Genomic DNA, 576,716 nt, shown 5'->3' on the forward strand with positions numbered 1-576,716 from the left:
AATATGTTTAGAAGAATTGCACATATTGGATTACTTGCCATTTAGGGGAGTAAGGGAGGGAAATATTTTGAACACAAGGTTTTGTAGGGGTGAATGCTGAAAACTATTTTATATGTATTTTGGAATCAAATAGCTATCATTAAAAAAGACTAATCTCTCACATGTTCATCAACTGGGGAATAGTTGAACAGTTAATAGTTATGATTATGATGGATTCTTAATGTGCTATAAAAATGATGAGCAATATGGTTTCAGAAAAGGCAACAACTAAGAAGTCTTATATGAACTGTTACACAATGAATCAATCAGAATTAGGAAAATATTGTGCACAGAAACAATTGTAACAATAATCAGCTGTGAAAGACTTAGGTACTGGCTTAGTACAACAATCCAAGCCAGTTCCAAAGGACCCATGATTAAAAAATGCCATCTACTTTTAGAGAGAGAACTGATGAACTCTAAGCACAGATTAAAGCATAGTTTAAAATTTTTCATTCTTCTTGTTTGTGTGTGTTATCTTTTTCAATGTGGTTAATACAAAAATATGCTTTGCATAATTTCACATATATAATGAATACATTGCCTGTCTTCTCAAGCAAGGGATGAGAGAAGGGAGTGAATTTGGAATTCAGTTTTTAAAAATGAATATTTCATTTTTACATGAAATTGAGAAATATTTAACAAAATCAATAAAAAATACATTAAAAAAGACTTTTGCCTACAAACAGCTCTGAGTCTATTTCACCATGACTTCTTCAGAATCTTTTTACCACAATCATATAGAAGTATAGCTATATGAATGTACACATATCTGACATACACACAAGTCCAATTTTCAAATACTCTTTCCCATTTATTCACAAAGAGTTCCAGATTTCCCCAAACTCTAAACATGTCCTCTAAAGTCTTCCCTCATCATTAATAATCATAAATTGGCACTTACGTTTTAAGGATTTTATTTTGTTTTATTCTTACAATCCTCTAGAGTTAATATTCCTGGTGTTATAATCCCCACATGTAAAGGTAGAAAAACAAAGGTTTAGAGGTTTAGTGATTTGCCAGTAATCTAGAAGTAGATTTGAACCTATGTATCTCTTGTTTATATGACTAATACTTTTTTAAAAAATTATTCCATGCTTGCACTCCTTCTCCCTCTCCCCCACTCTCTTTGAATCTCTATCTCTGTCTCTCTTTCTCCATCTCTTTCACTCTCTAATTCTGTCTCTCTTTGTCTGTTTTTTATCTGTCCTTCTCTTTCTATCTGTCTTTGTCTCTCTCTCACTCTTTCAAAGACAGTATGGTTATTACATGAATGCTGAACTTGAAGTCAGGAAGATCTGCATTTAAATCCCTCTTCGGACATTTACTAGTTATGTAATTTTGGGTAAATATCTTAACCCTCTGAAATTCAGTTTCTTCCACTGTAAAATTAAAAAGAAGTTTTACTTATGACTGCTAACTTCTTTTCCAGGCCTAAATCTGTGGTCCTTCCTCTTCTTTTGAAAAAGTTATTTATACTTGATTAATTAGCTTCTTCAACATTCATTCACTCTTACAAACCTTGAAACCTGCCTTCCAGTTTTATGCCTTTTTTGAAATAAACTAAAAAATACTTCCTAATTGTCAAATCCAAAATCTTTTAAAATATCCTCTTAGTGAAGATCATTCTTCTTGCCTACCAGGGCTTCAAGATATTTCATACCTTCCTAGTTGCTGCCTTTGTTTCCAATGATTTTTTAATAGCTTCTCTGTTTCTTTGGCCTCTCTTGATATTTCAAGGCAATGGATATTGACCTGTTTTTCTTCTCTGACTATACTTTCTCCATCAGAAAGCTCATTGACTGCCTTCCTTAGATTAAACTACCACTTTCATGGGCGAAAATAAGATTTTGCAGACTTCACAAAGGGTTTGAGGGGAAATTTTTTTTTTTTGCCAAATCCTAAAATGCTATGTAAGTTTCAGTAGTTTGTTATACCTTATAATATATAATTATATAAAACTTATATTTACATTGCATTTATGTATCAGGTATTTTGCTAAACATATTTACAAATATTACCACATTTAATCCTCACAATAATTCTTCAAGATGGGTGCTATTATTATCCCCATTTTACAGATTAGGACATTGATTTCAGGATGACACAACTGTAAGCATTTAAGACCAAATTTGGACTTAGGTCTTTCTGACTGTTGTCATAATATTCTATTCACTACACTACTACCTGCCTTTTTTTTTTCAGAGTGCTTTTCAACTGCAAGCTTTCTATGTTAATAAAATCACAGATCCAATTGCTATATATGCCTAGATATTTTTTCCTTTTTCATCTCTGGCTCCTAGTTATCTTCAACTCTCAGCTAAAATACAACTTTATTTCTTTTTAAATTTTTTCAATTATATAAAAACATGGTTTTCAAAATTCACATTTATTTAATTTTGAGTTCCAAATGTTTCTCCCTCCCCCTCCCCAAGATGGCAAGAAATCTGATCTAGGTTATATATGTGCAAACATGTTAAACATATTTCCATATTAGTCATGTTGTGCAAAAAGAAATGGAACATAAAAAGGAACAGCCATGAAAAACAAAACCCCAAAAGTGAAAATAGCATGCTTTAATTTGCATTCAGATTCCTTAGCTCTTTATTTGGTTTTGATGTCATTCTCCATCCCAAATTTGTTGGAGTTGTCTTAAATCACTGCATTGGCTAAGTCTATCATAATTGGTTATCACATAATCTTGCTCTTACTGTGGACAATGCTCTCCTTGTTCTGCTCACTTCACTCAGCATCAATTCATGTAAGTCTTTCCAGTTTTTTCTGCAATGTTTGTTCATCATAAAATCCTACTTTTTAAAGGCAATCTTCCCAATTTCCTTTACTTTGGCTGCTTCTGTGTTGATTACCTTCAGTTTACCTGTATGTATCTAACCTGTATATAGTTGTCTCCCCCATGAGATTGTGAACTCCTTTAAAGCAGAGGCTGGCTTTTGCTTTTCTTATAGCTGCAGAATTTAGCATAGAGCTTGGAACATCATAAATACTTAATAAATGACAATTGACTAAGCAGATAACTGACTGAAATGAAAATTTGAATAAAACTTAAAGAAAAGATTCTTTTCTTTGTCTCTTCCCCTTCACTTTTTATTCAGTATTGAATTAAGTTTAGAAAACTAATATATATATATATATATACATATATGTAATATATATATACATATGTATGTATACACACACACACATTATATATATATATATATATATATATATATATATATATATATATATTTTAAACAGGAGCAATGAAAGCCTGGCCTGATGAAGAAGTCAAATTCTTAGGGTGAGAAAGGTTTTGAAGGTAGAGAAAATAAGCAACATTTATAGGATCAGTACAGTTTAATTAAAGAAAACAATTATAAGTTATTTATTCAGTTGTCAGTACAGCTTATCTAGTGGACCAGTTAGCAGATTTGCCCATGGAGAGTTTATATATTTATACTGCATGACATATGGCCCTAGAGTTCTCTTCTTGTTTATATTGAGTTGTGTACATATACCTGCAGTAGAACCCAGTATCACTGTAACCTTTATAGAATTGCAAAGATTATCTAGTCAGGAATATGCTGCCAAATGTTTTACAACAGGCTTTCTGGGGAGCTTAAGTGGGTAGAAATATACCCATGATGTAATTTTAAGGTTAATCTGTATTATAAACATTCTCTTAATCACTTTTTAAAGTCTAAGGAATCATCATCATCATCATCAACAACAAAACCTCTATTTTGTAGTGTATGATAATTTCTGAAGTATAAATATGTGTAAACACTCATACTACAAATCTTACAATCAACTGTAATTCAATATGAACTATCTCTAACATACACTGGGGTTATCCTAAACTCCTGGATTACCAATGTTAGAAGAGATCTTAAACCTTACAATAATAGAGATAGAAGGGACCTTAGATTTTAGAATATCAGAGCTGTAAAAAAAGTTAGAAGTCAAAATATTAGAACAAAGAACACAGAATGTTAGAAGTGGAAGAAATGTCAGAACTATAAGGGAAAGTAGAGAATAGAAAGTTAAATATTGGAAAAATGACTTAGAATGTTAGAGTTAGAAAAGAACTCAGAATGTACAATTTCAAAGCTAGAAAATATCTTTATAAAGAACATGAGAATCAAAAGGAATTTAAGACTGTATACAGTCCATTTTCTTTCCTTTGGTGCTCTTGGCATGCATCTCTGGTAATGTTTCAACTTTGGAAATCTCAGAAATTGCTGTTGGTGGCATATTTGGACTTAATCACTTACTATAAAACTGTGCAAACACTATCTCATCCTTTGCCCCCACTTGTGTAACTCATCATTAATCTTGAATTCTCCACCACTTAATGATGGGACATGACACTATTGCACAGAGGATTCTTTTTCTGCCTTCTTTCCTCAACCTGGTTTGTTAGTCACATTTTGTGCAGATTTAGTAGTAAGTTGTTAAAAAGAGATGTAAAGGATTGTAAGTCAGAACTGAGAGGAGTCAGCATGGATAATTAGACCTGGAGGGAATATCTAAAATGTTTCTTCTGCTTTTGTGTTCTCACCACACATTTCCAGTTATTCTTTGGCTTTGAGCTTCTCAGAATTTGTTGCTGATTATATATTTGGGTACTAGTTATCACATTACATTCTTGCTCCCAAGCTACATGATAGTTTACTGTGAAGATGTTAAACCTTTTCCTGTCCTTAGTCCTAGCCACCACAGCTCATTAAAAACATGGACTGGGGTGGGGTGGGGAACAGGAGGCATCTGAAAGGATTCTGGAGGGAGAAAATTCACAAATATTTAGAGTATAACAAATTTCCAGTAGAAGATATTTTGGAAGAAATTCAGAAAAAGTCTGTCTCAATCAAGCAAGGGTGATGGGATAGGGTTGGAGTTGCAGCCCAGAGCAGGCATAGTACAGCACAGAGAGAGCCTAGTAGGGGGCTCCTGGCCAAAATACAGCAGTGTTGGCTACTCTGTACTGGTTCAAAAGCCAATGAATCATCAGACTAGCTGTGAGACCTCCAACACAATTACAGAAGGTTAATAGTGAGCCCCTGAACCCCAGCATAACAAGGGGGACTCAGCATTACCCACCCAGCTTGAGAAGGAAGCCCATAGCACCAGTTTCAAGCAGTGTGAAGCCACTGTGACCTCATAGAAGAAGCTTGAGACAATCTCTTCTTTGCCTTAAGAGCAGATGTTGACTGTAAAAAAATGAGTAAAAAATTAAAAAGAGCTCTGATCATAGACAGCTTTTATGGAGATAGGGAAAAACATACCTCCAAGCCTGAGGACACTAAAGGCAAAAATATCTCCAGATAATATCTCAAAAGATGATATAAGTTGGTTTCCATCTCACAAGGCTCTCTTGGAAGAATTCAAAAAAGATCTTAAAAGAGAGTTAAAAGAAAAATGGAAAAAGGAAACGATTGTCCTGGAAAAGGAAACAGAAATTCTCTGAAAAAAAAACTCATTAAAAATAGTTTTGGAGAAATGGAAAAACAAAATAACTTCTTAAAAAACAGAATTTGTGAAATGGAATAAAAAATCCAATGAACAAAACAACTCAGGTAAAAGTGCAATTGGCCAAATGCAAAGGGAAATTAAAAAAACCTAATTGAACAAAATAGTTCACTAAATATTAGAATTGAACAAATGGAAGTGAATGATTCAATGAGATATCAAGAATTAGTCAAACAAAAGGGAAAAAAAGAAAAAAATGGGAGAAAATAAAAAATACCTCATTGGAAAACAACTGATCTGGAAAATAGATCCAGGAGAGACAATCTAAGAATTATCGGGCTACTTGAAAACCAAACTAGGAAAAAAAAACAACCTAAGCATCTTTCAAGAAATTATCAAGGAAAACTGTTTCATGTCCTACAAAAAGATGATAGAATAGCCATTGAAAGAATCCACCAATCCCTCTAGAAAGAGACCCCAAATTTAAAATTCCAAGGAATATTGTAGTTAAATTCCAGAATTGTCAAATCAAGGAGAAAATAATGCAAGCAACCCAAATGAAACAATCCAAATATCAAGGACCCAGTCAAGATTACACAGGATCCAGCAGGTTCCACTTTAAAGGATAAAAGGACTTGGATTGGAAGGCACAGACGGTATTGGAAGGGATTGGAGGGCAAAGAAACTTGGACTGTAGCAAAGAATCAACTACTCAGCAAAACTTAACATTATCTTTTAGGGGAAAAGATGGACATCCAATGAAATATGGGATTTTCACTTATTTTTGATGAAAACACCAGAGCTGAAGAGAAAATTTAATCTTCAAATATAGAACTCAAGAGAAACATAAAAAGGTAAAAAAGGAAGGAAAAAAGTATGCTTGTTTAATGTTAAAATGTTTACACACCTATAGGGGAAGATGATATGTTTAACTCCTGAGAATCATATCTTTGTTAGGGGTATACTTGGAGGATGTAGGTATAATTTGACTTTACTATGATGATATAAAAAAGAAACTAGGGATGGATGAAAAGAGGATTCTACTGGAAGAAGAGAAAGGGGGAGATAAAGTGAGGTAAATTACATCACACAAAGAGGCAAAAAAACTCCACTTATTACAGTTGTAAAAAAGAAGGGAGGGGATGAGCATTGTGTGAATCTTAATCTCATCAGATTTGTCTCCAAGAGAGACTATCAGACAGATTTAGTTTGCTATAGAAACCCCTCTCAACTTATAAAGAAGTAGGAGGAGAAAGGAGAAAGGAAAGGGGAAGGTAATAGAATAGAGAACAGAAGTAGAAGGGGAAAGGTTTAAGAAAGGAGGCTAGGCATGATTGAGGGAAGTGGTGATCACAATCAAAACACTGGTAAGGGGGGAAAGGAAAGAGAAAAGTATAGCTTGGGGAAAATAAGATGGCTGGAAATACAGTTAATCATTTTAACTGTAAATGTGATTGGAATGGCCTCTCCCATAAAATGGAAGCAAACAGCAGACTGGAATAAAAGCCAGAAATCTACAATATTTTGTTTACAGGAAATGGATTTAAAGCAGAGTGACACATACAAAATAAAAATAAAAGGCTGGAGCAGAATCTATTGTACTTCAGCTGAAATAAAAAAAAATGCAGAGGTAGTAATACTGATCTTAGGTCAAGCAAAAGCAAAAAATAGATCTAATTAAAAGAGATAAGGAAGGAAACTACATCTTGCTCAAGGGTACCATAGGTAATGAAGTAATATTAGTACTAAACATATATGCACCACATGATATAACACCCAAATTCCTAGAGGAAAAGTTAAGAGAACTGCAAGAAAAAATATACAGCAAAATTATCCTATTGGGGAATTTCAACCTCACTCTATCAGAACTAGATAAATTGAAACACAAAACAAACAAGGAAGAAGTTGAGGACGGTAAATAGAATTTTAGAAAAGTTAGGTATGATAGACCTTTGGAAAAAATTGAGGACAGAACATGGAACCTACGCAAAAATGATCATGTATTTGAGGATAAAAACTTCAAAATTGTTGGAATGTTTACAAGCTGCTAACTCATTAGAGTTGATAGATTATTGATCTGATCTTACAAGAAGATGTTTTGGGCCAGAACTTGAAACAAGGTACTAAGTAGAACTAATTGATACAATGCTTGTGTTCGCATCAGTACTCATTGGAGTTCACAAGTATGGGAGATTCACAAAGTAAACTTTGTGAATCCTCATCTCCCTTAGATGTGCCTCCAGAAGGAGGAGTCAACCTTTGGGAAGTCATATATAAAGAAGCTCTTAGCTTTGGGTTAGTTAGTTACTTCAAGTTAGAGCGAGTTCAACCAGAAGCCCTCTCTGAGTGAGGAGTTTTACTTCGGAACATTGACTGGGGTCGGAGAGGAGCACTCTGGGAGATTGAGAGCCAGAAGCCCTCTCTCAAAGGCAGGACAGATTCAACTTGGTGTGGCTCTGGAGGCTGAAGAAAGCAGAGACAGAAGCAAAGGACAAAGCTGCGAGAGCTCTTGAAACCAAGCAGAGAGAGAGGCCTTTAAGCTAACCAGGCTATATTGGAGATAATAAAAGATCTGAACTTTTATCACCTGGCTGCATTTGGGGTAATTATTGATCAGAACTGCAACTAAGGCTGCCTCCAGAAAATCTCCCCTGAGAAACCGGCTCTCTCTCCCAGAGAAGAACCATTTTTATATTTTAAAAGAAGAAAATCACTACATTTTGGCGCCTTGAATGTGGGACTGATTTCAGTGGAAAAGCTCTGATCCTGATTCCAGTGGAAAAGCCTCTGATCCTGATCCAGTGGAAAAGACTCCTCAATCTAGAAATTAGAGTGAATACAACAAAGAAATTTTGTTAAAAGGGTTAAAGTAGAATTTCAGCTAAGATGGGACAGATGTTTAGAAAACACTCTTCTGTTTCTGTTCAAGGAAAATGTTTAGAGAGCATTGTCAAAATTATGGAAAGACAAGGTTTGATTATAATTTTACAGCAGATCACTGAACTTTTACAAACTATAAAGCACATATGTCCTTGTTTCTCTCTGGAAAAGAAATTGGATCTAAATGAATGGCAATTAGTAGGAGAGGATCTTTGTCAATTCTATAATAAAAATGGACTTAACTCAATTTCCAAAGACATACTTAATACATACAATTTAATATAATTGGCTATAAGAAGTTCTTTAAGTGTTAGAATGAAGAAAAAGAAAGTGCAGGAGGAAGAAGTGCCAATTTTACTAGGTGAAAAGGAGGACGAATCAGATGAGAATGGAGTTAATTTTAATTCTAAGTGTGATACTTGGCAGCAGGAGGAATTAGATCATTCCACATCTCTTGACCCTCCCCCCTCAATTAACCTTTCCTGGGTGGAGGAAGAAGGGGATGAGAGAGAGGTAGAAACAGCCAGCTTCTCCTGTAAAGCAGAATTTGACAAGATTAAAAGAGACATTAATTAAAGCAAAAAATGAAGGAGAAGATATATCTGATTTTATAAATGCATATCCTGTGATTGAAGAGCTCGACTCTTCAAGTCAAAAAGGGAGAAGATACACTCCTTTTAGTTTGGAAAAAATTAAAGATTTGAAAAAGGGTTGTACTCTTCATGGGGCTACATTCTCTTATGTGAAGATGTTACTAGATAATTTGTCTTATGAAATCTTAACCCTCAATGATTGGAAATCCATATCTAGGACATGCTTAGAACAGGGACAAAATTTGTTGTGGTTTTTGGAGTTTCATGAATTATGTAGGATTCAAGCCCAATGCAATCGGCAAACAGGAGCTATTGGACAAATAGCTTTTGACGAACTAGCTGGTGAAGGTCAGTATGCAGAGAGTTCATGTTGTGGGGGGTGAGTGTTGAAAACTATCTTTGCATGTATTTTGAGCATAAACGGCTACTTACCAAAAAAACTGTCTGGACTACCCAGGACTGATATACAATAATGCTATGGGAAATATCCCTTCCATCTTTGTTTTAAAACTATGTTAATTTTCTATATATTGATTTAAATTCCTCCCCATTCAGGCAAATATTTTCTTGCTTATTCTAGTTGGATTAATTAACTTCAAGCAAAAGCTTGTCAATTTCATATAATTGATATGATTTATTTTATCTTTTGTAATTGCCTCTTTTCCATTCTGCTCAGTTGCTAGTGCCTTCCCTGCTAAGCACATTTTCCATCTAGTCTGAAATATATCTTGAGGGTGGGGAGAAAGAGAGAGAGAAAGAGAATGAGAGAGAGAGGGACGGGGGAGAGAGAGAGAGACAGACACAGACACAGACACAGACAGAAAGAGACAGAGAGAATGAAAGGGAGAGAGAGAAGAGAAAACAAAAAGAGAGAGAGAGAGTAAAATAGACAGATAAATGTATAAACATATTGTCTTCAATTAGAATGAAAGCTCCTAGAACTCAAGGACTGTTTTTACTTTTTTCTTTGTATCCCAGGCTCTTAGGAAATGCTTAAAAACTGTGTGCTTGGTACATGGTAAATGCTTAATATGCGATTGTTAATTGTTGGTTGATCTATTGGCTCAACCACTATTAAACCATATTGCCTTGGCTAAGTCAGAATCATATACTCTTAGAACCAAAAAAAGCCCTCAAAGTTTATACAATCATTCCTTCCCTTTTTACAATACTCCCAACAACTTCTCCCTTCCCCTAAAGCAATTATTCTTTCTTTAATACTATAAACAATTGGTCATCCAGCCTTAACTTCAAACTCTCTAGTTATTTACATCAGTGTCTTAGACCCCCTTATTTAAAAGAATAATACTTTCTGACAAAGCGCTTTGAGCTTTTCTCAGAAACCTATATTTTAAGTTCAAGGTATTATTATTAAGCTGATAGGAAACAAATATCCTCTTAATAACCCTAATTATACTGTCAAAACTGCCTTAAATACCCACCCTGCCATGACTGTGGGAATATTGGGGAGTTTTCTGACTAGTAAATTGGAACATTATCATGAAATTAAAGGAAAAAAGTCACATTATCAAGCAAGTCATTGGAATGATTTGATTTTCTCAAAGATAACCAGCGAGCACACTCAGGAACATGTAATTATTTTTTCATTTGGCATTTTACAATGCATTAGTCATTGTGTGCTTGACAGTGCCTTGTAAAATAGAGGAATAACTAATGACAAGTGATAATTGTATCAAAGGGAAGGCTCTAAATAGGAAACTGAGTTTGGGATTGAATGATCTTACCTTGTTTTTACATCAGAAAATCTGTCTGCAGTTTGAAAGACCTAACTGAACCTTAGTTTTAATTAAACTACATCCTCTCTAGCTCTTCTTGACCTTTCTTTCATGCTATGTTCATTCCTGCTTGGGGCTTTTGCTCCTTGTATTTATCCACTTCTCCACCTTCTTCCTTTATCCATATATATCTATCTATCTATCCTTATATAATGAAAAAAGGTCCAACTACTTCAGTCCAAGTTTTCTTTCCTTTCTCTGATTTGCTTTAGGGATTATTATAGGATCATAGTAGTTAGAGATCTTAGAAATTATTAATGATAATATTCTCATTTTCCAAGAGAACTGAGGCATGGTGAGGTAAAGTAGTTTTCCCAAGATCATACAAATTGTAAGCAACAGAACTAAAGTTCAAACCCAAGCACTCTGTGTCTCCAAATCAAGTGTTCTTGCTACTATATCATGTTTTTTTTTTTTTCCTTTTTTGTGCAGTCTACAATTCTTTTTTCTTGATTTGTGGAATCACAAAATCTAAGCATTGGGGAAAAAAAACTTCAGAAAAACATCTAGTTAGTCATATAACTAATTCTGCCTAGAACTTTATTAAGATGCAGTTGAAGACCTCCACTGATAAGGTTTCTACATTCTCCCATAAATCCTATTCCCTGTGACCATCTCTAATTGATAAGGTTTTTTCCTTACTTTAAACTAAAATCTACTTCTATATTCTTTTGACTGTTCTTTTTTTTTTTTTTTGTTTTTTTTTTCTATTAAAAAAATAGCTAGACTTACAGAATTTTAAGGTTTAAAGAAAAAGTTGTTCAATTAATCAACCAACAAGTACACATTAAGTAGGGAAGCTAAGTGGCACAATGGATAGAGTGCCAGGTCTGGAAACAGAAAGACCTGAGGCCAAATCCAATCTCAGACACTAGCTATGTGACCCTGTGTAAGTCACTTAACGCTGTTTGCCTCAGTTTCCCTACCTGTGCAATGCATTGGAAAAAGAAATGGTAAGCATCTCCATATTTTTTTGCTGAAAAAAACCCAAATTGGTTCACAAAGTGTTAGTCACAGCTGAAAGGACTTAATAACAGCACTCTTTAAGCACCTACTATGTACTTTGCTAAGCTCTAGACATACAAAGATAAAAAATGAAACAACCCTTGCCATCAAGAGGTTTATTTTCTAAGGATGGAGACAAGAGGAATATTGCCTACTTGATCCTCACAATCCTCATAGGAGGAAGAAAGCATAGACATTATTATTTCCATTTTCCAGATGACTTTAGTGAAAATTAGAAAGATTAAGCGAATAGAATTTTTGAATCAGGAGAGAACTTAACTTCACTGGCCCTCTAATCCAAGTAATAATCTGGTCCCCATCTCAAACATTTTCTTTCATAAATTTTGGTAACTAGAACTCAAGATAAGGTTTAACCTCTCTGTTAAGGAACCTATTATCATATTAACTCTAGGTTTTGTTTGCCACATCACAGTGCTGACTCATATGGACTCTGAAGTAACTTAAATTTCTTTTTTTGTTGTTATTTGTTTTTTAATTTGTTTTTTTGCTGAGGCAATTGGGGTTAAGTGACTTGCCCAGGATCACACAGCTAGGAAGTGTTAAGTGTCTGAGATCAAATTTGAATTCAGATCCTCCTGACTTCAGGGTTGGTGCTCTATCCACTGCATCACTTAGCTGCCCGTGAAGTAACTTAAATTTCAACAACTTGAGGTTTAAATACAATTCATTTCATTTAAATACAATTCATTTCAATGGTAGGATAAGGAGGATGAGGAAAAAAACCACTTATTAAGGATCTATTATATGCTAACCAATTTACAGATATTATCTCAGTCAAACTTTTCAACAACTCTGGGAGATAGGTGCTTTATTTCCCACTTTATAGTTGAGGAAACTGAGGCAAAGATTAAGGGACTTGCCCAGGGTCACACAACTATTTTGAAGTCTTCATGACTCAAGATCTAAAAATCCATCTCCTGTACCACCTAAATGCATCTGAAAATTTCTTGGAATGACACTGAAAACTTTCCATCATGACATTATACTGGGCAACACAGGAAAAGTCAGCTCTTTTTTGGCATTTAACACATCATCTCATGGTCAGGAGAATTTCTCCCTACTTAATAGTTCATTTTGCTACAGAATCAATGGAAGAAAGGGGCTTGGGACTTGTGCTTCATGAAAAATTATAAAGTAAGCTCTTATCTTTTAGAATATTATTTAATCCTGGTGCCCTGGGTCAAAATATACATATATATACACACAAAATACACACACATATATATATACACACACATACATATGATTACATATTTGAGATATGTAGATAGTTTCATGAAAACAAGGAATATGAAGTTGAACAGACTTCAAAAATTAGTGGAGCAAAGAAAGGTCTGGGGTCCATGCAGGCACAGAATAGTAACACAACTGAATGACCAAATAATTGTCAAAATATGTAATACTTAAGGAAACTTCATTTAGTGTAAGTGCTGGAATTGAACAAATACTTATTTGATTTACAGCTTTAATTGATAGAAAGTGTTTTCTTATATTTGTTGACTGGTATAAGGGAGGGCATTATGGATGAATCACTAAGAGGGAAAAATAAAAGCAGTATTGGTATTGAACTGAATTTGGAATAAGGAAACCTAATACATGTCTGCTCAGACATGTATTAGCTATGTTCTGAGGATCATAAATCTATGTCTGGGAGAGCTCTCAGAGGTCATCTGATCCATCCACCTTATTTAACAGATGAAGAAATGGACCAAGCAGAGGTTAAATTACTTGCCCAAGATTACAAGTAATAAATGACAGAGATAGGATTTGAAAGCAGATGCTGGGATTTCTGAGTCAAAGTTCTTTTCCCTATTACACAGGACCATTCTGTAATCTTGGGTAAATCAATCTTTGTAGGTCTCAGTTTCCTTTTTTTCAAAAGGGGAATAACCTCTCTGGGTCCCTGTAAGAATTAAGTGAGATTTGCATGGAAAGCAGTTTGCAAAATTTAAAATAATATGAAAACAAATGCTACCACTAATGTGTCAGAATTATGATCTTCCCAAGGTCAGGGCTTCAACTGGTCATAAAAGCAAAGCAACCATCAATGATGTGAAAATGGGGTGAAAGGATGCTGCTCAAAGATGTCAGCTCCACAAGAAGCTAAGGTCATTCTGGTGGGATGAAAGACAGAATTTCATTATATTTGTTCTAGTGGTTTTAATTGCCAGAATAAGACTATCTGAAGCTAAGATCTCTAGCTTTTCCAATTAAAGATTCTGTACTCTGAGTCCAAGTTATCTGCTGGTTTGTTTTCTAAACTTTTTGTTTTAAAAAAATATTTTCAGAGATAGCTGTAAGTGGTGTCCTGTGGATAGAGCACTGGGTCTGGAGTCAGGAGGAATTGAGTTCAAATCTAGTCTCAGATACTTAATAGCTATGTATCAAGTCACTTAATCTCTTCTTGGCTCAGTTACTTTAAATGTAAAATGAGGGTAATAGTAGTACTTACCTGACAAGGTAGTTATGTGGATTAAATGAGATACTTGTTTTTACAAAGTGCTTAGTAAGTACTATATCATGCTTACTTCTTTCTCCTTTTTAGCCCACCTCGTCTATGTTTATAAAATCTTGTAAAATATCTTCTTCTGGACTGTCTCTTTAAAGGCTAGGAAATGAAGCAAATACATAGGGCATGGTTTTATGCCAGTGACAAAAGTCAGAAGAGGAAAGTTCACCCCTGTATCTTGCAGCTTCCAGTGGCTCGGATGGATTAATTAGCACCATAGATCCCATTTTCTGTAACTTGACATATTCAGAAGCCATTTCTTTTTTTTATTAAAGTTTTTTTTTTAATTTTCAAAACACATGCATAGATAATTTTCAAAATTCACATTTACAAAACTTTGTGTTCCATATTCTTTTTGGTTCATCCCTTCCCCTGGCTGACAAATAAACCAAAATATGATAAACATGTGCAAATCAGAAGCTATTTCTGCCCAGCCCAGCACAAACATACTCAGACAAAGTCCTACAAGGAAAGTCCATTACCCAAACACAAAATGCTCATGAACTCTTCCAACAGAGCCATTCAGAGACGCCTGCAATGAGAATTTCTAGGTGCAACTCCCAGAATGAAGGCTGGGTTTGGAGGATTGGGGGAATGCAGTTCAATTAAACATAAACTCTAAGACAATGCTAAAGGTATTTTCTTGAAGAGTCTTACTAGCAGCTCTGGAAGACAGACACTCAGATTTTGGGTTCTTCAATGAGTCTCTACAAATGGCCTGAAGAGATACTGCCAGAAAGTAAGGCTCCACTGAAGCTAATTATTCAAAGTTCCAATATAGAGAAAAGGATATTCCAAAAATACAGGTACTGTTAACCACCTGAACAACATTCTAATGCTGAAGAATTTGAGACTATAATAAATATCTAGTTCTACTGAAGGCTGCCAGTAAGCAGAATAGAAACTCCAAGAAGGAGTTGAGATGCTAATCTGTCTTGTACCTTTGTAAAATAACAGCCATTTAATTACATTCTCATGTTCTCCTATTGTTCCCTAGAACCAAAGAAATTTAGATGCCAGGTTAGGAATACAACTTAGAACATATGATGTTGGGAGAAAAAAGGGAGATAAAGTAATACACTCATCCCAAGTTCATGTCTCAACACTAAAGCGATGATGATTTATATAGACTCTCAAAAAAGGGATATAAGAGGGATTTCTGCAGTATAATTGGACAGAAAAGCAGAAGGGAAGAAGTATGATGGAAAAGAGGTATTGGCTTGTGATGGGAGACCACTCATTTGTCCAGTGAGAAATCATCTTCTCTATGGAAAGCATCCTATCCCATGAGAAGGAATGTGAGTGACTAGAGTTAACTGTCATGAAGAAGAATCATTGCAGACCTACAGAGAAGTGGGAAAAAAGTGTATGACCTTTATATGGGAGACTAATATTGGCAAGAGTAGAATTAAGGCCAGGCCCCTTAAATGAAGATAGAGAATAGCTCCTTCCATATATAACAATCATTCCCTCATGAACTGATATATCAAAGGATTAGATTCAGGCAACAGCTACAGAACCAATAACATGTAAATAGGAAAGAAGATGGAACTCAAAAATGGTACTTCCAAAGTTTCAATCCAAGATAATAATAGAAAATAAAAAATAAAATGATATAGAGTTACATGGATTAGAAAACAAAAATCAAAATAGCCTGGAAAGAAAAAGAAAAAAACTGAGAATAAACAAAGAAAAACTTCTTAAGAAAGAATGCAGTAATGAAGAATTACGAAAAGTGAGAGGTTAGAAGGAACAAGAGGAGGGAAACTTTTGAATTTGTTATTATTTAAGAAACTTGGAGAAAATAAAAGGAAAAAGAGGAGTAGAAATGGATAACTAAGTTAGTAAAAGGAAGGTTAATTTAGGAAAGTGTTAAAAATAAGATAGAGTAAACAAATGGGAATTGAACAGGAGAGGAAAGTGCAAGGAAATTAGTTTTAAAATAATGTAAGAAACATAAAACATGGAAATAATTCAGTTTAAAAGAGGAAACATAAAAAGGAAGTACAAAAGAAACAGAGGAAAATAGAAGCCTAACAATCAAAACCTTAAAGGTGGACAACAATTTTATAAAAATAAAAGATAACAGGATTTAAAAAATACAAAAAAACATATCTAAAGTGTTAAGACTCAGATATTATGATGAATTTAACTGGAAAAAATGAACAATTACGAAATTAAAGACCTGAAAAGAATTTTTTGAAAAAAAAAACTAGATATTAATCACCCCTGGAAATTATTAGATGGAAATGATAATATAAATACATATTAATTATATATATTATATAAATGTATTTCTCAGCTATGCATGGCAATTCTGCAAAAACTAATCATATCTTAAGTTATAAAACTTCATAAACAAATACAAAAAGTAGAAATATTATATGCATTCTTTACTGATCATAATGCAAATATATATATATATATATATATATATATATATATATATATATACTAAAAGACTGCTGGAAAGATATTAAACATTAATTGAGGAAAAAAACTTTTGATAAAATATAGCAAAGATTTCTGGGTTTTTTAAAGAACTAGAAAACAAAAGTTAATGGACATTTCTTTAAAAATGATAAATAGTATATAAATATATATATATGCACTAATCTTTAATATTTATATATAATATGCTCTCCCAACACAATTGGAACAATTAGAAAATTTCCATTTAAAAACACTACAAAATGAATAAAATATTTTAGAAGCTACTTACCAAGATAGAGATAAGAATTATATCTATACAAAGATAGATCTAAATAGTTGAGGGGAGGGAAATTACTCACAGAATAATTGGTAAAATAGGTCAAAAAAAATAAAAGTTTTATTAACTGAATCAATTTGTCTATTCAATGTCATACCAATCAATCAGAAGTTTACTCCATAGAACTAAAAAGAAAAATTAGAATGAAATTCGTATGGATGCAAAAGTTTCAAGAATCTCAAGAATAATAATTGAAAGTGGATATATCAGTACCAGATCTCAAACTCCACTACAAAGCAGTAATTTTCAGAGCAATTTGATTCTCATTTAAAAATAAAAAAATTGATCAGTAAAACAGAATGTGTACACACCATACAAAAGCAGCTGAGTATCTAGTACCTTAATGTTAAACAAAGAAAAAAAATCTTAACAACTACTTGGATAAGGAATTACTTTTGGAAAAAATTTTTTAAAAAAAGGTATCTGTATAATTTCAAGTGGAGAAAGGTACTTTCCCTATGTTTTAGACTCATTACCGATCTAAAATATCTTGAGAACTTTAGGTCCAAACTACATTAAAAATCTAATGCTCATATGAAGGGATGCTGATATAATAATCAGGGAGAGATAATCACAATGCATTAGCAGAGCAGAGCTTTTAGCAATATTACTTTCCTCACGCTCTGATCCAGCTACTTTCCTTTCTTCTGCTCCTCATGCAGGACTTGCCATCTCTGGTAGAATTCTTCCCTCACTTCAAGACCAGATTCAAGAACCATCTTTTCCAGATATCCATCACTTCAAATGTTTTGTCTCCCTATCTTACCTCTTTCACCTTAACTATTCATTTTGTAATTATTCCATATAACTATTTATAGTTACAAGGCATGTTATCTCCCCCAACTGAAATGCTATATTATATGCTCTTTGAGGATAGAACTGTCTCTCTTGCTTATATTCCTACTTCTTAGAGCAATAGGAAACACTTTTTAAAAATTATTTTATTTATCAAATTACCTACTTCACTAGCTAGCTATCTCACAATAGCCCTGTGAGGCAGATAAAGAAAAAAAAAATTCCATTTTATAGTTAAAGTGACCAAAGTTAAATGAGATTAAGTGACTGCTCAAGGTCACAGCTTTTAAGTGGCAAAATCAGGATTCTAATGCAAATTTCCCAACTTTAAGCCCAAGGCTCATTACATTAGAGAGGACTTTCAGCTCTCCTGAAACAGATACCCTCCATACTGTGTTTTGCTCTTATTCCTGCTTTGGATTTGTTAGACAAATAAGCTACTTTTTTCTCTAGTCTGGATCCCCCACATCTAGTCTAGAATATTTGCATTTGGTAACTTGGTCAACTGCTTTGTTCTCTGAACTGTCAGAGGTGAAGCTGGCTACCTATGAGTTCTTATAAGCAAAACAGGGGATGAGGACATTTTATGAATATTTATGAATCCAACTTCCTTCATCTTTCCCACTTGCTTTAGAACTTGCTGCCCTGTGTAGAGTCTAATTTTGAATGACTAGAATCCCATCTCTTATTTGTTTCTGCCTTTTATGCTGCTGGGTCTCTTGGGGATATCCAGCCTCAATTTTCTCTTCCAATTGAGTTGGGCCCATCAGAGAGACCCCTCCAGCCAGCGAGTGTGTCTAATTCACTTTAGCCAATTTAATCTACACCATTGGGTTTGCTCTTCCTGCTGAATCTTGGCACCTGAGGTAGCTTGAAGCTGGAGCAACGGTGTCGAGAATTTAATCGAGATATATGGACTATGAAGGAAGATCCAGTATTGGCCCATGTGCACACTGATAGTGGAAATGCAGGCATCAATCATTTCTGAAGGCTTGCCAACAAGGTAAAATGACCAGATGTCTTATTTTCACAATTTTGTAATTCTCTTTGAAGAACAGAAAATAATGGGTTCTATCCAGAAAATACATTTCTCTCCTAATAGATGTCACATCCAACTACTACAATCTATGGAATAAAATACATTAGGTGCCCTCTGTTCCTTCAGATCAGTTCAAGAACAAATATTGTGGCTATTAAGAATGGAAATGGGGAACTGTAGTATCATATGTTATGAATGGAACAACTACCACCTTCTTCTTAAAAAGTTATAGGAATTATGATTTTTTAAAATGAACAATTATAAAACCATAAGTTTTGAAATTTTTGAAATTCCTTATATTAACTCTCATTAAGAGTTAATATTTTAAAAGGATGTAATTTTACAAGAAATGATCTTTAAAGATATGCTTATAGCATGAAACAATTAAACTTCAAGTCTACAATCATCACATCTCGGAATTCAGACTGACTAATGATTGTTTTTTTTTTTAGGGTTGAAAGGAATTGGGAGTGGAATGAAGGACAGAAGATGCATAAGACAATTTGTAACAAAGGATTGAGGGAAAAAGCTATTTTTCTCTGAATGTGTTGAAACATGCATTTTTCTTGATTAGTTTTATCCTCAAGGTTGAAAATTATGATAAGTTTGTTGGATGTATATAATATTGGTTGCATACTGGTATGTGTTACTTGCATAGACTAGATAAAACAAAGGAGCTAATGATAATATTTTATATATAAAGTCCCCTTCTCTCCTCTCACACAATGATAACTCAGCTGCCAGTCATTTTTCTAAAATATGGCAGTGACCATGTCATTCTCCTCATCTCAATAAACTTGGCTCACTATTACCTCCAGATTGAAATATAATATCAGTAGGTAGTCAAGTGGGGCTTTATGACATGTCAGGCTTTGTGCTAGGGATACAAAAAAAATGTATTTATTTTTTATCTTAAAGGAGGTCACATTGTAAAGGCAGGGTGGGGAGAACATAGATAGATAGATAGATAGATAGAGATATAGATATATACAAACATACAAGATATATAGAGTAGTTTGAAGATTGGTGGATTAGCACAGGCAAATTGCAAACAATAGGAAACAGAGGATGGAGAATCACAAAGGACCTCTTACAGAAGGTGAGAGCTAAGCCCAGTTTTGAAGTAATCTGGGAGACAGTTGAATAATAAAAACATTCTAAATAAGGGAGACATCCAATGAAAAGGCACAGAGGAAGAAGATGGGGTATTGTGTGCAAGGAACAGCCTGTGCTGATAAATTACTGGGTGAAGGGAGGTAGGATGTGGATGTTATATTTTATTCTTGAGATAATAGGGAGCCAGTAGAGTTTGAGAAGTAAGGGAAAAACAAAACTAGACATGCACTTTAGGAAGAGCACTTTTGCAGGATAGGAAATAAACTGGAATAAAGAGACTTGAGGGAGTAAGATCAACCACAAAGTTATTGTAGTAGTCCAGGCATGAGGAAATGATCTTCCCCAGAGTGTTGGGAGAAGGTGATGTATAACAAAAATGTTTTAAAGGCAGAAAGGGCAAGATGTGACAGCAGGTTAGATATAAGTGATGAGTGTGAATAAGAAGTCAAAGATTATCCCTAAGTTGTGAGTAGTTGGGAACCTGGTGTTGTCCTCAAAAGTAAGAGGGAAATCTGCAAGAAGGAAGTGTTTGGGGTGGGGGAGAAACAAGTTATGATTTGGATATGTTGAGTTTGGGATGTCGATGTGACATCCAGCTTGAGATGTCCAAGAAACGGTTGGTATAGTAAATCAAGAGATCAAGATAGAAATTTTCTTCTATCTATTCCATATCTATATCTATATATTTATATATCTTATATGTAACTAAATATTTCCCATTAGAATATATACTCCTTGGGTGGGGAGGGGTTGGTTTATTTGCTTCCCCAAATAGTAAGTACCTAATAAATGTCCCAATATGATCCAACCTAATTTCTTCCCATTCTAGTCCAAACTTGATCCAATCCAATTCTGTTATCATAATTTTGGGCCCAACTCATTATCTATCTATGACACCTAAGTTGATGAATGAATGCCAACTATAATTTAACCAAGTAGTTCATATTCTTAGCAATAGACACTTTAATTTTACCTTATTTTGTCATGGTAGATAGAAAAAAATGAATACTTCGTGTTAATTTTGAGAGTAAGCTGTTTCTACTGGGCTTTAAAAAAAATAAACTGGTCCAACTGGAACAAAATTATACAATCTTGGAAAAAAAGAATTTGTAGTTGAAGTTACCTTTTTAAAATGCATTTTAATTTATTTTTTATTTATTAAATAATAGTTTTTTATTTACAAAATATATCAAAGATAATTTTCAACATTCACCCTTTCCAACAAAAGCAAGTAAACAACAACCAAAAAAAAATTCTATGTTGTGATCCACATTTGGTCCCCCTAGTCCTCTTTCTGGATACAGATGGCTCTCTCCATCACAAGTCTTATTGGAATTGCTTTGAATCACCTCATTGTTGTAAAGAGCCATGTCCATCACAGTTTACCATCACATCATCTAATTGTTGCTGTATACAATAATCTCCTGGTCCTACTCATTTCACTCAGCATCAGTTCATGTAAGTCTCTCCAGGCCTTTCTGAAATCCTCCTTCTGGTCATTTCTTACAGAACAATAATATTCCATAACATTCATATACCATAATTTATTCAGCCATTCCCCAATTGATGGGCATCCACTCAGTTTCCAGTTCCTCACCACTACAGAAAGGGCTACTACAAACATTTTTGTACACATAGGTCCTTTCCCCTTTTGTTATGATCTCTTTGGGATACAGACCCAGTAATGGAACTGCTGGATCAAAGGGTATGAACAGTTTGAGAGCTCTTTGGATATAGTTCCTTGTAATGACCGCGTATTTAAAATCAGCCGGAGTCAGGAATTCAGGTTAAGGGGAAAATCTTCAATATTTATTGAAGTGAAGAGGTGAATAAAGATTGCAATAGCAAATATGGGCAGTTGCGACAGGAAGCCAGCTAGCAGAGAGAGAGAGGCGAGCTGAGCCAACTGTGGCAATGGCAATCCCAAAAAGTAACTCCTCCCCTTCCTTTTCCACTCCCCTGCCTCCACCCACCAAAATCGTCATTTCCTATACAACACATCAGGACTTGCACAAAGAGTGGGTGGGGGCCATTCTTTCTCCAAGCTTATATATTAATAAAGTATGGTCCAATTACTATTTAGCCTCATGTGCTTGGGACCTCGGTGCATCAACTCAAGCCTCAGCCCATTACAGTTCCTAATTGTGAAACTGGTTTTGGAAAAATCAAAACACCATGTAGAAGAGACCTTGATTCTAGTGTGTAAGTAGATTATAAAATCCTCAAATATCTACAAACCATTTATTAGATACACTACTGACATGTAGAGGAGAGGGATTTTTTTTGTCTTATTTCAACATTTCACTGTGCTCCTACAAATCAGAATCTTGATTTTCCTCTGAGCAGCTAACATCTCTGTCTCTCTTATTGCTAACAAACTTTGCAGCCTTAATTCTCATCTAGAATTCCTATTTTTTACCTCTGAGGCAGCAGAAATCTCTCAAAACCAACACATTACCCTCACCCAAAGAGAAATGTATTTCAAATACACTTCTACATCTCCACCCCCAGCTCTATATGTCCTTGGAGGAATCTACCAATAGCTAGTAATTGTTAGTATCTGCATATCATTTTAAGGTTTGCAAAGCTTTTACAAACTTTTTTTTTTTTTTTTTTTTTTTTTGCTGAGGCAGTTGGGGTTAAGTGACTTGCCCAGGGTCACACAGCCAGGAAAGTATGAAGTATCTGAGACCAGATTTGAATTTAGGTCATTCTGACTTCAGGTCCGGTACTCTTATCCACTGGGCCACCTAGCTGCCCCAACATTATTTTTTTTTTATTTTAGAAAAATCCTGGAAAATTAGTTGCTATTATTGTCTCCCATTTCACAGGTGAAGCAGCTGAGACAATTTGAGTGACTTGCCCCAAAACACACAATTAAGTGCCTGAGGTTACTAGATTTTTCTGATTTCAGATCCAGCACTGTACTCCTAGCACGTTTACCTGGGACTTCAGATAGCCCCATTTCAGGAATAAAGTTAATTTCTGTGAAAGACAATATGAAGTATTTTTTCAAGTATGATAGAGTAAAACTGCCACAGTACCTTTCCGCTACCTTGGAAGTCATGGGCAATAAACTCCCTGTTGTATCCACATCATATCCATACCAAATCAAAGCCAAAAACAGTGATTAATCCATTTTTAAAACGTTGGCTCCCTTTATCTTTTACAGAGACCCACTCACCAGTTTGGACAGAAATCACCATTTATGAAAGTTAAGATCATAGCCCAATAAATCAAAGGGAAACTGAGGCCCTTGGAGCTTAATGATATCACTCAAAGTTATATAAGTAGATGACTCTAAATCCCATATATTTCTTGCTCACATCTTTAATTGATTCTTTCATAAATTATCTATTTCATGTAATGAAGGCCTTCCTCTGGAACTTTTAGCATTATATGTATAATCAAATTGGCAAAAGTTATAGAAGACAAGAGTTAATGCTGGAGAAACTGTGAAGAGACAAGCACATTAACACACTGCTGGTACAGCTGTGAATTAGAGCAATTATTCTGGAAAACAACTTGAAAATGTGATAGACAAGTGACTAAACTATCCATCCCTCTTGACCCAACAATATAACTGTTAGGCTTTTGATGCAAAAAGGCTGTATACAAAAAGAAAGAAACTATACACACTAAAACATTTTTACTTACAAATAAAAATCTAGAAACAAAGAGGCACCTATTGAGGGATATCTAAGCAAATTATACTATATGGACGTTAAAAAATACTATTGGGTGACAAAAAGACAATAAAAAGAGGAATTAAGTGAGCAGGAACAGGAGATCATTACATACTTGAACAATACTATATGATGATCAATTCTGATGGACGTGGCTCTCTTCAACAATGAAATGAACCAAATCAGTTCCATTTGTTCAATAATGAAGAGAACTAGCTACACCCAGCGAAAAAACTATGGAAAATGAGTATGAACCACAACAATAGCATTTCCACTCCCTCTGTTTTTGTCCACTAGCATTATTGATTTCCTTCTCAAATTATTTTTGCCTTATTTCTAAGTCTATATTTACCTTATTTCTTATTGTGCAGCAAAATAACTGTATGGATATATATACATATATTGTATATAACATATACTTTAACATATTTAACATGTATGGGTCTACCTGCCATCTAGTGGAAGGGGTGGGGAGAAGGAGGGAAAAAGTTGGAAAAGAAGGTTTTGCAAGGGTCAATGCTGAAAAATTACCCATGCATATATCTTGTAAATAAAAAGGTATAATAAAAAAAGAGGAATTAAGAAAAACTTGAGAAGACTTGTTTAAGCTGATGCAAAGTAAAATAAATAGAATCAAAAGTATAATAAACATAATAATATAAAGGGGAAAATGCAGATAGAACTCAGATCAATGTAAGATACCATCTTGACATGAAGACAGATAATGAAACATCTCCTTCTTCTTTGGGACTGTACTAGGGACTGAGACATATGTTGGATGGCATATTCAATGCATCATTTTGCCTTCCTTGACTGTGTTTTTTTGTTGTGAGAGAAGATTCTGTGATTTAAAGGCAATTATTGGGAAGTGACAAAAACATTAAAAAAAATAAGAATTTAGTTAATTTATATTGTTTAGAGACTAGCATAGGATTCATGTTGACCATCTATTGCCCTTTTTTCTCAATTTATGACTGCCCAATTTCCTTTACCAATCCTGTACTTCTTGGATGATATCTTTTAACCTAGCTCCTGAGTACAAATACTTGTTAGCAATATGTTGCTACCAATTTTCACTTGACATATCTCTATTGCAGGATCACATGTAATTTGTTTCTATAGAGACTGTAGTGTTTGAACAATCCAATTTGGGGTTGTTATTATTCGGGCCACATCCATTTTTCATTTTTTATTTGTTCACCTAAGTTGACTCCTTCCCTAAATTTGTTGGTCTTATTGAAAACATACATCCCATTCTAAAAGACTCCCCAAAAAAGTAGCAAGTTGTTTCCTGTCTGTTAAAATAGTCAATTTCATATGTTTAGAAGAATTCTATATGTGTAATCTATATTGGATTACTTGCTGTCTAGAAGAGGAAGCGAGGGAAGAAGAAACATTGGAATACATATTTTTTCTAGGGTGAATGCTGAAAACTATTTTTGCATGTATTTTGAAAAATAAAAAAGCTATCCTCATTTAAAAATAATTAATTAATTACACTGAACTGCAAAAAAAAATAGTCAATTTCATTTTTTTTTTTTGTGGTGTTGCTCAGTGCTCACCATATTTCAGTGCCTTCCAACTTTTTTTGAAAAGGAGATTCATAATATACAGATATGAAGATATATACATGTGAACCAGTCAACTTGATCCACATTATCCATTGCATATTACTTTGCATCCTCCTTTATTGCTTTTCAGATACCAAATAGTAAAATGTATGGTGGCTCTGTTTGGAAGACCTAATTGATTTTTTCTAGGCAGTTAGATAATGCTATGGATACAGTGCCAGACCTGGAAGATCACTAACTGAGTTAAAATTTGTCCTCAATATCATTTGATATTGTCAGCCACAGTTTCCTCATCTGTAAAATAAGCAATTTCAGTATTTTTGCTGAGAATACCCCAAATGATATCATAAAGAATCAGACATGACTGAAAAATTAGTGAGCAATAATGAGTTGAATTCCTTATTGAATTTGTTAATTTCTTCCACAGATGTAAGAATATTCTATAATTCTGATGCTTATTATGTATCTTGTCCATAAGACCCTATTCCAACTGGTATATAAAAAGCTTAACTTATAGCACACTAATGCTCACCTCGGTGACAATTGATTAGAAAAACAAAGTTGTTGATAAGATAATTTTAAAATCTCTGTTTCCAGGACCATTTCAAACATAGCTTGGAAGATTACAAATGCATATTCTGGATTTAATCAAAACTAATATTCTCCTTATCAAACTGAGACCAGGGATCAATAAAACATGTTTGAAATAACGTCAGAGTCAACCAAAAACAAAGAGTTAGGGAAGGTAAACAAATAAATCCATGTTTTCATTACCATCCCAAGCTATTAAAAATGGATGCTGCACAAATGCACTGAATGTGTCATGGTAACCTGATATTTTTTTCCATCAAATTTAAGTCTCTTAATCTGAGACATTTAAGGAACATTGTTGTAAGCATTTCAAAATATCTATAAAAGAAGAAGAAATATAACCTTTTTTTTCCTATGAGCAGCAGACTAAGGTCACCTTCTCTGTATCTTTTTTCACTGTATTCTAGTTAAATCTACTGTAATTTGACTCCTCCTGCCTCGCTACTCATCCCCACCTCTGTCTTGGTTGGGATTATATTTGTCTTTCTGTGGTCTGCAACCCAGAAACCGACCTCTGCCCACTTTTGACAAGATATTCTTAGCTCAAATGGTGACCTTAATGAAAATACAAGCTTCTGCCCACTTCTTATAACCAGTCTTGCCCCTGGGGTGCAGACAGAGCAAGTTATCTTCATTGAATTTTAGCTATGTAATTTGAAAAATGGCTAATATGTACCATTGCTTGTATTCCCTATCTTTGAGAGAAATATTAAGGAAAATACTTTGCAAATCTCGAAGTTCTTTATCAATATGACTGTCGGTGATTGATATTATTTATTGTACAACTCACATCTGAAGTGCCTAAAGATGTGTATATAGAGTGGTACCCCCAACAGCCAGATACCCCGATATCTAGGCAGGAACAAGCCTTAACAGGACCAGCCTATAATAAACCCAGCCCATTTACTTTGGAGGGAGTCAGACATGGGAGCTTGGTGGAATAACTAGCTAATTCACATAGACATGTGAAAGAAAAAAAGTCTATCAGCATTTCAATGAAAATATGATAAAGGTCAAATTCACTATCAAAAAGGAAAAGAAAATGGATAAATGCATTATTAGAGGGAATTGATCACTTCTAAAACCCTGAACTGACCATTTAATTCAGGTAAAGCAATCAGATTGGCTTATGTGAATGTATAACTTACTAAAGGGAAATTTTATGTTAATTGCATTTGGCTTAACTGAAGTGCATTTCCTTTTACATCAGGAATATTAAATTTGAATGAATTAAAAGAGTATTTTTATTTTGACAAAATCAACAAGGTTATAAAATGCCAGGAAAGCATCTATTGATAAGAAAACTCTTCCAACTATTACTATGCCAAAAAGTTTTAAATAGAGATTATTATAGTTATAATGAGTTTGCTCTGACCCCTATTCCAGAGCCAGCTCTCAATGAATGCACCTTAGGGTTTTAGGATACCCTGAGGAGTCAGGGTGACTATTCTTTAATTCTATCAACTATATTATAGAAGAGGTTATATGCTTTGAAGTTTAAAAATCACCGAGGAACAATTATTTCTCTCCAACACTGTAAAGGCAAACTCTACCTTAGATTACCTCAATCTAAGTACCATCCTGACTTTTTGAAACTCACAAAATTAGAGGCTTTGCTGAAATGGTGACTGAAGCTCATTTCACTGGGCTACATGACTTCAAAGAAGAAAAAAACAATAAAATAGATAAACCATTGACTAATTTTGATTTAAAAAAAAAGAAATAAGAAAACTAAATTAGTAGTATCAAAAATTAAAAGGGTGAAAGAACCACCAATGAATATAAATTAAAACAATTATTAAGAGCTATTTCACCCAATTATATACCAGTAAAACTGATGATCCAAGAGAAATGGATATTTACAATTTAATTAAATACAGTTTAATATTTACAAAAATATAAAATACTCAGATTAACCATATGAAGAAACAATGCTTAAATAATGCCATCTTAGAGAAAGAAAGTGAACAAGCCATCAGTGATCTCTCTAAGGGGAAAAAATCTCCAGGACCAGATGGATTCACAAGTGCATTCTCCCAAACATTTAAAGAATAATTAATCTCACAATTATATATACTATTAGTAACAATAGACAAAGAAGATGTCCTACAAAATTTCTTTTATGAAAGAAATATGATACTGATACCTAAACTTGAAAGAGCAAAGACAGAGGAAAAAAAACTATAGACTAATTTCCTAAGTGAATTTCTATGCAAAAATGTTAAATAAATTTGTACAAAAGAGATCACAGCAACATATCACAAACATTAAACACTATGAACAAGTAAAATTTATACCAGGTATGCAGAGCTGGTTAAATATTAAGAAAACTATCAGGATATTTGATAGACTATACAATAACAAAAATAACAAAATGTATATAGTTAGAGCAATAGATACAGGAAAAAGCTTTTGACAAAAGACTATACCCATTCTTAAAAAAAAAAAAAAAAACACTACAAAGCATAGGATTCAATGGAGCCTTTATTAAAATAATAGGTAATTTATATTGAAAATCAAAAACAATTGTTACCTGCCACCAGGATAAACTGGAAATCTTCTCAATAAAATCAATGTGAAGCAAAGATGACTATTTTCACTACTATTATTTAATATTGTATATTAAATACCAGCTATAACAATAAGACATTAAAAGTAATTGAAGTAATAAAGAAAGATAATGCAAAAGCAAAACTATCATAGATTATATGATGATATCCATACAATCACTCTTTACAAATGATATAATGATATTTTTGCTGAACACTAGAAAATCAATTAAGCACATCTAGGTGATACAGTGGATATAGTGCCACAACTGGAGTCAGGGAGACTCGTCTTCCTGAGTTCAAATAAGGGTCTCAACTCAAACACTTACTCTCTTTGTTACCTGGGCGATTCATTTAACCTTTTATGCTTCAGTTTCCTTATCTGTAAAATGAGCTGGAAAAGGAAAAGGCAAACCACTTCAGTATCTTTGCCAAGAAAATCCCAAATGGAGTCACAGAGAGTCAGACATGATTGAAAATGACTGAATAACCAAAGAGAATCAGTTAAAAACTAGGTGTAACAATTAGCAACTTCAGCAAAGTTGAACAATACAAACCTAAATCATCAGTAATTATGTATACTTCTGTATACAAAACCCAGCAGCAAGAAATAAAGAGACATCTCATTTAAAATAACTAACAGTATAAAATACCCCAAAGTCTAATTGCCAAGACAAATCCAGAAACTAAATGAACACAATTAAAAAACATTTTTTTAAAATAAAGACAACTGAAAAAAAATATTAATTGCTCATGGGTAGTCTGAGCCAATATAGCAAAAATGACAAATCTACATAAGTTAATTTACTTATTCAGTGCTATGTCAAACTACCCCATAATTATTTTTTAGAGCTAGAAAAAATAGTAACAAAATTTATCTTGAAGAAAAAAATGATCAAGAATATCAAGGGAATCAATGAAACAAAACCTTAAGGAGGGTAGCCTGGCAGTACCAGATCTCAAACTATATTGTAAAGTAGTAATCATCAAAAGAATTTGATTCTTCCATAAGTAATGGACCAAGTACACAATACATAGTGGTAAAAAACTATAGCAACCTAGTGTTTAATAAACCCAAAGATCCAAGGTAGAGGGACAAGAACTCGGTATTTGACAAAAAATTGGTAGGAAAACTGGAAAATAGTTGGTAGAATTTAGGTATAAATGAACATCTCACTGTATATCAAGATAAGGTCAACATGAATAAATAATTTAGACATAAAGGGTGATATCATAAGTAAATTAGGGAATAATAGAAAAATTATACTTTTCAGATCTTTGAATAAGGAAAGAGTTTATGACTGAATAAGAGATAGGCTCAAATGAGGCAAAATGAATAAATTTGGTTTTGTGAAATTAAAAAAAAAAACTTTCACATAAATCAAATTAATGCAGCCAAAATAGAATTACTAGAAAATGGGGGAAATGTTTGTAGCAAATTGCTCTGATAAAGGTTTAATTACTCAAATATATAGTAAACTGAATCAATTTCCAAAAAATAAGAGCCATTCTCAAGTTGAAAAATAGTACAATGATATGAATATACAGTTTTCAAAAAAAGAAATCAAAGCTATCAATTGTTATTCAGTTGTGTCTGATTTTTTGTGACCTTCATTTGGGGTTTTCTTGGCAAAGATGTTGAAGTGGTTTGCCATATCCTCCATTTTACAGATGAGGAATCTGAGGCAAATAGTATTAATGATTTGCTCAATGTCATAAGCTAATAAGTGTCTGAGGCCAGATTTGAATTCAGAAAGATGAATTTTCCTGACTTCAAGTCAGGTAATCTTGTCAACCATACCACCTCATTACCTAATTGAAAAGTCACTGCTCTTCTAAACCTCTGCTATCAATACAGCTATTGATAATGTTTTCATTTATCAACTATCAGAAAACGCTTAAATTCAGTACTAAATGTTCTAATTTTCCTTTTCAATTTCTTAATGGTAAATTATAGAAGCCACAAAAAAACAAACTCATGGCTTATCTAATAGTGTTTCATTAATATATACGCCATGAACATATTGTAAAACAAATCAAAAGAGATAAGCTGCTTTTGCATGATTTATATCACAGTGGGAATATAACCCAAAAGTATGCAAAATACTAACTCAATTTATTATTTTTTTCAAATTTGATAAAAATATTTTTTTTCATTTTTCTGCTATCCTCTTCCTAACCTTCAATACTGGCAAATATATATACTAAAATCAAAGTCTGGATGCAGTCCATAATTTTCTGCAAATAATCCCTATAGGAATGCTATTTGTGATAATTTGATTACTGCTTGAGAAAGATGGCAACTCCATAGCCACCATGCACTAGGATCAGTGTTTTTTGTGAGTTAGCATTTCACTGTTTAGGCTTTCTGGGGCATTTTCAAGGCTCTAGATATATTTTCTCCCATCAGCTCTAAATTTCTATGTAATCTGCTCAAATTGCTTCCATTTAAAATTTGTGGAAGACCACCTTGTTGGTCAGGATGAAGTAAAGTTTTTCCAGATTAAGAGGCAATGTGCATGCCTTGGCCATCATGAAATAGTGTTGCTGACACAGATATAGTGATTCAAGCACCTGTCAATAGTCATATTTAAAAATGCAATAAATCACTACTGATTAGAGAAAAGCAAATTAAGACAACTCTGAGATAACACATCATGTCTGTCAGACTGACTAACATAACAGAAAAGAAAAGTGACAAATGCTGAAGGGTTTGTGGAAAAAATTAGGACACTAATGACTGTTGATGGAGTTGTAAACTAGTCTAACCATTTTTCAGAGGAATTTGGAACTATGCCTAAAGGGCTATAAAACTATATACACATTGACACAGCAATGCTACTATTAAGTCTGTATTCTACAGAGATCAGAGAAAAGGAAAAAAGGTTCTATTTATATTAAAATATTTATAATAGCCCTTTATAAAAAAAGTAAAAATTGAGGGGATGTCCATTATTTGGGGAAAAGCTAAAATAGTTGTGTTATATCATGGAGTACTATTGTTCTATAAGAAATGATCAGTATTTCTCTCTCACACACACACACGTTTTATACATATATGATGTCTCTAAATTTACTGAGCCTCAATTTTCTCATTTGTAAAATGAGGGAATTAGACTAGATGTCTTCTTAAGATCTCTTAGGATTCTCTGGATTAATGATCCATTTTATTGCCCTGACAAGGCACAGAATCATTTCAGCTACCCTGTTTCATGTAGATGTTAAAAGTCCATTGGTTCATCCTTGATACATAATATGCTTGTAGACCTTACTCTAGGAAAAAAATGACAGATAATTATTTGCTTTTCAAAAGGATTCTTCAGAATAAAAGTCATATTTTTCCTTTTTTTGTAATTTTGATATCTAGAACATTCTTCCCTTAGAAATCATAAATTTTGAATTAAATTTTTTGAAAAGAGTCAGACTTACATTACTTTCAGATACCAAACTTACCAAAAAAGATGACATTGGATCAAGAATTAAAAGGCCTTGGTTCACCAACTCAGCTTTCTGACTAAATGGTCCATCTTAGCTTTGGCCATTCATTTAACCTTTCTGAGCCTCAGTTCCCTTATTTGAAAAATGAGGCCATGGGATAACATGATATTTAAGGCCTCTTACATTTCAATCCTTCTGCAATTGAGGAAGCAGCTAGATGTCTCAACATATAGAGCATTGGAACTTAAGTCAAAAAGTGCTGAGTTTAAATCTGGTCCAAGATACTTTCTAGCTGGTATAACTCTAAACAAATCACTTAACTTCTGCCTCCCTTAGTTTCCTCTTCCATAAAATGTAGATAATAATAACATCTACTTCCAAGGATTGTTGTGCACATAAAATGAGAAAATATTTGTAAAGTGCTTTGCAAACTTTATAAGATCATGCTAGCTATTATGATTATGATTGAATATATAATACCATTTAATGATAGTTGAGTGCACCATCTGCTATAAAAAATGAGGCAACCCCGTATGTAAAGTTACTGTGTTGTATAACTTTGCTTTTAGCATAATGAAATCAGGATGATATTGAAAAGAGCAGGTATCATAGCTGAAGAGGCATCTGGGAAGAAGGCGGAAAATGGATCGGTGAAAGGATCTATTTTCCTGACCCATTGATATAAATCATTCTGAGCCAAAATAGGGAAAATAAGCTGACTTGTATAGGACTTAACATAAACAAAGCCAACAAAGCATGATAATGAGAGAGACAACATTGTTGTGAGCTTTTAAAGTGACAGATCTCAAACCCACCTGTGAGTTAAGGGTTGTCTATCCCAAATCATATAAACACAGATGAGAACAATTTTTTTCCAACTGCCCCATGAAAGCAGCTGAAACAGACACTGTGGCGTGCTTAGATTTGGTGAAATATCAAAAATAACAAATTCATCCATTGAATCTTGGACCATTTCCAGACTTTACTCTTATATTGCCATTGAACTTCCATGATTCTGGAAGAAAGAGGAGGCTGATGACTTTGTGCAAGTCTGCATCCTTTAAATCAAATTCATGTAACTCAAGACAACAGCCTGGATATTGTTGGTCTTCAAAAACAAAAGGCAAATCACAACATGGCAATTACTACATAAATATCAACTATAATTGTTATTAATATTGCCATTGTGGCTGGTATTATCATTAGCCAATGCCATTCTGAAATCAGATCTCAGAGTAACTAAGAAGAGATCCAGTAATTCTTCTGCACTACATTACATTCTCAAAATGGGATTTCTCTCAAAATTCCTTTATTGCTTTCCACAGTACCAATACAGGATTCTACTCTCCATTACTATCTACTGGCTAAATCATTGAAAGAAAAAATTGCAAAGTTAGGATTCAAGATTATTGAACAATAACTCAAAGAGTCAGAGAATTTTAAAATGAAAAGGAAACAACTATTATGTATTCTAAATAGAAGGATTATTCCGGGGGAGGGGAGAAACTGTGGTTGTTTAATCTTCAGTTTGAAAGATTCTTAAATGGTAGATTTAATTAGATTTATAAAATTTAGCCCCAATCTGCATATCCTCAGGAAATTCCCACCTTTCTCCCAACTAGAAGTGATCTTTCAAACTCCTTTAGATCTCCACTATTGCTTTCTTTATCCCTGTAAATGAATTTATCCTAGTCTATTTTGTATTGCAATATTTAGTTTATCTTTCCTTCTAGACTGTAATCGCCTTAAGAGCTCAGAATTGTGTATTATTAATCTTTAGAGAATAGAGAGTCATTCAACGCCTTGCTCATAATATATCTATTTGATCAATAGAATTGAATTGAGTTGAAGTTAGAGGGAGGCAACTTCAAACAATACAAAACAAGGAAGTTCTTCCAAACCATTAAGTTACCTTGAGACATAAGGAGTTAGTTGTCAATGGAATTATTCATGCAGAATTTGAGGGCCAGTTGTTAGAGATGGTTGAAATAAGATTCATGCCTCAGGTTAGAGGAGCTATAGGTGACCTCTGAAGTCCTTTAAAATTTAAAATGTATTGTTCCAAGAGTCATGGGATGATAATTTTTTTTTTTTATTAAAGCTTTTTATTTGTCAAAAAATATGCGTGGATAATTCTTCAACATTAACCCTTGCAAAACCTTGTGTTCCAATTTCCCCTCTCCCCTACCAGTGTAAACATGATAGAAACATATGTTAAATCCAATATATGCATACATATTTATATAATTATCTTTTTGCACAACAAAAATCAAATCAGACCAGAAAAATGAGAAAGAAAATAAAATGCAAACAAACAACAACAAAAAGAGTGAAAATGCCATGATATTGTTTGGGGCAATTGCACCTACCCAAACTGACTACTCAGGAGTCACTCCAAATGACATACAGAAAGAATTTATTAGAATCTCGAGAAGCGGACCATCCTGGCCTGTGGGCTCAAAAGGACAGCAAAGATACCCACAGGAGGAGAGTCATTCACTTGAAGATGCTTACAACTTTTATACATTTCAGACAAAGAACCCCCAAAATCCCACCCTTAACAGGCTGTGATTGGTTACATAAACCTTTATCTCCCTATTTGGTCAGTGGAATGCAGTGAAAAAGGTGATATATAACTTTGGCCACTTAATTCCTTCTTTGGACAATGGAATGCAGTCCAGGTCTCATCTAAAATCACGTGACTAGGGCCTATAGGCCTGATCTACTTCAGTTAACAGTCTCTAATCAATATGTGCTTAATCTGTAAGTTCTTCACCTTTCCACACAATATGATCCACATTCAGTTCCCACAGTCCTCTCTCTGGGTGTAGATGACTCTCTTCATCACAAGCACATTGGAATTGGTCAGAATCATCTCATTGTTGAAAAGAACCACGTCCATCAGAATTGGTCATCACATAATCTTGCTTTTGTCTTGTACCCTGATCTTCTGGTTCTGCCCATTTCACTCAGCATCAGTTCATGTAAGCCTCTCCAGGCCTCTCTGAAATCATCCTGTTGATCTTTTCTTACCAAACAATAATATTCCATAACATTCATATACCATAACTTATTCACCCATTCATTATTCACCCAATTGATGAGCCTCCACTCAGTTTCCAGTTTCTTGCCACTACAAAAAGGGCTGCCACAAACATTTTTTTGTACATGGGGGTCCTTTCAGGAGATGATAATTTCAAGGTTGATTTACAGCCTTAAAAATCATTAAACCCAGTACCTCCCCTCCCCCCCACATCATCTTTTTACTTTTTTGCCTTTTCTTATCAGATAACAATCAATATCAATGATTAGGATATTATCCTGGAGAGAAGAAGATTTCTGTCTCTCAACAGGCCTTCAACAAGCAATGCTGAAACCCCTGGGCATTTAATCTCTTTCTAGCTGAATTCCAATGGAAGGAGAGGTTTTGAATCCTATTCATTTCCTCTCTTGTGACAAAGAACTTGGTAGATATTCTATTCCAGCAGAGATCTACAAGGCAAGAGGTCCACTGCTTATATAAAAGCTGGCTGACATTTTCCAAGTTAAATGGAAAGAGGAGGTCATCCTCTAGAAAATCAAGGATGTCTCTATAGTCCATCTATACAAAGGAAAAGGAAATAGCCTGTCCTGTGACAACCACAGAGGAGTCACTCTCTTATTCAATACCAGGCAAGATTATAGCCCAAATCTTCCTTAATCAGCCGGTCCTTTACCTGGAAGATGGCTAACTATCCAAGAGCCAGAATGGTTTTAGAAAGGACCAAGGAAGAATAAACATGGTGCTTGTTGCCCAATTACTTCAGTAGAAAGAAATGAAAGAAACAGAATAGAAGTCCATGTATATGTCTTGATCTAAACAAGGCCTTGGGTATTCACTCTTTTTTTTTTTTTTAAATTTTATAATAACTTTTTATTGACAGAACTTTTTATTGACAGAACCCACGCCAGGGTAATTTTTTACAACATTACCCCTTCTCACTTCTGTTCCAATTTTTCCCCTCCCTTCCTCCACCCCCTCCCCAGATGGCAAGCAGTCCTATACATGTTAAATATGTTGCAGTATTGGATACTCACTCTTGAGAGATCATGTCAAAATTTGGTTGCCATCTTCATGATGGTCTGCTTGCACAAGTTCTGAATAATATTCAATACTCTCATGCTTTCCCAGTGATCAGTGAAATGAAGGTTTTGTGCTTTCTCCCATGCTTTTCAGCAGTATTTTCAGCAATGCTGTCAATGTTTCAACAAAGACAAAAATGGAATCAAAGTCAATTACTACATTAATGATAAATTATTTAAGTTGAAAAGGCTTCCATCTAAGGCTACAGTGGTAGGAGAGTGTTTGCCCATGATGGTGCACTCATTGGAGCCTCTGAAACTGAGATGCAATGAATTATGGATCTATTCTCTGCTGCTTGGGCTAACTTTGGTCTGACAATTAGCACTAAGATAATAGATGTTCTCCACCAGCCAGCACCACACCATCCATATGTGGAGCCATCAATTACACCAAACAGAGAAAATTTGAATGCTGTGGATTAGTTCATTTACCTTGACAATATACTTTTAGAGATGACTGCATGGATGATGAGGTGGATACATGCACTGCTCAGCATTTTGGAGGCTCCAAAAGACTATAGACATAAAGCTTTCCATTAAACTGAAGTTCTACAGAGTCATTGTTCTGACATTACTGTCATATGGCTGTAATAGTTAGACAATCTGCCAGTATCATGCAAGGAAACTGTCTTGCTTCTATTTGATTTGTTCTAGGAAGATTCAGATGATCACTTGGTAAGGTAATATATTGAACGTTGAGATCTTTTTTTCAAAATGAACTGCCAAACTTGTGGAGAGGGTCACTGGTGGGCTGGCCATGTTGTTTGAGTGCTAAATGTACACTTGTCTGTAAGACTATTTTAGAGAGAATTCACACAAGGCAGGCACTAACACGGCAGTCAGAAGTGATCCAAGGACACGGGGTCTCTCTGAAGAATTTTGATATTGATTATGAGACAAAGTAGATTCTGGAATGGGATCATCCAACATGTGCATCCTTATCAAGGAAGGCACTGGGCTCTATCAGCAAAGTAGAATAGCAGCAGCTCAAAAAACTGAGATGTACCAATTTATAGACATCTCCATCCCAAATGTCCCTTTCGGCTATTTGTGCCCATCTCATCCAAGTCCATACTGGTATGACCAACCATAGGTGAACACATTATACATTGACCCCAGCATCATCAATATTTTTTGGTCCTCTTTAAGCATGAAGGACAATCAGCAAGAAATTCGTGAAAACAGACTGATCTCAGTTCTTTCTGACTCAAGTCCTAAATACAATCAACTATCTCACAGTTCTCTCTAACTGAAGCTTAAATTTAATAATCCATTTCTCCATTCCATAATTCTGAAATTCCTTCATTTGATTATAATTTCCTATCCTTCCACTGATCCTTTGATTCTTCCTAAACCTATCCTCCAAGCATACGACAAACTTAATCACTCCATCCTTCCTAATTTCTACTTCTCTGCTCTAGTCTTACTTTCTCCTTTCAAAATCTTGAGCTTTTACCTAATCTGTTTTCCTTTGACTTTTCCCAACACGCAGAAATCATGCTACTAAAGAAAATCAAATACTGGTACTGACTGGGCCCACTACAAATTTGTAGCCCAGTCCCAAAAGGCAATCACAGTCAGTTAAGCAATAAATATTTATTAAGCATCTAATTTATTAAAAGCATTGTGCTAAGTGCTAGAGTATGCAAAAAGAGGTAAAAGTCAGTCCTTGTCCTAAAGGAACTCACAATCTAGTGTGGGAAAACAATATATAAAATAATTACAATCGTGACAACTAACACATATATAGTGTTGACTATATGTCAAGCACTGTGCTAAATATTTTACTATGTCCTTTGATCTAAAAGGAAGCTCAAAATAGAGAAAGTACCATGTGCAGGACATGATAAAGTCCTGCAATTGGTTGGGAATTCGTAAGATAGCCATTCTAGGTGCCCATCTTAAATGGTGGATATAAGTAGAACCTTCTAATATCCATCCTTTGCCCTCTCCAATCAGAGAGAAGGAGGGAACCAAGTGAATGGAAAGTAGTAAGGAGGTGTGACTTTCAGATGATCTTATAGGAAGTTTCTGGTTATAATCATTGTGGTCTAAGTGGAAAATGATGAGGTAGTTGCCTTGGACCCCCTCCTTAAGTGAAAAATCTGGCAGAAGCTTTCTGATGTTCACTCCCAGTTCTCTCCAATTAGAGGAAGGGAGGGACTCAAGAGAAATACACTAATTTTTCATCCTTTCCTAATTGTCCAGTCCATTCTCCAGACTGGTTGTTCTATATCCTCTCTTTTCTCTTCAAGTGAACTATACAACTCTCTACCCTTTTCCTCTCAGCAGAAAACCTCGCCTTCTCTTCTCTGTTAAAAAAAAAATGAGGGCATCTGTGTAAGATACCTGTTTCACTTGCCCTTTCCCCACTATTTCTTCCTTTTCTAAAGTCTTCAAGAAAAGTTGGATCTTCTTGCAAGTATCAGCTCTTCTGTTGTATCCTTGATTCCATCCACTCTAATCTCCTCCCAAAGTTTGTCCTTTCAATTATTTCTTTTTTTATTTCTCTCTAATTTTGAATCTCTTCTCTCACTGACTCTTTCAGGCTACACAGAAATGGATCTATATTCTCCTATCCTTAAAATAATCTTTACTTAAGCCAATTCTTCCCTCAAATTATTACTGTTTACCCTTCCTCCATTTCATAACCAAATCCCTTTCTTACTCACTTTATGAATCCTTGAAATCTAGTTTTTTTGGTCTCTATAATTATACCAAAACTATTCTTTGCAATGTCCCTAGTGAACTCTTTACTTTTAAATCCAATCATATTTGTATAGCTGTTTTACTCTTTACCCTTTCTATAGTATTCGACATTGTTGATCCTGACCTCCTCTTGAATATTGTCTTCTTGGGTTTTTAATGACATTGATCTACTATGGTTCTTATCCTCCCAAGTTCTTTTAAAATTCAGAAACTGTTATTCTGAGAGTCATAGGATCATAAATTTATAGTGGAAATAACCTTAAAAGTCATAAAAAACCCAAAAACCTTGTCTGCCTCTTTTTGTGTTGTCTTCCCCCATTAGATATTCCTCAAGAGTAGGGACTGTGCTCTAGACCAAAGCTTTTCAAACTGTGGGTCGCAACCCCATATTGAGTCATGTAACTTTATATGGGGTTGCAAAAAAAATTTGACAACAATGAATGTTTCTGAATACAATGATGAAAATTAATTTAAAATCAAATGCATAACCAATCTGAAATGTTTCTTTCAGCAAGTATCTATATTGCTTCATGTGATTTCTCTACAGCCTTAATTCTGAACACATAAACATGCACATTTTTCACTGTTCATGTACAAATGCTGCCAGAAACATCTTGGTTCAGGTTTTTTTCAATAATATTTTATTTTTCCAAATACATGTAAAGATAATTTTAAACATTCATTTTCATGAAACTTTTTTTTTTCCTTCCCTCCCTTAACTCGCTCCTCCTCAAGGCAATCTAATATTAGGTAGGCAATCTGATATAAGCTAAATATATGCAATCCTTTTAAAGATATTTTCATACTTATGTTGACCAAGAAAAATCAGATCAAAAGGGAAAAAAAAACACACAAAAAAGAAAAACAAATTGAAAATAAAATGCTTTGATCCACATTCAGTATCCAAAGGGAAATTCTCTGGATGTGATTGGTATTTTTCATTCCAAATCTTTTGAAATTGCCTAAAATCACTGCATTGTTGAAAAGAGCTAAATCCATCACAGTTGAGCATCACATAATCTTCCTGTTACTGTGTACAGTGTCTCCTGGTTCTGCTCACTTCACTCAGCATCAGTTCATGTAGATCTTCCCAGGCTTTTTTTGAAATCAGCTTGGTTCAGATTTGAGATGGGGTCCCATAAAATTTATTCAGGAGAAAAAGGACCATGATAAGTTTAAGAAGTCCTGTTCTAGATCTATCCTTTTAAATCTCCAGCCACCCACAGCCTGTTCCCTATGTAAGGGTTACCCCGGGCTATATCTATGGATGTTTTCTCTTCTTTCTGTATATTGTCTCTTGGTGATTCCATCATATTCCTGTGATTTCAGTCATTATTTATAGGTTATTCACAAATCTACATACTGAACTATGTCTATCCTGAACTCTATACTCACATCTGTCTGCTGGACATTGCCTCCTAGATGCTACATAGGAATCTAAAATTCAGTACATCCTTCTATGAGATAAGCAGTATAAGTATTATTTCCATTTCCATTTATAAGGAGATATAATAATGTAATAATATATATTTAAGGAGGTATAATAATATAAAAATATATAACATTATTATAATATATAATAAAATAATAGTTTGTTCATTTATAATATGTAATAAATATAATAAAATAATACCTTCTTTGTTCACACCCTGCCCCTTATATGCTTTTCCAGTATTGTTATATAATCTATAACTTATATTGTTATATATTGTTATAGATTATTTTCCATACCTGTCACCCCAACCCCCAAATTCACCCAGCTAACTGGCCTTTTTGTCAGTCTAAATAAAAGGCTCTCTATCTCCCTCCTCTAAGCCTTTGTATTCGCTGACTCCCCATGTCTAAAATGTCTTACCTTTAACTCTTGAATTCTTTGACTTCCTTCAAGATTTAGTTCAAGTGCTACCTTTTACACAAAACCTTCCCTAAATCTCTACCATCATCCCTCCAAAGGGTCTCTTTCACACATTCTATATTTGGGTTTCCTACATCTGTTGACCCCAGCCTGTGCAGAACCATTTCACTACCGAAGGCTCTTTTCCTGTTAAAAGAATTTCATTCTTCATTCATGGTATGGGAAGGGAATTTGGGAAGGAGAATGGGGAGAATAGTAGCCCTGAAATAACACTATTTTCACAATATTCTGAACTGATATAGAAGATCAGCCCCACTCCCCATCTCTCAAAACTCTAGAAGTTTTTCTCTCCAGAATTGTTGATCCTTCCCTGTGAGTCCCATTTAAGACGGATGCAGCTTGGATAGGTGGATCCTGAAGTTATTTCTCACTGTTTTTGCCAAAGGGCAAAGCCAAGGCCAGCATGTATGGGTTGGGAGGAGAGGGGGGAGTTGAGGGGAGTAATGTGTTTCCAATCTGTCACTTGAAGTAATTCTAAATGTCTCTACACTTCCCTTTCAGATGTCAGAAAGCAAGGCCACTGTTAAAAGACAAGGACTTCTATTAAAACCAGAACACAAAGGAACCAGGCATATTAACATCTGACTTTGTGGAAGGAGAGACAGATACTTGCCTTGGACTAAGTTTCCAGCAGATCAGTCTTGTCCACCGATGAAAAGGCTGCATTAGGAATAATGTGAAAGGATGCCTCCTTTCCTGACTCTTTGTGCAAAAAACAACAACAACAACAACAAGACCCAGAAATCCACAAAATCCACATAACAATAATAATAATAATATAATTAAAACTTACATTTGTAATGTATGTTATAGCAGATAAAATCTTTCCACATACATTATTTTACATGAATTTCAAACAATTCTAGCCAATAGAGCAGAGCAAAGATTATTATTACCATTTTACCGAAGAAAAATCCTGAAACAAAGTGGTTAAAGTATTTGTTAAAGGTCACATAGCTTATCATTTGCAGAAAGGGGAATAAAATCCAGGGCTTCATGCATCTTCTTGAGGTCTTCCTACCACAAATGGATCACTTCTTCCTATTCACAGTGAATTAAAGGAAATAAGCCATATATGCAAATTCTGACAGACAAAATAAAAGAAATGAAAAGGAGATATAGGGTCAAAGACTGAAACAGATTGTTATAAATGGATGGAAGTAACAAGAGACAGTTTTCCCATTATAAGAGATATTCTATAAAAAGGGATAAAGAGATAATTTCCATTTTCCCTTCAACTTCCAAGGAGTCTAAATATCTTAACCAGTAGAGGTTTGTGGGCTTAGCTCACACTACTATTTCTTCTTTCCCCTACCTCTTCTAATATCTTACCCTCCTCCCTACTGCAGTCCTCCCTCCCAGTCAGTCCTAAACTAGACAGACCCTTGATTTCTGTTACTCATTCCATCATTACCCTCTGCCCCTTTGATTAAATGGTGGAATCATAACTCTTCCATTTAAAAGGGGGCATTTCCTCAGTTATCTCTTTATTTCCCACTCAGGGGCACTCATTTTTGAGCTTCTTTGCCTTCACTATATCCTCATGCTAATTAAATAGTCCTCATCCTCCTCCCTCCCCCTTTTTAAAGCCATTTTTTAAGTTTGTATGTGTGTGTTATCTTTCCCCATTAGACTGTAAACTCCTTGAAAGACTCTTCTTAAGGGACTGTCTGTTTATCTAGCACGTCACATAATGCCAGGCACATAGCAAGAGCTCAGTATTTTTGGCTTATTAAAATAAATTCTTCTATATAAAACTATTAGAAATATTTCCTTTGAATGAAGTTAACCAGAAACTGGCATCTTTAGCTCTTGCTCTAGATGGCTCTTCTCTTATAGCCCTTACTCTCCCACCTAGCACAGTGTCATGTAAAATATACTGGACTGAAAAATACTTGGATTCAAGACTTATCTTTGTTAGTTACTAATACTAACCTTGAGTGTCAAGAAATTGAAGCTCACCTATTCTTCTTTAAAATGGGATGAATAATCTCTGTTATACCTACCTCAAAAGGCTATCATGAGGTTTTAACATATAAAGACTTTTGACAAACTTAAAATTCTTTACAAATGCTGATTATTATCAATTCCATATTTAACACTTTCTCCAATACACAATAATACAAATTATGGATCAGGTGATCATGTAATTAATTGTCATTTCAGGTAAGAGATGAAAAAACTGGACAATAAAATGAAATGGAGGACAGGGGGCAGAAAAATTATGATACATCATTAAATCTAGAAAGGATCTCAGAGATTTCTGGGACAAAAGACCTGTATTCTAATCCTAACTAACAAGGATGAGTATTCGCTTTCCTTTTCTGTGCCTCAATTTACTTCTCTCTAAAGGAGATACAATATAATTTATACTGAATGATGTGCCTGACACAATAATCACTACATAAATGATGATGATGATGATGATGATGATGATGTGATGATGATGATGATGTAATGATGATGTTATTCTTGGTGAATAGTATGGAGAGAAGAACAGGGAATTTAAATTCAAGGAGGCCTGATTCTGAAGCCTGGATCTGCTTTTTTAATAAATGTATGATATGAATTAAATTTTTGTGATTTATTTGTCTATAAAATGTCCTGAATGACTGAACAACAACAAAAAGAATGGTGGTGAGTCTTCCTGGACCCAGGTCATTTGCCAAGAGAAGCAGTGTAAAGTAGTGTAATAGGTAGTTTACCAGTAAGAAGACCTTGGTACTATCACTTCTGAACTATGTGGTATTGAGCCAGTCTCTTTTTATCTCTGAATCTCAGGCTGATAATCTGTAAAATGAGGATATTGAATGTATAATTGCCTAGATATCTTGCAGCTCTCATATACTACTATTTTCTTCTATATTATACATGCAAAATACTTTGTAGCTACAACATACAACAGAAATGTGAGTTATTATCATTGTGTATGATGGGGTGCTATTTCACTATAAGTCTAGGTAGATCAATTGTTAGGGGCCCTAAGCAACCAAAAGGCCTCATGGAGACAAAATGTATTCTGATAAGGAATCTAGGGGTGAAAAGAATAATACTCTTAGCTATTTTGCCCTAATTGCCCTAAAATTTTGCTCTAATGACCACATCCCTAATCTTAGGGACATCAGGAAATCTTAAACTATAATTATCCCACCTTGTCACTTGGAAATTTAAAACATCAGATGCAGCCATTCTAACTAATGAAAACCAGGATGGTGACAGGACTGGAAACCTTATCATACAAGACTCTCAGACAGTTAGCCTAGAGAAAAGAGAGTTAAAGGAAAAGACAAATATTGCTGTTTAGTCATTTTTTCAGTCCTCTCTGGCTCTCTATGATCCCATTTTTGAGTTTTCTGGCAAAGATACTAGAAAGGTTTGCTATTTCCTTTTCCCAAGTCATTTTACAGATGGAGAAACTGAGGCAACCAGAGTTAAATGACTTGTCCAGTCACAGAGCTAGTAAGTATCTGAAGTCAAATTCAAACTCTGCTTCCTCTGTATCACCTTGCTGCCTGAAGGATAAATAGCCATATTTGTATATTTGAGAGCCAGCCAGGCTAAATAAGGATTGGAAGTAATGTGAGAGACGGAAGGAAGTCGTTATAAACCTATGCAATATATATATATATATATATATGTGTGTGTGTGTGTGTGTGTGTGTGTGTGTGTGTATGTGTGTGTATGTGTGTGTGTGTGTGTGTATAAAATGCACAATATTTTACTTTTAGAATTAAATGTTTGATCTTAAATACACTCAGACTCTATAAACAACTCAAAGGGAACAACCTATTTATGAGAATTGGACTCAGAATCACCTTAACTGCCCTAAAATCCCAGCTCTGTCAGTGACCATCTGTGACATGGACAAGTTCTTTACTCTCATTCCTCAGTTTCCCTCATCTGTTATATGAGCTCATTGGACTAGATGTTGCTTAAGGTCTCTTCGGAATAAACCCTGCATGTACCATGAAAACATTTTCAAAGTAAACATTTGATCCTATGCTTGGAACATAATAGGTTCCTGAAGACTATTTTGCTGTTCCACTTCCTTTCTGACAGAAAAGTGATGCATTCAAGAGGCAGAATGAGATATATATTTTGGAATAGGATTAAAACTATTCATTTGCTTGAGTTTGCATGTTCATTATGGTTTTTTTTTCCCTTTGACTTTTTCAATGGTGGAGAGAGCGAGATTAATACATGTTAATTTTAAAAAACAAGAATGTTTACTGCATAGAATTGGATTTCCTGGTATAGACAAGACTTAGAAATCCTCTGATTAAAAAACCAAAGACTTTTGTTAATATCACAAATGATATAAATACATTAATAATTAGCCCAGTGACTGAACTTAATTACTGGGATGCCTTACAGGACGTCAAAAATTTCGGGGGGGATGTATACAATTTTTTTTAATATCCTAAAAGGGACCATTTTATAAATACAGTGAGCTGTATGAAAAAGAGGTCATCCATAAAGCTATAAACTATAAAATAAACCTTGTCTCCCCATTATCCCTTTGATGAATTAAGTTTCCTTGGAATCTTTCTAAGCATATGGCAGTTATGCTTCATCACTGTCCAACTCTCTGCCATGTTCAAAGACTTCTATTTATTGGGTGAGGTTTCTGTGTTTTTGTGGTTCTCTGATCTTCAGAGATCTTCATCATTTATAAATGAATGGGTCATTATTGGTCTCTGAAGCATCCTTAGAAAGCTATCAAGGCCTTCATTATTCATAGTCTCTACCACAAAAGAGACCCTCAGAGTCCCAAACTGTCGTAGACTTTCTAGAGGGCTTTACCTGTTAATGAGGGTTGGATTTTTTTATATCCTGGGAAGTGCTTTGGGGACTGAAAATAGGGGATTGCAATGGTGGTGTTGAAGTCCTAGAAACTCAGGATGCTTGGTGTGGATATTCCCTAGAGCAAAGACAGAGTAACTCTCAGAAATAAGCTCCCAGAACTCCCCCAAGTACCCCACTACACATACACCCCCCCCTAATTTAAAGCTCTTCAATCTGCTTTGGTCAATTATCATCTTTATTCAGATGACTCTCAGATATACATACTCAGCTTTCCTCTCTTTTCTGAGGTCTATCCTCACATCTCTAACTGCCTAATTGACATTGCCTCCCACATGGCTTATAAATGCATTCCTATCCAAAAACCAAATTTACCTACCTTCCCTATTTCTGTTGGTCACCACTGTTCCAGTCACTCAAGTTTGCAATCCTCCAAGTCATTTTCAACTTTACTCACTTATTCTCTATGTCCAATCAGTTGCCAAATATTATTCATTTTAATTAAATTTTATTTTCAGATATACTTTCTCTCCTCTCCCCATTAAAAAGGAAAGATGAACAAAATCCCTGTTTCAATAATATATGAACAAACAAATTCCAGCATTGAGTTACCATTGATTCAATCTCCTCAATTTCTTTCCTATTTATGCATTTCTCTTCATTCACATCTCCAGCATCCTAGTTATATCCATTTTCACCTCTCAACTACGCTTCTATAATACTTTACTATTCCAGGGTAATTACATTGTTCTTCTTCCCATAAGCTATGGTGTAAGTAAACCTGCCTACTTGCTGCTCCTTGTACACAGTGTTTGTTTCCTTTCTTCATTCCTCTGCAGAGGCTTTCTCCTTTTCCTTCCCACCATCCTCTCTCTTTTTCTCCCTCTACCCCAGGTTATAGCAATTACTTCTTTTTTCAATCTAGGGGGCAACAAATGGCTCTTCATGTGTTCCTCTATTGCTTTATGAAGTTTTTATTTAAAAAGTTAGAATAACTAGATCAATAGTCTAGAGTTGAGAATTTTGGAAATATCTAACATTCAGGCAGAGATTTAAATCTCTGCTCTGATTTGAATTTAAGTGTTTTCTTTAGTTTAACATAGTGTCTGAAATGCAATAGTTACTTGATAAATGCCAGTTTACTAATTGACTGACTTTGGCTAACTTCTGGTTTCTGTATGGCCAAGACAAAAATTCAGATTGCCAGAAACTTTGGTCAATAGCTGAAGGAAACATTCCCCTTCCTCACTTTTTTCCCCCCTTCTCTTTATTTATGTATTTATTTATTCATTCATTCATTCATTTGTTTGTTTGTTTATTTATTTTGTTTGAAAAAACAAAATAAGAAAAAAAGAAAAACAAAAGGAATTCAAAACAAAATTAAACAAAACAAAAGAACATTGTCATGTCTGGCAGAACATCAGGGAATATTCAAAATATATTACAACAAATTACTAGATCAAGAAAGTATGTGTGTGTGTGTGTGTGTGTGTGTGTGTGTGTGTGTGTGTATATATATATATATATATATATATATATATATATGTATATATTAGTAGAAGAAATTATATTCATGAATGTCCATTTTTTCTTTGCTTCCTTGTAAATTCGTCCTGGTAAATAGCTACTTTATTATGATGTGAATATATTACCAATGGGAATGATGATAAAAGAGAAGACATATTGGGAGAGAGAGGGCACCAGAGCAAAACACTTTTGAGGAAAGACAGGATTGATGAGGTATGGATAGTGGCAGGAATATGGATTGTTCTCCTAGTTCTCCAAAACACCAGGTTACAGCTTGAAGGGAGAAATTCCCTAACTCAAAAGGCTGTGATAAGAAAAGGCTTTTTCAGAAAGATAATGCTCTCTTGGTTGGCAATATCAAGTGATTTTGCAGAGACATTTTCTAAGAACTTATTGTATACAGAAACAGAACAATAGAAGATAATAGGCAAGACCACTTAAGTTTTGCATCTGAAGTTAGATAATTTTTCTTCCAGCTTCCAGAGGGTGTGGGACCATATAGGTTTGTATATGAAAAGAGTCTTTCCTTAGAGTTTCTTCCAGAGAATGTAAAAAAAAAAATCCACTTAAGTTTGTTTGCATCACTTTACCTGGACGGGCTGTCTGGTTTCGCCCTCATCAAGGATGAAAGGAGAGAAAGAATAAATGAGGGGAGGAAAACACAATTAGCAATGGTAATTGTAAAAAAATTTTTCAAAGCAACTTTCTCTGATGGAATATTATTGTTCTCTGGGAAATGATGAGCAAGAGGCTCTCAGGAAATAAAGAAAAAAAATCTGGAAAGTCCTGTATGAACAAAGTGAAATATATTGTGTATAAATTAATAGCAATATTCTGGGATGACCAGCAGTGAATTATTTTGTTGCTCTCAGTATTATAATTATCCACAACTACTCTGAAGCACTTATGAAGAAAAATCCTATCCATACTCAGAGAAGGCACTGATTGAATCTAAATACAGATGGAAGCATTCTCTATTTCTCTTTTTCTCTATTTTTTTTATTATAGCTTTTTTTATACAAAACACATGCATGGGTAATTTTTCAACATTCACCCTTGCAAAAACTTCTGTTTCAACTTTTTCCCTTCTTCCATCTACCCCCTTCCCTATATGGCAAGTAGTCCCATACATGTTAAATATGTTAAAGTGTATGTTAAATATCTCTTTATTTTTAACTTAATTTTTCTTGAAGGTTTTTTTTTTTTAATTAGGTTAGGAGATCTATGCTTTTTTTCACAACTTTTACGGAAAGGTTTTACATAACTTCACATGTGGTTTCTTAATTGTGGTTTGGGATAAAGAAGAGAACCTAAACTCAAAAATGTTAAAAACAAACAAAAAATGTAAAAAAAAATGTTTTGAATGTAACTGAGAAAGAATATTAAATAAGAAAAATAATTGAGACATTAAAAATAAAAAAAAATAAAAGTTAACCTATCAAAAATAAATAAATTCTCTCTGGATAGGGAGCCATCTAATATTACTCTTTGGGATAGAAACTTTTTTTTTTTTTTTTTTTTTACTTCAGTGTTCAGTTTTTTTTCCTGAAGATGAACCCCAGTAACGTCATAGTAAGTTTCTATGGGGGAGGAGAGGGGTCTTTCTTTGTTGCTTGTTCAACTTTTGAAATAAGAGGTATTAGTATAAGTACCTCTAACTGTGGACTGGGGGATGGGGCCTTGAGCTTCCTTTCAGCTCTCCTCTCTGATCAGGAACCACAAACCAAGAGCTTCCCCCTCCTGCAGGTGCCCACTGCCAGTGGGAGGCCCAGACTCACTACTTCTGCACTCTATAGGTGCTGGCTTCTTACCCTGGGTTGGGTCTCAGCAGCACAGCTGTGCTTGGCAGTCCCAATCAATCGAGGTTCACTCTGTCTTTGCAGACTCAAACCCAGGCCCCACCAACTGTCCAGCAGGTGAAAGTCTCTGGGACACCTGCTGAGACTCCAGTCACACCTAGCTAGCCCAGGGTCCCCACCTGGTTTTCTATAGTTAGCCTGGAGATGTTTATACTTCACCCAGATTAATCCCAGCCTGGGGTCTTTCTTCAGATCCTGTCAGGTCGTACCAGGAGGATCCCAGTTCCATCCCAAATCCTTCTGTTTTTTCACCAGTCTGTGTTCACTCTGCACCTCAGGTGCAGGCCCCCTGAGGTGCAGATTTGTTCTATTTCTGGGGGAAATTAGGACAGCTTGAAATTTACCAACCTACTCCATTTTCCCAACTTTCAATTTTGGGGTTCCTTCAAGTCTCTGCTGAACACCACTTTCTGAGGAATTCTCTTACTTCTCCTTGAGATGTGAAAGGACTTCTGTCTCTCAAGTCATCCAAGGGGACTTCTCTGAAGCTGTCATATCTTCCTTGTATATAAGTTGACTAGCTAGTTCTTTATATGTCTCCCTCATTAAATATTAGTTCCTTGAAGGCAAGAAATGTTTTTACCTTCTTTTTGTTTAATCCACAAATTTTTGCACAGTTCCTAGCAATCATTTAATAAATCTGTATTGATTAGTTGAGCAATTTATCACTTGCTTGCTGGGGGAAGTCTTCACTTGTAGTAGACAGCCTCCCACTTCACCAATAGGTTTGAGGATTATTGGTTAATCCTTAACCTAATTTAATTCATCTGTTGAGACAGTTTTACAGGGTATGTACAGGGCACACATGCAGCTTTTTGGAGGCACAGATGAGAGTTGGTGGAAGGGAGACTCCAATGGTGGATGAGCAAGCGCTCACACCAGAGGCCCTGGTCCTCTCTGAATGGCTCATACAGCCCCTTTCATCTGTAAAATGACCTGAAGAAGGAAATGACAAACTATTCCATTATTTTTGCCAAGAAAACCCCAAATGGAGTCACAAAGAGTCGAACATGACTGAAACGATTGAACAAGAATTCTTCCAAGAATTATAATATCTCGTTATTCATAATGGTACACATAAATATATATATTACATGATTTCTGCTCTTAAAGAATTTTTAGTGTTCTAAAACTAAGACAAATAACTCACAAGATCATGGGTATGGGAGCAAGAAATAATAGAGACACTCAATGGATCACAATTCTTTTTTTTTTTTTTTAATAACTTTTTATTGATAGAACGCATGCCAGGGTAATTTTTTACAGCATTATCCCTTGCATTCACTTCTGTTCCGATTTTTTCCCTCCCTCCCTCCACCCCTTCCCCCAGATGGCAAGAGTCCTTTACATGTTGAATGGGTTGCAGTATATCCTAGATACAATATATGTGTGCAGAACCGAACAGTTTTCTTGTTGCACAGGGAGAATTGAATTCAGAAGGTATAAATAACCCGGGAAGAAAAAGAAAAATGCAAACAGTTTATATTCATTTCCCAGTATTCTTTCTCTGGGTGTAGCTGCTTCTGTCCATCTTTGATCAATTAAGGCTCTCTTTATCGAAGAGGTCCACTTCCATCAGAATACATCCTCAAACAGTATCGTTGTTGAGGTATATAATGATCTCCTGGTTCTGCTCATTTCATTCAGCATCAGTTCATGTAAGTCTCTCCAGGCCTCTCTGTATTCATCCTGCTGGTCATTCCTTACAGAACAATAATATTCCATAACATTCATATACCACAATTTACTCAACCATTCTCCAATTGATGGGCATCCATTCATTTTCCAGCTTCTAGGCACTACAAACAGGGCTGCCACAAACATTTTGGCACATACAGGTCCCTTTAATGGATCACAATTCTGGCAAGTAAGAGGCTCACCCCTCAGCTGCACAGGCTTGGGTGCATAACAATGGAATGTATACCCCAACTGAGAGCCCAGATCTCTGAATCTTTGCCTTTATATCTGAGGGGTTTTGCTGGGCAGATTCATTAGGGCCGAATGGAAGGAATAATTTAGGGGCAGTTGATCAGCAGGTATTCTGAAATGAGGCACATATTAATCACAAAGGCATTGGGATTTAGAAAGTTGGTTGACCTTGCATCACTAAATTTCATGAAGTTTGCTAAACTGTTTGTGATCAATAGAGCCTTGCCTAAAAAGTAGCTGACTCAACTAGGATTGGATACACAGGAACTTCCCAGTTCATAGATGAATAGATTGGTGATCAAACATGGAGTCACTTCTACCAGTTAGGATCTAACTAGCCCAGCAGTAAACCAAATCTCGCAATCATAGTATAAGTTTTTCATTTTTCCATCTTATAAGGAAAAACTCAGACAAAGGAGATGGAAGAAGAAAGGGAGGTACATTTTAGTTCAAAATGAGGAAGAATTCCCAATTATAAATATTCAGTATTGATATGGGCTGCCTAGAAAGGGAGGGAGGGAAAGAGTTCCCAATCTTTGAAGGTCTTCAAGGAAAGCCTAAATGACTCTTTTTTAGAGATGTTGTACAGAGGATTTATAATTCAGATAACTTTTGAACTTGATGATTTCTGAGCTCTCCTCTGACTGAAATGTTAAGATTCAAATGTCCATGTCTACTTCAAATTTCCTTGACCTACAATTTCAGGTTCTACACAGTATAACTCTCATTCGCATTTAAACATTTCATACAAACTATGGAGTCAAATTGGTCTATATAGCATTCTTGAAAATTGCACTACTAACTCTTGCCCCCATGCCCTCATTCACCATTCCTTAAATGTATTTTCATCACTCTATGTTAATAATAAAAACTATGTTTACCGGCTGGTAAAACTATCCCAGCATACAGGATAAACAAGATTGAGGGTAACCCCCAGCCCTCAAACACATCAATGAGTGAGGGATTGTTCTACCCTAAGCATGTAAAGACTTTTCCCAGTGGAAAATTATATGAGAATAATTTGTTCCAAGTCAAGAAGGTAACGAAAGCAGGCACTGTGGAACATTTTCAACTTGGTCAGACATCAAACTCACCAAGGTTATCCACTGCCTTCTAGGTCACCACCAGTCATCCTGAGCTTTTATTGTCACAAGGCATTATTGACTCAGGAGGAGAAAGTGAGACTGATGATTTTGTGTAACCTTGCTTCACTTAAATCCAATTCATGCATTAGTCAAGACATTGCCCTGTGACATCACAGGTCCCTTTCAAAATGAATGATAAAAAAATATAAAGTTTGCAAAGCATTTCACACACATTATCACATTTGATCCTCACCATAATCCTAACATGTGGATACTACTGTTAGCCCCATTTTACAGATAAGGGAAATGAGTTGTCTATGGCGCTTCCTAGGTTGATAAGACTGGATATCTTCTGAAGTATTATTTTAATGCCTCAATGTTTCCTTGATCCCAACATCTTCCATCTTTTCTCTCTCACAAAAAAATCAAACCCTAAACTTTCAAAGCTTTTAACATACAACTTCATCGGTGTCAGGTATATTTGGGATAGCTGAGAGTCTAAGTGTTGAAACCAATCTGGAAGAAGATCGCTACCACAAAGATTTTTCTCCTTGTTCCTACCTTCCTCAGTAGCAGCAAGGGAGTCACTGGTGAGCTCTACTTTCATAGGAATACTAGAAGAATTGCTGTTAAAAATATTGTGACAAGTTATATGGAGCACCAAGGGATATTCCTGGCTTTATCAAGAGTAAGGCAATCATTTCCACAGTCATAAAAACACCTTGGCAAGCAGAGACAGTAAATGTAATAAAAGGGGAGAAAATGTTGTCTAAGCTCATAAAGGAGGAGGTGATTGTGTAGTTACAGGCCTTCATAAAATCCTTCAAGGTATGAGAGGGAAAGAATTGGGTCAGGAAGAAGTATAAAATCACCACCATTGAGTTAGCTCACCTAAGCGAGATCCACTGTATGGAAAACAATAGGTCAATTTTATTATCTCGGCATATAAAGGATGGCAACATGTCACTCTGGATCCAGAGCAACATGTACTCTAAGGCAATATGTTCTGAAGAAGTTACTCTGAGAATAATAGAATTCTGTTCAGAGATGGCCAAATCTCAATTCCTCCCTGAAGAATACATCCTGTCTACAAATTCTAATCATCCAATATTACATATTATCTTCCTGAACACTTGTAATGCCTATGAGTGCTAACTCTTATGAAGTAGTACACTGACCTCAACATTTTAACTTAAAACTAGTCAAAATTTATGAAATCTACCCATTGGTTCTTATTTTTCTCTCTGGTGTTATACTCCCTCTCTAATGTGACAAAACTTCAGCTATTTTTACTTTAGAAAATTTTCCAAGGATCCTCTCTTTTATAAAAAATATTCAATGATTTGATTTGAAATTTAGATTATGCCCAGGGCAAGGATGTCCAAGTTTTGTCAACAGTGGTTCACATGTTCCAGTGCTTATAGATCAGGGATATAACAGTAACTAACCAACTGCCTCAGTAGGAGAGGAGGATTCTCTTAATCATTAAGTCATGAAACATTAATCCAAAACCTTTTGTGTGCCAGTAAGCTAGGTGACACAGTGGATAGAGAAACTTCTAGTCATGTAGGTGGAAATTGGAAGTGACTAGACTATCTTCCATGTCACAGGACAACTATCAACACATCTGAGAGAGTCTACTTTGTCATGGAAGAGGGCTTGGTCATTGTGTGGGGGACCTCATCTCTGATTTTTTTTAATTCTGTTTCCCCTCCTCATCCTATAGTCAATTGCTTGCACAGTTTGACATTATATATCTCCTCTTTGCATTTTGTGTGTGTTGAAATAAAACAACTCATTCCCACTTCAGAAAAAAATAAAGATGAAAAGATATGACATGTAGCTAAGACAGCTTTAACTTGACCTATTTAAGTGAGTTATTAATATTTTTTATTTATTTAATGATTACTTTATAATGACAACATTATTCCTTGCACTCGTTTCTTTTCCGATTTTTTTTCCCCGAGTTATTAATATTGAAAAATGGGAAGTAAAGGAACAGATGCTTAGCATAATTACTGGCATAGAGTATTTAACAAATTTGTAGGATGATTAATTGATAATAGACATTGACACGGAGTTTATTTCCTAAGAAACTTTAATCCATATATCACAATGCCCACAACAACACCACCAAAAGATCACAATGATATCCTTAGTCTCTTAGTATTTAATCTCCTTGTCAAAGTGTGAAAAGATAGTAACTAAAGGCAACACCAGTCTAAAGTACAAGTTCATTTGTAAAACACTATGGAGGATAACATAGAACAATGAAAAGTAGTGCTGAGTCACTGGAAAGGCTGACAGACTGTAATAAAATGATAATCAACTAAAGGATTCCTCAAAACCTGAAATGTTTGTGGCATTCTAGACTTCATTCAAAGTACCAAAAATGCCACTTTGAATAGCTTCCTCTTTGATTTCTCAGAACAATACATTTTTAATATCAACTTTTTCACCTGATTTGGAGGTAACTGTAAATACTTTTCTCATATATATAGAGTTCAATATTCACTTATCTTGCATATTAAAAAACAAAATGTTCATTCTCCTGGACAATATACTGATGTTTCTCCTGAACTTTGGAATTTATGTTTTTCCAGATTTAGTTATACCAAAATTTGAAAAAAAGAGTTTTGTTTTTTGGTTTTTTGGTTTTTTTAACCAGGTAAATCATGCTACCTTCAAAGAATTTTTTTCTTTGTCATTTCAAGATCCCAAACTTTGGAAAAACTATTTGCATCTCATATGCTCATAGTTGGGTTTGAACAATTATGATTTAGGAATTTTTAGTGAACAGTATTTATCTTGAACATATATGCTGCACTAAAAATCCTTATCTTTTCCTTTTTAACTTTGTGAATGGCCTCATTCTTAGATTAATCCCATAAAGTAGTCTTTATATACTTAAGACTTGTTAAAACAATCCATAATTGGCTTTTAAATTATTTTGCCTGCTTGCCCCAGGACAATATCATGACTCAGGATACTACCTCACAAAAGATAGACAAAATATAGAAATAACAAGGAAATATTTAAGGAGAAAGAGAAAGGATTTGAAGTCATTCATTATCTGCTGTAAATGTCTCAATCTAAGATAGCTCACATTTTTGTAGTATTGTAAGCACTTTATTCAAAACACTGTAATGTAGGTTATACAAGAGTTAGTCTGTTTTTACAGAGGAGGAAACTGAAACTCATAAAGGAATTCATAGAATTTAGAGCTAAAAGAAACTATAGAAGTTATTTAATCTAATTCTTCAGTTTATAGACAAGGAAATCAAGTTTGAAAAGTTAGAGGATTTATGAAATGTCAAAGAACTATTAAGTCTCAAGACTGATATTCAAACCCATGTCTCCTGATAATAGGACTAGAACCCTTATACCACAGCCAACTGCCTCTGCAGGTCATTCAGAATTCCAGATTAATCGTAAGAATGCATCTGATTGCTCCATGTGGAATTTTTTTTTCTTGGCTGGAAAGTCACAAATCATCTGTATGTCCTTTGAAATCTATCCAGGAGTACAGACAGACAAATGATCAAAGCAGGAGCAAGTCTGGAAAGCTATTGGATCATTTGAAATGTGCCCCAACCTGAGCCTGAAAAATTCAGGAGAAAAGCATGGACTATCTGCACAGTTTGCTGTGAAAGATCTTCTCTCTTTTTAGCCTAGCAAAATAGAAACTTTCTGAATTAAAATACCTGAACAAAAGAGACAGAAGAGGTCATTTAGTCCAGTGCTCACAATTTGTTGACCATCCCCTAATTTAAGACCTTTGGGAATAGAAAACTCATTACTACCAAAGCCAGTCCATCCCACTTTTGTATAGCTATCACTGTCAGTACTTTGTTTTCCACATTAAATCTTGCCTTGTTCAAGGAAAGATAGAACAAAATCAGGGATGCTAAATAGATTTGCTTTTTAAAAAGGAACAAATATACTGATATCCTGCTGTATATATGAATTGGCCTGATCATTCTGGAAAGCAACTGGAAGTTATATTTTTTTCCTTTTTAAATTTTTTTTCTTTATTAAAGATTTTTATTTTTCCAAAACATATGCATGGATAATTCTGCAACATTAGCCCTCTCCTACATGGCAAGTAGTCCAATGTATGTTAAGGAAATTATGTTGTTAAAAAGTAAATAAAATATGCTTTGTCTTTGACCCAGAGCTCTCAGTGTTGGGCATAAAACCCAAGAGGTTAAAGATGATAATGATAATGGCTCACATTCATGTAGTACTCAATGTTTTCATTGTGCTTTACCTCCTTTCATTCTCATAACATTTCTATAAAGTAAATGCTATTGTTACATGTTTTTGATTCTTTATTTTTTTTGTTGTTGTTGTTCCTGGGGGCGTTTTTTGGTTTGTTTTTAAAAATTATGAAACTGAGGGTACAAAAGCTTAAATGAGTTTCTCAAAATTGTGTGACTAGTCAATGTCTAAGGCTGATTTAAAGTGCAGTATACTACATATTAAGTTGCCTAGTCAGCAAAATAGAGCAATATCTCTTAAAGTAGTAACAAAATAAAAATAGCCAATGCCCATGGTTTGTAAATGTATCACATTAGCAGAACTGGTAAAAACGATTAATTCAAAACTGCATGGGAAGATTTCTATGAATTGTTGCAGAGTTTAGCAACTAAAAAGAAGAAAATGGTATATACAATTACAACAATTAAAGTAGAAAGAAAAATAAAAGGGAAATTGAACCCTGCACTTTCAATTTTCAAACACACTCTGGAAAAGAATTTACCTCATAGGGTTGTTGTATTCATTAAATAAGTAAATATATAAAAATGGTTTGCGAATCTTGAAGTTTTATATAAAAATGTTATTTATAATAATATATTTTGCATAATATTTATATATTTATAAGTATAATTTGTATTTTTAAATATCATTTGAAACATAAAATAAATATAAATATAAAATTATTATCATTAACATTAATATCCTGACTATAAAAAGTAGATTTATCCAAATTCACAAGTATCAGAGTACTACACAGTGGATTAAGTACCTAGGTCCTCTGACTCCAAAAACTGTATTTTTCCATTGTAATTTATCCTAGACCTCTCCCAAAGGGTACTAACACTATATAAGTATCATCAATCATTAATGAACACTTTAAAATTATAAGGGCTCATTTTATATCTTGTAATTTTGCTTGTTTCTAGTATTTTTGTATTTTATTCTCTGGGATTCTTTAAATATACCATCATCTCATCTGCAAAGAGTAATTTGGTTTCCTCCTTACCTACTCTAATTCCTTTATTTTTTCCCCTATTTTAAAGAGCAAGGGCCAGGAAAACAATGACTGCATCTCACCTCAGGTGCCACCTTGGAAGAAGCAAATACTTAAAGCCCACTAGAGCTTGCTCTGAAAAGAACCACTTGAAAAATCTGAATTTGGGGATATGTCCCTGCTCCTGCAAGGAGCAAAGCACAAGTTTAACAAAAAATTAAAGGTCAATGAATAGTCTGGGAGAGAGAAGGAATGAGGAAACTGACTTAGAAAGCTAGTAGGTTGAAAGGAAAAATCAAAACACAAGTTCAAAAGATAATAAAGTCAAAACAGCTATTATAGAAAGCCCCAAAGTCAAAAAAAAGTTTCCTGGAAAAGCACCAAAAGGAATTTAAAAAGCAAATATGAGACTTAGAGGTAAAAATAGGAAGCTAAATGAGAGTTGATGCAAGAAAATTATGAAAAGAGAATCAATACCTTGGTAAAAGAAACATGAAAAATACTGAAGAAAATGATATCTTAAAAACCAAAATTGACAAAATTGCTTTTTTTTAAGAAAGAAAAAAAGAAAGAAAGGTACAAAAATCCACTGAAGAAAACAACTTCTTAAAATAGAACTGGTCAAATGGAAAAAAGAGGTACAAAAATTCACTGAAGAAGAGGCTCCGTAAAAAATAGAATTAGTCAAATGGGAAAAAAAAGGATACAAAATTCATTGAAGAAAATTATTCCTTAAAAGCTAGAATTGGACAGATGGAAGGTAATGACTCCATAGAAGATAAAAATCAATAAAACAAAATCAAAAGAATGGGAAAAAATAGAAGAAAATGTGAAATACATCATTGTAAAAATAGCAGCCCTAGAAAATAGATAGGAGGAACTCTTTAAGAATTATGAGACTACCTAAAAGTCATGACCAAAAAAGAGAGCTTAGACATCATCTTTCTTTTCTTTTTTGGGAGGTATAAAACTAACTTTATTTTATCTTATTTTAAATGATAGTTTTTTTTTTAATTTTCAAAATATTTGCAAAGATAGTTTTCAACATTCACCCTTGCAAAAACCTTGTTCCAAATTTTTCTCCTTCCTGTTTCCCACTCCCTCCCCTAGACAGCAAGCAATCAAATATATGTTAAATATGTGCAATTCTTCTTTACAAATTTCCACATTTGTAACAGACATCACCTTTCAAGAAATTATCAAGGAAAACTTTCCTGATATTCTAGAGCCAGAGGATAAAATAGAAATAGAAAGGATCCATTGACCACCTCTGGAAATAGATCCCAAAATGAAAATTCCCAGGAATATTATAGTTAAATTCCAGAGCTATCAGGTCAAGGCTTGCTATTGCAACCAACCATAAAGAATCAATTTAAGTATTGTGAAATCTCAACTAGGATAACACAGAATTTAGCAGCTTCTACATTAAAGGATCAGAGGGCTTAGAATGATATTCTGGAAAGCAAAGGAGCTAAAATTAAAATAAAAAATAACCTAAGCAGTAAAACTGAGTATAATTCTTAAGGGGAAAAAAACTAATATTTAATAAAATAGAGGACTTTCAAATTTGCCTGGTGAAAAGACCGGAACTGACTAGAAAATCTGATTTTCAAATACAAGACTCCAGAGAAACACAAAAAGGTAAACAGGAAAGAGAAATCATAAGGAATATGAAAAAGTGAAACTCTTTACTTTCTTATATGAAATGATATCTATAACTCCTATGCCCTATCTGATTATTAGGACAGTTAGAAAGCATTTACATAGAAAGAGAGCATTGCTGTGACTTGACTATGATAGGATGACTTTCAAAAATAAAATTAAATTAAGAGGGGAGAAAGAGGAATGCTTTGGGAGAAGGAGAAAGAGCAAGATATAAAAAAGAAAATTATCTCATATTTTAAAAGTTGCAAAAAGAGCTTTTACAGTGGATGGAAATATGGGGGTGGGGTAGTGGGCAATGTTTGAGAGGCTTATAATCAGAAATGGCTCAAAGGGAATAATAGTGTGATATAAAAATCTATCTTACATGGAACTGGCAGGGAAGAGAAAAAGAGAAGCAAGGAGTGTATAGCAGGGAAGGCAAGTTAAGGTAGGAAGTGGTCAGAAACAAAACAGACTTTTGAAAAGGAACAGGATAAAAAGAGTGAGAGAGAAGAATACATGGGGAAAAATTAGAATGGAGAAAAACAGTGATGGTATCTCTGAATGTTAATGGGAAGAATTCACCCTTAAAAATCAAATCAGATAGCAGAATGGATAATAAACCAAAATCAGACAATATGTTGTTTACAAAAAACACAACCAAAGGAGAGACATACATAGAATAAAAAATAACAGGTTTGAAGCAGACTCTATTATTTTAGCACAAGTTTTTAAAAAGGATATTAATCATGATCTCAGACTGAGTAAAAACAAAAATATGTCTAATTAAAAGAGATAAACAGGGATATTATGCTAAAAAAGTACTAGAGATAATGTAATAATATGGATATTAAACATATATGCACCAAATGGTATGCCAAACAAATTCTTAACAGAAAAGCCAAATGAGTTATAGGAGGAAATAGTAAAACTAAACTAGTGAGGGACCTTAACTTTCCCCTCTCAGAAGTAAATAAATCTAACTGAAAAATAAACAAGAAAGAAATTACAAAGATAGAATTTTAGAAAAGTTAAATATGATAATCTGGAGAAAAATTGAATGGAATTAGAAACTAGTAAACCTTTTCTTCGCTACATATGTCTCCTACACAAAAGATGACCATTTATCAGGGCATAAAAACTTCACAACCAAATGCAGAAAAGTGTGGAAATATTTAATGCATCATTTTCAGATAATAATGCAATAAAATTATGTAAATAAATATCATAGAAACATAACTTAAAATAAATTGAAAACAGTAGTCTAATTCTAAAAATTGTGTGAGTCAAAAAACAAATCGCAGAAGTAATTAATAATTTCATTAAAGAGAATGATAATAATGAGGAAACACACTAAGATTTTTTAAAAAATATTTTATTTTATTTTATAATAACTTTATATTGACAGAATCCATGCCAGGGTAATTTTTTTTATAACATTATTCCTTGCACTCGCTTCTGTTCTGATTTTTCCCCTCCCTCCCTTTACCCCCTCCCCTAGATGGCAAGCAGTCCTATATATATTAGATATATTGCAGTATATCCTAGATACAATATATGTTTGCAAAACCGAACAGTTCTCTTCTTGCACAGGGAGAATTAGATTCAGAAGGTAAAAATAACCCGGGAAGAAAAACAAAAATGCAAATAGTTCACATTCATTTCCCAGTGTTCTTTCCTTGGGTGTAGCTGCTTTTGTCCATCATTTATCAATTGAAACTCAGTTAGGTCTCTTTGTCAAAGAAATCCACTTCCATGAGAATACATCCTTATACAATATCGTTGTCAAAGTGTATAATGATCTCCTGGTTCTGCTCATTTCATTTAGCATCAGTTCATGTAAATCTTTCCAAGCCTCTCTGTATTCATCCTACTGGTCATTTCTTATAGAACAATAATATTCCATAACATTCATATACCACAATTTACCCATCCATTCTCTAATTGATGGGCATCCATTCAATTTCCAGTTTCTAGCCACTACAAATAGGGCTGCCACAAACATTTTGGCACATACAGGTCCCTTTCCCTTCTTTAGTATCTCTTTGGGGTATAAGCCCAGTAGTAGCACTGCTGGATCAAAGGGTATGCACAGTTTGATAACTTTTTGGGCATAATTCCAGATTGCTCTCCAGAATGGTTGGATTCATTCACAACTACACCAACAATGCATCAGTGTCCCAGTTTTCCCGCATACCCTCCAACATTCATCATTATGTTTTCCTGTCATCTTAGCCAATCTGACAGGTGTGTAGTGGTATCTCAGAGTTGTCTTAATTTGCATTTCTCTGATCAATAGTGATTTGGAACACTCTTTCATATGAGTGGTAATAGTTTCAATTTCATCATCTGAAAATTGTTTATTCATATCCTTTGACCATTTATCAATTGGACAATGGCTTGATTTCTTATAAATTAGAGTCAGTTCTCTATATATTTTGGAAATGAGGCCTTTATCAGAACCTTTAACTGTGAAGATGTTTTCCCAATTTGTTGCTTCCCTTCTAATCTTGTTTGCATTAATTTTGTTTGTAAAAAGGCTTTTTAATTTGATAAAATCAAAAATTTCTATTTTGTGATCAGTAATGGTCTCTAGTTCATCTTTGGTCACAAATTTCTTTCTCCTCCACAGGTCTGAGAGATAAACTATCCTATGTTCCTCTAATTTATTTATAATTTGTTCTTTATGCCTAGGTCATGGACCCATTTTGATCTTATCTTGGCATATGGTGTTAAGTGTGGGTCCATACCTAATTTCTGCCATACTAATTTCCACTTATCCCAGCAGTTTTTATCAAATAATGAATTCTTATCCCCAAAGTTAGGATCTTTGGGTTTGTCAAACACTAGATTGCTATAGCTGACTATTCTGTCTTCTGAATCTAACCTTTTCCACTGATCAACTTATCTATTTCTTAGCCAATACCAAATGGTTTTGGTGACTGCTGCTTTATAATATAATTTTAGATCAGGTACAGCTAGGTCACCTTCATTTGATTTTTTTTTTCATTAATTCTCTTGAGATTCTCGACTTTTTATTGTTCTATATGAATTTTGTTGTTATTTTTTCTAGATCATTAAAATATTTTCTTGGAAGTCTGATTGGTATAGCACTAAATACATAGATTAGTTTAGGGAGTATTGTCATCTTTATTATATTCGCTTGGCCTATCCAAGAGCACTTAATATTTTTCCAATTATTTAAGTCTGACTTTATTTGTGTGGAAACTTTTTTGAAATTTTGCTCATATAATTCCTGACTTTCCTTTGGTAGATAGATTCCCAAATATTTTATGCTATCAACAGTTATTTTGAATGGAATTTCTCTTTGCTGTTGGATTTTGTTGGTGATGTATAAAAATGCTGAGGATTTATGGGGATTTATTTTGTATCCTGCTACTTTGCTAAAATTATGAATTATTTCTAATAGCTTTTTAGTAGAATCTCTGGGGTTCTCTAGGTATACCATCATATCATCTGCAAAGAGTGATAGTTTGGTTTCCTCATTGCCTACTCTAATTCCTTTAATCTCTTTCTTGACTCTTATTGCAGAGGCTAATGTTTCTAATACAATATTGTATAATAATGGTGATAGTGGGCAACCTTGCTTCACTCCAGATCTTACTGGGAAAGGTTCCAGTTTTTCCCCATTGCATATGAGGCTTACTGATGGTTTTAAATATATGCTCCTGATGATTTTAAGGAAAAGCCCATTTATTCCTATGCTCTCAAGTGTTTTTATTAGGAATGGATGTTGGATTTTATCAAATGCTTTTTCTGCATCTATTGAGATGATCATATGGTTTTTGTTTGTTTGGTTATTGATATAGTCAATTATGTTAATAGTTTTCCTAGTATTGAACCAGCCCTGCATTCCTGGTATAAATCCTACTTGGTCATAGTGTATTATCCTGGGGATGATTTTCTGTAGTCTTTTTGCTAATATTTTATTTAAGATTTTAGCATCAATATTCATTAGGGATATTGGTCTATAATTTTCTTTCTCTGTTTTCAACCTACCTGGTTTAGGTATCAGTACCATGTCTGTGTCATAAAAGGAGTTTGGTAGGACTCCTTTAATCCCTATTTTTTCAAATAGTTTATTTAGCATTGGAGTTAATTGTTCTTTAAATGTTTGATTGAATTCACATGTAAATCCATCTGGTCCTGGGGATTTTTTCTTAGGGAGTTGGTTGATAGTTTGTTCTATTTCTTTTTCTGAGATGGGACTGTTTAGTATATTTGCTTCTTCCTCTGTTAGTTTGGGCAAGCTATATTTTTGGAGGTATTCTTCTATTTAATTTCATTTCTTTCCCTCCAAATGCCCAATTATTGTTTATTTTTTTTAAGCCAGAAGTTATTTTTATTGTTCATTCATGTCAACACTTTGCTACCCTATCTGGGATTTTCTTGGCAAAGATAGTAGAATGGTTTGCCAGATAGCCAGGGATTAAAAAGCAAGGTGCCCTATTATTGTTGAGAGCATCAATTCTATTCTCTCAAATTACAATTTACGTATCATTCTTAATTCTCTTCACTATCTCTCGTCCTTCTCATCCCACATCCAATGTGTTGTGAAGGTCTTTTGCAATAACTCTCAAATATACCCATTCCTTTCTTCTGGAACTGAAATCACGTGGTTCTTAACCTCATCATCTCATCCTTGGATTATTAAAATCATCTTCTGGTGGGTCTGCCTTCCATCTCTCTTCCTACTCCCTTCCATTCAGCCAATAACATAACTTTTCTATAACACAGCTCTGAGCACATTACCCCCCAAGTCAATAAACTACAGTGGCTGTTTTATCACCTTCTAGATAAAGGTAATAAAAAACAGAATCCTCCATTTGGCATTCCACTCCCCACCACACTCAGGTCTTCCTAGTATTCTTACAGCTTACTCCTTTACCCTATCCCTTATACTCTGTGATCAAATGACATTGATCTTTCTGCTATTCCCTGAACAAGGTACTTCATCTCTTGTTTCTGGGTATTTTCTCCATCACTTATCCCTTAAATGTTCTCTCTCCTCACCACTTCTTACTGGCTTCCTTGGCTTTTTCAAGTCTCATTCCTTCAAATCTTTTTTTCAGAATATCAACTATAAGAAACCTTTCTCAGTCTCTCTTAATCCCAGTGCTTTCCTTCTTCTAATTATTTCCCTTTGCCCTATATGTAATTTGTTTGTTCAATTCTACTTATTTTCTCACCCATTAAATTCTAAACTCCTTGATGATAGCAATTATATTTTCCTTTTTGTATCTTGGCTTTTAGCATAGTGCCTAGCACATGGCAAACATTTAATAAATGTTTATTGACTGACCAATTGATCCTTCTAGAGACATCAAGATGGTGCAGTGGATGGATGCATTAGTCCTGGAGCCAGAAAAATCTGAATTCAGATACTAAGTTCAGTGACCTTGAGCAAGATCTTAACCTCATTTCCCTTAGTTTTTTCAGCTATATATCGGGATAATAACAGCACTTTCCTCAAAGAGTTGTTCTGAGAATCAAATAAGATAATATAAATTTAGCATGGTATCTGGCACATAGTAGATACTATATAAATGCTTATACTTCTCCCTTCATCCAAAAAAATTTAAATTTCTAGAAAAAATGATGTGCATTTGCTGCTACCTCATAGCTACTTGATGGCTTCCTAATGATTTCATTATCAATAATACTCCTTTTAAAAAAAATAAATAATTTCTTGTTGATGTCTCTCAAGTATTTGATCTCACTTTCCTTGATACCTTTGCCTTCTTTAACTTCCATATTACTCCTTTCTCATAGTTCCCTTCATCTTTCTAATCCACATCTTTTCTTTTTTTCCTGCCTCATCATCCTCCTTTACACATTAAATGTGGATTTTCCCCTAGGTTCTATCACTGGCCCATTCTCTCTTTTTCTTTCTTTATGATCTCATCTACTTTTATAGCTTCAACAATTACTTCTATTCAGATATCTGCAATCAATAACTTTATTCTGACATTTCTCCAGATCGTCAGTCCTTTATTTATATCTGTCTTCTGAATAACTCCATCCAGAAAACCTGACAGCACCTCAAACCATGAATAAGATTAGTTATAAATAAAATTCTTTTGCATCTTTTCACGAAGACTTTCCCACTCCCATTTTTATTTTTGTAAAAGTCACCATGGTTATAATCTCAGAATCATCTTAGATCCTTCCTTCTCCCTCACTCCATTACACATATCAGTTGAAAAGTGCTATTGATATCCTACCTATTTCACACCTCTTTCCAACCTCTTTGGGGTCATTATATCTTTTCATCTAGACAACAGTAAAAGCCTTGAATATTTTTTCTATCTCTCTAATTAATCCTTCATATCATTGCTTTGTCATCATCTTGATGTATCACTCTTGATTATTCCATCTATCAAAAGAACTACTAAATTAAATACTAAATAAAATACAAAGCCTTAATCCTTGCATTCAAAATTATCCATACTTAATTCAACCTAAAATTTTTAACCTCATATCATCTTAGTCTTTCACTTGTACTTTAAACTAGAATATAATCTGCCCTCCAATTCTAGTCACACTTTTCATATCCATCTCTTTGTTTATACCTTTCCTTTATTTGCAACAGATTTCATCTCCATTAAGAAATCCTTCCCTTTCTTTATGGACCAAATGAATACATAAAAGAGATCTGCTCCTTCTTTCAAAGTTCTAAAAGCACTTTCTCTGGACCACACCTTTCTAGTTATTTCACTTTCCCTTGCATTATAGTTTTGTACTTGTGCCCTCTCTACCACTCTTTTTAACATTGTAAGCTCTTGGATCAGATTATGTTTCATAATTATATTTTTACCTCTTGGACTAAGCATGTGGCCTTGTACATTGCAGAACTTAATAAATATTTGTTGTTTGCTGAATTGATTTGAGTTGAGTTGAACATAGGTGAGTAAAGTATAAAGAGAAACATAAGTTAAGGATGTCACTGAGATAGCTCACTTAACTTCCCTGCACCTCAGTTTCCTCTTATAGGAAATGAGGGCATTAGATTACAGGTAATTTTCAAGGACCCTTTCAGGTCTAACATCATAGGATCTATCAATATAGGTGTAGAATTGGATTTAGAGTGACCCAGAGCTAGGTGACTGAACATTTCCAGCAACTACTTGTAGGTGGGTTATTATTTTGATGTTTGGTTGAATTTTCTTTCAAAACTTCTGCCATTTTTTAAATAATATGGCAACCTCAAGCAAAAGTCACCTCTATGGGTTACTTTCCAAATAAGCACATCAAAAACCTAGCAAGATATTCTGCTTGGCTCTTTACAGGCTGATGCAAGTCAGTCAGCCTGGAATAAGTTTGAAAATATTACCAATAAAATGATGAACCATTTTTCAAGTGAACCAGGACTAAAACTTTTTTTCTTCTTATCCCAGAATTGTTTCCCCTTCATCTGTCTTATAGTATAATCAGATTCAACCTTGATATGATGAAAGCAGAGGTCACACTGAGCAAACTGGTGCTTTACGTGCTTGGAAAATGGCTCCTTTGTAATGAGGAAATTAAATCGTTTCTATAGAACTTTTTTTTTTCTTGAAAGGACAAGCTTTGTGCAGATCATCCTGTTTTCAGTGATCTGAAGAGATTTGTCTCCCTGCTGAAATCTAAGTATGTGTGTACATATGTGTATATACATATATGTGACATGTACAGATATGTATGTTTGGACACGTGTATATGTATATAGCATAAACACTTGTGTATATTTATGTACATGCAAACACATCTGACTGTATTCAAAGTTGCTGCCAACGGATGCTCAAAATATAATTGAAAGGTAATTATTTCATAGCCAGTTTTTGGTATTTTCCCATAGCCAAGAACTGGTTTATTAATCTGCATACTGTCCAGTGCTTTGGGGCATTATTGTTGGTATAATTAGAACATAAAATTTTTTATTTCAGGTCAGTCCCATTGTCCATCTAACCCAGAATTTCACCAATGGATGGAATCATAGAAAGTAAAAATTGGAATCAAGAAGCAATTTTTTAAAAACTCCAAAAAAACTGCTTTCCAGAAATGGGAATTAGACATGTTAGGAACTAGTGCATTACCTGTCATGAAGTCCTTCATGTAGAATCTGCAGATGTTTTTAGACAAGTAACAGGTCCTTTAGTTCAGTACAATAGGACTTTTTATCTCTATGATTTAATTATCTGATACCCACATGATAAGAGATGTGATGTGGAAGAGCATGGCTTTGTTAAAAAGTCAAACCTAAAGTGGAAGTAAGAAGGAGAGAATGCAGAGCAATAAACGTTAAATTTTAAAATAAATTCAGTTGAATTTTTAAACTATAAAGGCTATATGCCCTTAGAGCTACTTCTCCAAAAAGAAAAAAAAAATCAACAAAATAAAAATTAAACCTAAAGATTGAGAACAATTACACATACATATATTTCAGCACAGAAACACATTAAACTCAAAAGCAAAATAAAAGATGACAGGAACAATAATTAGATAAGCAATAACTAGATAAGTCAATCCCTAAGTATTTACTTACCACCTATTGTGTGCTTAGGGTTGTGTTAAGTGATGTGGAGATTAATCAATCATAATACCTCAAAATTAGAAAAGGATTTGAGAGATTATTCATTCCAGATCAGTTCCAAGGTCTTAAATCCTTTCTAATTTACATAAATAAGACATTAATGTTGTTTTATTTACTGCATAAGTCTTATTGAAAATCAGAGGGGAGGAAACAATAATATCAGTAAAAATTAGAATAGTTCAAGAGGGTTTCCCGAAGGTAGGATTTGAAAATTAATAAGACATTTCTATGTAATAAAATTTTATAAAATGCTACTCTCCTATCAACCCTCTGAAATTATTTGTACAAGTATTATCTCTAGGACATGTGTCATAGCTTCTGTCATGACATAAAAAACCCCTTGCTACACTATGGAGCAATGTTTCACTTCTTTGGTTTGTTGGCTCCACCCAGACAACAATGTTTGTCTGTCATCCTGCACGGGATTATCACATTCCTCTCTCCAACATGTCAGTTTTACTTATAGACTATTGCTTTACATATCCTACCCCACCTCTTAAATCCTTTCACCCCTTTTCATGTTCCTGTCATCTCTTATTTTGCTTTTGAGTTTAATGTGTGTGTGTCTGTAATGAAATGTGTATATGTATGAATGTGTACGATTATATTTAATCTACCATTACCCAGTTTAGATAAAACTAAGGTTTTTCAGGATTCTTTTACCACTTCATTCATGATTAAATACTCTTCATCTTATGTACATCCATTACATCACAGTAACCTCCTTTCTCTCCTTTCTTCTCTCCGTTTTTTTTCCCTTGAAAGTGTCAAAACAACCCCCCTATGAGACTTTCTGTCACATTTTATATTAATGTTTATATTTAATATTTTCTCTAGTTACATTCAAAACTTTTTTTATTTTGTTTTTAAGATTTTTGAGTTCTAGTTTCTCTATCTTATCCCAACCCACAATTAAGAAACCACATGTGAAATTATGTAAAACATTTCAAGTGAAGTTGTGAAAGAAAATATAGATCTCCCACCCTATAGAAAACACTCAAAAAATTAAGTTAAAAATAAGAAAGAGAGAGAGAGAGAAATAGAGAAGGCTTCAATATATGCAAATAAACAATCAGTTTCTTCTTAGGTGTGGAGAGGATTTTTCATTATAACTCTTTCGAACTAGTTGTGGATTATTATACTACTGAGAATAACAAAGTCATTTACAGCTGGTCATCCCAGAACATTGCTATTACTTTGTACATTTCACTCTGTTCATGGAGGACTTTCCAGGGTTTTTTTGGTTTGTTTGTTTTGTTTTGTTTTGTTTTTTTCCTGAGAACATCCTACTTATCATTTCCCAGAGAACAGTAATATTCCATCAGAGGAACTTGCTTTGATTTTTTTTTTTTTGCAATTGCTATTGTTAATTGTATTTCTCCCCATTTTCTCTCTCTCCTTTTACCTTATTCCTCCTCAAAAATGTTTTATTACCTACTGACCATTTCCTCCCATGATATGCCCTCTCTTTTATCACGTACCTTCCCATTCCCATATCCCATTCCCCTCCTATTTTCCTTCAGGGTAAGATAGATTTCTATGCCCCTCTTGAATATATATATATATATATATATATATATATATATATATATATATATATTTCCTATTTGAGCCAATTCTGATGAGAGTAAGGTTCATTCACTCATCCTTCTCCTCTCCCTCTTCCCTTCCACTGTAAAATTTTTTCTTATCTCTTTTTTATAGCAGATAACTTGCACCATTTTCACTTCTTCCTTTCCCTTTCTCCCAATATATTCCTCTCTCACCCCTTAATTTCAGCATCTTAAAAAATATTATTCCTTAATATTCAATTCATGCCCATTTCTCTGTCTATATATATTCTTCTAATAATAATGAGAATATTCTAATGAGTTTACAAGTATCACTCTCCCATCTAGGAATATAAACAGATAAATTTTATTAAGTCCCTTATGATATCACTTTCCCAATTATTTCCTTATGCTTCTCTAGAGTCCTATATTTGAAAATCAAATTTTCCTTTAGCTCTTGTCTTTGCATTATGAAAGCATGAAAATTCTGTTTCATTGAATGTTCACCTTTTCCTCTAAAAGATTATGCTCAATTTGGATAGGGAGGTGATTCTTGGCTATAATCCTAGTTCCATTTCTCTCTGGAATATATTCCAAACCCTCCAGTCCTTTAATGTAGAAGTTGCTAAATCTTTGTGGCTCCACTATACTTGAATTGTTTCTTACTGGATGCTTGCAGTATTTTCTCCTTGACCTAGGAGTTCTGGAATTTGACTATAATATTTCTGGGAGTTTTTATTTTGGAATCTCTTTCAGGAGGCGATTGGTGGATTTTTTCCATTTTTACCTTTTACCCTCTGGATGAGAACAGTTTTCTTTGATAATTTCTTAAAAGATGTCCAGGCTCTTTATTGGATCATGACTTTCAGATAGACCAATAATTTTAAAATTATCTCTCTCAGATCCATTTCCCAGGTCAGTTGTTTAACCAATTAGATATTTCACATTTTTTCTATTTTTTCTTTTTTCTATTTTTTTTTTTTTTGGTTTTGCTTTATTGTATCTTGATTTCTCATAAAGTAATTAGCTTCCATTTGCTCAATTCTATTTTTAAGGAATTATTTTCCTCATTGAGCTTTTGTACCACCTTTCCCAATTGGTCAATTTTGATTTTTAAGGCATTTTTCACCTTGTTAGTCTTTTGCATGCTTTTGTACCTCTTTTAATTCATTTCCTAATTTTTCCTCTATTCCTTTTACTTCATTTTAAAAGTTCCTTTTGAGCTCTTCCATGGCCTGATCCCAATTTTGATTTGTCTTGGAGGCTTTGGATATGGGGGCTTTGATTTTATTATAATCTTCTGAGTGTGTTTTGATCTTCCTTGTCCCCATAATAACTTCCAATGGTCAGAAACTTTTTCTGTTGTCTCATTTCCCTAGCCTATTTCTTGGCTTTTAACTCTTTGTTAAAGTAGATCCCTATTTCCAGGGTGGAGGATGCCCTGTCCCCAGCTTCAGGGTTTGGTGCAGCTGCTTTCAGAGATCCCTCTGGGAACCTGACCACAAGCCCTCTGTTCTGCCCTGGAGCTGTGAGGAGGGTCCCTGCCCTATTGTGACTGTGAGATCTCATGTGCTGGCCAGGGCTGAGGCTCCACTGACCGGGGCTGCTCTGGGACTGCACACAGACTCCCACCTCATTGTCACAGAATCTCTCCCCTGACCTGCCGAATTCTCTCTGGTGTTCCCTGGTCCAGAAGCCTCCAACACTGCTGCAGATAAGGTCCTGCCTCACTCATGCTGGGGCCCGGGCTAGAGCTGGGATTGTGTGCTGAGCTCCCACTCTGGTCCCACAGACCTTCAAGCTCTTGTTTGCTGGACCTGAACTGAGAGATCTAGAAGCCACCAGGACAGCAGCTGATAGAGTTTGGGCCCAGGTCAGGGTTGGGGCTGGGAATAAAACTGCATTCTGGACTCCCACCTCTTCTGCAGAGTTTCAAAGTTGCCTTGGCTGGAAAATGTTGTATTCTGTCTTTTTGCATGTTCTGATGCTCTAAAATTTGTTTAGAATCATTATTTAAAGGAATTTGAAACACTTTGCGGGAGAACTTGGGCAAGATCCTGCCTTTGCTCAGCTTCTTGGCTCTGCCTTCCCCTTCTATCATATTTACCTCTTTTATTTACCTTCATAGATATAAGAATCATGAGAAAACATTTGTTTCTCATCCCCACATATACTCTCCCAACTAAAAACGTGTGCACTTTTCTATGTTAGCCCTAGCCTCTGCATTTCTACATCAAAATGTTTACCTATTCCTGGTCTTTTCATCAGTATTTCTTGAAATTCTTCTATTTTATTAATGAAATCTTTTATTTCATTTTTTTCTTTGTTGGGTTGTGTTTAGACTTCATGGATTTGTTATTTTCAAGTACAAGTCTTTATCTCTTATCTCCTTGGAATGTTAACTCCAAGCTCTCTTCTTCTCAATAATGACAGTTACCATGTCTCACAAGGTCTTTATTTTTGTTGGTATTAATGTTGGTGTTGTTCAATCATTTTAATCTTGTCCAGCTCTTCATGATCCCATTTGGGATTGTCATGGCAAAGATCCTGTAATGGTTTGCCATTTCTTTCTCCAGCTTATTTTATAGATAAGGGAATTATAAATAATTAAACATTTTAAATGATTTTGCTAACAAATGTCTAAGTTTGGATTTGAAATTAGGTTTTTCTTCTTCTCTCTTCTTTTCTTCTTAAAATCTTTAAATGATTTTGCTAACAAATGTCTAAGTGTGGATTTGAAATTAGGCTTTTCTGACTGGAGACCTGACAATCTAAATATAGTAACTCTACCTTTTTAACTTATATGTATTTTATTTGACTAGGAAGCTTTGAATTTTGTCTCAGATCTCTGGAGTTATATTTTTAGTTTTGTTCAGTGACTGATAGATTGAGTTCTGGACATTTTTTTCAATGACACTTTTTGAAAAATTTTATTTTGAATTTTGGAGGGAGGGTAAGTCATGACTTTCAAATTGTCCAAATTTTTTTTAAGATTCCCCTAGCTTGACCTCTTTTCCAGTTCAATTATTTTTATGATTGTGTTTTTTAAATATTTCAGTTTTTCAGTATTTTCGCTGTTTTTGTTGTTGTTGTTGTTGTTGGTTTTAATGTCTCATCATTTCATAATTATTTTTTCTCTAACCTAATCTAGTTTTCAGGAATTCATTTCATCAATGAGACTGTTCTCTCACTATTTCAATGTCTCTTCTTTCATTTATAATACGTAGCTTAACAGTTCTTACGTAGTGAAAAAGTCCAAATAGTCAAAAATCATATAAGATGATTCTTGTGTTTACATTTTTTTCTCCTAAGTTTTAACTGGCTTTGTTCGATTATTATCTTCCTTGGAATTTAGTCTTTGGAAATCTCTCAGATCAAAGTTTTGTTTTCTAAAATTCATGATTTTTACTTTGCTCATCTCTGCATCTTTAGTTCAAGAAATTATTTAAGAATACCTTATCCTCACATGCTTAACAAACATCCATAGTGTTCTCAGTTCCAACTCTTCATCTCTGTAATGTCACTTGTTGATCTGTCTGAAATTCTCAGAAGTCCTCAGCAGAGTTTATTATCCTTTACCTATAATTCATCCACTATATACAGCATAATTTTATGTTTTCTGAGATTATTTCTAATTTATACTGCATAAATCATATATTTACACAGTTGTTCGTATGCTTTCTCTTATATTAGAATGTAAGTTCCTTTTCACTAGGGTTTTATAAAGGAGTTGTTTTTAGACTTGATGGATTTCTTATTTTTGAACATAAGCTTGTATCCTTTTTCTTTTGGAACATCTTACTCCAAGATCTTTTTTTTCTTAACAGTGGTAATTACTATGTATTTTGTCATCTTTATTGTTGTTGGTGTAATTGTTGTTATTGTTGCTTCTGATGTTTAATTAGTTATTTACTGGCCAGCCAAAGATGTCATTCATCCTTTCTGGTCATCCTGAATAATAAATTATAAATCTTTTCATTTCTGAGAGAGAAAAAGAGAAGGGAAGAAGGAAGAATAGAAGGTGGGGAGAAAGAGAGAAGTGGGGAGAGAAAGAGAGAGAGAGAGAGAGAAGAGAGAGAGAGAGAGAAGAAAGGAACCAGAGGAGGGGAATGAAACAGACAGAGAGACAAAGAGAGAGCAGAGAGAGCAAAGATAAGTGGGAGAGACACGGAGACAGAAAAAGAAACAGAGAGAGAGGGGAAGAAAAGGAGGAAGAGGAAGATAAAAAAAATGAGAAGAAGAGGAAGAAGAATCTCAATAGATTATAGGCCACTGAGCTTTATTTTGACTGCAAATAAAATTCTAAAATAAAAAAGGACTCATGAGATTGAACAATAAAGAAGTAAATTTCTATAATTCAATACAATTTCTATAATCTCTATAATTCAATACAATTTACTTAAGTAAAGCATTTGGCAGAGTTCTTCATTCTCTTCTTATGAAAAAGACTGGGAAAAAAAGAAAAGACTGGGAGATGTAAGTTATGCAATAATATAATTAATCATGTTCAGAATTGGTTGGAAGAATTTTTTATACATTAAGTAGGAAGAATGATCCAAGTGAATGCCAAAGGATTTATGTTTAACCCATGCTCTTAACATAATTTTATCAATAACATATATATTTATAGAAAAGATACTTATCAAATTTTCACATAATGCAATACTGGGAGTATAGCTTACATGCAGAATGACAGTCATTAATATAGAAAGACCTAAGCAAAGCAATCTTTTAAGTCAAGGTAATCAATCAATAAACATTTTTTTAAGCACCTAGAAAGTGCTAGGGACAGGGTTAAGCCTTTAAGGGGGAAAAGAAGCTGAAAATATAGTCCCTGTCCTCGAGGAATTTATAATCTAATAAAGTGAAATTTAAGAGTGATAAATTTTATCTGTATGATCTTGGGTGAGTCACCTAACATTTACAGGTCTATTTCTTCATTTGTAAAGTGACTGAGCTGGACTATATGACCTCTGAAGGATCTATCAATTCTAGACCCATAATCATATGATATTATAATCAGAGTCAGAAATCAAAAGCATGATTGAAGAAGCTGGTCTAGATAAATATTTTGCCTGAAAACAAATCTGAGACTTTTAATACATCAAAAATTTAGAGTGAGTCAAGAGAATAGTATGGCAGCCAAAAAGATTAATGTGTAGTCTACATTATAAGAGGAATATGGTGTCTAGGATTTGGGGTATTGGGCACATTTTTTTCCAGCTCAGAACGATAACTGACATATTATGTTCAGCTCTAGTTGCCACATTTTAGGAAGGATATTGATAAGTTAGAGAGCATCTAAATGAAGATTACCAGGATTATAATAAAAAGTTCCATTAAAGGAAGTGAGTTTACTTATCCCAGTGAAGAAATAATTTAGGAAGAACATGATCCCTGATTTCATGTTTTTGAAGGAGAGTCTTTTAAAAAGGTTCCTCCCAAATCTTAATCAACAATCCTAAAATAGATTTAATTTATTCTGTTTGGCTACAGAAGGAAAAAAGCAGAATCATGAATAGAAGTGGCAAGAAAAATTGAATTTAGTCTTAACATATAGGCTACATTTAATATATTTCATTTAGAATATTCTTCAATGAATGATATCTCCAACAGCACTAGGTTCCCTTGAGAGATGGTGGGTTCTTCATCACCTGAAGCCTTCAAAAAAAAGAATGAATTATTTGTTGGTTATGTAGTAGAGAAGGATAATGTTTGGGAAGGGGTTGGATTAGGGTTTCTGAAGAACTTTCCATATATGACATTTTGATGTTCTTCTTTACATATGACTATTAGAAAAGGAAATACACACTGGAAAATGGTGGAGAATAAGATTGGATAGGTTAGAAATAGCAATATTTTATTATGGTGGGACCAGAAGAACAAAGTGAGAAACTATGACTTAACACCTCATTATATAGTTAATTATTCTAACTGATGCTATTTTCTTTTTCAAGCCTACTGATGCTTTTCCCTTTGCCAGCCTAGCTCTGTGGCACAATGGATAGAGTGCTGAGTTTGGAATCAGGGAGCCCTCATTTCAAATCCAGTTTCATACACTCACTAGCTGTGTAATCTCAGGCAAGTCACTTAATTTCTATATGCTTTTTCCAACTGTAAAATAGGGTTATTTTGAAGACAAGAAAATGTAAAGTACTTAGCATGGTGCCTCGAACATCGTAGGTGCTTAATAAATGCTTGATCCCTTTTTTGTTTCCCTTGAAAGTTTATCCTCATGCAAGAGTTCAAAAGGGTCAGAAGCAAAGCCAACATTACCCTATTTTAGCCTATACTTATATAGCACCCAATTCTGCCAAACCAGATGGAGACTGATATGCTTTGGCTTCCTCCATCAGCCAGATATTTGGGCATATGTCATCTCCCATCTGCTATCAATGAACAGACCAGTAAAGCTAGGCAATAACTGGCACCATTTTATTTGACTAAATTCCTAGACCCATGGGCTACATAAGGTGAAATTTTAGGGCAGAGATTTTGTCTCCAGTGTTCCCTTTTTGATGTCACCTTTTGCAATCCTCTGCCCTTTAGTTAGCCTGAAGCTTTTGTTTCCGTATTATGTCTCCATTATAAGAAATAGGGACTGGATCTGTGATTTCATTGGTCAAAAAAAATTCCCCATGTAGAATTTCCTGTAACAATCCAGGTGAGAACCTTCTCTGAAAGAATTACTCAGAGAACTGAAAGTTTAAGGAACTTGACCAGGATCCCACATCCAGTATGTGACAGAGTGAGATTTGAACTCAGGTCTTTCTAGGTACAAGACTAGTTTGCTATATATTAGATTGTGATGTATATAATATATTCTGAAATTAGAATTAGACCACCTTTATTTTTTTAGAAGGATCATGATTATTATACATTAAATCATGCATCTTGAGCCGTATATGAAAGGTTCATTTAGGGTGCTCTGGCTGACTTATGGCTTTTATATATTTGATAAAAAATGATAAATATATAATTGATCTTTTTCATGAACAAAAACAACGAACAACAATAATAACAATTTTTTAATTTAATTTTTTAAAGTTTATCTAATGGCTTTCTAGGAGTGGAATCAAGATGGCAGAATAAAAGAAACGGTCAGGCTCTTCCAATACTCTCCTTTGAACAAATTTAAAATAAAACCTGATTAAATTCTGTAATACAGAGTCAATAAAAGACTGGGGTGAGATATTTTCTCAACTCCAGATGATTTAGAAAGTCAGAAGAAGAAATCTGTGAAAAGAGGTAAAGGTTGGTCCAGAGCCCATGTGTCAACATTAGCTGAGAACTTTGAAGTTAGTAATGGCAGCAGGAGCAGCTTTAGCAGCTCTTAACCAGACAAGGTAAGGGGACCAATCAAAAAGTGACTACAGGGGGCCCAGGTGTTAACACTGGGCACAAGATGGGGCACTGTTGGCAGCTTTACTGACACTTCTGGGCCACAGTTACAGCATGAAGGGGAAAACTTGCTGCCCCAAGGGAACTGTAGAGCAGCATCACTTCCAGTCATAAAGGAGCAGGGACCCTGAGAAGGGTAGTGAACATATGTCTCCCTAGATCATACTATGTAAAAGCACCAAAAATGTCCAAATCTTCAGAAGTGGCTCTAAAATAAACCTAATACATTGCTCCTCAACTTCCACCCCAGAAACAGAACCCAACTTTAACATGAAGGAGAACTAAGCAAAAACTGACTAGAAAAACCTAATGTGTAAACAGGGAAGATCAAGGTGCAAAATCAGTGAAAGACAATGTCCAAATAGCAATAAGCAAAGCTCAAAGGGTAAAAAAAAAAAAAAAAAAAAAAGTAAATTCAACACAAGCCCAACAAGAATTCCTGGAATAGCTAAAAGAAAATAATTTCAAAAATCAAACAAGAGAGGTGAAGGGAAACTTGGGGGGAAATGAGAAAATTAAGAAAAGATAATTAATATAATGGTAAAAGAAACAGAAAAATACTACAGAAAATAATGCCTTGAACAACAGAATTAGCCAAACAGGAAAAAAAAAAAAAAGATACAAAACTTCACTGATGAAATTAACTCCTTAGAAATCAGAGTTGGCCAAATGGAGAAATGAGTTAAAAAAAAAGTTCACTAAAGAAAATAATTCCTTAAAAATTAGAATTGGGGAAGTAGTTGTAAATAATTAGATGAGACAATAAGAAAAAATAAAACAAAGTCAAAATAATAAAAAGAAAGAAAAATTGTGAAATGTCTCATTGGAAAATAATTGACTTGGAAAATAGAAAGAAGAGATATAATTTAAGAATTATTGGGCTGTAATCCATGATCAAAAAAAGAGACTGGGCATCATATTTCAAGAAATTACAAAATGAAACTGTCCTGATTGCCTAGAACCACAGGGTAAAATAGAAACTGAAAGAATTTACTTGTCACTTCCTGAAAGAGATCCAAGAAATAAGTCCCAGGAATATTATAGCCAAACTCCAGAGCTGTCAATTGAAGAGAAAATAGTTCAAGCAGCCAGAAGAAACCATTCAAATATCATGGAGTCATAGTCTAGATTATACAAGATTTAACAACCAACAAACTAAAGGGGCAAAGATCTTGGACTATAATATTTCAGAAGGCAAAGAAGATAAAATTACAATCTAGAAAAACCTACCAAGAAAAACTGAGTACAGACAGTTCTTGCTTTATGTAAATGAACCACTCTGTAGATCTCCATGTAAAGTGATTTTTTTAATGCAAATTTGCCTATGAATGTGGAGAAGGAAGGAAGAAAAAAGGAAGGGAATGACATACCTATAGACAGAAGGAATAAACACATTCTTCAAAGAGGAGGGATCCTGGAACCAAGAAATGAGAGAAGGAGTAACATACAAGAGCCAGGGCCGTCTACATATATGGCCAATGGGTAGGTAGAATGAAACAAACGTCTCTGCTTTCAGAGATGGCGGTCTCAGATCAAACCCTCTCTCTGTCATGGTAGTGGTCTCTCCATGTGTGTTCTGCTTTCACTTGAATGGTTTGCCTGTTTTTGTTTTTTAATTTGGAGGCTGTCATGGAGTGCTGAACAGAGGAGCAAAAGCAGAAAGAGAATACAGTTATATAGTAAAGTTAACCTAAGTGTTTGTTTTGAGATTTGGGGATTTTTTTGGAGAGAGGAATACAGATTTCTTTCAGAAGACTGTAGGTAAAATTGAATTTGCATAATGTGAGTCCATGTAAAACAAGTATTGTCTGCATAATGTTTCAGGGGAAAATGGATATTAAATGAAGTAGAGGACTTTCAAGCATTCCTGATAAGAGGGGGAAAGCAAAGATGAATAGAAAATTTGACTTTCAAATACAAGACTCAAAAGAATCATAAAAAGTCATGAAAAAGAAATCATAAGGGACTCAATAAGGCCAAGGTGTTTACATTCCCATATGGAAAGAAGATATATATAACTCCTAAAAACAGTTAGAGGATAGACATATCATAAGAATGAATTATATTAGAACTATCTAAAAAGAATAGATAAGTAAAAAGTAAGAATATATTGGGAGAAGGATGAAGGAAAAATAATAATGGAGGAAATTATTTTACATAAAAGAGACCAGCAAAGAGTATTTACAGTGGAAATAGAAATGAAAGGGATGCAGGCCATTATTGAATCTTATTTTGAATCAATACAAAGAAGGATGAGTATATATACCTACTCTACTAGGTATAGAAATCCATCATAATGAGCAGGGGTATAGGAAAAAAAAAGGGAATTAGAAAAGGGGAAGAGGTCATAAAAGGGACAACAGATTAAAGGAAGCAATTGAGCAGAATCCAAGGATTAAAAAAGAGAAAAATGAAGAGTGTACAATTAATATATTCCTTGCCTTCTCAATAAGTAGAGTTGCAAGGGGAGCAGAGAATTTGGAACTCAAAAATGTTAAATTAATGTTAAAGATAGATAAATAAATTTAAAACAAAAAAATTTAAGGGATGTATATCATGCAGGAAGACAGAGATGATGGTATTTTTGTTCTAAACTCTGATTAAAAACAAACTATGCTCAGTTCTGAGACCTATATTTTGAGAGAAAGATTTAACTAGCTGGAAATGTATCCAGAGGGAAACTAGCATGATGAAATGACATATATATATATATATATATATACACATACACACACACACACACACACACACACTCACTCACTAAATGAATAAGTTAGAGTTTAGAGTCCAGACTAGCTCCCTGGAGGCCTCAGAATCAACCAGAGTCAGGATAAGCAAAAGTCCTCGGTCTTTAGGGGGAGAAATGAAGGAGATGGACAAAGCTGCCAGGAGTTTTGCCAAGGATTCTTCCTTCATTCTAGAGTCCAGAATCTCCACGAATCTCCACGCTTTTCTCCTCCTTGTCCTGAGTCCAAGTGAAGTCCTCTCACCTCTCTCACTTTACCCCCTAATCCTTCCCTACTATTCTCTTAACCCCAAGCATTGAGCTAGCATTAAATGTGAGAAGAGTAATTCCAAATATGCTAATAGAGTTATTGTCCAAGAGGTAATTAGCCTTAAGTGCTCCATTGTCTAATTCAAGTGAACCTATTCAAAGTTTCAGCCCTTTACATTAGAGATTCTTTTACCATTTAGGAAAAAAAAAGGCTTGTTAGGCAGGATGTTGGGGCAAGATCATGTTCTTCCAATATTTGAAGAGTTGTCATGTAGAAAAGTGGTTAAACTTATTCTGTGATTCTCCAGAAGACAAAAATAATGGACAGAAGCTACAGGAGTGGGGATAAAGGGAGTCATCAAAATGTATCTCTCATCTAGAAGAAAAGATTAAGCTTATCTCGTAATGTTCACATGTACATGACCAATGGATAGAACTTACAGGGAAGATGTGGTGTTAACATTTATCTCATTGTAAAGAACTTTATAATAATTTGAGTGAATCAATAATGGAATGGATTGTTCATTAAGTACAGAATATCCTTTAATTGGAAATATTCAAATAAAACCTACGTGATCTCCTGCCAGAATTATAATGTAGAATTCTCATATCTCAAGTAGCTAGTAGTTTTGATTATTTATTATGGGGGCCTGGGAATAGGAGACAAATGCATTGGTATATTAGTTTTGCTTAAAACAGAGAAGGTGAGAGAAAATGTTTTGAGTTGTGGCGAGGAAATGGTCCAAGGGGAGAAGCAGTCAGAATAAGAGCAAATATAAAAGATGACAGATAAAACCCATCCATACTATTAGACAAGGGCTTTGAACTGAGTTATGAAAGGAAAAAAAAATAATCGACTGAATGACAGAATTTAAGAAAACTGTTTGGATCTAGGTCAGAAAAATCTAATGTAATCTGGACATTATAAAGTGTCAGCAATTGTACATAGGTAGAATCAACCACAGAGTGCATTCTTTTTGGTAATCACTTTGTCCTGTCCTAACACAGGTACAGGGAAAATTAGGTGGTACAGGAAAATAGAGCAGGGGCCCTGGAGGCAGAAAAACTCATCTTCATGAGTTCAAATCCAGCCTCAGACATTTCCTAGTTATGTGACCCTAAATCATTTAACCTTATTTACCTCAGTTTCCTCATCTATAAAATGAGCTAGAGAAAAATGGCAAACCACTCCTATATCTTTGCCAAGAAAATTCCAAAATGGGGTCACAAAGAGTTAAACACAACTAAAAAATCATTCAACAACTGCATCTGAACAGTATGTACCTGGGCATAAATGATCTCGAAATGCCTTTCATCACTGACATTTTAAAATTCTATTAATTTTCAACTTAACAAAGCTTTATGAAGTGTATTTCATGTGCTAGTCGATGTACTAAAAAGCAAAACTATAACACTTTCTGTTCTCAAGAAGTTTAGAATCTAATTGTATGTATGTGGAAGAGAAAAATCAGGCTGTAAGTTGAAGGAGTATAGAACAAATAAATGCATAACCACAAATGAATATTATCCAATTGCATTTTTATTTATCAAACATTTCCCAATTACATTTTAATCTGGTTTAGGCAACACTTGGATTGGAAGTTTTGCAATGGCTTTTTGGCCTATAGTTATGAGTTTGGAGCATCTGGTGTAGAAAATAGAAGGGTTCAGCTCTATAATAGTCTAGGGAATGGAAATGAAATTCTAGAACATTTATGTTTGGAAAGAACTGGTCTCTACTGGAAAAGGGAGTGATGGGAATAGGTAGTGGAATCACTGGAGAGAATTGCACTCTAGAATACTCAATGCTTCTTTATGTTAAAGATTATGCTACTGGGGCAGTTAGGTGGTACAATGGATAGAGCACCACTCCTGAAGTCAGGAGGACCTGAGTTCAAATCTGACCTCAGACACTTAATACTTCTTAACTGTGTGACCTGGGCAAGTCACTTAACCCCAATTGCCTCAGCAAAAAAAAAAATGAAGCTACTAAGTTAAAGACATATAAGGAGTAGAGTGAACAATGGAGGAAGTGTCCCCAGAAAGATAATGTCCATTAAATTTATTAACCTGGGGCAGGGTCCATATTGCCCTAACCTAGGTACAGCTATTTCTCTTGAGACAAGAGAAGTTATATAGATAAGGTACCATGAGACACTTGAGATCATGATTGAAGTGTACTTTCTCTAAGTCATCCAAATTTTCTGTGCTAGTCTCCCTTGTAACAACTGTCGAGCAATTTCCTCAGGGTGAGGGGTACAGCTTGTGATCCTGATACAGAGTAAAATTAATTCCTCCATCCTGGGACAGCAGCTCTGACCTTGGGCTCATTAGAATGTTGTTCCCATCCTGCCTCCTCTCCAAGACATGACAGTCGGAGAAACCTTACAGAACCTGCCATATCAAAGGTGGGCTTGTGTGACTGCCGGGTGTGTAGACAGTTGATTATATACTTCATTGGGTAACAAAGGGAACTCAGAAGTTTAAAAAAAAAAAAAGTCTGGAATAATGTGTGTGCAAATGCTTAAAGAGGGAGCTTTTTTCCCCTTGTCAGGCCTTTTTTAGCTGAATGAACAATGGCAGTTGTCATCCCAGTGTTGTTTTTCAGTTGTCTAGCTCAGTAGATTAAATGTAGGACAACCCTACAAATTAGGAATCAAACAGCTATGATTGGAAGGAGCAAATGTCGTGATTTATCTAGGGCCAATTACAGCTCCATAAGTCCTTCTTTGCTGAATTGTTTTTAGGTTTAATGGTCAACCTAGTGAACTGCTCAGCACAGTGGGTCTGCCCAAGTGAGATTTTTCTATTGACACAGAGTGGAAACTTATTCTTTTCCAAATATTCCATGTGTCTGCTACTGGATGGTAAGAGGTTATAGCATTTAATATTGATCCTAAGTCAGCCACACTGACTACTGAGATCAATTTCTCTTCCATTTTGTATAAAGTACTTGGGAGTTCCACATAAATATCTAATGAACCACAAATTCATCACTTCCTTAGCAATGAATCACTCATGTGTGAATGACCCTGATTAGTTTTGAGTAGGAGGGAGGGAAAACGTTTTTAGTGGAAAAGAGGAAAGACTGGTTCTTTTCTAATAATTCACTGGGAGTGTTTGGCAAGTCCTGTTGCCTTTGTTCATCTATAATACCCATTCTACCCCTGTCTCAAGCTTATTTTGAAGAATCATATTATGCAGATATTTGTATGCTTGCATATATACATGACAGGTTTCTGTATACACATTTATGCATGTACATATGCCTATTCAATATACATGTGTGTTTATGTATATTGTGCATATACCTATTTGTATAATTTGTAAATAATATTTGTACAATATAATAATGTATAATTTGCATAATACTTATTTGTATAATTTGTATATAATAATATTTGTATAATATATGTATGTATTTATATCTACTTGTCTCCCCTGTTATAATTTGTAAATAATATTTGTACAATATAATAATGTATAATTGTATACCTATTTGTATAATAATTTGTATATAATAACAATATTTATATAATATATATCTACTTGTATCCCCTGTTATAATTTGTAAATAATATTTGTACAATATAATAATGTATAATTTGTATATAATAACAATATTTATATAATATATATTTATATCTACTTGCATCCCCTGTTATAATTTGTAAATAATATTTGTACAATATAATAATATATAATTTGTATATAATAACAATATTTATATAATATATATTTATATCTACTTGTATCCCCTGTAATAATTTGTAAATAATATTTGTACAATATAATAATGTATAATTTGTATACCTATTTGTATAATAATTAGTATATAATAACAATATTTATATAATATATATATATTTATATCTACTTGTATCCCATTGTAATTTGTAAATAATATTTGTGCAATATAATAATGTATGATTTGCATAATACCTATTTGTATAATAATTTGTATATAATAATAATATTTGTATAATATATTATGTATTTATATCTACTTGTCTCCCCTGTTAGAATATAATCTATAATCCCCTGGGGATAGTTTTTTTTTTTTATTTATTGCACCTCTAAGTCCAGTGACTCAGATGGTACCTAGTATACAGAAGGTTACAGAGTTTGGTCCTGCTGTACCATTTCTTAGTTGCAAAATCTTGGACAAGTTACTTTCTCCAATAATGTGCCTCTAAAATAAGAAGGTTGAACTCCCAAGTCCTTCCTAACTACAGAAATTCTACAATGCCATTGATGCATTTTTTCATTATACTAATCTATCATTACATTTCTCCTTGGGACATGTAGTCAGGGTCATGTAATATTTATGTATTACTGTACTTTGCCTTGGTCAAAGCACATTTGGAGTGCTGTGATCACCACCATTTAGGAAGGACATCAATAATGGTAAGAATATCCAGAGGACAGCAACCAGAATGGAGTAAAGTCTCCAGTCCTTGCTATAGTATATTATGTTGAAGAAAAATGTTTAGCCTGGAGAAGAGAAGGCTCAGGAGAACACAATAGCTGCCTTCAAGGACTTCAATGGCTATCAAATGAATATGATTAGACTTCAGTCTATCAGTTAATATGTACAAATTAAGTATCTACTATGCTGGGATGCTACTAAATATTGGAGATTAATTTTTTTTTTTCCCTAGAGAGTAAAACCTAGAGCAATTCTGGAAATTCCAAAGGGACACATTTAGTCTTCAGGTCAGGATGATTTTTCTAACAATTATAACTGTCCAGTTCTCAAATTGGCTGGCTCACAATTGAGTCTCCCTTACCAGAGGTCTTCGAAAACAAAACAAAACAAAAAAAAAACAACTCTGAAAGACCATTTTCAGAACAAGATGAAATCTTTTTTCAAGTCTGGATTGAGACTACATTATAAACTCCTTAGAGTTAGAGGCAGGGAATATTTTATTCTCTATATTTATAATCTTAGTGCTGAGAGAAGTGATTATTAATAACTAAGGTTTGGGGAGATTCAGATTTCTCCCTTTTCTCTTTTATCATTTCAAGACCTCCAGCTCTGAAGTTTGGGTAAACCTTTTCCTCTATCTGACTGCATTCAGTCTTACAAGGAGTCTCTAATCTAATGTGAATTTCATTCAATCAAGTGAAGACAGACCCTGTTCTCTAAATTCTCCAAGACTGGGGGGGTGGTCTGGATATAGAGATAATCTTTATTTTAAAGAATAACATGATGTCACTCTCAGTCCCTCATTGTAACATTTATTCTTCATTAATTTTTAGCTTATTGGGGTTAATTACTACCCTGGGAAGCCTACTTTTCCAAAAAGATATATAAACCCTGAGCCCACCTCTGTTATTGTCTTTGATCTAAGAGAGAGGCAGCCAAATGAGCATCCTTTTATTAAAATCCTGGCATTACAAATAAAATGATTAAATTACCCAGAAATTATGTCTCTTGGACCTTTTAAATGTCACAGTGCCTAGGCAACATAATCTAGGTGATAAATAAATGTGTGTTGATTAATACATGGCTACTGAAGTCTCTTCCAACTCTGAAATACTGCTATTCTGAGAAGACATAACAAAAGTCAACCATAATTCAAACCAAATCTAATTGTTTATTACTGTCTTGCAACTACACTTTCAACTAGGATGAAATAGTTAAAGGGTTAGTGTCCCATTGCTCACTTACTAGTTCATAAACAAATAAACATATTAGGTGGCCTAGTCTCTTGCTATTAAAATGAGAAATATGAAGGTTTAAATTATTTTTCATCTTGTAAGTTTGGAATGAATAAGTAAATTCCCTTATAATCAACCATGAAAATGCTATATAAAAATGTTGTTATTATTACTCTTCATTCATTCAACAAAAATTTCTTAAATAGGCAAAGCACTGGAGGAAAGAGAACAGTAATTAAGATACAGTCACTGTCCTTATAGACACTATGACACATGCACAAATATGCAATAACGATGCAATAACAGTAATTATTTTTATTATGGAAGTTATTATGGTATAACCCAGTGGTGTCAAAAATCAAATTAAAAACAGGAGGCACTAAAACTTACACATAAGGATCCCTGTAAGCTACGTATTAACCTAGTTTTAAAAATTAGAGTTATCTTTGTTCTATAGCATTTTTGTTTATTTGTTAAATATTTCCCAATTATATTTTTATCTTGTGCCGGTTGTATTCCAGAGAGTTACTGCTTTCATGCATGCTGAAGGTCACATGTTTGATACCTCTGGTCTCGCCTATCAAAATTTTCTGACATTGGAAATTACCTTCATTTTTAGTGATGCCTGTGGAACTTTTTATCAGATTAGTTACAGACATTTAATGGTCATACCAACAGAGTAGAAATGGAAGTGACTGGCCCGGATGCAGTTTTAGGGCCTCCAGTTATTAGGGCACTGGAAGGTAGTCAAGGGGTAGAGGAATATGGGGTTTCCCATATTCCCAAATCCCAAGATGTATGATTCTATCAGATAGGGTTTTTTTTTTTTTTTTAAGGTTTATGACTAGCCAGACAATTCCCACTTCTTACCATTACCGAGGCTGGCAGAAGGATAAAAAAAATTGCTTCATCTTACTAAACCCCACTCACTTAGTCCGTCTGTGATTTGTTTTTCCCTGAAATCTGGAGGGGAAAATGAGGCAGGTGACTTTGCCCAGCCCTCCCTCACTTAAGTCCACTTCACTTGTATATTATGGCATTTTCTCTCTGAGGTTATGGTCCTTTTGGAGAATGAAGGACAAACAACAATCTTCTGGAGGGAAAGGTTTGTTTTATTCTTGGTCCTTCTATCCCTGGAGTCTGATATAGTGTCTGACACATAGTAGATGTTTTAAAAAATGCTTATTGATTCACTAATCAATTAAACAGATATAAAAATGGAGGCAAAGAAAAGTGGAAAAAACACACAATAGGAGTGTGTCCTGTGTTATCATCTCCAGGTAGCCTTGACTACTAGCCTTCTTTACCAAATTACATCTTGATGTAATAGGCTGCAAAATGAATTAGAGTCAAACAGAGATGGAAAAGTGAAAAGAACATTAGACTGCAATTCAAGAAACACGGCTCCATCATTAACTCCAAGTATAAATACAGACAAGGGTTATGGGCCAGAACTTGAAACAAAGTGCTAAGTCAGTGGAATTGATAGAGATAATGGTTGTTTAGCATGTGTTTAACAGTGCTCTAGCTCAGTACATGTACTTAGTACTTACTAGAGTTCCACAAGATTCACACCTTTGATAAGAGAGCATATGAGCTTGGACAAGCTCAGCCAGAAGGAAAAGGAGGGAAAATAGAGAAGTGGTGGCGGGCTGTCCTCCTTAAATTCTCCACTGAAACCAAGATCTGGAAGGCCTCCAGAAAAACTAGCTGAGCCTCGAGTGATGGAGACAAGACTTTGGAGGAGATAAATAAAAGACTTGGACTTTAACTCCTGGCTGCACTTGTGGTGATTACTGAACTGAAACAAAGGCTGCTTCCAGAGACCCCAAGAAAAACCCAACAAGAAAATATTACATTTTAGAGAGAATATTACAGACAAGTCATTTCCTCTTTTTTAGGTCTCCTTTTTTCATATATAAAAATAAAAAATGAATGTGAATTAAAAGACCTCCATATTTAATGTTAGTTTGATAAATAATGTTCACCCTATATATGTAATCCATTGCAAAATCTCTTCATTTCCACCTTCACAACACATACACACAAATAGATATGATATATATATATATATATATACATATTATATATAAATTTGCATATATGTATATATATAGTGTAAACATATATGCACATATGTGTTAATATACATATCTTTATTCCTTTCTATCTACTCATATAGCCACATCATCTATCCTTCAGACTATAGCAATAATCTATGTAGTCTCTTTTCCTTGAGTTTCTCTCTCTATTTCAAACTATTTTTCATTCAACTATCAATGTGGATCGCCTACAGCTCAGATCAGACCATGTCACCAATCTACTTAAAATCCAGTGTCTCCCCAAGGAACTGAAAATTGAGTGGTTATCCATCAATTGGGTAATGGCTGAATAAATTATTGTATATGAGTGCAGAGGAATATTATAATTCTATAAGAAAGGGTAAACAGGAAATCTGGGAAAGACTTCCATGAATTGATGCTGAGTGAAGTGAGCAGAATCAGATCATTGTATACAGCAGTGGTTCTCAAACTTTTGTTTTCAGTATATTTATCCTATTGAAAATTATTGAGGATCTCTCCAAAGTAATTTTGTTTAAATGGATTATATTTATAGACATTTACCATATTGGAAATAAAAACTATTTTTGAATTTGTAGACCCTCTAAAAGGGTTTCAGAGATCCCCAGGATTCTCTAGACCATACTTTGAGAACCACTGGTATACAGTAACAGAAACTGATGATCAACTATGATAGACTTAGTTCTTCTCAGCAATACAGTGATCCAAAATCGTTCCAGTAGACTTGTGGTGGAAATGCCATCCACATCCAGAGAGGGAACGATGGAGACTGGATGCAGATCAAAGCATGCTATTTTCACCCTTTTTGCTTGTTTGTTACTTCTTCCTCATGGTTTTTCCCTTGAGTTGTGATTTTTATTTCACAACATGACTAATATGGAAATATGTTTAACATAATTGTACATGTAGAACTTAAATTGGATTGCTTGCTGTTTTGGGGAGAGAAGAAAGAGGGGAAGGAGGGAAAAAATTGGAACTCAAAGTCATACAAAAATGAATATTAAAAACTATCTAAAAACAAACTTGCACATAAATAAAATAAAATAAAACCCAGTGCCTCCCAATTATCTCCAGGATTAAATATAAAGACTTTTGTTAAGCATTAAAAACTCTTCACAAATCACTCCTTCCAATCTTTCTAGCCTTTTTTTTTTTTTTTTTTTTTTTACCTCCATACCTTCCATGGTTCAGTTAAACAAGCCCACTTGGAATTTCTCAACCACTCTGCTCTGTCTCATATTTCTGCAACTTTGCACTGATTGTCCCCTTTGCACAGAGATCTCTGTGCCCACATCTTCATCTCTTAGTTTTCTTCCTGGATTTCTTCAAAACCCAGCTGAAATCCCATTTTCTGTAGATGATTTTTCTTGCTCCTCCCAAATTTTCCTTTCAAATTACCCTCATGAATTGAAAATATAAATACATGCAGACACATACATATATGTCCATATATTTGTATATGTACATATATATTATAAAAGCATAGATAGGTCTATGACATACATATCCAGGCATTTAAATTGTGTTTCTTTATTGGAATATACATTCCTTGACCATGTTTTTGCCTTTTTTTATATCCCCAGCATTTAGCACATTACCTGACACATAATCAATTCTTAATAAATACTTGTTGACTGACTGACTGACTTACTGCTCCAATATTTTACAGCCTTTGGCACTTAGAAATTGTCTAAGAGTATAGCAGAACTATCTTCCCACCATAATAGCTGTCCTGAGATACATGTTTATTCTATTTGTGAATTTTGCTTTCCAGATGACCATTTTTCCCCTAGGCTTTTGTCACTGTATAATATTAGACAAGTCATTCTACCTCTCTAAATTTTTCCTAAAGGCAATTAAAAGGTGATGAAGATGTGCTGGCCCAATACTTCAGTTTGAGTTCCAGTCCTTCCATTTACAGATTGGGATACTTTGGCTAAGTGCTTTAAACTGGAAGACAGAGAATTGTGATGGGGAGGATTTTTGTAACAATGATACAGATACTGCTCTTGCTCTCAGTTATGATGGTACTAGTAATGATATTTGGGAGAAGGATCCTGGGCTCATTGTAGTAAAAATTAGAAGAAATCTTAAAGATTATCTGGTCCAACATCATTTTATAGAAAAGAAGGAAGAGAAATATGATTCTAAGGGTTTCCTTGAGGGCAAGAACATTTTTGTTTTTATATATCTTGAATTATAACAATGCTTGAAACATAAGAAATATAATCTTAATAAATGAGGAAGGAAAGAAGCATTTACAATACATTAACTAAGTGCCTTGTGCTGATTGCTAAGGGAGAAGCAAGGTAGTCACTGCCTTGAAGGAGATTACATTCTAAAAGGGGAATACAAAAGTGAACCAAAAAGTGGTAGGGAATATGGGAATAGGGAAAGTTCACAGACATAATTTTGAAATCCAGAGGAAGTCAGATAAGCTTTGATCTCTCCACAGGTCACAGACTAATCCAGAGTGAGGAGACAAGGAACTGCAGGAAACTCCAGGATAAGCCATTTGTAAAGGTTTAAAATTATAGAAAAAAAAAAAATAAGAAACAGGTCCCAGAAGAGAAATTGTGTACTGATTAATACTATTGAGAGAATAGTAGTAGAGATGTAAGGGGAGCCTGAGGACAAGGTAAAACAAAGTCTTGGACACTCCTTATGGAGTGTGAGATAGAGCATCAATTAGGGAAAAGCTGTGATGAGGGCTCAGATGATTTTAAGTAATATAAAACTATAGTGGACCACACAATTTTATGACTTCTCCCAGCTCTATTTAGCAACTCCAAAATAGGAGTAGAGAAGATAGTTAAGTAATAGAACAAGTAATGCTGTATGTGGCTGTGGTGCTTTTAATTATTTGGTCATAAAAATTGTAAAGATTGAGGAACTGGGAGGTTAGATTATTTAAAGGAGCTTTAATACATATGTTGAAGTTTCCTAGTCTAAAGGTAGGACTAGGTTTGGAGAGAAAAACTATAAGCCAAATATTAAATTTCTTGAGAAAAGAGGTAAAATGTTAAAAGCTGGGAGATAATTAGAACCAAAGATCTCCATTGGATTATATATTTAAATAGAATGAATTTTAAAAGAAGAGATTCTAGAAGAATAGTGGTTATCTTAGGACAACAAGGGAGAGCAAGTATCCCAAATTCTTTCATCTGGATTGATTATCAGTGGTATGAAAGAAGGTACAAATAGTATTGGAAAAAGGAATGCAAATGATTCAATGTCTTATGAACATCTAAGTTCACAAATGGAAAAAGTACCAGAGAAAAAAGTTTTTTGAAGAAAATAAGCAAATGTCTACTAACCTAGGAACCCGTTCTTGCAAGAATGTAAAATAAATCTTTCTTGCATTCATCAATGAAAAAAAAAAAAAAGAAAGAAAAAAAGCATATTAACAATAAAAAGAGAATTCTATAGGACAATAGAGAGAAAAGAGAAGTGGATCATGGTAGGAATAAGATTAAGGTGTTTCAGGATGAGGAAAAGGAGGTGGTGGAAATGGAGGAAGGTAGCTTTCATTAAAGTAAACAGTATGACTAAAATTGGTATGTTAAGAGGTGGTAGAAGATTATTAGCTACAAGGGAAGAGTCAGAGAGTCAAGTGGCAATAAATGGCAGTTCATCCCAGTAACCCTCTTGAACATAGAAAAGAAGTAGAAAAAATGGAGCACATCAGCTCATCAAGCATTTGGGGGGTAACTGCTCTGAATCTAACCTGAAGGTGTTTCTTAATAGATATTGATATTATTTCAGTCATCTTCTTTCAGTAATAATAAAGACCAATTTCCCTCCCAAGCTTTTGATACCTACTTCTCTCAGTTATCTCACTAATCCTCAAAAGCACTCAAAAATGCATCCCCTAAAGGCTAGTAGATAACAACCACCCATGAATTAAGTGATATTTTTAGAGAGAATTAACCTCAAAGAAGATTCTTAAGTAACAAGGATGACAAAATGTCTGAAAGTAACAATGAGAAGGGGAAAAAAATATTCTTATTCCCTTTCTAGGACCAGGTTGTCCAGGGAATTAAAAACAAAAGATTGGAAAGAATAATCAGGTATAGGTCATGTCTTTAATAAGTTAGTTTTTTTCTGAGTTGCAGAAAATGGAAGAAACACCAGAGAAAGAAATTTTTAAAAAGTACTTTTTTATTCTTGTATGCACCCCATCTGCATAATGCTTATGTTTATCTAGCTGCTTTCTCCAGTACCATTTATTTTTCTTCATGCAGTACATCAGGTGATTGTTGTTGCTGTTTGGTCATTTCTCAGTTGTTTCTTAGTTTTCGCGACAAAGACACTGGAGTGATTTGCTATTTCCTTCTCTAGCTCATTTTATAGATGAGAAAACTGATGGAAATGTAGTTTAAATGGCTTCCCCAGGCTCCCACAGCCACTAAATGTCTGAGAATGGATTTGAACACAGGTTCTCCTAACTCAAGGCACAGCATGGCATCTATTGTGTCACCTAATTGCACCTGGTATATCATGGAACATCTTATAAAGTTCAAATACAGTTGTTTCACATTTCACTCTTACTGACTGATCAGGGAGTTTATTAAAATAAATCTTTACAGATTTCCCACATTTTTCTTCTGTTCATTATCTTCTTTTAAAATCTCACCTTTAAGTGCCCTTCAGATTTTGGTACATGAAGCATAATAGTCTTCATGATAGTCTAGTCTTTTTTGTTTTTTGTTTTTTTTTCACAAAAGTTCATCACTAGCGCTAAAAAATGAGATGGCCACATATCTATGAAATTTGATTTCTTATTTTCTTTGTATGTGCAAGGGAAAAAAAAAAAAAAAAACTTTTTCTATCAGTTCTTATATTTGCCTTTCTAAGGGGAATCTGTATCCAAGCTTCCTTCAAACTGTAATGTCCTTTTATTTTCTGGTTTTGTTGAGGTTCAGAGGGGACCCTAAAAGGTTTGGGTGTTGTAAGGTGTCTCAAAAGAATCTCCAAGCTTGAACCCATATCCAAGTCAAGGGGCAAAGTCTATTGTAATTGTAGCGGCAATTGAAGTGGGCTAAATTCCAAAAGAATTTAGCAAAGATGGATTTAGCAAAGAATTTAGCAAAGAAGATGGATTTATAGGACAGTTAGATTAGAGTATTAGGTTTCTTATTTACTAATTTTATGGCTTTCAGGTAGGTTTGAGGGGTGGTTTATTCACTATTGTCTCACTAATTTGGTTATCACTGACCAGCAGATTATTTATCTGACAACCAGTAATGTTTGTAGGACTATCCTAAGGTCAAAAGACTTTAGAATCATTGACAGATTGTTAGAACAAACTGAAAGGTTCAATGTCAGCCATATTAAGGTGGAATGGAGGCAATGGCTTTCTCTTTGTTGTTGTGTTCCATGAGGGATGAGGATCAGTCATTGGTCTCTGATAGTGACACATTTGGAATAGAAATCAGCTATCAGGGCTTCAGCTCACATTGAGTATGGAGCTCATCCCTTATTCCAAAGAGAAAGTCAAAAACATAGAGGTCCTGAGTCTTCACATGGAAGGACTGTCACATGGAAGCATAAAGTAAGCATAGCTTAGATAATAGGCTGTGCTTCTTGAATTTCTTTGCCTGATCACTGGCGGAGTACCCATAAGGAATTAAATAAACCAAGGTGTGGCTCCCCTAGCACTCCTGATTTCAGTGCATTCATGTGTGGTCTTAGGGGAGCCTGGAAGGAAGAAGAAGCATGTAGTTACATGGTAGAGTGTGAGCTGTATACAGTTGGGTTTGTTTTCTCTCTTCCTATGGGGCACTTCTTTTTTTTCCTTTTTTTTTTTTTTAATAAAGCTTTTTGTTTTCAAAATATATGCATAAATAACTTTCAACATTCACTCTTGCAAAACCTTGAGTTCCAATTTTTTTCTCTCTCCCTTCTCCCCACCTCTTCCCCTAGATAGCAAATAATCCAACATAGGTTAAACATGTGCAATTCCTCTATACATATTTCCACAATTAGCATACTGCATAATAAAAATCAGATCAAAAATGAGAAAGAAAATAAAATGCAAGCAAACAAAAACAATAGAAAGTGAAAATACCATGTTGTGATCCACCTAAAATGCTCACAGTCCTCTCTCTGGGTGCAGATGCTCTCTCCATCACAAGATCATTGGAACTGACCTGAATCACTTCGCTATTGAAAAGAGCCGTATCTTCTCTTCAACAATGAGATGATTTAGACCAGTTCCAATGGTTTAGCGATGAAGAGAGCCATCTACACCCAGAGAGAGGACAGTGGGGATTGAGTGTGGTTCACAACATAACACTTTCACTCTTTTTGTTGTGGTTTGTTTGAATTTTATTTTGTTTCTTGTTTTTTCCTGTTTTGATTTGACTTTTCTTGTGCAGCAAGATAATTGTATAAATATGTATGCATATATTGGATTTAACATATTTCTAACATGTTTAACATATATTGGATTACTTGCCATCTAAGGGAGGGGGTGGGGGAAAGGGGGAAATTGGAATACAAGATTTTGCAAGGACTAATGTTGAAGAATTGTCCATGCATATGTTTTGAAAAATAAAAAGGTTTAATAAAAAAAAAATTATTATTTTTTTAAAAAGATCCATGTCTGCCAGAATTGATTATCACATAATCTTGTTGTTAGTATGTACATTGTTCTTTCAGTTCTATTCACTTCACTCAGCATCAATTCATGTAAGTCTCTCCAGGTCTTTCTGAAATCATCCTGTTGATTGTTTCCTGTAGAACAATAATATTCCATAACATCCATATGGCATAACTCATTCAGCCATTCTCCAACTGATGGGCATCCAATCAGTTTCCAGTTCTTTGCCACTCAAAAAGGTTTGCCACAAACATTTTTGCACACATAGGCCCTTTTTTTCCTTTTTTAAAAAAATCTCTTTGGGATATAGGCCCAGCAGAGACACTGCTGGATCAAAAGGTATGCACCGTTTGATAGCAGGGTTACATTTCTAAGGTTTAGTGAATTCTAGTAGATTGAAGAAAAACATGGGATTCCCAGGAGGATGAGTGCTGAAAGCTGATCTTGATTTAACATATCTATGTATCCATATTTTCTAGAATGACAAGTCAGACTGGCAAAAGTCATAATCTATAGCTCACAAGAACATGCAATAAATAAATAAAAATTTGGGCTTTTTTGTTTGTTTGTTTTCTTGTTTTGTTGTCATTAACAAGGATCAGATCAGTGGCTAGCAAAGCTCTGTAAGGATTAAATTTATGAATGGCATAATACAAATATAAGAAAAAACTTTCTATCAAGGAGAGCAATCTAAGCTATCCTAATTTGCTTGGGTAGAGTTGGGTAAATTGGCTAATTAGTGACTTTCACTTTACTGGAGATCTTCAAATAAAGGCTATAAGACCACCTAATAATTCTGTTAAAATCATAACTCGTTTTTAACATAGGAGTAAAACTAGATGATTTTTGTGGTCTAGTCCAACTCTTTCATTCAGAAAGGACTTCTTAAGAACTAAACACTGTGGTAAGCAATGGGAATAGAAATAAGACAAAGAAAAACAATGCTTGCACTAAGGAGTTTACAAATTTAAAGAGTGAAGACAATATATGAAAGGAAGCTGGAAAATGGGCTAGATAGCTCAAAAAGTTTATAGAGTTATATTAGTCCATGAAGTTGAAATCCAACAAAGCTGCAGATGGAAAGTTTAAACGTTGCCCTCTATAAAGAAAACCTGTGAGCAAAATTTAGATGTTCTCCAGCCACCCAGTCAGAGGGGAAAGGAAGCTGAGGAGGTAGGAAGAAGTTTGCATCATAGTGATTAGATTTGGAGTGATCAGCTCATACTTGAAGGAACATTTTGTAACTTGGAATTGAGACTAAACAGAGACTTTTTTTCTGTAGAAAGTATCTTGCATCCCACTCTCTGGCTAAAGAAATACTTGTCGGTGGGGTACTGGAGAATCACTCCTACAGCTGAAGAAACACCACTGATAGATCTTGGAACCATTTGCAGAAAACATAGGAACTACCTTCATTCTCCAAACTCTTTAAATGTACTGAAGAATTTTAGATGAAGAGAGATAATCTAATGTACTTGGCCTTTAGGTGGTGAAGCTACATTGATCTTGTACATAAAGAAAAATTCTGACCCTCTGAAACTTCTATCTGTTGATTTAGTCCTATATTTTGGGGCAAAGCAGAAGGACTTTAAACTTCTTTCACATGACAGCCCCCCAGAAATTCAAATACAGCTATCTATGCAGGTAATGAGTCCAAATAAGGTCTGAGTAGAAAATGGATGAGTCAATAGCTGCATATAGCCACTCCTTAGTGTCAAGATCATCAAGGTTAAGTGACTACCCTAGAGTCAAAATGGTAAGTCCACTGGAGGGTTCAAGTTTCATTTCAGAAAGCCCATGTCCCATGTAACCAGTAGACCATGCTCTGCGTTACCACTCTGAGCCCAGAGAGGCACATAAACTGTGATCCAAATTAGTAAGTATGAACAATAAACCCCCCCATATCCCAGTGTGATGTTAATGAAGTAGAAAAGATGGTTATTTACACTATAATTGGTTGGGGAAAATGCCATAAAAAGAATGGCAAAATGTAATTTCTATTTGAAATAAAAATTTAAAGCATTGACCCAGCCCTCTAGAGATATCCCTGACCTACATAAACAAAAGGAGCCTGGGTTAATTTTTGTTTCCTTTTTCTTATTATATCTCCCAAATTTTCCTTTCTTTCTTCCCATCAACACCTCCCCCCACCCCATCCTTTTCAGTTACAGTTGACAAATGTGAAAAGATTTTTTGGGGACTTTGATTAGTAATAAGGAGCTGTGAGACTCCTGCTGTGTCTTCCTTCTGTCTCTGATTCTTTCTCTCACACAAACCAACTTAGAAAGAAAGGAATGGAAATGATATGTCAGAAGACATCCAGGAATGCAAACTCGCAAACACACAATCTGAAATCAAAACTGGGGTCAGAGAACGTCTTGCTAAATTGGGTGCCCAATAGAGATTTATAATAAAGGGAGTCATTTTATTTAAATTTTCCTCAGGGCTTTGGGGGAAAGACATGCCATGATATCCACACAAAGAACTCCTTGGGTAAGAAAATAAGCTAATGAGGATATCACTGATATTTTCCTGAGGCAGATACAGCCGCTTAAATGTATTATTGGTATTGGGGAGAAGAAGGGATGAGAGGAAGGCAGTGAGCCAAAAGCATCTTTGAGTTTCTGCATTACTTCCAAGCACTTTATTAAATTATCCAAGCCCCAAATCGCTCAATACAGCCTAAAATTGTCCAAGTTTCTTTGTAGCCTTTTCAAAGCTCATGCAATTTCTTTGGGCCAATTATTTGGAGCACAGGTATGAAGTTCATTGAATTTTGCCCCAGCCTTAGCTATAATGGGGCCATACAGAGCATCTTTCTTCTGCAGGAGGGAAAAGATACTGATTGAATGCAGCAGGGGGTGAGAAAGTGGTGGTGAGCCTGTCCACTAGCAGTAGGAGGTTATTGCTGTTGCTTGGCAAACCAGATCTGAACTGGACCAGGTTCCGAGAGAGCTGGATGGCAAACCAGCTGAATGCTTGTGCTTTCTCTTCTGCCTAATAGCAATGAAGTTTGGGTACTTTTGAAGTAAGACAAATATATCTTCTGGAATGGGAATGGGGTGGAGGGGAGGAGAGGAAAATGTAGCTGAGACGAATGGCAAAGCAAAGGCTTTAAAAGCTACTCTTGCTGGCTGAGGGAAAAAAGGAAGTTAGGGCTGTCCAGTGGTGAGGTTGGGTTTGTGGAGGGCTGAGAGGGGGTCATACATTCTAACCTTTGGAGGGCAGGCATCCTTTCCCATAGCATAATTTTTTAATCACCCCTGCCACAGAAACTAAATATTAGGGTGGATACACAAAAGGTCTGCCCATTTGCAGCATTTATTTTCTTTTGTTATGTTCATCTTTAAGGTTATAAATCCATGAAATAAAAAAAAGTCTGATGAGATGGGATAATGTAAAGGGGAAACTTGGAACATTATAAATCACCTTAGGATTGCAAGGTAAAAAGAATAATTCATTCGTTTTAAGTCTGGACTTCCAACTTGTATGTATCCTCTGGAGCAATATTTTCAAATATTAATGTATTTTCAAAAGTTGTTCTTTAATACTCATTCCCTATACCTTTTGTAATAAACTTTTTTACACTAAGATAAAAATGGTAAAACAGAATCATCATCATCAGCTTCATCAATACGTTATTTTTTTAGTTTTGCTTTGCTAAACTAAACATATATATATATATAATTTAAACATGTTTAACATATTTAACATGTATTAGACTACCTGCCATCTAGGGAAGGGGATGAGGGGAAGGAGGGGAAAATTTGGAACCAAAGGTTATGCATGGGTTAATGTTGAAAAATGACCTCTGCATATGTTTTGTAAATTAAAAAAAAACTTTAATAAACTCTATTATTGTTTGAATATATATAGTCTATCAAATAGATGCTCTCGCAAACTTTAATAAAAATATATTATTGTTTGAATACATATTTTGTTTATCAAATAGATAGATGATCTCGCAGCTCAAGTCATGTGATGTGGGGAGAAGGGACAATAGCAAATAAAAAAATGCCAGTTAAGAGCAATCTACAAAATAAACTCTTTGTGCTCTGAGCCCTCTATGATAACTGTGAAGAACCCTGGCAATAACCCTTAAAACCAACTAGTTGGACTCTGGCAGTACCTATGGTTATTTTAACACCCCAACTAGTGTAACATAACTATTCCTATGAATCAAGAAATAGATTGTAGACTAGTCCTAACTAGAGCCATCATTATGATTTCACTAATCAAGTGCATAGGAATAAACATTTTTCTTAAGATTACTATATTTTGATCTGTAATATATTGCTATATAACTTGGAACTGAAAATATTGTTGACAAAAATAGAATGAAGCCCTTGCTTATAAGTATTTCTAATTTTGTTATGGTGTGTGTAGTATTGATATATAGAAAAAATTTTCATTCACTGTGCACGCAGTTCAGCCCTTGAAGCCAAGATGCAACAAAGTATTGATCAAGTCTCTGCTGCTTGTACTAATTTTGGACTAACAATCAACACCAAGAAAACACAGGTTCTTCCACCTGCCAGCACCACACCACAGATCCATCAATTGCAACAAAAAGAGGAATTTTGAATTCTGTGGATAGGTTTTCTTGTCTTGGTTCCAGGAATGTACACATAGGTGCTCAAGTGGACACACACATGGCAGAGCTAGCTCAGTATTTAGGAAGCTCCAAAATAAAGTAGGGGAGTGAATAGGGATTCAACTGCTACCAAACAGAAGGTCTCCCATCATTGTGCTATTCTCATTGCAGTATACCAGTGAAACTTGGACAGTCTACCAGTGCTAGGCAAGGAAATGGAATCATTTCCATTTTAATTGTCATAGGAAGATTCTGAAACTTTACCAGCTGGTCACTTTACTAGTAATGAGACCCTTTCTCGAGTTAAACTGCCAATTCTTCAGATTCCAGTGGACTGGCTACATTGTTCAAATGCTAAAAGACTATTTTACTGACAATTGTCACTAGACAAATATTCACATAGATGTTGGAAGAAGCAATACAAGAACACTCTCAAAGTCACTGAAGAACTTTGGAATCAATTGTTTGATGTGGGGGACTCTGGCCAAGAACCAGCCAGACTGACATGTGTCTATCAAAGAAATTGTGTACTTTATGAGCAAAGAATTGTAATTTCTAATAAAAAAAAAAAAAAAAAAAAAAAAAAAAAAAAAAAAAAAAAAGAAAAGAAAAAGAAAAGAAAAGAAAAGAAAGAAAGAAAATGAGATGTGTAAGTTTAGGGGAATCTCCACTCCATATGTTTGAGTGCATTATTTGTGCCCAACTTGTGGTAGGGCTTTTCAAGCTTGTTTTGGTCTGATAAGTCACAAGCAGACACATTGAACATTGATTCTAATAGAGTGATGTCATTTTGGTCCTCTTCAAGACAACAATCAACCAACCAAGAAGTCTTCAGTCTATTTTTCATGGTAGTGATTACGATATAAACCAAAGCATTTCCAGGAGATGGGGTATCAATAGTTCTGATTTGTTCTAATGTATTCTTCTTCTGTGGTACCTGGAAACAAAAGAATTCCATTCACTTCTGTGTTAAAAATCAATTATTTGCTATGATTATCTATTACAAATGAATAGAACTTTGACAGATTACCTCAATATCTAGCAAGAAGCCAAGTAGAAAACTTGAAACCTATATCAAATAATTAAAGGTAAGAAAAAACATATTGGATGGAATATGAAAACAGTTGAACAAAAATTCTCGATACTTTCAGCAAATGAAGAAGTTAAAGTGATACAAATAGTCAAGTTATTCGACATTGAACAAAAATTATATTCTAAAGAGACTCGAGGAACAAAGAAAATAGAAGAGATAAATAAAGAACATCCAGGAAGGAGAACATAGGAAATTTCTGGCCATTTCTATAGTTCAAATAAGTATCCCACAAAGGAAACTCAAGTGGGTTAAACTCAAAACAGAAAGCTCATGTAGTTTGTTAGTATGAACCTATTTATGTGTTGTCTTCCCAGGCAGGTACTATCTTTTATCTTTGTGTTTTCAACATTTAATATGGCACCTAGTACATAATCGATGCTTAATAAATGCTTTCTGACAAACATATTGACATTAATAAAGCTGACTGAAACTTTAGTTTCTTTGAAAAAATGAAAATAAAGGAATCTAGAAAATATATATAATTATGGGCTCAAAGGCTTCAGAGTTGCATATAAACTGCTAGAAAAGCACATAATCAGTTTACTCTAGATGCAATTCTGTCCCTATGTTTCTTAACACTAGATATCACTTATCTCTATTACTAGAAGTGAATCTTAATAGTGCATCCAAATATAGGCCGATTATATGTTTATGTACTTTATAAAGAATCCATACTTTGTAGCATTCAAAAATTATGGAAAGAGGTGAAAAAGTATATTGCATGAGGAAAAAATATGGATTGAAAAAATGTCAGACATATAAAGAACATCTCATTATTGAATTGGAAATTACTGCATAAACTCTCGGGAGAATATTGATATTTATGCCATCTTTATTGGCTGTCACAAAATAGACACAAGTATTATGAGAATGCTACAACACTTGAAGTATATGTAGAAAACTTTTCTTTTTAAAATTTGTCAACAATACAACTATCAAGATCAACTGATATAAAGGTGACGTGTTTAAATACATTATCTTAGTTTCTAAATAGAAATGACTATAGCCTTCATGTGAAAAAAGTGTCATACTAAAGCATTGTATTAATCACTTTTTGTACATGAATGACATCATTGCATATGGCTTCACTGAAAATTACATTAAGCTGCTACTTCATCTCATGGAAACTTTCTCTAATGATATTAAAATGTCATTTGAATTCAGCAAGTGATAAATTTTTAATGTATACCAAGAAAAAAATACAGAATGAAGGCTTTGAGTTTAAAACTGGAGGTCAAATTGAACTAAAGGATACAAAATTAATCATAAATATCTTAGTTTTCTCTAGGTAAACAAGACAGAGAGCATAAAGCTATCAAGGAGGAAGCTAAAATCATGCATGTTAGGAAACCAAAAAGCATCCTGAAGTCAAAACTTAGTGGGAAAAACATGTACACAATGCAGGTTTCAATGATTTTCTCTTACTGTCATTCTTAGGAAACAGTAAAATGGATAAGGACATAATTAGAAATAACCTGGAAAGCCTTTTATAATTTTAATTAAACATGGTGCTCAGACAGTTATAGAAAAAAAAAAGTATCTCCTATTTGTCTAAAAGGAGGAAGAATAGTTAGCTGTGCTCAGAATGGGCAATACATTAAAATTTTACCAAAAAAAAATTTGGCAAAAGGACTTTATGTGCAAAACAATTGTAAAAGATGATACTAGAATTACAACCCTGGATCTGTACAATGTGAACAAAGGTACTTTATCTCCATTAGGAGCCTTAGAATAACTAAGACCCCCCCAAGTGTTTGTGGAAATTGCTTTGTCCTTCATTTTCCAAGAGGACATGACATCAGGGAGGGGATGCTGTGACCTGCAAGTGAATTGGATTTGAAGAAGGGAGGGCTGAGCAAGGTCACTGCCTCATTTTCCCCTCCCGAGCCTTCTGCAATGGGAGATTGGCCTTTTTAAGCTAAGGTCTTCATCAGGTCTCAGTTTGATGGAAACCACTACATTCAGTGATTAAGGCTAGGTAGCAATTAAGACAAAGAGTCTCCTCTTTCACCTTGTCCAAAAAAAAAAATCTAAATAAATAAATGAATGACTGGGGGGGGGGGGAAAGACCCTTGCAGTTTCTGACCAAAGTAGAAATGATTGCTATTTCCTTTCATTCTGAGTCAATCAGGACCTAAACAATGACCAAATAGAAAATGGCTTATGACCTTTTTGGCAAATTAGAATCAGATTGGTTTTGGTTTAAGATCTGATCCTTAGGGAAGAAATCTAGCTAGTAACCCCAAGATATCTTGGGAGGATTCAAAGATGCAAAAGAGAAGAAAATGCTTTTAAGAGCAACTGTAGGTAAGGGTATGATACCCTATGTGGACAGAAGGAGAAAGGGAGGAAGGGAGGAGGGAAGGAAGGAAGGAAGGAAGGAAGGAAGGAAGGAAGGAAGGAAGGAAGGAAAGAAAGAAAAAAGAAAAGAAGGAAGGAAGGAAAGAGAGAAGGAAAGGAAGGAGAGAGGGAGGGAGAGAAGAAGGAAGAAGGAGGGAGGGAGGGAGGAAAGGGAAGAAGAGAGGGAGCAAGAAAGGAAGGAAGAAGTGTTCCAACTGATCTATTCCAGGCCAACTTTAATCACAGAGATTGTTGTTTGTAATCGAAAAGCACCACATGGGTAGCAACCACATGAATGCTAAAAATAATATTAATATGTCAACAAAGAAATAAACAGAGAGCTGTGTCATTCAGATTACAGAAATGAAGGAATTTATAACAGATTCAGGATCAGGACACTGCCATTAGAAATTGTAGAAACATTGGTTGATATAAATTATGCAAAGAAATAGTAGTCAGCTATGCAATACTTAATTTATCTGGGTTTTAAAAATTTAGCATCTAGAAAGACAAAAGCAGACAGTTTTTACATAACAGAAGCTTGATATTCTATATAAACTATCAGAAATGAAATACCAATGTTATACAAATCATAAAGTAGCCTTAAAAAAACAAATAAACTGTTTTAGAAATGGAATATCATTATAGATAATATTGTTACCCACAAATGTCCAGATACAACATTGAATCACAAATAAGAACATTTTAATTAATATTGCCATACCAGATAATCATAATTTCCAAACTACATGGAAAAATATCAAAACATATAGACCCAGTGGTTGAAATTAGCTATATGGGAATAAGATGAGAACTATATCATCAACATTGTCTGCTATTTGATTTGTCCTAAAGATGGTTTTAATGATCTACAAAAGATAAACAATAATTCATGTTATTTATGCAGTTATAAGCAGTGATTTTATTCATCTGTGAAATTGTTCACAAGACATAAATATATAAGTATAGTAAGATTTTATCTTATTCTTGGAGAATTTTTATCAGTCAAATTGAAAAAATGTAATCAGAATAAGATTAATAAAAATTAAAAAAGAGATCTGGGAGCTGAACTTTCCAGCCAATTCTCCACTTTTTATTTGTTTTGAACTTCATGGAAAATAAAGTCCCTGTACCAAGTATTTACTATGTAGGCTAAATAGATCATGATTGCAATCAGGTATCTTGTAGATTAAGTGGATTGTGCTAGTAATTAAAAGCAATAACCTCATCAATATTTTTTCTAGATTAAGAATAGTTTGTGGCTAGTGGTCAAGTACCTCTTAGCTGAACATTTACACAACCTAATTCTTCATACACATCCTGCATGTACTTATATAGATTTGAGAAGAAACTTTCTCATAACACTCCTGGATGTTAAAGAGTAAAAGTATTATACTCTTGCTCAAGGTCATATAGTTAATAATAATAAAAAAATACACACATAACATAAACTAAAAACATAAATATGTGTATATATTACGGATTTACAAGATATTTTCTTTTCAACAACCTGGTACAGAATGTGGCAAAATATGAATAATTCCAATTCATTATGCATTCATTATTAAAGGAATTAGGAATAGTTAGCCTTGAGAAGAGAGAATTTGGGTTTATTATGATTGCCTTTAAAAAAATTGAAGGGCAGCATTTGGGGCAGGGATTAATTTGAGAGGAGAGAGTGGGAGATACAATGATGATCATCAAAATTGCACCTTGAACATTATCTTTGTTATATTAACCCACAGGTTGACTCAGAAGCATGAAGAGCTGGTTGTTGAGGCTAGAAGTTTGAGGATGAGAAAACAATCTCAACTTGCATATGGATCACTGAAAAATTCTTTGGCTGATTCTGCTAAAAATATACTTCTACAAAATTATTTTTACATGGAGAATTTTGATTTGACTAATGACAGCTTTCTCATCTATAATACTTCATCTTTCTTTGTCATTGTGGTTTTGATCTTTGGTTACCTGAACATTTTCAAGGGTCCTTGCTCTTCTTTTCATATCCTGTTTTCTTATGCTGAAGAAAGACTCTTTTTCATACTCTTTCTGTAATGGACTCTGATAATATTTGGCAGTTTACTTTCAACCTTAAACAATTTTATGACAAGTATACCATGAAACTAACATTAGTCCGTGGGGAAACCAAGCAGCAGATGGAAGAAGAGTTCACTAAATTCAGTGCAAAATTTTTAACAACAGTGAGATGCTAGTCATGGAGACCTATAAGTCCAAGATTTCCAAGCTCCATGATAGCTTCAGCATGGAAAATAAAATGAAAGAATTACTTTCCAATAAACCAGTTTTTGTTTTGACAGAATCATGCTAAACTTGGAAAACAAAATATACATATATACACAAAATGAAACAAAAATGAAAATAATGCAGAAATTCAAAACTAAAACAGAGAAACAAAAGGAAATTTAAAATTTTTATTATATTTTGTTTTGAAAACCTATTATTTCCCTTCTAGCTTGATAGAATTTTCTAATTGAAGACTGAAAGTTGAAAATTGGCATCTAGCTCAAGCTTTGATTGATATGGCTGCAGTGCTTAATCTGTTGATCTGGTAGTTTCCTGATCTCTGTGACTTATCAAGCATTTTTAGAAGGAGTTTTTCCTTGAATCTCTTACGAATTCTTCTTTTGTCCCTGGCAGTACTTTATACTGTTACTGTCTCCTGCCATGACTGCCTCTTTTATTTTCATTTTTAATCTACTCCCCATTTTACTGACTTTGTTGTATCAGTTCAACTTTTTAAAAAAATTTTCTCAGTGATTGCCTTTGTTGGGGATTCAAGGCAAAATACTGTGGTACAAGTCTCTATTCACACACCTACTTTTCATTACTTTTAGATTTATTTGATTGAATAGGAGCTGAGTTTAAAATGCAAAAATGTATGAAACCTCTAGACTTTTATTTGTTGAAAACAAAACAGAAGATGGAGAGAAGCTTCTTTAGTTTTTCAGATTTTGTGCCCTTGATCAAGAAGAAAGGAATAAACTAGACATTTGTGAAGTGCTTACTATTGGCCAAGAAATGTCATAAGCACTGGAAAGACCTTACTCTCAAAGAGCTTACAATTGGAGGGGGGAATGTCAACAGAAAAGCAGAGCAAATGAAAGTGTCTGACACAAGGGGATGTTTTTAAAATCCAAAATTTGGAGGAACTCGGAGGAGAATGAAAATAAATCTACTTCAGACTCTCCTGAAAATGGAGGCTCTGGGAAGAACTCACTAATGGGAAAAGTGGGGAACGGGGGCCGGCCTTAAAGAGAAAGAGTCCATAGGAAGTTAGTCACAGAGATGATAAACTGTTCTAGTCCAGGAAGCCCCAGGTACTGAGAGAGTCTGCAAGATGAGACAGCATTAAAGGGTAGAAGAACATGGTTTTAAAGAGCAGAAGTCACAAATAGAGCAAACAGGAAAATTTGTGAACGTCTATCATGGTTGACCCACACTCCGACTTCTTTTTTAAAAAATTCTGTTGTATGTGCCTTCATTAACTATTATTTTCTAATTTTTAGAAAAGAAAAGGAGAGGTGAAAAATAATTAAGAATGCATTTTCTAATTTTTTTTTTTTTAGAAAAGGAGAGATGAAAAATAAATTAACAAGAAAACAATTTCTATTTATCCTCAGGGAAAAAAAAGCCCTGGAAGTAATGCAATGAGGCAAATTTCGGCTTAATGTAAAGAAAAATTTTCTAACATTTAGAACTATACAAAACGAAAATAGCTTTTCTTTGGAGGCAATGGGTTAATTGTCCCCAGGAGTCTTTAAGCAAAGTCACCATTTTTCAAGGATCTCATAGGGCAAATTTTTATTTAGATATAACTTGGACTAGAAAGCCTCAGGAATCTTCTCCAACTCTAAGATTTTGTTATTTATATTGGACTTTAAGACTCAGAAAGTATTTTCTTTACAAGTAGTACAAACATCAGTTGCCTATATTTCATAGATGAGAGAACCAAGACGGAGATAAATGACTTGCCCAGAGTAATATAACAAGTCATTGTCAAAGCTAGACCTCATACTTGGATGTTTGAAGATCAGTGCTTTTCCCACTAAATCACTCTCTCTCCCAGGTTTCCCCAGCAGAGATAAGAGACATTCAACCCAAAGGAACAGGAGATACTCTCAAGCCAAAGGAATAAATTTGTATACTCTTCTTCCACACTGCAATCTCCAGTCCCTCCATTCCTCAGCTCTTTCTCAGGCTTTCACTCCTCCATTAACCTCCTTCCTAACCCAACTTTACCCCTTGGTGAAGCAGTTCAACTTTACACTGAACTCTTCTTGAGTCCTTTGCTTCATTATCATATTGCCATCCTTGCCCCTGCCATATCTCTGTCTTGGATCCTTCCCATCTTCTGCTGTCTTTACTCCTACATACTTGGCTCTCAATGAAGCTGGAAAAAATCACAAAATTGTTGACTGGATTCACTATAAATGCATGTTACACAACCTAAATTTGGCCCTCACTGTAGCAAAGGCAATCCTTTTATATCTCCCTAATTAACTCACTATGCTACTTATCAAAGCAATTTTGCCAAACCTTTTCATTTCTCCTCAAACCTCTCCTGGCCCCCTCCCTCACCTACCTTTTCAGCTAAATACCTTGCTTCTAATTTTACCCAAAAAAAAATATATTCATTGAGAACCGTCTCTTCTCCTCTCCTTCTAATGTCCCAAATGCCTTATGCCATTATCCCTTCCTTCTCCCCCGTTTCACAACATGAGTTGGCCCTTCTTTGCCAAGGCAAAGCTCTCTATATGTAAAAGTTACCCCATGCCATTCCATCTGCCCAAGAAAATTGTCCCTTTTATCAGCCCTACTCTCAGTCATCTTCATTTTCTCCCTGTCTACTTGCTCCTTACTTGCTGGTTACAAACACATCCTCCCAATCCTTTAAAAACATTCACTTGATCCATACTTCCCTGCTAGTCATTGTGCTTTATTCACCTTCCCTTTTAGGGGTAAATTCCTTGAGAAAGAATTTACATTAGATTACTTCTGCTTTTTTCTCACTCTCTTCTTAACTCTTTGCATCTGACTTCCAACCTCCTCATTCAACTGAAACTGTTCAATTACAGTGACTAGTCATCTTTTAATTGCCAAATGGTCTTTTTTCACCAGTCTTGGGCCCTGTCAATCATTCTCTTCTTGATACTCTCTTTCCTCTAGCTTTTTGAGACACTTTCTCCTGGTTCTCCTCCTATCTATCCAATGCCTCTTGGACTCCATCCTAGGATCTTCTCACTTCTCCCTCTGTACATTTCACCTGGTGACCTCAAGTTCCCATGGATCAAAATATTATCTCTAGACTTATGATTCTCATGCCTTCTTATCCCACCCTCACCTTCCTGCTGACTTGCAGCCTTGAATTTCTAATTGTCTGTTTGTTAGATAGCTCAAACTGTATGTTTGTATATAAAGATGTTGCTTATACATCTTCAACTCAATGCAACCCAAACTGAAATCATTATTTTTCCCCTCCCTTTTTCCTAGCGTCCTTATTGCTGTAAAGGACTACCATCCTCCTAATCCCCCCACTCACAATCTAGATGTCATCTTCAATTCCTCACTTTCACCTCTTATATTGAACCTGTTGCCAAAGAGTATCAATGTGCTTTCCTTAGCATGTCTTAATTATTCCCTCTGTGCTCTCTGATACTCCATCACCCTGATCCTGGACCTTATCACTTCATGTTTGGACTATTGCAATAATTTTTGTTAGTTTCCTGTTCAATTCTCTCACCCATCTGATCCATCCTCTATTCAGCTCTCAATGTGTCTTTCCTGAGCATAAATCTGACTGTCGCATCCCCCTATTCATTAAGTTCCAGTATTTACCTTTTGCCACCAGGATCATGTATCATATCTTCTCTTTGCATCTAATGCTCTTCATAACCTGCTTTTCCTGATTTTTCTAGTTTTCTTATATTTTTTACTACCTCAGCAGACTCTGCAATCCAATCACATTGGCTCACCTCATTATTCTTCATAAAAGATATTCCGATGCCCAAATCAGGGTATTTATACTGGCTACCCCATTGCTTTGAATTCTCCTCCCCCTCTCATTGCTGCATCCTGGCTTTCATTGTTTCTTTTAAATCCTACTAAAATTCTACCTTTTGTAGGAAATGCTTTCTAATTCCCCCATAACTCTTAATTCCTTCCCTCTGTTGATTATTGCCAGTTTATCCTGTATATATTGTATTTGTACATAGTTGCTTATACATTTTCTCCTATTTTATACTGTGAGTTTTGTGGCTGGCTTTTGCCTTTCATTGTATCTCCAATGCTTGGCACAATGCCTGTCAAATAGTAAGTGCTTAATAAATATTTATTGACTGATTCAGGATTTCCTGAAATAATTTTTCATAATTTCTTATGGAAAAAATAAAAATCTATTATATTAATATATGACAATTTTTTTCATCCATTCTCAATTGATAGACAGTTGTCTAGATGTCAGTTTCTTTCATTCTCTACTCCAAGATTGGGAAGTTTGTTTTGCTTACCACCATTCCATCCTTGATGTTTTTTTCCCTTTCATCTCCTTCCTTTACCATTCTCGCTGATTTCATTGTTAAGTTTTACATATTTCCACACTAATCTATTTGTTGTTTAGTCATTTTCAGTTGTGTCCAATTCTTTATGACTCCTTTTGGGGTTTTCTTAGCAAAGATACTGCAGTGGTTTCTCACTTCCTTTTCTATCTTATTTTACATATGAGGAACTGAGGCAAATAGGACTAAACAGTTACTAGATATCTGAGGCCATATTTGAATTCAGATCTTCCTGACTGGGATCATCACTCTATATATTGTGTCACCTCCTTGCTTATTGTATATTCAATAATTTTTTATCTCTCAGATCAGAATCAATTATCCAAGGTCCTCTGTTTTTTTCCTAACTTAATTCAATATTCATTGCAATCTTAAAAGTTCTGAAGAAATATGTATTTCTCCCCCTTTTAGAATGTTATTACTGCACATCATTCACTCCCTTCCAAATGCTCAAATTTTCCTTTCTAGGTTTTTCTTCACTTTTGTATTTATATTTCAAACTTCCTATTAAACTCTTATTTTTATATTATTTAATCAGAAATGCTTCAAAGACTTCTATTCCATTAGAGATCTATTTTATTTCCCTTTAAGATGAAACTCAGTCTTGTAGCATGAATTATTTTGGTTGTCAGAATCTATCTTTTACCTTTTTGATAATTGCATTCCAAGATCATCTCTCATTTACAATAGAACTGTCAGTTTTTATGTGATCCTAACTGTTGTCCTCAGCTCTTAAACTCCTTTGTTCTGGACGGTGTGATATTTTTTACTTTGAGCACTGAATCTTGAGTATGACATTTTTGGGAATGTTTATTTTGAGATTCTTTCAGGAATAAAATTCTTTCAGGATTCTTTTAGGAGATCAATAGATTCTTTTTAATTCTACTTTATCCCCTGGTTCTAAATTATCTGGACAGTTTTCCCTTATTATTTCTTTACATGCAATGTCCAAGATTTGTTTTTTTTCTAGTACAGTGCCTAGCACATATAAATATTGTATAAACATTAGTTATAATAATAATAATAATAAGTAGTAGTAGTAGTAGTAGTAGTAGTAGTAATAGTAGTAGCAGTAGCAACAGCAGCAGCAGTAGCAGCAGTAGTAGTAGTAGCAGTAATAGTAGTAGCAGGAGAAGGAGGAGGAGTAGAAGGAGGATATATCAGGTAATTACATTTTCTTTCATTTTTTTAATCTTTTGAGTTTGTTCTATTTCTTGGTTTCTCATGGAGCTATTTATTTCTGTTTAGTCTTATCTAGTTTAAAGAGTCCTTGTTCCTTGGGTAGGACTTTCTATTTTCTCTTCTTAGCTATTTATTATCCTCTCAAGACTTTCTCAAAGCTCTAATTTAATTTTTTTTAAGTCTTTTAATTTATTCTAGGTCTTCATGTAGTCTTTGTAGAACATCCAATTTTCCCTTTGAGACTCTGCTTTGCTATTTTTATGCAGTTTCATCTTCTTTTGTAGATCTCTAGGTACTATTCAGAATTTTCTTTGATTTACTCATTTCTCTAGATTTAGTTTCTTAAATAGGACTTTGTTTTAAGACCAGAATCAAACTACTGCTGCACTGTCCTTGCTTGATCTCACACTGGATCATCTAGGTTTCTGGGCTGGAATTCATCTCTTACTTTAGCCACTCCATCCCCTAGCCACTACCAGATCTTTGAGGTTGTGGATTCTTTTCTGGTGTCTTCAGTCAGAGGAATAAAGGAATCAGAAATCCCAGACCTAGGGTATTCCAATTAAATGATCATTAGTCTTCTAATTTGCTTCCCACAATAGTTCCTAAGCACTTCTAAGATCCCCACCCAAAAACTTTCTGACCATCATGGTTCTTTCTCAAGTGATCACTCTGTCCTTACTTTCTTCAGGTACAGAGCTTTACAAGATATATATGACTTTTGATCCTATCCAGTCACGTTGGGAAGATATTATGTTCTGGTGCTAGTTTTGCTTTTAACTTGCCTTTGGTCAACAATCTTTCTATGACCTAATGTGAATAGTGACTGATTAAGAACAAGACAAAAAATTATTTTTGAGTGTATATTTTTGTCTTTTTTGTCTTGGTTATTTTTGATAATACCTTTAAATAAGTGCCTTTTCCCATAAAACTAAAATGAAATAACTTTTTATTAACTTTCATGAAAAATCAGAAAATTATCCAAAGAACTTTCAGGGTATAGTCCAAGAAGTCATGTTAGAGTCAAGTAATTCATAATAATTTTCATATTTGCACAGTCACAAATAGCATGCCTGAAAACATTTTAAAAAATAGAGTAGGATAAATAGATAATCTATTAGTTGATAATATCAATAAAATATAATAGTGCCATGGGCCAATGACTTTATAAATGTTAAATCAATAAAACAAAAGGAAGATTTTGATTTAAAAATAAAGTTTGTAAGAATACTAAGATAATTATTTGTTCAGATAAAGTACTGATGCAATGATTCACTAAGTTCTCCTGGTTGGTGAGGCTTTTTTATTTTTATTTATTTTTTGTCACTTTAGAGCATCTCAGACTTTAAATGAGACAGAGTAGAGAAGGAGCTATCATCATCATTGTTATCATCCTCAAAAGGCATTTAGTAAATGTTCTATACACTGTGCTAAGTGCTGAAGATGTAAAGAAAGACATGCACATGGTTCCTGTCCTCAGGAAGCTTACATTTTAATGAGGGAAATAATCTGCCTGGGTGAAGTGACTGCAATTGCACCAGGAAAAGATAGCTCTTAGTCCCATAAATTAACTGTCTATTACTAATGTCTGAAATCTCATCCTTACAAGTTCATTACTATGGCAACCAGATTTGTCCTCTCTCAAAATATACTGCAGATTACCAAACGTGTCATCCAGAACTTGACACAATAACTTAGTTAAGGTTTGATAAAGGCAAAGAATAAAAGGACTATGGTTTCTATTGTCCTAGATTTGTTAACATAGTCCAAGACCCCATTATCCATATAATACATTATGGGGGTGAGGAGATGATTCTAGCTTCTTGCAAAATAGGGCAAAGCTCAGGTTTTATCAAGCTGGAAAGTCTTTAAGAATAGACTTGATAGGGGCAACTAGGTGGTGCAATGCATAAAGCACCAGGCCTGAAGTCAGGAGGACCTGAGTTCAAATCTAATTTGAGACACTTAACACTTCCTAGCTGTGTGACCCTGGGCAAGTCACTTAACCCCAATTGCTTCACAAAAGAGAAAAAAAAAAGATAAAAATAAGATATTTTTAAAAATTAGCTCTGGAGAGATGAGTAAATCAAAGAAAATTCTGAATAGTATCTAGAGATCCACAAAAGAATATGAAACTGAATAAAAATAATAAAGCAGAGTCTCAAAGAGAAAACTGGATATTCTACAAACATAGGGATATTTGTAATACCAAAAGCCCAGTAACAAGGTAAAATGAAGTTTAAAACAAAATAATAAAGCAAATTAGTTTTATTGAGGAGAAATAATCACAAAACCAAGAGCAGTAAGGAAAAACAATGGCAGCAGGTCTAAAGGACCTCAAGAATAGTTAGACATTCATCTAGAATTCTAGGGGTTCTCCTGAACCAGTAAAGTCTGGTGAGTTTTTACAGGATTCTTATTTACATCTAGTGAAATCTGTTGAAGAACAAATACTGAATCTGAAGCTTAAATATTTTGGTCACATCATGAGAACACGGAACTCATTGTAAAAGACCCTGATATTGGGAAAGATTAAAGACAAAAAGAGATGAGGTGGATAGAAAGTGTCAGGGAAGCAAAGAACATGAGCTTGGATAGATTTCAGGAAATAATGAAGGACAGAAGGATCTGGGATGCTGTGGTGGTCCTTGGAGGTGTGAAGAATTGGACATGGGTGAACAAATGGAAATAGCAAAGCAAGACCAGAAGTTAGGAGGAGTGCAGAGGAGCCTGGCCTTGAGGACTGTTGTTCATTCATGTACCACTAAGGGAAGAGAAGACTACAGGAGAATGAGAGATCATAACATGCAAATGTCCATCAGTGGGGAAGTGGGCTAGGGCTTTCCTGCTGATCTGACAGTAAGCTGATGATCATGCTCCATGTCGGAGTTTTTGAACTTCTCTGATCTGGGAGGCTCCTTAATTCTTTACACATGTAAGGGCCAATGGAGCTAAATTCAGAGGAGTATCAGGTTAACTGCAGGACATTGAATTTATTATTCAAGCAACTCTCATTCATTGGGCTGAGTATCACACGTCAGGGGAAAAAGGCAAGGAAAAGCATTTATTAAGTACAGGTATTGTGTGAAGTAATTTATAAAAATATTATTCCATGTGATCCTCACTACACTAATTGGTAGGAGTAGGTATTATTTTCATCTCTATTTTATAAATGAGGAACTAAGTCAGAAAGGTAGCAGAGCTAGTAAGTGTTTGAGGTTAAATTAAACTCAGGTGTCTCTGAGTTCAGACACAGCAATATATTATACAAAGATGAAAATGAACTGGTTCTCATACCCAAGACATTTACTTTCTCACGGAGGCAAAACCAACATGTAATTAAAATAAAATAAAAGTTAAGTAAATATTAAAAGAGATACAATGATATGTGTGTGTATATATATATGTATATATATCATGAAAAATCAGAAAATTATCCAAAGAACTTTCATTTCAGGGTGTGTGTGTTTAAGTAAATACAAAAGAAAGATAATAACAGCTGGGATAATCTGGATAGACCTCTTTGGAGGTAGTGCTCATTGATTGATTGACTGCCTGAACTAAGGTGCTGGCTAAGTGAATTGAAGGAAAGGGACACATATTGTAGAAGTAGAATCAACAGGTCTTGGAACTGATTGGATCTAGGAAGAATGTAAAGTTGAGAATGATTGCAATATTACAAACGTGAGTGCCTAGAAGTATGGCAATGCCCTCAACAAAAATAGGCAAGTTAGAAAGAGGGGAGAGTTTCTGCAAAATGGAAACAATGCAAACTGCAGTGGAACACAAAATAAGAGACCATGGTCTTGGAAGGTATTGTAACTAAGATCAAATGAGTTCTTTAGGCCACCATATGGTATATTCTGTCTCAGGGGTACTGATGGGGTACAGCTTGGAGGGGGAACCATAGCTGTGATGAAGTCCTCTGATTTTAGAGGACCCCTAACAATCAGTCTGTCAATGATTCTAAAGTCTTCTGGCCTTAGGATAGTCCTACAAACATTGCTGGCTGTCAAATAGAAAATCTGCTGGTCAGTGATAACCAAGTTCCTGAGACAATAGTGAATAGACCCCTCTTCAGCTATACTTCTGAGCCATAAAATTATCATATCAGTGACATGAAGAATTGGATAAATTTATCTTCTTGCTCCTGGTTCTTTGTTAAATCCTTTTCCATTTCTTTTCTAAAATTTGAATCGATATATTTTGTTTTTACATTATTTCCCAATATCTTCTCTTTTCCCATCCATATGAAGTCAGCCATCCTTTATATCAAAGATTAAAAAAAAAGTGAAAACATTAATTCAGAAAAGTTAATGCATCTCTCAAGTTCAAACATGCACTGTTCCACACCTAAAGTCTCTTATCTCCACAATTATGAAAGATATCTGCATTGTCATATTTATCATTCAAGACTATAAACATGTTCATTATTATTTTTAAATGCTTAAGGTTTTTATTGATACTTTTTTTTCTATTTACATTTTTAACTATGATGTTAGTATATCTGTATGTATATACTCTATACACTCATATATTATGTGTGTATTTGCTTATTTCACCTTGACAAAAATCTGCTTTTCAGAAAATATTTGTTAGTTATGCTAGTTAGCACATGAAGAACACAGTGCTAGCTACTATGAGAACAAAATCTTACCTTTCTGTAATCTTCCATTGTCAACTATCCTCTTCTTGACATTGTCTTCCCTTTAGATTTTCAGGATATTACTACTCTTCTGGTTCTCCTTTCACCTCTGACCACTCCTCAGTTTGCTTTACTAATTCTTCATCCAGATCATATCCCTAGCCCTAAATGTCCCTCAGCGCTTTATACTAATCCCTATTCTCTTCTTCTATAATATTTCATTTTATTGATTACATCAATTCTCAAAGATACAATTATCATTTCAAGATTCTCAAAATTTTCAGGTATTTTCCAATTTTAACCTTTCTATTGATGATTGATTTTGAATTTCCAACTTACTTTCAAACAATTCAAATTAGAATCCAGCAAATATTTTAAACTTATAAGGTCCAAACTGAACTCATTATATTTCCCCAAAATCCCTTTCCCTTTCAAAATTTCCCTGTTACTACTTAACATCCCAAACTTGCAAAATAGATATTATCCTCAACTCTTCTCACTATCTCTATTTCTCCTCCCCTTACCCAATACTATCTTCTATAACTAGTGCCTCTCCCTTATTATCTTTTATTTAGCTTGTTTATATTTAGCTGTTTGTATGATGATTCCCTATTATACTATGAGCTCCTTGAAAACAGGTATTGTCTTTTTTATTCTTTTTGTCCCCAGTCCTTAGCATAGTACCTTGCATATACTGGACACTTATTAAATGTCGATTTACTAAGTAAACAATGGTCTCTACTCTCAAAGAACATACAGACTAATAGTGAGGTGAAGCAAAATTAGAAACACATTGCAGTTGTTGTTTCAGTAATGTTCAACTCTGGGATTCCTTTTGGGTTTTCTTGGCAAAGATATTGCATTTTCTTCCCCAGTTTATTTTATACATGAGGAAAATGAGGTAAATGGGGATAAGTGACTTGCCCAGGGTCACCAAACTATTAAATGTCTGAGTTTGGATTTGAATTCAGGTATTCCTGACTCTAGGGCCTGTGCTCTATTTATTGTACCACCTAGCTGCATATACCTAGTGTATATTCATAAACATAATTATTTAAGTATATCTGAAAGTTTAAAAGTTAGATGCCTTTTGAAGTCTGAAAAAGAAGTCATTATGGATCAGATGAAACAAGGAAAGCTTCATGAATGCACTGATATTTCTTTTAGTTTTTGGAGAAAGAAAGAGACTAGATACTTTCCATCTTTACAATAGTCCAGTTGTGTAATTGGCACTTTTTAGTGAATTGACTTAATAAATTCTTTTCTATGAACTTTTTTATGTAGAAGAAGGTTCAGAAAGCTTAAGTAAATGATCTTGCCTGAGGTAGAAAGGAGGTAGAAAGGTGAGCAATGGAGAATCTTGAAATCTTGAGATTGATTTTCCTAACTTTACAATTTTCACTAGGGCCAGCTCTGCTCAAAAGAATTAAGCTAAGCAAAATTGATTAATTTTTCTTCAATACAGCATTTCTTAATTTTTTTTTTACTTCTCCATTTCAGTGTCTACATATGTCAAGACTCTGAAGCTATACTTAAAATTACTATAAGCATGCTGGGTCCCCAGAATGAGATCATTTCACCTTTCCCTTAGGATTTTAAGAGAGAGTGACTTTCTTCTAATGGATTTGGCTTAACCTGTGCACCCAAAATTAATGGGATGTGATTCCCCAATATTAAATATTTGTAATTAGTGCCATGAAATAATTTGCCAATGCTGGTTGATTTTTCTGGGTAGCTATTAATAAATAATTAATAGAAATTAACAAATACTCAGAAGATATAGCAAAAATTGAAGCAAAAGCAAATGTATCTGAAGCAGGGCACACACTGCCCTCTACTACCATGGTCCCTGAGAAGAGTGAGTTCAGAGTTAAAGTGGTTATCACCAAATATTTATCCTACCCAGTTTCCTTCTGAATGTAACCTAGCTACTGAATAAGTAACACCTTTGCCTGCAGGACACATTTCTGGGATGAGTAGTAGTCAATTTTCTTCTGGTCATTCACTCCTCAGAGATGTACTGATTTCTCATTCTGCTTAGTTGTGTCTGCCATGGAAAATTCTGCATTGCATCCTTAGTCCTTTCCAAGTTTACAAGGAAACAGCCTCTTCCTTTATGTCTTTTTAAAAATTATTAATTATTAAAGCTTTTCATTTACAAAACATATTCATGGGTAATTTTTCAACATTGACACTTGCAAAACCTTCTGTTCACAATTTTTCCTTCCTTCCTTCCAATCCCTTCCTCAGATGATAAATAGTCCAATACATGTTAAATATGTTAAAATATATGTTAAATCATATATATATATATATATATATATATATATATATATATACACACACACACACACACACACACACACACACACACACATACATATTTATACAGTTATCTTGCTGCACAAGAAAAATCGAATCAAGAAGGGGAAAAAAAAACTGAGAAAGAAAACAAAATGTAAGCAAACAATAACAAAAAGAGTGACGATGCTATGTTGTGGTCCATACTCATTTTCCACGATGCTCTCTCTGGGTATAGATGGCTCTCTTCATCACTGAACAATTGGAACTGGTTTGAATCATCTCATTGTTGAAAAGAGCCACATCCATCAGAACTGATCATCATATAGTCTTCTTGTTGCCGTGTATAATGATCTCCTGGGCCTGCTCATTTCACTCAGCATCAGTTCATATAAGTCTTTCCAGGCCTCTCTGAAATCATCCTGCTGGTCATTTCTTACAGAACAATAATATTCCATAACATTCATTTACCATAACTTATTCAGCCATTCCCCAACTGATGGGCATCCACTCAGTTTCTAGTTTCTTGCCACTGCAAAAAGGGCTGCCACAAACATTTTTGCACATGTGGGACCTTTTTCCTCCTTTAAGATCTCCCTGGGATATAAGCCCAGTAGTAATACAGCTAGATCAAAGGATATGCACAGTTTGATAACTTTTGGGGCATATTCCAAATTTCTCTCCAGAATGGTTGGATCCATTGCACAGTTCCACCAACAATGTATCAGTGTCCTGGTTTTCCCACATCCCCTCCTACACTGGTCATTATCGTTTCCTATCATCTTAGCCAATCTGACAGATGTGTAGTGGTATCTCAGAGTTGTCTTAATTTGCATTTATCTGATCAATAGTGATTTGGAACACCTTTTCATAAGTAATTTATTTCCTCTTCTGTTAATCTGGGCAATCTCTATTTTTGTAGATATTCCTCCATTTCACTTAGGTTGTCAAATTTATTGGCATAATGTTGGGCAAAGTAACTCCTAATTATTGCTCTAATTTCCTCTTCATTGGTAGAAAGTTCTCCCTTTTCATTTTTGAGACTAACAATTTGATTTTCTTCTTTGTTTTTTTCTAATCAAATTAACTAATGTTTTATCTATTTTGTTGTGTTTTTTTTTCATAAAACCAGCTCTTAATTTTATTCACTAATTCAATAGTTTTTCTTTTTACTTTCAATTTTATTGCTCTCTCCTTTTATTTTTAGAATTTCAAGTTTGGTATTTGATTGAGGGTTTTTAATTTGTTCTTTTACTATTTTTTATTGCAAGCCTAATTCATTGATCTTCTTTTTCTGTATTTTATGCAAGTAAGCATCTAGAGATGTAAAATTTCCCCTTATTACCACTTTGGCTGTATCCCACAAATTTTAGTATGTTGTCTCATTGTTGTCATTCTCTTGGATGAAATTATTGATTGTGTCTATAATTTGCTGTTTCATTTTTTAGGATGAGATTATTTAGTGTCCAATTACTTTTTGATCTATTTTCCCCTGGCCTTTTAATGAATGTAAATTTTATTGCATCATGATCTGAAAAAAAATGCATTTCCTATTTCTGCCTTTCCGCATTTGAATTTGAGGGCCTTATATCCTAATATATGGTCAATTTTTGTATAGGTTCCATGAACTGCTGAGAAGAAAGTGTACTCCTTTGTGTCTCCATTCAGTTTTCTCCAAAGATCTATCATATCTAGTTTTTCTAGTATTCTATTTATCTGTTAACTTCTTTCTTATTTATTTTGTGGTTTGATTTATCTAGTTCTGAGAGAGCAAGGTTGAGGTCCTCCGCTATTCTAGTTTTACGGTCTATTTCTTCTTATAGCTCTCTTCACTTCTCCTTTAGGAATTTGAATGATATACCATTTGGTGCATATATATTTAGTATTGATATTGCTTCATTTTCAATGGTATATTTTAACAAGATATCGTTTCCTTCCTTATCTCTTTTAATTAGATCAATTTTTGCTTTTGCTTTATCTGAGATCAGGATGGCTACCCCTGCTTTTTTGACTTCACCTGAAGCATAATAAATTCTGCTCCAGTCTTTTACCTTTACTCTGTATGTATTGCTCTGATTTAAATGTGTTTCTTGTAAACAACATATTGTAGGGTTTATCCTTCCTGTCTTAATACACATTCACCTAAAAAGCAGAAAGAAGGAATACCACAAGTGTTGTTGTATGTCTCTGGACATACAGCAATTTTTACCTTACTGGCCAGAGAAAGAGGACAGAGATCAGCTTCATCCACAAGGGCCTTTTGTAAACAACTCTGTTATGGATCATCAGTTAATTCAAAGGTTTTTTTTTTTTACTATACAGCATACATGGAAGAAACCATTATAGAATATTTATAGGTATGCTCAACATACATCAGTCATTTCTAGAAGTAGGATTACCAAGGCACAACATGGAGTCATAGCAGGAAAAGTCTCATACATAAACTCTGAAGACCAATCAGTTCCCCATTATACGTGAATAAAAAGCAATTATTTTGTCCTCTCTGGTTCAACTGTCTGTTTCAGGGATAGGGAACCTAGTGAGAATGGACAAACCAAACAGGAGTTGAAACAGTCTTTTGACTAATATTTACAAGGCTTCATGGTCTTTATGGCTCTTATCTTTATCATAAGTTTTATATTTTATTATACATAATATATATATATATATAACATATTCTGTCATATTTTATATTATATATATGTATACATGAGTCATATAGAATTCTGTGAGGTATATAATTAAAGTATTATTCCCATTTTGCTTGAAAGATTTCATACACCAATGTGGACTGTAACTCTTCCATATTTTGGATGAATTTTCTTAAATTACTAAGTTACTATAGTCAATAAATATAATTAAATTCTTGGTGATAAGACCCTCCAGATTTAGCTGGACCAGTCTCTGAATGATAGACTTCCTTGAGATTGTACTCAAAGACTTTTTAGTTTGTTAGAAAGGACCAGAGCTTGGATTCTATGGAAATAAACTGTAAGAATATAGGAACTCCTCTGGGATCCATTGAGCTATCACAGAAGCACTTTTCCATATACAACAATTTAGATTCAAAGTAGTTAAAGCATTTGTTCAAGGTGATATAGCTGGTAATTGTCAGGGTAAGAATTTGAACTCATGTCTTTAGATGGAATCCTAACTTTATTCCACTATGTAGGCTATTTCTGTGATGAAACAAGTTTTTATTAAGCATTGAGCTGGATGATAAGAGAGTTGTGAAAAAAAGTAAATTTAGGAAATTCCCTTATCTCTAGCAAGCTTAGAATTGGCTCAAATAAATTATTTTGTCTACCCAACTACTTACCAAAAAACTGCCATACCTGAAAGTCTGCATTTGATTTGAGTTTTGTTCTGGCACCATATTGGTTGCATTATTAGTATAATAATATCTATACCTGTTAATTCAATGTTATGCTCTATACTTGGTGGTATGTATGTATTTTTGTGTATGTATTTATGTATATTCACTTTATATACATGCGTATGTATATTTATAAATATATATTCTTTGTATTTATATGTAATACTTTTATACATAATATATAGACATATATTTATACATATATGGAGAAGCTATTAGCATTTATATACAATGCTTTAAGGTTTGTAATGCACTTTTTAAATATTATCTCATTTTATCCTCACAATAATCTCAAGAGAAGTAAGTGCTACTATTATTCCCATTTTGCAGATGCGTCAGACAGGGGCTAAATGATTAACCCACACTCATTATATCATAAAACATGTCTGTTGCTGGGTTTGAACTGAAGTCTTGCTGACTCCATACCTATATCTAGCTTCCTCTCTCTCTACACACACACATGCATACATAAAGATGTACATATACATAGATGTATATATGTGTACATAGAAATCCATATTCTCATATAAACATGATCATTGCTCTCAAAAAAGTTACAGTTTATGGAAAATTCAATATGTACATAAATAATATTGATAGAGTATAATGAAAGGGAAAGTGAGATCAGTTGGTCAACAAACTAAGCTATTGGGGAAAGAAAGACAAATATAGTTCCTGTTTTCTAGAGGTTTACATTCTAATAGGAGAGAGAATATAATAGTATAATGAATATAATGGGTGCCTACTTTTTCCACACATTTCCACCCATAGGTACTGCAATCATTCTCTCATTGAGCAAATTTTTATTGAATACCTGAGTTAATTTCTGTAAAATTACAAAGAAGAACTGATATTTTTGCTTTCCTCCTTCAACCCCTGATATCATTCAGAGAGCTTTAAATTTAATTAAATCCTATCCATGTTGGTGATTCTCCTAAAATCCTGGGTTTTCACATCAACTTCCTCAACTCCCATGCCCTCTCCCCTACTTCTGACCACTTAAAAGGATAGTCCTCAATTTAGAACTCACCATCGCCCCACACTGTTGTCCAACCAATATTGTGTCTTCTGGAATACTCTCACTAGTTGTATTATCTTGTTTTTCTAAATCTTCCATTGTTTCATTCCTCCTGTATCTGCTCTTTGCCCTGATCATGATTTTCCTGCTCTGTTCCCCTAGTCCATTATCCATACTCAATGCTTCTATCTAGAATTATCCATTTCAACAAATTATTTCTCTTAACTCAAAAATCTTACACTCCTTATCCTTTAATTCTTTTATCATGTTAGCCCTCAAGCCTGGATCTTATTTTTCATCTTCACTTTCCAAATGGTCTCTGAGGTCCTTTCCAGCTCTGAGATGCTGTAATTTTGTAACTTGATGCTCTCAAGTTACAGAGAACTGCTGAAGAAAGGCACGATAGCATGCTGGCTAGATGCTAACAAATCTCACCTGGGTCTTAAGTAATTCATGACAATTCTTTTATAGATCTCTGATTGACTATCCTATCACATTCCCCACGATGACTCTTTGTTCAAGCCTCCAGCAGTCTCCAAGCTCACCTCTCAGTTTGTGCCTTTTGTTGCTATTTTAATGATATTCAAGTAATTCATTATAAATTCCTTCATTTCTCAGCTCCCATACCTCAAAATCTCCCTGTATTTTTATCCAGATCCCTTTCCTTCTTACTAGTCTCAGAGGATGAGAATTAATTTTTTTCATCTATTCTAGAATTTTGTTCCATCAATCATTTCTTCTCTGTCTCTCATCTTCAACACTTTCCTCACTAGTGCTCTTTCTCCCTCTCCTAAAAGAAAATCTTTTCCTAGACTGCACCATGCCCTCAATCTTTCCCTCTATGTCCTTCATGTCCTTTACAAGTCAATTTCTATAAAGAGTACTTAGAAAAATACGTGGAGGTTGAATTTAAAGGACTTGACAATAGCCTGATATGGGAGATAAAGATAAAGCCAGAAGTGAGTTTACAATTTTAAGGATTCTGGAACCATAAAAATGGAAAAAGAAATTTAAGAAAAGGAACAAGTTTGGTGAGTAAGATGAGTTAAGTTTTTGCCATGTTGAATTTTAAATCCTTCTATTTCACTACCAAATTATCCTCAAATTCATGTATTCTAATTTCTGACCAAATCCGTTTACTTGAAAATTCTCTCCTCAAGGTCCCCAAAATTCTTTTAATTATTAAATTACTTTTTTCAGTCTCTTTCCATTTACTACAATATTTAACATTATTGATAATCGCATTCTTCTTCATAATCTCTCCTCACTTAGCTTCTATAATACTGTTCTCTATTGGTTCACTTTCTATCCATCTGATCATTCCTTCTTAATTTACTTTGCTCATTCATTCAATTCTCTAAGCATCTGTTTCTCAAAATTCTTTTTCAACTTTCTCTTTTCTGTGTTCTCTCCCTTAGAAATTTCATTCTTCCCTGTGGTTTCAATCAATGCTCCTACAGAGATAAACTCTATATCTATTTATCTAGCTAGCTGTTATCTCTCATCTCAACCCAAGTTTCACATATCACCACTTGAATATTCTTCTAGAACCTAAAATTCAATATAGTAAAAACTTAATTCACTTTGATCCAAAAAAAAAACCCTCCTCTTTTCCCCCAAATTCCATATTTTTTTAAAATTAGTACCACTATTCTATTAGTCATCATGGTTGAAATCTGGCATTACTGCCAAGTTAAGTCAAGTCAGGTAAACAAGTATTTATTAAGTGCTTACTATATGTGAGGGTCTTATTATTTGTCAAGGGCCAGATCTAGTCAAAGATTATGTCTGTGATACAATTGCTTTATATCATGTTCCAAGTCCACTCATGAACTAAGTACTATGGATACAAAAAAAGACAAAAAAAATCTTTCTTCTTGCTTTGCCTTAGTCACTAAATTAAAACAGAATTTTAATGAGAAAGACAATATTAAAATAACAATTTACATATGAGAGTAATTTAAAGGTAATACCAAACAGAAGGCATTAACACCAAAAGTGGAAAAAAACTTTTTTCAGAAGATTAGGTTCCATAAGTAGTGGTTTGAAGAAAACCAGGGAATTCAGGAGACAAAGACAAGGAGAGATATCACCTCAAGTATGAGGAACAGCAAGTAAAAGTGTCCCAAAAGTGCTAGGAACATCAAGGAGACTAGTGAATTATAAAGTATATAGATGATTGTAAATTAAAAGATGACTGGAAAACTATGAAAGATCATAAAGGTAGTTTTAAACAACAAACAAAATGTTATATCTGATCCTAGAATTATTAAAAAGAGAAATGGGGGGAAATGAAATTTAATTTAAAATTACTGTTGATAGTATAAAATATTTGAGAATCTATCTGCCAAGGGAAAGTCAGGAACTATATGAGCAAAATTACAAAACACTTTCTACACAAACAAAGTCAGATCTAAACAATTGGAAAAATATTAAGTGCTGCTGGTTAGGTCGAGCAAATATAATAATGACAATACTACCTAAACTAATCTATTTATTTAGTGCTATACCAATCAGACTCCCAAGAAACTAGTTTAATGACCTAGGAAAAAATTACAACAAAATTCATCTGGAATTTTCCTATCCATTGTTCTTCTAATTTGCTTATAATAACACTATGTCTAAATCATGGACCCATTTTGACCTTATCTTGATATATAGTGTTAAGTGTGGACACACTTAACTTAAATTAGAAGAACAACGGATAGTGTAACTCTCAGATCTGTGGAGAAGGAAGGAATTTGTAACCAAAGAAGAACTGGACCTCATTAGTAAATATCAAATAGATAATTTTGATTATATTGAGTATAATTTAATTTAGTATTGTCATTTTTTAATTATTTTATTATATTCTCTCAGCCTACCCATGAGCACTAGATATTTTTCCAATTGTTTAGATCTGACTTTGTTTGTGTAGAAAGTGTTTTGTAGTTGTGTTCATTTAGTTCCTGACTTTCTCTTGACAGGTAGATTCCCAAATATTTTATACTATAAACAGTTATATTAAAGGGAATTTCTCTTTGTATCTCTTGCTATTGGACTTCGTTGGTTATATATTAAAATGCTGATGGTTTCTGTGGACTTATTTTGTATACTCAACTGTTAGGATTCTTACAAGATGCTAAGTCAGTTATCTAATTTAGCATGGTACTTACCAGTTCTCTAGTTCACTAATGTATTTAGTACTTATTAGAGTTCCACAAGATTCACACCTTTAAGAGAGCAAATATAAGGAGGAGCTCTCAGGGCCAAGGGACAATCCCCTTAAAGAACAAGCCCACTCTGAGAGGTGGAGACAGATTCATTCCATTTTTCACCTTTGTGCTGGCTGGAGGCTGAAGTACAAACTTTTGGATTCTAAGACATTCGGAGGGAGCTAGAGACAGAAGCTGGTAGAGGCAAAGGACTAAAGGCAAGATCTGGAAGGCCTCCAGAAAACTAACTGAGCCCCAAGTGAAGAAGACAAGACTTTAAAGGAGAAAATAAAGGATTTGGACTTTAACTCCTGGCTGCATTTGAGGTGATTATTAAATTGAACTGAAACTAAGGCTGCCTCCAGAAGCCCCCTAAGAAACCTGCTCCCAAAGAACATTAGAGAACAATATTACACTCAACTTTACTAAAGTTGTAGATTATTTCTAATAGTTTTCTTTTTCAGTTGATTCTCTAGGGTTGTCTAAGAATACCATCATATCATCTATAAAGAGTAATAATTTGGTTTCTTCATTACCTATTCTAATTCCTTTAATTCCTTTTTCTTCTCTTATTGCTAAAGCTAACATTTCTAATTCAATATTGAATAGTAATGGTGATAGTGGGCAACCTTGTTTCAATCCTGATGTTACTGGGAATGGTTCTAGTTTGTCTACATTATATAGGATTGCTTGCTGATGATTTTATTTTATTTTTTTATTATAGCTTTTTATTTACAAGTTATATGCATGGGTAATTTTACAGCATTGACAATTGCCAAACCTTTTGTTCCAATTTTTCTCCTCTTTCCCCCCATCTCCTCCCCCCAATAGCAGGTTGACTAATATATGTTATGCTGATGGTTTTAAATAGATGCTACTGATCATTTTAAGGAAAAACCCACTTAAAGAACATCCTTTCTTAACAAAGCTCCCCACTTGCAGTGGCCCCTGTAGGCCTCTACCACTGGCATCCTGTAATCCACCGTTCTAGGCAAGCTTAGGGACATCACCAGGTGCAGTACATTCTTGCCCACCTTGCCCTAGCAGAATGCTATGCACTTGTCTCAGCAGTGCCTGGCTCTGAAACTCTAGTTGTTGGGTGCTCAAGCCCCATGTCCAGCATCCTTTTGCCCTTCCATCAGAAACTACAACCAATGGGGAGGTCCTGACACTACCCTGGGATTACCATTCTGCATCCAATGCCCTCTGTCACATCCCGAAATTGTCTCCAAGCCCTTAGTCGGCCTTTGCCAGCTGCTGCCCAAGAAAGATCTGGTGTCTCTGGCAGTGTCTAGCATAGCAGTATAAGATAGGAAGGGGACCGCAATCATATGCTCTTGATAAGCCCACCCTTCTCTGATCAAATGCAGAAATTTATTACTTGTATAATCTTAGGCAAATTTTCTTATTTCTCTTTACCCCATCTTCCTGATTTGTAAAGAGAAAAATAATAAAGGTATCCACCTCCCAGGATTGTTGTGAGATCAAAATAATACAATGATTGTAATATGCTTACCACAGTAAAGCACTGCATTATTACTATTTCTTTAATTGCATGTAATCCATACCTGGTAACACTAAAATAGTTTTAAAATGCTGAAGGTAATAAGATTAAGGATTTTTATATGAGATAACTTGAAAAGGCATATTATGTCATCAGAGGTTTTATTTCATGTGGTAAATATATGATATTGTTTGTATTGTTATTGTATTTCTAAATTCTCTTATTTTGTGAAATTTGAGAGAGCATTGTAATAGAAATGTTGTTAGCTAAAACAACTTTTTAATCTGGATGCTGTTACACATGAATTGGACTTTTTAATGGATGTGATTAAAAAACAGATATTTGAAAACTGTTAAATATTTAATGAAGTATTCTTGTTATAAAACAGATATAATAATATAATAGCAAATAATCATTTGCAATTCTTGGCTATTATGAGAGTGTATAGGCTGGTTTAAATATGTAACTTCAGCATTTTAGTGATGAGTCAATGAATCATTGTTATCTATCTGAAGTCCCAGATTAAAGATAATTTTAACTTATAAATAAAAGATAAATGAAATATCAGTGATTAAGGAAACATCAGGAAAGATATCCAAGCCCTAAGTTATGATTAATGAAATTTTTCTATGTAAAAATTCCTTGGACTATACTTTACTATTTTTTGAGCTTTGATTACCAAAACTACCAAGTCTGAATTGTCATGAAACCAATTGTAGAAAATGGCATGTGCTACAATCTAGAAACTGGTAGGATGGATGTCTATGCCTCAGAAAAATTTGGGGGATAACCTGGCCAACTGGAATAAGCATATTTCTCCACTATGATATTTCCTTCTGAAAAGGAAAATTTCCATCTGGTTAAAATTGAACCTTGCCCTGTAACTACATGATTAGCTGTCAGATATGAATCATGCCTGGAATCAAACAGAGCCAATAAAGTTTTTTTCTCTGTTATGATATATGACATTGTTATAACTGTGTTCTTCTTTTTCCTTTTATAGAAAATGTCTATAACCAATAAGTTTTGTGATTACAATACTAAATCTATTAAATAATATATTGATATTGGAACTTTTCTAAGCTATTATAATAGAAATAAAAACAGTATCGTACAATTTTAACCTATGTTTCTGGTCAACTTATAATTTAGGGATGATATTCTCCTAAAGGGGACATGATTAGACAAAGATGTAATGTTAAGATTTTCTAATTAAATGGAACAGTAAATTTTAATAAAAATAACAAAATTAGTCTGTTTTCTCTAAGAACTATGTCTATAAGTATATAATTGGCTTTTGAATTTATTTATCATGGAAATTCAGGCCTTGAGAATGTTTTAGTAATTTTTTAAATTGGATTAAGGAGTTACTAATTAAAGACTTAAGATTTTATACATAAATTGTGTTCATAATGGTAAAAACAGTGAAATTATTTCCTCATTATTAAGGTATATGCATGATAATTTTTAAAAGCAGAAGAGTTCATTTTGTGGTTGGATGCTCATACTTTTTAAAAATTCTTATATCAGGTATAGGATTGATATAAGGATACAAAAACAGTAAATGGTATATGAACTGAAATTTTCTGAAGTTTCAAAACTAGAGAACTAAATTTAAATAGTGTATTAAACTATATTGAGTAAGAATTACCTAGGAACTTCTGGATTTGGAACCAGAGAAGCAGAGTTCTCTTTAGAGCTGTCCTGAGAATAAGCATGTTGTCCAAAAAAGTTATCTCAGAACCAGATAACTACATGAGACATCTGGGACTCAAAATGTGCTGATTAAATGTACATTGAGAATGGGTTACTAAAACACAAAGACCCTTATTGCCAGTTAATATTGGTGATAACTATTTTATTTCTTTGTTTTGTTTTGTTTTGTTTCCAAATGTTTTTTGGTTAACTATCTCCCTTCTCAAAATTATTCTATTGTGAAATCTCTAAGTAATTTAATCCATACCTTATTAATGTAATTATTCAATTATGGGAATTGTGCAAAAAACTTTATTACATTGTCTGAAGCTAATATTAGGTGTCTGGGAAATTGGACCATCTCTATGCATTGTTTGGAGACGCTTAATTAAGGGCCTAAGCCAGAAACTCAGATTCAAATATTGATGTAAGTTTTTTCTAAAGTCCCTACCAGATACTTGTGATTACTTCCACAGCTGTCAAATCTATCTATTCAAGAGCTGGATTATCTGAAAAAAAAAAAAAAAAACCTGCTCTTGAATGGACAAAAGAACCTCCAGGGACCACAAGATTCCTCTAATATGGACCCAGAAGCAGCCAACACCCAGATGAGACAGGTATCCCAAGATTCTGGATGAGGACTTAATATACTATTTTAGTTCCCCCCCTTTTTTTTCCAGAACCCCTCCCTTTGGCCAAGAGAGGAAATGTCAAAATTTTAGGAGGCATTCTGTTTTTCAGAGCTAAGATCCAGAAAACAGGACACCATAACAACAATGGTATAACAACAATCCTTTGCATTCATCCTCTGGATGATTTCAGCCACTGCAAAACCCCAGAACTGGGGTCCTTATTTCCCAGGGGATGTTGATCTGAGAGCTGGAACTTCAGCTAATACACCACAGCAGAAAGTGATAGATCATGAATCCTGATACTTTGACTACTTCCTGTGCTTGTAACTACTTAGTGAACTGAACCAGGTGCTGCACCTCTATTCTCATCATTCTGGTCCTCTACTCTACGAATGATCACAAGCCTTAACAGCTTTTAAGATTTGAGGCAATCACAAGGCTCAATGATTCTAATATTTTGGAAACTATTCCCACAAGATCCAAAAATGCCTACATTGTCACAAAAATGCCTTCATATATGGGCCTGCCATAGAAACTACTCAAAACCTAAGAATGACTATGTTGGGTTCTATCTTTTTATGATTTTCATTTTTGAAAACCCTACTCTTACCATAAACCATAAGCTCTCTTTCCTAGGTGGTTTTGCTCTTTTAAACATTTTTCTCCTTTGAAATTAAACTTCTATTCAAATGCTGATTCTCCTGTCTCTAGCCTGCTTTGCTCAGCTTAACCACCAACAGGTTAGAAACCAATCCCAGTCTGATTGACAATTTAAAGGTTTCCATAATCTAACTTAATTCTATTTCCAATCTTATTTCTCTCCATTCTTCAACCATTCTGCGATCTAGTAAAATGGTCTGCTAAATGCTTTCTGACTTTATTGTGTTTGATATTACTACCATGCATTCACCCAGATCATCTCACACTTCTAAAATACATTATCTTTTCTTTCAAAGCTCAGGTCATCTGTTATTACATCCATGAAGCCTTTTCTGATCTCTCTCATCTCATTTTTCTTATTATTTTGTCAATATCTCTCCTTTCCTCTCATAATATACTATCTTCTGTCATGTTTGCCCTTCAGCTCTGCCCTTACCATTAGATTGTAAGCTTTTTGTGAGTGAGATCTACTATATATATATATATATATATATATATATATATATATATATATATATATATATATATATTTTGTATCTCCAGCATCTATTATATCTTACCTATGTAGTAGGTGTTCAATGTTCAATAGAAGTTTAAAAAATGGAAAGTGAAGGACAGAAATAATAGGAATTCAAAGGAAACAAGAGTCCTTACTATTTGGATAGTAACCAAAAAAAGGCTTTAGGGTCTGACCAAAACTAAGTTGCTTGCATTTGTTTATATGTATTAGAATATATCTGTATGATTTTTTCCTTATCTGTCAACTGTCATGCAGATATAGCTGTTTCCAATGTGGGAAATGTAGGAGGAAATATAAATAATACTTATTTAGAGTCAGATGTTAGAAGGAGATATTGCTATATACCAGGGTTAAAACAGGACTCAACCCTGCTCAAGAACTATGTTCATATTCCCTACAAACTTCTTTGTATGAGTTCAGACTAGAATAACTTGTTTCTTGATCTTGTGTTTAGCATCAGATCATAATATTTCTCTCTCCCTTGGATCTCATTATTACTTCATCATTGACCAATTCTCTATTTCATTAACACCTTCTGCCTCTTGACCATTTTTAGTGTTTTATGCCTACTGACTCTTGCAAAAAATGACTATCCTCTTGCTTCTAAATAAATTGCAAACTATTCTATCTCGGCCCAGATGAATGTCTTGCATATAGTGAGTGCTTCCTAAATGCTTGTGGATTTAACTATTGCATTTCACAAAAGTCTTCAACTCGTGCCCTTGGCTGGTCTTAATCCTTAACTGCCACCCAAGACAAAATGGGGACTTCTGCCCATTTTCAGCCCTGCCACCTAGCCCAGTGCTCTGTCCAGTTCTACAATGGCTAGCTGCACTCTCTGCTATTGCTCTCTAATGGAAAAAAAAAGTCCTATATGCAATCAAAAGTTATGTTTGCAGTGATATAATTGATTAATTTCATGTTTCCAGCTCACTCGTGAAATTCACTGAGAGGCTAAAATCCATTGAATCTCTCCCCAGAGAAGTAATATTGTCTGAGATATTAAATATACTCTCTCTCCACTCAAACCTTGCAGCTAAATTCTAAAAGAAAACCACAAGATGCTACATAAGCTCTCCCATGAAGTTGTGGAATCCAGGTCTGGTATTTCTTGAATCCTTGGCAAGATCTCAAACTGTCACCAATGAAAGGCACCCCAAAAATATTTGTAAATGGAATCTTAGAACCAGAGCTTCATGGATCTCCCTGAGAAGCTATCTAATTAAAATGCCTCATTTTACAGATGATTTTGAGCCGAAAGGAACCTTGAAGGGCATCTTTTCCAAGTCCATCATTTTAAAAATGAGGAAGGAAACTGAGACCCAGTGACTTTTCTAGGGTCCAATAGATAATAAGTGTCAGAGATTTGAATCTTAATTTTCTGATTCCAAAGCTAGTACCATACTTTCTTTAAAACAAATCTACAGTCTGAATAATCATTATTACTATTAAAACTCTGACACAATCTTTCATGCATTATTTTTAATACTTCTACGAATCTTTAATGGAAAACAATCTCAGATTGATAGTAACCTTTTCCCCATACTTACATCTTTGTGATCTATGCTAGCATCTTGTCTAATGATGCAGGAAGGATGATTTACCTTACCTCCTTTCAATTGTTTATCTAAAATTACTGATAAATAGGTATTCTATAACAATTGCCAGCTAGCCAGAAGACCCTGAATTCAGGCTGTTACTAGGTAATAATACACATTTTATGCAAGTCTTAGAATGGTTTTGGATAACAATCCTTGAAAATTGATGAATTAAATATCCAATAATTACCATACATTGCAGATACTTGGTGAATTGTGATGTCTATTTGGAAGTTTCTCATTTAAAGAGTATAATTTATTCAGATTTGTCGTACTGATATAATGGACACTTTAATGAATCTGTGATTTCCATCAACTAATAAATGCAGGTTTTACAATTCCAATGCTTTTTCATTCTGTGTGACTTTTGTCCATTTCAGAATTCCATAATCTCAGAGTTGAGGGACACGAATGATCATCTAAGCCACTCTATTCAAAAATACTACAAATGTTTTCTGAAACATTTTTAAGTGATTGGAGCAGAAGCAAACTTATAAAATTAAAAGTTAAGAGATAGAATAGAAAAAATACTAAACAAAATTGACTTAGTTATTATGATACAAGGAAGATCAAAACAAACTCAAAAGACAACAAAGTCAAAATTGCTGTTCTGCTCACTTAAGTAAATATCACTTCATATTAGTCTTTCCAGGCTTTTCTAAAATCAGCCTGTTCACCATTTCTTATAGAATAATAATATTCTATTACCTTCATATAACATAATTTATTCAGCTATACCCCAATTGATGGGCATTCATTCAATTACCAATTCCTTGAAATTGCAGAAAGAACTTCTACAAAAGCTTTTGCACATATGGGTCCTTTTTCCCTCGATAAAATAAAACTTGAAAGAATCCACTGATCACCTCTTGAGAGAGATCTCAAAGTGAAAATATCCAGCAATATTACAGCCAAATTCCAATTCTGTCAGGTCAAAGAAAAAATATTGTAAGCACTCAGAAACAATTCAGTTATCATAGAATCACAGGATAAAATAAAATTTAGCAGTTTCTATATTAAAGGATCAGAACAATTGTAATATAGTAGTCCAGTGGACAAAGGAACTAGGATTACAAACAAGAATCACCTACCCAGCAAAACTGAGTATAATCCTTCAAGGGAAAAAATGGAAATTCACTAAAATAGAATATTTCTGATTAAAGACTACAGCTGAGTAGGAAATTTTATTTCTAAGTACAAAACTTAAGAGAAACATAAAAAAGGTAAATGGGAAAGAGAAATTATAAGGGATTCAATGGAATTAAACTGTTTGTATTCTAACATGGAGAGGTGACACATATAACTGAAGAATTTTCTCATTATTAGTGCAATTAGAGGAAGTATATATAGAGGACACAGATGTGAGTTGAGTAAGTTAATATCTTAAAAATTAAAATTAAAGGTGAGAAAGAGCAATGTCTGGGAGAAGGAGAGAGGAAGAAGAAGAATGTATAAATTATCTCACATGAAAGAGGTGCAAAAGAGCTTTTACAGTGAATGGGGAAAATGGGAAATGATGAGAGCAGTTCAATTGTACTCTAACTGTAAATGGCTCAAAGAGGGAATAATATACACACTCAAATCTATCTTATTCTACAGAAAAGGAGAATGGAATAGGATGATAGAAAGGAGGGCAAATTAGGGGAGATGATAGTCAGAAGTAGAATGCTTTTAAGAATGGATAGGCTTAAAGGAGAAAGAGAGAGAGAGAGTAAGATAAACAGAGTGGGAAATAAGATGGAAGAAATACACAGCAGTCATAACTGTGAAAAAAAATAAAAGCCTCATTTTTCAAATATATAGAGAACTGAGTCACATTTATAAAAATAAGAGCCATTCCCAAATTGATAAATGATCAAAATATATGAAAAAAAGTTTCCAGATGAAGTAATCAAAACTGACCATACACATGAAAAAATCTCAAAATCACTATTCATTAGAGAAATAGATATTAAAACAACTCTGGGCTAACCACTTCTATCCAAATTGCCTAATATGACAGATTAAGTAAATGATAAATTTTAAAGAGGATGCTGGAAAACTGAGACATTAATGCATCATTGGTGGAGTTGTGAAATGATTCAACCATTCTGGGGAGTAAGTTTAAACTATGCTCAAGGAATATAAAATTGTGCATTCTCTATAACACATCAATACCATTACTGGGTCTGTATCACAAAGAAATTAAAAAGAAAAGGAAAAGAAAAAAATATGTACAAAAACATTTATAGCACCTCTTTTTTGTAGTGATTGGAAGTGGAAGGGATACCATCAATGAGGAAATGGCTGGACAAGTTGTTGTATATCACTGAGATGGAATATTATTGTACTATAAGAAATGATGAGCAGAATGCTCTCAGAATCTAAAATGATCTAAAATGATGATTTTACTTATGTGAAATGAGCAAAGTAAAATGAACATTGTATATAATAGAACATTGTATACAACAGAAAATTGTATACAGTAATAACAATGTTATATGATGATCAACTGTGAATGATTCAGCTATTCTCAGCAATGCAATGATCCAAGATAATTCTAAAAAATGCTCTCCATCACCAGAGAAAAAACTTATGGAGCCTAAATGCAAATTGAAAGGGGAGTAGAGCCAAGATAGCAAAGAATAGATAGGTCTTTGTCTGAGCTTTTCCTGCATTCATGCACATCAACACCACATCAAACCTTTAAACTGGTTTTGAAGTGACCGAACCACAAATATTTGGAGTGTAACAAATTTTCCAGTAGAAATATATTTCAGAAAACTTCAATCAAGCAGGAAATGGGGTGAAGAGGAAGATGGAAGGAAGAGGTGGAGGCAGCCCAGGGTGACATTCACATATTGGGGAAATCTCTCAGGAGGCTCTTAGCTAAAATACAGCAGTGTTGGCTGCTCTGTCCTGGTTCAGAAACTAGTGGATCAGCAAACTAGTTGTGAGACCTCCAATGCAACTACAGAAGGCAAATAGTGAGCCACTGAATAACAGAATAATGTGGAACATGGCCACATCCGCCCAGCACAGGAAGAACATCAGCAGCACTGCTCAATTTGAAGCTGCTATCCCCTGTAAAAGAAGCTTGGGACAATCTCCTCATTTGCCCCAAGAACAGAACTCAGCCTTTAAAAATGAGCAAAAAGCAAAAAGAACTCATCATAAATAGTTTTTATGGAGACAGAAAAAAACAGACCTCAAACCCTGAGAACACTGAAGACAAATCATCTCCAGATGAACCCTCAAAGAGGAATATGAGTTACTCCCCATCTCACAAAGCTCTCTTGGAAGAATTCAAAAGGGATCTTAAAAGAGAGTTAGAAGAAAAATGGGGAAAGGAAATAAGAAGGTGGCAGGAGAGGTTGGAAAAGGAAACACAGAAATTATCTGAAGAAAACTCCTTAAAAATAAATTTAGAGAAATGGGAAAAGCATATAACGCCTTACAAAATAGATTTGATGAAATGGAAAAAGAAACACTCATTGAAAAATGGAATTTATGAAATGGGGAAAAAACACAATGAACAAAACCACTCATTTACAAGTTCAATTGCACTATTTGACAAAAAATTGTTGGGAAAACTGGAAAATAATATATCAGAAACTTGGCATAGACCTATATCTTACCCCCTTACCAAAATAAGGTCAAAATAGATGCATGATATGGACATAAAGGATGATTCCATAAACAAATTAAGAGAACAAGGGATAATGTACGTATCAGATTTTTGGAAAAGGAAGGAATTTATGAGCCAAGAAGAACTAGAGAACATTCTGAAAGGCAAAATGGACAACTTTGATAACATTAAATTAAAAAGTTTTTGCACAAACAAAATCGACAGAAACAAGATTAAAAGGGAAGTACAAAGCTGGGAAAAAACCTTCACAGCCAATGTTTCTGATAAAAGGCTCATTTCTAAAATATATAAAGAAGTGTGCCAAATGCAAAATTGATGAATGTTCAAAGGATATGAACAGTTTTCAGATGTTGAAATTAAAGTCATTTATAGTTATATGAAAAAATGCTATAAATCATTATTCATTTGAGAAATGCAAATTAAAACAACTCTGAGGAGTGAATCCACTGCACACTTCTCAGATTGGCTAAAATGACCAGAAAAGACAATGATAAATATTGGAGAGATGTGGGAAAACTGAAACAGTATGGATAGTTGGTGGAGTTGTAAAATGATCCAGTCATTCTGGAGAGCAATCTGGAACTATGCCCAAAGGGCTATAGAACTCTGCATACCTTTGGGCCTAGCAGTATCATTACTGGGTCTGTAACCCAAGAAAATCATAAAGGAATGAAAAGGACCCACATGTGCAAAAAATGTTTATAGTAGCTCTTTTTGTGGTAGCAAAGAATTGGAAAAGGAGTGGATGCCCATCAATTGGCGAATGGCTGAATAAGTTGTGGTGTATGAAGGTAATGGATATTATTGTTCTATAAAAATGAGCAAGCTGATTATAGAAAGAATTGAAAAAGTTTACATGAATTGCTTCTGAGCAAAACAAGCAGAACCAGGAATACATTGTACACAATAACAAGAAGAATATGCGATGATGAACTATGAAAGGCTTGGTTCTTTTCAGTAGTTCAGTGATTAAAAGCAATCCTACAGACTTTGGATAGGAAATGCCATCTCCATCCAGAAAAAAGAACTAAGGAGACTGAATGCAAATCAACAGATGTTTATGTTCACTTCTTTTTTCTATCTTTTAAAAAATTTCTCCCTTGGTTTTTCCTTTTTGCTCTGATTGTTCTCACCCAACATGACTCATAAAGTGATGTGTATTAAAAATAAATAAACTTACCACAATTTTTAAAATTTCAATTGGCCAAATGCAAAAGGGAATTTTAAAAAAGCTAAATGAAGTAAATAATTAGAATTGAACGATGGACATCAAGACATCAAGAATCAATCAAAGAACCTCTCCCCCCCAAAAAATGGAAAAATAGAAGAAAATGTAAAATACCTCATTGCAAAAATAACTGATCTGGAAAATAGATCCAGTAGAAAGAATCTAAGAATCACTGGACTATCTGAAAACCATGGTGAAAAAAACAGCTTAGGTATCACTTTTCAGGAAATCATCAAAGAAAACTGCCCTGATATCCTAGAACCAGAGAGTAAAATAGTCATTGAAAGAATTCACCAATCATCTCCTGAAAGAGACTCCAAAATGAAAACTCCAAGGAACATTGTAGCTAAATTTCATTGTACACAGCAACAGCAAGATTATAAGATGATCATTTCCAAAGGACATGACTCTTTTCAACAATGAGATGCTTCAGACCAGTTCCAATGATCTTGTAATGGAGAGAGGCATCTACACCCAGAAAAAGGACTTGTGGGAACTGAGTGTGGATCATAGTTTCATAGTATTTTCTTTTTTAAAATTTTTAATAGCTTTTTATTTACAAGTTATATGCATAGGTAATTTTATAGCATTGACAATTGCCAAACCTTTCGTTCCAATTTTTCCCCTCCTTCCCCCACTCCCTCCCCTAGATGGCAGGATGATCAATACATGCTAAATATGTTAAAGTATAAATTAAATACAAAATAAGTATACATGTCCAAACTGTTATTTTGCTGTACAAAAAGAATCAGACTCTGAAATATTGTATAATTAGCCTGTGAAGGAAACCAAAAATGCAGGTGGGCAAAAATATAGAGATTGGGAATTCTATGCAATGGTTCTTAGTCATCTCCCAGAGTTCTTTCGCTGTGTGTAGTTGGTTCAGTTCATTACTGCTCCATTGGAACTGATTTGGTTCATCTCATTGCTGAAGATGGCCAGGTCCATCAGAATTGATCATCATATAGTATTGTTGTTAAAGTATATAATGATCTTCTGGTCCTGTTCGTTTCACTCAGCATCAGTTCATGTAAGTCTCTCCAGGTCTTTCTGGTTTCATAGTATTTCATTTTCGTTGTTTACTTGCATTTTGTTTTCTTTCTCATTTTTTTTTCCTTTTTGGACTGATTTTTCTTGTGCAGCATGACAAATGTGGTAATATATATAAAGAATTGCACATATCTAACATATATTGCATTATTTGCCATATAGAAAAAGGGATGGGGGGAAGGGAGGGGAAAAAATTTGGAACACAAGATTTTGCAAGGGTGAATGTTGAAAAGTATGAATATATTTTGAAAATAAAAAGCTAAAAAATGCAACCCCAAAGACATCACTCTATTATTCATCTTCTAGCAAAAATCAAACCATTCCTTGAAGAAGGACTGGATAAGAAGGAGGAAACTCTACAGACATCTTTTCTTGCTTCCTTGTGAGCCATATCTGGACAGATCCATGAAGACATATGGCCTACATGGACAAAACAGAACAAAACACACATAATTCCATAAGGGATAATGATTTACTTCATCTAGTATTTTAAAGCATGTTACCTCATAAGCCTCATAACATTCCTGTAAGGTCCACACCAGATATGCAGGTAGAGGATTTAAGTTTAAATTCTTGAACTTGGACATGGCTCTTTTCAACAGTGCGATAATTCAGGCCAGTTCCAATAATCTTGTGGATGAAGAGAGCCATTTGCACCCAGAGAGAGTATTGTGGGAACTGAGTGGGGATCAGAACATGACATTCTCACTTTGTTTGTTATTGTTTGCCTGCATTTTGTTTTTTTTTCTCATTTTTTTCATTTTTGATTTGAGTTTTCTTGAGCAGCACAATAATTGTATTAATATGTATACATATATTGGATTTAACATATATTTGTAATATGTTTAACATATATTAGATTGCTTGCCATCTAGGGGAGGGGGTGAGAAGGGAATAAAAAGTTTGGAACACAAGGTTTTGCAAGGGTCAGTGTTGAAAAATTATCCATGCATATGTTTTGAAGATAAAAAGCTGTATTAAAATATTTTATATCCCTGTAAAATAATATATATATATGTAAATTATTGATCTTCTAGAAATAAGATGATATATATGACCTTGTTGAAATGCTTTAACTTTTTGAGTTTCAGATTTCATTTGAAAATATAGAATATTCAACTAGAAGACTTCTAAAATCATTTTCAGCTTTAAATCTATGATCCCATGAGCTTTCTACCATTTATGAATGGTTGGCATAGTGAACATTCAGATAATCTCTGCTGAGTCAGGCTTCAGATGGTGAATTTTTTGAGTTCAGTAATTCTGAAACAACATAGGGTTAAAGCCAAATTGTTGTCTGCACTCAATCTGGCATTATTATAAAGCCTCTTGGCAATACACTAGGGCTGCCTGAGGAGGGACAAAACAGCCCACCTTGAAAACACAAAGCAGATGAAAATTGCCATAAAAATCATTATTGAGTTAAACTAGTCAGTGGTCACTATAATTCCAGCTGGATTAGATAGGGATTCTTAAGATTAATAATAATAATAATTGTTATTCATATTTTACAGATAAAAAACAGAAAGTGTTAGGAGGATGAAGGTACCATTGTCATATAGCTAGTTAAGTATTGGAAATAAGATTTTAAGCCAGATCTTCCTGATTCCAAATCTAGCAATCTACCCATTATATAATAGTAATTCTCAAAAGCCTATTTACATTGCTTAAAGAAAAATGAGTTCTTGGATGGTTAAAGTGAGTAATTACCTAGTTAATTTCATCATTGTAGACAACCATAAAAGTAAATCCACTATGGAATTCAGATTATTTGTTATTCTTATTAGTACCAAGTAATTTTCCCAACAATGCCTCATTCATTATTTTAATAATGACTCATTTATAAATTATTTTACAATGTGCTTTCTTCACCACTCAGTGAGATAAATAATGCAAATACTATTGTCATAGCCACTTGAAAGAGTTGGAAACTATAGCTTAAATTGGTTAAGTAACTTGGCCATCTTATGAAAAGGAGAAGAGCCTGAATTCTCTATATTAAAGTCTTATGTTCTTTGAACTCCTCTTTCAATGAAAATTAACCTTAACCTATTTATTATTCTAGGCATGATTTGCTTTAAAAACACCAATGTAAAAATCCAAACTCATTAAAAATAAAGATAAATCTACTGATTTTTCTTGATACAAAAGAATTAATTTCTGAATAATGCAGCTTGCAGGGTTTCTTTTGAACAATACATTCTTCTATTTTATTTGACTTTATTTTATAAAAATTCAACCTACCCACATTTTTGGAAACATATTTCCTGAATAAAGTTTGTCACCACTTCATGGGGAGAAGGAGTGACAGTGAGGGTAAGGAGTGGGTAGGAGAACAAAGATACAAAGTTGTTATTCCTAAAATGACAGCGGATTTTAGTCGTTTGGGATATATTGACAATGCACAAAATGAAGCAAAGGTAAGTTGATTATTGTGTAATCTAAACAGTGTAGACAGGATTTTCAAAAGATAATTTGTTGATTCTGAATCAACCAAATTACTTTTATGCACTAATCAAGGAATTTCCTCATTCTCTGGTAATATTTAATTTTGGAAGGGCTCTCCCCAAACACATAGTATTGTTGTGTCATCACTGTATGGCTCAAGACAGAATAGACATTTCTAACCTCTTCTCTCTCCCAACCCAAGTACGAGGAAGATTTAATTCTTCCTTGGAGGGAAAACAGGAGGTTAGGGACTAGAGAGTTTGTCCCCTCTGCTCTCTTCAGAGCAGAGAGGAGGGATACTATACTGAAATTACTTTCTTAAATATTGTCAGTGTAAGACATGTAGTGTTCAGGTTCAAATTAACTTCTGATTGGTGCTTCATTATTGGAGAGAGGAGGCTCCCAAAATTTATTTTTAAGGTTTACCATCTTTCCCACCAAATAACAGTTCCACAATAAATACACATAGCAATTATCAAGAAAATTCATTTAATGTGATAGGAAAATAATTCAGGAAAAGTATATATAGGAGAATATGTATACAAGACAATACAGGGCACTTCCACTGACAACATGGTAACTCAGATCAGCCAAGAGAGAGATAAAGAGAGGAGAGACAGAGACAATGAGATAGAGAGACAGAGACAGATATAGAGACAGAGAAAAAGACAAAAGAAATGCAGAAAGAGACAGAGACATAGAGATAGAGGGACAGACAGAGAGAGACAGAAAAGAGAGAGAGAGAGAGAGAAAGAGAGAGAGAGAAGAAGAAAGAGAGAGAGAGAGGGGGGAATGTAATGCTGGAGAAACTGAGGCAAGATAGAGATTAGAGAGTTTTTAATATTCTATTTATTGGAGAGCTTAATTGATTGACTGGATCAGACTCTTGTCTCAAAGTATCCAGGACTGAATGTGAGACTGCAAGGATTTTGATAGGATTTCAGTGAGAAGAGAAAAAAAGGCAGAAGGCAAAGAGCAGGAATTTTCAGGGATGGACTATAAATTTGATTCTCACAGATTGGGGGTGAGAATTATAAATTCTTACTAACTGGTAGTTAAGGAAGTGTCCAGCTAGAGACAGGAAGTCTAGAGAAATAGAGGTAGAGGGTGTCAATTAGGTATCTGAGATAGGACATCTAGAGCCTTATCTTTTGGAATGTCAGAATGGACAGATCTGTACAACCCTAATTATCTCAGCCCTCATGAACAGAAAAAGTGGGGGAGAGTTGCATACTAAATCAGGGAAAGTGAGATATCATAATTCAGGGAAACTAATGCAGGAAAACTGAGGTAGAACAATTTAAGGAGACTGTGGCATAACAACAGAAAGAAAGAGAGTCAGAACTAGAGAGACAGAGACAGAGGAAGAAAGACAAAGAGACAGAGACAGCTAGCAAGACAGAGACAGAGAGAGAGAGACACAGAGAGACAGAGAGAGAGATAGAGATAGAGAAACAGAGACAAAGACAGAGAAAGATAGAGACAGAGACAGAGAGATACACAGAGATAGAGACAGACGCAGAGAGACACACAGAGAAAGAGAGAGAGAGAAAGAAAGAGAGAGAGAGAGAGAGAGAGAGAGAGAGAAAGTGTTTGTGTCCTTTCAGCCAATGGGAAATTTCCAACATCTCTAGGTATAAAAAACTGGAGATAGGGACATTATAGAGACTGTCAGCTTCTCCCCAGAATCTTTTCCTTCAACAACCAGAAATATGGCATATTTAATCTTTTCTCTTAAAGATAGAAATAAAAAGCACCCAAAGTGACCTCAGAACCCAAAGAAACTGAGACACGGATGCATTGTTGGTGCAATTGTGAAGTGATTCAGCCATTTTGTAGGACACTTTGGAACTATGACTCAAGGGCTGTAAAATCATGGAAAATCACTACTACTTATGTATTTCAAAAGAAAAAAAATTAAAAGGGATGAGAACAAGGTACCTATGTGTACAAAAATATCTGTAAGAACTATTTTCTCAGGGTAAAGATTTGGAAATTGAGAAACTGCTCATTGGGAGGGGACTAGTTGAATAAGTTGTGTTATGAGATTGTGATGGAATAGTATTGTTCTGTGGGAAAGTGTTAGAATTCTTACAAGGTGCTAATGGTACTTAACAGTTCTCTAGCTCATTGATGTACTTAGTACTTATTAGAGTTCTACAAGATTCACACCTTTAAGAAAGACTATATAAGCTAGGAGCCTCAACCACAATTGACTTCGGGAGATTCATAAGCCAGGATTTAGTATAGGAGATTCACAAGTCAGAGAGGACAAGCCCACTCTGGGAGATGGAGACAGATTCATTCCATTTTCCACCTTTGGCTGGAAGCTGAAGCTGGAGAGGAAAAGGACTCTTTTGTCCTTTTGAGAGCAAGCTCTCAGAACCAAGGAGAGAGATAAGCCTCTAAGAAAGCTAACTGGGCTACTTTGAAGGAAACAATAAAGGATTTGGACTTTAATCCCTGACTGCATTTGGGGTTATCACTTTGAACTGAAACAAAGGCTGCCTCCAGAAGCCCCCAAAAAACCTGATCCCAAAGAATATTACACTTTAAAGGAGAATATTACATTTTGGTGCCCGAACATGGGACAGACCCAATCCTGATTTCATTGGAAAGCCTTCTATCCTGATCTCAGTGGAAAAGCCTCTGATCCTGATTTCAGTGGAAAAGTCTCCTCAACCCAGAAATTAGGTGAGTACAAAAATAAACAAGGAAACTTTATTAAAGGGCTAAAATAGTATTTCATCTAAAATGGGACAGATGTTTAGAAAACAGCCTTCTGTTTCTCTTCAAGGAAAATGTGTAGAGAACATTGTCAGGGTTATGAAAAATCAAGGTTTGATTATAATTTGGGAGCAGATCACTGAAGTTTTAGAAACTCTACAATACATATCCCCTTGATTCTCTACAGAAAAGGAATTAGATCTAGAGGAGTGGAAATTAGTAGGAGAGCAACTATGTCAATTCTACAATGATAATGGACCTGACTCAATTTCCAAACACACATTTAATATATATATATATATATATATATAATTTAATACAACTGGCTTTAGGAAATTATATAAGTGTTAGATTAAGGAAAAAGAAGAAAGAGCAGGAGGGGGAGGTGCCAAATAAACTAGGTGAAAAGAATGAAAAATCAGATAAAAATGGAGTTAAGTACAATTCTAAGTATGGTACTTCACAGCAGGAGAAATTAGGTCATTCCACATTCCCTGACCTATCTCCCTCAATTAACCCTTCATGGGTGGAGGGAGAAGGAGGAGGGGGAGAGGCAGTGACACAACCACTTATGAAGCAGCCTATGACAAGATTATAAAATGCATTGGTTAAGGCAAAAAAATAAAGGACAAGATATATCTGATTTAAAAATAAATGCATTCCCTGTGATTGAAGAACTTGACTCTTCAGGTCAAAAAAGGAGAAGATACACTCCTTTTGATCTGGAAAAAATTAAGGATTTGAAAAAGGGTTGCACTCTTTATGGGGCTACATCATCTTATGTTAAGATGTTACTAGATAGTTTGGCTTATGAAATCCTAACCCCTAGTGACTAGAAATTCATTGCAAGAATTTGTTTAGAATATGGACAAAAGTTGTTGTGGCTTTTGGAATATCATGAATTATGTAGGATTCAAGCCAGACGCAATCGGTAAAAAGGAGTTAATATACAAATCACTTTTGACCAACTAGCTGGTGAAGGTCAGTATGGAGAAAATTCAGAACAGATTGATTACCCCACAACAGCTTATGAGCAGATCACTGCTGCTGCAACAAAAACTTGGGATTCTTTCCCAGAGAAAGATGGATGTAAAGCCTTCACAAAAATAGAGCAAGATCCCAATGAACCTTTGTGGATTTTGTGGGACATCTGCAGACAGCTGTCTCCTTCCTTGGAGAAAATGCAGCTACAAAAATTATGATCAGACATCTGGCTAAGGAAAATGATGAGATTTGCAAAAAGAATTATATGGGAACTACACAAAGATGCTCCTTTAGAGGAGATCATAAGGCGCTGTGCCACAGTGGGCACAAATGCTTATTATACCCAGACCATGATGAACATGGGAAGACAGGGTCCCTCTTGGCCAGGGACTTCTAGAGAAACTCATCGATGTTTTCAGTGTGGAAAGATTGGACATCTGAGAGCTCAGTGTAGATATAGAGATAGACAGAGAGGACAGGCTGAGAGAAGACCTAAAATCCTATGTCCAAAGTACCACAAGAGTTTCCACTGGGCCTCAGAATGTAGATTGACCCAGGAAGATGAGAGGCAGGGCCCAGCCCCAAAATATCATACAAAAGATAGGTGGGGCATGATGGCAGGTGAGGTTACACCCAGAAAGTCTTTAGAAGGGCAGGACTCTGATGTGATCAATCACCCTAAAAGCAATCACATGGCAGAACGGGATTACATGATCAACCAACAGAAAAGCAATCACATAGCAGAAAGGGATTACAATTGGGGAGAATACAGGTTTTTTAAACCAACAGGGCAGTGTCCAGTGCAAGCAGCTCCAATGCAATTGCCAGCTGATGAGGAGAGATCTAGAAAGTGGTGAATGGAAGGGACTATATAGGTTAACTGCCTGGGAGAGAGGGTTTGCTTGTATCTCTATATATGGAAAAGGGATCAGATGGAGCAGGAAACAGATGGGTGGCAACAAGCACCTGGAGAGAGATAGAAAAGAAAGAAAACCTCAAAACAAAGGAGAAGATCTAAGAAACATCTGACACTGAAAGAGCATGGCTGATAATGAGACTGTTAAAAGAACTTTAAAATCTTCAGGAATCATTAGATTCCCTAACACAAGATGAGACTATTAGAGGACTTCAAAGCTTGCAGGAATTATTGGATTCCTGGCACATGAACTAATGGACAATAGATTCCTTTCGGACTGTTTCTAGGACTTATGGACATGTATAAATTCTCATGTTGATTCATGTTATTTGTTACATCACTACTAGCCTGTGTTATATTGCTATGTGTTTGTGTATTTTATGTAATTATGTGTAATCTCTCCCATGTTGATGGATTTATGTGTACCTGTTTCAAATGAGCCCCTTCAGAAACCCGCTAATCTGATTTGATTTCCCATTTCCTTTGGTGTTTTCACCTCCCTTCCTGAGATGTCAGGGAGGGCGTGATCACCTCCTTTTTTATGGTGTTTTCACTCCTTTTTTGAGCAGTCAGGAAAGGTATGATCACCTTCTTTTGGGATTCTCACCTCCTTGAGAAGTCAGGGAGGTCATGACCACCTATGTTCCAAATCAAAAGAAAGTAGGAGATGTTAGAATTCTTACAAGGTGCTAAGTCAGAGGAATTGAGGAGACAGTGGTTGTTTAGCCAGGAGCTTAACAGTTCTCTAGATGTACTTAGTACTTACTACAGTTCCACAAGATTCACACCTATAAGAGAGCATATATAAGCTAGGAGTCTCAACCATGATGGACTCAGGAAGATTCACAAGCCAGGATTCAGTCGAGGAGATTCACAAGCCAGAGGTGGCAGTCGGGCAGAACAAAGGAGTGGCAGGCTGTCCTGTGGAGAACACTGAAACCCAAGATCCGGAAGGCCTCCAGAAAACTGGCCGAGCCCCAAGTGAAGGAGATAAGAATTTGGAAGAGACAATAAAGGATTTGGACTTTAACTCCTGGCTGCTTTTGAGGTGATCATTACTTTGAGCTGAAACTAAGGCTACTTCCAGAAGCCTCCTAAGAAACCTGCTCCCAGAGAACATTATATTTTAGAGAAGAATATTACAGGAAATGATGACCAACATGCTCTCAGAAAAACCTTGAAAGTCCTCCATGAGCTCGTGCAAAGTGAGATAGACCATGTACAAAATAATAGCAATGCTGAGGGATAATCAGACGTGAATGTCTTTGCTATTCTCAGCAATACAGTGACCCAGAACTACTCTGAAGGACTATCCATATCAAGAGAAAAGACTGATTGTGTTAGAGTGTAAATTGAAGTATGCTTTTTCTTAAACTTTTTTTTCTTCAGGTTATTTTTAGGGGGGAAGGAGTTTATGTTTTTTTTCTCTTTTATGGAAATGTTTAGCATTACTTCACATGTTCTTTCCCAAAGGGAGAGGGGAGAAGGAGGAAGGAATAGAATCTGGAACTCAAAGTTTTAAAAACAAATGTTTAAAAATTGTTTTAAATTTAATTGGGAAGATAGTTTTTACAAAGAATAGGATTATAGAATTTTAAAGCTCAGAGATGAATACGTTCCAAAGCCCTGATTTTGTAGATGAAAAACTTAAGTCCTTCAGAAAGCAAAAGAATTCTAATCTATAAAGGAAATAAAAAGAAGAGCTAGAATTTTACTCAGATGCTCTAACTCCAAAATTGGAACCCTACATACCACACCAAATTAGTCTTTATTTTTCTTTTAGAAGACAATCCTAATACCATAAAAGATGCTTAGTTTTCTCTGGCCTTAATTAGAGTACTATAACCTATTTTTCATCTAAATTTAATGTGAAATCTGATCCTCACAACTAAAACAATATCTAATATTGTCCTATTGTTCCACAGAGTTCTACACTAATCAATTTTCAGATTTGCTGAAGTTGTCCTTCAAGTGTTATCAACAATTATTTGAAATGAAATTGGCAACAACAATTTGATTATTGGATCGTTGACTCATATCCTAGTAGAATATAAAAAATAAAAACAATTTCATCTAGTTAAATATAAGCCATTACTGTCACTATAGCAAAAAAGGTTTGGGAACTGGGGACTGGGAACATGGGTTGGGAACAAATCTGCACTGATAGAAAACTTAGATTTAAAATCCTTCTATACCATTTTTTTCAAGTTCATGAGTAGATGTCAGAATGTTATTAAACATCAGACTTTTTGTCTTTCTCAATACAAGCCTCTATATCTATAGTTCTTATGAATTAATATTGAATAGTTTGTGAATGTATTATAAACTTTCAACCACTGAATTCTTACTTTAATAATAAAATTGACCTCATATTCTTAAAGACCATGTCACTGAAGTATCAACCTTGATAAATAAATTGTAAAGGCATCAAGTACAGCCACACCTTGGATGACATCGTATCTATTGTCCTAATTTGGAGATTATCTTTAGAAGACTGATTACTAGATGACTAGATCTGAACCAAGTAAACTGACAAAACCATAAAGGTATCCTCAATGCTGTGCAAGTGATAAAATGGTGGAAAAGCAGGCAGAGGCTACAAGGCATCTTGTAGTGTTTAGACTGTCTAAAAACCTGAATTTTCCTGATATTATTCTTACTATAAGAAAATTAAACAAAAATTAGAATCAATATACTGCTAGAAAAACTCAACCACTTTGATATTAACAGTCTTGCTAAAAATGAGACCAGAAGACATAAAGAAGTTCTTGCTAAGTAGATGGACAGATCATAGTTTTTCTCTCAGAAAAGAATAAAAAGGAATTGGCAGAATTCATGTCATCATACCCCAAACATGATTAAAAAAATACTTGGTCATCTTAACCTTGATGAACTTATGTCAAAGCATAAACAAAAAGACCATTAAAAAGACAATTACAACCTATGTTCCAACATCCCTCTAGGATGAAGAAGTAGAAAAATTTTATGCAAAATTTGAAAATTCATTCAAATGAAGTCAACATATAACTTCTCAGTAACTTGAATATAAAGTTAGGTATAGAAGAGAATTTTTTTAAAAAAAGTTTGAAAATATGGCAATCTTGGGTTAAGAAATGAAATAAGCCAGAGGCTTACAAATTTCTTGGAAGATTCATGGTTGCAGATCATGAATACATTCTTTAAGATGATCATGGAAAAGCACTGAAAATGGCAAAGGGAAAATAAAGTCATAAAAACTTAAATTGACTATACTTTAACAGACAGAAAGTAACTGGTATCCAAGGAATACAGCTTTATATCTAGCTGTCTCAGTGTATGTGCAGTCAGTTCATTGACTAATCATGTTCTAGATTAGAAGCAAAAATGAAGATAAGAAACCCCATTGCATGCAATTATAATAGCTCCAATCCAACTTATCTATGCAAAGTGTTGACTGAAAAGTGAGATGGGGAAAAAACAAAGTCCATGGCTCTTATTATCAGCAGGTTTTAAAGATGTCTAATGACTAAAAAAACAACTGCTTTAAAAAAAAAAAAAAAAAAAGGCCAAAATAGTTCAGGAAATGCCTCAGGAGAAAAATTCCTCTCTAAGCAAAGAAACAGCAGCCAGGCCACACTAACTTGGAGCACAAAGTCAAATTCAAAAAAAAAAAAAAAAAATCCAAGAGGAAGAAAAAGATTAGATGATTGTATCATCACCTAATAAAACAGCAAAATAATAATAATAAAGAGGGAAATGAATCTAAAATATGCTTGGTATGAGGTCACACTAAACTATATTACCTCTATGACTTTTATAGGTTAAATAGAAGGGGGAAAACAAATAGATACAGTCTGTTTGAGAAAAATGTATTGGTGGTCTAGGTCTATGATTATCCAACTATATCATAGTTTGGAGAACGGACATTTTTCATTCTCTTCATTTTAAGTGAATCATCAGGCCAAAGCAATGTTTTGAGAAATATAAGTCTCATTTAGGAGACTCCAAAATGTCCTGAAGCTTGATGAAAAATGAAGGAAAATAATAAATATATCTCTGGAAGGAAGTTAGTCAGATAACTAAGTCCTTTCATTGCCAATTATAGGACTTTGCACTTTAGGAAGCCATTGGAGTTTATTGAATATGGTAGTTACATAAATCTGTGCATTAAGGGGAAATTACAATGGCAGCTATGTGTAGGATGGATTAGAATTGAAAGAGACTTGAGGCAGACACCAATTTGGAGTTTAATGAAATAATCTAAATGAAAGAATATGATAAAGGGTTAAACTAGAGTAATGGCCACAAAGGGGAAAAAAAAAAAAATGATGTGCAGGAAATATGTAGAGGTTATTAAACAAGACTTGCCAGCTGATTGGATGTGAAAGATGAGAAAAAAAAAGAAGATACAAATTTAAATGACTATTAGAAAGGTGGTGTCCTTGACAGAAATAGAGAAGTTCAGCAGAGAGAATTTTTAAGGAAAAATAATGACTTTAATTTTGCATATGTTGAGTTTGAGATGCCATTCAAAGAAATGTCCAATAGGCAATCCTTGATACAGGACTCTATCAAGATATGTGATATTATTTTAATGTATGCATTTGAGACATCTTATTGGAAGAGAAACATTTTGTTCTATCAAATAAAATGTCTTTTTATAGATAATTTTTAAAATGAACATAATAGGATTTTGAATTCTTTGTACCTTTTAGTCAATTATTTTGCAGTGATCTGAAGAGATATAGAATATCATTTGTGAAAACCTGCCATTCCCTTCTTATATTTTCATTAGGTTGTATTCAATAAATTTACAAATTATTTTCATAATTTTATAGAAGACAAGCTCAATGCTACAGTATTTGTGGAACTGTGAATTGATTCATTTATTCTGGAAGACTATTTGGAATCTTGCAAAAAGGAGCCTAAATGGTTATCCCTTTTTGACACAGATTTCATTACTATGTTAAACAGCCTAAGGAAGTTCAGAAAAAGAAAGCTTCCTTGTGTCTAAAGATATCTATAGGATTGCTATTTGTGGTAATAGAGAAGAAGACACAAAGTGGGTACCCATCAATTGGAGAATAGCTAAGCAAATTGTATTATACGGATATAATGGAACATGGAGGCATGGATTACATAAATATTGTTGCGCCAAAAGAAACAATGAATGTGGGGAATTAAGGGATTATGATCTTTGCTCAAATTTCATCTTCAGTGATTTTTCTATAGCATTTTGACAATTAAATGCTTTCTACAAATTTCTCCAATGATAACACCTTAAAAGAAATGAATTATATACTAAATACCGAAAAATCTTATCTGAATCTTCAAGGCAAGAAGAGTTTTTGCATGAAATAAAGAGTTTATAAATGTTAAACAGCAGTTAAAACTTCTGAATGCACAGCTTCCCTGGCTACTCTTTCTAGTACTGGTTTCATTTTCAATCATACTCCCAGACAAGGTGGTCATGTTGGAACATTGCTTACTCTCATTGTGACTTCCAGATTCTCCTTCTACTGTTATTACTCATTAACCTCTCCTCTTTTAAGGTTAATTATCAGCCAATCAAGATTCCAGTGACTATTGTATATAGAATTCCCAGATAATCTCTTTTCTTTCTCAATGAGTTTAATGGTTGATAGTCTTTCTAAATTCTCAACTACTGTCTTGATACTAGGAGACTTCAATACACATTAATATTCCCTCAAATACCCTGAACTGGCCATTCTTTCTTCCTTTGGAATCAAAACCCTTTTGATGAACCATTTTAATATTACATTGACTTCTTCTCTCAAGTTTTCAAGTTTCTTATCTCTTTGGTCTGTTTAAAGACAATATTATACTAACCTTCAGCTTTAGATTACTTCCATCTCTACTGCTTTGGCTTCTATTCATGTTCTGTTGATAAAGCTGGAGAAAATCATGAAAATATACTATCTGGGTTATGTTGTACAATCTGAACTGGGTCCTTACTGAAGCAAGATAATTATTTTATATCTCCCTGATCAATTTACTTTTCCACTCATCATGGTAACTTTTCCAGACATTTTAATGCCTGCTCAAATTCCTCACAACTTTTTCCTACCAATTTAACTGAGAATTTTACATCATATTTCACTGAAAATGTTGAGTCCATTAGTAAAGAGCTTCTTTCCCCCCTGTTTCTCATCTCATGTCACTCAGATAACTTATGTAACAATTTCTTCCTTCAGCCCTGATTCATATGAAGACGCAACCCTTCTGATTTCCAAGACTGACGTCTTTATGTAAGTTTCATTCTGTCTTCCCTGACAACAGCCTCATCTATCATAATTACTCTTTCACTGATCTTCAATCACTTCCTATCCAATGGATCTTTCCCAACTGCCTCCAAAAATGCCCATGTCTCCCCTATTCTCAAAACCCCTTACTTGATCTGTTCATTCCCACTATCATACTATATTTCCTCTCTTCCATGTTGAAACTACTTGGAAAGGTTATTTATAGCAGGATCCTTCACTTCCTTTTTTCTCTCTTTCTTCTTAAATACTCATTCTGGTTTCCAAGTTCATCATTCAATTGAAATTTCTTTCTTCAAAATGATGAATAATTAATTGCCAAAACCATTGCCTTTTCTTAATCTTTATCCTTCTTGACTTGTCTGCAGCCTTCACATTGTCAATCACTTTCTTCTTCTTGACACACTATGCTATTTCACTTGATGATCTTATCATTTGCAATTATTATTTCCATTCTGATGGTTTTTAGGTCTACTTGTCCAGCCCCAGTCTCTCTTCCAAACTCCTAGTCTCACATCGCCAACAGCACACTGAACATTTAGAATTGAGCCAATAATAGGGATTAGCCTAGTATTGCTCTTTGTTTGGATTTTGATGATTTAAAGCAAGTATAAATAGCTAGATTGAGTCTTTTGTAAAGGCAAACTAGGTCAGACTCTGCAGGAGAAAGTGAAATTAATGGTTTTGCATGGACCTGCCTCACTCAAACACAATTCACTTGCAAATCCAAGTAAACTAAATATAAGAGGTCAATCTCCTGATGTCATTGGTCCTGACAAGTATGAACAACTGAAGTATGAACAACCACTGTCAAATAGACAATTTAAATTCAACATATCCCAAATTGAACTCATTACATTTCATTCAAACCCTCCACTTTCAGGTAAAATAAAGGAGGTAGAGGAAGCAGCAGAGAAAGAAAGAGAGAGAGAGAGAGAGAGAGAGAGAGAGAGAGAGAGAGAGAATGTTTCAATCTGTTTTCAGATACAATCAGTTTTTTTTTTTTTTTCATCATAAATCCCCCAGATTAGTCATGGAAAATTGCTGAGAATAGCAAAGTCATTTATAGCTGATCCTTCCACAACATTGCTATTGCTTTGTTCACAATACATTTCACTTTGCTTGAGTTAATGGAGGACTTTTTAGATTTTTCTTGATAACATCCTGCTTATCATTTCCTAGAGAACAATAATTTTCCATCATTCTAACATTTATTGTCATTCTTTAATTGATGGGCATCCCCTCACTTTCTATTTATTTTATCCTGAGAAGAGAATTGTTTTAAATATTTTTGTACATATAGGTCCTTTTCCTTTTAAAAAAATATTTTTTAATTAATGTCTAATAAAGATATCGTTAGGTCAAAAGATAGATATACATGATTTTATAGTCCATTGAGTATAGTTCATATATTTTGATATTTATCAATTGGGGAATGGCTCTTATTTTTATTAATTTGACTCAATCCCCCATACGTTTGAGAAATGAGGCCTTATTAAAAAAACTTGCTTCAAAATTCTTTTCTCTACTACTATTGCTAACTGTATTACCCTTCCCCCATTTAGTCTATTGCTCTCTCTTTTCATCCTGTTTCTCCTCAAAAGTTTTTTGCTATTAAGCACTTCTTCCCCCAATATGCCCTCTCTTCTATTATTCTCTCCTTTCCCATGTTCCCTTCCTCTTCTACTTTCATGCAGGGTAAGACAGATTTTTAAATCCATATTGAGTGTGTATGTTATTTCTTCTTTGAGTCAATTCTGATGAGAGTAAGATTTCACTCATTTTCTCTTTCCCTTAATTGTAAAAGCTTTTTCTTGTCTCTTTTAAGGCAGATAATTTATACCAATTCAACATTCCTTTCCCTTCTCCCAATACATTCCTCTCTCATCCCTTGATTTTGATTTTTTTTAGATATTGTCCCATCATATTCAGCTCATATCTGTGCCCTCTGTCTATAATTACTTTTTCTAACTGCCATAATAATGAGAAAGTTCCAGTGAGGCACAAGCATCATCCTTCCATGTAGAAATGTAAACAGTTAAACATTATGAAGTCTCTTATAATATCACTTTTCTGATTACCTCCTTATGCTTTTCCTGAGTTCTGTATTTGAAAATCAAAATTTTTATTCTGGTCTGGTCTTTTCATCATAAATGTTTAAAAATTCTCTATTTCATTATTTCTACCTTTTCCCCTGAAGGATTATTATATTTAGTTTTGCTGGCTAGGTAATTCATAGTTGTAATCCTAGCTCCATTGCTCTTCAGAATATCATTTTCCAAGCCCTCCAGTCCTTTAATGTACAAGCTGTTAAATCATGTATTATCCTGACTTTGGATCCATTATACTTCAATTGTTTCTTTCTGAATGCTTGCAATATTTTCTCCTTGACCTGGAAGTTCCAGAACTTAATTATAATATTCCTGAGAGTTTTATTTTTGGGATCTCTTTCAGGAACTGATGAGTAAATTCTTTTAATTTCTATTTTATTCTCTGGTTCTAAAATATCAGGACAGTTTTCCTAGATAATTTCTTGAAAAATGATGTCCAGGCTTTTTTGTGGTGATGACTTAAAGGGTAAACCAATAATTTCAAAACTATCTCTCATAAATCTATTTTCCAGGTTGTTTTTCCAAGGAGCTATTTTGCATTTTTTTTCATTTCATTTCATTAACTTCCATTTGCTCAATTCTAATTTTTAATGAATTATTTTCCTCAGTGAGCTTTTATATCTCGTTTTCCTTTTTAAGACTTTCTTTTCCTCATTAGTTTTTTTGTATTTTCTTTTCTGTCCCTCTTATTTGTCTTCTGAATTTTTTTCTCTTTCTCCTACTTGAATTTTAAAATTCCCTTTGAGCTCTTCCATAACTTGAAACCAATTCTTATTTTTCTTGGAGGCTTGGATGTAAAAGAAGAAGAGAGAATAAAGGCAGAAACTTGCTGTATACTTTCCCAAATCACTCTAAGTTCCTTTAAGTAATGACTCTAAACAAATTTTAGCGTCAGACCATGCAAAATGATGGAGTGGGATAATTTTCCAGCTGTTGAAAACTTAGACCAGCAGGAAATGTCTGTGGCAACAGTGGCAGTCCACCTGTGGTCCCAGTGCAGAGGTCCAGCTTTTGCTTCAGTGTTAGCAAAGCAAGGACTAGACTAGGGATCTCCAGATCAGTAGCAGTCCTGGTAGCTTCCAGACCTCTCAGCCCAGAGAATCTAAAAAAAACTTGGAAGGTCAAAAGGAAAAGTTTGTCAGTAGGGTGAGAGGACTAATTTTAATGTGTTGCTGAATTGGATTGAATATGATGAAGATTTGTATATGAGTTTTGTGTCAGGAAATATCAATAAATAAATCAGCATTTTCTTTATATATAGATTTCCTGGACAATTCAAAGGACAATTAATACACTTTCTTTATTTTATAAATACATAATCAGAGTCCAAAAGAGACAAAGTTATTCCTGAGGAGAGGAAGGGGAGGATAGGAATCATAGTTGTTTGGCAATAATTAAACCTGTAGAAATCTCCCCAATCACTTGATGGCTTAAAATTAGAAAGTCCCCAACTTTTATGTACACATTCAGCAAAGTAAATGGTTTCATACACTGTTCTAACAACTTTGGATGAGACCCTCCAGGTATGTCTAAAAGAACTTTCAGAATTTTAACAAGTATTTCATCTGATGCTGAGGGAAATGAGCAGGACCAGGAGATCATTATATACTTCAACAACAATACTATATGATAATCAATTATGATGGACTCGGCCCTCTTCAACAATGAGATGAACCAAATCAGTTCCAATAGAGCAGTAATGAACTGAACCAGCTACACCCAGGGAAAGGACTCTGGGAGATGACTATGAACCATTACATCGAATCCCCAATCCCTCTATTTTTGTCCACCTGCATTTTTGATTTCCTTCAAAGGCTAATAGTATACTATTTCAAAGTCTGATTCTTTCTGTACAGCAAAATAACTGTTAAGACATGTATACGTATATTGTATATATTTAACATGTATTGGTCAACCTGCCATGGGGGGGGGGGGCAGGGAGTGAGGGGAAGAAGGGAAAAAGTGGAACAAAAGGTTTGGCAATTGTCAATGCTGTAAAATTACCCATGCATATAATTTGTAAATAAAAAGCTATTAAAAAAAAAGTATTTCATGTCTTTCCCTTATCTCCTACTTTTGAACAAGGATTATTTTGTTATTCTGATAACAAATCCTTGCATTCCAAATACTCTTCCTTTCTTCCTTGGCTGATTCTGCTCTTCCTTTTCCTGTGAAATTCTTTATTTAGCTTTTTTTATCCTTAGCTGCCACAAAATGATGCTAATCAGATGTTTTTCTTAAGTGGATCTAAAAGGTTGTAAAAATCAGATCTCTATGCTAGAAAGCAGAATCTACTGGTAGTGAGAGCAGACACCTTAGATGCTCATAAATCTCTTTGCTTTCAGATTTTTTTTTTAACCTTTGACCAATAGTCACTGAATATACCTCTTCTGAGAAGTAGGGAGAATTGCTTGACACCTGATGTAAGTCACACAGAGAATAAATGACAGAGTCAGGATTCTATCCCATGCTTTCTAACTCCAAATTTTGAGATTTTTTCATTATTCGTATCACTTTACCATTACTTTTTAGTTATCATAGAATCATATGAATCATAATATTTAGAGCTGGGTAGAATAATTAAATGGCACCATAGTGCCTGAGGTGGGGAAAATTAATCTTCTTCATTTCAAATTCTGCCTCAGACACTTATTAGCTGTGTGACTCTGGGCAAGTCACTTAACTATTTTCCTCAGTTTCTTCATCTATTATATGAGCTGTAAAAGGCAATGGCAAACCATTGAAATATCTTTGCAAAGAAAATTCCAAATGGAATCAGGAAGAGTAGGTTATAACTGAAACACCCGAACAACAACAAAGGACCTTAAGGATCATCTAGCCCAACCCACTTATTTTATAGATGAAGAAAAAAGATGAAGAAGATGAAATTGTTGTCCCAGGATCAAACACACAGATATTTAATAGAAGCTTTTACTCTGAAGCCCAGGCTTTTTTCATAATAATTCTAATCTTTGATTATAAATATTAAAACATAGGAGAAATGAAAATATTTATAATTTATGTCTCTAAATAAAATTTTCTTTTTGCATTTAGGGGTTGGGTTGAAGAAAAGAATCTTTTAAGAGGATCATCTCTGGAGAAATTCAGAAGCATTAAGTTCCTTTTTTTGGCATTTGGACCAGAACAATCAGAATGATTATGCTGAGCCAGGAATAAGTTAACTAGGATACTGGGTACCAAGTAGAGAAGTCAGAAAGAAGAGTCAATGTACAAGTCAGCAGTGTCAGTGCTAGAATGTTGGTTCCCAATGGTTTTTGCTCTGTAAAATCCTTTCAACAATATTCAAAAAATGTGCTGTGAAACTCCCAGGGTAACTTAATATACTGTTCATAATATTATTTTAGATATATTCATTAAGTGCTCTTAATAGCTATAATGATAATTTTTGCCCCAAAAGCCACAAGTTAAAATTTATATTATATAATTATAAAATACAAACTTTTTTCTCTCTCTAATTATGAAAGCTCTAACTATAAAATTATAAAACTCTAATTATAAAATAATAACAAATATTTTATGTAATATATTTTGTATAAATTAAAAGAATTAATCCAGTAAAACCTCATAAGACTATGTTTTGCAAATCTTCATATTAAATTTATATATTTTATAAATTTTGTTGAATATAAATACTATTTTAATTAAGTAAATTATAACTTGGAAAGGGTTTAACATGATATAATAATCATATGGTTTATGTGTATACATAATTACTACATTGGACTTTTCTAGTTGAACAAAAGTTTGAAATATTTGACACAATACCAGACAAAGACAGTTTTAAATCTGTTTCCACATCAATTTCATTTCTGTATTTTGATTTAAAACAGAAATAAAGTGAAAATGCTTGCTCAAACAAATATGTGATAGAAAAAATGGTAGGAGAATTTTACCAGATCTCTTGCTAATAGAAGGATTTTTTTTTTTCATTTTTAGTCAACTAACCAATCAATGAAGATCAACATATAATCGTGATATAAAACAATTACTTTTCTAGTACTGTACTGCATGATAAATGTATTTCAGTACAATTATATATATTTCTTTTTTTAAACAATGTTTTATATAAACTAAACTTTGTTGAGAAAAATTTGAGAAGTAATTTTCTCAAAAAGTTAAGATTTTTTTCTACCACTGGAATATTAACTATATTCTCACATTGTTATTATTGCTGCTACTGCTGATGCTTTGTCTTTTGTTCTTGAAGAGAAGCATGATGTCAGGAAAGTTATGTCATGTCATGCAAGTAAATTGGATTGAAGTGAGAGAGGGCTGGACAAAGTAACCAGCCACACTTTTTCCACCAGAGCATCTGGGTCCAGTGGCAAGATACGGATAAGCATCAATGGAGATGGCCCTAGATGCACTGAGAGACTTTAGCTTTTTTAAGCTAAGTTAGACTGAAGCCACTGAAGTTTGACTTTCAGTGATTAAGGCTAGATAAAAAATAAGGCAAAGATTGATTTCCTTTACCAATTCAAAAAAAATTCAGTCTACTGAATGACTAACCAGTGTTGCCAACCATTTCATTTGAAAATCTCCATTTCATTTGAAAATCTCCCTGATAGAAAAATAGAGTAACATAAATCTCCCATTTGACTGAAATCACGCCAGTCAGTGATTAAGACTAGATCTAAAAAATGAGGTAAAGAATGATATCTTTGGCCAAATAAAAAAAAATTCAATCTACTCAATGATTAACCAGAATTGTCAACCATTTCATTTGAAAATTTCTCTGATAGAAAAATAGTGACATAAAGCAAAACTAATTTTAAATCAGAAAAGAACCTTACCACTAAAATGAGTCAATATAAGATTTATTTCTTCAAAACATTTGTGATGGTCAGTGATGACTTCAAGATGATTTATAATGAGCATATTCAACTACCATGTTTTTCAACTGCCTGCATCTATTCTTCAAGTATAAAAATATTAATCACATGATTATGATTACAATGTAAAAGGAATAAGAGAGCTACTTTGATTCAATGTGTATAATATAAATGTAGGTATGTTTATGTGTGACTATCCATTGAGAATCAAATTGTTCTTGAATGTCTAATTCTTGTGGCCATTTTATAAAATTAAAAAAAATTGGTGATAGATTGAGAAATTGCAATAATACATTGCACTGTCATAAATGATCTGGCTTTGATATAATTACTGCACAAGCATGAAAATTGTTGGACATCAGAACAAAAACTAACCTATAATGCTTCAAATAGCCACACATTTATGTCACAGAGTAAATAATATATTTACAAAATATATAGATAGTTATTAACTGTTTAAATTATCATTAAATATTTTAACACAAACCCCATGTACCATTATTGCAAATGTTCTAAGAAATTCCCAAATCACTAAATAGGATTCACTATAATAGAAAGTCACAGTGCTTGAGGGAAATGCAAGGAAGCAAAGCCTGGGCAGTAAGAAGTTTCAAATATTAGAAAAAGAAAGAGAGCTTGAATTTTATGACTAATCTAAGGCATTGTTAGCATTTGGAGTCTTCTGGCTGCTTGCATGACACAACATAGTCACAAATTTAGATTTAGAACTGAATGGTCAGTCAGTTTTTCAAAGCTTATTGAGAAGAAAGTACTTTATCAAATTTGCTAAGTTATGGTTAAATTTTCTTCAGATATAAATTTACATAAATATATTTTGGATAAACATTTATTATCAAAACAGATTTATTTATAACTAAGAATTAACTGTTATAACAGAAATGTAAGGAAAACTGCTAATGAATATAGTCCTAAAATAAAAAATCACATGGATCTGTAATCTCATCAATCTGGAAATCTCATTTGATGGTATACAACACAACTCATCTCTAGATGAGCATCCTATCTCTAGCTTCTGATTTTTTTTCTTTTCTTCATACTATGTCATTTTTCTAATCTACAATTTCCTTATGATTAAATTGAAATTTTTAGACTGAATGATTTCTAAGGTAATATCTAGCTCTCAAAGTAGACTGTTTCCATAATGCTGAAATATAAACTAGTCTCTTTTCCCTTGATCTACACAGATCACCCTCAGGAGTTGATGATTGAACTTTAGAAATTCCAAAACAAGATAATTTTTCTTATTCTTAATCTTTTGGTATCTTAAGCTACAAACGCTAAATGGGAATGATAAACTACTATCCCAGAATTAGGTCAAGTGGTATATTTAAAGACATAAGTATCTTTGCCAAAGCAGATCACTTACTGTTGGTTCAACATTCTAGCCTATAAATGCATATTGTTTGCTAGTTCATTATTTCACAATGAGGATCTAGTTCTAGGAATAGCTTTATGAGTCAGTGAAGAACATAGACTATGTAAAGCATTCATTCCTCAGATGGGCTAGAAATTGTTCAATAAATCTGCAAGCACTGATTAAGTGACAATCATGTTCCAGGAATTGTACTTGACACAAGAAATACAAAGAAAAATTAAACAGTCTTTATTCTTAAGAATCTTACATATTAATAGGAAAGAAAAAATATTTGGGTATATAGAGGGTATCTCAAAAGTCTTGTTTTAAGCTTTAATAATCTCAGGCATACATGCTACAAGTAATAAAGAAATCTGGAAGTTTTATTATTTACACATCTTTTATATTTATTTGACTATGAATTTTGAATAGAGTTTTATTTTAAAATTCCTTGTTTCGGTCTCTTTGATTGAAGATGACAAATTCTAATAAAAAAGTTAACTTCCTTCTCTGGTTAGTTAAAATTAAGTCCATAACTTTAGTAAAAAGAAAATTCATTTCCCATTATAAGGAGACTCTATATAGAAATTTAATTATCAACTGGATAAAAAAATAATCAAGGGAAGTGACTCAATTATGATCAGCCAAGAAATAGGAGAAGCCAAGCAAACACAGAGATTGATTAGAGTAATATATAGCACATGACAGTGCATATGGTAAATTTTAATAAGGAATATATAAATATTTTTACAATTTAAATAAGTAACCTTTCATTTTTTTTTTCAAAGTAAATTGCTTCTATACTTTTGAAGTTATTAAGGCTTACTATTGCATTAAAACATTTTTGGATGCCCTTTAAAATAACATACATGCTTAGTTTACATTCTATCCATGCTCATGGTGAAAAAATGTATGATTTGATGATAACTAAAGATGTCTCTTTGTCTAATCCTTTACTTAGTCTTGAAATTCCACTCTTTCTTTCTTTTATTTTTACTCTTACTGTTTATGTATTTCTTATAAAATATAATTATTCAGTGTTCTGTGAGCAGCAATGCTTGGGGCTTTACATCATCAAAAGGACAGTAGAAGCTACTAAATTCAACCCTTTAGAGTTATAAAGACGTAGGACACAGCAAAGTTAAGTATCACAAAGTGTTAAATAGTAAAGGATTTGAATCCAGGTCAACTACTTCATATAGCAGAGTGCCCTAAAATGCATTTAACATAAAATTGAATTTAAAATACATTGTTATAAGTTTAATTGAAGTATAACTTTATAAATCTTAGCTAATTCTTCAACAACACTATGGATAATTGAAGAGCCCTAATTATGGAGTCAGATGATCTGGGTTTGCTATTTAATGTCATTCTATCACACCTCTTCTTACATAAAATAAAAGTATTTGATTAGATAATTATAAAGTCACATTCAACTCCTAATCTTGTAATCCAATCAACAAATAGTTATCAAGGGTTAATATATGCTGGGACTGTGCAAGGTCATGTGGAAGGATATAAAAAAGAATAAGACAACAGTCTCTTTATTGACTTTGTTTTTTACTTTTAAAAATCCGTGATGGTGGCAGAAGTCAAAATAGTGTGCATTTTAAAAGTTGTTGAATTGAATTTTTAAAATGTAAAACACATTGATGTTTATAAAAAGTGTATATGTGTTGATGACTTATGTCTCTCCATCCACATAGAGCTATAAAGTAAATGAAACAGGAGAGGTAAATATCTTATTCTTCCCTATTCCTGACAACAAACAGGTAAAGCCGACAGAAATGCAAAGCACTCTGAGCTTTTGTTTTGTCTTACCTGTCATCTCTTATTTAATTGAGTTGTCATCTCATGTTTGTTAACAATAAAGAAGTTAAATGAGTAAATTAAAAATATTGGCAATACTTGATAAGGGGTAGGGGTAGTAGAGAAAGAATAAATTGATGCAGTGGCAAGGGAGGGAGTTCAATTTTGCAATGTTATCTTGATATGTCTTTTTTTCCCCTTCATGTTCAATCTCTAAGTCAGTTCAAGACTTTCTTAATAGAAATAATGCTCACATTTTTACAACATTTTAAGATTTATAGAACTCTATATCTGGGTAAATGGTGTACATATTAGCATCTCTATTTTGCAGATCAGTCATTCAATCAGAAAACATTTTTTAATGGTTCCTTATATATTAGGCACTAGGCAAACTACTTGGAAAACTAAGACAAAATACCCTAAATAGACTCCACTCACAGAACAGTGAGTATATATATGATATATATATATATATACATAAATATATGAATATACAAGATATAAACAGAGTAGATATGAAAGCACTTGGAGCTAGGGCAACTAGGGGGGACTCCTGGCATTTGACCTAAGTCCTATCCTGTGGTGCAAAATATTTCATTACCTTTCTGTACCTTATTTTGTTCAACCATTTCCTAATAAATGTGCACCTCCTGAATTTTCAAAGTTTTTCCAAAAAAAAAAAAGTTCTTTGTATGCCCAAAGAACTAGAAAACTGTGCTTACAATTTGATCGAGCAGTGTCTCAAAGCTTGGAAAGACTTGCATGAAATGATGCTGAGTGAAGTGAGCAAAACCAGAAAAAAAAAAAAAAAGACTGTACACAGTAACAGCATTATGTGATAATCAGCTATAATGAACTTAGCTCTTCTCAGCTATGTGGTGATTCAAGACAATCTTGATTTGGTTTGGAAAATGCCATCCTCATCCATAGAGAAAACTATGAAAAATGAATGTAGATTGAAGCATAGTATTTTAATTTTTTTGTTATTTTTTTCCTTTTTCTTCTGATTTGTCTTATACAACATGACAAGTACAAAACTGTTTTAAAAAATTGCATTTCTTGAACTTATATCAGATTGATATCTGTCTTGAGAAAGGTAGAAGTAAGGAAGAGAGGGAGAAAAATTTGGAACACCATGTCTTACAAACATGAATGTTGAAAACTATTTTTACATTTATTTGGAATAATAAAATACTATTAAGTGCAAAAATAAAATAAAAAGAACTGCTATAAATAGTTTTGTACATAAAGATTCTTCTTTTTTTGATTTCTTAAGGTAGATACCTAGTAGGAAAATAGCTGGGTCAAAGGACATGCACATTTTAGAAACTTTCTGGACACAGTTCCAAATTGTTTATCAGAACATCTGGACCAATTTAGAATTTCAACAAAGGAATTAATGTGCCTTTGTTCTATAGCCCCTCCAAATTTTTTTCATTTTTCTCTTTTGTCATCTTTGGTAATTTAATGGCAAAACCTCAGAGTTGTTTTAATTTGCCTGTCTGTCATTATCAATTATTTGGAGCATTTTTATGGCTTTTCATAGCTTAGATTTCTTTATTACCTAACTGCCTATTCATATCATTTGACCAATTCTCTATTAAGAAATAGCTCTGATTTTTATAAATTTAAATTAGTTCATTATATGTTATGGGTACAAACCCTTTATCAGACAAACTCTACAAAGATTTTTTGTCTTGTTTTCTTTTTCCTCTAACTACCTGTTTTCCTTTTAATTTTAGCAACTTTGGTTGGATTTGCATTCTGAACTCTTTGCCATGTATCAAAAGGGTAATTTCTTCCTTGTTCCTCTAATTTGCTTATAATGTCACCTTTTATGTACATCATTCAACATATCTTTCATTTTCCCCCACTTATAAATTAAATTCACTGAATATAAAATGATGATTCAATATGGATGCCTTGCCCAGTTTTTCACAGAATATCTCTACCTCAAAGTCATTGCAAAAACTATTGCCAAACCAATTGCAATTATTATCATGGTTGTTTTTAATGTATTCGTTTTGCTCATCATGAGTATTCTAGGACAAGATGGTCACTTGTTTCATTAACTTATATTTCTTGTTTCCTTTTGATGAATTGTAAAATGAAATCCACAAATCCTTTATTAAATCTCCAAGAAGAATTTATGAATGATATTTCCTTGTCCCTAAATTTTTTTATTTCACTTATAACATGGATATCAATATAGATATTATTCAACTCTTCCAGTGTTATGTTAACAAGAATCTCGTAGTGACAATACCAACAGCTAAGTTAATGTTTACAAGTGGTCTAAAAATCACTATTTTCAGAACCTTCTCCCTCCCCAACACACACATTCCATAGGAGCAGAAAGGGGTTTTACATATCAACTGTTACCTTTTTGTACTTGTCTTTGTTCCAAAATCATATCTTTTAAAATATAAGTGCACACAACAAAAAGTGGACCAAATAGTCAACAAATTCAATTTTTCCAAAAGTTCAAGGGCATAGTTCTCAGCACTAGAAATACAAAAAGGAAAAATTATATATTTCTTGCTTTTAAGAAGTTTGTTGATGGATAGGCAGCATGACAAAGTGGATATAAAGAATAGGATTTAGAGTTGAGAAGGCTTGCATTTAAATTTTATTTTCACCATTTATTAGCCATGGGATCATGTGCAGTAGGCCACATTACAAAGGAAGAACCAGGTCTGAAAGAGTAGCTATAATTCCAAAGGAAAAATGTTTAGGTTTCATATGGGTAGAATTTCAAAGAAGTTGCCAACATAAAAATCAGATAGAAATACAGTCCTCTGCTAGTTGGGGGATATAGATGGTAGCCAATACTATATTAGTAACTAAAGCAAGACTTTTCTTTGTCTCATGAGAGATAGAATGGTTTGTGGTGTTGAATGGTCCTTATCTTATCCCTAACTCTACAAAAGGTCCCCCCCACCCAAGTCAATTTCCCACAAGCTTTGCCCTGCTAAAATCAGTTTATGTTGGCAACATTCATTTGCCACCACTTAAACATCATCCCTATTTGGAGGAAAGAAACAAAAGAAGATCTTGACTTTCAATAAAGCACGCTGCATACTGGAGAACTTATTCTAAGGTGAAATACAACAATTAATAAATATTTTGGCAGTTCAACCATTGAGCTAGAGCTAATCATCATATCTTCTTGACCCTATCTTTACATCTCTTCCATAAAAATAGTATGAAATAATACTGTGTCAAATAACTTAACAAAATCTAGCTAAGTTATATTACATTTATCTGATCAACTAATAAAATAAAAGAAATTATCTTGATCTGGCTAGTTTTGTACTTTGCAATCATTTGCAATATTTTCTTTGTAAGGCACTTAATAATCATAACTTTAACAATACAATATATATCATTTTGCTAGTGTAAGGGCGTTTTATGAGAAATAATGATCAAAATATCATAAAACTATTTTTATGTTAAGGAAGACATTTACAAAAATTACAGTTTGGTAATTTTTAAAAATTTACTCCCCAAATTTTAATTTATGTTTATTTTTAATAGAATTTCTCTTTCTAGCTCTTCTCCTGAATTTTCATTGGTAATGTGAGACATGCTAATGATTTGTGTGGATTTATTTTAAATGCTGTTATTTTGTTGAAATTATTATTTCAATTAATTTTAGTTGATTCGTTAAAATTCTCTATGTATACTATAATATAATCTGAAAAAAATGATAATTTGGTGTTATTTTTACCTATGTTTATCCCATCTATCCTACTCATTTTTTTTATCTTATTATATGTTAGTATTTCTAACATTATGTTAAATGGTAATAGTGATAATGGGCACACTTGCTTGATTCTTGATCTTACTAGAAAGGCCTCTAACTTTTTTCTCCATTACAATAATGTGTGCTCTTGGATTAAGAGAAGCATTTTTTATTAAAAAAGGAAAAAATACACTTATTAGGGTTATTTCTAGAGCTTTTAGAAGAAATGGATTTTATAGTTTGCCAAAAGCATTTCAGAATCTATTAATATAAGTGGTTTGTAATTTTGTATTCTTAATATAATTTATTGTATTTATAGTCTTATTACCCCAAACCTCTTGTATAAGTATAATCTTGTAACAATGAATATTATTTTAAATATGTTGTTTTAGCCTGTTTTCTATTATTTTATTTAAAATTTTTGTCTTAATATTCTTTAGGGACATTGTTGCACAATTTCTTTTTCTGAATTATTTTCCAAATTGTTTTGATATAATTAAGGCTATATTTGAATCATAAATATAGACTTGCATGGTGCCCATTTTCTTATTATTAAATGCTTTTTATGTAGTTTTAAAATTAACTGTTCTTTGAATGTTTCATAGAATCCTGAGGGATTTTTCTTTGGGAGTTCAGTTATAGCTTGTTCAATTTCTTTTTTTGGTATTGGATTATTTGAATTGTTTACTTTTTCTGTTGTTACTCGAGCATTTTGTATTTTGTCCCTCTTCGTTTATTTCCTATTATAAGCTCTGTTAGTACAAAATTGGACAAATTAATTTTTGACAATTTTTAAAAATTTTTTCTTCACATTATCCTTTTGTCATTTTTGAGAAGAAAAAATGGTTTTCCACTTTTAAAATTTTGTTTTATTTTATCAGTTTTTTCTAAATATTAAAAAATTATCTATTTTTTATAATTTGAATAATGTTTTCCTTTCAATTATATTAAGCTCTTTAATTTTCAGAATTTTTACTTGTTAATTTGAGGGTTTGATTTGTTGTTTCTCTAGGAGTTATTTGTTTTTTTGTTTTGATTGCTTCTTTTATTTTGTTTTGTGTGTCCTGTGCTCAGTTCAACAAATTTTTTCAAGTCAAGTCAAAAAACTATGTTAAGCATTTAGTATTCACCAGGCAATATGTTAACTACTAAAAATACAAACACAAACAAAAAGAAAGATAATCTTTGGACTCAAGCAGTTTACTTTTGAGGGAGTAGATCTCAACTTAATTTCTGACTTCTCCCACACTGGATAATTCACAGGTCACCAGCTTTAGCTTTCTTATGGTACAAGGAACCAAGTGTTTTTCTTTGGGTTTTCCACAGCCATGGCAGGAGAGTTGGATATGGGGTGGATGTAGAGTTTCAACAAATTCTGTTGAAAACCGTTGGGTTATCTTATGTAGCCCTGTTTTCAGAGTGTGATAATGATAATGTAAAACAGGCACCAGGAATGTTAATAGAAATAAATCCAAGAAAGCAAAAAAATTCTAAAAAGAATATTATATAAAAATAGTATCATAGAGATTCAATTCATGACATATAGCAACTACTACATCTATCACAGATCACAAAGTTTTTCTATTTATTATGTGAATTAACATTCCCTAATGAAACATAATTAATCAAGATGACAGTCATTAGAAGGAAGAAGCTATGAGGTGGGAGAGAGAGTACCTCATAGTGAACTTAGTTCTGAAAAGGAGTCAGCAAATATCTTCATCATAAGCATATTTTATAGGGGAAATATAATCTTGGGGGTTTCACATCATCTCAAGAAAGCAGGGAAATAAAGGCATAAATAAGAATGTATTTTGAGATGTTGAAATTGTCTTGAAGATACTAGCAAAGACAATCTAGGAAAGCCTGGGTTCCCATGAAAGGTATCTTAAAGATGAGAACAAGAAAGTCTGAGCACATTATAGTTGCTTTAACTATGGTAATAAGACAGTTGGGGAGACTAAGTTCCCAGAATGAGCATTTTAGCATTTCCTGACAAAGGAAGAAGATAAGGTGGTTTCAGAATGCACATATCTACATATACTTCTCTAGAAAGTATTCTTTTATGTTGTTAGTTTATCAAATTGTTATGTCATTTCCATTTTTGTTGTCTTAGATCTTAGAAATAGCAGAAATTGTTTCACATAATTCCTTCTTTGGAGAAATGTCATAGTTGTAAGAAAATGATTAACCTCTATCCTTTTTGTCATAAGATCCAGACGTTGTTAATATTTTATTTAAGGAAACCAAGACATAAAAGGAAAGTGAAAACTGGTATGGAGATATAAAGTACCCATATGGAATCATGATGGAGAAGTCAAGAAACATCAGAAGAATCAAGAAAGAAATGAATGAGTGAGCATGGTACACTTACGTGCTGCTTCAACAACTGGAAAATGGGACCACAGAGATGAAGGAATTCTCCAGGGTAAGAAGATATTTTCTCTATTTTGATGATAAAGGATTCAAGAACAAAAACTTTCCCCTTAGAACTTGTTTAGCTATACCTCATAAGTTTGCAAATGTTATCTTTTCATAGTCATTTTCTTTTAATATTATTTGTTCTATTTTTCACATTTTGTTCATTACCCACAAGTTCTTTAGAATTGTTATTTTGTCTCCAATTACATTTTAATAATTTTGTTGGTATCTTCTTTACATCCTCAAAATTTCCTCAAATATTTCTTCTCCTCCTTCCTCAGAAGACCATTAAGTCATTAGAAAAAAGAATAGTTTTGCTTCCTCTTCACCTATCATTAAACTTTTGATTTCTTCCTCATGTTATTGCTATTGCCAACATTTAAAGAACATTTAAAATAACAGTTTAGGGAGTTAATACCCTTATTTTATTCTAGTATTATTGAAAATTCTTTAACACTCTTTTTTTTTGCATGTGTTATATGTACTTTTGGTTTGAGAGAATTTTTCTGTAATAATAAAAAAAATGTTCCTTCTCTAACATGTTAAAATGGTCTTTTTTAGCAAAAAATGGTTTTGCTAAATAACACTAGCACAAATAAATTACTGTTAAATGATGGAGATCTGCAAATTTCTGATTCAGATTCTAATTAGTATAGAAGGTTAGGTGAAAGGAGAAATCGAGATGTAAACAGAACTGGTGCTTTATTCACTATGCTATACTCCTTCTGATAAGAAGAGTTTTGCCCAATTTTTACTACAGCTTTTTAAAGACAGAGAAAGGACTAAAATTCCAGGCTAGGTTTTTCCTACTATGGCATGTTCTCTATGCCAAACAACACATAAACTACCTAGGAAGAGATAATAGAAGTGAAAATAAGAATGGGGGGAGAGAGAGAGAAAGAGAAAGAGAAGAAGAGAAGTAAGATGGAGAGAGAAGGGAAGGAGAGAAGGAGAGAAAAAGGAAGGTGAGATAAAAAGAAGGAAGGAGAAAGGGGAAGCAAGAGAAAAGATGATGAGAGAAAGGGAGGAACAGAGAAAAATGTAGAGCGAGAAGGAGGAAGAGGGAGAAAAAGGGAGGGAGAAAAAAAAAAAGAGATAGAGAGCGGTATCAAATGCTGATAATTACAGAAAGAGAGAAGAGCCAGAACCACTATGCAAAATAGTGGAAACATAAATACAAAAAAAGGAGGAATTTAATTTAAAGGAGGAAGAAAAACAGAACAGGAAATTGTAAAGGAATGAGGGGATATAGAGGAGAGGAGGAAAAATACCAAAAGGATTCAAGTTGCTTAGGAGCCCTCTTTAAATGTATTTGAAAGGAAAGAAGGCATATGGAAAGAGAGGAAGAGGTCAAATTATGAAAGGTTTTAAAAGTTCAAAAGGAGATGTAACATTTAATTCTGGTGATAATAGGAAGCAATTGCAGTTTAATTAATATAGGATCAATATGGTCAAACTTGCATTTTAGGAACATCAGTTTGATAGCTGTGTAGATGATGGAATGAAGTGGGAAGAGATTTGATCCAAGAAAATCAACCAGTTTGTTATGGCAATAGTACAAATATGAGATGATAAGGCCCTGAATTAGAGACCAAACCAGATAACAAGACTATATAAAAAATTTTGTGAAGATAGAATAAATAGGACTTATCATTAATTGGAAATGGGGTAAAGAGTTATGGATGACACTTAACAATGTGAACCTAGATGAGTGATTAGGAGAAAGTGTTACCCTAAACAGTATTAGAAAAGTAAGTAAAAGGAAATAATTTGGTTGAAAGATAATGTTCAGCTATTATATCTATGGGACAAGTAGTTTACGATCTCTAAAAGGCAGTTAAAGATGTGAGGCTGGAGGTCAGGACAGAAAATAAGGTTTTACAAATATATCTTGTATATGGAATCATCTCTATAGATACTGATCATTATAACCATGGAAACAAATAAAATAGAATAGAAGGAAAGAAAAAGAATATCCAGTACAGAGTGTTGGAGGACCTCTACTGTTAAGTAAAATGTGAATAAAAATGCAGCAAAGAAGACTGAGGAGAAAAAGTCAGACTTGAAAGAGAACAGAGTGAGAAGTGTCATAAAAACCTAGACAAGACATTATCAAGGAGAAAAAAGTGATCAGCAGTGTCAAAAATTGCAGAGATTTTATGAAGAAAGGGGGCTTTATATTTGGCAATTAAGAAGTCATTTGAATTTGGAGAGAATAGTTTTGGTTGAATGAGATGAGATCAGAGTCCAGATTTCAAAAACTTAAGAAGAGAATAAGAAAAAAAAGTGAAAGCACCTATTATAGACAGCCCCCTCAAGGAATTTAGCCATAAAAGGGAAAAGAGATTTAAGACAATAACTAATGACATTCAAGTTTGAACTCTTTGAGGAGGGAAGACTTGACTATGTTTTTAGTCAGTAAGGAAACATGTAGGCTGGTAACAACTCAAGAATATAAGAAAGTAGGGATGACAGCAGGGGTAATCTGCTGGAGAACATAGGATGGAAAGCTATTACTTGCACATGGAAATGTTTTTTGTTTTGTTTTGTTTTTGCCAAGGAGAGGAGTTAACTTACCACATAAAAGAGAATTGAAGGATTAGAAAGTGGCAAAAGATATTTGGGTGATGTGAGATAAGAAACAAAAAAATATGGCTTCGATATTTTTAATGAAATATAAGATAAGCCTTTAGGGAAGGGGAGGAGAGGCATTTCAGGAGGAATGAAAAGATTTGTAAAAATCTCTGTGGTGAGTAGGACAATAAATTAATTAGGAAGTTATAAAAGGATTGTCTTGTTATAGTGAGGGCTTAATTGATATTATGGATTATTATAAAAATATAACATTAACAGAGTACTTTAAGACTTTCAAAGGACTTTACAAATATGATTTCATTTCCAAATTATTTGTAAATTATTGTTTCATTTTATCACAACAACCCTGGAAAGTATTTTAATCCCCATTTTATAGATGAAGAACCCCCCCCAAAAGTTGGGGCAAGTTAAGTCACTTGTGCAGGATCACACAACTAGTAAATAGATTCTAAAGCTGATAAGGTCTTCCTGATAAGTTCAGCACTATATCTGAAGCACTTCAGCATTGTTTCATAATTTTCTCAGGTTTCATTCACCAGCACAAAAGTAGGAGCAAAAGAAGTAGATAGTGGAGTTAATGCTAGGGTTTTGGAAGGGCAAAGTCTTTGATAGATAAAAGAATGAATAGACTCAGTAGAAAAGAGGACAGTGAAAAAGTGAACTGGTTCTCTGGGGGTCACTATGGAGAGGAATTAGAATATAGACAATTCAGGGATGATAGCCTAAAAAAGATATTGAAGAATGGAAGTCAAAGTAAAGATAAAGAACAGGGTTTGGAGATATAAAGCAGAAGGAAAGCTATGATGACAAAGATTGGGATCAGATAAAGGAATTTCAGAATTCATAATCATGATGTGAAACATTTGTGGTCAGTGACAAGATCAAGGGTATAAATTACCTGTGTGCGAACATGTGAAGTTATAAGAAATGAATACATAAAGAAGTTAAGAGAGTAGGGCATTTAAAGTAGTATCAATATGTATTGAAGTCCCCTAGTATGAGAGAAGCATTTGAGGACAAAAGAAAATATAATGAGCCAGCCACTGAACTCGTTGATTGAAGAAGAAAGGAGAGTATCCTGGAGGTCAACTGACAATAGTTACCAGAATCTTGATTGGATGATGCATAAAAATTGAATGAATGAAGTCAAAGGAGAGATTACCGAGTGGCAATAGTAGAGAGAGAGCTCAGGGATGGCAATGCAGAGAAAGGAGATTCCAACTCCCCTACCAAGAGCATTGAGTCAGGAAGGTTGTGCAAAAGTACAAATCAGCACTGGAAACTATATCTAGAAAAGTTGCATCATTGGGAAAGAGCAGCATCTCAATGAGTAAAAGAATCAGAGGGGGCCAGAATGGAAAAATTTTGAAATAAAATCCAATTTATTGCATATGGAGCAGACATTTCAGAATACTTAAGAAGAATTGAGTAAATCTCAGCTGGGAAGTTGAAAGATGAAGGGGTTTGGTAGAGAGGGATGGAAATAATGGAGCAATCAGTGAAGAACAGAAAAAGGATCTGAACAATGGTAGCCAAGAGTTAAAAATCCCTGTTATGTAGTGGGTACTACAGGGGAGAAATAAGTTAATCACTGAGAAAGGCATGCCGGTAGTTGGTCATTATCCACAAGAATGTCTCAGGTAAAGTTGCCTCAGGGAATCAGACAATTGTGTATGGTTGGAAAGGAGAGGGTGAACAGGTAGCTGAGCCAAGGTGCCTGAGTACAGGTAAGGCAAGCTCTGCGGAGCTGTAGGTGACTAAATAGAGTGTGTGCCTGGATCAGACTCAAAATTAAGACTTTCGACTTTAAGCCCAGCATTTCTTCTGGTAATCCTATGGATGTGTTAGTAAATGTTTACCAGCTGGCTTTCTTGGGTGGGAGGGCAGAAATATACACAGGGTACACTTTTAAATTTAATCAGGATTATTAATATTTTCCCCATCACTTTCTTGAGTTTAGGCAATTGACAAAACAACAAATCAAGCCTTGTTTATAGAATTTGCAAATTTCTGATGTGTAAAGGCTCAAACTGAATAGTTCTAGGAAAGCTGGTTGAAACTGACTCTTGCAAAGGAGAATATAGAGCTCAATTGATTCCCCAGATAGTATGGAGAAAAAATGCAAGTGGAATAAAAAGCATCCTCATTGGGGGGACAGTGTGTAGGACATTGCCCTCTGAGAAGAAACAAAGACCTCAAGATACCACAATAATAGCTGCTGTCCATGTGATTGTTTCTAATTTTAACTAATTATTCTTTGATATCTATCTATCTATCTATAATACACATATATGTTAATATAAGTGTATACTTGTTAATGTATTATATATAATATTTTATTTTCCCAAATTACATATTAAACTAATTTTTAACATATGGCTTTATTTTTTAAGTTTTAAATTCTAAATTCTCTCACTCCCTTTTTTCCCTCCTTCTCTCCCTTTAGATGATAAGTAATCTGATATAGGCTATACAGAAGCAATCATGTAAAACATTTTCATATTAGTCATTTTGTACAAAGAGACTTCTTTGGAAAAAAAAGAATAAAAGAAACAAAGTGAAAAATAGCATGTTTCAGTCTGTATTCTGAAAATATCAGTTCTTTCTCTGAAGGAGATAGCATGTTTCATCATTACTCCTTATTCTCACCCCTCCTGTCTATTTAGTTATCAAATTTTGTCATTTTCTCTCTATAGCATCTCTCATAACTGTATGCTTTAATTATCTATCCACCATCCTACTTCAGAACTTAATCACCTTATGCCTATACTATCGTAATAACTTCTTTATTAGTCTTCACTGTCTCTGCTCTCCTCTCTCTGATTGATTGTTCTCACTGCTGCCAATGTTTTTTTTTTTTTTTTTTCCAAAAGTTAAAGTCTAACTGTCACTTCCCTATTCAATTGACTCCTTGGCTGAATCCATTGGCAACAATTATTTCATCTTTTTCTAATACTTTTTATTTCTATTTCAAGTAATTGTAATAATTTCTATAATTACTCTATTTAATTCATGCACACGTGTAATTTATAAATAAGTAAATATACATACTGCCCTGGAATATAGTGACAGCTAAAGGAGCACCTTCTACAAGACAAGTGTCACGATGGGATTATATCTCAGATCTCTGTAAACTTAAAGTTCATTTTCCATAGTACATCAATTGCTCCTGCCTCATTTGAGATAGTCCTTCTTGGTTCTTATAAAACACAATATCTCTATCTTCCTAGAGACTAAATTTCAAGGGAAAACCTTGGGCACTATAATCTTATGCCTCCTTCAGTGAACAATTTTCCTCAAACCCTAACATTCTTCCTGGACTCGCTGATCAATTTTTACTTCTTTCTTTTATAATCAACCGATTCAAGTGATTTTAAAGTGAAAATCCTATTTCCCATCCTTAACTCACTGGCTGCTCATAACACCTATCCATCACAACTTTATCCCCCTTACAGTGCCCCATTACAGATATAACCGCCTCTTCCACTGTGCACTTTGTAATGTCTGTTCCAAAATGAACATACCTTCCTTCATCTTAAACCTGCTTTTTAATTCTTCTATCTTTTGGCTCAGAGAAAGAGCGTTGGTTCCCTCCTGCTTCTTTTACTGCCCTTTCTAGTTCTATCCTTTCTTCATACTTTGGACTCAATAATTAAGATGGATGACTCATTCCCATTCCCATTTCCAGATCCTTCCTTAACTACCCATCAATAAGTAACTTCTCTTTAGAAGTTCACTCTATTAAAATTTATAATTTAATTTAAATCCTATGTGGGGATAGTTCTCCCTCTCCATCAAGCCCCTATTCATCAGGAAATTCTTTTTCTTCTCTCAGTAAATTCTCACTTCATCAGTTTCTGCCTTCATACAAGGAGACTTCAACATATTGGTACTCCTTCAAAAAGCTTTCCAATTTTTCAATCTACTTGATTCTTAAGATTTTCTATTCCAATTCATTTCAGTTACACAAAGATATTTACAGCCATAATTTTGTGGTCATTCACAGTGTTCTACTTCCACAACCAAGAACTCTAAAATACCTATATCTGATCATAAGCATTTATGATTCTATCATTCATTATATGAATGGATCCTTGTCCCTGTACTTCACTCTCTGCCCTGCAGTTGTCTCCTAAGCCATCAATCCTACTGACTATGATCTTCTCTTCCTTATCTCAACTCCTTGGGTGAATCAACTCAACTATATGTTATCTTTCACTTTGGATTCTATTTTCTACTTGTCCAATTGCCATTCACATCTTATCAAACCCCATCCTTAGATTATTCCTATTCTTTATGTCCCTTACTCTTATTCCCATACTGAATAATGGAGCTAGAGAAAATTGTGAAATGGTGATGACTGGAAACATTTGTTATCTTCTTTCAACTGAGCCCCCACAGTAACAAAGCAGACATTCTAGTTCTTCCTAATTGATTGCCTATTCTTTTCCTTCTCTAAGCCTCCCATAGCACCCTTCTCTTTACCCTCTCAGTTGGGACCTCACAGCATACATTGCAAAATGATTGAGAACATTTGCCAAGAATTCTATCTTTCCTCCTTCTTACCACAAATCCACTTTTACGCCAGTCATAGACTTTAAAAATGGCCTTTCACTTTGCATTGACAAAAATTCTTTACATGCATCCTTGATTCCATCCTCTCCTAAATTCTCCCACAAATTTCTCCCAATATCATCTCTCTCTACTCTCTAGGTTTGGGAACACCATTCTGTCTCTTAGTTCTCCACCAACCTCTGTCTCCTTTGCTAATTCCACTTCCAAACATCCTCTCTAACCATTGGTGGCCCTTATAGCTCTGTCCTAGCCTCTCTTCTCTTCTCCCTTTGTATTATTTTATCTGGTATTCTATTGATTTAATTAACATCTCTGGGCTAATAATTCTCAAATCTACCTATCCTGCCTCAATCTTTCTGTTGACCTCCAATCTCATTGCCTTCCAGATATCTCAAACTGAATATCTAATAGATATCTTAAACTCAGTATTTCCAAAGAAGAATTCATTATCTTTCCTCCTAAAACACCATTATGATACCCCCTATTACCTTACTTATTTTACCATTTTTCCATTATTACCTTGGCCTTCAAACCTAGTAGTCATTCTGGATTTCTCACTACACCTCAGCCCTCCAAAACCCATTTTCAATCTATTGCCAAGGCCTGTAAATTTCACCTTTGCATTATCTCTCCAATACCTCTCCTTCTCTTCTCTGAGGCTTCCCATCACTCTAGTTCAGCCCTGCATCACTCACACTATTCCTATATTGATTATTCCTATAGCCTGCTAGTGAGTCTCCCTGCCTCAAATCTCTCCACACTTCAATCTTAAATCTATTTAGCTACCAAATCTTAGTATTTCATCCCCCTGCTAAATAAACTACAAGTGTTTCCTATAGCCTCCAGAAGCAAATTGAAATATCTCTGGCATTGAAAGCCCTTCATAACCTTATCTTCTCCTATCTGTCCACTTTTCTGACAGCTTATTTCCCAATACATGTTTTGTGATCCAATGATATTGATCTCTTGGCTGTTCTATAAACTATATCTTTTGGCTTAAAGTGTTTTCCCCATATCTGTAATGAACTACCTTCTCTGCTTTGACTACTGACCACTCTGTCTTTTCTTTTAGTTCCAACTAAAACTCCCCTTTCTATAGGAAACCTTCCTAATCCTTCTTAAATCTAATGCCTTCCCTCTCTTAATTATGACCTATTTATCCTATGTAGCTTGACTAGTATATATTTGTCACACATTATCTTTCTCCATTTGATTGTGAATTCCTTGATAGCAGGAATTGTGTTTTGTCTCCTTTTCTATCCCCAGTGCTTTGTATGCCCAGAACATACTAGGTGCTTGACAAATGTTTTAGACTGATTAATACTGGTTCCTTCTACAAACATAGCCATACGTGTCCCATCTAAATCGCTTCCCTCAAAATAATCCTTCTTATTTTATCATACAATATCCAAGAATTATTATTCTCTCTGGCTAAACTCCTTGAAAAATCCGCTTACAATTTGTGCTTCTGCTTCCTCTCATCTTATTCTCTTAAATATTCTCTGCTCTTTAACTTTTTAAAAATATATATCTTTATTTTCCCTAGTTACATGTAAAACAACTTTTTATATTTGTTTTTAAAAATTTGAGTTCCAGTTTCTTCCCCTTCCTCCCCACACCTCCCCATTGAGAAGACCCATGTGAAGCTGTGCATAAAATTTCCATAAAAGTCATGTTGCAAAAGAAAATATAGATCTCTCTCCCTTCTCCCCCAAAAATCTCTCAATAAAAAAGAAAGTAAAAAAAAATATGCTATATTCAGACAATCAGCTTTTTCTCTAGGTATGGATTCAATTTTCATATAATAATAAAAATGTTTCATAATAAGTTCATCAGAGTAGTCTTGGATCATTGTACTGCTGAGAATACCAAAGTCATTCATAATGCAACTTTTCTATTATGATGTACACAGTAAATTTCACTTTACTTGAGCTCATAGTGGACTTTCCAGGTTTTTCTAATAGCATCCTGTTTATTTTTTATAGAACAAAAATATTCCTTCATATTCCCATACCACAATTTATTCAAACATTCCCCAATTGATTGGCATCCCATCAATTTCCAATTCTTTGCCTTGAGAAAAGAACTGCTACAAATATTTTATACATATAGGTTCTTTTCTTTTACATCTCTTTTGGGATTCATGACAAATAGTGATATTGTTAGGTCAAAGGATATGCATGATTTCTATAACCCTTTAGGCAAAGATCATATCTTTTGATCAATTATCATTTGGGAAATGGTTCTTGTGTTTCTTTTTTAATAAATTTGACTCAATTCCCTTTAAGTTTGAGAAATGAGGCCTTCATCATTGAAACTTCTTCCAATTTCTTTTCAAAATTATTATTGCTAACTGTATTTCTCCCCTGTTAATTCTATTCTCTATTTTCAACTTGTCCCTCCTCAAAAGTGTTTTAATTGGGATGGCTAGATGGTGGATAAGGCACTGGCCCTTGAATCAGGAAAACCTGAGTTCAAATCTGGCCTCAGACACTTTGTGAAACCCTCAGCAAGTCACGCAACACCAATTGCCTCACCAAATCAAGTAAAAGCCTCTCCCCCAAAGTTCCCTCTCTTCTATCACCCTTCCCCATTGTCTTATTCCATTTCCCTCCCATTTTTCTATAGGATAAGATAGATTTGTATACTCATATTGAATATGTATGTTATTTCCCCTTTAAGCTAATTCTGATGAGAGTAAGATTCATTCACTTCCTTTCCTCTCCTTCTCTACCCCGTCATTATAAAAGCTTTTTCTTGCCTCTTTTATGGCAGATAATTTACATCATTCTACCTTTCCCTTTCCCTTTCTACCAGTAAATTCCTCTCTCATCCCTTATGTTATTTTTTAGATATTATCCTTTCATATTCAACTCACACCTGTGCCCTCTGTTTATATATACTCCTAACTGCCACGATAATAATGAGGAAATTTTTATGAGTTACAATTATCATCTCATGTAGGAATGTAAACAGATAAACCTTGTTAAGTCCCTTATATATCACTTTCCTGATTACTTCCTTATGCCTCTTTTGAGTCCTGTATTTGAAAATCAGATTTTCTATTCACTTCTGCTCCTTTCATGATGAAATATTGAAAATACTCTAGATCATTGAATGACTTTTTCCCTTGAAGGATTATACTGATTTTTGCTGGATAGGTGATTCCGGATTATAATCCTAGCTCTTTTACTCTTCCAAATATCATATTCCAAACCTTTCAATACTTTAATGGAGAAGCCAGTAAATCTTGTTTTATCCTTACTGTAGCTCTCTTATACTTGAATTGTTTCTTTATGTATGTTTACAATATTATCTCTTTGACCTGAAAGTTCCAGAATTTGAGAGTTTTCATCTTGTGATTTCTTTCAGGAAGTGATGGATGGATTCATTCAATATCTATTTTATTCTCTAGTTCTAAAATATAAGGAAAATTTTCCTTGTTAATTTCTTGAAAGATGAGATTTTAAGCTTTTTTTTTATCATGGTTTTCAGGTAGATTAATAATTTTTAAATTATCTATCCTGGATCTGTTTTCCAGGTCAATTGTTTTTCCAATTAGTAATATCACTTTTTTATTTTTATTTTTTAATCCTTTTGGATTTGTTTTATTGTATCTTGATTTCTCATGAAGTCATTAGTTCCATCTTTTCAATTCCATTTTTTTTTTAGTTATAACTTTTTATTGACAAAACCCATGCCTGGGTAATTTTTTATAACTTTATCCCTTGCACTCAGTTCTGTTCCGACTTTTCCCCTCCCTCCCTCCACTCTCTCCCCCAGCTGGCAAGCAGTCTTATACATGTTAAATATGTCACAGTATATCCTAGATATAATATAAGTGTGAAGAACCGAACAGTTCTCTTCTAGCACAGGAAGAATTGGGTTCAGAAGGTAAAAATAACCTGGGAAGAAAGACAAAAATGCAATCAGTTTACATTCAGTTATATTATATGTAAATTTCATTTTGCTTAAATTATATGATGATCGATTCTGATGGATGTGGCTCTTCTCAACAATGAGATGACTGAGGCCAGTTGCAATGATCTTGCAAAGAGAGCCATCTGGACCCAGAGCTAGAACTGTGGGAACTAAGTATGGAGAAAGAAAGAAAGAAAGTCATTGAGACACTTTTTAAAAATTCATTTGACTGAGGGCAGAACCAAGATGGCGAAGAGTTAGACAGGTCTTTTTCTTCCAAACTTCCCTCCAATCGACATGAGATCAAGCTTTTGAGCTGATTTTGGAGCGACAGAAGCACAAATAGTTGGATGGTAACAAATTTCCAGCAGAAAATACTTGGGAGGAACTTCAGGAAAAGTCTATCTCAATTGGGTGTGTGGGTGAGGGAGGCAGCACAGCACAGCACAGGTGCAGGGATCCAGGGCAGAGAGATCTCCTAGTATCAGCGGAATCTATTGGGAAGCTATTAGCTAAAATACAGCAGCATTGGCTTACTCTGTCTTGGATCAGACAGAGATCTCCACCACAACTACAGATGGCAAATACCAAGCCCCTGGACTCCAGAAAAATAGGGGACTTAGCCATGTCCTCTTAGCACAGAAAAGAAGCCAACAGAACAACCCCGGAGTAGTATGAAGCTGCTGTCTCCTTACAGGAAGCTTGGGGAAATCTACCCTTTGCCCTAAGAGCAGACTTTAATCTTTAAAAATGAGCAAAAAAAGCAAAAAGAACTCTGACCATAGATAGCTTTTATGGAGACAGAGAAGAACACTCTTCAAACTCTGAGGACACTAAAAGCAAAATGTCTCCAGATGAAGCTTCAAAGGATGATATGAGTTGGTCTCCAACTCAAAAAGGATGTCTTGTCTTTTAAGATCAAAAAAGATCTTAAATGAGAGCTAGAAGAAAAATGGGGAAAGGAAATTAGAGCTTTGTGAAATAGTTTGTTGTTTTTTTTTTTTTTTAATTTTTATTTAATAATTACTTTATATTGACACTCGTTTCTGTTCCAATTTTTTTTCCCTCCCTCCCTCCACCCCCTCCCCTAGATGGCAAGCAGTCCTTTATATGTTGGATATGTTGCAGTATATCCTAGATACAATATATGTTTGCAGAACCGAACAGTTCTCTTGTTGCATAGGGAGAATTGGATTCAGAAGGTATAAATAACCCGGGAAGAAAAACAAAAATGCAGATAGTTCACATTCGTTTCCCAGTGTTCTTTCTTTGGGTGTTTTGTGAAATAGTTTGGAAAAGGAAACAAAAATTATCTGAAGAAAACTTCTTAAAAATAGATTTGACAAATTGAAAAAAAGAAAGCAACTTCTTGAAAAGAGGAATTGGCAAAATTGGAAAAAGAGAAGATTTCCCTAAAAAATAGAATTGGTGAAATGGAAAAAAATCCATTGAACAAAACAACTCATTTAAAAATTCAATTGGCCAAATGCAAAAAAGAGGTAAAAAAGCTAACTGAAGAAAATAATTTGAAAAAATAGAAGTGAACAAATTGAAGTGAATGTCTCAATAAGACATGAAGAATCAGTCGAACAAAACAAAAAAATTTTAAAAATAGAAGAGAATGCAAAATATCTCATCAGAAAAACAACTGACCCGGAAAAATAGATCTAGGAGAGACAATCTAAAAATTATTGGACTAGCTGAAACATAGTTTAAAAAGATCCTAGGTAACAGCTTTCAAGAAATCATCAAGAAAAACTATCCAGAACCAGAGGGTAAAATATCCATCGAAAGAACCAACCAATTACTTCCTGGAAGAGATCCCAAAAAAAGAAAACTCTAAGGAATATGGTAGCTAAATTTCAGAATTATCAAATAAAGGAGAAAATATTGCAAGCAGCCAGAAAGAAATAATTCAAATATCAAGGAGCCACAACCAGGATTGCCAAAGACCTAGCAGCTTCCCCTTTAAAAGATGGAAGGGCTTGGGATATGATATTCCAGGGGTCAAAGGAGTTTGGATTGCAGCCAAGAGTGAACTATCCAACAAAATTAAGTATTGTCTTTCAAGGAAACAAAAGAATATTCAAAAATAGGAAATTTTCTTTTATTTTTTATGAAAACACTAATTTGAACAAAAAATTTGATCTTCAAATACAGAACTCAAGAGAAGTATAATAAATGAAGAAAAAATAATTACGTTTGTTAAAGGTTAAAATGTTTGCCTCCCTTTGTGGGAAGATGATATGTTATGAGAATTGTATTTTTGTTAGGGATACACTTATAGAATATATCTATAATATGACTTTACCGTGATGATATAAAAAAGAAACTAGGAGTGGAAAAGTAATTGTACTGGAAGAAGAATAAAGAGGAGGCAAAATGGGGTAAATTACATCACATGAAGAGCCAAACAGGATTTATTACAGTTGAGAGAAAGAAGTGAAAGGGATCAACAAGAAAGAATATCAGACATATTTTGCTTAATATCAAAACTTTTCTCATCCTCGAGGGAAATAGGAAGGGAAATGGAAAAGAAAAAGGGGAGGCTAATTTAAGGGAGAATATAAGTAGAAGGGGAAATGGATAAAAAAGGGAGAGGGGCCAAAAAGGGGAGGACTAATTGAGCAAGGTGGTAAAAGAAGCAAAACACTGAGAAGGAAGGAAAGGGAGAAAGGAAAAAGAAAAGTATAACTTGGGGAAAATAAGATGTTAGGAAATGCAGAGTTAGAATTTTAACTGTGAACATGAATGGGAGAAATTTTTCCATAAAATAGAGGCAGATAACAGACTGGATTATTGGCCCAAATCTTACAATATGATGTTTACAAGAAACACATTTAAAGCAGAGTGATACATACAGAGTAAAGATAAAAAGCTGGAGCATAATCTATTATGCTTCAGTTGAATTATTAAAAAAATTCAGGTATAGCAATCCTAATCTCAGATCCATCAAAATCAAAAATATATTTAATTAAAAGGGATAAGGAAGGAAACTACATCTTGTTAAAGGATACCATACATAAAGAAGTAATATCAACACTAAAACATATATGGAGCAAGTGATATAACATCCAAATTCCTAGAGGAGAAGTTAAGAAAGATGCAACAAGAAATAGACAGTAAAACTACTTTGGTGGAGGAATCTCAGTCTCACTGTATCAGAACTAGATACACAGAAACACAAAACAAATAAGAAAGAAGATAAGGAGGTAAATAGAATTTTAGAAAAGTTAGGTGAATGGGGATAGAAATTATATACTTTTTTGCTTGCAGTGCATGGAACTTACATAAAAATTGATCATGTTTTAGATTATTAGAACTTCAAAATCAAATGTACAAAGGCAGAAATAGTAAATGCAACTTTTCCAGATCCTGATGCAATAAAAATTACCTGTAATAAAAAGTCAGGGAAAAATAGACCAAAATCAATTGGAAACTGTAATGACCGCGTATTTAAAATCAGCCCGAGTCAGGAACTCAGGTTAAGGGAAAAATCTTGAGTCTTTATTGAAGTGAAGAGGTGAAAAAAGATTGCGATAGCAATATGGGCAGCTGCGACAGGAAGCCAGCTAGCAGAGCAAGTGGGGCCTGAGCTCTCCTCCCCTTCCTTTTTCACTCCCCTGCCTCCACCCACCAGAATCGTCATTTCCTATACAACACATCAGGACTTGCACAAAGAGTGGGCGGGACCATTCTTTCTCCAAGAGTATATATTAATAGAGTATGGTCCAATTACTATTTAGCCTCATGTGCTTGGGACCTCAGTGCATCAACTCAAGCCTCAGCCCATTACAGGAAACTAAATAATCTAATGATTAAGAATGAATATGTGAAACAATAAATCATAGACATAATTGATAATTTCATCCAAGAGAATGACAATAATGAGATTACATACCAAAATTTATGGGATGCAGTTAAAGAATTCTTAAGGGACATTTTATATCTCTAGATGTATAGTTTCATACATCAGAGAAAGAAGACCAATGAATTGGTCATGCAACTAAAACAGCTAGAAAAAGAACAATTAAAACCCTCCAAATAAATATCAAATTTGCAATTCTAATAATAAAAGGTGAGGTTAATAAAATTGATAATAAGAAAACTATTGATCTAATAAACAAAACTAAGAGTTGATTTTATGAAAAACCAACAAAATAGATAAACCTTTAATTAATTTGATTAGAAAAGGAAAGAAGATATTAGATTGCCAGTATCAAAAATAAAAAGGGTGAATTTACCTCCAATGAAGAGGGAATTAAAGCAATAATTAGGAGCTATTTTTTTGCAACTGTATGCCAATAAATCTAATAATCTAAGTGAAATGGATGAATACTTACAAAAATATAGATTGCCCAGATTAACAGAGGAGGAAATACATTATTTAAATAGTCCCATTTCAGAAAAAGTAATTGAATCAAATCCCTAAGAAAAAATCTTCAGGGTCAGATGATTTACAAGTGAATTCTACCAAATATTTAAAGAACAATTAATCCCAATAGTATGCAAAGTATTTGGAAAAATAGGGAAAGAAGAAATACTCCCAAATTCCTTTATGACACAGGTATGGTGCTGATACCTAAACCAGGTAGGGTGAAAATAGAGAAACAAAATTATAGATCAATTTCCTCTAATGAATATTGATGCAAAAAATCTTAAATAAAATATTAGCAAAGAGATTATTGCAACTTATTACCAGGTTAATACACCATGACCAACTAAGATTTATACCAGGAATATAGGGCTAGTTTAATATAAGGGAAAGTATTGTGATAATTGATTATATAAATAACCAAAGTAACAATTAAAAAAACTTTCCACACAAGTCAGATTTAAACACATGAAAGAATAGCAAGTGCTCATGGGTAGGCCAAACTAATATAAAGAAATGACAATGCTACCCAAATTAATCTACGGATTCAGTGCCATACCAATCAAATTGCCAAGAAATTACTTTGCAAAACTACTTACAAAATGACTTTTACAAAGTTTATCTGAAGAACAAAAGGTCAAGAATTTCAAATAAATTTAAAGAAAAAAATGCAAATGAAGGTGGCCTGGATATATCAGACCTAAAACTATATTCTAAAGCAGCAGTCATCAAAACCATTTGGTACTGGCTAAGAAATGGAACAGTCAATGAGTGGAATATATAAAATTCACAAGACACAATAGTCAATGATTATAGTAATCTAGAGTTTGATAAATCCAAAAAACCCAGCTTTTGGGATAAGAATTCATATTTGACAAAAACTTAAGGGAAAATTGGAAATTAGTATGGCATAAACCAGGCATTGACCCACACCTAATCCCTATATACCAAGATAAGGTTAAGATTGTTCATGAATTAGACATAAAGTGATACTATAACCAAAGTAGAATAACAAAGGATAGCCTACTTCCCAGATCTGGGGAGAAGGAAGGAATTTATGACCAAAGAAGAATTGGAGTACATTAAAAATATAAAATGGATAATTTTGATTATATTGAGTTAAAAAATTAAAAACCAATTCTGACAAGAAGGGAAGCAAAAAACTGGGGGGAAAACTTTTATATTCAAGAATTCTGATAAAAGCCTCATTTTATAAATATATGGTGAATTGACTCAAATTTATAAGAATGCAAACCATTCTCCAAATCATAAGTGGTTAAAAGGATATAAACAGACAATTTTCAGATGAAAAAATTAAAACCATTTCTAGTTTTCTGAAAAAATGCTCTAAATCACTGTTGATCTGGAGAAATGTAAATTAAGACAACTCTGAGGAACCACTATTGTTATGCCATAGTTCTCAGTTTCCATAATTATCCTGACCCAGTCCTGATTCAGTTTCTCTGCTTCTCAAAGCTCAATCCTGCAAAACCTCCCCTCTCTTTTTATCAGAATATTTGCTAAAGATAAAAGATCTTATGTTTTAGAATATCAGAATGCTTCTCCCCATCCCAAGCTATTAGAATGTCAGATATTGTCTTATCAAGATACCTCTCCCCCAATGCCTCTCCTCATCCTATCAGAACCTGATTGTCAGAGTCCCACTCTCAGCACCCTGACTCTGCCCCCTCCTCAGTCTATGCCCTGAGTCTGAGCCATGTGTATATAGGTCATTGAGAACTCTCATTGTTGGCTGAATTCTTGGAGATGATAATCTCATTCAGCCCTGGGACCAAACCATGGATCCATTTGGTCCCAGTAAACCTCTCCCTTTTAATAAAATATTATAACTCTCTAATCTCTATCCTGCCTTAGTTTCTCCAGGATTATACTATACACCTTTCAAAATGGCTAAGATAGCAGGAAAAGATAATGACATACATTAGAAGGGATGTGAGAAAACTGGGCCATTAATATATTGTTAGTGAAATTGTGAAGTGATCCAACTATTCTGAAGAGCAATTTGGAACTACACCCAAAGGGCTATCAAACTTTGATTCAGCAATTTCTTTCCTGGGCCTGTATTTCAAAGAGATCATTAAAAAGAAAAACAAGTGTGTTCATACATATTTGTGGCAGCCCTTTTTGTATTATCAAGAAATTGGAAACTGAGTTTATACCCATCAACTGAAGAATGGCTAAATAAATTATGGTATATGAATATTATGGAATATTATTGTTGTGTAAGAAACAATCAGCAGAATGATTTCAGAGAGGTCTGGAGAGACTTACATGAACTGATGCTAAGTGAAATGAGCAGAATCATTATACAAGGCAACAATAAGAGCAAGATTATATGATCATCAATTCTGATGAACGTGGCTCTTTTCAACATTGAAATAATTCAGGCCAGTTCCAATGGTGTTGTGATGGAGAGAGTCATCTGCATCTAAAGAAAGGATTGTAGGGATTGAATGTGAATCACAACATAGTATTTTCACCTTTTTGTTGTTGTTGCTTTCTTTTTGTTTTCTTTCTTATTTATTTTCCTTTTTTATCTGATTTTTATTGTGCAGCATGATAATTACAGAAATATGTATACAAGAATTACACATGTTTAATATACTTGCTGTCTAAGTGTTCCCCCCACTAAAGTAGTGGGAGGAAAGGAGGGACAAAAAATTGGAACACATGGTTTTGCAATAGTGAATATTGAAAACTATGCATACATTTTGAAAATAAAAAGCTAAAAAAGCATATGACAACCCCAAAGACATCAAAAAATATTTGTGCAAAAATATTTCTAGTAGCACTTTTTATGGTGGCTAAGAATTGAAGGATGTCCATCAATTGGGATATGGATAAACAAATTGTACTATGTGATTATGATGAAATATTACTTTGCTATAAAAAATCACAAGCAGTATCATTTCAGATAAATCTGGAAAGATTCGCATGAATTGATACAAAGTGAAATAAGAAGAGCCAAGATAATGTTGCATACAGTTACAAAAATATTGCATGATGAAGAACTATGCATAACTTATTTATTCTCAGCAATACAGTGATCCAAGACAATCCTGAAGGACTCATGACAAAGCATGCTAACTTCCTCTCTGGAAAGAATTGATACTGTCTGAATACACACTGAAACACATTATTGTTCACTTTTTTTTGCTCGAATTTACTTGGACAAAATGACTAATATGAAAATGTTTTACATGATAGCACATGTATAAACTATGTCAAATTACTATCAGGGAGTAGAAGAGGGAGCAAGATAAAATTTAAAACTGAAAATTTTAAAAATGTATTTTAAAAATTGTTTTAATAGGTAATTGGAGAAAAAGCAAAATGTTATTTTAAAAATGCATTTAACATATTTAACCTTTATCAAATTGCTTACTATCTTGGAGAGGAGGGAGGAAAGGGAAAGAGAGAGGGAAAAAAAATCAGAACCCAAAGTTTTACAAAAATAAATGTTGTGTTTCATATATATTGGATTACTTGCTGTCTAGAGGAGAAGGCACGGAGTCAGAAGAGGAAAAAAAATTAGAATTTGTAAGGGTGAATGTTGAAAATTATCCATGTGTACATTTTGAAAATAAAAAGCTTTAATTAAAAATTATTGGTGAAAAACTATCTTTACATGTATTTGAAAAATAAAATACTATACTATATGTTAAAAAAATTAAAATGCATAAAAGGAATAGTTTCAGAGAAGCTTAGTAAGAGCTATGCAAAGTGATGCAGAGTGAAGTGTGCAGAGGAGCAGGAGAACAATCATACAGTGCAAAGATATTGTAAAGGCAAATAACTTGGAAAGATTCGGTGTAATAATGACTAATCATAATTCCAGAAGCCTGAAAATGATATGTTATTCATTTCCTGACAAAGAAGTAACAGATTTGTGGTGCAAAATGAGACATACATGTTGTATATGCTCAATGTAGAAATGTTCTACTATGCATATCAGTTGTAAAGGTTTTGGTCCTCTCCAAATGTGCCCCACTTCCTCTATGGACCAGGGAGAGAGAAGGGAGGATGAATGAATGAGAAATTAATACTTTTTAATTAAAAAGAAAAAAAAGTTTTAAATGACAGAATAAAACAGAAGGAAAGCCAGAAGGAGAGGGCTGTGAAAGTTACTTGCAAGCTGTACATAATCAAGATTCACAGTTTCAAGTACAATTCTTTCTGTGGTCTATTTTGTATATGGAAATGCTCATTTTATTTGGTGTTTGTTAAATTCAGAATTTCAAAAGTACATTTTTTGCAAGATGGGAAGGTTTATAAGAGCTATGGTGATACCTAAATTCTTTAAACATTTGCAGTGACAGAAAAATCATCAGAAAGCATGTTCCCATTGTACAGCAGTTCTAATGATTAGGAATCTCTTTCTTATAGCAAACTGAAAGCTGTCTCTTAGTATCTTCCTTGTTTGAATGTTTGAGACCAAGTAGGATAAATGCAATTCCTTGTTTACATACCAATTTAATATTTAGATCAATGATTTTATCTGTCGTGTTTTCTTTTTGCTAAACATTCTTTCAACATGACATGATTTTAGGGACTCTGTACATTCTAGTCACCCTTCTGTGGCCATGGCCACGCTTGGGAATGCTCTTTTTAAAAAGGGAAAAGTATTTTTACACAGTCTGCTTAACTTGAATAAATATTTGATGGGGCAACCATATCTATACCATTTGAAATATCTTCCTTACAAAAGGTTTTGCAATTGTCAATGCTGAAAAATTACCCATGCATATAACTTGTAAATAAAAAGCTATAATAAAAAAGAAAAAGAAACATCTTCCTTAGCTAACTTTAAGATGTAACAAAAGATAGCAATTGTTTTAATGTAACAGACTGTCTCCTAATTAGCATGTGTGAAAGTATTATTGTAGGTTTTTTAGAAAAACAAAACACCTAAGTGACACAGAGATTAATAACTTTCTGATATATCATTAATTCATGTGAAGAAAAAAGAGCCTACCATACTGATGATTTTCAAGGATGTCTTTTTAGTCACTGAACTTAAAGGACTTGAATTCATTCAATCTTGCACAGAGAGTGGGCGGGGCCATTCTTTCTCCAAGCATATATTAATAGAGTATTATTCAATTGCTAATTAGCCTCAAGTGCTCTGGACCTCAATACTCAAGAGCTTCAGCCCATTACACTTATTCTCTTCACTTTTTTATGGTATCATCATTTATGTTCAAATCATGTACCCATTTTGACCTTATTTTGATAGGCAGTGTGAGATGCAGGTCTATGCTGAGTTTCTGACATATCATTTTCCAGTTTTCCGGTCCCTTCTTTAAAGACTCTAGTTCAATCTTTTATTATTTGTAATAATATAATAATCACTTATGATAATAATCACTACCACCTCTATCTGGGCTATAATTTCCTCCATTCTCTACTATATAAACTGGAAAGATAAATTTTCCTAATCTATAGATTGGATCATATGCCATACCATTGCTCAATTATCATCTCCATGCAGATAATCTGAGAAACATTCTTGAATCACCAGCTGCCTTTGGAATATCTCAAAATGAAGGATCTGTGGGCATCTCAAACTTATCCTACAACAGAATTCATTATTTTTCCCTTCCAAACCTTTCCCTCTTCTGAACTTTCCTATCACTGTCGAGTCACTATCACCCTCCCAGTCACCAGACTCAAACTTCAGTGTTATCCTTGTCCCCACATTCTTAACCCTACATAATTTTTTTTAGTATTTTAAACTATTCATAACTTGACTGCTTCCTACCTTTCAAGTCTACTTAGGTTTTTCTTTGTTCCACCCACTTATGAGTCAGCTACATTGTTTCTCTTCCAGACATTCCATCTCCAGTTTTGTGTCTTTGTTTGCTGTTATTATCTAGAACACTCTGCTTTATCCCCTCAGTCTCTTCATTTGTCTAGTTTCCTTCAAAGCTTAGCTCAAAGCTCACCTTCAGTAGGATACAATAAACATCCCTCTATATGTTACTTCTCTCAGTGCTTTCTTTTATATCTGAAATGATCTTCTCTCTATTGTGTACTTAACTTGTTATTTACATACAACTTCCCATATGAAAATGTAAGTTCTTTGAGGATAATGATTGGGTTTTTTGGTTTTATTTTTATTTTGTATGTCTAATACTTAGCAGGAAATCTGGTACACAGGAACTTTTTCACCAAATGCTTGTTTATAAATTGACTGATTCACATCACAGAAAATCTGTAGCTTATAGTCTTGTATGTTTGCTCTAGATTCAAAATGCTAAATTGACATGCCCATGATATAAGAGCTAGGATGTCAGAGTTGGGATTTGAACCTTATTACAAATTACAAATTCAGCATTTTATAGACTACTCTATACTACCTCTTATTTTAAATACACACACACACATATATATACACACACATATATAATTATCCCTACAACATTATAAACAGAGAATCTAAACATTATATTTCCCTTAATGCTGAGTATCATAATAATAGGTTCATAATAAATGCGGAATGAATGAATGGATGAAATTCAATTACTTAAACCTGCATTCTACAAAATCTTGCCTACTTTTATAAAAACAAAAATAATAATATTGATGACAGACAGTATTATGCAATGCTTTAAGGGAGCATTTTATATGTATTATCTCTTTTGATCCTTAGAAACCTAAGCAAGAGCTGAAGAGGCTTTGGAAAAGTTATTTGGGGTGCCAAGGTTAAGCACTTGATTTTATGAGTTCTTAAGGTTAAGTACTAGGTATAGAAGGTTTTTTAAGGCTAAGCAATATATTTACATACTTGAATTCCCTTTTCATCACTCATCAATTCCTTTTACAGAAAGCTACTCCTTTGGGGTTTGCTATCTTTATCAATTGAGTTCTAGTCATTAGCCATTCTGATAGTAACATTAGGAGGAAACACCAGAGGAAATAAATGCTCAAACCAGTTTGTTTATTCTTATTGACCATAGTAATTTATTTTCAGAGAAAACATTTCTGTACCACTGAATCATTTGTCTTTTTTTTTCATATTTAAAATGTTTTTGGATTGTCCTATAAAGAGAAACTGAGAATTTGGCAAGATATTATAATAAGTAACCACTATAATAGGACAATATGTCGAATGTGAAGTTAAGAGAAAGATAAGATTCTTTCCAGCTGAGAGGATTAGTGAAGATTTCATGTAGTTCTATATGAGCTGAGCCTTTAAAAATGGTTCAGTAACTACATGGACCTGCTATCTGCTTCTGTATTACTTCTATTCACTAGAACTTCTTCCCCTTTGGTCTCCATTAAAAAAAAAAGTTGTGTTTTTATTTCATAAAGATAAAGATAACTATCACATGTGTCTTTGCTTCCCTTTCCCTCAAGAATATTCTCCAGGTTAAACATTTCTAGACACTTCCATATATTTATTATTTTTCATGAATCATAGTCATAGTCATTTAATCCCTTCATCAACTTAGTCTCCCTTCTATGGAATACTCTGGTTTATCAATGTCCTTCCTAAAATTTTGCACTTGTTTGGCATTTAAAGCCCTTTTTGCAGTCTTCTTATACTTATTTTCTCCCCATCTTGTCCCCTCCCCCCATATACTCCACAATCCAGTGATCCTGGGCCTCTTTGCTGTTTCTCACACACTTTATCTTGCACCTGTGCATTTTCACCTGCTGTCCTTTCATGTCTAGAATTTTCTCTTCTTATCTCTTGTCTCTTGTTCTACTTGACTTTCCTCAAGTAACAGTTTCAAATCATGCCTTCTACAAAAAGTCTTTCCTGATCCACTTCAAGGTAATGTCTTCCTTCATTATTTCCATTTTTCTTATACTTAATTTTATCTGTACACAGTAATTTGCAATTATCTTTTTTGTTAGTCTATGAGCTGAGAACATGGATGCTTTTTTTTCCTCCTTTTTTCCTTTTTGTTGTCAGTATCATTAAGACTTGACATATAACATAGAACTTAGAAAGTGGTTCATAAATATTTTTGATGACTCAGAACTGATCACAGCTCTTCAGGTGAAACCTTATTAGAAGGGTTCAGAAGAGTCTGATAATCAATAAACAATTATAACACATCTAGTATGTTCTAACTACTGTACTAAATGCTGGGGATACAGTCACTGCCTTACAGTCTAAAGGGAGAAAAACATCACACAAAAAGAAGAGTTGGAGGAAGATGAAGGTACTTAAGTGTGAGAAAAAAATAAAAAGGGTGCATCAGGAAATGAAGAGAAAACTGGACATTCTCCTTAAATGGGTACTGCTGAGATACAAATACCACAGCTGATGTTACTTGTGAAAGAGCTATGGCATATTTCATTGTAGACTATAGGTATTTATTGACATAGGCCAAAATTTGCAATGAATTCTTCAGAGTTTTATTTCCATGCTTTATTGTGTCAGGGAAGTGAGGGATCGTGAAAGACTGTTAGTGTAACAAAAAGTAGAAAGAAAATGTGTGGGCTCATTTAAAGTCTGTATGTTCTTCATTTGATTAGCAGCTTAAATAAATTTTGGAAGACTTATCACTAGAAAATGGGCTAGCACATGATTTTTTGGGGGCCCATGGCAACTTATAAAATTTTCTATGAAGTTATGATGAGGTTGAGATTTGTATTTGTGGAGAGAGCACTCACAATGACAAAATCATGCATCTTTTGAAATATAGAAGATTTATAGTAGGTTTTTTGGCTGCTATTTCTTTTTTTTTTAATAGCTTTTTATTGACAGACATATGCACGGGTAAATTTTCAACATTGACCGTTTCAATCACTTCTGTTCCAACTTTTCTGTTCCTTCCCTCCACCTTCTCCCCTAGATGGCAGGCAGTCTCATACATGTTAAACATGTTAAAGTATATCTTAAATACATGTGTACACATTTATACAGTTCTCTTGTTGCATAAGAAAAATCGGATTTAGAAAGGTAAAAATAACCTGGGAAGTAAAACAAAAATAAAAACAGTCCACACTCATTTCCTAGTGTTATTTCTCTGGGTGTAGCTGGTTCTGTTCATCACTGATCAATTGGAACTGAATTGGATCCTCTCATTGCTGAAGATAGTCATTTCCATCAGAATTGATCCTCATAGAGTATTGTTGTTGAAGTGTATAATGATCTTCTGGTTCTGTTCATTTCACTTAGCATCAGTTCATATAAGTCTCTTCAAGCCTCTTGGTCATCCTACTGGTCATTTCTTACAGAACAATAATATTCCATAACATTCACATAACATAATACTCAGCCATTCTCCAATTGATGGGCATCCATTCAATTTCCAGTTTCTAGTCACTACAAAAAGGTCTGTTTTGGCTGCTATTTCATATTGTTGACTCATTTTGAGCTTACAATCTCTTAAAGTGCCAGGTTTGTTTCACATGAATTATTTTCTCACTACCTTTTCTAGGTCACATACTTGCATAGTGGATTTTTAAAATTTAAATGTGGGATTTTTATGGCAATGAAAAAGGAGGCCAATGAATTAGTAATTACCTTTTTTGGTAGTGATGCTTTTAATAATCCATTTATATTATTTTGGAATTTTAAACTCAATCAATCAGTAAGCATTTATGAAGCTTCTCTGATGTGCCAGGCACTGTGCTAAGTCCTGGGGTATTTTATAGAGCTATTAAACCCTTTGGGATAGCTTAAAAAACTGATCAAGTGCCTTCAATATTGTGTTCCAATAGTATGAATTTCTTCTATACTTGGTCAGGAACAGCTACTTTTCTCTTTTGAATCATGGGCCATTGATTTATAGTTGGAAGAGACCAGAAAGATCACACAGTTAAACTTCTTCATTTTATAGATGAAAAATGTGGCTAGAGAGATTAAATGGCTCGTTCAATGTTAGATAGGTAATAAGTGACAGAGGCAGGATTTGAAGCCAGGTTATCAGATTCCAACTTTACTGTTATGTTCACTATATCTTACTTCCTCTTGTATGCACAAATTCCATTTTTAAAGAATTATACATTGTATTTTGAGGTGTAAAACTCTAAATATGGTGATTCACTGTATTGATGATGAAAATGGGTTATTTAATATTGCAACACTTCATATTTATTTTATGCTCCTTCCACTTGCATGTCTAAATTTTCAAGGGATAATATAGATTAATGGGGTCTCTTCCCATGCTTTCTGTAGAGTTGCTTTTCTCTCCATACCTTTTTCTTCATATTAACAGCTGATACTTCTTACATTCCTATCTATACACTTTTTCATCATCATATTTTCCAGATGAACTAGTTTTCTAAATTTTTATTTCTATATACTTTTAGGGCTCTGCTTAAGAAGATCAAGTGTTTGCTAGCTGAGACAGTTTCTGGGCTCTTCTGTCCTTCTTGTTGTAGCAATTGTTTTAAATATGTTCAGTTGAGAATTATTTTATATATATTGCTATGTTTTCATATTTTGTAGCAGGTTTAAAAAGCATAATTTGGTGGTAGAATATATAAGTAGTGTCTTCTCATCTTGATTTTTTCTCTAATTTGATACTGATTTTGATTGCAGCTAGCTGATAATCAGATTGCACATAGATAACTGATTCAGAAATGATTCATCAGAAATCAATTGTTTTCCTAACTGCTAAGATTAGAGTCAATTTAATTTTTGTAACTTTGGTCAATGGCTGCCATATGTAGTGCTTTACTCTTTTCTTGAAGCATTTATGATAAATAAGCATGAAATCAAACTTCTGGGTAATTCACAAACCTTTAGCTTCTTTTATTTACTTCTCAGAAATTTTTCACCACAATTCTCTCCTATGCTTACATTCACATTGAAGCCACTGATTAGAAAACATTTGTTTTTTGGTTGGATAATCCTATCTAGTTGTTTATAGTATTTATCTACTTCACTTTTGCACACAGATGTTTGTCAGTGAGTTGCAACTATCTTTAAAAATGTTTTTGTTTATGATCATGAGCACTGTAACAGAGGACAAGCAAGTATATTATTAAATGATGATTCTACTTTCTTTCAAATGTCATCAACCTTGTCAAAAGCTTTATTCTATTTTCTGAGAAAAAAGTTATTTTATTGAGATGAAAATTCTTTATGTCTTCTACATTTATTTGTAGAAATGATAATATAAATTATGGACTGAGATCTTAAAGGTCCTCATTTTAGAGGTGATAAAATGAAATGTAGAAAAATGAAGCAATGTGTCCAAATACCAGAGGCAGAATTTGAACCCAGGTTTCCTGACTTCAGGAGTGTTTTCCCTATCTAGTATGTTTCTATATCATTCTGTTTCTCCAGAATGTGTCAGCTCCCTAATAAATGGACCATGATATCACAGAATATCAACAGTTACATCAAAGATTAAATAGGATTAAAAATGTGGAATTTTATTATCCTCTATCTTTTATGGGTGAGTATTTATGAGAATATTCCATTCACCTTTCAAAGTTATCCTTGGAGAAAATATAGAGAGGGACAATTGGGCTTTCTGGGTTGATTTTTTTTTATCATTTTCATATTCACATACCTGGGAGAGATATAGGGATTATAAGATCATCTTTTGGATTATAAAACTCTGCTTTGTTTATTGCTTAGTGAATATAAAAAGCATTTTTAAATAACAAAGTCATCCTCAAAGACTTTCTTTCAACAAGATATACTTTATGAACGTGTAAAAGTATGAAAAACCTCAGAGATCCCATCACAAAGCTAACTCTGATAAATGCTGCCTGTGTGATCTTGCACAAGTCATTTTATAGGCATTGATTTTGTTAACAGTAAAAATAAAGAGGCTAAACCAGATGACTTTTGAAGTATTTTCCAGGTCTGTATCTAGGATCCTATGATCAAATTATTCTATTATCAATAACTAGTAAAGCATAAAAAAGGAGGCACGTATTTTTCAACATTTTTCTAATGAATATGAAGGATGTCTTGTGAACAGTCCAAATAGAAGAATGATTCCTTATGTAAATGGTAAGTTTCTGTCAGTTATCTTATGGGAAATAGTTCCTACTGAATTCATTACAATGATCCTTGTAACACTTCAAAGGCTCTTTAAAGATCTCAGTAATGACTACAAAAATATTAGTTTGGGAATCTTATAGACAATTTAGAGGTAGAAGAAATATAAGTCACCTATTCTGATCCCCTTATTTAATAGACAAGGAAATAGAGACCTATTGATCAAAGTGACTATTGAATTTTCTCTCTCCAAAGTTACCAACAATATTTAATTGCCAAACCCAATGGCCTATTCTTGGACTTTACACTTCTTGACTTCTCTGGAGTGTTTGACAAAATCAGTCACTCTCTTCTAGGTGTTCTATGCTCTCTTTTCTTTCTAATGCTGTAAACCTGGTATTCCTCCAATCTGTCCTCCCTTCTTTAGTATCCTTTGTATCCATCATCTGGGCTATAATCACATCCCCTGTGGATGTCCCCAGTGATTATGTCTCAGTCCATTTTCTCTTCTCCTTCTCTATTATCTCTTTTTGAATTCTTCCAAGAGAGCTTTTTAAGATGGTGGTAAGTTCATATCCTTCTTTGAGGTTTCATCATTATGCCTTCAATGTCTTTAGGGTTTGAGGTCTAGTCTCCCTTTATCTCACTTGACATTCTAATGTGTTCTCCTAGATTCTATTATTATTGAGACAACTTTTCATATATCTAGCCCAAGTCTTAAATCATATAGACACCTCAAACTCAACCACAAACAGAACATCATTTTCCTCGACATCCAGCCCTCTTTTGACCTTCTATTACAAATGAGAGTGCCAATCTGTCCAGTTACTCCTGCTTGCTGTTTCTGTACCATCTTTTCCTCACTCACACTTACCCCACATCTCTATTGCTCTGTTTTACTATTTCTAATTCACAATATTTTGTATACATCATCTCTCTATGCACATAGCTGCTATCTTAAAGGAAGCTCTCATCATCTCATTCCTAGACTACTGAAATAGCCTGCTTCAAGTCTCTTCTCATTCCAGGTTATCTTCCATTCAATAATCAAAGTGATTTCCCTATAGATTTGATTATATTTTTATACGTATATATGTATATGTGTATATGTGTGTGTATATATATAGAGAGAGAGTGAGTTTTCTCTCTCTCTCATATAGTCTTTTTTTTTTTTTTTTTTGCTGAGGCAAAAAAAGGGTTTGAGTGACTTGTCTAGGGTCACTCAGCTAGAAAGTGTTAAGTGTCTGAGACCAGATTTGAACTCAGGTCTTCCTGACTTCAGGGCTGGTGTTCTATTCACTGCCCCACCTAACTGCCTAGCTGTCCCAACACATATATTCTTTATATTTATGTCTATATATTGATATATAGTCTTTGTATCTATAGCTATATATCTCATTCACATCCATCATCATTATCAACACACACACATATAGATATACATACACATTGCACAATATTCAGACGCTGCTGATTTTTTATTATTTCTAGGATCAAATTTAAAAACCTCTTTTTAGTTTTTAAAAACTCTATAGCCAGCCCCACCCTGTCTTTTCAGGCTCCTTATACTTTATTATTTTTTATATAGTCTATAATCCAGCAATAAACTTGATATCCCATTCCTGATTCTACCTTTTAACTATCTGTCTTCTATATATGGAATTCTCTCCTTCTTCCATTCTGCCTCTTGACTTCCGTGATTTTATTCATGATTAAGCCTAAAACTTTCCCAGGAAACCTTTCCTCTCACCTCTCCACCCTTTACTGCTAGTCACAACCTCAGAGAATATTTCTTATCTACCTGGTATAGATTTTACATGTAAGGTTTTTTTGAATTTTGCTTCCCCCATTGGAATATGAGCTCCTTAATGAAATGACCATGTGTTTGCTTTTCTTTTTATCTCCAGTGCATATGCATTTTTAGTGCTTTATGAATGCTTGTTGACAATTGCCTATGGTCATAGGGAAAGTAAGTAGCAGATCTAAGACTTTGGTCTAGGTCTTTGCATTCCAAATGCAGAGGTTTTTTCCCAATGTTCCCTAACGTCTCAAAAAGAATTTATGGGGTATTCAGAACGGATTAGCACTTCTAGAGTGAGGGCATTCTGAACCTTTTCCAGGGATACTCATCCAACTTTGGTATACACCTGTCACCCAACTTTCACCTGAGCCTCTTAGAATCTGTAACATGCATAGTGGCCACATGTAAATAAAACCATCTCAGAAAACAAGCTAAACCAGATTGAGGGTAATCAACAGACTTCAAACCTGTTGAAGTAGGGAGGTGTCTCCCTTCCCAAGTATGGGAAGACTTACTCTGGCAGAGTAGGCTGATAAGAACAACTTGTTCCAATGGCTATAAAGGCAGTTGAATCAGATGCTAAGGGGAGCTTAGAGTTTGGACAAATATCAAAGAAGTCAAGGTCATTCTCTACATCCCTGGCCTTTACTTACTCTGGAAATAAGAATGATACTGATGATTTTGTGTGACTCTGCCTTACTTAAATTGAATTCATGAGCAAGATATCATCCTGTGATGTCACTGATACTCTTCAAAAACTACAGACAAACAACAACAATGTGTGAAGAATTAAGTGATGAAGAATACATGGTGTCTAGAATATGACATACATTTGAGTGGGCAATCCATTGTATTAATTTACCATCATACATAGTTTGGCTAGACATGACATATGGATTAGATCCAGAATTGAACTGAATTGAAGGAGTAGGAGAATGGTTTGGATTGCTTTTGGGAAATGCTATGATGCTTTTAATTCATAATAATGTTTCCTTGAATATTTTTAAAATATGAAAATTATTGTTTTAATAAATATTATAAATAGTTTCATAAATATGATAAATAACAAAAATTTCAATACATTTTTAAAACATGAAAACATTGAAGTATGAAATCTATGCGGCTCAGTGACATTCTTTTGTTTTTGAGAGACATACAAATCCCAGTTACTTTTAGATTGGCTTCTCCTGCCCCTCATGATTTCCTTTAGGATTGACTACTTGCCTCATGCATTAGGAGAGTTTTGTGTAAAATTTAAGAGGATTAGCTAGAAACACAGATTAGATACACATCAATAGTTTCCTGGTGATACAACTGAGTCATGGAACACCATGAAGACATCAGAATCACAGTTGCAGGTCATTGTAAAGACATAAAAAGGATAGATGATTGGTGTGAAAAGGCTAAAACATATTACTAATGATAACTTACTTATAAAAAGTGATGAAAAACAGCATGAAGACAATATGTGATCAAGCTTGATCAAATAATAGTGAGATGAAGATGTATAGTCCTGGAATTCCCAAAATAAAATACAAGAAGGGTTAAAGCAGGTTGAGAAATATGCTTTGGAGACTTTATGGAAAAACACCAATAAGAATCATTCAGAATAAGAAGGCATGGATTGGCAATCATTTGTATCAATGAGTGTAGAGAGCACCAACACAGAGGAAATTGTGGCTCCATCTAAGTATTGGTGAGTGGAGATCACTGCAGGATTTTTTCTTTCTTGCTATTCAATTTTAGGTTGTTAGTTTCTACTCAACATTCTAGCCTGCTGAGATCTTTATGAATCTTGATTCTGTACCCTGTTGCTAAGTCTTATCCAAGTATGAGTTTGGCTGGCAAGGCAACAAAATTTTATGGAAAAAAGTCAGACGTTATTTTAGAAACCAGGTCCAAACATGTATTCTATGATCATAGACAACTTTGAATCTTGGGCCCATCAAGATCATTTAATATCCTACCTCCCTGAATCCAGAGAGTTTGGGAAATAGAATAAACCAAAGCACAAGACCAGATGGAAGATGGTAAAGAATATGAACTGGTTATCTAGAAAAAATATTTATGAGAAGATTTGATGCATATTAAAGTGATTCCCCCAGATCTGCAGATATTTAGATAGTTTGCAAGTAGCTAAAACCAAACAAAGCTATCTCCTTTTTTTTATTTTGAGATTTTATCTAGTAATATAATGATCTCATAGAAGTTGTAAGCCTTCACCTTTCTTTTGAGTATCCTTTAGTGGTTTAAGCAATCATCTCTGTCAATTCTTCTTCCTTTCCTTCCCCTCCAACTTAGCAGAAAATAAGTGCAAGTTTGCATTTTTATATGAACTGGATATTTTTATTTTTGAAGTGTTTTCTGAGAACTTCATTACCCCCTAGGTAACCATTCCAATAGTGTTAGTAACTTGACATTGTAAAAAAAATGTTTTGTTTCTGATAATTTTGCAGAACTTCAATGTCTGTTGTTTTATTGTACAACTTCTGCTAATGTGGGAGGGATTGTTTTGTGTGAGACTCTATGCTCTCTGACAAGAAACAGTGGGTCAGAAGTTGGACATGTCTCACTTTATTACTGTTGCAATAATGTTTTACATTTCTGCAGGGCTTTTCAAATAAGAATACTTTACAAATCACGATAGGCAGGGATAACTTGATTCATTATTGAAATACAGCAATAGTGTTTTAATATTCCATAATCGCATATAACCTTTAAGGGCAGGAGGTAAAAGAATAGAGGATTATAGTTCCAGGGGAAATAATAAACCATTTTACTTACAAGATGATTACTGCAGAAAGCTCAAATCACTTTCAAAGTTCTCTTCCACACTTTCCTTCAAATTTTTATTACATTCATCAGTCTGTTGCATAACAGGTAGAAGAGAATCACTGTGACATTCCCAAACAAACCTGGAGAATCGGGTTCAGGAAGATTCTGATTTTGAAAGAACATAAAGTACTCAGTAATATGGCCACGAAATAGTTCAGGGTCTCTTTTGTCCCTGAAATTCTATCCATAGAACCATGCAGCAGATAAGCTTATTTCTTGTAGATAGTCTAATTACTGAGAATTTTTGTTTGGTATTATTTAGTGAACATTTATTAAACATTTATTATTATAGGGAACTGTATTAGTTGCTTGAGAAGTAAAAATTGTACCTGAGATACAGTCTTTTCCTTCATGGAGTTTATAGTCTAGTTGGAAAAGATAATGGGAATACAAGTAACTATAATATTCTCAGTATCCTTAGTTGGATCTTTTTTCAGATCCACCCTCTAACTGAATGTGGGGATCACAAAATTGTGATTTATTATTAGCAAATATTTGATTTGCATATTCAGTTTATATGTCTATATATCTGGGGTCACAATTTCTCTGGTGAAAAGGGTCAAAAGTGTAAAAAGTTTAAGGAGGACCGTTTAGAGCTTCTAGAATAAAATAAAATAAAAAATCTTTTTGTGTGTGTGTGTGTTGAAAGCCCTTCAAAATCTAGTTCCATTTTACTTTTCCAGTCTTTTTACATCTTTTACTCCTGCCTCTTACTCTGATCAGCATTAGTGATACTGGCCTGTTTCCTATTGAACATATAAAACACTCCATTTCTCAATTCTGGTCCTTTTCTTTGGCCATCCTCTCCATCTTCTGGATGGCTTAGCTTTCTTATTTATTTTCTATTTATCCTGTATATAGCTTGGGATTTGTGTGTGTGTGTGTGTGTGTGTGTGTGTGTGTGTGTGTGTGTGTGTGTATTTTACTTGTTGCATCACCCCCCTAAAATTGTGACATCCTTGAAAGAAAATATTGACTTTCACCTCTTTGCCTGGCACATACTACTTTATTTCTACTGATTATAAAATAGTGTACATATTCAATTTCATTTGCATTCATTAATGCAAAGTATTCTTCCCCCACCTATGAAACATGCTCAATCACCAGTCTTGGATCTGGGAGACCTTGCAAAAGTTTTTTGTTTACTTATTTTTTTTTTATTTTGGGGGGGTGGGATTGCCAGCCATGGAGGTAGGGATTTATACTGTGAGGGGGAAAAAAGTCTTCTTATTGATTGTGGAATTGGAGCTAATGACTTATTGGATATTAATCTCTGAGCTCCTTAACATAATGGACTGTTTTTGCCTTTCTTTGCAATCTCAGTGTTGATCACAACACTTGGCACATAACAGGTACTTGACAAATGCTTGTTGATGAACTATTGACTGATTGGACATAGAAAAGCTAGCTACTCACCTCTTATGAGTGTTTCCTTTTCTTGTTGGGAGCACAATGGGACTGTGTTGAGCAGGTGCTTCTGAAGGGCCCCACCCTTAAACCTGCTCTTATCTGTCCTAGGCAAACCTAATTGGGAGTTTTCATTCCTCACTCTTGGTCTTCACTAGGCTTAGGCAAGTAGGTACCCATCCTGAGAATGTGTAGGGACCAGAGGCAACTTCATGTAGAGGAAAGGTCCTTCAGTTAGCAGGGCAGCAAGAAAAGTTTCTGCATTCAAGAGGACTTCCATATAACAAATATGGTGATGGGCACAACGCATGCATGTTTGGCCACCTGATAAGTACTAAATACAGCTTAAGAGCCTAGCTAAAGTGAAATGTAAAAGATCTAATTAGTTGTTATGTAAACTGCTTTATGTTCTGATGAATTGGGGGCATCCGTCACAGGTGATTGTAAAGGTATTCATGTTCAATTTAAAGTCATCAGTTCATTTATGCTAAGTTCTATATTCTTTTTGTTTATAATAATAAATTACCTGTTCCATATTTGATTCATCTTGTACACTGAAAACCTTATTTTATTTCTTCTTTTGGAGGAAAATCTAGACACAAGTATGAATATAAACTTAAAGACTTTTTCTCTGGGTCCCTCAGATGAAATATTTAATGAACTAATAATGAGTATGGAAAAGGAGCATTCCTTTGCCCTCCATTAAGGGCAGACACCTGCAAGACTCAATCTGATCCAAGTTCAAGCTTGGGCATAAAACAGTGAGCTGGGGGTGTTCCAGCCTCTCAATTTAAGTAGTAGTTCCTTATTGTTAGACTATTTTAGTTTCCTGAGAATTTGTCTTTGAAAACATAAAAAGGTAAATGGAGGAAAGGAATAAACACTAAATAGTTACCATGTGCCAGGCCTTGTGCTAATCACTTTACAAATATTGTTTCATTTGATTTCACAATAATCCTGTGAGACAGGTACTATCAATGTTTCTATTTTACAGTAGAGAAAATGGGGACAGAGGTTAAATGGTTTGTCCAGGGTTTGAACTTGGAACTTCCTAACCTCAGATCCAACATTCTATCCATGAGGTGACCTAACTGCCTCAGAAAGAAAATTTCCATTTCTACCGTTAGCATTTGCCTCCCTCCTTCCTTCCTTCCTTCCTCTTCCTTTCCATTCCCAATACTTGGACTACAAATCTTACAAAGTTGCGCTTTTTCCACGCAATCCATTTCCACCCAAGTGGTACCATCAGAAAGCACAATACAGCCCTCAGATCGACTGTCAATCAAAGAATGTCACAATGCAATAACGGACCAAAAAAAAAATTTTTTTTTAAGCTTTCAGGGTGTGTTTCCAATTTTGGCCACAAAGGGGCGTGTGCGCAATGCCTGTAGTTTCATTAGCAGCTGGAACAGTCAGTGTAGTCAGTGAGATGCCCACTGCTTGTTAGCTGGAGGAGAGTGGCTAGAGCATTTAGATAGCCAGGCGTTATAGTGAATAAGGAAGTTTAGATTTAGGAGGTGGGAGAAACTTAGGAGAAGAAGATGGGTGACAGTTATGGGAAATGAATAAGCTGGATAATGGAAGTCCAGTTAGAGCAAGTACTCCTGTCTCTCGAATTCTATCCACGATCTGGTTCATAGATTTGAGCTGAAAAGAACTTCAGAGGTTATCAAGTCCAACATTTTCATTTTTCAGATGAGGAAATTGAGGACCAGAGTGACTTGTCAAAATTCAAACAGGTAACTCTGAGAACTAGGATTTCAGCTCTGATCTTCTGATTTCAATTTTTGTCTTTCAGTTTTTTATTTATAGTAGGAATTTGATGAACTCTACATTATGTTCTCTTTCTCTTACTCTCTTACTTCCTCTCTTTCTCTGTCTCTTAAATTTGCTATTAGGTGAAAGACTTAGTCTTGCAATTGTGTGTGTGGTTTTTTTTTTTTAATTTGGAGTATGGCACACTGTTCTCTTGTATATGGAAGTATGGCATACTTCAAAGTGTTCAAGGGCAAAGTTCAGGAGATCGATGGCCAGATTCTGGCTTACAGTTAATTTCACAATGAGAAGTTAAGCAAATCTCTGAACAATTCTTGGCCTTTGTTTCTCATTCTGATGAGTAGGCTGGACTACTTTGCTCAATGTCATTTCCAGAACTCTCTATAAACATATGTAACATTAAGAGATGTGGCAAATACAGTAGAGGAAGAGAGAACAACAGATCAATCACATTATTCCTTATTAAAGGAGATATTTATTTATGGAAGTTTTCTACTTTCTGAGGTTAGAGAACTTTAAAAGTTTTCTCAATGTCCCTCCTTAATCTCTTATAAAGCATTTTCAGATTTTTTTTTTACTTGTCTGAAAAATAGTATCTTTTCTACCAAACTGTAGTCAAAGATCTGATAGAACATTTCCTTGATTTCTTTCTTTCCTACATATCAGTGACTTATTTCTAGGGAAGGTTGTGCCATCTTTTGGTGTTTGTCCTGCATGACAAACTCATTTATGTCATGACTTTACTATTGGCCTGAAATATATGCAGGAAGGGGAACATCTCTTTCTCTGACTCCCTGCCTAACTCCTCAACCTTTTTGGGATAGGTGTTCCCCATGACTCTGCCCTTGATCTTCTCTTCTCTATACACTCTTTTCTTTTGTCATTTAATAATTATCTCACTATAAATGACTTTCAAATCCTAATCTCTTCCTCACCCGAACTCTCTTTGGAGCTCCAGACCACATCTACAATTGCCTATAGTCCTACAGCACCTCAAAGTCAATATCCCAAACCTAGCTTATTAGATCATTTCTTATTCTGCTCTTACTTTGTCAATGTACCATTATTTATAGATGTTCCAAATCTAGCTGTTACCTTTGGCTCCTTATTCCTCACTGCTAATACACACTTAGTGACTAATTTTAAAGGATTCTACTTGTACATTTCTTCTTGCATCTGTTAGTTGACATCCCAAATGTATCTTGCATCTCCTCTCTGTTTCTACTGCCAACAGCTTAGTAAGGCTGTTACTAACTTATACTATTCTAGCAGTCACCCTACAAGGCTTGTCACTATTCTCTTCCTACTCCAATCCAGTCCTTCTACTGTTGTTGAATTAATCTTCTTTATGATTAGCCTTTAGATCTGGGCTTCATTCCTTTGTTAAAAAAAAAAAAAAAAGACAAAAAAAAACCACACACACTTTAATGGTTCCCCATTGCTTGCTAATTAAATTTCAAACACCCTAGCCTGGCATTCAAGGCTCTTCACAGTCTATTTAATCTTTCTAACATTCTATCAAATTTTTCATACCATAAACTACAATCAAACTGTGTTACTTATATAGGACTCTTGCTTTTCTACTCTTGTTCTTGATCCATGGAACTCTTTGTCTCCTGCCTCTCAACTCCATCAGTTGCATTTCTATTTATCCCATAACACACTCAAGAGTCACCTCTTTGGGAAAACTTCCTTAGTTTTCTCAGATTCTTTTTTACATGTCACAGACTTTAGATGTCATTCCCCTGCCAACTCTTTTCAACCTTATATGCATTTGTCATGTACTTTTTTCTATAATTATTTTCTATAGAATCATAGCATCTTCCCAAGATGTATATACATCTCTCAAAGGTTATAAGCAAAACAAAGGCAAGTTTTCTGTTTTATCTAAACTTTTTATCTTACCTAGTCTCTAAGATAATGCTCTCTACATAATAGGCATTTAATACTTAAAAAATTGAACTGAGTTAATTCATTTCTGAATAGAATTTTAGAATAGAGTTGACAGGTAATAGGAAAATTTGGTTGGGGCTTATACACTTTTGAAATAGAATAAAAGACAAAAAATGAAAATATTTACAAAAATATGGACAGTCCCTTCTATAGTGCATTTTAGAAATTCAGCTTCTTCTTATTCAAATCATTAATTTAGAACTGCTGAGGTCATCTTTGTTCATGCCCTCACTTTACTGAGGAAACTGAGGAGCAGAGAGATGAAGTGATTTATTTAACATTAACACAGGTAGTAAATAGCAGGTAGTAGTATCAGAACCCAGATTTTCTGACAACAAATCCATTATTTATTCCATTATAGGATGGTAAATAAGGAGTACAGTTTAAAACATTAAACACACACTAGATTACAGGCAAGTAATCTCAACCATTTGATGACTTCTGGAAGTAGAAGCAAATTCTCCAGTAAAATCCAGGTGGATTAATCTGTGGAGCATATGGATCTGAGGAGAATAAAATGGATTTTCTAAATGTAGTCTTTAGCATAGGGAAAACTCATTTCTAAACTAGGATTCATATTCAGCCTGGAATGGATACTCATCCTAGTATGGAGCCAATAATATAATCTTGTAAGATTCCAACATAGTAAAGTCAGAAATACCTTGCAGTGAGAAGGGAATTGCAGAGGAGGTGCCCCACAGCCAACAACTTTGGCAGGTTTATGGGTGGAAACTATTTTCTGGCCATCTCAAGGAGACATTTATCACCTTCTCCCCCAAAGGGCTTGAGACTGGTCATTAACACACTGTTGGGTACCTGCCCTCTTGGAGGGAGCAAAGAGAAGGAGGGTCAGGAGCATAAGATTCAGTGTCTCTACTGACAGTTTCTCCATGCACAGCCCTCCTTCCCAGCTGCTTTCAGAACACTAATGCCAAATACAACGTGAAGATAAGAGAACAAATAGCCTGTTAGAAGTCTCAAGTACAACTGACTGAAATGTTTAACTGCCCAGTGGGATTCAAGATTGTTACAATAAGCCTGCTTGGATGATGTAGGGAGAAGGGAGGAAAAAATGGGAAATGGTACTGGCCAGAGATGGGACTAGCAATGGCCTTGGGCAAAACTATGAAGCTGGAAAGACTACCATTAGTGCCCTTGACCTCTTTTTTGCATCTCTCATTTCTTCTCCCTTCCTTAAGATGCTTTGCCTTCATGCTCTCCCTTCCCTCCAGTTCCCTATCAAAACTTGCCCTGGCAAAGATCTGTTATCTGTCACTTAGACCTTACTTAGAGAGAATTGAAGTCATTGTGTTACCTTTCCTGGACATTAATATTAATTTACAGTATTGCAATACTCAGTTATTGCAGTACAATGAATGAATGAATAAAAAAATTATGAATCAAGTGCTATGCTAAGTACTAGGAATATAAATACAAAAGCAAAGAGATTCCTTGTCTTCAAGGACCTTACCTTTTAATAAGAATAACATATAAGGAAAGCATAACCAGGGCATTTTAGTCCCGGTAGTTATTAAAATAATGAGTGATAGAGGGTAAGAATGGCACGCTTCATCTAGGAAAACTGGCAGAATTCTAGAACTGGATATTGAGGATAGTGAGGGAGAGAAGGGAGAGGTAAATCTGGGTCAGAAAGGCAGTTGACTAGGCTACAGAATCAGCCTGAGAATAAGGAATGAGCTGAAGTATGCATAGTGTTTGTCTCAAACATTGGGCCAGGAAGAAGAGGTCATCAGTCAGGACCGTAGGCCATAGTTCAGAGAGATCACTCTCTGTTGGAGGGAGCACAGTGGAGAGCCACTAGGGAAGGATTTATTCTAGGTTTAGAAAACTTCAGAAAACTAAGAACAAGTCTGGGATATTTGTTTTTTGTTTGTGTACATGGTTCTTTAGTAAGGTCCTTTCTCAGGAACAACTTATATTAATGATTCCTAGTGATGATAGTAAAGATGATACATAGATTTTCAGGGATAAGACTCTTTAAGGTCAATTTTTTCCTCTATATCCATGGTTCCTCAGACATCCTTTAATTAGAATTTTGTGTTAAAAAAACTACTTCAGGTTAATGGGAGTGAAAATGAGGGAGCAAAAGGAGAACAACACTATCACTCGCAAACTTTAAGAAATCTGAGAAATCTTGGGAGCTGGGAAGGGGAGAGGCTGGTCAGAGGCTGTGATGGAGAAGCTATGCCCCAAGCATCTGGAGGAACGCTATTTCCAGATACAGGCATTTCAGCCCGGCTGTTATTCATCACACCCTGGACACATAAAGTTCTATTTGTGAAACGAATGACAACTTGGGGTAATTTGAGAGATTACTGTGGAGAAAGACACCAACAAGGGCATTTCTCTTTATGGAGTTGACCTCCACAGTGGTTCTCCCATTATGAAGCATACTACTATGGGGCTAGGGTGACTAGAAAGCTAGACAAAAAGCCTCAATCGTGCCCCCTGCAGGTATTGGATAATTTCCTTGCAAATACAAGGTGCAAATGATGCCCATCCAACTTGGAGATATAGCCTAGGAAGGACAAATAAAGGGGACTGCTCAGTACTATGCAAACACAGTTACGAGGAAGCTCCATCACTTAATATCTTGGCGTCCTCCAGCTACGTTTTCCTCTGCTTTCACTGATTTTTACTCCCCAAATTTCACCTGCCTGTGGGCTCAAGCACCTGTGACAGACGGCCGCAGGGGGAGGGGGGCAGACAGGGCTTCCCAAATCAGGTCATTCCCTCCTCCATTGAATGCTGGCAGTGGGTCCCTGCGGGATTAAAAAGATGGCTTTCTGAAGGGGGGGCATTCTCAATGACTCCCCCTTTTTCTCAGGGCCCGTTGTTCCCCTTCAGTTCAAGCACCGAACCATCCTTCGTCCACCTTCCCTCCAGCACCCCTCTCGCGCCTCCAAGTCAGCCTTCAGAACGCCAGTCCCCGCGCCCCCTCCCTCTGGCCCCCATTCAGTTCCACAAGGGCTGCGGTGAAAATCCGGAGCCCCGGAACAGAGCGCGGAGGCAAAGGAGCCCAACCCACCCATCCGCGCGCGGCTAGGCGCCACGGCCGGGACTCGGGGAGACAGCGGCGGCGGCGGCGGCGGCGGCGGCAGCACTGAGCATGCTCTGTAGCACCAGCGGCTGGGGGCGGGGGAGGGGTAAGAAGGAGGGGAGCCAGAGCACCCGGGCGGCCAGTTCAGTCTGCGCGGGGCAGGCGCGCAGGGTGGATGTTCCTGCTGCAGCTGCTGAGGCGGCGGCGGAGGCTGCAGCAGCAAAGTGGCGGCAGCAGCAGCAGCAGCAGCAGCAGCAGCGAGCGGCGGTGATCCCCTGTGCCTGATTTGGGGCTTCGGGTTGGCGGCGGGAGGGAAAAGAAGAGAAGAGGAGGGGGCTGTGGTGAGCTGTCATCCCCCGAGGGGGAAGGCGCTGTCTTCTCCACCCAGTGCTTTTTTTTCTTTCCCATTTTTCTTTATCGGTATTCCTTGCCCCTCTGCCTCCCACCCTCCGCTCTCCCTGCACGGTACCCACTTCATGAGTCGGGGCCCGGGTTCCGGAAGGCGGCAGCAGCTGTAGCGGCTGCGTTTGTAGCAGCCGTCGGTCGTGAGGTATCTCATAGCCTAGGCGGCTGCCGGTGGGACTCCTCCGCCGCCTGGCCGGCCGCCCGGATTGAGCTTGGCTGCTGCCTCTGGGGGCCTCGGGCACTTTTCTTCCTTCCCCGCGGGACGCGAGCTGCTGAGCCGAGGAGCGGGCGTCAGCGGAAGGGCGTGCGGTCGTCGCACTCCGTATTATCCTTCTTTGGGGGTTCGATACTTTTTTCATTTTTCGGAAGGGAGGGTGAGCGACCTAGGAGGTGGGCGCCGCCCCCGCCAGTCCAGAGGTCCAGCCGCCTGTTTGGCCGAGCCGCCGTCCTCCTCCCACCCCCTGGGGCCGGCCCGGGAGCGAGCCAGGAGCCGAGAGGATGGAGGAGAAGTACCTGCCCGAGCTGATGGCGGAGAAGGACTCGCTGGACCCCTCCTTCACTCACGCGCTGCGGCTGGTGAACCAAGGTAAGTATTCTGCGGAGCGGCTCCTCGACCCCCACCCCCGCCCCGAGGACCCGGGGAGCTGATCTCACGATCCTCGCCCCTTTGGGGAGCCAGGCAGGGACGACCGTTAACGAGTGTACAATGGCCGTTGAGAGGGGGATAGGGAACTGAGCATTTTGGGTTAGGGGATCGGAGAGAAATCCTGGGGGAACAGGAGGAGATGAGGGAGAAACTTGGGGGGGTGTCAAAGGACTTGGAGGAGGGTGGTGAAAATTTGGTCGGGGTACTTGGTTTAATCTGGAAGACATGAAGGGAGGTGTTTAGGAAAGAGATAGTCTGGGGTAGGGATCAGAGAGAAGGGCTTGGGGGGACTCGGGACCAGGGAGAAATCTGGGAGATTTAGAAAATATTTGGATAATAGGCTAGGGGAAAATATGACAATGAGTCTTAGAACCTAGGAGAGATGTTGGGTTGGACACGGGTTTGGAGAATCAGGGTTTAGGAAATTTGGGTGATGGGAAAGAAGGTGCAAACATAATTGAGAGACTTGAATCTGGGATCTTGGTAGGGAAAACTGAAAGAAGATTGGGAAACTTGTTGGTTGGGGGATACTGGCAGAAGGGATTGATGTGTCCTTCCAGCTAGGGGATGGAAGGAGGAAATGTTATGTTGACTGAAATTGAAGGTTCTTAAGGGATGAAGAAGTTAGGGATTCAGCTAGGAGAGAGAGAGACTTTAATGAGGTTTAAGGATAAGGACCAGTGTTCTGGGACTGTCCAGAGTGGGGTGAAGTTTCTATCTCTGTTTCATCCCTGCCTTGGGTTTCCTGGATTGGGTGTAGAAGAGAAGTGAGAAAGGAATTTTTAAAGACCAAATCCTCGGGGGTGCCATCTAAAGGGGGGGGGTGATGGGAGGGCAGGTAAAGGACAAGGAAAGACCTTCTTGAGGTATCTTTTCAGTGCTTTGGGGGTTTGGAACATCCAGAGAGAAAATTGTTTCAGGTATCATTTTAGTAACACTTCAGTTTAGGGCAGAATAATAATGGGACTTGGAAGGCATGGGAAGGGGAGAAAAAGAGGTTTTGTAGAGAGAAGTAACACCTGCTAAGGACAAAAATTTCCTTAGCAGTGTTCATCTCAAATGTTTTTTTACAAGCAGTCTGCAGGGATGAATGATGAATTAACCCTTCAGCAAGCAGTCCACTTCTCTACAGCCCTTTGTGCTTTCTAGTAAAATATACTGCCCATAAAGAGGGGTTCTGGAGCTACTGATTTTTCCTCTTAATGTGTTAGCATAAATTTTCTCCAAGTATTATATTTTGTGTGAGCTTTGTCATATGCAAAGGGCCATTAGAGTCCATATATAAAACTGGATCTGTTGATTTCAAAACTGGTTTTGTTTATTTCATTGTTGTAACTGTTTCTGAGTAGGATTTCCCTCTTACATTACCATTTAATGATTAGGAATGTTAAAGGCAAAACTGAAAATAGAGAATATTTTATGAATTGAACAAAATTGGATTTCAAAATTAATTTCTGGTTCATTCCAATGTATGTCTTTGTTAAAAAAAAAAAGGGGGGGGAGTGTGAGCATATTAAAAATGAAGTATATTACATAAACATTGTAAAAGAAAATACATGTATATTTTCAATTTATTAAGGGTTTTTTGTTAAGGTCTGCAATTGAGTTCAGTACTCCTTACCCTTTGTGATTTACTTAAATCTTTTCTTGCCTCTTCTGGGCTGTCTTTTCTTTGGAAAAAAAAATCATATATTGTGTAAACAGAGGCATTAGAGATATATCTTGGGTTACACAAAATATAATTTTCTTAAGAAGGGTTGTTATCAATTAATAAGACAAGGGAGTTTAAAAGTAGAATGAGTTAGTCTTTAAAAGTTTAAATTTACTTTTCATAAACTGTATTTTCAGTTTTTAATATTTATAAACTTTAATTTTAATATGAAACTGTTTCTTCTAGATTGTCATAAATATAGCTATTTAGTTTGATATAGTCTTAGAGTTAACCAAACTAGTTAGCTTCCCTGCTAAAAATGAGATTCCAGTGAGAACTTCCATTCTCAAATTGCATATTTAAATGAGGATGGTAGATGTTATTTATCTTACTGCTATTAAGTATGATTTCGTTCACCACAGATAGGATAAAATATTTTAGAATATAGTACCCTAGATATATAATTTGCCTGAGTTATATTTTTTAAGTAAAATATGAATATATTGTTATGTAACTTATAAGTTTCTAGTCAATTAATAGTGTCTCAAATAAAAATAAAGGATATAAATAAAAAAGGATATTGATTTCCAAAAAGTTAGAAAACCTTGACTTTGACCTCAGATAATCATCTTGTCATTGGCTCTTGGAAAATATTTTCATTTACTTAGCTGCTTGTGGCTTTCAGAAACAATTTCATATCAGTTGTTTCTAATCTCAGTGCTTGAACCTGTAACAGTAGAGAACCTGACCAGCAGTGATTGTACAGTCATGTAGAGAAGAAAAATGCCACAGGTTTTGTTGGTTGTTTGTTATGAAGGTTAAATCTATGACATAGGAAGTAGTTTATGTTGATTTAATCATGTTAATTAAAATTTAAACTTTTTAATGTTACTATTTTAACATGTCTTGGAAATGGGTGTATAACAGTACTTGTACTGTTTATTTTGAAAAGTTTTTAATTTAATAACTTATTTTTTCCATGTCTTTTTTGGAGGACATAATGATTCATTAGGGACTTTGCTTAAAGAATTATAATTTGTCAGAGTTTCACATTCGATTTTTAGCAGTTGTTTGGGAATGTTTTCTAACTTTTTAAAAATAGTTATTTACTCTGATGGAATTTATAAACAAGTCTTAGCTAAGTCAGATTAGACAAATTAGAACTAAGAATTTTCATTTTAGTATTATGTTACTGAATTTTTACAACCCCATTATGATCTTAATTCAGGTACCCCTATGGCCACTAAGTTAACTTCATAGGAGTTCTCAAAGAAATGAAGCAAATCTGACCCTAAATCATGGAACTATATACATAATGTAGTCTTTTAATATTATAGATAGGATCATCAGTCTTCCGATCAAAAGATGATGGACTTGAAATGCAGGGAGAGATAGACATTTGGTGGCATGACTGATGTGGGAATTTAGTTTTGCTGGACTATGTGGATGTTGAGGGATATTTTTTCCTCTTTAGTGTAGCAGGATAATGTTGAAAGGGGTAGACTGATAGAAAAAATTGGTTCTTGCTTGAAAAGGAAAGAGATCATTAAAATATTTTATATGGCAGTTACATATTGGATTTTGTGTTTCAAAGCATATGTTAAATGCTAAAGAGCTGACTTTTAATATTTTTCCAATATCAATGATATTTTAGCTGAATATATTTTCTGACATTCCTTTTTTTCTCTCTGAGGAAAAATGTAAATATGTATCTTATAAGCCTTTTCCTAAGGTATTCTAATAACAAATCAAAAAATGGAATTTTAATAATATGGGAAAACATGTATTTCATCAGCTTTTACGTATTTGATCTATCTAGGTGGACACATCCCACTTTCAGGGAATGAAATGCTTATAGAATGAATAAAATATTGTAGGGGCTCCCTAAGGGAAAGAAATCTTTACATGAATGCTTTTATTTTTTTTTTTAACTATTTTCAATAGAGCAAATAGAGATGGACAGCAAGTTCCATATTTTGTATTTTTTTTTTTTTTTACTGGTGGGGCTGCTGATTTTTGATTAAAAAAAATTAAATAACCCTTACATGTTATAATTTGAATCCAAATCTCCAATATTGCCAATGATGGCTTTATGCTCAAGCTAAGTAACCATTAAATAAGATTACATAACCTCTTATTTCTAATTATCTAAAATAATCTATGGATTGGTGGCTGGTTCTCTGCCAATTTATACTCATTTGCTGTTGGTTGTTAAAGATTTAAGTGGAAAAATAGTTAAGGTTAAATTTGTCTTTTTTTGTTTGCTTGCAGGAAGGTTGTGGTTTTGCTTTCACAGTGGAAATTAAGTTGATGTTATCAATAATAAAACCTTTTGTATTAATATAACAATTTATCAAATATTAGGATTCCTTAGATTATTTAGAATCCCATCTGTGTCATTTCTAGTTTAATATGATTAACTTATTTTAATGGTTTGGAAGCAGTGTGACACAATGGAGAGTAAAACTTGAACTCAAAGAATTTGTGCTCAAATCCCTACTTTTTTTATTCTTTGAGTGAACTTGAACAGTCACTTAATGTATGTGGGCCACAGTTTTCTCATGTATAAAATAAAGATGTTGTACTAGATGACCCTCGGAGGTCCCTTCCAGTTCCCACTTCCCTTTGATCTTAAATTTTAGTTTTAAAAGTGCTACTAATAACCTAATCACAGAATGTAAATTTACTTGGTCATGTGAGTAGGGAAAAGATGATTTTAAATCTTTTTGAATTAATAACTTTTTAGTTATAGAATCATTGCATCTGTAAATAACAGTAAAGAATACAAATGCAGAAATATTGTTACAGGCTTAAAATAGCTTATGATTTCTCTGTATCATGCAATGTGGAATACTTAGGTTTATTCAAGTTAGCAAAAATTGTTTTGTTAAGGTAGCTAACTTTGGTATTTTAACAAAGTATTACTTGATTTAGGTTTAAAGGGTATAGTCATTCACATAACCTGCTATCACTAAGAGCTAAGAGTAGAGATTTAAAGGGTTGAGTGACTGGCCCAGGGTCACACAGCTAGTTAAGTGTCAAGTGTCTGAGATCAGATTTAGACTTAGGTCATTGTGATTGCAGGGCCAATTCTCTAACCACTTTATGATCTAGCTGCCCTTGTAACTTACTTTCAGAAATGTCTTTTTGAGGTAAATAATGGCTATTTTGCTTTTACAGAAATAAGATTGAAGTAATTAAGGACATGGTGGTTTTATAAAAAATCAGCCTCCTCTCCCACCCCTTCCTACCCCCCCAAATGGAAAGTGCTTGAAGGAATATTTTGCAGTGGTCGTTTTATCTTTTATTCCCAGCACAATGTCTAGAGCAGAGTCAGTGTTTAATAAATCCTGAGTGAATTTGAATTAGGATCTGATAAATACATAACCTAACTTCTTCCTATTGGCATACGGAGTCCTGGATAGTATAGTGCCCTTTTTATTGAGCTTTTTCAGGATTGATTAGCATTTTAATAATCATGATGAAGTTAGAAGAATGGTAGCAATACATACCACTATAATGAAAATGGACAGCAAACAAATCATTTTTTTACCTCTTTGTGGAATAGGATCATTTATTTAACATACATTGAATGTCTGGTACATGTTTTATGCAATGAAATGGAGTAGTTGGGGAAGATTCTCAAACAAGTGAAATAAGATTTTCTCAATAGTAGATTTTTTGCTAAAGTGCAGTTTGTTAAACAAACACTGTTACAATACAATACTGTTTAAATGCAGTAGAACAGTAGGGGTTCTTCTGTAGGAGATAATGAGAAGATGGTGTCATATCTTCTTTCAATCAGATGTTTATTTACTTTTTTCTTGAACTTCTTAAGCCCATGCACTGTAATGCAATTAACTTTTGCTCAATAAAATCCTAATTAGATTTCAAATGACAGATTTAACCGAAGCCCATTTTAACATGTAAAAAAAGTAAACTTTCTTGAAAGAGTTAATCTATATAATTTTTTTTTCTCTATGAAAAATCAAAACTCACAAACGGTCACTTGGAAATATAATTGACACAATAGTTTTTGTTGACTCTTATTTTGAAAGGCTTAGTAAGCCAGGGGCTACCCAGCATTGTGACGTGTTCCCAGAAGGTAGAAGAATGGAAGTTATCAAAGCATTTTGGTGGGAATTTGAATGAAGCAATACTTGATAAAAAAATAATGCTAAGAAAGAGAAAATCAAAATTTAGCATTTTTAGAGTCATGGAATCATAGAATGTTGAAATTGGAAGAGCTCAGAAAGATGATTTTGTCTAACAGCCTCATTTTATGGAGAGTTGAAATGACTTGCTGGAGGTCATACAAGGATTTAGTGCAATTCTGACTTCCAACCTAATCTGGCTTCAACCAAATCACACTGTTTTCTTTTGAAAAGGTTTTCTTTTTCTTTTCTTTTTTTTTCCAACTAGCTTTTTTCCATTGTCAGTGATATATTTATTTTCTCTTCATTTCATAGGATCACTTAAGAAACATTCATAGATCAGCTAAAGTAGTGTTTCTTACATAGAGTTGTTGCCTTTGTTTATGTATGTGTATGCTGGCAAGAATCACCTTAAGGTGAAGTTTACTCTGAAAGCCAAATATGTCTCTTTTATTTTACTTGTGCACTGTTTTGAAATTTTGTTTGCCCTCCAATAGTGTGTAAGTAAGCAAGACTTTTAATTTTGTGTTTCAAAAGGATAAATAAAAGTTCTCTATTTTAATTTAGTTTGTGAGTCTTGCTGTCACTAAAACTTGTGTCTATCCTTGTCTCCCAGAGACCCAATTGCAGCAATGAAGAGAATTTTCCTATTTTAATAAAAAAATTTCTATTGTAGAGAATTGTTTTTTACTTCATCTAGGTGATTTTATGTAATCATTGTTTTGAACTTTGAATTTCAGTTTATATGATAGTAAATTTTCTTTTTTTTCTCAGAATTACTGTAGAACCTGAATGTTTTTTATATAACAAAAGCATACCCCTTTGATTTCTTTTAGCATAACAGTATCAGATTAACTTGATTTCTAAAAATATAGCAAACAGCATGCTGTTTTACATTGTGGTATATAAGATAGAGAATCCAAAGCCAATTTTAAAAACTTAAAGAGTTTCAGAGTTTAAAAGAACCCAGGAGATCAGGGTAGTATGTAGCAAATAGAATGCTAGATTTGGAATCAGAAAGATTTAGGTTTGAATACCCCAATTTTATGACCAATGGATAGCATTTAATTTTCCCAGGGTTCAGTTACTTTATATGTAAAATGAGGTTATTAATAACTATGGTACTAATAGATCAATATTGTGATGAGGCTTAAATGATTGGATATTTGTGAGGTGGTGGACAGTATTATTGAGGCATAAGGTATAGAGCTAGGCTAGGAAAGCCCTATAGGCTGTGGTCTCACTGAAGACTCAATTTTCTTATTGTAATGGAAGGACTGTCCTGTTTCTTGAAAGTGTCATCCCTCCCTCAGCCCCCCAGAGTCACTGCCTCCCTCCCCCATACTGCATGTCCCCTGTCACAGAGGGCTCTGGATGTCACCTCTGCAATATCTCTTGAATAAGGTACTGATCCTTGTTGCTGGATCAACCTGCCATAAATCTCTTCTTCTTCCAGTCCATTCCCCAACTGTTAACTTGTAATTTTCTTAAAAAGTGCAGGTTCTCATAACTACCCTTCCCTGCCAGGGGCTCAGTAAACTCCAGTGGTTCCAAATATAACCTTCAGGGTAGAATTCATCATATGCAAGCCCTTTCCTCACTACCTTTCTAGAGTTCTTACATCCCAGATAATCTTCCATCCAGTGACACTATACTCCTTGCTATTCCATAAATAAGATATTCTATCTTTCAGCTTGGGACATTTTTGATATCCTTCTTTCTCGCCTCTATCAGTCATCAAGTATCAGGTAGAATCTTACCTTTTAGAAGAAACTTTTTCCAAGACCTCTTAATTCCGTTGGCTCCCTTCTGTTGATTATTTCTTATTTATCCTACCTATAGTCAGTTTAAATATAGGTTTTTGTATGTTATTTTTCCCTCCCCCATTAGATGTGATCTCCTCTTGTCTTTTGCTTTTCTTTTTATACCTAACACATAGCAATTATTAAATACTTAATAAATGCTTATTGGCTAAAACAGATAATATTTGTATTACTTTACTCACAGTATTATTGGGAAGAAAATACATAGCAAATTTCGAAAGGCTTGTAGATACGTCAAGTACTATAATCAACATTTAGTTCTGTAATCCCCTCATTTTACAAAGGGAAGAAATAGTCCAAAAGAAGCACTTAATTATTTAAAATCACACATTGACTGGTCTCCTGCCAAACCTGGTCTCCTGGTTCTCTCAGTCCCAGGGCTTTTTCTGTTAATTGACCATAATTTTGTGCTAAGGAAATATAAGTAGTTTTGGGTTAGTAAAAAAGAGCAAACTACTTATTCCTATGGGATATAGTTTGCTAAAATTGTGTGTTTATGCCTTTCTTTCAGCCATGCAAATTGGCATAGAACCAGGGCATATAATAAATAAAGTAGCAGGTATAAAGGAAAAGTCTGAGGCTCTGTTTTCTATTTGCTTTTTATTAAGTTTTCATGGGAATTTTGTGTTTGTTAAAGAAGCCTGAATTAATGTGCTGCACTAATAATGCCTAGTGATCTAGTAATCACAAAGAAATGTATTTTCGCTGAAAGGAAGGAAAGTAATAATGCAAAAACTTGTAAAGAGCCTTCACACTTTGGCAGTCTTTAAACTAGTTTTGAACCTGTTTGTAATACTGTGATATGTGTGCATGTATGTGTGTATACACCAGTATTATTAATGCTATTTAAATTTTTATGTTGTGTAAGCACTTTCTTATCAATAGAACTTCATTATCATTGCCCAGAAAATATTTAAGGAGAAAGTAATTTATTGTTGGGTTATTGATGTTAATGTAGTAGTTAATATCTACATTAAATTATCAAGAAATATTGATTTATTTTTTTATTCTATTTAAATTACAGTATATGAAATTGAAATTAAGAAATGAAGATTTTATGAATGGTTTTATGACTATATCCTAAAACTTCTCTGGACATTCAATAGACTTTTTTTGGCATTCATGAGACATTTTACACTGATTCTATTAGTGTTGAATTTTCCTAATTTTTTATAAAACTTTCTATAATTCTCCACCACTCAACCCTTCTCAGTGATTTCAGAACTTTTTAAGAGGTGGTTTGTACAAATTGTTGATGTTACTAGTCAGTATGATAGTGAGAATCTTGTGGGAACAACTTTTTTGAATATCATTTTTAGATTTAAATCATACACTTGAGGTCACTGTTGGCTCAGGATCCCACAGAGAAAAACAATGCAGATGAGAAGTGGTAGTTTTTTAACCCTTCTCTCTATTCTATTCTTTTCTTTCTTTTTTTGGGGGGGTGGGGGTGAGTCTTTAATAGTTTTTTTATTTTTATACCATATTTCCACTAGATGGCCTTCTTTGTATCACTTAACCATTCTTAAGGCAGAATTATAAAATATATACTAAAATTGGTGGTTAACAAAGTTATTTTGTAGTATCTAGATTTTGTCATATTTTACTCTATATTTATAATATTTTAGATGGCCAGAAAATCAAGATTCCCATATTTTATAGGAAATTAAGATTTTTATTAAAAATTTGTAGAAGCTTTGTGAACATTTATTTAGTATTAATGATTGAAGTGATCCTTAAAGCAGGAAATACTTTTTCTCTCTTGTAATGTCATTGAGATAATAAATATGAGACATTCAGATTTTCTATTAAAGAAGTGTATACATTAATGCCTACTTTTCCATTGCTTCATATTATATTGTTATAAGTATACTCTTCATGGGGAAAAATGTCACCTAGTGAGTCTGAAATCGACAACTTCCTCAAGTTTAGTGTAGCTCAAAACCCCTTAACTGCGAACACCCATTGCCTTCACACTTGGGCACACATGTTGATGTGTCCTTGAATCCTGTGGCTCCCAGGTTAATCAGCCTCCTAAATGCCGATGAATTCAATTTCAACTCTACTTTAGAGATATTCAGGTGTGCATATTCTTGATTTGACCATTCAGTCCTAATTGCTGTACCATAATTGCTGTTTTACTAATAAATTCTTTTCACCATCCTTAGTTCTTCATCTTCACTGTAATCTCCACTCATTCTTTTTTTCCCCCATTATCCATGTTCCCTTTTCCCTTCACAGTATTGAACTGATTTGCCCTTGGCTTTTTTGATCTTTTGTCCTTTTTATGCCTTTTTATCAAACTATAAACCTGGATCATCTCCATGACTTCTATTTTTTTTTATTTTTATATGTGTATGCTGTTAAATATTGTTTGAGAAAGATATGTAGATGTTGATTGGGTTCATTACAAATGCATGTTATCTGATCTCAAGAGGACACAATTTGCTGAATAGCAGCAGTCCTTCCACGTTTTGTCCTTCCATGATTCATTGTCTAGCTCTTAAGAATAGGGAAAACCTTTTTTTCCTCTTAAAACTTCTATAAAGACTTTCTCCATCTCCCTCTATGTATGTGCATGCACATGTGAGTGTGTGCATATGTGTGCATATGTAAATGTGTGACCGTGTGTGCATCTGTGTGAGCATGTGCGCATGCATGTGTGTGTGTATTTTATAATAAAAAGTTAAAAGTAAGTCTCTATTTCCTCACTCAGAATTTTTTTTTGGATTCATTTTATTTCTGCCATTAAAAACTTGTTACTCAGCTAATTTAGCATTTATAACCTTATCTTTCCAAACTTTTTAGAGTTGATCCTCTAAATGTATTTTGTCATCAAATTGGATGACTTGTTTTCTGGATTTGCCATTAACTTTCCCCTTTCTAGTAGCTATTGACTTCAAGGTAATTGATTGATTTCACAAATGAGAATCTCCTAACAGGCGCTTTGAGAGGACTAGAGGAACTAGAGCCTTCATCTTCCCTGGTAAGCAGTGGAAGTTCCACTTACATTGTATGTTCTTTTCTCTAATCAAATTGTGTTTCCTTATTTGTGTATATGTTTCATTCCCCAATGAACTATAAGGTCTTTGAGATTGGGGAATATTTTTCAATTTTGTTTCATATTTAAATGCTTGTTGGGGTTTATTAATTCTTTTTATTATTACTCATTTTACAGCTCAGCATGAAATTACCCACATCTTCCTTCTATGTCCATTGGATGGGTGTCATTATTAACTCTTTTTACCAAAAAAAACCCAAAAAACAAACAAACAAACAAAAAAAAAAACCCTGTCCCTATTGACAGAAGAGTGGAATGAAGGCTGAGATGGAAGAAAGTAAAGAGAGTAAGGAATGCTTGGAAAGGGATGCCTTGCATCTGAAAGCTTTGAATGGCATGGATCATCAAAAATAGAAGCAGGAGTTATTTATCTAGACATAGAATAAGGACAGGGGAAGAGTATGGGAAATTTACTTCCTGTGATAATGGATACAAGTGTTAATATGTCCTATGTCAAATACTAGTAAGAGTCAGGGTTGGTAAGTATTTGGTGATCAGATCCCATGGGTCTAAATAAGCTCACATTAAATATTAGGTGTTTTGTTTTATTTGCAATGATTGGGGATTATACCCTGCACATAAAGCATGTGTTTGATGTCTGGTTGAGAATTGTGTCTGAGACCCTATTCCTAGTTGAATTTCTGGTAAAAAGAGACTTTTGTCTGAGACTTTTTCTTAGCAGAATCCTGGGTTTTAAAGACCTTTTGACTGAGCCTTTCTTTGGTCCTACTTCAAAGTTGAGAGACTTAATAATGGTTACAGAGAACTGTAGGGTTATATGTAGTAAAGAGAAGTTGTAGTAATTCAAGGCCAAGTAGCCATTGACTTTAAAGCAACTCATTCCTTTAGGGGGAATCTCCAAACATGCTTTTTAAGAAAGAGTTACTGGGGTATTCATCCTCACTATTTAACTGTGGAAGTTTCTCATGTCATTATAAAGCAAAGTGGAAGAGGCAGCAGATTCATATCTTAATAAATCCAATCTGTGGGTTTTTAGTGGTAATGGAGAGATGTTTGAGTTAGTCAGAATAGAATAGCTATCAATTCCATGGTATTAGTGTAGATCTAGGGAAGTTTAATAATTGATTCAAAATTACACAGTTAGCATACAAATCCAGCACTATTTCCCTTGAAATAGTTTTATCAAGATTGTGTGTGCAGGGTACCATGAGGAACCAATATTGGCTTATCAAACCTGATGGATTATATTCTTATTTGATGATGATTTGTGGGCACAAATATTACTTCCAGAAGTAAATTAATGCATGGAATAGCCTTAATGAATATTGAGGTGGGAAACTTTGGCTGGGGGGGAGGGCAATGAATTTAGAGATGAGAGATAATTTTAGAAAGTGCTTGTTAGATTGAGTTTTGGATTTCCAGACCATGGTTTAGAATACAGGACTAATGAGTTTTCCATGAGTTAGGGACATATTTAAAAAGGATTGATAAAAAGTTATATGACTAGAATCTCAAAAATATCATCAAAAGACTTTTAAACTGAAAATAAAAGATGACAAAACAGCCTACAAAATTCTAGCAGATTAGACTCCATAGAAAGCAGCTACAGTTTAGTAAGAAGGGAGGTAATATAGCATAGTGGATAGAATAGTGTATTTATATGCAGGAAAATCAGAGTTCAAATTCCATTTCTTAAACTTACAAACTATGTGAACTTCAGCAAGTCATTAACTCAGCTTGTTTTCTCAACTATTAACATGAGGATAACAAAAATAATAATTAAAGCATTTTATGTGAAACCTACTATATGTCAGGTGCTGTGCTAAGTACATTATGAATAATCTTATTTTTAAAGATCAAATGTGATAAAAAAAATTTGCTTTGTAAACCTTTATAATTGTTAGTTGTGTAGTACTAATTAGTGGTGATTACAATGATTAAGAAATAAAGTAGAGACGTCCATAATTCATAAGAAATACAATCGTAATGGGAAGGAGGCCACAGTAAAGTCTATGTCTTCATATGTTTATATCCAATTGTGCAACCTTCAGTAACAAGATAAATTAAAGATCTTAATGCAGGGAAGAAAATGTGTCCTCATGCAGTGGATATCATTGAGAACTCAGTGTCATGGAATACAAAATGAGAATTTGATTCCAGAAAGGTTTATCTTTTTCAAAAGGAGTAAGTTAGGTTAAAGTCAGAAGGCAAATATCTCTTCAGAAACAAGATAAAGACAGCATAAAGTTCAAAGCCATCTTAGATGGAAGGTATACTAAAATCAAGGAGGACTGAGAAAAGCTTCTTGCAGAAGATGAGACTTGAAGTTAGGGAAATCAGGAAGCAGAGATAATGAGGGAGAGAACTTCTAACAATGGAGGATAGTTAGTGAAAATGCTTGAAGTCAGGAGATTCACATTCACATTCAAGGAATAGGAAGCTAGGGTCACTGAATTACAAAGTAAATGGAGGGGTGTTAGGTAGGTGGAAATAAGGGAGAGGCAGGTTATGAAGGACTTTAAAAACTAAAGTGAATATTATATACATTTATATAAATATTATATATTAATCCTAGAGGTAACAGATGATAGAACCGCTTAATGTATTGAGTTGAGGGATCGGTACAGAGTGACATCTGTGTTTTAGGAAAATCAGTTTAATAGCTGAGTGTTAGAGGATGGATTTAGGGTACTTTGAGACTTCAGGCAAGGAGACCAATCCACAGACTTTTGCAGTAATCTAAGTATGGGTGATGAGGGCCTGCATTAGGGTGATAGCAATTCAGAGGAGAGAGAGGCATATATAAATGAGATATTATAAAAGTAAAAGCAGTAGGACTTGACACCAGAGATTGGATGGGGTAGAGTGATTTGAGAGTTAGAGGTCTAAAAGAAAAATCCAGGTTTCAAATCTGGATGCCTGACTGGAGCTGCAAATGGTACTTTCAATAGTAACAGAGAAATTAGGAAAATTATAACATTTAAAGAAAAAGATAATGAATTCTGTTTGGGGTATGTTGAGTTTAAGATGTCATTCCATTTGAAATGTCCAATAAGTGGTTGGAGATGCAATTGATGTCAGGAGAGGGGAACAAGTGAAAGAACATAATTATCTTTCTTTTTTTCTTTCTCTTTTTTTCTCCTTCCCTTCTGAAGAAATTCTCCATTGGGATGACTCTTGGACTACTCTGTAACTTGGAGAAGTTGGCTGTGGGGGGTATGGAGATTAAGTGATCTTCCCAAAATTCTAGCCACTGTGTATCAGATGCAGAACTGAAACCCAATCTCTGGACATGGAGTTCCCTTCCTTTTCTCTGCCACACTGCAGAAAAGTACATTCTTGTATTAATCTGTGTATATCCAACTTGTTTTTTTTTTTTTTTACCAGTAATAAAATCCAATGATAGAAGGTTTTATAGAAATTGCAAGTGTGCTGCTGGTGAGGTATGGGAGGAGTTAGGTACAATGGAAAGAAATAGATTTAGAAGCTGATGGTATAATGAATTGGAATATCACCTCTGCTTCTTGATCCTGTGATCTTAAGCAAGTCAGTTAATTCCTCGTGGCCCTAGTTCATCATTTGTAAAGTCATGTGTTTGTACTTGATAACCTATGGCTAGATAGGTTTATATTCTATATATAATATAGGATTATTATATATAATTATATAATTAATAACTAGCTTTAATAGTATTATGCAGCTCTCTATAGTGGGGAGCTTATACTGAGTTGTGCCTTTTACTTTGAATTTATATTCTTAGGAATTGTTTAGTGTTTGTGGGTAAGTTTTCTGTTTCCAACTATTAGGCCATGTTTCTTAGATTTACTGGCCATGGAAAAAAATAGAAACTGGACTTGTAGAAGGATTCTAGGAAAATGAACAGAGTTCTGATGAATAGGTATTTAAGTAGGAAAAAGACAAAAACTTGAATTTTCAGTGCCTACCACATCAATACTACTTCTTGAGTGAAATCTGTGATGTTCCTAATCTAAAATCAAAGGATGAGTTTTAAGTCTTATTTGAATATTTATTGTAATGGTCAATCTTTGTTGGGATTTTTGTTACTGGAAAAAAAAAAGTGTTCTGGAAGTGTTCTATTTTAGCCACAAAGTATGCTAGATGATGCTCAAATACTAATATCTTATTAATAGAAGTCTTATCTGCAAAATAATTTACACATAAGTTAACAGAACTATAGAAATAGTTCTATAGTTAACTCTGTCATTTCACTTATACTTGTCATTTTTCTTTAAAGACTGTATAGTATAGTATAATTGTGCATTTAATTGTTACATTGAATCCAGTAGAACAGTGGAAAAGCACATATAATTTAATGTAGTAGAACAATGGCAAGACAGATATAATTGAATATAGTAGAACAATGGAAGGGCATGTATAATGAGTGTAGATATTTTTTTCATTGATGATTTACTTATGAGAAGTGTTGAACAATGGAAAGGCATGTATAATGAGTGTAGATATTTTTTTTTCATTGATGATTTACTTATGAGAAATGTTGAAACACATTTCCTGAAAAATATTTGTGACTAGGAATAAAGTACTATTCACTTACAGACAACATTATCTATGTGAGACTGAAAGTACCTGGGAAATACCTGTAATGTATTGGGTATGTGGAGAAACTAGGAAAAGACATGGGCATGATCTCACATGATGAGAACTGATAGGGCAGCTGAAATTTTCATTTGTGGTAGGAGCATCCATATTTATGAGATCACAAATACATATTTTGGAGTAATTGTATAGGGTTAAGTCTTTTGTCCAGAGATTTATGAACTCATGCTTGTATACAAGCCTACAGAATCAGTATCAAATAGTTATACCTTGAACCTTTTGTATCTACAGGTTCCAGATTTATTATACTTCTTTAATTAGAAATGTTTATGTGGGATGATTAGATTTTACAATTAACTGCATTTTATTCTAGATTATCCCTGTCTTGAATTGTTTGTCAAGGAATTCTCAATGCAGGAATTGATTGATAAATGCACTCCATCACAAACTTAATGAGTTAATTCATTTAGGATAATTTTTTATCCAGAAATGATTTTTTTATTCAGAAGATGATCGTGTTACCTTTATATTGCCACATGAAAAGTATCTGTAGGAAATATTGAGAAGAAACATTAGATAGAAGCATGTTAGCCTGCACTTTTTTTCCTGATGCTGAAAAGACTCGTAGAGGACATGTGACATAAGTATATATATACAAAATACGTGTGTGTGTGTGTGTGTGTGTGTGTGTATGTTTAGATAAAAAGATAGCTAGAATTATAAACTGTGAGCAAAATTAGAAGTCATTTAGACCCTCACAAAAAGGATACTTTTTAATATTAAGAATCTGAGGCCCAGGGACACATTAAATGATGACAAATAGTGTAACTGATCTTATAAACATCTTATCTTTTCATTGTAAGTGACTTAAGGCATTTTAATTAAGAAATAATATCGGGGATGTTGTAGCACAATAAAAGTTTTTTTAAATTATTCTCTTTGAGTTCATAGGTTACATAGGAAATATTCTGTAGCTGATTTTATATAAGTATTTATCATAGTTTAAAAAAATTTAAAGTTGTTACTTTGAAGGTTCTGGTAGTCTATTTTCTCTTCCTCATTACTAGTATAACAGTGATACTGAACTTGTCTTTCCCATGCAATTCTTTTAAAAGACTGTAGTTGAAAACAAAGTTTTCTGTCAGTGTTGGCTTTTCTTAATTCAACCAGCTTGTGCACTGAGCAAGTTCATCCCAGGTTTGTCCTGCTCCCATAAGTTTATGTCTCAGAAAAGTCTCTCTTTAACCGTAATTATATATTTAATTCAGAATGATTTTCATTTGGCTTACAGGCCTAAGTTTGTACTTACTGAGTCATTGTCTAAATTTCAATACATTTTATTAGTTTTAATTCACTGTAGTGGATGGACATCAGAATTATATTCTGTTGGTTTTCATTTTCTGGTCTTTGGGAGGGATAGCAAAAGTAGATAATTTGGGGCAACTAGGTGACACAGAAGATAGCATTAGATGTAGAATCTGGAGGACCTGAGTTTAAATGTGACCTTACACACTTGACTCTTACAAGTTATGTGACCCTGGACAAGATACCTAATCTTTATTGTTTTACCCCCCAAAATGCCATTTTAGAGTACTTTAAAAATATTACGTTCTACCTGAGAAACAGTTTAAAAAGCTATTGTTTTTGTAGTTTTGCTGTCCCTTTGAAAATGGCACCCCTTTCTGTAATGGGCTGAGGCTTGAGTTGATGCACTGAGGTCCCAAGCACATGAGGCTAAATAGTAATTGGACCATACTCTATTAATATATAAGCTTGGAGAAAGAATGGCCCCCGCCCACTCTTTGTGCAAGTCCTGATGTGTTGTATAGGAAATGACGATTTTGGTGGGTGGAGGCAGGGGAGTAGAAAAAGAAGGGGAGGAGATGGCTCAGTGGATAGAGCACCAGCCTTGAAGTCAAGAGGACCTGAGTTCAAATCCAGCCTCAGACACTTGACAATTCCTGGTTGTGTGACCTTGGGCAAGTCACTTAACCCCAACTGCCTCAGCAAAAAGCAAAAAGAAGAGAAACAAACAGCTAGCAGAGAGAGAGGTCTGAGCTCTCCTCCGTTCCTTTTCCACTCCCCTGCCTCCACCCACCAAAATCGTCATTTCCTATACAACACATCAGGACTTGCACAAAGAGTGGGCGGGGGCCATTCTTTCTCCAAGCTTATATATTAATAGAGTATGGTCCAATTACTATTTAGCCTCATGTGCTTGGGACCTCAGTGCATCAACTCAAGACTCAGCCCATTACACCTTTCTCCTTACCAAAAAACAAAACAAAACAAAACAAAAAACATAAACAAGCAATAACTTTTTGGCACAGTGATTTAGTTATTTCAGTCCTAATATTATTAGCCAAAAATGTAATAAAATTCACACTCCAGAATTCTGAAAACTAGAATAATCTTATAATAAAAAAGAAATGTGATCATTTTGTAGCAAAACAGTAATCCAATTTAGAATACTAGTAAATCTCAAACCAATGATGGTTTTTCTTGACACACATTAGTATTTTTCTTCTTTGTGTGTGGGGAAGATAGATGAGAGTGGTTCCTTATGAGGGAGATCCCTCTGCCAATGGATTTAGGCAATAATTTGTAGTCGTGAATTGCCTGAAACACAAATTTTGGTCTAGTAGCCCATAACCACTATCAGAAGAGGGAATTGAATCCAAACTTTTCATTCTATCCATTAAGTCAAGATCTCTCTCATATTGTCTCATCTGTATCTAGACATATTCCAGAGAGGCATATATTCTGGATCTTGCCTTTCTTTGCAAAAACTTATCCTTTAAAAAATTTCTTACAGAGTTAACACTTTAAAAAGTGTCTGCTTTTTATCTTTGGGTCAGGTTATTAATAGCTAAATTGATAATGTTTTACATTCTGACATGTTCTTCATAGGGAATTCCTGGGAATTTTTAGGAGAATAATATATATTACTCTTTAAAATCTATTGCATGCAGAGATTAATTTAAATGGAGCCATTTCCAGGTCCTACTTTTTTGTTGCATACTAATTCAAATTTTAATTTTGACAAGTTGACTCTATGCAGACAGCTGTTTAAGGGATAACTCCCACATACATCAGTAAGAAGTTTTTTCTTGTCAAACTATAATGTTTAAATTTTTTATGATGTTCCCTGGTGAAATCTGTCATGTAGGGGCAACTAGATGGTACAGTATATCAGGACTGGAATATCAAATCTGGCCTGAGACACTACCACTGTGATTGATATTGGGCAAATCAGTTAGCCCTATTTGCCTCAGTTTCTCATCTGTAAAATGAGCTAGAGAAGGAAATGGCAAACCACTCTAGTATATTTGCTAAGAAAACCTCAGATGGGGTCACAGAGTCAGAAATGACTAAAAAACTGCTAAAGAACACTTGTAATGTTAATTCTTTTCTCAAAGAAAATGTTCAGGATATAAAGTGTGAGGCTTGTGTACAATACACAACTCTTTGGCTTCTTTCATTCTTTCTTCCTTAATGATATTTACTCATATTTATTCCTATTCTCATATTTGCATACTTTTCCATTAAAATTACCAGCTTTTGTTAAGATCTTACAAGACTATTTCTACCTCTTTGGTGTAAAAGTTACTGTTATTTTTGTGGTGGATCTTTTGAAATTACATATCATAGTATTTCAGTAAGAAACATGAAATAATGATTGATGTTTTTTGGCTTGCAATAAAGCATACCATGCCAACTCCTTTTTTCCCCATTTTCTCCAAGGAATACCTAGTAGCCTTTTTAGCTGCAACTTCCTTCTTCCTTTGTTTATACCAAGGATGTAAAAAAAAAGTTTATGATTCACTTCTTCCTGTAATAGAGCCATTAATTTGTTATTATATGAGAAGATAAATTTTAGAGTGCCAGTTTTCAAACAAAAACTTATGTAGCCCTCTAAAACTGGTGGTTTGTACCTTCTGTCCCCATCCTTGCCTCTCTGCTGCCATCATTACAGAATTAGAAGGGGACTAAACAGGTGGTGCAGTAGATAGCACCTGAAGTCAGGAAGATCTGAGTTCAAATGTAATCTCAGACACTAATGTGACCCTGGGTAACTCACTTAACCTTTTCCTTCAGTTTTCTTATTTGTAAAATGAGCTGCAAAAGGAAATGGTAAATCATTTCACTATTTTTGCTAAGAAAGTCCCCAATGGGGCCTTTATGGACATTCCTGAAAAACTGGACAGGACTGAGGACTATATGTATTTTTTTTTTTACATTATCACGTTAAAATTATTTTGATTCTCCTTAACTAGGCGGTTTATTGAAAAATGAATTTGAACCAATTTAAAGAAAGTTCGACAAAATAGTCCACAAGCAAAGTCATCCCCAAACCACTTAAAAATGAAAATGGAAGGTTGACACAATTAGAAAAAAACTTGATGATTATAAAAATGATTATTACACAGCTTTCTCTGTCACATACAGAGAAAACACTACAATTAAAACCAGTTTTACATGTATTATAGGAATACAAAGATGAAAAAGCTTAAGACAAATATAAAGATGATTTATGTTTGTTGTGATATAATTGCTAGGTCATTGAAGTATTGATCTACAAACATTTTTAAGACAGGGAGAAAATTCTACTATCTTATTAATATTGGGAAAAAATTACCTTAGGAATGCCAGTCGCTACTAATCTATATTCCTGCTGTCTCATCTATGTAGAATCTTTAAGAGAATAATCAGGTTACCAAAGAAAAAAATTTCTGGTCTCAAAGGTTGTAAAGAAGAATTCTGTCAAACTTTTAGAGCAATTAAGGTCATACTCATCAAGAATATTAGGAGGCAGCTAACTACAAGCTTTTTGCAATTGATGTTCAACAATGGATCACATCTTTATCATTTTACAATTGTCTAAAAAATATAAAAAAAATATATAAAATCCCACTGTTTTTCTTATTCATAAAGTAAAACTATTCAGGATTCTTTGAAAGGCATAACAATAGACAGAAGGCTGCTACAATTGTGAATTATAAAACAGGGCAACAATATATACTTATCAAAGGAGTTCACCACTTTGAGATTGGAGGTTGAGGGAGACCAAGTGGGCTTTCCTGTGGACAACACAGTGTTCAGATTCTCCTCTTTTGACAATACTATATTGATTATATCGAGGTCTGAAACCTTGCAGAATCTCCTGGCAGAAATCTAGTCACTCTGAGAAGTTTGGTTTCTCCAACACAGGAAATACTAAGGGTATATAAAGTACATCAGAATTTCTAGACCTTGTCCATGATTGTGTATATCTAAGGCAAATGCCTCAAATGGAAAGCCAGCGGGGCACAGACTTGAATAAGAAGGGAAGAGCTGGATTGCCTAAATTGCCAAGCTTCTTTAATAACCCTGGGCTTCCCTGAAAGAAAAGCCATATGTTTTTAGTAATACTATACTTCTAAAATTTCCATATAACAGCTGGTTTCTACTAAGCCTAGCTCAGGTCAGTCTAATGACTTACTTCTTTGCAGTGAAACATGGACCATAAAATTCATTTTCAGTAGTTAACTAGCAGATATTGCTAATAACCAACCAAAAAACGGGGGTGGTGGCAGATTCTCTTAGACCATTCTGTCTCTGTCTACATATCTTGGCTTTAGGGTAACCTTCCATCTAGTCACACTGGGACTCCTACCTCATTTGCATTGAAAAGTAGAAATTGTTCGCCTCAGGCACCCCAGGCTCTTCTGGGGTCACCTGGTTTTCCATTTACCCAATTACTTTGGAGAAACTTATGTAAGATTGATTTTGATAACTCTGAGCCTTCAGGTGACTTCTAGTTTCCAGACCAGAGATGAGATACAAATCCATATAATTGAGTAACTCCCCTCCATTTGCATTTTCTTTGCAATAAAGGCGAACATAACTGAGAACAGTTGCATATGTTTCCAGGAAAAGTCAAAATTGGGGTACTTGGTGAAACAGGATTAAGATTTAAATCTTTGCCAGTTTTGACAGAAAAGTGGAGAGCCTACAAGAGCCAATTAATAAACTGATTGTATTTCCTTTAGGAAAATTCATCGAGCTCTTTCCTCGGGGTTTCCATTTAATACAGAGTTGCAAACTTTTGCAGGAGTCTACTTAGCACTTATATCAGTTTCCATTCAAAATATCTTTTGTCCTAGCTGCTCTGCAGCTGTTGCTCCCCCCCCCCCAACTCCTGGATTGTTGTTGCCGGATCCCTTCCAGTCTCTCAGACTAGCAACTCTTCTTCTTCCTCCCCTCCCCCCCATGTCTTATAAGACATGCAGTCTTGTCCCTGACTAGGAAGACTTTGGTTTTTTTTTTGAGACATTGGGCTTCTTTTCTTGTAATGGGCTGAGGCTTGAGTCGATGCACTGAGGTCCCAAGCACATGAGGCTAAATAGTAATTGGACCATACTCTATTAATATATAAACTTGGAGAAAGAATGGCCCCCGTCCACTCTTTGTGCAAGTCCTGATGTGTTGTATAGGAAATGACGATTTTGGTGGGTGGAGGCAGGGGAGTGGAAAAGGAAGGGGAAGAAGAGGCTGCTCGCATTGCCATTGAGACAGCTTTTCAGCTCAGGTCTCTCTCTGCTAGCTGGCTTCCTGTCGCAGCTGCCCATATTGCTATCGCAATCCTTCTTGCCCATATTGCTATCGCATCGCAATCTATTTCACCTCTTCACTTCAATAAAGATTGAAGATTTTTCCCTTAACCTGAATTCCTGACTCAGGCTGATTTTAAATACGTGGTCATTACAATTTCTTAGGGTTCTTAGCTAGGGCCAGTCAGAACTCCAATTACAGGTAAATTCATAGCATAATTTAAGCCCTCGCACTCTGACCTAGTGTTTCTTGAACTTTTTTCCATTTACTGCCCTATCACATGAGAACTTTGTGCCCAACCCTGAGTATATAGGCACAAAAATAGATATACAGATCAAGCATTTATGAATAATCATAATTTTGGAACTCCACATTGTTAAAAGATCCCATATCAGGTCATGATCCACAGTTTGAGAAATTAGACAACTTTTTCCACTAGTCAACCCTTTTTGCTAGAGAAATTTCAATGCGACTCTGTATTGGTAAGTATATAAAATAGACATAAAATTGAAATATTTACTGATAATTATAAAGAAATTTATTTTTAAATCTTTGCTGTTTGTGTATTTATGTTATATGCATGTGTATATACATATACACATATGTATGTACACAAACATATCTATATCTTACTGTATAAAATTTTACCATTTAACAAAAGACAAAGAAAATTTATATACTAATGAGATATGCTTCTTTATTTTTACTATAAAAATTAAATTGTTACAGAATATATATCTTTGTTCCTAAATTTTTCAAGACTCTTATATTCTGTTGCATTTAAATTAAAATTAAATTGCATTTAAAAAGTATTGCTGTAGACCAACTTAATCCTAAGAATAGCCTCCTCATCTCCTTAAATGAAAGTCAACCCAGATTATGTGAGAGAAATGCAACTTGTATTTTATTAATTAAACATAAAGTAACAAATATGTATAAAAGATTTAGTATTACACATATTTATTTCATTACATATTTCCAATTATATGTAACAATTTTTTTAAAAAATCATTTTTAAAATTGTGGGTTCCAAATTTTTTATTTCTCTCCCACCTGCCTTTCTCTCTTTCCTTGAAAAAGCAATTATATTTCAATTATATTTGTGAGGTCATGCAGAACATATTTCCATGTTAGCCATTTTGCAAAAGAAAGCACAAACAAAATAAAACAATAAAATAAAGTTAATGAAAAGAAGTGTGTTTCTGGAGGTGAATACATTTTCCATTATAGTTTCTTTGGAACTTGCTTTGGATCATCATCTTTATCAAAATAGCTGATCAGCTCTGATCAATTGATCAGCCTTGTAATATTGCTATTATTCTGTACAGTGTTCTTGTGGTTCTATTCACTTTGTAGTTTTTTTTTTTCCTTAAAGAATTCTGCTCATTATTTCTTTTTTTTTTCTTTTTAAATAACTTTTTATTGACAAAACCCATGCCAGGGTAATTTTTTACAACATTATCCCTTGCACTCACTTCTGTTCTGATTTTTCCCCTTCCTCCTTCCACTCCCTCTCCCAGATGGCAAGCAGTCCTATACATGTTAAATAGGTTACAGTATATCCTAGATAAACTATGTGTGTGCAGAACTGAACAGTTCTTTTGTTGCACAGGGAGAATTGGATTCAGAAGGTATAAATAACCAGGAAAAAAAATGCAAGCAGTTTATATTCATTTCCCAGTGTTCTTATTTGGGTGTAGCTGCTTCTGTCCATCCTTGATCAATTGAAACTGAATTAGATTTCCTTATCGAAAAGATCTACTTCCATCAGAATACATCCTCATAGTGTCATTGTTGAGGTATATAATGATCTTCTGGTTCTGCTCATTTCACTTAGCATCAGTTCATGTAAGTCTCGCCAGTCCTCTCTGTATTCATCCTACTGGTCCTTCCTTACAGAACAATAATATTCCATAACGTTCATATACCACAGTTTACTCAACCATTCTCCAATTGATGGGCATCCATTCAATTTCCAGTTTCTAGCCACTACAAACAGGGCTGCCACAAACATTTTGGCACATACAGATCCCTTTCCCTTCTTTAGTATCTCTTTGGGTATAAGCCCAGTAGAAACACTGCTGGATCAAAGGGTATGCAGAGTTTGATAACTTTTTGAGCATAGTTCCAAATTGCTCTCCAGAATGGCTGGATGTGTTCACAATTCCACCAACAATGTATCAGTGTCCCTGTTTTCCCAAATCCCCTTCAGCATTCCGCATTATCTTTCCCTGTCACTCTAGCCAATCTGACAGGTGTGTAGTGGTATCTCAGAGTTGTCTTAATTTGCATTTCTCTGATTAATAATGATTTGGAGCATATTTTCATATGTCTATAAATAGTTTTAATTTCTTCATCTGAGAATTGTCTGTTCATAGCCTTTGACCATTTATCAATTGAAGAATGGCTTGATTTCTTATAAATTAGAGTCAATTCTCTCTATATTTTGGAAATGAGGCCTTTATCAGAACCTTTGACTGTAAAAATGTTTTCCCAGTTTATTGTTTCCCTTGTAATCTTGTCTGCATTTGTTTTGTTTGTACAAAAACTTTTCGATTTGATATAATCAAAATTTTCTATTTTGTGGTTAATAGTGATCTCTAGTTCTTCTTTGGTCATAAATTCCTTCCTCCTCCACAGATCTGAGAGGTAAACTATCCTATGTTCTTCCAATTTATTTATAATCTCATTCTTTATGCCTAGCTCATGAACCCATTTTGATCTTATCTTGGTGTACAGTGTTAAGTGTGGGTCAATGCCTAGTTTCTGCCGTACTAATTTCCAATTTTCCCAGCAACTTTTGTCAAATACTGCGTTCTTATTCCAAAAACTGGGTCTTTGGGTTTGTCAAACACTAGATTATTAAAGTTATTGGCTGTTTTGTCCTTTGAACTTAACCTTTTCTATTGATCAACTAATCTATTTCTTAGCCAATACCAGATGGTTTTAGTAACTGCTGCTTTATAATATAATTTTAGATCTGGTACAGCTAGGCCACATTTGATTTTTTTCATTAATTCCCTTGAAATTCTTGAACTTTTGTTTTTCCATATGAACTTTGTTGTTATTTTTTCTAGGTCATCAAAATAGTTTTTTGGGAGTCTGATTGGTATAGTGCTAAATAAATAGATTATTTTAGGTAGTATTGTAATCTTTATTATATTTGCTCGCCCAATCCAAGAGCATTTAATATTTTTCCAGTTGGTTAGATCAGACTTAATTTGTGTGGAAAGTGTTTTGTAGTTTTGCTCATAAAGTTTCTGATTTTCCCTTGGCAGATAGATTCCTAAATATTTTATACAATCAGTAGTTACTTTAAATGGAATTTCTCTTTGTAACTCTAACTGTTGGGTTTTGTTAGTGATATATAAGAATGCTGTTGACTTATGTGGGTTTATTTTGGATCCTGCAACTTTGATAAAGATGTGGATTGTTTCTAATAACTTTTTAGTAGAGTTTCTGGGGTTCTCTAAGTATACTATTATATCATCAGCAAAGTGATAATTTGGTTTCCTCATTGCCTATTCTTATTCCTTTAATCTCTTTCTCAACTCTTATTGCCAAAGCTATCTGCTCATCATTTCTTAAAGAAGAATAGTATTCTATCACCTTTATTTTCTCTAATTGATGGGTATTCCCTTCATTTCCAATTCCTTGCCACTCCAAATAAAGCTGTTATAAATATTTTTGTACAAATAGGTCCTTTTCCCTTTATTTTGATCTTTTTAATCTCTAGAAGAGGCATTTCTGGGTCAAAGAGTATACATATTTTTATGGCCCTTTGGGTGTAGTTCCAGAATGGTTGTACTAGTTCACGACTCCACTAACAGATTATTAGTGCCCCCATTTTTTCCACATCCTAAACATTTCTCATTTTCTTTTTTGTCATGTTAGCCAGTACAGCAGGTGTGAGGTGGTATCTCAAAAGTTTTTTTGAATTTGCATTTTCCTAATCAGTGCAGATTTAGAGCATATTTTCAGTTAACTATTGATAGGTTTGATTTCTTTTTCTGAATAAAAACTGCCTATTTATATCCTTTGATCACTTATGGACTGAGGAATGCTGCTTATTTTTATAAATTTAACCCTGTTCTCTATATATTTTAGAATTCACACTTATATCAGGTAAACTTGCTGTAAAGCTTTTTTCTTTTGCTTTACTCCTAGTGTTATTGAAAAAGTTTTCTTCAAGTTTATCCCTTTGACAAATGTTTATCTTGGTTTTAGATAGATAGAACTTAATTTTAAGAAAACCTCGATTAATTGGTATCCTTCATAGTGTTTTTTTAAAATAAATATAGGTATTTTATTTTTCCAAAAGCTTTTTTTTTTTTTGTATCTGTTGGTGCTATGAGATTTTTATAATTGTTATTGATTTGGTTAATTATGATTTTCCTAATTTTGAACTAGCCCTGCATACCTGGTAAAAATCACACCTGGTCATAGTGATCTTTGTGATATGGAGATGTAATCTCCTTACTAATATCTTTATTTAAAATTTTTGCATAGATATTCATTTTAAAAAATGGTCTCTAGTTTTCTCACTCTGATTTTGCTCTTTCTAGTTTAAGTATGAAAACTTAAAAAAGAAATTTTTGGAGGATTTCTTTACCAGTTTTTTCAAAAGAGTTTATATAGTATTGGAATGTTCCTTAAATATTTGGTAGAATTCACTTGTGAACCTATTCTGGTCCTGGGATTTTTTCTTTATTAATGGCTTGTTTACTGTCTTTTTTTTCCTAAAATGGTATTATTTAAATATTCTATTTCCTTTTCTGTTAGTCTGGGCATTTTGTAGTTTTATTAATATTTGTCCATTTCACATAGATTGTTAATTTTTAGTGGCTTATAATAGCTTTTGGGCAAAATAGTTCCTCATAAATTCTTTAATTTCATGGTGTTGAATTTACTCTTTTCATTTTTGTTAATAGTACTTTTTGTTTCGTTTTAAAGATAAAATTAAGCAATACTTTATTCTTTTCTCCTCCCCTTCCCAGAAACAAAACAAAACAAAACAACTCTTAGTTTTGTTAGTTTATTTTTTAAAATGTTCATTTCCATTTGGGGGTTTAATTGGGGATTTTAAAAGTTTCTTTTTAAATTTCATGCTTAATTCACTTCTCTGCTCTTTCTCTTTTTTATTGTTGCAATCTTTTTGAGAGAGAAACTTTCCCCTAAGTGCTGCTTTGGGTGCATCATCAATATTTTGGAATGTTGTCAATTGTTGTCATTCTCTTTAATGAAACTTATTTATGTGATTTGTTCTTTGACTCACTTATTCTTTAAGATTAATTATTTAGTTTTCAATTTTTTTTTATTCTGTATGTCTATGGCTCTTTAAGTAAAGGCAAATTTTATTGTATTATGGCCTGAAAAGGATACATAATATTCTGCTTTTCTTTATTTTTTATGTAGTTTTTATGCCCTAATACATAGTCAGTTTTTGTGAAGGTGCTAACTACCACTGAGAAAAAAGTATTCACCTTTCTATTCCCATTCATTTTTTTTCCAGATGACTATATACTTAATTTTTCTAAGATTCTATTTATCTTTTATTTCTTGCCTGTTTATTTACATTTATGTTCTATGTAGCTCTGAAAGGGGAAAGTTGAGGTGCTCTACTAGTGTAATTTTACTTTCTTTCTCTTACTGTAATTCATTTAACTTTTCCTTTAAAATTTTGATTCTATGCCATTGTGAAGACATATGATTAGTTTTGATATTACTGTTACTTCATTGTATATGCTTACTTTAACAAAATGTAGTTTTCTTGTTTATCTCTTGTAATTAGATCTGTTTTTGCTTTTGCTTTGTCTAAGATCATTATTGCCATCTCTGCTTTTTTGTTTAACTTTCTCTGAAGCATAATAGATTCTGTTCTCTTCTCCTATCTTAACTCTGTGTGTGTCTTTTCAAATGTATTTCTTGTAAATGATATATTATTGAATTCTGTTCTCTAATCTATTGTGCTATTGCTTCTGTTTTATGGTTGAGTTCATCTAAGTCACATTATTTTATTTATACACATACACATACACACACACACACACACACACACACACACATACTATATATACTAACTGCATCTTCAATTTATTCTGACCTTTCTGTACAATCTTTTTCTTCTGATTTGCCTCCATTTGACTTCTGTTCTATTTATTAGAGTCTCTCTCTCTCTCTCTCTCTCTCTCTCTCTCTCTCTCTCTCTCTCTCTCTCTCATTTTATCATCACTGCTTCTCTTATTTCATTCCTACTTTCATGTTTGGTAAGATATTCTACTGCTAATTTGAGTACTTAAGATACATTTTTTTCTTCTTTGAGCCATTTTAGAGGTTTAATAACATTTCCTTATCCATTGTAGATGCTCTTATGCATATACCTCTTTATATGAGATATTTTTCCCCATTTTTTCTCTACCTTCTCCTGGGCATCCTACTTTCTTGCCTATGCATTTTTTTTTACAGAATCCCAACATAATTGACTCACTCCCTTACCTTTTTATGTATAATTTTTCTAATTGCCATAATAATGATAATGTTCTTGTATGTCATCTTCCCATCTAGTAAGGTAAGCAGTTGAACCTTACTGAGTCCTTAATGATTTATCTTTCATTTTTACTTTTTTATGCTTCTTTTGAATTTTCTGTTTGAAAGTTGTGTTCTTTTTCTGCTTTTCATCAGGACTACTTATTGTAGGTTTTCTATTTCATTGATAATCCACTTTTTCCCTTAAAAGATTGTATTCAGTTTTGCTGCATAAGTCATTTTCCATTGCAATACTAATTGTAGAGGTCACAGTCAGTGGGGAAATTCTGGGTGAGATATAAGATCCATCAGCCCAGAGGGAACCTGTTGACAGTGTCTGGTTCGGCTCCCCATCTCCTCTAAGGGCTCTTGGCCTTCCTGAGAAGTCGGAGGGTGGTGACAACCTGTGTTGAGATTGAAGCAGAGTGATAGTAGACAAACTAGGTACAATAGCAAGTTGTTTATGTGGTCCCATGTGCAGTGTTGTTTTTGTTATATTAAATAAAGGACTCCATTTTCCCACCATCCTCAGAAGTCCTGCCTCATCAGAAAGTATATTTTAATCACCCTGGAATATGGGGGCTCCAAAAAGCAATGGTATGTTTTATCACCCCAATTTGTGGGCTCTAGAAAGCAATGGTATGTTTTGTCACCCCATCTTGGGGGCTCTAGAAAGCAGGACACAACAACTATTTTTTGCTCTCTGAAAATACCTATTTATTCCAAGCCTTCTGTTTTTGTAATCTGATAACTAAATCTTGTGTCATCTTGAATGTGACTCCATGATATTTGAATGGCTTTCTTGATCCTTTGTATTATTTTCTCTTGGACCCTGGTGCTCTGGAATTAAAACTCATGGAAGTTTTAATTTGGGGATCTCTTTTAGGAGTGATTGGTGAGTTCTATTTCTATTTTTACCCTCTGTTTCTAAGATATTGGGCAGTTTTCCTTGACAGTTTCTTGAGATATAATGCTTAGGCTTTTTCTTGGATCGTGGGTTACAGGTAGTCCAGTAATTCTTAAATTATCTTTCCTGGATCTATTTTTCAAGTCCATTCTTTTTCCAATAAGATAATTTACATGTTTTTTTTTTCCCCCTCAATTTTTATTGTCTTCTTCTTTTGAGATTGTGTTTTGTTCTCTAGCTTTTTATGGTCAAGTGTTTTTTTTTTTTCCCTCATTTTATTTTAATCTTTTTTTCTTGATTTGGAACTATATTAATGTTGAATGAACTCTTTTTCTGGCATGGAGGAGTTTCCCAGGAAACTCTCAAGATATCCTTAAAGATTCTTATGTAGATTAAAATTTTGACCCATTACACTTGATCAGAGATAGATTTAATGGATCAGGACTGCAGAAAGCCAGATTATATAGTGGTATAGGCCCTGAAGTTGGAATCAGATCTTATTTTGTACTTTCTAGTTGCTTGATTTTGAGAAATTCACTTGACTTACCGGTGATTCCGTCTCCTCATCCATTAATAAATAAATAATACTTTTATCACCTTGACTAAAGTTGTTGTGAGGCCTAATTGAACTAATTCTAAAAGAAGAAGGCACATCAGAGAACAACTGAGAATTGTAATTATAATAATGTTTTATAGTGCTTTAAGATTTTCAAAGCACTTTAAAACTAACATTTAGTGAATAGTTATTTTCATCTTATGCTTATGATTCTGCAAGTTAGACTGGCAATTTATGAATGGAGAATTATCCTTTCAAAAATGCAGAGGGATTAGAGACCAAATTGCCAACATTTCCTGGATTATGGAGAAAGCAAAATAGTTCCAGAACAAAACATCTTCTTCTGCTTCATTGTAAAGTCTTTGATTATGTAGGTCATAGAAAAATGTGGCAAGTACACAAAGGGATGGGAATACCAGGTCATCTTACTTGTCTCCTTAAGATATTGTTTGTGGACCAAGAGACAATAGTGAAAATTTAACATGGAACAACTGATTGATTTAAGATTGGAAAAGGAGTATGACAAGGCTGTACAGCTACAAAATACCAGGCTGGATGAATAAAAGCTTGAAATTAATGTTGCTGGGAGAAATATCAAAAGCTTCATATCGGCAGAGACAATAGCAGAAAGTGAAGAAGGATTAAGAAGACTTGTGATAAGGGCAAAAAAGGAGAGTGTACAAGTTGACTTGAAGTTTAACGAAAGACAAAAGACAAATACTCCATTCCTCAAAACAACAAATGAAGAACTAAGATCTTGCCAACAGATTCCATCATTTCTTAGCAAATAGAGGGAGAATAATTTGAAGCAGTGTCAGATTTTATATTCTTGGATTTAAAGATCACTGCAGATAGTGAATGCAGCCATGAAATTCAAGATAATTGTTCCTTGGAAAGAAAGCCCTGGAAAATTTGGATAGCATACTAAAAAACAGAGACATCATCTTGTTAACAAAAATTTTATTAGTCAAAGCTATGATTATTCCAATAGAAATGTATGATGGGACTATCAGGAAAGCTGACTGCAATAGAATCAATACTTTCAAATTGTGGTGCTACAGACAGCAAAGTGATCAAATAAGTCAATACTTAAATTAATTCAGAGTATTCATGGTTAGGGTAAATACTGGAGCTGCAACTTAAAATATCTTGGTTCCATAATGAGAAGAAGGAATTCATTGGAAAAAGATCTGACATTGGGAAAAATTGAAGGCAAAAGGAGAAGGATAGAAGAGGATAGAATGGATTAATAGTATCATGGAAACAAAAAAAACATGAATTTGGACAGACTTAAAGAGAAAGTAGAGAATAGAAGGTACTGGCATGCTATGTTTTCTGGAGTCATGAAAAATTAATCAAGACTTAATGACCGAACATCTTCGGATAGCTTTTTTTTTTTTTTTCAGTGAGTGGGGCCTTAGTACTTAAAAAAAAAAAATGTGAAGTAGTTTGAATATCTTAAATTCAGATCAACATAAATGTCAATCATAAATATTATTAAAAGTTAGCATTAAAATTAATATGAATAATACTATTAAAAGTAATTTGAGTCTAGGGATCTCTTAAAATTTTGAGATTCTGTTATTCTGTCTTAATTATCTTTGTGTCTGATGAAGCTTTCTAGAACTATACATAAAATAACAGTATTGATAAGCCTCATATAGTAGTGCTTTGAGGTTTGTAAAGTCTTTTATATGTTTCATAAGATCCCCACAATCCTCACAATCCCTACAAGATCTATTATTATGCCTATTTTTAGATGTGGAAATTTATAGGCAGAAGTTAAGTGACTTTCTTTGAGTCACATAGGTAGTGTCTTGAGACAGTGTTCAAACTCAGGTCACAACTTCCAAGTCTATCCCTCCCCTCCTCTGCTTTACTACCTAGCTGTCCTGTATATAGTAGAAACTTAGTGTTGTATAATGAATAATAAATGTTAGCCTCTCTTGAAATAGGTATTCAAACCAAATGAAACATATAAAATTATTTGATGATGATATTGTATCTGATATGGGGCTTTTGAAATTAGATTAATGGTAATCTGTATTGGTGTAATTTGTATTGTCATTGTCCAAATGGATGTTTTGGGAGTAAGTATATAGTTAATGTATTTGGTTAATACTACTAATAAGGTTACAGTGTATCGGTTAGATTTTCCCCCCATCCTGTTTGTAAGTTGCCTTCTTTATTTATATTTCAGGTTTCTTAATTACTAGGATAAATAGATATCTTTAATTGACAAGTTTAATACAGTAATAGGCGCATAGTATTAATAAATCTTTGGAGCCTTTCATTATTGTTCTGCAGAGTTCAGTAAGAGGTGTTAATTAAAAATGCTGTGCATGTTTCATTAGTTTTTAAGCCCAAAGTAGCTGGATGTATTTGAAGTTGCTAGAGTGGAGAATGTTAATCATAAGGAAGCTAATTAGCCAAAGTGTGTGATGTGGAATTTGGGGGCTTTAATTTAAAACAAGTTGTGACTGAATTCTAGAATTTGTCTCATTCTCTAAATGTATGTAACCCAAATATCTCACACTAGGTATGGGCACTGATCACCCCAAAAGGGTTAAAAAGGTTCCATATACACTGGAATATAACTATAATAACTTTTTGGGTGTAACTCAAGAACTGGAAATTAAACAGATGCTCATCAGTTGGGAGAATGATTAAATAGATTGTGTTGTATGATTCAGTGTTTTGCTGTGTAAGAAATTATGAATATTATGAAAAGTATTATACATATAAACTGGTGCTAATTCCCGCAGAGTAAGAAAAAACCCCAGCACAAATGGGCTACAATGGCAGTACCGTTTTATAGCAGTTACTATGTGTCAGGCACTGTGCTAAGTATTTTACAAATATTATCTAATACTCACAACAAACCTGAAAAGTGGTTGCTACTATTTCTCCCATATTACAGTTGAGTAAATTGAGGCAAATAGGGTAAGTGACTTGCTCAGGGTCATAAAGCTAGAAAGTATTCCAGGCTGGATTTGAACTTAGAAACAGGATGTTATATACCACATCAATAAAGTAGAACAACAGTATACATGGAAAGAACAGCAGCAACAGAACAATTGAACATTTATGTTGTGGAGTTTCAACAACTCATCTTGACTTCTAAAAAAAGATGGGCCAATCTATTTGCTTTTTGAAAAAGTAAAAGAATATAGAAGTGGAATACTGAATATAAGAACATACTTTTTCTTTTTTTTAATAATAGCTTTTTATTTTTCAAAAAAAATGCAAAGATAGTTTTCAGCAATCATCCTTGCAAAACCTTGTGTTCCAAATTTTTCTCCCTCTCTACTTCTCTCTAGATACTAAATAATCTGGTGTAGGTTAAAAATGTGCAATTCTAAACATATTTCGACATTTAATAATATACTTCTTTAAGAGTTTGAGGCACAGATGCTATCATTCAGGAAGTCATATGAAAGGCTGTAAGAAAAGTGTGAAGGAGAATGGTATGGGACCTCATTACCTCTTGGCTGATCTGTTGAGCTATATTTTTCAAGTTGGTCCTTCTGCACCCTTTGTGCAGTTGTCAAAGTAATCAAAAATTATGGCTGACCACATCTTCTCTTTCCATTCCATTCACTAAACTCTGGGGATCTCTGTTACCACTATTATTATGTATAAAACTTGTTCAGCTATTTTTCAGACTTGTATAATTAAATTAATTCTTTGTGACATCATTTGGGGTTTTCTTTTCAGTGATACTGGAGTGGTTTGCCATTTTTTTTTCTCTAGGTCATTTTACAGATGTGAAAACTTAAGACAAACAAGGTTTGTCATACAGCTAATGTCTGAGGCCAGATTCAAACTCAGGAAGATAATCTTTGACCTCAGATTTGGTGCTTTAGTTGTCCAAACTATTGGTTGACTGAAAAAAAAATAGAAAGAAACTATTGTGCTGTTCCTAGTTCCCTGAGTTTGCAGACATGGAGACTTTCCCATACCCATTTGCTCACATTAGACATTTAGCATTAATTCAGCAGAAATAATGTAGGCAATAAGAATTTCTTTTACCATGTCTATTGGTAGGTCTCGCACTTTGAACTTCATACTTACCTGCCTTACCAGCCCATTAAGATCTTTTTCTTTTCCCATATTGGAAGTCATGGCTGTAGTAGAAAGAGAAATTTGAGATCTAGACTTGTATGTATATATAAAAATAAAAATAGCTGCTACTATTAACTTATTGTTTGGGGTATCCAGTGATTGACTGTTAATCAACTGGTTCCTGCTCCCCATAGATTCAGTGCTTGATTTACAGTAACAAACAGCTATGCTAGTTCTCACTTAGCAAGCAGGTATCATTATGGCATTTAGACTATGACTGTGAAGTGTTCATGGCTTAATACTACTATTATCCCTTCATTTTTCTTTTAAGTAAATTAACCTTTTTGCCCTATTATATGTATAGTGAAATTAATCAGTACATAAAAACAAATATGTATGTAATTTAATCATTCCATCTGGCCAATGAGAGAGCATTCAGAGAAGGGAAATGGAGTGAGAATCTGACATTTGAACAGAAAACTTGGAACAAATTACATGGAAATACCATGAACCAAGTACTACATTAATTTATCCCAAGTTAAATAGAATTCTAAAATAATAACAATAGCTAGATGTATTATTTTTATACACATATACATATGCTTAAGGATTGCAAAACATGTTACATCTGGTATCTTTTTTGACTTATCTTTATAACCATCTGAGGTAGGTACTATTATTATTCCCATTTTACAGATGAGGAAAGTGAGGCTGAAAGAGGTTAAATGACGTGTCTAGGATCACACAGTTACAAGTGCTTGCGGAGGAATCCTAACTTGATTCCAACAGTGGCATTCTGTCTAGGATGCCATATAGTTTATAAATTCCCTAGACTTTGATATGCACAGACCTTGTTATTAGTATTATGTCTAATGACTAATGAGTGAACAAGAAGAGAACAGACATGATTCCCTTTAGGGAATTTAATTTCTTTTTTTAAAAGTATCTTTAGCTTCTCTAGCAAAGTTTCATCTTTTTATATAGCAATAATCTTAAGGTTTTTGGATGGCTGTGAAATACGATCATTTTCCTAAAGGACAACATCTAAACTGGTCTTAGAATATAGTTTAAATCTTTTTCCCTGGATGTCTTAGTATATACTTCATTCTGCTTCCAAAGGCTCATTCTCCTGAACTTTCAAAACTCAACATATTAGAGTTTATGGAATAATGTCTTTCACCTAAAACAGAACAAACCTTGAATCAAAGGGCGATGCTACATTTTAAATTCTGAGGCTGTGGGGAATATCTAGCCCTTTCTTTTTAGGGGATTGTCTCTAACCCTAAACTCTCAATAAAGAATTGAACATCTAGAGAAGTAATTTACAAAAGAGAATGAAGGAAAATGGCCTTTTAAAAAGTATTTGTCCTCCCTCCCTCCCCTCCTCTTTCTGATCAAAAATGCTGCTTTTCACTGTCTGGTTAGCAGAATACAAATGGTTATAAGATATCTGTGCAAGTTTTAAGATACCCCCAATGTTTTGTTGGGGTTCAGGGACTATGAACTCCCCAACATACTGGGGTTGCATATTGATGTTGTGTGGAATCTTTAAAAAATTGTTCTATTAGACTGTCTCCAAATGAAGAGGGCAGAGAGTTTATTATTATGCTATTTTCTGGTGAGCTAAGTTTGAAAAGGGAATTAGTGAAGTGGGGGACAAATGGTATTTCTACAGAGCACTGATGTTAGGTGTAGAATTGGATTGGTTAGGTTAGGCATTTTACTACTGTTACACATTAGCTTCAGGACAATAATTTTTATGGTTTAGATTAGAGGCTAATTGTAGTTAGAGGTTCGGCATCTATACTATTGTTCTGATCACCAAAATGTAAACTTAAGGTATGATAGCTATAAACTAAGTATATATAACTGACTTTCTTTTGAAATCAGTATCCCGAGAATAAAGTTACAGCTCAAGACAACTTAGAGCCAAAAATATGAATTAGGATACTCTAAACATAAAGGTAGTGTATTCTTAAAATGGACAACTTGGAATCCATTCCTAAGGTCATTATTTCCCTGGCCAGTTAGGTTGGTAGTTATAATCATATCACTTTCATTACCCAGCAATAATACTCTCCCAGGAGCAAGTTTAGAAGCAGGCTTTCCAGCTTCTTTGGCATGAGGAATAACTTTCTAGATGCTTTGAACATGTACCAGTTTCTTTCTCTCTTCTGGCCCTTTATCCACCACACATAGAACCATTTGAAACAGACATAACTTTGGAGAGCAGTAATAAATTTAGACTGACACAAGGCATATACCCTAGGACTTAGGATATAAATGATATTTACCTTTGCATGGAATCTATAAAATTGTTAAGATCTCAGGATAGAACCAAAAGGCCTTCCATACCTGCATTTAACATGAACTCAATTTTATTGGCCAAAAAAGTGATGCACAAATGGGTGAGAGTCATACCTATTTGTTGAAATGCAGAGATTTAGCAATCTAAGACTAGGTGATGACCAATAGAAATAATAATTCATTTTAAAGATCCTGGGTAATTGAATGATGTTGAATTTGCAAAGTAAGAGAAGAAACTATTCAACCTATAATTGCAGATTGCAAAAATTTGGCACTTGTTGATACAATAGAAAAACATTTTAATGGCCAAAATTACACACTATCCTTTGTGAATTAACAATTGAACAATTCTTTGATGATTTAACATTATACTGAAATTGAAGCATTGTCACAGAAAAAAAGTGTTACCCACAGTTTCATGAACATAGCATTAACCCATAAATATCTTTTAACCATTCATTTAAAAAATGACTCCAAAATTTCTCCCTCATTCTGCCTCCAACCCATTAAAAAAACAACCAATATGATAAATTATTTATGTGAAGTCATGCAAATCATAAACCCATAAGTACTTAAGAAAAATACCTTAATACATGTTTAATACATATTTAATATGTGTTTAATTATGAACTCATAATTTCTAGATTATGTGGAATGAAAAACCTTTCGACATAGAGAAAACTAGAGGATGAACTCAAAATCAGATGAGAACGAGATGAAGTACGTATCATCCCTGTAATCTTGTCTACTGTTGGAAATGTTTTCAGAACTTAGAGCATATAACACTGTAATTTGCCCCAGATGAGCATATTCCTGCTCAGTTATAAATTCTGGCTGAGTTATTTGTTTATTTAAAAACAGCAATTGTTGTTTCCACTTGGACAATTATCTACCAAACATTAAAAATAAAAGAACAAGAATAAGACGATTTTTATTAGTATTTGTCAGAATTCCATTGAATATAAGGTGACAAGAAGGTAGCAATAATAATTATACATAATTAGCATTTATTTAATATTTTATTGTTTTCAAAAACCTAAGGGTATACATATTACATTCCTTCTTTTGCATCACTACAACTCTGAGAAAAATTAAACAATTTGCAGACTATTAAGTGTTTGAACTCAGATTTTACCGAGTTTTGTGCCCTATCCACAGTGAAATCCTTGCCACTGCACATGCATATAATTGTCATTAAAAAGCCAAACTTCGAACACTGATCTTTGGATTCTAAATTTATCAAAAGTACATGATGTCATTTTTGATCTACTTTAAAAGGTAAATTATTAATTTTCAGAAATATGTGGGGGATTTTTATGGTCATGGAAAAAGGTGGTTTTTTTTTAATTTTCTAATATTCATTATATCTAGTACTAGATATCTGGGACAGTGAGCAGAAATAAGGTTCTTAATATTATAGTGATGCTTCAATAAATTATAATTTTAATTACTGGATAATCATTTGAAAAATATAAAAATTCAACTATTATAAATACAAAAGCTTTTAAGCTCAAAATATCTTAATAATTTTGAGCGAATGGTGAGGGTAGTTGTTTACAGACAGCAGAAATAATGATTATTAAATTTCATGCAAGGACCTCCCGCTGTTTGAGATAAACTGTTTATTGGATATTTACCTGGTATATTAGAAGCCAAAGTAACTTCCTCAGAATGTCTAGCTTGTAGGGAGGACTTAAAAACCTATTTGACTGTTGAGTTTTTGACTATAAAGCCTCTATTCATATTTTCCTTCTCTGGCACATAGCTTTAAAAAATAGTTATGACTGTAACATATCTTTCCAGCTTTATTAAATGTGAAATGCATGCTTCTGTTCTGCCAATCTGGCTTTTTTACTATTCCTCTCAAATGATAATCTGAATCCGATCTCTTTATTTTTATGTGATTTGTCTTCATGTCTAGGACGCTATTCTTTCTCAAAATACCAGTGCTGTTAAACCTTTTTGAATCCCTAATTTCCTTTAAAACAGATCCCCGCCATCTGTCTTTTCCAAATCTTCTCAAATGCTAATGCTAGCCTACCAAAAATGGTTTTATATTTTTATTGTATATATTTTGTATATGCTATCTAAAGAGCCAGAGGTTCTTCTCTTGGATATGAAAGAAACTTTGAAAATTAGAGAACTCCATACACCTGAAAAGGACTAATATTTTATTCATTGGTTTGGATTCTTTCCCTATCCCATTCTCTTAAAAACTTTAGTGAAAGTCACCTAACTGAATCAGCTCATTCTGAGTTTGGGCAACTAATTATGAGGAAATTTCCATGCACAGAGACTAAATCTGCCTTTCTGTGACTTTCACTTATCCAGCATTCCTAGCTCTGTCCCCTGGGCCAGGAAGAACTACTTTAATTGCTTTTTGGATGACCAACATTCATATTTTGAGATGTTACCATGGCTTCACTATATATTCTCTAGGTTAAACATTTCTATTTTTTGCATTTATACTTTGTGGTATGATCTTCAGTCACTACCCTAAGATCCCCCTTTTGGATCTTTTGTAGCTTGTTAATATTTTTCCTAAATAGGAATGAGGATGAGGTGAGGCTAGAACTTAGATGTATTCTTTCTTGATGTAATTTAATGGCTCTGACTATTAAATTTCTGTGATATCCTTATAGCCCAGGAAGTTTTTAAGAGATAGTACTTCATCACTTTTCCAGACATAGGGGAAATATAAACTATAAATACACAGGATATTTTAGAAAAAAGATTTGAGAGGAAAACTCAATTTCTTTAGTTCTTGCTGTTACTTCTGAAGGCGATGCTCTTGAGCTTTTCAACTACACTTGGCTGATGGAATAGAATTGTTAAGTAAGGCAGTAGAATAATAATAGAAAATTTATTTCTGTAGAGGCAGTATTATTGTATGAACACTGAAGAATCACTTCAGATGGGAAGCCCAATTTATCAATTTTTAGGCATAAATTCGGAGCTTTATTTTTTAAAACAATTGAAAAATGCTAATGTTATTAAAATTCAGCTACCTTTAAATGTAGACTACACAAATCTGCTAATCTCTTCTCTATTTCATCATAAATAGTAAAGCTATAAATTGTGTCTATCCCCAAATTATGTCTTTTACATGGTGGCTTCATTAATGTCAAATATTATTATCAATTTAAAAGACATAAAGAAGTAACTTTAAGTTTTATATTTGCTTTAAAAATTGCTGCCTCATCTCATAACATTAATTACACATATTTCTATCAGATTGCTTCCTTTAAAAAGTTGTTATAAAACTTTCAGGATTTGAACATTTATCATTTTCTGTATGAATTCTCCCTTATTGACATTAATAATAACAAGCTTAGTATGAGTTCTACACTTTAATATGAGGTCAATGCTACACATGTAAAGCGTGTTTGAACTTTTAAAAGTGTCATATGAATTTCTTCTATTACTGTTGCCCAAAACTGGAAGGGATATAACTAAACCTTCTGTAGTCTGTTAAGAGAAATGTTGTAAGATAATACATGTAATCTTTTCATAATTGAGTAAACCATATAAGAAGAAAAAGTAGTGGCCAAATTTGTGCAATTAAAATAAACAGTAGATTTGCTAATTAAATTTTATTGGTTAATTTTTGAGATGATTTTTTAGAAACAGATTTAATTCTAAATACTGAGATATTATATTATTTGTAATATAATATTTATTTTGGGTCAGGATATGACTTGTTTACAGCCTGATGTTCCTTTACTTTGTATGAGTATTTTATGTGAGGAATATATTTTATATTTGGAAGGCATGTATTTGAATATTTTTGTGATTATAGTAATGGAAAAATTATCTAATTTTACACTATATCCTACTCTCTTTAATTTCTTTTTTCTAAATTCTTTAACTTACTGATCTTTGTACATATTGTATCCCCATCCCCAAGGAAAACAACAAGTTCTGAATAAAGTTAGAGGACCCAGGTTCAAATTGAACCTCTGACTTTGGATAGTCTATATTTAATATTTACTCCCCCTCACCCCACCCCAGTCAGTTGGGGTTAAGTGATTTGCCCAGGGTCACACAGCTGGGAAGTGTTGTGACCAGATTTGAACAAGGTTCTTTTGGCTTCAGGGCTGGTGCTCTAGCTACTGGGCCACCTAGGTGCCCCCATCTAATATTTATTTATTGTATGAACTTCGTGAAAGTCACTTACCCACTCTAGAGTCATTGTGTTTTTTCATTGAACTATGACCTGTGAGGTCCCTTCTTTCCATGGTCAGTTCCAAGAATACAGTATAATGCAATGACTTTGAATAATAGCATGTTCATTTATATAGTACTTATAAGTTTTACAAAATATTTTCTCAATTGTCTTTTGAGATACTGGAGTGTTAAGCTAATTCTATTTCATTGATATTGTAGTGAGGCTAAGATTAATTTGAAATAACTTGCCTAGGATCATAAAATTGATAAACTTGCCTAGGATCATACAATTAATAAGTAGTAGAGCTGAATTTGAAAGTTCCAAATTTGAAAGGTAAAATTAGATTTTTTACAACATTATCCCTTGCATTCACTTCCGTTCTGATTTTTCCTCTCCCTCCCTCCACCCCCTCCCCCAGATGGCAAGCAGTCCTTTACATGTTGAATAGGTTACAGTATATCCTGGATACAATATACATGTGCAGAACCGAACAGTTTTCTTGTTGCACAGGGAGAATTGAATTCAGAAAGTATAAATAATCTAGGAAGAAAATCAAAAATGCAAGCAGTTTATATTCATCTCCCAGTGTTCTTTCTTTGGGTGTAGCTGTTTCTGCCCATTTTCGATCAATTGAGACTGAATTAGCTCTCTTTGTCAAAGAGATCCACTTCCATCAGAATACATCCTCAAACAGTATCATTGTTGAGGTATATAATGATCTCCTGGTTCTGCTCATTTCACTTAGCATCAGTTCATGTAAGTCTCGCCAGTCCTCTCTGTATTCATCCTGCTGGTCCTTCCTTACAGAACAATAATATTCCATAACATTCATATACCACAATTTACCCAGCCATTCTCTAATTGATGGGCATCCATTCATTTTCCAGCTTCTAGCCACTACAAACAGGGCTGCCACAAACATTTTGGCACATACAGGTCCCTTTCCCTTCTTTAGTATCTCTTTGGGGTATAAGCCCAGTAGAAACACTGCTGGATCAAAGGGTATGCACAGTTTGATAACTTTTTGAGCACAGTTCCAAATTGCTCTCCAGAATGGCTGGATGTGTTCGCAATTCCATCAACAATGTATCAGTGTCTCTGTTTTCCCACATCCCCTCCAACATTCCGCATTATCTTTCCCTGTCACTCTAGCCAATTTGACAGGTGTGTAGTGGTATCTCAGAGTTGTCTTAATTTGTATTTCTCTGATTAATAATGATTTGGAGCATATTTTCATATGTCTATATATAGTTTCAAAAAAATCATACTTTTTGAATGCTATTTCATCAGGATGGATACTCTTTTTGTGATGACCTGTATTTAAAATCAGCCGGAGTCAGGAATTCAGGTTAAGGGGAAAATCTTCAATCTTTATTCTTTTTGAGGTGAAGGTGGATTACGATAGCAATATGGGCAGCTGTGACAGGAAGCCAGCCAGCAGAGGTGAAGGGGGATTGCAGGTGAAGGGGGGTCACAATAGCAATGCGAGCAGCTTTGTCAAGAAACCAGCCAGCCGTCTCTCCTTCCGCTTCCCTTTCCACTCCCTTGCCTCCACCCACCAAAATTGTCATTTCCTATATAACACATCAGGACTTGAACAAAGAGTGGGCGGGGCCATTCTTTCTCCAAGCATATATATTAATAGAGTATGGTCCAATTACTATTTAGCCTCATGTGCTTGGGACCTCAGTCATCAACTCAAGCCTCAGGCCATTACATCTCCCGCTTTCTTTTGTTTTAGAACACAGGTGGTCATGCCACCCCTGACTCTTCAGGGAAGTCAGAGCCCCCAAGAGGAGATGATCACACCCTCCCTGACTTCTCAGGAAAGGAGGTGAAAGCACCAAAAAGGTGGTGATCATGCCCTCCCTGACATCTCAGGAAGGGAGATGAAAAGCACCAAAGGGAAATAGAGGTTGCTAGCAAGTCTCTGGGCTGAAGGGTCTTATTAGAAACAGGTATGAATGTGATGACCAGGTATTTAATATCAACCAGAGTCAGGAATTCAGCTTAGGGGAAAATTGTTGATCTTTATTTTTCGTGAAAGTTAAGAAGGATCGAAGGTGAAGGGGAATTGGAGGTGAAGTGGGGTTGTGATAGCAATGTGAGCAGCTGCAACAAGACGCCAGCCAGCCATCTCTCTTTAAGCTTCCCTCTCCGTCCCTCTGCTTTCACCCACCAAAAATCGTCATTTCCTATACAACACATCAGGACTTGCACAAAGAGTGGGCAGGGCCATTCTTTCTCCAAGTATATTATTAATAGAATATGGTCCAATTATTATTTAACCTCACGTACTTGGGACCTCAGTGTATCAACTCAAGCCTCAGCCCATTACATCTTTACATTGTCATATATCACTGTGGATTTCTGGTGAATCATTCTATTTCTACCAAGTTGATAGGTTGTAATGTCTTTTAGGGTGGTGACTCTTAATCACAATACTCAGGATCAGAGATTTTTAGAGTTGAAAATGATCTCATTTAAAAAAATTAATTTATTTTTAATAGACATTGTGAATCATATTAGGAGAAAAAAATCCGAACAAAAGGGGAAAAACCTTGGGAAAAAAAAACAGAAAAAAGTGAATATAGAATGTGTTGATTCACAGTCAATCTCCATAGTTCTTTTTCTGGCTGCAGATGGCATTTTCTGTGCAAAGTCTATTGGGATTGCCTTGGATCACTGAACCACTGAGAAGAACCAAGGCTTTCTAGTTGATCATTGCACATTCTTGCTGTTATTATATACAATGTATTCCTGGTTATGCTTGTTTGACTCAGTATCAGTTCATATAAATCTTTCCAGATCTTTCTAAAATTGGCTTATTTTTATAGAACAATAATTATTCCATTACCTTTATATATTACAATATAATTAGACATTCTCCAGTTGATGCGCATCTACTCATTTTCTACTTGTTGGCTAGCACAAAAAGAGCTGCTACAAACACTTTTACACATATGGATCCTTAGACCTCAGCATCAGTGTAGTTCCTAGCATATCTCTATAAAGTGAATTGCATTACAAGACCTATGAAAAGCAATCATTAATCTGTTTGAACTGGTCTAGAGAGGATGGAACCCATGTTTCTCAAACCTAAATTTCTCTTGGTAATATCTCTCTGTGTTGTTCTTGCTCCTCTTCTCTCAATGCAGGGAGGAGAAATCTAATCCTTTTCCTCTTCCTCATCCAAAGGTTTGAAAATACTTGTTTTAGTTCATAAATGTTTGTTAAATGGAATTGATTTGAGATGTATAAGTAGTAGTCTGCATAATGCATGATTATCTGCAAAATTCCAAGATCCACAACAACCTGACTATAAGAAATGCACCAGATGTATAGTAATTAAAATTACATCAAGAAGAGGAGATGGAAAACACCTGCACCGACTACATAAAGCCTTTTAAAAGTAACACTGGGTGGGACAAGTGAATGAGGCTTGTGTTCAAATTCAGATTCAGCTACTTGAGAGAAGAGAGGAAATGTAGGTATAGTCTGTTTTGGGAAAGCAAATTTCAAGCATTTGGAAAGAGATCTAGACTATCATAGGCTAACATGCTTTGGGAGAAAGATCAATCCGAGACGCAAAGAAGAGTCTTAAGAATGAACTTCTAAAGATTCAAAAAGGAAACAATCCCAATGAAGAGAAAAATTTAGGTTGTTTTTTTTCCTAAAGATTTCTTTTGACTCCATTGTGGATATACAGAAAGAATTTTAGTTACAAGAAGAGAAATATACATGGGAAATGGGACTAAGGCAAAGCAAAAGTAGGTGAATATGAGTATGATATTATCCTTTAAAATGCATTATGAATGCTAAGGTTAAGAATGAGCAGACTGGTAATAGATGCTAAGGACCACAAAAATGTATTTTCTTTTTTAATCTATATGGAAAAAAAGAAGAGAATTAAAGAAAGAGAACTTTTGCTTGGGGTGAATAAGGCAGTAACTGACAACAGAAATTATAACTTTTATAGATAAGAGAATAACTTTTATATTAGGCTTGAATAAATAGGGAATCAATACTCATAAAACATTCAAGGAAAAGGAAAGAAAAAATGTTTTCTTTGCTATATTCATGTTACCTGGCTAAGATGAACTACAGATAAGATTGCCAAGTCACTGTCAGTCATAATTGAAATAACAGGAAAAGGTAGAAGACATGTTATAAAATTAGAGAATGGGGAAAATATCCTATTTTTCCAAAAGGAGAACAGAGTCTGCAAACTTGAATTTCATTTCTGGGAACATTCTAGCTTATTAAACATTTAGGAAGGTAGTTAGAGACATACATCATGCCTTTATCAAGAATAGGTCATCCTAGTATAATGTTTATTTTTTTGGATAAGGATCTCAGAAATAGTAGATGGGAGGAATACTGTGGGTCAAGATTACAGAAACATTTGATAAAGTATTTTTCTTATGGAGAAGATAGAAGAATATAGATGAGGCAATAATACAATCGGGTGGATTCAGAACTGGTTGAATGGTCAAAAAGTTGTTAATAGTTGAATGCCATTGTATTTATAGTAGGGTACCATAGGGATCTGTGTTTGCCATGTGGTGTTTAATATTTTTGTTGATTAATTGGATAAAGACATTTTCTGGGAAACTCTAATTTAGGTTTAATAGTAGATCATTCAGCAGTTAACAAAAGTTGATTAAGTAAATCACTTAGCCATAACATGAGAATGATATTCAGTAAAGATAGGCATTGATGACACGTTAAGTTGATTGAGCTCTCAGAAACTCCCGTTGTGATCCACTAACCAAACCATTAACACTTCTTCCCCCATCCAGGTCTTTGTGACTCATCCCTTGATGAAGTGATGTCATCAGTCAGGGCCATTCTTAGAAATGATTAACTACCTTTTTAGGAAAAACTCCTCTTACCTGCCTGGTGACAGAGGGTGAAGGAGATTAGAGGAAGGTTAAGACAGTATTTCTACCACAAGCATAGATTGTAAGATTTTCAAATGACACAAAACTGAGAGGAATATTGAATATTGATGGAATTAGGACTCTGAAGGATCCCAATAGGCTAATATAGGGCTGAATTTAATAAAGTAAAATTCACTGGAGATAAATGTAAAGGCTTAAGCTTGCTATTAAAAAAATTAACTTCACAAATATAAGATGGGGGAAGCATGGTTAAATGACATTATTTAAAAAAAAAACAAGCTTAAAATGAGTTAGAAATATGGTGTGGCAATCAGAAAGCTGAAGTGACATTGGGCTGCATTAGGCAGTTGTATGTGTTTTAGAAAAAAGAGATAAGATTATTCTATTGTTTTCTGCCTTTGTTAGACCTAATGAACAGTATTGCATCTGAAATTTTAGGCCTTATTGTTTAAGAAGCCCATTGACAAACTAGAGAATGTCCAGAGGAGAAATAAAATGTTGAAGGAGACTTGAATTCATTGTGTATGTGAATTGGTTGAAGGGACTGTGCATCGTGTTTGGGTTTTTTTGTTTTCTTTTTTGGGGAACAAAAGACTCATAGGGTATGTGATTTATTCAAGAGTATTTGAAGAGTGATGGTATTAAAGAGAGATTAGATTTATTCCAAGGGGAGCTAAGTGATGCAGTGGATAAAGCACTGAGTTGAAAAATAGGAATACTGCTCTTTCTGAGTTCAAACCTGACCTTACATACTTCCTAGCTTTGTGACTCTGAACAAGTCGCTTAAATCCTCTTTGCATCAGTTTCCTCATCTGTAAAATGAGCTGGAGAAGAAAATGGCCAACCAGTTGTGTGTGTGTGTGTGTGTGTGTAGTGTATGTATGTATATGTACTTTTGGGACTGTTACAGTCAGTATCAGGAGCTGAACAGACTGGACCTAGACTCAGTTCTACAAAATGCCTTTTAGAAAAGCCACACCATAGATAAGGGGAACACATTTTTCAGGTCTTTAATCAGAGGACTTCCAGAAGCTCTGAGTTATCCTTTTGCCATCTCTACCCTAATCAGGTCGGACACAACAGATCCCTTTTTCTTTAACTAATTGAAACACACATTCTTGCCAATTTAAAAGACATTTTTAATATTCCATCTCTCTGACTTTTCACCTGCCTTACTTATTTATTCTTTTATCTTTTCCACCTTTCTTTTAGAGAAGCAGAGTAAGTTGTATATGATTTTTCCAGATATTTTATAAAGCATATCTGTTTTTCTTTTGTAAAAGAAATTTTATTCACATTAAATGATTTTATAATCTTATGATTAATCAAGTCAAACTTTTTTCAGCATTTCAGTGATGTCTTGTGTTTGATATACAATTTGTGAAATTTTTATCATTTCATACCAGCACATTTTCTGGTTTTGCATAAATTATTTATGTATTGGCTATTATAAATGTATACATTGAATTTCTTTGTAATCTTTTTTTTTTTTAACATTCAAAAGTTTTTTACTGGATTGGCAAATGGAAAAAGGTTTTGTTAAAAAATTTAAGAACTCTTTTTGTTGTTCAGCATTTTCTTTTTTTTCACTTGCTACTTTGTAGTATTTTATAGACAATAAATAACCAATGTGCCATCCAACAAGAAAAATAACAAATTCAAAATATTTTTCTCTCTTGATTGGTCTTTATTAATATGATTTTTATTCATTTCCATAAATTGTGCTACTATATTTGTTTTTCCTTATACGGTTAACAAATAAAAAATACCATTGTAATCCGAATATTTAAGAATGTGATCGAATAAATTGACTTGTTATTGAACTTAGAACCACAACCAATATTTTTCCAATGCTTCTACTATAAATGGCCCTTCAGAGAGATGGATAAAATATGTAGTAAATGATATGTAATATAGTTTCTTCATGAAAGTAAAGGATCATAGAATTTTAGATTTTGAGGGGGCTGGGGGATAAGCAGTACCTTTTTCAGCCTTGTAAAAAGTAGTTGAGCCTGTACTGAAACCCATATGCTCTTTTTTCCAATTCAAGTTCTCTTTCCATGATATCCTGTGGTCCCTCATATATATGGTACTCAATCTCCTCTGAACATGTTCGTTCTCTCTCTCTCTGTCTCTCTCTTTCTCTGTTTCTCTCTCTCTCTCCCCTAACTGCACTAATAATGAGGTAGTTAAGAGTTGCAAGTATCACTTTCCATAGGAATGTAGTTTAATCTTAAGTCCTTTTTGATTTCCTTTTCCTGTTTATCTTTTTTTGTATGTGTTTCCCTTCAGTTTTGTATTTGAAATTCAGAATTTCTATTCAGCTCTGGTCATTTCATCAAGAATTCTTGAAAGTCTTCTATTGAATATCCTTATTTTTCATCTGAAGGATTATATTCAGTTCTATTGGGAAGTGATTATAATCATTTTCTATACCCTCTGATCCTTTAATGTAGAAGTGGCTTCATTATACTTATATTGTTCTTTCCTGTGCCTTGCATAGTTTTCTCTCTTGTTTTGAGAGCTCTGGAATTTGGCTAATCTGGACATTTTCATTTTGGGATGTCTTTCAGAAGCTGATTAGTCTATTCTTTCCATTTCTGTTTTACCCTCTGGTTCCAGAATTACCGAGGCAATTCTTTTGCTTGATAAATTATTGAAAGATGATCTCCCCTCCTTTGGATCATGACTTTCAGGTAGTCTAGTGATTTTTAAATTAGTATTTCAGTATCTGTTTTCTAGGTCAATTGTTTGCCCTCGTGAGTTTATTAGCTTTCATTTGCTCAATTCTGATTTTTAAGGAATTATTCTTCCCAATGAACATCTGTACCTCCTTTTCACTTTAGCCAATTCTGCTTTTCAATGCATTCTTTTAATTCGATTTTGTACTTTTTCCATTTCACCTATTCTACTTTTTATGGTGCAGTTTTCTGTAGTTTGCCTCCTTTACCAAGATGTTGACTTTTTTTTTATGCTTTTCTTGCATCACTCTCATTTATTTTCCCAATTTTTCTTCTACTTCTGTTCTTCATTTTTAAAATCCTTTTTGACTCTTCCATGTCCTTAGAGCAATTCATATTTTTCTTTGAGGCTTTAGATGTAGCTGTTTTTATTTTGTTGTATTTTTTTAAATTATATTTTGATATTTCTTGTCACTATAATAATTTTCTATATATTTTTTCTTTTTTCTCTTTTCCCAGCTTATTTTTTATTTTTAACTCTTGGCTAAAGTGGGAGTCTGCTTCCAGTTCTGAGGGTGCATTATCTCAAGCTGTGGTAGTTTTGTGTAGCTATTTTCAGAGATACTTATAAGAAACTTTGTTTCCAGTTCTTTCAGGGTTAGAAGAACTAAGCTACTCTAGCCTTTGCTCTTGTATGTGAGCAGCCACAAATAGTCTATTCTGCCCTGGAACTATGATGAGGATCCTCATTTCAATGTGGCTGCAGACTCTGGTGTGTGTGATGTCCAGGCTAGCTCTCTGGAGGATCTCAGGAGCAGCCCGGGTCCTTGGTCTATAGGTGGAGAAGTGAAGGAGTCATGAGAGCTACCACATGGCTGGGCAGAGGTGGAGTCTGGAGCCTGATGTCTTCTTTGTTGTTTGTGGCTGAGAGCTGTGGCTGAGAGAGCCTTCTGTATCTGGGACTCCCTTAAATACCTCAGTATGATTACATCACTGCAGCACACTGAGAACACACAACCATGACATCACCATAGAGAACCATTGTCTCACATTGAGTAGGTGCTTAAACCATACTGATCTAGATTCAAGTACACCTTTTCAGAGTTCTGGCCCTCTACAGGTGAGCTACTTTACAGCTTCTGTCCCTAGGGCTGCTTTCGAGGATTGCTGTTGAAACTGAATATGGACAAAGCAACAGAGTCCTGTCCCTAGTGTCAGCAAAGAGACCCTTGTGGCCATTTATTTGGCCCTCTTACATGTGTGGCCTGGAAGCAACTGCTGTCCTTGCTGATGCAGTCATTCCCCAGTCCTCCTGTTGTCTGGCTGTGGCCTGGTCTGCACTGTGCTCCTCTCACCTGGTAAAGCAAACCTTTCTCAATGACCTTCCACATTGTGTTTGGTGGGAAATCATTTCACATATCCTTTTGTGGGTTCTGCTGCTCCAGAAATAAAGATTACTAACACCAGTTATAGGCCATCATACTAGCCACTATAAGAAAACTGGTAAATGTTCCCAAATTCTTTTTAATCTTATGACTGTAGGTAAAGTTCATATGGAAAAAAAAGATCTACTCTTCTTGCTGGTTGGTAGGATCTCTTTTGTGTAAGATTGAAGATTGATTACATGACAAAAAGAATAGGATTATTCCAGGATAGTTCCATTAATAAACAGCTGTGGTCTCCAAAGAGTAACATTCTTTGGGTTGCTGGAATTGACCACATCATATAATTATCATAATTGTTTTCTTTCATCACTTGAGCAAATTTGTTACCAAAAGTAATACAATAAAAAAGAATATAGTAGTTCATTTGAAAGCCATTCAGGTTCAAGGTCTCTCTATTAACTCATTAGCTTTGGCAGAGTCATTTGTTCTCTCCAAATTCTGTTTCTTTCTTTATAAAATGAAAAGTTTAAAAGCCATGATTTTTAAGATCCATTTCAGGGAATTTACTTCTTCCTTTCAGTTTTAATAAAATCACTATGTGGACATTTGATAAAATTTCCATTTCCTAGTATGCTTTTTCACTTTTTTATAGTATTCAAAATACTTGAATGCATGTATGGTAAATCACTTACTATGTATGATCAAATTAGCAATACAAATACAAACAAGTCAGTCATTGCCTTCAAGGATCTTCCATTTTAATGGGGAAACATAACATAAAGAGAAATTTAAAAGTGGGGGAATACAAATGCTGGGCCCTGGTTTCAAAATGAGTTGGTTACATGAGGTGAAGCCTTAATGAAGCTCATCTTTTAGAAAGTGGAGTCTCCCAGAGGCAGAGCCCAAGGTTCTGAAGAGATGTGCAGGGGCTCAGGGCAGATGTGGAAGACTGCTACATGACAGTCAATATAGTTTGGTAATGGTACACTATCTTTATCTCTCCATGGCTTTGAAATGATTGCTGAATAAGCATTTAAGCTGGGCAGTTATGTTAGCTTTGTGGTAGTTATGTATTTACAAGTGGTTATGTTGTTTTGATGCTACTTTCTTTTTGTGTTTGTTGTTTGGCTTGTCTTGGTTCCTTACTTTAGATCTCTGAATTTAGAGCTTATGCATAGGTTATAGCATTTGTATGTGATACCTGTAACATCATTTCCTTGTCAGAGAGATAATTACCAATATGATTTGTACATATAGTGCCTTCTGGTATTCACAACACAGTTTGTAAACTTAATTAGTTCTTTGAATAGCAAATGCTTTGAAGATGATAAACACCTTTCTTCTGAATAATATGAGGAATGGTTATATATTCACAGACATTAGATTTGCTATTCAAATTAAAATACTGATAGGTATACTTTTAAAGGTAAAAATATACCACATTTTGTGATATATTTTTGAATCACATTGTTTTCTAGTGTTCTAATTGAGAAAATTTAAAAAAAAAAAGCTTAGTTCAGGTAATTCAATCTCCATGTTTATTCAATTTGTTTTTACTTTAACATATATCTACTTGATAGTGTTAAATTGGATAATGTTAGAATTTAAATTGAGATCATAGCTCAATTGGATGATGACGCAGTAACACCCTATCAAGAAATTATTTATTTAGCAACAACAATCAAGAGAAAACTTAGCTAAGAACCAGAGAGAGAAAGACCTCAGGAGATATCACAATTTCCACACACTGTTTGTATAGTTTGCCTATCATATTGCTCTTCAGTTTCTCTTAAAGAACCGTTTCTTACTTGACACAAAATGTTGTGTTGGACAAAAAATGTGTCTGGAGGTACAAAAATAAGTTGGGAAATTTGCCAAAAAGTCAAGGCACCCTATCCACACTGGAAATCTGAGCAAGACAGAATGGGGATATCTTTGGAATCATTTTTGTGGTTGTGTAAGTGAGCTTCATAATTGGTAAACAAGTGGTGAATGCTGGATTAAAGTTTATTTTAATTTGAGATTTTTTTTTTCAATCTGGTTTATATAAAATATCAAACTAATTAAAGCTAATTGAAATAGATTGGGGTCCAGATGAATTATTTCTCACAGAGTACTGTGTAACAAACTATGAAAATACAAAGATTCTGACTTAAATTTTTGCTTCTCTTGAGTTTACAGTAAAATGGAAGTGGGAGAATATGACAGAAGCATAAATAATTATCCCAGAATTGAATGAGTTCATAAGAAAGATAAAAAATAAATTCTTTCCATAATTGAATGACAAGAAGATAATCTGTGACTGGTATTGGAATAGAGTATCCCTGAAAGGAAGTCTTCTTGAAGTGGCATTTGAGCTGTGTCTTGTAAAAGCAGATTTCGCATACATAAAGGAAGGAACAAGGTGAATAATAGTTGTTACTAGGAAATAGATTGAGCATAGGCTCCGAAGTAGGCAAATATGTGATGAGAGTAAGGCAGGGTAACAACTAGGGGTTCTTGAGATTGGAGCACAGAGAACACAAATAATAACTTGACATTAGACTGGTTTTGGTAGTGAAAAATAATATAGAATTTTTGACATGTTTAGTGGTTTGAACTTTATTTCATAGGCAGTTGGTAACAGTGTTTTGAGCAAAGAGGATACACAAGAGACAGATTTATCTATAAAAGATTAATTTTTGCAGCATGTAAAAGTTGATTGAGCAATCAAAATGTATTGATTGAATGACTTTTATGGGCCAGTCACTATGCTCAAAGTTTAAAATAAAAAAAAAAAAAGAAAAGAATTTTCAACTTTTTTTGCGGGGGAAAGCCATTACACACACACACACACACACACACACACACACACACACAAACCACACACACACACACACTGAAATATAAAGAAGAAATTATTAAATGTCTACTAGTTAAGGAGGAAGAGGGTGTCAGCAGTTGGGGAAAAATCTTTCATCCATGAAAGACTTCATGTAGAAGGTGTGCTTCAGTTTTATCTTTAAGAATTAGAATAAATAGAATAATTATAAGAATACATGAGTGGGAAATACATTCTCTAAGCATGAAATATGATTAGCAATAAGAATGGTGTATGAGGTATGTGAGGGTATTTGAGCAAGAGAAAGCCAGTTGCCTCAAAAGTGCAGTGCTAGGAAGTGAATAAGAAAATTGGAAAGGTCAATTGGGACTAGATTCTAAAGCCATTCCATTTGTTAACTATGAGGTAAAATTTGCATTTTTCTTACTATTAGTAATTTGGAGCCATCTTATAAAAAGTTTCCCCCTGGATCCCAGTTTCTTTTTTTCAAAAATAGATTTTATTGATATCTTCTATGTTATACTTGCTTAGATTTCCACCTGTATTCTTGCTCACCTTTCATTTCAGCCAAGTATATTTTATTTAAAAATATTTAAAAGAAAGAAAAAGTGAAAGAAGAAAAAGAATATCAGCACAATTGGGTGGGGGGGACATATTTAACACCTGTGACACTACTTCATTCCACTTCTGCACAGTAGTGAGGTGTCTTCTCTCTTCTTATTTGTAGCCAAATTGGTATTTATAATTTTGCAACATTGCTTTTATTTCTCCTGACAACATTCAATTTTGTCTTTTGGAAGGATTCTTTCTATTTACATTGCTTTGATCTCTTTGTTTTCTTGCCTTTGATTACTTCATTATGCATTAGTATTTTACTATGTATCAGTTCATGTAAGTCTTCTTTTTAAAGTCCATCATATTTGTCATACAAACAGTGATACAAATGTATCACTGTTTGATTTGCTGTTCCCCAATTGATGGGGATCTCTATTGTTTCTATTTCTTTGCTCCCCCACAAAAAAGAGTTGTTCTCATTAACTTGATTTATATGGAATCTTTTTTTTTTTTTTTTGTCAGTGACTTCCTTGAGGAATATGTCTAGCAGTGGAATCTCTTGAGTTTTCATGAAACTACTTTTGCATGATTTAATTATCATCTTTCTGTAAATGAGTCACAAATCTACATATGCAGTTCTTTTCTCTCTTCTGTACTTTAGTTACCTCCTGGACACCTCTTCCTGGGTATTCCAATGACATCTCAAATGCAACATGTCTAAAACTGAAATTATTTTCTTTCCCCCATAAACATTCCTTATATTCTTAACTTTTTCTGTTGAGCATACCAGTGTCATTTCAAGTGTCCAACTTCATAATGTAGCAGGCATTCTTTTTTCTTCCCATCTTCTCCCTTGACAGTTAAATCACATTTTTCTCTCTTCCATACCCTTTTTTCCATTCACAGGATGGCTAAGTAGTTCACAGGCTCTCATTACCTCTTGCCTTGGCTATTCTAACAGCCTCCCAAAAGAGACTGTTTTCTGTTTCTCCCCTTTCTAATCTACAATTCATTCACATAGCTGCTGAATTGATAATTCCACTATCCACTGGTGTCATTCCTCTGCTTAAAAACTTCCAAAATCCCCCTTTTGCTTTTAAATTAACTAATAGTGTTCTCCTCGACAACTAAAGCCCTTCACAATACTGGTTCCAATATCCCTAGATTGATTGCATATTACTGTCTTATTTCATATTATTATATATTACATATTACATATTTGTATACTTTGCATTTCAGGCAAACTAATCTGCTTTATTCCTGAACCCATCAATTCATTTCTTTATCCTTTCCCTTTCCATAGGTTGTTCCTCCTGCCTGAAATTAACACTCTACTCACTTTTTTTAATACCTCTAGATCTTTCAGGCTGTGCCCAAGTACTGCCTCCTTCAAAATGTCCTTTTCCAATATTCCCAGATGATGGTTGCACCTCCCAGTCAACTCTCCATTCCTGCATCATTATTTATTTATTTGAAAAATGTACTATGTCTCCTTATCTAGATCATGTTGCAGACTCTCCCTCTTGCATATTGTAGGCTAGCACCCAGCACCAACCTTAGCTTTTTGATTGGTTAATTGCTTATCAGATTAGTTAAGAGAGACTGGTTATAATGATAATGTTAAGTACCCACAGGTAATCAGGTGAGGTCAGTGAGAATAAAAGGAGTGAAGTAGACCTCATGTTTCTTTCAGTTGAAGTGGCTACATTGATAGGGAGTTCTGGAGTCTGCAGGCTCTGAAGTCAAGTGTAGATCTCTTGATCTCTTTTAGAGTATTGAGAGCTGATAGATGGAGGTCCATGGAGGAGTAGCCACCTATCACTAGAGTTTCACTTGTGTCTCTAAGAAACTGCAATATCAGGGATAATGAGCCCAGCCTGAAAAACTATCCGAGCATCTAGGCAAAATTTGGTGGAAGTTAACCAGTGTGACTGAAACACTTTGGGGAAGGCTTCCATGGCAGAATGGGAAAATGAGAAGGCAGCTAATCAGGCACTGTGGAGTACTTAGAGCTTGATTTTTGTCTTGTCTCTGAAGGGAGAGTAAAGTTGATGACTTTGTGCAGTTCTGTCTCTCTTCAATTTGATTAATAGGTAAGTAAATTATTGGACCTTTTCAAAAATAAAAGAGAAACACAGATGGCCTCCTAAGTTGGTATGGGGGGGCCTATGAAGATACAAAAGACATTGGCTATAATAAATTATTTGCTAAATCCTCTATAATATGAATTGTTTGTTTGTTTTTGCTGCTTAAGTTTCTAGATCTTTGTAATATTTCACTTTGAATTCTGGTTCCTTTACATTAACTTTTACAAAATTGGTGAAATTTTACTAACTAATATATAATCATTTCTTCTGGATTTTCTCACAAATCCTATTAGTTATTCAATTGTTATTGAACACTGATAATTTACTTCCATGAGATAATTCTTTAAATATTGGGGACTGGGAAGGGAATATTGCTAGCCTGTTAATGAATGCTTTGTATGTTTCTCCAACTAGATGACTGTTATTTTAAGCTTTGTATACTAATTATACTTTGATGAGTTTTAAAATTATGTTGGGAACATTTGAGTTCTACATGAGGGACTTAAATATTTTTAAAACAGCAAAATTTCCAGTAACAGAGCCAAGATGGCAGAGGAGGCACACACGACTTTCTAAGCTCCTCTCATACCCTCACAACCAATTATTAAATTCAGCCTCAAAAATTCAGCTTGACTGGTAAAACCCATGAAGATTAGAAGTATAAACAATTTACCAGTCAAAGATAATCTGGAAAATGACCAGGAAAGGTTTGTCCTGAGGGGCTGGAGCAGATCAGTGCAAGCAGGGAGATAGGAGAGACTAGCGTCCAGAGCAGACCAGGGGTGAGAGTGGTATCTATAGAAAAGTTATAGAGATGACTCTGCCATAGGCTGACTGCTCTGCCTTGATTACAAAGCAGTAAACTGGCAGAGAAATTAAAGCCAGAAGTAAAGGATATTCTAAAAAAATGCCAGAACCTAACAAGATCTGGCTATACGCACCCAAAACCGGAAGAGACTCAGCACAGACTACAGCACAGTTGTGCAGCTGCATTCTGCAGCATGGGGCTCTAGCAGGCAGTCACTAATCTGCACAGCAGGGGGTGTAGCCCAGGGAAACCTCTAATCTGCACAGTGGAGGATGGGCCTGGGACAATAGAACTTCAGCAGCACGACTGTGCTTCCCTGAGCAGAGACACTTCCGGTCTGTGCAGGACAATTTGCTGGACAACTGCCAATACTGCGAGCCTTACTGCAAGCTTTAGTTTGGGGTAATGACACTTTCATTGCTTAGCCTCTAGCCCCAGGGCAGTCGCTAATCCACACAGTGAGGTTCTATGCAGGGTATTTCCACAGCTCAACTCAGGTCTAGTTACTTCCCGTGGGGAACTTTTTCCCAGAGCACTCCGGTACCCTGCAGCTCTTTGCAGCCCATTGGCAGGACAGCTACAATCCATATACCTATCACTGCTCGATCGATAGCTTCCATACAGAAAGAGAGCAGGTTTTCAACCCCAAAGAGACTAATAACAGTCTCCAGACAATTGTTGGTCCCCAACACAAAAGGCTCCTAGAAGAGACTATTAAAATTTTTAAAAGAGAGCTAAAAGAAAATGGGGAAAGTAAAGAGAAGCTATGCAAGAGAGTAACAACTTCCTGAAATGTGAATTAGAAAAGGTAAAGAAATACAAAGAAGTGCAGGGAAACAGAATTTGTGAATTGGAAAAGGTAAAGAAATCCCAGGAAAGTAGGATTTTTCAATTGGAAAAGATAAAGAACTCACAGGAAAGTAGGATTTGTGAATTGGAAAAGAAAGAATTCCCAAGAAAGTAGGATTTGTGAGTTGGAAAAAAAAAATAACTCACTAAAAAAAAAAAAAAAAAATGAGTGAAATGGAAAAAAATTCCAGAGAGCAAAACAGCTCATTTAAAAACTCAATTAGACATATACAAAAAGAAGTAAAAAAGGCTAATGAAGAAAATAACTCATTAAAAATCAGAATAGAACAAATAGAAATGAATGATTCATTGAGACATCAAGAAATCAGTCAAGCAAAACCAAAAAAATGAAAAATTGGGGGAAAAAAACGTTAAATATCTATTTGGAAAAATAACAGATCTGGGAAATAGGTCTAGGATAGATAATCTGAGGATCATTAGACTTCCCAAAAATTATTTCCAACATATAGAGAGAGAATTGACTCTAAAAGAAATCAAGCCATTCTCCAATTGATAAATGGTCAGAGTATATATGAACAGACAATTCTCAGACAAAGAAATTGAAACTTTCTGGCCATATGAAAAAATGCTCCAAGTCATTATTAATGAGAGAAATGCAAATTAAGACAACTCTGAGATACCACTACACACCTGTCAGATTGGCTAGGATGACAGGGAAAGATGTTGCAAAATGTTGGAGGGCATGTGGGGAAACTGGGACACTGATACATTGTTGGTGGAATTAGGAATACATCCAGCCATTCTGGAGAGTTATATCAAAGTGTGCATACCCTTTGATCAAGAAGTGTTATACTGGGCTTATATCCCAAAGAGATTTTAAAGAAGAGAAAGGGACCTGTATGTGCAAAAATGTTTGTGGCAGCCCTGTTTGTAGGGTCCAGAAACTGGAAACTAAGTGGATGCCCATCAATTGGAGAATGGTTGGTATATGAATATTATAGAATATTATTGTTCTGTAAGAAATGATCAGTAGGATGATTTCAGAAAGGCCTGGAGAGACTTACATGAACTGATGCTGAGTGAAATGAGCAGGATCAGAAGATCATTATATACTCCACAACAATACTATATGATGATCAGTTCTGATGGACATGGCCCTCTTCAACAATGAGATGAACCAAACCAGTTCCAATAGAGCAGTAATGAACTGAACCAGCTAAGCCCAGCGAAAGAACTTTGGGAGATGACTATGAATCACTATATAGATTTCCCAATCTCTCTATATTTGTCCACCTGCATTTTTGATTTCCTTCACAGACTAATTGTACACTATTTCAAAGTCCAATTCTTTTTGTATAGCAAAATAACTATATGGACATGTATATATATATTGTATTTAACTTATACGTCAACATATTTAACATGTATTGGCCAACTTTCTGTCCCTGCTGTCCGAGGGAAACATTGGAACAAAAGGTTTTGCAATTGTCAGTGCTGAAAAATTACCCATGCATATATTTTTTAAATAAAAAGCTATAATAAAAAAACAGCAAAATTTTTTTTAATGCAATACCAGTTGAACAGTATGCCATTAATGTGATACTTTGCTTTAAATATTGTGGTCAATGAAAATGGATTAAGTGAAGTTCCAGTCTTTGTTTTTAAATATTTGTTAGTTGTTTAGAAAGATATTGCTTGTATGAAAAATAAAACATCCATTTTCAAGGGTTTTTTTAAATTTAAATTTTTAAACTCACATTTATGTAGTGATTTATCGTTTCCAAAATGCTTTATACCATTTCATTGGATTATAACTATAGTGTTAAATTTCCTAAAGCATTTCTGTTTCCTAAATAGATATCTTCTTTTAGTCTTTTCTATCTGCAATTCATCCTCTATAAAGCCGTACTACAAGCCAGATCTGATCAAGTCATTGTACTCTGCCCAAAATGTTCTAATATGTTCCTCTTGGTTCTAGGACAAATTTCTGTCGTAACTTCTTGATTTGGTATTTAAAGTCTTTTGGAAAGTATTTCTCCTAAATTTTCTTTTGAAAATATTTTTATAAAAATGTATTTTTTTAAATAACCAGCTTTTCCCCTTTATATCTTCCAGGAGAATATATATATATATATATATATATATATATATATATATATATATATATATATATATATATATATATATATATATATATATATATAATATTTTGAAAAACAGAAAAGAGAAAACTTTTGCAATTTTTTCTTTTTTTATTGTAAGTATTGTTAATACACATTACTTTATGAAACATATTGGGAGAGAAAAATTAGAGGAAAAGAGAAAAACCTTGGTAGAGATAAAAAAAAATGCCTATCTTGATTTATATTCAGTATCTTTAGATTTTTTTCTGGATGCAAATGGCATTTTCTGTCCAAAGTCTATTGAGATTGCTTTATATCACTGAATCACTGAGAAGTACCAAGCTTTTTTTTCATAGTTGATCATTTCACATTCTTGTTATTACTGTATACAATGTAATTCTGGTTCTGCTTGTTTGCTCAGCATCAGCTCATTTAAATCTTTCCAGACCTTTCTATACTCAGCTTATTCATCATTTTTTTTAATAGAAAAATAATCTTGCATTACCTTCAGGTACCATACCTTTATTCCACAGCTGATGGGCAATCCATTCCTTTTCCTGTTCTTTGCTACCATAAAAAGAGCTGCTACAAACATTTTTACACATGTGAGGCCTTTTCCTTCCTTTATGATTTCTTTGGCATACAGATCCACTATCTGTGTCAAAGGATATTCACAGTTTTATGGCCCTTTGGGCATAGTTCCAAACAGCTTTCCACAATAGTTAAATCATTTCACAACTCCACCAACAATGTATCAGTGTCCCAGTTTTCCCACATCCCCTTTAACATTTATCATTATATTTTCTTGTCATCTTAGCCAATCTGAGAGATGTGAGTTGATTTTATTTGATTCTCTGAGGTTTTCTAAGAATATCATCATATCTGCAAAGAGTGATAATTTGATTCCCTCGTTACCTATTCTAATTTCTTTAATCTCTTTTTCTCTTTTTGCAATGGCTAGCATTTCTAATACAATATTAAATAGCAATGGTGATAATGAGCACCCTTGTTTCATGCCTGATCTTATTACAACAGTTCTAGTTTATCCCCATTATATATGATGCTTGCTGATGGTTTTAAATAGATGCTACTGACTATTTTAAGGTGTGGTATTTTCTTCATTATTATAATATGATGGTTCTCTCTGGGAGCAGGTTTCTTGGGGAAGTTTTCTGGAGGCAGCCTTAGTTTCAGTTCAGATCAATAATCACTCCAAATACAGCCAGCTGATAAAATCCAAACGTTTATTTTCTCCTTCCAAGTTTTGTCTCTTTCCTTGGGCCCTATTAGCTTTCTTAGAGGCCTCTCTGCCTCCTTGGTTCCAAGAGCTCTTGCAGCTCTCTCTGAATCTCCAGTTCTCAATCTCAATCTTGGTTCTGCTCCTCCGAATCCTTTGTCCTGCCCGACTGCAGTTTCTAGCTTTGTCAATCTTCTGAACTGACTGAATTCACTGACTCAGCTCCTTTTTATGCTCTCTCTCAAAGGTTGACTCCTCCTCTGAGAGTGGGATTATGTGAGGTGTGAATTCACAAAGTTACAAAGCCAACTTTGTGTAACTCCCATGAACACTTGTGAATCTTCCAAACTTGTGAACTAATATGTGTGAGCTAATATGTGAACTCTTAAAGGTACAAAGACAAGCATTGTTTCTATCAATATTAGTGACTTAACACCTTGTAAAGAATTGCTCTAATGTGTGAACCAATAAGCATTGTATCAATTCCATTGAGTTAACACTAGGATTCTAACATCTCCCTTGAGTTATCACCTTGTTTCAAATTCTGGCTCATAACATTAAGAAAAAGTCCATTTATTCCTATACTCTCTAGTGTTTTTAATAGGAATGGGTGTTTGATTTTACCAAATGTTTTTCTGCATCTATTGAGATAATCCTATGTTTTTTGTTAATTTGCATAGTCAAGTATATTAATAGTTTTGGTACTATTGAACCAGCCTTGCATTCCTGGTAGAAATCCTACTTGGTCATGGTGTATTATCCTGGGGATGATTATTTGTAATCTCTTTTCTAATATTTTATTTAAGATTTTTGCATCAATATTCATTAGGGAAATTGGTTTATAATTTTCTTTCTCTGTTTTCATCCTACCTGGTTTTAAGTATCAGTACCATGTCTGTGTCATAAAAGGAATTTGGCAGGAATCCTTCATTCCCTATTTTTTCAAATAGTATTGGATTTAATTGTTCTTTAAATGCTTGATAGAATTCACATGTAAATCCATTTGGTCCTGGGAATTTTTTCTTAGGGAGCTGATTAATACCTTGTTCTATTTCTTTTTCTAAAATGGGAGTATTTAAGTAATTTATTTCCTCTTCTGTTAATCTGGGCAATCTATATTTTTGTAGATATTCCTCCATTTCACTTTGGTTGTCAAATTTATTGGCATAAAGTTGGACAAAGTAACTCCTAATTATCGCTCTAATTTCCTCTTTATTGGTAGAAAGTTCTCCATGTTCATTTTTGAGACTAACAATTTGATTTTCTTTTTTTTTTCTAATCAAATTAACTAAAGTTTTATCTTTTTTTTTTTTAATAAAACCAGCTCTTAGTTTATTTCACTAATTCAATAGTTTTTTTTTTTTTTAACTTTCAAGTTTATTGATTTTTTTTCTTTTATTTTTAGAATTTCAAGTTTTGTATTTGGGGGTTTTTAATTTGTTCTTTTTCTAGCTTTTTTTAGTTGCAAGCCCCATTTGTTGATCTTCTCTTTCTCTGTTTTATGCAAGTAAGCACCTAGAGATATAAAATTTCCCCTTATTACCGCTTTGGTTGCATCCCACAAATTTTGGTATTTTGTCTCATTATTGCCATTCACTTGGATGAAATTATTGATTGTGTCTATGATTTGCTGTTTCACCCATTCATTCTTTAGGATGAGATTATTTCGTTTCCAATTTCTTTTTGGCCTATTTTCCCTTGGCCCTTTATTGAATGTAATTTTTATTGCATCATGATCTGAAAAATGCATTTAGTATTTCTGCCTTTCTTCACTTTATTTTGATGTCTTTGTCCTAATATATGGTCAATTTTTGTATAGGTCCCATGAATTGTTGAGAAGAAAGTGTACCCTTTTCTGTCTCTTTTCAATTTTCTGCAAAGATTTATCATATCTAGCTTTTCTAGTATTGTATTTACCTCTTTAACTTCTTTCTTATTTTGTGGTTTGATTTATCTAGTTTTGAGAAAGCAAAATTGAGATCTCCCACTATTATAGTTTTGCTGTCTATTTCTTTTAACTTTCTTAACTTCTCCTTTAGGAAGTTAGATGCTACACCACTTGGTACATATATATTTAATATTGATATTGCTTCATTATCCATGCTGCCTTTTAGCAATTTAGCCCTTTCTTATCTCTTTTAATTAGATCAGTTTTTGCTTTTGCTTGATCTGAGATCAGGATGGCTACCCCTGTTTTTTTGTTTTTTGTTTTTTTTTTTTCCACTTCACTTGAAGCATAATAGATTCTGCTCCAGCCTTTTTTTTTTTTTTTTTTTTTTTTTACTTTGTATGCATTGTTCTGCTTTAAATGTGTTTCTTGTAAACAACATATTATAGGATTCTGGTTCTTTAATCCAGTCTGCTATCTGCTTACATTTTATGGGAGAGTTCACCTCATTCATATTTACAGTTAAAACTACTGATTATGTATTTCCTGTCATTTTATTAACCCCAAATTATACTTTTCTTTCCTTTTCCCCTTTTCTTCCTCCTCAACATTTTACTTATGAGCACAACTTGCCTCAAGCAGTCCTCTCTCCCCCTTTCTTATACCTTTCCCCTATTTCTCTTTTCCCTTCCATTTAGCCTATCCTTTCCTTTTTTCTATAAGATGAGAGATGTTTCTTGGTGAAACCAAATATATCTAATGTTCTTTCTTTGGGCCAAATCTGATGAAAATAAGATTCACAAAATATTCATTGCACTCCCTTCCTTCAATTATAATATGTTTTCTTTGCCTCTTCTTGAGATTTAATTTCCCTCATTTTAACTCCACTTTCCTTTTTTTCTGTTACACTCCCCTTTTCATCTCTATAGTTCCTTTTTTATATTATAACAGTAAAATCAGATTATACATGTACTTTCAATGTATACCCATAATTGAAATACATTTCTCAAGAGTATGCTTCTCTTGAGTTCTATTTTTGGAGGTCAAATTTTTTGTTTAGCCCTGGCTTTTTCATCAGAAATAAATGGAATTCACTATTTTCATTGAATGTCCATCTTCTTCCCTGAAAGAAAATGCTTAGTTTAGCTGGATAATTTATTCTTGGCTGCATCCCAAGTTCTTTTGCCTTTCAGAATATCAGATTCCAGATCCTTTGATCTTTTAATGTGGAAGCTCCTAGATCCTCAGTGATCCTTATTGTGGCTTCTCGCTATTTGTGTACATAAAAGCTGTCTTTTGTCAGAGTTTTCTTTACTTATTTTACTCATTTAAAAAAAAATGCCAAACTCTGCTTTTAGGGCAAAGGAGGTTTTCCAAGTGGTCGCAGCTGACCTGGGTCAGTGCTGACTCACTCCATGTGTTGGGTGAGCATGGCCAGGTCCCGTGAGATTCTGGTGTTTTTCATGATTCAGTATGTAAAGGGCTGAACCTCTTGAGTTCATGCATTGAGGTTTGGGCAAGCAAGCACTTAAGGCTAATTACCAATTGGACAATAATCTATTAGCATTTGCTTGGAAAAATGGCCTGCCCCACCATTCTGTGCTGGCTTGATTTATTTGTGGATAAAGAGATTGGGAGGAGGGATTACAGGATGGAGTAGGACAAGCGGGGATGACTCCAGACGGTAGGAAAAAGAGGACATTCATATGTCCACTCTCCACTCCCTTCTACAAAGAATAACGATCAAGGATGTTTGCTTATCCTGACTCTGTCTGATTTTAAAGTGGGTTTCACATCAGTATTGATCTTTTGTGTTTGTTTTGGATGTTTTATATAATCTCTGATGATCTACTGGCTTGCAACCAGGGCAGAGTGGCCAATACTGTGGAAAAGTCCTCCCCTTAGATTCTCTGCTTGGCAAAGTCTGCACCACCCCTGGCCAAGTCTGTACCACCCCGTCTTCATACCGCCCTCCCCCCCAATTGAAACAGACCTTTTCTGGTCTGTTTCCTCCTGTAGATTCTCTACCACATGGAGTCTGCACGGTTCTGGGACTCAAAGCTGTATGTACTGTATCTGTGCTCTGCCTGCTTGCCCTTGACTGCCTCCTTCCCCTTTCTAATTGAAACAGACCTTTTCTGGTGATCTTCAAAATTATCTTCTGCTGATAATTTGTTGCACTCCCAATATTTGTGGGTTCTGCTGGTCCAGAGCTAATTCAGAGGCTGATTTTCATAATTAGTTTGAGGTTTGTAGAGAAGGTCAGAGATGTGTGTTGTCTTCTCCATCTTGGTTCTGCCCTCAAAAGTCCTATAATACATAGTTTTAGGTTTGATACTGCTAAACAACCATTCTTTTTTCCCATTAATTCTCTTGATATTCTTGATCTTTTGTTCTTCCAAATGAATTTTGTTGTTATTTTTCTAGCTCTATAAAATGTCTTGACATTTTGATTGATATGGCACTGAACAATTAGACTAACTTAGGCAGAATAGTTTTTATTATATTAGCTCAGCCTAGCCATGAACAATTGATATTTTTCCAATTATTTAGATCTGATTTTATTTCTGAGACGTGTTTTGTAATTGTTTTCATATACTTCTTAGATTTGTCTTGGCAGGTAGATCCCCAAGTAGTTTATTTTGTCTGCATAAATTTAAATGGAATTTCTCTTTCTATTTCTTGCTGATGGGCATTGTCAATAATATGTAGAAATGCTAATGATTTGTGTGGGTTTGTTTTATATCCAGCAACTTTGCTAAAGTTATGAATTGTTTCCAGTAGGTTTTTGGATGATTTCCTAGGATTCTCTTTAAGTATATCATCACATCATCTGCAAAGAGTGATAGTTTTATTTCTTCATTGTCTATTAATTTCTTTTTTATGGAAGAGTTCATTCCATTCACATTCACAGTTATGATTACTATCTCTGTATTTACCTCCATCTTATTTTCTCCCCTGTAAATATTTTTGTTCTCTCTTTCCACCCTGTCCATAATTGCATATTTTTTATATACCCCAACTACCTTATCTCCTATCACACAAGCTTCTTGTGCAGCTCTGAGCCTTGGCTTTGAGCACAGTTCCCCCTTATTTTAAAGAACAATGAAATCAATTAATCCCACATTCAGAGGTTGTTGTTGTTTTTGTTTTTAAATTACAGAGCAAGGCAACTCTGGGATCAAATTAAAAGAACAATGAGAGATGTAAGAAAACTTAACAAAGCTGGAACAATATTTAGTGCTAATGACTGTGCCATACATATATAATGAAAATGATAATACAATTAAAGTTTAATGTATAATTCTAATCATAAGCCTAACTGTTCAAACTATCAAAGGAATAATTTCTAGAACTCAATGAAATAAAATCAATTGTAAGAATAAAATATATTGGAAAAAAGTAGGAATAAACATTCCTATATCATAGAAATATTACAGACCTTGAACTATACTATAAATAGCTCTCATCAAAACCATTTAGTATTAGGTTTTTTTTTTTTTTTAAACCTGAAAATATAGAGGATAACAGTTTTTTGATAGTTGGACTGTCTGACTGACAAGTAGAACAGTAGAAGTAGAATAACAATTTATACCAAATTCCACAAAAATGTGTACATGATCTGAATATTAATGATTATACTATTAGAAATTAGAAAAGATTTTACTTTTCATACCAAGGGGAAGGAGGTGAATTATTAACTGAACAAAAAAAGGGACAATTCCAAAAGATAAAAAAACAGTTTTTGACTAAATTAATTTTGTTCCTTTAAAATAATTAAGGTTTTTTTTTTCTGAAGTTTACTGTTATTCAGGTTTTTTTTTTAACTTTTGTTTTTAGACTGCCTCAAAGATCACTTTTAGTTGGTTCTTTTTTCTTACAGCCTTAGGTTTACAGGTTATAATTTTGAGGTATTTACTAATTCCTTCTCTTCTGCTCTTTCTTATTGATTGCATTATAATCTTGAATAAATTGATTTTTCTTTATTTGGAAATCTTTTTCTCCAGACCTCACTGAACAATTTGTTCTCTGTTAACTTGTAACTTGTAAAAATTTAATGTCATACATATCTTAGCATTTGTGTATGTGTGTGTGTGTCCTTTGCTTCATGATTTGTTGTTTTAATGTTTTGTTGTCTGTCTTCCCAATTTCTGGGCATTTCTCTTGTATTGTTCATTGAATTTTGGTTTTGATTTTAGAATTTTTCTTCTTCTAGAAGACCTGTGATTATCAAGATTCTTTGCAAATTCTGCTTTCTTAGTCAGTTGCTTTGACTTATATAGAAATCTCTCTATACCTATATCTATATAAAATCTATCTATCTATCTATCTATCTATAGCAGTTTTTGCTTCTTTCTTTGTCAGTTTTTCTTTTATTTCCTTACTTTTGTTCTTCAACTCTGCTAATGTCTTTTATTTCTTTACAAACATAATCATGTTGGTTTTCCCCCTCAGTCTGTATATCTGTATATTTTACTTTTGGATATGATATTTTAATTTTCATATATTTTTGCTCCTAATTACCTTTTTACAAATTTATTTTATTTTTTGTCATTAGGGAGTTTTTGTTGCCCCATGCTTTCTTGGGAGTCTAGCAAGTTTTGTATTTTATCAAACATTGGTTTATTGTACTTGTCTTATATGACTGTTAAATGAGAGCTTTTTATATTCTTTGGGCAGCTGCATAAAGCAATGGATAGAATACTGTGCATGGAGTTAGGAAAATGTGAATTCAGATCCTGCCTCAATTATTAGATGTGTGACTGATCAAGTCACTTAATCTCTGCCTTATTTTATTCATTTTGCTCTCTTTTATTTTCAACTGTTCTGGTCTTTTATAGAGGTTGTTTCACTTGAAATCTTTAATGTTTGAGTATTTTTATTTTTTAAACACTCTGCCCCCTCCTCTTTTTACTTTCTCTTAATAGCCTCCTTGTGAGTGGATCCTAATTCCCACAGTTATTAGTGCTTTCTTAACCTCTCACCCTTGAAATTCTTTAATTTTATTTTATTTACTCTGAATTTACTTACTTGTGGGAGTATTTGATTCCTCAGTTAGACTTGCAAACTTTTCACCAGCAGAGACTATTCTTTTTTTTCTTTGCATTTCCAGTTTGCAATTTGCAATTGCAATTCCTTGACTTAAAAATAAAGGTAGCCTTTTCCCAGAATTTTGCACATTTGGAATGTTACTGTTTTTAATTGAATGCTGTAAAAAATTCTTATTTTGGCCATAATAAATTCTCATCAAGAATTAATTAAATAATGGGGGAAAATTATGCTTTTTAGACAGATAATATGCTAATTCTATGCATATACATTTGTAGGTATTTTATATTTATATTTGTGTATATCTCAGTACTATGCTTTTAGTCATTCCTGTCCTAATTAGTAGTTCTTTTATGAAAGTTTATCAGCAAATCATAGTACTTGCATTTTTATTAGTATCTAATTGAATTCATGAATATTTCATTTATTCTTGGGAGAGTGGCAAAAAAAAATCTCTGGACAATAATACTTCCATATTATGAATTTATTTCATAGTTATAGTAGTTATCTCTGGTATTAAAGATTGTTCAGAAAATTCAACACATATAGGCATATGACTTTTTTTGAATTCTACTTAGTCTCCAGGAATTTGACATAAGCTCTCTTTATCATAGAATTATCCAAAGGATATTCATTTTTCTGCTGATAGATATTTACATAGTATACAGTTAAATGAATTTATTATATGATTGTTATAGAATATCATTAGAACAGTCATATTTCTGTTTCATAGTGTGATAATGCCAGCAGGACAAATGAGAAAGACATAGAATCTTCATACAAAGGAAATGGGTTTTATAATGAGTGCAATCTGAACAGAACTAATCTCTTTTTTTTTTTTTTGGATCATTACTTCACCTAATCACAAAGCCTTTTTTAATTCAAATCCTTGCAGGGTTCTAATTGGTGACCTCTGGAGCCTGATAATTGTATAAGATAGCTGGTCTTTTGCAGTATTCCTAATGATGTTGGCAATTAAAAGTGAGAAATGTAGTTTAACCCTTAGGTCAGTAGTTTGAAAGGTGAATTCTGGTTTAATTTTTCTAGCTTTAATAATACAAATCTACCCAAATAATTACTTTAGTTGTTACTGACTTGCTGATTCTTTTAGTATGTAGTTCTATATGATACTCATTTTATAAATGCTCCTGAGTTTCTAAAATGCATTAGAAATCATTAATTTCATTTAAAAATATGTTTCAATCAAAGAGAAAATTTGGGGGCTTTCATGTTTCATGTCATTCGTGTGAAGGTATTCTTCCCCAGACCACAAATATGTTTCTGAGACCATAGAGTCATTTAAGAATTGGGGATTTAAAACTCAATATCTGGGTCTGAATCCTTTCTCAGACTAAATATTCTGTGGCCCTGGACAAGGCAGTTCATTTGCTAATTTGTAAAATGAGGGAGTTGGACTTGATACCAAAGATCTTATGATCTTCTTATCTGTTGTATAGGATTTTGTGACATGATTTTGATGTATTTAAGCTTTATGATAAAATAACACATTTTTTGGCATCAGAAACTGCCAGTGAAATTCATTGAAGTGAATATTTGCAGATAGAAAGTCACATTGATTTTTACCTCACCTTTTTCTCCTCAAGAAAATCTTAAGTGAGTCCTCTATTTTAGGAATTTAAACTCATATGTCTTTCTTTACACATTCACCCTTTTTTGGACAATCATAATATTGATTCTTTTTAAGAAAAAGTTGGGAATTCCTAGCCCATTGAGTTGTTTCTCTCTTGCTTATTCTAAACTGTCACTAGTTGTCATATGTGACTATCTCATATATCTTAATTTCCACACATAAATAGTATAAAAATTTGTATTATGCAAGAAGAATATGTTAAGTTGTGGAGGATCAAGAAGGTCTTTAGTATTCTACAAGAACAGTCACCATTGTTGGACAATCCTCCATTTTTGGCAATTAATTAATTTGTGCCCCTATGTATTTAAAAAAATACTTATCTCTATCACAGTGAATATAATAAGTTTATATATGGTGGCATATTCAATAAACAAACGTAATATATTCACTATAATAGAAATGAATATTATACACACACACACACACACACACACACACACACTACTTCAACAGAGTGTAAACTCTGCAAGGTCAGAGATTATTTTTTTTTATACCTCAGAGCCAACAGTACATGACACATGACAGAAAACTATGTAATGTTCTTCTATTCTATAGAATATTCCTGATCAGCAAAATTACACATTTGTTAGGGTGTTTCTGTCCATTGCTATTTTATTGTTGTAGTCATTCACTTTTATTGCTTTTTTTTTTTTTTAATCCTGCATCATTTGCTAAGTGAAATGAGCAGAACCAGGAGATCATTATATACCTCAACAACGATAGTGTATGAGATGTATTCTGATGGAAGTGGATTTCTTCATCAAAGAGATCTAATTCAGTTTCAATTGATCAAGGATGGGCAGAAGCAGCTACACCCAAAGAAAGAACACTGGGAAATGAGTATAAACTTGCTTGCATTTTTGTTTTTCTTTCCAGGTTATTTTTACCTTCTGAATCCAATTCTCCCTGTGAAACAAGAGAACTGTTCAGTTCTGCACACATATATTGTATTTAGGATATATTATAACTTATTTAACACGTATAGGACTGCTTGCCATGTAGGGGGAGGGAGTGGAGGGAGAGAGGGGAAAAATTGGAACAGAATTGAGTGCAAGAGATAATGTAAAAAAATATCCTGGCATGGGTTCTGTCAATAAAGTTATTTAAAAATTAAAATTAAAATTTAAAAAAATGCTGCATCATTGCAAATAAATCTTAACATGCTTCTCTGTCCAATATGCATAATATTTCTTGTAGTATAGTAATTGTTTATTAAATTCATGATTTAGGATTTTTCTTATCAATAGTTTTCTAGTTCCCCACTAATTTGTTTCTAGTTGCTAATATAAAAAGTTTTGTTTTGAATATTTTGCTTTATATGGATCCTTCACTTGTTTGTTTTTTACTTTTTTGTGTTTTAAATGAATATTCAATATGTGTGCATATTTAAGTCATTTATTTAAGCCAAGTGTACATTATTCTCCAAAATGGTTGGATAAATGTTAGTAAATAGTTTTAAGATGTTTTAAATTTAATTTCAAACTTTCAGTTGTAATAGCACTTTTTAGTCACATGGGAAATTCTTATGATCTTGGGTTTTTGAACATTAGGTTATCTAGTTCACTTGTTTCTGGGTTTTGCCTTAACTTAGTAGGTTCCAAAAATCCACTTTTCTACTTTTTTATCCGTTATCAAATAATTTTGATTATAGTTGTATAGTATTATTTGAAGTCCAAATTCCTCTTTATTTCTATTTTTAAAAAAAACTGAATTCCAAGACCATTGTTCTTCCCAGTGAATTTTATTATAATTTGTCTTTTTTTGGAGTGGCAGACATGGTTTACTTTACAGAGTCAACATGCTTGCTCTGTTATGTATGTTGTGCATGCATTGATTAAAGAGTATATTTACCTGTGGAACTATTTGTCTTTCTATTTTCATAGACTTTGTTCTCTGTGTTTATTTAATGAAAAAAAGTTAACAGATATTGTCTTTACAAGGCTTATTAGAATTGTGTGTCCCCTTTACCTGTCCCCTGGTTTTCATGCCTCTTCTCTTGTTCCCCTCCCCATTCTCCAGTTCATCTTACAGATGATTGTCAAAGTAATTTTCTAACCAATCAGTGAAATGCTTATGAAATGCCAACTGTATGCCAATGTTACAGATACCATGAATAAAACAATTTCTGTTTGTAAGGAGCTTATGTTCTATTTATATAAATTCATTATGGACAATGAACTGGATTGAGGAGAGATTTGGAAAAGGGAGGCAAATTAGTAAGCCCTTGAAATAATGTAGGCAAGAAGTGATGAGGCTGAAGAGGGCCTTCTCCAAGGAGGTAGCTGTGGGAAGGGGGGTTTGGGGTGCAAGAGCGTGGGTGGAGAGAGCTGGCAACTTCTGGCAACACCCTGGATATTGGGGTGAGGGAGAGCCAGGTGTTAGGGTGGTAATGACAGGTGATGATGCTTTCCTTAGGGATTGGGGGCATGTTTCAGAGGACACGGGGTTCTGTTTAGGACCTGCTGAGTTTGAGAAATATTAGTTTGAAATATTCAGGAGGCAATTGTTGATACTGAATTGAAACTTGAGGGGAGAGACTGGGACAGGGGATAGAAGCAACTAATAATTGGCATAAAAGAAGCAATGGAACATACAGAAGCAAAGTCACTGAGTGTATTTAGAGAGATGAAAAGAAGGCTTAGAGATCTGGGGAATATTCACAGTTCAGGGACATGATACTGAAGCAAGAGATGGAATAGAAACAATATAATCATATTGTACAAGAAGGAAAGTTTATTGTTACCAGAGCTAAAAATATGTCTTAGTAGAGAGGGTGGGTAACAGTGTGTAATGCAATGGAAATGTTGAGGATGAAAACTGGAAAAAAAGATTTTTCAGTTTTGAAATCATTAATAATTTTGGAGAGAGATGTTTTAGGTGATTGAAGAGGGAGTAAGTCAGATTGCAAAGGGTTGATATGTGAGAGGGGAGTAATTGAGGAAGTAATAACTAAACCAATTTTTTCTTAGAGGAGTTTGAGAAAAAAGAAGAGAAATGAAGGATGATAGCTTGAGGGAGTAGTATGCTGTAGTAAATATTTTTCATGAAAGGAGGAGACTACACTTGAATATGTTAGAAGGCATATTCTTCTAAATATAGGTAAATGTAGGTAAAGAATCAGTAGTGAGAGATAAAGGGAAGGATCCAGTTATCCCACTGGAGAAAAATAAGTGAGGATCAAATCTAAGGCCCTTTGTAGAGAGGTTTACCTTGGACAGGAGAACAGTTAGCTGAATATAAAGTAGGGAATGATTCTAGGCAGAGAGAGATGAAAAGAAAAGGCAAAAAGGGCACTTATGTTAAATATTCTCAAATCCATAAAAAAGGGAGGGATTATTCGCAGTTGAGAAGAGAAATGGTGCAAGTGTTAAGAGATCTGTGTTAGAAGACAACATATGGAAAATTCTTCTGGGAAGTAAGAGAGTAAATCATTTAGGGATGGATGAAAGGATTATTTTGCTGTAGTGAGAGCACAGTTAAAGGTTCAGTAACAATTATTTCCTTCTCTGGCAATTATAGAATTTTGGCTGTCCAAAAGTATTAGTGCAGTTTTAAGTTTTAATAGACTTAAAATGACAGAATTTCATTACAGCCTCTATGTATGGAAGGGCAATGAATTCAGGAGGTATTGGCCTAAGAGAGGACTTAAAGACTGTAGTGGTTGGAGTTCTGAGGGCAAAAAGAATTAGCAGTAAGACATAAGAATGATAGGAACCCATGCTCAGAATAATGTATTATCAGAGTTTAATTAAGAAGTAGAACATTTAAGTGTAATAGTAAGTTCTGATATATGTGTGATTTTAAGAAATAGATATTCTGAGTATTTTATCCTTCTACTCAGTACACTCCAATGATTCTTATTATTGAGGAGAAAAACAGCCAATCATACAGTGATATTGGGAGACATCACAATTGGAATATTGGTACTCAACAGCTGCTAAAATTATAGTTATTAAAAAAGATTGGGCAAATCCTGTAGAATATTTGTAGGAGATCAACACAAGACAAAAGGAATAGAGGAATTGCAAACTTCCAACAGTGAAAAGAGTATCCAAAGCAATGACATATGGACTCTTTGAATCAATTTAGTATTGCAAATTTTTGGAGAACTAGGCTTAATATATGAATCATTTTCCCAATATGATGGCTTCAGTGATAATCTTATATTTATCCAAAAGATTAAATGTTAGATGGCACACCCTTTCTGTTTGATTTTAGTATGCTTTTGAAAAGATCATTGGCAACTGGACTGGTTGGGATTTATTGGTAGATTCTGATTTTGGTGTAATTGGTTATCATTAATTTAGATTACTTAAGCAAAATAATCCTATAGTCAAAATATTTATAATATTAGTTGAAAGTTTCTTTTCTTAACAACAGCAGTAGCATTTAAGCAGTATTTGCAATGGCTATGTACACTTGATTTATCTTTTGAGTTAAATTTAAATTATATAACTAGAGTTTTTTCTTAATTTGAAACTGATTTCAAGATGCCAAAAGTGCTAAAATATTCAAGAATAAACAATTCACTTTATCATATAATTCAGGCAAAAGCAGTCCCCCAAGAGGGGGTTTGTTTTGAATATATAACATAGAGATGGCAACAACGATCTATACTCATATTAATTGTACTGTTAAGTTGCTCTTGAATAATTAAATTACTGCATTTCGTAAGCATGTGGATTTTATCAAATTGTTTATTATAATAGACTAGCATTTCTTTTTTTGCTTACATTTTTTATTATTATAGCCTTTTATTGACAAGATATATGCATGGGTAATTTTTCATATTGACAATTGCAAAAACTTTTGTTTCAATTTTTCCTCCACACCTCCTCCCCCAGATGGCAGGTTGACCAATACATGTTAAATATGTTAAAGAATAAATTAAATACAATATATGTATTCATGTCCATACAGTTATTTTGCTGTATAAAAAAGAATCGGACTTTGAAATAGTGTACAATTAACCTGTGAAGGAAATAAAAAATGCAGGCGGACAAAAATAGAGGGATTGGGAAGTCTATATAGCAGTTCATAGTCATCTCCCAGAGTTCTTTTGCTGGGTGTAGCTGGTTCAATTCATTACTGCTCTATTGGAATTGATTTGGTTCATCTCATTGTTGAAGAGAGCCATATCCATCAGAACTAATCATCATATAGTATTGTTGTTGAAGTATGTAATGATCTCTTGATCCTGCTCATTTCACTCAGCAGCAGTTCTTTCCAGGCCTTTCTGAAATCATCCTGCTGGTCATTTCTTACAGAACAAAATAATATTCCATAATATGCATATACCACAATTTATTCAGCCATTCTCCAATTGATGGGCATCCACTCAGTTTCCAGTTTCTTGCCACTATAAAGAGGACTGCCGCAAACATTCTTGCACATACAAGTCCCTTTCCCTTCTTTAAAATGTCTTTGTGTTATAGGCCCAGTAGTAACACTGCTGAATCAAAGGGTATGCACACTTGATAACTTTTGGAGCATAGTTCCAGATAACTCCGGAATGGCTGGATGTATTCACAATTCCACCAACAATGTATTAGTGTCCCAGTTTTCCCACATCCCCTCCAGTATTCTGCATTATCTTTCCCTGTCATCCTAGCCAATCTGACAGGTGTGTAATATCTCAGAGTTGTCTTAATTTACATTTCTCTGATTAATAACTTGGAGCATCTTTTCCTGTAGTTAGAAATAGTTTCAATTTCTTCATCTGAGAATTGGATAGACTAGCACTTCAAAAAAGTGAGTAGTAACATTCTCTTGAGAATATTAGGTTTAATTTCTAATATTCTCTCTTTTTTAAATAACTTTTTATTGATAGAACCCATACCAGGGTAATTTTTTACAGCATCCCTTGCATTCACTTCTGTTCCGATTTTTCCCCTCCCTCCCTCCACCCCTTCCCCCAGATGGCAAGCAGTCCTTTACATGTTGAAGAGGTTACAGTATATCCTAGATACAATATATGTGTGCAGAACCAAACAGTTTTCTTGTTGCACAGGGAGAATTAAATTCAGAAGGTATAAATAACCCGGGAAAAAAAACAAAAATGCAAGCAGTTTATATTCATTTCCCAGTGTTCTTTCTTTGGGTGTAGCTGCATCTTTGATCTATTGAAACTGAATTAGCTCTCTTTATCGAAGAGATCCACTTCCATCAGAATACATCCTCAAACAGTATCATTGTTGAGGTATATAATGATCTCCTGGTTCTGCTCATTTCACTCAGCATCAGTTCATGTAAGTCTCGCCAGTCCTCTCTGTATTCATCCTGCTGGTCCTTCCTTACAGAACAATAATATTCCATAACATTCATATACCACAATTTACTCACCCATTCTCCAGTTGATGGGCATCCATCCATTTTCCAGCTTCTAGCCACTACAAACAGGGCTGCCACAAACATTTTGGCACATACAGGTCCCTTTCCCTTCTTTAGTATCTCTTTGGGGTATAAGCCCAGTAGAAACACTGCTGGATCAAAGGGTATGCACAGTTTGATAACTTTTTGAGCACAGTTCCAAATTGCTCTCCAGAATGGCTGGATGTGTTCACAATTCCACCAACAATGTATCAGTGTCCCTGTTTTCCCACATCCCCTCCAACATTCTTGCATTATCTTTCCCTGTCATTTTAGCCAATCTGACAGGTGTGTAGTCGTATCTCAGAGTTGTCTTAATTTCTCTGATTAATAATGATTTGGAGCATATTTTCACATGGCTAGAAATAGTTTTAATTTCTTTGTCTGAGAATTGTCTGTTCATATCCTTTGACCATTTATCAACTGGAGAATAGTTTGATTTCTTATAAATTTGAGTCAATTCTCTATATATTTTAAAAATGAGGCCTTTATCAGAATCTTTGATTGTAAAAATGTTTTCCCAGTTTATTGTTTCCCTTCTAATCTTGTCTGCATTTGTTTTGTTTGTACAAAAACTTTTCAATTTGATATAATCAAAATTTTCTATTTTGTAGTCAGTAGTGATCTCTAGCTCTTCTTTAGTCATAAATTCCTCCCTTTTCCACAGGTCTGAGAGGTAAACTATCCTATGCTCTTCCAATTTATTTATAATCTCATTCTTTATGCCTAGCTCATGAACCCATTTTGACCTTATTTTGGTATACGGTGTTAAGTGTGGGTCAATGCCTAGTTTCTGCCATGCTAATTTCCAATTTTCCCAGCAATTTTTGTCAAATACTGCATTCTTATCCCCAAAACTGGGATCCTTGGATTTGTCAAACACTAGATTATTAAAGTTATTGGCCGTTTTGTCCTTTGAACCTAATCTATTTCATTGATCAACTAGTCTATTTCTTAGCCAATACCAGATGGTTTTAGTAACTGCTGCTTTATAATATAATTTTAGATCTGGTACAGCTAGGCCACCTTCATTTGATTTTTTTTTTCATTAATTCCCTTGAAATTCTTGACCTTTTGTTTTTCCATATGAACTTTGTTGTTATTTTTTCTATTTTATCGAAGTAGTTTTTTGGGAGTCTGATTGATATAGCGCTAAATAAATAGATTAATTTAGGTAGTATTGTAATCTTTATTATATTTGCTCACCCAATCCAAGAGCATTTAATATTTTTCCAGTTGGTTAGATCAGACTTAATTTGTGTGGAAAGTGTTTTGTTTCTGATTTTCCCTTGGCAGATAGATTCCTAAATATTTTATACAATCAGTAGTTACTTTAAATGGAATTTCTTTTTGTAACTCTAACTGTTGGGTTTTGTTAGTGATATATAAGAATGCTGATGACTTATGTGGGTTTATTTTGTATCCTGCAACTTTGCTGAAGGTGTGGATTGTTTCTAATAACTTTTTAGTAGCATCTCTGGGGTTCTCTAAGTATACCATCATATCATCCGCAAAGAATGATAATTTGGTTTCCTCATTGTCTATTCTTATTCCTTTAATCTCTTTCTCAACTCTTATTGCCAAAGCTAGCATTTCTAATACAATATTAAATAGTAACGGTGAAAATGGGCAACCTTGTTTCACTCCTGATCTTACTGGGAATGGTTGCAATTTGTCCGCATTACATATGATGCTTACTGCTGGTTTTAAATAGATGCTACTGATTATTTTAAGGAAAAGTCCATTTATTCCTATACTCTCAAGAGTTTTTAATAGGAATGGATGTTGGATTTTATCAAATGCTTTTTATGCATCTATTGAGATGATCATATGGTTTTTGTTAATTCAATTATTAATATGGCCAATTATACTGATAGTTTTCCTAATATTGAACCAGCCCTGCATTCCTGGTATGAATCCTACTTGATCGTGGTATATTATCCTGGGGATGATTTTCTGTAGTCTTTTTGCTAATATCTTATTTAAGATTTTAGCATCAATATTCATTAGGGAGATTGGTCTATAATTTTCTTTCTCTATTTTCAACCTACCTGGTTTAGGTATCAGTACCATGTCTGTGTCATAAAAGGAATTTAGTAGGACTCCTTCATTCCCTATTTTTTCAAATATTTTATAAAGCATTGGGGCTAATTGTTCTTTGAATGTTTGGTAGAATTCACATGTAAATCCATCTGGTCCTGGGGATTTTTTTTTTAGGGAGTTGATTAATAGCTTGTTCTATTTCTTTTTCCGAAATGGGACTATTTAGTCAATTTACTTCCTCCTCTGATAATCTGGGAAGCCTATATTTTTGGAGGTAGTCATCCATTTCGCTTAGGTTATCAAATTTATTGGCATAAAGTTGGGCAAAGTAACCCCTTATTATTTCTTTAATTTTCTCTTCATCAGTGGAAAGTTCTCCTTTTTCATTTTTAAGACTACTAATTTGATTTCCTTCTCTCCTTTTTCTAATCAGATTTACCAAAGGTTTATCAATTTTATTGGTTTTTTCATAAAACCAACTCTTCATTTTATTTATTAATTCAATAGGTTTTTTTTTTACTTTTTATATTATTAATTTCTCCTTTTAATTTTAGAATTTCAAGTTTAATAATTGGGGGTTTTTAATTTGGTCTTTTTCTAACTTTTTAAGTTGAAGGCCCAATTCATTGATCTTCTCTTTTTCTATTTTATTCAAGTAAGCCTCTAAGGATATAAAATTTCCCCTTATTACTGCTTTGGCTACATCCCATAAATTTTGATATGATGCCTCATCGTTGTCATTATCTTGAGTGAAATTATTAATTGTGTCTATAATTTGCTGTTTCACCCCATCATTCTTTAAGATGAGATTATTTAGTTTCCAATTACTTTTTGGTCTAAATTTTGTTGAATGTAGTTTTTATTGCATTGTGATCTAAAAAGAAAGCATTTACTATTTCTGCCTTCCTGCTTTTAATTTTGAGGTCTTTATGTCCTAATATATGGTCAATTTTTTGTGTAGGTTCCATGAACTGCTGAGAAGAAAATATACTCCTTCCTGTCTCCATTCAGTTTTCTCCAGAGATCTATCATACCTAATTTTTCTAATATTCTATTTACCTCTTTAATTTCTTTATTTTTCAGTCTTTCTTTTTTTTGGTTTTGCTTGACTGATTCTTGATATCTCAATGAATCAGTCATTTCTATTTGTTCAGTTCTGATTTTTTAGTGAATTATTTTCTTCATTAGCTTTTTTTACTTTTTGTATATGTCCAATTGAGTTGTTTTGCTCTATGGAATTTTTTTTTATTTCACTAATTTTTTTTTTTTTTTTTAGTGAATTATTTTCTTTTTTCCAATTTGCAAATTCTGTTTCCCTGCCCTTCTTGGGAGTTTTTTACCTTTTCCAATTCACATTTCAGGAAGTTGTTTTCTTTTTCCACTTTATCAAATTTTTCTTTTAGTGAGTTATGTGCCTTTTCTGTACTCTCTTGCATAGCTTCTCTTTCCTTTCCCCATTTCTCTTCTAGCTCTCTTTTAAGGTTTTTAATAGTCTCTTCTAGGAGAGCCTTTTGTATTGGAGACCAACGATTGTCTAGAGACTGTCTGCTATTAGTCTCTTCAGGGTTGAAAAGCTGTTCTCTTTCTGTATAGAAACTATCAATCGTTCTTTTGATTTTTTTTACTCATTTTGTTAAAGCCTGTAAGGTCTGCCTTCAGAACCAGGAGGTTACCAACTTCCTTTGCAGAGTAGTGAAAGGTGTATGGACGGGTAGCTGTCCTGCCAACCGGCTACAAAAAACAGGGATGTACTGGAGTGCTCTGGGAAAGAGTTCCCCACCTGGAAGTAACTCAGACTTGCAGGACCAGGCTGGGACAGTGCCCTGCAAAGAACCCCGACTGTGTGGGATAACGACTGCCCTGGGGCTGTGGGTGTTAGCAGCTGAGCAGTCAATGGATTTGCAGGGACCAGAAGTGTCTGCCCGGGAAGTGCAGTCAGCTGGGGAGGTTCTATTGTCCCAGGCTGAGCCCCCCATTGTGCCAGTTAGAGGCTGCCCAGGCTGTGCCCCACTGCCATGCAGATTTGAAACTGCCCCCACAAAAGGCCCGAACTGCCGGATGTGGCCACAGGGCTGCGGTAAAGTCTGCCTGAGTCACTTCCGGGTTTGAGGGGTTACAGCCAGATCTTGTTAGGTTCTGGCGTTTTTTAGAGGACCTTCTGTTTTAGGCTTTAACTTCTCTGCCAGTTTACTGCTTTGTAATCAAGGCAGAGCAGTTAGCCTATAGCAGAGTCGTCCCTATAACTTCTCTAGCCACAGAGATCACCCCTGCCCCTGGTCTGCTCAGGACGCTAGTCTCTCACTGCCTGTGCTAGTCTGTTCCTGGCCCCTCAGGACAAACCTTTCCTGGTGAGCTTCCAGATGGACTTGGGCTGGTAAATTGTAGTGCTTCTAATCTTCATGAATTTAAAGCTGTGAAGAGCTATTTTTGAGGCTGGATTAAATAGTTGGTTATGAGGGTAATGAGAGGAGTTTAGAGAGTTGTGTGTACCTGCGTGGCCATCTTGGCTCCGCCCCAATTTCTAATATTCTCTGAGAAATTATTTTTCATTCAAGTTCTAAAGCATTAGTAAGAATTTGTTATTTATTAGCATTTATTTTTAAACCCTGAAAATTTGAATTAGATATTTGGTACACGACAAAAATATATTGTACATATATGGCTCCATACATTCCCATTTAATTGTGAGGAAACAAATGCCTCAGGGTATCATTGACTGATTCCAGAGCTACTTAAATGCCAGAATTATAACTTAAAAATACTTCTCTCATTTCAGAATTTGAAGAAGTTACTCAGTTTTGCTGTATAACCTTTTAGCAATTATTCTTCCTCTCTACCTCCAACTGAATGATAAATTATTAAGAGAAGAGGAACATAAACTTAGTGAGATTAAAATGAAGTACAGCAGCAGGATAGCCTAAACTTATACAACACTAAAGATATACAGAACAGTGATAATGTATAAGCTGGTGATAGGCTATATATGTCACTTTTGAAATTTTGAACACTTTTAATAAAAAGACATGTTTGTACTGTATATATGTTGTGGACAGTTTTTGAACTGTGAAATTAGCTATTGGTATCATGAATGAGGCCTTTGACTAAATTGTTGGTTTTGATTCTTTTTGCAACTGAGATCGATGGAAAACATTTAAATAGATATTAAAATAGTTCTCTGAGATGTTGATTTTTGTATCTTGTTCAGGATGTATTGAAGTGGGAAAAGATTAGGGATGGAGATGTCAACCAGAAAATTATATAGTGTATGATACTGAAAACTAGCAAAATGTTATTTGTAGAATGTAAGAAAATTACAGAAATCTTTGTGATATTGGAAGTTATTTTTGAGAAGATGTTTATACTAGTTTGGTTTGTTAGATACTACAAACAATCTCTTTAAGAGGTTTGTCATCATGTTTGATAGGCTTTAGATGTTATTTAGATCTTTAATATACTTTGATAGATTTATGAAAAGCCATATTAGAAAAGATGGAATTGAAGGAATTCTATTTCTGGGTTACAATTGCTAATATGTGCATTGCGGGTGGCATTCATGCAAACTTTATATATGCATAAAACATATGTGTATATGCCTATCATCTATCAATAACATGGTGTTTCAAGGATCTATTCTGCTTTATTTCTCTTTTTTTCTCAAATTAATGTGAATTTTTAACTGTAATGAATAATTTTGCCATAGATTAAATGTAACCTATACATTTTTAAAGTGATATCAGGCAAAATCTTGGCCACGTAATAACAAAAAGGGACCCTAAGAGGTCAAACTCTTTATCACCGTTTTAGGCCACATATTATTCACATTTGGATTTTGTAGAGTACACATGTATTTTTGGCTGTTTTTTTTTTTTTTGAATCATGGAATCCAATTATGACAGGACAAATTTATTTGTTAAGTATGGTTTTCATTATCCTCAGACTATCCTCCATTTTTATGACATTTCAAAATGAATTATGCTAAGGTTTTTGGTGCTTTAAAGTAAACATGTATACTATTTGTTATTTGGCCTTTCTCAAAGAGTAACATGCTATCATCAGGGAGATGATACCATAATATGCAAGTGAATTGGATTTAAATGAGGGAGGACTGTTCCAAGTCTTACTTTCTCCTCCAGAGCCATTTGAATCCAATGGCAAAGTATAGCTCAGGAGGACTGGAGATGGCTTTGGATATAGTAGGAGATTTTGGCCTTTTTAAAATTTAGGTGTTTTTTAAAGCTGTCTTAAGATACTTGTATCATATATTATTTTTGAGTAGTTATTTATGTTAACTGTTTTGCACTTGTATTCATATTTAGTGAAAACTTGTATTCATATTTAGTGAAAACTCCATTGAGTGCTAATCTACTTCTCTAATTCTGAGTCCTAAATAAACAATGGAAAACTGAATTGAACTATTGGTGATTAGAAAAGTATAGGGAGGGGCAGCTTAGGTGGTGTGGGAGAAAGAGCAAAAATCCTGAAGTCAAGAGGACCTGAGGTCAAATCTGGCCTGAAACACTTAATATTTCCTAGCTGTGTGGCCCAGGGCAAGTCACTTAACCCTAACTGCCTCATCAAAAAAAAAAAGTATATGGCAGGCTAATACATTGAATTACACTTTCCCCCTTAATTTCTCAGTATTTAATTTAGACAGCTCTTTTAAAAAAAAAAAAAAACCTTCTGGTCAAGATGACAGAGTGGACACACATACCTACTTAATCTCCGTCTTTGCTCTTAGAATTTATTTCATGACAAGCCTCGGAATTAGTGATTGACTGGGGGGAAAAAAAAATAATTACCAGCAAAAGATATCCTTGAAATTCATTAGAAAAGGTCTGTTTTTGCTCATGAGCGTGGATGGTTAGATCAGGTACAGATTGAAGGCAGGCATCGAGAGCATGGCAGGCAGCTCACACTGAGCAGATATGAGGGGGAGGAGTGTGATCTCAGCCATTTCTGTTGGGAGAACTTTACCACAGTGAGCTACTTTGCCCTGGCAGCAAGCCAGGATCAGCAGAGGAGCTGTAAACACAGGAGGTAAAGACTATTACCCCGCTAGGGTCTCTTGGGACCTGAGAATATCTCAGCATGATCTCAGAGTTTCAGAGGGCAGACACAGCCTAGCCATTGCTGTCCTGCTAGTGCCTCTCTGCTGCCCCCTGCAGTCTGTAGAGGAAGTTCGGTAATACCATCCAGCCCTCTCTCCAACTCCCCCCCCCACAAAAAAAAAAAAAAAAAAAAAGCAGACTGCATTTGTTTTTTTGCTAGTTTGTTTTCTTTGATTCTTCTCTGACAAAATGACTCTAACCATTGATAGATTCTATATGGAGAGAGAACAGACTTTAAAGCCTGAGGAGACTAAAACCAGACTATCTCTAGATGATATCCCCCTTTTATCTAGTCCTTAACACACAAGACTCTCATAGAAGAAGTTAAAAAGGCTCTCACAAGAGAGCTAGAAGAAAAATGGGAAAAGGAGAAGGGAGGCTTGGCAAGAGAGTCTGGAGAAGTCATTTCACTCATTTAAAGACAGAGTGGATAAAGAAATCAAACCTTTCAAAAACAGAATTAGTGAACTGGAAACAGAAAATAGCTCTCTAAAAAATAAAATTGGCGAAATGGAAAAAATTTCCATAGAACAAAACAACTCACTTACTAACTCAATTGGAGAATTAGAAAAACATATTAAAAAGTGAGTAAAGAAAATACTTCATTGAAAATCAGAATTGAACAAATGGAATTGAATGATTCAAGGAGACATCAAGAATCAGTCAAGCAAAACCAAAAAAATGAAACAATGGAAAAAAATGTCAAATACCTTCTTGGGAAAACAACAGACTTGGAAAATAATCTAGGAAAGATAATCTGAAAATTATTGGACTCCCTGAAAAATATGATGAAAAAAGAACCTGGACACTGTTTCCAGGAAATTATCAAAGAGAACTGCCCAGATATTATAGAAACAGAGGATAAAATAGACATTGAAAGAATTCATCTATCACCTACTGAAAGGGATCCTAAAATCAAAACTCCAAGAAATATATTGGCTAAATTCCAGATCTATCAAACCAAAGAAAAAATATTACAAGCTGCTAGAAAAAAACAATTCAAATATAGAGGAACCACAATAAGGATTACCCAGGATTTAGCAGCATCCATGTGAAAGGATCAAAGGGCCTGGAATCTGATATTTACAAAAAACTAAAGAACTTGGTATGCAGCCAAAAATAACTTACCCAGCCAAAATGAGCGTTTTTTTCCCCAGGGAAAAAGATGGACATTCAACAAAATAAGTGAATTTATCTATTTCTGATGAAAAAAAATGGAACTAAACAAAGTTTGATCTCCAAATGTAGAATTCAAGCGATAACTAAAAAAGGTAAAAAGTCTTGAGAACTATATTTCTGCTGTAAAGATATATAAAAAACACATGTATAATTTGTTCTAGAAACTAGAGGTAGAAAGGAAATTGTACAAAGAAAAAGGGTAAAATGGGGGTGCTACATTCCACAAAGAGGCAAAGGAAACCTATTATATCTGAGAGAAAGAATGGAGGGGAATGGATATAGTGTGTATCATACTCTCATCAGAATTGACTTAAAGAGAAAAATATTAGACACATTTGATTTATGGTGAAACTCCTTCCACCTCATTGAAAAGTAGGAGGGGAAGAGTGAAAAGTGAAGAAATAAGCTAAGCAGAAGGGAATATAGAAATGGTGAGGAAAAGGGGTAAGAGAGAAGGAGAAACTCTAAGGTGCGGGGAGAGATACTAAAAAGGGAGGGCTGTGAGAAACAAATGGGGAGGAGGGTAAAGGTGAAGGAAAGGAGAGAAGCACAAGCAGGGGTTAACAAGATGGCAAGTAATACAGAATTGGTAATTTTAACCATAAATGTGAATGGGGTAAACTCCCCCATAAAGAGGAAGTGGTTAGCAGAATGGATTAAAAGCCAGAATCCTACAAGATGTTGTTTACAGGAAACATACCTGAAGCAGGGCAATACACACAGAGTAAAGGTAAAAGGTTGGAGTAAAATCTACTATGCTTCAGTTGAAGCCAAAAAAGCAGGAGTAGCCATCTTGATCTCAGATCAAACAAAAGCAAAAATTGATCTAAGACATAAGGAAGTGCACTGTATCTTGATAAAGGGTAGCATAGATAGTGAAGCAATATCAATATTAAACATATATGTATCAAGTGGTGTAGCATCTAAATTCTTAAAAGAGAAATTAAGAGAGCTACAAGAAGAAATAGACAGCAAAACTATAATAGTGGGAGATCTCAAGCTTGCACTCAGAATTAGATGAATCAAACCACAAAATAAATAAGAAAGAAGTCAAAGAGGTAAATAGAATACTAGAAAAGTTAAATATGATAGATCTTTGGAAAAAACTGAATGGAGACAGAAGGGAGTACCCTTTTTTCTCAGCAGTTCATGAAGCCTATACAAAAATTGACCATATATGAGGACATAAAAACCTCAAACTCAAATGCAGTAAGACAGAAATAGTAAATGCATCCTTTTCAGACCATGATGCAATGAAAATTACATTCAATAAAAAACCAGGGGGAAATAGACCAAACAATAATTGGAAGCTACATAATTTCATCCTACAGAGTGATTGGGTGAAACAGCAAATCATAGACATAATTAATAACTTCACCCAAGAAAATGACAATAGTGAGACATCATACCAAAATGTATGAGATGCAGCCAAAGTGGTAATAGGGGGAAGTTTTATATCTCTAGAGGCCTACTTGCACAATTTGAGAAAGAGAAGGTCAATGAATTGGGCTTGCAACTAAAAATGCTAGAAAAGAAACAAATTAAAAACCCCCAATCAAACACTAAATTTGATATTCTAAAAATAAAAGGAGAGATTAATAAAATCAAAAGTAAAATAACTATTGAATTAATTAATAAAAATAAGAATTGATTCTATGAAAAAAACCAACAAAATAGACAAACCCTTAGTAAATCTGATTTAAAAAAAGTAAAGAGGAAAATCAAATTGTTAGTCTTAAAAATGAAAAGGGAGAACTCATCACTAACAAAGAGGAAATTAGAGCAATAATTAGGAGTTACTTTGCCTAACTTTATGCCAATAAATTCGACAACTTAAATGAAATGGAAGAATACCTTCAAAAATATAGCTTGCCCAGATTAACAGAGGAAGAAGTAAATAGACTAAACAGTCTCATTTTAGAAAAAGAAATAGAACAAGCTATTACCCAACTCCCTAAGAAAAAATCCCCAGGACCAGATGGATTTACATGTGAATTCTACCAAACATTTAAAGAACAATTAACTCCAATGCTATTATATAAACTATTTGAAAAAATAGAGATTGAAGGAGTCCTACCAAATTCCTTTTATGACACAGACATGGTACTGATACCTAAACCAGGTAGATTGAAAACAGAGAAAGAAAATTATAGACCAATCTCCCTAATAAATATTGATGCTAAAATCTTAAATAAAATATTAGCAAAAAGATTATAGAAAATCATCCCCAGGGTAATACACTATAACCAAGTAGGATTTAAATCAGGAATGCAGGGCTGAGTTCAATATTAGGAAAACTATTAGCATAATTGACTATATCAATAACCAAATTAACAAAAACCACATGATCATCTCAATAGATACAGAAAAAGCTTTTGATAAAAATCCAACATTCATTCCTAATAAAAACACTTGAGAGCATAGGAATAAATGGATTTTTCCTTAAAATAGTCAGGAGCACATATTAAAAACTGTCAGTAAGCATCATATGCAATGGGGAAAAACTGGAACCTTTCCTAGTAAGATCAGGAGACAAGGTAGCCCACTATCACCATTATTATTCAATATTGTATGAGAAATGCTAGCTTCAGCAATAAGATTTGAGAAAGCGATGAAAGGAATTAGTGTAAGTAATGAGGAAACCAGACTATCACTCTTTGCAGATGATATGATGGTATACTTAGAGAACTCAAGAGATTCTACTTAAAAGCTATTAGAAATAATTCACAACTTTAGCAAAGTTTCAGGATACAAAATAAATCCACATAAATCCTCAGCATTTTTATACATCACCAGCAGAATCCAACAGCAAGAGATACAAAGAGAAATTTCATTCAAAATAACTGTCGATAGCATAAAATATTTGGGAATCTATCTTCCAAAGGAAAGTCAGGGATTATATGAGCAAAATCACTTTCCACACAAATAAAGTCAGATTTAAATAATTGGAAAAATATTAAGTGTCTTGGATAGGCCAAGCAAATATAATAAAGATGACAATACTCTGTAAACTATTCTATTTATTTAGTGCTATCCCAATCAGACTTCCAAGAAACTATTTTAATTATCTAGAAAAAATAACAACAAAATTCATATGGAAGAACAAAAGGTCAAGAATTTCAAGGGAATTAATTTTTTAAAAAGTCAAATGAAGGTGGCCTAGCTGTACCTGATCCAAAACTATATTATTAAGCAGAGATTACTAAAACCATTTGGTATTGGCTAAAAAATAGATTAGTTGATCAGTGGAATAGGTTAGGTTCACAGGACAAAATAGTAAATAACTATAGCAATCTAATGTTTGACAAATCCAAAGATCCCAACTTCTGGGGTAAGAATTCACTATTTGAGAAAAACTGCTGGGAAAACTTTAAATTAGTATGGCAGAAATTAGGCATGGACCACACTTCACACCATATACCAAGATAAGATCAAAATGGGTCCATGTTTTAGGCATAAAGAATAAGATCATAAATAAATTAGAGGAACATAGGATAGTTTACCTCTTGTGGAGGAGGAAGGAATTTATGACCAAAGAAGAACTAGAGATCATTATTGATCACAAAATAGAAAATTTTGCTTACATTAAATTAAAAAGCCTTTGTTCAAACAAAACTAATGCAAACAAGATTAAAAGGGAAGCAACAAACTGGAAAAACATTTTTACAGTTAAAGGTTCTGATAAAGACCTCATTTCCAAAATATATAAAGAATTGATTCTATAAGAAATCAAACCATTATCCAATTGATAAATGGTCAAGGGATATGAACAGATAATTTTCAGATGATGAAATCAAAACTATTTCCACTCATATGAAAGAGTGTTCCAAATCATTATTGATCAGAGAAATGCAAATTAAGACAATTCTGATATATCACTATACACCTGTCAGATTGGATAAGATAACAGGAAAAAATAATGATGAATGTTGGCGGGGATGCAGGAAAAGTGGGACATTGATGCATTATTGGTGGAACTGTGAACGAATCCAACCATTCTGGAGAGCAATCAGGAATTATGGCCAAAAAGTTATCAAACTGTGCATACCCTTTGGTCCAGTAGTGCTACGAGTGGACTTATATCCCAAAGAAATACTAAAGAAGGGAAAGGGTCCTGTATGTGCCAAAATGTTTGTGCCAGCCCTCTTTGTAGTGGTTAGAAACTGGAAAATGAATGGATGCCCATTGATTGGAGAATGGTTGGGTAAATTGTGATATATGAATATTATGGAATATTATTGTTTTGTAAGGAATGACCAGCAGGATGAATACAGAGAGTCTTGGAGAGAATTACACAAACTGATGCTGAGTGAAATGAGCAGAACCAGGAGATCATTATATACTTCAACAATAATACTATATGAGGATGTATTCTGGTGGAAGTGGATATCTTCGACAAAGAGAAGATCTAATTCAGTTCCAATTAATTGATCAATGATGGACAGAATCAGCTACACCCAGAGAAGGAACACTGGGAAATGAGTGTAAACTGTTTGCATGTTTGTTTTTCTTCCCAGGTTATTTTTACCTTCTGAAACCAATTCTTCCTGTGCAACAAGAGAACTGTTCGGTTCTGCACACATATATTGTATCTAGGATATACTATAACTAATATTTAACATGTATAAGACTGCCTGCCATGTAAGGGAGGGAGTGGAGGGAGGAAATGGAAAAGTTGGAACAGAAGTGAGTGCAAAGGACAATGTTGTAAAATACCCATGCATATGTACTGTCAATAAAAAATTATATTTATGAAAAAAAATAAAAATTAAAAAAATAAGTCAGAAAAACACTTAATCACTTTGTAAGTTGCTTAAAGCCAATTGTAGCATTGTTTATTATTTTTAGAATTGTTGTCTAGTTGAGCATGAATTTTTTTTTTCATTTTTGGAGACAAGATTGGACTAGAATTCATTAGTATAGGGAGAGAATCAAAAAGTCCTCCATAGAAGCCATAGCCTAGTGACCTTGAATGCAAGATATACGGAAATAACAAGGATCATAGGTTTCTCAAAATTATATGAGAAACATTTTGAATTCCATAAGATAGTCAATAATACAAGAAAAATGTTCTAAACTACAGAACAGAGATAACGAAGCATTGATCACAGAATCCACAGATCATTGCCACAAATAAAACATAGTAATTAATAATAACAAATATCCTTCCGATGGAATCACAAAAATTAGTCCTTAGCTACCAGAAATCATAAACGAAAAAAGAATAGTATATTGCAAAAGCTTTCATGCTGCAAAGTCAAATAGGCTAATATGCTATTTAAACATGTTTTTTTCCAGGGCCAGGCAGAGCCGTGATTCTGGGCTTTGGAAAAAAAGCCTCAGCTGTGCAGATCAGCACCAACAGAGCAGGGTCTAAGTTCCTTTATAGAGTCAATTCAGAAGTATATGGTGAAAAAGCTAAAGAAAAATTATCATGTCTTTGTCAAAATGAAATTAATTCTGTAACTGTTTAGAATTTTAAACAATATAAATAGAATTGGTCTATTTAGATTTGCTTTTGAAAAAAAGCACCTCTAAATGGTGGGCAACCACTCAGCTAAATTCTCTCAACATTTCCCTCCAGGCAATTTAAAAATAATTCTTTAAATTAAATTTTGGGAGTGGTAAAGCCAACAGAAAGTTGAGGTGAGATTTTGCTGGCCCAAGAAAATGTAAGGGATAGGTAGAAGAAGTCTGTAATACTGGGATGGAAGCTTAATGAAGAGTTATCTGGAAAACAAACACATAGTGACGACAACAGAAGTTGCAGAAGCATCTTTGAAAGTTCTCAGCCTCAAGACAGTGAGGAGGTCAGAGCTACTCTGAAGGAGATGACAGGGGCCCCTTCCAGGTCAGGGTTTTAGGGCTAAGAGGAGTTCTGGGAGATGTGTCATATGGGACTAGAGGTCCCAGGCACAGTGCCAAAACACAGAGGGTAGCTAGCAGAAGACCAGAAGCTCTTCCTCAGTAAAGACCAGAGGGCAAACGAGGAGAGCAGAAATTACAGCTCTCCCAAGATCACACCTTTAGAAGATTCAAAAACTTGCAGACCCCTTAGAACAAGCTCTGAAAATAGCAGCAGGAAAAAGGCCTCCACCCCAGAGTGATCAGAGCCCAGCTTTACATAAAGTTAAAAGTCAAGAAATAGGCTTCAAAAATGAGCAAACAAAAGAATTTGATCATAAAAGCAGCTATGGTGGTAGGGAAGGCCAAGACATAAGGTCAGAAGAAGACAAAAATGTGAAACTAGTTACAAAAATCCTCAAAAAATGCTAACTTGACTCAAGCTCAAGAAGAGTTTCAGTAAGAGTTAAAGTGATAAGTGGTAAAAGAAAAACTGAGGAAAGTAATGAGGCTAATGTGAGAAAATTATGAAAAGGGAACTATAGTTTTATAAAAGAGGCACAGGAGTTCTGTGGAATAAGAAAACCTTAAATAACTGAATATACCCAATTAACTACACAAATTCATTGGGAAAAAAAAGATTCCTCAAGATGAATAGATTAAATGCAAAATTACATATAAAAAGCACTTCTTCAAAAGCAGAATTAGCCAAACAGAAGACTCAAGAGGAACCTAAAAAGATAAATGTAAAAGAGTAATCATACAGGTCTCAATAAAGAAAACAGTCCTACATAGGAAGATGACACATGTAATTCTTCTGAACATCATTATTAGTTAAAAAAAATTAATTTAAACAGACAGAGAAACTGAGTTTGAGTATCAATAACATTTTCTCTTTGCTAACATACCTCACTGTCTCACATAGAATAGGTATCTGATGGTGGTGTTTAAAAGGCATATTAAATGAAGAGTGGGACTGTGAGGTAGAAGGAAAGAAGGAATGCAAAGCAAGCATGGAAGAAGACCATTTAAAAGGCACAGAAACATGAGATGGAAAGTCATGAAGGAGCAATGAAGAAAACTAGTTTAGTTGAATTATAGAGTGAAGAATAATGTCCAGTGAAGTTAGAAAATTAAGTTAGGAACAGATTGTAAAGGACTTTAAATGTTAAAAAATGAATTTACATTTTATTTTAGATAAGACAGTTATCTATTCTTAATGAAAAAATTACTTTGGTAGAAATGTCCTGGATGGACTGGAGTGGTGAGTTTAGGAGAGCAGCTGTAGGTTATTGCAGGATTATTATCCAGGATGAAAGGTGATGAGGAACTAAGTTTGTGAGATGAATTCAGAGTTCTTCCTGAATGCAAGTCTAGGTCTAACCAAGCAAGTAACTCTACCTCAACTTTATGCTATTAATATCTTGAAGTTCTGATAATCTTTAACCTAACTAAAAAAATTAGACATTGACAGAGAAAATGTAATAATAATTTAATAGAATAGAATAGAATATATAATTATATATTGTGTGTAAATATATAGAAATAATATATAAATACAATATAATAACTTTATTAAATCAAAACTGTTAGTCTTGCTTCCATGCTTCATAAACTATTATTGTCCTCATTTGTAGATTTATTTAACCTTAAAGTCATATAAAAAGGAGCATCCATTCTATTTTAGTTTGAGTGTTACATGTGATATAGGTTATGTATTTTTTTTTGCCCTCTTAATAGCAAATTTACATACAAGTCAACTAGTAGTCTATTGACTCAATACATAAAATCCAGTACAAAAAATTATTTTTACTTTGTACTGAGGTTTTCTTGTCTTTGTTTGAAGACTCAGTTTAGAAGAATAAATTGTTTCCTGAGTCAACTGGTTCTACTTTTGAATAGTTGTGATAATTATGTCCTTGTTCTATACTACCTGCATTAAACTTTTCCTGCATATTGCTCTTAATTCTGTCCTCTGAGGCTAGCAAAATTAAGTCCATGTTGTTTTTATTTAGATACTTGATCAGAACAAGAAAATTATCATTGTATTCTCCCTCACCTAGTATACTTCTTGCTACATAGCTGTTTGATTTATCTTTTCTACCAGCAATTTGGTCAATTATTCTGGTCCAGTTTGTTGATGTCTTTGGTCAAATTTATCACCTAGAATGCAACCTATTTTTCTAATTTTGGGTTTACTGAGTAGAATGAAATGAAAATTGCACTTTTATATGTGGGCATATCAACATCTCTTTTATTGAATCTTAAACTCCTGTGTGTTTTATAGTTACTATACCATATGGTATACTCATATTGAATTTAAAAGGCCTTTAAAAATTGTTTTCTCTTCTCATGGACTATCATGTTTCTGATTTGTTGGACTTAGGGAATTGATTTTTTTGAACTTGTTTATAATATTATATACATTTATCCCTGTGTATTTTAATTAAAATGAAGTTTTCTTGGAAGAGAGACTATTTCATTTGTGTCTTTTCATTGTCAATGAATTTAATTTCTCCTGTATAATATGCACAAAATAAATGTTTGTAAATTGAATTGGCTGTTTTCAATTTAGATTCAAACCTGTCTTTAAAAGCCTATTAAGGTATTATTAACTGGAGACTTAATCTTAAATAATTAGTGTGCCAATGACTTATTCTTATAAATGGTAATCTCATTAAAGATAATGACAACAATAAGAAAATGAGCCAATTTTTGAAAAAAAAAATGCAATCAGTACTGCATGTTCTTCCACCTAAGGGAAAATGAATTATCTCTAAACATATTTATCTAGAATGGAAAGATCAACAAATTGCGCATATAATTTTAAAAAATTAGTAGTGTATGTTAAACACTCAAATCCTGAAAACTAAAAAAAAGATAAATAAAATTTTAAATTAGATGTAGTTAAATAATTGAAATTAATAGCTAGTTTAAAAATTATTTCATCAAAAATAAAAGTCAAATTACTAGCATTAAAAATAAAAACAATGAACAAAAAAAGAATATTATAATATATTTTATGTACCAGCAAAAGTAACAATTTAAATAAAACAAGCTAATATTTACAAACCCATAAAGTAGGCAAGACAAGAAAGAGAACATTTAAAGTCTCTTAAAAATAGAATAAGCCATCAGTGAAATTCCAAATATAAAAAAGACATCTAGAATAAGATGGTTTTACAGTTGAATTCTATCAACCATTCAGAAAATCAGTTCTAGTATTATACAAAATACTTACAAAAATAAAAGGAGTCCTATCTTATTCTTTCCATGCGATAGAGTTATTTTTGATACTTAAAATAGGAAGTTTACAAAGGAAAACAATAGGGAAGTACTCATAATTAAGATGAATGAAAATTTTTAAAATCGTGTTAACAAAAAAGCTACATATCACAAAAATTATATATTATGATCCCTGCAATTGGATTTCTACCAAGAGTACATGAGGTTGATTCAGTATTACAAAAACTATAAATGTAATTTGTCATTTTCATTTTATGTCATAAAAAGCTTTTGCAGGAAAAAAAAAAGGCTTTTGTACATATATAACATATAAAGTTGCTTGCGGTCTTGGGAAGAGAGGAAAGTAAGGGAGAAAAATTATGGAACTCAAAATCTTATAAAAAAAAAAAAGAATGTTGAAAACTCGATGTGTGTGTAATTGCAAAAATAAAATCCTATTTGAGGGAAAAATAATATTTGAGAGATATAGGCTTTGTTTCTCTTGTCATTTAAAAAATAATCTTGAGTATAAAAGATGTTTATTCTAAGCATACTTGGCCATATTGCTTTCTGGTTTTCCTAATAGTTGTTATTGAATAAGGAATTCCTACTTTATTACAGGCTGTTTATGAGTACCATTGTTTCTGATATTTCCTTATCTCATTTCATTGATATATTTCTTTCTTTTATTATTGTTGAGTTGTTTCAGTCCTGTTCAACTATTTGTGTTCTCATTTGGATTTTCTTGGCAAATGAAGCAAATAAGGTTAAGTACCGTAAATTAATTTACTCAGGCTCAAGCAGCTAAGTATCTGGGGCCAGATTTGAACTTAGATTCTCATGACTCCAAAACTGATGTTCTCTGTTCACTGTGTGCTGTCATTGTGCCACCTAGATAACCTACGTAGTATTGATTACTACTCTTAGATCATAATATAGCTTAAGATTTGAAGGATCCTTTTGTCCATTTGCTCTTCAATTATGTCACCTCTGGGCCATACATAACACACCAGTACTGTTTAGGGGATTTTCTTGGCAAAGATAGTGGAATGGTTTTCAATTTTCTTCTTGAATAGATTAAGGCAGAGTTTGAATGTCTTGGCAAGGTCATACAGCTAATAAAATCTGAGGCTGAATTTGAGCTTTAGCTCTTCCTGATTCCAAGGTGGGTGCTCTGTTCACTGCACATCTAGCTACTCTCTGTATAAATGTTGCTTTTAATTATTTCCTTTGACCTATTCTGGATCTTTTTGTTTTTCCAAATGGATTTTGTTATTTTATCAAATAAAGCATAAAAATTAAGTAATACTTTTGTCCTTGGTATTTGATAACATAAAAATGTAAATTAAGTTTTGAGTTTTATTTTTCATTTTTAATATGTTGACATGGTTCAGACATGAGCACAGGATATATTGCTTTTGATAATTTAATTGTTCTTTATTTCTTGAAGGAACACTTTGTAACTGAAGTCTTGTGTGTGCTTTGGTAGCCTCATTCAGGTACTTGATGAATTTTCTAGTTAATTGGTATGATTTTCCTTTCTATTATTGCTTCTTGGATTTTATGTTTACATAAAATAATTAATTTTTGAAAATTTAGTTTATAGTGTACTAAAGCTATTAATAATTTTGATTGGTATTGTTGATTTTCCAAGATTTTCCAACTATATACTCTCTAATCAGCAAGTAAGGATTGCTTTATCTATTCTTTACTTAGTTATATGCTTTTACTTTTCTTATTTTATTGTCATTTATAGTATTTTCAGAACTATGTCAAGTAATAATGAGTATGCTTTCTTTGCTCTTATATTTGAAAAGGTTCTAGTATATTGCATATGATGTTTCCTTTTGGTTTTAGGTAGATTCTTTTTATGGTATTAAAAAACTCACTCTTTGTCTTTGTGGGATTGTTTTTGTTTTAAGCACAAAAGAAGTGTATTTTGTCAAGTTCTTTTTCTGCTTCTATTGAAATAAAAATGATTTTGGATGTTTTGGTTTTTAATGTGATAAATTATGTTGATTGTTTTCCTATTGTTTGAATTATCTTTGCATTTCAATTTAAGTCATAATAAATGACTTCTTGGATAAATTGCTATAGTCAGAGTATTTTGTTTAAATTTTTGAATCGATATTCATTACTGATCATGGTTTAAAGTTTAGCTCAGTTTTTTCCTTTAATGTTTTAAATATGGACAAAGTTGAGAAGTAGTTGAGCAAGATTTTCAAGTGATATGAAAGGAAGAGGAGAGAAAAGGATGGCTTCAGTATGGTTCTAAAATTGTGACTCAGGATTTTCATTTGGTCAGCTATATGACACAGTAACAGTAAATAGAAGTAAGGCCTCATGTCAGGAAGATCTGAGTTCAAATTCAGCCTCAGATACTTACTAGCTTTGTCTCTGCGCAACTTATTTAATCTTTTGGTTTTCTCATCTGAAAAACAGGTTTATTGAGAATAATATTGAGAATAATCCCAAGGACTATTGTGAGGATTAATAATTGTGAAGAACTTATTCTTGGCTGATTGCCTAACAACAGCAAACACTATATTAACATTAACTATTATTGTTATTATTGTTATTGAGCATATAAGAATTTTTTCAAGATTACTAATACCTCCTTCCATTATTTTTGCATGCATTCTTGATATCCACGATGTTAGGATCTGATACTATGATTGCCCATATCAGCTTCCAGAGCTTTCACTCTGCCAGCCATAGTCATTGCTGTTTGGATTGTGCTTCCAAACTCAACTCTAGTCTCTGGAAAGTTTTGTGGAAAAAGAAAGTGAAACTCTGACTTTGTATTCTTAAGTATTATTTCAGCTACGGTTGATTTCAGTGTTAAGATTCAATATGTTGGTTTTCCTCTATTAATTTTCTCAATTTATCATATCATGTCATGTCATATATCAACCTATTTTTAGTTACTTATTTATATCATATTTGTACATATTTGTTTGTATTGTGTTTCTCCCATTAGACTATATAAGTTTCTTAGGAGAAAGGATTTTTTATTTTGCCTTTCTTTGTATCCTCAGCACTTATAAAATAAAATGCTGCTTGTTGAGTGACCCATTGACTGCCTTCTGTAACATATATAGTTATCTTCATGATGTTGGAATAGCTGGATATATAATGTTATGATACTTAAACTTATCATGAACACTTCAAGATGAAATTGTTTCATAAAATGATTTTTTTTTTTTTGCTTTCTGGCACATGACCAAACCAATCCTTTTGTTTCATTCTGAACAGAAAAACTGGGAGTCATTCTTTCATTTAGTTTCAATTTTTCTTTTTATTTTTATTATAGAAATTTAAATAAAATTATATTTTGTTCCCAAAATATGCCAATTTATGACTATTATTTAAATGCATATTTAGAGTGTCTAGCATGAAATTAATATTTATAGAATGGTTTAAAAAGGTGATTTTTCTGTTGCCTTTCCTTTCACTCCACCATCATCTCTTTCTAACTGGAAGATCACATCTGAATGAGATCAGTTTCAAGATTTCAGTATTTCATAGCTTATGACCCCAGAACATATTATCTAATTACCACAACATTATATTGATGAGCTTCTTTGGCTGCCTGAATACATAGCTGGCTTATTCTATTGTTGCAAACACATTTAATTGTGTTTGAAGTGTCTCAGGAGCATTATGGAACAGAAGCAGGTGTTGGGGATTGTACTTCACACATATCCTATAACTGATTGGGGAATAAGGAGATCATGTTTTAGTGATCCTATATAGATGCTTGAGAAAGTCTTTCCTGAGTTAGCAAAGTATTTTCTTTGAAAAATGTCATTTTCTTTGGAAAATGTCATTTTCATAAAAGAATTCTAATGTATTTTGTCTGAGCCTTAATAGGTGCAGTCTGCCAGTTTGCCCTTTGGTCTTATGAACTTCTTGAGTGCAGGGACTGGTCTTTTTGTGCCTGGTACATAGAAGAATGCTGAATAAATGTTTGTTAGTAAACTTTCTAAAGGGTATCTACTCTCTGAGAAAATTTGGAGAAGTTGACAGGAATAGTTGGTTTGCAGGATAGAGAATAGTAGCAGCAAACAGCATGGAATCATAAAATCAAAGAAGACTAAGAGTTAGAAGACTTGGGTTTTATTCAACGCTTGACAGTCAGTATTGGTTTCAACCTGGAGGAGTCACTTAACTGCTGTGAGCCTCATTTTCTTTATTTGCCAAGTCCATATAAGAGGAGTCCCTGTTGCAAAAAAAGTTTTTATAAGGATCAAATGAAATATGCCAGGTGGTTTGCAAATCTTTTATATTATTTTATTTTTCTGATTATACGTGTAGATTCACTTTTAAAAAAAAAACATATTTCCTTATCTTATAAATCATGTTGGGAGAGAAAAAAAACATAAAAAGAAAAAAAAGTGAACATAGCATGTGCTGATTTACAGTCAGTCACCATAGTTCTTTCTCTGGATGCAGATGGCATTTTCCGTATAAAGTATTGGGATTGCCTTAGATTACTGAATGGCTAAGAGCCAAGTGTTTCATAGTTGATAATTGCACATTCTTGTTGTTATTGTGTAAAATATATTCCTTGTTCTGCTTGTTTTGCTCAGGAAAAGTTCATGTAAATCTTTTCCAGGTCTTTATAAATCAGTCTGTTCACCATTTTTATAGAATAATAACATTCTATTATTTTCATTTACTGTAACTTATTCAGCCATTTCTCAATTGATGAGCATCTACTCATTTTTCAAATTCTCTGTTACCACAAAAAGATCTGCTACAAACATTTTTTGTACATGTGCGTCCTTTTCCCTCTGTGATTTCCAGTAATGGCACTGCTGGGTTAAAGGATATGCAGTTTTATACCCCTCTGGGCATAGTTCCAGATTGCTTTCCAGAATGGTTGTTTCATTTTACAACTCCACCAATAATGCATTAGTATCCCAATTTTTTTTCCATATTCCCTCTAACATTCATCATTATCTTTTCCTTCCATCTTAGCCAATCTAAGACATGAACTGATACCTCAAAGTTGTTCTAATTGATTTTAATCAATAGTGATTTAAAGCATTTTTTCATATGACTATAGATGGCTTTAATTTCTTCATCTGAAAATTGTCTGTTCACATGCTCTCCTGTATTTTCGCCATTTTATCTTTCACTGTATGTCTTGTTTTTATACTTAATTGTTTGCATGGCTTTTTTATCTTTAAATTATGAATACCTTCAGAGCAGGGATCAGATTTTGTTTGTTTCTTTTTGTTTTGTTTTTGTATTGTCACACTTAGCACTGTGCCTGGCTCATGGTAGGCATATAATAAATAGCTGACTTGATTTTATTAATTCTATCTATAACTAACACTCTTCAAACTTCAAAATCTAGATTGTCCTTGAAAATCTGTACTCATAGGGAATTTACTACCACCAAAACCAGCCCATTCTGATTTTCCACATTTTACTTTTTAGGGAATTCTTATTGGTCCTAATTCTAGTTCTATATCCTAATTCCTACTTAGATTCTATTTCTTCTGTACAGGGCCATTGATTTTCTCTTATTCTTTGACCTCCTTTCACTGCCTTCACTCCCAAATACCTTTTTTTTCCTTCAAGTGATGACTTCTCTTAAAAGACAGTAGTGGAATCAAAAGCATGTTGGCTTGTATTAATGAAATTTAGGCTATTCCCTTTGCCATCATTTACTAGTTTTGCTCTCCTGAGAACCTTCTGAGCTTTAAATCCTTATTTGTAAGATGGTAATAATGATGCCATTTTCTTCATGATAGAGCACTTTACAAATATAAGATTATATTTTATTTTATCCTTCCCTGGATCTGCTTAAATTTGTGAATATGACGTCAGAAGTGTTTTATTCAGACCTACTAGCATAGATCCAATCTGATTCATACATCATCTAAAAAGAATGCCCTTTTTTCTTACTTCTTATCTCTCTTAATAAATCCTAAAATCCAATTTGTGTTCCTGATTCTAATAATCATAGTGTTGGATTACATTGAACTTCTAGGTAAGTACATGGGGATATGATTGTCATCCTTTATGTGGATTTCTTTTTCCAGCTACTGATCATCTATTTCTTAGTTGTGCACTTAATTTTTGAAATCTGTCATTTATGTAGAGCTTTTTGTTTTGTAAAGCATATTACTTTTGTAATCTCATTTGAACCTCAAAATTCCTCTGTAAGATAGGTACTGTATTTTCCATTTTACAGGAGGGAAATGAGGCTTATCAGAGATTGAATTGCCCAGAAAGCGAATAGTAGAACTGAGACAGATTTTGAACTTGGGTCTTTCTGATTAAAAGCCCAGCATTTGGTCCACTAAATCACCTAACTTTATCATGAATTTCTAAGAAATGACAATTGTGAGGAAATCAAAACCAGTATAGAGATGTATTGTGATAGATGGCCAGCCTAAGTCATAAAATGATATTCATAAAATATAAAGACCTAGTGAAACTTCTCAATCAGGTATATTCTAAGAGGAGAAAATGTAATGGGCCAGAACTCTGTATTTGAAACAAGGATTCTTACAAGGTGTTAAGTGGAATTGATGAGACACTGGTTATATAGTTTAACATGGTGATTAATAGTTCCCTAGTTCAGTATGATTGATTTAATCTTACAACAAATAATGGCTCCCTAGTGATATAATGATTGGTTTATACTCAGTATACTGCATATAAGTTGAGACAAACTCAGCCACAGAGAATCACTTCATCTCTCATCTTTGTGGTGGCTGGAGGCTGGAGCACAAGCTCTTGGACTGAGACAGACTTCAAGACAGAGACCGGCATGGTGGCCCTCTTGCCTCCCCCACAGAAACCAAGACATGTTCTGTAGGATCTCAAGAAAGCTAGCCTGGGCCCCAGACAAGTAAACTAGATTGTGCAGGAGATAATAAAGAATTTGGACTTTAACACCTGGCTATTCTCCCAGTGATTACTCAACTGAAACGAAGGCTGGTCCAGAGACCTCCAGAAAACCAACCACAACACTATAGGGAATTTTATGGAAGCACTAGGTACAGAACTTGTACAGGATGTGAAAACATGAATGGGTCCTTTGTTTTCAGTCTGCAGTAATAGAGAATAGTACTCTCAGATGAAGAATTCATTGGTAGATTTCATCTTTGCCAAATAGTTCTGAATTTTGTTTTATTTTGGTTTTCAATTCTTTCTTCTTGTACATTTATCTTATCATATCTAGGTTCATGGAACAAGAAAGTCAGAATAAGAGTACTATCCATGGTTTGATCTGGCTAATTGATCTATAAGCTTCTTTTTTGCAATATTTATATTAGTTCTCCCTTTATTGTCTAATCCATTCATCAAGACTTTTAAGGTTAGCTAGTTTTGAACCCATCTAACTATATACCATCGTCTTGTCTTCATTTCTCCATTGTATCATTAATATCATTATGAGAGTATTTGTCAGATTCTTTTTATTTTACTTATTCATTATTTATTTTTAATGTTATGCATACTTCTCTCTCTGGGTATTAGTGGCATTTTCCATCCAAAGTTTATTGGAATTATCTTGGATCACTGAATTGCAGAGAAGAACCAACTTTATCATACTTGATAATCACATAATCTTGTTGCTGTATAAAATGGTTTCCTGATTTTGCTTGCTTCACTCAGCATCAATTCATGGAAATCATTCCAGGCTTTTCTAAAATTATTTTTAATAGAACAATTCACCATTTTTATAGAACAATAATATTTCATTACTTTCATATGTCATAATTTATTCAGCCATTCCCCAGTTAATAGGTATCCACTCCATTTTCCAATTCTTTGCCACAACAAAAAGAGATGCTATATTTTTGCATATGTGGGTCCTTTTTCCTCTTTTATCTTTAGGTTACAGAGCCAGTACTGGCACTGCTGGATCAAAGGGTATGCAGTTTTATATCCCTTTGGGCATAGTTCCATATTGCTTTGCAGGATAGTTGGATCATTTCACAACACCAGCAATGCATTAATGTCCCAGTTTTTCCACATCTCCTCCATCATTTATCATTATCTTTTTCAGTCATCTTAGCCAGTCTGAGAAACGTGATGTTGTACTTCTAAGTTGTTTTAATTTTCATTTCTCTAATCAATAGTGATTTAGAGCACTGTTTATATGAATAGAAATAGCTTTAATTTCTTCATCCAAATATTGTCTGTGTTCATACTTTGGTAATTTATCAATTGGAGAGTGACTTATATTCTTATATATTTGAAATTAGGCCTTTATCAAAAATATTAACTATAAAAATTGTTTTCCACCCTTCTGCTTCCCTTCTAATCTTGGCTGCATTGGTTTTGTTTGTGCAAAAACTTTTTAAATTAAATGTAATCAACATTATCCATTTTACATTTCATAATATTCTCTGTTACTTGTTTGGTCATAATTACTTCCCTTCTTCACCCATCTGACAAGTAAATTATCCTTTGCTCTCCTGATTTGTTATAGGAGTACATCATATACCCATTTTGACCTTGTTTTGGTATGGAGTGTGAAACATAACATATCATTTTCTAGTGTTTCTAGCAATTTTTGTCAATAGGAAATTCTTATCCTAGAAGTGGAACCTTTGGATTTATCAAGCAGTAGATTACTATGATCATGTATTATTGTGTTTTGTGTGTCTAACCTATTCCACTGATCTACCACTCTATTTCTTATCCAGTACTAGATGGTTTCAATAACTGCTGCTTTATAGTTTTAGGTTTGGTTCTGCTAGGTCTTTTGCCTTTTTTTTTCATTACTTCCCTTGGTATTCTTGACATTTAATTTTTCAGATGAATTTTATTATTTTTTTCCATAAAATAATTTTTGACAGTTTGATTTAGTATTGCATTAAATAGACCAATAGAATTGTCATTTTTTTATATTAGCTCGACCTACCCATAAGCAGATAATTGTTTAGCCTGACTATATTTGTGTGAAAAATGTTTTTTAAGTGTGTTCGCATAGTTCCTGGCTTTTTCTTGGCAGATAAATATATTTTCAGTTTATAGTTATTTTAAATTGAATTTTTCTTTCCATCTCTTGCTGCTGGACATTGTTATTAACATATAGAAATGCTAATGATTTATATAGGTTTATTTAATATAATGCAAATTCACTAAAGTTGTTAATTGTATCAAACAGGTTTTTGGTTGATTCTCTAGGATACTCTTAAGTTTAGCATCATTTCATCTGCAAAGAGTTAAGTTTTATTTCCTTATTGCCTATTCTAATTCCTTCTATTTCTTTTTCTTTTCTTTTTGCTACAACCAACATTTTCTACTACAGTACTAAATAATAGTTGTGATAATGGGCATCTTTGTTTCATCTCTGGCCTTATTGGGAATGCTTCTAGCTCCTTCCCCTCACATATAATTCTTGCTTGTAGTTTTAGATATATATTGCTTATCAATTTAAGGAAAACTTCATTTATTCCCATGTACTCTAGTGTTTTTACTGGGAATGAGTCCTATATTGTGTCAAAAATTTTCTCCATCATTTGAGATTGTCATATGATTTCTGTTAATTTTATTATTGATATGGTCAACTATGCTAATAGTTTTCCTGATATTGAATTAGTCCTGCATTCCTGGTATAAATCCCACTTGTTCATGGTATATTATCCTGTATTATTTTATTTAAATTGTTTGCTATAATACTCATTAGAAAAGTTTTCTCTAATTTTCTTTTTTGTTGTTGTTTTGGGTCTTCCTGGTTTAGGTTGTCAACACCATATTTGTGTCATTAAAAAAAAATCAAGACTTCTTTACCTATTTTTTCCAAATAGTATATATAATAATGGAATTAATTGTTCTTTAAATGTTTGGTAGAGTTCAATTGTAAATCCATCTGGCCTTGGAGGATTTTTCTTTAGGGAGTTGATTTATAACTTTTTCAATTTCTTTTTTCTAAAAATGGGATTATTTAACTACGTTATTCTCTCCAATTAATCTGGACAACATTTCTGTATATATTCATCTATTTTGATTAGATTGTCAGATTTGTGTGTGTGTGTGTGTGTGTGTGTGTGTGTGTGTGTGTGTGTATAGTTGATCAAAATAACTTTATTGCTTTAATTTCTTCTTCATTGATGGTTAGTTCACCTTTTCATTTTTAATGCCATTATTGTTTTCTTTTTCTAATCTAATCAACCGGAAGTATATCTATTTTGCTTATTTTTATAAAAATCAGCTCTTAAGTTTACTAGTTGTTTAATAGTTTTCTTTCAATTTTATTAATCTCCTTTGATTTTCAGAATTTATGATTTGTTATTTAATTGGGGGTTTTTAATTTGTGCATTTTTAAGTTGTATGCCCAATTAATTGATCTCCTCTTTCTCTGTTTTATCCATGTAAGCATTAGAGATATAAACAAACCTTCTCCTAAAAACTTCTTTTGCAGCATCCTACAAGTTTTGGGATGCTCTCATTATTGTCATTCTATCAGATGAAATTATTTATTATTTTTGCAATTTGTAGTTTGATTCACTACTCATTCTTAGGATTAGATTATTTAACTTCCAATTGATTTTTAGTCTATCTTTATCTGACCCCTTATTGAATGTAATTTTTATTGCATCATGATCTGAAAAGGAAGCATTTACTATTTTTTTTTCCTTTCTGCATTTGGTTTTGAGAATTTTATGCCCTAATACATGGTCAGTTTTGTGTAGACACCATGTACTGCTGAGAAAAAGATATGTTGTTTTCTATTGCCATTCAGTTTTCTATAGAGGTCTTACCCTATCTAAGTTTTCTAAGACTCTATTAACCTCCCTAATTTCTTTCTTATTTATTTTATGGTTAGATTTATCTAATTCTGAGAGAAGAAAGTTGAGTGTAATTTTTCCTGTAACTGATTTAACTGCCCTTCCTAAAATTTTGGATGCTGTACTACTTGGTGCATATATTTTTGTATTGATATTACTTCATTGTTAATGGTTCCTTTTAACAAGATGTAGCTTGTTGCCTCATCTCTTTTAATTAATTCTGATTTTGCCTTTTCTTTGAAATTAGAATTGTTACTTCTTTATTTGTTTCAACTGAAACATTAATACATTCTGTTCCAACCTTTTACCCTTACTCTGTGGGAATCTCTGTTTCAAATGTGTTTCTTATAAACAGCATGTTGTAGGATTCTGGTTTTTAATCCAATTTTTCTGAATACTTCCATTTTGTGGGAGAGTTCATTCCATTCACATTAATAGCTATGGTTAGCGCTGTTTATTTCTGGACTCCATCCTATTTTCTGCTCTGAATATATAGAAATCCAGCCCTTCCTTTTTCTTTCTTCTTCCTCCTTCTACTGAGTATAAAATTAATTCTTTTTTTTAAATAGCTTTGTATTTACAAGTTATGTGCATGGGTAATTTTACATTATTGACAAATGCCAAATCTTTTGTTCCAATTTTTCCCCTCCTTCCCCTCATCCCCTCCCCTAGATGGCAGGATGATCAATATATGTTAAATATGTTAAAGTATAAATTAAATACAAAATAGGTATACATGTCTAAACCATTATTTTGCTGTACAAAAAGAATCGGACTCTGAAATATTGTACAGTTAGCCTGTGAAGGAAATAAAAAATGCAGGTGGGCAGAAATATAGGGCTTGGGTGTTAGAATCCTTATAAGCTGTTAAGTCATTAGAATTGATAGAGACAATAATTATCTAATTTAGCATGGTTCAGTATCACTGATCTGATCTTACAAGGAGATGTTTGGGGCCAGAACTTGAAACAAGGTACTGAGTGGAACTGATAGAAACAATGCTTGTGTTCACACTTTTAGAGAGCTCATATAAGCAAGACGCTCTTAGGGCTAAAGAGCACTCTAGGACAGACACAGAGCACTCTGGGAGATACAGAAGCCCACAAGCCCACTCTTGGAGGCGGAGTCAGATTCATTCCATCTTCTACTTTTGTGCTGGCTGGAGGCTGAAGAAAGCAGAGGTAAAGGACAAGCTGCAAGAGCTCTTGGAACCAAGCAGAGAGATAGGCCTCTAAGAAAGCTACCGGGCCCAAGGAAAGAGATGAGAAATAAACGTTTGGATTTTATCAGTTGGCTGTATTTGGAGTATTATTACTCTGAACTGAAACTAAGGCTGCCTCCAGAAAAACCTCCCCAAGAAACCTGCTCCCAGAGAGAACCATTATATTTTGAAGAAGAGTAACCACACTTGGGAATTCAATGTAATGGTTCTTAGTCGTCTCCCAGAGTTCTTTCGCCAGGTGTAGCTGGTTCAGTTCATTACTGCTCCATTGGAACTGATTTGGTTCATCTCATTGCTGAGGATGGCCAAGTTCATCAGAATTGATCATCATATAGTATTGTTGTTGAGGTATATAATGATCTCCTGGCCCTGTTCATTTCACTCAGCATCAGTTTGTGTAAGTCTCTCCAGGCTTCTCTGAAATCATCCTGTTGGTCGTTTTTTACCAAACAATAATATTCCCTAACATTCATATACCACAATTTATTCAGCCATTCTCCAACTGATGGGCATCCACTCAGTTTCCAGCTTCTAGCCACTACAAACAGGGCTGCCACAAACATTCTTGCACATACAGTTTCCTTTCCCTTATTTAAGATCTCTTTGGGATACAAGCCCAGTAGTAGTACTGCTGGGTCAAAGGGTATGCACAGTTTGATAACTTTTCGGGCATAGTTCCAAATTGCTCTCCAGAATGGTTGGATTCGTTCACAACTCCACCAACAATGTATCAGTGTCCCAGTTTTCCCACATCCCCTCCAACATTCCACATTATCTTTCCCTGTCACTCTAGCCAATCTCACAGGTGTATAGTGGTATCTCAGAGTTGTCTTAATTTGCATTTCTCTGATTAATAATGACTTGGAGCATCTTTTCATATATGGCTAGAAATAGTTTCAGTTTCTTTGAGAATTGTCTGTTCATATCCTTCTAAAATTAATTCTTATACTCAGTATATGTGTAATTCTTTTTTTGAGCCAAAACTGATGAGATGAAGCATCAGACAATGCTGATCCCCCTTCCTTCTTTCCTTCTACTCCAATAGGCCTTTTGTGCTTTTTCATGTGATCTAATTTACCCCATTTTACCTCCACTTTCTTCTTCTCCAAGCACCATACTTTTTCTACCCTTAAATGTCTTAAAACACACACACACACACACACACACACACACACACACACACACACATGAGAGTCAATTAATATACACACCCTCTCTTTATATATGCCCTTTTTAATTGCCCTCATGAAAGATACATTTCTCAGGAGTCACAAGTATCATCTTTCCTTATAAGGATGTAAAATGTTTAACCTTTAAATAATACTTTTTTGTCTTTGCTGTTTACCTTTTTATGCTTCTCTTAAAGCTTGTATTTGTAAACCAAAGTTTCCTATTTCATTGAAGCTTCATCTCCTCTCCTGAAAGATTATGTTGAATCTCATTGGGTAGTTATTTAATTTTTGATTGTAATCCAAAATCTTTTGCCTTCCTGGAATATGGTAATCAAGGCCCTCTGATCATTTATTGTACAAGCTGTCCAAATCCTGGATAATCCTGAATATGGCTTCTCAATGTTGGAATTTTTTTCTCTGGTAGTCTGTAGTATTTTTAACTTGAGCTTATAAATCTTGAGTTTTGCAATAATATTTCTTGGCATATCAGATCATTAGTGGTTTTAATGACTGTTTTGCTTTCTGATTCTAATATATCAGGGCAGTTTCTCTTCATGAGTTCTTTTCAATTTTTTACTTTTTTATTTGATTAAAAAAAAACTTGTGTTTTTTTTTTTTTAATGATTTCTTATAGAATGCTTACAACCTCTTTTTCAAAGATCATGACTTTCAGATAATCCAGTGATTTTAAAATTGTCTCCCCTGGTTTTATTTTCAAGGTCAGCTATTTTTCCAATGAGGTATTTTACATTTGCTTCCTTTTTTTTTTCCCATTCTTATTAGTTTATTTAATTTGATGTCTCAGAATCATTGGCTTCTATTTGCCTGGTTTTATCTTTTAATGTATGATTTGCTTCTCTTAGCTTTAGTATCTCCTTTTCCATTTGATTAATTCAACTTTTCAAGGTATTTTCTTCAGTGGATTTGTTTTACATTGAGCCAATTGTATTTTTTTGAAGAACTGTTTTTTTGTTTTGTTTTGTTTTTTACCATTTCGAAGCTGTTGACTATCTTCTGCATACCTCTCATTTTGTCAAGACACCCAACACAAGGGCCCCCTGTGCTCAAAGACTCAAAGGTAGACAAGAAGCTTGGGACAGCACCCCCTGCAATCCAGGAGTAAAGCTTTTGAAAGTCACAAAACAAGGGGAAAAAGGAAGAAAATAAGCAAGTAACAAAAAAGAACCTTGACCATAGAAAGCTACTGTGGTGGCAGGGAGACCAAAACGCAAACTTAGATAAGGACAAAATGCCCACATAAAAAGCCTCAAAAAAGGGATATGAACTGGTCTCAAGTCCCACAGAGCCTCTTAGAAGAGATATTAAAGGATTTTAAAAATCAAGTAAGAAAGAAAATAGGAGAAAAAATGAGAAGTGTGCAAGAGAGGGTCAACAGCTTGGCAAAGGAAAACATTTCCTTAAAAAAATACAAGGAGATACAAAAACTAGATCTCCATGACAGTTGCCTGAATAAAAATAGAATTGATAACCGAGTATTGGGAGCATGTAGATTTTTTTAAAAACATGGTACATTTGATAACCCTGTATCATATGTATCTAAATTTCAAATATCAAAACTTTTTATGATGGTGAAGATCTAGGATTGTCTGTGGTATTCTGTATTATAATCAGAAGGATAGCCAAAAACAACAGCGATGTCAAACTCAAATAGAGCAAATAAAAATGTATCCCTTCATGTTTTTATATATATATGTGTGTTTGTGTGTATGTATATGTGTGTGTGTATATATATATATATATGATTTTCTATTTTTTTCTTTTAAAAATAAAGACAATAAAATAAAAATAATTAAAAATTTAAAAAATGAAGAAAATATATAATAGTAGAAAAAATTATATTCATGAGTGTTTGTCTTTTCTTTGTTTCCTTGTAGGTTGTTCTTGTTTTCTTCTGCTGCATACTCTTTTTTACTTTATTCTTTTTTTTTTCTTTTTCATACCCCCATCCCAGGTCCCCAAGCTGGCTATAGTTAAGCACAGATATATTTAATATATAAAAGAATTTGTAGGACTCCTTCTTTCCCTATTTTCCCAAATAGTTTGTAAAGTATTAGAATTAATTGTTCTTTAAATGTTTGGTCTTGGAGATTTTGTTTTCTTAGGAAGTTGATTAATAGTATGTTCCATTTCTATTTCTAAAATGGGACTATTTAAGTAACTGAATAATCTGAAAAAGATGAGAAATGAAAAAAGAAATTTTTCTTTTCAAAAAGATTCAAAAAGATTTTGAATTTACATGGTCAATTTTTATATCAGTTCTCTTCCACAACAAAAAAAGTATATTTCTTTCTGTCCTCATTCAATTTTCTCCAAAAGTCATATCATGCCCAATGTTTCTAAAATTCTATCTAATTATTTCTTTCTTGTTTATTTCGTGATTTGATTTGTCTAGTTCTGATCAAGTGAGAATGAGATTCCTCTTTATAGTTTTTTTGGTGTTTTTTTTTTTTTTTTTTTTTTTTTTTTTTTTTGGCTGAGGCAGTTGGGGTTAAGTGACTTGCCCAGTGTCACACAATCAAGACATGGTAAGTGTCTGAAGCCAGATTTCAACTCAGGTTCTCCTTACTTCAGGGTTGGTGCTCTATCTAGTCGTCACCTAGCTGCTTCTTCTATTATAGTTTCACTGTTTTCCTGCAACTCTCTTAACTTCTCTTTTAGAAATTTGGATGTTATACTACTTGGTACATATATGATTAGTATTGATATTGCTTCATTATCTATGATACCCTTTAGCAAGATATAGTGTCCTTCCTTATCTTTTTTCCTTAGATCTATTCAGGATTGCTCTCCCTGTTCTTTTTAAACTTCACCTGAAGCATAATAGATTGTGCTCCAGTCCTTCACTTTCACTCTGTATGTATGTTTCAAATGTGTTTCTTCTAAACAACATATTGTAGTATTCTGGATTTTAATCCAGTCTGCTATCTGCTTCCATTTTATGGAAGAGTTCATCCCATTCACTTTCAAAATTAAATCTGCCTTTCCCACTATCCTCTTTTCCCCAAGGTATATTTTTCTTTTTCCTTTTCCCCTTTTCCTCCTCATTAGTGTTTTGATTCTGACCACCAGCTCCATCAGACAGCCCTCCTCTTTTTTCAGTTCCCCCTTTCTTATCCCTGTTCTCTTCTACTTCTGTTCTCTTTTCTATTAACCACTTCCTTTTCTTTTTCTTCCTATTTCTCAATAGGGGAAGACCAATTTCTACATCAACTAAATATATATGATATATAAGCCAAATATGTATATTTGGCTCTGAGCCAAATTTGATGAGGATAAGGTTCACACAATGCTCATCTCCTCATCCTCCCTTTTTTCCCTCAATTGTAAATAGGACTTTTTTGCCTTTACATATAATATAATTTATCCCATTTTACCTTCTCTTTACTCTTCTTCCAGTACAATCCCTTCCCCTCCCCCAGTTTCTTTTTTATAACATCAAAATAAAGTCAAATTTTACTTACATCCTCTAAATATATCCCTAATACTGATGCAGTTCCTAAGAATTACGTGTATCATCTTCCCATGTAGAGATATAAATGTTTTAACCTTTAAAAAAATTTTTTCCTTCCCTTTTTATCTTAAGCTTTTCTTGAGATATATATTTGATGATCAGATTTTCTGTTCAGTTCTGTTCTTTTAATCAAAAATAATTGAAAATTCCCTATCTCATTTAATATCTGTTATTTTTCCCCCTTAATGATAATGCTTTGTTTGGCTGGAGAGTTGATTCTTGGCTGCAGTCCAAGCTTTTTTGCTATCTAGAATATCATATTTTAGGCCCTTTGATCTTTTAAAGTGGAAGCTGCTAGCTCCTGGGTAATAATGATTGTGCCTTGATGTTTGAATTGTTTCTTTCTGACTGCAGTATTATCTCCTTGATCTGATAATTCTGGAATTTAGTTATATTCTGTGGAGTTTTCATTTTGGGGTACTTTCAGGAAATAATCTGTTTTTATTTTTTCATTGACTATTTTATCTTCTGCTTCTAGGAGCAGGGCAGTTTTCCTTCATGATTTTTTACAAGATGGTTGTCTAGACTCTTTTTTTTTTCATTGTGATTTTCAAGTAGTCCAATAATTCTTAGATTGTTTTTCCTGAATTTATATTCCAGGTTAGTTGTTTTTTAGATGAGATATTTTATATTTTCTTTTATTTTTTTATTTTTTTTTGGTTTTATTTGACTGATTCTTGATCACTTATTGATTCATTCACTTTCATTTGTTCAATTTTAATTTTTAGCAAATGAATTTCTTCAGTTGCTTTTTTTACCACCCTTTGAATTTGGTCAGTTGAACTTTTAAATGAGTTGTTTTGTTTATAGGATTTTTTTTTTCTGTTTCAGCAATTCTATTTTTAGGGAGTTGTTCTTTTCTATGTCAACAATTCTATTTTTCAAGGTGTTTTATTTTTCCATTTCACCAAATCAATTTTCTTAGCAGTTGTCTTCAGTATATTTTTTTCCATTTCACTAATTGTATTTTTAAGGAGTTGTTTTTTTTTTTTCACACAATTTCTGTGTTTCATTTTCTAAAGCTCTCATGTCCTTTCCCCATTTTTATTTTCTTTTTAAAGATCGTTTTTGAATTATTCCAAGAGAGCCTTTTGAGTTGGAGACCAACTAAAATTCCCCTTAGAGGCTTTATCTGGAAACGTTTTGCCTTTAGTGTTCTCAGGTCTATTCTTCTCTCCTTAACAGCTCTCTATGGTCAGAGTTCTTTTGCTTTTTTGCTCATTTTAAAGGCTGGGAGGGTCTGCTCCTAGAGCAAAGGGGAGATTGTCCCAAGCTTTCTCTACAGGAGAGGGCTTCCCTGCGTTGTGGCCAGTTCTGCAGGCTTTCCCACTGTGCTGAATGATCTGGCCAAGTCCCACCTTAAGCTGTGGTCCAGGGGCTCCCTATTGCCTTCTGTAGTTTCATTGGAGGTCTCACAGGTAGTCTGCGGATCCACTGGCTTCTGAACCAGGACAAAGTAGCCAATATTTGGGTAAGAACCTTGCACTCTTTTCCCCTACGGGACCTCTCTACCCTGGCCTCCTTGTGCCTGGCACCTGTGCTGGACTGTGTTACCTCCTGCCCAATTGAGACAGAGCTTTCCTGAAGTCCTTCCCAGATATCTTCTGCTGGAAAATTTGTTATCCCCCTAATATTTGTCATTTTGTCCCTCCAAAATCCGTTCAGAGGCTTGATCTGATGTTGATCCTGAGGGAAGCCAGAAGAGCTCAGACCAAGTCCTGTCTACTCTCTGTCATCTTGACTCTGCCCATTTTTTAAAAAAATAAGAACCTCTAATCTTGTAAGTTGCTGTCATTGTGGGTTGGGCAGATGGGGCCTCTAGTTTCCCTTGAGCTCTTCTCTCTGACCAGAAACACCAAACCAAGAGTTCCCCTCTCCTGCAAGTGCCCACAGCCAGGAGCTCCCCTGCCCCAGGGCCTCTGCACTCCCAGTGTGTTGGCTCCTTCTTGCCCAGGGCTGCTGGTCTGTAGTACAGCTGGGCCTGGTGTTCCTGAACAGCCAAGATTCCATCAGTCTTCCAGGACTGGAACTCCTCATATAGTCCAGGAGGAGAAAGTTCCATGCTTCTTACTGAGACTCCAGCCAAACCCAGATCACACCCCAGGGACTCCAACTAGCCAGAGATATTTACACTTTACCCTGGATAATCTTCAGCCTGGGGTCTTTGTTCAATTCTAATTAGGTTGTGATAGCAGGATCCCTGTTCTTTCCCAAGTCTTGATTTTTCCCCAATCTGTCTTTTCCCTGAGACACAAATTTCTTCTATTTGTGGGGGAAATCTAGAGATTTGAAATTTACAGGTCTACTCTTTTATCTTCTCAGAATCCTTTGCTCCTTTCAGGTAGATATTGACTTATAAAAATGTAACATTTTGTTATATTTATGCTTATTTTATAAAAGATTTCATAAGTACGGTGTCATGAGTTTGGGAACCGTTGGAAGTTTTGAATGTATGATAGCTCTGTATTAGAGTAAAATCTTGGAAAATTCTTGTATTATTGGTGAGAAAGTTCTTTAAGATCTTAGGATCTGTGAACACCATTCTGGACAGCAGTTTGGAACTAAGCTCAAAAAGTTATCAAACTGTACATACCCTTTGATCCAGCAGTATTCTATTGGGCTTATACCCCAAAGAGATACTAAAGAAGGGAAAGGGACCTGTATGTGCAACAATGTTTGTGGCAGCCCTGTTTGTAGTGGCTAGAAGCTGGAAAATGAATGGATGCCCATCAATTGGAGAACGGCTATATAAGTAATAGTCTGTGAATGTTATGGAATAGTATTCTTCTATAAGAAATGACCAGCAGGATGATTTCAGAGAGGCTTGGAGAGACTTGCATGAACTGATGCTAAATGAAATGAGCAGGACAAGGAGATCATTATACATGGAAACAAGACTATACAATGATAAATTCTGGTGGACATGGCTCACTTCAACAATGAGATGATTCAGGCCAGTTCCAATGATCTTGTGATGAAGAGAGTCATCTGCACTCTCTCAGAGAAAGGACTGTGGGAACTGAGTGTGGATCACAACATAGCATTTTCACTCTTTCTGTTGTTATTTGCTTGCATTTTGTTTTCTTTCTCAATTTTTATTTTTCTTCCTTCTTGATCTGATTTTTCTTGTGCATAACTGTGTAAATATGTATACATATATTGGATCTAACATGTATTTTAACATATTTAACATGTATTGGACTACCTCCAGCTAGGGGAGGCAGTTAGGGGGAAGGAAGGGAAAATTAGGAACAAAAGGTTTTGCAAGGGTCAGTGTTGGAAAAATTATCCATGCATATGCTTTGTAAATAAAAAAGCTTTAATAAAAATAAATAAAAGTTTTTGCATTAGAAAAAGATCTTATGATTAGCTAAAAGATTGGAAATGCATTTTTAGGAAGAGTTTTTAGGTATGGATATGTTACTTATCTTCAGCTATTTAGAAACCCTCATTTTGAATCAATTTTGAATTGAATGAAAATACAAAGAAGAAAAATTATCACCATGCAAAGGCACTATTGTAAATGCTAGAAATACAAAGAGCAGAGATAATAGACTAATTCCTTTTTTCCTTATAAGGCATATCTAAGATCAAGTCCTAAAAGTTTAAAATGTAGGCAAAATTTATAGCTTATGGTTCTTATGGTTCTGATTTTTCTATATATGAAATTCAGGAAATCCCTGGAAAAATAATTCTACATTATTTGTGTTAATATTGTTCATTATAATGAATAATTGCAGTTTGACTGTACTGGTTCATGTTCTTGGATATTTTGAAAGTTATTGAAATTAAGTATCAAAATAGGCATTTTTTTCCATATTCATTTTACATTTTGTTTTCTGTGTGTTTTGAGCCATGATAAAGATGATTAGGTTCTTAACTTCTAGAATATAGATAGTAAATTACCTATTTCATCATACGGGTTTTTATCTCATTTACCCTACAGAAATTGAAAAGTTTCAAAAAGGAGAAAGCAAGGAGGAAGAAAAGTACATTGATGTTGTGATTAATAAAAACATGAAGTTGGGGCAGAAAGTTTTAATTCCTGTAAAACAATTCCCCAAGGTAAGTGGTTTGATTAATCTTAAATGAGCTACTGTTTCTTGTGTTCTTTGAAATATTTTAATTTAATTGTTTTATTTCAGAAATCTTGAAGCTGTTCTTTGTATTTTGACATCAAAAGACACAGATAACTTTAGAAATCTTTAAGCTTTTTATCATTAATAAAATTATGAATCATGACAACTTTTGCTACTAAACTACTCAAAACAGCTAACATTGTGTTCTTGAATGGGGAGCTGCATGAAATAAAGTTTTAGAAATCTATATTTAGAGCCTGATAGATATCATTTCATTTTGGGTCCACTTTTCCATTTGACTTTTTAGATAATCATGGGCATTACATAAGAGGAACAGGGATAAGGTATGGGTCATTATATTCCCACATGAACTAATTTTACTGAAACTTCACTTCTCTCTTTTTTGAAAAGCAGTACCCAGAAATTCTATGCTTAATGATTTAAGCCATTGAATATATGCAATTGTTTATTTCTGCTTCTAATTATTCTTCATGAAAGTTACAAGTCAACTTTGGATAGAACATAATATAGTTGCCTAAAAACTGCTCAGCTAAACAAATAAATGGAAAAACTTTGGTGCTGTTAATAAATAAATTTTTGCCTACAGGGTACTTTGATAGTGTAAAACTGTGCAGAGACTTTTGGGATACCCTCAATTTACTAAACACCTACCCATCATATTCCAGGAATCATGTCTCTCTTAACAAATACCTTATATTCTAATGGGGAAGTTATATATTTAACTACAAAGTGAAAAATACAATTATGTCCACTGTTAAATGGACAGTGTAGTTTGGAATGAAGGAATTAGAAATTGAAGGGGTTATATACAAAATACTGCTTGAACTTTATCTTAAAAGATGAGAGGGACTATGAATTTCAGATAAAGGAATATATTTCAGACATGTAGTGTGACCATTGGCAAGTCACAGAGATAAGAGTATACTATGTGTTTGAAATAAAAGAGAAAATGGCTGGGTGGATCCAAGAATGCAAGAGTCCATTTGAGAATGGAAGGCAAAGTTGTATAAAGATGTAAAAAAATAGAAAGATGTGAAGACCGAGTTAGCACCCTGCATACATTAGAATCAGCCGGAATCAGGATAAGCAAAAGTCCTTGATCTTTATTCTTGGTGTTTAGGGGTAGAAGTGAATTGGATGGATGCAGACTCTCCACACCTCTCCTCTTTGTCTCCCACCCAAAAAGTGACTCTGGCTAGTCTTACTCCACCCCCAGTCCCTCCTACAATTCTCTGTATACATCAATTATTGAGCCAGCACAGAATAGTGGAAAGGGCCATTTTCCAAGCTTATGCTTATAGAGTATTGTTCAATTGGTAGTTAGCCTTGAGTGCCCGGCTGTACTGACCTCAGTCAGTGCATTGACTTGAGAGTTTCAGCCCTCTACATCTGCTGCTTTCTTTTGTTTTAGAACACAGGTGGTCAAATCATCCCTGACTTCTAAGGGAAGTGAGAACCCCAAAAAGGAGGTGATCATGCCCTCCCTGACTTCTCAGGAAAGGAGGTGAAAACACCAAAAAAGAAGTGATCACGACCTCCCTGACATCTCAGGAAGGGAGATGAAAAGCACCAAAGGGAAGTGGGGGTTGCTAGCGGGTTTCTGGGCTGAAGGATCTTATTAGAAACAGGTATGCACAAACCCATCAGCATGGGAGGTATTACACAAGCACATAGCAATAATGCAGAGGCTATTAGTGATGACAGTCAGTGCAGGCTTGATGTGGTATAACAAACATGAATTGTATACGCAAGTAGCGGTATAACAAACAATATAAATCAACATGGTGTTGTAAAAGATTGCCCAAAGTCCTAGAAGGAGAGTATGTAAACAACAGTCACACATACACCTTCTTCAGCAGCCAAGAGATAGTCCAAAACCAATCTATTGTCCATTGCTTCACATATCAGGGAATCCAATGATCCCCCCAAGTTTTCAAAATCCTGCAACAGTCCTTTTATATCATTAGAGAATCCAATGATTCCAGCAGATTTTGAAGTCCTGTAACAGTTTTATCATTTTTCAGAAAATTCAATGATTCCTGAGGGTTTTCAAATCCTACAACAGTCTTATCATGTCTCAGAGAATCCAATGATTCCTGAGGATTTTGAAGTCCAACAATTTTCAATATCCATGAGTCAAACGCCATAACTGCCACACTCTTTCATTGGTGAGCACAATCAGCAACAGAACCACCCAGTGTTTCTTGGGTCTTCTCCTTTGTTTCAAGGGTCTGCTCCGTCTCTCTGCGATGGACAAGGCAAATACGGCTCGTTGGCACCCATCTGATTCCTTCTCCCCCTGTAGAGATACAAGCAAACCCTCTCCCCAAGCAGTTAGTCTATCTGGTCCCTTCCATTCACCACTTTCTGGGTATCTCTACATCACCTAGCGATTATCTAAAGATAGTGGAGCTGCTCGCACTGGACATTGCCGTTCCGGGTTATAAAACCTGTCTGCTGGAGTCAGTGCATCTTTGTCAAAAACCGAGAAGTTAATAGTATAAAGGGCTAGATTTAGTAGTTCTCTAGGGTTACCTGTGGCTCCCCCTTTCTTTTGTTTTTGGAGGAGCATCTTAATATCTCTGTTTCTCCTCTCTACTATTGCCTGTCCTTGAGGATTAAAGGGTATGCCAGTGGTGTGTAAAATCTTATACTGTGCACAAAAGTGTGCAAAATGTTTGGAGGTGTATGCAGGACCATTGTCTGTTTTTATTGCTTGTGGCACACCCATAATGGCAAATGCTTGCGTGAGGAATTCAGTGACCACTCGGGCTGTCTCTTTTGCTGCTGGTGTGGCAAAAATGAATCCTGAAAAGGTGTCTACCACAATGTGGATAAAAGACAGACGACCGAAAGATTTATAATGGGTCACATCCATTTGCCAGATTTCATATTTATATACCCTGGATAATAAGTAAGAGCTAGAATAATTGCATACAATTCATTTTGTTGAGTGGACTGAAAAGGAGTTCTGACTGCTCTCTTTATAGTTAAGTCACGAGAATATACAGTGCAAATATTATGTTTGGATGCATCTATAAAGATAGTTGGTCCTTTAAGAGGAACTTTAGAACCCACCTCTTCAAGAATCCATCACCAATTATTTTGCCAGAAGGTGGAAGGGAGAATGTTGCCCTTGTTGTGTAACTCAGTGCTGCTGCCCATAACCCATGGAAACATGGCTACAATCAAGTATTTGTCCAGCCTGACCTGCTGACTCAGTCTGTTCTGTTGCTGGCATTTCTATATTGGAGACCCATGTATAAAATTTGGAGCCATAGCTAATAAAATTTGCCACTCTGGGATGGTGTCACAGCACACATTAATTTGTGCATTAATATAAAAGGTGTATATCTTGTCAGGTTTTATCCCAGATAATTGTACTGCTCACTTAATGGCCTTTAACAAAATTCTAGCCACAAGCACTGGGTAAGGAGTAAGGCTTTGTTCTGGTTGTGCCGGGAGGTTCACCCACTCTATCACACTGTCTCCTTGATGAAGGACTGCTGTGGGTGCCTCTTGTGTAGCAAAAACTGAAATTTCCAAGGGTTTTTGAGTGACTCAACCACATTGGATGAAGCCAGTTCAACTTCTCTCAAAGCCTCTTGAGCTTCTTTTGTAAGCTGGCGAGGTGAATTTAAAGTACTGTCTCCTCTTAAAATGTCATAATGGTTGTAACTGATAGGTAGTCAAGCCTAACACTGGTCGCATCCATTGGATATCTCCTATCAATTTTTGAAAATCATTTAAGGTGTTTAGCTTCTCTGTTCTTAAGGACAGTTTTTGTACTGTAAGCACCTTAGGGTATACTTCATATCCTAAATATTGAAAAGGAGCATGTCTTTGAATTTTTTTCTGGAACTATGTGCAATTTGTAGTTCCTTAGTGTTTCTATGGTCTTTTTTAGGCATGCTTCTAATATTTGCTCCTTAGATGCACATCCCAATATATCATCCATGTAATGTAATAACATAACTTTTGGAAATGCTTTTCTTACTGGAGTAAGAGCAGCAGCAACATACATTTGACACATAGTGGGGGTGTTTTTATTCCCTTTGGCAAAACTATCCATTCATATCTTTTTTAAGCCTCAGCTAAGTTAACGCTGGGCACTGAAAAAGCAAATCTTTTCGTATCCTCCTTATCTAGAGGGATAGAATATAAACAATCCTTAATGTGTATAACCCAAAGAAGCCATTCTCTAGGCAATTGAGTAGGAGATGGAAGTCCAGGCTCTTTTTTTAGCTTTTTTAGTTGCAAGCCTAATTCATTTGATTTTCTCTTTCTCTATTTTATGCAAGTAGGTTTCTGTGATAAAAATTTGACAAAAACTGCTGGGAAAATTGGAAACTAGTATGACAGAAAGTAAGCATAGACCCACACCTAACACCATATACCAAAACAAGATCAAAATGGGTTTATGATCTAGACATAAAGAATGATAATATAAACAAATTAGAAGAATATAGGATAGTTTATCTCTCAGATTTGTGGAGGAGGAAGGAATTTGTGACCAAAGAAGAATTAGAGATCATAAAATAGGTAATTTTGATTATATTAAGCTAAAAACTTTTTGTACAAACAAAACTAATGCAGATAAGATTAGAAGGGAAGCAGTTATATTGGAAAAACATTTTTACATCCAAAAGATCTGATAAAGGCCTCATTTTTAAAATATATAATTGATTCAAATTTATAATAAATTCCCCAATTGATAAATGGCCAAAAGATATGAACAAACAATTTTCCGATGAAGAAATTGAAACTATTTGTAGTCATATGAAAAGGTGCTCCAACTCATATTGATCAGAGAAATTCAAATTAAGAAAACTCTGAGATAACACTACACACCTGTCAGATTGGCTAAGATGATAGGAAAATATAATGCTAATATTGGAGGGGATTCAAGAAAACTGGGACACTGATACGTTGTTGGTTGAGTTGTGAATAGATCCAATCATTCTGGAGAGTAATTTGGAATTATGCTCAAAAAGTTATAAAACTGTGCATACCCTTTGATCAAGAAGTGTTATACTGAGCTTATATCCCAAAGAGATTAAAGAAGGGAAAGGGACTTGTATGTGCAAGAATGTTTTTGGCAGCCCTTTTTGTAGTGGTAAGAAACTGGAAAGTGAATGGATGCCCTTTAGTTGAGGAATGGCTGAATAAATTATGGTGTATGAATTTTATGGAGTATTATTGTTCAGTAAGAAATGACCAGTAGGATTTTCAGAGAGGCTTGGAGAGACTTGCGTGAACTGATGCTGAGTGAAATGAGCAGAATCAGAATATTATTATACACTTCAACAACAATACTATATGAGGATCAAATCTGATGGATATGGCTCTTTTCAATATTGAAATGATTCAAACCAGTTCCACTTATGCAGTGATGAAGAGAATCAGCTACTCCCAGAGAGAGAACCATGGAAACAGAGTGTGGAACACAACATAGCGTTCTCATTTTCTCTATTGTTATTTGCTTGCATTTTGTTTCTTTCTCAGTTTTTCTTTTTCTTCCTTTTTGAACTGATTTTTCTTGCACAACAAGATAATTGTATAAATATGCATACATATATTGGATCTAGCATGTATTTCAACATACCTAACATGTATTGAATTACCTGCCAGCTAGGGGAGGGGGTGGGGGAAAAGAGGGAAAAATTGGCAACAAAAGGTTATGCAATGGTCAATGTTGGAAAAATTACCCATGCATATATTTTGTAAATAAAAAGCTTTAATTAAAAACCAAAAAAAACGGCAAAACAGCAAATTAAATAGCTTGAAGCCTGAGGCCCCGAAGTCCTGCCTGCCCTATTTTCCCATTATTTGGGGGTGTCCAGGCTGCCATTCAAAATCCAGGAAATCTAACCCAAAAACAAAAAGATATGTCTATATTAATAAACTCTTAAATTTAAATTTTCCTAGAGAATTGCTATACAAGGTGACATACTCAGAGAAGAGAATTCAAAGCCATCCTCACCTTTAAAAGAAATACTTAAATGCTAATTAAGAGATAGCGTATTTAAATGCAAATTAAGAGGTAGTGGGAAACTGGAGGGGACAAAAGCCTGCAAACTTTGAGCTATTGATCTATTTGTTATTATAAAGTCTCGAGTCACAAAGTATAGTTTAAGGCTGTATTCCCATGTATCTTCACTCAGTTAATTCCACACAGAGCCATAGTTGTTCCTTATAATTTTGCATTATTCAATTTTGATTATTTTGTGGTTCTTTCCAGATGCATTGTTTTCTTGGCTTGGCTTACCTTAGTCTTCCTCAGTTTATATAAATCTTTTCATGTTTTTCTATTAATATTTACCATGTCTTTCAGCACAGTAATATTTCATTACATTTATGTGCCATAATTTGTTTAGACATTCCCATGTCTATGCCCATTGAGTTCATATTCCAATTCTTTGCTGTCACAAAAAGTGAACATATAAATATTGTCTTCTCATTGGCCTCCCTTAGGTATATGCCTAATAACTCATATCTGTCATTTTATGTACATAATTCCAAATTATTTTTTCAAATGGTTAGATTGATTGTTCCATAGTATGAGTGTTTTGCTACAACTCATCCAAGATTAACTATTATCTACTTTATGTAATCTATGCAATTTTTCAGTGTTTTAGGTAAAATGTCAGGGTTGTTTGATGTGCATTTATTTCTCTTATTAATGATTTCGTTCTTTCATATAATAATTGTTGGAATTTTTTTTTAAATAAGATCATATTATTTTCATTGTAAGTTGTCTTCTTTTTTCCTTCCCTTCTCTATTCATTGAGAAGACAAGAAAAACAAAACTTGTTGCAACCACACATATGAATATATTTATGTATATAGTGAAGCAAACAAAATCCTACACTATCTATTCTTCTCTTCCCAATTTCTCCTTAAAATAAAAGAGAAAAGAAGAGAAAGAAAATAGACTTCAATGTTTATGCTGAGTCTTGAGTCTATCAGCTTCCTATCTGGAAGTAAAAAGTGTGTTTCATTTTTGAGCCTTTTGTAATTGTGGTTAGTCATTGTGTTGATCAGAGATTTAGATACTCTGATCTTTATGTATCTTTATGTTTTTGTTGTTACTATGTAATTTGTTCTCTTGCATCTGTTCACTTCACTTTGCATCAGTTCATACAAGTTTTCTCAATTTTTCTCTCCATAATCTTTTCATCCTTCCTCATTATTTCTCATAACTCAGTAGTATTCACATATCATGACTTGTTCAGCCATTTCCTAGCTGATGGATATTCTGCTCCTTCCCTTCTCTCCTCCTTTACTCTCCCCTCTTTTTCAAACACACACACACACACACACACGTATGTATGTGTATATATATTTGTGTGTTTAATACATACACACAAATATATACATACCTATGTCTATATAATTTTTATTTATATAAACACACATACAAAAATTATATCTATATATCTTACTAAGTATATTGTTTGTATATGTCATATCTCCCCAGTGCATTGTAAGTTCCTTGAGGACAGGGACTGATTTTTGCTTTGTTTTTATGCCCTCAGTATAAAGCATAATTCTTTTCTTTTGAATAAATATTTTTATTTGATTGATAGCTCCTTTTTACTAAGCACAGTGTCTATGGCAAATAACATGTTTGCTACAGGGCTCAGGGCTCAGTGTTCAGTCACTAGGGATTCCAAAGAAGTTTAATTTATTTAGGGAAGGTTTCCTGCTTCTTTTGATGATGGGGTGGATAATTTGTTCAGCTTACTTTAATTGACAGTTAGAATGATCCAACTGTACCCTAATGCAAACAGAATTCAATTGTATTCATTAGTTCAATCCACCTTATTTCTCTTTGTTCTTAATCTCTAAATATCTCCTTGTGTTTATAAGTTAGAAATGGCAGAAGGATTTTTCAGCATGTGAAAAAGATGTTTGTCTTTTAGGATATTTGAGCATAAGAAAAATTCAGTGATTTAGGATATTAAGACAAAACCTTCATGTTATGTTGTTATGTTCTGTAGGAGAATAGAAGTATTTCTTAGTTATAAGTTAATAAATCTACTGTTTGGAGTAAATAGTAATAGAAACTCAGAGTTTTAGCTATAGATGGGGCTGTTTTGTGTAGTAAAACATTTCCAAAATAAGAATGCTTATTATATATAGTATTTAGAGCAAGTTCTTAGGATCCAAGTAGAATCTTAGTGAAAAATATTAATGAGAATTATGGTGGAGTAGTAGTAGCCTTTCCTTCCACAGATGCAATACTTAGGCAGTGTAAGAGTTCTCTCTTGCTAGGCTAATGGGAGATTCTGAGCTTTTAGTAGAAGAGAGGTTAAGCAAATTTTACTTAGATAAATTAATGCCTTGCCATTATTATGGAGATATAGTCTGTGTCACATCTGAAAAGCTTACAAGTAGGAGGAAAAAATAACTAGACAGATATTAATTATAAATGTTTTCTTGAAAGAACAGAAAATCACTTTTCCTTCTTTTCCTGTAGAAGCAAGGAAGTAATGATTGTCTGAATTAAAAGTAATTCAGAATTGGAAACTGGTTTTCATTGAGTACAGAGTAGAAATTTAAACTCTTAATTTAAAGTGTATACTACCTTAAGGATTTAAAAAGGAACTTCAAAGATACCTTAGATATTTATTTGATCTATTTCAGGAAGATATTTCTTGATCATTGAGTGAAGATGTTGGTAAAGTATTCTAGAACAGGTGATAGTTTATTTTCTCCTTTAAGATTTTAGGAAAATAGACTATAACAGATGAAAAGGCATTTATGATATCCTTAAATTGTACCATAGGACAGTTAAATAGTACCGTGGAGAGTGTTAGACCTGGAGTCAGGAAGACTTGTCTTTGAGTTCAAATGTGGCCCCTAGACACTTACTAAATCTGTCAGCCTGGGCAAGTCACTTAACCCTGTTTCTTTTGGTTTCCTCATCTAGTAAATGATCTAGAGAAGGAAATGGCATACCACTATAGTGGTATGGTATGGTATCTTTGTCAAGAAAACCCCAAATAGGGTCACAAGAAGTTGGAGATGATTGAAACATGATTGAACAACAACAAAGTACATACTCTATACTAAGTACTAGGAAGGTAACAGAAAAAGAATGCAGTTTCTGGCCCCTGAGGAACTCACATTATAATTGAAAAAGACAACATGTGTAAGAGAGATCTGATAGAGTCTCTGGCCTTGGAGTTCAAATTTAGATACATTCATTTATTAGTTGCGTGACTTTGGGAAAATCAGTTAAGCTGTGTGTTCTTCAGTTTCCTAATTATGAAGCAGGGATAATATATATTGTCTCTCGTGGTTGTTGTGAAAATAAAATCAAATTCTTTGGATGCATCCTGCAGTGCATCTGCTGGATCAGAGCAACCCTTCATAGAAAGTCAAAGAGGGACACTGATGGGAAAGTCTGTGTTGCTTAAAAAAGTGAAAAAAGGGCAATCGACAGGAAGAGTTAAGTAGTCAAGTGTAAAGGCAGTCCTATATTGTTTGAGTTCAGTTTCTTGATTTATCACGTTATTTCCTTTGATCCGGCCAACGGCTTAAGTTTTTCAGTGGATAAAATTTATTATTGTTTTTTTTTTCTTCATATAAATGAATGGCCTTTTTCTATAATCTTGCTTCCATTATTTTTCCCCTAAATATTACAATTAAAATTCATATAGCTGTACTTGGAAAATAGCCCTCTTTTTCATGATTTTATGAACATAAGTTATTTTAATGTAGAGCATGCATTAAACTTGAACAGTTGATATAAAAAATACCATATCCATGACGCATACTTATGTCTGAAATGACATTATAATTTTAATTTCCCCTAAGAACTGATAATATTTTGTCTTCAGTATAGTATGTCATTCAAACCAAATGAAGTATAGTCACACTTTCAGGTTTACTACATATTTAACTATCCTTAGAAGTGCTCAAAGAAATCTTCCACTGATACTTTGTTTTAGTTGTATAAATGAAACATACAAAACAACAAATCTGTGCTATTGAATATTTTTCTATTTTTATTAGACTTGATATATTTAATTTGTTTTCAATTTTACCTTGTGATTCCTTTATTATTACTTTTCTTAAAATTAAGCTTTCTATTTATTTTTTTTATTTTTTAATTTTTATTTAATGATTACTTAATATTGACAACATTATCCCTTGCACTCGTTTCTTTTCCGATTTTTTTTCCCCTCCCTCTCTCCACCCCCTCCCCTAGATGGCAAGCAGTCCTTTATATGTTGGATATGTTGCAGTATATCCTAGATACAATATATGTTTGCAGAACCGAACAGTTCTCTTGTTGCATAGGGAGAATTGGATTCAGAAGGTATAAATAACCCGGGAAGAAAAACAAAAATGCAGATAGTTCACATTCGTTTCCCACTGTTCGTTCTTTGGATGTAGCTGCTTTTGTCCGTCATTTATCAATTGAAACTCAGTTACGTCTCTTTGTCAAAGAAATCCACTTCCATCAAAATATGTCCTCATACAATATCGCTGTCGAAGTGTATAATGATCTCCTGGTTCTGCTCATTTCACTTAGCATCAGTTCATGTAAGTCTCGCCAGTCCTCTCTGTATTCATCCTGCTGGTCATTTCTTACAGAACAATAATATTCCATAACATTCATATACCACAATTTACACAGCCATTCTCCAATTGATGGGCATCCATTCATTTTCCAGTTTCTAGCCACTACAAATAGGGCTGCTACAAACATTTTGGCACATACAAGTCCCTTTCCCTTCTTTAGTATTTCTTTGGGACATAAGCCCAATAGAAACACTGCTGGATCAAAGGGTATGCACAATTTGATAATTTTTTGGGCATAATTCCAGATTGCTCTCCAGAATGGTTGGATTCGTTCACAACTCCACCAACAATGCATTAGTGTCCCAGTTTTCCCGCATCCCCTCCAACATTCATCATTATTTTTTCCTGTCATCTTAGCCAATCTGACAGGTGTGTAGTGGTATCTCAGAGTTGTCTTAATTTGCATTTCTCTGATCAATAATGATTTGGAACACTCTTTCATATGAGTGGTAATAGTTTCAATTTCATCCTCTGAAAATTGTCTGTTCATATCCTTTGACCATTTATCAATTGGAGAATGGCTTGATTTCTTATAAATTTGAGTCAGTTCTCTATATATTTTGGAAATGAGGCCTTTATCAGAACCTTTAACTGTGAAGATGTTTTCCCAGTTTGTTGCTTCCCTTCTAATCTTATTTGCATTAGTTTTGTTTGTACAAAGGCTTTTTAATTTGATGTAATCAAAATTTTCTATTTTGTGATCAGTAATGGTCTCTAGTTCATCTTTGGTCACAAATTTCTTTCTCCTCCACAAGTCTGAGAGATAAACTATTCTATGTTCCTCAAATTTATTTATAATCTTGTTCTTTATGCCTAGGTCATGGACCCATTTTGATCTTATCTTGGTATATGGTGTTAAGTGTGGGCCCATGCCTAATTTCTGCCATACTAATTTCCAATTGTCCCAGCAGTTTTTATCAAATAATGAATTCTTTTCCCAGAAGTTAGGGGCTTTGGGTTTGTCAAACACTAGATTGCTATAGTTGACTATTCTGTCTTGTGAACCTAACCTTTTCCACTGATCCACTAATCTATTTCTTAGCCAATATCAAATGGTTTTGGTGACTGCTGCTTTATAATATAATTTTAGATCAGGTACAGCTAGGCCACCTTCATTTGATTTTTTTTTTCATTAATTCCCTTGAGATTCTCGACTTTTTATTGTTCCATATGAATTTTGTTGTTTTTTTTTTTTCTAGATCATTAAAATATTTTCTTGGAAGTCTGATTGGTATAGCACTAAATAAATAGATTAGTTTAGGGAGTATTGTCATCTTTATTATGTTCGCTCGGCCGATCCAAGAGCACTTAATATTTTTCCAATTATTTAAGTCTGACTTTATTTGTGTGGAGACTTTTTTATAATTTTGCCCATATAATTCCTGACTTTCCTTTGGTAGATAGATTCCCAAATATTTTATGGTATCAACAGTTATTCTGAATGGAATTTCTCTTTGTATCTCTTGCTGTTGAGTTTTGTTGGAGATGTATAAAAATGCTGAGGATTTATGGGGATTTATTTTGTAGCCAGCTACTTTGCTAAAAGTGTGAATTATTTCTAATAGCTTTTTAGTAGAATCTCTGGGGTTCTCTAGGTATACCATCATATCATCTGCAAAGAGTGATAGTTTGGTTTCTTCATTGCCTACTCTAATTCCTTTAATATCTTTCTCGACTCTTATTGCCGAGGCTAGTGTTTCTAATACGATATTAAATAATAATGGTGATAGAGGGCAACCTTGCTTCACTCCAGATCTTACTGGGGAAGGTTCCAGTTTTTCCCCATTGCAGATGATGCTTACTGATGGTTTTAAATATATGCTCCTGACTATTTTAAGGAAAAGTCCATTTATTCCTATGCTCTCAAGTGTTTTTATTAGGAATGGATGTTGGATTTTATCAAATGCTTTTTCTGCATCTATTGAGATGATCATATGGTTTTTGTTTGTTTGGTTATTGATATAGTCAATTATGCTAATAATTTTCCTAATATTGAACCAGCCCTGCATTCCTGGTATAAATCTTACTTGGTCATAGTGTATTATCCTGGGGATGATTTTCTGTAATCTTTTTGCTAATATTTTATTTAAGATTTTAGCATCAATATTCATTAGGGAGATTGGTCTATAATTTTCTTTCTCTGTTTTCAGCCTACCTGGTTTAGGTATCAGTACCATGTCTGTGTCATAAAAGGAGTTTGGTAGGACTCCTTCAATCCCTATTTTTTCAAATAGTTTATTTAGCATTGGAGTTATTTGTTCTTTAAATGTTTGGTAGAATTCACATGTAAATCCATCTGGTCCTGGGGATTTTTTCTTAGGGAGTTGATTGATAGTTTGTTCTATTTCTTTTTCTGAGATGGGACTGTTTAGGATATTTACTTCTTCCTCTGTTAGTTTGGGCAAGCTATATTTTTGGAGGTATTTTTCTATTTCATTTAAGTTGTCAAATTTATTGGCATAAAGTTGAGCAAAGTAACTCCTAATTATTGCTCTAATTTCCTCTTCGTTAGTGGTGAGTTCTCCCTTTTCATTTTTAAGACTAACAATTTGATTTTCCTCTTTCCTTTTTTTAATCAGATTTACTAAGGGTTTGTCTATTTTGTTGGTTTTTTCATAGAACCAACTCTTAGTTTTATTAATCAATTCAATAGCTTTTTTACTTTCAATTTTATTGATCTCTCCTTTTATTTTTAGAATTTCAAGTTTAATGTTTGACTGGGGGTTTTTAATTTGTTCCTTTTCTAGCATTTTTAGTTGCAAACCCAATTCATTGACCTTCTCTTTCTCTATTTTATACAAATAGGCCTCTAGAGATATGAAATTTCCCCTTATTACCTCTTTGGCTGCATCCCATACATTCTGGTATGATGTCTCATTATCGTTTTCTTGGGTGAAGCTATTAATTATGCCTATGATTTGCTGTTTCACCCAATCATTCTTTAGTATGAGATTTTTTAGTTTCCAATTATTTTTTGGTCTACTTCCCCCTGCTTTTTTGTTGAATGTAATTTTCATTGCATCGTGGTCTGAAAAGGATGCATTTACTATTTCTGCCTTACTGCATTTGAGTTTGAGGTTTTTATGTCCTAATATATGGTCAATTTTTGTATAGGTTCCATGAACTGCTGAAAAGAAAGTGTATTCCTTTCTGTCTCCATTACATTTTCTCCAGAGATCTATCATATCTAACTTTTCTAGTATTCTATTTACCTCTTTGACTTCTTTCTTATTTATTTTGTGGTTTGATTTATCTAATTCTGAGAGTTCAAGGTTAAGATCTCCACTATTATAGTTTTACTGTCTATTTCTTCTTGCAGCTCTCTTAGTTTCTCTTTTAAGAATTTAGATGCTACCCCACTTGGTGCATATATGTTTAATATAGATAGTGCTTCATTATCCATGCTACCCTTTAGCAAGATATAGTGCCCTTCCTTATCTCTTTTAATTAGATCAATTTTTGCTTTAGCTTGATCTGAGATCAGGATGGCTACCCCTGCTTTTTTGACTTCACCTGAAGCATAGTAGATTTTGCTCTAACCTTTTACCTTTAACCTGCATGTATCACCCCGCTTCAGGTGTGTTTCCTGTAAACAACATATTGTAGGATTCTGGCTTTTAATCCATTCTGCTAACCGCTTCCTCTTTATGGGGGAGTTTACCCCGTTTACGTTTATGGTTAGAATGACCAATTCTGTATTACTTGCCATCTTGTTAACCCCAGTTTATGCTTTTCTCCCTTCTTTCCCCTTCCCAGTATTAAGCTTGTGAGCACCATTTGCTTCTCACAGCCTTCCCTTTTTAGTATCCCTCCCCCCCGCCTTAGAGTTCCTCCCCCTATCTTACCCCTTTCCCTCCCAGTTCCCGTATTCCCTTCCGCTTAGCTTATTCCTTCCCTTTTCACTTTTCCCTTCTCACTTTTCAATGAGGTGGGAGAAGTTTCACCATAGATTGAATATGTCTTAAGATTTTTCACTTAAAGCCAATTCTGAAGGCAGTAAGATACCCACTATATTCATCCCCCTCCCTTCTTTCTCTCAGATATAATAGGTTTCCTATGCCTCTTCATGAGATGTACTACCCCCACTTTACCCTTTTTCTGGTACAATGTCCTTTCCATATCAATTTCTAGAACAAGGTATACATGTATTCTTTATACATCTATATAGTCAAAATATAGTTCCCAAGATTAATCTTTACCTTTTTAGATTTCTCTTGAGTTCTGTGCTTGTAGATCAAACTTTTTGTTAAGTTCTGGCTTTTTTCATCAGAAATAGATGAAATTCGCTTACTTCGTTGAATGTCCATCTTCTTCCCTGGAAAAAGATGCTCATTCTCGCTGGGTAAGTTATTTTTGGTTGCATACCAAGTTCCTTAGCCTTTCGGAATATCATATTCCAGGCCCTTCGATCTTTTAATGTGGATGCTGCCAGATCCTGGGTGATCCTTATTGTGGCTCCTTGATACTTGAATTGGGTTTTTCTAGCTGCTCGCAGTATTTTTTCCTTCGTCTGAGCGTTCTGGCATTTGGCCACTATATTCCTTGGTGTTTTGATTTTAGGATCCCTTTCAGTGGGTGATCGATGAATCCTTTCAATGTTTATTTTACTCTGTTCCTATGACTTCTGGGCAGTTCTCTTTGATAATTTCCTGGAAAATAGTGTCCAGGCTCTTTTTTTCATCATGTTTTTCTGGAAGTCCGATGATTCTCAGATTGTCTCTCCTGGATCTGTTTTCCAGGTCTGTTGTCTTCCCCAGAAGGTATTCCACATTTTTCTCCATTGTTTGATTTTTTTTGGATTTGCTTGACTGATTCTTCTTGTCTCCTCAAGTCATTCAATTCCACTTGTTCAATTCTGATTTTCAGTGAAGTATTTTCTTCACTCACTTTTTAAAGATCTTTTTCTAATTGTCCAATTGAGTTCTTTTGTTCTGTGGAATTTTTTTTTCCATTTCGCCAATTTTGTTTTTTAGAGAGCTGTTTTCTGTTTCCAGTTCACTAATCCTATTTTTCAAGGATTTTACTTCTTTATCCACTCTCTCTTTAACTGACTTCTCCAGGCTCTTTTGCCAAGCCTCCCTCTCCTTTTCCCAAGCTTCCCTCTCCTTTTGCCAAGCCTCCCTCTCCTTTCCCCATTTTTCTTCTAGCTCCCTTGTGAGAGCCTTTTTAATCACTTCTATGAGGTTCATCTGTGCTGAGGAACAGACGATCTCCTCCTTTGGGGAATCACCTGGGGACTGCCTGTTTTTAGTCTCCTCAGGATTTAGAGTCTGCTCTCTATCTGTGTAGAAGCTGTCAAGGGTTAAAGTCCTCTTCAGCTTCTTGCTCATTCTGTCTATTAATCAGAGACAAACTACCAAAGAAAAACAGAAAAAACTGGAGTCTTTCTTTGGGGGGGGGCTGGGTGTGTTATCGAGCTTCCTCTCCAGACTGCAGGGGGCAGCAGTGAGGCACTAGCAGGACTGTGCTGCGCCTGCGCTCTGAGATCCCAAAGCGTGCTTAGTCACTGAGGGGGGGAAAGGGGTGGGCGGCCAGGTCCTGAGAGACTCCAGCTGTTTGGGGTTGTGTTCTTCAGCCCCACCGGTGTTTTTAGCTTCTCTGCTGGGCTGCTGACTTGCTGCCGGAGCAAAGTATCCAGTCCTGTAGCGAAGCTCTCCCTGCAGAGACGGCTGCGATCACTCCCCACCCCCTCTCCAGTCTGCTCCCGTGCTCTCACTGCTGCTGCCCTCAGCCTGCGCCCGATCTAAAACCGCCCCAGCCCTCCAGTAAAGACAGACCTTTCTTGGCGAATCTCAAGGATGGCTTCTCTTGGTAACTAGTTGTGGGTTTTTTTCAGTCAAGCATTGATTCAGAGGCTTGTAATGAAGTGGATAGTGAGAGAAAGCGCAGAGCTTATGCAGCTGTGAGCCTCCTCTCCACCATCTTAACTGGAAGTCCACTTTCTATTTATTTTAAAGAAAACAATAGGAAAAATGATAGAAAAGGAAAATAAAACAAAGCAAAACAAATAGAACAGAACATTGCCTTGTGCCCATCAAAATATCAGGGAGGATTCAACATATATAACAAGTTTCTGCTTTAATAAAGGACATGTGATAGTAGTAGAAATTATATTCATGGGTGTCCATCTTTGCTTTCTTGTGGGTTATTGTTTTGTTCTCTGCTGTGAACTTTTTTTTTTACTTTATTGTTTTTTTTTTTTCATTTCTCCCAAGCAGACTATAGTTTAGCATAGATATATTCTCTCTCTCTCTCTCTCTCTCTCTCTCTCTCTCTCTCTCTCTCTCTCTCTCTTTCTCCTTCTCCTCCTTCTTCTCCTTCTCCTTCTCCCTTTCCCTCTCCCTCTCCCTTTCTTTTTTTCTCTCCCTCTCTCTCTCTTCCTCTCTCCTCCCCCCCCTAAATTTTCTACTTTAATTCATCTCCTTAATTTGCCTTGCTATCACTTCATTTCAATCCCACCCATGGATCTCACCCTTGTCTTCTTACCTAATTCTGTGCATCTTCCTTTGCCCAGCCCTCCTTCCTTATGTCTTTGTGGATTTTGGGAGTGTGCTATACCCTTTGTAGTATATATAAATTATCTTGGTTATTTAACCTTTCACCTCCAAATGAGGTACATAGAAAGAATAGACACAGAGGTTCAGAATTCCTCCCCCCTCTGAAACCTCTGTGTCTATTCTTCTTCTGCACCTCATTTGTATCTTTCTTTTGAGCTATTCAATTGCTGTTGTTAATCTTACACAGATGAAATACATTTCCTTATAAAAAATATAAATGATTTGTCTGTGTTAAGTTCCTTGAAATTAATATTAGACATTGGCACTTAACAGGTTAATTTTTTAAATTAATTCAGGTTTGTTGAAAGTCCTAGAAAAAAAGTTCATTGAGTGTCCTTTTATTTTTCATTCAATATTATGCTTAATTTTGCTAGATATGATATTTTTGATCACAGGCCTAGTTCGTGTGTGTATGTATGAGTGTGAGAGCAAAGGAGGGTGAGAGAGAAAAAGAGAGGAAGAGTAAAGGTGAACCTACTGTGAGAGCAGCATTTTAAAAAAACCTTTAATAATAGGGTATAAGCCCAGTAGAAACACTGCTGGATCAAAGGGTATGCACAGTTTGATAACTTTTTGAGCATAGTTCCAAATTGCTCTCCAGAATGGCTGGATGTGTTCACAATTCCACCAACAATGTATGAGTGTCCCTCTTTTCCCACATCCCCTCCAATATTCCACATTATCTTTCCCTATCATTCTAGCCAATCTGACAGGTGTGTGGTGGTATCTCAGAGTTGTCTTAATTTGCATTTCTCTGATTAATAATGACTTGGAGCATCTTTTCATATGGCCAGAAATAGTTTCAATGTCTTCGTCTGAAAATTTTCTCTTCATATCCTTTGACCATTTATAAATTGGAGAATGGCTTGATTTCTTTTAGAGTCAATTCTCTATTTTGGAAATGAGGCCTTTATCAAACCTTTGACTGTAAAAATGTTTTCCCAGTTTATTGCTTCCCTTCTAATATTGTCTGCATTTGTTTTGTTTGTACAAAAACTTTTCAATTTGATATAATCAAAATTTTCTATTTTGTGATTAGTAATGATCTCTAGTTCTTCTTTGGTCACAAATTCCTTCCTCTTCCACAGATCTGAGAGGTAAACTATCCTCTGTTCCTCTAATTTGTTTATAATCTCATTCTTTATGCCTAAGTCATGAACTCATTTTGACTTTATCTTGGTGTACGGTGTTAAGTGTGGGTCAATACCTAGTTTCAGCCATACTAATTTCCAATTTTCCCAGCAATTTTTGTCTGTTCCTCTAATTTGTTTATAATCTCATTCTTTATGCCTAAGTCATGAACTCATTTTGACTTTATCTTGGTGTACGGTGTTAAGTGTGGGTCAATACCTAGTTTCTGCCATACTAATTTCCAATTTTCCCAGCAATTTTTGTCAAACAGTGAGTTCTTATCCAAAATCTGGGGTCTTTGGGTTTGTCAAACACTAGATTATTAAAGTTATTGTTTTGTCCTTTGAACTTAACCTATTCCACTGATCAACTAATCTATTTCTTAGCTAATACCAAATGGTTTTGGTAACTATTGCTTTATAATATAATTTTAGATCTGATACAGGTAAGCCACCTTTATTTGATTTTTTAAAAATTAATTCCCTTGAAATTCTTGACCTTTTGTTTTTCCATATGAACTTTTTTATTTTTTCTAGGTCATTAAAATAGTTTTTTGGGAGTTTACCTCTCAGATCTGTGGAAGAGGAAGGAATTTATGACCAAAGAAGAACTAGAGATCATTACTGATCACAAAATAGAAAATTTTGATTATATCAAATTGAAAAGTTTTTGTACAAACAAAACAAATGCAGACAATATTAAAAGGGAAGCAATAAACTGGGAAAACATTTTTACAGTCAAAGGTTTGATAAAGGCCTCATTTCCAAAATAGAGAATTGACTCTAAAAGAAATCAAGCCATTCTCCAATTTATAAATGGTCAAAGGATATGAAGAGACAATTTTCAGACGAAGACATTGAAACTATTTCTGGCCATATGAAAAGATGCTCCAAGTCATTATTAATCAGAGAAATGCAAATTAAGACAACTCTGAGATACCACTACACACCTGTCAGATTGGCTAGAATGACAGGGAAAGATAATGTGGAATGTTGGAGGGGATGTGGGAAAAGAGGGACACTGATACATTGTTGGTGGAATTGTGAACACATCCAGCCATTCTGGAGAGCAATTTGGAACTATGCTCAAAAAGTTATCAAACTGTGCATACCCTTTGATCCATCAGTGTTTCTACTGGGCTTATACCCCAAAGAGATACTAAAGAAGGGAAAGGGACCTGTATGTGCTAAAATGTTTGTGGCAGCCCTGTCTGTAGTAGCTAGAAGCTGGAAAATGAATGGATGCCCATCAATTGGAGAATGGCTCTGTAAATTGTGGTATATGAATGTTATGGAATATTATTGTTCTGTAAGGAATGACCAGCGGGATGAATATAGAGAGGACTGGAGAGACTTACAAGAACTGATGCTAAGTGAAATGAGCAGAACCAGGAGATCATTATATACCTCAACAATGATATTGTTTGAGGATGTATTCTGATGGAAGTGGATCTCTTCGATAAAGAGAGCTAATTCAGTTTCAGTAGATCAAAGATGGACAGAAGCAGCTACACCCAGTGAAAGAACTCTGGGAGATGACTATAAACCACTACATAGGATTCCCAATCCCTATATTTTTGCTGCCTGCATTTTTGATTTCCTTCACAGGCTAATTGTACACTATTTCAAAGTCTGATTCTTTTTTGTACAGCAAAATAACTACTTGGACATGTATACATATGTTGTATTTAATTTATACTTTAACATATTTAACATGTATTGGTCAACCTGCCATCTGGGGGAGGGAATGGGGGGAAAGAGGGGAAAAATTGGAACAAAAGGTTTGGCAATTATCAGTGCTGTAAAATTACCCGTGCATATAACTTGTGATGATTTACATTAAATTTGAGACTAAATTATTTGCATTTTGTCTTATAGATTATAGGAAGCAATAATAGTTTCTAAGAAAGGAGTGCATTGATAAAAATATGTGATATTAATCACCAACTATGCTACATACTACACAGATGTACTGTTAAGCTATCAATTCTAGACTTATTTAAAATGCTAGAGAAAATGAATTTTAAATAGCAAAGTAAAAATTGCTATAAGTTGATTTTTTGATTCGATAGTATTAATTTTAATCAAGATGTTTAAATAATAGCTTATTTCTGTTAAAGGGTAGATTTGAAGAATTATTTTCTATATCTTTTGGATTTGTTTTGTTGTTATTTTTTAATCTTATTTTAAATAGTGTTTCCCCATTGTGTGTGTGTGTGTGTGTGTGTGTGTGTGTGTGTGTGTGTGTGTGTATAACAACGTACAGAGAGAGAGCACGAGAGCGTGAGTGGGGGGGGGGGGGGCTTTGCAGAGTAATAGAAAGAGGTGAGAAGGGGAAAGTCATGTGCAAAATTAAATATAAAAATGTAGAATGTGAATAAGACCAAAAGTGAGGGCAAAGTAAGGAACTATATGATTTTTTTTCTTTTTTAAATTTTATAATTTTTTATTGACAGAACCCATGCTAAGGTAATTTTATACAACATTATCCCTTGCACTCTCTTCTGTTCTGATTTTTCCCCTCCCTCCTTCTACCCCCTCCCCTAGATGGCAAGCAGTCCTATATATGTTAAATATGTTGCAGTATATCCTAGATACAATATATGTGTGCAGAACCGAACAGTTCTCTTGTTGCACAGGGAGAATTGGACTCAGAAAGTAAAAATAACCTGGGAAGAAAAACAAAAATGCAAATAGTTTACATTCATTTCCCAGTGTTCTTTCTTTGGGTGTAGCTGCTTCTGTCCATCATTTATCAATTGAAACTGAGTTAGGTCTCTTTGTCAAAGAAATCCACTTCCATCAGAATACATCCTACTACAGTATCGTTGTTGAAGTATATAATGATCTCCTGGTTCTGCTCATTTTGGAACTATATAAAATTAAAGGAGGGTGAGAGTACCTCCAGCTGCAGTGTATAAACTACTGGAGGTGGAGTCAGCAGGAGTTGTGATAGGAAACATTTACTATGTGATCCTGAGAATTCTCTTAGCTTCTTTCTCTTTGCCCCATTTTCTTCATCTATAATATATAGACAATAATAATGCCTACCTTCTAGGGTTGAGAGGAAAAAAAAATGAGAATATTATATCATCACATAACTTTTATTTCAAAAATATTTAATCATATTTTTGTGTATAAATTATAGTTTGTTCTTTCTTTTTTTCCTAGTTTAACTTCGTTGGAAAACTTTTGGGTCCACGTGGCAATTCACTGAAGCGTTTACAGGAAGAAACTTTGACCAAAATGTCCATTCTTGGAAAAGGTTCCATGAGAGACAAAACAAAGGTAATAGACTTATATAACTAAAATATAAGATCCCAGAAGGAATCTTAGAGATAATTTATTCAAATTCTATAATTTTACAGATATGAATTAAAACCCAGAAAGAGAATTTAAGTTGAGATCTAAAATGTGAAAGAATCAGTACTAAACATTAAATAACCATTTTCACTCTAATGCTTTTTTCATAGTCACATGTCATATAAATAATGGAGTAGGTTTTTCATACTTTAATTTTTAATCTATAAATTAAATTTTTGGCCAGAAGTCAGGAGTTCAAATGTGGCCATAGTCGCTTACTCTTGGTCACCCTAAGCAATTCACTCAGTCTCTGTTTTCTGATCTATAAAGTAGGCATGATAATGGCACCTACCTTCTAAGGTTTCTGAGAGCATCTATTCAAATATTTTTAAAGTGTTTTTCACATGTTAAAATTATATGAATACCAGCTGATATTGTTCTTATTATGTTCTGTTTTTCTGGTCATTTCTCATTGTCCATTATCACTGTTAGAATTTTGTATACCTTTTATTAAGATAATATAAAAGATCTTTTTGTGTGCTTGTATATATATGTGCATATAAATTCTGAATGATTTCTGAGGTTTAAATTTGAATTAACTAGAAGAAATTGACAAAGGTCTTTTGTGTCTCTTTTACTCAGGAGCACTTCTACCACTTTCTGGGATGTAAAGCATTTACACCTCTGATGGGAGGGGCCCTCAAACCTTTTTCAGGGCTTGTTTTCCAACTTTGGTGTTCAACTTCCACCCATATCTCATCTGTGGTTCCAAGAAGCTCTAGGATATGTAGCACTCAGACCCCAGTAAATTATTTTGGCAGATAGACTAAACCTTGAGGATAACTAAGGGGCTCAAACCCATTGTTGAGTTAAGGGGGTGTCTACCCCAAGCAGGTAAAGACTTTCACAGTAGAATAAGTGCATTTAAACAATTTGTTTCAATAGGCCATGAAGGCAGTGGAAATAGATGTTACAAAATCCTTAAAGCTTGGTTAGATATCAAAGATATCAAGGTCATCTGCTGCATCCCAAGTTGTTGCCAGTCATTTTTATTTTATTACTGAACTGATGACTCTGGGAGGGAGAATGAGAGAGAAGTGAGTCACTTCATGCAACTGCTTCACTTAAATTGAACTTATACATGAGTCAAAAAACTCCATCCATTCCATTTTACCAATCTCAGAGTCCTGTGGTGACAGCCAAGTGACAAAGAAGCAAGTACTGGTACACTAGGGTCATCTTCTCTTTGGGTCGAAGCAGCGGAGTAGCCTTTTTAAAGGGTCATACTGCTGAGCTTCTGGCATGAGGAAGGAACTGGAAAAACCGCTCTAAAAATGGTCTGCTTCCTCTAGGCATGCTGTGCTCTGCTTGCCACTGCAGGTAGGGGTCCTACACCATGGCTTAAACAGCAAAACTTTTATGCAGATGATTGCACATATCACTGATAGCTTGAATGTGCATAGGCTTGTGGACAACCTGAAATCTGAGTGGACCTGAAAGACAAATAGCTCTTGTTGCAGGAGAACCTAACAGTATTACATCCAAACAGTGGCTCCAGCTGAAACAGGCTAGGCAGATGAAGGCCTTCTTACCAGTCCCAGAGGTAAATAGACATTGTTCTTGTATGGCTGCAGTTAAAGAAAGTACCATGAAATTGGCTTGGGTTTCATAATCAGAAGTAATCCATCAACAAGCTTGTCTGCCTCCCCCGAGGCACATGGCAGTATGATCACCACTGGCAGGAAAGAGCCCTGCCACCATGATGAACCCTGATGTCGCCAAAGAAAAGCCTTATGAAGATTGAAGAGCTTCATCATCAGTGTTCAAAGGAGATAAGTTGGTAATATTGGGTGACTTAAAAAGCAGTTGAGTCAGCATAGACTCTCAAATATGGCAGAAACCACTTGGGTGGAGTGGACTTGGGAAAAGCAACAGCAACAATCACCTTCTTAACAGCAACACAGTCTTCCATTTATCTAAACACTTTTAGCCTAGTGAGTGCACCCTCATAGAAAACATTGACATTTAATAGACAATGTCATTGTAAACAGAACATAGACTTGTCCTTTGGAAAAGGAAGCCTTTGCATTCAACAAAAGCAGCAGCTCCAAGGCAAGATGACTGCTAAAATACTTAATGTGAACTTTAGAACTCTGCTCTTTGGATGAACAGTATGTTACTTATTTGGAGGGAAAGCTTAGCTAACAAACAGCTGACAACAGTGAAGTCAAAAAAAAGAGTGGGCAGGTTTCAGAGATTTGATGTATAGCACTGGTTAGAGCATTTGCAAACATCAAGACTGGTTTGACAAAAATTGGCGAGGAAGTTCAGAAACTGCTAAATGAAAAAAAAAATAATTGCAGCGTTTACAAGCAGGATAATCTAGTCATCTCTAAGAAGGCAGAGTTTAATTTTTATCAAAAGTGAAATGTGTGTAAAGACTAGAGAGATTCAGGACTCCTTAACGCAGCAGAAATTTAATTTTACACTGAGAGTAACAATCCAAAATGTTTTTATGATGCCCTGAAGGCTATGTAGGACCAAAGACTTATGGTGTATCTCAGCTTCTCATTGATAGAGCCACAATGATTAGTGATAAGGACATAATACTGAAGAGATTAGCTGAACACTTAAAACAACCTTATCAACAGATTGTCATCAACCAATACTGAAGCCATTGACTATATACCTCAGGTTGAAGTTAGTCTCTCTCTAGCTGAACTTCCAATTGAAGAAATTTTTAGTGCTATTTGACTTCTCTCCTTGGCAAAATGCCTTGTACAACTCATTAGATTCTAGCTGAGCTTTATCAGGCAGGTATCCTCTTCTGGCCAAAATCTTCTGAGGGTTATCATCTCCTTATAATTAAGAAATGCCTTCACTGAGATTATCTTGTGATAGTCCTAGTGGTGGTGGTAAGGATAAAGGAATGTCTCTCTTAGTCATTGCTGGCAAGATTCTTTCTAGAGCCAGTATGACTTCAGAAAGGATTGAGGAATAGGCAATATAGTATTTGCTTCCCAACTATTCCAAGAGGAATGCCAGGAGCAAGACAGAGGTCCATGTGCGCTTCATTGGTTGATCTCACCAAGAATTTTGATACTGTCAGTCCTGAGGGCTTTTGGAAGCTCATGGGAAAATTTGATTACCTGAAGAAGTTCATCAGTATTATATACCACTTTTACAATGAAATGCTTGATTAGGTTCTGAATAATGGATGATGTTCTTGCACTCTTTTAGACATCAATATAGAGAATCACAGCTATGTGCTTACTCCCATGCTTTTTAGCATGATGTTATCTGAAGTATTGCCAGATGCCTTCAACAAAAACAGAAATGACATCAAGATCAGCTACTGCACTGACAATATGTTATTTAACTTGAAAAGGCTACAAGTCATGACTAAAATGGGGGAGACATCAATTGGAATATGGTTGAATAAATTGTGGTACATGATTATGGTGGAATATTATTGGTCTATGAGAAATTATGAGAAAGGATGCTATCAGAAAACAAAACAAACCAACCAAAAAAAATCTAGTAAGTTCTCCATGAATTCAAGCAAAGTAAAATGTGCAGTATACAAAGTAATGTTATGGGATGATCAATTGTAAGTGACTTTGCTGTTCTTAGTGATTCAGTGATCTTTCATATGCTAATTTTGACCTGATAATTAACACCAAGAAAACAGCTTTTTCAAGCCAGCAAATGGAACCATGAGAACATCAATTATAGAAAATAGAGAGATTTTGGATATTATGGACAAGTTCACTTAACGAAGTAATATATTTTCTGTGGATATTCATATTAGATGATGAGGTTGACATTGTCCTCCAAAGGAAAGTGGGAGAGAGAAGAGATATTAGGGTGTACCATACTGAAGCTTGATAGAGCCACTGACCTCATTGCTGTATACTTGTGCAACCTGGACAGTCTACAGAACATTGTCAGGAAACTGAATTGCTTCCAGTTGACTTGTCTTAGGAAGATTCTGAAGATCACCAACGTGGTAGATGAGAAAGTCCTTTCTCAAGCTGCCCTGCCAAGTATTCAACCTCTGCTGCAGAGATCTTAACTCCAACTCCAGTGTCCAGTCCACGTCGTTTGAAAGCCTAGACAAGGACTTCCGGTTAAGATGGCGGAGAGGAGGCTCACAGCTGCATAAGCTCCACACTTTCTCTCACTATCCACTTCATTACAAGCCTCTGAATCAATGCTTGACTGAAAAAAAACCCACAAATAGTTACCAAGAGAAGCCATCCTTGAGATCCGCCACGAAAGGTCTGTCTTTACTGGAGGGCTGGGGCAGTTTTAGATCGGACGCAGGCTGAGGGCAGCGGCAGTGAGGGCACAGGAGCAGACTGGAGAGGGGGTGGGGAGTGATCGCAGCCGTCTCTGAGGGGAGAGCTTCGCTACAGGTTTGGAACCTGCAGCAAGTCAACAGCCCAGCAGAGAAGCTAAAAACACCGGGGCTGAAGAATACAACCCCAAACAGCTGGAGTCTCCCAGGACCTGGCCGCCCCCCCCTTCCCCCCTCCCCTCAGTGACTCAGCACGCTTTGGGATCTCAGAGCGCAGGCGCAGCACAGTCCTGCTAGTGCCTCACTGCTGCCCCCTGCAGTCTGTAGAGGAAGCTCGGTAACACACCCAGCCCCTCCCCCAAAGAAAGACTCCAGTTTTTTCTGTTTTTCTTTGGTAGTTTGTCTCTGATTAATAGACAGAATGAGCAAGAAACTGAAGAGGACTTTAACCCTTGACAGCTTCTATACAGATAGAGAGCAGACTCTAAATCCTGAGGAGACTAAAAACAGGCAGTCCCCAGGTGATTCCCCAAAGGAGGAGATCGTCTGTTCCTCAGCACAGATGAACCTCATAGAAGTGATTAAAAAGGCTCTCACAAGGGAGCTAGAAGAAAAATGGGAAAAGAGCCTGGAGAAGTCAGTTAAAGAGAGAGTGGATAAAGAAGTAAAATCCTTGAAAAATAGGATTAGTGAACTGGAAACAGAAAACAGCTCTCTAAAAAACAAAATTGGCGAAATGGAAAAAAAATCCACAGAACAAAAGAACTCAATTGGACAATTAGAAAAAGATTTTTAAAAAGTGAGTGAAGAGAACACTTCACTGAAAATCAGAATTGAACAAGTGGAATTGAATGACTCGAGGAGACAAGAAGAATCTGTCAAGCAAATCCAAAAAAATCAAACAATGGAGAAAAATGTGAAATACCTTCTGGGGAAGACAACAGACCTGGAAAACAGATCCAGGAGACACAATCTGAGAATCATTGGACTCCCAGAAAAACATGATGAAAAAAAGAGCCTGGACACTATTTTCCAGGAAATTATCAAAGAGAACTGCCCAGAAGTCATAGGAACAGAGTAAAATAAACATTGAAAGGATTCATCGATCACCCACTGAAAGGGATCCTAAAATCAAAACACCAAGGAATATAGTGGCCAAATGCCAGAACCCTCAGATGAAGGAAAAAATATTGCAAGCGGCTAGAAAAACCCAATTCAAGTATCAAGGAGCCACAATAAGGATCACCCAGGATCTGGCAGCATCCACATTAAAAGATCGAAGGGCCTGGAATATGATATTCCGAAAGGCTAAGGAACTTGGTATGCAACCAAAAATAACTTACCCAGCGAGAATGAGCATCTTTTTCCAGGGAAGAAGATGGACATTCAACAAAGTAAGCGAATTTCATCTATTTCTGATGAAAAAACCAGAACTTAACAAAAAGTTTGATCTACAAATATAGAACTCAAGAGAAATCTAAAAAGGTGAAAGCCTAGACAACTTTTTCTTTCTTTCTTTATTTTTTATGGAGTACTCACACAAGGTCACTGTCACATGATATCAGAAAAAGCCATAGTTTTCATTGTGTGAGACATAGGAGACGCTGGCATGGGATTGTCCAATATAACATACCTGCATCAAAGAAGGCACTGTGCTTTATAAACAAATAAGAATTGTAGCAGTTTAATTTAAACATGAGATGAACAAATTAAGAATATCTTTATTCCAAATGTTCATAGGGACTAATTGTGTCTGACCTATGATAGAGTCTTCTAAGCTCATATTTTGAACAACCACGTTTGAATACACTGTACTAGGAGTTTGACAGAATGGTGTTATTTTGGTTCTTTTTGAGCACAAAGGACAACAACTAGCTGCCTTCCACTGTCTTCTTGGTGGTGTATCTTTTCACCTTCTTAGGAAATGCTCTAATGACTTTTTTCCTTCAAATTCAAATGTTAATAACATGCTAGCTATTCATGTAAGCTAGATCATCACTTGTCACTGGTGATAGGCTTTAAGAATTAAAGAAATATTCAAGATGAATAGTTTAATATGGCTATATGTTATATAAGGAAAATGAAACTCAGAGTTTAGATAATTCAACCAAGGTTGAAAACCAGGTAGAAAATGCCTCAATTACAGCAAAGGTCTTCTGACACCATGGTAGTATTTTTGTTGTCATAGAGGATATTCTTATTTCTGATAGAAGATAAACTAATAAATATAAAAGTAATAGAGACTGGCATTTCATGGACTTTCAACTGCTTACCTGAGAATTCATTCTATATCTTATCTAACAAGTTGTCATCCAGCTCATTCTTGAAAATCTCTATACAAGGGGAAACCACTGTCTGCTAAAGTAGACTATTCCACATTATAGACAGAGACACAGAGAGAAAGACAGAGACAGGGAGATGGGCAAAATCTCTTGGGGACAAAGCACATGAAATCTAGAGGAAAGAGAGAGAGACAGACCGAGACGGGCAAAATCTGTCTTTGGTACAAAGCACATGAAATTTAGGGTGTTGTGTGGGAGAGAAAGAGAGAGACAGGCAAAGTCTCTAAAATCTCTTTGGGACAAAGCACATAAATCTAGTTGCTCTTCAAAAGGAGAGTCATTCAAATACTTAATAGTTTTTTGTTTGTTTGTTTTTGTTACTATTGACTTCTCTTCTCCAGGCTAAATATTAGTTATTACAACCTAAATTTGAATGAACAGCATTATCTTGGTTCTTTTTGCCAATCCGATTGCCTTTCTCTGGCATCAGTATAATTCCTAAAATGATCTACCCACAAATATATTGCTATAAATGCTTTGTACAAAAGCAGAGAATAGTGGAATAATCATTTCTCTGATCTTATTTAGTCTAAGGTTCCATTATCTATTTTGATTCTCATATTTGATTTCACTAATTCCACTTAGGATTGTTATTTTTGGATTCTGACTCAGTTGTCTAATGTTGTTTCTAGTATTGCACTGTCTCTGAATTTGATCAATTTTCATCAAAATCTCTATATATGTCAGTGTTAAGCAGCACAGATCCTCCAAGGCTTTGCACTAGCAACCTCCAAGTTTTCATAAATCATAAATGGTGACTTTTGGGGTGCAGCAATTTAACCATTTCTAAACGCTCCTAAATATACTGTCATGAAGACTGTACTCTGCCTTTTATTTATCAGGGTTAATATGAACATTTGAAACAAATTTACATTTATATGGTGTTTTTATGTTTGGATTGCAAATTGTTGGATTTAGTTATTAGACTTGAAGTCAGAAAGACCTATGTTTAAATCCTCAACTATTTATTAGCTGTGTGACTGTGCAGAAAAAGTCATTTAAGCTCTTCCAGTCCTACTTGGAATAGTACTTGCTGCATTGGTTTATTATGAGGACCAAAAGAAATCATATAATATAAAGTGTTCTCCAAATATTAAAGCTCTGGAAGATGCTATTATTTTATGAATTATATAATTATTAAATTATAATTATTTTCACATATTAATGTAGTAATATGACAATTTTTGAAAATTATCCTGTAATATATTTTGTGGTTTGTGATATATTTTAAGTTATGAATTCTCATGCAATTTTTTTTATCTCTTGCTATCACTTATCATTTAGCAATTAGGGCAACTTAGGTGAGAAGTGAGGAAATTGGACACCTTTTGTTGTGTAATGCCAGTAGACCACAATTTAGGTGCTCTGAGTGAGTTCAGATGAATAAAGCTCCTGGATACTAGAAAGAACGGATACTTATAATTCTCAATCTGCTATCCTTTATCTTTGAAATGTTGGAGAAAGGGGAAAATCCCATTGAATTTGGGATTAAAAATCCTGATTTTTAATAAGTAACAGACTGGATCCTATAAATTATAAACACAATGACCTTGTCTTTTATTTCTGACAAAAATTCTCCACTATATTATTTAAAGGAACACTAGGGAAACAGTAGTCAGTTAAAGATGGAATTGTTTCATGAAAACAAGTCATACTAGACCAACTTTATTTCCCTTTTTAAATGGGATCTTAGTCCTATAAATAGTTGATACTATAGGCATAAAACAGTATACTTCTTCAGTTGTTTCAGTGACATTTGACTCTTTCTAACTCTGTTCCGAATTTTCTTGACAAAGATACTAGAGTAGTTTGCCATTTCCTTCTGCAGCTCATTTTATAATGGGGAAACTGAGGCAAGCAAGGTAAAGGACTTGCCCAGGGTCACATAGCTATTAAGTGTCTGAGACTGGCTTTGAACTTGGGTCTTCCTGATTATAGATTTGACACTCTATTCACTGTATCACACTAAGGGCCCCAACAGTATATCCATACAAGCATTTCCAAATTTCTGTAAAACATTTCCAGATTCAGACCCAATGAGTAGAAATTAATTTTTCATAATTTTACCTTGCATAGATGTTTCTAGTGGATTTCTCCAGTGATATGTTCTTGGGCCTGTGTTGTTCTATATTTTTTAAATGGCTTCTGTCCTCTTAGAGAATGGCTGTTCATCAGTTTTCAGCCTGAGAGAGAAAAAAATAATAACAAATGGCAGAATCAGGATTCAAAAAGTTCTTAGTAGGATAGATTGATGAGTAGATTTGAATAATATGAACTTCATGGGGATAAGTGTGAAGTCTTATACAAAATAGATATGACATAGGACATATAGTAGGTAGCATATAATCTATGAATGGTCTCTAGTCTTTAGTTTATTGTAAATTTTATATTAATAGGAGTTGTACCATGCCCACAAAAATTGCTAATGAAAACTTTTAAAGTCCACCAAGAAGCATAGTATACAGAGAAAGGAAATAAATAAATCTACCAAGTCAGATTGTATTTGGAATTCCATATTCCAATTTTTGACATCACTTTTTAAAATAAGAATACACTAGATGAAATATACTCAGAGGTCTGGAGTATGGGGACATGAAGATGTCATGCAAAAATCAGTGATTATTGAGAAGAGCAGCAGTCTTAGGAAGTACATATCAACTCTCCTGAAGTGTTTGAAATCACACTAGGATTAACTTGTTTTACATAGACAGAGTGGGATAACAGGAGCAGAAACAAGATGCAGAGATGAAGGCTCAAGTTTGATACAAGGAAAAATTTTGTTGCTAGAATCACCTTTAAGTAGACAGGGCTGTCTTGAAGATTCCTCATCCTTGAAAGTTTGCATTCAAAGAGGAAAGCTCTTGGTCAGGAATATAGTAGAAGTGATTCTTATAATTAATGTTACAGCCATATGTATCATGCCTGGTTAATGATAGAGAGTCCATTTGATCTCTAATAGTTGCATTTATTTTACTCTACTGTGATATGATTTCTGCGGAACAATATTTTCCAATATTCTCCCTTGAGGGCTCAACTTAAAAAAAAGAGAGAGAGAGAATAGTGGTAAAGTCAACCCCTCATCCAATTTCTTTTACTTCCATTTATATTTTACTATTTCAGTTACTTTTTTCCATCAAATTATTTTTTGGGAAAAAAATTTTTTTATGGTTACACAAAAAAGCCTTTGTAGGAGTACCTAATTGCATGTATCTACCTCTTAATTTAATTTTAGTAAAGATTGTGTTAGGTATTTAGGTTCATTTTTCATTTAAACCTTTGTGACACATCCCAAAATAGACTCATGTATTTTAATTATTATTTTTCTCATAATTGCACATTGTGAAGAATGATTTCTTTTTTCTTCAGGAAGAAGAGTTAAGAAAAAGTGGAGAAGCAAAGTACTTCCACCTAAATGATGATCTGCATGTTCTCATTGAAGTTTTTGCCCCTCCAGCAGAAGCATATGCTCGAATGGGACACGCTTTGGAAGAAATTAAAAAGTTTCTCATTCCTGTTAGTATAGTAATTTTATTTCTTCTAAATCATATACTTTAAACAGTTACATATGAAATTCCTTCTTCAGTTTCCTTGTGATATCTTTATCTGCATTTTATACTGTAGTATCTTTGGTTAGCATAACTTTCTAAGTTTCATGATAGATGATTATGGATAATAAGAATTTGATAACTTAAGCACATTACATTGAGAGGGTTGGGGCATGGGGAAGGGAAGCTGGCCATTCTTAACAATCAGTTTCTCTAGAAAAATGGTTTATCGTGGCTTTTTGGTGTCTATATTCTATGATACACTGGTATCTGTAATTCAATCCAACAAAAGTTCGTTGAGTACCTCCTATATATTAGGCATTGCAGTAAACACTGAGAATAAACTTGAATACTAGACCTGTGATATCACTGGTATAGAAGACTCCTAGATGGGAAATAAATGCCCAACAATGTACAACTACAAGTTTTTAAAGTGTCTGAGAGTTTTCTAGAGCTAGTTCTCTGTCTGCTAGTGATGTCATTGGGGTAGAGAGATAAAATGATAAGTCAAAGTAGATCTGCATAACTTAATAGATATCTAATCTATCAATCAGAAAAGGAGAAAGACAGAGACAGAGATTAAGACTGAAAAAGCAATTAGGAAATACCTTCAGACAGCAAAAAAGTTAACATAATTGTATGTGAGCATGGTTTTGGGAAATCATGTCAGAAATACTAATTCTAAGAATGTGCTAACTAAGGACAATGAAATGAGAAGTTTTTACTGTAGTATGTATGCTGTACTACTTTATTATTATTATTATACTTATTTCTGTTTATATTTATTTTATAGTTATTATATATACTTGTATTATTATATATAAGTACATATTACTTATTATATATTATATTATTATACTTATATGTTTTATTATTATTATATTTATTTGTTTTTCCTTCCCATCAACTTCTACCTAATTATGATCTATCATATTGCCACCAGTTTATTCTTGGACTTCCTCACATGTATGTGTGCATCGTAGGGTTTGTTTTAACTTATCTTATTATAAGAATGAACTTGACAAGCAACAACAAATATTTCTCTATTTGATAACAGAATAAATAGGACTCTTATGAATCCATGAATCCACCCTACCTATGACTTTTTTAAAAAGTACATTTCAAATTTAATTTAGTATAGTTATCTTCTTGCTGTTCAGCTTGATTTTAATTTCTTTTTGAATTTCCTTTTGCACTCTTTTATATATTTTAAAATATTTCAATGACACTTTTTTCTTTTTTGAAATCATCCTTACCTCTTTAATCTTCTTATAACTTTAAACATGACTCCCAAATAAAAGCTCTTCCTTATACTAAGTAAATATAATCATTAGATAGAGAACTCATCTTTTCCATTTTTCCCATATTTTGACTTTGCTCAAATAAGTCTTGGTTTCTTCCTGCCTTTTTTTTTTTTTTAAATTCTGCCTTAATTTGTATCATTTTAAGTGGCACTGGGCATGAATTCAAATCAGGTTGTAGACATTTGCTAGCTATGTAATCCTGGCTAAATCACTTAGCAGATCATTCATTTCCTCCAACTATATTATGTAAGTAATAATGGCACTTAATTCCAGAGAATTGTTCTGAGGAGCAAATGACATAATATTTGTAAAGCTTTTAGTAAATCTTCCCTCCTTTGGCTCATTTTCTCCCACTCTTTGTGAAGTTGATTGTTTTTATTTCTCTTGTTCTCATAGGATTTATTGTCTTGTATTCTTTTTTTCATTCTGCATATTCAGGTCACTATAGTTACTATGCCACATTTACTTATTACAATTTAACATTATTAGATTGCTTATTTTGCTCTGGCTGGTATATATGGTTTTAGTCCAGATTTATCTTATATCTAATTGAATTGTTCTTTCTTAATTGATATCCTGTCCCCTTTTTTATTGAGAAAAAAATTGAGATATAGGCTTTATTATTTATAACTATGTATTATTAATACATATAGTGTGTGTATGTGTGCACATGCATGTACACATGTATGTCTTTCCAATCATAAATGACTCCTTTTCCTTTTCAGTATATAGCTAAAGAACCTCTAAATAATCTAACCTTCTGCCTACTTGCATGAATTAACTCCAGTTCTATTGCTTTTAACAGAAACCAATGAAAAATAGTAAGAAAAAATTATTATATGTCACAAAGTATCATTTTCTTGCTACATACTCCACATTTATTTAGGCAATAATTATCATGAAAGGAAATATTCTACTAAATTCTTGCTGTTCCTTCATACTGACTTTTTAATCTCAACCTTTCTACTCTTCCTTTTTTTTTCTTGTCTTATGTACAAGTTGTTGCATGCAAGTTGTTTGTTCTGAGAACTTTCTTTTTGGTTTATCAGTTATAAATAAAGGTTTAAAGTGTTGATAATTGCTTTGATCTATTGAAATCTTCATATAACTGAATTTAACATACAAAAAGTCTGAGTATGTTTTTTTATTATTTTAATTAGCTGTTTTCAGATGGAAGTAATTCTTGGAAGCATATACTTTTTATATTAGAAGGAATTAAGGTTTTTAAAAAGTAAAGTTATGCTAATTCACTACTATAACTCACTTAGATTCAAGCATAATTTAATGTTTTCCCTTTTTTTAACACTAGATATTTCTCTATCTTATTCTATTACTATTTGAACTCTCCTTTGTAAAAAGAGAAAATGTCTATTCAATGTCAGCAAAAACAACAATGCTTTTGACTTTGATAATATGCTCCAGAATTCATATTTACCACTTCTCTGCTAAGGGTTAGAATATTTTCTTCCTCAGTTTCCAAGATCTAAGATAGAGTGTGAATTTATTAGATTTTAACTACTTTTTAGTGTTCTTGTTTTTCATTTTATGTTCATTATAAGTATTCTTTTTGTTGGCTTTCTTTACCTCATTTAATAGAAATCTTGTATTTCCTTAAAATTCTCCTATCCATATTTTCTTATACCAAAATAACCCATTCTCTTGTTAAACCACAGATTGTTTTGTTATTCCTCATGTGACAAAACACTCTTTTTAATAGATAAGACTAGAAAGTTCTTATCTTTCTTTATTTTGGTGAACTGTTTTGTTATTGAGTGAAAATTAATGGAAAAGTATTCCTTAGGAGCTTTCACTATGTTAAGCACTAGAGTTACAAATAAAAAAGTAAGACAAGTCCCTGCCCTCAAAGAGTTCAATGGGAAAGACTACAGCAGTCAGAGAAAAATCCCATGGTTCTTTGGGTGCCACAGACAGCAGGTAGAGGCACTGTAGGCAGTGCTGTTCCCATTGATAAAATCATGCTTGTTTTTGATGAAGGGAAGCCTGCCAGGGACTCTGACGCAAAGTCTCTTTTCTGGATCTTCAGTGGTTAGAGCTGGAGCACTGGGAGTGTGCTGGTCAGGCTATATCTCCGCAGGCATGGCTTCCCTTGGTGCCAGAGGCATCTGGGACTGGTACTCTCTCCCCTGATTTTGGAGGACTGCCTTTAGGCATAAAGTGACATAGGTGTTTTCACTTCTGGCACATGCTCGCTCCTGTCTCTTCCTTGGGATACTTTACTTCTTGGGCTAGGCTGGTTCATTGACCCTTTGCATGTTCAGAGGAATTGCTTACCTGGTTAATGGCTACAAAGGCTGAATTGGAGGCCTGACTGGTCATTTGAGGATCACTGCCACTCCTAGAGCTCCTGGGGTTGTCTGCTAGTTGAGGCAGTTGGTCAGCAGTTTTAGCTGGATAGTATGAAGAAGACAAGCTCCTTCTCCCCTCAAGGGTATATAGGGAGTCTGGGCTGGAAACACACCGACACGGTCTGGAATAATGTCTGAGACAAGAAGATGCTTAATAAATTTCTTAGTGGATTGATTGTACTTTTTGCAGGATTGATCAATCCAGTCTTGCATGTGTTGTTTTTTGTTTTTGTTTTTGTTTTTTTGTTTTTTTTAACAGTTTGCATTTCTTTTTAAAAACAGCCCAGTGAATAGAGTGCTGACCCAAATTCAGATTCTTCCTTAGACACTAGCTATATGACTTTGGGCAAGTGATTTAGCCACTCTCAACATCAGTTTCCTCATCTGTGGAATAAAATGTTGAGAGGATCAAATGATTTTGTACAAAGCTTTCCAAATGTTTAGATTTATATAAACACATATTATATCATCATTAATTATTATCGTTGTTTTCTGATATCATTTGACCACTTATATATTAGGAAATGGTTCGTGTATATATATTTGTGTTAGGTTTTTATGTATGTTAAGTATTTTTTTTGAGAAAATTAGGGTTAAATGACTTGCCCAGGGTCCCACAACTAGGAAGTAGTAAGTGTCTGAGATCATCTTTGAACTCAGGTCTTCCTGTCTTCAGGGCTGGTCTTGTATCCACTGTGCCAGCTAGCTGCCCCCCTGTTAAACATTTTTGATGCACATATTCTCTCTTCTCCCATTTATTGAAAGTCTCCTCTTATCCTAGTTGTATTATTTTTTGTGCCTCTTCATGTGAACTGATTGTACTCTTTCCTCTTTTTCTGGTACAGAACTTTTCCCAACCCTTAATGTCTTTTTCTTTGATATTGTCATAATAGATTTAATTCACCACCATACCCTCAGTCCATGTGATGTCCCCCTCAGATTGCCCCAGTGACAGATACAGTTCTCAAGAGTTACAGATATCATTTTCCCATCTACGGGTATAAATCTTTAAATAACATATATTTTGCCCCTATTTAAACCATTCTATGCTTCTCTGAAGTCCTGTGTTTATAGATTAAATTTTCTGTGTTTGGTTTTTTTTTTTTCTTAGTAAAAATGATAGAATGTCTCTTACTTCACTGAAGCTCCCTCTCCTTTCCAGAAATATGATGCTGAGTCTTGCTGGGTAATTAATTCTTGGTTATAATTCTAGGTCCTTTCCTGCTGGACATGGTATTCCAGGCCCTCTAGTCCTTTATTGTAGAAGCTGCTGGGTAATCTTGGGCAATTCTGAGTGTTGCTTCTTGATATTTGAGTTGTTTTTGTCTTGTCACCTTGCAGTATTTTTTCCTTGAGATTGTAGTTCTGGAGTTTCACAACAATGTTACTTGGGGTTTTCCTTGTGGGATCTCTTTCCGAAGGTGATTGATGGATTCTTTCAATGAGTATTTCCTCCTCTGTTTTTAGACTAGTGAGACAATTTTCCTTAATGATCTCTTGAAGCTATCCAGACTCTTTTTTTGGTTATGGCCTTCAGGTAGGCCAATAATTTTCAAATTGTCTCTTCCTTCAAAAGTACTGTTTCTCTGTTTATCTTTCATGACATTAAGAATTTTTATTTTTCAAGTTATTTCAATTCTTTAAAAATCAGCACGATTTCAATTTTTTAAAAAAAATCTGATACATAATACATTTTATTCCTTTTCCTCTTTTTTTATTTTTCATGTGTATTTCTTCATAGTGTTGGGTTTGTTTTCTTATCCATTCTGTTAATGCCTTCTGTTTTATTGTATTATTTAATTCTTTCACATTTATGCATTTGTCTGTGTGTGTGTGTGTGTGTGTGTGTGTGTGTGTGTGTGTGTGTGTGTGTTTATACAGGTGGATATTTTCAATATATTTCATCTTATAATTAAGTTCTGTGATTAGTTTGGGATATGGTACTTTCATACGTTATTCTATTCCTATAGATTATCTTCCCTTACAACTTCTGATGATTTATCCAACTTATCAGATTCATTGAATTAAATAAATTGTTCCTTTTTTTTAACCTATTCAGTATATTTGTGTGTATTTCTCTCCTTTTTTCTTTTCCTTTTAAATGGATAGTTCAAAAATCTTCCCTTCCTTCCCAATTCCATACTCTTATTTTAGTGATTTTGTTTTCCTAAAGCATTTCCTAAATAATTTTCATTTTTGTTGACCTCATTCCTCTTATCTTTTCCATGATTTTTAGAAAATTTCGTTTTCTAAAGCATAGATTACAGCCTTACTGTTTCTTCTTTGTCTGTTGTGGGGTTAAACCTTCTGAAGTGCCAAATTTGAGCATCCTTTTCTATGTTTTCTTTGTAAATCTTTCTGTTCTCTCACAGAGAACAGAGTATATGAAGTGGCATATACTATGACTTAGTCATGAGGCCTTTCCCTCTCCTCCCAACCCTCTGTCTTTTAGTCCACATCCCAGAGGTTCTACCATTCACTTGTTGACTTGATATTTCTTCAACCATGTTTCAACTGGATCTGACAATTCTTATATCTCTTTGTCTAAGCCAATTTATGCTTAGATGCTACCCAGAGAAGACAGCCATTCAATTTTCATCTCTCTTCCCAATTAGATAGCTCTTTCTCCATGGGAATCCTTGAATATTCTTTAACCATATGAACTATGCTTAAGTCCCAGGATTCACTCTACCCTGCTCCCTAAAGCAAGATGCTGATCTTTGAAATGTAAAATTCTCAAAGGAGAATATATATAATTCCAGAGCAAAGTGTGAGAAAGTTAAGGGTGTTTGATCACATAATTACATAAAGATAAAGGAGCTTTACAAAGTTAGGCAGTATGCCATGGTTAAGATTGGCTTAGTTTTGCAAATTACAATATAGAACCTTTTCATTTCACTAGAAATGATATTAATAACTTCTGATTGTATTTTATCTTGTAAATTCTTCATCAACTCTCTTTAATGTATGAAAAAGTACTTTTTAAAGTCTTTCTCACAGTGAAAATGAACAGAAAAATGATTTGTTAAACTTCTCTTTTGTTCAGGATTATAATGATGAAATCAGGCAAGCACAGCTCCAAGAATTGACATACCTGAATGGTGGTTCAGAAAATGCCGATGTTCCTGTTGTTCGTGGAAAACCACCAATGAGAACAAGGGGAGTGCCAGCTCCTACATTATCCAGGTTGGTGCTTCCAAATGTCACCTAATTTGAATTAATATTATTTAATTGGATATTTTTAGTATGTAAGTACCATGCAATTCTAATAAAGATTTTAACTTTTTTCTTGTTAATATTAATCAATATTGCCCTTGTCCTTTTTAATGACTATGCATTTTATAAATACTGTATTTGACCTTTATAATATCCCTGGGAGATAGGATTTCAGATCCAGCCTTAGTCTCTAGCTCTGTCTCTGGGCAAGGAGTTTAGTTCTGCTTCTCTTTCCTTAAATATAAAATGGGAATAATTGTAACACCTATCATCCAGGAATATTATGAGGGTCAGATAAAATAATACTTGTAAAGCTTTTAGCATAGTGCCTACCACATGATAGGCACTTAATCAATGGTTATTTCCTTCTCTTCTCTCTTTGGATTAAACATCTTTAGTTTCTTTACAATCTCTTCATAAATGCTCATATGACATGAACCTTCCTGGTTGTCATCCTATGTATGCTTTCCAGTACATCAGTATTCTCTGATAATATGTGTCATAGGAATTGAAATGAACGAATGTGTTTTTTTTTTAATTAAATGTTTATCATATCTTAAACTGGAAATACAGATATAAACTTGAAAAAGTCTGTGCCCTCAAGGAATTTATATAATGCTTTGTGCATCATAAGAGAATGGGTAGGATTTCTGCTTTATTAAATATAAAATATATCCTAGTCTTGTCTGAGACTGACTAGACATTTTGGGCTAACTATATACTACTATGTGGTGTAAAAAAGGACTCATTATTTTTTGAACACTAAACATCTTTTTTAAAAAATTAATGATCTTTTTCATCTTTACATTGCTAAATTTCCCTCTGAATTTCTTCCTTTTCCTTTTCAAGTGATCTATTACATACATATATACATACAATTTTAAAAGCAAAAAGGAGGAGGAGACAAAACAAAATCAGTAAAACTAGTCAATATGCTGAAAAAAGTCTGTTAAGCAGTATTGCAAACCTAGGGAGCCACTACCCAGTATTTTCCACATTTCTCTTCTGTAAAGCTTTTGTTGTTCTTTGTGTTATTCTTTGTTGTTATTCCTCATCCTTCCTTCTCAAAAAAGACTAAAGACATCACCATTTTGACTTGTGTCTGACGTGATTTTGCATGAGGCCAACCTGTGCAGAATCATCAGCCTCTCTCTCTCCTCCAGAGTCATCACAGTCCAGTATCAAAACCAAAGTCAAGAAGACTCCCAAAGGCCCAAGATGCAATGGGTGACCTTGGCCTTTGTAAGCTAGTCTTTTTCAGGCCCCCAGTTTGTCTGCAGTAATATCCATTCAGTGATTTTGTCTAGATAAAAATTGAGACAAAAGATGGCCTAGTTTGTCATCACAAAAGGAGTCTGGGAGTAGAAGATCTTGAAAGCTTCTGGCCAGAACAGAAAAATAGTGCTATTTACACTCTGAGCCATTCAAATCTGGCTTTGACTGGTACCTATTATTGGCCACTCTATGAAAGCCATAGTAATTGGGGTTTAAAAGAATAATCAGGTAGCTCCATTTGAATCACAATAGACTTTTTCAATCGATATTTTAAGGAATCATAAATGAAAACTGTACAAGACAAAATTATTGTCCCGGTTTTTAAAAAAAAAAAAAAGATAAATAGGAAATGTAAAAAACAAAATTATCTCCCAAATCCCAGGATCTTACAAAATATAAGCAACCAAAAATTATATTCCTTTGAACAGAGGACCCACATATAAGGAGTACAGGACTCCCCATATGGAGAGAGGGATTATATAAAATGAAGGAAAAAGTGGAGGAATAAGAGGAGGATAGGAAGTTATAAGTCGAGTGAAAAAATACTAATAGAATGGAATATGACTTTCAGATTTGGTATAAGAGCATTGAAATATTTCAAAACAAAGGAAAATGTGATAAACCTTTGATGAGGCATAGGACTTTGAAGATTATCATGAGAACTTGATACTTCCAAGAGCAAGATACTCCTGAATGGACAGATGAAGAAAAATATTCTGAAAGCAGAATTTATGATTTTCAAAACAGAAATAATTGGCAGAATAGAAAACTTGACTCCAAAATATCAGGTCTTACCAGATAAAAAAGAGAGAAACTGATTAGAAATGCAATTAGGTAAAAGTAAAAGTGAAAATAAAGAACCAAAAATGTTGTTTATATTCTCAAAGAGGACCATGATATCCATAATGTGATTCTGTGACTTGCAAATAAATTACATTTAAGTGAGGGAGAGCTGTGCAAAATCAGCAATCTCACTTTTTCCTCCAAGGCTATGCAGTGGCAAAATAATAGATCAGAGCAATTAGAGACGACCCTGGTTGCAGTAGGAGACCTTGCCCTTTTTAGGCTAAGGTTTTTTAACAGGTTTCAGGTTGACTGAGACAGTACCCACTCAGAGAAGTAAAAACCATTATTCTGCTTGAAAAGAGGTCCTATTTTCTTTTAATATGTAGATCTTGAAACCAGGATTTGTAGAGACAACTCAAAGATTATATATCCCAGGGAAAAAAGTGATGAGTCAGAAAACTTATACTCTGTAAAGAAAGAAAAGTGCCTCTGTTGTTTAAAACCCCAAGGCAAATAAGAAATAAACAAAATCCATTAGTCACTCCTTCTGAACGAAACTACAAAATGAAACTACCAAGAATGTCATAGCCAAAATCCAGAGCTTTCTATTGTACTATCTAGCTGCCCCAATTGATATCATTATGGAATGTTTAATGCCCGTAGTTGTTAATATAAGATTAATTTCAGCTACTATTCTCGTCTAAATTGTAGTTTCTCTTCATATTCAGAATATTTTGAAACCTTCATCACTTAAAGCCATCTTTCATAAGAATATATACACACACATATTTATAAAGATATTTCCATATATTTCTCTTTGTCTTGGAAAGTATTAGCCTGAAACACTGTAGTTATAGAATGCTACTCTGATTGTTATATACATGATATTTGTATGTATATGCCCCAATACCACTAATTTCAAGAAATTAATACATTTGACCATTAATTACATAAATTACAGATTTTTTATCAGACAATTGAATTTCAGAATTTATATAAAAATAGTACATTTTTGTGGGTGATATCAAGAATGTGGGTATGTCCAGGAGGAAAAGTTAAGTAATAGTGGGAAAATTTCAGTTTGGAGCAAGAAATGCAGTATATAAACTATGAGATTTGTGGAGTGGGAAATGGAGTAGCAACTAGAAATTAGTAGTTCTCTCAGGAATAGGTAAATTTCAGTTGATGCAAGGTAAAATGAGTTTTACCAGAGGAAGCTCCAGGATGAAGGGAAATATATTAATAATGGAAGGGGGGTTTTAATAAAAGGAATAGTGAATGTCAAGAAAGTAGAAGAGGTTAGGTACAGGAAAGGGGGAAATTGTACCATTTGTCTATTGGCACTGGTATGGTAGAGGAATGAAGTTTTTTTGTCTAGGACAATATATCAAAATAACGATTTCACAGTTGCATTACTCAGAATCATTGTGGTGCCCAGCATCGTGAAAAGGGAGGTAAGTGATTGGGTTAATTAGCCATTATAGAAAATAAGAGATCAATTTCACCTATCTTCATCTCATTTCTGTAAAATATAGAAGTTAAAATTGTACTATCTCAAAATATCCTTTATGTTTAAAGTTCTGAGTTGATTGAGATATTCTGGAATATGGAACTGGGTTTGAATTTCATTCAGACTTCATTTCAGTTTCATTATCCCCAATGTCATTAATAATCTAATTTGATTATAATAGGACCAAGCAATTAGAGTTTGTAGTGGTTCACTGTATCACACACAATGATAAATCAACTTTTTTGTTGAGGAGCTTGACTGTTTTAACTCTGCTCTTTAAGGTGCATTATTAGACAAAACACTCAATAAAAAGGCAAAGTCATATGACTTGATTTATCAGATTTGCCATAGTAAAGCAACTGTGAGATGTATTTATTGCTGTATAAACTTGACACTTTATTGCTAGAGTATTCATTAATCTTCCCAGTTTTATTTCTTCAAGTTGCTTTTATAAATGGTATGAAAAATTTTGCCAGAGACCAGAACTTATAGGTAAATCTTCTAAAAATCTATAATAATTAATAATAATATATTAAGATTTTTGTCCCTATATTATTTTGCTAGTTTTACACAGATTTGGCCAGGTAAACTTGTGAGTTATGAGACAGCCTCTTCATCTTATTCTTTACTACACTACCACATTTATCTTTCTAAAGAATTGCTTTAATTGTGTACTCTCCAAGACATTTTCTTTTGCTCATCAAATAAAGAGATTGCTTAGCCTGACATTCAGGGCCCTTTATAATATTGCCTCAAGTGAAATTTACTATCTTAATCTTGCAGTTTTTACCAGCATACAAACATTTCTTAAATTGTGCTTAAAAGAAATATTTTTTTATGTAATGTAAATAGAAGTTTTGTGAAAATGATAATGTCAGTGTTACATTTCTTTTTAAAATATGTTACATCATTTTACTATAACAGATAAAATTCCTAGACTTGAAGAAAAAATTTCCTTTCTTATGCATTGGCAATAGTTAACATTTCTGGACTTCAATTTTTTTAATCTGTTAAATAAAAGGGATGGATTAGATGAATATTCAAGCAGCAGATATTTATTAAGTGCCTATATGAACTCAGGCAGGTGCTAATTGATACAGATACCCCCAAAAAATAAACTATGCTTTATTAAGCTAGAACTTGAAAAGTTATAGCTTAACCTTCATATTCCAAAAAATTCCCTAGCAAAGATTTTTTTAAAGGGTACTATAAAACAGTGATCAGTAAAAGCAGTGGGAAGTAGTTATATTTTCCTCTGTCTAGTGTCACACTGGAGAAGAAGACCACCAAAACCCGATGCTTTCTGAACAGGGACATACCAGAGAAATCTGAAGCTAGTCCAAATTCTTGTAAATGGAGCCTGAAGTTTGTGGGATCTTGGCCCTGGCCTGTTAGAAAGTGACTGTCCCACTAAATAATTGTTCTGGGAAAGGGAGATTGTGCAATTTTCAAAGAGGAGCCTTCACTTTGTGTTAAACTAGTGTTCAGTAAGCTAGTTGAGGCTTGTCAGGACTACTGATGGAAACATAGCTGACTTGTAGTTGGTGATAATGCAAGAAGTGGTAGGTGAGAGAGAGTTAAGGATAGCATCTGTATTGGATCACCAGGAATGAGAGGGAAAAACCTAGTATTTGGGTCTCATTCACTTTCTCAAACCAGGACTGCAAAAGAGAACATTGAGAAAATTGAGGAACCACCCAAACTGGATAGGACAGGCAAGTTCCAATCTCAGAACTTAAGGTGGAGATTTAAGTAGAGAAGAAATTAATGTTGTGGATTAAGAGAAACTCAGAAGGTAAAATAAGGAAAAGAAACTAACTTCACCATATATTCAAGTAGATTCTCAGGGTGGAAAAAATGTGGATAGAAGGAATGAAGCAAGAAATTTAAAAATGAAATTGGAACTCTTGAGAAAAAAAATGGAGAGTGTTAATATTTTGGATAAAGATCTTGTAGTAGACTCGCTGAAAAAGCAAATGGAACCATCAGAACTTAATCCAAGCAATAAAAAATAATATTATCAAATATGTGTTTCTGCATACATGCATGTACTCATGTACATAAAATAATGTTAATAAAATTTAGAGAATCAAGGAATCTTAGAGGGGGATGTAATTTGGAATTTCAGTTGTGTTGTTCTTATTAAATTGAATATGTACTTTAATAGAATAAAATATATAACAATTTCAGTTTTATGAAGTCTTCTTTGAATTGCTCAAGTCTGTTGACATTTAATAAGTTAATAATTTTTTGAAAAAATTACTAGAATGAAATTGTTCCTATCCTCAAAGAACTTATAGTTTATCTGGGGAGACACCTTGTATGCCTATAGGAATATTTCAGTTGTTCAGCTATATCTGACTCTTCATGATCCCATTTGGTTTTTTTTGTTTGTTTGTTTGTTTGTTTTTTGGCAAAATAAGATACTGGATTCGTTTGCCATTTCCTTCTGCCACTCATTTTCTAGATGAGGAAACAGGCAAATGAAGTGAAGTGACTTGCCCAGTATCATACAGCTAGTAAGTGTGTGAGGCCAAATTTGAAGCCTGGCACTCTAGTCAGTGAAACGTCTAGTAATCCCATAAGATTATACTAAATAATACAAATTATTAGACAGTTTGGGGAGACAGAATTCTAGCAATTCTGCTCACTCAATAAAATATTCCTATACTGAATCTTGTAATGCTTGAGTGATTTTTGAAGGAAGATTTGGCAACTAATTTTAAGAGATAAGGAATGAGGATTAAAAAAGAGAGAGAGAGAGAGAGAGAGATAGGGAATGAGAACACTCCAGGCATAAGAAGTGGGCAGAAGAAAGGAAAAGAAATAGATCTCAGAAGGTGCTAAAAGGGGTTAGAACTAAACTTAGCATAAGAGTGTATGAAGAAGAGCAAAGGAAATCTGCAAAGTTATATTAACTCCAATTTAAGTTAAGATAGAAGAGTTTACTTTTTTTGTCTTAGGAAGAACAGCAAGCCATTGGAGTTTATTTTGTAGGAGTTTGTATGACTTGGTCAGTCTTGTGCTTTAGGAAAATCATTTTGGCAGTGGAGAATGATAATGAGTGTTGAAGACCATTATGGGAGATTTTCAAGTGGAAATTGAATATTCATTTGTTTGGGATATTGTTAGGCTATGGTTCTCTAACAAATAAATGATTATCTGTTTAATTTTACTAGGAAAAAAAAACATTTAAGAGCCTGCTTTGTGCCAGTCATAAGTGCTAAATATTATCTTATTTGATCTTCACAACAATCCCATAGGATAATAGGTGCTGTTATTTTTTTATATTGAAGATAACGTAGCAGACTTGTCTGCTGTGGCTTGTCTAGAATTACAGTTTGTAAGTATCTAAAACTGATCTTGAGTGATTGGGTCTACTAAGCTAAGCGACCTAATCATTTTATTTTTTGGTTTGCCCTTTAAGGGTTTTTCAGTAGCTTTGAAACATGACTGTCTATCCTTAAGAGTTTGTGGATTTTATTGGAACAGAAGTGAGTGCAAGGGATAATGTTGTAAAAAAAAATTACCCTGGCATGGGTTCTGTCAATAAAGAGTTATTATAAAATAAAAAAATTAAATTAAAATAATTTTTTTTTAAAAAAGCTGACTTCTTAGCCAACAATAAACTTCTCTTTTGTCATTCAGAAAAAAAAAGTTTGTGGATTTTAGAAAAAGTAATGATTACTTTGATACATTTTTATGTCACCTCAATTTTCATATATATCCTTAATCCATCCTTTATTTTTCTTTCTTATTCATAGTTCAACAAAATGAACCAATTCATTAGCCGAGTTGAACTACCTCATGTTACAAATGTGTTGCCTCTGAAAAAAGAAGCAGGTGATTGATCTTATTTCTTCTTCAGAACCAAGTATATTCACAATAAGAACACAATGTTTAATTTGAATTTATGGTGTATGAGCTTTTCCTGGGTATGATTTCTTCCCTCTTTATTAGTGCTTTTAATTATCATATCTTGGATTTTTCAAATCCATTATTTTTGAGCTAATACACATCATATGCAGATATATACGTGTGTGTGTGTGTGTGTGTGTGTGTGTGTATACACTTCCATCTCACAATTAATTTAGCTGTTCCCCAGTCAATAGTCATCTACTTAGTTTTCCCTTTTTTGCTATCCAAAGAAGTCCTAGTTTGGTCAGTGTGATATAATATGAGCCCTTTCATGGAGTCCCTACCCTATAATAGGGGATCTCTGTTTCAAAAGGTAGAGGCTTATGACATATGGTAGTAGTAGTGGTGATAGAAGGGTTTTTATAGCAGCACAAATTGGAAGAGTTCCATTTTATTAAATATTTATAAACATTAAAATAAATTGTTTTAGGAAATTAAATACTTTAATACTCATAAAAGTGAAACAGTCTTGATTCAAAAGTGTCTAATACATTGTTCCATACACTAAGGACCTTCACAAATGATTTGTTGACTACTAAATTACTGAAATATTTTGCGCATCATAGGGCTCTTGGTTTTTTGAGGTCCAGCACAGTGCTACTTTATAAAGTAAACCATAAAGACTTTTATGAACTTTATTTTTGATAGCAGTAGTACAATAACAAGAAAGCAATGGCTTAAAACTTACTTGGAAGTAATACTTATTATACTCCAAGTGTATATCTCCAACAAATCACAGCTGTTTTGGATGGGCCAAAGGAAATAATTTTCAGGGAAACATTTAGTCAGTTAGACATAATTGAGCAGTAAGTAACTGCCTTTATACCACTTACTGGACCATTAAAGGATATATGCTATTTTCTTTTCTAATATCGGTATAAGCTTATGAATTATTTCACTGTAATTGTCATGTTTCTATATTCATATTTTAAAGTATGCTTTTATTAAAAAGGGTGTTTTTCAGATATTTTTCAGGTGAAGAAATTAAAACTATTTCTAGTTATGTGAAAAAAATGCTCTAAATCACTATTGATCAAAGAAATGCAAATTAAGACATCTCTGAGATACCACAACACACCTCTTAGATTCTAGGATGACAGGAAAAGATAATGCTGAATGTTGGAGGGGATGTGGGAAAACTGGAACACTGATACATTACTGGTGGAATTGTGAACAGATCCAACCCTTCTGGAGAGCAGTTTTGGAACTATGACCAAAGGGCCATCAAATTATGCATAACCTTTGATCCAGCTCTGCTGGGCCTGTATCTCAAAGACATCATAAAGGAGGGAAAGAGTCCCACATGTACATAAAGGGTTTGTGGTAGCTTTTTTGTAGTGGCAAGGAAACTGGAAACTGAGTGGATTCCCATCAGTTAAAAAATGATTGAATAAGTTATGGTATATAAATGTTATGGAATATTATTGTTCTATAAGAGACAGTCAGCAGGATGATTTCAGAGAGGCTTGGGGTGATCTACATGAACTGATGCAAGTGAAATGAGCAGAACCAGGAGATCATTGTGCATGGCAACAGCAACATTATAAAATGATCAATTCTGATGGATGTGGCTCTCTTCACCAATGAGGTGATTCAGACTAGTTCCAATGATCTTGTGATGAAGAGAGTCATTTACACCCAGAGAGAGGACTGTGGGAAGTGTGTGTGGACCACAGCATAGTATTGTTATCTTTTTAATTATTGTTTGCTTGAATTTTGTTTTCTTTCTAATTTTTTTTCTTTTCTGATTTTTCTTGTGCAGCAAGATAATTGTGGAAATGTGTATTGAAGAATTGCACATGTTTAACATATATTGGATTACTTGCAGTCTAGGGAAGGGGGTGAGGGAAAAGAAAGGAAAATAATTGAAACACATGGATTTTCAAGAGTGAATGTTGAAAACTACTTTTTGCATTTAAAAAAAAACTATTATTAAAATAGGGTGTTTTTTTCATGTTGTTTAAAGTTCTTAATACCTTGACCGTTTCATATCTTTTTAAAAATTTTTTTTCATTTTTTTATTGTAACTTTTATTGATAGAACATATGCCTGGGTAATTTTTTTTTACAATGTTATCTTTTGTACTCACTTCTGTTCTGATTTTTCCCTTCCCTCCTTCCACTCCCTCCCCTAGATGGCAAGCAGTCTTATACATGTTAAATATGTCATAGTATATCCTAGATACAATCTATGTGTGCAGAACTGAACAGTTCTCTTATTGCATAGGGAGAATTGGATTCAGAAGGTAAACATAGCCTGGGAAGAAAAATAAAAATGCAAACAGTTCACATTCATTTCCCAGTGTTCCTTCTCTGGATATAGCTGTTTCTATCTATCATTGATCAATTGGAACCGAGTTAAATCTTTTCTTTGTCAAAGATATCCATTTCTATCAGAATATATCCTTCTACAGTATTGTTGTTGAAGTATATAATGATCTCCTGGTTCTGCTCATTTCACTCAGCATCAGTTCATGTAAATCTCTCCAACCCTCTCTGTATTCATCATGCTGGTCATTTCTTACAGAACAATAATATTCCATAACATCAATATACCACAATTTACCCAACCATTCTCCAATTGATGGACATCCATTCATTTTCCAGTTTCTAGCCACTACAAAAAGGGCTGCCACAGGCATTTTGGGACATACAGATCCCTTTCCCTTTAGTATTTATTTGGGATATAAGCCCAGTAATAGCACTGCTGGATCAAAGGGTATGCATACTTTTGGGGCATAGTTCCACATCTTTCTCCAGAATGGTTGGATTTGTTCACAACTCCACCAACAATGCATCAGTGTCCCAGTTTTCCCGCATCCCCTCCAACATTCATCATTATTTTTTCTTGTCGTCTTAGCCAGTCTGACAGGTGTGTAGTGGTATCTAAGTTGTCTTAATTTGCCTTTCTCTGATCAATAGTAATTTGGAACACTCTTTCTTATGAGTAGAAATGGTTTCAATTTCATTATCTAAAAATTGTCTGTTCATATCCTTTGACCATTTGTCAATTGGAGAATGGCTTGATTTCGTATAAATTTGAGTCAATTATCTATATATTTTGGAAATGAGGCCTTTATTAGAACCTTTAACTGTAAAAATGTTTTCCCAGTTTGTTGCTTCCCCTCTAATCTTGTTTGTATTAATTTTGTTTGTACAAAGGCTTTTTAATTTGATGTCATCAAAATTTTCTATTTTGTGATCAATAATGATCCCTAGTTCTTCTTTGGTCAAAAATTCCTTCCTCCTCCACAAGTCTGAGAGGTAAACAATCCTCTGTTCCTCTAATTTATTTGTGATCTCATTCTTTATGCCTAAATCATGGACCTATTTTGATCTTATCTTGGTATATGGTATTAAGTGTGTGTCCATGCCTAATTTCTACCATACTAATTTCCAGTTTTCCCAGCAGTTTTTGCCAAATAATTAACTTTTATTCCAAAAGATGGGATCTTTGGGTTTGTCAGACACTAGATAGCTGTATTGACTATTTTGTCTTGTGAACCTAATGTATTCCACTGATCAACTAATCTATTTCTTAGCCAATACCAAATGATTTTGGTGACTACTGCTTTATAACATAGTTTTAGATGATGTACAGCTAGGTCACCTTCATTTGATTTTTTTTTTTCATTAATTCCCTTGAAATTCTCGATCTTTTGTTCTTCCATATGAATTTTGTTGTTATTTTTTCTAGGTCTTGGGAGTCTGATTGGTATGGCACTAAATAAATTACTTTAGGGAGTGGTGTCATCTTCATTATATTTGCTCAGCCTATCCAAGAGCACTTAATATTTTTCCAATTGTTTAAATCTGACTTGATTTGTGTGGAAAGTGTTTTGTGATTTTGCTTATATAATTCCTGACTTTCCTTTGGTAGATAGATTCCCAAATATTTTATGTTATGGACAGTTATTTTGAATGGAATTTCTCTTTGTATTTCTTCTTGTTGGATTTTGTTGGTGATGTATGAAAATACTGAGGCTTTATGTGGATTTATTTTGTATCCTGCAATTTTGCTAAAGTTATGAATTATTTCTAATAGCTTTTTAGTAGAATCTCTGGGGTTCTCTAAGTATATCATCATATCATCTGCAAAGAGTTATAGTTTGGTTTCCTCATTATCTCCTCTAATTTCTTTAATCTCTTTCTTAGCTCTTATTGCCAAGGCTAGTGTTTCTAATACATATTAAATAATAATGATGATAGTGGGCATTCTTGTTTCACTCCTGATCTTACTGAGAAAGATTCCAGTTTTCCCCCATTACATATGATGCTTACTGATAGTTTTGAATATATGCTCCTGACTATTTTAAGAAAAACTCCATTTATTCCTATCCTATCAAGTGTTTTTATTAGGAATGGATGTTGGATTTTATCAAATGCTTTTTCTGCATATATTGAGATGATCATATGGTTTTTGTTAATTTGGTTATTGATATAGTCAATTATGCTAATAGTTTTCCTAATTTTGAACCAACCCTGAATTCCTGGTTTAAATCCTATTTATCCTGGGATGTGTATTATCCTGGGGATGATTTTCTGTAATCTTTTTGCTAAATTTTATTTAAGATTTTAGCATCAATATTTATTAGGGAGATTGGTCTATAATTTTCTTTTCTCTGTTTTCAACCTACCTGGTTTAGGTATCAGTACCATGTCTGTGTCATAAAAGGAATTTGGTAGGACTCCTTCAATTCCTATTTTTTCAAATAGTTTATAACATTGGAGTTAATTGTTCTTTAAGTGTTCTTTAAGTTTGGTAGAATTCACATTTAAATCCATCTGGTCCTGGGGATTTTTTCTTAGGGAGATGGTTAATAGCTTGTTCTATTTCTTTTTCTAAAATGTGACTATTTAGACTATTTACTTCTTCCTTTGTTAATCTGGGCAAGCTATATTTTTGAAGGTATTCTTCCACTTCATTTAAGTTATCGAATTTATTGGCATAAAGTTGGGCAAAGCAACTCCTAATTAGTGCTCTAATTTCCTCTTCAATATTGGAGAGCTTTCCCTTTTAATTTTTAAGACTAGCAATTTGATTTTCCTCTTTCCTTTTTTTAATCAGATCATCTAAGGGTTTGTCCATTTTGTTGGTTTTTTCATAGAACCAACTTAGTTTTATTAATTAATTCAATAGTTTATTTTACTTTCAATTTTATTGATCTCTCCTTTTGTTTTTGGAATTTCAAGTTTAGTGTTTGGGGGTTTTTAATTTGTTCCTTTTCTAGCATTTGTAGTTACAAGCCCAGTTCATTGATCTTCTCTTTCTCTATTTTATGTAAGTAGGCCTCTAGAGATATAAAATTTCCCCCTATTATCTCTTTGGCTGCATTCCATACATTTTGGTATGATGTCTCACTATTGTCATTTTCTTGGGCGAAGTTATTAATTAGGTTTATGATTTGCTATCCAATCATTCTTTAGGATGAGATTATTTAGTTTCCAATTATTTTTTGGTCTATTTTCTTCTGGCTTTTTATTGAATGTAATTTTCATTGCATCATGGTCTGAAAAGGATGCATTTACTATTTCTGTCTTACTGCATTTGAGTTTGAGGTTTTTATGTCCTAATATATGGTCAATTATTGTATAGGTTCCATGAACTGCTGAAAAGAAAGTATACTCCTTTCTGTTTCCATTTAGTTTTCTTCAAAGATCTATCATATCTAACTTTTCTTGTATTCTATTTACCTCTTTGACTTCTTTCTTATTTATTTTGTATTTTGATTTATCTAATTCTGAGAGTGCAAGGTTGAGATCTCCCACTTATTTTTTATAGTTTTGCTGTCTATTTCTTCTTGCAGCTCTCTTAATTTCTCTTTTAAGAATTTAAATATTACACCATTTGATGCATATATGTTTAATATTGATATTGCTTCACTGTCTATGCTACCCTTTAGCAAGATATAGTCCCCATCTTATTTCTTTTAAATTAGATCAATTTTTGCTTTTGCTTGATCTAAGATAAGGATGGCTACCCCTGTTTTTTTTTTTTTAACTTCACCTGAAGCATAGTAGATTCTGCTCCAACCTTTTATCTTTACTCTATATTTATTGCCCTGCTTCAGATGTGTTTCCTGTAAACAACATATTTTAGGATTCTGACTTTTAATCCATTCTGCTAACTGCTTCCTCTTTATAGGGAAGTTTATCCCATTCACATTTATGTCTAAAATTACCAATTCTGTATTGCTTTCCATCTTGTTAATACCTGCTTATGCTTTTCTCCTTTCCTTCCCCCTTATCTCCCTCCCCAGTATTAAATTTGTGAGCACCACTTGCTTCTCATAGCCTTCCCTTTTTAGTATCTCTCCCTGCACCTTAGAGTTCCTCCTCCTCTCTTACCCCTTTTCCTCACAATTTCTGTATTCCCTTTCATTTAGCTTACTCCTTCCCTTTTCACTTTTCCCCTCCTACTTTTCAATAAGGTGGGAGGAGTTTCACCATAAATCGAATATGTCTAATATTTTTCTTTGTAAGCCAATTCTGATGGCACATTGTGTTCATCCCCCTCCATTCTTTCTCTCAGATATAATAGGTTTCCTTTACCTCTTCATGAGATGTAGTGCCCCAACTTTACCCTTTTCCAGGTACAATTTCCTTTCCATCTCTAGTTTCTAGAACAAGGTATACATGTATGCTATATATATCTTTATAGTAGAAATATAGTAGAAGTTCCCAAGACTTCTTTTTACCTTTTTAGGTTTCTCTTGAGTTCTATATTTGTAGATCAAATGTTTTGTTTAATTCTGTTTTTTTCACCAAAAATAGATGAAATTCACTTATTTTATTGAATGTCCATCTTCTTCCCTGGAAAAAAAGATGTTTGTTTTGGCTAAGTAAGTTATTTTTGGCTGCATTCCAGGCCCTTCAATCCTTTAATGTGGACACTGCTAGGTCTTGAGTAATCCTTATTTTGCCTCTATATTTGGATTGATTTTTTTCTAGCAGCTTGTAATATTCTTTGGTTTGATAGTTCTGGAATTTGGCCAGGATATGTCTTGGTGTTTTGATTTTAGGATCCCTTTCAGTAGGTGATCGATGAATTATTCCAATGTCTATTTTACCCTCTTTTTCTATGACTTCTGGGCAGTTCTCTTTGATAATTTCCTGGAAAATAGTGTCCAGGTTCTTTTTATCATAATATTTTTCAGGGAATCCAATAATTCTTAGATTGTCTCTCCTAGATCTATTTTCCAGGTCTGTTGTTTTCCCAAGAAGGTATTTGACTTTTTTTTCCATTGTTTTTTTTTTTTTTTTTTTTTTGGTTTTGCTTGACTGATTCTTGGTGTCACCTTGAGCCATTCAATTCAATTTGTTCAATTCTGATTTTCATTGAAGTATTTTCTTCACTCACTTTTTTATATCTTTTTCTAATTGTCCAATTGAGTTTTTAAGTGAGTTGTTTGGTTCTATGGATTTTTTTTTCCATTTGCCAATTTTATTTTTAAAGAGCTATTTTTTCAATTCACTAATTCTATTTTTCAAAGATTTGATTTCTTTATCCACTCTGTCTTTAAATGAGTGGGATGACTTCTTCAGACTCTCTTGCCAAGCTTCCCTTTCCTTTTCCCACTTTTCTTCTAGCTCTCTTATAAGAGCCTTTTTAACTTCTTCTATGAGAGTCTTATGCATTGAGGACCAGATGATATTCCCCAAATGGGGAATATCATCTGGAGACAGTCTGTTTTTAGTCTCCTCAGGGTTTAAAGTCTGCTCTCTATCCATATAGAAGCTATTAATAGTTAGAGAGTGCTTTAATATTTTGCTCATTTTGTCAAAGAAGAGTCAAAGAAAACAAATTACTAAGAAAAACAAATGATCTGCTTTTTTGGGGGTGGGGCTGGATGGTATTATCAAGCTTCCTCTACAGATTGGTGGGTGGGGAGAGAGAGCAGTGGCAGTGAAGCATTAGCAGGACAGCTGTGGCTGTGCTGCACCTGCACTCTGAGACTCTGAGAGTGTGCTGAGACACTGTGGGGGAGGGGTGGCCAGATCCCGAGAGACCTAGCTTTTCGGGGTTATAGTCTTCACCCTATTTTAGCTTCTCTGCTTGTCTACTGGCTTGCTGCTGGGGCAAAGTAGCCAATTCTGTGTTAAAGCTCTCTTCCAGAAACGGCTAAGATCACACCTCATCTCCCTCTGGTCTGCTCAGCTGTGAGCTGCCTCCCTTCCATCTGTGCCCTATCTAGCCATCCCCATCCATGAGCAAGAACAGACCTTTTCTTCCAAATTCCGAGGATATCTTCTTCTGGAAATTAATTTGCATTTTTTTTCAATCAAGCACTAATGCCAAGGCTTGTATGAAATAAATTATCCTGAGAGAAAACTCGGAGCTTAAGTAGACGTGTGCATCCTCTCTGCCATCTTGGCCAGACATCTCTGTTTCATACCTTTTTTTTGACTTTTTATGCCTTAATCTACTCCCAGGTGTTCCCTAATCCAATGACTTTGACCTCCTTACTAGTCCTCTCACAGGTTACTCCTTACTGTTCTTTCCCAGCTCCATAAAGTTCATTCACTTTCCCATTTGTCTGAAACTATTTCCATCTTCATCTCTCTTTCTTGGCTTTTTTTGCTTGTGTTCGGGTTCCAACTCAGATTTAACCTTCTCTAAAAAGCCTTTCCAGTCCTCCTTAATGCTAGTGCCTTCCTTCTAAGATTATCTCTAATTCTATCTTCTCTGTATTTTATTTGCACATAATTATTTGTTCTTCTACTAGATCATCACCTCCTTGAAAGCAGGAATTGTTTTTGTTTTTGTTTTTTTGCCTTTCCTTGTATGTCTAGTATTTATCATAGTATCTGACACATAGTAGGAATTGAATATATGTTGAACATATTTGACTTACTAATAGGTGTAATAATACATAAGAATGTGTCCATCTGGTCCTCAAGGGAGCTATAATTGCTAATCGCACACCCCTCTTATTAGCTTAAATTTGTATAAATCAGGGAACATTCCAGTTCTGTACTCTAATCCTCCTTTAAATAGTTGCTGTACTCAAACGTTCCCACCATAGGTCTCAAAGTAGTTGGCAGATAGCACATTGCTCTTTATTAATCACTCTCCTGTAACGTCATTTAAAAAAAGTAATAATTCTAACATGTCAGAAATGGCACTTTTCCTATTTAAAAGAAGGGAAAAGCTGGAAAGCCATTTTTAGAGCTGCCATGCCACTGCAATCTGAAAGGCTGCCACTATCTCCTAAATCAGAACCCAAATTTGGAAGTCCACAATACCCACTCTCATCTCTTGCTGGCATATTAATAAAATATACTTTTAAAAATCAGTTGTGAGCACATTAAGTCTTGTGTGTAAAGTTTTTTTCTCCTTAATACAGGAATATTTTGTTGCCACATAATCATTGAACCTGGGGAATATATTCAGCCAAATAAATTAAAAGAGGTGTATGGTAGGAAAAATTGATCAAATCTCATGATTTATGCATTACTAAAATTGAGTGAATTCTCAAACCAAATACTACAGTGCATGATAGTGATTTAATCTTGTATCTTTTCTATTTGAATGGATGTTTTATGCTTTCCATTAAATAATCAATTCCTTGAGTGATGTAACTTTTTTTTTACCTTTGTGTCCTCAAGCTATTGACAAATCTTCTCCCATTTAATGTGTTTTAAATTTGATTTGTAGAAGTGTCATCTAATTAATTCAGCATAATCTTTGGTTTTCTAAGTCACCTATTACTTTAGTAAGATTTCTTGCAAACAACTATGTAAAATACAAATAATTACATGCGTTGCTCTAGTAACAAGGATATATCTTCACTCTGTCTCATATATATAACAAGCTGAATTTTCCATTATTTCCCTTTATTCTTAATTAGCATTTACCTAGAACAAAAATAAAAGATAATATCTGGAGTTCATATGCAATAAAAAGTTGAGTTACAAGAAGTTAAATGACATGAAAATTCAAATTCCCACTTGAAAATACTATCTAAGTAGGCATATTAATACCTTTTTTTAAGATTTAAAATTGTGAGTTCTAGGTTATGTATTATACATACATCGATAGAAGTAGGTGAAGGCTGGTGAGTTTGATAAGCCAGGCCAGATTCTGGCCAAGTTTTCAATTATATCTTTACTTAAATGTTCTAGGAGTAAACTACTTTCACTCAATAAATATTTATTATTTTCCTCCATTCCAGACACAGTGCTAAGTTTAAAGATACAAAACTTATCTTTTGATAATTCCCTTAAGGGAACTACTATTTAATGGAGGAAAACAACATGAAAACAAATATACATAAAGCAAATTGCAAATAGGATAAATAGGAAATAATATAAAGAGGCAAAGTTATGCTATTAAGAGGGGCTAAGGAAAGCTTTCCTGTATTGCCTTTTTAGTTTAATCTTAAAGGAAACCGATAGAGAGGAAAAAAGTTTGAGGTAGGAGAATGGGGGGGGATAGCCAGAGAAAATTCCTGAAACTCAGAATAAAATATTTTGTTCTTGGAACAACCAGAAGACCAATGTGACTGAATGGATAAGTATATATCAGAGAGTTAAGTGTAAGAAAACCAGAGTAGTAGAAGGCAACTAGGTTAGGAAGGGCTTTGAACACCAAATAGCATGTTTTTATTTAATCCTGGAGGTGACAGAGAGCCATGAAGTGAGAGGGTAGGAGGCAGGAGTAGGAGAATGGCCTGATCAAATCTGGTACCATCATTTTAGTGACTTAATGGATTGAAGCAGGAAGGACTTGAGGCTGGCAGACTTACCAGCAGGCTATGAGGAGATGGTGGCAGAGTCAGAAGAGAGACAACAAGGGAACATGGAGGAGAGATGTGGCAGAGATGGAACTGAGAGGCCTTGACAGTGGTCTGATAGGGGATAAGGGGAAACAGTAAGGAATATTGAATCAGGCCCAGACTATGAGCTTGAGGACCCAGGAAATGATGTCCTCTGTAGGAATAGGGAAAATGAGAAGGGCAGGTTTAAGGGGAAAGGCGATTAATTCTCTTTGGATGTAATGAGTTTAAGATATCTACTGGATATCCATTTTTGAAATGTCTTAAGAGGCAGTTCACTATGCAAGATGGGAACTCAACAGAGATTTTGAAAGAGAGAGGCAGATTTGAGAATTATCAGTATTCTTGTTTGTGCCTTATTCTCAAACAATCATGATATCAGGGAGGTGATACTATGACAGGCAAGTAAGTTGGATTTAAGTGAGGGAGAGTTGTATAGAATGAAGGTTTTTATTGTTGAACCTTTTACACAGCTATAAAAGATGAGTAGTTTTGTTTTTCTATATAATTATGAAGAATTTCCTGTCCAAGGAATAAGTAACAAAAATATGACAATATCCATTCCCTGAAACAAAAGGAGTCAGAGTATCTGAACTTACCTCAAAAAAATTGTAAAATATTGACAACTATGTTAATGTTCCAAATCATTAATAACAAAAAATCCAAATCAAATCAACTCTTAGGATTCATTTATTATTTACTAGGTTAAAAAAGAGATTAATCAATACTGTAGTAGTTATTGTCAAATAAACACAGCATGCTTTTTATTTTCAAAATACATGCAAAGATAGTTTCCAACATTCATCCTTGCAAAACCTTGTATTTAAAAATTTTCCCCCTCCCTTCTCCCTAACATCTACCTTAGATAGCAGGTAATTCAATATGTGCCATTCTTCTAAACATATTTGCACCATTATCATGCTGCACAAGAAAAATCAGATCAAAAAAGGGAAAAAAAAGTGAGAAAACAAAAAGCAAGCAAACAACCTAGAGTGAAAATGCTATGTGATTCACCCTTATTCCCACAGTCCTCTCTCTGAGGGCAGATGGCTCTCTTTATCACAAGACCATTGGAACTGGCCCGAATCATCTCATTGTGGAAAAGAGCTAAGCCCATTACAGTCATTGCTGTGTACAAGCTTTCTTGGTTCTACTCCATTCACTCAGCATCAGATTATGTAAATCTTTCCAGAGTTTTCTGAAATTATCCTGCTGATCATTTCTTATAGAACAATAATATTCCATTACATTTATATTCCATAATTTATTCAGCCATTCCCCAACTGATGGGCATGCACTCAGTTTCTAATTTCTTGCTACAACAAAAAGGGCTGCTACAATTTCTTATAATTTTTAATTTTCAAGTCATGTGTTGCTTATATGGGTTTATATGGTATAAAATGTTAGTATAAACTTTAATATTCAAGTCATGTGTCGCTTATATGGGTTTATGTGGTATAAAATGTTAGTATAAACACAATTTCTGTGAACTATATTCCAGTTTTCACAAGGTTGCTCAAATAGAGCAAACTTCCCCAAATTTTTTTTGTTGTTGTTTTGTTGTTTTGTTTAATTATTTTTGTTGTTTATTGACATGAAGTGATTGACTTCATTTTTTAAAATTCTGTGTAATGTTTTAATTACCTACCTATCTATTTTTGAACCAGTACAAATACATATTATATTTACTTTTGATAATCTCATCTTATGTCTAGAGATACTATTTTTCCCTTGAGAATCTAGATTTTTTTTCCCTCTGAAATAATAGTATAGTATAATGCTAATTGTGAAAATGAATTTAGGTGGTATTGACATAGTTATTATCATGATGCATCTGTGAGCAACAGAAAATTACTCCAGTTATTTAAAATGTCTTATTTCTTTAAGAAGAATTTTATAATTTTTATCTATAGTGGTTTTGAGTAATACTGGAAACATACTCCCTCCTAGTATATGTATTTTGTTATTTTTGAATGAGATGCCCCTTCCTATTATTTTCTCCTGATTTATAGCTATATATCAGTAATATGGAGAAAGGGAGTGTATGATCTTTGTGTTCATCCTTTATAGCTTCCATTTATATGATACTTTAAAGTTTCCAAAGCAGTTTAAATCCATTTTATAAAATCCCCTACGTAAATGCTAGTGTAGTTGATATTATCTCTATTTTGTAAATGAGAAAACTAATGCTAAGATGTTACATAGCTTAACACCAAAAAGTTGTTAAGTGTCAGACCAGATGTAGAATTCAAATTCAGGCCTTCCTGTGTGACCTCTAAATGTCTGTTTCCTATCTCTAAAAATGAAAAAAATTGACACTTTCATTTCTGAGGTCCTTGTATGATTCTCAAATCCTTTGAAATATATCTTACTAAAATCTAAGGTACTTGTCAGGTTTTGGTTTTTTTGGTTACAAATTCTAAAATGTATACTCATTTTCCTCCTAAGATTCACATTATTTTCTGTTTCAACAATAAGTTATTTTTAATATTTATCCTAGAAAGAAATATCAAAAAGTAAAGTAGGTCACCCTTGAAGAATTGTGTTTTTGATTAAAATTCTTCAAGTAGGAGTCAGGTAACTTTAGGCAACCCATTATTGGAAATATAGAGATATTTCTTGTTGTTCAGGTATATGACACTTTAGAGGCCACAAATTCAGAAGAAGATAACAATGTCAAAATGCCTACATGTGAAGCTGCAAAGAGAAATATAAATTGGTCTCATGTCCAAAAACTCTTTCTGGAAGTGTTTGAAAAGGGTCTTAAAAATTAAGTAAGAAAAGTAAAAGAAAAATTAAGAAATGAGAGTTAAGCAAGAGAATCATAAAAAGAGTCAACAATTTGGTAAAGAAAGCATAAAAAATTGAAATAAAGAAAACATCAAGAATCAAACAAAATAAAAAAAAAAACTGGGGAAAAAACTAATCTAGAAAGAGATTCAGGAGATATAATTTAAGAATCATAGAACTACCTGAAATCCATAATAAAAAAATGTTTTTGGACAGTGTCTTTCAAGAAATTATCAAAGAATATTGCTATGAAATAGAGAGCATTGCTAAATGTAAAAAACAATCATTTTGATTGCATTAAATTTAAAAGTTTTTGCACAAATAAAACCAATGGAACCAAGATTAGAAGAAAAGCAGAAAATTAGGAAACAGTTTCAGTGTCTCTGATAAAAGCCTCATGTCTCATATATAGAGAACTAAGTCAAATTGATAAGAATGGGAATCATGGCTTATATGATAAGTTATCAAAAGGTATGAACAAAGTTTTCAGATGAAGAAATCAAAGCTATCTCTAGTCATAGAAAAAATTTGATTAGAATCTAATCACTATTGATTAAAATTAGCAAATTAAAACAGCTCTGAGATACTGCCTCATACCTATCAAATTGACTGAAATGACAAAAAAGGGAAATGATAAATGTTGGCAAGAATGTGGGAAAATTGGGATAGTAATGCATTTTAATGGAATTGTGAACTGATCCAGCCATTCTAGAAGGCAATTGAAACTATGCCTAAAATGCTATAAAGCTGCATACCTTTTGATCCAGCAATACTAGGACTGCATCCCAAAAAGATCATTAAAAAAAAAAAAAAAAAAAAGGAAAAGTGCCCACAAGTATGAAAATAGATATAGTAGTTTTCTTTGTTTTGTGGCAAAGAATTAGAAATTGAGGGGATAACCATCAATTGGTGAATGGCTAAACAAAGTATGGGATGATTATTATAAGACTCCTGTGCTTTTAGAAATGATGAACAGGATGCTTTCAGAATAATCTGGAAAGACATACATGAATTGATGCAAAGTGAAGTCTACAGAGTCAGATTTACATAGTAACAGCAACATTATGCAATGAATAACAAGGACTTAACTCTTCTTAGCAATATATTGATCCAAGAAAATTCCAAAGAACTTATAATGAAAACTGCTGTTCTTCTTCAGGGAAAGAATTTAGAGACTGAATGCAGTTTGAAACATACTATTCTTTGTTTTTTCTTCCATTTTTATTTCCTTTTGGTCTGTTTCTTCTTTCACAGCATGCTTAATATGGAAATATGTTTTGCAGATTCCATATATAACCTATATCAAATTGCTTACCCTTTTGGGAAGAGGGGAGAAGGGAAGGAAGCAGGAAGAAAATTTGGAAATCAGAAATTTAAAAATAAATATTAAAAATTAGAAAAAACACAAAGTATTATTTAGAAAAATTAAAAAGAACAAAGAATTAAACGTGAATGTATATGAGAAAGGGTATGGTCTGTGGGAGCAAGCCTCAAATATGAAAAGGTAAATTCATAGAAGAGCAGAAGTAAGAGTTACCCTCCCAGATGTATAACAGAAAAATAAAGGAAGATGGTGAGGTCATGTAAATAACCCTAATACTTTACAGGGAATCTCATGATTTCAGAAGAAAGAAAGATCTCCAGATTACTGTTGCAAGAACCTCTTATAGCTAACTCATGAGAAGAAAAAGACAAGAGCACTAGAGGAAAGCTAATAAAAGGGTAGCAATCTGTACTGTTCGGGGGAGACATCCAAATTGATGAGATTATTAGTTTTGCAAAATTGCATTGGTTTGCTCAGTTGTATATGAGTTATATTTCCACTAAATTGATATCTCACTAAATGTCAAGTGTAGTTATATACACACATAGAAAATCAGTAAATAATTACTAAATGAATGAAATCTCATTCGTTTTTGATAGAAGGTAATAATTACTTGTTTCTCTTTCAAAAGCTGGTTACCAATATGTTCCTACTTTTACTTCAACAGAAGTGAGAGAGAATAAAATCTGGATGTGCTAGGATGCAGTATTGTGATGTAAGGATTAAAAATTAAGCCAATCATCTTGTTCACAGGGGAAGAGGAGGTGTTGCACCCCGACCAGCAGGTGTGCCGAGAGGTGCACCAGCTCCCAGAGGAGTCCCTCCTAGTCGGGGTCCAGTCAGCCGAGGTAGAGGACTTCTTACCCCCAGAGCACGAGGAGTTCCCCCAACAGGATACCGGCCTCCTCCCCCACCACCAACACAAGAAACATATGGTGAATATGTAAGTAATATATTTCATGTGACAAATTTCATAAGCCACTAGAATTGATTCTTACAAAATTCAGCTAAAAAGAATATGGTTCTATTGTTTCTCCTCATCTTTCTTTTACAATATTGTTTTTAAAGGATTATTACTTTTGTTTTAGAAATTAGAGAATGTTCTGTGCACAATGAGAAGAGCATAGACCCAAGTGTTTAGTTTTCTGTGTTACAAAAAAAATTCCTTATGAGTAGTATATTATCAGTAATTTTTTTCATTTTTCATAAGGAAACAAATCATTTGAAATTTAATAATTTGTTAGTATGGATAAAAGAGTTATTTTACCTAGAAGGAAGTAAATATAGATAGAAATGGAAGGAAAGATAATTTTACAAGAATGCAAACCCACTGATATTATTAATATACAAACCTAGTTAATTATAAATGAGAAAAGAAAGTAGCATTGAATGAATCATTCATATTATGGAATAAGAACTGTTAGAAACAAAAGTAAAGCAGTAACAATAAGGGAAAAAATACATCTTGCAAGTCTTCATAATAACTTGCCTTAATTTGTATAACAACATTAAGAAATAAAAGTTAATGTACCTAGTGTGATTCACATAACTATCCTGCAAGATAAACTGAGCAAGAAGCTTTATTCCCATTTTTTAGATGAAGGAATTAAATCTCAGGAAAGTAAGATGACTTATTAAAGATTATACAGCTAGTCAATACTGATGTGATCATTTGAAGATAGATCTTCTGAATCCAAATTCATTGTTCTTTTTGCTACGCTATGCTACCTTCATTTCTTTCTAAAACTGATATAAATGGCTTACAAGTGTTTACACTTGTACTACAAACACTTTACAAGTGTTTACACTTTATTGCCATATTTCTTCATCTGGAATTCATTTGGGGGATTGAGTCTTCTGCTTCCATTCTTCTATTCTGTTTACTTATTTCCTTATTCAGTATTTCCAAAAGAGGTTCTTTTCTTAAAGAAAAGAGATTTTTAAAAAAGTAAAATTCATCTCAATTAAAATATGGGTGACATGAGGAAAGATATTAAAATAAATTGTATGTGTGCGGGTGTGGTCTATAGAAAGGACCTTTATTATTACATGATCTCTTTTGGTAATCTCATCTGCCTGTGGTCACAATTATAATCTTTTACCAAATGATTTCCCAATCTATATACCAAACCCTAATCTCTCCCTGATGTCTAGTTCAACATTTTAATGTCTGTTGCATTCTTCATCTGGACATCCTTTTATATCTCAGAACAAAATCTTCCCCCACTAAATCTGCCTTTTCTTCTACTGTTCAGTTCTTGAAGGCATCATTGTCATCATAATCTCAGTTAATCAAAATCTCAGTCATCTGACATTTACATTTCCTTAACTCACCCCCATCCAAACCATTGCCAGATTCTGTTTATATTATCACTGTTATGATTTCGTACAGTGGCCTCCTTTTTATTTAACAACACTGCCCCTATTTCAATTCAGTTTCTCTTTATTTTTAACTTAAACCACTGTAATTGTTTCCTAATTCATCTTCCTGTTTACAGTGTCTCCCCAATTCAATTCAATTCATCCTTGATACAACTGTCAAAATGATTCTCATAATGTAGGTATCCAACCATGTTCCTTCCTTGCTCAAAAACCTTCAGTAAGTTTCTTCTCTGTATAATATACAAAGCAGGTTTTTTGTCCTGTCACTTTAAGACTCTCCATATGTCTGGCTGTCTTAACCTGCCTTTGCAGCCACTGCCTCTCTCCCTTCTCCCTCCCCCCCCCATTATCCCCAAATTGCAGCACTTCTACAACCAAGGGAAACTACTGCTATCTATTCTCCAATCTGGTGGCTCATCTGCCAATAGATATTGACTTAGTAACTAGCATTTATGTAGTGCTTTTTAAGATTGGCAATAGGTGTTACATGTCATCTCATTTGCTATTCATTTTGGTCTTCTGTATTAGTTGCTATTATCTCTTGTTTTACAAATGAGCAAAGGTACAGAGAGGTTAAATAAATACCTTCCCCAGATTCACTCACTCTGTATCTAGGCAAAGAGTTGAAATCAGTCCTGTGCTCTTATTCTCTGCACCATTTAATTATATAGTGCAGGTATACAATGGTATGTTTACAGTACACTGCCTTTTTCATTGTTGGTTATCTTTTTTTTATATATAAGTATTTATTTTATTTTATTTTATTTATTATTTTTTAATAACTTTTTATTTATAGAACTCATGAAGGGTAATTTTTTACAGCATTATCCCTTGCATTCACTTCTGTTCCGATTTTTCCCCTCCCTCCCTCCACCCCCTCCCCGAGATGGCAAGCAATCCTTTACAGTTTATATTCATCTCCCAGTGTTCTTTCTTTGGGTGTAGCTGCTTCTGCCCATCTTTGATCAATTGAAACTGAGTTAGGTCTCTTTATAGAAGAGATCCACTTCCATCAGAATACATCCTCATACAGTATCGTTGTTGAGGTATATAATGATCTCCTGGTTCTGCTCATTTCACTTAGCCTCAGTTCTTGTAAGTCTCTCCAGTCCTCTCTGTATTCATCCTGCTGGTCATTTCTTACAGAACAATAATATTCCATAACGTTCATATACCACAATTTACTCAACCATTCTCCAATTGATGGGCATCCATTCATTTTCCAGCTTCTAGCCACTACAAACAAAGCTGCCACAAACATTTTGGCACATACAGGTCCCTTTCCCTTCTTTAGTATCTCTTTGGGGTATAAGCCCAGTAGAAACACTGCTGGATCAAAGGGTATGCACAGTTTGATAACTTTTTGAATGTAGTTCCAAATTGCTCTCCAGAATGGCTGGATGTGTTATTGTTGGTTAACTTTAAATGCTTCTCTGACTTAATGTCCAGCTCAGGTGTCATGTAAGAAGTATTGCCTTCTTTCATAACATATGGCTACTCTACAACCAAAAATGTTCCCTCATCAAATATTTTAGAGCACTTTGATCTGAATTAACTTTAATTGTATTAGATTAATCTAAAGCTTATCTTAACAATCTTTTCTATAAAATTAGCTTATAAGATATTTTATTAGATGTTTTACCAATCTAACAACCTTGTCAAAAAAGCTGTCAGAATCTTAAGAGCTAGTTCTTTCCTTTTTTATATAAAAGTCCATTAGCTATCTCTTTAATAGCATATAAGTTTTATCTTTTTAAAAAAAATTTAACTATATTGGACTTGATTGTGGAAAAAAATTTTATGTAATTAAAATTATTTATCTTCTTTGATCTCTGCTGTATGGTCTGTAAATTCTTTCTCCAATTTATAGATCTGAAAGATAATTTTTCTTTGTTCCTCTTAAATTGTTGACATTGTATCCTGTTCAGTCTAAGTCATATATCCATTTAGAGCTTAATTTGGTATAAAAAAATGAGGTATTTATCTAAGTGTAATTTCTTCTCTTCTACTCTTCAGTTTTCCCATAATTTTATTTTAGGTATCTGGAATATTAAGGTACTAGGTTTATTTGCTTTTTGGACATTGGGTACCTAATTTGTTCCTCTGATCAGTCCATCTCTACATTAATTATTTCCCCTGGGATTCCTGACTCTTGTTTGCCTCCAGATGAATTTCATGATTATTTTTGTTCTAGCTCTGTAAAATAATTCATTAACTTGTTTGGTGGTTTGATTAGTATAGTACTGAGTAAGCAATTTAATTTATGCAGAATTATAATTATGTCATATTAATTTATTTTACCCATAAGCAATGAATTTTTCCAATTTATGTTTCTGTAAACTATGTTTTAGTTGTATTTATATAAATGTTTTTGAAAATGTTTATGTCATATGTTTGTGTGTGATATACACATGCATTTTTATGCACACATGTGTGTTATACACACACACACACACACACACACACACAATGTGTATATAAAATGATTCAGACTTATTAGAATAAAAGCCATTCTGCAATAGTTAAAAAGGTTCAAAAGATGTGAATAGGCCATTTTTGAAAGAAGAAATCCATTCTATAATAAAGCCTATGAAGAAGTGCTCCAAACAGCTCGCAATTATAAAAATACAAATTAAAACAAATTTGATTTTCCATCTCAGACCCATAAGATGATAGAGAGATTTTGGAAGGACAGCAAACAAAAAATGAGCTTACATTTTCATGAAATAGACATGTAAATAATTAAATATGTACAGGATACCAAGTGTTCTGTTTTTTATCCTTGAGGTTATAGGGAATTTATTGTGTAGGGAGTGGTATGTTCAGAGGCTATGTTGAAGAGAAGAACACAATTAATAGTCATAATGATTATGATGGGGGAAAAAAACTCAGTCATAACTTGAAAGTGTTTGGCAAAATAGAATGCAGAATGCAATAATATGCTTTTTATAAGAGATACACTTGAAATATCACAGATCAACACAGAATTTAAATGAAGGCTTAGAACAGCATTTATTATGCTTTAGGCAGACTCATATACACAGGTAATGGGCCATGATGTCACCTAAAGCCACATTAAAAATAGATATTGTTAAAAGGGATGAAAACAACATTATGTCAATACATCTCTCTCTCTCTCTCTCTCTCTCTCTCTCTCTCTCTCTCTCTCTCTCACACACACACACACACACACACACACACACTCACACTCACACACTCATACCCAAAATTTGGCATGGCATACCAATGGAAAATAATCAAATCGCAGGAAGAAATGACTAAAATATTAGTAATTAGATAATACAATATTTGCCCTCTCCAGAGCAAAACAGCTATCAAAGAGATAAACTGTCTGAAGTATCTGAATAATATTTTTACAAAACTGTGTATGTGTATAATAGATATAAAATGATTACTGACTGGTAATAAAAAGTAATGTATATATTTTAAAGTTTTACTTGTATAAAGTATAAATACTTTATGCAACTAAACTACATACTAGGTTATGAAAACCTCATAAATATAGGAGAGACTCCTTTATTAATAATAACAAAATGTAAATATATTTGTTAATGGACATTTGATAAACAGATTCCAAGTTAATTAGAAATTAAATAATCCTAAATAGCAAACATTTGCAGCTAGGTCATATTTAATGCAAATTCAAGGAATGCCAAATTTGATTAAATGCAAATTATAAAATGATACTAGGTTACATTAAAGATGGGCCAAAATTTAATATGTTGCCTGTAATCTGGTCAAAGGCTTTAATATGTAATTATGTCATGAGTCTTCACTTGCTTTTATTTTTTTTTTTAATTAAAGCTTTTTATTTTCAAAACATAAGCATGGATAATATTTCAATGTTAACCCTTGCAAACCTTGTGTTCCAATTTCCCCCTCTTTCCACCATTCCCTCCCTTAGATGTCAAGTAATCTAATATATGTTAAACATGGTGGAAATATATGTTAAATCCAATATATGCATACATATTTATACAATTAATCTTCTTGCACAAGAAAATCAAATCAAATAGAAAAAAAGGGGAAAGAAAATAAAATGCAAGCAACAGCAAAAAGAGTGAAAATGCTATATTGTGATCAACACTTGGTTCCCACAGTCCTCTCTCTGGGTGTAGATGGATTTCTTCATACCATTCATCCAATAATCCACAAGATTATTGGAACTAGCCTGAATTATCTCATTGTTGAAGAGATCCATGTCCATCAGAATTGATCTTTGTATAATCTTGTTGTCCACTTTCAAGTTCAATAATCTGGACCACATTTGTCAGCTTGGGTTCATTCAGCTGAAATTTGGTTGTGATGTCTATTGAGCTCTCTCATAAAAGAGCTTTTTGTCTTTCAGAACTACTGGATTTCTCATTGTCCATAAGTGTTCACACCTTCCATGTATATCAATAGCGAGTGGAATCATGTTCAGAGAAATTTTTGTACATATTTTTGTGGTTCAACTGCAGGGTTGAACCTGCCATTGTAACCAGGCCAGGGTTAACCAGTGAAGCAGGTAGTTTTTAGGGTACCTTTTCTAACCCCTTTCTCACTCCAAGATGTATGGTCCTTAAGAATGCTGGTCATATACCTAGGGGGCTGAAAAGATGATCCTAAGACCTGGGCTGCTCATATGCTAGATTGTAGCTGTAGTTCCCAGTTTATCTGTATTTGCTGCTTTATAACTAACACACTGCCATAGGATCTGAGGCAGGCAAAATAGTAACATAATAAAATAATAATAGATAACAAATTAGCTAAATATTAAAATAATAAAATGATAAAATTGTAGAATTATTGAATAATTCTCTATTCTGTCTATATGGGCATATTAATGGTTGTTGATGTTTGTCCAAATTCAGAATAATAAAACAAATTTAATACCTGAAAAAATAAAAAGAGCAGTGTTGATTAGTGACCCTTTGTTTTTATAAGAAGTCATTCCAGACTATCCTCATTTGATTTGACAGTATTATTTTAATTTTTAATCAATTTTATTTTATTTCTTGTATCACCATAGTTATCACAATTACACTTTCACTTGTCCCTCCATAAAAGCCATCTTATGTGACAAATAGTAATTTTTGGAGAGGAAGAAAAATCAGTATATTTGATCAATACATTGAAAAAGTTTAAGTGTTTAAAAAAATTGTGAAATGTATAATACTTGTGGACTTCCCATCTTCCCAAAGGGTAATTTGAGGATGTCTTCTTATTCAAATCTTAGTTGATTTTTATATTTGTGCTATATCTTATTTTGATTTTGGCAGAGGGAAGAGGGGAAAACAATTGCTCTTTCTTTTCACGTTGTGTTTACAGTGTGTTTTTTATTTCTCTGCTTATTTCACTGTATCAATTATAATTATATAGACTTTTCCATACTCCTCTGTATTCATCTAGCACATTATTCTTAGCAGACATTCATATTCATTATATTCATGTACCATAATATAACTATTCCCAAATTACTGGGCATCTATGTTGTTTCCAGTTCTTAGCTACAAAAAAAGTAATAAATATTTTTGATTATATAAGGACACTTGGGGTATAAACTCAGTAATGGAGTTTCTGGTTCAAAGGGTGTGGACATTTTAATTACTTGTTTTTATATTTCCTGATATTTTTTTCCAAAATGGCTGTACATTTCACAGCTTCACTAAGAATATATTAGTGTGTATATCCTTGAACAATCTTACCAACACTTGCCATTTTTTTGTAATTTTTGCTATTTTGGAAGATATGGGATGAAACCATAATGTCATTTAGATTTGGGTTTTTCTTCTTATTGGTGTTTTGGAGCCTTGTTTCTTGCAGTTCTTTTGAGAACTATTTGTTTATATCTTTTGATCATTCATCTACTAGGCAATTGGGAGGGAGAATAGAATATATGTGTATTTTGGATGTCAAACCCTTATCAGAAAAATTTGGTACAAAATTGCGGATATTTTCCATATTTGACCACTTCCTTTCTTATGCTAGTTGTATTAATTTTGTCTGTGCAGAAGCTTTTTAATTTCTAGTAATCAAATATAGTTTGCTAATTGCTTCTATCACTTAGTTAAGAATATATCTTTAACTTTCTGCATTATGATATTTAATACCAAGATTGCTATAATATATTTAGAAAATATTGCCGAATAATGTATGTTTGAATTTATGTGTAATTGCTGCCCGATTGCTTTTGTTTTATTAAAAAAAAGTTTATTTTGTTTTCTAGTAATTTATGCTTTCCATTTTATGAAACACTAGATTAGTGAGTTCTATTGTACTTGCATCTCCCTACTCTAATATATTTCATTGATCCTATTTCTATTCTTTAACCAATACCCAGTTATTTTTATGACTATAATATTGTAATGTAGTTTTGGGTTTAGAAGTGCCATTTCCTTTTGATCTCCACTTCTTTTCATATTTTTAAAATTATATTTTTACTATTTTACAAAGTTATATAAAATTTTCCATTGGTTATTTGAATGGTATAGCATTAAAAGTGGAAGTTAATTTTGATAGTGTTTGGTAGTGTCATTTTCGTTTTATTGGCACAGTCTAGCTATGATCACTGAATATTACCCCAGTTATTTAAATTATTCTTTAATTACTTTAAGGGATATTTTGAAATTGAATGTAAAACATTTTTTAGTATGCTTTGAGAAGGTAAGCTCAGTACATGATACATTTTATAGTTATTTGAAATGAGTTTTTCCTGTCTTTTAATGCTTCCTCATTTTTGTTAAAATTAAATTTTTTTATTTTTGAGTATTTTGTAGCATGCACTTTTGTTCAAAACATTTCCTCAGTATCTTTGCAGATTCCTTAAGTATTTTCCAAGAAAACAATATTATAAGCCAACAAGAATGGTTTTATTTCCTTTTTAAATATCTTTGTTCCTTTCATTTCTTTGTTTCCTTTTATTGCTATTACTATTATTTTCAAAACTATTATCAAATACTATTAGGGAGAGTATGCATCCTTGCTTCATTCTTAAATTATTGGAAAAAGGTTTTAGTGTTATGCCCATTTCATATTATGGCTGCTGTTTGTTTTTAAAAGATGTTTTTTTGAGGGATGGAGCCAAGATGGTAGGTCTATCTAAGCTCTTTCTTGCCCTTAGACTACTACTTTTATGAAACAGCCTCATAATTATTGCTTGACTGTCAAAACTCAAGAATATTGGGAATACAACACATTCCCAATAGAAGATAATACCAAAATTCACCAGAAAAGGTCTGTTTTTGCTCGCGGGGGGGTGGACAATTAGACCAGGGGTAAACCTGAGGCAGGCAGCAAGAGCACAGAAGGCAACTAATGCTGATTATACTGGAGAGGGGTGGGGTGTAGTCTCAGCTGGCAGAAAATTTGTGGGGAGAACTTTACCCAGGGCGAGTTTCTTTGCTCTGGCAGCAAGCCAGTAGATCAGCAGAAAAGCTATAAACATAAGGGGTAAAGACTATAACCCCAAAACACTGGGGTCTCTCCCGACCTGGCCACACCCACCCAGTACCAAGAGAAACTCAGCACTGTCTCAGTGCACAACCACTCACCACTGCACAGACACTGATCCCAGCACAGCTATTGCTATACTACTGCTACTTCACTACTACTACCCCTGTTGTCTATGGAGGAAGCTTGGTAATACTACACTGCCCTAAAAGCAGACTGCAAGGTTTTGTTGTTGTTGTTTTGTTTTGTTTTTTGTCAAAATGAGTAAAAAGTTAAAGATAGCTTCTATATGGATAGAGAGAAGACTTCAAACCTGAAGGAGACTAAAAACAGACTGTCTCTAGATGAAACCCCAAAGGGGAAGATGATCTGTTCCCCACCACATAAGGCTATCATAGAAGAAATTTAAAAGGCTCTTAAAAGAGAACTAGAAGAAAAATGGAAAAAGAAAAGGGAAGCTTGGCAAGAAGGTCTGGATAAGTCATCCCACTCATTTAAAGATAGAGTGGATAAAGAAATCAAATCCCTGAAAAACAGAATTAGTGAATTGGAAAAAGAAAATAGCTCTCTAAAAAATAAAATTGGCTAAATGGGAAAAAAAATCCATAAAATAAAACAACTCATTTAAAAATTCAATTGGACAATTACAAAAAGAAAAAAAAAAGAAAATGAAGGAAATAATTCATTAAAAATCAGAATTGAACAAATGGAAATGAATGACTTAAGGAAACACCAAGAATCAGTCAAGCAAAACCGAAAAAATGTTAAAAATTTACTTGGGAAAAGAACAGGATTTTTGAGTATTTTGTAGCCTGGAAAATAGATCTAGAAGATATAAACTGAGTATTATTGGACTTCCTGAAAATCATGATAAAAAAAGAGCCTCGACACTATTTTTCAGGAAATCATCAAAGAGAACTGCCCAGATGTTATAGAAACAGAAAGCAAAATAGACATTGAAAGAATTCATCAATCACCTACTGAAAGAGATCCCAAAAACAAAACTCCAAGAAATATTGTGGCTAAATTCCAGGACTATCAGACAAAGGAAAAAAACTCTACAAGCACCTAGGAAAAAAACAATTCAAATACAGAGGAGCTACAATAAGGATTACTCAGGATCTAGTAGCGTCCACATTAAAGGATTGAAGGGCCTGAAATCTGATTCCAAAAGGCTAAGGAATGTGATATGCAGCCAAGAATAATTTACCTAACCAAGATGAGCATTTTTTCCAGGGAAGAAGATGGACATTCAATGAAATGGATTAATTCCATCTACTTCTGACAAAAAAAAAAAAAAAAAAAAACGGAACTAAGCAAAAAGTTTGACCTCCAAGTATAGGACTCACAAGAAACATAAAAAGGTAAAAAGAAATCTTGGGAACTATGTTTCTGCTATAAGTGTACATAAAGAATACATGTATAATTTGGTTTTACTTTTATAATATAAAAAAGAAGCTAGAGGTGGAAAGGGAATTGTACTAGATAAAGGGAAAAGTGGAGGTACTATATCTTACAAAGAGGCAAAGAAACCTATTATATCTGAGGGAAAGAAGAGAGGAGGATGAACATAGTGTGTATCTTACTCTCATCAGAATTGGCTCAAAGAGAAAAATATTAGACATATTTGATTTACAGAGAAACTTCTCCCACCTCATTGAAAAGTTGGAGGGGAAAAGTGAAAAGGAAAGGGAAAGGAGTAAGCTAAATAGAAGGAAATACAGAAATTATAAGGAAAAAGTTTAAGAAAAGGGGAGGGACTCTAAGGTAGGGGAAAGGATCCTAAAGAAGGAGGGCTGCATGAGTTAAGTGGTGCTCATAAGTCTAATATTGAAGGGGGGGGAAGAAAAGAGAAAAGCATAATCTGGGGTTAACAAGAAATACAGAATTATAATTTTAACCATAAATGTGAATGGGGTAAACTCCCCCATAAAGTGGAAGCAGATAGCAGACTGGATTAAAAGTCAGAATCCTACAGTATGTTGTTTACTGGAAACACACTTAAAGAAGGATGATACATACAGAGTAAAGGTAAAAGCTGGAGCAGAATCGACTATGCTTCAGGTGAATTAAAAAAAGCAGAGGTAGCCATTCTGATCTCAAATAAAGCAAATGCAAAAATTGATCTAATTAAAAGAAATAAGGAAGGGCACTATATCTTGCTAAAGGGTAATGTAGATAATGAAGCAATATCAATATTAAACATATATGCACCAAATAGTGTAGCATCTAAATTCCTAAAGGAGAAGTTAAGAGAGCTGCAAGAAGAAATAGACTGCAGAACTATATTAGTGGGAGATATCAACCTTGCACTCTCAGAGTTAGATAAATCATACCACAAAATAAATAAGAAAGAAATTAAAGAGGTAAATAGAATACTAGAAAAATTAGGTATGATAGATCTTTGGAGAAAACTAAATGGAGATAGAAAGGAGTACACTTTCTTCTCAGCAGTTCATGGAACCTATACAAAAATTGACCATGTATTAGGACATAAAGACCTGAAATTCAAATGCAGAAAGGCAGAAGTAGTCAATGAATTCTTTTCAGATCATGATGCAATAAAAATTGCACTCAATAAAAAGCCAAAGGAAAATATATCAAAAAGTAATTGGAACCTAAATAATAATCTCATCAAGAATGGGCAAAACAGCAAATCATAGACACAATAATTTCACCCAAGAGAATGACAATAATAAGACATTATACTAAAATGTGCCAAAGGAGTAATAAGAGTTAATTTTATATCTCTTGAGGCCCAAAGAATTAGGCTTAGAACTTAAAAAGCTAGAAAAAAAGCAAATTAAAAACCACCAGTCAAACACTAATCTTGAAATTATAAAAATAAAAGGAGAGATTAATAAAATTGAAAGTTTAAAAAAATTGAATTAATAAATAAAACTAAGAGTTGGTTCTATGAAAAAACCAACAAAATAGATAAACCCTTGGCAAATTTGATTAGCAAAAGGAAAATCAAATTGTTAGTCTTAAAAATGAAAAGGGAGAACTAGCCACCAATGAAGAGGAAATTAGAGCAATAATCAGGAGTTGCTTAGCCCAACTTTATGCCAATAAATTTGATAATCTAAGTGAAATGGATGACTACCTTCAAAAATAAAGGCTGCCCAGATTAACAGAGGTGGAAGTAAATTGCTGGAATAGTCCCATTTTAGAAAAAGAAATAGAACAAGCTATTAATCAACTCCCTAAGAAAAAATCCTCAGGAGCAGATGGATTTACATGTGAATTCTACCAGATATTTAAAGAACAATTAACTCCAATGCTATATAAACTGTTTGAAAATATAGGGATTGAAGGAGTCCTAGCAAATTCCTTTTATGACACAGACATAGTACTGATACCTAAATCAGGTAGGATGAAAACAGAGAAAGAAAATTATAGACCAGTCTCCCTAATGAATGTTGATGCAAAAATTTTAAATAAAATACTAGCATAAAGATTACAGAAAATCATCTCCAGAATAATACACCATGACCAAGTAGGATTTATAACCAGGAATGCAGGATTGGTTCAATATTAGGAAAACTATTAACATAATTGACTATATCAATCACCAAATTAACAAAAATCATATGATCATCTCAAGAGATGCAGAAAAAGCATTTGATAAAATCCAACACCCATTCCTACTGAAAACATTAGAGAGTATAGGAATAATGGACTTTTCCTTAAAATAGTCAGTAGCATCTATTTAAAACCATCAGTAAGCATCATATGTAATGGTGATAAATTGGAACCATTCCCAAAAAAATCAGGAGTGAAACTAGTTTGCTCACTATTACCATTATTATTCAATATTGTATTAGAAATGCTAGCTTCAGCAATAAGAGCTGAAAAAGAGATTAAAGGAATTAGAGTAGGTAATGAGGAAACCAAATTATCACTCTTTGTGGATGATATGATGGTATACTTAGAAAATCCCAGAGATTCTACTAAAAAAGCTATTAGAAATAACCCACAACTTTAGCAAAGCAGCAGAATACAAAATAAATCCACATAAATCCTTAGCATTTTTATACATCACCAACAAAATCCAAAAGCAAGAGATAAAAAGAGAAATTCCATTTAAAATAATTGTTGATAGTATAAAATATTTGGGAATCTATCTGCCAAAGGAAAGTCAGGAACTGTATGAGCAAAGCTACAAAAGACTTCCCACACAAATAAAGTCAAACCTAACCAATTGGAAAAATATTAAATGCTCTTGGATGGGTTGAGCAAATATAATAAAGATGATAATACTACTCAAACTAATCTATTTATTTAGTGCTATACCAATTAGACTCCCAAGACCTAGAAAAAATAATAACAAAATTCATATGGAAGAATAAAAGGTCAAGACTTTGAAGGGAATTAATGAAAAAAAAAATCAAATGAAGGTGGCCTAGCTGTACATCATCTAAAACTATGTTATAAAGCAGCTGCCACCAAAACCATTTGATATTGGCTAAAAATAGACTGGTTGATCAGTGGAGTAGGTTAAGTTCACAGGACAAAATAATCAATAACTATAGCAATCTAGTGTTTGACACCCAAAGAACTCAACTTTGGGGATAAGAATTCACTATTTGACAAAAATTGCTGGGAAAACTGGAAATTAGTATGGCAGAAATTAGGCATGGACCCACACTTAACACCATACACCAAGATAAGATTAAAATGGGTTTATGATTTAGGCATAAAGAATGCGATTATAAATAAATTAGAAGAACATAGGATAGTTTACTTGTCAGAGTTGTGGAGGAGGAAGGAATTTGTGACCAAAGAAGAATGAGAGATCATTATTGATCACAAAATAGAAAATGTTGATTATATCAAGTTAAAAAGCTTTTGTATAAACAAAACTAATGCAAACAAGATTAGAAGGGAAGTAATGAACTGGGAAAACATTTTTATAGTTAAAGGTTCTGATAAAGGCCTCATTTCCAAAATATATAGAGAATTGGCTCTAATTTATAAGAAATCAAACCATTCTCCAACTGATAAATGGTCAAAGAATATGAACAGACAATTTTCAGAGGATGAAATTGAAACTATTACCACTCATATGAAAGAGTGTTCCAAATCATTATTGATCAGAGAAATGCAAATTAAGACAACTCTGAGATACCACTACACACCTGTCAGATTGGCAAAGATGACTGGAAAAGATAATGATGAATGTTGGAAGAGATGCAGAAAAACTGGGACACTGATGCATTGTTGGTGGAGTTGTGAACGAAGCCAACCATTCTGGAGAGCAATCTGGAACTATGCTCAAAAAGTTATCAAACTGTGCATTCCTTTTGACCCAGCAGTGTTTCTACTGGGCTTACATCCCAAAGAAATCTTAAAGGAAGGAAAGGGACCTGTATATGCAAAAATGTTTGTGGCAGCCCTTTTTTGTAATGGCTAGAAACTGGAAATTGAATGGATGCTCATTACCCAGAGAATGGCTGGAAAAATTGTGGTATATGAATGTTACGGAATATTATTGTTCTGAAACAAATGACCAACAGGATGATTTCAGAGAGGCCTGGAGAGAGACTTACATGAACTGATGATGAGTGAAATAAGCAGAACCAAGAGATCATTATACACTTCAACAACAATACTATATGAGGATTCCATCAATTCTGATGGAAGTGGTTGTCTTCAGTAGTGAGAGGATCCAATTGATCGGTAATGAACAAAACCAGCTATACCCAGAGAAAGAACACTGGGAAATGAATGTGGATTGCTTGCATTTTTGTTTTTCTTTCCAGGTTATTTTTACCTTTCTAAATTCGATTTTTCTTGTGCAACAAGATAATTGTATAAATATGCACACATATATTGTATTTAAGATACACTTTAACATGTTTAACATATATGGGGCTGCCTGTCATCTAGGGGAGGGATGGAGGGAAGGAAGAGAAAAGTTGAAAGAGAAGTGATTGCAAGGGTCAGTGTTGAAAAATTTACCCATGCATAGGTTCTGTCAATAAAAAGCTATAATTTTTAAAAAAGGGGACAGGTTGAAAAGAGAGAGAGAATAGAATAAACATAAAGTATATACAATTAGCAAAAGTAATTATCGAAATATTTTTGAAGCAAGTTTCTCTGATGAAGGCTCCATTTCTCAAATGTATAAGAAGATGAGTCAATTATATATACATATATATATATATATGTATATATATATATATATATAATCCTTTTCTAATTAACAAATGATCAAAAGATATGATTTATGCCCAAAGGTTTATAAAATCATATATCTCCCTTGACCTAACAATACTACTAGGTATCCGAAAAAAAGATTTTTTTAAAAAAGGAAGAAGAACCTATAGGTATAAAAATATTTTTATAGCATCTCTTTTCTCAGTGCAATATAATGGAAATTGAGGGTCTGTTCATCAATTGGGTAATGACTAAATAAATTGTTCTATGTGATTTAAAAAAAAAAAAAAAAAAGATGCTTTTTTTTTTTTTTCCCTGATAAAATGGTCCCTTGGTGGCTATACTTGTAGTATTTTTAGCACAAAAGTCTTACACTTTTCCAAAGATTTTTGTGCATTTTTTGAGACATTCATTCAGTCTGAATTGTTTTGGTTATGTTGTTTGTTGAAATATAATTGCATTCCTAGTATGCATCTCATTTGGTTAGAATGAATTATTTCTTGAATAAACTGCTACACAATCTGATAGGCAGTTTTTTTTTAAATTTCTTGATTCAAATTGGTGGCATTGAAAGGACATTGGATATATAGGAATAAATGGGCTTTTCCATAAAATAATCAGTAGCATCTATTTAAAACCAGCAGTAAGCATCATATTTAACGGGGACAAACTGCAACCATTCCCAATAAGATCAGGAGTAAAACAAGGTTGCCCACTATCACCGTTACTATTTAATATTGTATTAGAAATGCTAGCTTTGGCAATAAGAGTTGAGAAAGAGATTAAAGGAATAAGAATAGGCAATGAGGAAACCAAATTATTACTCTTTGCTGATGATATGATGGTATACTTAGAGAACCCCAGAGATTCTACCAAAAAGTTATTAGAAACAATCTACACCTTCAGCAAAGTTGCAGGATATAAAATAAACCCACATAAGTCATCAGCATTCTTATATATCACTAACAAAACCCAACAGTTAGAGTTACAAAAAGAAATTCCATTTAAAGTAACTACTGATTGTATAAAAATATTTAGGAATCTATCTGCCAAGGGAAAATCAGAAACTTTATGAGCAAAACTACAAAACACTTTCCACACAAATTAAGTCTGATCTAACCAACTGGAAAAATATTAAATGTTCTTGGATTGGGCAAGCAAATATAATAAAGATGACAATACTACCTAAATTAATCTACTTATTTAGCGCTATACCAATCAGACTCCCAAAAAACTACTTTGATGAATTAGAAAAAATAACAACAAAGTTTATATGGAAAAACAAAAGGTCAAGAATTTCAAGGGAATTAATGAAAAAAAAATCAAATGAAGGTGGCCTAGCTGTACCAGATCTAAAATTATATTATAAAGCAGCAGTTACTAAAACCATCTGGTATTGGCTAAGAAATAGACTAGTTGATCAATGGAATAGGTTAGGTTCAAAGGACAAAACAGCCAATAACTTTAATAATAGAGTGTTTGACAAACCCAAAGACACCAGTTTCTGGGATAAGAATGCATTATTTGACAAAAATTGCTGGGAAAATTGGAAATCAGTATGGCAGAAACTAGGCATTGACCCACACTTAACACCGTACACCAAGATAAGGTCAAAATGGGTTCATGACCTAGGCATAAAGAATGAGATTATAAATAAATTGGAAGAGCATAGGATAGTTTACCTCTTAGACCTGTGGAAGAGGGAGGCATTTATGACCAAAGAAGAACTAGATTTCACTATTGACCACAACATAGAAAATTTTGATTATATCAAATTGAAAAGTTTTTGTACAAACAAAACAAATGCAGACAAGATTAGAAGGGAAACAATAAACTGGGAAAACATTTTTACAATCAAAGGTTCTGATAAAGGCCTCATTTCCAAAATATATAGAGAATTGACTCTAATCTATAAGAAATCAAACCATTTTCCAATTGATAAATGGTCAAAGGATATGAACAGACAATTCTCAGACGAAGAAATTGAAACTATTTATAGACATATGAAAATATGCTCCAAATCATTATTAATCAGAGAAATGCAAATTAAGACAACTCTGAGATATCACTACACACCTGTCAGATTGGCTAGAATGACAGGGAAAGATAATGGGGAATGTTGGAGGGGATGTGGGAAAACAGGGACACTGATACATTGTTGGTGGAATTGTGAACACATCCAGCCATTCTGGAGAGCAATTTGGAACTATGCTCAAAAAGTTATCAAACTGTGCATACCCTTTGATCCAGCAGTGTTTCTACTGGGCTTATACCCCAAAGAGATACTAAAGAAAGGAAAGGGACCTGTATGTGCCAAAATGTTTGTAGTGACTAGAAGCTGGAAAATGAAAGGATGTCCATCAATTGGAGAATGATTGAGTAAATTGTGGAATATGAATGTTATGGAATATTATTGTTCTGTAAGGAATGACCAGCAGGATGAATACAGAGAGGACTGGCGAGACTTACATGAACTGATGCTGAGTGAAATGAGCAGGACCAGGAGATCATTATATACCTCAACAACAATACTGTTTGAGGATGTATTCTGATGGAAGTGGACCTCTTTGATAAAGAGAGCCTTAATTGATCAAAGATGGACAGAAACAGCTACACACAGAGAAAGAACACTGGGAGATGAATATAAACTGCTTGCCTTTTTGTTTTTCTTCCCGGGTTATTTATACCCTCTGAATTCAATTCTCCCTGTGCAACAAGAAAACTGTTCGGTTCTGCACACATATATTGTATCTAGTATATACTGTAACCCATTCAACATGTAAAGGACTGCTTGCCATCTGGGGGAAGGGGTTTAGGGAGGGAGGGGAAAAATTGGAACAGAAGTGAATGCAAGGGATAATGCTGTAAAAATTACCCTGGCATGCGTTCTATCAATAAAAAGTTATTTAAAAAAATAAATAAATAAAACTAAAAACAAAAAAAAAAAAAAAAAAAAAAAAAAAAGGACATTGGATATAGGTTCAGAAGATCTAATTTCAAATCATGGCTTCTCTTTAATTTTGAAATAAATTCAGTCGTTAGGTCTCGTGTTTCTCATCTGTAAAATGGTTAAACTGATAATCACATTATCGGCCTTAGCAGGTGACTGAGAAAACCACTTTGCTATCTATCGGTAAAACCATTATCTAAATATGACTTAGCTTTATTTCTTTTGTCAATAATAATGATGCCTTGTATCCGTCATTGTACCAGTATTACAAGTGATTGCTTGTGACACATATTACCATTTGATTACTGTTTTAAAAGCCAGATACCTGAATTTCGAAAAAAGTTTAATTCTTAAATATGCCCCACATAGCTAAAGTAAGTATATGTTTTTGGTCTCATGATGTTTTATTTGAATTATGAGGTGTTTGAGATATCATGGAAAGAATCCTTATTTAAGGGTAAGAAAAACTTTTTTCCTCTTGCTTACATAGGTGACCTTGAGGAAGTTATTTCATATATCTGGGACCTCAGTGTACTTATTTGTGTGATTTCCCACTTTTCTTCCAAAAGCAATTCTTGTGAATCCCTAGCTTTATCAGCAACAAATAAAACCAAATAAATATATGGCACTGAATTTGAAGTTAAAGCACCTAGGTTTGACCCCAGTTCTCCTGCTGGTAGGCAGCTACCAGGTACAGTGGTTAGAGAGCCTGGAAGTCAGGAAGATTCATTTTCTCAAGGTCAAATCTGGCCTCAGACACTTACTAGCTATGTTACCCTGGGCAAGTCACTTGACCCCATTTGTCTGTTTCCTCATCTGTAAAATGAGTTGAAAAAAGAAATGGAAAAGTGCTCCAGTGTCTCTGACAAGAAAATATCAAATGGGGTCACAAAGATTCAAGCATGATTAAAATGATTCAAAAAGAACAACTTATATTGCTCTTTATGTAACTTTTGACAAGTTTACTTTACTGGGCCTTAGTTTGCTCACTATAAAATGAGCATATTACTAAATGATGACTCATGTTCCTCCCTACTCTGACTTCTTAATCATCCTGATTATATCTCCCCCCCCTTTCCTATATGTTGTGTTCAAATCTTCATAAAAATTCTTTTATGTTAGGTAGGCTTCACAAAAGACAGAAAGTGACTTAAGAGTCAAATGTTATTTTAATAATTATCTTACTTAACTGTAAAATATGTACAGTAGCTGTTTAGAAATTCATACAGCTAGTGACAATGAAGATGGTTTTTAGTGGGAAAGCTTATGTCCCAGCAGCTACTTTTTGAAATATAGAGGTTTCACAAATGAGCCCAACCAGACCAATGGCATAAAGATGCAGTAGGTCTTTCTATGTGTGATATTATATGACCCTACAACAAAAAGTCTTTAATTTCAGGGTGAGAAGGAAGGAACCAACTAAGAAAGTTGAAAGGGAAGCAAGGGGCACAATCAGAATTAAAGTCACCAAGGGATAAAATACCACTAGGTTTCTAGAGGGACAAAATACATCAACAACTTCATACAAATTAATCCAGTAGAGTCTGGGCTTTGGGTGAGATCATCTTGATGCCATAACAAGAGGAGGAAAAGTAATGTTAGTGTCTGCTGCCAGGTTCAACCCTCAGAAAATGTCACTGTCTGCTGCTTATCGAGTTATTTCATTCTGAGTTTAATCTGTACAACAGGGAAGCTTTACAGTATGGTAAGAGCACCCAGAGTTTGATAGAAAGATGGGGGGCTTTATCTGATTTAGATCCATTTCATTGCTTTTCTACCATTGATGTCATAGGTAAGGAAAGGTCAGAAAGAGCGTTCCTAGGGTCCAGCAAGAAAGGTTGTATAAGGCAGCAAAGCAGTTTTTTACTAGGCAAGAAACAAAGTGGCATCTGGAGTAAATGCAGGCTGTCACAAGAAAAACTAATCTCTAGCCTTCTTCACCCCCCAACTCCCACAAAATACTAGAGCTTTTTTGGCCTACTACCACAAAAAAATGAAAATTTAAATGTCTGTGATAATTGTTAAGTGTTAATAGTGCTTAAAGTCATCCTGAAACCATCTCCCTTTGCTTTTTCCATTCTATGAAAACTACAACATACCTGAAGATGTAATTATATGCTTTTTTGAGGTTTCACTGTAGCTAGGGGTTTATACAAGAGTTCTACTGATGGTAGATTTTCCCAGTGCAATAACTATTGGCATGATATTTGACAGTTAACTAATCTCTAAACTGCTGCAATTAGATTGTTTTCCATAGTGGGAAATTTAATTAAGACAGAGTGCAGACTCTGGAAAAATGTTTGTGAAAATGTATTTTAAATGTGCATTAAAAGGCCTAGGGACCCCTTTTTATTTTAAATAAAAAGATAATAGTTCCACAATTCCTTATCTAATGCAGGTATAAGGGTTGATTACAAATTATTTTAAATATTTAATAGAAGCCACAGAAGGAATTCATTTCCAGAATTTTTTAATCTCAACAAAATGTGTCCTATTATAATAAAAATCCCAAATTTTAGCTTTGGTCTTCCTACTTTTTCATTTTTACAAAATAGTTTTGAGCCCACCAATTTTATTTTCACATCCTAAGTATATTATAGTATTTTGTTAGTAGTGTTTTAATATCCCATATATCTTGCATTTGAAATTAAAATGCAGTTCATATTATAACACTTTTATATTGCCAGAGAACATCTAGCACAGCATACCTCCTTGTTTTTATTTCTTTAGATCTGTGATTTCATTGATGTAAGGTACTCCCTTTGGAGGAACTCACTCTACCAATGCTTTCTTTGCATTTTTATTCTTGGGGAGTTTCCTGGGAAGCTGAAAGGTCAAGTCACCTGCCCACAGTCATAAAATAGTATGTGGCAAAGGTAGCATGTAAACTCATGTAGAGGTGGGCTGAAGATTCTCTGTCACAGATGCTGCTCTTTACCATTAAGTAAGGAACAAGCATAATAGACTTCAGAGCCTAAGGAAAAAGCTTCTTGATTCCTGTGTGGCTGAGGCCAGTACAGTCCAGGCCTTTCCCTACTGGGATACTTCATTTCCACCAGCTATCATCTTACATTCCATAACAATACTTTGTTTCTATCTAATGAATAGTGCTTTGAGTTATATGTGTATTGTTTGAGGGGGAAAAAAAGGAGCAGATGATAGCCAATCTTTCTTTACTTTAAAGCAGTATTGGTGAAATGAGGGTCTTATTTATAGGTCAACATATACAAGAATAATTGGTTTTCTTGAGAATTATTTTTTACAAGACTAAATAAGCTATGTGTTGGGATATATTCTATTCAGCAATGTGGTGATCAAATTTAATAATTTATGTAAAATTCTTTGTTGATATTAAAGTACTTTATAAATGCTAAATATTATCATCTCATAGTTAAAATTATTTTATATGTTTCCTATACACTTAATAAAGGAAGTTTAATTAAATGAAATATCCTGAAGTTCACAAAAGACAGAAAGTCCAAGAAAAGAATCAATAGTAAAAATTCATATCCTCAAATATCAGTGACATAAATGCCCAGAGTTTAAGCAACAAACAAGAGGGATCAGAAGGGGGTCCTAATATATGGAGCCCAAACTTGATCTCATAGGTATCACAGATACTTGATGAAATCAAATCTATGCCATTAGATCAGGGGTCCTCAAACTATAACCCGGGCCAGAGGCGGCACCTGAGGACGATTATCCCCCTCACCCAGGGCTATGAAGTTTCTTTATTTAAAGGTCCACAAAACAAAGTTTTTGTTTTTACTATAGTCTGCCCTCCAACAGTATGAGGGACAATGAACTGGCCCCCTATTTAAAAAGTTTGAGGACCCCTGCTTTAGATGGATATGCCATATCCAAGAGAAATTGAGTCAGCAAAATTTAGGAAAGAGTGGGGTGGTCTTTGCTGTTTTTCTTTTTTTCATATTTTTGCCCTCAGCATTTAGTGCCTGGCACTAACTAAGTATCGATTGATGAGATGTACAAAAAAGAATATAATCAGAATTATTATAAGTGTTACAAAGATTTATGATATCAGCTGAATCCATTATGGCTGGTCCAATTGGGGGGAAATTCAGTCAGGCTAGGTACATTTCTGAATGGGGGAAAAAGAGTGAGGTAGTTTTGGCTGTTCTTCATCTTGCCTTCCTACACAAATGTTTCCCCTTCTATGTTAATTAATTATTCTGTTTCTGTAGCTGATCATAGTCTTTCATTATTCCATTTTTCCTTTTGTCTTAAAAGCTTTAATTCCTGTTCTTTGTCTTCATCACTACTTCCAGTTACTTGTCTTTTGCAGACCAGTCCTACACTGTCTGTAGTTCTCACTTTCTTAGTCACTTTGAGAGTTACTTCATCTCTATATACTGTTCCGACTCTTGTCCTCTTCACTATGCTGATCTTTTGCTTATCACAACTTGATGGTCCTCAATCCTACCATACATATGCTGCCAAATGAAGCAAAAAAAAAAAAAAAAATCCATGAGAACCACACTGATTGGATCCACTATAAACTGATCTTACATAAGCTCATCTGCATCCTGACTACAGCAAAACAGTGCTTTTGGATCTTTGAAATCATTTTCCTGTCCTATTCACACAGGTGACTATTCCAGAACTTTCTCTTCTCGAACCTTTCACTCCATGCTTTCCCCAGTGCTCTGTCAGCAGAGGATTTTGCTTCAGATTTATCAAGAGCTACCTTTTCTTCACCCTTCACTCCTGTCTCACATAAAAAGGGGCTCTCCTCGTCAAAGAAAGCTTTCTTATATGCACCCTTGAGCCTATCCCTTTCCTTCTCTTATAGATCATCCTTCCTTATCAAACCACAGTCTCTAATAATCCTCAAACTCTCAGTGTGATGGTTCCTTTCCTTTTTGCCTACAAAGAGATTTATACCTTCCTGGCTTTTAACAAAAACAACCTCACTCGATCTAACCGTTTATTGTCCTATGTCTTTTCTCATCTTCCTGTCTATATACTTTGAAAAGATCATCTATAATAAGTGCCCCCAATTCATTTTCTCCTCAAACTCAGTTCTAAACCCTTTGCAGTCTAGCTTCTGACTTCACAATTCATCTGAAACTGTACTCTCAAAAATTGTCAGAGATCTCTAACGGTCTTTTTTCCATCTTTATCCTGACTTTAACTCTGTTGATCACTCCAGTTTTCTGAATACTCTTGTCTTTCTAAGTTTACTTAACACTGTTGTATGCTAGTTTTCCTTCTTTTCAGCTTCCTTTGCTGGATGAGTCTTCATCAGTGTCATGCACATTAACCATGAATAGCCTTTAAAGGTCTATCTTAAGCCTTCTTCTTTATTGTCTCAGTATTAACTTTTATCTGTTATCTGCCTTATCAGCTCTCACTGGTGTACTCATTGTCTACATGCAAATGATTCCTGGGTCTATTTAATCAGACCTAATCTCTCTTCAGGGCAATAGTTTTACTTTACCAGGTGCCTTTGGGTCATTGGAATTGGATGGCTCCTGAGTATTTTAAACTCATCATGTCCCAAACAGAACTAATTGATTTTTTGGGCCTCCTCAAATACTTTCCTCTTCCCAACTTTCTAATTATTTTCAAGGTTACCATCATCCTCTGAGGTAACTCCCACTGCATTAATGTGATCCTTAGCTTCTGTCTCTCAATTACCACACATATCCAGTCTTATGTTAAATTTTGTGATGTCTGCCTTCTCTTTTTATAAACATCCCCTTCTCTTTTCTTACATATTTGCCACCTATATGCAGGCCCTTGCCATCTCAGACCTGGGGTATTTCAGGTTAGTTTCTTCCCATTCCATTTCCCATTATATCACTAAAAGTGATTGTTTTGAAGTACACAGTCTCACAATCAACACTGTTTACTACTTAATAAACTACTATTCTACATTACCTCTAGTATTAAATATAAAATTATCTGACGATGGAAAATATCCCCTTACCACCTCTTGTCCTTCAGAGTTAATCTTAAAATTCTGAAAAGAGATGTAGCTCTTAGTTCCCAAACTGCCACTGAGAGAGGATGGTTTGAGAAGTAGCTCTAGTTACATGTGCTAGATTTCAGAGTACCGTGCTTTCCATAAGTAACTAAGAAATATTTTATATAATAATAAATTTCAGTACAGTGATTAAATTGGGAATAATGTGGTGAAAGTTGGTATCATTTATGTTCTATCAAAGTAACATCATGTGGAAAAATACTGTTTTCCAAGCATAACATCAGTAAAAATATATCCTAAAGCAAAATTCACTGAAAGGTCATCATAAAATAAAATCTTGGAAAAAGTTGATTACCACTTCTAAAAAAAGTTAAATAAGGAGAAGTCAGATATCCAGTGAGCAAAATAATCTGCAAATTCTAATTAAATAATACCATGTACACATGACATTAGTATTTAAAGGTCTAAGATTTTTCCCATAAAACAACTTAATCTATCAAAGCAAATTACAGTCTTACTATGATTGTCAGAGCTACTGTTATAGATAAGTGTTCATTTACATCTCTTTCTCTCTATTCACATAGTCAACACTAGAACAAATCCTCATCACCTCTTTTATTTACTACTGTAATAGCCTTTATATTGGTCTTCCTGCTTCAGTTGACTCTCTACTGTAGACCATTCTCGCTTTAGCTGCCCAAGAAATTTTCCTAAATCATCTCACCATTTCACCCCCACACAACAGACACACACCATGATTAATAGAATTATCTGTCAATGTCAGGGCATTCCACTTCTCCACCAATTCAGAGAGATCTCCTCAGGTATCTCTTCCTCAGAATCAGCTGGGTCCTATCTTAGCTCTTCCAGTTTTTCCCATTCTCACAAGATCCCCAGCCTCAGGAGAATGAAGATAAATACAGAAAAGTACCTCAGACACAAGTTTCGCTCATGGAGAGAATGCTGCTCCCCTCTCCCGAACTTAGGCTCATCTTTATATTGCACAGCCAAAAGGAAGGGGAGATCTATTTCACTTGTACTTTAGTGTGTTACACTCAGTTATACATGACCAGAATGTACGTGGTCAGCAAATAGTCATATTATACCTAAACTACATGCTCTGAGGAAGGCACAGAGCCCCCCACTACACAAAATTACTGTTTTCATGCATTTCTAGAAGGAGGCTTAAAACCCCAGTTCCCCAATACACAATATAATTACAAAAGGCAAGAGTTGTGAAATGGAAAAATCCCTAAACTTGGAATCAGGAGCCCCACAAATCAACTAATGTTAGCTCCATTCTCAGTCCATGTAATAGCTGAACAAGCCCCTTTACTATCTCTGAACCTCATTTATAAAATGGTCATAATACTTGAACTGTTTGGCTGTCTAGTACAGAAAGTGCTTTCTTTATTTTACAAGTACATAAATGAGAGTTGCTATTTTGAGATTTTTATTCTCATGCCAATCACAGTCTAATACATAATAATGGGCTTTAAAATAAACATAGAATCTAATTTTTGCAAATCTAATTTGTTTTTCTTATTTTATACAGTAATTTTGTTTGTTTATTTTGGGTGATTCAAAGTAAAATTCTTCTTTTGAATTCGATTATATATTCCAAGATATAAAAACCTGTCTTTTCTTTATAATCATTATGCATATTCTTGATCTTAATAGTATCCCTTTGCTGAAGTGCTGCCCAAAGATTTTTGACGTAGATTATGGTTCCAGATAGTAAGATAGAGCTTTTAGAATGGAGAAGTTGAAAGTAAACCTAAAATTAATAACTATACAATAAAAACCACTGTTTCTTAAATTTAAGTATATTTGGCAATACTTTTTAGCATCAGAATATCCTATATGATCCCTTTATAGAGGTGCATTTTGAGTCCTATTTGTTTTATTAAATATCCAGTGAGAGCCAGGTTATTTTGTTTTTTCACATGTGTCTTTTTCCTCCAGGATTTTATTGTATTAAAAATTTACCTATGTTTTTCCTGTTAATATTTTTAGGAGTATGATGATGGATATGGAACTGCTTATGATGAGCAAAGTTATGACTCCTATGATAACAGCTATAGTACCCCAGCACAAAGGTAAGGATAAATCCTTATTTACTGTAACTGAAACAGAGTAATTTCCAAACCATATTTTTGTCTGATGTGGAAAATAATGTAATATTTCAACCATAGCATATTTAACTAGGCCACCAACTTTAGAATTATGGTTCCTGTATGGTATTCCCCATAAAATGGAGGTAATTCAATTTGACGTGTTTCTTTTTTTTTAAGTATACCAAACTCATCAGTCATTCAGCAAAGATTCATTAAGTGTTTATAATGTACTTTTTCTAAAAAAAGGGAATAATAGTTTCTCTGCCCCTAGCTAGAGATAATAGAAGATTCAGATGGGGTAAATATATTGGAAGAACATTGAAAAGGTAGAAAAAATGCAGATTGTAAAAAACTTTAAATACCAAATGATTTATATTTGATCCTGGAAATAATAGGGAGCCACTGGAATTTGAGTAAAGAAGTGACATAGCCAAATTTACTCTTTAAGAAAATCACTGGTAGCTGAGGAGAGGATGGATTGTAGTGAAGAAAAACTTGAGTCAAGAAGACCAATCACAAGTCAAATCACACCAGCAAAAGGCTGGCGGTGTTTGAGAAACAGGAGTGAGGGAAGAGAGAAGAGAGACTGTGAAAATTGAAATGAAAGGCTTTAATCACAGATTGGACCTGTTGGGTGATTTCAAAGTAGGAGTCACAAATCACATCTAAGTTGTGAGCCTGGATAATTGAGAGGATGGTGGTGCTGTGGTCTCAAATAGGAATTCAGAAGAGGAGGTGATTTTTCAGAGGAAAAGTCATGACTTGTTTTGTCCTGAGTCTACAATAACATCCATTCCAAGGGGCAAATGATGCTTCAGAAGTAGAGTTCAAGAAAGAGAAAAAACTGAATCCATAGAAACTGATAAGAATACCAAGTGAGAATATGTCAAGACTTAACAATTTACTGGAAGTCTTGAGACTTCCATTATTGGGTATATATGAGAGAAGAGGACCTTTGCCCTCATTAAGAGTTAACTAGGGGACTAGAAATTTCTTCAGCTCTAAGTTAGTTTTTTATTCAGTCATCAGTCAGGTATGTCATTAAACATGTATTAAGGACCTACTATGTGTGAGGTGCTGTGCTAAGTACTGAGGATACAAAGAAAGACTAGGGATAGCTTCTGCTCTCAAGGAGCTTATAGTCTAATGGTAGAGATAGCACACAAAGAACTATGTAAAAAATAATCTAGGAAAATTAGAGATAGCCCAGAGCAAAAGCACTGGAGTTATGAGATTAACTCCAAATGAGATGAAAAAGTCTTATCAAAATTAATCTAGACCTAAAATAAGATACATTAAGGTAGTAAGTGATGCAGTGAATTGAGTGTCAGACTTAGAATCAGAAAGACAAGTTCAAATCTGGCTTCGAATACTTGCTAGCTATGTGACTCTGGACACATCACTTAACCATGTATGCTTTAGTTTCCTCATTTATAAATGTTCTAGAGAAGGAAATGGCAAACCACCCCAGTATCTTTTCCATGAAAACCCCAGTTGGAGTCATGAAGAGTCAGAACTGAAATAACTGAACTGCAATAATTAAAATATACAAATAACCCCCTAGAAGCTCTGCTGCTTTGAAAGTATTGTGAACTTTTATCAAATGATCATGTGGGCTGGTGAAAATGTTAATTACATGTTTTGATGAAATGTTTTTATGGCATTCCCCTTCGCTATCATTTTAGTAAATCTATTTTTAAAAGAAAGAAATAATGTTTATTTGGCATGATCACTGCTTCCTTAAGATTGTTAGCCTTCTAGAATGTTATCAGGAATCACAGGGCTATGAATGACATCTTTTTTCTTCCCTTTTTTGAAAACCAAGACATAAACTCACTTAACCAAAATTCTTGATTCCTTGCTCTTCCTCCATATACAACACTATATTTACTCTCTCTCTTCCCTATGCCTGAACTACTATCCTCAACTCCACCTATTGACTTCCCAGGTTTCCTTCAGTATTTAGTCATATGCTGTCATCCGCAGAAGACCTTAAGAGGTTCATCAATTTCTCAGCCTCCCAACTCTCAGTTTTCATTGCTAGAGCCTTCCCTCTGAGATCATATTTTATCTATTATGTGTATGTGTATATGTAGGTAGTTGTTTGTACCTTATCCATTAGAATTCAAGCATTTTGAGGACAAAGATAATTTTGCTTTGCCCACCCCTTTTTAATTCCTAGAATTTAGCATAATACCTAACAAAAACCAAACATTATATTGACTGACTGAAATTCTTATCCCCTAAATCTCTTAATTGCCATATTTCATGGTCTTTTCCTAGTTTGCATCCTTTTAATCTTCCTTGCTGCATGTAACATTGTCAACCACTCTCCTTTTACAAATTCTCTTTGAATTTTTCTGACAACAGTCTCTCCTAATTTTCTTTTTGCCTGACTAACTACTCTTCAGTTTTCTTTCCCTTTTTAGTAGAAATGGAAAACTTTTAGAATAAGATGTCACATATGCTAAGAAGATTAGTTAGCATGTTGATTAGTTTTGTTTAAGTGTTTTTCTTTTTATTCTTTTTTTTAACCAAAAATCTTTATTTTTATTATTTTACAAAAATAAAAAGACTGATTTTTTGAAAAAAATTTCATGATCTTTATGTGGTTATTTTTTTAGCATGAAGGAGAATGTACTGTCTTATAAATATGAAAAGCTAGAACTGGAAGTGATTTTGGAAATCATTTAGTCCAGGACACTCTCCTTTTATATTTGAGAGAAGTTAGACTCAGTGTGGTGACCTGCTTGATCATCTTAGTTGTTGATGTTCCTCTGAGTTCTTCCTAAACTCTCTTCTATGTTCTCTCAGTAACTTACTTAGCTTCCATGGTTTTTATTACCATCTCTATATACATTTGATAGCAACAACAACTGATATTTATGTAGCATTTTATGTGTATAAAGAGCTTTACATGCATTAAGTCAGATGACTGATACACATATCTAGCCTTGGGCTTTTCCATTGAGCTTTAGTCTTACATCCCAAAGTTGACATTTCAAACTTGAGGTCTTGCGGACCTCTCAAATTTAGCCTGTCCAAATCTGAACTCATTATCATTATCTTTTCCTTTTCTCCAAACTTTCTCTTTTGAAATTTCTTTATGCTTTCCAAAGCCACACCAATATCCTAAGTTCATAACCTCATTGTTATACTTCACTCACCCTCCCTCACTTCATATATCCAGTCAGTTGCCAAATCTTTGGTGTTTATACCTGGGCCAAGTCTCATATATCCTACACATTATTAGCTCCATTCAGCTAAACACTTTAGTTCTGACTCTCAGGACCTCTCATCCAAATTGTTACACTGGGCTCCTAAATGATTTCCTTTCCACTTCATTCTAATCCATCCTCTTCCACATAGTAATCAAAGCAATTTTCTTTACATATATCTCTCATCATAGTATTTCTTTACTCATGCAATTCCCAGCTGCCTCTAAGAAAATATGTTTTCTGTATAATATAAGTATCTTTGAAAAGTGGGTCATTAGAACTCTTCTGCCCAAGTGTGAACTATATTTTTGATTACTAGGAAAAAAAAAGTGACAAATGGTATTGCCAAATCATTATTAATTCTCAGATTTGAAAAGTCCTTCACAATTTAGCCCCAACCTTACTTTTCAGCCTTTATAAGTATTACTTTCCCACTCTATAATCTAGTTGTACTGGTCTTCACTTCTTCCATACACATGACTCTCCATCTCCCCTCTCTGGCTTTTAGAGTCACCATTCTCCCATTTCTCATGCATTCCCCATTATATCTGCAATGCATTTTCTCACCAGTTACTCAGGATCCCTTTCTTTCTAGATGCTTTTAAAGTAATATCTTCTGCAAGAATGTCTGCACCTGATTTCCCAAACTGGGAAAGATGTTAATATTCTCCTCCTCATACTACCTTTTATTTAATTAGTTTGCATTTATTTGCATTCATCCTCTTTATTCACATATACTGATATATGTACTTCTCTCTCCTACTAATATGTAAGCTCCTTGTGAAAAAGGATTTTCTTTTTCATGTTTATATATCAAGCTCCTCATACAATGACACATTGTTGATTGAGTCTTTCCTTTATAATCCAAAGATCATTTTTCTTAGAAGAGAAAATGAAAGTAAGAATTGACTAGCTCTACCTTTTCTCTGTAGTGAATTATCATCATCCTATCTATCTAAAGCAAAGGTTTTCTTCTTCTCTGACCATCATTTTTCTCCCAATAAAGTTTTATTTTTACATAAAAGAAGCAAAACCTTTTTATTATACTTTGACCACTTCTGCTCATTATGACCTTTAGTAGTACTGGCATCATTTTTAATCTTACCATGCCAAAGTGGAAAAGGAAAAATATGTAAACAATGACCATAATAATGTAAATGCAAACTGACTGGTATGAAAATAGAAGGACAAATTCAGCCTTGTTGAAGAAATATTTCATATTAGAATGAAGTCTTTTTCTTCTTAATAGAAATGGAAAACTCACATAAGTGCTTTTCTTCCCCTTTTTATTTTTTTTTTTCAAAAAGTTTCACTTTTAATTCTCACAAAAGTAAAAAGACAATGAAATTTTTAAAGGATTATTTTTTAGGATGAAGGAGAATTACTGTGTTATAAATATGGAAAACTGAAATGGAATTGATTTTTAGAAATCATTTTGTCTAGTACCCTTCTTCCTTTTATATTTGAGGGAAATTAGACTCAGTGTGGTGACTTGCTTGACTTATTTAGGCTCATAGAGCTGTAACTAGAACCCAGGTTTCTTGCTCTTTCACTACCATATCCTTTCCTTTCACCAGGATATATAGACATAAGAAATATGGAGTTATAGTGCAAAATGACTTAAGAAGAGGATAGAATGGCCCTATGGTTCCTAAATCTTAAAAAGTAAGCTTGTATTTTTACATCAAAATACATCTATTTTCCAAATATATCTCATACTTCACTCACCTATCAAGCAAGCTATCCTGTGTATAAAAGACAAAAAAAAAGAGAGAAATAACAGTTCAGCCAAATCAATACATCAGCAGTTACTAAGTACACAATATTCTATCATCCCCATTCTACCTAGGGAACTAAATTGTACATGGGACTAGGAATACCTGAGATTGCTTCAGATAACTATGTGACCCTAGACAACTTAACTATTTTCAGCTTCGGTTTCCTTGTTTGTAAAGTGGGATTAGTAATATCAGCAATCTTGATACCATAAACAAATTAGGAGAGCAAGGGATAATTTGCCTATCAGATCTTTGGAAAAGGAAGGAATTTATGACCAAAGAAGAACTGGAAAACATCATGAAAGGCAATATGAACAACTTTGATTATATTAAATTAAAAAGGTTTTGCACAAACAAAACCAGCAGAAACAAGGGTAAAGATTAGTACAAAGCTTGGAAAAAAATCTTTACAGTTAATGTTTCTGATAAAGGAATCATTTCTAAAATATATAAAGAACTGTGTCAAATTTATAAGAATTCCAGTCATTCCCCAATTGTTAAATGGTTAAAGAATATGACCAGATAATTTTCAGATAACAAAATTAAAGCCATCTATAATCATATGAAAAAAATGTTCTAAATCATTCTTGAAGAGAGAAATGCAAATTAAGACAACTCTGAGGTACCATCTCACACTTCTCAGATTGGCTAAGATGACAGGAAAAGATAATGATGAATATTGGAGGGGATGTGGGAAAACTGGGACACTAATACATGTTGGTGGAATTGTGAACGAATCCAGCCATTCTGGAGAGCAATTTGGAACTGTGCTCAAAAAGTTGTCAAACTCTGCATAACCTTTGATCCAACAGTGCCATTATTGGTTCTGTGTCACAAGGAAATCATAAAGGAGGGAAAAGGACCCATAAGTGCAAAAATGTTTGTAGCTGTTCTTTTTATGGTCGCAGAGAATTGGAAAATGAGTAGATGCCCATCAATTGAGGAAGGAGAGAATAAGTTGTGGTATATGTAGATAATGGAATATTATTTTTCTATAATAAATGATCAGCAGGATTATTTTGAAAGGGTTGGAAAGATTTACTTGAATTGATGCTGAGCAAAATAAGTGCAGAACCAGGAATACATTGTACACAGTAACAGCAAGAATGTGTGATGATCAGCTATGAAAGGCTTGGTTCTTCTCAGTGGTTCAGTGATATAAAGCAATCTCAATAAACTTTGCACAAAAAATGCCATCTGCATCAGAAAAAAAAGAAAGAAAAAAAATGAGTTAGCATATAAAGTACTTTGTATATCTTAAAGCCCTCTATACTGACTACACACACACACACACACACACACACACACACACACACACACACACACACACACCACATATATATTGGGGAGGAAAGTATATATTCACTGCTGTTCTTAAGGGGCTAGTTTGGTCATTGTAAGTTTGCAGTCTTTCAAACTATTCTTTATAGTCATCATTTCTTATAGTACAGATATTTTCCATTATGTTTATGTGCCCCAGGTTTTTTATTCATCCCCAAACAGTGGCATTTCATTGGTTACCTCTCTCTTGTTGGGCTGAAAACTGTTTTTAGAAAATTTTTCATGTAAAGAGAACCTTTTTCTTTTTGATTTTTTGGGAGATATGTATGCCTAGTAGTGGCGTTCTTTAGCATAACTCCAAATTTTGTTTGAAAATGATTAGACCAGTTCATAACTTCACTAACAGTATTTTAGTGTGCCTGTCTTCTCCAAATACATACAATCTATTAACCAACACTAAATCTATTGCCAGGTGTTATACTAAATACTTGGTTTACCAAGATCTAAATGAAACAGGTTCTTGCCCTTAAGTAGTTCATGCTGTATTATATAGCATATAATCTATATACATATAAGTGTGTATTCAATAAATACAAAGTAGTCTTGCAGGTTGGCACTTACTGATGGAGGGGCTAGGATGGACCTTCTCACTTCTTTATAGACATTGTTTATTTATATGGTTATATGGTTCAGTTCATTTTGCATATGTCTCTATAAGAATTCCCACGTTTCTTGAAAGTTTTCATATTCACCCTTTCTTCAAAGCTATTAACTAGTTCCATCTTTGTCAGTTTGCTAGATATGAAGAAGTACCTCAGAATAGTTTGACTTTCATATCTTTGATTATTAGTGATTTAGAGCAGACTTTCCTCTGGTTTTTAATTATTTTCAAGAAGGAAGAGGAAAGTGCTTCAAGAAACCTTTAATCCAAATCTTTTCCTTGGAACCAATTTCAGTCAATTTCATACCATAAGCTGAGAGCTTGATGGAAAATTGAATGATACTACGCCACCAAAAACTGGAACATAATAAAATATGATAGTGGGTTTAATTTATTACATTTGAAAATGTCCTTCTTAAAACTTGAAATATAGTTAATTGTAAACTTCACAAGATTTATTCTACTTTATAAACCATTTAGACTTGCTTCTGTAACTAGTTTTCTAAATTTTTAAAAATATTTCAGGGTCATTTCCCCCTAATTTTAAATTACCAACACTAAAGTTAAATTGAGATTATCATAATAACAAGAGCAAGGAATAACCAGTGGACAACCTACATACTTCCTTACTGTTCACACACAGTATGTAAACCCCTTATAAAGTCAATAGTCAGTAACCATTTATTTAGTACTTGCTTTATGACAGGCACTGTGCTAAGTGCTCAGAATGCCAAGAAAGGCAAGATAGTCACTATTCAAGTCTGTCTGCCAATATATATTCATATTTGTGTGTTCCTAAAAGATCTTAACGTAATTTGGTAAACCCTTCTGGTTTCTGTGAAAGCCATGTGTTTAGATCTGTTAGTACTATTTTTTTTTAATGGAGAAAATATAACACTTAATAATTCTAGTTTCCAATCAAAACTAGCATGTAATAAATCATCTTGTTCTACACAGCTCCACATGAGAATAGGAGAATGAAATCTCCTTTGAGTGTTTGCTTTTGATTTTCAAAATAGAAACTAAATTTTGAAACAGGTTTTGTGGTTTATAGTTCTTGAAAACACAATTATTTTGAAACACTTCTAAAAAACTACAATTATCCAGTAGCAAGATGTGCTTTAGTTGTTAAAGACTATTTGACTATTAAACTATATGAAACAAATTAAAATTATCCAAATTTGAGAAAGGGAAAAAAAAACTAAAAAATCTTGATCTTAACTGGGAAATTATAATATCTGTGGAAATATATAGCACAGTTAAATTTAAGTATATAATCTGAGTAGGATAGAAATTATCAGGTTATAATCATTCTTAGTACATATTCAGTGCAGAGCTTATGAAAAGCAAAAAGAATAAAATTATCATATGCTATACTATGTATTCTACTGGTCAGTTTTAGCATTTTATTATTACTTTTAAAAAGCTGTATTGTCATATGTGAAAATAATCTTTTTATATTAGGGAATTATGATCTATTGTTTAATTCAAAATATATGTCAATTTATTTTTTTTCAGAGTTTTAACATCAGTGATGAATTCTTGTACTTTTAAAATAAAATCATATGGTCATATTTATATTGAACTTTATAGTTCAATATAATTCAAAATTCTTTGCAAACAATGACCTTACTAGAATCTCTAATTAGCCATTCCATTTTATATGCACACTGAGATTCGAGTTCATTAAAATACTTGATCCTTAATAACACACCTAATAGATGTCAGAGCATCGTTTAATTTATTATATTTATTACGTTTTGAACCTAGATTTCTCCCGATTCCAAGTTAGAGACTTTTTTTTTTTTTTTTGGCATACCACTTCACCTCTATAAGTCACTATGGTATATCAAGAAATTCTCTGTTAACATGCATCAAACAAGGATTTTTTTTTAACCAGACCTGCCTTTCTAATTTGCAGCTATGTTGATCCAAGTGTCAATCAAAGGCTTTCAAGAATGTTTTTTGAAAATAAATTTTGCTTCACCTGCTCAGACAAGGCTGATCAGACAACTCTCTAACTTTATTAGAAACTCTGCTGCTTCTATGCAAATATTAAATGCTATGTAGATATCAGCAGTCCACAATAATTGGTTTGACTAAAAGCTTCTGTTAGAATGGCTATCATAACTGCTCTGGTGCTTATAGACAAAGCTTTAATTTCCCTCAAATTTTTTTGAACAAGAAATTCAGAAATAGTCATTAGAGCTTAATTTTAGAACTGAAGTAATTTTATCAGGAAAATACTAGTAATTAAGATAGTGAAATGTTTTACTTTACCTGTCTATAATAGGCTAAGGTTTATATCAGGATTCTTGTCTTCAATAAAGTTCACTTATTTATGAAGGGTATCAAGCTAGATACTGAGGAGATACCAGAAATTATAAACAAAGCATACACTGTCCACGAGAAGAATTTTGTGTTCTCGGGTTGAAATATATTTTGAGAATAAATAGTGTTAATTTCCTTCAAAGCATTACATCAGAATACTAGACTTGCTTCTTTTACCACTTGGAATCTTCACGCATGATCTACACAAGTGTTTAGGAAGACAATAATAGGGCAAAGGCAAGTGAGTACTAATAAATCAATTGCTACTGTCAGTTCCCTATTTAATGTTCTCTAGAATACATGAGATTTATCACTAAGGAATTGTAGAATAATGGTAGTATATGGAAACAAAGTCCACCAGGGATGTGTACTACATCATTTGGATTTAGCGCTGCCATCTGCTTAATAGCATCAAGATGACTACAGAGGTACTTATGATCAACCATTCATAGCAGTGACAGATGCTGCTGAGAGTTTACATGCCAAAGAAAGAGGTTTGTTACTAAAATGCAGATTGTGTGACAAGGTTGCTGAAAAGAGGAAGTTTTTTTTTTTAACCTGTCCAATAGCTAAAGGGTTTTTTTCCCCTCCTTTCTTTCAAGGATCCTATGTTTAGAAGGTATTTCTTGAACTATAGAAGTATATTCTTTTCTCTATCAAATTTGAGATTGCTTCTAATATGAGAAACTACTTATTAAAAATATGAGTTCAAACATATATCTGTTTGGTCTTACCTTCCAAACAGAATGAAATAGCATTTATGTAATTCTTGAACTTTTAATTGTACTTCTTGGCTGGATCCATAATAATAGAATCTGTGAAGGCCTTCCCTGAGTAATAAATGATAATTAACTTAGCGAATTAACTCACTAATTAATAATTAACTCAAGTTAATTATCATAGATTGATATTCCAATATACAAATAACATTTCAAAAATAATATTATTGAGAATTCATTTAGATGAGAAGTATAATTTTTAATTAGAACAGAAAGGGACCTTAGAGGTCATCTAGCCAAAACCTCTCATTTTATAGAAAAAACCCTGAGACTCAAAGATGTAGTCTCACAGTTAATGAGTAGCAGAGCAAGGTTATTGAACCCAGCTCCTCTGATTCCAAACTCAGCACTCTTACTGCCTCTGAGGAGCAGAAAGGTTATTAGGCTGGGTCTCAGGGTTTGATTTCCTCCACTGCCATTTGTTTTCTCCATGTTAAATAGTAAGGTCATTTAACTTCTCTCTAACAAGGCACAAGAACTTCATGGATTGTCTTTTAAAAATGCTTTGTAAATTATAATGTATTAAAAGAATTCAAGCATATATTATCCTGAAATCAATTTTTTTTCAATGTTTAAAGGCAGACTAATAGAAGGAAAGTTATCCAAACTTGTGGTCAGGAACATAGGAGTTTTATGGCTCATGTTACTTTACCTATCAGAGACTAACTTTTCTCATCTCTCAAATGGGTTTAATGCTATCATAGTACTTATTTTACATTTCTGGAAGAGAAATTTCTCTATGAACCCTAAATTTTGCTATGTAATTGTCAAGTAATCACTAAAACATATCCTTATATTAAAAAATTGTGATATCATATGTGTGGGTTTCCTTTCACTTGATTTTTATTAATTATCTACTATATGCCTGACATTCTTTTAGGCACTACTCATGCAAAGTCAAAGATGAAACAGCCTTCTAAGAAAGCATCCACCTAAGTAATAGACAATGCAAATATGTAGAAAGTTTAAGTAAATACATCAAAACAAAGTAATTTCATGGAATAAGGGGAGAGCATTAACTAGAAGGATCAGAAAAGATCTCTTGAGCTGAACTTGGAAGGAAATATGTAGGAAGACAGGGACTCTGGGAGGTAGAGGTGATAACATTCCAGGTATATGAAGACCCTTTGAAAATACATGGAGGTGGAAGATAGAATATTGTTTATGGAAAACAGTAAAATGGCCAGTTTCATAGCACTATAAAGTAAAAGAAAGGTAAGTAATGTAAAATCAGTCTAGAAAAAAATGGAGTCAGGGAAAGGCCTTTAAAATGTTTTTTTTTGTTTTTTTTTTTTTTTAAGGGTTATATATTTTATCCTAGAGATAAATATAGAGTAACCAAAGCTGCTTTATGAGGGGATTAATATGGTCCCATTTGTATTTCAAGAATATCAAGTTGGTAGCTCTGTGAGACTGAATTGGAAACAGGAGGACCAAGAAGGAGGCTCTTGAATAATCCTTTTTGGAGTAAAGTAGTTCCACCAGCATAGGTTATAGCCCCTGCATGCCATCTTATCCTATGGGATTTTCACTGGGATAATCTATAAGTCCTTCTTAGAAGTAACAGTGGATCTCAAAAGGTTGGCCCTAGTACTTTAATAGATCATCATTTTCACTAGATATATTAAAAATTTTTAATTTTATGTTATTAAAGATAAAATTTATGCCTTAATTTTTAAAGTAACTGAATATTACATAAAATGAAAAGACATGGAGGGGCTATGATGTGTATTGGAATTACCCTCCTCAATTTGATAAAAATAGTTTCTCTTTATATAGAAGAGAAACAACATGTACTCAAATCTCTTATGTTCAGTGTGCCTCAGTTCCTCATAATAAAACACTACAAAAATTTGGGAAACACTACTATGGAAAATATACCCACCAGACTAGAGGCCTTCCTCTGTTTCTTTAGAATATCTCTAATGTACCAACATGGCATTCCACCTAATAATCTATTGTCTCTGATTCTTACTATATAGAACCACAGAACTACAGTATTTGAGAATGGAAAGGATATCTAGTCCACCTATACATCAGAGGAGTCCCTACAAGAATGTACGTGAATGTGCCAGTCTCCATAGAGGTGGAACCCATTACCTCTTGAAACAGCCCATTACCCTTTTTAATAGCTCTATTTGTGAATAAGTGGGGTTTTTTTGTTTCTCCCCCTCTAATGTCTATACTAAATTTGTTATTGTTCAATCATTTTTTTCAGTCATGTCTGATTCTTTATGATCCCATTTGGAGTTTTCTTGGCAAAAATACTGGAGTGACTAGCCATTTCTTTTCCAGATCATTTTATAGATGAGGAAACTGAGGCAAGCCAAGTTAAATGACTGGGCTAATGTCACCTAGCTAATAAGTGTCTGAGACCAGATTTGAATCAAGAAGATGAATTTTTCTGACTTCATACCAAGTGATAGAGCACTTGTTCTACCTGCCTATCCTAAATTTACCTCCTTGCAACTTGACCCGTTGTTCCTAATCTTCCATATGATAGGCCTTCAAATACTTGCAATAATCATTTCAATCAGTCAACAAGTATGAAGTGTCTATTATGTGTAAAACAATGTTCTAGGTATTGGAGATATATAATGAATGAAACTCCTTAAGAGATTACATTTTAATGGGAAAGACAAGTTCTTAAAGAAGTATCTTCAGAATAAATATAAAGAGATTAAAGACAAATAGAAAGCAATTGCATACAAGATATATTTAGAGCTTTTGAGGGAATAAGGAAAGATTTAGTGTGGAAGATGGTGGGTTTTGAGCTTACCTTGAGGAAAGAATGGGAGAGAATAAGGCAGATGATCAGAGAGAATATCATTGTTCCAGGCATGGATAGCAGCTAGAATATAAGCAAAGAAACAAGATTTGGAATATTGCGCATAACATAGTTTTCCTTAACTCAAAAGAGTGGGAAGGGAATGGAACAACAAGAATGGAAAGATTGTGAAATAATTTGATCACTAAATAGGATTTTATGTTTTATTTTAAAGGCAATAGGAACCTGCTTGTTGATTGACTAGGAAAGTAATAGTCATATGTTTTCCTTTGAGTCTTCTTTAGGGGAGAAAAATTTTCTTCAAAAAAATAATTATGACAAAAACCGAAGGTCCTTTCTCATTCTGTTTGCTTCTTAACTACAAAGAAGACTAAAAACAAGTGGCCAAACAAATAGGAAAAGAAGCAATAGAAGTGTTGCTAAAAACTAGGAAATATAAAACATGAGAATAGTAGTGCTACATTCTTCAGAAAAGTCAAGAAAGATGAAGCCTGAAGTAGTCCCTTGGATCAGGCAATTAAGATTTTATTGAGAACTGTGTAGTTTTAGTTGAGTAATAAGGCTAGAAGCCAAATTGCAAGGTATTGACATCAGAAAAAGAAGAAGAATGGAAGCTGTGAATAAGTACAATTTATTTAGAGGAAAATAGATAATTTATGATAGCATAAGAAGATGGTTAGACTCCAGTGAGGGTTTTGATGAGATTGAGTGTAAGCAATTGACACCAGATGATGAGATTGGCGTAGGCACCAATTGTTGGTATAGGCCATGGGTAGATTAATAGGGGAAATTTAATGTTTGATAGTTGACATTATACTTGGCTTACTATTAGATACAATAAGATGGAATAACCCAAGACCTCTACAGAGAGTAGGACATTTAGGTGGAGCTGATCTTCATCAGAGCACTTAGCCAGCCATTTGCCCTAGGGAGAAATCTTATCAGTATCTCTGTCAACCCCATCTACTTTCCCAGGACCTCATCAATTTTTATTGTTTTTAAGGAGAGAGCAGGTTATTTGTAGGCAGCAGGGAAAGCATACATAGAGATTTCAGATTCGAATATAAGAAGGTATATATGTGGTAACAATATGCTGGACAATGTGAAGATGTAACATCAAGGGGAAGGTATGACAGTGATTAGCCTATCATAATTACAGCAATAACAATAATGGTGTTAATGATAGTTGGTATTTGTATTATACTTACTATATGCCAATCACTGTGTTAAGCACTAATAGAAATTTTATGTCATTTGATCCTCATAATAACTCTGGCATATAGGTGATTTTATTATTCCCATTTTAGAATTGAGGAACTGAGGCAAACAGGCTCAGTCATACAGCTACTTAGTGTTTAATGTTGCATGTCCAGAGATCTTCCTGACTCCAAGCCCAGCAATTCTTAAGTCAAGATCCCTTTTTGTAAGAGATTCTAAATTAAAAGATGGGAGAATGGAAGAAGGATATCAAGGAGTTTTGAGATGTTAAGAAGTGAAAAATAGGGAGATCATGTTATATGGGATTTGGGGAAGATTTTTTTTTTCTTTTTTCCAGTAGAGTGTAAAACAAGGACTTCAGCTAAGAGGTGGAAGGCTTCAGAGAAAAGAAGAGGAAAAAAAAATTTGGAATTGTTTCTGTGAGTAGACTAGAGATTGAGTTAGGGGAGGATAAAGTCAAGAGGATGGAGTAAAAGCAGCATTTCATCAAGCTCTTCTAACACACACCCTCAAAAACAGCCAAAATAAAGAGTCAAATTAAATCCTGGACAGGAAAATCAGGGAAAAATCACAGTCCTTTTTTCACTTCAATACAACTTGTAAAGACAGAAATGGTTGGTCAGTTTTTGTCCTTCATTCTTGACAAGGACCAAAATGACATTCTTGACAAGGTTAGAGTCAAGTCACAGTGTGTCTAACTGGCCGATTAGACCAGTAGAACTCTCCGCCACAGGTTTAATACAAATAGTTCCTATGAACTTTGAGGGTGAATTCTCTTAACTGCACATCCCACTCGCTTCTGAGCTCCTTGACCTCTGCTTTGCTCATAAAGCACAGCACCTTCTCTGATGAGGACATGTCCTTCCAGCATAGGCCAGATGTCAATATTTGTGTCCTATAATTAATTCTAAAGTTCTTAAGAGAGACCTTAAGAATGTCTTTATCATTTCTTTCTGATCACCTATGAGTGCTTGCCATGTGTGAATTCTCCACAAAAGTGTCTTTTTGACAAATGTATGTTTGGCTTTAGAACATGTGGCCACACCAACAGATTTGCAGTCTCTAGTACAGAATCTATTTGAATACTTGGAAATTTAGTTTAAGAAAGGACTCCATTGTTTGGTATCTTATTCTGGCAGGTGATCTTTGGAATCTTCCTAAAACAATTCAGATGAAAGTAATTCAGTTTCCTGGCATAGCTTTCTATACTATCCCGGTTTCACAGACCTACAAGATGAGATCAGCACAATGACTCTTCAGAGGGCTGTGAATGATGGATCAGGAGCTGACTAGAATCATGGGCCTACAGAAAAGGCATTGGAGTGGATAGAAACACTTAGCTATAGCTGTAAAGGGCAACAGTATTGGGGAAGGTCCACTGCCAAGGGACAATAAAAAGATTGGACACCTGGTCAGAAAGATTCCAGGAACACTTTTACCAATAGTGGCATAAGGAATGGCTGCCGTCTGACAGCTCTGGTACCTGTTACTCAATTCTGAATCAGTTCTAGGGCAGAGATAGGAGAGTCATGAGGGCTCAAGGGCCCAACTTTGTTTGGTATATACCAGGGATCAGAGAACAGGATCAGAAATCTCTCCAGATCCTAAGTAGTTTGGAAGCATTACAAAGTTACTAGGTATCCAAATACACGCTCTACTTGGCTGTAAAAACTGCTAAAAGACAGAAAAGAAGGTCTAACCAGAAATATTCTCTACCATCAGAGGTAGGGGGAGCTCAACTCTAATATAAAAAGTCTAAAGTCTAGAAAGTATAAAAATGAGCAAAGCACAATAAAGGCTTTTTCCATAATTTTTTTTTTATAGTAACAGGAAAGTTCAAGATAGAAACTCAGAAGAAGACAATGACTTGAAATTCATATACAAGCAAAACTTCAAAGAAAATAGTAGATTGGATACAAACTCAACAAAAATGTCTAGAGGAGCTAAAAGGCAAGAGGTTAAAAAACAAAAAGGAGCCAAAAAAAATCAAGTAAGAGTAGTAGAGGGGGGAAAGTGGAGAAAAAAGTGAGTTTTTCTTACAATTATGAAGAGACAGTTAACAGCTTGGGGAAAGACTCATAAAAATGCTGAAGAAAATAACTTCTGAAAAATCATAATTGGATAAGTGGAAGTTATTGAAGTCATTCAAGAAAAATAAAAGAAAATAGGTACTATCTCATCAGAGTAATTAATAACTAACTTGGAAAAAATAACTAGCTTGAGAGAAGATAACTTAAGAATTATTGGACTAAGTGAACACCAGTAAAAAAAAAAAAATCTAGACATTACATTTCAAGAAATCCTGTATTGAGAAGCATTACTCACCTATCTTAGTACTGGCCAGCAAAACAGAAATTGAAAAAAAAATCCACCAATCACCTCCTGAAAAATATCACCAAATTAAAATTCAACATGAATATTATGTTCAAGAATTCCCAAGTCAAGGAAAAATATTTCAAACAAAAAGAAGCAGTTCACATAGAGTGAAGGCACAATCAGGACCATGTAAGATTTAATAGCTACCACTCTCTTAAAGTAAAGGACATCTTAGAATACATTTCAGAAGGCAAAGGAGCTAGAATTTGCAAACAAGATTTATCAACCCAGCAAACTTACAGGGGTGAAAAAAGACACTTAATGAATAGAAAACTTCTAAGGCATTTCTAATGAAAAAATCAAAACAGAAAGTTGGACATTCAAACACGAGAGTCCAAAGAATTAAGCTAAGCATTAAGTGAGAAATCATAAGGAACTTAATAAGATTAAACTATTTACATTCCTATATGGGATGATGATAAATGAAATCCCCAAGAATTTAATCATTAGCACAGTTAGAAGGAGTCTATTTAGATAGAGAGTATGGATGTGGGTTTATTATGTTGTTTTGATCTCAAAATAAGAATGGAAGGATGAGAAAGACGGCTGCACTGGGAGAAAAGGAAGGGAAGAGGAAGAATGGGGAATTAAAGAAAAACATTCAAGAATGTTTACATATTGGGGGGAGTAGACACCACTTGAACTTTAATCTCATCTGCACTGTTTAAAGAAGGAAAAAAGTATATACATTTACAAAGAATTGGGTACAAAACTTCATCTTACCTTATAGGAAAGTAAGAAGGGGAGGGACTGAGGCAAAAGGAAAGAGGCTTTCAATATTTCAAGTACTCTAGAAATGTAATATTTATATACTATGTTTAAGTAAGCATAGATTAAAGGAGTCTGTGTTCAGAAGCAAAAGAGGATTTTGATAAGAGTAATAGGTAAAAAAAGGATTTAGAAAAAAAAAAGGATTTAGAGGGATACACATTTAGCAGTTATAACCATTATTTTGAATGAACTGATCTCCCCAATAAATTGGAAGTGGATAGAAGATTTTGAAACTAGAATCTAAAAATATATTATCTATGAAACATATTTGAAACAGAGAAATACATAGAGTTAAATAAGGGTTGAAGTAAAAATTTATGCTTTAGCTGAAGAAAGGTAGGAATGAATAGCAATTATGTTTTCATACAAAGCAAAACCAAATATAGACCTAATTAAAAGAGTTGATCACTGAAATTACATTTTGGTAAAAAGTACCATATAGGCAACATTAGTATTAGATATATGTACACCAAATTCTTACAGTAAAGCTATATTAGTGGGCACCCTCAAATTTCATCTCTCAGACTTGGATAAATCTAACCATTTTTAAAAAAACGCACAAAAATGAAATTAAGAATGTGAATAAAATTTGAAAAAAGTTAGATATAGTAGCCTCTTTGGTCTAACAGAAACAAGACAATAATCGTTTATTAAGTGCTTTCTATGTTCCAGGTAGTGTTCTAAGGAAGAATCAAGCACAATTGGAGTGATAACCAGATATCCCACTCCTTTCTGTCCCACCTTTAGTCTGGAATCACTCTATCCAGAAACTTAAAATACATGTCTGGAACTATTAGGTGTTTTGGAAAACAAATATATTGTAAGACATATAGCTGTGAGGACCATTTTTGAGACCACCTCTCTAAACAAAATAATCATAAACTCACTTAAATAAGAATCACATAAAGAAGGGCTTTTGGGGCAATGCCAAGTGTAATTTGATGAATTTCATTCTCAACTTGATAAAAATATTTCTTTCCCATCTACTGCCTCCGTGAAGAATATAGGTAATAAGCTTTTGGTACTTTTTTGAGAAAGATGGTTTCTATTATTAGGATCTCAAGTTCATTAGCTAGGCAAGACCCTTAGGAGAACAGACTCTTGTCAAAGGAACAGGATCCAGAAAACTACTCTTGAGCATCTCATGTCTTTTTTTTTTTTTTTTTTTTAATTTTTCAAGTTTAGAGAACAGACTAGATTATAATATAGTGGATCTATATTGTAGTTTAGGGGTATGTAGAGAATGGATTTATGCAGTTTCCTCAGCAACTATGCCTGGTTTCCGTTAGCATATAGAAACATGAAGGTTATATGTGTCGTCCCACAACTTTCTTATCCCTTCTCAACTCAATAAAGTATTTGACATTTAACTTTCTTAAGATATGACAGTAGCTATTATCAGTTGTGTAGTATCTTAGTGATCTACATTGAAAAATACCTTGTGCTTGCCCATCCCTACTTATGAGTAAGAACTTTATCATGGACACTATTCCTTAACCAGCTCATGTTGTGGACCTATGGGGTGTCCCAAATATGGTGGTCCAGAGCTAGAAAGAATAATTTTCTGGCTCTTGATAGTTTTAGAGGCTTCCTGGATAATAAATCCAAATTGGAGATTTGAAAACTTGAACCTTTTAAAGAGAAATTAGTTCCTGAGCAGATTGTCTTGGAGAATTATTATATTTATAACTTTCACAATATAGGTCTGATTAGAAGGATGTTACATACCTAGCAGTCCCCAAATTTGTTTCTTTTCCAAACAGTAGAAATCAATATGAGTTTAAGAGAGATATATAGGACTGTGGGATGATAATGAATTCACCAAAATGTTGGAATTTTGCCCTGCTGGAGACTTAAGTTTAATGCCTTCTTAAAAAGCAATATTTCAAATACATTTTTTTTTTTTTACTGAGATCCTGGAAGTTTGTATCTTCTTTATATTTTTGTATATTCATTGTAACTTCTATATTTCCAGTGGGGTAAAATTAAGACTCTGCTGTTGTGCCTGATATTTGTTACTTTATAAGTAAGTTTTTGTATGGGAGTCACAGCTATATTCACCACACTTGTAGAAACTTAGGCATTCTATTTGGAGATTTCAATTGGTATAAACTACAATTGATGGAAAGGAGCTGGAGAGCAAAAATGCCATCATGGGTCAGCCATTATGACTAGATTCAGTCCATATAAGTCTATAGTTGGGAGGAGGGTTCAGCAACAGGGAAGATAATGAGAATTTTTTTTTTTAATGGAGAACAATATAGTAAACCTCAATATGTAACATCAAGTAAGGTAACTCGTCTTGAAGCTTAATTTCTTATTTATAAAATGAAAAAATTGAACTTGTGTTTACCAGTTACCAAGCAGTCTGTGCAACCGTCTGCTAAAATGTTTTTAACAGTGTGGAAGATTTTTACTACCCAAAAATCTTACTTTTATGCAGAGATTTTGTTGTTGTTGTTGTGTTGTTGTTGTTGTTGTTTTAAATAATGGACTCTTCCTTGACCCTGTGCCTTTCCTCTCCCTACCATCAGAACTTAAGGATGGAAACTTAAGAAGCCCTAGGTCAGAGGACAGTATTTAGATATTTTACTCATTGGAAATTATGGAATACTTATTAGGTCCATCCAAAATAAATTAATATTCTTAAATTGAACTTGATTTAAAAGCAGCCTGAATTAGTTTTAAAAAATTAAAATTCTAGATTTCTGTGTAATTTTAATACTTGTAAGTGTATAGATGAATTGAAATTAATTTGTTCCAGTATTGCTTAAGAAATCTAATTTATAATTATTCACGTTCAGTCATTTTCTGTCATGCCTAACTTTTTGTTACCCATTTTAAGGTTTTCTTAGCAAAAGATAGTGCAATGGTTTGCCATTTCCTTCTGTAGATCATTTTATAGATAAGATAATTGATCAAACAGGGTTAAGTGACTTGTCCAGGGTCACACAGTTAGTATGTAAGGCCATATTTTTAACTCAGGAAAATAAGTTTTCCTGATTCCAAACCTAGCACTATATCATTGTGCCACCCAGCTACCTAATAAGGAAATAAATTGTCATTATTATTGTGTAATTAGTAATTATTAATTTTATTTATAATAATTTCCTAGGTAAATGAAGAATTCTAAAGCAGTTATAAGTTTATATACTGTAGTTTGGAACACAGAATAAGTGCTTCTAGCCAATTTTTTTTTATGTATTGATTCTCCTCACTTTTTATTTAAATAAGGACCTATTTATAGAATTAAACTTTTATTATTAATAAAAATATCATTAGAACTTTTCTTTGTAGTATAAAGCCAGATGACCCTTTGATGGAGTCAGCTTAAATTAAGAATTAGCATGCATGAATTAATGAATATTTTTAATGAATGAAGTCAAACTTTTACTCTGCAAAAGTTGTATTCCAGTGCCTCAGCATGTATGTTGAAATCCCACCAATGCCATCTCTTTCTCTCCTATTCTCATCCATATCTTTCAATAAGTTTTCCATGCCAAATTCTTCCATTATGTTTAAAATCTTACTCTGGTTCTTATAATCTTTTGGCTATACCAGCATACTACTCTTGTTTATTCATGTTTTTCTCTTCCATTTTTGATAAACAATACACTTCATTGGGAAGTGTAAGACATCTTACATTGTTTATGACAATGTATTTTTCTTTCACGTGTTGTAAAAGTCATCCTTTCTTTATGCTTTGAAATTATTTATAGTTTTGATTCTTCTAAGAATTTAGTGTATTCTTATAACACCACTTGGAGAATATTGTTGTTGAAAAGATGTGCTTTTGCTAGAGGGACTAGTCTAATACCATTGAAAACACTTCACAAGGATCCAAATAAAGCTGAACCTAATTTTTTCCACTGAATTATGGGCCCAGCTTTATACAAGTCAATAAAATTTATAGCATATACATATTTTTTAGACTACTGATCTATTTGCATAAACATTATTCATTTTTTCTCTTTATTTATATAATTAAGTCTGTTATGTATTGATATTGATTTTGAACAAGCTTTGTGGTGATTTGATGATTGTTGCAAATATTACAGTGTTAATTAACCACGATTTGGAATTTTGGGGGGAATTGTGTCACCAGCAGGGAAACTGAAGAATAAAAAAAAAAATTCTTCTTGTGGCACATAAGACAAACAAAAAGGGATCTAGATTTATAAGAGATAAAGGCAAGGGAGGGAACATTCCAGTTGGAAATGAAATTTTGAGTATGTGGAACATCAAGAAGGCCAGTTTGGCTGGAACAATTGAAGAGAGGGGTTAAAGCCAGAAAGCCTATAAATGTTGAAAGGGATATTACTGAGTTTTGCAAGTAAAAGATTTAATGGCTCTTAAATGCTATTAATCTGGTTCTTTTCCATTTCATAGGATTTTGAATTAATAAAACACTAAAAACTTTAGTTTACAAATAAAAAATTACAACTTATTTACTCAGATTCTCTTCTGAGAGTGCCAACTAATACTTAAATTATGGGGTCATGTGATTTATAAGTTAGGAGAAAAAAATCTTTAAAATCATCACATTCAACCCCCCCTTTTATAGATGATCACTGAGAGATAAATAAAATAGGTCACTTCCCTCAAGATCCTATAGGTAATTAGCAAAACCAGAAGTTTAACGAAGGTCTTTTTAATTGCTAAGCCCCATTATAAACTCTTCTATCCTCTACAATCTCCTCAGTCTGCCTTTTGTTAGATTTAACATTTGGATCAGCATAATTCCAAGTAACAGAATTACAGAATGGTATTCCATGAGCTTAAATTTATAGCATGAATGATTGAAGTTACATGTAAAATCAAAGCTTCCTGTCATAACTGTTAATTGTTATTATCTTAGAAACATATTTTATCTGTCTGAAGATATTATTCTTGCTGAAGAATGAGAGATTGGACCTCATGACCCCTCAAGATCCTTTCCATATCATGAGTCAGATAAGTGAGGAATAGTACATTCATATAATGTATCGATAGAAGTAAATTTGAGAAATATACCATAATGCAGAAAAAATACAATCATCCACAAAGAAGGAAAGAACATATACCTAATGATCTCTTGCTAGCACTTAAAATAATCTAGCTCAAAAAATGATATTAACTTGGAGATTTTGTTGAGGGAACCTGGGTTCAGGAATAGAAGTACTTCATTTTTGAGAGATTTATGTGATAGGTTAGGAAAGCATTCAATTTTTTAAGATCATTAGAAAACAGGAAAAGAAGAATGTCAGCTATTTATTGTGAACGTGTATTAAATACAATAATAAATAAGTGATAATAAAACTTTTGTTACAGAAATATTTAACAACTTTAAATTGTAAAACAATAAAATTCCTTTTTGTATTACTTTTACTATCACTTACCAACATTAATTTTACAAAATAAAATTGGTAAAATTATATTTTTAATATCTGTGATCATTAGATTTCCAAGGTAGAATTTCCTTGGTAGAATTTCCAAGGTAGAAAGTACCTTGGTGATCTGCAAATCCTACAATTCAACTAACATTTATTAATTATCTATCTGTCATGTTTGTGTCACTATGCTTTGTTCTAAGGATATAAAAAAATATTTTTTTTTCAAATAAGTACATTTAAAGTATATACACAGTAATTTTAAGATGGAGAGTTGGTAGGTGTTTAAGAAGGGCTTGATTGATTAATTTCCCTTTTCATATTATTGATCAGTTCCATAAAACATTAAAATGTTTTAAAATTATTAGTTATCTATAATAATGGAAAAAACTATCATTTTAAGTATTCATTTTAACTTGTTCTACCCACCAAGTATTACATCACTTCATTGTAATATATTCGGATTAATAATTTGAATTTTCTTTTCTTTCCTCTTGTAATAATATGATAATGTTACCAGTTTCCCTTTCCCTAAAAATAATATGATAGCTAAATATCAGAAATACAGTTGGGAATAAAATGAAATAAAGTATGCATAATTTGTAATTTAGAAAGTCATCATTGAATGGTATTTGGGAAGCTTAATCTGTGATTTTACCTATTTTAAATTGAAAATATTTTAATCTTACTTAATTCATTGCTGTTTTTACTGCTTGACAAATTTATGTAAATTTTCCAATTTTTAAGGTCAATTACCTTTCTACAAATCAAATTCATTATTCTTCATAGATTTCTTGAAGACAAAGAAAACACTATCTGAAACCTTGTTTAAATTAAATAAATTCAGACTTGATTACAAAGAAAAAAGGTTTCTGGATTCTTTAAAAAAAAAAAAAAACAACTGTATACTTTATTATTGTTGTTGAACTTGAGAGGTGTGCATACCTGTGAGCAGTAAATCAGCCATGTTTCTGGTTTCATTGTGATCTAGGTTAGCTGAACCAAGAGACAGGGGAAAAGGAATTTTTAAAATGTCTATAGTTTATCCAGTTAGGTCCGGATAGCCTGACAGAGTTAATGCTATTATAATTAGATAGTAAACAACTCTGGCAAAAAGCCCTAGAAAAATAACTCCAAAAAGATCATAAGAATGGTAGATTCAGAGGCAAAATAATGACCTGGGAAATTCTATTAAATCAACAGACATTTTTAAGCAGGTATGTGTCATGCACTGTGCTGACGGCTGTGTATATTATTGTTGGTTGGTTGGTTTTAATAGTCCTTCCCCTCAAGAAGCTCACGTTCTAATGGAAAAAACAAACATGTAAATGAATAGTTACATGGAAGGTCTTTATGCTCCCAAACAATTATTATAATTTATTGATTAAAGATTAAATTAACTAGTTTCCTGTTAAATATATGTTTAAACATATTGATCAGTATTACATATATTACTTCTATTCAAAATAATGTAACTTTTTAATAGAAGTATTGTACCTGGAAAGGAACTTAGAGATCAAGTGCTCATTTTAGAGATGAAAGTCAGAGATGTTAAGCAACCTTAGACAGTTATGTAGTTTCAGAACTATAGCTCAAACTACCTTTTTTTTCCCCCCACCTCCAAGTTCAGGTCTATTTCTATTCATAGTTTTGTTTATTTTAATAAAGGTTAGTAATAAAATTGATTTACTAATAAAATTCATTGCACATTCTTTTAATTAGAAAATGTAGAAGTCATTTTAAAAGTGAAACCACTTAATTATGGGGAAATGGAAATTAGGGACACCTGGTTATAAAAATTTTCTTAAACAAAAAAGAAAAATGGTGAGAAATACTCAACTAGGACATTGCATTTTGTGATATTATGATTAGAGATTTTTAGAAGAATAGTACTAGTCATTCAGCCACATCATCACAGTTTTATTAAACCCAAAGGCTGCATAGCTTACTCTCGTCTTCAAAAGCTTTTCATTATGGAGGTTGTTATGACTAGATTAACAAAGAATTGATTTTATGCTACATCCATTGGGACATAGAATGTGGTTTTCTGTTTGGAACTTTTCATAATAATGGGATGCCATAGATTTACAAGATTTATATAACAGAATCCTAGATTTGAAATGGATTTTTACTGGTCAGTTATCCCAAATAACTCTCTTACCTCTGGTTTAGCTACCTCTCTTCTACAGCAGTCCTGAAAAAAAGGACCACTCTCTGAACATCTCCACTTAATGAATAGCAACTGTTCAGTAATGTTTCAGGCCTTCTTTGTTCTCCTTTGGGGACATAGTGTTATAATAGGAAAAACTGGACTGAACATCCATATCATATCATTAAATGCTATTTCCAAGTTTAATAGTTTTTTTTTTCTTTTCTGCTTTAGAACAATTTTTTATAAGAGCTTTGCTCTTCCTTTGGTTACTAGCTTACTTTTTGCCTTGGACCATGTCACTTTACCTTTCTTCAGCCCAGCTTTAAGATTATTGCAATATTTCTAACCAGTTTGGATCAGGCACCTTTATTTTTCCTCATTTAAAAAAATGAGGTATGTGTCCATTAAATAGAGATATTAACATATTTTATTGTCGATAATAGGTTCTTTCTTTCTTCACCCCATACAACATATGTTTGGCTTACACGTTTATATCTTGAAAGAAATGCCTCTTTGTTTAATAGACATTGAAAGTCTATGAAATGAAATGCTGCAAAAGCAATTCAGACAGAACTGACAGGTACAAGAATGGGGCTCAGCTGCTCTAGGCTTCCAGACTTGATGACAGTCTTGCAATAAATAATCAGAAACTGGGTGAAATGATAGCAAATGTCAGTTTAAAGTTTTTCACTTGTCAAAACTAAGATTGTCTTATCACTAAACTGTTACCAGACCAAATTATGCTACTTTTATCCTTGAATTATGGGGGAGGCAAAAGGGGGAGGCAAAGTTTCCCCTTTTTATATTCTCTATTAAATGAGTCCAAAGATGGAAATTTTCAATACAAATCTGCATTACTTCATAGTCAGTTGCTTGAAATGTTTAATAAAGGAGGCTTGGTTTAGCCAAAAAGCAATTGTTGTATTCCCATGTGTTTATTATTCTCAGTACCTGTCATTTACTGTACAGTGTTAAACAATCAAGAGTCGTTTCCAGAGAGACAGATTTTACCTTCATTGTTATGAGTAGGTTACCTCATTTGATCTGAAGGACAAAGATAAAATTCTCAAGAACACTAAAGCTTTATCCAAAGAGCCCTTATGATGAAAGTGTTACATTTTGCTAGGAAGACAGGTTCATTTTCTCTAATACTAGGTTTTCAGGTGGCATTTGCTAAATTGTTTTTTTTTTAAGCAAAGTGCCTTATAATTTTAACTGTTTTGTGACCAAACACTTTTTTTGTTGACATGTTTATGTTTTAGTGGACAATACAAAAATTTTTTAAACATTAAGGGGAAAAGATCACTCTTAATAATCCTTCCTTTAATATCTAGAATTGCAAAACAATTCATAAGGAATCATTTTATATTAGACATGTAATGAGATGGAAACAAAAGTCAGTTTAAAGTTTTCCTTTGTCAAAACTAAGATTATTTTATCATCATATTAAGATACTTTTAATTCCCTATTTCAGAGGTTAGTATTAGAATGACAGCAAGCCTCCATTTTTATTCAGGCCTGTGTAATAGACAATCCCAAAGGGAAATTTTCTTTCTTTACTCATAATCATATGAAGATAAATCCTCCAGTTTCCTGGTCTTTTTGACTTGGAATAGATCACCTCTAGCACCTTGAATGTAATAGACAGCTGATGTTCAATCAGTATATTTCTTTTCTGAGATTCAAAGTCCTATGATAATCTTATGTAAAGTAGATCTATGATCTTCCTTTATTTTCCTTTCAGAATTTTCTCATCATATTTGCCTGGAGCACTTAATCCAGATCTCTGCTTAGTCTCCATCACATACAATTTTAGATTGTATTTGTCTGTGCCTGTTGTATTTCCCAGAACAGGTCATCATCTTAATAACAGTGACTGTCATTTTTTTTAATCTTTGTATGCATAGTACTGTCTTTGCAAATAATGATCACTTAATATTACATGATATGAAGCTAATGAGAAAGGTATTTTAGTATAGTGGAAAGAAAGATAAGACTAAGAAGAGAGAGTGATCCTGATGGAAATCCTGCTTCGGACTCTTCAGTTTTCTGACAGGAGATGAATCCTGGAACTTCTCTGGGTATCAGTTTCCTCCTTTGTAAAATAAGATAACAACATAATAACCCAAAATCTTACTATGAGAATAAAATAAGCTAATATTTAGAAAACATTTTGCAAATCTTAAAATGCTATACAAAACCCAATTAAATCTAGTGTTTTCTTCCACTTTTTTTTTCATATTCTGCTCCACTTGCTCCCCTTTCCCAGGTTTCCTATAAGAAGTCATTCATTCAGCAAATATTCTAGCCCATCTTTGTGTAGTGCTCTGTGTCAGGACAGCACAGGGTAGACACAGAAATAAGTCCAACAGGGTTCCTGTCCTGAGAATTTAGAATCTAATTGTATATTTAGCATCTGAACAAAGAGTAATAGATTGTGGCTATATATAGTTAGAATAATGTTACTTGATCTTGAGAAGTTGAAATAAAAATTTGTATTTATTTCCATGAAACAGGAAAAAAATAACAAATGCAAGATGTTATTACCTTTAAAGTTAAGTAAAGGGATTAAAAAAACACTGGGAGAGTAGGTGAGTGAAAATACTAGTTATCAACGATAAACAGAAATTATTACTATTACAAAGATGATCATGTAATGATACCTTGCCTATATGTTTATAATGTTTTATATAAATTTGATCTTTTGCTCTAAACAATTCTGTTTTGAATATATGTATATATACACATGTATAAATCCATGTATATGTGTGTATATTTACATATATATGATAAACTTTGTGCACAATTTCATCATCTGCAAAAGGTAAAAATATACTACCCCCTAGTTTTCCTAAAGTTAGAAATATAAGGTTTCCAGTGATAATATTGTAAAGTTAGGTTATTATCAGTTAAATAATACCTACCCATAGCTTTTTTTTTTTAAATCTCATGCTATATGACATTTTACTACTTATGAGATATTCTGAAGAAAGTAAAATGGCTACAAAATAAAACTGAGATTATTAAAATTGTAGTAGCAGATAAAGCAGGCTTCTGGAGTCCTGAGTCCTGGGACTAACCCCACATCTTTCCAGACTCCATCTCAAATTCTCTCATCTCAAAAATTGTCAGAGCAATCCTTGAACTATCTGCCTCAGTAGAACAGTGGAGGAAAGCACTTTTTAAACTGGAGAACATTATATAAACATTAATTCATGGTATCCTTTGTACTTAAAACTCAGTCCATTTGTGAAATGCTCACTGTATATATAGCGCTGTAGTGAGAGTTATGGATTACATAAGTATAAGCAGAGATTTCCTGCTAGGGATGTTGGTTACCTAAACTAGCAAAACTTGGAAGTTTGCAGTAAAATATTGTTTAAGAAATTCAGGGAGAACTCATAGTATGTCTTCTTATCCAGAAATGCACAGTGTTAAACGATCCCCTGAACTTACCTTTTTGAGTTGCTATATTTTTCCAGAGGTTCTGAATGCATCAAGGATGAAACAACCCCCCCCCAAAAAAAAATGCATAAGATGACATGATTTGTTATTTGTATCCCAAGCTGGATTACCTTTGTGTTCTGGGGAGGCAAGACAGGTGCCAACCAGTGTGTTGGCTGGAAAAAATGCTCATGCTGCTGGAGTCCTTTGTAGATAAGGGGACCCTTCTGTCCTCATATTGTAGAAATTCCTAAGGGGAAAGAAGGTGGCTTTGGGCTTTGTGTTTGGGGAGGAGTTGCTGCACCTCCCCTTCCATGCTGTGTCTCTGCCCCTTTTCTCCTCGTGTTGTACTGCCGTAAAGACAAACAGTCTGTTAGGATCGGAACCACATGCAGGTCATGTCTCATGGAATAAACCTGGGCTGCACATCAGCCTTGGGGTGTGAGAGTCCGAGAAGGCAGGCATCCCCTGCCGGCCCCAGTATAAGGGGCCTGTAGACCACAGATGCCTGGGGAGGTCAGCAATCTTCCAGGCACTGGATCCCTACCCTAAAAGTGTAGAATGGGGGTTCTCAGAGTGTGCTGGAGCAATGGTGACTGGGCCACATGGGACTGCTTGGCCTGGCTCAGCCAAGGAAAACCCAGCTCCACCACAAGATGTTTAGATGTCATTGTTATTTGTCCTTCATCCTCAGGACCAGGACATCGTATGTGACACCATGACCTGCAAGCAAATTAGATTAGAGAGAGGAAGTGGGCAAAGTCGTCCGACCCATTTCACACACACTCCACACCCCCCCACCCCTGCCGTGCCTCTGGGTCTAGATACAGGTCAAAAAGAGTAAAGATCACTCTGGATGCAGGGAAATGTCCTCAGCAGGTTTCAGTGTGACTGGGACCTCCCTCATTCAGTGATTAAGGCCAGGTAGTAATTGGGGTAAAGAAATTCCTCTTTCTCCTGGTCCAAAAATCTAAATAAATGATGAATGAATGAATAACTTTGGGGTGGGAAAACCACTGAGTTTCTGACCACAGGAGAAAGGACTACTATTTACATTCAATCTGAGTCAAATCAATACCTAAACAGTGACATGAGGTGGGGGGATTAGATTTTTGGACTAGGTGAAAGGGAAGATTCTTTGCCTTAATTGTTACCTGGCCTTAATCACTGAATGGGTGAGACCCTAATCAAAATGATACCTGTTGAAGACCTCTTTGCTTTTAAACATTAGAGGAGACCTTGAATATGTAGAAATGAGAAACTCAAAGTTGGGCAATGGGAATTATAAAGACCAGAAGGCTGAAACTCAGTAGATAAATAAGTCAGGCAAATGTGGAAAACTAGAAGACACCAAACCGAAATCAATAGCTCTTTGAGACAGCTATAAATATTAAAAGAAAATTAAAAGAAGCAGAAGAAAATGTAAGGTTCTCAAAATCAAAAACAACTGATCAAAGGTAATTTTAAAATCATTGTAGACCATAACCACATACTAAAATGAGCCCGCATAGTGTATTTCATGAAATTATAAATAAAATTTACCCAAATTTGTTAGAACCTAAAGGCAAAGTAAAAGAAAGAATCTAGTTTCCGGTTAAGATGGCGGAGAGGAGGCTCACAGTTGCATAAGCTCCGCGCTTTCTCTCACTATCCACTTCATTACAAGCCTCTGAATCAATGCTTGACTGAAAAAAACCCACAAATAGTTACCAAGAGAAGCCATCCTTGAGATCCGCCAAGAAAGGTCTGTCTTTACTGGAGGGCTGGGGCGGTTTTAGATCGGGCGCAGGCTGAGGGCAGCGGCAGTGAGAGCACGGGAGCAGAGCTGAGAGGGGGTGGGGAGTGATCGTAGCCGTCTCTGCGGGGAGAGCTTCGCTACAGGTTTGGAACCTGCAGCAAGTCAACAGCCCAGCAGAGAAGCTAAAAACACCGGGGCTGAAGAACACAACCCCAAACAGCTGGAGTCTCTCAGGACCTGGCCCCCCCCCCTTCCCCCCCCTCAGTGACTCAGCACGCTTTGGGATCTCAGAGCGCAGGCGCAGCACAGTCCTGCTAGTGCCTCACTACTGCCACCTGCAGTCTGTAGAGGAAGCTCGATAACACACCCAGCCCCCCCCAAAGAAAGACTCCAGTTTTTTCTGTTTTTCTTTGGTAGTTTATCTCTGATTAATAGACAGAATGAGCAAGAAGCTGAAGAGGACTTTAACCCTTGACAGCTTCTATACAGATAGAGAGCAGACTCTAAATCCTGAGGAGACTAAAAACAGGCAGTCCCCAGGTGATTCCCCAAAGGAGGAAATCATCTGTTCCTCAGCACAGATGAACCTCATAGAAGTGATTAAAAAGGCTCTCACAAGGGAGCTAGAAGAAAAATGGGAAAAGAGTCTGGAGAAAGTTAAAGAGAGAGTGGATAAAGAAGTAAAATCCTTGAAAAATAGGATTAGTGAACTGGAAACAGAAAACAGCTCTCTAAAAAACAAAATTGGCGAAATGGAAAAAAATTCCACAGAACAAAAGAACTCAATTGGACAATTAGAGAAAGATTTTAAAAAAGTGAGTGAAGAGAATACTTCACTGAAAATCAGAATTGAACAAGTGGAATTGAATGACTCGAGGAGACAAGAAGAATCAGTCAAGCAAATCCAAAAAAATCAAACAATGGAGAAAAATGTGAAATACCTTCTGGGGAAGACAACAGACCTGGAAAACAGATCCAGGAGAGACAATCTGAGAATCATTGGACTCCCAGAAAAACATGATGAAAAAAAAGCCTGGACACTGTCTTCCAGGAAATCATCAAAGAGAACTGCCCAGAAGTCATAGGAACAGAGGAAAAAATAAACATTGAAAGGATTCATCGATCACCCACTGAAAGGGATCCTAAAATCAAAACACCAAGGAATATAGTGGCCAAATGCCAGAACCCTCAGGTGAAAGAAAAAATATTGCAAGCGGCTAGAAAAACCCAATTCAAGTATCAAGGAGCCACAATAAGGATCACCCAGGATCTGGCAGCATCCACATTAAAAGATCGAAGGGCCTGGAATATGATATTCCGAAAGGCTAAGGAACTTGGTATGCAACCAAAAATAACTTACCCAGCGAGAATGAGCATCTTTTTCCAGGGAAGAAGATGGACATTCAACGAAGTAAGCGAATTTCATCTATTTCTGATGAAAAAACCAGAACTTAACAAAAAGTTTGATCTACAAATATAGAACTCAAGAGAAATCTAAAAAGGTAAAGATTAATCTTGGGAACTATATTTTGACTATATAGATGTATAAAGAATACATGTATACCTTGTTCTAGAAATTGATGTGGAAAGGACATTGTACCAGAAAAAGGGTAAAGTGGGGGTAGTACATCTCATGAAGAGGCATAGGAAACCTATTATATCTGAGAGAAAGAATGGAGGGGGATGAATATAGTGGGTATCTTACTGCCTTCAGAATTGGCTTTAAGTGAAAAATCTTAAGACATATTCAATCTATGGTGAAACTTCTCCCATCTCATTGAAAAGTGAGAAGGGAAAAGTGGAAAGGGAAGGAATAAGCTAAGCGGAAGGGAATACGGGAACTGGGAGGGAAAGGGGTAAGATAGGGGGAGGAACTCTAAGGCGGGGGGAGGGACACTAAAAAGGGAGGGCTGTGAGAAGCAAGGGGTGCTCACAAGCTTAATACTTGGAAGGGGGGGAAAGGGGAAAGAAGGGAGGAAAGCATAAACCGGGGTTAACAAGATGGCAAGTAATACAAAATTGGTCATTCTAACCATAAACGTGAACGGGGTAAACTCCCCCATAAAGAGGAAGCGGTTAGCAGAATGGATTAAAAGCCAGAATCCTACAATATGTTGTTTACAGGAAACACACCTGAAGCGGGGAGATACATGCAGGTTAAAGGTAAAAGGTTGGAGCAAAATCTACTATGCTTCAGGTGAAGTCAAAAAAGCAGGGGTAGCCATCCTGATCTCAGATCAAGCTAAAGCAAAAATTGACCTAATTAAAAGAGATAAGGAAGGACACTATATCTTGCTAAAGGGTAGCATGGATAATGAAGCACTATCTATATTAAACATATATGCACCAAGTGGGGTAGCATCTAAATTCTTAAAAGAGAAACTAAGAGAGCTGCAAGAAGAAATAGACAGTAAAACTATAATAGTGGGAGATCTTAACCTTGCACTCTCAGAATTAGATAAATCAAACCAGAAAATAAATAAGAAAGAAGTCAAAGAGGTAAACAGAATACTAGAAAAGCTAGATATGATAGATCTCTGGAGAAAATGTAATGGAGACAGAAAGGAATACACTTTCTTTTCAGCAGTTCATGGAACCTATACAAAAATTGACCATATATTAGGACATAAAAACCTCAAACTCAAATGTAGTAAGGCAGAAATAGTAAATGCATCCTTTTCAGACCACGATGCAATGAAAATTACATTCAACAAAAAAGCAGGGGGAAGTAGACCAAAAAATAATTGGAAACTAAATAATCTCATACTAAAGAATGATTGGGTAAAACAGCAAATCATAGACATAATTAATAACTTCACCCAAGAAAACGATAATAATGAGACATCATACCAAAATGTATGGGATGCAGCCAAAGCGGTAATAAGGGGAAATTTCATATCTCTAGAGGCCTATTTGTATAAAATAGAGAAAGAGAAGGTCAATGAATTGGGTTTGCAATTAAAAATGCTAGAAAAGGAACAAATTAAAAACCCCCAGTCAAACACTAAACTTGAAATTCTAAAAGTAAAAGGTGAGATCAATAAAATTGAAAGTAAAAAAACTATTGAATTGATTAATAAAACTAAGAGTTGGTTCTATGAAAAAACCAACAAAATAGACAAACCCTTAGTAAATCTGATTAAAAAAAGGAAAGAGGAAAATCAAATTGTTAGTCTTAAAAATGAAAAGGGAGAACTCACCACTAACGAAGAGGAAATTAGAGCAATAATTAGGAGTTACTTTGCCCAACTTTATGCCAATAAATTCGACAACTTAAATGAAATAGAAAAATACCTCCAAAAATACAGCTTGCCCAAACTAACAGAGGAAGAAGTAAATATCCTAAACAGTCCCATCTCAGAGAAAGAAATAGAACAAACTATCAATCAACTCCCTAAGAAAAAATCCCCAGGACCAGATGGATTTACATGTGAATTCTACCAAACATTTAAAGAACAATTAACTCCAATGTTATATAAACTATTTGAAAAAATAGGGATTGAAGGAGTCCTACCAAACTCCTTTTATGACACAGATATGGTACTGATACCTAAACCAGGTAGGCTGAAAACAGAGAAAGAAAATTATAGACCAATCTCCCTAATGAATATTGATGCTAAAATCTTAAATAAAATATTAGCAAAAAGATTACAGAAAATTGTCACCAGGATAATACACTATGACCAAGTAGGATTTATACCAGGAATGCAGGGCTGGTTCAATATTAGGAAAACTATTAACATAATTGACTATATCAATAACCAAACAAACAAAAACCACATGATCATCTCAATAGATGCAGAAAAAGCATTTGATAAAATCCAACATCCATTCCTAATAAAAACACTTGAGAGCATAGGAATAAATGGACTTTTCCTTAAAATAGTCAGGAGCATATATTTAAAACCATCAGTAAGCATCATATGCAATGGGGAAAAACTGGAACCTTTCCCAGTAAGATCTGGAGTGAAGCAAGGTTGCCCACTATCACCATTATTATTTAATATCGTATTAGAAACACTAGCCTCGGCAATAAGAGTCGAGAAAGATATAAAAGGAATTAGAGTAGGCAATGAGGAAACCAAACTATCACTCTTTGCAGATGATATGATGGTATACCTAGAGAACCCCAGAGATTCTACCAAAAAGCTATTGGAAATAATTCATAATTTTAGCAAAGTAGCTGGCTACAAAATAAATCCCCATAAATCCTCAGCATTTTTATACATCACCAACAAAACCCAACAGCAAGAGATACAAAGAGAAATTCCATTCAGAATAACTGTTGATACCATAAAATATTTGGGAATCTATCTACCAAAGGAAAGTCAGGAATTATATGAGCAAAATTATAAAAAAGTCTCCACACAAATAAAGTCAGACTTAAATAATTGGAAAAATATTAAGTGCTCTTGGATCGGCCGAGCGAACATAATAAAGATGACAATACTCCCTAAACTAATCTATTTATTTAGTGCTATACCAATCAGACTTCCAAGAAAATATTTTATTGATCTAGAAAAAATAACAACAAAATTCATATGGAACAATAAAAAGTCGAGAATCTCAAGGGAATTAATGAAAAAAAAATCAAATGAAGGTGGCCTAGCTGTACCTGATCTAAAATTATATTATAAAGCAGCAGTCACCAAAACCATTTGGTATTGGCTAAGAAATAGATTAGTGGATCAGTGGAAAAGGCTAGGCTCACAAGACAGAATAGTCAACTATAGCAATCTAGTGTTTGACAAACCCAAAGCCCCTAACTTCTGGGAAAAGAATTCAATATTTGATAAAAACTGCTGGGATAATTGGAAATTAGTATGGCAGAAATTAGGCATGGACCCACACTTAACACCATATACCAAGATAAGATCAAAATGGGTCTATGACCTAGGCATAAAGAACGAGACTATAAATAAATTAGAGGAACATAGAATAGTTTATCTCTCAGACTTGTGGAGGAGAAAGAAATTTGTGACCAAAGATGAACTAGAGACCATTACTGATCACAGAATAGAAAATTTCGATTACATCAAATTAAAAAGCCTTTGTACAAATAAAACTAATGCAAACAAGATTAGAAGGGAAGCAACAAACTGGGAAAACATTTTCACAGTTAAAGGTTCTGATAAAGGCCTCATTTCCAAAATATATAGAGAACTGACTCAAATTTATAAGAAATCAAGCCATTCTCCAATTGATAAATGGTCAAAGGATATGAACAGACAATTTTCAGAGGATGAGATTGAAACTATTACCACTCATATGAAAGAGTGTTCCAAATCATTATTGATCAGAGAAATGCAAATTAAGACAACTCTGAGATACCACTACACACCTGTCAGATTGGCTAAGATGACAGGAAAAAATAATGATGAATGTTGGAGGGGATGCGGGAAAACTGGGACACTAATGCATTGTTGGTGGAGTTGTGAACGAATCCAACCATTCTGGAGAGCAATCTGGAATTATGCCCAAAAAATTATCAAAATGTGCATATCCTTTGATCCAGCAGTGTTTCTATTGGGCTTATATCCCAAAGAAATACTAAAGAAGGGAAAGGGACCTGTATGTGCCAAAATGTTTGTAGCAGCCCTGTTTGTAGTGGCTAGAAACTGGAAAATGAATGGATGCCCATCAATTGGAGAATGGCTGGGTAAATTGTGGTATATGAATGTTATGGAATATTATTGTTCTGTAAGAAATGACCAGCAGGATGAATACAGAGAGGCTTGGAGAGACCTACATGAACTGATGCTAAGTGAAATGAGCAGAACCAGGAGATCATTATACACTTCGACAACGATATTGTATGAGGACATATTTTGATGGAAGTGGATTTCTTTGACAAAGAGACCTGAGTTTCAATTGATAAATGACGGACAAAAGCAGCTACACCCAAAGAAAGAACACTGGGAAACGAATGTGAACTATCTGCATTTTTGTTTTTCTTCCCGGATTATTTATACCTTCTGAATCCAATTCTCCCTACGCAACAAGAGAACTGTTCGGTTCTGCAAACATATATTGTATCTAGGATATACTGCAACATATCCAACATATAAAGGACTGCTTGCCATCTAGGGGAGGGGGTGGAGGGAGGGAGGGGAAAAAAAAATCGGAACAGAAATGAGTGTAAATATAATGTAATTATTAAATAAAAAAATTAAAAAAAAAAAAAAAAAAAAAAAAAAAAGAAAGAATCTAAGAAAACTGTCATAAACCCCAATCCAAAGATCCCATGTCAAGAGGGATTTAAAAAAAAAAAAAAACATTTTATGTTGTAACTATAACAAGGAACTACAGACAGGATCACAAAATGTATGGCAGTATTTTTCTAAAAAACTGAAGATGTTTCAATATTCCAATAGACTTACCAATCAAAAATAAATCTTATAGCTGCGATGGAGAGACACAGACTTTTAATAGTATTAAAGAATTTAATTCTTTCAAGAATTTTTTAGGAAAAGACCAAAGATGGTCATAATTTCTGCAGTCTGTAAGAATCTTAAAGGTAAATATATTTAATGTATTTGAGAAATTAAAATGGTAGATGAGGGGAGGGTATGTTTTCTTATATTATGATAGGAAGCAAAGAAATATGTCCCTTCAAAATTATAAACTCTTCAAATATTATTGAAGGAATTAAATAAGAAAAATAGGGGGTTTAAAGAGGATTTTTTTTCCTAATGCTTTTAAAAGAAAAAGAGGAAGGAGAATAAAAGTAGTAAAGAAAGAAGGGACTTGGTATTTCTCTTAATTAGTATGCAAGAGAAAATATACAAAGGGATGGGTAGAGAGGACATAAAGTGGAACAAAGAGTATTGAAACACACACACACATACATGCGCGCATGCATGAATTTGGTGTTGAAACATCAAATTCTAGAGAGGAAAGTGAGAGTAGGCAGGAGGTGGATGAGAGGGAATATAACACAAGGGAGAAAATAGGCACAAATTAGGCAGACTTTCTAATCCAAAAGAGAGGAAAGGAAAAGAACTATATAAAGGGATCTCCTGACCAGTTGGGAAAGAGTTGAACAAATTGTAGCATATAAATATAATGGAATAATATGGAATTATAATGAAATAATGACAAGGATAATTTCAGAAAATCCTAGGTAGTATGAACTGATTCAAAAAGAATGACCAGAAAAACAATGTATACAAGATACAATGTATACAAATGTATGCATGGTAAAGAAGGAAAGAAAAAACAAAACTTCACAGTATTCAAGAATTCTGATCAGTACATCCACCAACCATATTTTCAGAGTAAAGGGGATGGATGCAAAATGGAGAGATACACAGTTTGGACAGTATCATGGATTTGTTTTGCTTGAAAAGATAAAAATCTTACCTTTTTTAATTAATGGCTGGAGAAGGAAGAGAGTCAGTATGGGAAGTAGGCAGTGTGTATCAGAAAGGCCATTGGAATTTTAAGTCAGAAGGTCAGAAGGAAGCACAAGCAGAACAGTTTTGGGGGAAAATATTTAGAATTTATTATGTATTTCATGAAAAAGTAAGCACAAAATTAATAGTTGCAGTTTTATATAAAGTATCATAATGTTTTCTGTTAATGTAGATGGAAATACTCTTTTTTGATGTTAAGTTTTGAATTTCAAAATAGTTTTTTTAATCATATAAACAGTTTTTTCATTCAAAAATAGTGTAATTGATAGGAAAGTAAAATAAAAAAAATTGATAAATCCATAGCTTATTAGATTACCATGTGTAAGTCTAGGATTTCTATTTACCCTTAGGACATGTGAGGGTTTACTTTCCCCTGGAAACTTCACTGTTTGCTGGTTGCTATATGCCATAGAGAGAATTTTCAGGCTTTAAAATAAGTTTAATTATAAAAATTTCATGTTAAAAAAGCATTTGTCATTGTTCCTCTAATATGTTATATTTTTTCTCCACTCTTTTCCTTTCATAGAAATGCTAATCTCTCACTAATAATCATAATTTTATTTTGCTATCACTGTATTTCCCTCATTTTCTCAAATAGTGAAATATAACAAAGCACAAAATTACATTTGCTCTAAAAAATTCTCAAACTAAGAATGATATAACTGCATAGCACTTCTATGACAAATCTTTTTCTAAAAGGACATGAGGATTAGTGTATCACCATGCCTATGCAATGGACATCCTGCTTTGCCTATCCCTAATCCTAGTTTTGATCTACACCTGCAGAAGAAGTCAGATTACTCATTCTGTGAATGTTTTTTGTTAAGATTTATTTGATTAGATTTGGGAGAATGAAGAAAGTAGAGTTTAGTATTACCCAGGTCTTGGTGCTCTAGTGTAGATACTCTCATATGAACTAGGGAAACCCTCCACCCTTTTTTTAAAAAATCAGTCTCCTAATATAATCTGAGTTTCTATTGAGTCAAGAGTAAATAATTTGCTATACTTAAACATTCTATAAAACAATTTTTACTTATTTTGAATTTTGTTCTTTTTATGTGTGTGCTTTGTTTTGTTTTTGTTTAATACAGTGGTGCTGATTACTATGATTATGGACATGGACTTAGTGAAGAGACTTATGATTCATATGGTGAGTAACTTGACAAGATGAACTAGGAGTAGAAAAGGAAAAGAGAGTAAAAGCTGGCTATTTTCCAAGGCCAAATCTCTAAAACCTGCATTAAAATAAAAAACAGAACCTCCTATGAATTCATTTATACTTACTTGGATATTTTCACAGAGCCCTTTAATATTAAAAAGATGACAAAATCTGTGCTAGGTTGTATATGAAATTCTATAAACGCAGAAATAAATTTTCTTCTTTTGATGACATAATTTTCCAGATTTATCAAAAAGTTCGCTGGACTAAAAATATGTAATAGTACAGATAGTGTCCTTGCCCCTCAATAATAAAAGTGAAGTGATGATACTATATCTACTTTTTGTTATGCATTAGATTGGTGTGTGTGTGTGTGTGTGTGTGTGTGTGTGTGTAGAGATAGAGGTATATGCAGATAGATGGGTGTGTCCATTTATTTCCTGTTGTAGGTTTTTTAAAAAGACACACTAGTAATCATCAAATGTCTCAAATTCATTTATAAAGATAGTAAGCTTAAGGATATAGACATACTGATGTAGAAACAACTAAACGCATGGTAAAAGGATAATAATGGTGGAGATTACATCTCAGAACCATCTGTAAGTGTAGCAATGACAGGATTAATTAAAAGAATTTGAAGTGACTGCAAAATGCCCTTTTAAAAAAATACCTTTTCTTAAAAGATGAATGTTAAATCTTTGGCTAAAGATCAGAGGACAATGAAGTCTTCAATTAGTTGAGAAGCTCTAAAGCCCATGATTTTCTGGTAAGCAGTACAAGTGAATCAGGATTGCAGCTAATGGATGTTATGACATTTTTCTCAACATAACTGGAAAACCATTTTCTGGTGTTCCTTTTGAAGTGCATTTTGTTATATCTCCTGCCTGAAGCAATGATGACCTCAACTAGGATTTTTGTTTGTCGTAACAAACACTTATAAAAATACATTGGTTTGCTGAATGCTGTCTACTTAAATTGATGCAAGTTAGCTTGAGGGGACGTAGCTGATTGCATGTTTGTATCAAAAGAAGAGGTCATTCTAAGCATTTTTCCCTTACAGCTTTTTAAATTGGTCTCTGCGGACAGCATAGCTTTTAAATTGCTATGTTGCAGCACAGAAGTTAACTCTTTGATGCACAGATCTGAGATTCACTAAGGAAATTGTTGAAAGAGCTGTGGTTCACAAACAATTCATTGGTAAAGCCATCAATATGTCTATTACACTTGGTATCAGAATGTATAAAATATACAGCACCTCATTAAGCACATAAGTTCCCTCCAGTATAACTTTGTTTTTCATATTTATCTACAAAAAGATTCATTAAAAATACTACATCCCTTCTTCACAGATTACCTGACCATAATCTTTTATTTTCTTTGCCCATGTATTGAAATGGAATTTGTTTTTTCCCCTACAGTATAATCCCTTTATAAAGATAATGCCAGTGTCTAGAAAACTGGCAAAAGTTTAATTCTTAACATTTAGACTCCTCTTAAATAAGTATCTATAAGTAAAAGTATAGTTGTAGAATTAGTTGGAAAAGGTTTTGTTGTTATTGTTTGGGTTTGGGGTTTTTGTGTTTTTTATTTTGCGCTTTTTGTTTGTTTTTGTTTTGAATACTTAAAGTTCTGGTTACTGCAGCTGTGGCTCATCATAGTATGATAGTAAAGATACTCCCAGTCAAGAGAGCTGTTTGTAAGGCCTAGCATTGTCACAGCCTTATTGCACATATGTATGGATGTATATATGTATATGTGTATATGTATAAACATACACAGAGAAGTAATTCCTCCCCATTCTGAACTTCACCTTCCTTATCTGTCAAATCAGAACACGATGAGCTTGTAAAGTCCCTTCCAGCTCTAATATGTTATTTTATTTACATTGAAATTTTGTTTGTAATAAATTGACATGGAATTTCTAAGCAAATATTTATTTAGCACTATGCTGGGTGTTAACAGAGATCAAAAGATAAAATTATTGCTCCTAGGAATTCCTTCTGGTACCCTGGTACAAGTTATATACAAAAGACTGTCATGCATTCCTCCCTTATTCTCTCCTTCCCTCCCTCTCTTCCTTCCATCCTTAGTAAACTTCTATGTGCAACATACTGCATTGGGTATTCTATGTAAAATGACCACAGTAATTGAATACTTCCCACTTTCAAAGGAGGTTATATTCCTCATGGTCAAAAATATATACATACGTACATGCACATGTACATGAATATACATCTACATATATGGTTAGCAATGTTATGGGTCACAAGAACTTTACAAATGTTAATTGATTGCATGCAAATAAAAACACTATGAAATGCTATTATTAACCCCACTTTCAGTTAAAAAAACCTGATGTTGAGAGAGGTACAATGATTTGTCCAGGGGTTATACCAGTTAGTAAGTGTCTAATTCAGGATTCAAACTCAGATCTTCTTGATTTCCAAGCCCTTTACTCTGTCCACATATGTATTTCAATAAAAATCATATAGTAACAATTGTTTTTTTAATCACCCATTAATATTCCGTCATAGCAGGGACTAACAACAGGGCGAACAGGAAAGTCCTCATGGTGATGGTGGCATGAGCCTTGAAGAAAGGCAAGGATGACTGAGAAGAGAGTGTGCCCTGAGGACAGACAATGGGACTGTCCATTTAACTATCCAAGACAGGCACCAAACAGAAGGTTTCTTACCAGAAAAGAGAATTATTAATTGCAAGAGGGGCATTAGAACCAATCTGAATAGAAGCAGTAGCATTTGAATTGGGCCTTAAAGGACAGATTTACTCTTCAATAAAAAGATACATTCAAGGTGACAGTTATCCCCTGGTTCAATGCCAAGTTAGATTCTGAAATATTAACTATACTAGCATCGATAACAATGATCTAATTATGATTAATCTTATCTTTTCTAGGACAAGAAGAGTGGACTAATTCAAGACATAAGACACCTTCATCAAGGACAACAAAGGGAATCTACAGAGACCAGCCATACGCCAGATACTGATTGTACTGTCTGATGTTGTGAAATATCCAATCTCCACCAGTCCTGTATACTGTTCAAAGTAATTTTTTTCTATGAACAATCCCTTTTTAATAAATCAAAGCGCTTAAAATCTGAATGGATGGACTGAACTTAAATTACTTTGTTGAAACAACAAACTGGGCAGAAAGACATGTAAAACAAGGAACTTTGTTATTGCCAGTCTGTATATGAAAAATAGGAGATCAAAAGAAAAAAATAACCTTTGATTAACTAGTGTTAAACAAAAATTAGGTTTACTAAACATGTTAATCCATTCTCTTAACATAAGCCTCACCTTTCCTTTTAAAGGTTGTCCACAGAATTTAGTTCTTTCAACCATATGCTAGTTTTTTTCTCTTGCAAAGATGTGTAAAAAGGGAAGCCAATTACAAATGCAAATAATGTGGTATTCTTTTGTAACTCAAGTCTTGAAATGTTCTGTAGTGTTAAGCAAAGTCTCTTCTTGCTTGATACTAAATAAACTTTTGAAAGAAAAGCCTTGTGTGTGAGCTAACAGTTTTTTTTCTTATTTAAAAAAACTTCATAAATAGTAGTAAACAGGGAAAAACATCCTTTAACCATGATTGTCATAAAAGGGTCACACTAAACATTGTACACCGTTTAAAAATGGTATAAAAATTAAATGTACAAGCATATATTCACAGTAGATTTAAATGCTGTTTAAAGACTCCAAATGGTATTGCTCTGCCTGAGTGCCATATTAAAACCAAATCTTGTTTAAAACTGGTTTTAAAATAACTACTGAATTTTCTGAAAAAGATGTGATTAGTTTTCATCTTGTTGAGCATTTTTTCACTAGTGCAACTTTGGAATTTTTATGAGACTTTTGGTACCTTAATGAACACCTCGCTCCGTGCTGGAAGTAATAAACACAAAGCTATTAAAGACATTCTGACTTGACTAATTGAGGTCGCTTTCGTCAGAGGCTGAGGATGTGTAACCCTTAATACGGTCTTCATTTTCAAAGGTAAATAAATCAAATCAGATTTTAATCTCACTTAATTTATCTTAATATAACTAATAAAACCAGGAAGAATACAACTTAGAAACTTTTATGATCCATTTTAGAAAGGTTTGAAGATCACCTAAATTATCATTTTAAAAAGTTTAATTTGTTTTAGTAATCTAAAAAGCCTTAGTTGAGTCCATTTAATTGGGGCAGATTATTCCCTATTAAAAAAATGTAAAACCTCATAACTAGTAATTTGTAATACATTATTTGTTCATAAATTTTAGTAACTAAGGACAGTACTTAAAAATTACAGCTGTTTGACTTTTTTTTCCTTTATTCATTCAGTTTGTCTTTTTTTTTTCCTGTAGATTTACAACACAAACTGTTTAAATTTTATTTTCTTTTGTTTCTTTATTCTGTTTAATTAAAAATGTCTTTTTTTTTTGTCAGGAAATGCCAACCATCTTGAGGAGTAAGAAGAACTCTTCGCAAACCTCATGAAAACAATGGTACGTAATCTGTTTGTTCCCAATGTTTTTGACACTTAATGGAAGATGAATATAATTTCATGCTCATCTAAAGCCGTGTGGAAAATTTCCCATGATGTTTTCTTATTATCAAGGCTAGTAATTATGGCAAATTAACTCCTAAGGTCAGAAAGAGAGCTTCTGAAATGTAAACAAGTCAGGGTTAGCAAGTATTATTATAATCTCTACTGATAGAAGTTTCATCCATCCTAATAGATTTTCATATGTTTTGATTTTGGTCAGAGTTACAATTTAATAGATTTTAGTATTAAATATCTAAATATCTCCAAGGGAAAGATCTGTTAATGTTGATTTCATTTTCTTCCATATGCATATACTTTTTAGGAGCACCAAATTACTACCTGTCGGGCTTTTACAGTTCTAATAAGACTAAAAATGATTTACAAAATAACGCATATAAAATAATTTTAAGTTTTCAAAACACTTTATATCTTACTGCATTTGATCTTCAAAAGATTGCAATCACATTTTAAAGGTATGGTTTTTATAGCACTGACGAACAATTTAAATAATTTCATTAAATACAGCTAATTTGTTCATCAGGAACTCAGAATGTTTTTATACTGCATACAATTCATACAAAGTGTCACAGTATTTACAACAATATCATTAGGGAGAAAAAAAGACGAAGTGGATTGGGTCTAAAGTAAAATGACAAAGATAATGAGAACTAAAGATACAAAATAGGGGTTGAAGGAACTCAGTAGAGAAGAGAAAATAGGGTAGGGAAATGATAGGTGTCTTCAGATATTAGACTGTCATCTCAAAGAGATGGGAAAAAAAGCAATAAAAAGAATGAAAATTTATACTATGTGCCAGGCACTCTACTAAATGTTTCACAATTATTTGTGAAATTCATTTGATCATCACAACAACATTGTGTAAGGTAAATTCCATTATTCTGTTTTACAGTTGAACACAGACATGTTAAGTGACCTGTCATATAGATAGTAAATTTCTGATGCCACATTTGGACTCAGGTCTTTTCCAATTCCAGGCCCAGGGCTTTATCCACTGAAAAAGCTACGTTTTGCTTGACTCCAACTTGTAAAAGCTTTCATTTGTATCCTAACAATGAAAGATCTTTCAAAGTAGCATGGGATGTTTTAGGAGGTGGTGAGTTCATCCTTACTATACATCTTGATGGAAGAGTCTAAATGACTATTTATTAGGGAATTCCTATTCAGATATAAGTCCACTGAGAACATTTGCAATTCTGAGATTTTGTTGAGAACATGTATAGTCATGAAAGTTCATATTGCAACAGATCCTGTTGATTATCTTTCATCTTCAAAGAGAATCAGTGTCATTATGGGGTGACGTCTGGGATTGCAGATGAAATGGATGTAAGTGAGGCAAAGTTGCTTAGTCTCACTCTTAAGTCATCAAAGTCCAGTGACAAGGCAAAAGTCAAGATGATGGAGCAGCTGGATGGCACAGTGGATTAAGCACTGACTCTGGAGTCAGGAGGATCTCGGTTCAGATCAAGGTTCAGACATTTAATACATACTAGCTGTGTGACTCTGGGCAAGACACTTAACCCTCATTGCCTCATCAAAACAAAGCAAAAAACTGTCTGGTATCTGGACAAGATTTTTTTTTAATTATTTTATTCCTTTTTTTTTCTCACAATACTGTTTTATCTTCCTAAATACATGTAAAGATAATTTATAGCATACACTTCTATAAGAGCTCATGTTGCAAACTTTTTCTCCCTCCTTTCTTCACCTCCCTCCCCAAAACAGCAAACAAGATGTAATAGGTTATACATGTATGATCCTTTTAAACATATTTCCATATTTGTCATGTTGTACATGAAAAAGCAGACCAAAAGGGAAAAATCCATGAAAGAAAAAGCAAACAAAAAAAGAAAAGGTAAAAATCCTGTGCTTCATGCAGTCTTCATAGTTTCTTTCTGAATTTGAATGGCATTTACCATCCCAAGTCTATTGGAATCTCTTGCATCACAATATTTCTGAGAAGGTCTAAGTCTCTCACAATTGATTATCACATCTTGCTGGTTATTGTTTACTATGTTCCCTTGGTTCTGCTCACTTCACTCAGAATCAGTTCATGTAAGTCTCTTCAGACTTTTCCGAAATCAGCCTGTGCATTATTTATTATAGAACAATAATATTCTATTACATTCATATACCATAACTTACTCAGCCATTCCCCATTTGATAGGCATCCATTCAATTTCCAATTTTTTGCCACTACAAAAAGAACTGCTGCAAATACTTTTTTGTACTTGTGAGTCCTTTTCCTTCTTTTATGATCTCTTAGAGATAGAATGTATATACTGTTTTATAGCCCTGTGGACATACAATTGCTCTTTGGAATAGTTAGATCAGTTCACATTTCCATCAACTGTACATTAATTTCTCAATTTCCCCACATCACTTCCAACATTTGTCATTTTTCTATCAATCAGTTAATTTGATAGGTGGGAGGTTGTACCTCTGAATTGTTTTAACTTGCATTTCTCTAATCAGTAGTGCTTTAGAGCATTTTTTCATGATTATAGATAGCCTTGATTTCTTCATCTATAAATTGCTTGTTCATATCTTTCAAAGATTTATCATATGCTGTAACTCATTTGTACAACTTTGAGATCCTTATATAAGAAACATTCTGTAAAAACAATTTTCCTTAGTTTTTTGTTTTCCTTCTAACCTTAGCTGATTTGGTTTTATATTCAAATTGTTAATTTAATCAACATTACCCATTTTGTAATTTCTCTGTCTCTTGTCATAAATTCTTCCCTTATCCACAGATGTGACAACTAAACTATTCCATCCTCCCTTAATTTGCTTAGGTATCACCTTTTTTGTCTAACTCATTTTGACCTTATCTTTGTATATGATGTGTGATGTTAGTCTATTCATAATTTCTGATAAACTGCTTTCCAGTTTTCCAAGCAGTTTTTGTCAAATATCCCCAAAATATCCTTTCCCCGAAAAGCTGGTATCATGGAATTTATTTAACACTATGTTACTGTGGTCATTACCCAGTCTTTGTTGTGTAGAGTCTTTGGGGGGTGTGAGGGAGGCAAGCCCTTCTGGTATGAGGGCTTGCTTAGCCCTTTGCAGGGCTGCTCATCCATCTTCGATATCTACCTGGATCTTCACTTTGGACTACAGGAAGCTATAGTATGCACAGTGACCGTACCCTGGTAAATAGTCTTGACAGGCTAAACCATGTTAAGGATAACTGATGGGACTCTAGTTGTTGAAGAGTTAGGGAAATGCTACCTAGGTAGTGGAAGCCTTTCTGGCAGATTGGCCAGAAGGTGGTCATGAAGGGGGCTGAAACATGGAGCATGTGATCAGACATGGAATATGCTGAGGCTGTGGGCTGCATCCTGGGCCTTGGCCAGCCCTGACTTTTGTCTTGTTTCTGAACTTCAGTGCCTGGGAGAGTCACTGAGGCTGAGCCTCAGGCAGCCCTATCTCCCTTAATTCACCTCACCCCTAAGTCGGGACCTCATTCTGTGATCTATCAGTCCTCTTGGAAAACAAAGGACAAACAACAAGAGTGTGTGCCCTGTCAGTTGCACTGCTCCACTTAATGTCTTTTAGATTGTTTTGATGATTATGCCGTTATACTAGTTTGAGATCTAGTTTGGTGAAGTCAATTTCCCTCACAGTTTTGTTTTTGATTAATTCCCTTGATATTCTTGACCTTTTATTCTTCCAAATAAATTGTGTTATTATATTTTCTAGTTCTATATAAATAATCTTTGATAGTTTGATTGGTATGGCATTAAATGAGTAAATAATTTAAATAGAATTGTCTTGTTTATTTTTTTTTGGCTTAGCATACCCACAAGCAATTAATATTTTTCCAGTTTAGATCTGATTTTACTTGTGTGGAAATTGTTTTGTAATTATGTTGGGACAGTTCTGGCTTTCTCTTGGCAGATAGACTCCCAAATATTTTGTATTATATCCAGTAATTTTAAGTGAATTTCTCTTACTATCTCTTGCTGCTGGAATTTCTTGGTAATATATAGAAATTATGATGATTTATGTGAGTTTACTTTATATCCTGGGTTTTTTTTTTGCTGGTTATTTATTATTTCAGCTAATTATTTTAGTAGATTCTCAACAACTTAAGTAGTATACTATTATATTCTCTGCAGAGATTGATAGTTAAGTTTTCTTATTGCCTATCTTAATTGCTTCTTGTTTTTTTTTAATCTTTTTTTGCTATGTCTAGCATTTCTAGTACAATATTGAATAATAATAGTGATAATAGGCATTGCTTTATGAATCTGGATCTTATTGGGAAGACTTTTAGCTAACCCCTATTACAGATAATGTTTATTAAGATAGTTTTAGATAAAAAGTACTTACATTTTAAGGAAAGCTCCATTAAATACTAAGCTCCCAAGTGTTTGTTTGTTTGTTTTTAATAGAAATGAATGTTGTTTTGTCAAGACCTTTTTTTTGTTTTTTAAAAATGTTTTCCATATTTCATGTAAAGACAATTTTAATGTTCCATTTTTAAAATTCCACTTTTAAAATTATTTTCTTCTCATTTATTCCTCTCTCCACTTGGAGATGGTAAGCAATTTGATATAGAGTATACATATGGAAAACATTTTCATATTAGTCATGTTTTGAAAGGGGACATGGACAAAGGAAAAAAAACTTTAACAAAGAAAATGAAAAATAGTATGTTTTGATTAGCATTTGTTCTCTTATCTGTTCCTTCTCTGGTTGTGGAAAGCATTTTCATCATGAATCCTTTGGGATTGTTTTGGATCATTTTGTTGCCAAGAGTACATAAATCACTCACAGTCGATCACTCTCCAACATTACTATTACTGTGTACTATGTTTTCCTGATTCTGCTCACTTCACTTTGTATCAATTTATATCTTACCCATTTTTTTTCCTGAAATCTCTTATACCAAAATAGGGTTTTATTGCAACCATATACTTCAAGGTCTCCAGATATTTCCTACTTGATGGGAATTTCAATTTCTAATTCTTTGCCCTATAGAAAGTGTGACTATATTTTTAGATAAATAGGTCTTTTTCTCTTTATTTTAAAAAATCTTTTGGGTACAGACCTAACAGTCATATTGATGGATCAAATGTTTCAAACAGTTTTATAACCTTTTGGTTTTAGTTGCAAATTGCTCTCCAAAAATGGTTCACAACATCACTAAAGTTATTGTCCCAATTGTCCTGCCAAAAGCCTTTTCTGCATCTTTGAGATAGTCATAGGATTTGGAGGACTTTATTATTGATATGGTAAATTATGCTGATAGTTTTCCTAATAGTGAATCACTCCTACATTCCTGGTATAAATCCTAACTGGTCATAGTGTTTGATCTTTGTAATATATTGCTGTAATCTCTTTGCTAATATTTGTCTTTATCTTCCCATGGCATTTTATTGATAATGAGTATAATTTTTTATTACAACATGATCTGAAAAGGATATATTTAAGATTTCAGCTTTTCTGCATTTGATTGTATAATTTTGTCCTAAGACATGGTCAGTTTTTTATGGTAAGTGGCATATACAGCTGAGAAAAGGATATATTTCTTTCTTTTCCCCTTCAGTTTCCTCCAGAGGTCTATCATATCTAACTTTTCTAAAATTCTATTTATCTTCTTCTTTATTTCATTCTGAGAAGGGAAAGTTGAAGTCCCCTACTACTATAATTTTATTGTCTCATTTTCTGTTTTAACTCATTTAAATTTTTTTAAATAACTTTTTATTGACAGAACCCATGCCAAGGTAATTTTTTACAACATTATCCCTTGCACTCACTTCTGTTCAGATTTTTCCCCTCCTTCCCTCCCTCCACCCCTTCCCCTGGATGGCAAGCAGTCTTATACATATTAAATATGTTATAGTATATCCTAGATACAATATATGTGTGCAGGACCGAACAGTTCTCTTGTTTAACAGGGAGAATTAGATTCAGAAAGTAAAAATAACCCGGGAAGAAAAACAAAAATGCAAACAGTTTACATTCATTTCCCAGTATTCCTTCTTTGGGTGTAGCTGCTTCTGTCCATCATTGATCAATTGAAACTGTAATTCATTTAACTTTTTAAAAACTTGGATGCTATATCACTTGTTGCATATATGTCTTAGTATTGTTATTATTACTTCATTGTCTTAGCAAAATGTAATTTCCTTGCTCATCTCTTTTGATTTGTTCTGTTCTTGATTTTGCTTTATCGGGAATCCTAATTGCTACCCCTGCTTTTAATAGATAATAGCATAACAGATTATGTTTCAACCCTTTATTTTACTCAGTGTATGTCTCTGCTTCAGACGTTTCTTGTAAACAACATAATGTGGGATATTCTGGTTTTTAGGCCACTCTAATTATGTTTTTTTCCACATTATGGGTTAGTTTTTTCCATTCACATTTATCCTTCTAATTATTAACTCTTTTTTTCACTTGTTTATCCTCTCTCTGTCTCTTTGTCTCTGTCTCTGTTTTTGTCTCTCTCTGTATCTGTGTCTGTCTTTAACTTTTTTATCTGCTGTACCTTCTATGAGCCTCACTCCTTTTCTTATCTCTCTTTCTTATCATCTCTCCTTACTTTCCTATAGAGTAAGATAGATTTCTACCCAACTGAATGTATTTATTATTTCATATTTCATCCATTTCCACTGAGAAGGAAGCATTAAATTTTGCCTACTACCACCACTCCATCTTGTACTCCAGTATAAAAGCTCTTTCCTATATCTTTTATGTGAGGTAATTTGATCCATTTTACTTCTCCGTTCCCCTTTCTCCAAATGCAAATCTTTATCATCCCATAATTTGGGGGTTTGGTGTTATGATCCCATCATATTCAACTCGTTACCATGCCCTGTAGGTATACTTCTAACTACTCAAAAATGATAAAATTACATATGAGTTGCAAGTATCACTTTACATAATAAACAAGTTAAACATTGAATCCTTAGTAGTTTTTTCCTTTTTTTTTTTCTTTTTTCCTTGCCTTCTTTTCCCCTAGCTTTATGTGTTTCTTATATCTTGCATTTTAAAATCATATTTTTTGTTCAGGTCTTTTCATCAAGAATACTTAAACATTCTCAATTTCATTAAATATTCATTTCCCCCTGAAAAATTATACTCAGTTTTCCTCAGTAGATATTCTTATTTGTAGTTTTAGCTCCTTTACTCTTTAGGATATTAAATTCCAAGCCCTCTGCTCTTCTGACATGAAAACTTCTAAATCCTGTTTTATCTTGACTTTGACTTCACAATATTTGAATTGTTTCTTTCTGGTTGCTTGCAGTATTTTCTCCTTGACCTGCGAGTTATGGAATTTGATTGTAATAGTCCTGGGAGTTTTCATTTGGGGATTTTTTTCAGGAGATAGTGAATTCGTGCAATTTCTATTTTACCCTCTGATTCTAAGATAACAGGGCATTTTTCCTTAATAATTTCTTAAAATAGATCTAACTTCTTTTTCAGATTGCAATTTTCAGGTAGTCCAATAATTCTTAAATTTTTTTCACTTTGATATGTTTTCCTAGTAATTTTTTTCAGTGAGATTTCACATTTCTTATATTTTTTCATTCTTTTGTTTAGTTGTTTCTTATTATCTCATGGAATAATTAATTTCCATTTGCCCAATTTAAATATTAAGTAATTTTTTCGTGTATTTTTATACATCTTTCAATTTTTTGTCTGCTTCCTTTATCAAACTCTTGATCTTTTTTTCATGATTCCTGTACATCACTCTTATTTCTTTTCCAAATTTTTCTCTACCTTTTTCATTTCATTTTTAAGATACTTTTTGAGATCTTTCAGTAATTATTTTGGTGCCTAACACCAATTCAGATTTTTTATCAGCACTTTGAACATCGCCATTTTGGCATTGTTCTTTTATGAGTTTGTATTTTTGATCTTTCTTGTCACTTTAATAATAATCATTTGTGATCAGATTCTTTTTGTTTGTTTGTTTATTCATTTTTCCAACCTATTATTTGACCTTAAATTCTGTGTTTAAATTGTGCTTTGCTCCTGGGTGGAACAGGCATTGTTCCAAGCTTCATGGGATTTTTTTGTACTACTATATTCAAAGGTAATTCTAGAGACTTGCAAATTTTCTTTTTTTAAAAATTTATTTATTTTTATTTATTTTTTTAATAACTTTTTATTGATAGAACGCATGCCGGGGTAATTTTTTTACAGCATTATCCCTTGCATTCACTTCTGTTCCAATTTTTCCCCTCTCTCCCTCCACCCCTTCCCCCAATGGCAAGCAGTCCTTTACATGTTGAATAGGTTACAGTATATCCTAGATACAATATATGTGTGCAGAACCGAACAGTTTTCTTGTGGCACAGGGAGAATTGAATTTAGAAGGTATAAATAACCCGGGAAGAAAAACAAAAATGCAAGCAGTTTATATTCATTTCCCAGTGTTCTTTCTCTGGGTGTAGCTGTTTCTGTCCATCTTTGATCAATTAAGGCTCTCTTTATCGAAGAGATCCACTTCCATCAGAATATATCCTCAAACAGTATCATTGTTGAGGTATATAATGATCTCCTGGTTCTGCTCATTTCACTCAGCATCAGTTCATGTAAGTCTCGACAGTCCTCTCTGTATTCATCCTGCTAGTCATTCCTTACAAAACAATAATATTCTATAACAGTCATATACCACAATTTACTCAACCATTCTCCAATTGATGGGCATCCATTCATTTTCCAGCTTCTAGCCACTACAAACAGGGCTGCCACAAACATTTTGGCACATACAGAGACCTGCAAATTGTCAATTATTCTGAGGTGGTGAGCTGAGCTCTGCTCTGAGAATGGCTAAAGCCCTTTTTTCCACCTTGGAACTATGAGCAGGATCCCTACTCCCATAGACCTGTGACCTGGATCCTTGTTTGGGCATTGCAGCAGAGCCTTGCACCCAATTCCAGCAAAGTTTCCCCAGGAGTCTCCTTCTAACCAATTGTCTAGTCCCATTACCATCTGTGATGCGAGAGCTCCAGAGATCACTATGACCAGTTTGTCCCCCCAATACCTGGCCTGATTTTTCAGAGCCCAGCCTGTTGCTGATTTGATGGGGCACTCTCTGTACTGAATATTACTCCACTCATTGCAATCAGAGAATTTTGCTGTGACCTTCTAAATTTTTGGACTAGTGTTTCACCCTTTTGGGGGAAGGGATTTCACCCTTTTGTTGGTTTTGTCACTACAGAAGTCATAGTTGAGGCATTATTTTAAAAATTTGGGGAGGAGAATTTGATGTTCTACCATCTTGGCTCCTTTTTCATTTGTCTTAAATCTTTACTGATTTCCCTTCTGTTGCCACATTACATAACAAATATTTCCTTGTCTCCCTCATCCTCAAAATATGTATATGATTTAAATGTAAAGGGTGATAATATAAGAAAATTAGGAGATCAAAGAATATTTTGTCAAATCTATGGAGAAAAGAGGAATTTATGACCAAACAAGAAATAGAGAACATTTTAAAGTGGAAAATGGATCCTTTTGATTATATTAAATTAGGACATTTCTTCACAGACAAAACCAATACAACAAGATTATAAGTAAAGCAGAAAGCTAGGAAACATTTTTCAGCCAGTATTTCTGATAAAGGTCTCATTTCTCAAATATATAGAGAACTATGTCAAGTTTATAAGAACATAAGTCATTCCCCAATGATAAAAAATGATATCAAAGGATATGAACAGGCAATTTTCAGAAGAAGAAAATAACACTAACTAGATTAATGTGAAAAATATTACATATCATTATTGATTAGATAAATGCAAATTAAAGCAATTCCTGAGGTACCAGCTCACACTGATCATATTAGCTTATAGGAAAAAATGTCAAAGTAAATGATATTGAAAGGGGTATAGGAAAACTGAGACACTAATATACTGTTGGAGAAGTTGTGAACTGATATAACCATTATAGAAAATTTGGAATTATGCTCAAAGGGCTATAAAATTGTGCATATCCTTTGATCCAGCAATACCAGTCCTAGGTCTTTATCCAAAAGAAATCATAAAAAAAGGAAAATGATCCACTTATACAAAAATATAAGCTCTTTTTGGGGTAGCAAAGAACTGAAAATTGATGGGATGTCTATCAATTGGAGAACGGCTGAACAAGTTGTATCATATGAATGTGATGGAATTCTTTTATTCTATAAGAAATAATGAGCAGATGGATTTCAGAAAAAAACAGGAAAGACTTCCATAAACTGATGCTGACTGAAGTGAACAGAATCAAGAGAACATTATATGGTCATAGATTTAGCTTTTCTTAGAAATGCAATGATCCAAGACAATTCCAAAAGACTTGGGATGGAAAATGCTATCTACATCCAGAGAAAGAACTATGGAGTCTGAATGCAGATTGAAGCATTCTATTTATACTATTAAAATTTATTTTTTTACTAGGGGTTTTTCCCTTTTCTTATTCTTTCACAACACAATATGTAAATATTGTGTTTAATATGATTGTACATATATAGCCTAAACAGATAAGAAAGAAAGAAAAAGGAAAAAGAAAGGGAAAGGAGGGAAGGAAAGAAAGAGGGAAGGGAGAATGAGAAGGAAGAAAGAGGCAAAAGGAAAGAAGGAAAGAATGGAAGGAGGGATAAAAAGAATTATGAATTACCATGAGAAGTTAAAGAGCTTCCAGTAAAGTACAATTACAATGGTGAAGGTCCTTGAATCCATATCTTATAAGGATAATTGTAAATTACTGAGTCTCAGGGGACATGGTAGTTGTTCGTAAGCTTGTGAAAGATTGTCATGTGGTGAAATTGGAATGTTCTTTTTTGATCCCAAACTACAAAAAGTAAGGGAAAAAGTTTATAGAGTTAAGTTGAGGATTGATGTAGAAAACAAAATTTTAACACTAGAGTTAGATAAGAGTATAATGGGGCACTTGTTTAGGACTTAAGTTCCACATGGATTCTAGAGTTCAAAATGGTCATTCATAGAGTGATCAAAACTGAAGAGAAGGAATTGTGGCCAGAGATGAATAGAGAAAAATGAAGTCAAGATAAGAATATAATAGGTTTAAAAATAAGAATAAAAAATAGTTGTGATCAGAAGTATGTATATTGAAGTACCTGTTTATATCAGACAGAGGTTCTTAATCTTAACCAGGATTCATGGATACCTACCCCATATACACATCTTGACCTCTGTGGATATCAAGGATCTGTGAACTTGCAGAAAAAAAAATTACATCTTTATTTACACTAACCATTTAACCTGCTTTGTAATGGTCTGTTTTTTATGCATTTTCAAATAATCACACAAGTGTCTGTGGCCTTCAGCAGACTACCAAGGAGAGCTCTGTGACGAAAAATGTTAAAGAACACCCAACATAAGGGATGCACTTAGAATGGAAAGAACACTGAAACACAAGTACTGACCATCTTAAGAAAAGAGGGAGAATAGCATATAGGCTAGTAAATGACTAGGATTTTAACTAGGTGATAAAGATTAATAGAATAAACCTTATAGATTAAAATGTGATTGAGTGATGATAACAAAGACACAATCTGGAAATATCTTAGCTTTTTTTTAAACCAGATTACAAGAACTTTAACTTTTTCTCCCCTTTTTACATCCTTTATTTTTTTTTATTGCTTCCTTTTTAAAATAATTATTTCTCATGTATTCTCCACAATGTCTACAGCCTGCTCAAAATAGAGGGACTCAAACCAACAAAGCTCCTCTAGGAAGGGCTTGGGTATTAGTATTGGCACTATTTTCTTTATTAGTAAAGGACTTTTGAAAAAAATAATTCATTTAAAAAAGAAAAGGTATCCTTCAGCCTCATAACCAAAATTCATCACATATTTCTCTTTTTGTTTAAATTGCATGTGAAGTGATAAATGTCTTAACAAAAATTCTATGTTTTGCAGATACTTATATTTATTAAGAATTTTACATATAATTTTTAAAAACAGGCAAAAAATAATATCTGCTAAGAATCTTCATTTGTAACTCTTACCTGACTTTATTAAATGTGCTTGTAGAACAACATTCCTTGATTTAAGAAACTAATAATCTAGTAGAGGAGCTAAAATATACACATGGATACTGACTTAATGATGTGTGTATATGTATGCATACATTTGTGTCTGTGTTTGTATACTCATACAGGTTGGTGTATGACAATATATCAAAAGGAAGAGGGCACTAATTTCTTTTTTACAAAAGTAACTGAATTAAAAAATTAGTGTCCATTTCAGTATAAAATAAGTCACATCTGACTCTATATTTTGCATTGTTTTACTCCAGATTTTGAGCAAGGCCCACTAAAAGATTTATCTTTGTCTTGAACCCTTAAGGTCTACAATAGACTAACATTATGAATTTTCTGTACCATCTCCAAAACAAGAAGTTCTGCCCAAAGCCAATGACTTACCAGTTTGTGAACCTACAAAAATATGTTTTCTGTATACAATAACTATTTTTGGAAAGTGGTTTATCTTTAGAAGTCTCCCACCCAGTTGTGAACTACATTCTTGATTACTCAAAAAAAAGTGACATGTTATTGCTAAATCATTATGAATAATATCTGAATATCCTGAGAAATGAGAGGTATTACAAGACAGAAAAAGGGCAACTGTTATCCACTATCAAAAAAGGAAGAAAACTATATCTAAATATATAAAATAATTTCTTATATTATTGACCTGTAAGCTTGAATTCAGTTATGGAAAAAAATTCAAGCAGGTCATTAAAGATGTAGTTACTAGACATCTAGAAAAGCAAGTATTAGAAGAATCAAGATAGTTTTAAAAGATCATGCCAAATTACCCTAGTTTCTTTTTTCTCAAGTCTACCAAGCTATTAAAAGGAACGTTATGGATATTTTACCTAGGTCTTACTTAGCAAAGCATTTCATCAAACGATTCATTCAGTTCTTTTGGAAGAGATGTATACTAACAAATACTACAATTAGGTTGATTCAAAAAGTCTTAGTGGTTCAATGTTAATATGGCCATCAAATTCTAGGGAAGTATTCCTGATGGATGTGCTTTACCTTGTACTAATCATTTAACATTTTTATCAGTTACTTGAATAAAGGTAGAATTAATAAACTAGATGGCAGAATTAGAATCTAAAATTATCTAGATATATTTAGGATATTGTTGAACTTAAGATGAAATTCAATAAAGATAAAAGACTACTCTTGAGTTCTAAAAATAAGTCCCACAACTGAAGGACATGGGATCTAAACCTACAAACTTAAATTAATCAGTCATGTGATAGGACAATCAAGAAAACTCATATGATCTTGGGTTATATTAAGAGGCATAGTTTCCAGGAATAAAGAACTGATATATTCCTTGTACTTTACCGTACTCAGATCACATTTAGTTTATTGAGTTCAATTGTAGCCACCATAGTTTAAGAAGACCATCAGCAAGATAAAAATGTCTAAAAGAAGGAAATATGAATGATGAAAAGCCTTGAGTCCCATGTCCAATCAGCTTCAGTTAAAGGGAATTATATTTAGCCCAGAGAACAGAATATACTGGGAACATAATAAGTTTGCTTATGGTTTTGAAGAATTTCCATATGAAAGAGGAATTAGATTTAAATTTTTACCCAAATGGCATAATTGGGAGCAGTGGGTGGCGATGTCAGAGAAAAATTACATTTGATATCAGGAAAAAAATGTTCCCTAATTATTGGATCTTTCCAGTAATAGAACGGGCTGCCCACAGAGTGTGTGAGTTTCCCATCACTAGAAATCTTCATGTGAAGGACTAATAGATGACTATTTGTTAAGTACACTACAGTGAGGGTTGCTTTTGTGCAATCTATCAAAGCTTCTGAGTCCCTTCTAAGTATCAAATTCTATGATTCTGTGATGTCAGTAGTCACTCCAAAAATTCAGATTATAGCCTAGTCATCTTCTTATTTATTTAATAATAATGATGGTAATAATAGTTCATATATATGTACATAGCTAAACTTATATGATATGTATAAACTATATAGTTCATAATATATAGACTATATTATATGTGTGTATCTATAATCATAAAATTTACAAACATTTTACATATTTCATTTGATCCTCACAATTACCCTATATATAAGGTAGATGCTCTTATCTCTCTTCAGAGATTTTCACAAGGGGTACTCACATACTGAGGATCTTAATTAAATTTCCTCAACATGATAAGGATAACATTGAAGCAATCAAGCTATCCATTAATTACTCCTTGGCTTTTATGTGAACAACTCACCTTTTCCACTTACCTATGTCTTTAATAACATTCTTTTTGTTACTTTTTTCCTTTGTAATTTGTAGATTTTTATTTACACATGCCTCTTCATTGTCCTTGGAGTAATCTTTAACTTAAAATTCCTTGGAGATTGAAGTGCTGTGTTATTCATAGCCCTACAATATCATCAAGAATATTGTTATTAAACAGATGGGCCTTTGTTTCATGGAGAAACAGAGTGTCATTAAAAAAAAAAATTGCAGCTTCCCAAAAGTAATTTACCCCTCTATCCTCTTTCTGTCCAATTCAGGGTACAACTCATAGTCTATTTGCATATATTTCCTGTGAGCATAGTTAGTCCAAACTGTTTTGTGTCATTATATATCTCATTTAGAAAACTTGGCAATCCTCCAGAGTTTGATGCAAGTAGCGTGATGTCCTGTACAAAACTAGACCTCACTATCCCTCTTAAATTTGGATTCACTGAATCTCTTTCAAAATTGAAAAATAACTTTTTTGGACATATTTCTTTCTGTTTTTTGCTTCATTTTATGTAATAATTAGAGGACTATTACATGGGATTCTCTCTGTTGTCAGTCTTTCAAAGGATCCTTTATAATTTTGACATATGCATGAAATACCTGGTGTGTAAGAAATGGTACTTTGTGCTAACATATATTTTATAGTCAGCAAAAAATAATCATTGTGGGTAGTTATATATTTTCTATATCTTTTTATTCAATTGGGTCAGAATAAAGACATGATCAACTGATGTTTTACTTGTGAAACCTTAATGTTACTTCTAATATTCTCATCTAGAGTACCTGCTGAGCATGTATAGATTATTCTAATAAAAATTTGGAGATGGGAAAGTAGGCTCATGAATCAGTAGTTATTGATGCTTATTTGGACTTTTTTTGGATTAAAGTCTGAGACTTTTAAAAAATACCTTTTAAATTTTACCCTCCTTTCAGATACCTTGAAAATCCCTCAGAGCCTTCAAAACTGTATTGCTTCCACCAGCTTCTTCTCGGTAGTAGACATGATCTAGTTCCTCCATTTTCATCTGTTTTCTTCAGCAACATTTCTTTCCTCTACAAGCATATCCAGAGATATGCCTTATTTTAAATAAAAGTTTGTGATATTAAGTTCCCAATGTTGTGTCTCCACTGAACTTCGTGGTGAAAAGGGTTTGTTGTTAAAAGTCTTAATGATCACTTTCATCTTTTATCATTTTATGACTTTCCTTTTAATTATTTACATTAGTGGTCTCAGGGTGACTGCTTGGCTGGACAACACACTGAGGGGGTCTTCTTTCATTGCTTCTAATTTTTTGAGGTAGTACTTCTAGTAATTTTCCATCAGCTATTAGAATTTTAAAAAGAATTTATTTTAAAACTTATGTTACCTTTGGATGTTATCTCCTTGCTTAGCAACTAGAGTCTAGAGAAAAATCTCAGAGTCCTCTGTTCTTATTATAACAATGGATTTATTTTAGTTGAACTTATATGTGAAATTGACATAATTATTGTTTATGTCCTTAAGTACACATTCACTTAACATTTTATTCTGACAACTTTTTGAAATACGTAGAATTGATTATTTTAACTTCATCGCTTAACTTTTTTTCTTTTTGTTTTGAATTAATTTTTATCTTTGCTCTATCAACCTAATGATGTAAAGGTGTGATTCAGAAATGATGCCCACATCAGTTGTTCCTGTCTGTTATAATTTAAACAGTTGTACTTTTTTGTCAGATAGAGTCAGTGAAAATTTATTAAGTTCTTACTCTAATTCAAGGCACTTGGAAAAGTTCCAGGAATACAAAGAAAGTCAAAAATATTCTGTAGCTCCAAAGAGCTTATGATCTGGTTGAAGAGACAGCATGCAGGTAACTCGAAGATATACTTGTAGATATTCTCAAGAAAAGCTATTAGCATTAAGGGAGACCCATGAAAGCTTCTTACAGAAGATAGGATTTTATCTGAAATTTGAAGTAAACCAGAGAAGCCAAGAGGCTGAAAGGAATTATTTACTTCTTAATATGAACAGGGCTTTTTATTTCTTAAAGTACACATGGTTTTTCCACTTGAGGCTTCTGGACAGGTTATAGAACTTAAATAATTTTTCATCCTTTATGCGTGAACCGCGTTTTTTCAACATACTTTCCATTTCCATTTATACTCAGCCTTTCCATTGGAATCATTGAATATCAAAGTATATATTTTTATTTCTTTGAAGGATCAAAACAAGTTCTTCAAGAAAATCATTACCTCTGTTCTCTAAAACAGTTGCATAAATTATGATTGTTTTTATCTTGGTCCTTTTGCAAAAACTATTGGCACTATAAGATGATCAATTGTTTCACAAAATGATATTTATTCCTGCCTTGCATGCATCATACAAACCAAGTCCACCATCTCCTTTATTTTCCTCTCCAAAAAGGAAAATTCCATTTATCTTCAATTTCCTTCTTCTAGCTTTACTTATAGTAAAATGTAAAAATTGATGAAAATCTTTTCCTCTAGTATAATGTATACTTGTTGACCATTAGACAAAGATCTCACATTAAGAGTATTAACAGCAAAGTTATTGATTGTAGATGATTCTAAAGCCCTTGTGATTTATAGAACTTTTTTGTTACATTTGAAACTGGAAGCAGAATGGGCCTACATAAGACTGAGGACACTGATAAATTTTTTTTTTCTTTTATGGAATACCTTGGCCAAAGAATTTATCCCTAACTGATAAGTTTACTAGTGAATGAGCCTCTCTGTACTTAATTGGATTTATTCTTGAAAAGGTGACTCACTCTGTTTCTGGAATAATATATTTGAAGCCTTTTCACCTTGGTTTGAAGTATTTGAAGGCTCTGAGTTATTATGCTAAGACTTTGAGAACCAAAGTCATGACGTGATGAGGCATCAGAACAAAAATCCTTGAGGATGCCCTGTCCATGCAAAAAAAAAAAAAAGTTAAGCCTAAATTCAAGACACTTCAGAGTCATGTTGCATGTTGTTTATTACAAAATATAAGCCTTAGGATATAATTTTCCTTAAACCTTGTCTTACCTCCCTCTCCCCCCATAATAGCCAGTATTGAAAACTGAAAACATCAATACATCAACTGAAAAACATCAATACAAAGGGTAGAAAATATTTTCATCGTTTATTGAAAGAGGCTGTGAGTTTTTAAAAATGAGTTTCTGAAATGAACCAGTTGAAAAAAAATAAATCTGTGTCCTAGGAAAGATTATTGTTATAAAAATTTTAGCAACTTTTAATTATTTGATCTTATGCTATTTTCATTAATTAACATAAATTGATGTTATTGTTTCTCAGATTTTTTAAGTGAGTCTTACAAAAGTTAGTTTTTTGTTAGTTTAATTGAACTTCAAGTATGAAGTTTAGAAAAGGAGGTAAAATTAGAGCATCTGTTCCCATGCAAGGTAAAATCTAAGCAAGTTAAAAATATGTCCCCCTTTGCTATATGCTTGCTTAAACTTTGAAATTTGAAAGTGAAATGTAATCTAGGTAACTTAAGTCTAATTAAGTATATTAATTTAATATTACATCAATTTGCATTTAGTTGGTATATTATTATTGAATTAGTTTGCATTAGAATATTAAGGAATAGATAGAAGTATTTAGAAAACTTGTCTCTTAAAAGTCATTATTTTTTAGATATGAAAAATAAATGTGTACCTCACTAGAATGATGCATTGTAGTATATGTGTCAATGTATCTGACTTCTCAATGAATATTAAATATTCAAGTACTTGTACTAATGCAAAGGAATGGATGTAAAAAGAAAAAAAGCTTCCAAGGCTTCCTTGATTGGCCCTATAGAAGGAAAAATTCACTAGCAGCATCCGTATTCTTGAACTCTGAAAGTGGTGGTTGTCCCTGAAAATTAAATAAAATCTCAACTTTGCTTTTTCAATCAGACTTAATTGTTTCAGAAAGCAGCCACTTCATTCAGCAGCCACTTACTAAGCATCTGCTGAATTACTCAGTCAAGAAGGATGGAAAAGCTTAATTAATAGCTGCCATGTAATGCCATATGCATTTTAAGTTTACAAAGCACTTTACAAATATCATCTTATTTGATCCTCACATAACCACACAAGGTAGGTGCTATTATTATCCCTATTTTATAGGTGAGCAAACTGTGGCAGCCAGAGGCCACCTAACTTGTACCAGAACCATGCAGCAACTAAGTATTTGAGGTTAAATTTGAACTCAGGACATCCCGAATGTAGGTCCAGCACTTAACCATTGTTTCCTGTAGCTGCTTCTAAATTTGTCCTCTAAATGTCGGTATTTCTGTTTTAGGAAACCATCAATTCCAAATCACCCAGGTTTATCACTTCAGAGTTTCCTTTTACTCTTCACCTTCGCTCTTCCCTTCAGTTGACACATCCCATTTGATTCCAATCCCTCAGTATCTCTTCAACCCCTTCTCTTTTCCTGAGGGTCCCTAAATCAGGTCCCCATCTCCAGCTCGGTCTTCCTGAGTGGGATCTTTCTCTCCAAGCCATCCTCTACCTAACTTCGAACTGTCTCCCTGAGATTCGCGCCTGCGCTGGTTCCAAGACAGCAAATTGGAGCTGCCATTGAAGGATCGCTAGCATCCTTGCCTTCCAGCCCAGCTTACCTTCCCAGCCTTGTTGGACACATTTCTGGGCTCAGCACAAGGCCGGTCACACATTAAGCACCTGATAAACCCGCGGCAGCTTCCCTGACGCCATTCTGCCCTGTATTCGCGGGCACGCTCACGTCCGGAGCTAGCCCTGGAGCGCACTCCCCTCGCTACCTCCGGGCAGAAGACGGCTTTCCTCCGCACTCGGGCCCGCTTCACCCACTTTGCCTTTCCCGAGTCTTAGTTTAATGCCCCCTCCAGGTGCTCACCAGTGTGTGTCTGCGGGAGGGCGGGAGCTGCTGGGGGCCGGAGCTGCTTTCCTGTGTGGACGTGGATGCTTTGCACACTTATTTTCGGCAAGGGGTCAGGACCGGGGTGCTAATAGTTGGGGGAACTTTGTGCGTAATCCTTCGGAGACGGCGCCCTCGGAGGTTACCAGTTATTCCCCCCGCAGATACAGGGCCGATATGTGACAGAGGCAGGACTTGCCCCTTGGCCTTCCCCCTCTGAGGCCGAGACCTCCCTTCTCCGACCACACACCGTGGGGTGTAAAGGAAACATGCAGGAAGGCTGGAGAGCATTTTACAAGAGAAAATTGGGAGCAGAGATCAGCTTCCCTCAGAGTTAAGAGAGGCTTCATGAGGATGCAGCCCTGGCCGCCGCATCAGCTTTTGCCTTCTTTTAGCCTCCATAGTACTCCTTATTGCTGACTCATTTTCCCCTTGCCATCTCACATGTAGCATTCTTTTCACTTATAGATGTCTTATCCCCCTAACTCACTTTCCTCCTCTTCAAAATGAAGAGATTGAATTACATGATTTCTAAATTTCATTTCAGCTCTAAACCTCTAATTCTTTTCATTTTATTTCAGATTCATGTTTTTAAAAATACTCTTTTCCTCTTTGTATCCCCCACAATGTCTGGAATGCCATTATATAGGAGCACATTTAGCTAAAATTGAATTTTGATTATTTAACTAATTGGTGTATTGGCTGTCATGAGAGCAGCAGTGTAGCTTTGCTTTTTTTTATTTTCATTTTCATATATCTTTAAAAAGCCCATAAAAGCACTATGCTAACAAATATTAGAGACTCATAAAATCTTAGTTGGAAGAGGCCCCAGGAATAATGTCATCTATCCTCTACCTGGACAAGATCTCCTCCCTACAAAATCAGTTATCTCCCTTTTTTTTTTTTTTTAAATCTAGTCTCTTTGTATTTTACAAATACAATCATACAAGCTTATGGAATAAGAACTTACTTAACAAAGACAACCATATAGAAAAAATTTGTTTTAGAATGTTTCCCATCTTATATCAAAATAATTCCCAAGTAGATACATTTAAAGTTTTAATCATTAACAATTTTTTTTATTATTATAGCTTTTTATTTACACAATATGTGCATGGGTAACTTTTCAGCATTCAAAATCAATTATCTCTTAAAGAAACATCCAAAAAATGTAGTTTGAATGAAATGAAATCCTAAATGTTTAGAAAAATCCCAGGAATTATATAGCTAGGGACTAACTTTATATTTTGATATTAGATATGCCATGGGCAAAGAAAGTTGTGTTACCATTTTGGATTTGTAAATTTTCTCTGTAATCAACCCTTTAAATTTCCCATTAAATAATCTTTCAGTTGCTGATTAATTGCATAAGCATGCATTTGTTTTTGTTAAAAATAAATATTTTTATTTTGTGTACATTTAAACAATTAACCATGGTGGATTTTTTGGTATTTTCCATAAATTCACCCAAATCTTTAATCTTTTTAATTGCTGTGATCTTTTCTCTGTCACCAGCCAATACCAGAGGTTTCATAGGAATTATTCATTTCCAGATGCATACAATTTGTTTTTTTTACTCTTTTCTTTTCCAGGGACTTCTTGTTCATTATGGACTGTTTACGAGTACTCAATTCACCGGAGTGCCTAAGCAGTAATGAGATTCGTTTTGGAACTCTACAACTTCTATTGTTGGGGTCTTTCTATTTTGTTAAGCAATTTATAAAATGATATGGTTCTTATTTAGAACCGCTGTTACAAAAGCCCTTGTTTTAACAGTTTGACTGGTAATTTAAAAAGTGTGTCTATCTGAACTACATTAAACAAACAAAAAATGATTCTTGTGTTTTCCTCTTCTGTGTTTTGCCCCAATTATGGCCATATCTGAGACACAAGCCACTGCATGAAGTCAAAGTTTTTTCTTCAATTCCAAAAATGATTTATCCATCTTTGTTATGGACCAATAAATATGATAACATTTGGCTAAAATGATTCTGTCATGTGAAAGGTTAATTGTAACTCTTGTGCCTGAAGCAAGAATTACTGGCAGAAATTGTAGAAACCTGATTTTCATTCCTTTCTATAATTTGTTGTAGAATACAAAGGTCATAATCCCCATGGACCATATTATACTGTCATTCTCTTTTCAATGTTTCCCAGTGCATTGTGGTTTTAATTTAATAAGCCCCGGGAGGCTGTGTTTTATTTCTTTGGATAGAAACTCACACAACATGTTTTCCAATCTTGGAATTTCAAGATAGGCTGTGTGCATTGTTAAAACGACACTTTTATACCTCTAACACAATTATTTCCTGAGGCATTCACATATTTCTACCATATCCTGTTTTAGGAAATTATGTTAAACACAGAAATAATTTCTGATGGTTTTAGTTTGTTCTTATCCTCTTATGATGTGGCCTGAAACAAACAGTTCTTTGCTTTTACAATTCATAAATTCAGTTTTATCCAAAAGACTTCCTTGATTGGTGAAAACCAAGAACTGCCTACATGATATTTTTTGTGATAGATATAATTAAAAATATATTTGGAGAAAAATCCATCTGTTCCAAATTCAGATAAATCTTACTATGCTGAAAATGGTCTAATTGTGACAGTTTTAGCTTCTGATTCTATTCAGCTACTAATTATTTCTTTATTTGTGTAATGTGAATTTTGTATCTGTTACCTGTAGACCAGTTCAAGGCAGGGGTTTATTACTCAAACACTGGCCACAAGAAGTCAGGAAACTAGTGTTGGAAGTGTGGGAAACTTCATCAATGAGCAGAGTGGCCACATGAATGAAATCATGAAACCATAAACTTTGAATTGCTGAAGTATGAATTTTATACCATAGTTTATTTAGTTCAAGAGTTAAAGTCTAATGTTGAAATTTTGTGATTCTATTAGTGCCATCTTTTACAATAGCATTATTAACTACATCTCAATTCATAATGGATCAGATTTCTCTTACCTTAAGCATTCCATAATACTTTATGTATCAGAGACAACAAGTGTAGCAGTGGACAGAGTGCTGGGCCTGGGATCAAGAAGACTGGAATTCAAATCCAGCTTCAGACACCTTACAGCTGTGTGACCCTGAGAAACTCAAGTTCCATCTGCTTCTGTTTCCTCACTATAAATTAAGATAATTCCAGCCTTTGCTTCAAATGAGATAATATTTGTAACATAAGTTGCATTATATAAATACATATTTCTTCCCTCTTCAGGGATGGAAGTTCAGCACCAACTATTTGAAATTTCATTTTTATTTTTGAATAGTAAAGCTAAGGACAGGTGGCAATAAAGGAAGTAGTGATACAACACTGGTCTCTTACTTAATCCCAACAACTTTTGTAGGAGAGTGTCTATGAAGTAATCATTCTGCTGTTCTATTTTTTAAAAGTCTATATGACATTTTAAGTTAAAAAAAATCCTGTATGATCAGGTTTCGATGTATTGAAGACAAGATTCCCCAAGCTACTTTCAGTGTGAGTCCTTCAATTTGGCATTATCAGAATTGTGGTGGCTACAGAATCCAAAGGATATTCTGTCTCTCTAATGGGTTGAACTATCATTCACCCTGGGTTTAAAATCTGCTTCTTTGCAGCCCAAGTAGTGAAACAAAAAGTAATTATTTTGCATGAACATCTGGGAGTATTGACAAAATAGTGCCATGAAGAGGAAGAAGAATAGTTTACATTACAGAGCATATTTTGCTTACACAACTATAATCACATTTGATCTTCACAACTGAGGCACATGGGACAAAGATTATTATCCTTATTATATAGTTGAAGTAAAAATGATAAAATCCAAAGTTACTCTGCTAGTGAGACTGGGCAGAAGTAGGACCAGTAAGTGGAAATTACATGAACATAAATTTCAACAACATGAGAAAAAACTTCATTATTCAAATATTTATGAAAAATTATCTGTAACATATTGTGCATGAGTACCATGCAGAGAAACTCCTCACATTTATGTATTTAAGGCATTTAATGTAATAAAGCGGGCTGGATAAGTACACAAATAGGACAATCAAGATAATTACAAAATGAGTCTTGGGGACAATGTTAAGAAAAAAATTTGGAAAAAAAATCACTAGTGTGTTGGAAGAAGGGGGAGGAGGTATTAAGAAAGAATTCATGGAGGAGTCAATTTCTGGGTTGAGCCTTGAGAGAGAAGCTCTGATGAATCCAGATAGAGAGGGCGCCATAAACAAAGGCAAAGAGGTAAAAGAGCAAGACAAGAAGGGAAACTAAGTGAAATATGGCCTGACTAGTTTGATGACTACATCTACCTTAGCACTATTCAACAATGGGTTGGACTCTTCTGGGGATGAATAAATTCCTTGTCACTGGAAAATTTCAAGTACAAATTGTAAAAGGGATTAATTCACAATATACAGGTGGGATAATGTGATCTCCAGGATAGCTTTCAAGTGTACAATTCTCTGCTGATCTCTAAAATTGGCCAGCACAAATCTTTTTAGAGGTTTTCCAGAATTTTTACACAGGCCACTGATCTGCATCATATTTTCACAACAACAGGAGTGATAAAAACCTTACCCAGATTCTGCTCAGAATATTAATGAGCAACGATGACTTTAAGGCTTGGGGAAAATGTTGAACTAAATAGCAATACTTAAATATTGGAGATGAAGTTGAGTTCCATCCCCCACACACTTGGTATATTGGAAAACATTGGATTTGAAGTCAGAGCTGGGTTTAAATTCCAACTCAGCTGCTGGGAAATTACCAACCTAGCTCCTAATTCCTATTCTGTAACATAATGTCACCTAGCCCACAGAATCTTGGAAGCCATCCCTATTAATCTATACCTGAAAAATAAACCCTTCTACAATATCCTTAAGTATTGACCCATTCATTAGTGAGTGATTCAGCAGTGTAGGACCTTGGAAACAGAGGATGACCTTTTTCCTAGCTACTTACTTCTACTTCTAGGTGACTAAGCTCATAAAAGAATCAAGCATACGCTTATTGGCCACCGGAAAAGTTATTGACACTCATTGAATTTTTTAAAGTACAAGTAACTCTTTTCCCTGACTTTTCCACTCTTTCCCTAGACTTCCTATGTTGTTTATCCTCAGAGAAACCAGAACATCAGCGAGGTGATGGTGTTATATGCAAGTGAATTGGGTTTGACTGAGGAAAAGCCATGCAAAGTCCTCAGTCTCACTTTCTCTTCCAGGCCATCTGGGTCCAGTGGCCACATATAGATCCCAATAATTGGAGATGACCCTGGATAGAGCAAGAAACAAGAAATCACATAAATTCTCAGAGATTTCCCTAGGAAGCTAAGCGCCTGCTGTGTAAAGGATCAAACATGATCTTTAGAGATCTAAAATTGAGAATCTATAATGAGTTTTTAGGAAAAAAAAGAAGAAAAATCTTTGAACTCGTATCCATGAATCAAAATCACAAGATTTTAGAGTTTAAATGGATCTCAGGAATCTTCTAGTCAAAACCCATATTTCAAAGGAATCCTTAGCATAATATACTATGCAGATGGTCATCCAACCCCTCCAATGAGTAGAAATTAACTACTTCCCAAGGTAATCAAATCTGCTTTAAGAAAAGTAATTGTTAAAAATTTGTGGGTTGGTTTGGTTTGGGGTTTTTTTTTTGGGGGGGAGAGGGTAGTCTTGAATTTCTTTTTATTTCCTCCTTTATAGCTTCCAGCCATGGCTTCTGATTTGGTCTAACAAGGCCAGGCAGAACACGTCTAATACCTGCTCCATATAACAGCTTGGGAAATATCCAAAGACATGAACTAGTTGTGTAACTCTGGTTAACATGTTTAGACTCCCTAGGCTCCCCATCTTTAAGAGGTTTGGGATAAAAAGTACTTTTCAATATCAGATTAATGACTATGATTATGACTATGGGTTATTACTGTCTCCAAGTATTCTCTTATCCAGACTAAACATGTCTGTTTCCTTCAAAGTGATCCTGATATAATAGGGACTCTAGACCCTTTATCAAATCTGGTTGACGTCCTCTTAAGTACCTTCCAACTTATCAATATCTTTCTAACATTACGCTAAATAGCCCATGAAAGAAGTTAATATCTTGGAATGAAAGGTGTAGAACATCTCAAACTATTGAATGTTCCACATTCTAAATTAAAAACAAATTTTTTAAGTACTTATTTAAAATAATAATAAACCTATTATATATTAATATAAATAACCCATTTATGAAAAATAGATATGTATTCTAAATTTAAAATGTAGCAGGAAGAATAGCATTGTTTACATTTTTTTTTACAAATCTCTTTAATGTCTGGTTTAATAGAAGTTGGAGTGAACTATCTGTTTCTGCATCCAGTCTATTTCAGTAAAGTGTTTCAAGTTTATGATGAAAATCTTGCCTCACAGATATGTAATTGGAAAATGGAGTAGTATTTTAATAAATAATTTTAGTAGCATTATGGAATAATACTAAGTAATAATACCATAATACTAAATAATGCTTAATTTCTAAGCTGATAAACCCCATGAAAATGTCTTGGGAATCCCTAAAGTTTGAGGAACACATTAAGTACTGCTGATATTAAAAATGAAGTGACAGTGGTAAACTAAACAACGTTTCATAGTCTAAACTGATATCCTAAGTTTTATAAACTTAGGCCCTGCATGATAGCCACTTTATCTTAGGGCAGTACACAACCACCTGCTGAAATAAATAAATATCTTTAGGCTCTATCCTGGGAGAAAACAAGTGTGAGATACCTACTCAAGCACCTCCTGTATTCCAGGAAAATCTGGGCATAGTGGAAGTGCAAATTGATTCTGTCAAAACAGAGGTGGGGGGTGTAGACCAAATATGCTTTTCCTGAAACTTTCACTCATTCATTCTCAATTTTACACAAAATTACTTTTACTTTCAATGTACTGTGTAGCCGTGTGTGTGTGTGTGTGTGTGTGTGTGTGTGTGTGTGTGTGTGTGTTTTCTTCCTTCCTCTGAACAATTTAGATGAAATTGAGGTTCAATTTTTACCTACCATCTTTCCGTCTTCATTGTATAGTCCACTTTGGCACTCCCTATCACAATCCTTAATATATTCCCTTTCCCTGTGCTGTTATCTATCTTTTAAAATAATCAAGAGTTTAAAAAAAATTAAAACATTGCATACTCTCTGTCTTATTAGTCTCCTTTTACAACCCAACAATGATAGGGTTGTGAAGATCTATATCTATCTAACTATGTCCAACTTATATTACAATATAAAAATTTCCATATTAAAACTTTGTTTAGTCTCATGATTGCTTTATATTTCTCTCTTTAGGTTTCTCTTGATTTCTGTATTTTATTTGTGTTTCAAAGTTTCTACAAAGCTCTGATGTTTTCATTAGGGATGCTCAAAAAAGCCTTCGTAGAAGTCCTGCATTAAAGATCTACCCACTCGCCTCCCACCATCTAAGAGTTATATTCAGTTTTGCTGGATAAATTTTTCTTGCTTGTAGCCTATAAATAGGCTTGTTTTATATAATATACTGTGTGTATGTATATGTGTGTATATATATTTATATATTCTTTCAAAGGGTTTTTATTGCAGAGGGGCTGCCTATATTTAATTCAGGTCAATATGGTGCTAGGTAGCACAATAAATAGAGCTTTGGCTACTTACCAGCTGTGTGACCATGGGACAATTACTTAAATTTTCTCAGCCTCAGTTTCTTTATTTGTAAAATAAGGGGATCAGGTGAAATGGTCTCCAGATTTATGATTCCATGATATTTTCAGATAGGTATTCCCTGACTCAGAATTTCAGAAGTTATAAATCACAAATCATCTGTACCTTTGAAGACAAGTAATTCTTCATGAATTTGTGTGAACAAAAACCAAAGCAGCAACAACAAAATCTCTCATCTTCTAGGCAATCTTCTGAGAATGAATGTTTTCCTTTTTAGTAAGGTTATTTGTGCAATAACCAATAATTTAGGGCCAAGCCTATATTCAAAAATCCTCAAGATTCTAGGACTTAATGCAATTCAATTCAATTCAATAAACATTTATTAAGCACCTACAATGGAACAGAAAGTGGGATAATAAAACATAATAAAAAAGTCCCTGTCCTCAGGAAGCTTACCATCTGATAGGGGAAAGCTAGGAAGGAGAGGAGCAAATACTAAGTACCAAATGAAACGAATCAGATATGTATTCTAACGTTGGTTTGTTTTGTTTTTTTTTGGGGGGGTGGTCTTGAATTTCTCTTTATTTCCTCTAGGACTTTATATCCCTAGATGGAGCTAGAAAGTTTATATCCCTAACTTCTCTAAAGGAAATCTTTGGAAGGAACGTAGTGCTTCATCCTCCAGCTTTCCAATCAGAGAAGAATTACTAAAGATAACAGAAAATTCTTGAGTAGCTAATCAGCTTGATGAAGGAAGTTCAGGTGATCAGTTTGTCCAAGGGGTAAGGTTTCATATTTCCATGGGATCCAAGTTAAGAAGAGCAAGAAACATCAAAGAAAAAATATGGTAATTTTCTGTGTCTTGACCTATTTTCTGTTCTGCCTGTTCCCTGTCCTGAATCACCCTCATTATCTTCTGCCTTCTAGTCTCAGAAAAGAGTTCAAGAAAAAATGCCAATCCCTCAGGAACCATTTGATTCCTTTCTTATCAGCCTTGGGGAATGACCCATGACAGCTATTCCAGAGCACCCCAGCTCTCTTCCACACCTCCTTCTCATTGATATAAGACCCATTGCACCAAAACTGCAGGGATACTGTGGGAAAAGAAGATAACTGGGCAATGTTCTACAAAACTGTCATTTAAAATCAGATATTGAATGGAATGTAAGTTCCTTGAGGGTAAGGGTGATTTCATTTTTGTCTTTGTAGTCCCAGTGCCTAGCATAGTGCTTCACACATTTAAGATTTGAAAACTCAGTGTAGATATTGTTTCATTAAAAAAATGCTTAATAAATGCTTATTAAATTAGATAAAATCTAATTCCTGTTTTTAGCCCAGATACTCAGGGCATATCATGAATATCAACTAAATTCCGTGTTTCCTTCACCTTATATCACAATGTTCTGAGCACAGTTGTTAATTAACAAATGTTTGTTGAATGAATGAATGAACAAAGAAATTAATATTAATCTTGTTTTTCTTCTGGAGAGAGCAGTGCTCTGTGCATATAACACATTATAACAGTTGTTCAATATGGATTTGTTGGATAAATGAATGGATGAATGGATAAATGGACCAATATATCTCTGTTTATAGAGCTAATCTGTCATCTCCTTTTGACGGGGGCCAGAAAAGGGCTGTCAATCTTCCTAATATCAGAAGTGAACAAACAAAAGGTGGATAACCAATCATCATATTATAAGAGGATATTACTGAATAGAAAACAACAACAGCAACAATAATAATAATAATTGCTAGAATATACATAACATTTAGGTTTTCAGAGCATTTTACAAATATTATTTGGTCTTCATAAAAATTCTAAAAAATGGTCATCCGTTTAAATTCTTCCTTTTGGGGACCTCAGTCATTCCAGTACAACCTGTTCTATTGATCTCAGTTCTAATTTATACTTAATTATTCCTTTGGTTAAATTGAAACCAATCCCCATTTTACTGATGATAAAATTAAGGCAGACAATGATCAGATGACTCATCTAGACACACTGTGTCAGAAGCTAGAATTAAACTACTATGTCAACCAGCTGCTATAGAAGTAAATTGTGAAGATGGAAAGGATAATTAATACACTGGATAATAGAATTATAATTTAATAATATCTATATGAGCTATAATCTAACAAGATGAAACTTAAAAGCACTTCAATGGAAAGGTCTTTCCTTAGATGAAAAAATCCATTGTATAAATATTAATATATCTCTGATTAGTATGGAAATAGTATTGAGTTTTATACACACACACACACACATACATACATATATATGTGTATATATGAGCAAAAATGTTACATAAAAGGACACGTGTGCATATGGGAGATAACATAGCTCTCTATCTGAAGGGCTTCTGATTCTAAATCCAATATTCCCTTCCATTGTACCTCAACTGCCTCTGGATTTACCATATTTAAGTGTATGTAAAAATGACTGGGGAATTGGGGGATAGGTGGGGCTGAAGCTGGGACTTGAGATGGGGTATATTTCAACTTAATAAAAGGAACAACTAAATATAATTAGAATTGAGATCAATAGAACTAGTTGTCCTGGGATGACTGAGTTCCCCCAAAAGCAAGAATTTAGGCAGATGACCAAGACATTGTAAAGGAAAATCATGATTTTGTCCAGATGGCTTGGACCAGCAAACTTTCTGAGTCCCTTTTTGACTCTGAGATTCTCTGACTCTATTATTTGTAGGGCTTTTTGTGGAAAGGGGGTTGAAATTAAGGAAGAAAGAAAGAAAACAGAAATTGTGCTCAGACCTCACGGCATAAACTCAGACACCTGTCTGATCCATAATAGCTTTCTATTTTTAGATGGCAGGTCTCTCTGTTTGTGACCTAGTTTGTAAATAGATGCTTTGCAGAAATAGATTGGGGAAAAGAAAGGTAGGAGGGAAAGGAAGGGGAAAGAGAAAGAAGAATGAATGAAAGTAAGAAAACTGATTAAGTTTCTTTCTTTTCTTGTTTAAACAAAAAACCAAACCAAGTGAACACCCGCATTGACAAATGAACTTTTGGGTGGAAGGAAGGCTTCCAGTGTTTTACCCTTTTCTCTGTCTATCTGTGAAAATTACATGCAGAGAATTTCTCTGCCTTAAGTGTATTTCTATAAATGAAGAGTACAAGAAATACATGGGTAGGAGAGGAGAATAGAGAACCTAGAGAGATCCAGAGTGGTAGTTCCCATTCTATAGTCCATTACAAAGCATGTTGTAACTACTGGAGGGTCAGGCTACAAAAGACCTGTGTCAACATCATGTCAGAATTCTTCATCATTACAGACAAGAAAATATGATGAAAGTGAGTGGCCTGGGTTACATTCTACAAGTCCTCCAAAAAGATTCCCATGTGTTGGTCAGTGGAGATCATCAGAGAATGATTTACTTGGAAAATGCTTTACTCTTTGTAAAGTATACTCATCCTTTTTACAACTTTTGCTCGAATTTTTCCAGTGACAATAAAATTCATTAGCCCCCAAAGTAACCTATTCCATAGTAGAATACCTCTAAGATAGATGTATTCACCAGCAACCTGGGTTAAATGGATTATGTCCAAAACATCTTCTGGGTCTGTTTTAGCATTTAGTTCTCAGACCTATTCAATTCAATTTTAATTTGTCAAACATTTTATTAACTATGATGTACGTGACATTGTGTGAAATGCTGGGGATATAAAGACAAAATGAAGACAATCTGTGCTCAAGGTGCTTGGGGACTAGTGAGGAGAGGGAAGCAGTAAGGCACCTATGTAAATAATGCAAAATGTAAGCAAAGAAATATGATGAATTAGGAAGGGAGGAATAGAATAATAATCAAGAGGTTTAAGAAAGGTCATGTGGTACTTGCCAGGAGCTGAATTTTGACTCAATTCCAAAAGCCTAGAAAGAGAGTATTCCAGGAATGAAAGAGAGCCTATTCTAAGTAAAATTGACAAGAACTGATTGTTCATGGGGGATGAGAAAAGTTAGAGGTTCTAGAATGACTACAAGGTATTGAACCAGTGGGATCAGAAATATGGTGATGTCTTCAACAGAAATGGAAATGTTTAGGGAGCAGAAGAGGCTCTTTGAGGGTGCAGAGAAGATGAAAGAATAAATTGTGTTTTGAACTTATTTTGTCTTGGATATTTATACAGGACATCCAAGTAGACATCTCCAACAGGCATTTCTAACATTCTATTTTCTATGATTGAAAATCATTAATGGCTGAGACAATCCATGTTCTATGTGGAATAGCTAAAATCAAAACTAAAAAACCCAAAAGGAGAGAAACGAAATCCCAAACTAAGTATACTATGACAGATAAATAGAAAGCAGTGGACTCACGTGGTAAAGATATTTGCAGCAATCAATAAAATATTGGCTTGACAGTTTTAACTCTAGGTGCTATTATATGTTCTAAGGCTTTTGCCTACTTTAATATTTTATGTTCAAAACTTTCTGTTGTAAGATATATTTGGGGGAAGGGATTTCTTAATACATAAACACGGTTCAAGAATGGAATGGATAGATAAAACCTTGGTTTTGGTCTGACTTTGCAAAGGATAGCAAGAGGAGCTGGCTGGTGTTTAGGTGTGTTTGGCTGGAAGGCAGGTAGAAGAGGAAGCAGGACGGGCACAGGATGATTCCTCCTATAGACTGCAAGAGTGGAATCACAAATATATCATACCAGAATAATATCTCACAACTCTCATATATTTCTCTCCTCTGGTTACAAAATTTTGAGGTTCAGAATGAAAGCTGCTTCCCTGATTTTTTAGGAGGGGAGATAATATCAGTTTGCAATCTAGGGTGAGTTATTATTTAGTGTGTTTTATTACCTCCATTTTACAAATGCTGAAACTGAAGCAAACAAAGGTTAAGGGTAGCCTTTTTACATTCACCAAGTTAACTCTTCCCACCAAATGATAGCATAAAAGGCTTTCAGTAATAGCTAACAAACTTTTTAATCCAAGAAAGCAGCAAGTAAAAATCAGTGAAATTATACAAACTAGATTATACCAAAAATCACATAAAAGTAAAGGCTCTCTTCAGCAGAGAGCAAAATGAAACATTTTTGCTTACTCAAGGATAGAGCTCATGGATAGATAGATCATCCTCTGAGGCTGTGAGCCTACAAGTCAAAGGACATAATTGGAGCAAGCTTATCCATAGTTGGGATCTTGCCTCTTTCCATTTCACTGTCCTCCTCTAAAGAGAAGATGCTGAAGTATATCTCTGATCTAGTTTATTCTCCCTCCTGACTGTTCCTCCAGGAAAAAAAAAGAATGTCCCCAGGCTTGGATGAAAGCAGAGTTTTACTGAATTCTAAGGTCCCTTACAACTCTAATATTCTAAGCCTTTATGATTCTATGACATAGTCCCTGGTCACTTCTTCCTTGTAACAATTTGCAGCAGAAGGGAGAGAAGACACCAGCTGTGGTGCTTCCTAATAAGCAAAATAAAACAGGAGTATAAAATCAGCAGGACACAAATCAAATAGCTTCTTGGTAAATAAAGGTGCTTCCTAATCGTAGCTCTAAGTCTTTTGTGTGGTAGGGATGCAGCTAAGGAGAAGGTTGCATTTCCAATTATACCTTAGGTCTGATTCTCTAATAGGTTTTCAGACTTATTTAAGAAGGGAGGTAGGGGTGGGGTGGAGGGGGAGATGACTGCAATTTATTATTTGCTTCTCTTAAATACTGGGAGTGCTTTGCATTCTATAAGTAACAGAGAACCACTTGGTGTTATTTCATAGCTGGAGAAATGTATTGTTCCTATTAGCTCAGCGTAATGGGCTTTAAAAATCCGTTAGATTTTCCTTACCTCAGCTCTCTGTAAAAGGCCTCAGGGGCTGATCCCCTGAGACTGATAATATCAGGTAAAAGGTTTGTTTGAGTCCACTGTAGTCCGGTGAATGAACAAAGACCCAGGTCTGAGATGGTAACTAAAGCAAAAGTTAAAGTGCAGTGTCTGCCCCTTCCCTTTTGGTTTGTTTGGTTTGGCAAGAGAAAACGAGAGGTGATGGGGAAACCTTTCCAAAGCAAACTTTTAGGCTAGGTTTTTAAATAGTAAACTCTAACCAGAGTTTACTCCATTTTTTGAAGACAATTTAATTTTGAGTCTAAGAAAAAGTAGCATTAGAAAAGATCTTAGATGACAGAATATTAAAATATAAAATAAAAGAGCTGAAAGGAACCTTAGGAGATAGAATAATGCTAATTATTATGATAATGATGAAGCACCAGGTTCTGGGAGAGCAGTTGAACATGTGAAAAACTCACAAAGGTGTTATCAGAGCCACAGGGCTATTCAGAGGACAAAACAGGTAGATCAAGATGATCTGGCTACCAGCCACTTAAAAGTCAGAGGTGAAGAGGGAGAGGGGAGGCAGGCATTTAGAGAGTTAAGGAAGGCACATTATGCGTACAGCGGCAACTGCATGATGAAAACACAGGAAAAAAGATATGCTGGTACAGGATATGAAGATGCTTTGGTCACAAAGATTACCTGAAGTGCCAGATTATCTCCTGCCCAGGGAAAGAAAGGGAATCTTATCTTCAGGATCCTTACTGATTTGGTGTGTTGGGCAAGCCTTGGACATGCTGACAAGATAAAACAGTGCCAGGAATGAGACTTCCCCTTGTGTGAGATAAGGTTGATAATGGGAACAGGGTGGGTTGAAGTTAGAGTTCATACAAATAATAATAATGACAATAATACCTAAAGTTTATGTAGCATTTACTATCTGACAGACTAAGCACTTTATAAATGCCATCTCATTGGTATTTGTAATAACTCTGGGAGGTAGGTGCTACTATTATCCCTATTTTATAGATGAATAAGATCTGCATTTGAACTCAGGTTTTTCTGACTCCACACCCAGCTGCTCTACCTACTGTTCCACCTAACTGCCCTAACACTAATAGTGTAAAAAATTATAATAATAGCACTTTAATGTTTTGAAACATGTATTTATATGTATTTTTATTTGATCTTCACAACTAACCTAAGAAGCATGTGCTATTATTATACAGATTTTACAGATTAGAAAACTGAGACTGAGAAAGAAGTTAATGATTTGTCTAGGCTCACTCAGTAAGTGTCCTGTTAAATATTTGAATTAAGGTCTTGAATGCAAGTCTGTCCACTGTACCAGTTGGCTGCTGAATGTTGGAATCCTTACTAACTGCTAAGTAATTAGAGTTGATCTAATCTTACAAGAAGATTTTGGCCAGAACCTGAAACAAGGTACTAAGTAGAACTAATCAAGACAAGGCTTGTGTTCCCACCTTTACTCATTGGACTCCACAAGTATGCTAGCTTCACAAAGTACACTTTCTAACTTCAAGAGAGTCCACACCTTAAAGCTCTTTGGGCCAGAGAGCACTATGGGAGAAAACCCATAATCCCATTCTCTCAGAAGGTTCACATATAAGGCGAGAGAGCCATTCCAGAATACATTTTTTCCTCTTGGCTGGCTGATCGCGCTGGACTCGAAAGGAACGACTCTGTTGCAGAGAACACTTTAACAGATTTCAGTGGAGCTACGCCAGAAGCCCTCTCTCCGCGGCAAGTTGGTGGCTGGGCTCCCCAGAAGGAGATAAGAGAGACCTTCCATCTCTGTCTTGGTTGGAGGCAGAAGAAAGCAGAGTCAGAGGCTGAAGGACAGAACCTTTGGATTTGGAGACATCCGAAGGGCTCCAAGCCTCTAAACCGGCTGTGCTTTGAGAAGAACAAACTCCAACATTTGAACTCTAACAGCTGAAACATTGAATTCTGAACTGGAAAGAAATCTCAGAATGCATCTCCTCCAACCATCCCATTTGACAGATCAGGACAGTAAAGCCTGGCAAAGTAAATAAAGTGACTTACCCAACATGAGTTGTGATCTGTTTTAGTTATTTAGCATAAAGGTTCATTCACTCAGACAACTGGGAGTTTTCCCTTTGAATTTCTCTGGTTCTTAGAGATACTGAAATTAAAATTTAAAACAAACAAAAAACCATAGCCATAGCATGACAGGTCAATAAAGGGTTACCAGCTTCTGTAATGACACATCAGGTACCTCTAGGCTAGCAGGGAGATGTTGGGCAAATAACTTAAATTTGTCTCAGTTTAGTCATCTGTAAAATGGGGATATTAATAACACCTATCTGCCATGGTTGTTGTGAAGATCGAATGAGTTTATATCTATATCACAGTACAAAGTCTGTTACATAGTTAATGTAATATAAACATTAACTATTATTGTTGTTCTTATTATCATCATTATCATTATTTTGTGTCCTAAAGTCCCTGTGAGCTCTTATATTTTGTCTAAAATTCTACCATCCAAGATCTCTTCCCTTTCTACTTTTCTATAACTTACAAACTATATTGTTTCAAAACAAACAAACTCTCTGGTGAGAATTTCTCCCCTGCCAGGGGATTATTAGGGTAGCTTAGCTGTCTCTCTCGTGGTCTGACTTGAGTTCCTTCCTCTGCTATAGCTTCTCTTTGCTCCTGTCTGGGGTCTAGCTCTTTTGATCATCTCCCTCATTTTGGCCATGAAAGGGCTGGCCAGGTGCAAGTCTGGGGTTTGATGCTCCTTTCTGCCTATGAAACAATGTTCCTGTGGAGTTGCAAATGCACAGAGACAGGAAGAGTGATGGTGGGAGACAAGACAGAGTTCATTAAGACATAAATCTGGGAAGAAGATTGGAATTATTTTGCACAAGGTCTTGACTTTCAAGCCTAAAAGTAACTTTCTCAGATCCCACTTCCTAAAGGCCAGATATGTTATACTGCATTCTTCTACCAGGGTTCTCCAGGGCTTTTTAGGGAGATGCACAGAATTTTTGCCATGGCCTCAAGAAACCATTGATGATATTCTCCCAATTTTAATGTCTCACATCGCATTTTACTACAGTTCTACTTAATCTTTTTTAGAAAATAGTTTTTACAAAGGGGTATTTAAAAGTTTAACAAAAATAAACATACAAATAACTTCTCAACTCTTAGGCTCAAGTCCTGGACAACCCTGCTAGGCTGGCAACAACATCTGCCTAGAATCCGGGTTCTAATGTCATAATGAAGTCAGCTTCCAGGTCCAGGGACTCTGTTGCCTATGGCTAGAACTGAAAGAAACCCAAACCTGATTGTCAGGGCCACAGGGACTAAGGGAAGGAAGGGAAACTCTTCCTGCCATCCTGCTCAATTCATAATGTCTGTGCTGTGGATAAAGAGATTCTTTACTTTCCAGAACCTGCTTGAAGAAGAGACATATAGAGAGAGGGAGAAAGAGAAAAAAAGAAAGGGGGGAAGAGAGAAAGAGAAATAGAGACAGAGAAAGAGGATGAAAAAGAGATGGGGGGAGAAAGAGAGACAGAGAGGGAGAAATAGAGAGAGAAAGAGGGAGGGAGGGAGGGAAAGAGAAACATACAGACAGGGATGCAGATAGAGAGAGAGAAAGAGACAGAGACAGAGACAGAGAAACAGAGAGATACAGAGAGAGACAGAGAGAGAGATAGAGAAACAGAGAGAGACATAACAGAGAGATAGAGACAGATAGGGAGAGAGAGAAAGGAGGGAAAAGAGAAAGAGAAATAGAGTCAGAGAGAGAAAGGAGGAAACAGAAAGATAGAAAGGCAGGGGGAGAGAGAAACAGAGAGGGAGGGAGGGAGAAAGAGATAAAGAGAAAGACAGAGAGGGAAAAGAGAGACACACACAGAGAGAGACAAAGAGAGGGGGGAAAGAGAAAGAGCCAGATAGAGAGGGCGAGTGAGACTGAGGGGGGAGGGAGATAAAAGAGAGGGAGGGAGGGAGGGAGAAAGAAATAAAGAGAAAGAGATGTTGAGGTCTAGATTTGGGATACTTAAATGAAATTAGGGTTTAATTGAAGTCTAGTGGCAGGTTCAGGGTATAGGGAGTCAAATGGAGCTCCCCTGCAATCCCCCTTGGATTCTGCGCAGGGATATGGCTGTAAATGAGGGCTAGTAGCAACGTGAGTCCCCAATAAAGGCATTTATCAGCCCGAATAGCTAGATTGATAAAAGAGGTTTATTATGGGGTTTGGAAGCAAGATTAAAGTATAGGTGAAGGTAGAGATGATAAGGGCACCAGACAGAGGGTCCAGTGGACAGAGGGTCCTGACATGGCTAGCATGTTTGGAACCTCTGCAAAGAGGGGATCCCAGGTTGGCCCTTTTATAATGGGAGATTTAGCTAGAGGGGCCTGTGGGTGTATCCCCAAAGTTGGCTCAGATTCCGCCGGGGGCTGGGACAGGTCCGGATCTTCTACTGGAATACAAAGGGACCAGGATTTGTGAGTCAAAGGGTAATTACATTAACTGGAGAGGGTGAGGGGGCGGAGAGGATCTTAAAGAAAGGAATCTTTCTCACATCAGAGAGACAGGCAGAGAAGGGGAGAGAGAGACACACAGAGCCAGAGCCAAAGATGAGAGACATAGAGAGAGAAACAGAGAGACAAAGGCAGAGACAGAGACAGACTTAGACACAGACAGAGAGACTGTCTCTGCTGACAGTTTTAAAGGCCCAGCCTGTTCCAGCTGCACAATGAGCAGAGGCCGGTCAGAATGTCTCTCAGAAGCTTCTCCCCCATGGTTCCTCCATTTTAGCCTTTCTGGGCACGCACAAAAGTCCCGTTATCCAATATAATGATTTTGTATTTTGCCCTGGAGGCAACAAGGACCTACGTGGTCACGCAGGCACCTTGGGGATGATGTATTTTGCAGGATGGAGAATGGATGGAAGAGATGAGAGGGTTTGATCAAGGAGACCAATTAGGGAGTTCCCTCATCTGGAAGTTTGCTGTAAAATGAAACCGGTCCGATCCATCCATCCCGATTAAAAAGTCCACTCTTGGAATCGCTTGTTGCTGCTCTTCCTGACTCTTTGTGACCCTTTCGGGGATAGTCTTGGCAGAGCTCCTGGAGGGCTTGGCCATCTCCTTCTCCAGCTCACGTTAGTGAGTTAAGTGACTTGTCCAGCAAGTGTCGGGGGCCAGACTAGAGCTCACGGGGTTGGATCTTCCTGCCTCCGGCCCTGGGGCTCCGCTCACTGCACTCCCTCCTGCCCCACCCAGGGCATCTCAAACGGCTTTATGTGCTCGGGAGGCTTTACCCTCTCTGTCATTCAGAGACCTAAGTGTGGAACAACACCCTTGCTCTGGGCTCCTTCCTCAAGCCACTGGCCGTCAGTTAATGGGCTCTTTGGGCAGATGTTTAAACCTAGGAGGGTGGTCAGGAGCAGAAAGATGCAAGAGCCCTGCTGAAAACCTGCAGAAAATCCTTCCTGAATGAGACCCAGAATCGCGGAGCATCCTCAATTCACTGTCCTGCCCACGCTTCTCACAATTTCCCAAAATGGAAATCAAGAGCGATCTCTTCTGTCTCTAAAACACCTGCCCTGGGGAGTCTACTCACCATTCCTGTAACTTTCCACAACAGAATTTCTTCTGTGACCCCCACTTCCCTCTCTATATTATTATTTTTCCCCACTTTCTTTGAAGACTCCTTGGGAGCAGGGGCCATTTTTGGTTTTGCCATTATATTTGTTATATACAGTGCACGTGTGGCACATAGGAAGTACTTAATAAATACTTCTTCATTAATTTGATTTATCCATCCTCCCATATGCTTCCTTGTAGAGTGCTAATCTGGTCAATCATTAATTTGTTCATTCATTCAGTCTGTTTTTTCATTCATTTATTCATTAATTCTTGCATTTATTCAACAAATATTTAAGTGCTTATTAAAAGCAATTATTTATGTAAAATCAGAATTTTACCCAGATTCCTTCACCTAAAATCCTACCTCCTACTTGCTGTAACTACAGAAACAATCGGACCTTTATGTAAAGGCTGGAAGTCTTGAGGGACATCTCAAAACAGGTGCATGGCCAAGGTTGAAAAGCTTGACACTGGACTTGACACTGGGGAATATTTTAGCAGAACCAATGAACAAAAGCAAAACAAAAGAATAAAATAAAAACAAACAGAAAAAAAAACAAAAGCTCTCTCCATTCCATCTAAAAGCCTGAAGAAGAGAGAGAGAGAGTTGAAGAGCCAGAACTGAAATAGGACGTACTTAGCAGGCAAGATGAGACAGAATAAGGTTAAATACAAATTAATGTGATTGTCTAGCAGTGGTTCTCAAAGTATGGCCTAGAGAATCCTGGCGATCTCTGAAACCCTTTTAGAGGGTCTACAAATTCAAAAATAGTTTTTATTTCCAATATGGTAAATGTCTATAAATATAACCCAGATAAACAAAAATGCTTTGGAGAGCTCCTCAATAATTTTTAATAGGATAAAGATACTGAAAACAAAAGTTTGAGAACCATTGGGGAACATAGCAATAAAGCGACATTGTCCTACATAGGGATATCATCTACTTCTTCATCTCTTTTTCAATTACTCACAAAATATTAAAGCATTTTGCAACAATCACCATCTCCTCTACTCAGAACATGTTCTTGTAACAAATAAATGCAATCAAGAAAAATAAACACTTTGCCTGTGTCTGAAAATGTACCTTTCATTTTGTATCTAGGATCCATCATCTTTCTGTTAAGAAGCCAGAAGTGTACTTCTCCACTGAGCCTTTGAAATCACAAGGAAAAAGGGGCTTCCGTCTTTTCCACACCCCTCCTGGACCCTCAAGGCCAAAGGAAGAAATCATAAACTTTGAAAGGTTGGAGGATATGGATTTCTCCTTGGTGTTCTAGCAGCACCTTCAGATGGCAGTTTTTACATCAGGAGCTCAAGGACATTTTGAGAAAAGAGAACTTCAGGAATCTATAAGGAACTGGAGGCGTGGGGGGTAGAGGGGAAAGGGGGAATGCTATGCTATGACTTGGAAGCTCCATAAAGGAGGGGAAGAAAAAGATTTCCAGAAAAAAAAATATATATATATATGTGTGTGTGTGTGTGTGTGTGTGTGTGTGTGTGTGTGTGTTCTGAAAAACTCTGCAGTCTAACTGTATTGCAGTTGACAAAGCTGGTAGAAAGTATAATACTACCTTTGCCTATTGCAAGATTTTAACAAAACTGACTGACATATAAAACAGTAGAAAGTACACCATTTACCTTTCCACTACTCAAACATAGCCAAGTCCTTGGGCACTCTTGAAAGAGCATATCTGCCACCTTTTCATTCTAGAAAATCTTTCCAACTCTGTGGCTCCTTCTGATTAGTCAGTTCCTCCCAAAAATTCTATTTTATGGAAATTCCCAGACCAGAGAAATTCATGTTCACTCGTTCATTGCTCTCTGGACTCCACTCCTAAGTCTCAGAACTTCTTTTTCTATTGTGCTCTTTCTCCTCCATTCCCCACCTTTTCCACTTTTTTTAATTCCATTCAATCTTTCCCCCATTAAAATGTAAACTCTTTGAAGGCCGATATTGTCTTTTCTTCTGTTATTTGTATTCCTAGATCTCAACACAATGTCTGCTCCTTAGACTCAATTTAATAACTTCTTTGATCCAGTTTGACCCAGATCTCTTTGATTCCAATGCTATCTCAGTTAACACACTAATCATAAGTAATCTTCATGAGGGGCCAGTACAAAGACATTATTATTTATTGTTTCCAAATATGAATTCTTCAGTCACCTTGTGGTTTTGATTGTATATCTCACTTTCCTATTTCTGTGGGAAAGGGCCTCATCTGCCTAGACTGTCTCAGGATATTATGTATTGTTTTCCTCATTTTACAGGTTTGGTTTTATTTTTATTTTTTTGCTTTTGTTTTATTTTATTGCTCCATTTTACAAACAATGAAATTTAGAAAGTGAGTGACTTTTTTTAGAATCACACATGTATTTGTTGGTTCTGACACTCAAACCTGTTCTCCTGAGGATTCTATATTTTTCTAGTGATATTCAAGATATTCTAGAACATCAAGGCACACTTCATATCTCAGGCTCTGTCCAGGAGTTGCTTCTAGTGTTGAATCAATCAAAGGGAAAGGAGGGAGGATTGAAAATAATCTCTGGAATTCTTTCTCTCATAGACCCACTTAAGTGCCTTCTGCTCCCCCAGCCCTCCAGAGTGGTATATATAGTCTTCCCTTATTAGAATGTAAGTTCTTATGTCCAAAGGGCCATCAAACTGTGCAGACCTTTCGACCCAGTAGCGTCTCTATTGGATCTGTATCCCAAAGAGATCATAAAAAAGGGTAAAGGACCCACATGTGCAACAATGTGGCCTTTTTGTAGTGGCCAGAAACTGGACACTGAGTGGATGCCCATCAGATGGAGAATGGCTGAATAAATTGTGGTATATGAATGTTATGTAAAATTATTGTTCTATAACAAACGACAGCAGGCTGATTTTAGAAAGGCCTGGAGAGACTTACATGAACTGATGCTGAGTGAAATGAGCAGGAGATCATTATACATGGCAATAACAAGAGTATTCAATCATCAATTCTGATATACATGGCTCTTCTCAACAGTGTGGCGATTCAATGCAAGTCTGATAGATTTGGGATGGAAAATGTCATTTGTATCCAGAGAGAGAACCAGAGATAGATGTGGATCAAAGCATATTATTTTCACCTTTGTGTATTTGTTTTTTCTTATTTTTTCCCTTCTTGGTCTAATTTATTTTTGAAAAACATGACAAATATGGAAATATGTTTAAAAGAATTGTACATATTTAACCAATATCAAATTGCTTGCTGTTTGGGGAAAGAGGAGAGTTAAGGGATGAAGGAAGAAAATTTTGGAATATAAAGTCTCACAAAAAAATGAATGTTAAACTATTTTACATGTATTTGGAAAAATGAAATACTATTGACAATAAAATAAAATGTAATTCCTATAGGGAATACTGTCATCTAGATAGGATCTGTCTGAAGATCATCTTCTCCTTCATTAACTGTCACAGAATAAAAAAGATTTTGTCCCATTTCTTAAGGAGTTTAGTCTCATGGAATGTGAGATGTATAAGAATAAATATGATCAATCATAAAATGTGATTAGTGCACTTGTGAAGTTGAGATAAATTCCTGTAGGAAAATCTGAGGCAGAAGAAAATACTTTTAGCAAATGGAACAAACCATTTCTTGTCTAATAACAATTCCTCACATTTATACATTTTGAAAAGTGCTTTTTACCCATCATTTCATTTGTTCTCTACAACAGCCTTATGTGATAGTCAGGATCGGGCTCATTATACCCATTTTACAAATAAGAAATGCAATGAGTTGCCCATGAATACATACAGAATAATAAAGCTAAAAGGATTATAGCAGAAGTCTCCTAATATCTAGTGCTCATCTCTCTATTACAAAATGTTTCAAAAATGATAAAAAGTAGTCCCTAAGAAATAATCAATGCATATAGTTAAATTGGTTAACTATGTGGTCAAAATTGGTAAAGGGAGGAAAGAATTTGGAGCAGACAAAGATGATAAATTGGGAGATCAAAAAAGGGAGATCTAAGATACTCTGGATAGCAAGCCTTAATGAAAGGTATAAGATGGTGGCTGTCATCAGCTTAATATCAATTAACAAGCATTTGTCTACTTTGTGCTAGAAATTGTGCTATATTTTGGAGTCACAAAGGCAAGCCTCCAATACCCTACCAAAATAAGGTCAAAATGGATACATGATTTGGGCATAAAAGATGATACCTTAAACATATTAGGAGAAGAAAAGACAATTTACCTATCAGATCTTTGGAGAAGGGAGGAATTTATGACCAAAAAGAACTAGAGAACATTATGTAAGGTAAAATGGACAACTTTGATTACACTAAATTAAAAAGTGTTTGCACAAATAAAACCAACAGAAATAAAATTAAAAGGAAAATACAAAAGCTGGGAAAACATCTTTGCAAACAGTATTTCTGATAAAGGCCTTATTTCTAAAATATATACAGAACTGTGTCAAATTTATAAGAATACAAATCATTCCCCAATTCATAAATAGTCAAAGATATGAACAGACTATTTTCAGATGACAAAATTAAAGTCATCTATAGTTCTCTTTTAAAAAGGGTCTAAATCAGCATTGATTAGAAAAATGCAGAGTAAAACAATTCTGAAATAACACCACACACCTCTCAGATTAACTAAGATGGCAAGAAAAGTTAATGATAAATGTTAGAGGAGGTGTGGGAAAACTGGGACATTAATACATTCTTGGTGGAGTTGTGAAATGATCCAACCATTCTGGAGAGCAATCTGGGAACTTTTCCCAAAGGACTATAAAACTGTGTATATGCTTTGACCCAGCAGGGCCATTACTGGATCTGTATTCCAAGCAAATTATAAAGAAGGGAAAAGGACCCACATGTGCAAAAATGTTTGTAGCTGCTCTTTTTGTGGCAACAAAGAATTGGAAGATGAGTAGATGCCCATCAACTGGGGAATAATTGAACAACTTATGGTGCATGAAGGTAATGAAATATTATTGTTCTATAAAAATGATGCACAAGCTGATTTTAGGAAGGCCTGGAAAGATTTACATGAAGTGATGCTGAGTGAAACAAGCAGAGCCAGGAATACACTGTACACAATAACAGCAAGAATGTTTGTTGTTCAGCTATGAAAAACTTGGTTCTTCTCAGTGATTCAGTGATCCAAAGCAATCCCAATAGACTTTGGACAGAAAATGCTATCTATGTCTAGAGAAAGAACTAAGGAGATTGAATGTAAATCAACACATGCTATGTTTACTTCTTTTTTTTTTCCATTTTTTAAAAATCTCTCCCATGACTTTTTTCTTTTGCTCTGATTTTTCTTTCTCAACATGATTCATAAAGCAATGTGTATTAAAAATGGATTAATTAATTGCTTAATGATTAAAAAAGAGGCAATCAACAGTATGATTTCAGAAAGACCCGGAGAGACCTAAATGGCCTGATGCTAAAGTGAATAGAACCAAAAGTACATTGTACACAGCCTCAAGATTATACGATGATCAGATCTGATTGACATGGCTCTTTTCAACAATGAGATAAGATTGAAGTCAGTTCCAATGGTAAAGAGAGGACTGTGGGAACTGAGAGTAGATCACAACATAGTATTTGTACTTTTTATTGTTGTTGTTTGCTTGCAGTTTGTTTTCTTTCTCCTTTTCCTCTCCTTTTTGATCTGTTTTTTCTTGTGCAGCATAATAATTGTGGAAATATGTATAGAAGAATTGTACATGTCTAATATATATTGGATTACTTGCCCTCTAGGGAAAGTATGGAGAGAAGAGCAGGAGAAAATAAAAATGACACACAAGGTTTTGCAAGGGTGAATGTTGAAAATTGTCTACAAATGTATTTTGAAAATAAAAAGCTATTAAAAAGACTAAAATACTGTTTTTCTTCTCCTAAGGTAAGTTCCTAAGATAAATTTTTCTTCTCCTAAAATAAGCCCTTAGCTGTACTGTGGGGATGGATTTACCATCTTTAGCTCTGGGGGATGGGTGATAGATTCCTTTGTTAAACAGGTAGAAAGAGTGGGGAAATGTTTGCTGCTTATTGTGATTCTCCTGCTATTTATCCTACTATCCACTTGAAGTAAATAATCCTTATGCAACACTGCAATGTATTCATTGTGAATATTATCAACTTGCTATTGGCATAATGGAAGGAAAATATTTATAGAGGTAAAATAATGAGACCCAAAGCAATAATTGGAATATCTATGAAGCTAAATTAGGATACAAAAATCAAAAGCTAATGGGGGGGAATCTGGTATATAGTTGCATTTCAAAGTTCATTTTCTTTAGCAGAGAGAGGAGTTCAAATATCTTAGTCTGGTGATACCCACCCCCCAACCCTGAACCCAAAGCAATCCAAGGAAACCACAGGGATCAATAGCTAGGAGAGTAGTGCTATGGATTCATTTAATTATCCCAGTTACATTGGAGAACTCACTTTAAACACAGTCACTCAATATCACTTAGCAAAATATGAGCAGAGGACAAGAGAAGGTTATAAACCCTCTGCTGCACTAAGCCACAAAGAAAACTCCATATAAAAGTAGTCACTCTGATTTATGATCTGGTAACAACCAAGGCAGGTTGGCCCAGAGGCCTGTTTCTATTTCCTATTGTATTCCCATTAATAAATGTGTAATTGGAGAGGAAATAAGCATTTTAATTTGAACAATATCTATAGAATGTAAGGGTCAACATACAATTCAAAGAGAGTTTTAGGTCACTGAATCTGAAGCTCCAAGAGACCTTAGAATATAGAATATAAAATATAGAGAGAATATAAAATATAAAACAAATTTGAGGTTTCATTGGGACAGCCAATCGCCCTGCCCAGCTTTGTTACCCTACCTTACAGAATTAGAGAGAGCACACCCTTTGGAATAACTCAATCAGAGATGTGAACTAGGTGCTATTGGTCCAGATTGATCCAGGGACTTGCTTATGTCCTCTAGGGCCTGTGTAAAGCAATTCTAATCAAGACTCTGTGAAGGGATCACTTGAGAGGCAAGAAAAAAAGCCTTGGATTTTCTCCTTCCTCACCTCCCTCCACTAAGCAGAACAGAATCTTATGAAATTTGGAAAGTGAAGGACTTTTCTCATTAATATTTTAGTCTAAACAACATGACTGGAACAGTGGATGTAATGTCTGCTTTGGGAGACAAAACCCATTGAAGAAATGGATAGTCAAGATTCTCCAAGGATCCATGATGTACCATGGACAAGGAAACATTCATGAATATACACAAATCAGGAAAAAGCATTTCAGTAATCAGAAACTATGAGTAATTCCTTTGTCACATGTACCCTTTAAACTTGAGTCCATTTTCCCTTGGACCTCATATGTACTGCCAGGGCAATGTGTCATAAACTTTTTGGGGATATATTATACCAATCATAACAACTATATTAATATATTTATATAAATTAATATACTATTTGTAAAATAGTAAATAGCAGACTCTAATAGCTAACTACATCTGACTGGCTAAATTAATATGTTGACATGCACTGTGTATTGATTTATTTGACTAGACTTAGAGTTCAAATAGAAATTATAGAAATTAGAATATAGAAATTACAAATAAAAAAGCTCTATCTTGCCCTTATCTGATATATTGCAATACAACTTCATCATACCCTCATGGCTTAGCTATAAAGTTTTTGATAGGATGTTTATGGATCCTTATAAACCAAGTAGCAAAATGTCCTTTCTTTCATTAGACAAACTGACTGAATAAGCATATTTCAGGTGCTTAGGTTCAAACCTTCCAATCCCAGCTAACTGAAATATGAATCAGAATTGGAAGGGAACTATGCCCTTTAGTCCAACCCATACATGAAAAGTATATCCATTTTAACCAATTTGGTAAGTATTCTTGAAAATGCTCAAGGAGAAGGAACTCACTACTTCTAAAGGCTGCCCATTTTTAAAAAGTACTATCTGTTGGAAAGTTTTTCCTCCTATCAAGTCTAAACTGGCTTCTAATGTAACAAATCTAACCCTTCTTCCACACAAGAATCCTTCAAATACTTTAAGACAACTATGACACTTTTTCTCCATTCTGAATCTTTTCTTATCTATGCTAATCAGACAAATTAAAGCATTTATTAAGTTTCTATCCTATGTTAGTTATTGAACTAAATGCTGGCGAATAAGGAAAGGCAAATTACAGACCCTACTCAAGGAGCTCACAGTCTAACAGAATGTGACAATATACAATCATGTACAAATAAGATATATACAGGATAAGTTGGAGATAACCATAAATGGAAGATATTAAGGTACATTTGGAAAGACTTCTTGTAGTCAATGAGATTTTATCCAAGACTTGCAAAAAGAAAAGACTGGAAATGAGAAACATTTTGTAATGCTGAAGAAACTGAGGCAAGATAGAGATTAGACAGATTTTAAAATAATATATTTGAAATTTACTGGGACCAAATGGATCCATGATTTAGTCCCAGGGCTGAATAAGACTATTGTCTCCAAGAATCCAGCATCCAGCATCCAGCAGAGAATGACATAAATATGTCATACACAGTATACACAGTAGCTAAACAAAGGCAGGGGTGGAATCCAAACTCTGGTCAACTGGAATCTCCAGGCAGGGACCATCAATCTGGTTCTGACAGGTTGGGGGGGAAGGATCATAAATTCTAACAAACTGGGAGTTAAGAAAGTGTCTGGCTAGAGACAGAAAGTCTGGACTGCCCCTTTCTGAGTTTACACATTGACAATTTATAACCTCTGAGTTAATCCCAGTCTTAATGAACCGGTGGGGGGGGCGGGGTTGCAACTAAGGTGATTAAGATAGAACAATTAAGGAAACTGAGGCAAAAACAATTAGGGAAACTGAGGCAGAACATTTAGGGAAACTGAGTCAGGACAATAAAAGAGAACTGTGGCACAACAATTTCAGACATTTATCATTCCAGAAATTTTGATATCCAGCGGCAGTTCTCAGGTCAGGAGATGGAGTGGCTTGTACAAGGAAACAGCAAGGTTCTGTTACTTCAACTGATCCTCTTATGATTTGAATTCAACACCTCTCACCATTGTGAGGATTTGACCTTTAAGATCAAGATCAAGATTTGACAACCTCTTCCTATTCACTAACCCATAACTAGCCAGAGATAGTCATGGGTGATGAAATACTATTGAACTTTAAGAAAAGATGAAGGGTATAGTTTCAGAGAAATCTGGGAATACTTTTATGAATTTATGCAGAATTCAATCAGCAGAATTAAGAGAACAATTCATGCAATACCTTTTTATGACAAAGACAACCAACTTTAAAGATTTTAGGAGCTCTGATCAAGACAATGACCAACCACATTCCAAAGGCTTCATGATGAAATGATGATAATAAATGCTTCTACACTTGCAAAATATTTTACAAATGAAACTTTGCTTAACTTTTACAATGATCTGAGAGATAAATGCTATTAATATACACTTCTGTAAGTTGAGGAATAGAGGCAGAGTTTGAGGGATTTATTTAAGGTCACATAGTAAGTGTCTGAGAGCCAATTTGAAGACAAATCTTCTTTTCTCCAGGCCTAGTATACTCCACTGCTTAGCCATATGAAACATCCCATCTACCTCCAAAATAAAGAGATGATGAATTCAGAGTGTAAATTAAGCAAAAGTGTACACACACACACATACACACACACACACACACGTTTTGCTTGATGACACATTTTTGAAACATGTTTTGTTTTTCTTGTTTTATCAATGTGTAAGAAAGGGGAAATGGGAAAGAATTTGAAACTAAAAACAAAAGGAAATTGAGTTAAATAAGGGAATTCAAATACTAGTTCTATGTTGTGTATCATTTCTGCTTTGGGCAGATCCTATAGGATCCCATGAAGATTCCCCTTTCACCAATGACCTGCCCTCACCCTACAGCCAAACATTGTGTAGGTTTTTTATTTGTGTTTCTTTAATATATATATATATATATCACTGTTATTACACTTACTTATGTCTTTTCCATATATATATATACAATTTATAACCTCTGAGTTATACCAGTCTTAAAAAACCGGAGGGGAGATGGGTTTGCAACTAAGGGATTGAGGCAGAACAATTAAGGAAACTGAGGCAGGACCAATTAGGGAAACTGAGGTGGAACCAACTTAGGGAAACTGAGGCATGAAAATGACATATATATATATGCATGTGTATATATATATATATATACACATGCATATATATATATATATATATATATATATATACTAGAAAGTAAACTCTGCAGGGGCAGGGATTATGTCACAAATTTCTTTCTTTCCATTGTACTTAACAGGATGCTTTGCATACAGAAAGTCCTTAATAAATGAGTGTAGAAGTTGTAATAGACCATGTAACCTGACCTAAACAGTAGATCAGATTCCTGGGGGCAAAGCAAAAGCAGGAATTCAAATCAAGGTGACAGAGAGGGAAAGAAAATGGATTTTTAAAGTTATCAGGTGATAGATGAGAGAAAGAGGCGAAAGGAATGAATTAATGAGGCGGAGCATAAGGTGAATGATGTTCTTCTAAGTGCCTGCAATATTGACCTCTTCCTTTAAAGCAGGCTTTAACAAGACAACTGAAGGAAAAATATGGAGACAATTAGGATCCAATGAAGACTTTGCAAACACAGACTCAACGGTTGTCAGGTGAGGGAATCTCTGGCAGATTTGAGTGGTATGTAAAGCGGCAGTATGAACTATCAGGCATTCTGCAGGATGGGAAAAGTCGGATAATCAACAAGCATTTCTTAAGCATTTACTGTGTGACAGGCACTGGGCTTCTGAGCTAATAAATGGGCCTTTGGAAGGGCCCAGTCATAGAATCAGAGATGTGTCAGATCCCAAGGTGTTAAGATTTAAGTGTTACAAGGAACAGACATCATCTAGTCCAATTCTCACATTTCCCACAGCATGGATTCCCAGATGACTGTTGCTCCCCTAGCTTTCCAGGGGATAACCCTAATGAGATGGGGTCTCTAACACTCTTACTTAACACTTTCCATTTGGTGTGTACCCCAATATTAATAAACTAATTGACTGGAGGAATGGAAATGTTTAACCTAGGAAAAAAGGTTCACTCTGGAGATGGTTGTGAGAAATGAATTGTATAAAACTTAAAATATTAGAAAAAAGCATTATTAATATATTATCATCATCATTATAATATTATGGTTGTCTTCATCTGTGTAAAGCTCTATCACATGGGAGAATTACTTTTTCTGATTGACTGTAGAGACCAAACTAGGATCAATGGATAGACATTTCAGGATGGTAATTTTTGTCTCAAAGGAAGACCTGCCTAATATTTAGAGTTGTGCAAAAAATAGGATAGTGTACCATATGCAGCATGAGCTCCATAACACTGGTGTTTACATGAAGTTTAAATGACCACTTGTTAGGATAATTTAGAGGTGATGCTTGTAATATGGGCTCTCCAAGGCCTTCTCCAACTCTATATAGGATATTCTATATTGATTAATAAATTAAGCAATATATAAGCATCTATAAATGACTATTCATGAGGCACTATGTAAATAGCTAGGAATCTGGATGGTGAAATGGATAGAATACTGTATCTACTGTCACACATTATTTGTGTGACCTGAGCAAATAATTTCATTTCTGGCTACTTCAGTGTCTTCATTTGTGAAATGGGAACAAAAATACAACTTACCTCCCAGGGTTATCTTGAGGAGATAGTACTTACCTAGCTTTTTGCTGATTTTAAAGTGCTATATAAATACTACCTATTATAGATGTGAAGTACAAAGATAAAAATAAAACATTCCTTGCTTTCAAGAAGCTTAAATTCTAATGGAAGGAAAAACATGAAAATAAACTAAGTACAGTTCCTAATAAATAATAAATGCTTATTGCCTATCTACAAGAGGTGGAAGGAAGAAGAAAGAACAGGGAAGAACGTAGAACAGCATGGGAAGTTGTCAATACAAAGACTCAGAAAAAGAAGATGAATATTGTGTGTTTAGAATGGCAAGTAGCCTACTAGCACTAGTCAGACTGTGAGAGGGGTAGAAATGTGTAAGAAAACTAAGAAAGTAGCAAGACACCAAGTTGTGAAGAATTTAAACATCCAAATTAGGAGTTTATATTCGACTACAGAAGCAAAAGGAAACCAATGGAATTGATTGGGTGTGAGCTGTGTGCTTTAATAATTTTGGCAAGTGAGGGGAAGCTGGATAGAAGAAAGAGAGACTGATTGAAGGGACAGCATTAGGAAAGTATCATAGTAAGTCCTGGTGTCTGGACCATGAAGATAACTATATAAGTGAAGAGGAGAAAATGTATTGGAGAAATGTTGGAAGACAGAGATGATGAGATTTGGCAACGTATTGACTGTGGAATGTGCCAGAGGGAAGAATGAAGGATACACAATGACTGTGAAATTGGGTGGCTACGAGGAGGGGGTGACTTTGACAGTAATCAAGAAGTTTGAAAGAGAAGTGCATTTAAGGGGAAAGAGAATGAGTTCCATTTTGGATACATTAAAGTGCTTATGAGACATTTAATTGGAAACATATAATAGTTTGTGGGAGTGAAGTTTGAAATGACTAGTGATATATATCTGGAATTCATCTGCAGGGGATGGGCAATGAACCATCTCAATTTAATTAACAAAAATTATTATTTTTAAAATTATTATTACAGTTTTTTTTTATTTACAAGATATATGGATGGGTAATTTTTCAGCATTGACAATTGCAAAAACTTTTGTTCCAATTTCCCCCTCATTCTCCCCACCTCCTCCCCCAGATGGCAAGTAGACCAATACATGTTAAATATGTTAAAGTATATGTTAAATACAATATATGTATACATATCCATACAGTTATTTTGCTGTACAAAAAGAATCAGACTTGGAAATAATGTACAATTAACCTGTGAAAGAAATAAAAAATGCAAGCAGACAAAAACAGAGGGATTGGAAATGCTATGTGGTGGTTTACACTCATCTCCCAGAGGTCTTTCGCTGGGTATAGCTGGTTCTATTCATTATTGAACAAATGGAACTGATTTGGTTTATCTTATTGTTGAAGAGGGCCACGTCCATCAGAATTGATCATCATATAGTATTGTTGTTGAAGTATATAATGATCTCCTGGTCCTTTGTTAAGTATGGGTCAATGCCTAGTTTTTGCCATACTAATTTCCAATTTTCCCAGCATTTTTTGTCAGATAGTGAATTCTTATCCCAAAAGCTGGGGTCTTTGGGTTTGTCAAATACTAGATTATTAAGGTTATTGACTATTTTGTCCTTTGAACCTAACCTATTCCACTGATCAACTAGTCTATTTCTTAGTCAATACCAAATGGTTTTGGTGACTGCTGCTTTATAATATAGTTTCAGATCAGGTATAGTTAGGCCACGTTCATTTGATTTTTTGTTTATTAGTTCCCTTGAAAGTCTTGATCTTTTGTTCTTCCAGATGAATTTTGTTGTTATTTTTTCTAGGTCATTGAAATAGTTTTTTTGGGAGTCTGATTGATATTGTACTAAATAAATAGATTAGTTTAGGTAGTATTGTCATCTTTATTATATTTGTTCGACCTATCCAAGAGCACTTAATATTTTTCCAATTGAATTACCAAAAATTATTTTATTGAATTAGAAAAATAATACCAAAATTCATTTGAAAGAACAAAAAGTCAATAATATCAAAGAAACTAATAAAAACATTAAGGAAGAAGATTTATCAGCACCAAATCTTAAACTTAGACTATGTGGTTGTAATTATCAAAATTATCTGGTACCAGCCAAGAAATAGAAAGTGAGATCAGTGGAACACAGGAGATATACAATTTAAAGTAGCAAGTAAATATAATAATCTTGTATTTAACAAGTGTAAAGACTTAAAATTTGGGGATAAGAATTCATTTCACTGGAAAGTATTATGACAAAAAATGAGCATAGACTAATATCTTTCCACTATGTACCAAGACAAAGTCAAACTAGATACATGACCTAGATATAAGGAGAAGTATTACAAGAAAATTTGAAGAACATAGAAGATATTATGTATCAGACCTAGAGAGAGGCAAACAATTTACAAATAAACGATAGAGAGCAGGGTGAAATATAAAATGGGTAATTTTAATTACATTAAATTAAAAATGTTTGGTACAAGATCAGCAGGAAAGCAGAAAATTGGGGGGATATATAGATAGTTTCTCAGATAAAAGTTTTGTATTTCAAGTATATAAAGAACTTTTTGTAAAAAATCTATTAAAAATACAAATCACTTCTCTATTGATAAATGGCAAAGGCTATGAACAGGCAATTTTCAGATGAAGAAATCAAAACAATTTGAAGTTATGCTAAAAAATGCTAAAAAATCATGGATTAGAGAAATGAAAATTAAAATAACTTTGAGGTATCATCTTACACCTATCAGATTAGCTAAAATGATTCAAGAAGAAAGTGACAAATGTTTAGATTAGCTAAAATGATTCAAGGGAAAAGTGACAAATGTGGGAGGGGATATGGAAAATTGGTACAATTATTCATTATTCGTGGAACTGTGAATTGATCCAATCACTCTGGAGAACAATCTGCCTAATAGTTATCAAACTGCCTCTACTCTTTGACCCAATAACACCATTATTTAGGAAAAAGGAAAAGAACATATATATTCCAAAATATTTGTAGCAGCTTTCTTTGGGGTAGCAAAGAAGTAGAAATTTTAGGCATGCCTGTCAACAGGGGAATGGCTGAACATGTGGTATATGATCATGATGGAATACTACTGTGCTATAAGAAATGATGAGCTCAATGATCTTATAAAAATATGGATAGACTTATATGAAGTAATGAAGTATGAATTGAGCAGAAGGCAACAATAATACTATTTTAAGAACAACTTTAACTGATTTTGATTGTTATAAATACCCAAATTAACATCAAAAGATATATATATAGGAAGATGCTGCCTGCATTCAAAAAAAGAACCAATAAAAAGAAATATGTATAGAATGATTTTATATATACACGTATATATGTATGTTTGTGTGTGTGTAATGGTAGCCACATCTTAGGAGGGGGTAAGGGAAAAAAAGTACCTTATAACTTTATTATATTTTTTAAAGGAATAGCATGCTGTACATAATAGATTTGAAATTTCATGGGCAATTTTTAAAAAATTATGCTATGTTATGGAAATGCTCATTTGACTTTCTAAATTAAAAATTAAATAAATTTAAAGAATAAAATTAATTAATTTAACAAAAGAGATGGACAATGAAGTTCATGGGAGCTGATGAGGTCACTAAATGAAACTATACAGCATCAATGTTTGCTCAAGGGATGTTTGCTCTGTTTAAGATATGAATGTTGTCTTGAAAATGGAATTGTTCAGTCACTGCCTGGAATGATCTTCTTGCTCTAAGGGGAGTTCCCTTCTACTTCAGAGAGCATAGTAAGGAGGGGAGAATTTCTCACCCAATCTGTCAGAAGCCAATACACTTACTTTGGAATGGAATTTGGCAATATTTTTCATTTTTCACAGCTACTGGCCCCAAAATCACAAGCTAAGCATGACCCACTGTACTGGGAACCTGGACACCAGCTTCACTCCCCAGTCGATTTCATCAAGCCCTGTCTGCTTCTTTTAATAAGAAAAATGCTGTTCGAAACTGAATCTGATATTCTTAAAGACATTATTGGCTTTTTGAAAGGTGTGCTGGATTATGATGAATAGGGGAACTTGGGTAAACCTAATAGAGCCCATGTTTCTTTATAGTCTGTAAAAAGACCCCGAGTAGAAAGACAGGAATAGGGAAAATGTGTGTGTGTGTGTGTGTGTGTGTGTGTGTGTGTGTGTGTGTGTTTGTAAGGGGTATCAATTTTATATCTGGTACAGAGCATTCCTCTGGTAGTCAGAAGTATTGTGAACTTATATACCCGCACTTCAGTGGGAGCAAATTCACATGAAACACAGTAACATCTTATTTATCTGAAACTGAACTTTTCAACAACTTCACTAATTCAGAAATAGCTGAAAACTATAAAGTCAGCAAAAAAAGGCTTCTGAGAAGCCAAAATCCTATATTTGGCATTCAAAACCCTCATAATTTAGCCCCTCTTCTGTTTCCCTTCTTCTATATTATTGATTTCTTTCTTAAGAACCATACCTTAAGCCCAAACCATTCTCACTCTCATTGATTGGCCAACAACTGGCCCAGGCCAAGCCCCACTTGATCAGTGTTTAGACTGTGATCGACTCAGATTGAATGTAAATAGCAATTGTTTCAGATTTGTCCAGAAATCCTGAGGATTTTCCCCTGCCAGAATGGCTTTTTTGGGCTGAATGAGTCTAACTTCAGTCAGACTGAGACCTGGGAGAGAACTTAGCTTATAAAGGTTCTGATTTCAGGGCCATCTCCAGTCTTCCTAATCCACATCTTGCCATTGGATCCAAATGTCCAGTCCTCCATCACTAAAATGCAGTTCACTTGCAAGTCACATTATCACCCCTGATGTCATAGTCTCCTTTGAGAATAAAGGATAAATAACAACAACAACCTTATTCCCCAATATGTACCCTTTAATTCAGTGACCCTGATCTCCTGGTTGTTTCAAGAACAAGATAATCCAGGAGCAGAGCCAAGATGGGCAAGATAGATAGGTCTTTGTGGGAGCCAAATCAAGCTTATGCACTGGTTGTGCAGTAATAGGTATTTGTAATATAGCAAATTTCCAGCAGAAGATTTTTTGGAAGAACTTCAAAAAAGGTCTACTTCAATCAGGCACAGGGAAAGGTGGCTGAGTGCAGGTACAGCCCAAGGACTCAGGTGATGTAATGTTCCTATGCTGGGAAATCTACCAGGAGTCTCAGCCAAAACACAGCATCTTTGGCTACAATGGATCAGTTACTGGACCAGCTATTGGATCAGCAGAAAGCTGTGAGACATCCAATGCAAATACAAAAGGCCAATGGTGAGCCTCTGAACCCCAGAATAATGGGCAACCTGGCCACACCTACCCAACACTGGAAGGAAGTCAGCAGCACTGGCCCAAGGCTGCCTAAAGCTGCTATCACCTGTATAGAAAGCTTGAGACAATCTCTTTTGTCCCAAGACAAACCTCAAAATTAAAAAAAAAAAAAATCACAAGAAGAAAAAAAAAGCCAAAAGAAATCTGACCATAGATAGCTTTGATGGAGAAAGAGAAGAACAGACCTCAAACCATGAGTGTTCTAAAGGCAAATTATGTCCATATTAAACCCCAAAAGGTGATACGAGTTGCTCTCCTTCTCATGAGGCTCTTAAAAAAGAGTTAGAAGAAAAATGAGGAAAGCAAATGAGAACTTTGCAAGAGAGTTTGGAAAAGGAAACAGAAATTATCTGAAGATAGTTCCTTAAAAATATTTAGTGAAATGGAAAAAGCAAATAACTCCTTACAGAATAAATTTGAAAAAGAAACCAAATTGTTGAATTGTGAAATGGTAAAAAATCCAATGAACAAAGCAATTTATTAAAAAATTTAATTGGCCAAATGCAAAAGGAGATAAAAAAGCTAACTAAAGAAAATAATTCACTAAAAATTAGATTTGAACAAATAGAAGTGAATGACTCAATGAGAATTCAAGAATCAGTTAAAACAAAACAAAACAAAAAAAATAAAGGAAAATGCAAAATATCTCATTGGACAAACAACTGACTTGAAAAATAGTTCTAGAAGGGAAAATATAAAAATTATTGGACTTCCTGAAAACCATGATGAACAAAAAGAGCCTAGACATCAACTTTCAGGAAATCATCAAGGAAAACTGTCTGGATATCCTAGAATCTGAGGGTAAAATATCCATTGAAGGAAATCACTAATCATCTCTTCAAAGAGACTCCAAAATGAAAACTCCAAGAAATATCATAGCTAAATTTCATAATTATCAGATCTAGGAGAAAATATTACAAACAGCCAGAAAGAAATAATTCAAATATTGAGGAGTCACAATCAGGATTACCCAGGACCTAGCAGCTTCCACTTTAAAGATCAAAAAGGTTGGAATCTGCTATTCCATAGAAACTTGGACTGCAGCCAAAAATTAACTACCCAGAAAAATTAAGCATTTCAGAGAAATGCTTTCAGGGGAAAAGATGGACATTCAATGAAAGAGGTGAATTTTATCTACCTCTGATGAAAAGATCAGAACTGAACAGATAATTTGATCTTCAAATACAGAACTCAAGAGAAGCATAAAAATGTAAAAAGGAAAGAAAAAATAACTTTCTTTTAAAAGGTAAAAAGCATATATCCCTATTGGGAAGATGATATGTTTAACTCTTGATGTATATATCTGTTATGGGTCTACTTAGAGGGTGCAGGTATAATTTAATTTTAATATGATGATATAAAAATACAGTAAAGAAGGAAAAGAGATTGTACTGGAAAAGGGGGAAATGGAGTTAAAATGGGGCAATTGACATCTCATGGAAAGGCAAAAAAATCCTATTACAATTGATGCAAAGAAGTAGGGAGATGGAGCATTGTGCAAAGCTTACTCTCATCATTGGTGACTGGGAAAGAGAATATTAGACATATTTATCTTCACAGAAAAACTCATCTCACCCTACTGGAAAGTAGGAGAGAAAAGAGAAATGAAATAGGAGGCTAATAGAAGGGAGAATAGAAGCAGAAGGGGAAAGATAGAAGAAAGGGGAAAAGGCTATAAAAGAGGTAGACTGTTTGAAGGAGGTGGTAGTCAGAAGCAAAATACTGGGGAGGAGGGAAAAGGGGAAAGAAAAAAGAAAAAGTATAACTTGGGAAAAACAAGATGGCAGGAATACAGAGTTAAACATTTTAATTGTGAATATGAATGGGATGAACTCTCATAAAATGGATGGGGATAGCAGATTGGATTAAAAGCCAGAATCCTACAATATATTTATTTAAAGGAAACCCATTTAAAAACAGTGATATAATCAGAATAAAAGTGAAAAGCTGGAGCAGAATTTATTATGCTTCAGCTGGAGCAAAAAAAAAAAAAAAAAAAAAAAACAGGGGTAATGACTCTGACTGCAGATCAAGCAAAGGCAAAAATAGATATAATTGAAAAGAAATAAAGAAGTAAACTACATCTTGCTAAAGGGTACTATAGATAATGAAGTAATATCAATAGTAAACATATATGTACCAAATGGTAAAGAATCCAAATTCTTAGAGGAAGTTGCAAGATGAAATAGACAGTAAAATTATATTAGTGGGGGATCTCAGTCTTGCTCTAGCAGAACTAGATAAATCAAAACACAAAATAAATAAGAAAGAAGTTAAGGAGGTAAATAGAATTCTAGAAAAGTTACATATTATAGACCTTTGAAGAAAATTGAATGGAAATATAAAGGAATATATTTTTTCCTTGGCAATATGTGGAACATATACAAAAATTAACCATGTATTAGGGCATTAAAACCTGAAAATCAAATGCAGAAATGCAGAAATAGTAAATGCACTTTTCAGATAATGATGCAATAAAAATTACATGCAATAAAAACCCAGAGGAAAATAAAGGAAGAATTAATTGGAAATGAAATAATCTAATACTAAAGAATGAGTGGGTGAACTAACAAATCATAGACATAATCAATAATTTCATCCAAAATAATGACAATACCAAAATGTGTGGAATGCAGTCAAAGCAGTTATTAGGTAAAACTTTATATCTCTAGATGCTTACTAGCATAAAATAGAGAAAGAGAAGATCAATGAATTGGACTTGCAACTAAAAAGGCCAGAAAAAGAACAAATTAAAAACCTCCAATTAAATACCAAATTTGAAATTCTGAATATAAAAGGAGAGGTTAATGAAATTGAAAGTAAGAAAACTATTGAATCAATAAACAAAAGTAAGAGTTGGTTTTGTAAAAAAAAAAAAAAATAGATAAACCTTTAATTTGATTAGAAAAAGGAAACGAGAAAATCAAATGGCTTAGTATCAAAAATGAAAAGAGAGAACTTTCCAACAATGAAGAGGGAATTAGAGCTATAATTAGGAATTAATTTGCCCAACTATATGTTATTAGATCTGATAATGTAAATGAAATGGAGGAATACTTACAAAATATAGAATGCCCAGATTAACAAAAGAGGAAATAAATTACTTAAATAATCCCATTTTAGAAGAAGAAATAGAACAATCTATTAATCAACTCCTTAAGAAAAAATCTCCAGGGCGAGTTGGATTTACATGTGATTTGCATTTTACCAAACATTTAAGGAACAATTAATTCTAATACTATGCAAACTATTTTGAAAAATAAAGAATGAATCCTACCAAATTCCTTTTATGAAACAGATATGGTACTGATGCTTAAGCCAGGTAGGGTCAAAATAGAGAAAGAAAATTATAGTCCAATTTTCTTAATGAATATTGATTAAAAAATCTTAAATCAAATATTAGCAAAAAGATTACATAAAGTAATGCTTAGATTAATACACCATGACCAAGTAGGATTTTTTTTTCCAGAATGCAGAGCTGGTTTAATATTAGGAAAACTATTAACATAATTGACTATATCAGTAACCCAACTAACAAAAAGCATATGATTATCTCAAATAGATGCAAAAAAAGCATTTGGCAAAAACCAACACCCATTCATATTAAAAACATTAGAGAATATAGGAATAAATGGAGTTTTCTTTTAAATGATCAGCAGCATCTATTTAAAGTCATCAGCAAACATGATATGTAGTAAGGATAAAACAAAATCATTCCCAATAAGATCAGTGGTGAAACAAGGTTGCCCATTGTCACTACTATTCAATACTGTATGAGAAATGTTAGTTTTGGCAATAAGAGAAGAAAGGAATTAGAACAGGTAATGAAGAAACTAAATGATCACTCTGTGTAGATGATATGATGATATACTTAGAGAATCCTAGAGAATTAACCAAAGAAGTACCAGAAACAATTCACAACTTTAGCAGAGTTGCAGGATATAAAATAAATCCACATAAATCATCAGCATTTTTATATATTACTAACAAAGTCCAGCAGCAAGAGATACAAATAAAAGTTCCATTTAAAGTAACTGTAGATAATATAAAATATGTGGAGTCTACCTGTCAAGTCAAAGTCAGGAACTATATGAACACAATTACAAAACACTTTCTATACAAATAAAATCAGATTTAATCAACTGGAAAAATATCATGTGTGTAGGGTGAAGTAAAATGAGAATACTACCTAAATTAATGTATTTATTCAGTGCCACACCAATGAAACTCCTCAAAATTACTTTACAGAACTAGAAAAAAATAGGGGCATCTAGATGGTACAATGGATACAGTGACAGCCTTTAAGTCAGGAGGACCTGAGTTCAAATCTGACCTCAGACACATAATACTTCTTGACTATGTGACCCTGGGCAAGTTACTTAACCCTAATTGCCTCAGCAAAAAAACAAAAACAAACAAACAAACAAAAAAAAAAACTAGAAAAAATAACAAGAAAGTTCATCTGGAAGAAAAAAAGGTCAAGAATTTCAAGGAAGTTAATGGAAAAAAGTGCAAATGAGGGTGGCCTAGCTGTATCAGACCTTAAACTATATTATAAAGCGGTGGTCATCAAAACCATTTGGAACTGGCTAAGAAATAGAGTAGTTGATCAGGGGAAAAGATTAGGATCACAGGACAAAATAATCAATTCCTATAGTAATTTAATGACAAAACCAAAGATCCCAGCCTTGGGATAAAAACTCACCATTTGACAAAAACTGCTGGGAAAATTTGAAATTAGTATGGCAGAAACTAGGTATTGACCTATACCTAACACCATATACCAAGATAAGGTCAAAATGGATTCATGTTTTAGACATAAAGTTTGATATTAAAAGCAAATTAGAAGAATAAAGGATAGTTTACCTCTTGTGACCAATGAAGAATTGGAGTACATTGTTGAATACAAAATGAATAATTTTGTTTATATTAATTTTAAAAATTTTTGTATAAATAAAACCAATTTAGGCAAGATTAGAAGGGAAGCAAGAAACTGGGGAAATTTTTTTACATTCAAGGCTTCTGATAAAGACCTAATTTCTAAAGTCATTCTCGAATTGATAAATGGTCACAGTATATGAACAATTTTCAGATGAAGAAATTGAAATCATTTCTAGTCATATGAAAAGATGCTTTCAATCACTATTAATCAGAGAAATGAAAATTAAGCTAACTCTGAGATACCATTACACAATTCTCAGACTAGCTAAGATGACAGGAAAAGATAATGATAAATGTTGGAGGGGATGTGGGAAAACTGGGACACTGATACATTGTTGGTGGAACTGTGAACAGATCCAACCACTCTGGAGAGCAACCTGAAACTATGCTCAAAAAGCTATCAAACTGTGCACAACTTTTGACCCAAGCAGTGTTTCTACTGGGCTTATATTCCAAAGAGATCTTAAAGGAGGGAAAGGAACCCACATGTGCAAAAATGTTTGTGTTAGCTCTTTTTGTAGTGGCAAGAAATTGGAAACTGAGTGGATGCCCATCAATTGGAGAATGGTTGAATAAGTTATAGTATAGGAATGTTATGGAATATGATTGTTCTGTAAGAAATGACCAGCAGGTTGATTTCAGAGAGGCCTGAAGAGACTTACATGGAATTGATGCTGAGTGAAACAGAACAGAACCAGGAGAACATTGTACACAACAACAATAAGACTATATGATGATCAATTCTGATGGACGTGGCTCTTTTCAACAATGAGATGATTCAGGCCAGTACCAACGATCTTGTAATGGAGTCATCTGTACCCAGAGAGAGAACTGTGGAAACTGAGTGTGCATCACAACATAGTATTCTTACCTTGTTTGTTGTTGTTTGTTTGCATTTTATTTTCTTACTCATTTTTTTCCTTTTTGATCTAATTTTTCTTGTGCAGCATAATAATTATGGAAATATGTATAAAAAATTGCACATGCTTAACATATATTGGGTTACTTGCTGTCTAGGGAAAGTGGTGGGGGGAAGGGAGAAAAAAATGGAACACAAAGTTTAGCAAAGATGAATATTGAAACTTATCCATCGTGGCTCTCTTCAACAATGAAAGGATTCAAACCAGTTCCACATGCTCAGTGATGAAGAGAGCCATCTATACCCAGAAAGAGAAATATGAGGACAGAGTATGAAAGACAACATAGCATTCTCTCTTTCTCTGTTATTATTTACTTGCATTTTGTTTTCTTTCTCAGTTTTTCTTTTCCTCCCTTCTTGACCTGATTTTTCTTATACAGCAAGATGACTGTATAAATATGTAAACATATATTGGATTTAACATGTATTTCAACATATGTAACATATATTGAACTCCTGCTAGCTAGGGGAGAGGATAAGGGGAAAGTGGGGAAATTTTGGAACAAAAGGTTTTGCAAGGGTCAATGTTGGAAAAATTACCCATGCATATGCTTTGTAAATAAATAAATAAATAAAATTTAAAAAAAAGAAAAGAACATTGTCCATGCATATATTTTGAAAATAAAAAGCTTTAATTAAAAAAGAGAAAGAGTAAAGACCTTTCTCCAAAGGAAAAAAAAAGAACAATACAATCAATTTCTCACTTCTGGGCTGTCCCCCATACCTGCAATTCTCTTCCTTCTCATTTCTGCTTACTGGTTACACTGGCTTCCTTCAAGTTCCAACTTTTAAAAGTACATCTTTTATTAAAAGCCTTTCCCAGTACTTCTTAGTTCTAATTAGGAATTTCCTCTGTTAATTACTTTCTATTTATGCCATATATAACATTCTCTGTATATATTTTATTGCATGCTATCTCTCCTATTAGGTTGTAAGCTCCTATCATTTGCTTCTTTTTTGTAACTCTAGTACTCAGCATAGAATCTTGAGACATATTAGGTGCTTAATGTTTATTGATTTTTATTTTATTTTATTGATTGATGTCAAAAGGCAATGTTCTTTATTTATATGAAAGCTCTACAGATTATTATAAGAAGCATATTTCCTCAGATTTCACGCATGGGTCAAATTGCAATTTTTAATTCAGAGATTAGAACCAAGCAATTAGAAGCAAACCATGCTATCACAAATACATTAATAGTGTAAAGAAATGACAGTAGATTTGCTGATAGCCAAGGAAGAAATAGAAAACTTATTCTAAAAAATTAATTTTCAAATTCAGGTTACAGCTTTTGAAATAATTTAATGGATATTGTTATGGAAGCATTTGCAAAAATTATGTACGTGATTTTATTATTAATTTTATATTTCCTTTTGCATTGGCAACTACACATATTTTGGGTGTGGTTTAGTAGAGAAAAAGAGGCACAACATGTGCAAGTTTGCAAAGCATCTGGCATCACACTAGGGAATTCACTACTATTGTAAAAAAAAAAAAAAAAAAAAAAACTCGTGCATTCATTGCATATTTTTCATTGTTTGCCTTTAAAACTCTAGTTTTCTACAGCTTTTATTGACAGAACATATGTATGGATTATTTTCAGCACTGACTCTTACAAAAACTTCTGTTCCAACTTTTCCCCTCCTTCCCTCCACTCTTTCCCCTAGATGGCAGGTAGTTCCATACATGTTAAATATGTTAAAGTATATAAAACTTGAGTTTTGTGTTGCAATTATGTCGCCAAAGTATTGTACAAGTTCATTGGGCTTTAAATGTGCAAAGTTAGTCATGCAGCTTAGTGAGAAAAAAAAGGTGTGAGATAAAATTTGGACTGGGATATCTATAGTCCCTCAACTTAATTAAATGTTGCAGCCTCTACTTGTCTCTGCTATGTTCCCATACTCTGAGACTCGTAAGTATCTCAAGTAGTGCAGGAAGCAAACATCACTGACAGATTATTTCAAAGTGATGTATCCTTCATAATCTCCAATGTCATCCACCAACCATAAATAGCAATGACTAAATCCCACTAATCTCTTCCTTGGTTTTTAGAGGGCAACTAAGATTAGGAGGTTTACAACAGAATAGCAAACAACTTAATTCCCCACACTACAATCTGACACAGTATCAGATAATATCCAGATTAAAAAATGCTTTATTGTTAAGAATTTTATTTGCCATAATTTATTTTTGGTACCATAGATTTCATGTGTTGTGAATATTGTCTGAATATTGTCTGAAATAAATGTTTTCTAATTTTTAAAATTAAGATATTAATACAAAGTTCATCATATCTAGGAGGGACAGATTGTGCTTCTTTGATCAATAGGCCCTGAGTTTGTACATATATTGTAGTTCAATATCATAATTATTGGTCATAATCATGGTCCTGAAAAATTGGGAAAAGGTTAAATGATTTCCAATGCCCTGTCCTTTTATCAAGATCAGGAAGTGTGGGATATATTTGAAAATATATATTCATAAAAAGATAAAGCCTCAGCTTTTCAGAAACATTGCTACCAGAAGTAGGTAGAATTTATTTTGTATTTTTCTTGACCCCGGAATAAGGACTTGTGCATAATAAAAGATGAAGATGTATTGAATTAACACATAGATGAGTGAACGACTCATTTCTATAGGTTTGAATAGTCAGAAGTTGGAAAATTTTAAACTAAGACAGAAGAATTTGATACTCCATTGTAACTAACAAGACAAACTGTAGTATAAGCATATAGGGAAAATTCAGACAGGGAGTCCTGACGTGCTCAAGAAGAAAGAGATCATCAGACAGCTGGAGGTATCAGAGAATGCTTTTAGGCTAAAAGGGATCTAAACTGGACCCTTCTGAAAGGGACCTGTATGTGCCAAAATGTGTCTGTGGCAGCCCTGTTTGTAGTGGCTAGAAACTGGAAATTGAATGGATGCCCATCAATTGGAGAATGGCTGGGTAAATTGTGGTATATGAATGTTATGGAATATTATTGTTCTGTAAGAAATGACCAGCAGGATGAATACAGAGAGGCTTGGCAAGACTTACATGAATTGATGCTAAGTGAAATGAGCAGAATCAGGAGACCATTATACACTTCAACAACGATATTGTATGAGGATGTATTCTGATGGAAGTGGATCTCTTTGACAAAGAGACCTAAATGAGTTTCAATTGATAAATGATGGGCAGAAGCAGCTACATCCAAAGAAAGAACACTGGGAAACGAATGTGAACTATCTGCATTTTTGTTTTTCTTCCCAGGTTATTTTTACCTTCTGAATCCAATTCTCCTTGTGCAACAAGAGAATCGTTCAGTTCTGCAAACATATATTGTATCTGGAATATACTGCAACATATTTAACATATAAGACTGCTTGCCATCTAGCAGAGGGGATGGAGGGAGGGAGAGGAAAAATTGGAACAGAAGCAAGTGCAAGGGATAATGTTGTAAAAAATTATCCTGTCAATATAAAGTTATTATAAAATAAAATATATTTAAAAAAAATAAAATAAACTGGACCCTTTTAAAGGCTAAAGGATTTTAGATGAAGGTATAGAAAGGTGATTATTTTAGACATAAGGTACCATATGTCAGGGAGGTAAGGGCAGGACTGGGAAATCTGCACTCTGGTCATATGAATATAAATTATAGATATATAGATATATACACATACAAACATATATACATAAACTGGAAAAGCAGATTGACGACAGATAGTAGAAGGCTTTGAATGTAAGGCTTTGACTTAGTAACATGGAGAGTTATTTTGTAGGCAGAAATGCTCTCCTGAATGATTTTAAAAAGAGAAATTGCATAATCAGGCCTGTGAATTAAAAACATTTGGGCAGCTGTGTTAAGTATAGATTGGAGAAAATAAAGTTAAATCCAGGGAGATGAATTAGGAAGCTATTAAAATGCAATAGCCCAGAGGTAGAGGCTCTAAAATATGGAGTTGGCTGTCAGTAAGAGTAGAGAGGGGGGCCAGTGTCAAAGATAATGTAGATAGGATTGACAGAACTTGGAACTGACTATATTCCAAATACAGTATTGGACCCTAAAAGTGGGGCATACTGTAGGGAAAATAAAATGACCTTAGCGGAGCACATAAAATATTTATTCAAAAACATATTTAGAGAAAAAGGAATCTAGATAAATGAATGATAATCAGATTTTGGGGTGAACATAGAGACTAATATTTAAGAAAAAATTTCTGAAGGAGGTAGACCTGGAAAATTTGAAGTATAGGAGTATATATAGCAGAGAGGAAGAGGAAAAAAGATTAATTTCCTTTGGATCATAATGATCAAATGTTTGGGTTAAATTATAAACTCCTTGAGACCTTGAACTATATTTTACCTCTTTTTGAATCCCTAGTGCTTAACATAGTGCTTGTCATGTAATAGACACTTAAATGCTTATTGATTGATTGATGTAGGCAGTTAGGAGGCACAAAGTATAGAATATTGAGATAAGAGTCAGGAAAACCTATATTCAAATCCAACTTCAGAAATTTGCTAGTTCTATGATATTGGATAAATCACATAATTTTTCTCTGCCTCAATTTCTTTATCTGTAAGCTAGGAAGAATAAAAGCCTCTTCCTCTGATAGTGGTTGTAAGAATCAAGTGAGGTGATATTTACAAAAGAGCTATATAAATGCAGACTACTATAATAAGGTACCAACTTTCAACTTACTTGTCTAATTCATGCAGTTTATATTGAGTTTCTTGGTGGGGCTCAACATTTCTAAACTTTTATTCATGAGCTCCCATCAGAAGTGGTCTCCAAATCATCGAGAGATCCTAAGCAATGATCCCATGTTAGATTTGTTTAGGGAAACTTACACAAGTCTCAGATTTATCTGATTTTATTTTATTTCTTCTTGAATTGATGTTATTTTATCTCTGGAGCAATTTGGGATTCTATTAAGATTTCCTTTTCCATGGCACAGATACATTGGAGAAAATGCCTAGAGAAATTTTTGGTATCCTATTTGGGAAAAAAAAAAAAAACACTTAAAATTTTGTTTAGAAATTTTGGCCATATGCACTGAGGAAATCTTAGAAGAATTTTCACTCAAGATAGTTTATTTTATCTTCTAAGAGGGCAACTTCAGTCACATTGCTGGAAATTACTAAATTCCTGTAAGAATTTCCTTCTTTTCTTCTGACACAGGAAACTTGATATTCTTTTCTTTTTTTCTTTTTTTATTACCTTTGGCTGAAGAAGGTTTTGAAAAATAATGAGAGAGGACCTTTTAATGTACTCCTGACAAAATTGTTGAGGCCATTAGATCCAGATCAAAGAACCAAAATTCCAAAACAAAAACAATAACCTAAACTTTCTGCCATAAATTTAGGAATCAATGAGAGTTTATTGAGTTTGCCAACGAGGTAAAGACTCTCCTAAGAAATAAAAGGGCAACACTTATGTGGGTTTCAATTTAGAGAATAAATGAACTGGCTTTGAATTTAGGATTGCACATTGCTGTTGCTGGAGACTTGTGGGGTAAAAATAAGGGATTCTTTGATTGGACAGGGCATGTTGCTGGGTTGGTAACAGGAAATACTCTTCAGGTTAGCTAGTTCATGTAATCTTGCATTAAGGAAGGTCCTTGTTGTTTCAGCAGGAAGGAAGGTGAGAATGGGGAGGGCAGACTATAATACAAAAAGGCTCAGAGGCAAGATAGAGGGACTATGGACAAAGTGGAATTGCTGTAGTTTTCAATGCTACCAGTGGTTTCCTGTTTTGAGACCATTAGTAGCCACAGAACCAACTACCAAGTTAGTATCAGTTCAAGCAGGAATGATAGGGAGTTTATAGAACACCAAGCGCACTTAACAATAAGATGAATAAAGAAATTTAATATAGTTGTAACTTTAGGAGTTACAAGTTTTTTGGTAGTATGCATGATCTTCAAGTGTCTGACAAGCACCTCCTATATTTCTCAAACATCTGTGACCTAGTCAAGTTTGTGGAGGTATTTCTTCAACCATCTTCAGGTTCCAGGTCATTTGTGGAAATTAAGTAATGTTTGCTAAATCTTGCTAGTGATAAGACAGCATAATTTAGTAAAACCTGAGAAAATCAGGTTGATCTTCCAGTATGTAGTTCATATAGTAAAAACCAGTTCAGATCATAAGTAGTTATGGAAAGAGCATCAAATAGGCTATGAAAAAAGTACATATACTTTTATCCTATTATAGCAATTCAGAGGTGCTGGCATATATATAATTATATTTTAAATATTACAGTTTTACCTTCCATTGTTAGAGAGATTTGCTATGTAAGGAAGGAAGAACTGCAACAACATCAAGACTGGTTCTAAGGGTGCAAAGTGACTTAACATTGATATAATAAATATAGTAGACTTAACATTGATATAATAAAACATCCTTCATTCTTTGATTTCAGATAAGCATCCTAGTTAAGTTTTTAGAACCATCAATCATAAAACAAAGTTCCACATTATTCACAGGGCATAATAACCAGGATCAGGGCTAACCACATGAGAAACATTCCTGTTCAAAAAAGAAATAATACATTAGGAGAAATAAGTGAAAGAGATCCTACTTTCACCTGCACAAAATCATCCCCTAAACCTTCCTAGACATAGATGTAACAGTAGTCAGATACTACACTATGGATAGTAGTTCTTAGATCACACTCTCTTAGAGTAGCTCATGCAATTTCCCTTAAATAGTGGATTAATGATAATTCAGACATAAAAAATTAAGACTGGAGTCTCGAGACTAAATTAGCTTAAGAAGTACTTTCAATATATACTATTATTGGTATAACTCAATAATTTTTATGATTTTATAATCATCCATAATTAATTCTAGGACTTAAGCAAACATATTTATTCTCATCTTCTTACTTTGGCTATGAATGTTTATGATGGATGAGGGGATTCCAGTTTCTCAGTAAACCAACTCATTATTTTAGAATTTTACAACATTTATCAAGTTCTTTCACAGGTCTAGTAAGATTTTATTAATTTGCCCAAGCAGATAGTCCCAAGGAAACTAGAAAATTGTTAAAAAGAAGATCTTATAAGGTCTCTCTTTTCTCTTTTTTTCACACAATAGATATTTTTCCCTTTTAAATTATACTTAAATATTTGATTGTTTTTAACATTATTACAATAGTCTCTAAAACTCAATTAAAATTCCAAAGCATCTAGATAAAAAAGATTTAAAATTTCCAGTGATTTATTTGCATCATTCTCTTAACAATATTTCTTATATAATGGTTTTCCAAAATTCACAATACAATAAAATTTAGAAACACAAGAATAGTGTACAGAATATCATATATTTAAAACATCAAACAAAAATTATTGGCAAATGACATCAATTCTGTTGTTTGCATCTGCAAGTTGTCTTACATAAACATTACTTTATTCATTTTATTTCTTGGCATTCTATACTGATGGCACTCAAGATTATCAGAGTAGTTTTTATCTAACTGTATTCTTAATGAAACTTACTTTTATAGTTTCTAAACATACTGCCTTAATTTAAATAGCAAGTGTCTTTTCTATTTAGGCTTAGTTATTTATAAAGAGTCAAATCACAATTATCCTAAAAGAAGAACATGTCTCACTTAAAATTAGATTAAAATAAATTCAGTTACATCTGGATCTATATGTACAAATGAAACCATACAAAATCTCAATTTTCCTAAGGGTCATTTTCTGTTAATCTCTTCAAAATAGAGTTCCCTTACTTTCAAGTAGTCAGATACTACACTATGGATAGTAGTTCTTAGATCACACTCTCTTAGAGTAGCTCATGCAATTTCCCTTAAATAGTGGATTAATGATAATTCAGACATAAAAAATTAAGACTGGAGTCTCGAGACTAAATTAGCTTAAGAAGTACTTTCAATATATACTATTATTGGTATAACTCAATAATTTTTATGATTTTATAATCATCCATAATTAATTCTAGGACTTAAGCAAACATATTTATTCTCATCTTCTTACTTTGGCTATGAATGTTTATGATGGATGAGGGGATTCCAGTTTCTCAGTAAACCAACTCATTATTTTAGAATTTTACAACATTTATCAAGTTCTTTCACAGGTCTAGTAAGATTTTATTAATTTGCCCAAGCAGATAGTCCCAAGGAAACTAGAAAATTGTTAAAAAGAAGATCTTATAAGGTCTCTCTTTTCTCTTTTTTTCACACAATAGATATTTTTCCCTTTTAAATTATACTTAAATATTTGATTGTTTTTAACATTATTACAATAGTCTCTAAAACTCAATTAAAATTCCAAAGCATCTAGATAAAAAAGATTTAAAATTTCCAGTGATTTATTTGCATCATTCTCTTAACAATATTTCTTATATAATGGTTTTCCAAAATTCACAATACAATAAAATTTAGAAACACAAGAATAGTGTACAGAATATCATATATTTAAAACATCAAACAAAAATTATTGGCAAATGACATCAATTCTGTTGTTTGCATCTGCAAGTTGTCTTACATAAACATTACTTTATTCATTTTATTTCTTGGCATTCTATACTGATGGCACTCAAGATTATCAGAGTAGTTTTTATCTAACTGTATTCTTAATGAAACTTACTTTTATAGTTTCTAAACATACTGCCTTAATTTAAATAGCAAGTGTCTTTTCTATTTAGGCTTAGTTATTTATAAAGAGTCAAATCACAATTATTCTAAAAGAAGAACATGTCTCACTTAAAATTAGATTAAAATAAATTCAGTTACATCTGGATCTATATGTACAAATGAAACCATACAAAATCTCAATTTTCCTAAGGGTCATTTTCTGTTAATCTCTTCAAAATAGAGTTCCCTTACTTTCAATTAGTCTGCTATAAAATATTTAACATGGTAGGCTTTTTATTCTCATCTCCTTCTCTTTAGTGCCCATGAAGATGTTCTATTTTATATATAATGACTAAAATATATCTTCTTAAAGTTCTTTCAAGGACAGAATATGAGTATACAATCCTCATATGATTTCATGCCACAGGTATTTTTCATATCATAATCCTTATCTCAATGGCATAAAAAACTTAGCTCAAACCTCTCTTTCCAAAATTTCAAATCTTTGACTTTCAAACTCTCCATTGAGAGTCAATGCAAACAGACTACAGCTTTCTTTAACTTTCCACTCATTTTATTTCATTTCTACTTTCTTAAATCTTTTCATTCTTTCTTTTGTATCCCCTTCCAGTGGACTTTTATTCAAGTCCTTCAAGAATGCCCTTTTCTTGTTTCTTTCATATTGAGGTCTAATACTTCTCTTTCTTCTACTTGCTTAATTTCTCTAATTTTTATTTTCCAATTAAATCCCAGACCATCTCTAGAATTTATGTTCACTACACTGAATTTCTCCTTCGTAAATTTTATATGTTTTATTATGCAATATCAATTAATTGTAATATTATTACATTTCTAAGGTTCTTAAAAACTTATAAATATGAGGTAAATTTCCAAATCTTTAGCTAACTTTGCTTCTCATTTACTCTTCCTTCAATTACAAAAAATATAGTCTTACACAAAACATTTTTCCAAATTAAATTTTATTTATTTTTCAGTTGCTCCTTATTTAAAACAAGCTTTTCTCTTTTCATGATCAAGAGTAAACAGTAAGTAATTCTTAAGTGCCAGATAAATTCAAATTCCAAATTAGTTTTTCCCTTTATTTTGTAATTTCATTAATACTGCTTTCAAACTAACTTTAGTTCCCTAACATCTAAGTATTGTTTCCATATGATTTTAACAGTTTTCTTCTTATTTTTTTCTTAAAATAAAATATACAGAGTGACTTCTTTCAGACTCACCAAAATATATATTCAAAACACAATTTAGAAATTCATAGCAGAGAACTTACATTTCAATTACACATTTAGTCTCTAATTAAATGACAATGTCATAAATTTCTGCAGATTGGGGGAAAGATTCCTTCCCTCTTTTTTGTGTTTCTCTTATTTGCCTCTCCAACTTGGGAAAAGAGAGAAAGAGACAGACAGACAGACAGACAGAGAGAAAGAGAGAGAGCTGGAAACAAAGAGAGAGAGACACACATACACACACACACACACAGAGAGAGAGAGAGAGAGAGAGAGAGAGAGAGAGAGAGAGAGAGAGAGAGAGAAGCTTTTGAAGCTTTTGAAAATTCTAAAGATAAAGTTTTTACTCTTTATATTATTTTTCCTTTGGCTGATTAGACCATAGGAAAAATTAATTAGATTTACTAAGACACAAAACACAGACAATGCTAATCACATACTGGACGTTACACAAATAGAAAAACTGAAACTGAAACAAAAACAAGACAGACACACAGAAACACTTGCTGGTGAAGTCTTTTCCAATTAATTTAGAGAAATTGATTTCTAAGAACCAAGCCAAACCAAACCACCTGATTGATCAGATGGAAGAAGAGAGAATTGCGATTTACCTAATAAGTTGACATTGTCAATCCTCATCTGAGTACAAATACTCATCAAGTTCTCAACTTCATCACTTGAGGGCTATCCTGAGTAGAAAAACCCAAGCCATCCTTAGGTTGTGAACCCTAGGATTCCATAGGTCCATTTGTCTGGGAGTCCCATTACCTGCCACCATTTATTGTTGCTAACATTGCCACAGCAAATAAGAACCAAAACCAAACACAATACTATCAATTTAAAAACCAGTAAGTATTTATGGAATTCAGTAACAAAAGAACCCCCATCATATTAGTGGAGACTCTCCTAAGGAACAAAGGGATAAAACTCATTAGGTTTCAATCTAGACAGGAGATGAATTAAGTATGGGATATGATAGGACTGGACATTGCTTTTGGTGAGGGAAAATGTGATGTGATATTCCCTTTTGCTGAGTTACTAACAGAAAAGGGTCTTCTTCAGCTTAGCTATTTCTTATAACCTTGTATTAATAAATAGAACTAAACTTGCTATTTCAACAATAAAGAATGTTGGAGATGGTGAATGTGGTGGGCTAAAATAGGGGACATCAATATAAATAGTCAGAAGCAAGACAGAAGAACTACTGAGAAATTAGAATTACATTAGCTTTTTTTTTTCCTATTAGTAGTGGTATGTAAGTTTTAACCTCTAATAGGCCTTGTAATATATTCTTTTTAAAATAGCTTTTTGTGTTTTCCAAATTCATGCCAAGATAATTTTCAACATTAACTTCTGCAAAACCTTGTGGTAAATATCTTTCTCCTTTTCTCCCTACCATCACTCTCCCCTAGACAGCAAGGAATCCAACATTGGTTAAACATGTGCAATTCTTATTCATCATGTTGAGCAAGAAAAATCAGAGCAAAAAGGGGAAAAGCACAAAAAAGAAAAAAAAAAAAGAAAAGTATGAAAAAGGTGAAAATACTAAGATTTGGTCCACATTCATCCTCCATAGTTCTTTCTCTGGAAACAGATAGCTGTTTCCATCATAAGTATAAAAGAATTATTTTAAATCACCCTCACTGTTGAAAAGAGGCAAGTCCATCACAATTGATTGTCACATAATATTATTGCCACTGTGCATAATGTTCTCTTGGTTCTGCTTACTTCACTTAGCATCAGTTCATGTAAGTCTCCTTAGGCCTTTCTGAAATCAGCCTCCTTGTCATTTCTTATAGAATAGTAATATTGCATTCATATACCATAACTTATTCAATTCCTCAGCTTATGGGTATCCGTTCAATTTCCAATTCTTTGCCATAACAAAAAGGATGGCCAGAAACATTTTTGCATATGTCCTTTTCCATTTTTTATGATTTCTTTGAGATACAGACCCAGTAGAGATTCTGCGGGATCAAAGAATATGCATAGTTTTATAACTCCTTAGGAATAGTTCCAAATTGCTCTCCAGACTTGTTGGATCAATTCAACTTCACTAATAATTTATAGTGTTCCATTTACCTATGTCCCTTCCAACATTTATCACTATATTTTCCTGTCATGTTAGGCGATCTAAGAATTGTGAAGTGATACCTCAAAATTACCTTAATTTACATTTCTCTAATCAATAGTGATTTAGAGCAGTTTTTATGATTAGAAGTGGCTTTAATTTCTTTGCTCAAAATTGTCTATCTATATTCTTTGATTATCAATTGAGAAATGACTTGTATTCTTATACATTTGAGTCGATTCTTTATATATTTTAGAAATGAGGCTTTTATTAAAAACACTGAATGTAAAATTTTGCCTCTCAGCTTTCTGCTTCCCTTCTAATTGGTTTTGATTGTGCAAATTTTGTTTTCCTAAATATATTTCCACATTTATCATGCTGCACAAGAAAAAACAGATCAAAAAGGAAAAAAAGTGACAAAAGAAAAAAAGCAAGTAAACAATAACAACAAAGGTAAAAATACTATGTTGTGATCTACATTCAGTCCCTATAATACTCTTTCTGAATGCAGATGGCTTTCTCCATTCCAAGTCTATTGGAATTAATCTGAATCACCTCATTGTTGAAAAGAGTCAAATGCATCAGAGTTGAATTTCACATAATTTTATTGTTGCTGTGTACAATATTCTCTTGGTTCTACTCACTTCACTTAGTATCAGTACATATAGGTCTCTCCAAGCTATTCTGAAATTATCCTGCTGATTATTTCTTATAGAACATTAATATTCTGTAACATTCATATACCATAACTTATTCAGCCATTCTCCAACTGTTGGACATCTACTCAGTTTCCAATTCCTTGACATTACAAAAAAAGTTGCCACAAACATTTTTGCACAATTGGGAAGTTTTTCCTTTTTTATGCTCTGTTTAGAATACAGGCTCAGTAGAGACACTGTTGGAACACAAGTTACACATAAAATGTCTTTTGTTTATTTTTTGTAAACATCATATTGTAGGATTCTGGCTTTTAATCCACTCTGCTGTCTATTTCCATTTTATGGGAGTTCTGCTCCTAGGCTATTAGGGAAAGTGTCCCAAGCTCTTTTGTGGGGGGACAGGGACCTCTCACTGACTACTGGGCTGGGGCTGGTAATGCTTTTCCACTGTTGCTGAGTGGGCTAGGCCAAGTCCTGCCTATTGTGCTGGGATTAGAGGGATAACAATTTGCTTTCTGTAGTTGTACTGGAAGTCTCACAGCTGTATGCTGGTCCACTGGCTTTCTGAACCAGGACAAAGTAATCAATGCTGTAGTACTTTGGCTAAGAGCCTTCCACTAGATTCCCTGTGCCAAGCACTGCACTGTGCCTTCATTGGGCTATATTTCCCTTTGCCCATTGAGACAGATCTTTCCTGAAGTCTTTCCAATATATCTTGAGCTGGAAAATTATTACACTCTGAATATTTTTGGGTTCTGTCACTCCAAAATCCATTCAGAGGCTTGATCTAGCATGGATTCTGAGAGAAACTGGGGAGAGCTCAGGCAAGGTCCTGTACACTCTCTGCCATTTTGGCTCTGCCCCATATATATTTTTTATTTGTTGAATCTGCATAACTCTGTATATAGGGGACAAATGTACCAGTGCGTTTTGGAACTTTATGTGAAATTGTATAAGACCTGAGCCATTTTTAATATTATGAATTTTTCTTGTATAATACTAAGAAAGTGAGAGAAAGGACAATATTTAAGTCTCCTCAATACCTAAAATTATTGTTTTTCATTGAGGATATGGCAAATGAATTTTTAAAGCAATCAGTGATTTGATGAGGACAATAAATATTGTAATAAGTAAAGAGTAAAATATAATCCTCCCCAACCCCAATTTAGGACATATTCACTTAAAATTCCAGCAAATTATATAGAAACTTGGAATAGAGGTACCTTATGAGTCTGTATAATAGAGAAAGGCTTCCTAACACTTCAGGACATAGACAACATTGTCTATCAGCTCTGCTGTGGTAGCTTGGTTAACATTTTTGAACTGAATAATTGAAGGACTGATTGATGTTGCAGAGGAGGGTGAACTGGAACTAAATGTGCATACAAAATGTTCTAGGAGAGGATCTAAAACCTCTTTTCCTTGCTGACTTTGAGTGGGATACGCTACCATACGCTGAAAAGTGGGGGAAGCACAGTGTCATGATACATTTACCTATCTGGTCACTATGTAGCTATAAACCCACCATGACTCTTTTTCTTTTGTATTGATACTTCCTGCACTTAGGTGACTGAGTGTTCACTAATGTGAGAACTTAAGCAACTGTTAGAACTGGGAGCTCCATCATAGCTAATTCCAGTGAGGAGCCAGCCAGCACAACAGATGAGTACCTTGCTTGACTACATGTAGCTCCGAATTAACCTGAGACAATGCATCCTACAAGGAGATAGTCAAACTGAGCAAAGAAGTCTCTCACTCTCAAGTAAATTTGCTTAGGTTTTTTCAAAGGAAGAAAAGAATTCCTAGAGTAAGAAATGTTGAACTTGAGGAAGATTGAAGTTCCCCTTGAGCTTCCATATTCTCTACATGCATGCTTCAGTAGAATGGTACTTTTGAGTTTTAGTACACTCTTCCCATGGACTATGTGTTTCTAAGAGAAAGTTCAACGCCATATAACCTTGTCTTGGGAGGATTGTTTCATATTTATTATTGCTCTTGATATGTCTTCTTATTAATACTTCCCTGTAAAAGCTAACTGATACCATGTCTATTGATTTATTGATATTGATGAACAACACTCTGGATGAGAATTTTTGAGCAACAAATTATATGATTATATGATGATAAAACTCTGAGAGGATAGTTAGTTACTTATTATAATTTAGCCTGCTCATATAAGCAGGAATTTAGGAAATAGCCCAAAAGGGATTGCTACAGGTAATAGTAACAACAATAAATGACAATACAACAATTATCTTTTACAGTCATCCCTAATCCCCCCCCAAAAAAAACCTGTTTATACAGATGTACCATGTCATCCTTGATACTACCAACACTAAATTTCGATCCATTGTCATAAATGGACAAAGTCCGAAGGTCCCTAGAAATAGCACAATCTTAGTCCCAATGCAGACTATGGTACCATGATCTGAGGAAAAATCTTGGTAGAGCTTTAGCCTGATTGACTTCAGCATCCCTTATCCTCCTCAGGAACTTAAACTATTAAAAATCAGAAAAGAAAATTCTTGTCACCAATGTCCTTGGTACTGTCTGATATCTCATTTTAAGAAATGGATATAGTCTTATCAAAGGAAATAACACTCAAAAAATACTTTATCATCAGTTTTGCTGTTGCACCTTGAAAACTGGAACCTTTCCATCTAATTCACAGAAGATATCAAGTTATCTGCTCCATTAGAATATGAGCTTTTTGAGAGTGGATTCTATTAGTTTTCTATTTGTATCCCTAGTACTTAGTATAATGCATCACACAAAAATTTTTATTCACATATTCATTTCAAATAGCTTTATATGTTTTCTCAGAACCTTACAACAAACAGTGTGATAGGTACAAAAGGTAAATTCCCAATTTCCCTCTATTTCTATCTGTGGAAATTGAGAAACAGAAGTACCACATGTCTTGTCTGTGGTCATACAATTTGAAAGTGAAGAATGATTCTGTTACAAGCCCCTGAAGAGGTTTGTGAAAAGAAAAGGCTGGATATTATATGACTGTGACCTCTTTTAGCTCTTACCCTCTGTTTTTGCCAGTTTCCAAGAGAGCACAGTTTTCCCTATGCTAGCCTTGTGACTGACAGCCTTTATGGGACAAGTAACTTATTTTATATTTATAGTGAGACCTGCTTGAAATTTCCCTTTATTTAATAGTTTCTAACATTTTTGGACTTTTTTTGCCACCCTGGATTCCTTGAAGCATGCTAAGAGTCATTTCAATGGGAGCCTGTGAAATGTTCAGATATTTTTATTTTAGTACATAGGAAACTAGCTTTTTGATCACTTTCTCTCACTGTGGAATAGAAGCAATCCTTTTCATTGTTTAGTGCTTAGATTATAAAACACTGTTCTCAGAACAACCTTTTGGGAGAGGTAGTGTTATTTTAAGTATTATTATCCCAATTTTACAGATGTAGAATGAAAACATAGAGAGGTAATATGGCTTGTCCATGGTCACCACTAAAAAGTGTTGGAATATAGAATGGAACCCAAATTTCCTAACCTGTTTTTAATCTCTTAGGGGTTTTAGAAAAATTTTAAATTTTAAAATCTAAACTACATGAAGATAGATTCTTGGCTACCTTTTTGTTGATGCTCAATTAGTTTGTCATATCTGACTCTTCATGATCCCATTTAGGGTTTTCTTGGGAGAGATACTAGAATGGTTTGCTATTTCCTTCTCCAGTTCATTTTCCAAATGGGAAAAAAAAAAAAAACTGAAGTAAACAAGTAAGTTGCTTGACCAGGGTTGCCCAACCAGGAAGCATCTGAAGTTAAATTTGAACTCAGGAATTCTGACTTCAGGCCTGGTCCTCTAGTCACTTTATTACCTAGCTGACTATTTCACCATTACCTATTTTTGAAGCCAGGTTTTTTTTTTGTTTGTTTGTTTGCTTGTTTCTTGGTTTCAATTTTCTTGTCACTCTTCACTTGAACTTGGGTCTTTGGGTTCAGATTCAGCATTCTTTTCATTTTTCTGGTTTTGGGGAATCCAAATAAAATCCCTCATATAGCCTCCAGAACAATATCCCTAAAGCACAAGTCTAATCAAGTCTACTTGTCAAAAACTTGCACTGATGTCATTACATGACTTATAGGTTCATAGTCATGAAAGTTAAAAGAGACCTTTGAGAGCATCTAAACTTAACCCCTGGCTTTACAGATGAACAAACTAGAATCCAGAAAGTCCATATGATATATAGTTAGATGGAGAGAGGGGAGGGTGGGAGGGAGGAAGAGAGGGAGAAACACAGAGGTAAAGATAGACAGACAGAGGCAGAGACAGACAGACAGGCAGAAAGAGAGAGACAAAAAGAGAGAGACTGTGAGAGACAGGATAGAGTACTTATTAAGCATTTAAAAACTTAAGCATAAAAAAGACAGTTCCTACTCTCAAAGGAATTACAACTTAAGGGAAATCAAAACATAAAAGTGAGTTGAAAAGAAGTGGATAGAATCGGGAGGGACAAAGGTTGCTAATGAGAAGGGGGAATGCCTGAGAGAGTAAACTAAACTGAGAATAAATAAGGTTGGTTTTCAGACCAGGGATTTATAAACGAGGTCATATAGTAGACAAAGCACTGACTTTGAAGTAAAATGACTTCAATTTGAACATAGATTCTGCTTCCTGAGCTTAGAGAAGTCAAAAACCTCTGGATTTCTTTTTCTCTTTTGGAAAGAGAGGCTATAGTCTGTTGCTGACTTTATTTTCAAAGCCTTCCCACCTTGGCAGGACTGGACAGGATTTGGCCTCTACTGCGTTAGAAAAGGAATTTATTGGAGTTAATTACTTCTTATCCCATATGAGTGAGAAAAAAATGTTTCTTCACTGTCAATGATTCACAAGGTGTCTAAATTTAGTCACATCAATGACAACTACCTTCAAAGATTTTTTTTGACAGATGAAATACTTAGCATCCCCAAACATGAAAAGAAATGAAATATATGTCCTAAAAGTTATAACTAAGTGTATGTATATGAATATACAATATATAAAGGCATATACATACATATTTACACATACATAAAAATATATCTACATTAAATGTTTATGTTGTAGTTATTTAACAATTATTTGTTGATTGATGGTTGACTTTATTGAAGAACATGGACAAAAATTTCATAGAATGATAGCTCATGTATAAGCTGTATCATTGAAAGGAGAAGAGTACCCACATCAGTGAGTTCATAGATTTACTGAAGTACCCGAGACTCAAACGTGACCAATGTATTTAAAAAGTTTTTCAAAGCTTTCAGTGTTTTATATGTATCAGTTATTGTTATTACTGTGAATAAGTTCCTGTGCTTTGTTACAATGAAAAGGAAAAGATTAATAGCTGATTCTTGTGGCCCAAAGCAGCTGTACTTTTCCTCTAACATTGGGGAAAGCTAAATGGGACAAATATCATTCCATTTCACATTTATGAAAACTGATACTCTTCATGATAAAATTACAAAAAATGGTAAAGTGCTGCTGTTCCCAAACTGTGTTGCTTAAATTATTAGTTTGAAACAGTCCACAGTTTCAATGTAAGATCATACTACATTCCTTTCTATGATGTTCTTGAATGTTTAAGACATTTTTTTTTTGCTTGTACTTTTACTTACACTAGGAACTTATCAGACTTTCTGGATTTGTTATATCATAGCTTTTTGAAGTTGGGTTTTCAATAATTGTGATTAAAAAAATAAGGATCATATTAAAATCAGTGTGGAATAGGAGTGAGGGTGACATTGTTTAATATGTTCAAGATGTGCAAAACTGTGTCTTGATTAATAAGTAGACACATCTCATTTATAATTGTGGCTGTTAATAAAATAAATATAATATTTTTCTTTCAATTTATGCTTTTTAAAAACAGCTATGATGTTGTTAGGATGTAAATCCTTACTAAATTGTGGGGACCTGGCTGCTTAATAAATTGAACTATTAATTATTTCTTTTGGCTTAAGGGCACTATGAAGAAATTACTATATTATAGTGCCATTAGGCAAGGAAGTCTAGAAGCCTCTGCTGTAGTGTCAGTTGCACTTAGAAGCCATGGAATTAGGTTCAAATTCTGACTTTTGATTACTGCTTACTGGGTGACTGTGGGCAAGTCATCATACCTGTGTGGGTCTTTGTTTCCTCCTCTGTAAAATTAGAATATTTATCATATGGTCATGAATCCCTGTCTTACACAAACACATGTATTGCGTAGCTGGTAAGTGATGGAGATCTTTTTACTCCAAGCCTGGTTCTTTTCCCACAACATCACTTTTCTGTAATATTTCTCTACTCATTAGAAGCTTATAGTCTAATAACTAGGATAAAATAAACACATATCAAATTGTTAAACAATTCTGGACATTGAGCTGCATTCCAAATCATACTTTCTGACATTTCTACCAACTCTAAGATGCTTTGCTTCTATGACCTTGGTAGACAATAAATGGCATGTGAACTCAACACCAGCCACTTCTGATATATTCATGGAAACTTACTGAAGGATTTGGGATTTGAATTTGATAGTGAAAGAGAAAGCTGTACATCTAACACGAAGATAAAGAACTAGATAATTTTGTAGCTCCCAATTTGAGTCTTGTTCTCATGGCTGCCACTGATGTTTATGGTCATTATAGATCCAGATCCCAACTAGGATTGGCTGGCTGCTATTCTGTTAGCTAAATGATAGAGTTCAGCAAAATGGTAACATAGTAGATATTTTTATTTCACTGTTGAGAGGAGGAGGTAATAGAGGTAAGATGTAAAAGATCCAGTAGAATTTAGCTGTTTTTAATGGTCCGGAGGAGAGGAGTGAGTTAGATGGCCATGAAAGATGAATTTCTACACAAACTTTGTTGGGGAAAGTGAGCTGTTAAATTAGTGATAACTGCCACAGATATTTGGTTTTGACAAAATGTAATAAATCCAATTCACTTTCATAGATTTGCTTATTGTAAACAAAGCAAATCTATGAAAGTGAATTGAATTTATTACATTTAGTCAAAACTAAATTTCTGTGACAGTCTATTGTAAACAAGACAATGTATTGAGAAATAGGATATAAAGTGGGAAAGGAATAACTATTTATGAATTGTCTACTGTGTGCCAGGCACTATGCTAAGCACTTTACAATGATCTCATTTGACCTTCACAATAACACTGGGAAGTAGATGTTGTTATTATCCCCAATTTTTCATTGAGGAATCTGTAGCTGATAGCACTTAAGTGACTTACCCAGGTAATTCACACAGCTAGAAAGTGTCTGAAGTAAAAATGAATGACTCCCTCACTGTAAAGAGTTTATATTCTATGAGGTGACTATAAAATGCATGTAAGTCAATAAATTTGTAATTTATACTAATATAAATTGTCATAGATTAGGGCTGAAAGTGAAGAGCCATGCTTTCTCATTGTTACTAGTGAATTGTTTAGCTGTATGTCAGAAAAACTAGAAAAACTGAAGTTTAATGAGTACTCAATTACTAGGAGTCTTCAAATAGAGGCAAAATGCTCATCATACAGATTGGTTGTGCAGAGAATAGTTGATCAGGTATGGCTTCTATAATTAATCAATTCTTCCAGCTTGGAGGATCTGTAGCATGAATGTATACAGCTTTGAAAATCCAAGTTACTTGTGGTTCTGAAAGATGTTGCATGGGTTCCCTAAAGTCTGACAGGAAAGAAACAAGGTTATTATTAAATAGTACAACTAATTACCATAGTATTTTCAATACACTTTTGATGTCCACCTGATTCATCCAAATCTCACCTATGGTTCCAAGAAGTTTCTCATATTATTTTCTAATTATTAATCTTGTGGGGGAAAGTTGTATTCATTTAGTACACTATAAAGTCCTTGAAAACAATAACTAATTTTTATTTTGTCTTTATTAAGTTGAATAAATAAAAAATAATGATCATAAAATGTTGAGCTCTCAAAGACAACAAAACCAGGTATTACAGTCCAGTGTTTTCCTTTCAATTTGCAACATCTGATCATAAAAAGTTCTTATTGGAGTTTTTCATAAATTACCCATATTTTCTCTTGCATTTTTTCCCCTGACCCACAGTTCCTGCTTTTACCCAAAAGTTCAATACTCATCCATAAGACACCTCCAGTAATTCCATGAAGATTTTAGGATGATTTATGATAAAGAATTTAGGCATTTTCTAGCCTACAATATAGTTTGAGTTGAAACATTGAGTTATTATGACTTTCTTATTTAACAAATAAGGAAACTAAAGTCTAGAGAGATGTGACTGTCCAAAAATCACAAAAAGATTTGTGTATCTATAAGAAGATTTAGGGATCTTTAGGGTCCTCTGATTCCCAGGTGAGTAGTGACTGGTCCATTGCACTGAACTGCTTTAGAGTATTTTTTAACTTGGAGAATACTATAAAAATAGGCTTGCCTGATTTTTTCCCTGTCACTCAATTGCCTGGTAAAAAACCAAAGGCATTGTAGAAACAAATCTTGTTTCTTTTGAGGGAAGCTGAAGAACTGAACAATGAAGGTTAATTTGGGAGACAGTGGGTAACCAATCAGGACAATTCACAACAAGCCAACCTCTTTTCTTCTGATAACAGGAATTTGGACCCAATCACCTAGAGAATTTTCATGTGTATATTCTAAAATGCTGATAAAATCCCAGTATTATTACCTGTCGTTTTATTTTCTTGTAAGAAAACTCATGTTGTGCTAGTCAGTCTCAGAGCTACAGGTGACCTGGGTTTAAAGACCAATCAATCAATTAATCAACAAGCATTTATTAAGCAAAAACTATGTGTCAGGCTTGGTAATAAAAAGTAATTGCAAAACAGCGATGTGGTATATTAGACAGAGTCTGGGTCTGAGTTTGAATCCTCCTCTGGGTCTTTCAAAGCTATTGTACGCTAGACAAGCCAATTACCCTCTGTTTGCCTCAGTTTCTTCATCTATAAAATGAGGAATCAAAATAGCACCTACTTCACAAGGTTATTGTGAACATCAAATTCAATAATATTTATAAAGACCTTTGAAAATTTTACAATTTTATATAAATTCTGACAAGGGAGATATCATGTATAAATTTAGTTACATACAAATTACATAAAGTAATTTGCAAAATAACTTTGTGTGTGAGAGCACTAGCATCTCTGGGGCCTAGGAAAAGCTTTATACATAAAATAGTGTTTAAGCTGAATCTTGAAGGAAATAATGGATTCCAAGAGGTGGAGGTAAGGAGGGAGTACATTCTACGGATAGGTACAAAAACTCCAAAATAGAAAGTGTGGCAACGTGTTAAGAGATAACAAGTAGGACAGTTTGGTTTAATCATAGAGTTTATGGACTATAGTAAGGTACAAGCCAATAAGGCTGTGAATAGATTCAAGTACAAAACAAAAGAGTTTTCATTTGATTTTAGGAGTTACAGGGATCTATTGACACTTGCTGAATAGGGGAGTGAATGTTTCTGCAAACACTACGAAGATTGTTGTGGAAAGGGAGAATGAAGAATAAGTTGGAATATGTCAAGATTTGAGACAGGCATACTATTTAGGAGGTTGTAATAATTAATAATAATAATAATAATGGTGTAATAATGAGAGAGAGAGACAGAGACACTGAGACAGAGACAGAGGAGAAAGGGAGACACTCACACAGAGACAGAAAGACACAGAAAAAAATGAAAAGTACTTGGACTAAAGTGGAGGTGACAAAAGTAGAAAGATAATCTATATACAAGATATAGAAGTAGAATGACAAAACTTGGCAGTTGGGTGATATGATGTGAATGTGAGTGTGAAATGACAGTAAAATTGGAAATGTTGGGTTTGACATGTCTCAAATGGACATTGGGTGATGGGGACTGGAATTCAAAAGAAAGACGAGGGGGTAGCATGATAAATCTTAATGAGGTTATTAAGAGAAGAGAAAAGAAGGAGAAGAGAGAGAGAGAGAAAGAGAGAGAGAGAGAGAGAGAGAGAGAGAGAGAGAGAGAGAGAGAAAGCAGTGTCAAAAAAAAAAAAAGCCTTGAGAGGCGATAACATCGGAGAAGAAAGATTGATAAACAGTGTAAAAAACTGCACAGAGGTAGAGAAGGATGAGTAAAGGCCAATTAGATTTGACAATTAAAAAATCATTGTGAACCTTGGGAAAATTCCATATCATTTGTTTCCAAAATATTTCTTAGAGGTGAATTTCCTGAATGAATCCTCAGTAAGTCATTTCAGGTGAGAGACATATAAAAATGCTTCCTGATTGATTACTACTGAGGTTAACTTTTCACAAAGACCCTTTTTCCCCTCCTGTCAAGCAATATATATACATGCATATAAGTGCTTCTGGCTAAACAAAAAGAATCCAGTTTCCTGCTGTGTTCAAACTGTTCTGTGGTCAAGGACGAGGATGACTCACTTTCTTTTATTTAATTCCAGCTATATAGATGCAAGGCATGTTACATAAAGGGACTGGTTCTGTCTCCAGCATTTCCCTAATGTTTGACCTTCACTCATCAGAACTTCAATATCCTCATATATAAAGGAAGAGGGGTAATTTTACATATATTACATATCTCCCAAGGTTGTTTTGAAGAAAGAACTTTGTAAACCCTAAAATGGTATAGTAATGTGAGTGATCACACTCAGCCACCTTCATCACTTCTGAAGTGCTCGTGTTCAGTGGATGTTAATATTCAGTCAGCCTGTCAGGGGTCTCTGGGGAAGTATTACAGGAGCCTTTTATTGACTCTTTGTTATTTAAGAATATTTTTATCAATGAACTTGAATAAAGGTATAAGTAGCATATTTATCAAATTTGCAACTGGCAAAAATCAAGAAAGATGAATGAATTTTCTAAATTACAGGACTGGATGCACAGAGATCTTTACAGGTTATATCACTGGACTGACTCTATAGGTTGAAATTAAGTAGAGATCAATGTAAAGTTTTGCATTTGGATTCATAATATCAACTTCACAAATATAGGGTGGAGAAGGTATGATGAATTATCCATTTTTCTAAAAACAGATCCAAGAGATTTTAGGAGACCAAAAACTCCATATGATTCTATTTTCATAATTTCCATTCCTGTGGCACTTTAAGTACATGACATTTTTTCTTTCAACAATCTTGAGAGATGGATAATGAAAATGTTATTATCTCCGTTCTACAAATAACAAAACTGAGGTTTGAAAACATGACATGATTTCCTTAAGTCACACAGTTAATAATTGTTGCACTTATTATGTATAACTTAGGACTTCTGACCAAGTCTGGATGAGATGAATATTATATACACACTTGACATATGAGGAAGTAAAGACTGAGAGAGTAAGAAGCAGAGTAAGTACTTAAGATCTCCTGATGGTAAATCCCGTGATTTTTCCATTAAACCAAACTACCTTTTGTAAGCAGAGGCAAGCAAGACTTCTTTGCAAACCTTTGGCATGAGATCACAACCTCTCATTGGGATGCAGGGTAAGCCAGTGGGTGATTATTAAATTTTTAATTAGTGGTAACAAAGTATGACGGAGTTCAAAATATTGACAGTGTCTGTAATACTTGAACCTGAAAGAACATGAGTAGACTGGATGTTTGCAGTTGGTGTTAAAAAACCTTCTGAGAAATCCCATATATGGGGTCCTATAAATCTTTTTGAATAGCAATAATAATAATAATAACACTCTAAGTGCTTTTACATCATCTGTGGAGTTTTACAAAATGATTTTCATAGAATATCTCATTGGATCCTCCCAATACCTTTAGAAGGTACGTAGTACAGATGCTACAGTTTTCATTTTACAGATGTGGAAATAGAGGCTCAGAGAAACTGAATTATTTGCTTAAGTTCACACAACTATCAACTAACAGAGTAGAACAGAAATCACGTTGTCTGACTCGGAGACTGGTGCTTTTTCCTCCCCAAAGACCCAAATCAAAATTTTATTATTATTGTAGTAATACCTCATTTATGGAGTAGAGTAAGGAAAAGAGCTATTCCATATAAGTGAATTTACCAGATGACTGAAGTTTACACCTTGCCATACTAAGCCAATTTAATTTTATTCATTTTGAATTGATATATTTCTTTTAAAAATATTTTATTGCTATATTTTGCTTCTACATTAACTTCATTTCTGACTATATTTCTCATCACTTCTTACATGGTGAGCCATTCCTTGTAGCAAAGAACAAAAAAAAGAAGAGAAAAAATTAGTTTACCCCAATCAATCAATATAGCTGACATATTAGTATAGACACCATTCCACACCATGGACTCATTTTTGTAAGTAAAGGAGGAAGGAAAATGTTTTCAATTTTCTTTAGCAAGTTTACTCATTATAATCACACAGTATTCAGTTGAATTTTTGGGAAATTCTTTCCCTTTACATTACTGTAGTGATTGTGCATATTGCTCCATTCTGAATCTACTTTTATGATTCTATTCATGTTTTTCTGAATTCTTCACTGATATTTTTCTAGGATAGATAGTCTAGTTTTCCACTTTCTTAAACCAAGGATGCTGACCATTATTTCACTTTTCCTTTATGACAAAAGACATTATGATTACTAAATATTGTTCTGATTTATGACATAGTTTATGCCTTTATTTTCTATTATGGTTGGTGAGCCTCTTTGCCTGTACCACATGGTATGACTTATATTGTTCTGCATTTTAAGTTCTTGTGTCTGATTCTTAGATTTTTTTTCACATTTTCTGGCTGCTGGTTGTTATTCCTTATTATAATCAATGTGCCTTCCTTTAGAAACCTCTCATCACCACGCTTGTTAATCTCTTCTTATCTCCTGTAGAAAGCAAGATGATGTAGCAGATCAAGTGGATTCAGAATCAGGAAGACTTCATACACATACTAACGGTGTAATCCTATTCATGCCACTTGACATCTCAATGTCTGTCAACTTGCTAATATTTTAATTTGCTGAGCAGTTGCTGCATTGCTTGAGAAATCTCCCTAAAGTATAGATCTGAATGAGTGATCAAACGATCTTCCAAAAGGGCAGATCTGCTTATCTTACTTCCCTAATCAATATACTCCAGTGGCTGCTTGCTATCTCCAGGTCAAACAAAAGAAAACAACAAAACAAAACAAAACAAAAAAAACCAAACCTTTTTTTGACCTTTAAAGTTCTCACAATCTGACTCTGTCCTACTTCAAGGGTCTTCTTATACTTTATTCTCCTCCATATACTCTTTAATCTAGCTCCACTGTTCTTCTCATCCTTTGACCCAGACATCTATCAAGGAGTCCATCAATCCCACCATCTGTGAAAAAGCCTCTTCTCACCATGCTTAAAGCTAGTGCCTTCCTTCTGAGATTACTTCCAATTTACCTTGTATATATTTCATATGTGCATAATTTTTTATCATACTTTGAATCAATTATGCTTAGTACTATGTTTGGAACATTGTAAGCATTTAATAAATATTTGTTGATTTGACTTGACTTCTCCTGACTTGATTTGAGGGAGTGTGTTCAATTTGCTCATTTGACTCCAGTGAAATTGCAGGTTCAGGAAAAAATTCTACTGTGTGGTTGGTGAAAGATGAGGTCATTTTATCATAAATTAAAGACATGTAATCACCCCTGAATATAGTTTACCTCAAATCCTCATTTTCATTTGCACTGTTTTAATGCAAACATACCCTGTGATCTTTGGTAAGCTACTTTCTGTTCTGGGTGGTGCTATTTGATTTCAAAGATTCCATCTTATTTTAATATTCTACATTCTAAGGTCCCTTTCTTTCTTTAACTTTCTATGTTCTATAGTTCTTGGCAGCTTTAACATTCTCTGATTTTATGAATCCACTGGAGTCTGACATGTCTCCATAACAACAGAGGAACATTGAGCAGGATAGAATTTCAACTGAATAATTGCAAAGTAATAAAATCATCATAAAACTGTAGAAGCTGCACACATAGAGGGCTCCCAGGTAAATTACTTCTTCCTCAGTATAATAAAAGGTGGCCAATGGCAGCAAAAATATATTTGGACACAAATACAAAATTGTGGAAATAGACAATTCCATTCCTTTTGCAAAAGCCAAAAAGTCAGCAGAAAAGCAAATAAATAATTTCAGGAGAGTAAGAGTGAATGTATTATACATACCATAGTATTATACATTTTGAAAACTATTTTTCTTTAAAAGCCAAATAAGAAGCTTCTTTTCTCCATGAAGCCTTCCACGATTCCCCTCATTCTGTTGTGATCACTCAATAAATTCCTAAAGCATTTCCTTTTACACATGTACCAGTTCTCTCCAGAGTTCTTGCACATTTTTCATCTTTCAGGATATAGGTTGTTGGTAGGAAAAGAACAGCATGTAAAGGGCATTTTGAAACAAATTCATTAAGTTTTAGACAAGTGCATGACACTTGTACATGACTATAACCTCTCTAAGTCTCATTTCAGATCTTGTGACAGATGGAAAAAAGCCACTGCAGATAAAGTTGCCTATATCCTAAGCAGACAGTAATGAAGGCACTTAATACTTATTTCTTCAACAAGAATTTAGCCTAATATAGTGGGGAATGTTCTGGATTTGGTGTTTGATAAGCTGGATTTGAAAGCAGGCTATACTATGTTCTACCTGGTTTTCTTGGGCAAAGAACTTCAGTTCTCAAAATGTAAATTTTCTCATTTATGAAACAGTCAGAGGTGGATGAGGTAAAATCAGAGATTCATTCCATCTCTGCATATAATCTTATGATTTTGATTCTCTATGTTCAATGCAGATGGAGTTACACAGAACCATGGATCTTATTCTTGACCTCATTGTTCTCACACTCTACTAGCAGATTCAATGGATACTCATATAATATACTCATATAATAAAGATTATTGAATCATAAGAAATGAAGAATATCACCAATTTCAGAGAAATCTGAGAAGACATATGAATTTGTACAAAAACTTTTCAGTTTGATATAATCAAAATTTTCTATGTTGTGGTCAATAGTGATCTCTAGTTCTTCTTTGGTCATAAATTCCTCCCTCTTCCACAGGTCTGACAGGTAAACTATCCTATGCTCTTCCAATTTATTTATCATTTCATTCTTTATGCCTAGATCATGAATCCATTTTGACCTTATCTTAGTGTACGGTGTTAAGTGTGGGTCAATGCCTAGTTTCTGCCATACTGATTTCCAATTTTCCCAGCAATTTTTGTCAAATAATGCATTCTTATCCCAGAAACTGGTGTCTTTGGGTTTGTCAAACACTATATTATTAAAGTTATTGGCTGTTTTGTCCTTTAAACCTAACTTATTCCATTGATCAACTACTCTATTTCTGAGCCAATACCAGATGGTTTTAGTAACTGCTGCTTTATAATATAATTTTAGATCTGGTACAGCTAGGCCACCTTCATTTGATTTTTTTTTCATTAATTCCCTTGAAATTCTTGACCTTTTGTTTTTCCATATGAATTTTGTTGTTATTTTTTCTAATTCATCAAAGTAGTTTTTTGGGAGTCTGATTGGTATAGTGCTAAATAAGTAGATTAATTTAGGTAGTATTGTCATCTTTATTATATTTGCTCACCCAGTCCAAGAGCATTTAATATTTTTCCAGTTGGTTAGATCAGACTTAATTTGTGTGGAAAGTGTTTTGTAGTTTTGCTCATAAAGTTTCTGATTTTCCCTTGGCAGATAGATTCCTAAATATTTTATACAATCAGTACTTACTTTAAATGGAATTTCTTTTTGTATCTCTAACTGTTGGGTTTTGTTAGTAATATATAAGAATGCTGATGACTTATGTGGGTTTATTTTATATCCTGCAACTTTGCTGAAGGTGTAGATTATTTCTAAAAACTTTTTGGTAGAATCTCTGGGATTTTCTAAATATACCATCATATCATCAGCAAAGAGTGATAATTTGGTTTCCTCATTGCCTATTCTTATTCCTTTAATCTCTTTCTCAACTCTTATTGCCAAAGCTAGCATTTCTAATACAATATTAAATAGTAACGGTGATAGTGGGGCAACCTTGTTTTACTCCTGATCTTATTGGGAATGGTTGTAGTTTGTCCCCGTTACATATAATGCTTACTGCTGGTTTTAAATAGATGCTACTGATTATTTTAAGGAAAAGTCCATTTATTCCTATACTCTCAAGAGTTTTTAATAGGAATGGATGCTGGATTTTATCAAATGCTTTTTCTGCATCTATTGAGATGATCATATGATTTTTGTTAATTTGATTATTAATATGGCCAATTATATTGATAGTTTTCCTAATATTGAACCAGCCCTGCATTCCTGGTATAAATCCTACTTGATCATGATGTATTATCCTGGGGATGATTTTCTGTAGTCTTTTTGCTAATATCTTATTTAAGATTTTAGCATCAATATTATTAGAAGGGAAACAATAAACTGGGAAAACATTTTTACAATCAAAGGTTCTGATAAAGGCCTCATTTCCAAAATATATAGAGAATTGACTCTAATCTATAAGAAATCAAACCATTCTCCAATTGATAAATGGTCAAAGGATATGAACAGACAATTCTCAGATGAAGAAATTGAAACTATTTATAGACATATGAAAATATGCTCCAAATCATTATTAATCAGAGAAATGCAAATTAAGACAACTCTGAGATACCACTACACACCTGTCAGATTGGCTAGAATGACAGGGAAAGATAATGGGGAATGTTGGAAGGGATGTGGGAAAACAGGGACACTGATACACTGTTGGTGGAATTGTGAACACACCCAGCCATTCTGGAGAGCAATTTGGAACTATGCTCAAAAAGTTATCAAGCTGTGCATACCTTTTGATCCAGCAGTGTTTCTACTGGGCTTATACTAAGAGATACTAAAGAAAGGAAAAGGACCTGTATGTGCCAAAATGTTTGTGGCAGCCCTGTTTGTAGTGGCTAGAAGCTGGAAAATGAAAGGATGTCCATCAATTGGAGAATGGTTGAGTAAATTGTGGTATATGAACGTTATGGAATATTATTATTCTGTAAGGAACGACCAGCAGGATGAATACAGAGAGGACTGGCGAGACTTACATGAACTGATGCTGAGTGAAATGAGCAGAACCAGGAGATCATTATATACCTCAACAATGATACTGTTTGAGGATGTATTCTGATGGAAGTGGACCTCTTTGATAAAGAGAGCCTTAATTGATCAAAGATGGACAGAAGCAGCTACACCCAGAGAAAGAACACTGGAAATGAATATAAACTGCTTGCATTTATGTTTTTCCTCCTGGGTTATTTATACCTTCTGAATTCAATTCTCCCTGTGCAACAAGAAAACTGTTTGGTTCTGCACACATATATTGTATCTAGGATATACTGCAACCCATTCAACATGTAAAGGACTCTTGCCATCTGGGGGAAGGGGTGGAGGGAGGGAGGGGAAAAATTGGAACAGAAATGAATGCAAGGGATAATGCTGTAAAAAATTACCCTGGCATGCGTTCTATCAATAAAAAAAATTATTTAAAAAAAAAAAAGAAGACATATGAATTGAAGAGTGAAAAGAGAAGAACTGGGAGAACAATTTACACAGTAACCACAAAAACAATATGAAGAAAAACAGCTGTGAAAGACCTCAGAACTCTGATAAGAGAATTGAATAATAAAGAGTCTTATGACATACTCCTTAACAAAGAGAATAGATTGCAGATGCAAAAGGAGGTATGAAGTCTCAGATACTATTAAAGGGTGATTAGTTTTGGTGGACTACTTTTTATTATAAGGGGGGGATAGTACCTTAATGGGAGTGAGAAAGAGAAGTGATAGGTTAATGAATAATAATAGAAAAATGTAAAACAAAAAAAAGAAAAATATATTTTTAAAAATTCACAAATGAAAATCCCCCAAATATGGGAGGGAACACAAATAGAAGTTTTGTTACTCTCCTATTAAAGTATATGTTTATGACATGTGGAAAGAAAGAAAGAGAAAGAGAGAGAGAGAGAGAGAGAGAGAGAGACAGAGAGAGAAGAGTGGGAAGAAGAAGAGAAAGATGTGGCTAGAAAATACTTTCAGCAAAAAAAGGATTTTAATGTATTGGAAAATTAAAATAAATTATTTATTCAAAATGGAAGACAGAGATACAAGTTTTGCATTAAGAAAAGGAAATCCAGAAAAGATATTGTTCACAATCGAGCAGCTAGAATGTCAGGGCTAGAGTCAGAAAGACTTAGGTTCATGAGTTCAAATTTGGCCCCAGACACTAACTAGGTATATTGCTCTAAGGAAGGAATATAATTTTCTTTGTCTTATTTTCCTTATATATAAAATGAAATTCAGAAGGAAATGGCTAATAACTTCAGTATCTTTGCCAACAACAACAACAACAAAAGTTCAGGATTTGGGAGATGATGGAAGGAAGGAAGGAAAGATGGAAGAAAGCAGTAAGGTATGTATGAAGGAAGAAAGGAAAAAGAAAAGAAAAAAGAAAGAAAGAAAGAAAGAAAGAAAGAAAGAAAGAAAGAAAGAAAGAAAGAAAGAAAGAAAGAAAGAAAGGAAGGAAGGAAGGAAGGAAGGAAGGAAGGAAGGAAGGAAGGAAGGAAGGAAGGAAGGAAGTAGAGAGGAAGGGTGGAAGGGAGGGAGGAAAGGAAGGGAAAAGAGAGGAGAAAAGAGGAAGATAGGAAAGAAAGAAAGGAAAGAGGGATGAAAGGAGGGAAAAGGTAGAAAAAAGCATTTCTTAAGTGACTAGACTGTATTAGGTGCAGTGCTAAGTACCTTACAACTTTTATCTCATTTAATCTTTACAACAACCATGGGAATTAGATGCCATTATTATTTTTGTTTTATACTTGAGGAAATTGAAGCAGATAGAGATTCAGTGACTTGACCACAGTCATACAGCAAATAAATGTGTGAGGTTGGATTTGAACTCAATTTTCCTGGTGTCCTATCCACCTTGCCATCTATCTATCATTATACTTAGTTCACTTCACTAAGATGCTACATGAATGGTTGGTTGCTGCAGAAAGGAAGATTTTCGTACAAAATTAGGAAGAACTTCCTATTAGAGCTGATCTCCAAATAAGATATTTCTAGTGGTATCTGGATAGATGTCAGGGATGGTATAGAGAAGATTCATGCTTTGGCTAAGCATTGAACTAATTCATCAATGAGGCTTCTTCCACATCTGGGATTGTAGGAAAAAATAAAAATCTAATAATTTCAGAGAAAAGCCAAAGTCCAGTGAAAAAGTCTTGGATTCAATAATCTTCCCTACTGCATTGTCAGCAATTGCTTCCAGGGAGCTAGCCAAGGTATTGGACTGCTAAGTAAGGCCTGAAACTTTGTCTGACTATCTCCCCTTGCCTACAATATTTTGAACTTTATTCTGCCAGAACTGATTGGTCTTCAAGGTAGAATTCATCCCTGACTTATGTCCTCTAAAAACAAAACAAGACAAAACAAAACAGTCCTTACAGTATATACACAGCTGACTCTGGTCTGGTCTGACCTTGATAATTTAGGGAGTTCATATTGGTAGCTCTATCAGATGAGGAAAGAGGATCAATTTGTTGTAATGGAAAGCACACTGGATGAGACTTCAGAAGACTTGGGTTTAGGTTTATATTTGCAATTTATTAAGTGTGTCCTTGGACAAGTTTGGAGCCTTAATTTTCTTACATCTAAAAAAAGGGGAGTTGTTCTAAATAATTGCTTTATACTGCATCTTTGGAAGAGTCACACATTGCAGAACCATATTGGTGTACAATTGTCCCTCCTTTCTCTCCCATTTTAGCAGCAAAATATCTGTGGTATGTGGGTAAGCTAATCAATTAACATAATATTTTACCTTGATTCAGATGTCACATGTTTGTCTACTAGACTGGGTAAAGATTGTGTTAGTTTGGAGGCAGTCATGTAACTGCCATTCTTTGGTGGTCATTTATACAACAGACATTTATAAAATATTTCTTAATTTTGATGCCTTTCCTCTGTTGACTATCCAAATTTGTCCTGCATATAACTCCTTTGCATATAGTTATCTGCATGTTATCACCCCATTAGACTGAGCTTCTTGAGAATAAGTGCTATTTTTTTGTTTTGTTTTGTTTTGTTTTTGCCTTTCTTTGTATACCTATCAATTTGCACAGTATTTGGAAGTTAGTGAGAATTTAGTAAATATTTATTGACTGACTATTGTGCATAAGGCACAACTAAATGATGCAGTGGATAGGGCTCTAGACCTGGAATCAGGAAAACCTGGATTCAAAACTGCCTTCAGATACAACTGTGTAACTTTGGAAAAGTCACTTAATTTTGACTGCCTCAGTTTTCTCTTCTGTAAAATGAGCTAGAGAAGGAAATGATGAACCACTCTAATACCTTTGCCAAGAAAACCACAAATGAGATTATGATGAGTCAGACACAACTGAAATGAATGAACAATAACTCTGTGCAGACTCACATGCTTAGTTTGAGGAATTTTATAATTTCAGAAAAAAATATAATCCCTTCTCTTATGGCACTTGTATTTAATGGGGGATATCATCTATTATACACATATAGTTGTTATATATGTAATAACCATATTTCATATAATAGGTCTTAGGTGCATATTATAAAATATGTCAGAGGAAGAAGCTGCTGTGCTTGAGTTGTGTTGAATCCTTTCAGCAGATTATTAACTCAAGCTGAGCTTGTAGCTATTATGTTTGTGATTCCCTTCTTCCCTCTCCCTATCCCTGAATTTTTAAATATTGGCTTTTAGCCTAGCATTTTCTGATTCAACAATTATGTGTATAGTTTATTTTTTTGATCTTAAATTCTGGAATTTTAATTTATGTCTATTAAAGTCAGTCTTTTAGAATTTGGCATATGCTTCTAGCCTTTTGAAATCTTTTGAGATCTTTGTTTTATTATTTAATGATTTAGGGTCCTACTAACTTTTATGCTGTGAACATTTCATAAATATGTCATCTGTGCTTCCATACTCCCAAAATACACTAAAAAATGGGGACTGAATTCTAAAGCACTTCCCTAGAGAAATACCTCTGGATTAACATGAAATCTTAATTCTTTGAGTATAGTTCAACTAGCAAGTCAATGAAGTTTATATTTCTACGTTTTTCAGCATGATATATTTTCTTCTAGATACACTATAACTTTTCCCTAATCTTCTAATTTACTAATATTATTATAATACAAATTAGTTTAGTCCTGTTGAAGTTGTTCATAGTATATCCATGTTGTCTATTGGTGATTATTGATTCTTCCCAAGATGCTTACAAACCAATAATTTATTAATTTGTTTTAGAATTTTGCTGGAATTATATATCAGATTTATTGATTCCTAGTTTGTGAAAGCTACCTTCATTTTTAGAAAAATGAGAACTATATTTTTCTGTTTTTTAATAATCTTCTATTTCCTTTATTTCTACAGGATTATAGAGGATAGTTTAGTGTTTTTATCTGCAAATTCTTTTAGCTTCCTGAGATATAAATTTTTCTGGGCCAAATAACTTGAAATTATTTAGGCCAGCAAGGTAGGTTCTTGCTTTGTCATCATCTCTCTTGGGCTTCAATGTTTGTTTTGTCCTTTACAATCTGAATGTCACTTTCTTTGACATAGAGACAGATGTAAAATAGGAACCATTTTCTAGCCTCCATGAACATTACATTTTATGCCCTAAGCATCTGGTCTATACTTTTCCTACTTTCTCTTCTTGTCCTTAACATGACTTAAAAAAACCCTCTTAGATGCTGTTAGTATTCATTTCAAATTTTAGCTCATATTATAGTTTAAAGCTCCTGATATTATTTTGGAAGGGGTCAGAGAAGGTGAGTCTTTTAAAATTTTATATACAAGTCTCATAGGTCTGAAATGGATCTTTTAGTTGAGTAGATCAGATAGTTATTTGAATTCCAACAAATTGATATCCAGAGCAATCGCAAAACCCAAAATCTATACGTATAATTTAATACAACTTGAAGTAGCCTATAATTTTTTGTGTGTGCCACTGGAAGAACAATTGTTCTGTGCCAAGGCTGTACTTGCAAATCTAACTGTACTGGCAAAATAGCTACGACACCATAACAAACTAGATGCCAATAACAGATGAAGTGTACAATTTTACACTTCTTAGATACTGTCTAAGTTTCCAAAGCCTTGATGATTCCCCCATGTTAACCTCTGTCCTAAGAAGAATCAACTGACACTATTCTTACAAGATTTATCTTCACTTATCTGCCCTCAATTATATTTCTTAAACAAGTTGTTTTTTTTTTTAAATCTTAGTACATTAGAGTACTAATTACATCAATTCTATCATCCTCTTTAACTTCTTCCCCATCTACTTTCTTATTGGATAATTTCTGAATGTAGGGTAGCTACTTCCTTCCTGAATCCTGTTCATCCTTCTTTATCCATTTTCCTTTTGTAGCTCATCAACAAGGGTTTTACCTACTTTTTGTTTGAATTGGGTGAAATCTACAGGACTTCCCAAAAGCATATTCCCACTTTCCAATTGTACTAATTGCATGGTAAGTGTGTTTCTGTTGGCAATTACCTAGCCTAATTATGTCATTAATTGCTCTGCTTGCATGCTTTGCAGTATATTAAAAAAAAAAAAAAAGAATGATAACAATAGGCCCAATGTCGGGCTATCAGTCCTCTAACTAGGGAGAATTTTTAAAAAGCATAGAGAATGGGAATAAGTTGGACTCTGTTATTTTTGTCTCCCCTTTCATTTAAAGAGTTGGTTGTTCATAAGTGTGTATGTGAGGGAGCTTAAGCTGCTACTCCCTCACCAAATGCCCATACACATTATCTAACTGGAATAACAAAAGTCATATACATTCAAAAAAGAAACAAGATATAAGTGATTTGTTGCATAATTTTCCACAGTTTACAAGATATTCTTGTTTCCATGCTATCATTTTTAGAAGAACTGTCAGAAAAAACAAGGTATAAATTGTTTGATATAGAAACTAAGGTTTATAAAAGTGAAGACATCATGCAAACTCACATTTACATAATATTTGGGATTTATAAAGTAGCAAAGAGTACCTATATCATATAATGGATGTCAACTTTCCAATCTAAAGTTCAAGTTTAACTCTTTATTCATAGGGGCTGTGACAAAGGTTAAGTCAATTGTTCAGCATCGCACAACTTGTGAGACCAGATTTGAATTCAGCTTTTTCTGACTCCAGGCTTAGCACACTAAGCCTGAACTAATTAGTTCAGTAATTTCCCTTCTGGAAATATATTAACAGTATCTGAACTACCTAGCTGCCTCAAAACATTAAAAATATGTGATTAAGTAGAACTTTGAATTTGGAGTCTCAGAGCCTGAGTTTGAATCTTAGTTCTATTACTTTCTTCTTGAATTTTGGAAAGTCATTCAATCACTCTGGGTTTCAGAATTAGAAAGTCTCAAAAATCCCTTTTTGGCTTTTTAATCTATGACTCGATGATCTAGATATCCCAGGTCACTTTATAAGTTGAATAGCAGGTGTGATCCTGCACTGATGGAGAGAACTTAATCACTGGGCATTTCTAGTACCAAGGAAATCTCAGGTCAGGTTCCAAACAAAACAAAACAAAGCCAAAAAAAATCTGGGTGTGTATTTTAACTCTTTTAGTTCCAGTTTCATCTGGCAAATGGGGATAATGCTACCTGTTATCTTACCTCTTGGGCTGGTATGGAAGTTCAAATCAGATAATTTGGTGAAATGCTTGAGAATTCTTAAAATGTATAAATATATATATATATATATATATTATCATTATTATAATATGTTAAAACACTTAATAAACCATCAATAACTGATATATTGGTTTTAGAATCATAGATCTCTACCTGAAAGAAACTTTAGAGACCATCTGGTGAAAATCCTTCTTTTTTCAGTATAGGAAAATGAAGTTTAGAAGAAATTACTTTCCCAAGAGCATCTAGATTGAAAGAATCAGAAATGAGATCCGAACCCAGGCCTTCTGACTCTCGAATCAATGTTCCCTCCAGAGGGCCATTTCATTTACTCTTCTTCACAATACTGTGGATTTGGAAAGATATCAACCTCCAAGTTACATATAAAGAATGAAAAGCTAAAAGAAATGGAATCACTAATCATGGTTTTCTATCTGTGCATAAATAGCAGAGACAGAACTTGAATCTAAATCTTTCCACTTTAACTCTCTTGCCCCAATATACCACTATACTTTTAAGTGGTGAACTAATAGGATGGACTCCATGAATCTGACCAATAGCCGCCATTTATTCCCTTCTGGAAAGAAGCTGAGTCCTGAATTTCTCCTTCGTATGAGTATCCTGTAATTATTGGTATAGGTGATGAGCACAATTCTTAACCTATGTCAAGGAGATCAATTAGCCAATCTCTATGGCTTTATTTCTTTTCAAACTTCAATCATATGCCAATTAGTGAGTCTTTCCGTCTTTTAATTATTTTACTTGCTCTTCTCTTTCATTTCCCCAGGTTGCCTACAGAGGCCATGTATCAGTATGGTGATGAGGTCACATGAACAGATATTAAATTTCATCTCCCTAAGGGCATGAGTGAAGCAGATTCAGACATGAATTAGAAACACAACTAAATAATATATTCTTACTGTCTTTTCTTTCCCTAACAGAAAATATATATGACCTTGGAGAGGGGGCTAAATTTGGAAGTTGGCAATCTCTGTGTGGTACAGTAATCCAGGAGGGCTTTTCAGAAAAATGGGGAGTGGGGCTTATGCTGTATTTATCATTTTACTCTTACAAGAATTTTTATTCTTATTCTTTATTTTGGTGATTCCATGTCATATAGTAATACTAAAAAATTCTATTTGTAGTATGCTCATAGCTTATAAAATACTTTTGAAGTCCCCTATGAGATGGTTACCTTCTATCACCTCATTTCTCATCCATATTAGAATTATTTGGTGTCTCTAACAGGCCCCCAGTACACTCAACCTTGGGAAATGCCATCTTGGAAGATCCAGTGAGTCTTGGTACTCATACCTTATTAGTACTTCTTCGGGTTGGAGGATGGAGTCCATCATGATCTCCTTGACTTTCATTTAAGGAGGGGAGGGTGGGGAGAGATGCAAAATGGATAATTTCTCAGATATATTATTTCTCACCTTCCTGCACTCATTTTCTACTTTCTTTTTTACTTTATGGCTTTCTTTTGTGTTTTGTCTTCACTCATTAGATTGTAAGTTCCTTAATGGTAGAGACTGTCTCATATTTTTAATTCTCAGTACTGAGGATAGTGCCTGGCACCTAGTAGAGATTAATAAATATTTCTAACTATTGACTGTACCCATTTTGTAGATGGAGAAAATGAGATTCAGAAAAGTCAATAGTCTCCATCAGTTTATATCTAATGTTCTTTCTACCAGTTGACTGAGAATTAAAAGATTTGGGTTCTGGTCCCAGATATGCAATTTACTACCTAAAGAAATTTGTGCAAGTCAATTTTTTTGTGATAAAGAAATCTAATACTACATGGAGAGAAGTAGAAGAAAAATTTAGATGGCATAGGATAACTCTATCAAAATGTTTGAAGGGTAGTCATTTAAAGAATTCTTTTTCTCTGTGCCAGAGAAAGAATTTGACTGGAAGTTTCAGAGATGCAGGTTAGAATTGATGTAAAGAAAAACTTCCTAATATTTCAAACTCCCAAAAGTCCAGTGGGATGCTGCAAAAAGTCATGGTTCTGCCTTAGTAACTATAACCTAATTGTGGAGAAGAGACTGTTTGTAGATAAACCATCATTTTAGAGCTAGCAAAGGCTTTACAAGTTATATAATTCATATATAAAGATTAAGTGGTTTTTTCCAAGGTTTGCTCACACAGCTAAGTTTTGAAGATAGAACTTTTCTTATTTGACATTCTGAACTTTGTTACAGTATAGGAATTTTTTTCACTGTGCAATTCTAACCACAAGTCCTTTCTCATAGTAAAAGCTCAAATGTTTACTTATAGAGGTAATTTAGTAGAGTGGGATGAATATTGAATTTATAGTCAAATTCTAGCATACTTACTTGTTGAATGATTTGGACACATTCCTTCTTTATTTCTGATTATCAGTTTACTCATTTTGTAAAACATAATAGGGAGAGATTAATGTTCTTTAGAATCCCCATAACTGTAAATCATAAGATCATATAAATTGAATAAAATTGGAGTAGATGGCCCCTAAGATCACTTCAACTGTGAGATTCTGTGATTCTAGAATTCTATCATCTCATTTGTATTGTTTTATCCCCAAATAATTAAACTAATTTAGCTTAAATAAGAATAATAATGGCATGTTTTTGGATAGCATTATAATGCTTGCAGCACAGGATGTATGTAAAATCATTTTAGATAATGTTTATAAAGGAAACTTGAAAGAATTCCAGATAAATGTCTCAACCAAAAATGTTGTGAAAGAGAATTCCTTACAAGATTTATGTGAACTGATGTAAACTGACATGATCAGAACCAGGAGAATATTGTACATAGTAACAATAATATTGTAATGCCAGTCAACTATGAATACTTAGTTTCTCTGATCAAGACAGTTCTAAAAGACTAATTATGAAAAATGCTATCTGCCTCGAGAAAGAGAAATGATAAACACAGATTGACAAACTTTTTCACATAATTTTTCTTTTTTGTATGTAAAATGACTAATATGAAAATGTTTCATATACCTTTATATACATAACTGATATATTTTTTCTCAATGGGTGGAAGAGAGGCTGGAAGAAAGGGGAGAATTTGTAACTCAAAGTTGAAAAAAATGCATTTTAAAAACATAATTATAAAAAGTAAAACACAGAGAATCCCTTAGATCAATAGGAAGACTTTTTAAACTTTTAAAACTTTAAAAACTTTTTTAAACTGTTAAATTTGGAGTTATAGGAGGGCATAATATAAAAGTGGGATAGTTCATATACACATTTAATTATTACAAAGCAGATTGGGATTAGTTGAAAGGAGAGACCCAAGGAAAGTATAATATGTGAGAAATCTAAAAATGGAGAGATCACTTTCATATGGGGATATCAAGAAAACCATCATAGAGGAGGGAAGACTGAGTTGGATCTTAAAGGAAACAAGATATTTTCAAAAGTGAAGATAAGAGTGAAGTCCTTTCCAGATGTAGGGAGAAGGGCAGAAGCAAAGGCTCAAATATAGGAGATGGAAGGATGAAAGCAGGAGATCGTAGCTTAATATGTTTGAAATGTATGTTATATAAATGGTAGTTAGTGATAGGTTGGAATAGTAAGTTGAAACCAAATTGTGGAGAATCTGAAATGCCAGGATTTAGAAATTATGCTTTATTCAGTAGACAATGTTAATTTGTTAATGCTTTTGAGGAGTGCAATGATCAGAACAATGTGGTAGGAGGATTATTTGGCTATCTATACGAAAGTTTAATTGGAGAGGGGAGTCTCTGAAAGCAAGGAAAGAAGTTATTAATAGGGGTGAAAGGTAATTTCATACGTCTGTTGTGTAATGACCGCGTATTTAAAATCAGCCGGAGTCAGGAATTCAGGTTAAGGGAAAAATCTTCAATATTTATTGAAGTGAAGAGGTGAATAAAGATTGTGATAGCAAATATAGGCAAGAAAGGTTGAGATAGCAATATGGACAGTTGCGACAGGAAGCCAGCTAACAGAGAGAGATGTGAACTGAGCAAACCGTGGCAAGGCAGTCCCAATAGTCTCTCCTTCCCCTTCCTTTTCCACTCCCCTGCCTCCACCCACCAAAATAGTCATTTCCTATACAACACATCAGGACTTGCAGAAAGAGTGGGCGGGTGCCATTCTTTCTCCAAGCTTATATATTAATAGAGTATGGTCCAATTACTATTTAGCCTCATGTGCTTGGGACCTCAGTGCATCAACTCAAGCCTCAGCCCATTACACTGTTGTGTGAATATAGTCAGAATAGAGAGGAAAGTATATATGGAAAGATTGCTAAGGTAGAATGAACAGGACAGACCTTTTGATCTCTACATTGATCTTTATTCGACTATGTCTCAGTGTCAGTAGTGTAGAATGTACATGGTCTCTTTATCCTCTGTTGGTTTTTAAATCCAATCTTCTATTTCTATCTTATGCAATAGAACAGAATAACTTGTGATATGATAAAATATGATATGATATGATATTAGTACAATATGATACTAAATTATATTATCCTATGCTATTCAGTGCTCTAGAGCAACTCAAAAAGGCAGTGTAACTAGCCTGGAGTCCTGAAGACTTATTTTCTTGAGTTCAAATCTAGACACAGACACGTCCTACATGTGTGACTCTGGGCAGCTTATTTTACTCCATTTGCCTCGGTTACCTCATCTGTAAAATGAACTAGAGAAGGAAATGGCAAACCTCAGTATCTTTTCCAAGCTACCCCAAATGAGATCACAAAAAATCAGATATGACTGGAATTACTAAACCACAGGAATGCAAGATAATAAAGAGAACAATATTTATCAGGTACCTATTATGCATATTACTGTGCTAGACCCTATGATACAAAGATTATATAGGAGGATATGTTCCTTGTTCCCAGAAACTTATAGTTAAAGGGACATGAGACAACTACACAGATAGTTATAGTAGGCAGCTACTCATTAGGAAGAGAACTCTGGCCTCATGTTTAGGATATAATGGAAAAGTGATAGATTGCAAGTAGGGAGAAAAGCTAGGAGATTCCATATTTGTAATAGACGTGGCTTGAAGTGAGACCTGCTGTGGTCTTTACTAGAGGAAAGGACACTAGATATGGAGTCATTATAACTTGATTTAAATCTTTGTTTTGTTACTTACTATTATATATGTGACTATACACAAGTCACTTCATCTCTCTGGGTCTCCATTTCTCCATCTGTAAAAGTATGGGATTACATGACCTCTGGGGAGCCTTTCATTTCTGTCTCTATGATACTATTACCCTTTCTTTATTTCATATTTGTGAAATGAGGAGATTAGACTAAATGACTTCTAAGGTGGTTCCAGCTTAAAATCTATAATGAATGACTGGAGATGTATGTATTAATTCGCTCTTTTGAGTCAGGGACTCTTAGGTGCTGTAGATACAAGTGCAAACAGCATTTCTAACTCTAGCAAGTACTTGACAGTAGCTGCTCTCAAGGAGTTAACACATTTACAGGAAAAATAGGGGAATGAATTTTGGTTTGGGGAGTTACATGGACAATCAATGTATTCAAGAGACAGGTTGTCATGATTTTTCCAGTGGTAAAAATAATTCTAATAATTCAGTTATTAGAGCGAGTACAAGGTGAAAAGTGGAGAGAGGAGTGTAGTAGGGCAGGAATTTTGGAGATAGAGAATCAATCAACCAATAAACATTTATCTAGCACCTGCTGTATGCCAGACACTTTGCTAAGCACTGGATACAGAAAGAGGCAAATGATAGTCCCTGCCCTCAATGAGCTCACAGTCTAAGAGAAGAGACAATTTACAAGTAAACTATCTCTCTCTCTCTCTCTCTCTCTCTCTCTCTCTGTGTGTGTGTGTGTGTGTGTGTGTGTGCTGAGAGAGAGAGACAGAGACAGAGACAGAGAGAGACAGAGAGACAGAGAGAGAGAGATACAGAGAGACAGAGAGACAGACAAACACAGAGACAGAGAGACAGACAAACACAGAGACAGAGAGACAGGGGGTGGGCATATAAACAGAAGAATTAGGATATGATTAAAGAAGAGAAAAAACTGAAATTAAGATGAGTCAGGGAAGGCTTCTTGTAGAAGGTGGGATTGCAGTTGGGATTTAAAGCCAGGGAAATCAATATTTGGAATGGAGGAGTGAGAACCTTCTAGGCATGGAGGAGAGTCAAGGACTGAGTCATGGAGTGTCTTGTTTGAGAAAGGTCACTGTCAATGGAACAAAGAATACATGTTGGGGAGAATGGTATAAAAATACAGGAAAAGTAGGGGGGAGGGGCTAAGTTATAAAGGGTTTTGAATGCCAAACAGAAGATTTTGTATCTGCTCCTGGAGTCAAATAGGAAGCCACTAGAGTTTTTTGTTTGTTTTTGGTTTTTTTTTTTTGCAGTGGTGGTGGTGGAGGGTGATAAGATCAAACCAGCATTTTAGGAAAATCACTTTAATGGATTAATAGAAAATGGATTGATTTGATGGGAGACTTGAGATACGTGGACCTGTCAGCAGACTGTGTATCAGTCCAGATGTGGAATGATAAAAACCATGATGGTGGCAGAGGAGAGAAGGAAGCATATTTGCTGATGCAAAGGTGAAATAGGTCTTAGCAACCACTTGAATATGGAGGGTGAGATAGTGAAGAGTCCAGGAGAAGTCCTTGGTTGTGAGCCTTAGAGGCTGGGGAGATGGTATTGCCCTCTATCATAATAAGGGAGATGAAAATGGGGAGAGGGAAGATTTATGAGGAAAGATAAGGCATCCTGTTCTATCCATATTGATTTTAATATGTTTACTGGACATACAATTTGAGATGCATGAAAAGCCGTTGGAGTTGTAGGACTGGAGGTCAGCAGAGAGACTGGGGCAGGTTAGGTAGATTTGAAAATTTTCAGATAGAGATAACATTAAATCCAATCACCAAGTGAAGTAGTATAGAGGGAAAGGAGAAGATGGTCCAAGACAGAACCTTGTTGACAGACACTTACAGTTAGGGGATGTGATCTGGAGGAAGATACAGCAAAAGAGATGGTGAAGATAAAGAAGATGGGAAGATGACTAGAGAAGTTTTGTTCTTCTGATTGGTGGCTCAGTCAGAGATATGAAGCATGGTCTGGGATCAGCTGACTGTATTGAGCCGAGATGAATTTTACTGACTTATCAATGAATGCCAAGACAGTATCAGAGATTTAAGTGAATTAGTTACCTCTTCTAAGTATGGGAGATGAAGAAGTAGATCTCTGCAGGGTCAATAGACCAGAAAAGAAGGATGTGGGTAGTAGCAGGATTTTTAATATTACAGAGAATAGAAAGGAGATTATAGGAAATGTCAGCAAAGAAAACAACAGAATTTAGTGACTGATGGTCAATAATATATTGGTTTCTGTTGCTTTGAGACTCAATAACACAACATTTGCGTAATGCACCTTTCTTTTAAAATTATTTCTTCTTCTATTCTTATGATTTATAGATTTGGCTGTTGCTTAGGGGCTTTATGATTCAACTTGCATTTGAACTAGCATCTTTAATGCAACATACTTGAAATGGCCACTGCTTGCTTGAAATCTTCCAGTGAAAGTTTGATCATTATCTCCATTTCTACTTTTGGATGACTCTTTTTCTTAGAAAAATTTTCCCTAATAATTAATTTAGAGTATGAAATTAAACTAATAATTAGATTTAGAAGTGGTAGAGTCCATAAATATCATCCAGTCCAACCCTCTCATTTTATAGAAGAGCAAACTGAGACAGAGAAGGAAAATGACTCCTGTGGCCTTATTTTTCTTTTCTTTTCTTTTTTCTTCATTTTTAAGGGCTGTTCAAACTTTATTAATTTCTATTGAGTCTAATGTAAAACAAAATTACTGAGGTTGCTGGAAAGTATCAGTATGATTCTGATAATAAAAGCCTAAACAAAAATAGTGTGTTTTATTTTACTTGCTTTAAAAGTGTTTTGCTTTCGTTTTCCTTTTTAAAAAAATGACAGCACATACATAGCACAATTACTTCTACATTTAAATGGCCTGTCTATTCTAAGGGAATGGGGAAGATGTGAAGGGGAAGAAAAAAAGGGGAGGGAAAGAGAAAATGGGCTCTGATACCTAGCACACTTCAGAAGTGGGGAATAAGCATGTGGGTACTGTTACTCATGCAGAATACTGGATTTGCTGGGTGAGGGAAAGTCCCTTTTCCTCATGGCCTTCTGAGTCAGGTACAAGTGACTGTGACATTGGCCAACCTGGAAAGTTCCTGAGGGCTCTGGGGATTCCAATGCAGTTGTCATATATGGATAACTAAATTTCCCGAAGAAGAAGCTTTGGGAATATCAGGATTGTGGGGGGTCACTGCCCCAGAGTGCTCAGTGTTTCCACAGGAGTTGTTGCTGGAAATGGAACCCAGATGCCTTCAGTAGTAGTTATGGATTGCTATTAGTGAACCACTGGATGAGATTGCTGCCATGTTGTTTGTCCTTTTTGTGATGATGTAAAACCTCAGTGGTGGAATCTGAGCAGTCCCTGTCAGGCTGTGGGCTGTGGTGGAGAATCATGGGTGACTTGGCTCAGGGGAAAGGGCTATGAGGTCACAAAGCCCATTTGTAAAAGAGATCACGTTGGCCCTAATTTTCAAAGGGCTCTTTCTCTCTTTCTAATCCTGAGGCTTTTTCCACAAATGGAAATGTGCCTTCTCTCCAATGGGATATTTTTGATGTTCTCATGTATAAATGCATCAAAAAAAAGGAGAAAGAAAAAAAAAAGAAAAGAAGAGGATCCTTTTCATACTTCATCTACTTTCTTGTCAGTCTCAACTTCATTTTCAATTCCCTCCTTCAGTGTCCTAATTTCCACCTTGATGGATTGCTTGATTTTCCCCTTGTATTGCTGCTGAGGGGAGAGTATTTTCTTTTTGGGTTTTTGTAACCCATGAACAGTGGAAAAAAGTGGTGAATTTGTGCTGATTGCTGGAATCTGGGCTTGAGGCTGCTTCAGGCTGGAAAGGAAAGGGTTGTTAAATCATGTTAATGATGATTATGTTAATGAGAAGGATGGTGAGCCTGACAGCTAGTGTTTGTAAAGTACCTACTATGTGCTGGGCCTTGTGCAGAGCACTAGGGACACATATCAAAAAAAAAAAAGTTTCTTTTATCAAGGAACACACAGTGTCATGGAGGAGAAACCATTTAAACAGCTATGTACAAACAAGTCCTCATCTGTGCTTCCTGGAAGCTATAGCATGCACAAGGATCACACCCTGGTTAAACTGTCTCAGCAAAAGGGTGGAGGGTAAGTGACGAGTCTCAAACTGTGATTTAGGGGGACGTCGGTCTCAAGCATGTAGAAATTTTTCTCAACAGAAAAGATGGATGAGAACAATTTGTTCTAGTGACCACAAAGCCAGTTAAAGCAGGTTCTGTGGAGCACTTAAAACTTGGTCCCTCTGAGATGCTAAGAACATCCTGGATCATTGACAATTATCCTGACTTTTTCTTGATGCTGAAATTTCATGACTGAGAGAGTAAGATCTGTCCCACTTAAAACTAATTCATGCACAAGTCAAGACATTATCATCTATTAGTTTTCCCCAACACAATGAAATCCCTGATCTTTGGAAATGAAGGATGGCTAACAACAAACTCTATGTAAGGTAAACTGCAGATAATCCTAGACATAAGGGAGTAGCTTTAAAAGGAAATAGGAAAGTCTTCTTGCAAAATGTGGGATTTTAGCTGAGACTTGAAGGAAAATGTAAGAGATAAAGCTGCAGGGGAAGAGCATTCAATCCACGAACAACAGCCAGTGAAAATGCTCAGAATGAGGAAATGGAGTGTCCTGTTCAAGGGGCAACTAGGAGATCAATGGATTGCAGAGTTCATATAAGAGAGTAACCTTTAAAAATGGAAAAATAGAAAGCAGTTAGGTTACAAAAAACTTTAGAAGTCACGTAAAGGGTTTTATATTTGATATTGGGAGCAATAGGGAGCCAACAAGTTTTTTGAGTTGGGGATATGGTCAGACTTGCACTTTAGGGAGATACCTTAACAATTGAGTGAAGAAAAGATTGATGTAGAGAGAGAGACTTAAGGTAGGAAGACCAATCAATAAGCTCTTGCAATAGTCCAAGCATGAAATAATAAATACCTGTAGTAGGATAGTGATACTGTCAGAGGAAAGAAGGGGGTATAGATGAGATATTAGGAAGTTAAAATCAATGGGAATTGTCAACAGAATAAATATGGGTGTGAGAGAGAGGAATAGGAGTGGTGCTTAACATTTATGTAGTAATATATGATTTTAAAAAGAATGTTGCATGCATTATTAGCTAATCAATCAGAATTCATTTGTTATCTACTATGTGAAAAGTTCTGAAGACACAAAAGAAAAAAAAAACAAAATAGACCCTGTCCCTAAGGAGGCTGTATTCCACTGAGGTCAGTAGTGTATATGAAATTATAAATGAAATAAATACAAAATGATATAACTTTTTGAGAAAAGCACTAGCAATTTGGAGAACAGAAAATGCTTAGTGTAGAAAGAAAGATTTGAAGACAATTAGAAGTGCTAAGAGTCATAGGTGATGAGAGAATGACTACAAGTTTGGGTAATGATATAGAAATAGAAGATCATATCATTTGTTCCTAACAACAACCCTGTGAATGATTCCCATTTTGCAGATGAAAAAAGTGAGGAATAAATGAAACTATAAATGGTCACTTGACTAAAACTGATTTTCTGTTTCTGTGGTAGAGTATTGGGGATCTCGTGAATCTATATTTGTAGTAATTTTGTCAAAGAATGCTCTTCCCACTCCCAAATTACTTTATGTTTAATTTGATCTGTACATGTTATTTCTTGAGGTAAGATAGAAATGACTAAGTTTATATTTTTGTATTTCTAGGACATAATACATTACCTGGCACATAACTAAAATTTCAAAAATAATTGTTAAATTGAATTGAGTTTTATTAAATTAAATTGCACTTAAATGGGGCTGTGTTGTAATGGAAAGAAGGTTGGATATGGAAAAAAGGGATTTATATTTGAATTCTGTTTCTGCAAGTTAGTATCATATGACTTTTGGCAAATCTTTGGCTCAGTTTCTTCATTTGCTAAATAATGACATTTGTAGGACCTAAATCAAAGAGTTGTTTCAAGGGAAATTTTTGTAAAGTATAAAAACATCCCAGAAATATGAATCAATGAGGTAACTAGGTGTTTCAATGGATACACTACTAGCCTGGAATCGGGGAAACCTAAGTTCAAATCCGATCCGGACACTTAATAGCTTTGTGACTCTGGGCAAGTCACTTATTGTCTCCAAAAGAAATGTGAGCTCATGTTAAATGTCTCTCCTTGCCTATCCCAGTAATTGAAACTTTTTACACTATCCTTTTTTTAATCTGAGCTTGTGAATAAGGCAAACTTGTACCTGGTGGAATAATAGCAATAATAATAGTAACTCACATTTTTAGTGTTATAAGGTCTATAAAACCATTCTCTCACAATAGCCCTTGTGACAGAGGTAGTGCATATATTTCACAGATAAGGAAATTGAGGCTGAGAAAGGTTAACCCATAGTCGTCCTGCTAGTGTAATTGTATGATGAGGGGAGTGGGGAAAGAAAAAGAATTGGAGTAAGAAGATCTGGATTTGAATCCTGGTTCTTCTATTGATTAGTCATATGCCTTGGATGGGGGAAAGGAAGGGAATCACTTCACTTTTCCAAGTTTTAATTTCTGTCTCTGTCAAAATAAATGGTATTTGTTCTAATTCTAAATTTATTAGGACCACAAATCTAGAAATGAACAGAACTCAAAAGCCACTTAGTTCCATCTCTTCATTTTACAGATTTGGAATCAGAGAATCAAGAAATAATAGGCACACATAGTAAGCCCTGAAGTTGGGATTTGTACCCACCTCCCCAGAAGTTAAAGGCAGCAGACATTCCCCTGACTAAAGATTAAATAGGGTCTTTCTGAAATTGAGGTTTTATTGGATGAATGAGGAAACTGCTTTCTCTAGTGTGTCTGTTTTAATATCAGCCAACCAGTTTTTATCCTTAGCTGTCTAACGATGGTAGGCTTTGGATGTCTTGTGGCTATTTTGTGTTTGTTTCTTTTGGGGGGGCGAGGAGGGACAGTAGATATTAGTTTCCTGGCAGTTGCAAAACAAACACTTTTCTTTGCAGTGTGGGAGGAAAAGGAACGCTCTGCCCTAGTGCTTCCAAAATGAATCGGAGTCTGGCATTGCAAGCCAGCATCTGCCTCCTTGAGGATCTGATCCTGATGCCAGAGATGCTGTTAGTACTGGGCCCCCCACAGCATCACCATTAGCTTTCCTTCCTCCAAACCATAGTGGAGTGGGAGAGAATTAACTACACGCTGGCAACATGGCTTTGAGAAAACTCTCTAATGATCCACATGCTTGGTTGCCCAGTGTTTCTGGGAAGCTGGAAGGAGGAAGGGACAGAGGAGACCCTCTGGGTTATTTATTATTGAGTAGTGTGGCTGGTTTTTTCTTGCTGGCTTCTTTCTCCTGGCAGAAGTGCCCCCAGTTTAGAGAGCTTGGGGCAGCAGATCCTTGCCAGCCTCCCTGGCTTTCTCTTGCTGGTTCTAAAACTTTTTCTGGTCCTCCTATTTCATGTTAGTAGGGGTTCTTTCTAAGTTGGAACCAACTCTGCTCATATTTTTCATGCTTTAGGAATATGGGTTGGGCAGATGAGAGGGATCTGTTTATCTAGTGTACCTAGACATTTTAAAAAAAGGAAATTGAAGCTAAAAATAGCCAAGTGACTGGCCCAGAATCATATTGGTGTAATGAAAACAAAAGAACAATAATTGTTAAAATTCTAATTGCTTAATTTGCATAGATTTTAAAGTTTATAATTGACATTCTGGGTATATGGAAGGAATGTACTTCTGAACTAAAACTATTGATACACTCTATAAACACTTAGCAAACAATTAAAATAAAATTTGTCTATGTATAATCAATAAAAAAAAGAAAAACTTCACATGTTTAACCCATGTTAGATTGCTTTGCTGTCTAGGAGAGGACAGATGGAGAAAAATTCAAAATATGAGGTTTTGCTAAGGTGAGTATTGAAAACTATCTTTGCCCGTGTTTGAAAAAATAACATTGACTGTTAAAGTAGACTTCTGATTGGTCTACCTCAGGTTAGATGCTAAATTGATCTTAAAACATACATCTGACTATGTCACCCTCTTATCCCCCATTTAATCAACTGCAGCAGTTCCTTATTGCCTCTAGGATCAAATATGGAATTCTTTGTAGGTCAAAGTTTTACCTTTCTAGTCTTCTTACATCTTACTCACTTCTTCCACTTCTTTGCAAACCAGTGACCCTAGCCTCCTTGTTATTCCTTATCCAAGACATTCCATCTTGTAAATCCATGAATTTTCCCCATTCTTTATTTCAAGACTAATCTCCCTCTTCATCTCTGTTTTCTAATTTCCATGGATTTCATCACATTTGAGCTGAAGTTCCACTTTCTGCAAGATGCTTCTTCTCAGTCTTCCTTAGTACCTACCTCTGATATTATGTCCAGTTGATCTTATCTATATCTTATGTGTACATAATTGTCTGTATACGATCTCTTTCATTAGACTAGGAGCTCTTAAGAGCAGAGACTTTTCTTTTTTGTTTTTTTTTTTTTATACTCTCAGTGCATATAACAAGGCCTGATATATACTAGGCACTTAATAAATGCATATTAATTGGTTAGTTGAATTATCGTTTCTCCTATTATACTGTCAGTCCATTGTGAGTAGGTGTGTACAACAAGGTGTTTGACACATAGCAGTGATATGGTTTGTATTCCCTTAATTCCCAGTAGTGATGAGATTAGTGGCAATAAGAGAGTTGTTAAAATCTCCTTTTGGTCAGCCACAGGTTCGAAGTGAAAGAATCCACTTATCCCGAAATATCAATTGGCAAAAATGAAAGTTTATTGTTGGATAGAAACCAGTTTGTAAAGAGACTGACTTCTATAGTAATAAAGTTCTATTAGGGAAATTAGGGAAATTATTGGCACTGAGAAGAGAATGCCTTCTCAGGGGGCAAGGTCTTAGCTTGGGCCTCTGCAAGGAGTGAATTGAAAGAAACCTGTAATGTGGCAGCTCTTGGTGGGAGGCTGGGACAGCCTGAGATGATCAGACCAAGATTTCTCAATTGTATGAGAATTTAGAATTTCAAAAAGATCAATGGGAGTTGATTTGCCCTTGAATAGTGTTGCTTCTCTCATGGGCCCTCTCTCTAGACTCCTTGGAGCCTGGGAGGTCCTGATTTCTCAGATCAAAAAGGGGACACAATTTAATTTTAAAGGGAACAGTTTAAGTAAAGGGAATAGTTTCCCTCCCCCTTCAGCAGCAATTTGATAAGTACTTGATTAGTTGATTGATTACTTCTCTTCATATACTATATACAGTCCTACCTTTTACCTCAGCTGCTAATATCTCCCTCTTCTCCTCTAATTACCTTGCATTTATGTTGCATAAACTTATACATTCTTGCTATTGTTCAGTCATTTCAATTGTATGACTCTTTATGCTCCCATTTGGGGTTTTCTTGGCAAACATACTGGAGTAGTTTGCCATTTTCTTCTGCAGCTCATTTTACAGGTGAGGAATTAAGGCAAATAGACTAGCTCCCTTAATAGATAAGACAAAATAACAAACATTTATTAAGCACTTATTTTATGTTAGACACTATGTTAAGTGTTGGAAATACAAATAGAAGGAAAAAAGAAAGACAGCCCTTTGTTCTCAAGGAGTTTATACTTAAATGGAAATCACAACTAAAAGGAAGTAGAAAAGTGATGGTGTTGGGGGAAGTAACCAAGATGCTGAATGTCAGGAAAGTTGGAAGCAAAGTTGAGGAATTATCTATAGCTGAGCTCAGCTACTCTTCAGAAGTGGAGGCATTCCTTGAAGGAACTCACTAGTGGGACAAGGAGGACAGAATGATGGATCTATGTTCCTGGATGAGGAGACAACTGAAACATGATGACAAAAATCCACAAAGTCAGAGGTAAATCTGAGAAGGAATGAAGGATTTGAGGCTTGGGGCCTTCTTCAAAAAGCAGGTCCTGGAGGAGCTCAACAAGAAAAGAAGGGTGGTTTGCATGGTGACAGAATATTCTAAAGGGAGAAGTTCACATGAATCAATAACTATGCTAGGTGAAGAAGTATCAGGTATTGAGACAACTGAGGCATGATTGTAAAATCCAGAAAAGCAAAGAAGGGAATGCTAGATGAAGTATTAATAGAATGTCAATTCTTGAAGATACGACCTCATTCATTTTTGTTATTTTATCTTCATATTCTAGAGAGAGTAGCACGAGGTAGGTACTTCATACATTTTTTGGTTATTGATTAATTAATGTCAATTAAATCATTAATTAATTAATTAAATTGAAATTAACTTTAAAAAGTAAGCAGTGTTTAGGAGCTTATACAGTTTCAACAAGAACAGGTTATCTTATATTAACTTCATTTACTTTTTGATAGGATCCTCAAGACTGATAATTTGTAGAAATCATTTTGCTATAGTATGTCTGGATTTCAGCAAAACATTGGACAAAGTCTCTTATAATAACTTTGCATATAAGAGATGGAGAGACATAAGCTCCCTAATTACTTAGTTAGGTGAAAATTGGAATTTGTAAAATAAGAATCCAATGAATGACTTAAGGATAGCCTGAAGATAGGCCTTTGGCAGAGGGTAGCAGGGATTTGTTTTTGGCCATATCCTTTGTAGAATTTTTATGATTGATTTGGATTAAAGTACAAATTGAAGATATATCAAAGTTTCGGATAACATTAAACTAAGAGGAGTGACTAGAATTTTAGAACAAGTCTATTAAGATGAAATTTAATAGTGATGAATGTAAAGTTCTACCCTTGGGTCTTAAGAAATCAAGGACAGGATAAGCTTATGAAAAAGAACTAGGCTCAATTTATGTCAGAAGTGTGACATGAAAGTCAAAATAACCAAGTTGGTGTTAGATTGTGTTAAAAGAAGCATAATGAGCTTCTGTGAAATAATGGAAAATAGAGAAGAGTCTTGTCTTATGTTTCCCCTTCTGCTTTTGTAGTAACAATAGCAGTGACAGAAAAAGGAGCAAAACACTATTAACATTTGGATAGTTTTCAGACTATTGATACATAAATTTTAGGTCCTTTTCCAATGACCAATAAGTAGACATGTTAAGAAAGCTTTGGATAATAATATGGGATGCTATGCCTAAGAGGAAATCCAGGCTAATTCTTTCCTTTTACAGATGAGGAAACAGCAAAAATTTAATTAATTTGCTTAAGAGCTGAGATTTGAACCTAGGTCCTGTGACCTCCAAATTCAGTGGGTTCTCCCCACCAAGACAAAATGTTTTAAGCTTCTCGTGTTCTTGTTGGCTATTCTGTACAGGTGTCTGGGGAGATACAAATGTAGTTAGGAAAGGAGCATGTATGAGCATGAGACTGCATTGGCTATCCCCATTTACACTAACTAGGATGTGCTCCAATCCTTTTTTTAAAACTACACAAGGAGATAGAAAACAGGGTCCCAATCCTAAAGAAAATCCATTTACATTAGAAATCTGAATAGTGCTCTAAGATTTATGAAGTTATCGCTTCAGAATAAACCTGTGAATTATGTCATAATATTAATAGTAGTAGTAGGAATATTGTCATTGAGTAGTCATTTGTCATACTTTGTGATTGATTCAAGGCTTTGCCATTTATTTCTTTACTCATTTGATACCTGAGGAACCTAAAGTAAACTGGATTAAGTGATTTACTCAAGATTATACAGTTAGTAAGTGTCATAGTATGCATTTAAACTCATATATTCCTGACTCCAGCTGCAGTGTACAATCCAGCTGCCGTAATAATAATATTAGCTAACATTTATACAATGTTTCCTATGTGCTTGCAACATGTAAAATGCTTTACAATTACCATCTCAATTGATTCTATAGCCATTTTATAGATGAGAAAACTGAGGCAAGCAAAGGTTAAATGGCTTGCCTGATTTCAGCCAGTAAATGTCTGAGGATGGATTTGAACTTGGGTTTTTCTGACTCCATGTCTATTGAACCATATAGCTACTCATGCATATATTTCATATTCTCATTGATAACCTGAGGTTGAGAGATTAAATAATTTACCCTATATCTCACAACTAGTATTAAAAGAGAAATTTGAATTTAAGTCTCTGCATCAGTCCTCTTCCATTCCTCAATGTGTCCTCTTAGTACAATAAGGATTTAGTAAATATTCAGTGTTGAATAAATCCAATTTTGACCATAGAAAATAATGCAAGAATTTCCCAACAGGAAATCAAAGCACTTATTCAATTAACCACAACATTTCATTATACTAACAGGGACCTAAAAATGTGTATTTTTGTGTTGGGTTTTTATTGGTTTCATCATCTACTCTCATTTGTAAATGGAAAATGTGATTGTCAATTAAAGCTTAGTAAATGCTTCTTTTCTTTAAAAAAAAAAGCATCATATTTCATGCAAAATCAGAGCTGCTGTTGGGCTACCTGAAATTTACAGCCGCCTGTCCCCGCAGTGAAAATTTGCAATGAGATTAATGCCCCTTTTGCTGGCACTAAATCAATTTCATACATATGCTCGTATTTTTACTGAAGTGACATGTAGCAAAGGCTGCTATTTTGTAGTCACTCTAAGAAAACCCAAGAATATTTTCTGAGCCTCATATTCTCTCTCCTCCTCTCTTAACATTATAATCTCATAGAATTTTGGAGTAGGGAGGAACTGTATACATCAATTGGAACAACCCTTATCATTTTGTCCATCGAAAACTGAGATCCAGAGAATGGAATTTATTTGTTCTAGGTTATCTAGTTAATTTCTCTGTAATTAAAATCCTGAAGTTCCATGGACTACCTCTAGAGTACTGCATTCATTTTGGGGCACTGAGTTTTAGAAGGGATATTGATAAGCTATAGGAATATCCAGAGAAACAAATAACAAAGAAGGACTTCAAATCCATGTCCTGTGAGGATTGGCTGAATGAATGATTGAATAAAGGAAAACAGATATATTAAGCACTTATTATATAAAAGCACTATGCTACGTGTTAAGTGTACAAAAAGAAAAGTAAAAACACATCTCTGCTCTGAAAGAGTTCAACTTCTAATTGTGAGAAATAGCATACATAGAAAGTTTCAGTTGCAAATCACAATGAAAGATGCCCTTTGGTCCTTAGGGTACAGCAGCAAAACAGATGGTAATGCATCTTCTTTAATGTAATTTCTATTAATAAAATCATATCTGTTTCTGATGTGGAATCATTTGACTGTGCCAAGAATTTTGTTGGAAAGAGCTTTCTTCTCCAGGTCTTCTGTAGCTGTGACTGCTGAAGAGGCAAAGGCTACAGCACCTGCAAAGACAGTTGCCAGGGATCTCCACTGGGATCGTTTCCCTGGATGATAACTAGGTAGCTGGGCCAGATGCTGAACTGATGGATTGAGAAGTTTTATTATTTTCTAAATTGTTGGTCTTACTAGTCCATTGGCATCAGTTACTTAGTGGTTGATTTGGTGATGGCAAGACGAAGGGCACATTTTTCCACAGGAGTTACTCCCCTAGATGGTGATTTTAAAACTGGCATGGAAATAGAAAGGACCAGTGTCTGAGGACACTGTTATTCTCAGTGATTTTGGTCCTAGGCTTTCTCTTTTGGAGTATTATAGAAGGTATTTGTAAATTTGGTGATGACTTCTCTCACCTAGTACATATCACTTTCAGCTTTTCCCTCAGGATGCTTAATTTCTTTAGCTAGGCTGAGTTTCCTGCACCTTAAGTGACAGTTGAGCTGCAATTGGAGTTGAAGAATCTAAAGATTTTTAGACTGAAGAAAACACAGAGATAGGGCATTATAGCTGTCCTCAAGGGTTTTAAGGGCTGTCATAGATAAGAGAGTTTAAACTTATTTTGGTTGGCCTTGTAGGTCCAAACAAACAACATAAGTGGATGTTTTATAGGATAAAAATTTAGCTTATTATCAGGAAGAGCTTCTTAAAAATCAGAACGATTCAAAAGTGCAATGCATTGTTTCAAGAACTAGTGGGCTCTCTTTCACCAGAGACCTTCAGACAACAGCTGGATATCTGCTTGAGTATTAAAGGAGATTTATTTTTTTTTCAAATATGAGTTAGATTAGATCAGACTAGGGTGTTTTCAACTTAAATAAAAAACATTTTTACCTTGTAGGTTGTACAAAATCAGACTGTGGAACAGGATTTGGCTTGTGGGCTGTAGTTTGCCAATGTTTAGACTTAACTACTCTAAAATTCTTGAATTCTGTTATTCTAAACTTTAGATCAACGTTAATTTCTGGATACAGTTGCTTATAGCAGAATCATGGCATTTCGGCTATTGGAACTCAGATGTCTTGATCTGAACATCACCTGAATAGCAACACATCAGGTTTCATTTACTCATTCAAAAACTTATTACCCACCAACTCTATGAAAAGCACTGTGCTACCTTTAAAGCCTATTTTTAATCATTAAACAGTTCTCTCAGAGCAGTCCTGAGGGCAGATTGAATTGGGGCCATGAGCTCTATATAGTGCCATGAATGTAAATGCCCAGTTGCCTACAAAGGTGAGTCATATTTTTATGAAGATCAACAATTTCATCCCTCTGGAAGATCAAGTTAAATCATAAAAAGGCAGAAAGAATCATAATTTTAGAATTATATGTACTATAACTCCTAGGCAGACTAAAAGATTCCAGCAATCTGTACATGACCCAGTGCTGTTAAATATTTCTATCAGTAACTTTGATGAAGGCAGAAAGGTTATAGTTATCAAGATTACAAATGAAACAAATGTATTTGGAATAGTTAACATGATAGTGGAGTCAGGATACAAATATATCTTAAGAAGTTAGAATATCTGGATGAATCTAATAAGATGAAATTTAAATGTAGCCTCACATCTGGGACAAAGTCAACTTCAAAAATAGGGAAATGGAGAAAGTGTAGTCAACAGGCAGCTAGATGGTACAATGAATAGAATACTGGGTCTGTAGTCAGGAAGACTAATTCTTCTGAGTTCAAATCTGGCTTCAGACACTGAACTCATTCTTATTGTCTGATCCTGGGCAAATCACTTAACTCTGTTTGCCTCAGTTATCTCATCTATTTTTTAAAAATGGGCTGGAGAAGGAAATAACAAGCCACTCCATCATTTTGCTAAGAAAATCCCAAATGAGGTCAAGAAGAGTTGGACATAACTGAAATGGCTGAAAAAAAGTGTCATTAAAGAAAAATGTTTTTGGAGATTTAAAAAAAATGGAAGTTTTAGTGGATTACATCTTAACAATATGAATCAGAGATGTAGTGTAACAAAAAAAAACAAAAAAAAAAAACCTTAATGATTTCTTAAACTGCATTAAGAAAGACATGTGAAAGAGTAAGGAGATGGAACCCTGTTGTTGTTGTCTGCTGTTGAGTCAGACCACATATTGTCTTCAAGAGTGGGTCTCACATTTTAGGAAAGACATGATAAACTGGAAAATATCTGGAAGATGGCAACCAGGATTGTGAACAGACATGAAAACATATTATGGAAGAAATTATTTTTTCTCAATAGCATTTTATTTATCCAAATACATGTAAAATAGTTTTCAACATTTATTTTTGTAAGATTTTTTTATTCCAAATTTTTCTCCCTTTCTCCCTTACCTCCCCAATCTCCAAAACAGCAACAATCTGGTATAGGTTAAATACATGCAATTCTTTTAAACATATTTTCATATTTGTCATTTTGTGCAAGAAAAGTAAGAACAAAAGGGAGAAAACCAAAAGAAAGAACAAACAAAAAAGAGTGAAAATATTATACTTTGATCCATATTCAATCTTCATAATTCTCTCTCTGGATGCAGATAATATTTTCCATACCAAGTCCGTTGGCATTGCATAGGAAGATCCATTGAATGAAGTAAGGATGTTTAGTTTGAAGAAGAGAAAACTGGGAGGAGGGGGAAAAATAGTTGGATTTAAGTATTTGGAGAACTGTTAAATGAAGGAGAGATTAAAGTATAATGAGATATTATATAGGGATTTTAGTGGAGGATACATATCTTATACACATATACATAATACTCCATTCATCCCTTAATCCATCTATCTATCTCTCCATTCATCTGTATACCTACACATCTATCTGTCTGTATGTCTATCCATCTGTTCCATTGTCTGTCCATCTACATATATATCCATTTGTCCACAGAATCTCAGAGTTGAAAGAAAAATCAAATCCATATCTAAACAAAGATTACTTTCATATTCTACAACCAAAATGGACATACAACCTTTGTTTGAAAAGTTCTAATGAAAAGTAGCTTGTCATCTTCTGGGACAACTTGCTCCATTTTAGGATAGATCTAATTGATCAGATTTTTTATTTATATCAACCCTCAATTTCATTTTTGTAACTTCTTCCATCTGTGCCAGCTCTTTTCTCTAGTGTGAAAACAAAATAAATTTAATGTTTTTTCCTAGCCCTTGAACACAGTTTTCATGTCCTCAATAAGTTCTATCTCTCTCTAGGCTAAACAAAGGTTGTTTCAACTGATTCATTATGTGGCACAATTTCAAAACTTTTCTCCACACAAGATGTCTTCTTCTGAATATTTTCCATCTTATTAATGTCACCTAGCTGTCCACACTCTACTACCTAGGCTTCCAGAAACTGGGCTGATATCCAAGTCAAAATAATACATCTGAGTATCTACTTTAAAAAGGATTATCAAAAGATATAGGGCAGCTAAGTGGTCCACTTGAGAGAATACAAGGTCTGAAGTCAGGAAAATTCATTGAGTTCAAATCTGGTTTCAAATGTTTATTAGCTTCAGTTTTCTTATTTATTTTTTAAAAAATGAAGTAGGAAAGAAAATGGCAAACTACTCTGATGAAAACCCCAAATCAGGTGACAAAGAATCAAATATGACTAAAAATTATTTGAGGTCAGGAATAATTTTCTTATTTTTGTTCTCAGTGCAGGATACAACTACCTGCAAATAGTGTTTGTGCAATAAGTGTTTATCGAACAGAATTGGATCTGTTTATGGAGATATTAGTTGACAAGGGATTTCCTGGTACAACATCAAACCAGTGGGGAAGATATTTTTGATGAGTGCATAGGGAGAATTTTAAATTTCCCATTCAAACTACATTATATATGTGGTCTCTTACAGAACCAATGGTACAGAGAGAGTGCCTACACAACAACAAAATAACTGGTCAGTTTAACAGGAAAAAATAATTAGTCAAGATTTTTGATCTCATGTTGTCATATCTTTATTATTATTTATCAGCAAAATCAGTCCTCGTGACTTTCAACCCAACACTCATAGCACCTGCCTTATAAAGTTCTTGTGAAGTTCAAATAAGACAATATTTATTAAAACTCTTTTCAAACCTTATGGTGATATATAAGTTCTAGCTATTATTGTTATTATTTTTAATCTTTTACTGGTATTAATCAAGACTAGTTGAACTAATTGTTAAGTTTTCAGTGTGAGCAATTATGCCTCAGAAATTGGCAAATGCTGCAAAATGAATGTTAATTTATTATTGTGTTGCTTGTCTAGGTTTAAGAAAAAATGGAAGAATATTAATAATGAAAATTAAACTTAAAAGTGTGTTATGTGTATTTTTTGAGATTCATTGGCAATAATTTACTACCACATCTTTGGCCAGTTATATTTGGAAACTTTAAAGAAAGAAACCCAGGAGCAAATTTTTCAGAAAAATTATCTTCTCAGTTTGTGTTGGTGATAAAAAATAAAAACCTTCTGGCCATTTGAAATGAAAGATCTTAATCTAATTTTATATCTTATTGATAATTGTAGTTAAATACATTGCCTTCTCAATAACTGGGCTGTCTGTTTTTAAGAGTTTTCTGCTCTACTCTCAGAAACACGAGTATCTTGGAGCCTAGGAATCCTGGGGAAAGAGCTGGGGGCTGTCTCTGGAATTCCATGGTTTTAATGGTATTGATTCAAAATATTGAACTTTCAGTTTCATATAACTGACACAGCTTTCTTACAGAGCCAGATAATTAAGCCTTTTCAAATGGCAACTAAAAATTTACATTTTCAATGTGTCTTTTTTCTAAACCTTGGGGAATATATAATGATATTACATGGACCTGAATGATCCTCCTCAGGGTTTGCCCTTTGCCAGTGTCTTCTTGAAAGCTGTTTCATCTTTTGGCATGTTTAGCTTTTAAATAGGGTCTGAGTAATCATCTGCTAGAAATATTATAAAGGGGATCTAGTAAATCTCTAAGATACCTTTCAGCACCAATTTTTTAGGTTCCATTTTCCAACATTCTGTTCCAAGGCCTCTTCTACCTTTAGGATTCTATCGTCTATATGTTAGGCTATCAAGAAGCAGTCATCCCACTTATACATGCTACATATCTTCACTGTTTTCCCCAAACATAATAGAATGAGATCAAAAAAGAACAGATTCATATATACTTTGTGAGAGAAAAAAATCTGATCAAACAGCATTTTATCATTGCTCTGTTAGAACCTATGTTGCATGGACGGTGGGGTTAGGAGAAAGATAGCACTAAAATCCAAACCACCTTATTATATTGTTATTTGATCTTAGTATGCCTTATTTGATAGTCTGTATCAAAGCAGAATTTAATACACACACTTGCCATGATATTGCCCTCTCTCTCTTATTTTTTCCTTCCTTCCTTTCTTTCTTCTTTCCTTCCTTCCTTCTTTTCTTTCTTCTTTCCTTCCTTTCTTCCTTCTTTCCTTCCTTCCTTCCCTCCTTCCTTCCATTAGTCTGTATTTCTTTTCTTTTTCTTTCTTTCTTTTTCTTTCTTTCTTTCTTTCTTTCTTTCTTTCTTTCTTTCTTTCTTTCTTTCTTTCTTTCTTTCTTTCTTTCTTTCTTTCTTTCTTTCTTTCTTTCTCTTTCCTTCCTTCCTTTTTCCATAGTGCCTGACATAGTAGATGCTTAATCAATGCTTGTTTTTTCCTCTGTTCCTTTCTTTCCTTATTCTCCTCTTCTCCTTCTTTCTTTCTCTTCTTGTCTTTCTTTTTCTTAACTTTCTTTTTCTCTTTAATAACTCTGTGATATAGTTAGTACAAGTTTGAGAACATAAAGAAGAAATCAGAGATGTTAAATATTTTGTCTATGATCATGGAGCTAATTAGACTTAAGGTAGGACTTGAGTCTGTTTCCAATTAGAAATCCAACACTTTTTATACTATATCTTTTTTTAATACTCTAGTTTCTAAGAATCCTTTTACTGCTAATGTTTCACATATTTAAATTGTAGATTTTTAAATTTTGAAGATTCTTCAAGTTGTAACAGTTTATAATAATAAATGACATTTATACAATGATTAATTTTTTCAATGCAATTTATATTTTATTCTATTCAATCCTGTGAAGTATTTGATCTTATTAATCTTATTTTACAGATACCAAAACTGAGATCAAGGTTAGCTGACTTGTCCAGAATCATACAATTAGTTTCTGAAATAGGATTTGAACTCAAGTCTTTCTGAATCTAGATCCATAGCTTTATCCACAATTGTCCCTAACTGCCTTTAGTCTATGTCCTATATTCTACTAGTCTATGCTTTAAATTGCAATCCAGTTATAATATTCTATTTTAATATATTCCTTCTGTTGCTATAGTTGTAAAGATGCTGTCTCTATTTTTGGAATCCCTACAAAGTGTTAACTCATTAGAGTTGATAGAGACAATAATTATCTAATTTAGCATGGTTCAGTATCACTGATCTGATCTTACAAGGAGATGTTTGGGGCCAGAACTTGAAACAAGGTACTAAGTGAAACTGATAGAAAGCATGCTTGTATTCACACCTTTAGAGAGCTCATATAAGCAAGAAGCTCTTAGGGCCAGAGCACTCTGGGAGGAAATCCGTAATCCCACTCTCGAATCCCACAATCCCACTCTCTCTCTCGGAGGAGTCAACCTTTGGGAAATCATATATATAGAAGCTCTTAGAGCTTCAAGTTAGTTCATTTCAGAGCATTGCCAGGAGTTCAGAGAGAAGCCCTCTCTCGGAGGCAAGACAGATTCATTCCAACTTTCACCTTGGTGCTGACTGCAGGCTGAAGGACAAACCTTTGGATTTGAATACATTTGGAGGGAGCTCTTGGAACCAAGCAGAGAGATAGGCCTCTAAGAAAGCTAACATGGCCAAAGGAAGGAGAAAATAAACATTTGCATTTTAATCAGCTGGCTACATTTTGAAGTGATTATTGCTTTCAACTGCAACTAAGGCTGCCTCCAGAAAACCTCCCCCAGAAACCTGCTCTCCCAGAGAGAACCATCTTATATTATACAAAAGAAGAAAAACACCACACTCTATAAGTCAATGAATTGGAATGATAACATCCACTGGAGGCTGTCATGCCGAGTAGGTTTTTTTTTTTTTTTTAATTTGTAAAACTCCAAAAATATGAAGGAATTTATCATGTGATTTTGTGAAATAAGCAAACAGGAAATCCAGACAAGACAGAGAGCAATATGGTATCTCAGGAGAAATATTAAATTGGAGCCAAATTTCATTTGGAAATTTGGACTCTTAGACCATTGCTATAACTAGGAATTCTTGTACCTGGAAGAAAGGTTAGAGGGATGGCAGAAGTCACTTCTACTAGGAAGCATATTCTAGGATACTCTAAACTTTTTTACATGCTGAAAGATTGCTAGGGAGGGGGTGGTAGAGGGGTCAGTGGGCTAGGGGTCATGGGCAGATCCAGGGAAGATAATGAACACTATGAAATGAGATTTCATCATCAGGTGGAAAAAAATTCACTCAGGGTGGGGAGGAAAACTTGGGAAAATGTTTTAGACACCTTTTAAAATATCAGCATCTTGGAGCAAAACTTTAGGTTTTGTTTTGCCCTAGTTATAGCCTTGAGGTAGGAAAGTAATTTTCCCTATTTCTCTGTTTCCTCATTTGTAAAATCATGGGGGTTGAACCACATGCTCTCAAAGCTTTAACATTTGGTGATACTCGGTGGTATCAAGAAGCAGCATAATATATTGCAAAGTATACAAACTTTAATGTTAGAAGCTCTGCATTCAAATCTTGCAAAATGGCCGTATTTATTACTGGGAAAACTTTAGTCAAGTCACTTAACTAAATGTATTATTATGTAAATATTAGTTACCATCATATTTTAAGACATGCATAAATCATAGAGAGGATCTAGTCCATCTTCTTCATATTACAAATGAGAAAATAAAGTGCAGAGAAGAATAATGACTTGATCAAAGTCACAAGCACAATTTAATGTGCTCAAGTAGTGTCCCATTAACATTTTCTATCAAGGAAATATTTCTCTAAGTCATTTCTAGATGGGCAGTCCCTGAGTCTAGAGTCAGGATGATAGACCTGAATTCCAATATGGACTCAGATACTTAGTAGTTTTGTGATCCTGGAAAATAACTTAATCTCTGTTTGTCTCAATGTTTTCATCTGTAAAATGGGGATAATAATAACATCTATTATCCAGTGTAGTTGTGAGGATCATATGAGACAATTATTATTACTCCTCAGTAAAAATAAGTCCTGTTGTCAGCAAGAAGCATTCTTTGTGAGAATTGGAATATCTCTTAGGACAAGGGAATGGCTGGGACTTTAGAACATAGGATGTTAGAACTTAAAAAAAAAAAGGCCATTATGAAGCAGATAAGGTGTTATGACTGGAAAGAAACTCATGTAACCCTGGAATCAAGACTTGAGAATTTGCATAACACTCTCTTCATTGGGAATTGTTACTAGAATTTGGAAGAAAAGAAACCTTTTTCCTTCTTCATTTTTCAGGAGTTTCAGACCCTTTTGAGGAGAAATTCAGTGAGAAAGAGAATAAGCATTGTAGATGTATAGAGGAGCTAGTGTATCAACATATTCTTGATCAGCATGTCCTAGAGACTTTAAAATTTGAGATTTCCCTTTGAGTGAGACAAAGGACTCATTCTCTTTTCTCACTTCTCCCCCATCCTTCTGTATTTTTCTGTTTCTCTGTGTCTGTCTGTCTTTCCTCTCCCTCTCCTTCCCCTCTCTTCTTTTTTCTACCCCCAGCTGCCTCAGTTTCTGTCTCTTTTTCTCTCTATTGCATTGTGAGAGCTTATTCTCTGGAGAAGAATTCTTCACTTTGTTATTGTACAATTCATTCAAATCTGTATACCTCCTCTGAGTTTTATTTGCTCTCTATTGGGTAAATGAATACTTCTTATTCATGATTTATGATTGTAATGTTCTCTAAAATGTAACTTTCTCTAGGAGCAGGTTTCTTGGGGGGCTTCTGGGAGCAGACTTCGTTTCAGTTCAGAGTAATGACCCCCAATGCAGCCAGGTATTAAAGTCCAATTCCTTTACTGTCTCTTTCAAAATCTTATCTCCTTCACTTGGAGCTCAGCTAGTTTTCTGGAGGCCTTCTGTAGTCTTGGTTCTGAGAACTTGAGCTCTGGCTTCTGAATCTCCTCAACTTCCAAAGGTTTGTGCTTGAGCCTCCAGTCACAGCAGAGGTGGAAGATGGAATGAATCTGTCTCCTCCCCTGAGAGCTTCTAGTGGGTTTCTGTTCTTGTGGGCTTGTCCTCTGTGGGCTTGTGCTTTGATGGCCCTGAGAGCTCCTCCTTATATATGCTCTCTTAAAGGTGTGAATCTTGTGGAATTGTAGTAAGTACTAAGTACATGTAAATTAGAGAATCATCTCATCAATTCCACTGACTTAGCACCTTGTAAGAAAGCTAACATATGATGGTCTTTTATGTAACTAGCATTTGCTGGGAAGGAGTCAAGTCTTCCAACATAAGCTTCGAACACCCTTTTCTTCTTAAAGGATAGTGACCAGCAAAGCAGATTGAACTTGACTTTTCTTAGGTTATTCTTCAGTTTAGCAATCTTTAAGGGAGTGGATTAGGGAAGACTCATTTTCCTGAGATAAAATCTGCCCTCAGACATTTA

At 34.2% G+C, this 576,716-nt stretch overlaps 1 protein-coding gene and 1 long non-coding RNA gene across 2 annotated transcripts; both read left to right on the forward strand.

The window, feature by feature from the left end:
• Positions 1–206,633: 206,633 nt before the first annotated feature.
• KHDRBS3 (KH RNA binding domain containing, signal transduction associated 3) lies at positions 206,634–450,330 on the forward strand. The gene is made up of 9 exons (XM_051971129.1): positions 206,634–207,318; positions 320,128–320,246; positions 341,736–341,852; positions 351,876–352,022; positions 358,771–358,910; positions 382,074–382,263; positions 408,230–408,312; positions 446,741–446,799; positions 449,725–450,330. Exons 1-9 carry the CDS (start codon positions 207,231–207,233, stop codon positions 449,814–449,816), a joined length of 1,035 nt encoding a protein of 344 aa, XP_051827089.1. The 5' UTR covers positions 206,634–207,230; the 3' UTR covers positions 449,817–450,330.
• Positions 450,331–451,172: 842 nt separating this feature from the next.
• LOC127544479 (uncharacterized) lies at positions 451,173–472,347 on the forward strand. Its single transcript, XR_007949454.1, has 2 exons — positions 451,173–451,316; positions 472,105–472,347. It is a non-coding gene; the product is annotated as an uncharacterized LOC127544479 (long non-coding RNA).
• The last annotated feature ends 104,369 nt before the right edge of the window (positions 472,348–576,716 follow it).

Source organism: Antechinus flavipes, chromosome 1, assembly GCF_016432865.1.
Source record: "Antechinus flavipes isolate AdamAnt ecotype Samford, QLD, Australia chromosome 1, AdamAnt_v2, whole genome shotgun sequence".
NCBI lineage: Eukaryota > Metazoa > Chordata > Mammalia > Dasyuromorphia > Dasyuridae > Antechinus > Antechinus flavipes.

Excerpts from the sequence above, each read along its gene's own strand:
- KHDRBS3 (XM_051971129.1), top strand. The coding sequence starts at position 207,231 with ATGGAGGAGAAGTACCTGCCCGAGCTGATGGCGGAGAAGGACTCGCTG. Across the intron at positions 341,853-351,875 it reads CCATGAGAGACAAAACAAAG|GAAGAAGAGTTAAGAAAAAG; the intron begins GTAATAGACTTA and ends TTTTTTCTTCAG. Across the intron at positions 446,800-449,724 it reads AGAGACTTATGATTCATATG|GACAAGAAGAGTGGACTAAT; the intron begins GTGAGTAACTTG and ends TATCTTTTCTAG.